The sequence below is a fragment of the Poecilia mexicana genome, unplaced genomic scaffold (assembly GCF_051168715.1).
Source record: "Poecilia mexicana isolate PSO_F unplaced genomic scaffold, ASM5116871v1 scaffold_2, whole genome shotgun sequence".
Classification (NCBI taxonomy): domain Eukaryota; kingdom Metazoa; phylum Chordata; class Actinopteri; order Cyprinodontiformes; family Poeciliidae; genus Poecilia; species Poecilia mexicana.
In genome coordinates this window covers 21,407,710-21,895,000 of record NW_028263371.1, presented here as the reverse complement: position 1 = coordinate 21,895,000, position 487,291 = coordinate 21,407,710, and the positions used below count along the sequence as shown (strand labels likewise).

General features: G+C 39.0%; 11 protein-coding genes, 7 long non-coding RNA genes and 1 pseudogene across 18 annotated transcripts in view; 8 read left to right on the top strand and 11 right to left on the bottom strand.

The window, feature by feature from the left end:
• LOC148160604 (uncharacterized) overlaps positions 1 to 6,019 on the bottom strand; it is a 121,111-nt gene extending 115,092 nt beyond the window's left edge. Inside the window, exon 1 of the long non-coding RNA XR_015762341.1 lies at positions 4,790 to 6,019. This is a non-coding gene — a long non-coding RNA (uncharacterized LOC148160604). The remainder of the gene's footprint in view (positions 1 to 4,789) is intronic.
• Positions 6,020 to 23,463: 17,444 nt separating this feature from the next.
• Positions 23,464 to 53,909, bottom strand: LOC148160602 (NLR family CARD domain-containing protein 3-like). Its single transcript, XM_088003810.1, has 6 exons — positions 53,832 to 53,909; positions 51,987 to 52,118; positions 35,633 to 35,752; positions 30,550 to 30,669; positions 26,210 to 26,349; positions 23,464 to 25,238 (listed from the first exon to the last, which is right to left on the bottom strand). The coding sequence occupies exons 2-6, from the start codon at positions 52,112 to 52,114 to the stop codon at positions 23,464 to 23,466; spliced, it is 2,283 nt and encodes a 760-aa protein (XP_087859936.1). The 5' UTR covers positions 52,115 to 52,118; positions 53,832 to 53,909.
• LOC148160603 (uncharacterized) lies at positions 48,412 to 49,867 on the bottom strand. The gene is made up of 2 exons (XR_015762345.1): positions 49,690 to 49,867; positions 48,412 to 48,675 (listed from the first exon to the last, which is right to left on the bottom strand). It is a non-coding gene; the product is annotated as an uncharacterized LOC148160603 (long non-coding RNA).
• Positions 53,910 to 67,789: 13,880 nt separating the features above from the next.
• LOC148160601 (uncharacterized) lies at positions 67,790 to 69,568 on the bottom strand. The gene is made up of 3 exons (XR_015762336.1): positions 69,369 to 69,568; positions 68,687 to 68,839; positions 67,790 to 68,169 (listed from the first exon to the last, which is right to left on the bottom strand). It is a non-coding gene; the product is annotated as an uncharacterized LOC148160601 (long non-coding RNA).
• An 856-nt stretch (positions 69,569 to 70,424) lies between these two features.
• On the bottom strand, positions 70,425 to 159,635 carry LOC148160600 (ribonuclease inhibitor-like). The gene is made up of 11 exons (XM_088003995.1): positions 159,194 to 159,635; positions 141,055 to 141,234; positions 137,569 to 137,742; positions 130,666 to 130,845; positions 128,157 to 128,330; positions 113,890 to 114,069; positions 111,379 to 111,552; positions 95,272 to 95,466; positions 92,758 to 92,931; positions 71,875 to 72,054; positions 70,425 to 70,578 (listed from the first exon to the last, which is right to left on the bottom strand). The coding sequence occupies exons 2-11, from the start codon at positions 141,210 to 141,212 to the stop codon at positions 70,425 to 70,427; spliced, it is 1,743 nt and encodes a 580-aa protein (XP_087860121.1). The 5' UTR covers positions 141,213 to 141,234; positions 159,194 to 159,635.
• A 615-nt stretch (positions 159,636 to 160,250) lies between these two features.
• Positions 160,251 to 191,316, bottom strand: LOC148160599 (ribonuclease inhibitor-like). The gene is made up of 5 exons (XM_088003993.1): positions 190,233 to 191,316; positions 172,087 to 172,266; positions 168,601 to 168,774; positions 161,703 to 161,882; positions 160,251 to 160,404 (listed from the first exon to the last, which is right to left on the bottom strand). Exons 2-5 carry the CDS (start codon positions 172,242 to 172,244, stop codon positions 160,251 to 160,253), a joined length of 666 nt encoding a protein of 221 aa, XP_087860119.1. The 5' UTR covers positions 172,245 to 172,266; positions 190,233 to 191,316.
• On the bottom strand, positions 191,290 to 221,709 carry LOC148160598 (ribonuclease inhibitor-like). The gene is made up of 5 exons (XM_088003991.1): positions 221,268 to 221,709; positions 203,133 to 203,312; positions 199,647 to 199,820; positions 192,742 to 192,921; positions 191,290 to 191,443 (listed from the first exon to the last, which is right to left on the bottom strand). Exons 2-5 carry the CDS (start codon positions 203,288 to 203,290, stop codon positions 191,290 to 191,292), a joined length of 666 nt encoding a protein of 221 aa, XP_087860117.1. The 5' UTR covers positions 203,291 to 203,312; positions 221,268 to 221,709.
• A 615-nt stretch (positions 221,710 to 222,324) lies between these two features.
• Positions 222,325 to 262,790, bottom strand: LOC148160597 (ribonuclease inhibitor-like). The gene is made up of 7 exons (XM_088003990.1): positions 262,501 to 262,790; positions 256,061 to 256,240; positions 253,552 to 253,725; positions 234,166 to 234,345; positions 230,680 to 230,853; positions 223,777 to 223,956; positions 222,325 to 222,478 (listed from the first exon to the last, which is right to left on the bottom strand). Exons 2-7 carry the CDS (start codon positions 256,114 to 256,116, stop codon positions 222,325 to 222,327), a joined length of 918 nt encoding a protein of 305 aa, XP_087860116.1. The 5' UTR covers positions 256,117 to 256,240; positions 262,501 to 262,790.
• An 857-nt stretch (positions 262,791 to 263,647) lies between these two features.
• LOC106912754 (ribonuclease inhibitor-like) lies at positions 263,648 to 324,679 on the bottom strand. Its single transcript, XM_088003988.1, has 7 exons — positions 324,505 to 324,679; positions 308,638 to 308,817; positions 305,659 to 305,829; positions 282,965 to 283,144; positions 280,961 to 281,134; positions 265,009 to 265,188; positions 263,648 to 263,690 (listed from the first exon to the last, which is right to left on the bottom strand). Exons 2-7 carry the CDS (start codon positions 308,691 to 308,693, stop codon positions 263,648 to 263,650), a joined length of 804 nt encoding a protein of 267 aa, XP_087860114.1. The 5' UTR covers positions 308,694 to 308,817; positions 324,505 to 324,679.
• Positions 291,012 to 294,061, top strand: LOC148160596 (uncharacterized; annotated as a pseudogene).
• LOC148160595 (uncharacterized) lies at positions 298,140 to 299,852 on the top strand. Its single transcript, XM_088003818.1, has 2 exons — positions 298,140 to 299,130; positions 299,672 to 299,852. Exons 1-2 carry the CDS (start codon positions 298,170 to 298,172, stop codon positions 299,728 to 299,730), a joined length of 1,020 nt encoding a protein of 339 aa, XP_087859944.1. The 5' UTR covers positions 298,140 to 298,169; the 3' UTR covers positions 299,731 to 299,852.
• LOC148160594 (uncharacterized) lies at positions 306,317 to 307,163 on the top strand. Its single transcript, XR_015762357.1, has 2 exons — positions 306,317 to 306,585; positions 306,663 to 307,163. It is a non-coding gene; the product is annotated as an uncharacterized LOC148160594 (long non-coding RNA).
• A 2,235-nt stretch (positions 324,680 to 326,914) lies between the features above and the next one.
• LOC106912474 (ribonuclease inhibitor-like) lies at positions 326,915 to 417,173 on the bottom strand. Its single transcript, XM_088003987.1, has 5 exons — positions 416,998 to 417,173; positions 396,838 to 397,011; positions 348,356 to 348,535; positions 345,853 to 346,023; positions 326,915 to 327,206 (listed from the first exon to the last, which is right to left on the bottom strand). The coding sequence occupies exons 1-5, from the start codon at positions 417,153 to 417,155 to the stop codon at positions 326,915 to 326,917; spliced, it is 975 nt and encodes a 324-aa protein (XP_087860113.1). The 5' UTR covers positions 417,156 to 417,173.
• Positions 327,931 to 336,513, top strand: LOC148160593 (uncharacterized). The gene is made up of 5 exons (XM_088003698.1): positions 327,931 to 327,950; positions 328,028 to 328,119; positions 332,302 to 332,397; positions 333,550 to 334,209; positions 336,497 to 336,513. The coding sequence occupies exons 1-5, from the start codon at positions 327,931 to 327,933 to the stop codon at positions 336,511 to 336,513; spliced, it is 885 nt and encodes a 294-aa protein (XP_087859824.1).
• LOC148160592 (uncharacterized) lies at positions 339,415 to 343,173 on the top strand. Its single transcript, XM_088003836.1, has 4 exons — positions 339,415 to 339,657; positions 340,924 to 341,007; positions 341,598 to 341,690; positions 342,555 to 343,173. Exons 1-4 carry the CDS (start codon positions 339,544 to 339,546, stop codon positions 342,720 to 342,722), a joined length of 459 nt encoding a protein of 152 aa, XP_087859962.1. The 5' UTR covers positions 339,415 to 339,543; the 3' UTR covers positions 342,723 to 343,173.
• LOC148160591 (uncharacterized) lies at positions 373,646 to 379,042 on the top strand. The gene is made up of 3 exons (XR_015762347.1): positions 373,646 to 373,844; positions 376,430 to 376,501; positions 378,789 to 379,042. It is a non-coding gene; the product is annotated as an uncharacterized LOC148160591 (long non-coding RNA).
• LOC148160590 (uncharacterized) lies at positions 387,602 to 392,337 on the top strand. Its single transcript, XR_015762352.1, has 3 exons — positions 387,602 to 387,675; positions 390,154 to 390,225; positions 392,084 to 392,337. It is a non-coding gene; the product is annotated as an uncharacterized LOC148160590 (long non-coding RNA).
• Positions 417,174 to 427,228: 10,055 nt separating the features above from the next.
• Positions 427,229 to 428,953, top strand: LOC148160589 (uncharacterized). The gene is made up of 2 exons (XR_015762358.1): positions 427,229 to 428,375; positions 428,453 to 428,953. It is a non-coding gene; the product is annotated as an uncharacterized LOC148160589 (long non-coding RNA).
• A 156-nt stretch (positions 428,954 to 429,109) lies between these two features.
• LOC106928145 (NLR family CARD domain-containing protein 3-like) lies at positions 429,110 to 455,933 on the bottom strand. The gene is made up of 6 exons (XM_088003986.1): positions 455,848 to 455,933; positions 453,432 to 453,466; positions 452,453 to 452,734; positions 450,281 to 452,030; positions 430,446 to 430,643; positions 429,110 to 429,257 (listed from the first exon to the last, which is right to left on the bottom strand). The coding sequence occupies exons 2-6, from the start codon at positions 453,457 to 453,459 to the stop codon at positions 429,110 to 429,112; spliced, it is 2,406 nt and encodes an 801-aa protein (XP_087860112.1). The 5' UTR covers positions 453,460 to 453,466; positions 455,848 to 455,933.
• Positions 455,934 to 487,291: the final 31,358 nt, after the last annotated feature.

Here is a 487,291-nt window from a genome sequence, read left to right as displayed (position 1 = left end):
GTTTGGTCTGTCAGAACGCTGCTCAGGTTTCTCCTAAATATTTTCCTGCTTTTCTCTAAAGTTGTACGACTTTAAATCCACACAAATAAACCCTAGAAAGTCGGGTTATTATCTCATCTTCTAATGCAAATTTTCATCCATCAGCAAAAGCTGAAAAACAAAACTGTTCTCCTTGAACAACAGCTGTGCAAACTGATCATCACGTCTGTGAGAAACATGGAGTTTATCTCTGTTTCATTCCAGCTTTGACTTTTTATTCCTCCTCGTTGCATCAGAAACGTCCCGTCCTCAAAGTGAATAAAAACTGTTTGAGTGAAACCAGGTTTCGTGTGGACTGAAGTCGTTTCACTGTGAACTTCATCAACTTTCTGCTTCACAACAAAACCTTTCAAAGCCAAACACACATCCAAGCAGCCGAGTCAGAAATGATCAGTTCAGATATTGTGTTTGTTTCCTCTAGATCTGGTCCGGACGTCTGGATCTGTTCTGAAGTGGATTTAAAGCTGCAGATCCAGAGGAAGTTTCAGTGTTTGGCTCTGAATCTATAGAGCTGCTATCATGGCTTCCTTCTGCTGCAGGAAACACAGAGACGCAGCAGCATGATGCTGCCACCGCCAGGCCCCCAAGGGGCGCTGGTGTCTGGGTGCTGCAGCAGCAGCCAGAAACAGCTGCAGTGATGAAGGCCTGGAGGAGTCTTCATCACACTGGGATGTTTCACCTGCTGCGTTTCCATGACAATGTCAGCAAATCTCAGTCTGCTAATGTCAGGAAAACAATTTCACTGCTGCAGTGAAATAAGAAATTAGATAAAAATGTGAATAATTTAGCTCAAGAGATGAGTCATTAATATTCATGCAGACACGGATGGAAACAGTTCAAACTCATAACTCAGCCATGGTGGCGCTAGCGCTCATCATCTATCAGCCAATCAGTGTCTCATTCAGGCCTTGGAGCGATAAGCCCCGCCTACTGGAGCGGCTCCCTGTGCTGCGTTTTGGGAAATTGTATTTTGACAGAAGAGCGGTGGATTCAACATGTTGGAACGACTCTCAGCTTTTTCTGACCTGCTGCTGTGAAGCTCTGGAGGAGCCAGAAAAAACAGAAACTAACCATCATCCTCCAAACACTTCCGGGACACAAACGATGAGGGCGGGAATCTAACCGGCAACCAGTGTTGAGAATAATAATTTGTATTGACACACTGAGCATAAAATCAGCCAAGAAAAGCATTCAGACTTTACTTATTTTTATTAACTTTCAGCGCTGAAAGGAGACGCTTTACCATTACATCTGAGAAGAGTTTCTAAAAAAGTCTGTGCAGCGTCTGAGGAGAAAGAGGAGGGCAGCTGATTATATGGACTGAAGACACTCCCTGAAATCACACCATGTCTCTGTGGCCTGATAAGTTTCTGTTTCTCGTGAGAAATGGACCTTAGTGTCTAACAGAATCAAAAATGTAACTCTTTATTATGGGCCCTTTGTCTAACAGCGTGTGACTCTTTCTCGACCTGGTAAAGCATCTCAACATTCCCCCTGTTGGGCTCTAAAAGAGCCCAAAAAGGAGAATATAAACCCTAGAGCAGACACTGTCCCTTCTGGAAAACATCCCCCAAGGCTTTTACAGATCTTGACATACATTTCATCATTTCAGTCATTGATGTTGTCTTTCATTCATGTCATTTCATCTCATTTCATTTCAATTTTGGGGGTAAAAACGGACAGGGCACCCCTATGCCTCTTAGGCGGTGGATCGAAACCACAATGTCCCTCTTACAGTCTAATGTAGAACACGTAAGGAAATAAAATTTTAAAAAATGTTAGGGTTAAAAAGGAAATTCAACCCTCCATGGCATGACTTTTGTTTTTAGTGGAAGAAAATATTTTCCTGCAGACTTGTGAGAGCTTCATCATCTATAATTACACATCAATCATAAAGTCGAACCATGACACTTTCTGGAACCAAATGTTATAATTATTACCTTTATGTTGCTTGTTATTTATTTATTATTTATTTTTGTTACCTCAGGTCAACGCCATGCCATAGAAGGGTGATGAACTATAAAAGAACAAAGTCTGAAATTTTTGCGTTAGTTTTTTCATATATATTTTTGTAATCCAAGTTAAAAAGAATAAATGTTAAATTTTATGAAAATATAAAATGGGTGAAGTGTTGGGAGGATATAATTTTCATCTTTAAAGTAAAAAAATATTAAAATTATATTCACTAAGTTGTTAGAGTTAACCAAAATGTAACTTGAATAGAATGTTAGGATGATATTTCAAAACTTAATAAAACTTAAAGTAAAATTAGAAATGTTAAGGTACTATCCTTTAAAGTCAATGAAGTGATAATGAGTAATGAGTAAAACAATGTGTCAGTTTTAATAAGCCAAACTTATTGAAATTTCTATGTAATATTTAAAGGTTAATGAACTACAGAAAGGATGCAATGTTAAATGAAATGAAATGGTAAGAAAAGCTTAGAAGTCTGAGTATTGAAAGGCACAGAACAATGAACACATTCATAAAACAGCAAACCAATAAAATAAATCAGGATCAAGGGCAGCACAGTCAAAATATACTGATATGAATTAACTATGATGAGGAAACAAGTAAAAATGCTCTCTGAGTAAAATGCAATAATAGTAATAAGATCTAATCATATCAGTCTCTCTTAGCGAGCCCTATCTACGTCAAATCAGTTTCTGCGTGTGTCCAGATGTTGAGCAGCTCGATAGGAAACCCCGACAGTGCCCAGGAGGCTTCAGTGGCGTTTCAGCTTTAATTCGGTCCACCAATCGTGGAAGGCGCCACAGTCTCACACCCGGCACACCCAGAAAGGATTGGACTTCATTCTGCAACAGAAAAAACACAACAAGAAGCGAAATCAATGGATTATATAAAGAACATTAAAGTGAATGAAAAAATGTTGTTTTGTCACTAGATACTAGTACTGCCCTTATACTCTAGAAAGCTGGAGGTCCACGGTCGTCTTTTGGTTCTGGGAAACCATCTGATAGGCAGGTGGGTTCTATTGGTACCGCTGCTCTTCTCTGTGTTGGAAGTGATGGACTGGACAGCCGAGGACCTCAGGCAGGGAACAGCAGCATCCACAGGTGATGAGGAGAGCAAGGAAGGTTCTTTAAGATTCTGCATCATCTGATTAGTAAATATAATGTTATTTTTTTTATTTAAAGGCTTCTCCTTGAAGCTGAAGATCAAGTTTTTTTCTTTTGTTTTTTTTTCATCCTAAGCCTATAGAGCATCAATATATCAATAACATCTGTTATTTAAGTTCTTCTCTTAATAATAGCAAAAGAAATGCTTAAAGTCAGTAACACCTTCTACATTTCAACCTTCAAAAATAACTTTGCTTGTTTTAAGTGTTGGCATATTCATAGGATCAGACAAAATCAGAAACCAAACAAAAAATCATGTAAAAGATCAGATTATGAAATAAATGTGCTAAACTGCCTGAACCACAGTCATGTTTTATCAAAGAAATATCATTTGAAATGTATTTAGGAATCATCCCTACTAGAAACTTTACCAGAAATCTTAAACCATACATAAATGTTTTGCTTTTGTTATTTTAATGAGATTCAATCAAATAGCCCTCATTTAACAAGAAGTAACCCTCTACACTAAAGGCCTGTAAAGTATCATCAATACTGTGAAAAGTTTATGATCCGTGTTAAATTAAGATCCCTTGTACTATATTGCATTCGTGTAATAAAAGACGACCTTATTTTGTCTCAGACCAAAAACTGTAAATTATGATTATGAGAAATGTTTAGGCATTGGATCAACAATTACACATAGAACTAGATTCTTTTTTATTCTGTCAATCCTTTTGACCCCCTTTAATCAGTTCCATAATTGCTCATTTGTAAATCCCAATTTAGACCAATTCTTATGTGAATCCTCATATTTTCTTCCCATTTTAAACCCTCAATGAATGATTAGCCTGTTTCTTTTTACAAGAATAAAGTTAACCCTGTCACTCCATATTTAACTGACTTTTTTTATTCTCATCATGGTTTTAAATCCCATAAGTTCAACAATTTTAACCTTTGAACAATTTATTCTCTTGAATCCCTTCTATAGAATGTTTACTTAACTGAATTACCTTCTTTTGTAGTGTTTATCATATTTATTAATGTTTTTGGCAGTTTTGGGGAGAAATTTAATACAACTAGATTTATTAAATGATATAATGTTCAGGTTAGACCTTTCTGCATGACTTGGTTAAACAAATTATTTTGAATTATAGCAAGAGAGAAGCAGCAATCTATTCCATTTTAAAAAACTCTGTTCTGTAGAAATCTACTTGACACATGACATCATTGTTAATTTTAATGTATTCAATTCAGAATATTCAGTACTACTTTAGAAACTCATTCGAGTAATTAAAACATTTGTGAATTTTGATTTAACCTCTTTTATATTTTGTTGTCAAATCAGGAATTTAACAATTTTACCGACTTTTATCCTGTTTCAATCATTGTCATGCTGGAGGAGAGAAACATATTAGCCAGATGTTGGACAATCAGAGTTATAATCATTCAGGCAAACAATATTTCTGCGAACTGCAGAGAGTTCTGACACCCTGCTGCACCGTTAAACTTATCCTGGGGTTCAAGTAGCAGAGGTCAGAGTGCAAAGGCAGTAGACCATGAATTTGCTGTAAATAAACTAAGGTGAGAAAAAGTGGCATCACACAATTCAAAAATTCTAGAAAAACTATTAAGAGCTACAAAGTTTTGTTGGCAGCCATTTTGTCTCCAACCTGTAGACTGAGGGAAATCCCAGGACCAACCATGGCAACAAACAGGACCGCCTCTGAGTCTCAGCCCGACTTTAATTGTGATGCTCCATTTGCCCCATCAGAATCTGTCCAGGGCAGCATTCAGTCCCGCTGTGCAGAAGAATCTGGACAAAGTGTGTGGCCCCCCTTGTGTGGGAGAGACGGAGAGATACAGCAGATGAATCATTGTTTTCAAACCTCCGTCTCACGTCGGGCAGAAGCTGCTGGTCTTTTCTGCCATAGGAGACCCTCAGAAATGACGCCTGGGTCTCGTCCTTTATCCAGGTGTTTCCTCAGAGATCACAGTCAGACATCCAATGCGAGATCCTGTAAGCTGCACTCCGCCTTCAGGTGACAACAGGAAAAATCAATCCAACCTCACTGACCTCTGTAGAAGGTGTAAGAATCGTCCAGCAGGTCTTTGCTCTCAGACAGCAGTCCAGCAGAAGATGGCACAATTCATGTGTAGAAAGTGCAAATGTCCAAGTCAGCGTGGCTAAGAACAGTGGAGGCCTGACGCCGAGGCCACCCGATCCCCCATCTCATCAGCTCCTCACATGGCCCTGAACCTGCAAAACCCGGCCCCTACGGTCCGTCAGACCACAGGAAGCAGAACTGCTAGAGTAAAACACCAAGTAAATTAAGAAAATAAAAGTGTATGCCACCTTTTGCTCACATAATTAGAAATTAAATGTCTTTTCTTTAGCTTGTGATGTAGATGAAGAGTTGGCTCTGATTTTTTTTTTTTTTTTGTTTCAGCCAGGCTCAGGGTCACTGGAGCGGCTCAGATAAGGGCCACTGCCTCAGTCTCTGAGCTCCAAAGAGAAAGAGAAACAGAAATGCATTAAGATGATTCAGAATTAACCGATTGTGGATTAAACCCTCTCAAAATTTCAACTCAAAAGTTATAAAAAATTTAAACAAAATTTAGTATTTCAGCTACATACACTTTTCAGAAATTGGTTATTCAAATGCATATGTAAAATAATTAATTTAATAGTGTCCAATTCTATACAAAAGCATTCTTGTGAAATTGCCACGCTTTAAGACAACTAGTTAAATTTCCTTAATAATTTAGGTCAAAAAGAAAACTGTAATCAAATATTCTTTATACCATTAATGAAAATATTACCATTATCCTGATATTTTTCAAAACAGCTGAGTGTTGTATTTATGTATAGTTTTCTTTTTAGAATTTTAAAAGTTGTTCACATTTTATCTGAATTTTTGGCCGTGTCTCCCTCAGGGGCTCTGTAGAAGTTTATAGCACTTTTAACCAGAGTTTTCTCAATGATAACAATTACATCCAACTGTAACTTTATACAATTAAAATTAGAGGTGATGCAGGAAATTCATGAATATTTAAATAAACATGGCATAGATACTGATTGAAGCTATTCAATTTTAAATTACCGATTTTAATGTAGTAAGATCTTCTATATGACTCTGTATTTCAGTCATGCAGGAAGGCACTGTAAGAGCTCGTTAAATAAACTCACAATATACCAATGTCAAATGAATAAATTCATAATCAACCATATCTTTAAACCGATTAGGAATTAGAGCCTATTTCTTCTCCACCCCTGCTGATATAATTAAAAAATTTGAAAGCAATTTTGCATTTGTTACTTTTCTCCAAAACTAAAATATTCCAGTGTGTCACAAGTTTTCCAAATTTTCTGTCTAGAATTGAAAGTAGACTATGAGATGTTCTAAATGTAAAGATTTATCAGAAATGTTTTATGTTTATAATTTATCATAAAGTTTTAGCAGAAAAGTTTTATGTTTATAATTTATAATTTCCCCCTTTTGTTTTCTTATGTAAATAGAAAACAAACAAAATATTGTTCAGAGACTCTTTTTTTTTTACATATGTCTAAAATGTCCAACTGAAACTGTACTGCAAAGGCCAAAAGTTTTGGGTTGCTTTCCTAAAAAGCAGTGTCAATGTTTATTTTGGATTGACAAAAGAAAAATTGATCGATTTAGGCAGAGGAGCAAAAAATGTAGACAAAGATTATGCAGTACTGTAAGATGTCTTTGCGTTTCAAATCAAATGTTTTGTTGGACTTGAATTTATGTATCAATTCAATCAAGATTTAAGGCACACATGTTGTGAGCCATTTGTTGTCCAATCAGTTTGTTTTTACATAATCAATTATCATCATATCCACTTTAAAAGTTTCATGTCCAATTTGTGCCTTTCTACCAAGACACGCATGTGTTTCGAAATCAACAGTTAGTTCAGTTAGTAAATTAGTTAGTCTGTTATTAGAAAAAATAAAAACAATAATATTAATAAAAACGAAAAGGAAAGAAAAAAAAAGTCAAACTAAATGAAGCATCTTGTAATAAATGCTGTCTGGTTTTAAACCAAAGCTGAAATGTGATTACTCCTTTTGAAGTAAGGTGACCGAATTATCTACTGTAGATTTAGAATCATAAATTGTCTTTGAGACAAGAATATTTTGTAATGAACCTTAATTGAATCTGGAGCTGTTTCATAATCACCTTTTAATTCATAGAAATTCATATTCATTCACCAATTCTGTTCCCTCTTTAGACATTTTAAGGTGACCAAGTTTCACATAAAAAGAAATCCTGTTTTGATAAGATAATGAGAGAGAAAAATATTGATTAGTCCATGATAAAGTTCAAGTCTGGTATAAACCTCAGTTTTCAAATTTCATTAAGTTTAAATTTTAACCATGTCTACAGCTAAGATGAATTTCAAAAACTTCAACACATTAGATGTCACTTTATTTTGTTTATAATTTTACCTGTTATGTAATTTCATTCATCCTTCATACAGTTAATTTTACCACATGTGAATATAGTGAATTGTGCAGGATTAGTTTAGTTTCAACCAGTTTTCCCTCAGTGTCATTTATTCCGTCCAGCCAATATTGTCCCAAAGGCTGTTTAACAGGTCGCCTCCTTTCTTCTGCACCAGGTATTATAACCCTTTTTTTTTTTTTTTCTCTTTCCCCCTTATTTTGATATTCGTCATCCTCTGGCAAATAGGTTATTAATGCTTCTATTTGCTCACCGAGCCCAATCCATGGCCCGATGCCCCACTTTGGATCATATTTTTCCCTTTCAAATTCACCCTCCATCTGTTTAGGCTAAAATTTAGGCTCAAAAATCACCTCTTTTCTTACAATTTTAAAAATCACCTCTTCTTCAGTTCTGCAGTTTTGCTTGCACGGCGGCGAGGAAATCAAACACAGCAGAAAATCAAACCCAGCAAACAAAATCAAAAACCTCCCACAGATTATAATTTCTCAATGTTGACCATGGTTTTGGCAGAAGCTTACACACACAGCTGACAGACACACACACAGCTGACAGACACACACACAGCTTTACACAGAAATGGATCCACGCTTTTCAGCTCCTGTTTTTGTCCTCTTTTAACACTTAAAACTTAACGAGGGTCAGATCGCGATCAACCTTTATCTTATTCTCTTTATTTACGTTTTCCTATGGTGGACTTCTTTCACCGCATTTTAGCGTTTCTTAAGAAAGTCACAGATTGGCTAACGCGTTCTTTTCCGAGGGCAGTACTCCCTGAGGATAAAACCGACAAAATCTAGTCTTTCCCTTCCCCGCGTCCGGCAGAAGGGGGGGACGACCAGTTCCCACTGCAAAAGCCAATCAACCTTTTACTCTTAACTTTTAACTTTAACCTTACTCCTATGCACTCTTTGCAACATTTAGACAAAACAGTCAAAAGCAGTACGAACAACGGCTGACAATCGAACAATGGCTGACAACTTAGTTAACTCAGTGACAAGCAGACAAACCTGGGAAACAGTACAGACAACGGCTGATAACTGAAATTTATACAGACCTGAGAAACAGTACAATGGTGTATATTAAGGAACAAGTGTCCTTACCTTTTATTTGGGCCCTACACCAGAGTACTGTTTTGGAAAGTCTGCGCCTGAACAGCCAGTCCAATCTCTGCTCATGTGTCAACACAAAACCATCCTCTGCTACCAGCTGTTGAGAACGAGAATCTCAATCGATGAATCATAATTTGTATTGACACACGGAGCATAAAATCAGCCAAGAAAAGCATTCAGACTTGACTTATTTTATTAACTTTCAGCGCTGAAAGGAGACGCTTTACCATTACATCCGAGAAAAGTTTCTAAAAAAGTCTGTGCAGCGTCTGAGGAGAAGGAGGAGGGCAGCTGATTATATGGACTGAAGACACTCCCTGAAATCACACCATGTCTCTGTGGCCTGATAAGTTTCTGTTTCTCTGAGGAATGTGCTTTAGTGTCTAACAGAATCAAAAATGTAACTATTTACTATGGGCCCTTTGTCTAACAGCGTGTGACTCTTTCTCGGCCTTGGTAAAGCGTCTCAACAATATATGTATTATTTCTCTTTTGACCTGAATACAAAAAGCTAAACATAATGGAGGATTAAAATAAAGGTTCTGTTTCATGACGTCAAACCTGATCTGAAAATGATTCCCATGTTTCCATCTCAGACCATTTCTGGTTCCAGGATGAAAATGAATCAGAGAGAAAAAAGATCAACTTTCCAGTTGAATCCAGTTCAGATCAAAACTCCATGAAGCCTCTAAACCAGGGGTGTCCAAAGTCGGTCCTCGAGAGCCGGCATCCTGCATGGTTTAGTTCTCTCCCTGGTGATAGTAACAACCTTTTCAGCTTGTCAGTGTTCCTCTTTGGCCTTCTAATGAGCCATCAGTTTATCCAGGTGCGTTAAACCAGGGAGAGAACTAAACCATGCAGGATGCCGGCCCTCGAGGATCAACTTTTGGCATCACTGCTCTAAATGCAGCCCAGTTTGAATCGGATCTTTATTGATCCAAAGAGACGAACAATATCAGACACTAAATGACAGACATGAGAAAATAAACAGGAGGAAAATCTTGGAGGTCAGAGGTCATCATCAGGATCCAGTCAGAGTCTCTTTAGACTCAAACTGCTGCAGCTTCAACCTCTGAGGATCAGCAGGACACAGAGACCGTTCTCTACTGAGGTCATCAGTCCCACAACCTGCAGAGAGAAGAAGGATGGAGAGATCAGATCAGTGAGTGTTTCCAGCCTCTCCAGCAGCAGTCAGTGACGCAGCACATCCAGTAGATGGTTTCCAGGCTGCAGTCAGACTGATCTCAGAGCTGTGACCAAGATGAACCTGATCAGTTGTTTCCTGTTGAACTGAGAGAACAAGCAGATCTGAGATCAGATCTGCTGCTGCCACAGTTTGATGAATGAGGACCACTGTCTCTAGACATGTTGGACGGCTGGACGCTGGAGTCCAGCTGGACGTCCTGGAGACATGGACACAGCAACAACACTCATCTTCACACCAACACAAACACAGGAACACAGCAAGCTGCTGCTCCTCTGATTGGCTGATTGCTGTCTCTGTGTCCAATCAGGAAGCCTGAACCATTCTCCTCCCACTGAGAAGCTGCAGCTTTACTGGGAACACTGGAGCTTTGCTTTGATGCTAACTGAGTTTAGTTCAATATGCTGACAGCAGCTGGACTCACAACAAACATTTACTTACTTTATGTTCTTTACAAAACACTCCAGTTGCTTAACATCTGACTGCTTCAGGCCATGGTCACTCAGGTCCAGTTTTATCAGATGGAGGCTGTTGGACTTCAGAGCTGAGGCCAGAAAATCACAGCTGATCTTTGACAAACTGCAGCCCATCAACCTGAATAAAGAATAAAAGATGAGCTGAAGCCAACAGGATGCAGGTGAACCAGTCCAACAGAACCAGTTAAAGATTCTCATGAATATTAAAGCCAACAAGCTGCTGCTTCAATAAAGACCTGCTGACTTCAGAACCAGAACCAGAACCTGGTACTGGGTCATGTTGTGTTGGAGGATTTTAGTCAGTAAAATCATTCCAGGTTCTGATCAAAGTGTTGAAGCATCAATCATTGATTATTGATTTGTTCCTGTCAGATTCCAGAAGCTGAAATTCAATTTTCTAGACTGAATTGAATGACCTTTGACCTGCTTCACATGAGGGGGATTTCTACCGAATGCTGTCCTGTTCTGACCTCAGGTCAGCAGGTCCAACTCAGTTACACAGAGGGACTAAATTAAACTCTGGATCCAAGTCCAGGAACAAACTCAGAAAATATTTATTAGAACAGAAGAAATGAGCTTTCATTTATCATCAGTTATAGATAATTATTCACATAACGTATTTTCTGGATTATACGGTGCACCTAAAAGCCTTAAATTTTCTCAAAAATTAGCAGTGCGCTTTATAAACCGGTGCGGCTTATGTATGGGTTAAATACAGAAATGGACACCATAACTGAGAGTGTGCCTTATAGTCCGGAAAATACGGTATTTTAGAATTACATAATATTCATAATTATTTAATTAGAATACCTCAAACACTCCAGTCTGCACCAGGGAGTCTGTAGAAAACCACAGAGCTTCTTCACTCCAGAATCTCCCAGGTTGGTGCTGATCAGGTCCAGTCCTGTCAGATGGGTCGGTTTGGACTTCAGAGCTGAGAACAGAGACTTCCAGCTGGTCTTTGACAAACTGCAGCCCCTCAATCTGAATAAAGAATAAAATATGAGCTGAAGCCAACAGGATGCAGTTAAAACTGAAATATGAACAAATAAATAATAAAATGTAGAAAATTAATTTCCTGAATGTAAAAGAAACATGATGAACTGATTCTAACATCTGATCCAGTCAAACTGGTTTAAAGAGTCCAAACCAGCAGAACCAGAATATTTGATCATGACGTGTTGTTAGAATATTTCAGTCAGGCCTTCAGTGGTTCTGGACTTTAATTAAAATGGACATTCAGAACCAAACTGTGTCCCTTTATTGAACAGCTGGTCAAGTTAAGGAGTTATGTGAGGTCAGAGGTCATCTTCAAGGTCATCCACAGCAGCAGCCTCACATGTGAAACCAAAGGAGCTGAATAATCAACGTCTGCTCTTCCAGCCGCTCCAAAGATCAGCCCCTGGTCCGCTTTGCTGGTACCGCTCAACAATTACAATATGGAGTCACAGTGAAATATTTACTGCCAGCATCTCAGAAAGTCAAACACTTTATAGAGATTCATCACACAGAGGAAAAGATTTCAAGCTTTTACTTTGTTTTAATGAATCTGGCTGACAGGTAAAGAAAACTTATAAAATTGGAATCTCACATCAGACCATTCAGAAACCATGTTTGGAGCACAAATGTCAGACTTCTGAAAGTTTGTCCCTCTCTGCTCTCCGTACTTGGTATGTCTCCTGTTGCATGAATTACTGCATCTATGCAGCACAGCATGGAGGCCATCAGCCTGCAGCGCTGCAGTAATGAAGCCCAGATGAATTACTGCATCAATCAACCTTTATTCAAGTTTCACAAATCAAATAAAAGTTTCACAAATCACAAATTTGGTTTTTAATATTCTGATATTAGTTGAGAATAATCTAGTCCAGGTTTGAAGAGTCTAGGTGTTGTAGATGAAAGATGCTGAAGGTTGTGAAATATTATTTGGAATCACCCATTAGCGATTTCTCTGAATTGGAAACCAACTTCAGCTTCATGACTCTGCATAAAATCCTCATTTGGGATAAATCTAGATAGAAAAAAATGCAGTAACTCATCCTCCATAGCTCTTGTTTAGACTTCACCACCACTACCAGCCTTGCAGAAACTGTTTAAACACTTTTAACCCAAAAAAGGAACTTGAGGATTTTCAAAATGTTTGTCAAGATCTCAAGAAACAGTTTTTTTCTCTCTCCATGTTTCCTTCCAGGCTCTGTATCAGCTGACTGCTCTGTACCTTCATTTATCATCAGATATTTTATGTCTCCAGTTTTTGGTCATTAATCTATTAATGATGTTTTTCTTGCTGGTTGTATTTTAACTGCAGCTCATTGCTAAGTATGACAGATGTAAACGTTTTATTTCAGTCCATCTAATTCAGAGTTTTACAACATCCATTACAGCTCAGATTCTGAAAGTTGATCATTTTCTCATTTTGTGGTGATTCAGTTCCTGAACTATCAACTAGAAAATATTGAGTCTTTTCTCTGTCAGATTGATTTGGGTCATTTAGTTCAAGTTCTGAATCCTTCACCAGATGACCAACTCATCCAGAGTTGGTCGACTTTCTCTGTCAGACGGTGAATCTTCAGTCTGAGCATGTGCAGAACCTCCTAACACACCTGGTCCAGATTCATGTGCTGCAGTCTCTGCTGGTTCTGATGTCTGGACCAGAAAACTGATGTCCTGAAGAACCTGCAGCCTGTTGAGCTCAGAGAAAAACTCAGCTGTCTGGATTTTTAAAAATGAAGCTGAAGTTGGTTTCTGATTGCAGCGTCTGATTCAGGAAATGGATAAAGGGCGATTCCACCATTTTTTTACTGCCTTCAGAACCACAGCTTCAGGACAAAGCTGAGGAACCTGCTGCTGCTACAAACCTAACTTTAATTCATTTTATACAGATTTGCTTTTCTACAATCAGTCATTTCTTAGATGTCGTTATTAATTATTATTTGAACTTGTCAGTGTTTGTGGATGCGGCCCTGGCTCAACAACATTTCTTTCTGGATTTAAAGATATGAATCAGAAATGAGAAATAAAACAATCTGAATTTTCCCAAACCAAAATGAAACATCTCCATCATTATTTAACATCATTTGAATTATTTTACTCATTTTTGTTCATCAGTCAAACATTTTACAATCAGAAAAACTGAAAAACAAAGTTCAATAATCTCAAAGTCTGAAATAATAAATAATTCATCCATCCATTTTCAGTACACCCTTGTCCCTATTGGGGCCAAAAGGGGTGCTATTGCCTATCTCCAGCTAACGTTCTGGGCGAGAGGCGGGGTACACCCTGGACAGGTTGAAAGTCTGTCAGGGAAATAAATAATTCATTTATAAGCTAAAATATTTTTGAAATTGTATTCAAACAGTTGGTTTTAAAGGACATAAAATTCTGAAATAAACTAAGGATTAAAGTATCAATAAATGATTTTATTGGACAAATTCTGAAAACAAACCTCAGCTTCTTCACTTTACTGACTGAACTCTCCAGGATCTCAGACAGATTCTTCATGTCAGAGTCTCCAAAGCTTCCACCTCCCAGTTGGATCTCACTTATTTCCAGTTCAGTCAGATCTGGGTTGGACTTCAGAGCTGAAGCCACAACGTCACATTCAGCCTTTTCAAGCCTACAGCCGCCAAGTCTGTGATGAGAGAAGAAATAAATTCAGTTCTAATGAAATCAATCTGGATCATAAACAGATAAAATATGATAACAGTGATGTCATCATGATGTCATCATCTAATCAACATCTGATCTTCAGTTTACTGAGTTTGACCCGACAGAGAGTCTGTGCAGCTCCTGACTAAAGTCCAGGTTCTGGTTCTGGTTCTGGTCCAGGCTTCATGTCCTCAGACCTTCAGCTCAGTCAGATGTTGAAGATCTTCTATCATCTGTGAAGGAAAGTTCAGTTTCTCTGCAGCATCAGAGCCTCAAAGGAGCTGCAGCAGCTGATGAAGAGGCTGACTGAGCTGAATGAAGGAAACTACTGGAGATGATGGAGAGGAGGAGGAACTGCTCACAGCTCTGACAAGTCACACTGACTTGGACTAGACCGTTTGGCTCCTTGAGATCCTCCACCAAGCAGGAAGTGAGTTATAAATGAAGTGAGCAGAGCAGGAAGTCCAGCCTGCTGTGGACCTCTGGCATCTCTGGGTTTGTTTAGCCCATATCTGCTGCTGCAGCATCTAGAATCCTCCTCATCATTAATAATAGTAGTATATTCTATAGAAACGTGGCTCCCAGCAGCAGATTATTAAATGCTGCCACAGAGGAAACTGGGAGCAGACCAGACACATGATGCTCCCAGTTGTGTCTCCGTTCATCTGCTGGATTTGATGCTGTAACAAAGTAGAAAGTGGACAGTCGTCAACCTGCTTCAGCTAAAAGCTGCAGATTGTTCTGGTCGTCCTGCAGAGCAGCAGCAGAACCGGTCCTGCTGCTCCTTCAGGTCTGGACCGTCCTCTGTTGACCTGAGAGGAACTGGGACAAACTGGTTGGAAGAGGGACACGTGTCTCTGCAGTGGTCTGTCCATCGTCTCAGAGGAACAAAGGTTTGGATGTCAGAAGAAATTGTTGCTAAACTCCTAAAGAGCTGAAGAGCAAAACCCCTGGAGGAGACGGAGCGTTTGGGTCCAGCAGCATCTTCATGGTGAAGCAGTGAAAGTTCTCCAGAACTAAAGAGGCTGGGATGTCTAAAGAGCTGAAGCTCATGTCTCTGCAGGTCTTCATGGAGGACAGCTAACAGCTTCAACAAAGGCTGCAGATGAAGAGTTGATGAGGAAAATTGGCGTTCAAGATGAGTTCAAGATGGCGCCAGTGTGTACGGCACGCCGTCCGACTCGCTCTCTTTGCTTTGTTGTTTTTGTTCTTTTCGCTCTATTCGTACATTTATGCTTCTATGGTTCCAGTGCCTTGATTTATTATGACCGTCAGGCGCTTCTGGACATTAAAACATCGGTAGATCTACAATTTGGATGTGGTCTGGGTCCGAGAAACCGAGGCTTCGAGTTCCTCTCAGACATCCCCGCTGAGCTGCTGAGCTGTCCACATCTCATTCCGGAAAGGCGTCCCCGCAGAAGACGTGGTAAACGTGGAGGACTGGCGGTGAGGATTAAAGCTTATTTAGCATCTCTTCGCTGTCGAGGCGGCTCTCCTCGACTTGGATGGTGTCCTCGTTTCCTGGATGTAAGACGCCGCTGGATTTGTAACGTCTTTCCGGGTTTGTGCGCTTCTCAGATGGATGTGGAGGAGATTTTCTATTACAGACGACGGCGGGATAAATAGAGGAATGTGGACTGTGCTAATCTCAAGCGGTTGAACGATGTCTCCACCCCAACTTGTGAGGCTGGATCATCAACCGTCTCCTTGGCGTTGCTTAATGCTAGGTCACTAGCTAACAAGACCTTCATGCTACACGATCTGTTCACTTCTCGGGATTTGGATTTTTTATTCATCACAGAAACTTGGCTACAAGAAGGTCAGTTGTCCCCGTTCTCTGAACTTCTACCTCAGAACTGTACTTTTATAAACTCTCCCCGACTGACTGGAAAAGGCGGAGGTCTGGCTACGATTTTTAAATCCAGTTTTTATTGTCAACAATCACACATACAATCATTTTGCAGTTTTAAACTCCAAGCTTTTGAACTAAAATTAACTGAACCAATTTTGTGTGTGGTGATCTATCGTCCGCCAAAGTTCAACAAGGACTTTATTCATGAATTCTCTGAACTTTTGGCAGGGATTGCCCTAGAGCATGATCGTATTTTAATTATAGGTGATTTTAATATACACATATGCTGCCCAGATAAACCTCTGGTGAAGGACTTTTTGGACTTGATTGACTCATTTGATTTTATACAATCTGTGGTTGGACCAACACATTCAAAGGGCCATACTCTGGATTTGGTGTTATCACACAGGCTTCGTTTGGATATCATTGCAATCTTTCAGACTTGTATTTCAGATCATTTCCCTGTATTATTCTCTATTAAGATTTCACCTTCTGTGGTTACAAGCAATGCTAAACCTTTACTTTGTCGTACCATTAACTCTGATACTGCTCTTCAGCTGAATGCAATCTTAGCTCCTACTACATTCCCTACTGATGACCTTGATATTGAAGCTCTTGTTACAAATTTTAACAACGTTTGCTCTAATGCTCTAAATACTGTAGCTCCTTTGAAAATTAAATCAACTACAAGAAAGAAAGTTTTGGAGCCGTGGCTTAGTGAAACCACACGCGCGCTTAGACGAGAATGTAGGCGCGCTGAGAGGAGGTGGAAAAAAGATAAACTGCAGGTTTCATTTGAAATTTTGAAAGACAGTTCATTTAATTATCAGAATGCTGTCAAATTAGCAAAATCGAAATATTTTATTACTTTTGTAGCTTCAAATAGGCATAGGCCGCAGGTCCTTTTTAATGTCCTGGATAGGATTGTCAATCCCTCGATTATATCAAGTCCTTTAGACTCTGTTGAACGTTGTGAGGCTTTCTCTATGTTCTTTATAGGAAAGATTGAAGCTCTTAGAGGCTTGAATAAGCTGGTAGACTTAGATTCCCTTGGAATGCCACAATGCCCAGCAACTCTAGAGCATTTTCAGCCAGTTTCTATGGATGAACTGACGTTGGTTATAAACCATCTGCGGCCTTCAAATTATCCACTGGACTGTCTTCCTACTCGTCTGATAAAAGACATTTTTCTGATTTTTGGCAGCTACGTTCTTAAGGTGATAAATACCTCATTGCAGTCAGGTTGTGTACCATCTACTCTTAAACATGCTGTGGTCAAACCTCTTCTTAAAAAATCCAATCTAGACCCCAGTGACCTAGCAAACTTCAGGCCCATTTCTAAATTGCCTTTCTTATCTAAAATTCTTGAGAAATTAGTTTTTATTCAGCTTGAAGTGTTTTTAAAAGACAATAATATAACTGAGAAGTTTCAGTCTGGGTTTAAAGTTGCTCATAGCACTGAATCTGCCTTGCTCCGAGTGTATAATGATCTCCTCTTAACAGTTGATTCAGGCAACATTGCAGTTTTATTACTTCTAGATTTGAGCTCTGCATTTGATACTGTAGATCATCAAATTCTCTTACATAGATTAAAACACTGTGTTGGCCTGCGAGGCTCAGTATTCCAATGGTTCAAGTCTTATTTAGAAAACAGAACCTTTTCTGTTCATCTTGACCAATCCTGTTCTGGGGCCAGACCATTAAAGTATGGTGTTCCCCAAGGGTCAATTTTAGGGCCCATTTTGTTTATCTTGTATTTACTGCCTCTTGGTAAAATTTTCCAAAAATTTAATATTTCCTTTCATTGTTTTGCAGATGATATCCAGATTTATTTGCCCCTTAAATTGCAAAATGGTACAAATGATTCTCTTCAGCTGTTGCTAAACTGTTTAGCTGAAGTTAAATTATGGATGGAAAAAAACTTTCTTCACCTCAATGAAAGCAAAACTCAAGTTCTATTATTTGGTCAGAAACTTCAGACTACAAATCCAGATCAGATTCTTGGTTCTTTAGCTTGCTCTTATCAGACCTCAGCTAGGAATCTTGGTTTCACTTTTGACAGCTCTTTAAAGCTAGATAAACAAGTTAGTTCTGTCGTTAAATCGAGTTTTTACCACCTTCGGCTTTTAGCAAAAGTTAAATCTTACTTCGGTTTTAAGGACTTTGAAAGACTTATCCATACCTTCATAACAACTCGACTGGATTACTGCAACTCTTTATATAGAGGGATGGAAAAATCACAGATTCAGCGACTTCAAATGATCCATAACGCAGCAGCACGGCTTCTCACAGGAACCAGGAAGCGTGACCACATAAGGCCAACTCTGGCATCTTTACACTGGCTGCCCATCTTTTATCGAATAGATTTTAAGATTCTTTTGTTAACTTTTAAAGTTTTAAATGGGTTAGCCCCCCCTTATCTTCGGGATCTTTTAAATTTCCAGTCTGTGTCCAGAACGCTACGATCAAATAATCAGTTATTACTTACAGTTCCTCGAACTCGACTTAAGAGGAAAGGAGATCGAGCTTTTTCTGTTGCTGCTCCTGTTTTATGGAATAACTTACCTTTCCAGATTAGATCTGCCCACAGCCTGGATCATTTTAAATCGCTTCTTAAAACTCATTTTTACTCTTTGGCATTTAAATGATGTGTGTTCTGTTTTGTCATTTGTGTTGTTGTTTTTGTGTTGTTGTTTTTGTACAGCACTTTGGTGCAGTCTTATACCTGTTGTAAGGTGCTATATAAATAAATTTGACATTGACATTGACATTGACATTGAAAATGGTTCCAGCTCTGGAAGCAGAGTTCTCAGAGCTTTGGGAGGATCTGACAGAAACTAGTACTTTTTCTGGAACCAGACAACAATCACCACATTTTGGTCTCAGTTACAAACTCAGAGGAAACTAGTGGAGGAGGAAAAGTGTGTTCATAAAATTGATAACTAGTTTCCAAGGGAAAAACAAAAATGCTGGGGTTTATATTTAATATTTCCATCAAACCTAAGCAATGATTCCATCAAAACAGCAAAAGATACAAAAGTTGAATTATGGAGTAGCCCAATGAGTGAAGAGTTTAAAGTTAAAATGTGTCTCTGGCTGATTGGATCTTTCAGAGAAAACAGATTTTCTAGAGTTCTGAAGGTTTTCTATTCATTTAAACATTAAAGCTGATAAAAAGTTTAATGATGGAAATGTCTAAAAACCAGAAGCTGCAGCTGTCCTGGATGAACTGAATGTTTAGATCAGTGGTTCTTATCCGGTTCGATCGAACCTCAGGGGTTCGATGAGTCAGTCTCAGGGGTTCAGCGGAGCCTCTGCAAAACTCACCGTTTTTACCAAATTCTGAAGCTTTCGGTGTACTTCTAAATCTGTTCCTTAGTCGCATCTTTTCGGGGTTGGTACTGCCTGTAGGGCCGTGGGGGAGGTAACACAACTAATATAATTACATTACTAAATCAGAATACCGCAAAGTCTTTATTATTTATTATTATTTTTTCATTCTCTTAAGAATGTAGAGCTAATTAAATTATCTAAACAAGACCTTAAAGTGGTTCCAGTTTCTCTCGATGGCCAACATGTTGAAACTGTGGCAAATTTTAAATACCTTGGGTCGTTCCTGATCAGTCAGCTCAACTTTGCTGAAAACACTGACTATATTTTGAAGAACTGTTCTCAGAGACTCTACCTTTTAAGAAGACTTAGTGATCCAAGTCCTGAATTTGGAGGGGGGATCATATTTTATTTATCACTACAGAAGGGTTCAGTGAATTAGCATATGAAACTGGTGGGTTCGGTACCTCAAAAAAGGTTAAGAACTGCTGGTTTAGATATTTGCAGAGGTTGCACTAGACTTTTTTGTTCTCCGTCATTTGAAAGAAAAGATTTTAAAAAATTGGTTTTATCCGTTAAATTATAATCACATTAACATCGGCTAATTAGCCGTATTTTTATGCCGTTTGGTTAATATTCATCTAGTTGAACCGTGAATCCAGATCCCATCATACATAAAGCAGATGAAAGCATCTAACTTTTTCTAAATGACTCCACTTAAATTAGCAGCACTTCACCTGCTGGGGTCTGAACGCACAGCTTCACAAATTCCTCCTGGTTCACATCTGCAGACAAATCTTCGCTGGTTCATCAGGCAGTTGGATCTGTCTGATCCAAACCGATGATTTGAACTCTTTTATACCCTATGCGGTCCGAACGTGTGATTTTACGATGATTTCTTTTTTTTGTGTGGTTTCGCTTCCCCATAATGGACAGATGTTACGTCTGCCGCGCTTCTGAGCGCCGCTCTCCTTCTGGCCGCGGGAGGGTAACATCTTCAGCTCCCTTTGTTAAAACAGCAGGATGAGTTCAGTTTAATCCTTCATAGTCCGCATTGATAGCGCAGCGCACTAAGCATGTTACGATCTAATTAACTTGTGAACTTTTATTTATTTCCTCAAGATAAACTGCCGGCTCCTCTGTTTAGACCAGTGTTTCTCAACCCTGATCCTCACCGCCCCCCTGTCCTGCATGTTTTCGGTATTTCCCTTCTGCCACACACCTGAATTGTATCTCTGGGTGATTAACAGGCTTCTGCAGTACTTGATGGTCATGCAATCATTTGGATCAGCTGTTCTGGAATAGAGGCCAGTGTTGTGGTCAAGACCACCTAACCCGAGACCAAGACAAGACCAAGACCAGAGTGTATTGAGACCGAGACAAGACCAAGACTTTTAGGGTCCGAGACCAAGTCAAGACCAATACCGAGGAAAGTCGAGACCGAGAAGACCAAGACCAGCGCCCCGCGCCATTTGACACGATAAAATGTCAAATATGATCAAAATTGCTTCTCAAACTGATCTGAAAGATCCGTACTCCCCCCATAAAAAGACCTAGATATTAAATACTTGATAAATTTTACCAATATTAAAAGCAGAACAAACTTTATGTTCTGCTTTGCTTCCATCTCTGTGCTACAATCCGTGGTGGTCTGGTGCCATCCCTAAAAAGATAACGCCCTGGGCATTTGCTTATATTGCTCATGTCAGAAACCACCACTCTCTGTTACCATTTAACATAGCAATTGAGGCAATGCCCAGATGGCAAATAACGCTCAACTATGAACACTGACCAAGGAGCAACAAGCAAGAAGTAACCATGCACAAGGCACTCATCGTGACTGTTCTCACCCTCTCTCCCACTACATGAAGCAAGGTAGTCTGACACCATGGCACACATTACAGCTGCCACTTTGAACGAAAACAATCAAAGAGCAATGTGCATGCTCTGCGTGCTCTTTCATTCTTGTGTTTTATTTATTTGTTAATTAAAAAAATATCAATGCACATAATTAAATAAAATAATGATAGGTACTGCAGTGTATGCAGAGCATTACAAGAACAAAGAAGAGTGTTCTGTCAGGTCAGCATACGCTGTCAGATCGTCATACGCTTAGAACGCTATTAGACACGTCATTACCATATAATTTTATTTAATTAGCAACATAGAATCATGACCTAGATCATCATACACTTTATTAACACTTGTATGACATCCTGACTTAGCGGTTAAGTAGGTTAATGAGTTTTACACGGGCGTATGTTGTAGTTGACTGCAGCTGCAGCCAGACCTTGCTTTAAATACACTTTGAAACCATGACAACGCATGTATATCTATATAGTTATCATTGAAAACAATTTAATGACTTATTTTCATCAGAACTTGCTGTGTATGGTGAACTGACAACTCCTCTGACCATCGGACTTCTTAATGCGCATGTGTAGGCCTGGTACTCACTGCATGTATGCTATTCTGACAGCATACGGTAATCTAATAGAACAACGGTGTTCTATTAGATCAGCATACGTTGTCAGATCGTCATATGCTTAGCTTAGACATGTATACGCTGTCATTACCATATGATTTTATTTAATCAGCAACATAGAATCATGACGTAGATCATCATACACTGTTATTAACAGTTGTATGGCATCCTAACTTAAGTTAAGTAAGTAGGTTAACGAGTTTTACATGGGCGTGTGTTGTAGTTGACTGCAGCTGCAGCTAGACTCTGCTTTAAATACACTTTGAAACCATGACAAAGCTTGTATATCTATCTAGTTATCATATTATAAACAATTTAATTACTTATTTTCATCATAACTTGTTGCCTCTGCTGAACTGACAACTCCACTGACGGTCGGACTTCTTAATGCGCAGGCATGGTACTCACTGCATGTATGCTATCCGGACAGGTAATCTAATAGAACAACGGCTCTCAGCAACACTCCAGTGCTATCTAATAAGTAAAGAGATGAGCAGATTAATCGTACTGTTCCTGAATGTCACATCACTATATTGCAGACTTTTGGACACAGCATTGTCCCATATATGCGTCAAGTCAGTCAACACCTCCGTACAATAATTCAGCGCAGTGAGTGACAACTTTTTTTCATCACAAATAACATGTCTCTGTACAGCTAGCTTTGCTAACATCACATCATCGGAGCTTACCTTTCTTTGAGCTACTTTTCTAAGTGACGAAAAAAGTTAGACGTTGTCTCCACCGTCTGTGAAAGTGAAGCGTTGCTGAGTTAGCTGTGGCTATCGGATTTCTTATGATTTATGCAGCGCTATTCCATTACTGACGATTAGACAGACATCTTCTGCCGCTCAGAGAAAACAACTGCGCATGTCTCAGAGCGCCGCGTGCGAGTGAAAGGTGGGGAGGGGAGGGGAGTAACAGAAACATGTTATTGGTTGAATTTTAATTGGTGCTTTTGCATCCAATGAAAACAAAGATATTAACAAATAAACTAGATAATGTGCTGTACGTTTAGTGATATTTTCACAGTTGCGGTCTCGACTGGTCTTGAAATAAAATGCCGAGTCCTCAGCGCCCGAGACTGAGACAAGACCGAGACCAAAGGCGGTCGAGTCCGAGACGAGACCGAGACCATCAAAAAATGGTCTCAAGACCGGTCTCGAGACCAAGACCGATCTCGAGTCTAAAACATGCAGAGCAGGGGGGCGGTGAGGACCAGGGTTGAGAAACACTGGTTTAGACTATAAGTGGATTCATTCTCTTTCGTTTTCTCTGTTCTGTATGTAATGAAGTTTTGGAATGCGCTCCTGAACCCATACGCGCTCAAAAGCCTCCGGTCCATAACTCTTCAACACGCTGTCAGCTCCCGGTCAGAAAGATGCATTTAGTTCAGTGTTCATGAGATGATTTTCAGAAATGATTTTTTATTGATTTATTTTAGTTGCCTCTGCAATGAACTCTTTATGTAAAGTCTATCATGTCCTCCCGTGTGCACCAGTCAAGGGTGTTAATTATAACCTGTCAAATGATTGACGGACTTTAAATTTTCCCGTCGTTTAAAAAAATAACAGGTCAAATATGGAAAATATTCCGTTAACGCGACCTCTGGATGTTTGAATGGCTGAAATAGTCCAAAGGATGAAGAAAGTAGTTGAAGACCAAAAAACATCCAGAAGCAACTTCTAGACAGAAGAAGAAACAGGAGGAGGACAATAGTGCTGAATCAGCATTCACACAGTGAAAACATCTGGACTCACCGAGCCTTTCTGCAGTTCCTCACAGCTGGAACCAGTCTCAGTCGTCCATCTGATGATGTGTTGTACTTCTCCAGGTCCAACTCATCCAGAACCTCCTCTGACATCTGCAGCATGAAGGCCAGAGCTGAACAGTCAGTCACCGAGAGCTCTTTCTGTGAATACAGCAGCCGTTGGATCTCCTGATAAAATGAGACGTTGTTCATCTCCACTAGACAGTAGAAGATGTTGATGCTTCTGTCAGGAGAGATTTTATCCTCGTTCATCTCCTTCAGGTTGGTGATGATTCTCTGGATGGTTTCTGGACTCTTCTCTGTCTGACCCATCAGGCCTCCTAAGAGTCTCTGGTTGGACTCCACAATGAGACCATGAAGGAAGCGGACAAACAGGTCCAGGTGGCCATTTTCACTGCTGAGGGATTTATACATGACTTTCTTCATGAACTCATCTAGAGATGTTTCATTGTATTCTTCTCCCAGGAACGTCTTGATCACCTCTGACCTCCTGCTGGTGAAGCAGTGGAGCATGTAGACTGCAGCCAGAAACTCCTGGATGCTCAAATGAACAAAGCAGTAGACTGGTTTCTGGAAGATCACACTCTCTCTTTTGAAGATCTCTGTACAAACTCCTGAGTACACTGAGGCCTCTGTGACATCCAGACCACACTGCTCCAGGTCTTCTTGGTAGAACATGATGTTTCCTTTCTCCAGATGTTCAAACGCCAGCCTCCCCAGATTCAGAAGAACTTCCCTCTCAGCCTCCATCAGATCCTGTGGACTTGTCTCATGTCCTCCATGGTACTTGTTCTTCTTCCTCTTTGTCTGGACCAGCAGGAAGTGTGAGTACATGTCAGTCATGGTCTTGGGCAGCTCTCCTCTCTGCTCTGAGGTCAACATGTTCTCCAGAACCGTAGCAGTGATCCAGCAGAAGACTGGGATTCCACACATGATGTGGAGAGTTTTTGATTTCTTGATGTGGGAGATGATTCTGCTGGACAGTTCTTCATCACTGAACCTCCTCCTGAAGTACTCCTCCTTCTGGGTATTGGTGAAGCCTCGTACTTCTGTTACCCTGGAAACACATGAAGGAGGGATCTGATTGGCTGCTGCAGGTCTGGTAGTTATCCAGATGAGAGCCGAGCGAAGCAACTTCCCCTTGATGAGGTTTGTCAGCAGAAGGTTGACTGATGACTTCTGAGTGACGTCAGAAACCAGCTGACTGTTGTTGAAGTCCAGTGAAAGCTTGCTTTCATCCAGGCCATCAAAGATGAAGAGCAGTTTGCATTTAGCCAGCTGCTTTGCTGGGAGCGTCTGGAGTGTTGGATGGAAAACATGGAGCAGTGAGAGAAGACTGTGCTGCTTATCTCTGATCAAGTTCAGCTCCCTGAACGAAAGCAGAACCACCACACTGACTTCTTGGTTCTCCAGGCCCTCGGCCCAGTCCAGAGTGAACTTCTGCACTGAGAATGTTTTTCCAACACCAGCAATGCCGTTGGTCAGAACCACTCTGATGGCTCCATGTTGGTCAGGGAAGGCTTTAAAGATGTCATGGCACCTGATTGCAGAGTCATGGAGGTTCTTTGAAGCTCTCTCCAGCTGCTTCACCTCATGCTGGGTGTTAACATCTTCACTCTGTCCCTCTGTGATGAAGAGATCAGTGTAGATCCTGTTGAGGAGGGTTCTACTTCCTGTTTCATCACTTCCTTCAGTCACACTTTCACATCTCCTCCACAGACTGATCTTATGTTTCTGTATGACCTCCTGCAGACCAACATCTGTTGAAAAACAGAATAAAGGAGTAAAAAAAATATGCGTTTATGATAAAGTTGGAACAAAACCATCTGGAACATTAGGAGGTTTTATCATTGTAAGGTTTCCGACTTCACAGAATGTGATGCTAAACAATTAGCTCCATCCTTAGAAACATTATTCTATTGTCAGACAGAAACACAGACATTAAATGCAGCCCTTTAGACATTTTCCAGATTGGACGCTGCATTCTGAAGCCAACTTCAACTTCATTTTGGTTTTCCAGCTCCAATTTTCCAGCAGAACCTTACAGGCCTGGTGTAATAACCATTAAACGAAGAACATAAGTCTTTCTCTGAAAAGTCAGAATAATCATATCAGCAACTGGGTAATTTGGTAACCCATAACTTTTGCCACCTCTCTCTTATTTATTGTTTTACAGCTCCAATTTTCCAGCAGAACCTTACAGGCCTGGTGTAATAACCATTAAACGAAGAACATAAGTCTTTCTCTGAAAAGTCAGAATAATCATATCAGCAACTGGGTAATTTGGTAACCCATAACTTTTGCCACCTCTCTCTTATTTATTGTTTTATTATACCCTTTATTTATGCTATGCTAAACTTAACATTGATATCAACCAGTACCTGATTGATGCTCTCCTACATTTTTAAACCCAAATATAGCAACATGACATTGCTGACACTTGATGATTTTTAAATGTTTTTTTCTAAACTGCATTGATCTATTTATTGTCTATTTTTCACTTGTTATATAATTTTTATGTCCATTTTTCTGAACCAGCTCAAATTAAATGAGGACTGTTAACCAGAGTTACCAACACATTTACACCAGCTGGAAAAAAAATCACTTAGTTGAAATAACAGATCACAGAAAGACTTTTAAAACCTTGAATTTCAAAATCTCAACTAAAGACGTGGATCTGGTTCAACACAGATGATAGGAGGAAGCTCTGATTAGAGATTTTCAGGCTCACTTGAAGCACAGTTGCGCCTCTCCATCCATCCAGGAAGATTTTTCTTCCATCCATTCATCCATCGTGTATAACTTCTTATCTTTGCAGGGTCGTGGAGGATCTGCTGTTCAGCAGTAATCGGGCGAGAGCTGGAGTTCACCCTGGACAAGTAAAGACATTTCTTCATCAGTGAAATAGTTCACTAACAACAGGCTTCAGTCCTACTGAAGATGAAGATGTTCATGAAGATCCACCACAAACTAAGGACCAAAAACTGGGTCAGAACAGAACCTCAGAACATTGATGATCTCTGATTTGAAGTACTTCATTGTGTTATATCTGGTATCATGATTGATCTTCCTTTTGTTGTATTTGTTCATCTGAATCTGTTCTGGGACAATAATCATTATTTGTTCTGAGGCAGAGTAGAAAACTGATCCATCAGAGGCTGAAAGAAACAGAAACTGACTCTGATCTGGATTCCAGTGAAGAAAGTTGGATCCTTGTTTAATGGTGGAACACCAGTAAACACGACTCAGCCCCAGTTTGATCTGATCTCTTTATAAAGAGCCTTACACTGTGGCAGAGCATTATGTGGACATGCTAGCAGAGCCAACAACAAGTTATGTAAAGTTCACGTCTTTTATTAGTCGTATAAAGTTGGGTCGACTAAATCTGACTTTATGATGATCCTTTGGACTTTGGTTTTGTTCACTTTGTAGTTTTATTGTCCTGATTTATTGTTTGCAGTTGTACTCTTTAGTTATAGTCCATCTTTATTGAACTCAGTTCTTGTTTTATTCAGGTGGTCTGGTTCAAATCAAATTTTATTTGTATAGCACCTTTCAGCAACAGGCATTTCAAAGTGCTTTACATCAAAAAAGACAAAAGTACAAGATCATACAACACACAGTCAACAAAATTACATTTTGTCGTCACTACACATTAGATTATTGATGTTAGGAGTTGACTTTTTCTGTGTGTTTATTTAAGTTTCTGTGTTCTATGGAATCTCTGTGTTTTCCCATCTACTCCTTCATTAGTTCCACCTGTTTCTAGCTTCCCCTGATTGTCTCCCTATGTATTTAAACCCGCCTGTGTTCCTTGTTCTTTGTCGGGTCCTCGTCTTGGCATCTGGTCGTGTCTCCTGTCAAGTCTGCCGTCAGTTATTTGATTGTTACCAGTTGCTACCAGTTTTAAGCCTTAGCCTTCTGCTCATCCTGTGCTGCCTACATTGTATTATTGTGTTTGTTTCATCATTAAATTCATCATTTCATTCTCAACAAACTGGGTCCACCGCGTTTCCCTCACCACCTCCAACCGCAAATCATGACAATTGATTCATGATTATGTTTCAAAAGCATCTCTAAACAGCTGGGTTTTTAGTCTAGATTTAAAGGTACTCAGTGTTTCAGCTGTTTGGAAGTTTTATGGCAGTTTGTTCCAGATTTGTGGTGCATAGAAGCTGAATGCTGCTTCTCCATGTTTGGTTCTGGTTCTAGGGATGCAGAGCAGAACTAGAAGATCTGAGGGGTCTGAAAGGTTGATACAACAACAGCAGATCTTTAATGTGGTTTGGTGCTAAGCCGTTCAGTGATTTATAAACTAACAGTATTTCAAAGTGTATTCTCTGAGCTACAGGGAGCCAGTGTAGGGACTTTAGAAATGAAGCTAATAGCGAAAATTCAACCTGGAAGACTCCATCCCCTCCGTTCGTCCATCGGCGTCATGCTCATCTCCGACCTCAGCGCTGGACCTCACCTGGCGTGTCCAATCATCAATCAAGCTCAGCATTAAAGGATCCACACCCAAGTCGTCGGCCGCTTCCCAGCTGTGTTCAACCCACCACCTCCCCTTCTCCACCCACATCCTTCGGCTCTCCAGGATGGCACCCTTTCCAGACCTCCACCACCAGTGTCGGGCCCCGGGGGAGAGCATCCCTAATCGGTTATCGGGATGTTCATCGAGTTCACATCAAATCTCAGCTCAGATCAGCTGCCGGGGCCCGAGCGCCAAAGAACTGTTATTCATTGCTGTCATTAAATCTTTTAATTGTTCCTTTTTCTTCGTCTGAGTCTTTCCAGATTGAACTGGTGTTATGTGCTCTATCTTCCTGGTTTTAGTGAGAACACAAACAGCAGTGTTCCGGATTAGCTGCAGCTGCCTGATTTTTTTTTTTTAGGCAGGCCTGTGAAGACGCTGTTGCAGTAATCAATGCAACTGAAGATAAGTGCATGGATGAGTTTCTCTAGATCTTGCTGAGACATCAGTCCTCTAATCCTGGAAATGTTCTTCAGGTGATAGAAGGCAGACTTTAACTGTCTTTATGTGATTCTGAAGGTTCAGATCACATAAACCTGAACTTTTAGGATTTTGGGCCTCATCGTTGGTTTTTAATTGTGATAACTGAAGCTGTGCATTGATTCTTGATCGCTCCTCTTTAGGTCCAAAATAATGACTTGAGTTTTTTTCTATTCAACTGAAAAAAGTTTTGTCTCATCCACACATTTATCTGTTCTAAGCATCTGTTCAGTGATTGGATGGGTTCAGAGTCACCTGGTCACATTGTAATGAAGAGCAGCGTATCATCCCTAGTGAAAAAAGGTACTTTAGTATATTTCAGATATACTTACATTTGTGAAAGTATATTTTAAGTATTCTAAGTGTTAAGTGTACAACTTATAAATATACACGAAATATACTAAAGTATGCTTGTACCAATTTTGACATAACTTTAAACATATTTAAATATAATGGTACTAAAATACACTTTTAAGAAATATATTAAATAAAAGAATACTTTTAGTGAACAAAATATATATTTGCCAAAGTGCAAATATACACTAGCTCAAATGCACATTTAAAAGATATTTTAAATATGTTTAAAATATATTTAAAATATATTTTGTGTATAGTTTAAAATATATGCTCAAAATTGAACTTTTTAAAATTCACTTAACGCTTACTTTAAATTATTAATTTCAGTATGTTTTAAATTACATCTCAGTGTATACTTTAGGCTAATAAAGTATGCCTTTTAGGTACCTTAATAGTCTTTTACTATTGTTAAAATGGCAAAGAATTAAAAAAAAAATCTTTGCCATTTTAAGTGTGGATTTAAGGAGACAAACTACCTTAAAATATTTCCATCCATGATCTGAACACGCTGATCTTTGCTTGTTTAACAAATAATGTATTCATACCTCAATATATCAAACATTGACAGTTCTACGACAAAAACATTTGTCCTCAACACTAAATGTAGCAGGTATCTTCAGTTTTACATCTCTCCGAATATGATCTGTTGTTTTCAGTTTTTTTTCTTTTTAACTAAAACACGGAAGCTGTCTTTACACAATCCATTTTCAGATATGATGCAAGATCTGTTAGTGAACGGCATTGGCTTCAGTTCACACTCCAGACCAGATGGTGGCGGTATTGCACACTTTCAGTTTTTTTTTTTTTTTGAAAAGCACTATAAAAAGAAAAGAAGAAGCCGTGAGCCAGAGAAGATAACAAATTTGCCATTTTTACTCACAGAATATTGTCTTAAAAATAGAGAGAGCCTTGATAATTGTTAGTAGTTTTGGTAAATTCAAGCTGGTGACGTCCTAGACCGAGTTAGACGACAACACAACTGGACAACAACCGGATGGAAATGAAATGTGGGTCGCGAAAGGAACCGAAGGGACGATCCCTGGAGACACTGAGGAGAAGGTGTGGAGGGTCCGCTGGATCCATATTGTTAGTTGTCTTTTCTTTTCTTTCTCTTTGCGAACCTTGCTTTTACTTTTGGTCTGGTCCTTTTGTTATGAATTATGGTTTGTGGTTGGTGAGGACGACGCAGTAAACCCAGGTTATGGTGAAAATGATGGTTTAATAATGGTAACAAGGATAACAGAAGTCCAGGCAGCACAGGTGAGCAAATGGTAAGTAGCCCTGACAATGGTAGCAACTGGAAAACTCATACGACTGGACAGCAAAGACACGGCATACGACTAATGACAAGGACCCGATGGGGAAACACAGACACAAGTAGGATTAAATACACAAAGGCTAATCAGGAAACATGAGACACGGTTGGGAACAATTAGGGCAAACGAGACGACACAGGAACTAAGTTCACTAGAAAACACAGAAACCTGAATCCTTACGTTATTTAGTGAATTCAGTCAGTTATGTTTTTTTAGGTTTTCATCCACAGTTGGTTCTGGTCTCCTAAAGCCCAGTTTATGTCTCTATTTAACTAAAATGGTTTAAATTATATTTTTGTCTCTGCATCAGTTTCTAATCAGATATCAAAGTTAAGCCTAGTTGGTCTCTGTAGAGTCACATCCATCAGTTAGAAACTTGTTTCTTACTCTGGTTCTGATGGTCCAGGTTCATTACTGAAGTCTGGAGGTTCAGGTTTGGACCGGTCACTCCTCATGGAGGGACAGCTGGATCCTGGAGGTTCTGCTCTCCCTCTGTGGTTCTGACCTCTGAAATACAAACATGTTGTTATTCAGATCAATCAGTGAGAAACTCTGAGATAAAAACCAGAGAAGAAGATCTGAACACAAACTGCTGCAGGTCTGAAGCTCCAGAGTGAAACATTCAGACTGATCTGTTGGGTCAAAGTCAACATTTTCTCCAGAACTGGTTCTACTGGTCTGGGTCACAGTAGAACCTGAAGGACAACAGGCTCATGTCTCAGTTTGATGGAGCTGATCAGATCATATTTCTATGAATTATTCCACAAAGTTCTTCTATAATATCCACTACTAGAACTCCAAAACCCAGAATGCACTGCACAGCGTCACATTGCTGCCATCTAGTGGTAGAAGGTGGAGAGCAGAAGATCTGGTCCCTGATATTAGAACAAAAGCTGTTCTCCTGGGGCCTCGTGCATAAAAGACTACACAGTTTTCACATTAAAACTTCGAGTGCGGAAAAATTTAGAAAAATGCGACGCACAAAAAAAAATCAGATGCATAAAGCCGTGCGCACGCACGTGGCCGCACACCTTTCCTTTATAAATCCTAATTTGCAGGAAATGGAGCGGAGCTGCTGGTCTGCAATGTCGCAACTCACAAATGCATATGTAAATTAGTATAAATACCCAGATGTCTGCCACCACGTGGGGCAATAACCATAGCAACGTCCTTGTTTGAAGCATTTTAAGTATTTATAATAATAATAATTATATATATATATTTTTTTATAAGGTGCTTTGAGGGCACATAATGTCACCTCACAGAAATAAAAATACATTTTAAAGAAAAAAAAATCCAAATTAAAAAAATAAAGAGATCCTATGAATGCCTGCTTGAACAGCACAGCTTTCAGCCGGGATTTAAAGACAGACAGAGAGTCAGAGGGTCCTTTGAGTGGGAATGTCGATGTTTATTCTAAATTAGCGGTTCTTAACGTGGGCGTTACCGCCCCCGGGAGGCGTTCAGAGGACGGCAGCGGGGGCTGGCGGAAATCTTTTACAAAAGGGGGGCGCTGGGATGCCTTTCAGTGACGTTTGGTCGAAGGTAAACTTTACACCTTAAATGTGCAAGAATACCAGTTTAGACTTTGAGCAACTTGGTAAAACTGTATTGTGTAACATTAAAACATGCTTGGCTGCAACTGTAGCAGGAGCGCGGAGCTGCGCCAAAAGCTAACAGACACTGAATAGAAGAAGAGATGCCATCGATACAGTTGCAGCCAAGCATGTTTTAATGTTACACAATACAGTTTTACCAAGTTGCTCAAAGTCTAAACTGGTATTCTTGCGCATATAAGGTGTAAAGTTTACCTTCAGTTAGCTTCACCGCATCAGTTCAGCGTTACACCGGCTGATGACGTTGCTGTGATTCACTTTGTCTGGTGTCTGATTTTCAAATATCTTATGTTTTATTGAGGATTTTTGTACAGATGTTTTGGCAGTTCTGTGATCATGTCAAAGCTGCAACTTATATTAAAAAGTGTTTTATTTCCGTCTGGATGCTGCCCGCTTCCATGGAAGGACAACAGAAAATTGCTCTTATAAACATGTAATGGAAACTAAATGGAAATGAATGAAGAACAAAATGAAAGAATAAACTAAGAAACTAAAGTAAATATAGAGGAATGAACTGGTATGGCAAGACCTTTAGAGCAATAATTAATACAGAGGACTATATGGCAAGAATAAACAGACACTATTTCCAGATAAAAGGTAAAATAATATTGTTGAAGTGCCATGGGTTTGTTGAGACCATATCTAGTACTGAGAATAAATATATCTTACAGACCATAACAGTAAATAACTGATCACTTATTTATGTTTTTAATTAGATTTGATATACTTATTTCTTCAATATTATTTTTCATGTCAGTGCTAATGTCATGGTGGTGTTCAGTGACTCCATGACACTTTCAATTTGACTCATTAAGAACCAGATTTGTTCTTTGTAACTATTAATCTATAAATCAATAGACAGGTCTATATAAAGATATAATCCATGTTCCTGTCTCATATTTCTATGGCATTAAAAGGACGTGGAACTTTTGTTTTTCCACTGAAATTTTATGGATGATGCTCTGATGTCTCATTCTCCTGAAGGCAGCACAGAGCTGCACCACCAGAAATTGACAAACACTGAAGAGAAGAAGAGTTATGATTAATGTAGTTACAGTTCTATCCATGTTTTAATGCTGCAGAGCTCAGTCGTTTTGCAAATAGATCAAAATTTAAACTGGCATGTTGAACATCTTCTATCTGCTCATTTTGTGGAATATTTAACAACTAGAAAATGACAAGGAACAAGAATATGTTTTCCACTCTGATTGGCTGCTGTTAGGCCTACCAATTTTAAGTTGAATGTTCATTGCATTTTTTGTAAACACCTGTGAAAATAATTTCTATTCCCATGGCTTTTTTGTTCTCTGGGAAATTATTTTTGATGATAAATACAGAAACAAGCATAAAAATCAAAACATCTACAACAGTGATTGTAATATTAATAATAATAAAATAATAGTCAGTGCAAAGTAACCTACAAATTTTTTGGTGGGGGGCAGAGAGGGACCTGGATAAGGGCTAGGGAGGCGCTGGCACAAAAAAGGTTGAGAAACACTGGTTTAAATAGTAAAATCATGTGTATAAGTTGTACATTTGCAGAATAAAGATCCTTTATGTCCATAAGGCACATTCACAAACCAGGCGGCTCGACTGAAGGATGACTGCAGCTGGACCGGTACCACATGGCTCCTTCTTTAAGTTTTGCTCAGAGCTCCAGGATGATCAGTCTGGGTTAATCTAAACACTAATAAACCATCATCAGCATTTTCCAGCAGATCAATATGATCAATCGCTCCCTCTGAATCCTTCCATTGGCGACGTTCTCCATCAGAGCCAAAGCTCCACAATTACGCGGCTCACCTTTGAGCAGCTACTTATATACGTGTGATTTCATACACACCTTGATCACCTTAAAAATAATCAAACCTGCTGATTATTTTTAATCAGCAGGTTTGAGTTAATCTGCTGATCCATCCCTGTTTTCTTCTTTTAGTGAGAATGAAATTACCCTGCAGATCCATTTTATGTGTTAAATCTTTATGAGACAAAAACTGAGGAGAAGTACTATTTACATTCTATTGAGGTTTTCACATCCTTTTATTTTTACTTTTGTGTGAGTATTAGCTTATTGTCTGTGGATAAATGCGGTTCAGTTTCATCGTTTACGTTTAAGCAATAAAATATTAAAATCATGAAAAACATCGGGTTTGGTGCTTCTTGGTCTAAATAACATTGAATCTAGTCAGATTTCAGTGCATTTAGGTGAGTTTTGACGCTTTGTGGTTTGATATTGTCCACAGAAAAAGTTTGCATGGCTGCCACACATTTTCACGCCAGCGAAAAAGTGTGCGTAGTGTGCCATATTTTATGCACAAGTCGACATGTATAAAAATTAACTTTGCGTCAAAGTTTGCGTAAATACGTACACTTTTTCGCTGCCATGAAAATGTGTGGCAGCCACGCAAACTTTTCCTGTGGACAATATCAAACCATAAAGCGTCAAAACTCACATAAATACACTGAAATCTGACGACATTCAGTTATTTAGACCAAGAAGCATCAAACCCCCGATGTTTTTTATGATTTTAATATTTTATTGCTTAAACGTAAACGATTAAACTGAACTGCATTTATCCTCAGACAATAACCTAACACGCACATAAAATAAAGAAAATAAAATAAAAGGATGTGAAAACTTCATTCGAATGTAAATAGTACTTTTCTTCAGTTTTCTCTTCTGATGATGATGGTTTATTAGCGTTTAGATTAACCCAGACTGATCATCCTGGAGCTCTGATCAGAACTTAAACAAGGAGCCAAGCGGTACCGGTCCAGCTGCAGTCATCCTTCAGTCAAACCGCCTGCTTTGTGAATGCGCTTTTATGGACAGAAGCATCTTTATTCTGTAAATGTACAATTTATACACATGATTCTATTTAGAATAAATGTCCACATTCCCACTCCAAGACTCTCTGTCTGTCTTTAAATCCCGGCTGAACGCTCTATTGTTCTAACAGGCATTTGCACAATCTTTTTATTTATTTATTTTTATTATTTGGATTTTTTTTTTCTTTAAAATGTATTATATTTATTTTTGTGAGGTGACATTATGTGTCCTGAAAGCACCTTTTAAATAAAATATAGTTATTATTATAAATACTTATACTGCTACAAACAAGGAAGTTGCCATGGTTACTGCTTCACGTGGTGGCAGACTTCTGGGTATTTATACTAATTTACATTAACATCTATTTATGGAGGCGACATTGCAGAACAACAGCTGCTCTATTTCCTGCAAATTAGGATTTATAAAGGAAAGGTGTGCAGCCACGTGCGTGCGCATGGCTTTTTGCATCCCTTTTTTTTTTTGCGCCGCACTTTTCTAAATTTTTCCGTACTCCAAGTTTTAGTGTGAAAACTGCGCAGTCTTTTATGCATGAGGCCCCTGATCTGAGCAGCTGATGTGGGTCATTAAAGACCAGAACCCAAGAACCGACCAGGAAGCAGAACCTCAGAACCAGAAGACCAGCCCGGTCCTCTACAGCTGTTTTGACCTTTGACCCTTCTCTTTGGAGCTGCTCTGGCTCAGTGGGCATGGTCGGGTCATCAGCCTATCTGGACCAGTGTTTCCAGTATATATTTCCTCTCCTTCACTGTGTTTACATACAATCTGTGTCGTTGCTCCTCACATTGTTAGTTGTTTTTGTTTTCATTTAACATTTTCATCATTGATTCATTCAGACCTTCAATCAGACTCTGATTTACTGACCAACATTCTTAATTTCGAACTTTAAATTATTGTGCAAGAAAACTAAGATGCTTCTTGTTCAACACTGAATATCAACCAGTTAATATGATTTCTAATATATCTCCATAGAGTCACATGAACCAGTTAGAAACTGGTTTCTTACTCTGGTTCTGATGGTCCAGGTTCAGTACTGAAGCCTGGAGGTTCATCTTTGGACCGGTCACTCCTCATGGAGGGACAGCTGGATCCTGGAGGTTCTGCTCTCCCTCTGTGGTTCTGACCTCTGAAATACAAACATGTTGTTATTCAGATCAATCAGTGAGAAACTCTGAGATAAAAATCAGAGAAGAAGCTCTGTTCCTGCAGGGCTGTGCAGAAACCTTTGGAAGGGCAGGGGCTCAAAGTTGAAAATGGGCACATTGAATAAAATCTTAAAACACCGTACAACAACATAGAAACAATATTATTAATCAAGAATTTAATATTTAATCAGATCATACTGTGTCATTGTCATCATGAGGGTACATTACAAAACAAATATAGTTTATGTTTCCCTGATAGGTATGAAGGTGCTGTTTCTGCTGCTGACAGTCCTGAGTTGATCTGAGACTAGCTGTTAAACAGACCAGAGATCGCTGGTTATGAAGATATGGAATAAGCAAATTTTCTGCTACTTTACTAAATAAGCTCTACTACTTCTATTTCACCTCTATAGCAACTTAAATATCACAATAGCAGCAAGGGGTTAACTCTAACATTTTTCTATGTTATTAGTTCCTCTGAAAACTAGAATTGTGAAACTGAGTGATATCAAAGCAAAGAAAACTCAATAGCTGCTGGTAGGGCCCTCCAGACATCCAGGGGCCCCTAAATGGTTGAATTGTAACACAGACCATGCATCTAAAACATTAACATTTATTTATTGACAATGACAATGTTATTACATTTTATTTAATGTGTTCAGCAGAGACAAAAAAATTAATTTAGGATTAAATTAGGAAATTTACTTTGTAAAAGTGCAAAGAATCATCTTGATAATTTGACTGTTGTGTTACCATAGCTACAACATGGTGTAATCTTCGTGTTTGAGCTGGGCGTGTTCACAAATACATCACAGCAAATAATAGCTGTGATGTATCAGTGAGAGGGCGGAGGAATCTGCTACTGTCAGTACTGGAGGACTGTGGTGACCTGAGACAGCCCTCTCACCTCCTGGGCTGGAGGTGAACCACCAGCCCAGATCCCGTCAGCAGCAGAGCAAACCGCCTGGTAGTAATGTTAGGTGAAGGTAAAGTAGAGAGCGCACAGTGAGCTTCCAGTGCCGGGGCTTTGAGGTGAGTTGCGGTTCCAAGGGGTGCCTGCAGGATATTATTGGAGGGTACACATGATACTGTTACTGTACCTGACCCACAAGAACACAACCACATCTCCAAAGTGCATCAAGTGCGCATCAGACAAAACCAGTACAAACCTAGGCCACAGCGTGTAATGCACATGGCCCAAATGTGGTTTATTTTACATAAATTATGCTAAATAATAAAGACATGAAAGCAAAGCCTACCCGTGTAATCCACGGGCGGTGGAGGATGGAGGTTCTCAGCTTCACGTGGTGTGTTAGATGCACTGTTTGATTAATCCCTACTCCTTTAGCAAAGTTTTGACTATCTTAAACTGTTTAACCCTCCCACAGTCTTAGCGTGGTGTTCAGGAAAAGCAGCAAATGTCATGGTCAGCCAACCGGATGAGCCTTCATATCTTCAGTTGGAGAAACCACAAAAAAAAAAGCTAATAAACTGGCAACCTGCCAGAACTGCACACATGGTAAAAAGCTCAGGCGGGGTTCACTCGACCCCTCTTACAACTACAGTAGGGTAAGGTGACCAGATTTCCAAGACTAAATCTGGGGACATTTCTCACTCGGCGATAAAGAAAAAGCAAATTCATGAAACTAAAATGAAGAAACTGGGACAGTTGGTTTACATATTTATTAACATTTAAACATTAAAAATCAAACGTAAAAGCAGGAACATCTCTTCACACAGTAGTAATATTACTATTAATAATAATAAAAGTAATAGCAGTAATAGAAAACTAAAACTAAACATATGGGGGGAAATTGTGTACATACTTTGTAAGTGAGCATGCATTTACATGAATATTGTTGGTACCCCTCTGATGATGAACAAAAAGCAGAAATAACTTGAAAGTAACAAAAGTAGTAAAAAATTGTTTACCGACAAAAGTCAGACACTGCTTTTAAATTGTTGTTTAATTAAAATGATGGTAGCTAAAACTTATTAGCATTTTTGTGCCTGTGACCATAGGCGTAGGAAGCGGGGGGGACGGGAGGGGACATGTCCCCCCCAATATTGGAGAGAGTCACATTCGTCCCCCCCAATAATTTCACCGCTGTTGCGAAGAATTTTAAAATCTTCCACTCCCGTGCTTTTATTTTGAAGGCGCACAACAGCGCATTCAGCAGAGCGCTTCCTGCCCCTCCCCCCTCTGAACGGCTCAGAGTAAAGGCAGCAGCGGAGAGTCAGAAACTCAGTTAGAAGGAGGTAAACTGTCTGTCAGGACTGTTGCCATGAATATCGCTCGTTTATAACATCTTGTTGTCAGTTTACCTTCATATATAGAACTAAATCTTTTAGGTTAAGCCGTTTTAATTCTGGGATAGTCACATGTCCAAAATTTTACTGCCAACTTTGTTTAAAAGTTAGCTAGTCTAGTCACAATGATTTAGAATGAGACTGAAACAGCAGTGAAATTTTTATTATTTAAAGTGAGCAACACCTGATCATACTCGACCACTTAATATGTATTTATATATTATATTATATTATATTATATTATATTATATATTTAGGATAACAGCAGTGCTAGAATGATGAAGAAAGGTGAAGAAGCTCTGGTGAGATCTTCATTTAGTTTACTGAAATATGTATTAAATGTTTTTAATTTTTAAATAAGCTAAACTATTTTATTATGAGAGGAGCAGGTCAGGGAAGACATAAGAGAGCCAGGTGGAGTTTCAGTGTAAAGATATAAAAAATATATTAATTAATTACATTAAAAATTATATTAATTAATTATATTAATTATATTAAAAATTATATTAATTACAGGAGACAATAAAAAAGGAGAGGTTTAAAAATAAATTAGTGAAAATTTTTGCTACACAGTAAATAGAGTTGAGATGTATAATAATGTATACATCTGAAAATTAAGTTGTTTAAATTCTCATTCTGTATGATAAAAACATTTTTTATATATTTAGTTCACATTCTGACACTGTACATTGCTAAAGTGTCTGTTGTAAATCCATGAATCCATGCAGGAACATCAGGCTGCAGAGAGTCAGAGGGAGGCAGAGACAGAAACACATATCCATAGATATTTTAGTTAAATGTTTGCGGCTGAAAATGACAGGGAAAAAAAACCATTTAGGCTTTTTGCCTCAATGTTTTTTATGGATCATGTTTGGTAAGTTACTGAATGTAGAGCTGGAAAGTGAGACTGAGTTAACAGTGAGGAGCTAAGGTATCTGTTAGACGTGAAAAGTATAATTTTTATTTATTTTGTAGATCAAACTGTTGCACTGATGTAGAGAGTTGTTCAAGAAGAACAAAACTTGTTTTTTAGATTTTATTTTTGTTGGTCAAATTGCTGTATTGAGTTTAAAACTGCTGAGTCCTACTTTATGAGCTGTTTTCTACTTTGGTTTTAGAAAGAGGTAGAACCAGTTCAATTACCAGTCAATTTATATCAGTGCATTTTGACCAATAATCAAATGTCTTTTGACCAATAAAATATATCAGAATCTGGTAGCCTGTCTGTGCTACCAGAGTATTTAGCTTGCTAGTTGTGAGGCAAATGCTAAAGTGAGTGTTCATCCTGGAATGATGGTCATTATACTATGCATAACTTTAATCTGATTATTGGATTGTAAATAGTAACGTGTTAGAATCCCTATTATTGAAACAAGGGTCAGATTAGAGTAACGCATTCCTGACGTGTTGATGGCATCAGGCACGTGCAGAGGGAGGGGCTGGGGGGGGCTTGAGCACCTGCCCCTTTTGCTCCTTGCCCCCAAGTGCCCTTTTGGTCAAACTTTTTTTTTTTTTGGTCTTATTTTCTAAGCCCTCTTCTGACACATAATAACGTACTAAAATTATTTGTTGTTTACATTTTTAATAGTATAATTCTGTAAAGACAAAATATGTCTGGTGGTCCAGCTCTGATTTACATGTCCTGCTAAATTGTGAGTTTGAATATTGCAATACTTTCTTATAACAAAACAGACCTGCAGAAAGAAATTACTAATAAAATATCTTACATATGCATAGCTGTATGATCTATATAGATATTTTCCTTAGCTTTGATTGTATATCTCACAATTTTGTAAATTATCATTGTTTATTAAACTCTGAAAGCTGTGGGTTTGTTAATATTCTGTCCTAGAATGCGGTGAGATGTGCCCTTTTTTTTTGAGCACCTGCCCCTTTAGTGGTCCCTGCATGGCCCTGGATGGCATAATTGTTTGACAATTCTGCTCAAGCTATTTACTGATCTGTCAGGTTTCCGATATGCGTCCCCCCCAATGACAGACTCGTTCCTACACCCTTGCCTGTGACCATAGAGCTGATGCACCTTTTGTTTCATCTTTCCAAAGGTCTTTGTGGTAAATTCCAGCCTCACTTTTATTATTTGCTTTTCTCGTTGGTCATTTGACATAAAGTCCACCTTCACTTTGTGTTGTGATTTGAGTTCTTTGTATATTTATTTCGAGGTTTTTCTGTGTTTGGTTCTGTTTTCTGATAGTCTCTCTGTTGTCCTATCTCCCCTGTTGATTGTGCCCAGCAGTTTCTAGTTCCTGTGATTACCTTCCCTGTGTATTTAGTCCCTCGTCTTGTCTGTGTTCCTTGTCGGTTGCTCGTTGAGCGTCGTCTAACGTCTTCTCTAAGTTTGTTCTGTTTCCGTGTGTTCTCTGCCAGTCTCCTTGTTCCTGTGTTCTAATGATGGGTAGATGAGGTGTCATGTATCGTTTCGACCCATAGCAAAACTGTGTCAGTTCTGTGTCGATAATGTGTCACTCAATACTGACACCTGCTGCAAATTAAAAATTCCTACAGGCAACGTAGTGATTTGATGACCTAGTGGTCTATACAATAAGATTTAAGTCTTTGTATTTTATTGAATATTATATATTGTATTATGTCATATCTTCAGTTAAAATAGATTTGATATACAGCCAATAAATAATGTGAATATGTACCATACAGTGAAAATTTAAGTTAATGTGTTTGTAATGAGGATGCTTGTGGACTGTTTTTCCCCCCACAGATTTTTATAAAAAAAAAAAAAAAAAGTTTTTACAACATTTTGAACTTTAGTCTGTTACGGTTTTTTGACAAAACTTCTCCTGCTGTAGAAAAAAATGAAGTAAACATTACATTTACAGTGAACCCTTGTTTTTCTTGGTTGCATTCCGAAAATTACCCATGATAGTAGTTACCTTTAGGTTTTACAATTATTATACAGTATAATTAAATACTTTACATTGACTCCAAAGAACAAAACCTGTTTTCAGATCAGCGGATGTACGTGTGCATCAATCGAGCCTTAATGTGATCCGGAGTCATGTCATTAAAGCGTCTCTTCCAACCTGCCCTGCGAGATTCACACCTGGCAGAGCGATGGATCTGAGTCTGTGGTCGGGTTCTGCTGCCTCTGGCCACAGTTAAATTCCAGTTGGCATTCAAAGTTTCAGTTTCCATCTCCTGAATGGCCAATCTGTATTAAATACCGTAACGTTATTGGCACTGAGGTAGAGAAGAAGCGCGGAGACTGTTTTTACTAATCATATGGTCAATCAGGACGCAGAACACTGTGGAAAAAAAAACTGCACAAAAAATCTGCGAAGCAGAGATACCGTGAAAAGTGAACCGCGTTACAGCGAAGGATCACTGTATATGAAATCATTTATGAAAAGCAACTGAGTAATTTGTAGAATGGCTGCATATCTGAGTTTATTTGAGACTTCATTCTCATGCCTGGTCTCATAATGCCTCAGCATTGAGGAGGTGGATTTATTTAAATAAGACGGCTTAGTTAAACAAATGCGACACTTAACCTGCAGAACATAATATGAAAGTGAACCAAAAGTCAGTTTCAGCTGAATTTGGGTTCAGATAGATCAAGTAGAAACTGACAAGAACCGGATGAAACAACAAAAATGAAAATTTATTTTCCAATATAAGATCAAAATGGTCCCACACTGAGGAAACCTTTCTTTTGAGGCTGCTCCATAGTTGACGCTGTAAAAGGTTAAGAATTTGTTTGGCAAATGCTTTTGACAGATTGGCTTCCTTATAAACACAGTTTGGCGCGTTAATGTCATTTTGAAACGATTCCTGTATCGGTCACGTGACTTGCTGAAACCAATACACGGGTTTTGGTCTGTGGGCTTGATGCATGCGCCGACGCATCGCTGCTGCCGGACCCATCACTACTGTGTTCCCATTATTAAAATATTCACTTCCTCCATAACCTGGACTCCTGTGTTTGTTCTCACCACCTCCCAACACCGCCCCATGACACCTTGGAGTTCACTTTTACTTTCTGGACTTGGTTGTACTGGACTTTCAGTAACCATTCATATCATAATTCTCTTAAATTTGTCAACTTTCTTCCTGCGGCCGCAGCCAGGGAGAATGGCTAGAGTCCTGTGAACCTTAAGTTTCAGAATAATCTGTGCAATTGTAGTCATCTTTGTCATTTTCTTATTCTGTTGAACCTCAATTCAAAATAATGTCTGATTTTTATTGGTTAATTTTCAGTACATTTTCATTTATTACTTTATCAGTTTCAGGTTGTTCCAGTGACAACGGTGGGTTTTTCAGTCTTTAACAGAATATACCAACTTTGTCCACATGTGTATGTTGTGCATGAATGGACACATAAGTGTCCATAATTACATGAGGTCTGTGTGTAAACTTATGTAGTTGATATTTAAGGACATTGTGTGTGTTTGAGATGAGTGAACTCTGGTCAGGAAGTCCACTAATATGAGCTCATCTCTGGATCTGAAAACCCTCCTCTATCTGAAGAGCCATCAGCCATATGATCGACAGAGAGGTCTGGACAGAATAAGAGCAGAAAAGATTATGTGAAAAACTGAGAAACACCACAGGTGATGGCAAAAAGAAACACTTCAAATACAACATATAAGACGCAATTAAATAATATGTTTATATTTCATCTTTCTCCAGCTTTGTCAGCTTTCCTCATTCATTCAGTTTATCAGACTATTTTCCTCCTGTCTCATCTTTTATCAGTCTGGCACTATTCTAAAACAGAGACATAATAACATCACAATCTCCCCCAAAAACATTAGGATCTACATATGACACTGAAAATTTGCTATGTAATAAATAAAATTAAGATTTGTTTTCTTTTAGAATTTGGTTATTTTGAGATGAGCAGCTGGATTCTTCCTCGTAAAATGTTAGTATAAATATGAACCTTTTCATCAACTGATGGAATGTCAAAAATGCCATATTTAGCAACAAAGAAAAAAATTTGTTTGGAGCTAAACGAACAGAAGAAATGATTTCTCCATCCTCATCCGTTTCAGTCCATGCTCTACTCAATTCAGTTTCCTTGTCCCCGAGTGATTCTAGTTTTTGTGAGAAACTTTCATACATATAAAGTCATATGTAGCTTTAAAAATACAACCCTATCATGACCAGTTAATTACAAAACGTCTTTCTTTACAATGAGTTTATTTTAATCATCCTGTTGCTATTTCTCTCACTCTGGCTAATTCTGTAGCTGCTTAGTGTGCTCTTGTCCTGTGTTAACAAGAGCTTAGTTTTATTTTGCCGTGAACCAAATCTTTATGGCGACAAAGATTAGCCCAATCCAAACAAAACACGTTGATTCACACATACCATACCACTGGACAGTTCCCCTTCAAAGCTGGTCAAAACTCAAACTCTCCTCTTCCAGCTTGTTGTTTTTTCTGGCAGCGTGCTCTGCTCTTCTTGATTTTTATTGGTGGTTGGCTATGATGCTCTTCTCTGTAAGAACAGCAGTTACAAGCTGCTGTTGTAACTGCTGTTGTTGCGCGCAACACGCTCACTCGCGCTTTCTACTCCCTGCCATATGGAGTCTCCGGCTACCGTAATAACGATCTATAGGAAACTTTTTTTTCTCATTCATAAAACGCTAAAATCGGGGACTGTTCCTGGAAATTAGGGACGTCTGGTCATCCTACGGTAGGGTTCTAACTCCGATCATTCATTTTTAGCTTCTAGAGAAAGCTCTAAGCCGCCAAATAAAAAGTAAACTTTAACCAATAACACTTAGACTTAGGTCGTGCCCTCCCTTACAGACTCACACAGATGTTAGCTGCATACAAGATGTTTAGATAAAAAAAACACTTGTAACACTTTATTTGAAGGGGTGTGGGAAAGGTGACCTGTTATGAACATGAATAACTTCATAAATGTATGACTGTTGTCATGGAGAGTCATTTGGCAAATTGACACTTTCAATGCAAAGGTGTACTAAAATTTGCATAAAAAGTCTATTAAAAATGTCAACTTTGCAGTATTGCAGTAAATAAAGAAACTTTTCATGCAAAATTACATTAAAACTTGCATGAAAAGACAAAAAATGTCAGCTTTGCATTAAGTGTCATTATTTACAAAATATTTCATGACAACAGGAAAAAGTTTTCATGAAGACTCCCTCATATTCATGACAGGTGCTATGTCATGTTTATGATAGTCTAATGTTAAACTCGAGTCCTCAAGGGCCAATGTCGTGGAGTTTTTAGATGTGCCACAGGTACAAAACACTGGAATGAAATGGCTTAATTACATCCTTCTTGTGTAGATCAGTTCTCCAGAGCCTTGCTAATGACCTAATTATTCTATTCAGGTGTGGTGAAAATGTTGCAACGTTGATGCAACATTTTCATCATTGATTCATTCAGACCTTCAATCAAACTCTGATTTTCTGACCAACACCCTTCATGTCGAGCTTTAAATTAATATATAAGAAAATTAAGTTACTTTTTATTCAAACACTTAATATCAACCAGTTAATATCATTTATATTTTATCTCTATAGATTCACATGAATCAGTTACACTGTAAAAAAAAAAGTCTGTAAATTTCACGGTAAAAAATGGTAAAATACAACAGTTTCTGACTGTAAAATCCAAAACATTTTATTACCGTAGAAAATACATGGAATCACCGTAAGTCAACACTACAAAATAAGTCCGTAAATTTATGGCAAAAAACGTTAAAATCGTTATGGTTGCTGACTGTAATATAAAAAGCACTTAATTACTGCAGAAAATACATGAAATTACAATAACTCCATCAGCACATATTGCAGGTGATTTTGAAATGTAGAAAACAGAAAAATTGATTGTAAAAATCTAAGCAATTATAAAATTCATCAAAAAAGAAAAATTGTAATATTGCCTGCAGCTAATTACCTTAAAATTAATCAGCTGAAATTCCAAATTTTGCTGATTTTTTTTTTTTAAGGTTTTGTTGGTGCTAGTGGCCTTTATTTGAAAGTAGTTTGACAGGAAAGAGGGTAATGAGAGAGGAGGAAGACATGTGGCAAATGTCACCAGGCTGGGAATTGAACCTCTGACCACTGGCATGAGGACTAAGGCCTCAATATATGAGTTGTGCTTTGCCCCTGCGCCACCACAGCACCCCTTGCTGATGTTGATATCTATGATGTAAAACCATAAACCAGACTGCAAAAGTAATTTACTGTATTTTCCGGACTATAAGCCGCAGATTTCTCTGCCGCTCCAGGTTTTCCACAGCGATGTAGCAGCAGCAGAGAGGAGCGGACACCCAAAATGCGAGTCATAACAGGTCAATTGAATATCACATTTATTATGGTTGAAAAAGAAAAAGTTGCCAAGTTTAGATTTAACTGAAATGATTATCAGGGCGTATGAGTTTGAAGAGAAAAATCTCCTTATTGTCTGCTACTAGCATGTGCTAAATGAAAATGGGCACCTTCTTCTTCTGCTTCTTTAGATTTCAACGGCAGCTTGCATCCATTATTGTTGCACTACTGCCATCTACTGGATCCTACGGTGGCCCTGAGGTGCAAAACACTACAACATTAACGAAGCACAATTACAAATACAAAAACACTTCAACATTACGGAAAACACAACAACATTACGGAAAACACAACGACATTAAGAAAAACACAACACATTTCGGAAAACACAACACATTAAGAAAACGGAAAAGGTAGGTCCCCGTGGAGACGTAAGGAATCGCTGATTGGACTACAGCTCGTTTTACTTCTGAACCGGAAGTTTTTCTGGAGACCCTTTTCACAGTGATGTCAGACAATGGGCGCCGTAACTCGAAGAGATGTATCTTTACTTCTGGTGTGATTTTGCCTCGGGAAACCTGACTGAAAAATTCACAGATACTCATTAGCTTAAAGATATACTAAAAGTTAAGGTTAATTGCAACAGCATTTACGTGTTAGCCGTTATTACTCATTGTCAATCCACCATTCTCTAACTGTATATATAATAAACAGCCTCCGATCGGAGAATAAACCAGCTAGCAGCAGCTTTAGCCACAGTTCGGAAACGTATACACGCCTGCCTGTCAGTGCTGTGTTGTTAAGTTTCACTAAAATCACTGACATCTTCCAACAGTTGTTTAGAAAAGCATTTTAAATATTGACTTAAGCGCTATCTGCCAAATAATTTACATATTCTGATGTGATTCATAATTTCTCATAATGTTTTGTTCATCTTTCTCAACAGTAGCCTACCTAGCCTACCATATCTGGGATGGTCTTGTTCCTCTGTCCATGGCAGGTTCAGTCAATCAGCTGTGGAACATCTGCTGCCTAGTCAAACTATCATGGGCCTCTTGATTTAAAAGGAGAAACCAGTACAGAGCCTCCCTGCTCCTGCAAGTCACACTTCTTGGATGAACACTCAATACTGCTAGCAGTTGTATTAGAAATGAAATCTTTGTGTATCTATCCTTTAATTAATATCTATATGTATCTATTAATAAATTGATGTTGTGTAGAGTTCTGTAAAAACTATTGTGAATAGCTTCTCTTGAGTAATCTACAGATGTGCAACTTTTACATTTAAATTGCTTTTTTTTGGTAAATCTTACACATCTGGCAACGAAGTATGTGGAGGAGAGGAAATGAGAAAGGAGAGGAGCTTATTAAAGCTGCCATTGTGGAACAAAGACATAAGGTTTGTGACCGTTTCTTGCAAACATCTATGTAATAATTATATTAAACACTGTACATGGATTCATATATATATATATATATATTAGAGATGTGCCGATCAGGTTTTTTCCTGCCGATACCGATCACCCATGATGGCCGATACACCGATACCAATCACATAATTATTATTTATTTTTTTTTTTTTATCATAAACACTACCGGTTACATTATGTGGAAAAAGGAACCATGAATTCACCTTAATTTAGACAAAAACTTGTTTTTAATAACTTTTTCCAAGAAGAAAACTAAACAAAACAGGTATTGTGCAAATTGTACTGCTATTGATATACTATCTTTAACAGACTGATAACATATGAAGGCTCTGAAGAGGCTAAATAATGCAAAGAGCCAAAATAAAACTTCTCAACATTGCCAAGAAGTTCAAGTATAAAACTTAACATTCAAAGGCAAAAACAGGATCCATTACAATAAACAATCCCGAGTTACTGAATGAAAACTTCCTGATAGCATGGCGGCTAGCTGATTACTGCTAGTTCTGATTGGCTGTTTCTGACTGAGCGGAGTAATTATGCAGATCAGGGAGGAGATCGATTATTTTTTTAGAGATTATCTGTCTCATGTTAGGACAGCGGAAGTTTTAATACGTATGTAAAATTTATTTTTTTAAGTTAGATGCTGCAGCTTTAAACAGAGGTTTGGTGTGAGAGTCACTACCAGGTGGAGCAGAAGCGGCGCTCCGTCTGTCAAATATTACTACCTGTAGCGTAGCAGCGGTTCAACAGCGAGAGCAGAACCAGCGTCTTACATCGCAGCACGAAGACAAATAATTTTGCGGGTTATTTGTTTAGCTTTCTGACCGTCATGCTAATCCGGGTGAGTGTTTGTAGCTGTGCGCTGCTTTACCTGCTATCTGATCCTCCGTATGTCTTTTTTACTGCAGTGAGCCTCGATGTAGCCAAACTCCGTCAAGTATGGCATTGTTTTTATGTCGTATTAGCTTCGTTGTGTTGATGCATTTTGATGTGCTTCAATTTTCCGCCGCAACACGCAAACTTCCCCATTCACTCAGTGGGATATAGTTACACATCGCTTAGGATTTGTTGCGCAGAGTGAAGGAAAGAGGAGACCAGCTGCACAGGCAGGCTGCGACATGAGAAGCAGGTGATCGGTATCGGTAAAAGAGACAATGATCGCCGATCACCGATCATGCACTTTTTCACGAAAATCGGCCCGATTATGATCGGTGACCGATCGATCGGCACACCTCTAATATATATATATAGAGAGATATATAGCTGACTGTATATATACAGTCAGCTATATAGTCACTGCTCAAAAAAATAAAGGGAACACTCAAATAACACATCCTAGATCTGAATGAATGAAATATTCTCATTGAATACTTTGTTCTGTACAAAGTTGAATGTGCTGACAACAAAATCACACAAAAATCATCAATGGAAATCAAATTTATTAACCAATGGAGGCCTGGATTTGGAGCCACACACAAAATTAAAGTGAAATGTTCCTTTTATTTTTTTGAGCAGTATATATATATATATATATATATATATATATATATATATATATATATATATATATATAAACATTACACAAACATAATTATCACAGTTAACAATTTAAGTCATTGAGTCATTGATAGAGAAAATTTATTTACAAAAGGTATATTTTTATTTCAACAGTATGTACTCAGGGTTTACAACTTAAGAAGACATCCATGTAGGGTCCTTGGCGGGTGCCAGTCTGCAGTGAACTGGTGGGTGACAGAGCCAATGGTAAACTGTAGTGAGCAGTTTGAAGCAGAAGTCCCACCATGTGATCCACAGGGTTTTCCCACCTCAGCACAAACTTCATGCACTTCGTTTCCACAGGCACCACAGCAGAATCAAGTGTAACCTGTTAAAAGGGATATAAAGGTGTTTATTCCTATATTATCAATTTTCTACTGCCAAGTCTACAACCGGATCAACCCCAGCAGCTGCTTCTGCCTGTTAATCACTGCAGGAGGCTGACTGACAAGGAAGAGGGTCTAAGCAAAATAAATACATAAATAAATATACAATAGATCTATCATTCACATAACCTAGATCTGCGAAAATTAATTTAGCAAAAAATAATTAATCTAATGGTTAATAGGCTCCAACATATGTGAGTAGAGCTCATCACATTCCTCCAATGAAACTTTAATATCTATCTTCCTACTCGTGTCTCTATCTTAGCAAGAGTTTGACTTCTCAGTTTAGCATAACTGTCAGGTTTTGGACTTGAGACTACAGGTAATGTCGCTACTGAGAGGGTGGTGAAACTAGCGTATGACATGAGGAGGGTGACGATCATGCATTTTACGTGACAGGCAGCAACCCCAGTCTATACTATAAAAATCTGATTAAGATTAGAGCCTAAATACGTTCTATTTCCAAAACAGAAAGGCTACGTAATGTTAGCCAGCTAACAAATTACTATTGCTAAGTAATTCCCAGTAAGTCAATATTTAAAATGCTTTTCTAAACAACTGTTGGAAAATGTCAGTGATTTTAGTGAAACTTAATACAGCACTGACAGGCAGCGGTGTATATGTTTCCTAACTGTGGCTAAAGCTGCTGCTAGCTGGTTTACTCTCCGATCAGAGGCTGGGTCCTTTAAATACAGTTGGAGAATGGTAAATTGACAATGACTGATAACGACTAACACTTAAATACTGTTTTATTAAAGTTAATACAGAAAGTGAACCTCTAAACGTTACAGCACTGACAGACAGTGGTGTATATATGTTCCCAACTGTGGCTAAAGCTGCTGCTAGCTGGTTTATTCTCCGATCGGAGGCTGTTTATTATATATACAGTTAGAGAATGGTGGATTGACAATGAGTAATAACGGCTAACACGTAAATGCTGTTGTAATTAACCTTACCTTTTAGTATATCCTTAAGATAATGAGTATCCGTGAATTTTTCAGTCAGGTTTCCGAGGCAAAATCACACCAGAAGTAAAGATGCACCTCTTCGAGTTACGGCGCCCATTGTCTGACATCACTGTGAAAAGGGTCTCCAGAAAAACTTCCGGTTCAGAAGTAAAACGAGCTGTAGTCCAATCAGCGATTTCTTACGTCTCCACGGGGACCTACCTTTTCCGTTTTCTTAATGTCGTTGTGTTTTCCGTAATGTTGTTGTGTTTTCCGTAATGTTGAAGTGTTTTTGTATTTGTAATTGTGCTTCGTTAATGTTGTAGTGTTTTGCACCTCAGGGCCACCGTAGGATCCTAATATCTATACCTCAAATTCTCAATGATCCCAGTATTATTTTAAAAAAAAAACAAAAAAAAATCTTCTTTTTCCCCTCAATGTTATTTAACTGATCAACAACATTCTCAAATTTCAATTCCCTATTAAAACCTAATTCAATTTTAATGGGCAAATTCTTCTTTTATTTCCAATTTTGACTTCCAATGATTCACTTCCTGCTACAGAGCCCCCTGGTGGTTGAAGAAAAATCCACATATAAGCCGCACCAGACTATAAGCCGCATGGTTCAAAGCTTAGGAAAAAAGTAGCGGCTTATAGTCCAGAAAATACAGTACATAGATTAGAATGCTGGTGTGAAACTTTGGTTTGTTTCTTAATAATTCAATCCATACTGACTTTGATATATCAAACTGAAATCTCAGAGGAAGACCAGGTATTGAACTGGCAATTTACCGATTGCAGGGCAAACTCTTACAGCGGACGCCACCATCATTATGAGAGACAAACTGACCATAGATTTGTCACATTTAGAGAACCGTATGGTAGGCCCTGCTGCTTGGACAAAGGTGAAGTTGAGTAAAGGGCGATGCCACCTAATTTTTCACTTCAGTCAGCATCTTTAATTTACCAAAAGGATTTGGCCAATTTTACTAAGGGAAAACCAGAGCTGCCGGTATTTTACCGTATTTTAGCAAATACGGTAAATACCGTATTTGCTAAAATACGGTATTTTACCGTATTTTAGCAAATACGGTAAAATACCGGAAGTTTTGGTCGACAGAACTTTACCGTATTTTATAAAATACTGACAGCCAGTATTTTACTGTAATTTTACGGTGGAATTCTGGCAACCCCAGCTGCCGGTACTTTACCGTAAAACAGAAAACATATTTTATCCGTAATTTTTTTAATGGTGGAATTTCGGCAACCCCAGCTGCTGTCGTTTCACCGTAAAACAAAAAACCTATTTTACCCGTAATTTTTTTAACGGTGGAATTATGGCAACCCCACAATGTAAAAACACAACAACAAAAAAAAAAACATATATTTTACGGTGAAACGCCACCAGCTGGGGTTGGCAAAATTCCACCGTAAAAACAATTTACGGTGTTGGGAACCCGGGTTGTTGGAATGGTTCCTTTTTGCTACTTTCCCCCTCTTTTACCACCAGAGGGTGCCAGCCCTCCATCCTTCTCACTGTGATCTCCTGTTGTGGACTTCTAGTGATATCTCTTTGTGCCTCTTCCTCATGTTATTCCTCATGATGCTGTGGACTCACTGGTTGCCTGAGTTCCACTGACCCCTCCGCAGTAAACCAAACCTCTTTGGATTACCCTGTTGTCAGCCTCACTTGCTCCTCGCCTTCTGTGATCCAAAGTTTACCTGTCCGCCGTCCACCGCAGCCTCTTGGTCAGTCAAGCAGCAACCCTCCACTGAACCAAATCCCAGTAACCACGGTGATTCTTCCCCCCCGGACAAGATCTACCTCCACCCAAGTAAGACCAGTCCGTTTATTCTGACACTGCCGTTTTCCACAACCCCTGAACTCACCATCTCTCTTTTTTTTTTTTACCTCCCAGTGCTCCGGTGATCCAGATTGCAGACTTTCCCCAGAACTCAATTGTTGATCATTATTTTGTGTTTACAATAAACGTATTTAACCGATTTCTGTTCTCCGCCTGGTGTTCTGCACGTGGGTTAAGAAATTAGACTCCATTATGACATACGGGTAAAATCTGTTTTTTTTGTTGTTTTACGGTAAAAAAAAAAAAACGCCGGCAGCTGGGGTTGCCAAAATTCCACCCAAAATTACAATTATGGGTTTTTACAATTACCCATAATTGTAAAAACAATTATGGGTAAAATCTGTTTTTTGTTTTACGGTGGAATTTTGGCAACTCCAGCTGCTGGCATTTTACTGTAAAATCTACGTTTTATTTCTTACAGTGTAGAAACTGGTTTCTTACTTTCTGTCTGATGGTCCAGGTTCATTACTGAAGTCTGGAGGTTCTTCTTTGGACCAGTCACTCCTCATAGATGGACTGATGGATCCTGGAGGTTCTGCTCTGTCCCTCTTTAGATCCTGATCTTCCATCTTTCTGCAGAGAGAAACCAGAACCAGTCAGTCCAGTGATCCAGTTCCAGTAAGTGTCCTGTGAAGCAGAAAGCTGGTTCCCATCATGAGTTCAGAGGATCAAAGTAAATCAGGTGAATGAACAAGTGAACATTTCCTATGAACTAGTGAACTTATTTAACTCCCACAGTGAACCTGAACGCATCATGACTCTATTGTAGCTCCGTATGGAGAGAGTCAGTGTGCTGAAGGTTCTGAGGGAGCAGCAGCTCAGGTCGGGTCCACAGCTCTTCTCAAGACAGAACAAGCTGGACCCACTGCTAGGAATCATGGGTAATCAGCTGCTTCAATGGAGGAAAGAAGCCCCCCCGCCCCCCTCACTTGGAGAGGCCTGAAAAATATTCAGTCAGCTGATCTGATTGAACTTCAAAAGAGACGCATTAATACAACTTTTTTTAGTTAGAAACTGAAATGGAAATAGTTTGTTACAACTGAACTAAAATGTTTTTTTTTATTATTTCATAATTATTGTGACATTTAGGCATTTAAATGTATTGTTGTTTTTAGGAGTGCACCGATAGTTTTCTGACTGATCACTGATCTTTAATAAGCCTGAACTGTCAATTCCAATTTTGACTGATGGGAAATAATTTTTGTTTAAAATGTTGCTAAATGAAGCAAGAAAGTCACTGTTGCCAACTGCCTCTGGATCAGAGTTCGTCTGGATCTGGATGCATTTTCCCAGCAGCGCTTTGAGAGACAAAGAGTTTCTTCCTGCTCCAAGGAGCAACAAGAGGAAAACCTGGGAAAAGACGAAACTCGGTGAGGAGGAAGAGAGGAAATATGTGGACTGGTTAAAGCCGGTTCTGATCCACAGACAAGAAAAACATCAGGTTCTGTTGAACCCCAGACAGAATTAGGGATGGAGTGATGAATTTCACTTTCTGCTGATTTCAACAAGCAGAGAAACTAGTTTACAATGTTTTTGTTCTGGTTTTTAGGTTAAATCACCAGAGAGAGTCGCTGCAGCAACAACACTGATGGACTGTAAAAGTTACATTAAGTTCTCAGTTTATTTAGGTTAAATCTGAAAAGTTCATTATTGCTCCACACAAACAGATCAGATTTAGATGCTGCTGTCATGGCGTACGGCTTTATTTCTAAAACTGTTAACATACAAGATAACAGCTGAACAAAGTGTTAAACAAAAATATAAATAAATAAACTATAAGAAAAATAGAAATCAGAACATTACAAAGACAAAGTATGAGTGCAGCATTAAGGCAGAGATGTTGGCTCACTCTGGGTTGAAGGCTAAAAAGAAAGAAAAAGTGTTATTAAACGAACTTTAAAAAGTTGTCAGAGTTGACCATTTGCCAGGATAGCTGCGCAGTAAGCTGTGTGTTTATGGTTTGTTCATCATTTTTCTTTCATTGTTACTTATAGATCCATAAGTAGATCTATAAGCAACAACGTCTCACAATAAAGCTTTTCATTTCATCCAATTATTTTCTGGATGAGGCCTTTAATAAAGTATACAGAGCTGCAGCGGGGACCGCACCCTATGAGAGCCGAGAGACCCAGGCCGAGGTGGCCGAGACCCCGGGAAGCCTCCATATGTTAGAAAGCCACTAGAGAGCCGTGTCTCTCGTGTCTCTCTCGGCTCTCTGGAGCCGCTGTCTCCTCTGTCTGCGGCTCTCTAATTCCTCTTGGATCCGCGGTCAGCGGCAACACTTACCTCTGTTAACAAGTCAGTCCGTTATGTCCGTCCTCTGCTCAAAATGGAGACTGACCTGAAGAAATTGACCAAAGTTAGTTAAACTTTTTTGCACAGGAAGTCACGTGACTTCTTCAGCGTCAGCAATAAAAATTTGATTCATCTGAATAAATATTAACAGTTCAGAAAGATTTTATAGACTGAAAGAAAACTAGAAGAAAGCTAAAAAAATAAATAAAATAAATAAAAACTTCAGTATTTCTGCTTTAAACGCTGCTGTAGTCAGTTTAACTACAGTTCCCATAAGCCTCTACAGGAAATGACAAAGGCTGATGGGAAACGTAGTTTCTCTAAACTAAACAGAAGAAACTAAAGCGAACTGTTCGGGTGTTTTTTTTTTTTTGTTTTGTTTTTTTTTTTTTTTTTTTTTTTTTTTTTGGTAGGTGTATGTATGAGTATATATAGGTATATATATACAGAGAGAGCGTTAGACCAACGCGAGCCACACTCCATACCAGTAAGTGGCGGTAATGCTACTATTAAGTTTGTTGCCAACCGCCAATAAACACAACAAGAAGAAGAAGAAGAAGAACTGTTCGGGTTTCCTGCCTCGTTCAGTTGGAAATCTGTGGGAAATCTTGCTTAAGCAGGAAGAGAGACATTAAAATACAGAAGACAAATCTAATGAGTGGAAAACCTGAACTACAGTGAGACAATGCAGGAGAAAACTACAGAATCTTATTTACTGTCGAATGACTAACAGAACATGATCATCCAGATTCTGAGCTCATCACATTATAATCAGGTTTAAAAACAGTTTAGTCATTTCAGTTCTGGTAAAAAAAAAACAAAAAAACACATTCTAAGGATTAAAAAAAACTTTTTGAACATAAATATTTATTTACATTAGTTTTATGCAAACATTACTCTCACACTAAATGTCCCAGTTCTGGAGAAACTCTCTTTATTCCACATAAAGATTTAAGTTGATCTGAATTCCTGGATCTTCGTCTCGTCCTCCCAGCTCGACTCGCTGCTCCTCAAACTGAGCAGGAAAACATTTCATGTCAGGCAAACAGAACCTGAGTGAGAATTTGTTCTTTAATCCTGGTGTTCATGACTGGATCTGACTGGTTCATCCTCCAGAACCAGCAGCAGCTACTGGTTCTGGTAACTGGTGATGAAGCTTTAAGTTTTCCTCCTGATGGTTTTGTTGATATTTTCTCCCAGAAAGAGTGAAGCTGGTCTCCATGTTGGATCCAGTTCAATATGGACCCGATTCACCAGAACTGCTGTTTTGTCTTCCTGTCTGCCTGCAGAACCACTGGGTTTGGTTCTGATTCTTCCCTCTGGTGTGGACTGGGATGATGGTGACTGGAGCTGCATGCTGAGGCTAACTGGGAGCTCTGGGCTCAACTGGAGCAGCAGGTGATGCAGCAGCTCTGCAGAAAACCTGGTTGTTACCACAAGATGCTCCTGATGGACCAGATAGATCAGAACATGCACTGGTCTGCGTGCAGAGTTAAAACCTCTGGAAATTTTACATTATTTAAAAAAAATAATCAAGTTTGATAGTATTAGAAAATAAATAAATCAATGAAATAATTTAAATAAGACCATCAGTCTGCTGATTTAGTTGCCATCAACAGGTCAACAGACAACAGGATGTTTTAATCCAGCGTTAGCCCTGACTGTTGCAGCACGTGTGTGAACAACAGTTGTGCAAACTGATCCATCACATCTGTGAGAAACATGGAGTTTCTCCGTTTCATTCCAGCTTTGACTTTTTATTCCTCCTCGTTGCATCAGAAACGTCCCGTCCTCAAAGTGAATAAAAACTGTTTGAGTGAAACCAGGTTTCATGTGGACTGACGTCGTTTCACTGTGAACTTCATCAACTTTCTGCTTCACAACAAAACCTTTCAAAGCCAAACACACATCCAAGCAGCCGAGTCAGAAATGATCAGTTCAGATATTGTGTTTGTTTCCTCTAGATCTGGTCCGGACGTCTGGATCTGTTCTGAAGTGGATTTAAAGCTGCAGATCCAGAGGAAGTTTCAGTGTTTGGCTCTGAATCTATACAGCTGCTATCATGTCTGATTTTAGCTCAAGTTTTTTCACCACAACAGAATAAAATGACATTTTGGCCCCATTAACATGCTCTTTAAAGCTTTTAAAATGAAAATACTTAATAACTCTGCTGATTCATCTCTTCTAACTTGTACTCAGAGTATTTTTCTCTCTTCTGTTCCTGCAGATTATCAAACAGATCAGATTAAAAATAAAACTGAAAATCTTCAACATCGACGTCTGGAAACGATTTGAAACAGAAATTTAAAATGTTCTGAAGTCGGTGACGCCTCGTCCGTCGGCCTTTCACTGCACCTGCATAGGAAACAAGCAGAAACACCGTCACCATGGAAACGCTACGGGGACACCTCTGGTCCAAACATGGAGGAGGCAGCATCATGCTGAGGGGAAGCTTGTCCCAGTTGATCTGAGTCATTTTGATACTTTTCAAGGTCGTAGTTGTCAAGTTTTTGCTCTCTTTAAACCACCTCAGCTTCTCCCCAAACTTGAAAAAGTTTGCTTCCCTCAAAGAAATGCAGGAGCCACTCATCTCAGCGACATCTTTTATCTTTTCTTTTGGTCCCTAAATTATTTCAATTGACAGTGCAAGACCACCATGACTTCGGATAAGTAGTCACATAGAAGTCACAGAGCAGGTTAAAAACCTACAAACAAATGAAAAAAAAATCAATTACAGATCACAATGAACTAATTAACTAGTTTTCCAGGCAATGTTAACAATTTACTTTTAAGTTAACAGTGAATAAACAAACAAACCACATTCCAAACACATAAAACCCATTGAATCAAAGGCTAATTTGGTCTTCTGAATGCAGATTAAATGATATAATGTCCAGTTCCTACCAGAGTGTCTTTGTGGAAGCTTGAAGCCGAGGCTCTTTGTCTGCAGAGATCATTGTGAGCACAGGTGTGCCAAGTTACCTTATAGACTTCAGATGGGCCTGAGTGAAAGGGATGGGTGCGCTTCATGCTCTGTGATGTGTGTGCCAGTTGGGTGGCGATAGTAAATGCACTCACAAGTGTCCCATTTGCTGTTTTAACTTGACAGTAGTAAATGTAAAAAGCTTTAACATATAAAACATTTTATTAAAATAAATAAAGCCTTCTCAAATCTATAAATACTTTTTACTCTGAAGAATTTTAAAGAACTAATAAAATTATAATTTGTTTTATTATAATACTATTTTGAACAAAAAAAATTAAAAACTAACACTTATCATAATAATAATAAAAAAAGAAGCTGAATTTGTAATAACAGAAACTTTTTCAATAAAATAAAACCAAATAAAAAGAGAATAGTGTTTTAAAGCCATAAAGTAGAAAGATAAATAAAGCGTACTTCTTGAGGAGGAGTTGGTCCAGGGCTCTGTCTGAAGTCGTCTCCATGGTGACCTTCACCTTGACCTCTTTGAGCCAAGGGTCTCCCGTCCTACGCCCCATGTATTTCAGAGCCTGAAGACAGAGACAGCGAGGCAGACTCGTCTCCGTGTCCGTCCTCTGGAAAATCACACTGGGACGTCCTCCTGTCCCTCTGCATGGTGGAGAACAGCAGGTCCTCTGTTTCCTTCTGCTGCAGGAAACAGAGAGGCAGCAGCATGATGCTGCCACCGCCAGGACCCCAAGGGCCGCTGGTGTCTGGGTGCTGCTGTTGCAGCCAGAACCAGCTGCAGTGATGAAGGCCTGGAGGAGTCTTCATCACACTGGGATGTTTCACCTGCTGCGTTTCTATGACAATGTCAGCAAATCTCAGTCTAATGTCAGGAAAACACAATTTCACTGCTGCAGTGAAATAAGAAATTAGATAAAAATGTGAATAATTTAGCTCAAGAGAAAAGTTAATAATATTCATGCAGACACGGATGGAAACAGTTCAAACTCATAACTCAGCCATGGTGGCGCTAGAGCTCATCAGCTATCACCCAATCAGACGTCAGCGCCTCGTTCAGGCCTTGGAGCGATAAGCCCCGCCTACTGGAGCGGTTCCCTGTGCTGCGTTTTGGGAAATTGTATTTTGACAGAAGAGCGGTGGATTCAACATGTTGGAACGACTCTCAGCTTTTTCTGACCTGCTGCTGTGAAGCTCTGGAGGAGCCAGAAAAAACAGAAACTAACCGTCATCCTCCAATCACTTCCGGGACACAAACGATGAGGGCGGGAATCTAACCGGCAACCAGCGACTGCAGGGTGAACTCCTGCTGCTCCTGGTTCTGATTTCCTTCACATTTGAGTTTCATCCAGCAGAACATGATTTAATCCTGTTTGTTGTTTCCATGTAGCATTCTGGAATAAAACCAGGGATTTAATCAACAATGTTCAGATTTTTCTCCTTCCATGTTTCCAGCCTCAGAGAACAGAAGATGTTTTAAAAGCAAAACTTCTAAACAGAATGAAAAACTAAAGTAACACCAAGCTGCATGATAGCTGAAAAACACATTTAGCTTCAGTGACGCGGCTGAGATGAATCGTTCTCACCTTCATGTCCAGCTGGAAACTCCTGACAGCAAAACCTGCAGAAAGCTTTAATCCCACTGACAGGTTGAACCAGATTCTTTGCTTCTCATTCCTGCTGCAGCTGCAGAGTCTCTTGTTATTTCTAGTTTTCTCCATATAAATCTAGGAGATGAATGTTTGTAATTAGATGTGACCTCTGACCTCTGCAGACGAAGCACATCTGCACTTTAAGTGTCTAAAGAGATTCTCCAGAAAGATCCGGCTGCTGCTGCAAAGAATCAGATCAACTGGGAATAAAGTTGGATTTTCAGTTTTCAGCTTTTATTCAGCAGCTGAACCAGAATCTGATGTTTCATCCTGAGCATCTAGAATGAAAACTAGAGAAAAATTAAATGTGAAATAAAGATAAACTTTACAATATTGCTAGCTTTAGCAATATTGTACTGCAACTAACTAAAATAATTTTCAGTTACAGGCTGCAATTAATTTCACATCAATCAAAAACTATGAATAAATTAATTCATCTGTGAATAAATGTATCACATACATTAATATAATGCTGCTGCTGTGAATGTTTAAATACTTTTATCTCTTTTTACTGTAAAAAAGGTAACATTACATGTGTGTGGGGAAAACTTCAGCAGTTTAATTTGCTGCTTTTGAATAAAAGTTTATTTTTCAGAGAGGAAAGAAAGTAAAATGTATTATTTAAAATTAAAGCTAACAGAAGAAATTAACTCGTTTATATCGCTCTTAATGTGAAAGTACTCACCGGAAGTGAATGTGGTTTATAAACGCTACTTTTCTTATGTAACCATTTCAAACAAACATGAACATACATATGGATGTTAAATCAATGACATATTAAAATATATATAAAAAATGAATAATTTCAGACATTCAGGGTGTTGATAAAGTCTAGATAGACAAAAGTTAAATAAATGTATATATATATATACACACACTGGTAAAACTTTGTGTACTTTTTCAATTAGTTTTCATAACAAAAAGTGTCAAAAATATATTCAAATACATATGAAGGATACATTACAGCAAAAAGAAAAATAAACAGAGGGATCTGTTTATGAGATGAAGTTAAATTTTTGGAGGAGAGTTAAAGTTTTTACCAGTTTCTTATTATTAAAGTTAAGTTTTTCAACAGAGGCAATATAAATTTTAACTCAGTTTCTTGAAAATTATTAGAAGAGGGGATTTTTTTTCACTCCATTTCATCTTGTGGACATAATATTTTGCTAGGATTATAATAAGATGCACTATATATAGTTCAGCTGAAGAAAAAGTTGAATTGTTAAAGATGAGTAAAATACATAAATTTGATAAATATTTTTTCTGTAAGCCCGACCAAAATATTGTAGTGAGAACATTCCACAAATAAATGTTCAATACTTTCGCCTTCACACTGACAAAAAGAGCAGTTGTTGCCGACATCTGGAGAGAAGCAACAAACATTATTTTTAACTGGATAATATGTAAAATCTTAAATAAAAAATATTTGATCCTATTAGTAATTATATATTTATGAGGCAATAAAAAAATGCACTCCACAATTTTTTGCTGAGATAATCCCATCTATATTTACTTATGGGAGTGGAGAAAGTTTGAGTTCTGATAAACCCGTTTGTAAATTTCTTATTCATTATATTAGTTCCTTCAATAGAAATTGAGTCATGAAGGTTTAAATTGTTTGGTTTGTGCTAAACAGAGCAAACTATGAGGAACAGCTTTAATAATCACTTAAAATTCTTTTTGAGATATTTCTATGTTATTGTTCATAAATATACCACTCACCACTGCTGTCAAGTAACTGATTTACCAAATGTTGTCAACCCACTTAAGAAAAAATGGTTTGTTTTTATGCATTATATAAACATTGTTCCATAAGATGCAGTAATGAGGAGAGTAGTTGTGTTTATATAGAAGATTCCAACACAGCAGAACCTGCTGATGAAATTTAGTTAATTTGACTGGAAGTTTTCTGACTGAGAAAGAATAAAAAAAATTTAGGCCCCCCAGTTTACTGAACTGATATGGGAAAATATTAAACATTGAATTTTGATTTTTTCTTTAGAAATCTTTTAATCCAATTAATTAACATTTGATTAAAGACAGTAAAAGTCAAAACATTTAAACCTTCAGCTAAAGAGTTTGAAAGAACAGATTATTTTATTTTATGGGTTTTATTTTTCCATATAAACTTGGAGAATTTTATCCAGATCAGAACAGAGCGATTTACTAACATCAAGTGATGTGAAAAGATACGACGCCCTTGATATTCCTTCTGCTTTGCTTAATAGTACTTTACCATAAACAGTGTAGCATTATTTAATGTACAGAAGGACCAGGTGGAATAAATCAGACTAAATTCATCTACTGGAGCAGTTGTCAGTAATCAATAAAAACAAAAAGAACTGCTTTCAATACCATGTATTTTAAAGAGAAAATTAAAATGACCACCACAAGACAAACATACATAGAACCCAAAATAATAAATACAAAATAAATATACACAGTACTGCAGCAGATCTTCCATACATTAGTGCACAACTGTCTTAAATTTCCCCGCTGGTCAGCACAGCGTCTGACCGACACATTCAAAAAGTCCATGGTTGAATTGTCCAGATATTTGAGATGACAATGTCCAAGCACAAGTCGTTTCAGATGAAGAGACGAATAGTGGATTGTGTGTCTGAATGGTGAGATGGAGGGGAAATGATACAGACCAACAGCCTCCTACCAGACCAGCATGGAGTGATTCTCAGGTCCTCCGGGCCCCAGCCAGTTCTCAGAAGCTCGCCATCCTTTGACCCTAAAAAGGGTCACCTGGCCTGTATTAAAATAAACAGGACCAGTAAATTACCAGGCTGCTAGTTAACTAGACTTTCAGTTACATACAGAAATAAATGCAATTATATCCTAAATCTAAACTTTCAGACAAAATAAAACATTTCTCTCATCATCTTAAACACATGTTGAATTTAAGAAAATAGATCATATGATAATTGATGATCAACGGTTAGCATTGGCTACCACCACCAACATGCTAAACAAACAACATTGTGTTCACTCCTCACCAATTCCATTTATAGTTCAGTGCATGACAGTAGTGATGGTCCAGCAACACCGACGCGTCGGCGCATGTATCAAGCCCCATAGACCAACACTCGTGTCGGTGCGCGTATTGGTTTCAGCAAGTCACGTGACCGATACAGGAACTGTTTCAAAATGACGCTGGATGCCAAACTGTGTTTATAAGGAAGCGAATCTGTCAATCTGTCAAAAGCATTTGCCAAACAAATTCTTGATCTTTTACAGCATCAACTACGGAGCAGCTTCAAAGGAAAGGTTCCGCAGAGTGGGACCATTTTGATCTTATACTGGAAAATAAATTTGTTTTCGTTTTTGTCGTTTCATCCGGTTCTTGTCAGTTTCTACTTGATCTATCTGAACCCAAATTCAGCTGAAACTGACTCTTAGTTTACTTTCATATTATGTTCTGCAGGTTAAGTGTCGCATTTGTTTAACTAAACTGTCTTATTTAAATAAATCCACCTCCTCAATGCTGAGGCATCATGAGGCATGAGAATGAAGTCCCAGATACACCTAGAATAAACTCAGATATATAGCCATTCTACAAATTACTCAGTTGCGTTTTATAAATTATTTCATAAACAGTGATCCTTCGCTATAATGCGGTTCACTTTTCATGGTATCGCTGCTTCGCAGATATTTTCGTGCAGTTTTTTTCTCCACAGTGTTCTTCGGCCTTAATAACCATATGATTGTTAAAAACAGTCTCCGCGCTACCTGAGTGCCAATAACGTTACGGTGTTTAATACAGATTGGCCACTCAGGAGATGGAAACTGAAACTTTCGATGTCTCCTGAAAAAAAAAAAAAAAAACTGTGGCCAGAGGCAGCAAAACCCGACCGGAGGCTCGTTTGATGAGATCCATCGCTCTGCTGTAAATACAGCTGTGAATCTCGCGGGGCAGGTTGGAGGAGACGCTTTAATGACATGACTGCGGATCACATTAAGGCCCGATTGATGAACACGCACAACCGCTGACCTGAAAACAGGTTTTATTCTTTGGTTTCAATGTAAAGTATTTATTTATGCTGTGTAATAACTGTAAAAAAAGAATGTAATTATGTAGAGGAATATAATTCTACTAATAGTTAAAAGGCATGTTGTTGGTCGATTCACATTAAGATGTTTTGACTGAAAAGAAATGTACTGTGTCAAATGTACTGGGTCAATCTGACCTAGAAGTCAGAAAGGAACTCATTTCATGAGTAGAGCACCTTTAAATTCCTCTATAACTACTTCAGGGATTTTGCCTATCACGGGTTATTTTCGGAATGCAACCCCTAAGAAAAATATTCGCTGTAAATGTAATGTTATGTAATGTTTACTTAATTTTTTTCTACAGCAGGAGAAGTTTTGTCAAAAAAGCGTAACAGGCTAAATTTCAAAAATGTTGGAAAAACTTTTTTTAAAATAAAAATGTGTGGGGAAAAACAGTCCATATTCCAAACACATTCACTTAAATGTTCACTTTATGGTACATGTTCACATTCTTTATTGACTGTATATCAAATATATTTTAAATGTAACCGAAGATATGACATAATACAACATATAATAAATCTTATTGTATAGACTAGGTCATCAAATCACTACGTTGCCTGTAGGAATTTTTAATGTCCAGCAGGTGTCAGTATTGAGCGACACAGTATCAATACAGTGTTGCTATGAGTCGAAACGCCTCATGACGCCTCATTTACCCATCACTACATGACAGCTTCATGTCTCCAAGCTCACTGGATGTTCAGATCTACATGATTTTATATTGTAAGTTTGAAAAAGTGCAAAACAAACAAAGAGATGAACTGATTGTTTGGAAGCACCAACCTGTAGCTCCTGTAGCTCCTTTGTCTCCTGCTCTCACACCTGACTGGGAAAGCTGGAGCCTAAATAACGACCTCAGGTGCGTTAATTGGCTGAATGCTGTGTGACTGACTGTCACTCTAACCAATGGAGCAGCAAAGGCGGGACTAAGGGCAGTTTTTACCCCGGGTTACAGCAGTTAAATCCCTAGCTAATAAACTGTTAAATTTCTTTTGAACAGATTCACAAACAGGAGTCAAATTACCCATGTTACTGTGGTCAGTGGAGATTTTAATTCCTAAGTAAGTTACAGTGTTTTTTACAGGAATATTACATATTTCAGTAGCAGCGGTTGTATGTAAGGGAAGGATTTCACATTTATTTAAGTTGAGTTTCAACCTTGAAATTCTAGAGAATTTAGCTATAGCAGACAGAGCTGCAGGAATTTCATGAGAATATTTTAAAAACACTGCAGTATCGTCAGCAAGTTGTGAAATTTTAAGTTCTCGGTCGAATATTTTAATTCCCTCAAATGAGCTCTGTCTAATTAAATAGTTTGAAATTTGGCCAACAAGCAGAAAAATGTAAGGGGAGGCTGGACATCCCTGACGAACCTCTTTATAGATATTAAATTGGCTAGAAGTTTTATAGAACTGTTATTATCTCTATAAAGTGTCTTAAAGGCTTTAATGAAAAAGTTACCAAAGTTAAAAAAGGACAATGTGTCAAAAATGAAATTGTTACTAACCGTATCAAAGGTCTTTTGATGATCTAAAAACAGAATAATTGGGTCACCAGGGATAAGATCTTTGTATCAACTAAGTCTAACACTAATCGAATATTATCAGAAATGTTGCGTCCAGGCATGAAGCCGTTTTGAGATTCATGTATAATATCATTTAAACCATTTTTCAGTCTTTTAGCTAAAATGGAGGCCAAAATTTTATAGTCATTATTTAATAGAGTGATGCCAGGCCAATTATCTATTATTAAATTGTCTTTATTTGGTTCAGGGATCAAAGTGATAAGACCCTGTTTCATTGACGGGGGCAGTTCTTCATTGTTGATGGATTCATTATAAACTACGAGAAGAAATTCTGAAGGTTCAGCCGAAAATTTCTGATAAAATTCTGACGTCAAACCATCTTTGCCTGGTGACTTTTATTTATTACCATTTTATCTCCTCAATACAGAGTATTTCATCACAATCCTCTTAAAGATTCATTAGCTTTGTTCACTTCTACTAAAGAGTTTAATATATCTGTGCTATTTATACAGTTATCATTTTTATAAAGATCTCTATAAAGATTTTGAAATTACTGAATAATCTTGTATTACAGAATTATTTATATTTAATTTGGATACTGATTTCCTTTCAAAATTTATTTTTTCCATGTTAAAAAAGTATTTGCTATTTTTTTCACCCTCCTCAATCCATTTTAATCTAGACCGAATAAAAGCGCCACATTATTTTTCTTTATATATCTCGTCTAACTCTTCTTGATGTTTCTGTCGTTGTTTTACAACAACTTCATCATCTAACATGTTAGTAGTAACGTCTGAGATAGACCTGATTAATTGCTCCAGCTTTTCTTTTTTATGCGGTTTATTCTTTTGTTAAATTGAATTGCAAACCTTCTAATTTCATACTTCAGTAATTCCCAATATTTTCCAAATTGGTTATTATTTTGATCGATTGTCCACTACTGTTTGATTAGTTTTTGAATGAATGATATAAATTAATGACTTGTTAAGTTTCCAGTGGTTATACTGAGCTAACGATCCGGACGAGAGGCGGGGTCACCTGGACAGGTTGCCAGTCTGTCGCAGGGCATCACACACACACGCACGCACGCACGCACACACACACACACACACACGCACACACACACACACACACACACACACACACACACACACACACACACACACACACTTGGGGAGAATTTAAAGAAACCCATTAACCTGACAGTCATGTCATGTTTTGGACTGTGGGAGGAAACCAGAGAACCTGAGAAAACCCACCATGCACAGGTTGAACATGCAAACTCCATGCAGAAAGACCCTGGGAATCGAACCCAGAACCTTCTTGCTGCAAGGCAACAGAGCTTTATCTTGTCAGTAATAATATGCATATTTTGCATGATATTTGAGATGGAGGCTCATCAATAAAATAATTCTGATCACAAGATAAACAGTTGCTTAGAAAAGTAATAATTTATATTACTGTAGATCAGTGCTTCTCAATTATTTTCTGTTACGCCCCCCCCCAGCAAGAAGAAAATTATTCGCGCCCCCCACTCCCCACCGTGACTATCCGTCTCTGCATAACATTTTATCCTTATTAATATTAAAGAAAAGAAAAAAAGGCTGCACTGGCGTCATCCAGCATGACAGAGACCATGTCTGATGCTGCAGGCAGTATCAGCTCCTCTGCTATGGTGTGGGGCTTTTTGCACTGCGCAATTTGGTACGCCACCTTATATGATGCTAACAGCGCTCGATGGTTTACTGAAGTAGCCTTCACAAAGCGGGATGACTGTTGGCAATATTCAGCACGTTTTCGCTGAAAAAACTCTAGCGGCTTACCGGCGTGATTGGAGTGTAACGTATTTAAGTGACGCGCTAATTTATTTGGCTTCATGCTGTCCGCTGCGAGCATTTTTAGACACAGCAAACACACCGGTCTTTCCTCTTCTCCAACTGTAGTGACAGTGAAGCCAAGCGCTAAATACGCTTCGTCGTATTTCCTCGTCTTAGCTTTCGGGTGACTTTCTTTTTTCTCATTATCTTTGTCTCTCTCCGCTTTTCTTTTCATCCCTGTTAAAAACTTTTTCATGTTGGGGGTTGTTATGTTGAATAACGGAGGCTATAGACAGAACGCAGTCGGAGCTTTCTGTTGACTCAACACTGCTAACCAAGGAAAACCTGTTGTCTTGCAAGTCGTAAAATGTTGCACTGTCGCAAACGTGACAGAAGTAACAATGACAGCGCCACTGCCGCCTACTGTAGTGGATGCGCAATTACACTTTATACTAGTAATGCCCCAAAAAAAGTCTGTTCCCCAGGGTCACATGCGCCCCCCCAGGTATTGCACCGCGCCCCCCAAGGGGGGCGCGCCCCACTATTTGAGAACCACTGCTGTAGATGAAAATGCAGTAACTGAAAAAACAATGGCGTTTTATTCTCTAAAAATCCTCCCAGAAATATTAACTGTGGGTTATTTTGAGTCAAAGTCTGGAAAAACTATAAACATTTAAACTAAAAACATTTATTGTTGATAAGCTTCAACCAGCTGAGATCAGGACCTCAAGCAGGTGGAACCACCTAAAGAACAATTAATACAATTAAAAAGTCAATGAAGCTTTTAAAAATATTAAAATGTTGTAAACAAGATTATTTTTACATTTTTGTTTTTACCAGACTTGCTCTCTACCGCCCTCCTGTGGTCACACATTGTAACTACACACTAAATCCTTCAAACTTGTTCAATGATGAATCGGTTTAATTATAAAATTATGACCGATTATCAGTGAACTGAAGGACAGACTCCATTGTTCAGCATCAGAGTTTACATCTGCAGCTCCTGATAATCAGCTTGTGTTTAAAACAAGCTGCTGCTTAAATCTGTTAGCATCGCTAGCTCCGCTCAGAGTCTCTGTGGATCTGCTTCTGGTTCACACTGACAGAGAAAACATTGAAGTGAACCAGGAGAAGAATCTGCCTTCATTTATATCACTGGGAACCAGTTAACCTGCTAGTCTGAAGCTGGAAACCAGTTAGCTTGTGTATTTTATTTAAATATACTTGGTATAAATAATGCTAAATAAACTGCTGTCTAAATTAGAAGCTTTTAAAAGCTCAGATCAACTTAACAGGATGTTTCTGTTATTACTAAATAAACCTGTCAAAGTAAAAATAAAAACTTAAATATATTTTAATTTCTTTGTTGATCAGAATACTAAAAGCTAGACAGCATGAAGGATTAAAATAGAAGGTGCAGTTACTATATTTGTACAAAGAACATTATTTAAATCTTTATTAACCAAATAACCCATATTAGGTTAGAAGAAATACAAAAAAAAATGAACCAATCAGCACATTATCCCAGTGATTCACTGAGGTCTGAATAAGTCAATAAAATCAGAGTAAAGATCCTGAAGTGACACATCGAGTCCTAAAGTTCTTTAGTAAACTTAAAGTAAAACATGAAACATGGAGTTAAAAAGTAAAACACAAAAACAAACTGAGAATCAATGATGATGCAAAACTTGATTATTTAAATATTTTTATAATGACTATAAAAAGATAAAAATATGTAAAACTTTTTTTAATCAGATAAAATGATGGATGTTCGTGAAAACTGCTCTAAGATCAGAGATCCTGTGGGACATCCAGTTCTAAACTGGTTCAACTGGTTTCTGTGATGGAAACTGAAGTTTCTCTGCAGTTTCCAGTAAAGCATCTTTTTATCTGTGGAGCTTTGAGGAACATTTTCCTGTCAGCAGAAGAAGAAGCAGCAGAGAAAAGAGGTTTGAAGTGTCTTTATGATTCAAAGCTGAACTGAAAATGATTCCCATGTTTCCATCTCAGACCATTTCTGGTTCCAGGATGAAAATGAATCAGAGAGAAAAAAGATCAACTTTCCAGTTGAATCCAGTTCAGATCAAAACTCCATGAAGCCTCTAAATGGAGCCCAGTTTGAATCAGATCTTTATTGATCCAAAGAGACAAACAATATCAGACACTAAATGACAGACATGAGAAAATAAACAGGAGGAAAATCTTGGAGGTCAGAGGTCATCATCAGGATCCAGTCAGAGTCTCTTTAGACTCAAACTGCTGCAGCTTCAACCTCTGAGGATCAGCAGGACACAGAGACCGTTCTCTACTTTACAGAGTTCAGAACCTGCAGAGAGAAGAAGGATGGAGAGATCAGATCAGTGAGTGTTTCCAGCCTCTCCAGCAGCAGTCAGTGACGCAGCACATCCAGTAGATGGTTTCCAGGCTGCAGTCAGACTGATCTCAGAGCTGTGACCAAGATGAACCTGATCAGTTGTTTCCTGTTGAACTGAGAGAACAAGCAGATCTGAGATCAGATCTGCTGCTGCCACAGTTTGATGAATGAGGACCACTGTCTCTAGACATGTTGGACGGCTGGACGCTGGAGTCCAGCTGGACGTCCTGGAGACATGGACACAGCAACAACACTCATCTTCACACCAACACAAACACAGGAACACAGCAAGCTGCTGCTCCTCTGATTGGCTGATTGCTGTCTGTGTGTCCAATCAGGAAGCCTGAACCATTCTCCTCCCACTGGGAAGCTGCAGCTTTACTGGGAACACTGGAGCTTTGCTTTGATGCTAACTGGGTTTAGCTCAATATGCTGACAGCAGCTGGACTCACTACAAACATTTACTTACTTTAGATCATCTACAAGATCCTCCAGCTGCTGAACATCTGAATCCTTCAGGTTGTTTCCCCACAGGTCCAGTTGTGTCAGATGGAGGCTGTTGGACTTCAGAGCTGAGGCCAGAAAATCACAGCTGATCTTTGACAACCTGCAGCTCATCAACCTGAATAAAGAATAAAAGATGAGCTGAAGCCAACAGGATGCAGGTGAACCAGTCCAACAGAACCAGTTAAAGATTCTCATGAATATTAAAGCCAACAAGCTGCTGCTTCAATAAAGACCTGATGACTTCAGAACCAGAACCAGAACCTGGTACTGGGTCATGTTGTGTTGGAGGATTTTAGTCAGTAAAATCATTCCAGGTTCTGATCAAAGTGTTGAAGCATCAATCATTGATTATTGATTTGTTCCTGTCAGATTCCAGGAATTCACTTTTCTAGACTGGGGTGAATGACCTTTGACCTGCTTGACATGAGGGGGATTTCTACACACTGGGGGTCCGAATGCTGTCCTGTTCTGACCTCAGGTCAGCAGGTCCAACTCAGTTACACAGAGGGACTAAATTAAACTCTGGATCCAAGTCCAGGAATAAACTCAGAAAATATTTATTAGAACAGAAGATATGAACTTTGATTTATGATCAATTATAGATAATTATTCACAGACATATCAATAATTATATAATTATAAACCTCAATGTTTTCGGTTTGCAGCCTTCAGTCTGTAGAAAACCACAGAGCTCCTTCAGTCCAGAACCTTCCAGGTTGGTCCAGTTCAGGTCCAGTTCTGTCAGATGGGTCGGTTTGGACTTCAGAGCTGAGAACAGAGACGTCCAGCTGGTCTCTGACAAACTGCATCTCCACAATCTGAATGAAGAATAAAAGATGAGCTGAAGCCAACAGGATGCAGTTAAAACTGAAATATGAACAAATAAATAATAAAATGTAGAAAATTAATTTCCTGAATGTAAAAGAAACATGATGAACTGATTCTAACATCTGATCCAGTCAAACTGGTTTAAAGAGTCCAAACCAGCAGAACCAGAACATTTGATCAACAAAGAAACTCAAAGTTTTTCTAAAAGTTTCTCAGGATCTTAAACTCAGTCGGATGTTTTTCTCTCCATGTTTCCTTCCAGGCTCTGTATCAGCTGACTGCTCTGTACCTTCATTTATCATCAGAGATTTTATGTCTCCAGTTTTTGGTCATTAATCTATTAATGATGTTTTTCTTGCTGGTTGTATTTTAACTGCAGCTCATTGCTAAGTATGACAGATGTAAACGTTTTATTTCAATCCGTCTAATTCAGAGTTTTACAACATCCATTACAGCTCAGATTCTGAAAGTTGATCATTTTCTCATTTTGTGGTGATTCAGTTCCTGAACCATCAACTAGAAAATATTGAGTCTTTTCTCTGTCAGATTGATTTGGGTCATTTAGTTCAAGTTCTGAATCCTCCATCAGAGACGCTGCAGAAATGGGAACATTATCATGAAGAACAACCTGATTGTGAAGACGAGTCATTTTTAAATCTATTTTCCAGGTGAACCACATGAGGATGATTTCAGTCACTGATGAAGCTTGTTGCACACAAAGCTTTACAAAGGTAAGATCTCACTTCCTGTCCTACAAAATAAGAGCTGAATCAAGATGTTTGAACTAAATGACTTTAACACCAAAACCTTCACAAAGTCAGTATTTACTGCAGGACTGTTAATTAATGATCTTTATATTATTTCTGTCTCCTTCATGTCAGGAACTCAGCCAGAAGACTGTGGTCATCCTGACAGAGTCTGACTGTCAGAACAAACTCAGATTTCCTCTGGAAATCTCCGATCATGGGGGCGACTGCTGGCTGGACAGGTGTCCAAAAGATATTCTTGGACAACAAGGATGGAGGCCTAAAAAGGTCAAGAAGCTGCTGTTCAGAGAGCTGCATCCAAGAATATTGAGGGAAAGTTAAGTGGAAGGAAGAACAGTGGTGGTGAAAATGAGAACCAGCACCAGAAATAACTGCAGCCTTGACAGGATTCACCAGAAGTGGACTGAGGCTGGGGTCAGAAAATCTGGATCCACTACACTCAGACCCAACACTAGCTAGCATAGCTTTCTATGGCATAACATTAGCTAGCATAGCATTTGATGGCAGTTCTAGGTAGCAAAGCCCTAGATGACATAGCTTTAGCTAGCATAGCCTCTCACACACAGCATCCTGATTGAGATTTATTCTGTTTTTGCTGATAGTTTGTGGTTTTAAAGTTCTCAGTTTAGTGACCATCAGACTTTATTGATCCAGTAATTTAACTGTAAAGTTGGGCTGTTGTGTTAATAAATTGTGATTAAAGAGAAGCTGTGTGTTTCTTCTTCATGTGTTCAGTGTTTGCTGGTTGAAACGCTCAGATTCTCTCCTTCATTCGTTGCTCTATAACAGCTCAGCTCATCAGGCTGCTGCTCATAGAACCATAACCTACATAGACTGAAGGGTTTGGCTGCTGGTTCTGATCACCAGCTGGAGACCCGACTTGGTAACCGGATCAGAACCACTCAGTTTATTCATGAATGGCCTTGGGTTCTTCTTAAAGCTGCTGAAAGCCAATGGAGGCCATTATTTCCTAAGGAGACGTGACCTGATGAAGCTTCATCACAGAGACGAGGCTCCAACCGACTGACAGCTGTCAGACTGAAGAGGACGGTTCCTCTCTGACCCGGCCCAACAGAACCACAGCTTCAGGACAAAGTGAGGAACCTGCTGCTGCTGCAAACCTCACTGTCATTCAGTTCATCTAGATTTGCTTTTCTACAATCAGTCACTTCTTAGATGTTTCATTAATGATGATTTGAACTGGTCAGTGTTTGTGGCTCGACTGGAGGAAAACATTTCATTCTGGATGTAAAGATGAGAATCAGAAATAAAACAATCTGAATCTTTACCAACCAAACTGAAACATCTCCATCATTAATTAACTTCATTTGAATTATTTTACTCATTTTGTTCATCAGTCAGAAACATTTTAAAAACTGAAAGTTCAATAATCTCAAAGCTATAAATAAGAATATAATTAATTTGTAAAGTAAAAGGTTTGAGATTTTATTCTGACATTTAGACAGGTTGTTTTAAAAGAAAAATATTAACATTAATTAATCTAAGGATTAAAGTATCAATAAATGGTTTTATTGTATAAATAGAGAAAGCAAACCTCAGTTTCTTCACTTTACTGACTGAAGTCTCCAGGAGCTCAACCAGGTTCTTCATATCAGAGTCTCCACCTGCTACTATGTTGATCTCTCTTATTTCCAGTTCATTCAGATCTGGGTTGGACTTCAGAGCTGAGGCCAAAACTTCACATTCATCCTTTAGGAGCTTACAGGCACCAAATCTGTGATGAGAGAAGAAATAAATTCAGTTCTTTGCTCTTTCTCTCTGTTCATCTTTGTTTCTTGAATAGGTCTCAAAGAAGGTGACAAAAGCATTTACACCATCCTATCTAGGTAGTTTGAAACTGCTTAGAGGTTTAGAAAGAGGACACACCTTCAATGCATATATTAAAATTAGGAATACACCTCTTAATAAAAGTCTCCACTTCACAGAAGCAAATCGAATTGCTTTGTCTGCAGCCGCACGAGCAGTTCCCAAAGGCGCCTTTGCTTTGTCTCTTATTTTTGTATTTTGTTCATTTTTCTACTTTTCTCAGGTAATTAATGTCTGTTTTATGGTTTGGACTTCTTGATGGTTTGGGTGTGATGCTGATCTGTTTTTCTATGCATTTAATCGTCTGAATAAAACCCTAGATATGTCTGAAGTTGAATGGCGACTGGTTGTTCTCTGAGTGGTTTCCATTTTATACATGCAGAGCCCTGAATTTGGGACACTAGAGGAAAATAACAAGCAAAGAGGTTTAACATTTTATTCCTCTAATTTAACAATTTGGGGGCTCTGTCGGTTCTTTGGGTTTCCGCATGTATGGGCTGGAACTTTATTGACTTGCTTTGGTCCGAGGTGCCGGCGCAGGTAGTTTGGACTTTTATTTTTCTGTCTGTTGCTCCGCCTTCTTGGGAAAGCCAGTAGGAAAAAGTGAGCAAAGTGGTGGTGCGAGCCGTGGGTCGAGTGTGGTGAGTGGACCGCTGAAAGGAGGAAGAGGCATTTGACGAAGACAGAAAGTTGTGGAACTGAACTTTGGTGATAAATGTGACTTAAATCGGAACATGATGACGTTGGATTTAGAAAGAAGTGACTGTAATACTATGGATTGTAGTGATGAGGAAGGAAGGAGTGGTCGGAATGAAGATAGAGTGGGAATTGGTGAGAAAGGGTGGAAAGAAGCAGCGAGCTGTTGAAAGAAAGAGGAAAAAAGGAAATGAGAAAAGCACTGAAGAATCCGATAATGAAGGAATTGAGAAAGGAACAGAAGCACCAAAAAGACAAAACCTGAATATTATAATAAGATTTGATGAAGGAGAAGGAGTCAAGAAGATTGATCCACTTAAGCTAACAAAAGCACTTAAAACACACGTTGGGGAAATTAAACATGCTAAGATACTGAGAGACGGAAATCTTTTGATTGGATGTAATTCTGAAAGTCAGGTTGAAAAGGCAAGAAAGATTGGATGGGTGTGTAAAGTCAAAGTCAGAGCAGTTGTTAAAGTGGGTGAAAAAAGAAACAATGAAAGCAAAGGAATTATAACAGGAGTGCCATTGAGTGTTGTCGAGAAAAGTCGAGCTCAGCCCACTTCCCCATGCTGGAGATTTTAGTTTAATAATAACAATGAATAAAGTTATCTTTAAAACTGATTACACAGGTGACATCAAGACCCAACAGTAGAGTCAGACGGTAATAAAATTAATCTGGTTGTGTGTGTTGTTATTGTGTCCTGCCAACTTTGCTTTAATTATACTTCTTTCTATTTAATCATAAAAAATCATAGTCTGACAGAAAGAGAGTCATGGAACAGGAAGAGCAGGTTTCCTGAAGAAAGAGGAAGTTTCCAGCCTGCAGTGAATAAAAATAGTTCAGATTGCTCATTTCAAGGCATTAAAGGTTTAAAGAATAAAATCTAAACATTTTGAGTAATTGGATAAAACCCAGAGTAAAATACTTAAATTAATAATGATAACTTATGATTAAACCAATAATTAATATTGGTTTAACCAGTGGTTGATGTTGGTTTGATTATAAGAATATTTACACTTACTCTTAAACTTATGGAAGTACTTAAAGGTGAAAGAAGTGACTGTAACTATGGTGTCAAATAATTGGAATAATGGATTATTCTTGGTTTCTTTTCAGAAATGTCTGTAATAACACATGTAACCCAGGTTAAAATAGCCTCTTCATAAAAATAATAGTAAATTAGATAAATAGGACATAAATAAATAGGAGAATAAATAGGGAATTAATTGAAATAGCCTTTTCATAAAAATAATAGTAAATTAGATAAATAGGAAATAAATAAATAGGAAAATAAATAGGGAATTAATCGATCTTAAAATTGTTATTCTCTTATTCTGAAGGGTCGCATTTATGTGTAACCCACGTGACTAGCTTCAGCCAATCGGGTTGCTATGTTCTCTGACGTGAGAGAAAGCAAGCAGAGAGCGTAAAGCAAGCAGAGAGCGCAGAAGCAAACGGGATTGTGCTGAAAAGAAAAGACAGATAAGAGAAATTGACCACTCGTAGCTGATTTGCTGTCTAAGACGAGTTTGTTCTTTTTATTTCTGGAGAAGGAGCTTTTCCCATATTTTTCTCTCACCCTGACTGCGTTCGGGATCATTTTTTGTGTTGTGGAACTGGACTTGGTGAGTTGAAAGTGTATTTTGTTTCTTTTTTTTAAGATAATGTATTTGTTAAACATGTATTTAATTTAAATGGAAAGCTGAAGCTTTCCAGCATTGGCTGTTGCTCTTGGTGCTAACAGCAAGCCAACTGAAAGTCAACAGGAGTAACAGCTGATCCGCTGAAGCTAACAGCTGCTCTTGTCAACAGAAATTCAACGGCTTATCAGCAGAGGAGCTAACTGTTGCTAACTGTCGCTCTTTGTTGGCAACAGGCTTTTTTTTTTGTTGTTGTTGTTTTGTTTTGTTTTCGTTCGGCTGGGATTTGGATTAAGGAGTCTCGGATCATCGCTGAATTGGATCTTCCTAAAGAGTCTCGGATCATCGCTGAATTGGATCTTCCTAAGGAGAACGAGATGGCGAGCCAACCCCGGAGCTTAAAGACCATCAAGTAGGAGCTACGCCTCCTGCTGGACGTTGCCAACCTCGCAACTTGGTATGACCTGCCTATGTTGTCGTGCGTATTAGCAGTGGGTCACTGAAACAGAATTAACTGTTGAATCATCGGAATAAACAAGACATCAATCTGAAGCACAGTTTGATCTGTCCTTGCTGAATTGTTCTGCTGTGTTGTTGTTTTGCTGTTATTGTTTTTTTTTTACTCCTTAAGGGAAACACCAAAGAATTAAAAATAGATTAAACAGATTAAAACAAACTGTAAATCAAAATAGATAAATAGTATTAATTAGAACTTAAATAGAACTAAATAGTATTAACTAGAACCTAAATAGAACTATAACCTAGGTAAAATAAATAGTATCCTTAATTTAGATTTATAAAATACTCTGAAGAAACTGGAAACTATTTTTTTTCTTCTTTTTTTTGAATTTGTGTCATTGTGTGTTAATTGTGTAATATTGTTGTTGTTTATTCTTTTATTGTCCTTTAAACTAATTATAAGCCGGCTGTTTTAACTTAATTTTCTTTGGTCTGTGGTCATTAATCCAAACTACACTTCTCACTACTCCAGTAGCCGAACCTAGCTCTGGTCTTATTACAAATTTATTAACTGTAAACAAATAGCGAGTGTTACACACACATCATGATTATAATAAGAGTAACTAATAAGTAATGGTTATAAACTTATGAATGAATGCTAAATCAGAGAAACTAAAAGGTTGTAAATGTGATTTTAACATTGAACTTGAAATGGTAAAAGTGTGTAACTGTAACTAAAGGTCACTGATTATGTGTTGGAGGTAGATGGTAGGTGAAAAGTCAAGGGGAAAGAGGAACTGATAGGAGAGCGTCAGCCCTGCAACATGTGGCTTCAAATTGCACTTTTCTCACCAGCTGGGTTCAGATCCCAAAGAACAAAGGCAAAGAGGAAAAACTGGTGTGTTCCTTCCATGAGACCAGCTCGTCTACATCTCCTTAGACCAGAAAGATCGTGAGACGAAGAGAAAGGAGCTACAGAGCTGCAAGACAAGAAGGAGAGGACCGCTACGGGCAAGAGGAAGTCACCCTGAGGCCCGAGATCTGCCGCTCTGACTCAGTACTCTTCCTGTACTGGGAGCCTCCTGCTGCTGCAACACCTCTTTCATCATCAGGCCAGTTCTGGGGTTCAAGATGCCAAACTCCGTCCGTCTCTCTCAAAGTTTCCCTTTTTTAGTTCACAGTGTCAGCATTAGGGAAAGATAGGCTAGATTATTGATTTTACTTATTTGATTATTTCTGCTACTGATTTAAGCTGTACTGACCCTTGCAAAATTGCCTTACTAATAAAAATAATTAGCATTAAGAAAATCTAAAAGATGTTGTGGACATTCAGTTAATGAGTCACCTTAAAGTTCTTTGATGGTTGTAAAATAGCTATGAAGTTTGATTCTAGGAGGAGAAAGTGGAAAATGTTTTATAGGTTGCTTTTAGCCAAAACAAAACAACACCCTTGGGACTCGCCCGAGTCACTAAAACCAACCTGGTTCAGTAACAAGTGCAAGTTGTAATAAAGAGAAAGAGCGACCGTTAACAGGTGTGCTCTGTGAAACTAGCTGATTGTGGGCTGCTCGATCTGGCTAATTCACATGGTGAAAAAGGAGGGACATCTGGATGGAGGTCGTCAGAAACCAGGCTAGTCTTTCTCGCACCCAGCTTAAACAGAATGTCCTCTATATTCTCATCTGTAGTAATACTCCGGAGTTAGAGGCTTCTCGGACCCGTTAGACGGAGAGCTGGAGAGCAACATCTCCCTCCTCTCAGAAAGGGAAGTAGAGAGAGAGAAGGGGGGGAGGTTGCGCAACAACAGTGTTAACATGAAGGACTTAGTTGAGAATCTGAAAGAAAGAAACAAGGAAGTAAAAGGAGCACGAAGAATGACAAGGGGTACAGAGAAGAGTGAAACAGAAACTGTGTTGTTTGAATTTGAAACAAAGGAAATGCCAAGGGAGGTTTTCTTTGGTTTGATAAGATTTAGTGTCAGGGAAGATGTGCCCAAACCAGTGAGGTGCTTCAACTGTCAGGAATTTGGCCATGTTGCAAAAATGTGTAAAGGAAAAAGGAGATGTGCCCGTTGTTCTGGAGACCATGAATATGGAAAATGTGGAGTTGGAGTTAAACCAAAGTGTTGTAGTTGTGGAGGAGAGCATAGTGTCGCTTTTTGGGGTTGCGAAGTAATGAAACGACAATCAACGATACAGAAAACAAAAGTTACACAGAAAGTGACATATGAAGAAGCATGTAAAGTGGTTGAAAAAGAGAAACAAAATGGGAAATCTCTAACAGGAGAAAAGCAAGTAATCTCAAGAATTGTGGAAATGTTTGAAAAGAAAATTGAAGAGGAAAAAAAGAAAATGGTAACTTTTATTGCAGGAGTTATAAATGCAACATCGGATGTGAAATCAAAACCGGAAAGGGTTCAGATTATAGTGAAGGCAGCGTGCCATAGTTTAGACTTAAAGAATATTCGGTGGAGGACATAAGGGGAGAAATGTGTAGTCCAACAAGTCAAGAAGGATCATTTTAGTCTTACAATGGAATGGGCAAGATTTTAAACAGTTTATTTATGAATTAAAAGAAAAACCTGATATAATAGCAGGAAACTTGGCTGAAGCATTTTTTGGATTTCAAAGTAAATGGATATATTGCAGTTAGCTATGATAGACAAGAAGGAAATGGGGGAGGGTGTCTTTCTCTGATTAAGGAAGGTATTCCGTATAAAATTATTGGAAGGAAAGGAGATTTGGAGTATGTTGCCACTGAAATATGGGTGGAAGAGAAGGTACTGTTGGTTCTTAATTTTTACAATCCTTGTAAAAAGCTTGAGTTAAGTAAACGTGACGAGATAGAAATGAAAGGAAATGTTATTTGGTGTGGAGATTTTAATGCACATCATTCATTATGGGGTAGTGGAAAAAAGATTATAATGGGAACATTTTAGATGAATTTCTAGATAGTAATAATTTGGTTTGCTTGAATAATGGTAAGAAAACAAGAATTGATATAAATTCAGGTAAGGAATCTGCACTAGATTTGACATTTGTTTCTAGCTGTTTAGCTCCACTATGTGATTGGCAAGTTAAAAACAAGTCATTTTGTAGTGATCACTACATTATAATCAACAAAATAAGGGTGGGCCAGGTGCATAGCACTGAAATGATAGGAGGAAAGTGGATATTTGAGAAAGCAAATTGGGAGGAATTTTATAACCTATGTGATAGAAAAATTTTAAATGTTCAAAATGATCAGAGTATTGAAAGTATGAACTGAGTGATTAGTCAGGGTATTTTAGCTGCTGCAGAGGAGGCTATTCCAAAAACATCAGGGAAAAATAGGAGAAAGTTGGTTCAATGGTGGAATGAAGAGTGTAGGAAAGCAGTTAAAGAAATAAAGCATTTAAATTGGTTAAAAGGTCTCACAATTTTCAACATTTAATTGAATATAAAAAGTCACAAGCAAAAGTCAGGAGAACAATAAGGAGCACAAAAAGAGAATACTGGAGAGGTTTCTGTGACACAATTGGCAGTAGTACAAAACTAGGGGATGTTTGGGGGATGATCAAAAAATGGGAGGAGCTAGAAGGGAATGGAGTTATCCTATACTAAATAAAAAATGGTATAGTAGCTTTAACTGACAGGGAAAATGCTGATATGTTAGTAAGCACTTATGTGGGGATTCATAGTGGGGAAAATTTATCAGATAATGAAATAGAGGGAAGGGAGAGAACTAGAAAGGAAAATGATGGAATCTTAAGAACAAAGGAGAATAATAATGATCTGATGAATTATCCTTTCTCTATTGGAGAGCTGAAAAGAGCTTTGGATAGAAGCTCCAGGTAAAGATGAAGTGTGTTATATTATGTTAAGACATGTAAGTGAGAAAGTTTTAAATAAATTATTAATTTTATTCAATAAGATTTGGAAGGAGGGGAGGAAGCTATTGTTATCCCATTCAAGAAACCTGGGAAAGATCAGAGTAACCCTGTAAATTACAGACCAATAGCTTTAACATCTAATCTGTGTAAACTGATGGAAAGGATGGTGAATGAGAGATTGACACAATATTTGGAGTCAAAACATTTAATTGCTCCTTATCAGAGTGGTTTTCGTAGAGGGAGAGGAACAATGGATCCTATTTTATGTTTAGAGGATGATATTAGAAAAGCTCAGATTAATAAGGAAACTGTTGTTGCTGTGTTTTTTGATGTGGAGAAAGCATATGATATGTTATGGAGGGAAGGGTTAATGATTAAATTACATCAGATAGGTATTTTTTACGGGATAGAAATATTCAAGTTAAAATAGGAGATCATGTTTCGAAATGATGTAAAAGTTTTGGTAAGTCACTTTTTAAGTCACTTTTTGCTGATGATGGAGCGTTATGGAAAAGGTTATGGAAAAGTTAAACTACAGGAAGGTATAGATAAAGTGGGTAAGTGGGGAGTAAAGTGGGGCTTTAAATTTTCAATTGAAAAGACAAAAGTAATGATCTTCACAAATAAAAAATAGGGGTTGATAAAAAGTTGTATTTATATGGGAAAGAGTTAGAAAAAGTTGACTGGTTTCGGTTTTTGGGAATAGTTTTTGATAAACTAACTTGGGGAAATCATATAGAACATATTATGGAGAAAAGTAAAAAGGTTTTAAACATTATGAGGTGTTTAGCAGGATTGACATGGGGTGCAAGTTTTGATTCCCTTAAAAGTATATATGTGTCTCTAATTAGATCAAGAATAGATTACGGGAGTGTGGTGTATGGATCAGCAGCTAAAACTAGGTTTAAAAAGTTAGATGTTATTCAAGCTAGAGCAATGAGAATTTGTTTAGGGGAGATAAATCAACACCAATATGTGCCTTACAAGTAGAGTCAGGAGAAATGCCATTATGCATTAGAAGACAGCAGCTAATGGTCAATTATTGGATAAGTTTAAAAGGACATAATGGAGATCACCTGGTTAAGAAATTATTAGGAGAGTGTTGGGAAAGAGGAAAGAAACAAATTGATAGCTTTGGGTGGGTTGGGGATGATACAGCAAAAATGTTTAATGTATATAATAAGCAATTTAGTCCAACTGTATTGTGGCCTTTGAGACCTACATGGACTTGGAAATATATTAATGTAGACAGAAAACTAACACATATTAGGAAAAGGAACACATTAGATACTTGCCAAGAATTTTATAATCAAATGCAGAATAAATATAATGATTATTTGCAAATTTATACTGATGGGTCAAAAGACCCCAAAAGTGAATCAATCAATCAATCAATCAAATTTTATTTGTATAGCACATTTCAGCAGCAAGGCATTTCAAAGTGCTTTACATAATTAAAATAAAAACAGCATGTGAGAAAGAGATTTAAAAAACAGCATTAAAACATAAACAGTGAGAAAGAGAAATAAAAAGCTGTAGAATTTTAGTTGAGACGCCGTCAACTGGGACTCCAACCCTTTGGACTTTAGTAAAACCTAAAGAAGAAGAAGAAGAAGAACGGCCTTCTTGGCTTCTGGCGGATTGATCTCAGTGGTTGTGCGGTTTCTGATACAAGTGTAGTTGTTGTGGTTTTTGGTATTACAGAAAAGAATCTGAGATTAGAGTTGTTCGTACCGCAGTTGGGTTTTGGCATACCCCCCACAAGTTTGACGAAATTTGTGTTCTGCGCTGGGCTGGCATACCCGAAGGATTTACTGCCCTTAGAAAGGCTTTCGGTTGTGTATTGGTACGTAGTTTAGGAAAAGGTGTGAATCCACCTGGACTTGGATTCTCTCCGAAGGGACTGAGGTGTTTGGATGGCTGTAATGTGAATTTGGACCTGGTGGTATCGCCTCTTTCCAGTCTTTCACGCGGGAGGACTGGTTCGGAAAGGACATTTAAATTATAAGGTGCATCCCTTAAGCCTTTTTCCCGGGCTTAACAGGACTTAGTCGAAATTGGGAGTAACCTCCTCCCCGTGGCAACTAGTGCCCGAACATTGGATGAAGTTGACTTGAGGTAGAAAGAGCTGATCTTTGTCGCTAGCGACCGTAGGGAAAACTGTCTTTGTTTTCTTTGTTTGTGACTTTCTGTGTTTTTCTAACCTTCTTTCTGCTTCCTGTGGATTAATTTGGCTGTGATTGCTGTTTGTGGTTATTTGCTGTGTTTGGGGAGGCGGCCTGGTCTCTCTCTCTCTCTCATTCTGTGTCTGTGTGTTTCCTTCTGCTGTGAGTTGGTGCCGACACGTTGTGTGTGTGTGTCTGTGTGTGTGTGTGTGTGGGGTTGTGTGTGTGTGTGTGTGTGTGTGTGTGTGCTTTGCTGCGTGTTACTTCGTTTCTGTCTCCACAGGGTCGAGGTTCCACCATTTATATCTGTTTTTATGTGTACTATGTCGGTCTTCCGTCGTTGTATGTTCCACCATGTGCTGCTGTTTGTCTGTCTGTGTGCGTCTGGCGAGTTGCTTATTCGGCATTGTTGGTTTGTGATCGGTGCCAGCGCGGTTTCCTGTCGCTGAAACCTGTGTGTGTGTGTCAGGTCTGTGTCTGCGTTGTGTTAGTGCAGAGGTTCCCAAACTGTGGGGTGCACCCCCTAGGGGGGCGCTGTGTCATTGCAGGGGGCGCGGGAAGCTGTCTGGATGAAAAAAACAAAAAACAAAACATGAACACTGTATGCGCTGGGTTTTTACCTTAGAATGGCCAACTCTGTTATTCCTATGTCAGTTTGATACAGTAGAGGCTTCCACACTTCCCATATTTGTGTCCTCTGTCACTTTTGTCAGCAGTTACAACTGTTTAATCCGTTGTTAACATGTTGTAACCTGTTTTCTGAGCCGCCTTTAAACGCAACATGAGCGCTACGACGCTCGCGCTGGGTTTCCACCTGTGAAGGAGACCTGCTGCTGCTGGGCGGAGCTACGTAGGTTTGTGTTAGAATCACGGCAGCAAACCAGCAAAACGCAAAGAACTTTTCACAGTTTTTCCCTCCAAACTAACCGACTGAGTTGAGTAAAGCTGTTGGATGCAGGTAATGTTAGCTAAAAGATGACTAGCTAATGTTAGCTAAAAGATGACTAGCTAATGTTAGCTAAAAGATGGCTAGCTAATGTTAGCTAAAAGATGGCTAGCTAATATCAATACAGAACCTTAAGCTTAACAAGTACCTTGTAGGCTACCGATGTTGGTGTCTATTTTCAGCTACGTACATTCATTTTGACCCCAAAAAAGTCGATCCCCCCCCACCCCCGTCACATGTGTCGATTCAACCAGACAGCCATTTGTAATCCATAGGGGGACGCAGAAGAAAAAGTTTGGGAACCACTGTGTTAGTGGATGGTGAATCACAATATGTTATGAAATATTATGAAATGGTTTTTGTTGGATGTTATATTGCCGTATTTCTGTTAGTACATGGCTTGTTGGAACGCCTGGTTTTTGTGGGAAATAGATTTTTTCTGTCTTGCCCTTTAGTTACAGATCTTACAGGTCCCTATTTGCCAGAGCAGGGCAATGAGTGACCATTCCATTTGCATTTTGAGAGTTCTGAAGGAGTTCTTTTAACGCTGACATTTGCAGACCAGTTTTATATTTTGATTTTTTTAGGATTCTTGGATTTTGATATAAATTTCTTTGGAAATTGTGTTTTACGTTGAAATGTAATGTGCAAAATAACATATTTACAAATGTTTCTACTTTCTCAGCAGGGGACAAGAAACTGTTTCAGTGACCTCTCCAAGCCGGAGCAGTGGACTGATACCACTGCTTATTTTCTATGATCATGTGACATTTACAGTCAGTTCAATTCATAGGTTTCCTCCCACAGGATGGAACACCCTCACTGATCAGCACATTTACAAAGAAACGACACGTATATGGAAAATGTTTGTCTACATGACAGTGTTTTCCAAACAGTTAATAAGGACATGATGACTAATGAATGAATTTTGTGGTGGCCATTTATGTAATGTTTGCAACTTGTAATTTCTACTAATTTAGTTTTCTATTTTGTGGAGTTTATAATTTATTTAAGTTTAGATCCAAAATATGTAGTTAATTTGTATATTTGAATTGATTAGATTATGTTGGTAATTGGTTAGACCCTCCCATTAATTTGAGTAATTAAAACAGACCGGGTGCTGAGTGGAGCGATTGTTTGGCAAATGTTTGGTGTGTGGATGGGAGGTTTTTGTAAATGATTTTTTGACCACTTTCACATTTCACTTTTTTGTACTTGAAACATCATATTAAGTTTACTTTCATTTTTTCACTAAGTTGTGGGACATTTTTGGTAATTATTTTGTCGCTATTTTTTACAAGAAATAAAGAATATATTTTTTCAAACAAATTAAGTTGGAAGTGCGTTCAAATCAAAAACCACCTGTTAACACCCACGGCCTTTGTTGGAATATTGTTTTTTGGAAACGAGAAGGCCGCGACAAATTTGTTTCTTGTAGGAGAATCTCCCCCACAGTCAATACATTTTGTGTGGACAAGGCTGACAGTTTGACTTGAGTCAGAAACCCTGACAACTACAGACCACCTAACTGTACTTTACTTACTTTATGGAGATTAAGGTGGCAATTATTGGACTCTGCAGACTTGATTTGGGAGGTATATTTGTTACATTATAGGTCAACGGATGTGACAATGCCTTAAAATACTGAGAATAAGATTGTGTTCTTGTTTTTGCGAGTTAGTTGAGGGTCAAGAAAACCCCCAACATCCTGCATTTTCTTACAATAGGGAGTGAAAGTGTCTGCTTGAGTGTGATTGAGAGTGAATGGAGGTCAGGAGTTTTTGATGGGTTTTAGGAAGCGCTGTGTAAATATGACGTCTCTTTAGTGAGTAGCTGTGTGATCATTTTTTCTCATTTTAAACTATGTAGAGACAGTAAATGTTTTGTTTCATCAATTTACTTTGACTACTACTTTACAGACGATTCTAAAGTGATGCTTACATATATTCTATTCTGTATCACATTCTGGTTTACAGTGGAATCATCTGCTTGTATGGTGGAAGGTTTTTTACTTAAGATATTACAAGTAAAATTGAAAACAAACAAGGTGACATCTGCTTTGTTGAAGTTTTAGTATTTTGGCCTAATTGATTATGGCTTCAACGTTAACATTAATGAAAATTGTGAAATTGTGTCTTCAGCAGACTTCATCTTTCATCATGGCCTATTCAAAGTTTTTCTCTTATTTTATCCCCACAACATTTCATTTCAATTGGTCACTATGGAGTGTTTAACAGAAAGGTACACTATTGGTAAATGTAATATGATCGGCTATATGATTTAAATTGGAAATTATGCAACAGCTTGAATTAATATTCATTGTGTTGGTTCTAGCCTGTTCTTGTCTCAGAGACAGTTTTTGATTCAAATCTAAGTCGAAAGGTTATATTGAGGTTCTTATAATTTGGTCATTTTACACCAATGTGAGGATTAATACAATACAACAGGAGCAACCAGAATTTAGCCTTGGCTGATAGCAGACAGAATTAGTGATTAAGAGACTGTCTCATCCAACGAGGGCGTTTTCTTTTTGTTTGTTTTACTAACTAACTTACTAACTGAACCAATTATTGCTTTATATGGCACAAGGAATAGACGCAGCAAGTGTCTATTCCTTGCTGTATAGACACTATTTGGACCTGTTGAAATTTTAGCATATTGGGGGGAAGTCCTTCAAATTTGCACCTCTACGTTTTTCTTTTGAAAATGAGAAAAACACAGGGGGTTATTATAAAGATATTACTGACAGAACTTAGAACATCTCAGTGTATTTTGAATACTAGACGTAAGATTTTAAGAACTTGTGGAACATCTCACAATATTTTGGTTTTTCAGCAAATTATCTTATAACAGTAACATAGATTCCAAATTGTTTTCAAAATGATAATTTTATTATATCAACAGGGGGGAGAAGGAGAAATGGACCCTAATTCCTGGTTGATTTATAGATACGGTAAATTATAAATTTGTTAATCAATAATTTTGACTTTCATTCCACAATAGTGAATTGTGGATTTATTTCATGTAAAGAGCCTTTACATTGCCTTCCTGCTTGACTAAAATATGGTGGTTGTGATATAGAAACTCTTACTAAATTAAAATTGAACAGCTTTAATCAACATCTATGCCATGTTTATTTTCATTTAAAATTATTGATACATTTCCTGCATCACTGCAGGGTAATATAAAGATATTACTGACAGAACTTAGAACATCTCAGTGTATTTTGAATAACAGAACACAGAGAAGTGAAAATTCATTTGACATTTTGGAGTGAGCAAAGTTGGCATAGACTTTTGTTGAATTTTTTATTTATCTTGTATTTTTCTCTGGCAGTTCTGCTCTTGGAGGTTGAAGTTGGTCTCAGGGAGGGTTTCTGAGGCTGGGAACTGAGCTGGAAGGTGTGAGATGACAGTGTTGCAACTACGCACTGTGCCTCTGATGCCGGACTGTCAATTGGAAGCAAAGTCACCTCCTATACTGTGACTGAGGTCGGTGAAGATTACCTGCTATTTCCTGTTACTTGGGTCACGCTGATGCTTACAGGACCCGGGATGGATGAGCTCTCTGACTGTTATTGATGAAGCAGCTACTGCTGGATTTGGCAGGTCGCCGCACTTCAAGGATCAAAGACATCCTGACGGGGGATGAAGTAGTTTGGGTGGAAACCCTCCTTTGTTCTGTGACTTTTACTGTGTTTTCTCCCCCACAAACACTGCTGTCATCTAGAGCTGAGCTCAGTTCAAGAAGGGGACACTGCAGCCCCTGTGCTCTACGGATGCTTGGCCTGTTCCGGGTGTTTTTACACTATGGAACGACTCTATTACTCTGGACAGTTCTCGATGGACAAGATAAGAACTGATATCTGCTGATAGCCATTGGGCATGTCCAGCTGCAGCTCAGCAGATGTCCTGTTTGTCTGGTTGCCTGGTGGTCCTGGATTTTCCACCTCTCGGCATGTAACCTCAGTCCTCTGACCCCTCCTTCGGCGTGATTTGGCCTCCGAGTTGCAGCCACTGGTTGCCAGTTCAAGTTGGTAATATTTCACTATTTTTTCCAAATGTTTCTCGTATTGAGTGGGATGCCTGCTTTTTTATTTTTTCTCTAACCTAATTTATCACAGGACATACTACATTTACTGGGTTGATTGTCTCACATTCTTCTCGCTTGACATTCTGACCTTTGTTGGTTTACAGTAGGATTGTAGAAAAAACATCTCCTGGTGTCAGAAGTTTTACGATTGCAAGAATTGTGGTACAGCTCTTTGCATTTCTTGGAAATGCATTCATAGATGGTTCACTCTGTTTGTCCCACATCATGCTAATGTGTTTTTCCCTTTCAGCATGACGAGAATGGGAAAGGGACAAAGTATTATAATTCTAGTTAACAAATTGTTTCCTTAAACTTCACTGACTTGCATTGTGTGCCATGTTTCAACTACATAGGAAGATGATCTAACTTTATTTGGTTCACATTACAGTGGCTATAATTTAAAGTAAACTAATTTTAAATTTGGAGGTCATTATTTACAGGATAAAGTGGGTTCATTTAGATTAGAATCTGGACTTTGTGGGACTATTATAACTTTTACCATGAGAAATGAAATTCAACTGTGGTGGAATACCGACTTACTAAAGTTAACTTATATAAGCTGCTGCTTCAATAAAGACCTGCTGGCTTCAGAACCAGAACCAGAACCTGGTACTGGGTCATGTTGTGTTGGAGGATTTTAGTCAGTAAAATCATTCCAGGTTCTGATCAAAGTGTTGAAGCATCAATCATTGATTATTGATTTGTTCCTGTTAGATTCCAGGAATTCACCTTTCTAGATTGGGTTGAATGATCTTTGACCAAAGATATGAACTTTGATTTATGATCAATTATATATAATTGGGCTGCACAGCTCTACCAACTCTGTACAGTTTGTAGAGCTGTTGCCTTGCAGCAAGAAGGTTCTGGGTTCGATTCCTGCCCGGGTCTTTCTGCATGGAGTTTGCATGTTCTCCCTGTGCATTCGTGGGTTTTCTCCAGGTACTCTGGTTTCCTCCCACAGTCCACATGACTGTCAGGTTAATTGGCCCCTCCAGATTGTCCCTAGGTGTGAGTATGTGTGTGCATGGTTGTTTGTCCTGCGACGGACTGGCGACCTGTCCAGGGTGTACACTCAAAAAAATGAACTTAGGGGATTATTACATTAATAAAAGAATACCATGTACTTTTAACACAATAATTTCATGTTTTAAACAAAAACGTGATAAAATCCTGTTGAACAAACAAGAAATTCATCAACTTAACGTTTATGAAATTGAATCAAGTTGAGATAACACGATTCATTATAGTCGGACTGATCTTGTGCTGGAGGCGACGAGCGAGATCACGGCAGATCCCGCGAGATCACATATTCGCGCTTTTAGATAGATTTTTTACCCAGAATGCAAATGGAAAGAACCGTGAGTGAAACGCTGAGTGGGACTGAGTAGTATGTATTCCATGGAGGGAAAGTTACTTTCACATCTGCTCAAGCCCCCTGGTGGTTGAAGAAAAATCCACATATAAACCGGAAAATACAATATATGAAAAAAAAAACACTGAATGCTCTCTGCTATGAGCAGGCGGGCCGGATCAAATGACATCGTGGGTCGTAGTTTGGGGACCCCTGGTTTAGAGAATACTAAATTTTCCTGGCAGGATTGTGCACATATCAGTGTTGCTATGTTTAGTTACGTTTCTATGTAATTGATGTACTCATGTCAGTGGCTAACGTGTTAACATCACATGAAGTGATGGTTAGCTGGTAATTAATCAGCGTTTTTCTAACATTTGCACCATTTCCTGCTTGCTCCATGCTTGTGTCAAAGCACCACTGAATTGAAGTGGTCATTGCATTTATAAAAAATAACATGTTTAACAGAATTATTTTATGTTTCAAAGGCAGATATGACAAAATCACGTCAAATAAACATAAAATTCAACAACCTAGCGTTAATAAAATGTATTCAAGTTGAGACAATGTGATTCAATTTAGTCAGACTAATCTCCCGCCGAAGAGGGTCTAGCGAGACCCGGAGATCACGCGAGACACTGGCGAGATTACGAAAGATCACGCGAGATGCTAGCGAGATTACGAAAGATCACGCGAGATGCTAGCGAGATTACGAAAGATCACGCGAGATGCTAGCGAGATCACGCGAGATCTTGTGTCTGGGAAAACTTCAAACTGTTCTTTCAAGAGAAGCGGGAAGATTCCTGATTTGGATCTGCTTAATTTGAAAAAGGTAAGATTCAGTCTATTTTCATCCGTCTAAATCAAAATAAAAATCGAAATAAAAAGATGCAAATTAAAATCATCAGACTTTTTTTAAAAAAAACATTTTTTTCTATGTTCGGTCACGTTTCTATGTAATTGATGTACTCATGTCAGTGGCTAACGTGTTAACATCACATGAAGTGATGGTTAGCTGGTAATTAATCAGCGTTTTTCTAACATTTGCACCATTTCCTGCTTGCTCCATGCTTGTGTCAAAGCACAACTGAATTGAAGTGGTCATTGCATTTATAAAAAATAACATGTTTAACAGAATTATTTTATGTTTCAAAGGCAAATATGACAAAATCACGTCAAATAAACATAAAATTCAACAACCTAGCGTTAATAAAATGTATTCAAGTTGAGACAATGTGATTCAATTTAGTCAGACTAATCTCCCGCCGAAGAGGGTCTAGCGAGACCCGGAGATCACGCGAGACACTGGCGAGATTACGAAAGATCACGCGAGATGCTAGCGAGATTACGAAAGATCACGCGAGATGCTAGCGAGATTACGAAAGATCACGCGAGATGCTAGCGAGATCACGCGAGATCTTGTGTCTGGGAAAACTTCAAACTGTTCTTTCAAGAGAAGCGGGAAGATTCCTGATTTGGATCTGCTTAATTTGAAAAAGGTAAGATTCAGTCTATTTTCATCCGTCTAAATCAAAATAAAAATCGAAATAAAAAGATGCAAATTAAAATCATCAGACTTTTTTTAAAAAAAACATTTTTTTCTATGTTCGGTCACGTTTCTATGTAATTGATGTACTCAAATCATGCTAACATCACATGAAGCAGTGTAAGGGTCACAAAGCTGCTGTCAAGACAAAAAACGGACCCCATAAATGTCACAGTTTTGCTCCTCCTCAGGTTGTTAAAACTCCCTGGAAAAAAGTTGCACTGATGTAAATTCAGCATCTGGTGCCATACAAACTCTGAAGTCTGAGGTTTAGTGGATTTTAAACACTGGGGCCAAACATAAGTCTATTTAAATGTTTTTTATTATTATTATTTAATTTCAGTACTGTTATTATGTAGGTAAATGCAGAGTGGACATTGGATGCACACACACTTTTGTGGCTTTCCATCGTAATACAGATTCTTCACTTATTAATAATAAAAAGTATTAAATTTGAGTCAGAGGAACCTGCGGAAACCTTTGCTGTTAGAGCTTTAAATGTGCTTGCAATGTCCACATAAATGTCCACCTTCTAACTATGGATTTCTAGTATTTTTTTCTGGCTGAAACACTCAGAGGATTGTCCATTATTCCTATTAGTCCATGAACAGACTTGAGCTTTCTTATTTTTTAAATACATATATTCCTCTGCTCTAAAGATGTATTTTGTTATTGTACTTGTTTTTCCATAAATAATTGTAGTTCAAAAACAATTTTTAAGTTTATTGGTTTAATTTTGAAATGTTGAGGTTTTTGTTTTGATTTTTATGTTTTATATTTTCATTGTTTTCTACCATGTTCAGTTCACCACTGTTCTGCACATACATGCTTGCATGTGCCCAGTGGTTATATTCAGTTTCAGAACAGCTGAAACATGGGTGCCTTTAAATCTCAACTTAAAACCCACCTGTTTAGAGTTGCTTATAGCTAAATTAGGCTTAGTGCGGTTTTAATGTCTTCAATGTTTTTAATGTTTTTGGCTTTACTTTTTATCTGTTTCACTGTATATTAAATGTTGCATGACTCTGTGTTTCTGTTTTTAATTATGTAAAGCACTTTGAAATGCCTTTCTGCTGAAATGTGCTGTACAAATAAAATTTGATTGATTGATTCATGATGCATTCAAGAGACTTGTACTAAAAGTTTGAATGTTCAGATACAACTCTGCTCACGGTGAATTACATATTTTAATGTTTGAAAATCTGATCTCTTTCAGAACATCACCCGTCTGTTATCCACCTACATAAGCACTGGTGAAGGGGGTCATCGGCCACCAAGTTTTAGATTGCAGTGGCTAATGGTAAGTTTTGCCAGATCTAAAATGACTGAATCTAGTGTTAGAGCGATTATAAGGGTTCAGCTGAACTTGTATTTGGCAAGTCAGTTTTATTTGTCTTTATTTGCGTGGGGATGTGGAACTGTAAGGAGTGTTGTCTCTCTCTGTCTAGTAGATATGAGCTGCTATCAGCCCTATGCTAGCTACAGAATAGTACAGAGCAAGGGGGAAGAAGGATGAGCAGCAACATGAGATTGTGATTGACAGCACTAAAACTCTCCTGCCACTGACTGGTTGTTTCTAGCACTGGGAGAAGGCAGAGGAAATAGATTTTTCACAGTATATCCCCCTATACTGTACCCTTGTTTCAGACATAAATATTTCTTAGGTGACAGCTTCAGTTAGAAGTTTAAATAAAATGTTAAACTTAATTTTAGTCATGGTATAATGAAAGGAGAATAACAATTTTAAAGATCTTTCAAATAGGCTGCAAGCCACTGATCACTTTCGTTGTGACTTCCTTTGAATGTAGCTAAGTTTTCAAGTATGTGACCCTACAGTATACTGCTGGATTTTTGCGGTTGTTCTCATTGTTTTCTGATCTGCATATTTAGGAAAACACGGCTGAAGTCAGACGAGAGTGGATCCTAAAAGGTCTGTGTGCATACCTGGATGAAGATCCAGAGAAGCTGGAGAAAGAGTACATGGTATATTAATTTATCTTTGTGTCCACAAAAGAGGTGATGATAGTTGGAGTTAATTGGACTTCCTGTGAATTACCAATAAATTTAAAGTAAGAGAAGATCATTAAAACTCTTCTTTTTTTTCACTTGGGTACATTCAATTTTAATTTGACTTTTGAGATGCTTTTAGATTTCTCCCACAGAAAAGGATAATCATTAGTAAGATTGATATATTTACAGTTATTGTTAAGTGGGTTTAAAATGAGGATTTTTAGGTGAGTTAAACTCCACAAAAAGATCTTTGGCCTGTTTTATTTAGCCTTTTTTTCTAACAGCATTGTTTCATATGCTGACAAAAATATGAACTAACTTTACCTAAGATGTTAGTACTGATCTATTTGGAAATAACTACCACACATAGTCATGACATTTCCTCCATCCAGGAAATAAGACAGGTTGTTCATGTATAAGATGTTTGGTTTGTGTACAGAGTCAGGGCTTTGTACTTGCACATAAGTAGGACTGGTTTGGAATGACAGTCTGTGTGGTGGATCCTCAGACTGTCATTTCAATTGAGGAGAACAGGCCATGGAATATGGGGCCTGTTTGGGATTCATCCCTTCTCTTCATGTTTTTCCATATGAGACAATATACCGTATTTTCCGCACCACAAGGTGCACCGCATTATAAGACGATTTTTGTGAAAATGTAGAAAATATGGTACCTTTTCTAAATGGAAAATCTTATCACTGGACTCACAATTAACACAGACAGGTCTGTGATGGACCTTAGCTGTTGTTGAGTCAGCCAAACAAGTGTAAAGTTATTTTTTTATTTAATGAGATGTGAAATCTCTCCTCCCCAAATCCCCACCCTTGTTCCCATCATCAAGGTGCACAAATGGCCGAGACCGTCTGTGGAATCTGTTATCCGACCGGAGAGTGCAGAGCCTGGCGATGCCATTGAGGATGTTGGGATTCTCCTGGACGGGGTGGAAGTGATGAACAACTTGAGCAATGCATCTTTACATGTTTTTCTAAAGACCGCAATGGAAAACTAAATTTTAACTGTTACAGTTCGCAAAGTTGAGCGAATTTACTGACACTTTTTATGTTGTTAAGAATTTGATCTATGCTAAACACAGCCCAGTTTTTTTCTGGAATAACAAAACTGACCTTTTGTTGTTTATTTCAACTTTCAACTCAGCTGTTTTTGGTGCTGTGTAAAAAGAAAATGGATAATTTTGAAAATACAGTTCATGTTGTACTTTTTCTAATTGTTGAGTGTTCTTTCTTCTTTCAGTGTGGTCTTAAAACACTTCATTTAATAGCACTTAAGAAAATGTCTTTGAATTAACATAATTCAATCATGGAAAGATTTTCCACACGATTAAATAGCTTTCTTTCAGCATGAAGCATGTTTGTTCAGCTAACTTAATTTTCATGAGTTGGATCAACTTAATTAAGTAGTGTGAAGTTATCAGTGTAAAATTAGTTGGTCTGGTTCTATTAAATTACATTGGGTCTAACTAAAGTAAATAAGTTGAATCAACCACAAAAATTAAGTTGAACCAACACATTTGCTTAAAATTGGAATAACCTTAATAAATTAAGTTGAGTCAACATATTTGCTTTAAATTGGAGTAACAAAATTACATAGTGCTGAAATAAAGCAAAGTAATCAGGTGGAAAATCTTTCCATGATTTTTTTATGTTAATCCAAAGAGTTATTTTTTTCAGTGTACCCCGCCTCTCGCCCAGAACGTTAGCTGGAGAGGCACCAGCAACCCTCCCAACCCCACTAAGAGACAAGGGTGTAAAAAATGGATGGATGGATTTATATAATTGTTCACAGAAATATCAATAATTATATAATTATAAACCTCAATGTTTTCGGTTTGCAGCCTTCAGTCTGTAGAAAACCACAGAGCTCCTTCAGTCCAGAACCTTCCAGGTTGGTGCTGCTCAGGTCCAGTTCTGTCAGATGGGTCGGTTTGGACTTCAGAGCTGAGAACAGAGACGTCCAGCTGGTCTCTGACAAACTGCATCTCCACAATCTGAATGAAGAATAAAAGATGAGCTGAAGCCAACAGGATGCAGTTAAAACTGAAATATGAACAAATAAATAATAAAATGTAGAAAATTAATTTCCTGAATGTAAAAGAAACATGATGAACTGATTCTAACATCTGATCCAGTCAAACTGGTTTAAAGAGTCCAAACCAGCAGAACCAGAACATTTGATCAACAAAGAAACTCAAAGTTTTTCTAAAAGTTTCTCAGGATCTTAAACTCAGTCGGATGTTTTTCTCTCCATGTTTCCTTCCAGGCTCTGTATCAGCTGACTGCTCTGTACCTTCATTTATCATCAGAGATTTTATGTCTCCAGTTTTTGGTCATTAATCTATTAATGATGTTTTTCTTGCTGGTTGTATTTTAACTGCAGCTCATTGCTAAGTATGACAGATGTAAACGTTTTATTTCAATCCGTCTAATTCAGAGTTTTACAACATCCATTACAGCTCAGATTCTGAAAGTTGATCATTTTCTCATTTTGTGGTGATTCAGTTCCTGAACCATCAACTAGAAAATATTGAGTCTTTTCTCTGTCAGATTGATTTGGGTCATTTAGTTCAAGTTCTGAATCCTCCATCAGAGACGCTGCAGAAATGGGAACATTATCATGAAGAACAACCTGATTGTGAAGACGAGTCATTTTTAAATCTATTTTCCAGGTGAACCACATGAGGATGATTTCACTGAACTGATGAAGCTTGTTGCACACAAAGCTTTACAAAGGTAAGATCTCACTTCCTGTCCTACAAAATAAGAGCTGAATCAAGATGTTTGAACTAAATGACTTTAACACCAAAACCTTCACAAAGTCAGTATTTACTGCAGGACTGTTAATTAATGATCTTTATATTATTTCTGTCTCCTTCATGTCAGGAACTCAGCCAGAAGACTGTGGTCATCCTGACAGAGTCTGACTGTCAGAACAAACTCAGATTTCCTCTGGAAATCTCCGATCATGGGGGCGACTGCTGGCTGGACAGATGTCCAAAAGATATTCTTGGACAACAAGGATGGAGGCCTAAAAAGGTCAAGAAGCTGTTGTTCAGAGAGCTGCATCCAAGAATATTGAGGGAAAGTTAAGTGGAAGGAAGAACAGTGGTGGTGAAAATGAGAACCAGCACCAGAAATAACTGCAGCCTTGACAGGATTCACCAGAAGTGGACTGAGGCTGGGGTCAGAACATCTGGATCCACTACACTCAGACCCAACACTAGCTAGCATAGCTTTCTATGGCATAACATTAGCTAGCATAGCATTTGATGGCAGTTCTAGGTAGCAAAGCCCTAGATGACATAGCTTTAGCTAGCATAGCCTCTCACACACAGCATCCTGATTGAGATTTATTCTGTTTTTGCTGATAGTTTGTGGTTTTAAAGTTCTCAGTTTAGTGACCATCAGACTTTATTGATCCAGTAATTTAACTGTAAAGTTGGGCTGTTGTGTTAATAAATTGTGATTAAAGAGAAGCTGTGTGTTTCTTCTTCATGTGTTCAGTGTTTGCTGGTTGAAACGCTCAGATTCTCTCCTTCATTCGTTGCTCTATAACAGCTCAGCTCATCAGGCTGCTGCTCATAGAACCATAACCTACATAGACTGAAGGGTTTGGCTGCTGGTTCCTGATCATCAGCTGGAGACCCGACTTGGTAACCGGATCAGAACCACTCAGTTTATTCATGAATGGCCTTGGGTTCTTCTTAAAGCTGCTGAAAGCCAATGGAGGCCATTATTTCCTAAGGAGACGTGACCTGATGAAGCTTCATCACAGAGACGAGGCTCCAACCGACTGACAGCTGTCAGACTGAAGAGGACGGTTCCTCTCTGACCCGGCCCAACAGAACCACAGCTTCAGGACAAAGTGAGGAACCTGCTGCTGCTGCAAACCTCACTGTCATTCAGTTCATCTAGATTTGCTTTTCTACAATCAGTCACTTCTTAGATGTTTCATTAATGATGATTTGAACTGGTCAGTGTTTGTGGCTCGACTGGAGGAAAACATTTCATTCTGGATGTAAAGATGAGAATCAGAAATAAAACAATCTGAATCTTTACCAACCAAACTGAAACATCTCCATCGTTAATTAACTTCATTTGAATTATTTTACTCATTTTGTTCATCAGTCAGAAACATTTTAAAAACTGAAAAACAAAGTTCAATAATGTCAAAGCTATAAATAAGAATATAATTAATTTGTAAAGTAAAAGGTTTGAGATTTTATTCTGACATTTAGACAGGTTGTTTTAAAAGAAAAATATTAACATTAATTAATCTAAGGATTAAAGTATCAATAAATGGTTTTATTGTATAAATAGAGAAAACAAACCTCAGTTTCTCCACTTTACTGACTGAAGTCTCCAGGAGCTCAACCAGGTTCTTCATATCAGAGTCTCCAATGGTTTCACCATATATTGTTCCCAGTTGGATCTCTCTTATTTCCAGTTCATTCAGATCTGGGTTGGACTTCAGAGCTGAGGCCGAAACTTCACATTCAGCCATTTGGATCTTACAGGCACCAAATCTGTGATGAGAGAAGAAATAAATTCAGTTCTTTGCTGTTTCTCTCTGTTCATCTTTGTTTCTTGAATGGGTCTCAAAGAAGGTGACAAAAGCATTTACACCATCCTATCTAGGTAATTTGAAACTGCTTAGAGGTTTAGAAAGAGGACACACCTTCAATGCATATATTAAAATTAGGAATACACCTCTTAATAAAAGTCTCCACTTCACAGAAGCAAATCGAATTGCTTTGTCTGCAGCCGCACGAGCAGTTCCCAAAGGCGCCTTTGCTTTGTCTCTTATTTTTGTATTTTGTTCATTTTTCTACTTTTCTCAGGTAATTAATGTCTGTTTTATGGTTTGGACTTCTTGATGGTTTGGGTGTGATGCTGATCTGTTTTTCTATGCATTTAATTGTCTGAATTGTCAGGAACTCAGCCAGAAGACTGTGGTCATCCTGACAGAGTCTGACTGTCAGAACAAACTCAGATTTCCTCTGGAAGCTGCTCTCAGTGGTTTGGAGGACGACTGACTTGTAATTTGCTCCATCAGTGGAATTGACACTAAAATGGAAACTCATCACCTGCTTCTGTGGTGGGATGGTGTTCCACCTTCCCCCGCTCTGTCCGTCAGGTGCAACTAAAAGCGCACCGTTGATTGGTGGGCGGGGCAGATGCCTATTTGGGCGGGCTGCTGCAAGGTGCGTGCGGATGATGGGTATGAAACCCGAGGAGGAAGTTGTGGGATAGGCGTCGGAACGCTGAGCGATTGATGGTTAAAAAGTTGAAATCAAGAACTAAAAAAGGAGAAGATGAAGAGTTAAGAACACCTCGGACTTCTGGAAGTCGGCGTCGGGGAAATGCTCAAGACTCTATTGGGAAATCCCGAGGACTAGTGAAAGAACTTTGGACGAAGACTACGGCGGGTAGACTCAGCTGTGCTGTGAATGGATCAGAGTGGGGTAATAGTATAGATAGTGAAAGTGACGGGAGTCCCGAGGCATTGAGTAGTGAAAGGATGAGTCCAAAAAGAGGACATTCTTCAGCAATGGCAGGTGTAGAAAAGAAGGGAAGAGTAGTGAAAAGCTGGGATGAATCTGAAGAAGAAATGGAGAGGGAAGTAAGAGAGTTCAAAGTGATTGTTAGAGTTAACGAGGAGAAGGCGTTGCAAACTATCAGTCCAGTTAAATTATCGATGATTCTGAAGAACCAAGTGGGAGTCATCACTAATGCAAAAATACTAAGAGATGGAAACTTGATGATAAGTTGTAATACAGATGAACAAAAAGACAGAGCATGTAGGATGAAAGAAATAGGAAAATATAAAGTGACAAGTGTGAGTCTGGTACAAGATGGAGGTAAATGGAAGAAGGGAGTGATTTGGGGGATTCCAATTGAGGTTTCAGATGAGGAAATAAAATAAAATCTCAGAGGAGGAAAAATTAAAAATGTAAGAAGGCTTCAGACCCTTAAAAATGGAGAAAAAACCAACAGTGAAAGTATCCTGATAGAGTTTGATGAAGAAAAACTCCCAGAAAGAGTTTATTTAGGATATGTATCCTATAATGTAAGAGAGTATGTCCCAAAACCAATTAGATGTTTTAAATGTCAAAGATTTGGCCACACAGCTCAGACATGTAAAGGAAAGAAAAGATGTGCACGATGTGGGGAAGACCATGAATATGAAGAATGCAATAAGAGCAGGCAGCCAAAATGCTGTAATTGTGGTGGCAACCATAGTGTGGCATATGGGGGCTGTGAAATAATGAAGAGGGAAGTGCAGGTCCAGCAAGTTAGAGTAAGAAACAAAATATCTTATGCAGAGGCTGTTAAAGTGGTAAAGCAAAGAACTGAGGTTGGGGTGGAAAACAGGATGAATACAGGAGTAAACCAAACAAAGGAAAATAAAGTGTATGTGGATCTAAGAAAATTAGTGACATTTATTGCAGGAGTTATAAATGCAACAATGGAAATTAAGTCAAAAACAGAGAGAATTCAAGTGATTGTGAAAGCAGCAGCAAATCATCTTAACATCAATGAAATGACATGGGAGGAAGTGAGGGATGACCTCAGCGCTCAGGCCAGTCAGGAGACAGCTTGGATAGGATAACAACAATATGGTCTTGCTTCTTCAATGGAATGCAAGAAGTTTAATATCAAATGGACAAGAATTGAAGCAATTTATTGATAAATTAGAAGAAGCTCCAGAGATTATCTGTATACAAGAAACTTGGCTAAAATCCCAATTAGAATTTAAAATACTAAAATATTCTGCTGTCAGATTTGATAGGGTTGAAGGTAATGGTGGGGGATGTGCCATATTTATTAGGGAAGGGTTGCCGTTTAGAGTGATTAAAAGAGGAAGAGAAGATGAGTTTGTAATTGTGGAAATTTGGATAAAGGCAGAGCCATATATTATAATAAATTATTACAATCCATGTAGAAGATTGGACTTGGATAAATTAAAAGAAATTCAGGGACAAAATAAAAATAAAGTTATTTGGTGTGCAGATTTTAATGCTCATAGTAATTTATGGGGAGGGCAGAGAACAGATACGAATGGAGAGATAATAGAACAGCTGTTGGAAGATAATCAATTAGTATGTATGAATGATGGGAGGGGAACAAGAATAGATGTGCATACAGGAAATTACTCAGATATAGATTTAACTTTGGTGTCCAGAGATTTAGCGGGATTATGTGAGTGGAAAATAGAACAAGAAACAACAATAGGTAGTGATCATTTTCCAATTTTTTGTAAAATCCTCATATCTAAAGAGAAAGGGATAGTAGAAAGGCAGGAAAGGTGGATATTTAGTAAGGCAAAATGGAATATATTTAAATATATATGTGAGAAAAATATGGAGGACGTTAATTTAAATCTAGATATAGAAAGTATAGAGGAAAAGATTAGGGAAGTTATATTGAAAGCAGCAAAAATAACAATTCCTGTAAGTGAAGGTAAGAGCAAAAAGAAAGAGGTGCCTTGGTGGACAAAAGAGTGCAGTGCAGCAATAAGGAGAAGAAATAGAGCTTTTAGAATATTGAAGAAAACACACAATTTTAAAAACTTAATTGAATTTAAAAAATGTCAAGCGGAAGCAAAGAAAATTATTAAGAAGGCAAAGAGGACAAAATGGAGAGTTTTTGTGATTCAATTGGCAGAACAACTCCTATAGCTAATGTTTGGGGAGTGATTAAGAAAATGAAGGGAAATAGACAGGACAGGACATACCCAATTCTAAAACATGAAGAAGGAATAGCAGTAATAAATGAAGAGAAAGTAGAAGTAATGGCAAGAACATTTGCGAAAATTCATAGTTCAGATAATTTGACAGAACACGGGAAATTTAGGAGGGAGCAGACAAGAAGAGCAAATAATGTTATTTTAGAAGACAGAACAAACCCAGGTAATGTAATGGATGTTTATTTTTCTATGCAGGAAATGAAGAAAGCAATACTGAGATCAGGACTAACAGCACCAGGGAAAGATCAGATATGCTATATTATGCTAAAACATTTAGGGAATCAGGCTGAAGGAAAGCTTCTAGGTTTATATAATAAGATCTGGGAAGAAGGAAGATTACCATCTAATTGGAAAGAAGCAATTATTGTCCCAATTATTAAACCGGGGAAAGATCCAACAAACCCTTTAAGTTATAGACCAATTGCACTTACTTCATGTTTAGGAAAGATTATGGAGAGAATGATAACAGAAAGGATTACATACTACGTAGAAAGTAAAGGACCTCTGTCTTCATGTCAAAGTGGGTTCAGAAAAGGAAGGAGTACAATGGATCCAGTTATCTGCTTAGAATCAGATATTAGAAAAGCCCAAATTAATAGGGAAATAGTGGTAGCAATATTCTTTGACATTGAGAAAGCATATGACATGGTATGGAAGGATGGGTTGCTTATAAAATTATATAGAATGGGGATTACAGGAAGGGCTTATAATTGGATTAGAAATTTTTTGTTGAACAGAGTTATACAGGTACAGTTAGGAGTAAAAAGGTCCAATAAATATAAAATTGATAATGGTACTCCACAGGGAAGCATTATCAGTCCTTTATTGTTTTCAATTATGATTAATGATGTTTTCGAAGAAGTAGGTCAGGATGTTAAGCAGTCATTATTTGCTGATGATGGAGCCTTGTGGAGGAAAGGGAGAAATGTAAGATTAGTGTATGAGAAAATGCAAAAAGCTATTAAATCTGTTGAGAATTGGGCTTATAAATGGGGAGTTAAATTCTCAGTAGATAAAACAAAGACTGTCGTGTTTGGTAGAAAGAAGATTGAGGAAATAGATTTAAAAATGTATGGGGAAAAAATAGAAAAAGTGAGTAAATTTTGTTTTTTAGGAATCATATTTGATTCCAAGCTTTTATGGAATGATCACATTAAGTATATTGAAGGGAAATGTAAAAAAGTTATAAATATAATGAGATGTTTAACAGGAGTAGATTGGGGTGCAAATAAAATTAATTTAAAAAAGATCTATATGGCTCTGATCAGATCAGTTTTGGACTATGGATGTGTAGTTTACAGGCAAGCCGCAAAAACAATGATTAATAAATTAGAAGTTATTCAGAATCAAGCTTTGAGATTATGTTGTGGAGCTTCAAAGACATCTCCATCTTTAGCAGTACAGGTGGAAATGGGGGAGATTCCTTTATATTTGAGGCAAAAGCAAATTATGCTGAATTATTGGGTAAGTTTGCAGGGACATAAGGAGGAAAACAATACAGCAGTAAGAACGCTGAGACCTTGCTGGGAGAGTGAAAAAGCTAAAATAGACCGTTTTGCCTGGGCAGCAGATAAATGCATTAAGGAAATAGGTATACAGGGAAAGACGAACTCTGCTGCGGTGCCATATTCAAATACACCTTATTGGCTATTTCCATGTGTGAATGTAGATTTAGAAGTCTATAAAGAAATGCAGATAAATAAAAATAATAATTGGGAAAATTTTGTGAATAACAGAATTAGGAATATGTATAAATCCTTTACAGTTATATATACAGATGGATCAAAAGATTTAGGTTCAAATACAACAGGATTTGCTTATGTTATTCCTGAACTAGGTATAGTTAAGAAGCAAAGAACATTTGATTATTTATCTGTTTATACAGTGGAAATGTTAGCAATCCTGATGGCCTTACAGTGGATAGAACAAAATAGAATTGAAAATGTTCTTATATGTTCAGATTCATTATCATCATTAATGTCTATTTTAAATAGTTCATCTGAAACTCGTATGGATTTAGTATATGAAATTTTTGAAGTAATACTTAGAATAACACAAATTCGAATAAAGATTAGGTTTATGTGGGTACCTGCTCATAAAGACATAGAAGGAAATGACATAGCAGACCATTTAGCTAAAGAGTCTTTAAAACAAAAGGAAATTATGGAAATAGCGTATTCTAAATCTGAAATAAAATCAGTTATTAAGAGAAAAATTAAGTCTGAATGGCAACAATTATGGGAGGAAGGAAATAAAGGTCGTCATTTATTTAATATACAAAAGAAAGTAGGAAATATGGAAATAATTGGAGAAAACCGAAAAGAACAAGTGATAATGATAAGATTGAGGATTGGACATACCGGATTAAATAAAACATTACATCTGATAGGGAAACATCCAACAGGTAGTTGTGAGTGCGGTAGGGATATGGAAACAGTAGAACATGTAATAATTCATTGTGAAAAGTACGCAGCAAGTAGAGAGAAGCTAAGGCGAGAAATTATGAAATATGATATAAAGACATTAAAATTAAACAAGATATTAATTAAACATAAAATAAATAAAGCAGTTATAAATTTTTTGAAGGAAACAGGATTATTTATGAGAATTTAGATTAAAGGGAGATACTCTGGTCCACACTCCAGCATAGTAGATGGCGATAATACATCTTAACGTTAGATGTCACCCGCCAATAAAATCAGAAGAAGAAGAAGAAGGTGGCTGCGGAACATGTCGGGGAGGAGGAAGATTAGCCACGCTCGGATTCCTCCAGTAGTACCGAGGAGCAGCGGCGATTGGAGTTTTGGCGTCGGAGGAGACGGTTGGAGGAAGAAGGCGGAACAACAAATTACAAATTGAAATTGTAAAAGGCGGATTGAGCATAAACTGGTATGTGAATGGTTCGGTTGGTAATGGAGATAGGAGATGAGGAAGATATGGATTTTGATGGGTGGACGCCAGTGGGGAGAGGCAGAGGGAGAGGACGTGAAAGAAACAAAAAAGACGAAGGAAAGGGAATGGGTGAAAGTCAAGGAAGTAAACGAGAACTGGAAGAAAGTAGCTCAGAGGAAGAAAGGATAGTTAGGAGAAAAGTTGTGCGAGAGGAATTTAAAATAATATTAAAACTGAAAAATGAGGAAGGACAAGATAACATTAGCCCCATTGTGGTGTCAAGAGAAATAAAAAAGAAAATTGGAGATGTTGAAATGGTAAAGATGTTGAGAGATGGGAATCTGTTGGTGGTTTGTAAAAACGAAGAACAAAAGAACAAGGCTCTAAACGTGGAGAATATTTGTAAAAAGAATGTGTTGGAGAAAAGAATCATTGGAGAAAATAAAAAAACTAGAGGAGTGATTTATGGGATCCCTCTAGATGAAGATCTTGATAAAATCAAGAAAAGTGTAGTTTGTGCCAAAGTGAGTAACTTAAAGAGACTGTCCAAAACAATAAACGGGGAAAGAGTGGGGAGTCTGTCAATACTCATGGAATTCGAAGAGAAAGAATTACCACTAAACATCAAAATAGGTTATCTCAGTTTTCAGGTCAGGCCTTATATCCCTCCACCACTTCGTTGCTTTAAATGTCAAAGATATGGACACATAGCAGCAGTTTGCAAAGGAAAGCAGAGATGTCCAAAATGTGGAGAAGATCACAAATTAGAAGAATGTAAAGAAGAAGTACAAGAGAAATGTTGTAACTGTGGAGGGAATCATAGAGTTACATATGGAGGATGTGAAGTCAGGAAGAAAGCAAAAGAAGTCACACAGATTAAAATGACCAAAAATATAAGCTATGCAGAGGCAGTTAAAAATGTGAAAGAACAGAAAATAAGAGAGGTTGAAAAAACGAGGCAAATTCCACTGCAAAGTGAGATACAGACAGAGGAAAAGGTCGTGATACCAGTAGAAAAACTAATATTATTCATGGCATATGTCATCAACTGTACTGACCAAGCCAAGAATAAAACGGAGAAGATTAAAATTATAGTGAGGGGAGCGGAAAAGTTTTTGGGGTTTAAAGAGGGATCATGGGAGAGCATAAACAAAAAATTGGAGGTAGACAGGAAGCCAGGAACATCTGGTGGAAATAATTCATGTTAATAATACAATGGAATGCAAGAAGTTTGATTGCTAACGGACAGGAACTTAAAGGATATATTGATAGTCTTGAGGAAAAACCAGAAATTATTTGTATTCAGGAAACATGGCTAAAAGAAACGTTGGATTTTGTGATTAACGGATATGGTAGTGTAAGATGAGATAGGCAGGAGGGAGGAGGAGGTGGATGTGGTATATTTGTAAAAAAAGGGATACAATATCAGGTTTTAGGGAAAGGGAAAGAACTTGAATATATAATAATTGAAATTTGGGAACAAGGTGGTAAAGTTAAAATAATAAATTTTTATAATCCATGTAAATTATTATCAATTGAAATAATGGAGGAATTAACTGAATATTTGGAAGGAAATGTAATTTGGTGTGGGGATTTTAATGCTAATAGTACATTATGGGGTAAATGTAATGATAGAAATGGGAAAATAATAGAAGAATTAATAGAAAGTAAAAATCTTGTATGTATTAATGATGGGAGGGGAACTAGACTTAATATAAGAACAGGGATGGAATCAGCTATTGATTTAACAATAGTCTCAAATGGGTTAGCTAGTATTTGTGAATGGATCATTGATAAAAATACAACAATAGGTAGTGATCATTATCCCATTACAATAAAAGTAGGATTAAATATAAATAATAAAAATAGAAAGGTCAGTAAAAAATGGGATTTTAATAAAGCAGATTGGATTAAATTTAGATTTTTAAGTCAAATAAAATTAGAAAAAGTGGATATGGAAATGAATATAGATGAAATAAATTTAAAAATTTGTGAGATAATCTTGGAAGCAGCAGATAAATCTATGAAGAAAGTAGGCTGTAAAAATTCTAAGAAAATAGTACCATGGTGGACAAATGAATGTAAAGAAGCAATAAAAGCAAGAAACAAAGCATTTAAGGTATTAAGAGGTAACTCAAAGTATGAGAATTTAATTGATTATAAAAGAAAGCAAGCTATGGTAAGGAGAATAATTAAGAATGCAAAAAGAGAATACTGGAGAAATATTTGTAGCACAATAGGGAAGGAAACAAGAATAGAAAAAATTTGGAGAATGATTAGAAGAATGAATGGCATTAAAAGAGAATTTGAATATCCTATATTAAAAGTAGATAATATAAATATAATTAAAGATGATGATAAAGTAGAAATATTGGCAAGAACATTCAGTAAAATCCACAGTTCAGACAATATTAGTGAGGAGGGTAGAAAAGGAAGAGAAAATACAAAACTCAAATATAAAGATGAGTTGCAGAATGAAGAAGAAGCAAATAACTTGTTAAATGTTGAATTCACAAAAGCTGAATTGAACTCTACATTTACAAAACTTAAAAATACAGCACCAGGTAAAGATAAAATATGGTATAGAATGATAAGTCAGCTCAGTGAAAAATCTAAAGGGATAATATTGAAATTATATAATAAAATTTGGGAGGAGGGGAAATTACCAATGGAATGGAAAGAATCAATTATAGTACCAATAGCAAAACCAGGGAAAGATAAATCAAAACCAGAAAATTATAGACCAATAGCTTTAACATCAAATTTGTGTAAAATAATGGAAAAATGATTAACAATAGACTAATATATTATTTAAATAGCAAGGGGTATATAGTAAATTATCAAAGTGGATTTCGAAAAGGGAGGAGTACTAATGATCCAACATTATGTCTAGAGCATGAAATTAGAAAGGCACAAGTAAATAAAGAAAATGTGGTGGCAATATTTTTTGATATAGAAAAAGCGTATGATATGATGTGGGTAGAGGGATTATTAATTAAATTATATAGGTTGGGCATTAAAGGAAAGATATACCAATGGATTAGAGACTTTTTACTAAATAGGAAAATTCAAGTTAGAATTGGTGAAGTAACATCAGGAGTATATAGAGTAGAGAATGGTACACCACAGGGGAGTATAATAAGTCCGTTATTGTTCTCTATTATGATAAATGATATTTTTAAAGGTATTGATAAAGAAATGGGATGTTCACTCTTTGCGGATGATGGAGCGGTTTGGAAAAGAGGGAAAAATTTAGATTTCATTGTTAAAAAATTACAAGATGTTATTAATGAGCTAGAGAGATGGGCATGGCAAAGGGGATTTAAGTTTTCAGTTGAAAAAACAAAAGTAATGGTATTTACTAGGAAAAAAATAAACAGGGAAGTAAAATTAAAATTATATAGTCAAGAGTTAGAGCAAGTAAAATGTATTAAATTTCTAGGATTATGGTTTGATGATAAACTAAAATGGAATGTACATATTCAGAAAGTTGTTGATAAAAGTAAGAAAATCTTAAATATTTTGAGATGCTTGGCTGGCAATGATTGGGGAGCAGATAGGCAATCTTTGAAACAGGTTTATACAGGTATGATAAGAGCTAACATAGATTTTGGTTGTATTGTTTACGGTTCAGCAGCAAAAGTACATTTGGTTAAATTAGATGTAATACAACATCAAGCATTAAGATTGTGTTCTGGAGCATTTAAAATCACACCAAGAGCAGCAATGGAAGTAGAGATGGGAGAGATGCCATTAGAATTAAGAAGATTAAGGTTGGAATTAAATTATTGGTTAAATTTGCAAAGCAATAATTCAGATCATCCAGCTATGGAAATTTTAAAACCATGTTGGGAAAAAGAAACAAAAGAAATGGGGAGTCTTGGATGGACAATTGAAAACAAAATAAAAGAATTTAACATGAATAGTCTGGAAATTAGTCATACAACACCAACATCAGTAATACCACCATGGATTTTACCAGAAGCAACAGTAGATATGACAATCATGGAAAAGAAACAGGATAAATCTTTCATCATTGATAGTAGTTCAGTACAGGTACATTTAAACAATTACTATCAGTATATTCAAATCTATACAGATGCATCAAAAATAACTGGAAAAGTAGGAATAGCGTTTGTAGTACCAGAATTCAATATAAGAATAGGAAAACGAATTACAGACGGATTATCAGTATACACAGGAGAAATGATGGCAATTTTATTGTCCTTACAATGGGTAGAAGAGATAAAACCATTAAAAACAATAATCTGTTCAGATTCAAGATCTGCATTAAGTATTAAAAACAAGCAATCTGATAGTAGAATGGATATTTTATTAGAAATATTTTACACATTATATAGAATAAAAAATATGGGTGTGATAGTTACTTTTGTATGGGTTCCAGCACATATTGGAATAGAAGGAAATGAGAGGGCAGATGAAATAGCAAAAGGGGCAATTCAAAATCCAATTAGCATTAAAGTTAAAACAAGTAAAGCTGAAGGAAAGAGTATGGTTAAGGAAAAACTGATGGAAAAGTGGCAGAAAAGGTGGGATGAAGAAATAACAGGAAGATGGTATTATAAAATTCAGAAGAAGGTTGAAGAAAGAAGAAAGGGAAAAAGAAATAGAAAAGAGGAAAGAGTGATAACCAGGATAAGATTTGGGCATACAGGACTTAACTACTCACTTTTTAAAATTCAAAAGCATGCAACTGGTAAATGTGAGTATTGTGGAGAATGGGAAACAGTAGAACATGTTATTCTAGAATGTGATAAATATGAAAGAGAGAGAAGATGTATGAAAAAAGAGTTTGAAAGTATTAAGGAAAAATTTATTTTAATAGATATTTTGAGGAAGAGTTTGGAGAGCAAACATATACAAATAGTTATTAGATTCTTAAAGAAAACTAAGATATTCAGTAGAATGTGATAGAGTAGACATAAGAGTTAATGTGTGGATGATAGTGATGAGTAGAATATAAATATGGATGTAAGTATGTATGTGTAGGTTTTTTTTTTTTTTTTTTTTTTTTTTGGTAGGTGTATGTATGAGTATATATAGGTATATATATACAAAGAGAGCGTTAGACCAACGCGAGCCACACTCCATACCAGTAAGTGGCGGTAATGCTACTATTAAGTTTGTTGCCAACCGCCAATAAACACAACAAGAAGAAGAAGAAGAAGAAGAAGGTGGCTGCGTCTTTGTTTCTCCCACTCTTGCTACGGTCGGCGGCTACATGTCGGCTTGTGGGTTTGGTCGACTCGTCTGCGATCGTAAGTGGCAGTTTTGCTATCCGTGGCTGAGATCATGGTTGGTTTTTGGCTGCTACATTTGTCGTGCGTTTCTGCAGTGTTGCTCTGATGGCGTTGCCGGCTGCAGCTGGGGGTTGCTGTGGCGGGCGGCTTCAATCTGGTCCTCACCTGCTGACCCGCTTCCTCCCGGGTTAGGCTGTGTTTCCACCCCTGGGCACCTGATTGTTTTTGGAGCTGCAGCGCTTTGGATGGTCTGCTGTCTTGTCTTGTCTTCCTGTTTGTTTGGGCCGCTCTCAACTAAACCTGTTGCGGATTGGGCAGGCTGTGTGCACGGGGCATTACTCCTCTGGCCTTGTTGAAGGGCATTTGGAAGCGGATGACAACAATTTGTTCCATTGTTTTCTTTTATTTTGTGTGATTGAAGTTACTAATTGGTTTTCTTTGTTTGATTTACTAATTTCTTTTGCATTGCATGTTTTATTCCTTTTGGAATAATTGAACGTATCTGTCCTGGTTCCTTTTGTTCCAGGGACCGAGTAGTGGGCCTGAAGCCTCGTTTTTAAAAAGAAATGTTTTAAAGAAATGTTAAATAAAATATTGTGCACTGTTAAATCTGTGTTCAGGTGCATCTTGTTACTTTTAGAAAGATCTCCACCTGTTGGTCACACCTCCATGTTGTTTTGCTTCCTGTCAACATAAAACTCCTGCATGAGCTGCAGCTCCAGGCAGTCGAGTCCCCAGAAAGCTTCCCTGTTTCTAGGATCCATTTCATCCAGAGTTGGTTGACTTTCTCTCAGACGCTGAACCTTCAGTCTGAGCATGTGCAGAACCTCCTAACACACCTGGTCCAGATTCATGTGCTTCAGCTGGTTCTGATGTCTGGACCTGAATACTCATGTCCTGAAGAACCTGCAGCCTGTTGAGCTCAGAAAAACTCAGTGGTCTGGATTTTTTCAGATGAAGCTGAAGTTGGTTTCTGATGGGAGAAACCAACTTCTTGGCTAAACAGCTAAAGGGCGATTTGACCTAATTATTCACCACCCTCAGCAACTTTCATTTACAACACATATTTGAACCTGGACAAGATTAATATCAACTAATAGCAGAATATTTAAAACTAAGTGTGGTATTGGAAACCTTGAGGTGATTTATGGAACTTCAGTAAAGGGTGATTTCATTCTGTTTTTATATCTGGACCACATGAGAACTGAACTCCTCGTCAGAAATTTCCATTATTTTGCTGTAATATCCAGTTTTAGTTATTTTGTTTTTTCATAAGATGCTGAAAACAGTGAAACATTAGGTGGAATCGCCCTTTTGCCATTTCCTGAATCAGAAACTGCAATCTCAATCCAATTTCACATAGACATAGACTGAAGGGTTTGGCTGCTGGTTCTGATCATCAGCTGGAGACCCGACTTGGTAACCGGATCAGAACCACTCAGTTTATTCATCAATGGCCTTGGGTTCTTCTTAAAGCTGCTGAAAGCCAATGGAGGCCATTATTTCCTAAGGAGACGTGACCTGATGAAGCTTCATCACAGAGACGAGGCTCCAACCGACTGACAGCTGTCAGACTGAAGAGGACGGTTCCTCTCTGACCCGGCCCAACAGAACCACAGCTTCAGGACAAAGTGAGGAACCTGCTGCTGCTGCTGCAAACCTCACTGTCATTCAGTTCATCTAGATTTGCTTTTCTACAATCAGTCACTTCTTAGATGTTTCATTAATGATGATTTGAACTGGTCAGTGTTTGTGGCTCGACTGGAGGAAAACATTTCATTCTGGATGTAAAGATGAGAATCAGAAATAAAACAATCTGAATCTTTACCAACCAAACTGAAACATCTCCATCATTAATTAACTTCATTTGAATTATTTTACTCATTTTGTTCATCAGTCAGAAACATTTTAAAAACTGAAAAATAAAGTTCAATAATCTCAAAATCTGAAATATGAAAATAACTCATAAGGTAAAATGTTTTAGAGATTTTAATCTGTCATTTAAAAAGGATGTTTTAAAGTATTACAATAAAATCCTTAATTAAACTAAGGACTAAAGTATCAATGAATGATTTTATTGGATAAATGGAAAAAACAAACCTCAGTTTCTTCACTTTACTGACTGAACTCTCAAGGATCTCAAGCAGATTCTTCATATCAGAGTCTCCACCTCCATTTATGTCGATCTGAGATTCTCATCCAACGAGGGCATTTTCTTTTTGTATTTTTTACTAACTTACTAACTGAACTAATTATTGCTTTATATGGCACAAGGAATAGACGCAGCAAGTAGTGTCTATTCCTTGCTGTATAGACACTATTTGGACCTGTTGAAATTTTAGCATATTGGGGGAAGTCCTTCAAATTTGCGCCTCTACGTTTTTGTTTTGAAAATAAGAAAAACACAGGGGGTTATTATAAAGATATTACTAACAGAACTTAGAAACTTAGAACATCTCAGTTTATTTTGAATAACAGAACACAGAGAAGTGAAAATTCATTTGACATTTTGGAGTGAGCAAAGTTGGAATAGACTTTTGTTGAATTTTTTATTTATCTTGTATTATTTTTCTCTGGCAGTTCTGCTCTTGGAGGTTGAAGTTGGTCTCAGGGAGGGTTTCTGAGGCTGGGAACTGAGCTGGAAGGTGTGAGATGACAGTGTTGCAACTACGCACTGTGCCTCTGATGCCGGACTGTCAATTGGAAGCAAAGTCACCTCCTACACTGTGACTGAGGTCGGTGAAGATTACCTGCTATTTCCTGTTACTTGGGTCACGCTGATGCTTACAGGACCCGGGATGGATGTGCTCTCTGACTGTTATTGATGAAGCAGCTACTGCTGGATTTGGCAGGTCGCCGCACTTCAAGGATCAAAGACATCCTGACGGGTGATGAAGTAGTTTGGGTGGAAACCCTCCTTTGTTCTGTGACTTTTACTGTGTTTTCTCCCCCACAAACACTGCTGTCATCTAGAGCTGAGCTCAGTTCAAGAAGGGGACACTGCAGCCCCTGTGCTCTACGGATGCTTGGCCTGTTCCGGGTGTTTTTACACTATGGAACGACTCTATTACTCTGGACAGTTCTCGTTGGGCAAGATAAGAACTGATATCTGCTGATAGCCATTGGGCATGACCAGCTGCAGCTCAGCAGATGTCCTGTTTGTCTGGTTGCCTGGTGGTCCTGGATTTTCCACCTCTCAGCATGTGACCTCAGTCCTCTGACCCCTCCTTCGGCGTGATTTGGCCTCCGAGTTGCAGCCACTTGTTGCCAGTTCAAGTTGGTAATATTTCACTATTTTTTCCAAATGTTTCTCGTATTGAGTGGGATGCCTGCTTTTTTATTTGTTCTCTAACCTAATTTATCACAGGACATACTACATTTACTGGGTTGATTGTCTCACATTCTTCTCGCTTGACATTCTGACCTTTGTTGGTTTACAGTAGGATTGTAGAAAAAACATCTCCTGGTGTCAGAAGTTTTACGATTGCAAGAATTGTGGTACAGCTCTTTGCATTTCTTGGAAATGCATTCATAGATGGTTCACTCTGTTTGTCCCACATCATGCTAATGTGTTTTTCCCTTTCAGCATGACGAGAATGGGAAAGGGACAAAGTATTATAATTCTAGTTAACAAATTGTTTCCTTAAACTTCACTGACTTGCATTGTGTGCCACGTTTCAACTACATAGGAAGATGATCTAACTTTATTTGGTTCACATTACAGTGGCTATAATTTAAAGTAAACTAATTTTAAATTTGGAGGTCATTATTTACAGGATAAAGTGGGTTCATTTAGATTAGAATCTGGACTTTGTCGGACTATTATAACTTTTACCATGAGAAATGAAATTCAACTGTGGTGGAATACCGACTTACTAAAGTTAACTTATATAAGCTGCTGCTTCAATAAAGACCTGCTGGCTTCAGAACCAGAACCAGAACCTGGTACTGGGTCATGTTGTGTTGGAGGATTTTAGTCAGTAAAATCATTCCAGGTTCTGATCAAAGTGTTGAAGCATCAATCATTGATTATTGATTTGTTCCTGTTAGATTCCAGGAATTCACCTTTCTAGACTGGGTTGAATGATCTTTGACCAAAGATATGAACTTTGATTTATGATCAATTATATATAATTGGGCTGCACAGCTCTACCAACTCTGTACAGTTTGTAGAGCTGTTGCCTTGCAGCAAGAAGGTTCTGGGTTCGATTCCCGCCCGGGTCTTTCTGCATGGAGTTTGCATGTTCTCCCTGTGCATTCGTGGGTTTTCTCGGTTTCCTCCCACAGTCCACATGACTGTCAGGTTAATTGGCCCCTCCAGGTTGTCCCTAGGTGTGAGTATGTGTGTGCATGGTTGTTTGTCCTGCGACGGACTGGCGACCTGTCCAGGATGTACCCCGCCTCTCGCCCAGAACGTTAGCTGGAGAGGCACCAGCAACCCTCCTAACCCCACTAAGGGACAAGGGTGTAAAAAAATGGATGGATGGATTTATATAATTGTTCACAGAAATATCAATAATTATATAATTACAAACCCCAATGCTTTCAGTTTGCAGCCTTCAGTCTGTAGAAAACCACAGAGCTCCTTCAGTCCAGAACCTTCCAGGTTGGTGTTGCTCAGGTCCAGTTCTGTCAGATGGGTCGGGTTGGACTTCAGAGCTGAGAACAGAGACGTCCAGCTGGTCTCTGACAAACTGCAGCTCAACAATCTGAATAAAGAATAAAAGATGAGCTGAAGCCAACAGGATGCAGTTAAAACTGAAATATGAACAAATAAATAATAAAATGTAGAAAATTAATTTCCCTGAATGTAAAAGAAACATGATGAACTGATTCTAACATCTGATCCAGTCAAACTGGTTTAAAGAGTCCAAACCAGCAGAACCAGAACATTTGATCAACAAAGAAACTCAAAGTTTTTCTAAAAGTTTCTCAGGATCTTAAACTCAGTCGGATGTTTTTTCTCTCCATGTTTCCTTCCAGGCTCTGTATCAGCTGACTGATCTGTACCTTCATTTATCATCAGATATTTTATGTCTCCAGTTTTTGGTCATTAATCTATTAATGATGTTTTTCTTGCTGGTTGTATTTTAACTGCAGCTCATTGCTAAGTATGACAGATGTAAACGTTTTATTTCAATCCGTCTAATTCAGAGTTTTTACAACATCCATTACAGCTCAGATTCTGAAAGTTGATCATTTTCTCATTTTGTGGTGATTCAGTTCCTGAACTATCAACTAGAAAATATTGAGTCTTTTCTCTGTCAGATTGATTTGGGTCATTTAGTTCAAGTTCTGAATCCTCCATCAGAGACGCTGCAGAAATGGGAACATTATCATGAAGAACAACCTGATTGTGAAGACGAGTCATTTTTAAATCTATTTTCCAGGTGAACCACATGAGGATGATTTCACTGAACTGATGAAGCTTGTTGCACACAAAGCTTTACAAAGGTAAGATCTCACTTCCTGTCCTACAAAATAAGAGCTGAATCAAGATGTTTGAACTAAATGACTTTAACACCAAAACCTTCACAAAGTCAGTATTTACTGCAGGACTGTTAATTAATGATCTTTATATTATTTCTGTCTCCTTCATGTCAGGAACTCAGCCAGAAGACTGTGGTCATCCTGACAGAGTCTGACTGTCAGAACAAACTCAGATTTCCTCTGGAAATCTCCGATCATGGGGGCGACTGCTGGCTGGACAGATGTCCAAAAGATATTCTTGGACAACAAGGATGGAGGCCTAAAAAGGTCAAGAAGCTGTTGTTCAGAGAGCTGCATCCCAGAATATTGAGGGAAAGTTAAGTGGAAGGAAGAACAGTGGTGGTGAAAATGAGAACCAGCACCAGAAATAACTGCAGCCTTGACAGGATTCACCAGAAGTGGACTGAGGGTGGGGTCAGAACATCTGGATCCACTACACTCAGACCCAACACTAGCTAGCATAGCTTTCTATGGCATAACATTAGCTAGCATAGCATTTGATGGCAGTTCTAGGTAGCAAAGCCCTAGATGACATAGCTTTAGCTAGCATAGCCTCTCACACACAGCATCCTGATTGAGATTTATTCTGTTTTTGCTGATTGTTTGTGGTTTTAAAGTTCCCAGTTTAGTGACCATCAGACTTTATTGATCCAGTAATTTAACTGTAAAGTTGGGCTGTTGTGTTAATAAATTGTGATTTAAAGAGAAGCTGTGTGTTTCTTCTTCATGTGTTCAGTGTTTGCTGGTTGAAACGCTCAGATTCTCTCCTTCATTCGTTGCTCTATAACAGCTCAGCTCATCAGGCTGCTGCTCATAGAACAATAACCTACATAGACTGAAGGGTTTGGCTGCTGGTTCTGATCACCAGCTGGAGACCCGACTTGGTAACCGGATCAGAACCACTCAGTTTATTCATGAATGGCCTTGGGTTCTTCTTAAAGCTGCTGAAAGCCAATGGAGGCCATTATTTCCTAAGGAGACGTGACCTGATGAAGCTTCATCACAGAGACGAGGCTCCAACCGACTGACAGCTGTCAGACTGAAGAGGACGGTTCCTCTCTGACCCGGCCCAACAGAACCACAGCTTCAGGACAAAGTGAGGAACCTGCTGCTGCTGCAAACCTCACTGTCATTCAGTTCATCTAGATTTGCTTTTCTACAATCAGTCACTTCTTAGATGTTTCATTAATGATGATTTGAACTGGTCAGTGTTTGTGGCTCGACTGGAGGAAAACATTTCATTCTGGATGTAAAGATGAGAATCAGAAATAAAACAATCTGAATCTTTACCAACCAAACTGAAACATCTCCATCGTTAATTAACTTCATTTGAATTATTTTACTCATTTTGTTCATCAGTCAGAAACATTTTAAAAACTGAAAGTTCAATAATCTCAAAGCTATAAATAAGAATATAGTTAATTTGTAAAGTAAAAGGTTTAAGATTTTATTCTGACATTTAGACAGGTTGTTTTAAAAGAAAAATATTAACATTAATTAATCTAAGGATTAAAGTATCAATAAATGGTTTTATTGTATAAATAGAGAAAACAAACCTCAGTTTCTTCACTTTACTGACTGAAGTCTCCAGGATCTCAGACAGATTCTTCATATCAGAGTCTCCACCTCCATCTATGTTGATCTCACTTATTTCCAGTTCAGTCAGATCTGGGTTGGACTTCAGAGCTGAGGCCAAAACTTCACATTCATCCTTTAGGAGCTTACAGGCACCAAATCTGTGATGAGAGAAGAAATAAATTCAGTTCTTTGCTCTTTCTCTCTGTTCATCTTTGTTTCTTGAATAGGTCTCAAAGAAGGTGACAAAAGCATTTACACCATCCTATCTAGGTAATTTGAAACTGCTTAGAGGTTTAGAAAGAGGACACACCTTCAATGCATATATTAAAATTAGGAATACACCTCTTAATAAAAGTCTCCACTTCACAGAAGCAAATCGAATTGCTTTGTCTGCAGCCGCACGAGCAGTTCCCAAAGGCGCCTTTGCTTTGTCTCTTATTTTTGTATTTTGTTCATTTTTCTACTTTTCTCAGGTAATGTCTGTTTTATGGTTTGGACTTCTTGATGGTTTGGGTGTGATGCTGATCTGTTTTTCTATGCATTTAATTGTCTGAATAAAACCCTAGATATGTCTGAAGTTGAATGGTGACTGGTTGTTGTCTGAGTGGTTTCCATTTTATACATGCAGAGCCCTGAATTTGGGACACTAGAGGAAAATAACAAGCAAAGAGGTTTAACATTTTATTCCTCTAATTTAACAATTTGGGGGCTTTGTCGGTTCTTTGGGTTTCCGCATGTATGGGCTGGAACTTTATTGACTTGCGTTGGTCCGAGGTGCCGGCGCAGGTAGTTTGGACTTTTATTTTTCTGTCTGTTGCTCCGCCTTCTTGGGAAAGCCAGTAGGAAAATGTGAGCAAAGTGGTGGTGCGAGCCGTGGGTCGAGTGTAGTGAGTGGACCGCTGAAAGGAGGAAGAGGCATTTGACGAAGACAGAAAGTTGTGGAACTGAACTTTGGTGATAAATGTGACTTAAATCGGAACATGATGACGTTGGATTTAGAAAGAAGTGACGGTAATACTATGGATTGTAGTGATGAGGAAGGAAGGAGTGGTCGTAATGAAGATAAAGAGTGGGAATTGGTGAGAAAGGGTGGAAAGAAGCAGCGAGCTGTTGAAAGAAAGAGGAAAAAAGGAAATGAGAAAAGCACTGAAGAATCCGATAATGAAGGAATTGAGAAAGGAACAGAAGCACCAAAAAGACAAAACCTGAATATTATAATAAGATTTGATGAAGGAGAAGGAGTCAAGAAGATTGATCCACTTAAGCTAACAAAAGCACTTAAAACACACGTTGGGGAAATTAAACATGCTAAGATACTGAGAGACGGAAATCTTTTGATTGGATGTAATTCTGAAAGTCAGGTTGAAAAGGCAAAAAAGATTGGATGGGTGTGTAAAGTCAAAGTCAGAGCAGTTGTTAAAGTGGGTGAAAAAAGAAACAATGAAAGCAAAGGAATTATAACAGGAGCTCCATTGAGTGTTGTCGAGAAAAGTCGAGCTCAGCCCACTTCCCCATGCTGGAGATTTTAGTTTAATAATAACAATGAATAAAGTTATCTTTAAAACTGATTACACAGGTGACATCAAGACCCAACAGTAGAGTCAGACGGTAATAAAATTAATCTGGTTGTGTGTGTTGTTATTGTGTCCTGCCAACTTTGCTTTAATTATACTTCTTTCTATTTAATCATAAAAAACCATAGTCTGACAGAAAGAGAGTCATGGAACAGGAAGAGCAGGTTTCCTGAAGAAAGAGGAAGTTTCCAGCCTGCAGTGAATAAAAATAGTTCAGATTGCTCATTTTGGGCATTAAAGGTTTAAAGAATAAAATCTAAACATTTGGAGTAATTGGATAAAACCCAGAGTAAAATACTTAAATTAATAATGATAACTTATGATTAAAACAATAATTAATATTGGTTTAACCAGTGGTTGATGTTGGTTTGATTATAAGAATATTTACACTTACTCTTAAACTTATGGAAGTACTTAAAGGTGAAAGAAGTAACTGTAACATGGTGTCAAATAATTGGAATAATGGATTATTCTTGGTTTCTTTTCAGAAATGTCTGTAATAACTCACATCATGATTATAATAAGAGTAACTAATAAGTAATAGTTATAAAATTATGAATGAATGCTAAATCAGAGAAACTAAAAGGTTGTAAATGTGATTTTAACATTGAACTTGAAATGGTAAAAGTGTGTAACTGTAACTAAAGGTCACTGATTATGTGTTGGAGGTAGATGGTAGGTGAAAAGTCAGGGGGAAAGAGGAACTGATAGGAGAGCATCAGCCCTGCAACATGTGGCTTCAAATTGCACTTTTCTCACCAGCTGGGTTCAGACCCCAAAGAACAAAGACAAAGAGGAAAAACTGGTGTGTTCCTTCCATGAGACCAGCTCGTCTACATCTCCTTAGACCAGAAAGATCGTGAGACGAGGAGAAAGGAGCTACAGAGCTGCAAGACAAGAAGGAGAGGACCGCTACGCGCATGAGGAAGTCACCCTGAGGCCCGAGATCTGCCGCTCTGACTCTGTACTCTTCCTGTACTGGGAGCCTCCTGCTGCTGCAACACCTTTTTCATCATCAGGCCAGTTCTGGGGTTCAAGATGCCAAACTCCGTCCGTCTCTCTCAAAGTTTCCCTTTTTTAGTTCTCAGTGTCAGCGTTAGGGAAAGATAGGCTAGATTATTGATTTTACTTGTTTGATTATTTCTGCTACTGATTTAAGCTGTACTGACCCTTGCAAAATTACCTTACTAATAAAAATAATTAGCATTAAGAAAATCTAAAAGATGTTGTGGACATTCAGTTAATGAGTCACCTTAAAGTTCTTTGATGGTTGTAAAATAGCTATGAAGTTTGATTCTGGGAGGAGAAAGTGGAAAATGTTTTATAGGTTGCTTTTAGCCAAAACTAAAACAACACCCTTGGGACTCGCCTGAGTCACTAAAACCAACCTGGTTCAGTAACAAGTGCAAGTTGTAATAAAGAGAAAGAGCGACCGTTAACAGGTGTGCTCTGTGAAACTAGCTGATTGTGGGCTGCTCGATCTGGCTAATTCACAGGGTGAAAAAGGAGGGACATCTGGATGGAGGTCGTCAGAAACCAGGCTAGTCTTTCTCGCACCCAGCTTAAACAGAATGTCCTCTATATTCTCATCTGTAGTAATACTCCGGAGTTAGAGGCTTCTCGGACCCGTTAGACGGAGAGCTGGAGAGCAACATCTCCCTCCTCTCAGAAGGGGAAGTAGAGAGAGAGAAGGGGGGGAGGTGTTGCGCAACAACAGTGTTAACATGAAGGACTTAGTTGAGAATCTGAAAGAAAGAAACAAGGAAGTAAAAGGAGCACGAAGAATGACAAGGGGTACAGAGAAGAGTGAAACAGAAACTGTGTTGTTTGAATTTGAAACAAAGGAAATGCCAAGGGAGGTTTTCTTTGGTTTGATAAGATTTAGTGTCAGGGAATTTGTGCCCAAACCAGTGAGGTGCTTCAACTGTCAGGAATTTGGCCATGTTGCAAAAATGTGTAAAGGAAAAAGGAGATGTGCCCGTTGTTCTGGAGACCATGAATATGGAAAATGTGGAGTTGGAGTTAAACCAAAGTGTTGTAGTTGTGGAGGAGAGCATAGTGTCGCTTTTTGGGGTTGCGAAGTAATGAAACGACAATCAACGATACAGAAAACAAAAGTTACACAGAAAGTGACATGTGCAGAAGCGTGTAAAGTGGTTGGAAAAGAAAAACAAAATGGGAAATCTCTAACAGGAGAAAAGCAAGTAATCTCAAGAATTGTGGAAATGTTTGAAAAGAAAATTGAAGAGGAAAAAAAGAAAATGGTAACTTTTATTGCAGGAGTTATAAATGCAACATCGGATGTGAAATCAAAACCGGAAAGGTTTCAGATTATAGTGAAGGCAGCGTGCCATAGTTTAGACTTAAAGAATATTCGGTGGAGGACATAAGGGGAGAAATGTGTAGTCCAACAAGTCAAGAAGGATCATTTTAATCTTACAATGGAATGGGCAAGATTTTAAACAGTTTATTTATGAATTAAAAGAAAAACCTGATATAATTACAGGAAACTTGGCTGAAGCATTTTTTGGATTTCAAAGTAAATGGATATATTGCAGTTAGCTATGATAGACAAGAAGGAAATGGGGGAGGGTGTCTTTCTCTGATTAAGGAAGGTATTCCGTATAAAATTATTGGAAGGAAAGGAGATTTGGAGTATGTTGCCACTGAAATATGGGTGGAAGAGAAGGTACTGTTGGTTCTTAATTTTTACAATCCTTGTAAAAAGCTTGAGTTAAGTAAACGTGACGAGATAGATATGAAAGGAAATGTTATTTGGTGTGGAGATTTTAATCCACATCACTCATTATGGGGTAGTGGAAAAAAGATTATAATGGGAACATTTTAGATGAATTTCTAGATAGTAATAATTTGGTTTGCTTGAATAATGGTAAGAAAACAAGAATTGATATAAATTCAGGTAAGGAATCTGTACTAGATTTGACATTTGTTTCTAGCTGTTTAGCTCCACTATGTGATTGGCAAGTTAAAAACAAGTCATTTTGTAGTGATCACTACATTATAATCAACAAAATAAGGGTGGGCCAGGTGCATAGCACTGAAATGATAGGAGGAAAGTGGATATTTGAGAAAGCAAATTGGGAGGAATTTTATAACCTATGTGATAGAAAAATTTTAAATGTTCAAAATGATCAGAGTATTGAAAGTATGAACTGAGTGATTAGTCAGGGTATTTTAGCTGCTGCAGAGGAGGCTATTCCAAAAACATCAGGGAAAAATAGGAGAAAGTTAGTTCCATGGTGGAATGAAGAGTGTAGGAAAGCAGTTAAAGAAATAAAGCATTTAAATTGGTTAAAAGGTCTCACAATTTTCAACATTTAATTGAATATAAAAAGTCACAAGCAAAAGTCAGGAGAACAATAAGGAGCACAAAAAGAGAATACTGGAGAGGTTTCTGTGACACAATTGGCAGTAGTACAAAACTAGGGGATGTTTGGGGGATGATCAAAAAATGGGAGGAGCTAGAAGGGAATGGAGTTATCCTATACTAAATAAAAAATGGTATAGTAGCTTTAACTGACAGGGAAAATGCTGATATGTTAGTAAGCACTTATGTGGGGATTCATAGTGGGGAAAATTTATCAGATAATGAAATAGAGGGAAGGGAGAGAACTAGAAAGGAAAATGATGGAATCTTAAGAAGAAAGGAGAATAATAATGATCTGATGAATTATCCTTTCTCTATTGGAGAGCTGAAAAGAGCTTTGGATAGAAGCTCCAGGTAAAGATGAAGTGTGTTATATTATGTTAAGACATGTAAGTGAGAAAGTTTTAAATAAATTATTAATTTTATTCAATAAGATTTGGAAGGAGGGGAGGAAGCTATTGTTATCCCATTCAAGAAACCTGGGAAAGATCAGAGTAACCCTGTAAATTACAGACCAATAGCTTTAACATCTAATCTGTGTAAACTGATGGAAAGGATGGTGAATGAGAGATTGACACAATATTTGGAGTCAAAACATTTAATTGCTCCTTATCAGAGTGGTTTTCGTAGAGGGAGAGGAACAATGGATCCTATTTTATGTTTAGAGGATGATATTAGAAAAGCTCAGATTAATAAGGAAACTGTTGTTGCTGTGTTTTTTGATGTGGAGAAAGCATATGATATGTTATGGAGGGAAGGGTTAATGATTAAATTACATCAGATAGGTATTTTTTACGGGATAGAAATATTCAAGTTAAAATAGGAGATCATGTTTCGAAATTATGTAAAAGTTTTGGTAAGTCACTTTTTAAGTCACTTTTTGCTGATGATGGAGCGTTATGGAAAAGGTTATGGAAAAGTTAAACTACAGGAAGGTATAGATAAAGTGGGTAAGTGGGGAGTAAAGTGGGGCTTTAAATTTTCAATTGAAAAGACAAAAGTAATGATCTTCACAAATAAAAAATAGGGGTTGATAAAAAGTTGTATTTATATGGGAAAGAGTTAGAAAAAGTTGACTGGTTTCGGTTTTTGGGAATAGTTTTTGATAAACTAACTTGGGGAAATCATATAGAACATATTATGGAGAAAAGTAAAAAGGTTTTAAACATTATGATGTGTTTAGCAGGATTGACATGGGGTGCAAGTTTTGATTCCCTTAAAAGTATATATGTGTCTCTAATTAGATCAAGAATAGATTACGGGAGTGTGGTGTATGGATCAGCAGCTAAAACTAGGTTTAAAAAGTTAGATGTTATTCAAGCCAGAGCAATGAGAATTTGTTTAGGGGAGATAAATCAACACCAATATGTGCCTTACAAGTAGAGTCAGGAGAAATGCCATTATGCATTAGAAGGCAGCAGCTAATGGTCAATTATTGGATAAGTTTAAAAGGACATAATGGAGATCACCTGGTTAAGAAATTATTAGGAGAGTGTTGGGAAAGAGGAAAGAAACAAATTGATAGCTTTGGGTGGGTTGGGGATGATACAGCAAAAATGTTTAATGTATATAATAAGCAATTTAGTCCAACTGTATTGTGGCCTTTGAGACCTACATGGACTTGGAAATATATTAATGTAGACAGAAAACTAACACATATTAGGAAAAGGAACACATTAGATACTTGCCAAGAATTTTATAATCAAATGCAGAATAAATATAATGATTATTTGCAAATTTATACTGATGGGTCAAAAGACCCCAAAAGTGAATCAATCAATCAATCAATCAAATTTTATTTGTATAGCACATTTCAGCAGCAAGGCATTTCAAAGTGCTTTACATAATTAAAATAAAAACAGCATTAAAACATAAACAGTGAGAAAGAGAAATAAAAAGCTGTAGAATTTTAGTTGAGACGCCGTCAACTGGGACTCCAACCCTTTGGACTTTAGTAAAACCTAAAGAAGAAGAAGAAGAAGAACGGCCTTCTTGGCTTCTGGCGGATTGATCTCAGTGGTTGTGCGGTTTCTGATACAAGTGTAGTTGTTGTGGTTTTTGGTATTACAGAAAAGAATCTGAGATTAGAGTTGTTCGTACCGCAGTTGGGTTTTGGCATACCCCCCACAAGTTTGACGAAATTTGTGTTCTGCGCTGGGCTGGCATACCCGAAGGATTTACTGCCCTTAGAAAGGCTTTCGGTTGTGTATTGGTACGTAGTTTAGGAAAAGGTGTGAATCCACCTGGAGTTGGATTCTCTCCGAAGGGACTGAGGTGTTTGGATGGCTGTAATGTGAATTTGGACCTGGTGGTATCGCCTCTTTCCAGTCTTTCACGCGGGAGGACTGGTTCGGAAAGGACATTTAAATTATAAGGTGCATCCCTTAAGCCTTTTTCCCGGGCTTAACAGGACTTAGTCGAAATTGGGAGTAACCTCCTCCCCGTGGCAACTAGTGCCCGAACATTGGATGAAGTTGACTTGAGGTAGAAAGAGCTGATCTTTGTCGCTAGCGACCGTAGGGAAAACTGTCTTTGTATTCTTTGTTTGTGACTTTCTGTGTTTTTCTAACCTTCTTTCTGCTTCCTGTGGATTAATTTGGCTGTGATTGCTGTTTGTGGTTATTTGCTGTGTTTGGGGAGGCGGCCTGGTCTCTCTCTCTCTCTCATTCTGTGTCTGTGTGTCTCCTTCTGCTGTGAGTTGGTGCCGACACGTTGTGTGTGCGTGGGTGTGTGTGTGTGTGTGTGTGTGTGCTTTGCTGCGGGTTACTTCGTTTCTGTCTCCACAGGGTCGAGGTTCCACCATTTATATCTGTTTTTATGTGTACTATGTTGGTCTTCCGTCGTTGTATGTTCCACCATGTGCTGCTATTTGTCTGTCTGTGTGCGTCTGGCGAGTTGCTTATTCGGCATTGTTGGTTTGTGATCGGTGCCAGCGCGGTTTCCTGTCGCTGAAACCTGTGTGTGTGTGTCAGGTCTGTGTCTGCGTTGTGTTAGTGCAGAGGTTCCCAAACTGTGGGGTGCACCCCCTAGGGGGGCACTGTGTCATTGCAGGGGGCGCGGGAAGCTGTCTGGATGAAAAAAACAAAAAACAAAACATGAACACTGTATGCGCTGGGCTTTTACCTTAGAATGGCCAACTCTCTGTTATTCCTATGTCAATTTGATACAGTAGAGGCTTCCACACTTCCCATATTTGTGTCCTCTGTCACTTTTATCAGCAGTTAAAACTGTTTAATCCGTTGTTAACATGTTGCAACCTGTTTTTCCGAGCAGCCTTTAAACGCAACATGAGCGCTACGACGCTCGCGCTGGGTTTCCACCTGTGAAGGAGACCTGCTGCTGCTGGGCGGAGCTACGTAGGTTTGTGTTAGAATCACGGCAGCAAACCAGCAAAACGCAAAGAACTTTTCACAGTTTTTCCCTCCAAACTAACCGACTGAGTTGAGTAAAGCTGTTGGATGCAGGTAATGTTAGCTAAAAGATGACTAGCTAATGTTAGCTAAAAGATGACTAGCTAATGTTAGCTAAAAGATGACTAGCTAATGTTAGCTAAAAGATGACTAGCTAATATCAATACAGAACCTTAAGCTTAACAAGTACCTTGTAGGCTACCGATGTTGGTGTCTATTTTCAGCTACGTACTTTCATTTTGCCCCCCAAAAAAGTCGATCCCCCCCCTCCCCTCCATCACACACGTCGTTTCAACCAGACAGCCATTTGTAATCCATAGGGGGACGCAGAAGAAAAAGTTTGGGAACCACTGTGTTAGTGGATGTTGAATCACAATATGTTATGAAATATTATGAAATGATTTTTGTTGGATGTTATATTGCCGCATTTCTGTTAGTACATGGCTTGTTGGAACGCCTGGTTTTTGTGGGAAATAGATTTTTTCTGTCTTCCCCTTTAGTTACAGATCTTACAGGTCCCTATTTGCCAGAGCAGGGCAATGAGTGACCATTCCATTTGCATTTTGAGAGTTCTGAAGGAGTTCTTTTAACGCTGACATTTGCAGACCAGTTTTATATTTTGATTTTTTAGGATTCTTGGATTTTGATATAAATTTCTTTGGAAATTGTGTTTTACGTTGAAATGTAATGTGCAAAATAACATATTTACAAATGTTTCTACTTTCTCAGCAGGGGACAAGAAACTGTTTCAGTGACCTCTCCAAGCCGGAGCAGTGGACTGATACCATTGCTTATTTTCTATGATCATGTGACATTTACAGTCAGTTCAATTCATAGGTTTCCTCCCACAGGATGGAACACCCTCACTGATCAGCACATTTACAAAGAAACGACACGTATATGGAAAATGTTTGTCTACATGACAGTGTTTTCCAAACAGTTAATAAGGACATGATGACTAATGAATGAATTTTGTGGTGGCCATTTATGTAATGTTTGCAACTTGTAATTTCTACTAATTTAGTTTTCTATTTTGTGGAGTTTAGAATTTATTTAAGTTTAGATCCAAAATATGTAGTTAATTTGTATATTTGAATTGATTAGATTATGTTGGTAATTGGTTAGACCCTCCCATTAATTTGAGTAATTAAAACAGACCGGGTGCTGAGTGGAGCGATTGTTTGGCAAATGTTTGGTGTGTGGATGGGAGGTTTTTGTAAATGATTTTTTGACCACTTTCACATTTCACTTTTTTGTACTTGAAACATCATATTAAGTTTACTTTCATTTTTTCACTAAGTTGTGGGACATTTTTGGTAATTATTTTGTCGCTATTTTTTACAAGAAATAAAGAATATATTTTTTCAAACAAATTAAGTTGGAAGTGCGTTCAAATCAAAAACCACCTGTTAACACCCACGGCCTTTGTTGGAATATTGTTTTTTGGAAACGAGAAGGCCGCGACAAATTTGTTTCTTGTAGGAGAATCTCCCCCACAGTCAATACATTTTGTGTGGACAAGGCTGACAGTTTGACTTGAGTCAGAAACCCTGACAACTACAGACCACCTAACTGTACTTTACTTACTTTATGGAGATTAAGGTGGCAATTATTGGACTCTGCAGACTTGATTTGGGAGGTATATTTGTTACATTATAGGTCAACGGATGTGACAATGCCTTAAAATACTGAGAATAAGATTGTGTTCTTGTTTTTGCGAGTTAGTTGAGGGTCAAGAAAACCCCCAACATCCTGCATTTTCTTACAATAGGGAGTGAAAGTGTCTGCTTGAGTGTGATTGAGAGTGAATGGAGGTCAGGAGTTTTTGATGGGTTTTAGGAAGCGCTGTGTAAATATGACGTCACTTTAGTGAGTAGCTGTGTGATCATTTTTTCTCATTTTAAACTATGTAGAGACAGTAAATGTTTTGTTTCATCAATTTACTTTGACTACTTTACAGACGATTCTAAAGTGATGCTTACATATATTCTATTCCGTATCACATTCTGGTTTACAGTGGAATCATCTGCTTGTATGGTGGAAGGTTTTTTACTTAAGATATTACAAGTAAAATTGAAAACAAACAAGGTGACATCTGCTTTGTTGAAGTTTTAGTATTTTGGCCTAATTGATTATGGCTTCAACGTTAACATTAATGAAAATTGTGAAATTGTGGTCTTCAGCAGACTTCATCTTTCATCATGGCCTATTCAAAGTTTTTCTCTTATTTTATCCCCACAACATTTCATTTCAATTGGTCACTACGGAGTGTTTAACAGAAAGGTACACTATTGGTAAATGTAATATGATCGGCTATATGATTTAAATTGGAAATTATGCAACAGCTTGAATTAATATTCATTGTGTTGGTTCTAGCCTGTTCTTGTCTCAGAGACAGTTTTTGATTCAAATCTAAGTCGAAAGGTTATATTGAGGTTCTTATAATTTGGTCATTTTACACCAATGTGAGGATTAATACAATACAACAGGAGCAACCAGAATTTAGCCTTGGCTGATAGCAGACAGAATTAGTGATTAAGAGACTGTCTCATCCAACGAGGGCGTTTTCTTTTTGTATTTTTACTAACACACTAACTTACTAACTGAACTAATTATTGCTTTATATGGCACAAGGAATAGACGCAGCAAGTAGTGTCTATTCCTTGCTGTATAGACACTATTTGGACCTGTTGAAATTTTAGCATATTGGGGGGAAGTCCTTCAAATTTGCACCTCTACGTTTTTGTTTTGAAAATAAGAAAAACACAGGGGGTTATTATAAAGATATTACTGACAGAACTTAGAAACTTAGAACATCTCAGTGTATTTTGAATACTAGACGTAAGATTTTAAGAACTTGTGGAACATCTCACAATATTTTGGTTTTTCATCAAATTATCTTATAACAGTAACACAGATTCCAAATTGTTTTCAAAATGATAATTTTATTATATCAACAGGGGGGAGAAGGAGAAATGGACCCTAATTCCTGGTTGATTTATAGATACGGTAAATTATAAATTTGTTAATCAATAATTTTGACTTTCATTCCACAATAGTGAATTGTGGATTTATTTCATGTAAAGAGCCTTTACATTGCCTTCCTGCTTGACTAAAATATGGTGGTTGTGATATAGAAACTCTTACTAAATTAAAATTGAACAGCTTTAATCAACATCTATGCCATGTTTATTTTCATTTAAAATTATTGATACATTTCCTGCATCACTGCTGATATTTTATTTATATAGAGTTACACTTGGGTGTAAATTGTTACTTTTGAGGAAAATTTGGGTTACAACTGCTGTAAATTTCAGATAACATGTGAGCAACTTCTGACATCTTTAAATGAAATAGAAGCTGTTTTGAAAATGTCAGGATAACGGTGATAGTTTTATTTTTAATGTAAACTGAGGGAAATAGGACTGATTGTCTTGAAGTGTGGGACAGAATCAAGGATCTTTTGAATCTAATTGAACAAAAACTCATGAGTTATTTTACCAACTGCGTTTACAATCACAGTTTTTATACAAGTTTCTAGCTGGAATTAATACATTTAAGTTTTTTAACAAGTTTTGTTGAGAAGTGATTTTGAATTTGTGGCAGATATTTGGTACAGGCAGAGTGAACATCTTCTAGATAAGAATATGTATTGATTCAAACAGTAAGTGAGCTTACTTGATTACTTCTGCCAGTTTGGGTTGTGAAACGTCTTGCTTAATTATATTTTTCTTCTTTTTACAGAGTTTGGGTTGTGAAGCGAGAGGAATGGCAGAGAGCTCTGTGGAAACTTAACAGAACACAGAGAAGTGAAAATTCATTTGACATTTTGGAGTGAGCAAAGTTGGCATAGACTTTTGTTGAATTTTTTATTTATCTTGTATTATTTTTCTCTGGCAGTTCTGCTCTTGGAGGTTGAAGTTGGTCTCAGGGAGGGTTTCTGAGGCTGGGAACTGAGCTGGAAGGTGTGAGATGACAGTGTTGCAACTACGAACTGTGCCTCTGATGCCGGACTGTCAATTGGAAGCAAAGTCACCTCCTATACTGTGACTGAGGTCGGTGAAGATTACCTGCTATTTCCTGTTACTTGGGTCACGCTGATGCTTACAGGACCCGGGATGGATGTGCTCTCTGACTGTTATTGATGAAGCAGCTACTGCTGGATTTGGCAGGTCGCCGCACTTCAAGGATCAAAGACATCCTGACGGGTGATGAAGTAGTTTGGGTGGAAACCCTCCTTTGTTCTGTGACTTTTACTGTGTTTTCTCCCCCACAAACACTGCTTTCATCTAGAGCTGAGCTCAGTTCAAGAAGGGGACACTGCAGCCCCTGTGCTCTACGGATGCTTGGCCTGTTCCGGGTGTTTTTACACTATGGAACGACTCTATTACTCTGGACAGTTCTCGTTGGGCAAGATAAGAACTGATATCTGCTGATAGCCATTGGGCATGTCCAGCTGCAGCTCAGCAGATGTCCTGTTTGTCTGGTTGCCTGGTGGTCCTGGATTTTCCACCTCTCTTCATGTGACCTCAGTCCTCTGACCCCTCCTTCAGCGTGCTTTGACCTCCGACTTGCAGCCACTGGTTGCCAGTTCAAGTTGGTAATATTTCACTATTTTTTCCAAATGTTTCTCGTATTGAGTGGGATGCCTGCTTTTTTATTTGTTCTCTAACCTAATTTATCACAGGACATACTACATTTACTGGGTTGATTGTCTCACATTCTTCTCGCTTGACATTCTGACCTTTGTTGGTTTACAGTAGGATTGTAGAAAAAACATCTCCTGGTGTCAGAAGTTTTACGATTGCAAGAATTGTGGTACAGCTCTTTGCATTTCTTGGAAATGCATTCATAGATGGTTCACTCTGTTTGTCCCACATCATGCTAATGTGTTTTTCCCTTTCAGCATGACGAGAATGGGAAAGGGACAAAGTATTATAATTCTAGTTAACAAATTGTTTCCTTAAACTTCACTGACTTGCATTGTGTGCCACGTTTCAACTACATAGGAAGATGATCTAACTTTATTTGGTTCACATTACAGTGGCTATAATTTAAAGTAAACTAATTTTAAATTTGGAGTCATTATTTACAGGATAAAGTGGGTTCATTTAGATTAGAATCTGGACTTTGTCGGACTATTATAACTTTTACCATGAGAAATGAAATTCAACTGTGGTGGAATACCGACTTACTAAAGTTAATTTATATAAGCTGCTGCTTCAATAAAGACCTGCTGGCTTCAGAACCAGAACCAGAACCTGGTACTGGGTCATGTTGTGTTGGAGGATTTTAGTCAGTAAAATCATTCCAGGTTCTGATCAAAGTGTTGAAGCATCAATCATTGATTATTGATTTGTTCCTGTTAGATTCCAGGAATTCACCTTTCTAGATTGGGTTGAATGACCTTTGACCAAAGATATGAACTTTGATTTATGATCAATTATATATAATTGGGCTGCACAGCTCTACCAACTGTACCAACTCTGTACAGTTTGTAGAGCTGTTGCCTTGCAGCAAGAAAGTTCTGGGTTCGATTCCCGCCCGGGTCTTTCTGCATGGAGTTTGCATGTTCTCCCTGTGCATTCGTGGGTTTTCTCCAGGTACTCTGGTTTCCTCCCACAGTCCACATGACTGTCAGGTTAATTGGCCCCTCCAGGTTGTCCCTAGGTGTGAGTATGTGTGTGCATGGTTGTTTGTCCTGTGACGGACTGGCGACCTGTCCAGGATGTACCCCGCCTCCCGCCCAGAACGTTAGCTGGAGAGGCACCAGCAACCCTCCTAACCCCACTAAGGGACAAGGGTGTAAAAAAATGGATGGATGGATTTATATAATTGTTCACAGAAATATCAATAATTATATAATTATAAACCTCAATGTTTTCGGTTTGCAGCCTTCAGTCTGTAGAAAACCACAGAGCTCCTTCAGTCCAGAACCTTCCAGGTTGGTGTTGCTCAGGTCCAGTTCTGTCAGATGGGTCGGTTTGGACTTCAGAGCTGAGAACAGAGACGTCCAGCTGGTCTCTGACAAACTGCATCTCCACAATCTGAATAAAGAATAAAAGATGAGCTGAAGCCAACAGGATGCAGTTAAAACTGAAATATGAACAAATAAATAATAAAATGTAGAAAATTAATTTCCCTGAATGTAAAAGAAACATGATGAACTGATTCTAACATCTGATCCAGTCAAACTGGTTTAAAGAGTCCAAACCAGCAGAACCAGAACATTTGATCAACAAAGAAACTCAAAGTTTTTCTAAAAGTTTCTCAGCATCTTAAACTCAGTCGGATGTTTTTCTCTCCATGTTTCCTTCCAGGCTCTGTATCAGCTGACTGCTCTGTACCTTCATTTATCATCAGATATTTTATTTCTCCACTTTTTGGTCATTAATCTATTAATGATGTTTTTCTTGCTGGTTGTATTTTAACTGCAGCTCATTGCTAAGTATGACAGATGTAAACGTTTTATTTCAATCCGTCTAATTCAGAGTTTTACAACATCCATTACAGCTCAGATTCTGAAAGTTGATGATTTTCTCATTTTGTGGTGATTCAGTTCCTGAACTATCAACTAGAAAATATTGAGTCTTTTCTCTGTCAGATTGATTTGGGTCATTTAGTTCAAGTTCTGAATCCTCCATCAGAGACGCTGCAGAAATGGGAACATTATCATGAAGAACAACCTGATTGTGAAGACGAGTCATTTTTAAATCTATTTTCCAGGTGAACCACATGAGGATGATTTCAGTAACTGATGAAGCTTGTTGCACACAAAGCTTTACAAAGGTAAGATCTCACTTCCTGTCCTACAAAATAAGAGCTGAATCAAGATGTTTGAACTAAATGACTTTAACACCAAAACCTTCACAAAGTCAGTATTTACTGCAGGACTGTTAATTAATGATCTTTATATTATTTCTGTCTCCTTCATGTCAGGAACTCAGCCAGAAGACTGTGGTCATCCTGACAGAGTCTGACTGTCAGAACGAACTCAGATTTTCTCTGGAAATCTCCGATCATGGGGGCGACTGCTGGCTGGACAGATGTCCAAAAGATATTCTTGGACAACAAGGATGGAGGCCTAAAAAGGTCAAGAAGCTGTTGTTCAGAGAGCTGCATCCAAGAATATTGAGGGAAAGTTAAGTGGAAGGAAGAACAGTGGTGGTGAAAATGAGAACCAGCACCAGAAATAACTGCAGCCTTGACAGGATTCACCAGAAGTGGACTGAGGCTGGGGTCAGACAATCTGGATCCACTACACTCAGACCCAACACTAGCTAGCATAGCTTTCTATGGCATAACATTAGCTAGCATAGCATTTGATGGCAGTTCTAGGTAGCAAAGCCCTAGATGACATAGCTTTAGCTAGCATAGCCTCTCACACACAGCATCCTGATTGAGATTTATTCTGTTTTTGCTGATTGTTTGTGGTTTTAAAGTTCTCAGTTTAGTGACCATCAGACTTTATTGATCCAGTAATTTAACTGTAAAGTTGGGCTGTTGTGTTAATAAATTGTGATTAAAGAGAAGCTGTGTGTTTCTTCTTCATGTGTTCAGTGTTTGCTGGTTGAAACGCTCAGATTCTCTCCTTCATTCGTTGCTCTATAACAGCTCAGCTCATCAGGCTGCTGCTCATAGAACAATAACCTACATAGACTGAAGGCTTTGGCTGCTGGTTCTGATCATCAGCTGGAGACCCGACTTGGTAACCGGATCAGAACCACTCAGTTTATTCATGAATGGCCTTGGGTTCTTCTTAAAGCTGCTGAAAGCCAATGGAGGCCATTATTTCCTAAGGAGACGTGACCTGATGAAGCTTCATCACAGAGACGAGGCTCCAACCGACTGACAGCTGTCAGACTGAAGAGGACGGTTCCTCTCTGACCCGGCCCAACAGAACCACAGCTTCAGGACAAAGTGAGGAACCTGCTGCTGCTGCAAACCTCACTGTCATTCAGTTCATCTAGATTTGCTTTTCTACAATCAGTCACTTCTTAGATGTTTCATTAATGATGATTTGAACTGGTCAGTGTTTGTGGCTCGACTGGAGGAAAACATTTCATTCTGGATGTAAAGATGAGAATCAGAAATAAAACAATCTGAATCTTTACCAACCAAACTGAAACATCTCCATCATTAATTAACTTCATTTGAATTATTTTACTCATTTTGTTCATCAGTCAGAAACATTTTAAAAACTGAAAGTTCAATAATCTCAAAGCTATAAATAAGAATATAATTAATTTGTAAAGTAAAAGGTTTAAGATGTTATTCTGACATTTAGACAGGTTGTTTTAAAAGAAAAATATATTAACATTAATTAATCTAAGGATTAAAGTATCAATAAATGGTTTTATTGGATAAATAGAGAAAGCAAACCTCAGTTTCTTCACTTTACTGACTGAAGTCTCCAGGATCTCAGACACATTCTTCATATCAGAGTCTCCACCTGCTACTATGTTGATCTCTCTTATTTCCAGTTCATTCAGATCTGGGTTGGACTTCAGAGTTGAGGCCAAAACTTCACATTCAGCCAGTTGGATCTTACAGGCACCAAATCTGTGATGAAAGAAGAAATAAATTCAGTTCTTTGCTCTTTCTCTCTCTTCATCTTTGTTTCTTGAATAGGTCTCAAAGAAGGTGACAAAAGCATTTACACCATCCTATCTAGGTAATTTGAAACTGCTTAGAGGTTTAGAAAGAGGACACACCTTCAATGCATATATTAAAATTAGGAATACACCTCTTAATAAAAGTCTCCACTTCACAGAAGCAAATCGAATTGCTTTGTCTGCAGCCGCACGAGCAGTTCCCAAAGGCGCCTTTGCTTTGTCTCTTATTTTTGTATTTTGTTCATTTTTCTACTTTTCTCAGGTAATTAATGTCTGTTTTATGGTTTGGACTTCTTGATGGTTTGGGTGTGATGCTGATCTGTTTTTCTATGCATTTAATTGTCTGAATTGTCAGGAACTCAGCCAGAAGACTGTGGTCATCCTGACAGAGTCTGACTGTCAGAACAAACTCAGATTTCCTCTGGAAGCTGCTCTCAGTGGTTTGGAGGACGACTGACTTGTAATTTGCTCCATCAGTGGAATTGACACTAAAATGGAAACTCATCACCTGCTTCTGTGGTGGGATGGTGTTCCACCTTCCCCCGCTCTGTCCGTCAGGTGCAACTAGAAGCGCACCGTTGATTGGTGGGCGGGGCAGATGCCTATTTGGGCGGGCTGCTGCAAGGTGGCTGCGTCCTTGTTTCTCCCACTCTTGCTACGGTCGGCGGCTACATGTCGGCTTGTGGGTTTGGTCGACTCGTCTGCGATCGTAAGTGGCAGTTTTGCTATCCGTGGCTGAGATCATGGTTGGTTTTTGGCTGCTACATTTGTCGTGCGTTTCTGCAGTGTTGCTCTGATGGCGTTGCCGGCTGCAGCTGGGGGTTGCTGTGGCGGGCGGCTTCAATCTGGTCCTCACCTGCTGACCCGCTTCCTCCCGGGTTAGGCTGTGTTTCCACCCCTGGGCACCTGATTGTTTTTGGAGCTGCAGCGCTTTGGATGGTCTGCTCTCTTGTCTTCCTGTTTGTTTGGGCTGCTCTCAACTAAACCTGTTGCGGATTGGGCAGGCTGTGTGCACGGGGCATTACTCCTCTGGCCTTGTTGAAGGGCATTTGGAAGCGGATGACAACAATTTGTTCCATTGTTTTCTTTTATTTTGTGTGATTGAAGTTACTAATTGGTTTTCTTTGTTTGATTTACTAATTTCTTTTGCATTGCGTGTTTTATTCCTTTTGGAATAATTGAACGTATCTGTCCTGGTTCCTTTTGTTCCAGGGACCGAGTAGTGGGCCTGAAGCCTCGTTTTTAAAAAGAAATGTTTTGAAGAAAGTGTTAAAATAATGTGCACTGTTAAATCTGTGTTCAGGTGCATCTTGTTACTTTTAGAAAGATCTCCACCTGTTGGTCACACCTCCATGTTGTTTTGCTTCCTGTCAACATAAAACTCCTGCATGAGCTGCAGCTCCAGGCAGTCGAGTCCCCAGAAAGCTTCCCTGTTTCTAGGATCCATTTCATCCAGAGTTGGTTGACTTTCTCTCAGACGCTGAACCTTCAGTCTGAGCATGTGCAGAACCTCCTAACACACCTGGTCCAGATTCATGTGCTTCAGCTGGTTCTGATGTCTGGACCTGAATACTCATGTCCTGAAGAACCTGCAGCCTGTTGAGCTCAGAAAAACTCAGTGGTCTGGATTTTTTCAGATGAAACTGAAGTTGGTTTCTGATGGGAGAAACCAACTTCTTGGCTAAACAGCTAAAGGGCGATTTGACCTAATTATTCACCACCCTCAGCATCTTTCATTTACAACACATATTTGAACCTGGACAAGATTAATATCAACTAATAGCAGAATATTTAAAACTAAGTGTGGTATTGGAAACCTTGAGGTGATTTATGGAACTTCAGTAAAGGGTGATTTCATTCTGTTTTTATATCTGGACCACATGAGAACTGAACTCCTCCTCAGAAATTTCCATTATTTTGCTGTAATATCCAGTTTTAGTTATTTTGTTTTCATAAGATGCTGAAAACGCTGAAACATTAGGTGGAATCGCCCTTTTGCCATTTCCTGAATCAGAAACTGCAATCTCAATCCAATTTCACATAGACATAGGCTGAAGGCTTTGGCTGCTGGTTCTGATCATCAGCTGGAGACCCGACTTGGTAACCGGATCAGAACCACTCAGTTTATTCATCAATGGCCTTGGGTTCTTCTTAAAGCTGCTGAAAGCCAATGGAGGCCATTATTTCCTAAGGAGACGTGACCTGATGAAGCTTCATCACAGAGACGAGGCTCCAACCGACTGACAGCTGTCAGACTGAAGAGGACGGTTCCTCTCTGACCCGGCCCAACAGAACCACAGCTTCAGGACAAAGTGAGGAACCTGCTGCTGCTGCTGCAAACCTCACTGTCATTCAGTTCATCTAGATTTGCTTTTCTACAATCAGTCACTTCTTAGATGTTTCATTAATGATGATTTGAACTGGTCAGTGTTTGTGGCTCGACTGGAGGAAAACATTTCATTCTGGATGTAAAGATGAGAATCAGAAATAAAACAATCTGAATCTTTACCAACCAAACTGAAACATCTCCATCGTTAATTAACTTCATTTGAATTATTTTACTCATTTTGTTCATCAGTCAAAAACATTTTAAAAACTGAAAATCAAAGTTCAATGATCTCAAAGTCTGAAATATGAAAATAACTCATAAGGCAAAATGTTTTAGAGATTTTAATCTGTCATTTAAAAAGGATGTTTTAAAGTATTACAATAAAATCCTTAATTAAACTAAGGACTAATGTATCAATGAATGATTTTATTGGATAAATGGAAAAAACAAACCTCAGTTTCTTCACTTTACTGACTGAACTCTCAAGGATCTCAAGCAGATTCTTCATATCAGAGTCTCCACCTCCATTTATGTCGATCTGAGATTCTCATCCAACGAGGGCATTTTCTTTTTGTTTTTTTACTAACACACTAACTTACTAACTGAACTAATTATTGCTTTATATGGCACAAGGAATAGACGCAGCAAGTAGTGTCTATTCCTTGCTGTATAGACACTATTTGGACCTGTTGAAATTTTAGCATATTGGGGGGAAGTCCTTCAAATTTGCACCTCTACGTTTTTGTTTTGAAAATAAGAAAAACACAGGGGGTTATTATAAAGAAATTACTGACAGAACTTAGAACATCTCAGTGTATTTTGAATACTAGACGTAAGATTTGGAGAACTTGTGGAACATCTCACAATATTTTGGTTTTTCATCAAATTATCTTATAACAGTAACATAGATTCCAAATTGTTTTCAAAATGATAATTTTATTATATCAACAGGGGGGAGAAGGAGAAATGGACCCTAATTCCTGGTTGATTTATAGATACGGTAAATTATACATTTGTTAATCAGTAATTTTGACTTTCATTCCACAATAGTGAATTGTGGATTTATTTCATGTAAAGAGCCTTTACATTGCCTTCCTGCTTGACTAAAACATGGTGGTTGTGATATAGAAACTCTTACTAAATTAAAATTGAACAGCTTTAATCAACATCTATGCCATGTTTATTTTCATTTAAAATTATTGATACATTTCCTGCATCACTGCTGATATTTTATTTATATAGAGTTACACTTGGGTGTAAATTGTTACTTTTGAGGAAAATTTGGGTTACAACTGCTGTAAATTTCAGATAACATGTGAGCAACTTCTGACATCTTTAAATGAAATAGAAGCTGTTTTGAAAATGTCAGGATAACGGTGATAGTTTTATTTTTAATGTAAACTGAGGGAAATAGGACTGATTGTCTTGAAGTGTGGGACAGAATCAAGGATCTTTTGAATCTAATTGAACAAAAACTCATGAGTTATTTTACCAACTGTGTTTACAATCACAGTTTTTATACAAGTTTCTAGCTGGAATTAATACATTTAAGTTTTTTAACAAGTTTTGTTGAGAAGTGATTTTGAATTTGTGGCAGATATTTGGTACAGGCAGAGTGAACATCTTCTAGATAAGAATATGTATTGATTCAAACAGTAAGTGAGCTTACTTGATTACTTCTGCCAGTTTGGGTTGTGAAACGTCTTGCTTAATTATATTTTTCTTCTTTTTACAGAGTTTGGGTTGTGAAGCGAGAGGAATGGCAGAGAGCTCTGTGGAAACTTAGGGTTGACATTTTGGAGTGAGCAAAGTTGGCATAGACTTTTGTTGAATTTTTTATTTATCTTGTATTATTTTTCTCTGGCAGTTCTGCTCTTGGAGGTTGAAGTTGGTCTCGGGGAGGGTTTCTGAGGCTGGGAACTGAGCTGGAAGGTGTGAGATGACAGTGTTGCAACTACGCACTGTGCCTCTGATGCCGGTGTTAGATATTTTTTGGTATTATCATTATTACTTTAGTTCATATTCAGTCTAATGTTAATCAGTATTATTGTGATTTTTAGTTTAAAGTGTTCTCTTCCTTATGTGTGTATAAACTGACCTGGAGGTTACGACTGTCTGTTTATCTTCATGTGAGACACTTAACTCTGTGTTTCCCAGATCTTAAATTCTTCTTGTGTTAGTTTGACCTAGAGCTGAACTGGGCTCAGACCGTAGATCAGATATCACACCTGGAACTGAGTTGCTGGTTTGTTTAGGTTAGAAGTTTTACGACCTTTGTTGTTCTTCCTGACTGCCCCTTTTGGTTGTTCTGCTTGACAATAAAACAGGGGCTCGCGTGGAAGGAGATCAGAACTCTCTGTGAACGGCTGATGAGGTTGTTGATGGAGAGTTTTCCTTTTGCAAAAGCTTGTCTATAAAATTCATATACGTTGTCTGTGGTCTTTTTATATAGGTTTAAGAAAAAGTACCTATCAGCCGGACTGTCAATTGGAAGCAAAGTCACCTCCTATACTGTGACTGAGGTCGGTGAAGATTACCTGCTATTTCCTGTTACTTGGGTCACGCTGATGCTTACAGGACCCGGGATGGATGAGCTCTCTGACTGTTATTGATGAAGCAGCTACTGCTGGATTTGGCAGGTCGCCGCACTTCAAGGATCAAAGACATCCTGACGGGTGATGAAGTAGTTTGGGTGGAAACCCTCCTTTGTTCTGTGACTTTTACTGTGTTTTCTCCCCCACAAACACTGCTGTCATCTAGAGCTGAGCTCAGTTCAAGAAGGGGACACTGCAGCCCCTGTGCTCTACGGATGCTTGGCCTGTTCCGGGTGTTTTTACACTATGGAACGACTCTATTACTCTGGACAGTTCTCGTTGGGCAAGATAAGAACTGATATCTGCTGATAGCCATTGGGCATGTCCAGCTGCAGCTCAGCAGATGTCCTGTTTGTCTGGTTGCCTGGTGGTCCTGGATTTTCCACCTCTCAGCATGTGACCTCAGTCCTCTGACCCCTCCTTCGGCGTGATTTGGCCTCCGAGTTGCAGCCACTTGTTGCCAGTTCAAGATGGTAATATTTCACTATTTTTTCCAAATGTTTCTCGTATTGAGTGGGATGCCTGCTTTTTTATTTTTTCTCTAACCTAATTTATCACAGGACATACTACATTTACTGGGTTGATTGTCTCACATTCTTCTCGCTTGACATTCTGACCTTTGTTGGTTTACAGTAGGATTGTAGAAAAAACATCTCCTGGTGTCAGAAGTTTTACGATTGCAAGAATTGTGGTACAGCTCTTTGCATTTCTTGGAAATGCATTCATAGATGGTTCACTCTGTTTGTCCCACATCATGCTAATGTGTTTTTCCCTTTCAGCATGACGAGAATGGGAAAGGGACAAAGTATTATAATTCTAGTTAACAAATTGTTTCCTTAAACTTCACTGACTTGCATTGTGTGCCATGTTTCAACTACATAGGAAGATGATCTAACTTTATTTGGTTCACATTACAGTGGCTATAATTTAAAGTAAACTAATTTTAAATTTGGAGGTCATTATTTACAGGATAAAGTGGGTTCATTTAGATTAGAATCTGGACTTTGTCGGACTATTATAACTTTTACCATGAGAAATGAAATTCAACTGTGGTGGAAAACCGACTTACTAAAGTTAATTTATATAAGCTGCTGCTTCAATAAAGACCTGCTGGCTTCAGAACCAGAACCAGAACCTGGTACTGGGTCATGTTGTGTTGGAGGATTTTAGTCAGTAAAATCATTCCAGGTTCTGATCAAAGTGTTGAAACATCAATCATTGATTATTGATTTGTTCCTGTTAGATTCCAGGAATTCACTTTTCTAGACTGGGTTGAATGATCTTTGACCAAAGATATGAACTTTGATTTATGATCAATTATATATAATTGGGCTGCACAGCTCTACCAACTGTACCAACTCTGTACAGTTTGTAGAGCTGTTGCCTTGCAGCAAGAAAGTTCTGGGTTCGATTCCCGCCCGGGTCTTTCTGCATGGAGTTTGCATGTTCTCCCTGTGCATTCGTGGGTTTTCTCCAGGTACTCTGGTTTCCTCCCACAGTCCACATGACTGTCAGGTTAATTGGCCCCTCCAGGTTGTCCCTAGGTGTGAGTATGTGTGTGCATGGTTGTTTGTCCTGCGACGGACTGGCGACCTGTCCAGGATGAACCCCGCCTCCCGCCCAGAACGTTAGCTGGAGAGGCACCAGCAACCCTCTTAACCCCACTAAGGGACAAGGGTGTAAAAAAATGGATGGATGGATTTATATAATTGTTCACAGAAATATCAATAATTATATAATTACAAACCCCAATGCTTTCAGTTTGCAGCCTTCAGTCTGTAGAAAACCACAGAGCTCCTTCAGTCCAGAACCTTCCAGGTTGGTGTTGCTCAGGTCCAGTTCTGTCAGATGGGTCGGGTTGGACTTCAGAGCTGAGAACAGAGACGTCCAGCTGGTCTCTGACAAACTGCAGTCCTCCAATCTGAATAAAGAATAAAAGATGAGCTGAAGCCAACAGGATGCAGTTAAAACTGAAATATGAACAAATAAATAATAAAATGTAGAAAATTAATTTCCCTGAATGTAAAAGAAACATGATGAACTGATTCTAACATCTGATCCAGTCAAACTCGTTTAAAGAGTCCAAACCAGCAGAACCAGAACATTTGATCAACAAAGGAACTCAAAGTTTTTCTAAAAGTTTCTCAGGATCTTAAACTCAGTCGGATGTTTTTCTCTCCATGTTTCCTTCCAGGCTCTGTATCAGCTGACTGCTCTGTACCTTCATCTATCATCAGATATTTTAGGTCTCCAGTTTTTGGTCATTAATCTATTAATGATGTTTTTCTTGCTGGTTGTATTTTAACTGCAGCTCATTGCTAAGTATGACAGATGTAAACGTTTTATTTCAATCCGTCTAATTCAGAGTTTTACAACATCCATTACAGCTCAGATTCTGAAAGTTGATCATTTTCTCATTTTGTGGTGATTCAGTTCCTGAACCATCAACTAGAAAATATTGAGTCTTTTCTCTGTCAGATTGATTTGGGTCATTTAGTTCAAGTTCTGAATCCTCCATCAGAGACGCTGCAGAAATGGGAACATTATCATAAAGAACAACCTGATTGTGAAGACGAGTCATTTTTAAATCTATTTTCCAGGTGAACCACATGAGGATGATTTCAGTCACTGATGAAGCTTGTTGCACACAAAGCTTTACAAAGGTAAGATCTCACTTCCTGTCCTACAAAATAAGAGCTGAATCAAGATGTTTGAACTAAATGACTTTAACACCAAAACCTTCACAAAGTCAGTATTTACTGCAGGACTGTTAATTAATGATCTTTATATTATTTGTGTCTCCTTCATGTCAGGAACTCAGCCAGAAGACTGTGGTCATCCTGACAGAGTCTGACTGTCAGAACAAACTCAGATTTCCTCTGGAAGCTGCTCTCAGTGGTTTGGAGGACGACTGACTTGTAATTTGCTCCATCAGTGGAATTGACACTAAAATGGAAACTCATCACCTGCTTCTGTGGTGGGATGGTGTTCCACCTTCCCCCGCTCTGTCCATCAGGTGCAACTAAAAGTGCACCGTTGATTGGTGGGCGGGGCAGATGCCTATTTGGGCGGGCTGCTGCAAGGTGCGTGCGTCTTTGTTTCTCCCACTCTTGCTACGGTCGGCGGCTACATGTCGGCTTGTGGGTTTGGTCGACTCGTCTGCGATCGTAAGTGGCAGTTTTGCTATCCGTGGCTGAGATCATGGTTGGTTTTTGGCTGCTACATTTGTCGTGCGTTTCTGCAGTGTTGCTCTGATGGCGTTGCCGGCTGCAGCTGGGGGTTGCTGTGGCGGGCGGCTTCAATCTGGTCCTCACCTGCTGACCCGCTTCCTCCCGGGTTAGGCTGTGTTTCCACCCCTGGGCACCTGATTGTTTTTGGAGCTGCAGCGCTTTGGATGGTCTGCTGTCTTGTCTTGTCTTCCTGTTTGTTTGGGCTGCTCTCAACTAAACCTGTTGCGGATTGGGCAGGCTGTGTGCACGGGGCATTACTCCTCTGGCCTTGTTGAAGGGCATTTGGAAGCGGATGACAACAATTTGTTCCATTGTTTTCTTTTATTTTGTGTGATTGAAGTTACTAATTGGTTTTCTTTGTTTGATTTACTAATTTCTTTTGCATTGCGTGTTTTATTCCTTTTGGAATAATTGAACGCATCTGTCCTGGTTCCTTTTGTTCCAGGGACCGAGTAGTGGGCCTGAAGCCTCGTTTTTAAAAATAAATGTTTTAAAGAAAGTGTTAAAATATTGTGCACTATTAAATCTGTGTTCAGGTGCATCTTGTTACTTTTAGAAAGATCTCCACCTGTTGGTCACACCTCCATGTTGTTTTGCTTCCTGCCAACATAAAACTCCTGCATGAGCTGCAGCTCCAGGCAGTCGAGTCCCCAGAAAGCTTCCCTGTTTCTAGGAACCATTTCATCCAGAGTTGGTCGACTTTCTCTCAGACGCTGAACCTTCAGTCTGAGCATGTGCAGAACCTCCTAACACACCTGGTCCAGATTCATGTGCTTCAGCTGGTTCTGATGTCTGGACCTGAATACTCATGTCCTGAAGAACCTGCAGCCTGTTGAGCTCAGAGAAAAACTCAGTGGTCTGGATTTTTTCAGATGAAGCTGAAGTTGGTTTCTGATGGGAGAAACCAACTTCTTGGCTAAACGGCTAAAGGGCGATTTGACCTAATTATTCACCACCCTCAGCATCTTTCATTTACAACACATATTTGAACCTGGACAAGATTAATATCAACTAATAGCAGAATATTTAAAACTAAGTGTGGTTTTGGGGAAACCTTGAGGTGATTTATGGAACTTCAGTAAAGGGTGATTTCATTCTGTTTTTATATCTGGACCACATGAGAACTGAACTCCTCCTCAGAAATTTCCATTATTTTGCTGTAATATCCAGTTTTAGTTATTTTGTTTCCATAAGATGCTGAAAACAGTGAAACATTAGGTGGAATCGCCCTTTTGCCATTTCCTGAATCAACTGCAATCTCAATCCAATTTCACATAGACATAGACTGAAGGGTTTGGCTGCTGGTTCTGATCATCAGCTGGAGACCCGACTTGGTAACCGGATCAGAACCACTCAGTTTATTCATGAATGGCCTTGGGTTCTTCTTAAAGCTGCTGAAAGCCAATGGAGGCCATTATTTCCTAAGGAGACGTGACCTGATGAAGCTTCATCACAGAGACGAGGCTCCAACCGACTGACAGCTGTCAGACTGAAGAGGACGGTTCCTCTCTGACCCGGCCCAACAGAACCACAGCTTCAGGACAAAGTGAGGAACCTGCTGCTGCTGCAAACCTCACTGTCATTCAGTTCATCTAGATTTGCTTTTCTACAATCAGTCACTTCTTAGATGTTTCATTAATGATGATTTGAACTGGTCAGTGTTTGTGGCTCGACTGGAGGAAAACATTTCATTCTGGATGTAAAGATGAGAATCAGAAATAAAACAATCTGAATCTTTACCAACCAAACTGAAACATCTCCATCATTAATTAACTTCATTTGAATTATTTTACTCATTTTGTTCATCAGTCAGAAACATTTTAAAAACTGAAAGTTCAATAATCTCAAAGCTATAAATAAGAATATAATTCATTTGTAAAGTAAAAGGTTTAAGATGTTATTCTGACATTTAGACAGGTTGTTTTAAAAGAAAAATATAAACATTAATTAATCTAAGGATTAATGTATCAAATGATTTTATTGTAAAAATAGAGAAAACAAACCTCAGATTCTTCACTTTACTGACTGAAGTCTCCAGGATCTCAACCAGGTTCTTCATATCAGAGTCTCCACCTCCATTTATCCAGATCTCACTGATTTCCAGTTCATTCAGATCTGGGTTGGACTTCAGAGCTGAGGCCAAAACTTCACATTCAGCCATTTGGAGCTTACAGTCACCAAATCTGTGATGAGAGAAGAAATAAATTCAGTTCTTTGCTCTTTCTCTCTCTTCATCTTTGTTTCTTGAATAGGTCTCAAAGAAGGTGTCAAAATCATTTACACCATCCTATCTAGGTAGTTTGAAACTGCTTAGAGGTTTAGAAAGAGGACACACCTTCAATGCATATATTAAAATTAGGAATACACCTCTTAATAAAAGTCTCCACTTCACAGAAGCAAATCGAATTGCTTTGTCTGCAGCCACACGAGCAGTTCCCAAAGGCGCCTTTGCTTTGTCTCTTATTTTTGTATTTTGTTAATTTTTCTACTTTTCTCAGGTAATTAATGTCTGTTTTATGGTTTGGACTTCTTGATGGTTTGGGTGTGATGCTGATCTGTTTTTCTATGCATTTAATTGTCTGAATAAAACCCTATATATGTCTGAAGTAGAATGGTGACTGGTTGTTCTCTGAGTGGTTTCCATTTTATACATGCAGAACCCTGAATTTGGGACACTAGAGGAAAATAACAAGCAAAGAGGTTTAACATTTTATTCCTCTAATTTAACAATATGGGGGCTCTGTCGGTTCTTTGGGTTTCCGCATGTATGGGCTGGAACTTTATTGACTTGCTTTGGTCCGAGGTGCCGAGTGGACCGCTGAAAGGAGGAAGAGGCATTTGACGAAGACAGAAAGTTGTGGAACTGAACTTTGGTGATAAATGTGACTTAAATCGGAACATGATGACGTTGGATTTAGAAAGAAGTGACTGTAATACTATGGATTGTAGTGATGAGGAAGGAAGGAGTGGTCGGAATGAAGATAGAGTGGGAATTGGTGAGAAAGGGTGGAAAGAAGCAGCGAGCTGTTGAAAGAAAGAGGAAAAAAGGAAATGAGAAAAGCACTGAAGAATCCGATAATGAAGGAATTGAGAAAGGAACAGAAGCACCAAAAAGACAAAACCTGAATATTATAAGATTTGATGAAGGAGAAGGAGTCAAGAAGATTGATCCACTTAAGCTAACAAAAGCACTTAAAACACACGTTGGGGAAATTAAACATGCTAAGATACTGAGAGATGGAAATCTTTTGATTGGATGTAATTCTGAAAGTCAGGTTGAAAAGGCAAAAACGATTGGATGGGTGTGTAAAGTCAAAGTCAGAGCAGTTGTTAAAGTGGGTGAAAAAAGAAACAATGAAAGCAAAGGAATTATAACAGGAGTGCCATTGAGTGTTGTCGAGAAAAATCGAGCTCAGCCCACTTCCCCATGCTGGAGATTTTAGTTTAATAATAATAAATAAAGTTATCTTTAAAACTGATTACACAGGTGACATCAAGACCCAACAGTAGAGTCAGACGGTAATAAAATTAATCTGGTTGTGTGTGTTGTTATTGTGTCCTGCAAACTTTGCTTTAATTCTACTTTTTTCTATTTAATCATAAAAAATCATAGTCTGACAGAAAGAGAGTCATGGAACAGGAAGAGCAGGTTTCCCGAAGAAAGAGGAAGTTTCCAGCCTGCAGTGAATAAAAATAGTTCAGATTGCTCATTTTGGGCATTAAAGGTTTAAAGAATAAAATCTAAACATTTTGAGTAATTGGATAAAACCCAGAGTAGAATACTTAAATTAATAATGATAACTTATGATTAAGCCAATAATTAATATTGGTTTAAGCAGTGGTTGATGTTGGTTTGATTATAAGAATATTTACACTTAGTCTTAAACTTATGGAAGTACTTAAAGGTGAAAGAAGTGACTGTAACATGGTGTCAAATAATTGGAATAATGGATTATTCTTGGTTTCTTTTCAGAAATGTCTGTAATAACTCACATCATGATTATAATAAGAGTAACTAATAAGTAATGGTTATAAAATTATGAATGAATGCTAAATCAGAGAAACTAAAAGGTTATAAATGTGATTTTGACATTGAACTTGAAATGGTGTAAGGTGTGTAACTGTAACTAAAGGTCACTGATGTTGTGTTGGAGGTAGATGGTAGGTGAAAAGTCAGGGAGAAAGAGGAACCGAAAGGAGAGCAGAGGTGACCAAGACATTAGGTCATTAGAACAGACATCATGTCTCCAAGATGGTGATGGATATGAGATCATCTGTCCAAGCAGTCAGTACAGAGGAAACAGGTGCAGAATTCAGACAGGGAACTGAAAGTGCAGCTCAGGAGAAATAAAGTTCATCTGCAGTCTGAGGCTAACTAAAGAACAGTTGACGTCAAGCAAAAACGTCCATGAGGAAAGAAAGTGTGTGGCTGCTGATAAGAATAAAAAGACACCAGACAGGAGGATCAAGGTTCTTTGTTCCGCGGCGTTCGAGTCGAGCAAATGGAGAAGCAGAGTCAACGGAGGGCTGCGTGATGATACCCCGGGACGACTACGCGCTGCACAAGAAAGGGACAAGATCCGTTTACCCACAACCCGGGACTCTGATTCGACTGCGGCACTGCACTCAACCCAAAGGTTTACATCGATGCTGCAGTGGACATGGGGAATATACCAAGATCTTTTGTGGATAAAGAACTGAGTTTGTTGAGGATTCTCACCAGTTCAACTTTGGATTTATTCTGAAAGGATCCTGCCACGACAAAGACAGGACTCCGTCCATGGACGTTAAAGTTTTCTGCTGCCAAGATCGTCTCTGCATCTGGGTTTGAGTAATACTGCCTCCCCCCAAAGCCTCTATTTAGATTTAGACACAGTATAGGGTTAGAAGTAGGAGTAATTGTTGTTGATGATTCTTAAAAGTTTCAATCTCTTAATTTTTCATTGAAATGCTGTATGTCTTTTCCTCTGCTAAAGCTTGCTAATAAAATTACTAAAGTCTAATTTGATGTTGTGGACAATTAAATTAATTGAGTCATCTACATTTGATTTCTCTGATCATTGTAAAATCAATGCTTGTGGTCCTAGTAACTTAGGGTGGCTTCGTACGTTCTTTAGTTCAGATAAATAATGTCCCTGGGACTTATTCCTAGTCGCTAAAATTATCCAAGTCGGTTTCCAAGTGCACGTTAATTTATAGGGGATGAGCTACCGTTAACAGATGTGGTTCATGAGTTCGGACATCGGCGGGGCTACTCCGATGTCTGGGTCATGAACTGAAGCGGGGCATAACGTCTGGATGAAGGTAGTTAGAACTTGGACGAATCATCCCCGCTCCCAGCTTAAATAAAAGTTCTCTAAATCCTTATCTGCGGTAATACCCGGGAATTAGAGTCTTTTCGGACCCGTGAGACGGAGAGCTGGTCAGTAGTCAGTCTGCTAGAGTTAGGAGGAGTTAAGGGCGTGGCTGAATACTGAGAATTAACACCATGAATTTGGTAAATGTGGAGTTGGAGTTAAACCAAAGTGTTGTAGTTGTGGAGGAGAGCACAGTGTCACTTTTTGGGGTTGCGAAGTAATGAAACGACAATCAACGATACAGAAAACAAAAGTTAGACAGAAAGTGACATATGCAGAAGCGTGTAAAGTGGTTGAAAAAGAGAAACAAAATGGGAAATCTCTAACAGGAGAAAAGCAAGTAATCTCAAGAATTGTGGAAATGTTTGAAAAGAAAATTGAAGAGGAAAAAAAGAAAATGGTAACTTTTATTGCAGGAGTTATAAATGCAACATCGGATGTGAAATCAAAACCGGAAAGGGTTCAGATTATAGTGAAGGCAGCGTGCCATAGTTTAGACTTAAAGAATATTCGGTGGAGGACATAAGGGGAGAAATGTGTAGTCCAACAAGTCAAGAAGGATCATTTTAATCTTACAATGGAATGGGCAAGATTTTAAACAGTTTATTTATGAATTAAAAGAAAAACCTGATATAATTACAGGAAACTTGGCTGAAGCATTTTTTGGATTTCAAAGTAAATGGATATATTGCAGTTAGCTACGATAGACAAGAAGGAAATGGGGGAGGGTGTCTTTCTCTGATTAAGGAAGGTATTCCGTATAAAATTATTGGAAGGAAAGGAGATTTGGAGTATGTTGCCACTGAAATATGGGTGGAAGAGAAGGTAATGTTGATTCTTAATTTTTTCAATCCTTGTAAAAAGCTTGAGTAAAGTAAACGTGACGAGATAGATATGAAAGGAAATGTTATTTGGTGTGGAGATTTTAATCCACATCACTCATTATGGGGTAGTGGAAAAAAGATTATAATGGGAACATTTTAGATGAATTTCTAGATAGTAATAATTTGGTTTGCTTGAATAATGGTAAGAAGACAAGAATTGATATAAATTCAGGTAAGGAATCTGTACTAGATTTGACATTTGTTTCTAGCTGTTTAGCTCCACTATGTGATTGGCAAGTTAAAAACAAGTCATTTTGTAGTGATCACTACATTATAATCAGCAAAATAAGGGTGGGCCAGGTGCATAGCACTGAAATGATAGGAGGAAAGTGGATATTTGAGAAAGCACATTGGGAGGAATTTTATAACCTATGTGATAGAAAAATTTTAAATGTTCAAAATGATCAGAGTATTGAAAGTATGAACCGAGTGATTAGTCAGGGTATTTTAGCTGCTGCAGAGGAGGCTATTCCAAAAACATCAGGGAAAAATAGGAGAAAGTTGGTTCAATGGTGGAATGAAGAGTGTAGGAAAGCAGTTAGAGAAATAAAGCATTTAAATTGGTTAAAAGGTCTCATCATTTTCAACATTTAATTGAATATAAAAAGTCACAAGCAAAAGTCAGGAGAACAATAAGGAGCACAAAAAGAGAATACTGGAGAGGTTTCTGTGACACAATTGGCAGTAATACAAAACTAGGGGATGTTTGGGGGATGATCAAAAATGGGAGGAGCTAGAAGGGAATGGAGTTATCCTATACTAAATAAAAAATGATATAGTAGCTTTAACTGACAGGGAAAATGCTGATATGTTAGTAAGCACTTATGTGGGGATTCATAGTGGGGAAAATTTATCAGATAATGAAATAGAGGGAAGGGAGAGAACTAGAAAGGAAAATGATGGAATCTTAAGAAGAAAGGAGGATTATAATGATCTGATGAATTATCCTTTCTCTATTGGAGAGCTGAAAAGAGCTTTGGATAGAACTAGGAATTGTGCTCCAGGTAAAGATGAGGTGTGTTATATTATGTTAAGACATGTAAGTGAGGAAGTTTTAAATAAATTATTAATTTTATTCAATAAGATTTGGAAGGAGGGGAGGAAGCTATTGTTATCCCATTCAAGAAACCTGGGAAAGATCATAGTAACCCTGTAAATTACAGACCAATAGCTTTAACATCTAATCTGTGTAAACTGATGGAAAGGATGGTGAATGAGAGATTGACACAATATTTGGAGTCAAAACATTTAATTGCTCCTTATCAGAGTGGTTTTCGTAGAGGGAGAGGAACAATGGATCCTATTTTATGTTTAGAGGATGATATTAGAAAAGCTCAGATTAATAAGGAAACTGTTGTTGCTGTGTTTTTTGATGTGGAGAAAGCATATATGTTATGTTATGGAGGGAAGGGTTAATGATTAAATTACATCAGATAGGTATTTTTTACGGGATAGAAATATTCAAGTTAAAATAGGAGATCATGTTTCGAAATGATGTAAAAGTTTTGGTAAGTCACTTTTTAAGTCACTTTTTGCTGATGATGGAGCGTTATGGAAAAGGTTATGGAAAAGTTAAACTACAGGAAGGTATAGATAAAGTGGGTAAGTGGGGAGTAAAGTGGGGCTTTAAATTTTCAATTGAAAAGACAAAAGTAATGATCTTCACAAATAAAAAATAGGGGTTGATAAAAAGTTGTATTTATATGGGAAAGAGAAAAAGTTGACTGGTTTCGGTTTTTGGGAGTAGCTTTTGATAAACTAACTTGGGGAAATCATATAGAACATATTATGGAGAAAAGTAAAAAGGTTTTAAACATTATGAGGTGTTTAGCAGGATTGACATGGGGTGCAAGTTTTGATTCCCTTAAAAGTATATATGTGTCTCTAATTAGATCAAGAATAGATTACGGGAGCGTGGTGTATAGATCAGCAGCTAAAACTAGGTTTAAAAAGTTAGATGTTATTCAAGCCAGAGCAATGAGAATTTGCTTAGGGGCAGTTAAATCAACACCAATATGTGCCTTACAAGTAGAGTCAGGAGAAATGCCATTATGCATTAGAAGACAGCAGCTAATGGTCAATTATTGGATAAGTTTAAAAGGACATAATGCAGATCACCCAGTTAAGAAATTATTAGGAGAGTGTTGGGAAAGAGGTAAGAAACAAATTGATAGCTTTGGGTGGGTTGGTGATGATAGAGCAAAAATGTTTAATGTATATAATAAGGAATTTAGTCCAACTGTATTGTGGCCTTTGAGACCTACATGGACTTGGAAATATATTAATGTAGACAGAAAACTAACACATATTAGGAAAAGGAACACATTAGATACTTGCAGTGTTGTGTTCAAGACCACCTAACCCGAGACCAAGACAAGACCAAGACTTTTAGGGTCCGAGACCAAGTCAAGACCAAGACCGAGGGGAGTCGAGACCGAGTCAAGACCAAGACCAGCGGCCCGCGTTACATGACACAATAAAATGTAAAATATGATCGAAATTGGTTCTCAAAATAATCTGAAAGATCCATATTACCATAAAACACCTAGATATTAAATACTTAATACATTTTACCAATATTAAATATTCCATTTCTGTGCTAAAAAGTGTGATGGTCTCGTGCCATCCCTAAAAACATAACGCCCTGGGCATTTGCCCATATTGCTCATATAAGAAACCACCACTGTCTGCACCATTAAACATAGCAATTGAGGCAATGCCCTGACGGTAAATAACGCTCAACCATGAACACTGACCAAGGAGCAACAAGCAAGAAGTAACCAAACAGAAGGCGCTCATCGTGACTGTTCTCACTCTCTATCCCAGTACATGAAGCCAGGTAGTCTGACACCATGGCAGACATTACAGCTGCCACTTTGAACAAAAACAATCAAAGAGCAATGTGCATGCTCTGCGTGCTCTTTCGTTCTTGTGTTTTAGTTATTTGTTAATTTAAATATTAACGTACATAATAAAATAAAATAATGATGCAGTGTACACAGAGCATTCCTAGAACAAAGAACGGGTTTTCTGTCAGGTCAGATCGTCATACGCTTAGCACGAACTCACAGTGTTCTGTCAGATCAGCATACGTTGTCAGATAGTCGTACGCTTAGCTCAGATATGCATACGCTGTCATTACCATATGATTTTATTTAATCAGCAACATAGGATCATGACGTAGATCATCATACACTTGGTTATTAACAGTTGTATGGCATCCAGCTGCAGCCAGACCTGCTTTAAACACACTTTGAAACCACGACAACGCATGTATATCCATCTAGTTATCATATTGTGTCATATTATAAACAATTTAATGACTTATTTTCGTCATAACTTGTTGAGTATACTGACAACTCCACTGATGGTCGGACTTCTTAATGCGCATGCGCTGGCATGGTACTCACTGCATGTATGCTATTCTGACAGCGTATGGCTATCTGATAGAACACCGGCTATATCTGTCAGACACGTCATTACCATAAGATTTCATTTAATCAGCAACACAGAATCATGACGTAGATCGTCATACACTTTGTTATTAACAGTTGTATGGCATCCTGACTTAGCGGTTAAGTGAGTTTTACACGGGCGTGTGTTGTAGCTGACTCCAGCTGCAGCCAGACCTGCTTTAAATACACTTTGAAACCATGACAACACATGTATATCTATATAGTTATCATTGTATCATTGAAAACAATTTAATGACTTATGTTCATCATAACTTGCTGCATATGGTGAACTGACAACTCCTCTGACGGTCGGACTTCTTAATGCTTAATGCATGTATGCTAACCTGACAGCGTATGGCTATCTGATAGAACAACGGCTCTCAGTGAGTGACACTCCAGTCCTATCTAATAAGTAAAGAGCCATGGAGAAGAATCGACTGTTTCTGAATGTCACCTCACTATATTGCAGACTTTTGGACATAGCGTTGTCCCATATATGCGACAAGTCAGTCAACACCTCCGCACAATAATTCAGCACAGTGAGTGATAACATTTTTCATCACAATGCTTATGTGTCTCTGTACAGCTAGCTTTGCTAACATCACGTTAACGGAGCTTACCTTCTTTGAGCTACTTTTCTAAGTGACGAAAAAAGTTAGACGTTGTCCCCACCGTCTGTGAAAGCGAAGCGATGCTGAGTTAGCTGTGGCCATCGGATTTCTTACTATTTATGCAGCGCTATTATATTACTGACGATTAGACAAACATTTTCTGCCTCTGAGAGGAAACCACTGCGCATGTCCTGAAGCGCCGTGCGCGAGAGAAAGGTGGGGAGGGGAGGAGGAGGGGGAGTAAAAGGTGAGGAGGGGAGGGGGGAGTAACAGAAACACTTAGTTGCTTGGATTTTAATCGGTGCATTTTGCATCCACTGAAAACAAAAATGTTAACAAATAAAGTGGACAGAATGCTGTACGTTTAGTGATATTTTCACAGTTGCGGTCTCGACTGGTCTTGAAATAAAATGCCGAGTCCTCAGCGCCCGAGACCGAGACCAAATGTGGTCGAGTCCGAGACGAGACCGAGACCATCAAAAAATGGTCTTAAGACCGGTCTTAAGACCAAGACCAACTTCGAGTACCACAACACTGGATACTTGCCAAGAATTTTATAATCAAATGCAGAATAAATATAATGATTATTTGCAAATTTATACTGATGGGTCAAAAGACCCCAAAAGTGAATCAATCAATCAATCAATCAAATTTTATTTGTATAGCACATTTCAGCAGCAAGGCATTTCAAAGTGCTTTACATAATTAAAATAAAAACAGCATTAAAACATAAACAGTGAGAAAGAGAAATAAAAAGCTGTAGAATTTTAGTTGAGACGCCGTCAACTGGGACTCCAACCCTTTGGACTTTAGTAAAACCTAAAGAAGAAGAAGAAGAAGAACGGCCTTCTTGGCTTCTGGCGGATTGATCTCAGTGGTTGTGCGGTTTCTGATACAAGTGTAGTTGTTGTGGTTTTTGGTATTACAGAAAAGAATCTGAGATTAGAGTTGTTCGTACCGCAGTTGGGTTTTGGCATACCCCCCACAAGTTTGACGAAATTTGTGTTCTGCGCTGGGCTGGCATACCCGAAGGATTTACTGCCCTTAGAAAGGCTTTCGGTTGTGTATTGGTACGTAGTTTAGGAAAAGGTGTGAATCCACCTGGAGTTGGATTCTCTCCGAAGGGACTGAGGTATTTGGATGGGTGTAATGTGAATTTGGACCTGGTGGTATCGCCTCTTTCCAGTCTTTCACGTGGGAGGACTGGTTCGGAAAGGACATTTAAATTATAAGGTGCATCCCTTAAGCCTTTTTCCCGGGCTTAAATGGACTTAGTCGAAATTGGGAGTAACCTCCTCCCCGTGGCAACTAGTGCCCGAACATTGGATGAAGTTGACTTGAGGTAGAAAGAGCTGATCTTTGTCGCTAGCGACCGTAGGGAAAACTGTCTTTGTATTCTTTGTTTGTGACTTTCTGTGTTTTTCTAACCTTCTTTCTGCTTCCTGTGGATTAATTTGGCTGTGATTGCTGTTTGTGGTTATTTGCTGTGTTTGGGGAGGCGGCCTGGTCTCTCTCTCTCTCTCATTCTGTGTCTGTGTGTTTCCTTCTGCTGTGAGTTGGTGCCGACACGTTGTGTGTGTGTGTGTGTGGGGGTGTGTGTGTGTGTGTGTGTGTGTGCGTGTGTGTGTGTGTGTGTGTGTGTGCGTGTGTGTGTGTGTGTGCTTTGCTGCGGGTTACTTCGTTTCTGTCTCCACAGGGTCGAGGTTCCACCATTTATATCTGTTTTTATGTGTACTCTGTCGGTCTTCCGTCATTGTATGTTCCACCATGTGCTGCTATTTGTCTGTCTGTGTGCGTCTGGCGAGTTGCTTATTCGGCATTGTTGGTTTGTGATCGGTGCCAGCGCGGTTTCCTGTCGCTGAAACCTGTGTGTGTGTGTCAGGTCTGTGTCTGCGTTGTGTTAGTGCAGAGGTTCCCAAACTGTGGGGTGCACCCCCTAGGGGGGCGCTGTGTCATTGCAGGGGGCGCGGGAAGCTGTCTGGATGAAAAAAACAAAAAACAAAACATGAACACTGTATGCGCTGGGTTTTTACCTTAGAATGGCCAACTCTGTTATTCCTATGTCAGTTTGATACAGTAGAGGCTTCCACACTTCCCATATTTGTGTCCTCTGTCACTTTTATCAGCAGTTAAAACTGTTTAATCCGTTGTTAACATGTTGCAACCTGTTTTTCCGAGCCGCCTTTAAACGCAACATGAGCGCTACGACGCTCGCGCTGGGTTTCCACCTGTGAAGGAGACCTGCTGCTGCTGTGCGGAGCTACGTAGGTTTGTGTTAGAATCACGGCAGCAAACCAGCAAAACGCAAAGAACTTTTCACAGTTTTTCCCTCCAAACTAACCGACTGAGTTGAGTAAAGCTGTTGGATGCAGGTAATGTTAGCTAAAAGATGACTAGCTAATGTTAGCTAAAAGATGACTAGCTAATGTTAGCTAAAAGATGACTAGCTAATGTTAGCTAAAAGATGACTAGCTAATATCAATACAGAACCTTAAGCTTAACAAGTACCTTGTAGGCTACCGATGTTGGTGTCTATTTTCAGCTACGTACTTTCATTTTGCCCCCCAAAAAAGTCGATCCCCCCCCCACAGTCACACACGTCGTTTCAACCAGACAGCCATTTGTAATCCATAGGGGGACGCAGAAGAAAAAGTTTGGGAACCACTGTGTTAGTGGATGTTGAATCACAATATGTTATGAAATATTATGAAATGATTTTTGTTGGATGTTATATTGCCGCATTTCTGTTAGTACATGGCTTGTTGGAACGCCTGGTTTTTGTGGGAAATAGATTTTTTCTGTCTTGCCCTTTAGTTACAGATCTTACAGGTCCCTATTTGCCAGAGCAGGGCAATGAGTGACCATTCCATTTGCATTTTGAGAGTTCTGAAGGAGTTCTTTTAACGCTGACATTTGCAGACCAGTTTTATATTTGGATTTTTTAGGATTCTTGGATTTTGATATAAATTTCTTTGGAAATTGTGTTTTACGTTGAAATGTAATGTGCAAAATAACATATTTACAAATGTTTCTACTTTCTCAGCAGGGGACAAGAAACTGTTTCAGTGACCTCTCCAAGCCGGAGCAGTGGACTGATACCATTGCTTATTTTCTATGATCATGTGACATTTACAGTCAGTTCAATTCATAGGTTTCCTCCCACAGGATGGAACACCCTCACTGATCAGCACATTTACAAAGAAACGACACGTATATGGAAAATGTTTGTCTACATGACGGTGTTTTCCAAACAGTTAATAAGGACATGATGACTAATGAATGAATTTTGTGGTGGCCATTTATGTAATGTTTGCAACTTGTAATTTCTACTAATTTAGTTTTCTATTTTGTGGAGTTTAGAATTTATTTAAGTTAAGTTTAGATCCAAAATCTGTAGTTAATTTGTATATTTGAATTGATTAGATTATGTTGGTAATTGGTTAGACCCTCCCATTAATTTGAGTAATTAAAACAGACCGGGTGCTGAGTGGAGCGATTGTTTGACAAATGTTTGGTGTGTGGATGGGAGGTTTTTGTAAATGATTTTTTGACCACTTTCACATTTCACTTTTTTGTACTTGAAACATCATATTAAGTTTACTTTCATTTTTTCACTAAGTTGTGGGACATTTTTGGTAATTATTTTGTTGCTATTTTTTACAAGAAATGAAGAATATATTTTTTCAAACAAATTAAGTTGGAAGTGCGTTCAAATCAAAAACCACCTGTTAACACCCACGGCCTTTGTTGGAATATTGTTTTTTGGAAACGAGAAGGCCGCGACAAATTTGTTTCTTGTAGGAGAATCTCCCCCACAGTCAATACATTTTGTGTGGACAAGGCTGACAGTTTGACTTGAGTCAGAAACCCTGACAACTACAGACCACCTAACTGTACTTTACTTACTTTATGGAGATTAAGGTGGCAATTATTGGACTCTGCAGACTTGATTTGGGAGGTATATTTGTTACATTATAGGTCAACGGATGTGACAATGCCTTAAAATACTGAGAATAAGATTGTGTTCTTGTTTTTGCGAGTTAGTTGAGGGTCAAGAAAACCCCCAACATCCTGCATTTTCTTACAATAGGGAGTGAAAGTGTCTGCTTGAGTGTGATTGAGAGTGAATGGAGGTCAGGAGTTTTTGATGGGTTTTAGGAAGCGCTGTGTAAATATGACGTCACTTTAGTGAGTAGCTGTGTGATCATTTTTTCTCATTTTAAACTATGTAGAGACAGTAAATGTTTTGTTTCATCAATTTACTTTGACTACTACTTTACAGACGATTCTAAAGTGATGCTTACATATATTCTATTCCGTATCACATTCTGGTTTACAGTGGAATCATCTGCTTGTATGGTGGAAGGTTTTTTACTTAAGATATTACAAGTAAAATTGAAAACAAACAAGGTGACATCTGCTTTGTTGAAGTTTTAGTATTTTGGCCTAATTGATTATGGCTTCAACGTTAACATTAATGAAAATTGTGAAATTGTGTCTTCAGCAGACTTCATCTTTCATCATGGCCTATTCTAAGTTTTTCTCTTATTTTATCCCCACAACATTTCATTTCAATTGGTCACTATGGAGTGTTTAACAGAAAGGTACACTATTGGTAAATGTAATATGATCGGCTATATGATTTAAATTGGAAATTATGCAACAGCTTGAATTAATATTCATTGTGTTGGTTCTAGCCTGTTCTTGTCTCAGAGACAGTTTTTGATTCAAATCTAAGTCGAAAGGTTATATTGAGGTTCTTATAATTTGGTCATTTTACACCAATGTGAGGATTAATACAATACAACAGGAGCAACCAGAATTTAGCCTTGGCTGATAGCAGACAGAATTAGTGATTAAGAGACTGTCTCATCCAACGAGGGCGTTTTCTTTTTGTTTTTTTACTAACACACTAACTTACTAACTGAACTAATTATTGCTTTATATGGCACAAGGAATAGACGCAGCAAGTAGTGTCTATTCCTTGCTGTATAGACACTATTTGGACCTGTTGAAATTTTAGCATATTGGGGGGAAGTCCTTCAAATTTGCACCTCTACGTTTTTCTTTTGAAAATAAGAAAAACACAGGGGGTTATTATAAAGATATTACTGACAGAACTTAGAACATCTCAGTGTATTTTGAATACTAGACTTAAGATTTGGAGAACTTGTGGAACATCTCACAATATTTTGGTTTTTCAGCAAATTATCTTATAACAGTAACATAGATTCCAAATTGTTTTCAAAATGATAATTTTATTATATCAACGGGGGGAGAAGGAGAAATGGACCCTAATTCCTGGTTGATTTATAGAACCAACTTCTTGGCTAAACGGCTAAAGGGCGATTTGACCTAATTATTCACCACCCTCTGCATCTTTCATTTACAACACATATTTGAACCTGGACAAGATTAATATCAACTAATAGCAGAATATTTAAAACTAAGTGTGGTATTGGGGAAACCTTGAGGTGATTTATGGAACTTCAGTAAAGGGTGATTTCATTCTCTTTTTATATCTGGACCACATGAGAACTGAACTCCTCGTCAGAAATTTCCATTATTTTGCTGTAATATCCAGTTTTAGTTATTTTGTTTTCATAAGATGCTGAAAACAGTGAAACATTAGGTGGAATCGCCCTTTTGCCATTTCCTGAATCAGAAACTGCAATCTCAATCCAATTTCACAGAGACATAGACTGAAGGGTTTGGCTGCTGGTTCTGATCACCAGCTGGAGACCCGACTTGGTAACCGGATCAGAACCACTCAGTTTATTCATGAATGGCCTTGGGTTCTTCTTAAAGCTGCTGAAAGCCAATGGAGGCCATTATTTCCTAAGGAGACGTGACCTGATGAAGCTTCATCAGAGACGAGGCTCCAACCGACTGACAGCTGTCAGACTGAAGAGGACGGTTCCTCTCTGACCCGGCCCAACAGAACCACAGCTTCAGGACAAAGTGAGGAACCTGCTGCTGCTGCAAACCTCACTGTCATTCAGTTCATCTAGATTTGCTTTTCTACAATCAGTCACTTCTTAGATGTTTCATTAATGATGATTTGAACTGGTCAGTGTTTGTGGCTCGACTGGAGGAAAACATTTCATTCTGGATGTAAAGATGAGAATCAGAAATAAAACAATCTGAATCTTTACCAACCAAACTGAAACATCTCCATCGTTAATTAACTTCATTTGAATTATTTTACTCATTTTGTTCATCAGTCAAAAACATTTTAAAAACTGAAAATCAAAGTTCAATGATCTCAAAGTCTGAAATATGAAAATAACTCATAAGGTAAAATGTTTTAGAGATTTTAATCTGTCATTTAAAAAGGATGTTTTAAAGTATTACAATAAAATCCTTAATTAAACTAAGGACTAATGTATCAATGAATGATTTTATTGGATAAATGGAAAAAACAAACCTCAGTTTCTTCACTTTACTGACTGAACTCTCCAGGATCTCAAGCAGATTCTTCATATCAGAGTCTCCACCTCCATTTATGTCGATCTGAGATTCTCATCCAACGAGGGCGTTTTCTTTTTGTTTTTTACTGACACACTAACTTACTAACTGAACCAATTATTGCTTTATATGGCACAAGGAATAGACGCAGCAAGTGTCTATTCCTTGCTGTATAGACACTATTTGGACCTGTTGAAATTTTAGCATATTGGGGGGAAGTCCTTCAAATTTGCACCTCTACGTTTTTCTTTTGAAAATGAGAAAAACACAGGGGGTTATTATAAAGATATTACTGACAGAACTTAGAACATCTCAGTGTATTTTGAATACTAGACGTAAGATTTGGAGAACTTGTGGAACATCTCACAATATTTTGGTTTTTCATCAAATTATCTTATAACAGTAACATAGATTCCAAATTGTTTTCAAAATGATAATTTTATTATATCAACAGGGGGGAGAAGGAGAAATGGACCCTAATTCCTGGTTGATTTATAGATACGGTAAATTATACATTTGTTAATCAATAATTTTGACTTTCATTCCACAATAGTGAATTGTGGATTTATTTCATGTAAAGAGCCTTTACATTGCCTTCCTGCTTGACTAAAATATGGTGGTTGTGATATAGAAACTCTTACTAAATTAAAATTGAACAGCTTTAATCAACATCTATGCCATGTTTATTTTCATTTAAAATTATTGATACATTTCCTGCATCACTGCTGATATTTTATTTATATAGAGTTACACTTGGTGTAAATTGTTACTTTTGAGGAAAATTTGGGTTACAACTGCTGTAAATTTCAGATAACATGTGAGCAACTTCTGACATCTTTAAATGAAATAGAAGCTGTTTTGAAAATGTCAGGATAACGGTGATAGTTTTATTTTTAATGTAAACTGAGGGAAATAGGACTGATTGTCTTGAAGTGTGGGACAGAATCAAGGATCTTTTGAATCTAATTGAACAAAAACTCATTAGTTATTTTACCAACTGCGTTTACAATCACAGTTTTTATGCAAGTTTCTAGCTGGAATTAATACATTTAAGTTTTTTAACAAGTTTTGTTGAGAAGTGATTTTGAATTTGTGGCAGATATTTGGTACAGGCAGAGTGAACATCTTCTAGATAAGAATATGTATTGATTCAAACAGTAAGTGAGCTTACTTGATTACTTCTGCCAGTTTGGGTTGTGAAACGTCTTGCTTAATTATATTTTTCTTCTTTTTACAGAGTTTGGGTTGTGAAGCGAGAGGAATGGCAGAGAGCTCTGTGGAAACTTAACAGAACACAGAGAAGTGAAAATTCATTTGACATTTTGGAGTGAGCAAAGTTGGCATAGACTTTTGTTGAATTTTTTATTTATCTTGTATTATTTTCCTCTGGCAGTTCTGCTCTTGGAGGTTGAAGTTGGTCTCAGGGAGGGTTTCTGAGGCTGGGAACTGAGCTGGAAGGTGTGAGATGACAGTGTTGCAACTACGCACTGTGCCTCTGATGCCGGACTGTCAATTGGAAGCAAAGTCGCCTCCTATACTGTGACTGAGGTCGGTGAAGATTACCTGCTATTTCCTGTTACTTGGGTCACGCTGATGCTTACAGGACCCGGGATGGATGAGCTCTCTGACTGTTATTGATGAAGCAGCTACTGCTGGATTTGGCAGGTCGCCGCACTTCAAGGATCAAAGACATCCTGACGGGTGATGAAGTAGTTTGGGTGGAAACCCTCCTTTGTTCTGTGACTTTTACTGTGTTTTCTCCCCCACAAACACTGCTGTCATCTAGAGCTGAGCTCAGTTCAAGAAGGGGACACTGCAGCCCCTGTGCTCTACGGATGCTTGGCCTGTTCCGGGTGTTTTTACACTATGGAACGACTCTATTACTCTGGACAGTTCTCGTTGGGCAAGATAAGAACTGATATCTGCTGATAGCCATTGGGCATGTCCAGCTGCAGCTCAGCAGATGTCCTGTTTGTCTGGTTGCCTGGTGGTCCTGGATTTTCCACCTCTCGGCATGTGACCTCAGTCCTCTGACCCCTCCTTCAGCGTGCTTTGACCTCCGACTTGCAGCCACTGGTTGCCAGTTCAAGTTGGTAATATTTCACTATTTTTTCCAAATGTTTCTCGTATTGAGTGGGATGCCTGCTTTTTTATTTGTTCTCTAACCTAATGTATCACAGGACATACTACATTTACTGGGTTGATTGTCTCACATTCTTCTCGCTTGACATTCTGACCTTTGTTGGTTTACAGTAGGATTGTAGAAAAAACATCTCCTGGTGTCAGAAGTTTTACGATTGCAAGAATTGTGGTACAGCTCTTTGCATTTCTTGGAAATGCATTCATAGATGGTTCACTCTGTTTGTCCCACATCATGCTAATGTGTTTTTCCCTTTCAGCATGACGAGAATGGGAAAGGGACAAAGTATTATAATTCTAGTTAACAAATTGTTTCCTTAAACTTCACTGACTTGCATTGTGTGCCACGTTTCAACTACATAGGAAGATGATCTAACTTTATTTGGTTCACATTACAGTGGCTATAATTTAAAGTAAACTAATTTTAAATTTGGAGGTCATTATTTACAGGATAAAGTGGGTTCATTTAGATTAGAATCTGGACTTTGTCGGACTATTATAACTTTTACCATGAGAAATGAAATTCAACTGTGGTGGAATACCGACTTACTAAAGTTAATTTATATAAGCTGCTGCTTCAATAAAGACCTGCTGGCTTCAGAACCAGAACCAGAACCTGGTACTGGGTCATGTTGTGTTGGAGGATTTTAGTCAGTAAAATCATTCCAGGTTCTGATCAAAGTGTTGAAGCATCAATCATTGATTATTGATTTGTTCCTGTTAGATTCCAGGAATTCACCTTTCTAGATTGGGTTGAATGACCTTTGACCAAAGATATGAACTTTGATTTACGATCAATTATATATAATTGGGCTGCACAGCTCTACCAACTGTACCAACTCTGTACAGTTTGTAGAGCTGTTGCCTTGCAGCAAGAAAGTTCTGGGTTCGATTCCCGCCCGGGTCTTTCTGCATGGAGTTTGCATGTTCTCCCTGTGCATTCGTGGGTTTTCTCCAGGTACTCTGGTTTCCTCCCACAGTCCACATGACTGTCAGGTTAATTGGCCCCTCCAGGTTGTCCCTAGGTGTGAGTATGTGTGTGCATGGTTGTTTGTCCTGTGACGGACTGGCGACCTGTCCAGGATGTACCCCGCCTCCCGCCCAGAACGTTAGCTGGAGAGGCACCAGCAACCCTCCTAACCCCACTAAGGGACAAGGGTGTAAAAAAATGGATGGATGGATTTATATAATTGTTCACAGAAATATCAATAATTATATAATTATAAACCTCAATGTTTTCGGTTTGCAGCCTTCAGTCTGTAGAAAACCACAGAGCTCCTTCAGTCCAGAACCTTCCAGGTTGGTGTTGCTCAGGTCCAGTTCTGTCAGATGGGTCGGTTTGGACTTCAGAGCTGAGAACAGAGACGTCCAGCTGGTCTCTGACAAACTGCAGCGATACAATCTGAATAAAGAATAAAAGATGAGCTGAAGCCAACAGGATGCAGTTAAAACTGAAATATGAACAAATAAATAATAAAATGTAGAAAATTAATTTCCCTGAATGTAAAAGAAACATGATGAACTGATTCTAACATCTGATCCAGTCAAACTGGTTTAAAGAGTCCAAACCAGCAGAACCAGAACATTTGATCAACAAAGAAACTCAAAGTTTTTCTAAAAGTTTCTCAGCATCTTAAACTCAGTCGGATGTTTTTCTCTCCATGTTTCCTTCCAGGCTCTGTATCAGCTGACTGCTCTGTACCTTCATTTATCATCAGATATTTTATTTCTCCACTTTTTGGTCATTAATCTATTAATGATGTTTTTCTTGCTGGTTGTATTTTAACTGCAGCTCATTGCTAAGTATGACAGATGTAAACGTTTTATTTCAATCCGTCTAATTCAGAGTTTTACAACATCCATTACAGCTCAGATTCTGAAAGTTGATGATTTTCTCATTTTGTGGTGATTCAGTTCCTGAACTATCAACTAGAAAATATTGAGTCTTTTCTCTGTCAGATTGATTTGGGTCATTTAGTTCAAGTTCTGAATCCTCCATCAGAGACGCTGCAGAAATGGGAACATTATCATGAAGAACAACCTGATTGTGAAGACGAGTCATTTTTAAATCTATTTTCCAGGTGAACCACATGAGGATGATTTCAGTAACTGATGAAGCTTGTTGCACACAAAGCTTTACAAAGGTAAGATCTCACTTCCTGTCCTACAAAATAAGAGCTGAATCAAGATGTTTGAACTAAATGACTTTAACACCAAAACCTTCACAAAGTCAGTATTTACTGCAGGACTGTTAATTAATGATCTTTATATTATTTGTGTCTCCTTCATGTCAGGAACTCAGCCAGAAGACTGTGGTCATCCTGACAGAGTCTGACTGTCAGAACGAACTCAGATTTTCTCTGGAAATCTCCGATCATGGGGGCGACTGCTGGCTGGACAGATGTCCAAAAGATATTCTTGGACAACAAGGATGGAGGCCTAAAAAGGTCAAGAAGCTGTTGTTCAGAGAGCTGCATCCAAGAATATTGAGGGAAAGTTAAGTGGAAGGAAGAACAGTGGTGGTGAAAATGAGAACCAGCACCAGAAATAACTGCAGCCTTGACAGGATTCACCAGAAGTGGACTGAGGCTGGGGTCAGACAATCTGGATCCACTACACTCAGACCCAACACTAGCTAGCATAGCTTTCTATGGCATAACATTAGCTAGCATAGCATTTGATGGCAGTTCTAGGTAGCAAAGCCCTAGATGACATAGCTTTAGCTAGCATAGCCTCTCACACACAGCATCCTGATTGAGATTTATTCTGTTTTTGCTGATTGTTTGTGGTTTTAAAGTTCTCAGTTTAGTGACCATCAGACTTTATTGATCCAGTAATTTAACTGTAAAGTTGGGCTGTTGTGTTAATAAATTGTGATTAAAGAGAAGCTGTGTGTTTCTTCTTCATGTGTTCAGTGTTTGCTGGTTGAAACGCTCAGATTCTCTCCTTCATTCGTTGCTCTATAACAGCTCAGCTCATCAGGCTGCTGCTCATAGAACAATAACCTACATAGACTGAAGGCTTTGGCTGCTGGTTCTGATCATCAGCTGGAGACCCGACTTGGTAACCGGATCAGAACCACTCAGTTTATTCATGAATGGCCTTGGGTTCTTCTTAAAGCTGCTGAAAGCCAATGGAGGCCATTATTTCCTAAGGAGACGTGACCTGATGAAGCTTCATCACAGAGACGAGGCTCCAACCGACTGACAGCTGTCAGACTGAAGAGGACGGTTCCTCTCTGACCCGGCCCAACAGAACCACAGCTTCAGGACAAAGTGAGGAACCTGCTGCTGCTGCAAACCTCACTGTCATTCAGTTCATCTAGATTTGCTTTTCTACAATCAGTCACTTCTTAGATGTTTCATTAATGATGATTTGAACTGGTCAGTGTTTGTGGCTCGACTGGAGGAAAACATTTCATTCTGGATGTAAAGATGAGAATCAGAAATAAAACAATCTGAATCTTTACCAACCAAACTGAAACATCTCCATCATTAATTAACTTCATTTGAATTATTTTACTCATTTTGTTCATCAGTCAGAAACATTTTAAAAACTGAAAGTTCAATAATCTCAAAGCTATAAATAAGAATATAATTAATTTGTAAAGTAAAAGGTTTAAGATGTTATTCTGACATTTAGACAGGTTGTTTTAAAAGAAAAATATATTAACATTAATTAATCTAAGGATTAAAGTATCAATAAATGGTTTTATTGGATAAATAGAGAAAGCAAACCTCAGTTTCTTCACTTTACTGACTGAAGTCTCCAGGATCTCAGACACATTCTTCATATCAGAGTCTCCACCTGCTACTATGTTGATCTCTCTTATTTCCAGTTCATTCAGATCTGGGTTGGACTTCAGAGTTGAGGCCAAAACTTCACATTCAGCCAGTTGGATCTTACAGGCACCAAATCTGTGATGAAAGAAGAAATAAATTCAGTTCTTTGCTCTTTCTCTCTCTTCATCTTTGTTTCTTGAATAGGTCTCAAAGAAGGTGACAAAAGCATTTACACCATCCTATCTAGGTAATTTGAAACTGCTTAGAGGTTTAGAAAGAGGACACACCTTCAATGCATATATTAAAATTAGGAATACACCTCTTAATAAAAGTCTCCACTTCACAGAAGCAAATCGAATTGCTTTGTCTGCAGCCGCACGAGCAGTTCCCAAAGGCGCCTTTGCTGTGTCTCTTATTTTTGTATTTTGTTCATTTTTCTACTTTTCTCAGGTAATTAATGTCTGTTTTATGGTTTGGACTTCTTGATGGTTTGGGTGTGATGCTGATCTGTTTTTCTATGCATTTAATTGTCTGAATTGTCAGGAACTCAGCCAGAAGACTGTGGTCATCCTGACAGAGTCTGACTGTCAGAACAAACTCAGATTTCCTCTGGAAGCTGCTCTCAGTGGTTTGGAGGACGACTGACTTGTAATTTGCTCCATCAGTGGAATTGACACTAAAATGGAAACTCATCACCTGCTTCTGTGGTGGGATGGTGTTCCACCTTCCCCCGCTCTGTCCGTCAGGTGCAACTAGAAGCGCACCGTTGATTGGTGGGCGGGGCAGATGCCTATTTGGGCGGGCTGCTGCAAGGTGGCTGCGTCCTTGTTTCTCCCACTCTTGCTACGGTCGGCGGCTACATGTCGGCTTGTGGGTTTGGTCGACTCGTCTGCGATCGTAAGTGGCAGTTTTGCTATCCGTGGCTGAGATCATGGTTGGTTTTTGGCTGCTACATTTGTCGTGCGTTTCTGCAGTGTTGCTCTGATGGCGTTGCCGGCTGCAGCTGGGGGTTGCTGTGGCGGGCGGCTTCAATCTGGTCCTCACCTGCTGACCCGCTTCCTCCCGGGTTAGGCTGTGTTTCCACCCCTGGGCACCTGATTGTTTTTGGAGCTGCAGCGCTTTGGATGGTCTGCTGTCTTGTCTTCCTGTTTGTTTGGGCTGCTCTCAACTAAACCTGTTGCGGATTGGGCAGGCTGTGTGCACGGGGCATTACTCCTCTGGCCTTGTTGAAGGGCATTTGGAAGCGGATGACAACAATTTGTTCCATTGTTTTCTTTTATTTTGTGTGATTGAAGTTACTAATTGGTTTTCTTTGTTTGATTTACTAATTTCTTTTGCATTGCGTGTTTTATTCCTTTTGGAATAATTGAACGTATCTGTCCTGGTTCCTTTTGTTCCAGGGACCGAGTAGTGGGCCTGAAGCCTCGTTTTTAAAAAGAAATGTTTTGAAGAAAGTGTTAAAATAATGTGCACTGTTAAATCTGTGTTCAGGTGCATCTTGTTACTTTTAGAAAGATCTCCACCTGTTGGTCACACCTCCATGTTGTTTTGCTTCCTGTCAACATAAAACTCCTGCATGAGCTGCAGCTCCAGGCAGTCGAGTCCCCAGAAAGCTTCCCTGTTTCTAGGATCCATTTCATCCAGAGTTGGTTGACTTTCTCTCAGACGCTGAACCTTCAGTCTGAGCATGTGCAGAACCTCCTAACACACCTGGTCCAGATTCATGTGCTTCAGCTGGTTCTGATGTCTGGACCTGAATACTCATGTCCTGAAGAACCTGCAGCCTGTTGAGCTCAGAAAAACTCAGTGGTCTGGATTTTTTCAGATGAAACTGAAGTTGGTTTCTGATGGGAGAAACCAACTTCTTGGCTAAACAGCTAAAGGGCGATTTGACCTAATTATTCACCACCCTCAGCATCTTTCATTTACAACACATATTTGAACCTGGACAAGATTAATATCAACTAATAGCAGAATATTTAAAACTAAGTGTGGTATTGGAAACCTTGAGGTGATTTATGGAACTTCAGTAAAGGGTGATTTCATTCTGTTTTTATATCTGGACCACATGAGAACTGAACTCCTCCTCAGAAATTTCCATTATTTTGCTGTAATATCCAGTTTTAGTTATTTTGTTTTCATAAGATGCTGAAAACGCTGAAACATTAGGTGGAATCGCCCTTTTGCCATTTCCTGAATCAGAAACTGCAATCTCAATCCAATTTCACATAGACATAGGCTGAAGGCTTTGGCTGCTGGTTCTGATCATCAGCTGGAGACCCGACTTGGTAACCGGATCAGAACCACTCAGTTTATTCATGAATGGCCTTGGGTTCTTCTTAAAGCTGCTGAAAGCCAATGGAGGCCATTATTTCCTAAGGAGACGTGACCTGATGAAGCTTCATCAGAGACGAGGCTCCAACCGACTGACAGCTGTCAGACTGAAGAGGACGGTTCCTCTCTGACCCGGCCCAACAGAACCACAGCTTCAGGACAAAGTGAGGAACCTGCTGCTGCTGCAAACCTCACTGTCATTCAGTTCATCTAGATTTGCTTTTCTACAATCAGTCACTTCTTAGATGTTTCATTAATGATGATTTGAACTGGTCAGTGTTTGTGGCTCGACTGGAGGAAAACATTTCATTCTGGATGTAAAGATGAGAATCAGAAATAAAACAATCTGAATCTTTACCAACCAAACTGAAACATCTCCATCGTTAATTAACTTCATTTGAATTATTTTACTCATTTTGTTCATCAGTCAAAAACATTTTAAAAACTGAAAATCAAAGTTCAATGATCTCAAAGTCTGAAATATGAAAATAACTCATAAGGTAAAATGTTTTAGAGATTTTAATCTGTCATTTAAAAAGGATGTTTTAAAGTATTACAATAAAATCCTTAATTAAACTAAGGACTAATGTATCAATGAATGATTTTATTGGATAAATGGAAAAAACAAACCTCAGTTTCTTCACTTTACTGACTGAACTCTCAAGGATCTCAAGCAGATTCTTCATATCAGAGTCTCCACCTCCATTTATGTCGATCTGAGATTCTCATCCAACGAGGGCATTTTCTTTTTGTTTTTTTACTAACACACTAACTTACTAACTGAACTAATTATTGCTTTATATGGCACAAGGAATAGACGCAGCAAGTAGTGTCTATTCCTTGCTGTATAGACACTATTTGGACCTGTTGAAATTTTAGCATATTGGGGGGAAGTCCTTCAAATTTGCACCTCTACGTTTTTGTTTTGAAAATAAGAAAAACACAGGGGGTTATTATAAAGATATTACTGACAGAACTTAGAACATCTCAGTGTATTTTGAATACTAGACGTAAGATTTGGAGAACTTGTGGAACATCTCACAATATTTTGGTTTTTCAGCAAATTATCTTATAACAGTAACACAGATTCCAAATTGTTTTCAAAATGATAATTTTATTATATCAACAGGGGGGAGAAGGAGAAATGGACCCTAATTCCTGGTTGATTTATAGATACGGTAAATTATACATTTGTTAATCAGTAATTTTGACTTTCATTCCACAATAGTGAATTGTGGATTTATTTCATGTAAAGAGCCTTTACATTGCCTTCCTGCTTGACTAAAATATGGTGGTTGTGATATAGAAACTCTTACTAAATTAAAATTGAACAGCTTTAATCAACATCTATGCCATGTTTATTTTCATTTAAAATTATTGATACATTTCCTGCATCACTGCTGATATTTTATTTATATAGAGTTACACTTGGGTGTAAATTGTTACTTTTGAGGAAAATTTGGGTTACAACTGCTGTAAATTTCAGATAACATGTGAGCAACTTCTGACATCTTTAAATGAAATAGAAGCTGTTTTGAAAATGTCAGGATAACGGTGATAGTTTTATTTTTAATGTAAACTGAGGGAAATAGGACTGATTGTCTTGAAGTGTGGGACAGAATCAAGGATCTTTTGAATCTAATTGAACAAAAACTCATGAGTTATTTTACCAACTGTGTTTACAATCACAGTTTTTATACAAGTTTCTAGCTGGAATTAATACATTTAAGTTTTTTAACAAGTTTTGTTGAGAAGTGATTTTGAATTTGTGGCAGATATTTGGTACAGGCAGAGTGAACATCTTCTAGATAAGAATATGTATTGATTCAAACAGTAAGTGAGCTTACTTGATTACTTCTGCCAGTTTGGGTTGTGAAACGTCTTGCTTAATTATATTTTTCTTCTTTTTACAGAGTTTGGGTTGTGAAGCGAGAGGAATGGCAGAGAGCTCTGTGGAAACTTAGGGTTGACATTTTGGAGTGAGCAAAGTTGGCATAGACTTTTGTTGAATTTTTTATTTATCTTGTATTATTTTTCTCTGGCAGTTCTGCTCTTGGAGGTTGAAGTTGGTCTCGGGGAGGGTTTCTGAGGCTGGGAACTGAGCTGGAAGGTGTGAGATGACAGTGTTGCAACTACGCACTGTGCCTCTGATGCCGGTGTTAGATATTTTTTGGTATTATCATTATTACTTTAGTTCATATTCAGTCTAATGTTAATCAGTATTATTGTGATTTTTAGTTTAAAGTGTTCTCTTGCTTATGTGTGTATAAACTGACCTGGAGGTTACGACTGTCTGTTTATCTTCATGTGAGACACTTAACTCTGTGTTTCCCAGATCTTAAATTCTTCTTGTGTTAGTTTGACCTAGAGCTGAACTGGGCTCAGACCGTAGATCAGATATCACACCTGGAACTGAGTTGCTGGTTTGTTTAGGTTAGAAGTTTTACGACCTTTGTTGTTCTTCCTGACTGCCCCTTTTGGTTGTTCTGCTTGACAATAAAACAGGGGCTCGCGTGGAAGGAGATCAGAACTCTCTGTGAACGGCTGATGAGGTTGTTGATGGAGAGTTTTCCTTTTGCAAAAGCTTGTCTATAAAATTCATATACGTTGTCTGTGGTCTTTTTATATAGGTTTAAGAAAAAGTACCTATCAGCCGGACTGTCAATTGGAAGCAAAGTCACCTCCTATACTGTGACTGAGGTCGGTGAAGATTACCTGCTATTTCCTGTTACTTGGGTCACGCTGATGCTTACAGGACCCGGGATGGATGAGCTCTCTGACTGTTATTGATGAAGCAGCTACTGCTGGATTTGGCAGGTCGCCGCACTTCAAGGATCAAAGACATCCTGACGGGTGATGAAGTAGTTTGGGTGGAAACCCTCCTTTGTTCTGTGACTTTTACTGTGTTTTCTCCCCCACAAACACTGCTGTCATCTAGAGCTGAGCTCAGTTCAAGAAGGGGACACTGCAGCCCCTGTGCTCTACGGATGCTTGGCCTGTTCCGGGTGTTTTTACACTATGGAACGACTCTATTACTCTGGACAGTTCTCGTTGGGCAAGATAAGAACTGATATCTGCTGATAGCCATTGGGCATGTCCAGCTGCAGCTCAGCAGATGTCCTGTTTGTCTGGTTGCCTGGTGGTCCTGGATTTTCCACCTCTCAGCATGTAACCTCAGTCCTCTGACCCCTCCTTCGGCGTGATTTGGCCTCCGAGTTGCAGCCACTTGTTGCCAGTTCAAGATGGTAATATTTCACTATTTTTTCCAAATGTTTCTCGTATTGAGTGGGATGCCTGCTTTTTTATTTGTTCTCTAACCTAATTTATCACAGGACATACTACATTTACTGGGTTGATTGTCTCACATTCTTCTCGCTTGACATTCTGACCTTTGTTGGTTTACAGTAGGATTGTAGAAAAAACATCTCCTGGTGTCAGAAGTTTTACGATTGCAAGAATTGTGGTACAGCTCTTTGCATTTCTTGGAAATGCATTCATAGATGGTTCACTCTGTTTGTCCCACATCATGCTAATGTGTTTTTCCCTTTCAGCATGACGAGAATGGGAAAGGGACAAAGTATTATAATTCTAGTTAACAAATTGTTTCCTTAAACTTCACTGACTTGCATTGTGTGCCATGTTTCAACTACACAGGAAGATGATCTAACTTTATTTGGTTCACATTACAGTGGCTATAATTTAAAGTAAACTAATTTTAAATTTGGAGGTCATTATTTACAGGATAAAGTGGGTTCATTTAGATTAGAATCTGGACTTTGTGGGACTATTATAACTTTTACCATGAGAAATGAAATTCAACTGTGGTGGAATACCGACTTACTAAAGTTAATTTATATAAGCTGCTGCTTCAATAAAGACCTGCTGGCTTCAGAACCAGAACCAGAACCTGGTACTGGGTCATGTTGTGTTGGAGGATTTTAGTCAGTAAAATCATTCCAGGTTCTGATCAAAGTGTTGAAACATCAATCATTGATTATTGATTTGTTCCTGTTAGATTCCAGGAATTCACTTTTCTAGACTGGGTTGAATGATCTTTGACCAAAGATATGAACTTTGATTTATGATCAATTATATATAATTGGGCTGCACAGCTCTACCAACTGTACCAACTCTGTACAGTTTGTAGAGCTGTTGCCTTGCAGCAAGAAAGTTCTGGGTTCGATTCCCGCCCGGGTCTTTCTGCATGGAGTTTGCATGTTCTCCCTGTGCATTCGTGGGTTTTCTCCAGGTACTCTGGTTTCCTCCCACAGTCCACATGACTGTCAGGTTAATTGGCCCCTCCAGGTTGTCCCTAGGTGTGAGTATGTGTGTGCATGGTTGTTTGTCCTGCGACGGACTGGCGACCTGTCCAGGATGAACCCCGCCTCCCGCCCAGAACGTTAGCTGGAGAGGCACCAGCAACCCTCCTAACCCCACTAAGGGACAAGGGTGTAAAAAAATGGATGGATGGATTTATATAATTGTTCACAGAAATATCAATAATTATATAATTACAAACCCCAATGCTTTCAGTTTGCAGCCTTCAGTCTGTAGAAAACCACAGAGCTCCTTCAGTCCAGAACCTTCCAGGTTGGTGTTGCTCAGGTCCAGTTCTGTCAGATGGGTCGGGTTGGACTTCAGAGCTGAGAACAGAGACGTCCAGCTGGTCTCTGACAAACTGCAGTCCTCCAATCTGAATAAAGAATAAAAGATGAGCTGAAGCCAACAGGATGCAGTTAAAACTGAAATATGAACAAATAAATAATAAAATGTAGAAAATTAATTTCCCTGAATGTAAAAGAAACATGATGAACTGATTCAAACATCTGATCCAGTCAAACTCGTTTAAAGAGTCCAAACCAGCAGAACCAGAACATTTGATCAACAAAGGAACTCAAAGTTTTTCTAAAAGTTTCTCAGGATCTTAAACTCAGTCGGATGTTTTTCTCTCCATGTTTCCTTCCAGGCTCTGTATCAGCTGACTGCTCTGTACCTTCATCTATCATCAGATATTTTAGGTCTCCAGTTTTTGGTCATTAATCTATTAATGATGTTTTTCTTGCTGGTTGTATTTTAACTGCAGCTCATTGCTAAGTATGACAGATGTAAACGTTTTATTTCAATCCGTCTAATTCAGAGTTTTACAACATCCATTACAGCTCAGATTCTGAAAGTTGATCATTTTCTCATTTTGTGGTGATTCAGTTCCTGAACCATCAACTAGAAAATATTGAGTCTTTTCTCTGTCAGATTGATTTGGGTCATTTAGTTCAAGTTCTGAATCCTCCATCAGAGACGCTGCAGAAATGGGAACATTATCATAAAGAACAACCTGATTGTGAAGACGAGTCATTTTTAAATCTATTTTCCAGGTGAACCACATGAGGATGATTTCAGTCACTGATGAAGCTTGTTGCACACAAAGCTTTACAAAGGTAAGATCTCACTTCCTGTCCTACAAAATAAGAGCTGAATCAAGATGTTTGAACTAAATGACTTTAACACCAAAACCTTCACAAAGTCAGTATTTACTGCAGGACTGTTAATTAATGATCTTTATATTATTTGTGTCTCCTTCATGTCAGGAACTCAGCCAGAAGACTGTGGTCATCCTGACAGAGTCTGACTGTCAGAACAAACTCAGATTTCCTCTGGAAGCTGCTCTCAGTGGTTTGGAGGACGACTGACTTGTAATTTGCTCCATCAGTGGAATTGACACTAAAATGGAAACTCATCACCTGCTTCTGTGGTGGGATGGTGTTCCACCTTCCCCCGCTCTGTCCATCAGGTGCAACTAAAAGTGCACCGTTGATTGGTGGGCGGGGCAGATGCCTATTTGGGCGGGCTGCTGCAAGGTGCGTGCGTCTTTGTTTCTCCCACTCTTGCTACGGTCGGCGGCTACATGTCGGCTTGTGGGTTTGGTCGACTCGTCTGCGATCGTAAGTGGCAGTTTTGCTATCCGTGGCTGAGATCATGGTTGGTTTTTGGCTGCTACATTTGTCGTGCGTTTCTGCAGTGTTGCTCTGATGGCGTTGCCGGCTGCAGCTGGGGGTTGCTGTGGCGGGCGGCTTCAATCTGGTCCTCACCTGCTGACCCGCTTCCTCCCGGGTTAGGCTGTGTTTCCACCCCTGGGCACCTGATTGTTTTTGGAGCTGCAGCGCTTTGGATGGTCTGCTGTCTTGTCTTGTCTTCCTGTTTGTTTGGGCTGCTCTCAACTAAACCTGTTGCGGATTGGGCAGGCTGTGTGCACGGGGCATTACTCCTCTGGCCTTGTTGAAGGGCATTTGGAAGCGGATGACAACAATTTGTTCCATTGTTTTCTTTTATTTTGTGTGATTGAAGTTACTAATTGGTTTTCTTTGTTTGATTTACTAATTTCTTTTGCATTGCGTGTTTTATTCCTTTTGGAATAATTGAACGCATCTGTCCTGGTTCCTTTTGTTCCAGGGACCGAGTAGTGGGCCTGAAGCCTCGTTTTTAAAAATAAATGTTTTAAAGAAAGTGTTAAAATATTGTGCACTATTAAATCTGTGTTCAGGTGCATCTTGTTACTTTTAGAAAGATCTCCACCTGTTGGTCACACCTCCATGTTGTTTTGCTTCCTGCCAACATAAAACTCCTGCATGAGCTGCAGCTCCAGGCAGTCGAGTCCCCAGAAAGCTTCCCTGTTTCTAGGAACCATTTCATCCAGAGTTGGTCGACTTTCTCTCAGACGCTGAACCTTCAGTCTGAGCATGTGCAGAACCTCCTAACACACCTGGTCCAGATTCATGTGCTTCAGCTGGTTCTGATGTCTGGACCTGAATACTCATGTCCTGAAGAACCTGCAGCCTGTTGAGCTCAGAGAAAAACTCAGTGGTCTGGATTTTTTCAGATGAAGCTGAAGTTGGTTTCTGATGGGAGAAACCAACTTCTTGGCTAAACGGCTAAAGGGCGATTTGACCTAATTATTCACCACCCTCAGCATCTTTCATTTACAACACATATTTGAACCTGGACAAGATTAATATCAACTAATAGCAGAATATTTAAAACTAAGTGTGGTTTTGGGGAAACCTTGAGGTGATTTATGGAACTTCAGTAAAGGGTGATTTCATTCTGTTTTTATATCTGGACCACATGAGAACTGAACTCCTCCTCAGAAATTTCCATTATTTTGCTGTAATATCCAGTTTTAGTTATTTTGTTTCCATAAGATGCTGAAAACAGTGAAACATTAGGTGGAATCGCCCTTTTGCCATTTCCTGAATCAACTGCAATCTCAATCCAATTTCACATAGACATAGACTGAAGGGTTTGGCTGCTGGTTCTGATCATCAGCTGGAGACCCGACTTGGTAACCGGATCAGAACCACTCAGTTTATTCATGAATGGCCTTGGGTTCTTCTTAAAGCTGCTGAAAGCCAATGGAGGCCATTATTTCCTAAGGAGACGTGACCTGATGAAGCTTCATCACAGAGACGAGGCTCCAACCGACTGACAGCTGTCAGACTGAAGAGGACGGTTCCTCTCTGACCCGGCCCAACAGAACCACAGCTTCAGGACAAAGTGAGGAACCTGCTGCTGCTGCAAACCTCACTGTCATTCAGTTCATCTAGATTTGCTTTTCTACAATCAGTCACTTCTTAGATGTTTCATTAATGATGATTTGAACTGGTCAGTGTTTGTGGCTCGACTGGAGGAAAACATTTCATTCTGGATGTAAAGATGAGAATCAGAAATAAAACAATCTGAATCTTTACCAACCAAACTGAAACATCTCCATCATTAATTAACTTCATTTGAATTATTTTACTCATTTTGTTCATCAGTCAGAAACATTTTAAAAACTGAAAGTTCAATAATCTCAAAGCTATAAATAAGAATATAATTCATTTGTAAAGTAAAAGGTTTAAGATGTTATTCTGACATTTAGACAGGTTGTTTTAAAAGAAAAATATAAACATTAATTAATCTAAGGATTAATGTATCAAATGATTTTATTGTAAAAATAGAGAAAACAAACCTCAGATTCTTCACTTTACTGACTGAAGTCTCCAGGATCTCAACCAGGTTCTTCATATCAGAGTCTCCACCTCCATTTATCCAGATCTCACTGATTTCCAGTTCATTCAGATCTGGGTTGGACTTCAGAGCTGAGGCCAAAACTTCACATTCAGCCATTTGGAGCTTACAGTCACCAAATCTGTGATGAGAGAAGAAATAAATTCAGTTCTTTGCTCTTTCTCTCTCTTCATCTTTGTTTCTTGAATAGGTCTCAAAGAAGGTGTCAAAATCATTTACACCATCCTATCTAGGTAGTTTGAAACTGCTTAGAGGTTTAGAAAGAGGACACACCTTCAATGCATATATTAAAATTAGGAATACACCTCTTAATAAAAGTCTCCACTTCACAGAAGCAAATCGAATTGCTTTGTCTGCAGCCACACGAGCAGTTCCCAAAGGCGCCTTTGCTTTGTCTCTTATTTTTGTATTTTGTTAATTTTTCTACTTTTCTCAGGTAATTAATGTCTGTTTTATGGTTTGGACTTCTTGATGGTTTGGGTGTGATGCTGATCTGTTTTTCTATGCATTTAATTGTCTGAATAAAACCCTATATATGTCTGAAGTAGAATGGTGACTGGTTGTTCTCTGAGTGGTTTCCATTTTATACATGCAGAACCCTGAATTTGGGACACTAGAGGAAAATAACAAGCAAAGAGGTTTAACATTTTATTCCTCTAATTTAACAATATGGGGGCTCTGTCGGTTCTTTGGGTTTCCGCATGTATGGGCTGGAACTTTATTGACTTGCTTTGGTCCGAGGTGCCGAGTGGACCGCTGAAAGGAGGAAGAGGCATTTGACGAAGACAGAAAGTTGTGGAACTGAACTTTGGTGATAAATGTGACTTAAATCGGAACATGATGACGTTGGATTTAGAAAGAAGTGACTGTAATACTATGGATTGTAGTGATGAGGAAGGAAGGAGTGGTCGGAATGAAGATAGAGTGGGAATTGGTGAGAAAGGGTGGAAAGAAGCAGCGAGCTGTTGAAAGAAAGAGGAAAAAAGGAAATGAGAAAAGCACTGAAGAATCCGATAATGAAGGAATTGAGAAAGGAACAGAAGCACCAAAAAGACAAAACCTGAATATTATAAGATTTGATGAAGGAGAAGGAGTCAAGAAGATTGATCCACTTAAGCTAACAAAAGCACTTAAAACACACGTTGGGGAAATTAAACATGCTAAGATACTGAGAGATGGAAATCTTTTGATTGGATGTAATTCTGAAAGTCAGGTTGAAAAGGCAAAAACGATTGGATGGGTGTGTAAAGTCAAAGTCAGAGCAGTTGTTAAAGTGGGTGAAAAAAGAAACAATGAAAGCAAAGGAATTATAACAGGAGTGCCATTGAGTGTTGTCGAGAAAAATCGAGCTCAGCCCACTTCCCCATGCTGGAGATTTTAGTTTAATAATAATAAATAAAGTTATCTTTAAAACTGATTACACAGGTGACATCAAGACCCAACAGTAGAGTCAGACGGTAATAAAATTAATCTGGTTGTGTGTGTTGTTATTGTGTCCTGCAAACTTTGCTTTAATTCTACTTTTTTCTATTTAATCATAAAAAATCATAGTCTGACAGAAAGAGAGTCATGGAACAGGAAGAGCAGGTTTCCCGAAGAAAGAGGAAGTTTCCAGCCTGCAGTGAATAAAAATAGTTCAGATTGCTCATTTTGGGCATTAAAGGTTTAAAGAATAAAATCTAAACATTTTGAGTAATTGGATAAAACCCAGAGTAGAATACTTAAATTAATAATGATAACTTATGATTAAGCCAATAATTAATATTGGTTTAAGCAGTGGTTGATGTTGGTTTGATTATAAGAATATTTACACTTAGTCTTAAACTTATGGAAGTACTTAAAGGTGAAAGAAGTGACTGTAACATGGTGTCAAATAATTGGAATAATGGATTATTCTTGGTTTCTTTTCAGAAATGTCTGTAATAACTCACATCATGATTATAATAAGAGTAACTAATAAGTAATGGTTATAAAATTATGAATGAATGCTAAATCAGAGAAACTAAAAGGTTATAAATGTGATTTTGACATTGAACTTGAAATGGTGTAAGGTGTGTAACTGTAACTAAAGGTCACTGATGTTGTGTTGGAGGTAGATGGTAGGTGAAAAGTCAGGGAGAAAGAGGAACCGAAAGGAGAGCAGAGGTGACCAAGACATTAGGTCATTAGAACAGACATCATGTCTCCAAGATGGTGATGGATATGAGATCATCTGTCCAAGCAGTCAGTACAGAGGAAACAGGTGCAGAATTCAGACAGGGAACTGAAAGTGCAGCTCAGGAGAAATAAAGTTCATCTGCAGTCTGAGGCTAACTAAAGAACAGTTGACGTCAAGCAAAAACGTCCATGAGGAAAGAAAGTGTGTGGCTGCTGATAAGAATAAAAAGACACCAGACAGGAGGATCAAGGTTCTTTGTTCCGCGGCGTTCGAGTCGAGCAAATGGAGAAGCAGAGTCAACGGAGGGCTGCGTGATGATACCCCGGGACGACTACGCGCTGCACAAGAAAGGGACAAGATCCGTTTACCCACAACCCGGGACTCTGATTCGACTGCGGCACTGCACTCAACCCAAAGGTTTACATCGATGCTGCAGTGGACATGGGGAATATACCAAGATCTTTTGTGGATAAAGAACTGAGTTTGTTGAGGATTCTCACCAGTTCAACTTTGGATTTATTCTGAAAGGATCCTGCCACGACAAAGACAGGACTCCGTCCATGGACGTTAAAGTTTTCTGCTGCCAAGATCGTCTCTGCATCTGGGTTTGAGTAATACTGCCTCCCCCCAAAGCCTCTATTTAGATTTAGACACAGTATAGGGTTAGAAGTAGGAGTAATTGTTGTTGATGATTCTTAAAAGTTTCAATCTCTTAATTTTTCATTGAAATGCTGTATGTCTTTTCCTCTGCTAAAGCTTGCTAATAAAATTACTAAAGTCTAATTTGATGTTGTGGACAATTAAATTAATTGAGTCATCTACATTTGATTTCTCTGATCATTGTAAAATCAATGCTTGTGGTCCTAGTAACTTAGGGTGGCTTCGTACGTTCTTTAGTTCAGATAAATAATGTCCCTGGGACTTATTCCTAGTCGCTAAAATTATCCAAGTCGGTTTCCAAGTGCACGTTAATTTATAGGGGATGAGCTACCGTTAACAGATGTGGTTCATGAGTTCGGACATCGGCGGGGCTACTCCGATGTCTGGGTCATGAACTGAAGCGGGGCATAACGTCTGGATGAAGGTAGTTAGAACTTGGACGAATCATCCCCGCTCCCAGCTTAAATAAAAGTTCTCTAAATCCTTATCTGCGGTAATACCCGGGAATTAGAGTCTTTTCGGACCCGTGAGACGGAGAGCTGGTCAGTAGTCAGTCTGCTAGAGTTAGGAGGAGTTAAGGGCGTGGCTGAATACTGAGAATTAACACCATGAATTTGGTAAATGTGGAGTTGGAGTTAAACCAAAGTGTTGTAGTTGTGGAGGAGAGCACAGTGTCACTTTTTGGGGTTGCGAAGTAATGAAACGACAATCAACGATACAGAAAACAAAAGTTAGACAGAAAGTGACATATGCAGAAGCGTGTAAAGTGGTTGAAAAAGAGAAACAAAATGGGAAATCTCTAACAGGAGAAAAGCAAGTAATCTCAAGAATTGTGGAAATGTTTGAAAAGAAAATTGAAGAGGAAAAAAAGAAAATGGTAACTTTTATTGCAGGAGTTATAAATGCAACATCGGATGTGAAATCAAAACCGGAAAGGGTTCAGATTATAGTGAAGGCAGCGTGCCATAGTTTAGACTTAAAGAATATTCGGTGGAGGACATAAGGGGAGAAATGTGTAGTCCAACAAGTCAAGAAGGATCATTTTAATCTTACAATGGAATGGGCAAGATTTTAAACAGTTTATTTATGAATTAAAAGAAAAACCTGATATAATTACAGGAAACTTGGCTGAAGCATTTTTTGGATTTCAAAGTAAATGGATATATTGCAGTTAGCTACGATAGACAAGAAGGAAATGGGGGAGGGTGTCTTTCTCTGATTAAGGAAGGTATTCCGTATAAAATTATTGGAAGGAAAGGAGATTTGGAGTATGTTGCCACTGAAATATGGGTGGAAGAGAAGGTAATGTTGATTCTTAATTTTTTCAATCCTTGTAAAAAGCTTGAGTAAAGTAAACGTGACGAGATAGATATGAAAGGAAATGTTATTTGGTGTGGAGATTTTAATCCACATCATTCATTATGGGGTAGTGGAAAAAAGATTATAATGGGAACATTTTAGATGAATTTCTAGATAGTAATAATTTGGTTTGCTTGAATAATGGTAAGAAGACAAGAATTGATATAAATTCAGGTAAGGAATCTGTACTAGATTTGACATTTGTTTCTAGCTGTTTAGCTCCACTATGTGATTGGCAAGTTAAAAACAAGTCATTTTGTAGTGATCACTACATTATAATCAGCAAAATAAGGGTGGGCCAGGTGCATAGCACTGAAATGATAGGAGGAAAGTGGATATTTGAGAAAGCACATTGGGAGGAATTTTATAACCTATGTGATAGAAAAATTTTAAATGTTCAAAATGATCAGAGTATTGAAAGTATGAACCGAGTGATTAGTCAGGGTATTTTAGCTGCTGCAGAGGAGGCTATTCCAAAAACATCAGGGAAAAATAGGAGAAAGTTGGTTCAATGGTGGAATGAAGAGTGTAGGAAAGCAGTTAGAGAAATAAAGCATTTAAATTGGTTAAAAGGTCTCATCATTTTCAACATTTAATTGAATATAAAAAGTCACAAGCAAAAGTCAGGAGAACAATAAGGAGCACAAAAAGAGAATACTGGAGAGGTTTCTGTGACACAATTGGCAGTAATACAAAACTAGGGGATGTTTGGGGGATGATCAAAAATGGGAGGAGCTAGAAGGGAATGGAGTTATCCTATACTAAATAAAAAATGATATAGTAGCTTTAACTGACAGGGAAAATGCTGATATGTTAGTAAGCACTTATGTGGGGATTCATAGTGGGGAAAATTTATCAGATAATGAAATAGAGGGAAGGGAGAGAACTAGAAAGGAAAATGATGGAATCTTAAGAAGAAAGGAGGATTATAATGATCTGATGAATTATCCTTTCTCTATTGGAGAGCTGAAAAGAGCTTTGGATAGAACTAGGAATTGTGCTCCAGGTAAAGATGAGGTGTGTTATATTATGTTAAGACATGTAAGTGAGGAAGTTTTAAATAAATTATTAATTTTATTCAATAAGATTTGGAAGGAGGGGAGGAAGCTATTGTTATCCCATTCAAGAAACCTGGGAAAGATCATAGTAACCCTGTAAATTACAGACCAATAGCTTTAACATCTAATCTGTGTAAACTGATGGAAAGGATGGTGAATGAGAGATTGACACAATATTTGGAGTCAAAACATTTAATTGCTCCTTATCAGAGTGGTTTTCGTAGAGGGAGAGGAACAATGGATCCTATTTTATGTTTAGAGGATGATATTAGAAAAGCTCAGATTAATAAGGAAACTGTTGTTGCTGTGTTTTTTGATGTGGAGAAAGCATATATGTTATGTTATGGAGGGAAGGGTTAATGATTAAATTACATCAGATAGGTATTTTTTACGGGATAGAAATATTCAAGTTAAAATAGGAGATCATGTTTCGAAATGATGTAAAAGTTTTGGTAAGTCACTTTTTAAGTCACTTTTTGCTGATGATGGAGCGTTATGGAAAAGGTTATGGAAAAGTTAAACTACAGGAAGGTATAGATAAAGTGGGTAAGTGGGGAGTAAAGTGGGGCTTTAAATTTTCAATTGAAAAGACAAAAGTAATGATCTTCACAAATAAAAAATAGGGGTTGATAAAAAGTTGTATTTATATGGGAAAGAGAAAAAGTTGACTGGTTTCGGTTTTTGGGAGTAGCTTTTGATAAACTAACTTGGGGAAATCATATAGAACATATTATGGAGAAAAGTAAAAAGGTTTTAAACATTATGAGGTGTTTAGCAGGATTGACATGGGGTGCAAGTTTTGATTCCCTTAAAAGTATATATGTGTCTCTAATTAGATCAAGAATAGATTACGGGAGCGTGGTGTATAGATCAGCAGCTAAAACTAGGTTTAAAAAGTTAGATGTTATTCAAGCCAGAGCAATGAGAATTTGCTTAGGGGCAGTTAAATCAACACCAATATGTGCCTTACAAGTAGAGTCAGGAGAAATGCCATTATGCATTAGAAGACAGCAGCTAATGGTCAATTATTGGATAAGTTTAAAAGGACATAATGCAGATCACCCAGTTAAGAAATTATTAGGAGAGTGTTGGGAAAGAGGTAAGAAACAAATTGATAGCTTTGGGTGGGTTGGTGATGATAGAGCAAAAATGTTTAATGTATATAATAAGCAATTTAGTCCAACTGTATTGTGGCCTTTGAGACCTACATGGACTTGGAAATATATTAATGTAGACAGAAAACTAACACATATTAGGAAAAGGAACACATTAGATACTTGCAGTGTTGTGTTCAAGACCACCTAACCCGAGACCAAGACAAGACCAAGACTTTTAGGGTCCGAGACCAAGTCAAGACCAAGACCGAGGGGAGTCGAGACCGAGTCAAGACCAAGACCAGCGGCCCGCGTTACATGACACAATAAAATGTAAAATATGATCGAAATTGGTTCTCAAAATAATCTGAAAGATCCATATTACCATAAAACACCTAGATATTAAATACTTAATACATTTTACCAATATTAAATATTCCATTTCTGTGCTAAAAAGTGTGATGGTCTCGTGCCATCCCTAAAAACATAACGCCCTGGGCATTTGCCCATATTGCTCATATAAGAAACCACCACTGTCTGCACCATTAAACATAGCAATTGAGGCAATGCCCTGACGGTAAATAACGCTCAACCATGAACACTGACCAAGGAGCAACAAGCAAGAAGTAACCAAACAGAAGGCGCTCATCGTGACTGTTCTCACTCTCTATCCCAGTACATGAAGCCAGGTAGTCTGACACCATGGCAGACATTACAGCTGCCACTTTGAACAAAAACAATCAAAGAGCAATGTGCATGCTCTGCGTGCTCTTTCGTTCTTGTGTTTTAGTTATTTGTTAATTTAAATATTAACGTACATAATAAAATAAAATAATGATGCAGTGTACACAGAGCATTCCTAGAACAAAGAACGGGTTTTCTGTCAGGTCAGATCGTCATACGCTTAGCACGAACTCACAGTGTTCTGTCAGATCAGCATACGTTGTCAGATAGTCGTACGCTTAGCTCAGATATGCATACGCTGTCATTACCATATGATTTTATTTAATCAGCAACATAGGATCATGACGTAGATCATCATACACTTGGTTATTAACAGTTGTATGGCATCCAGCTGCAGCCAGACCTGCTTTAAACACACTTTGAAACCACGACAACGCATGTATATCCATCTAGTTATCATATTGTGTCATATTATAAACAATTTAATGACTTATTTTCGTCATAACTTGTTGAGTATACTGACAACTCCACTGATGGTCGGACTTCTTAATGCGCATGCGCTGGCATGGTACTCACTGCATGTATGCTATTCTGACAGCGTATGGCTATCTGATAGAACACCGGCTATATCTGTCAGACACGTCATTACCATAAGATTTCATTTAATCAGCAACACAGAATCATGACGTAGATCGTCATACACTTTGTTATTAACAGTTGTATGGCATCCTGACTTAGCGGTTAAGTGAGTTTTACACGGGCGTGTGTTGTAGCTGACTCCAGCTGCAGCCAGACCTGCTTTAAATACACTTTGAAACCATGACAACACATGTATATCTATATAGTTATCATTGTATCATTGAAAACAATTTAATGACTTATGTTCATCATAACTTGCTGCATATGGTGAACTGACAACTCCTCTGACGGTCGGACTTCTTAATGCTTAATGCATGTATGCTAACCTGACAGCGTATGGCTATCTGATAGAACAACGGCTCTCAGTGAGTGACACTCCAGTCCTATCTAATAAGTAAAGAGCCATGGAGAAGAATCGACTGTTTCTGAATGTCACCTCACTATATTGCAGACTTTTGGACATAGCGTTGTCCCATATATGCGACAAGTCAGTCAACACCTCCGCACAATAATTCAGCACAGTGAGTGATAACATTTTTCATCACAATGCTTATGTGTCTCTGTACAGCTAGCTTTGCTAACATCACGTTAACGGAGCTTACCTTCTTTGAGCTACTTTTCTAAGTGACGAAAAAAGTTAGACGTTGTCCCCACCGTCTGTGAAAGCGAAGCGATGCTGAGTTAGCTGTGGCCATCGGATTTCTTACTATTTATGCAGCGCTATTATATTACTGACGATTAGACAAACATTTTCTGCCTCTGAGAGGAAACCACTGCGCATGTCCTGAAGCGCCGTGCGCGAGAGAAAGGTGGGGAGGGGAGGAGGAGGGGGAGTAAAAGGTGAGGAGGGGAGGGGGGAGTAACAGAAACACTTAGTTGCTTGGATTTTAATCGGTGCATTTTGCATCCACTGAAAACAAAAATGTTAACAAATAAAGTGGACAGAATGCTGTACGTTTAGTGATATTTTCACAGTTGCGGTCTCGACTGGTCTTGAAATAAAATGCCGAGTCCTCAGCGCCCGAGACCGAGACCAAATGTGGTCGAGTCCGAGACGAGACCGAGACCATCAAAAAATGGTCTTAAGACCGGTCTTAAGACCAAGACCAACTTCGAGTACCACAACACTGGATACTTGCCAAGAATTTTATAATCAAATGCAGAATAAATATAATGATTATTTGCAAATTTATACTGATGGGTCAAAAGACCCCAAAAGTGAATCAATCAATCAATCAATCAAATTTTATTTGTATAGCACATTTCAGCAGCAAGGCATTTCAAAGTGCTTTACATAATTAAAATAAAAACAGCATTAAAACATAAACAGTGAGAAAGAGAAATAAAAAGCTGTAGAATTTTAGTTGAGACGCCGTCAACTGGGACTCCAACCCTTTGGACTTTAGTAAAACCTAAAGAAGAAGAAGAAGAAGAACGGCCTTCTTGGCTTCTGGCGGATTGATCTCAGTGGTTGTGCGGTTTCTGATACAAGTGTAGTTGTTGTGGTTTTTGGTATTACAGAAAAGAATCTGAGATTAGAGTTGTTCGTACCGCAGTTGGGTTTTGGCATACCCCCCACAAGTTTGACGAAATTTGTGTTCTGCGCTGGGCTGGCATACCCGAAGGATTTACTGCCCTTAGAAAGGCTTTCGGTTGTGTATTGGTACGTAGTTTAGGAAAAGGTGTGAATCCACCTGGAGTTGGATTCTCTCCGAAGGGACTGAGGTATTTGGATGGGTGTAATGTGAATTTGGACCTGGTGGTATCGCCTCTTTCCAGTCTTTCACGTGGGAGGACTGGTTCGGAAAGGACATTTAAATTATAAGGTGCATCCCTTAAGCCTTTTTCCCGGGCTTAAATGGACTTAGTCGAAATTGGGAGTAACCTCCTCCCCGTGGCAACTAGTGCCCGAACATTGGATGAAGTTGACTTGAGGTAGAAAGAGCTGATCTTTGTCGCTAGCGACCGTAGGGAAAACTGTCTTTGTATTCTTTGTTTGTGACTTTCTGTGTTTTTCTAACCTTCTTTCTGCTTCCTGTGGATTAATTTGGCTGTGATTGCTGTTTGTGGTTATTTGCTGTGTTTGGGGAGGCGGCCTGGTCTCTCTCTCTCTCTCATTCTGTGTCTGTGTGTTTCCTTCTGCTGTGAGTTGGTGCCGACACGTTGTGTGTGTGTGTGTGTGGGGGTGTGTGTGTGTGTGTGTGTGTGTGCGTGTGTGTGTGTGTGTGTGTGTGTGCGTGTGTGTGTGTGTGTGCTTTGCTGCGGGTTACTTCGTTTCTGTCTCCACAGGGTCGAGGTTCCACCATTTATATCTGTTTTTATGTGTACTCTGTCGGTCTTCCGTCATTGTATGTTCCACCATGTGCTGCTATTTGTCTGTCTGTGTGCGTCTGGCGAGTTGCTTATTCGGCATTGTTGGTTTGTGATCGGTGCCAGCGCGGTTTCCTGTCGCTGAAACCTGTGTGTGTGTGTCAGGTCTGTGTCTGCGTTGTGTTAGTGCAGAGGTTCCCAAACTGTGGGGTGCACCCCCGAGGGGGGCGCTGTGTCATTGCAGGGGGCGCGGGAAGCTGTCTGGATGAAAAAAACAAAAAACAAAACATGAACACTGTATGCGCTGGGTTTTTACCTTAGAATGGCCAACTCTGTTATTCCTATGTCAGTTTGATACAGTAGAGGCTTCCACACTTCCCATATTTGTGTCCTCTGTCACTTTTATCAGCAGTTAAAACTGTTTAATCCGTTGTTAACATGTTGCAACCTGTTTTTCCGAGCCGCCTTTAAACGCAACATGAGCGCTACGACGCTCGCGCTGGGTTTCCACCTGTGAAGGAGACCTGCTGCTGCTGTGCGGAGCTACGTAGGTTTGTGTTAGAATCACGGCAGCAAACCAGCAAAACGCAAAGAACTTTTCACAGTTTTTCCCTCCAAACTAACCGACTGAGTTGAGTAAAGCTGTTGGATGCAGGTAATGTTAGCTAAAAGATGACTAGCTAATGTTAGCTAAAAGATGACTAGCTAATGTTAGCTAAAAGATGACTAGCTAATGTTAGCTAAAAGATGACTAGCTAATATCAATACAGAACCTTAAGCTTAACAAGTACCTTGTAGGCTACCGATGTTGGTGTCTATTTTCAGCTACGTACTTTCATTTTGCCCCCCAAAAAAGTCGATCCCCCCCCCACAGTCACACACGTCGTTTCAACCAGACAGCCATTTGTAATCCATAGGGGGACGCAGAAGAAAAAGTTTGGGAACCACTGTGTTAGTGGATGTTGAATCACAATATGTTATGAAATATTATGAAATGATTTTTGTTGGATGTTATATTGCCGCATTTCTGTTAGTACATGGCTTGTTGGAACGCCTGGTTTTTGTGGGAAATAGATTTTTTCTGTCTTGCCCTTTAGTTACAGATCTTACAGGTCCCTATTTGCCAGAGCAGGGCAATGAGTGACCATTCCATTTGCATTTTGAGAGTTCTGAAGGAGTTCTTTTAACGCTGACATTTGCAGACCAGTTTTATATTTGGATTTTTTAGGATTCTTGGATTTTGATATAAATTTCTTTGGAAATTGTGTTTTACGTTGAAATGTAATGTGCAAAATAACATATTTACAAATGTTTCTACTTTCTCAGCAGGGGACAAGAAACTGTTTCAGTGACCTCTCCAAGCCGGAGCAGTGGACTGATACCATTGCTTATTTTCTATGATCATGTGACATTTACAGTCAGTTCAATTCATAGGTTTCCTCCCACAGGATGGAACACCCTCACTGATCAGCACATTTACAAAGAAACGACACGTATATGGAAAATGTTTGTCTACATGACGGTGTTTTCCAAACAGTTAATAAGGACATGATGACTAATGAATGAATTTTGTGGTGGCCATTTATGTAATGTTTGCAACTTGTAATTTCTACTAATTTAGTTTTCTATTTTGTGGAGTTTAGAATTTATTTAAGTTAAGTTTAGATCCAAAATCTGTAGTTAATTTGTATATTTGAATTGATTAGATTATGTTGGTAATTGGTTAGACCCTCCCATTAATTTGAGTAATTAAAACAGACCGGGTGCTGAGTGGAGCGATTGTTTGACAAATGTTTGGTGTGTGGATGGGAGGTTTTTGTAAATGATTTTTTGACCACTTTCACATTTCACTTTTTTGTACTTGAAACATCATATTAAGTTTACTTTCATTTTTTCACTAAGTTGTGGGACATTTTTGGTAATTATTTTGTTGCTATTTTTTACAAGAAATGAAGAATATATTTTTTCAAACAAATTAAGTTGGAAGTGCGTTCAAATCAAAAACCACCTGTTAACACCCACGGCCTTTGTTGGAATATTGTTTTTTGGAAACGAGAAGGCCGCGACAAATTTGTTTCTTGTAGGAGAATCTCCCCCACAGTCAATACATTTTGTGTGGACAAGGCTGACAGTTTGACTTGAGTCAGAAACCCTGACAACTACAGACCACCTAACTGTACTTTACTTACTTTATGGAGATTAAGGTGGCAATTATTGGACTCTGCAGACTTGATTTGGGAGGTATATTTGTTACATTATAGGTCAACGGATGTGACAATGCCTTAAAATACTGAGAATAAGATTGTGTTCTTGTTTTTGCGAGTTAGTTGAGGGTCAAGAAAACCCCCAACATCCTGCATTTTCTTACAATAGGGAGTGAAAGTGTCTGCTTGAGTGTGATTGAGAGTGAATGGAGGTCAGGAGTTTTTGATGGGTTTTAGGAAGCGCTGTGTAAATATGACGTCACTTTAGTGAGTAGCTGTGTGATCATTTTTTCTCATTTTAAACTATGTAGAGACAGTAAATGTTTTGTTTCATCAATTTACTTTGACTACTACTTTACAGACAATTCTAAAGTGATGCTTACATATATTCTATTCCGTATCACATTCTGGTTTACAGTGGAATCATCTGCTTGTATGGTGGAAGGTTTTTTACTTAAGATATTACAAGTAAAATTGAAAACAAACAAGGTGACATCTGCTTTGTTGAAGTTTTAGTATTTTGGCCTAATTGATTATGGCTTCAACGTTAACATTAATGAAAATTGTGAAATTGTGTCTTCAGCAGACTTCATCTTTCATCATGGCCTATTCAAAGTTTTTCTCTTATTTTATCCCCACAACATTTCATTTCAATTGGTCACTATGGAGTGTTTAACAGAAAGGTACACTATTGGTAAATGTAATATGATCGGCTATATGATTTAAATTGGAAATTATGCAACAGCTTGAATTAATATTCATTGTGTTGGTTCTAGCCTGTTCTTGTCTCAGAGACAGTTTTTGATTCAAATCTAAGTCGAAAGGTTATATTGAGGTTCTTATAATTTGGTCATTTTACACCAATGTGAGGATTAATACAATACAACAGGAGCAACCAGAATTTAGCCTTGGCTGATAGCAGACAGAATTAGTGATTAAGAGACTGTCTCATCCAACGAGGGCGTTTTCTTTTTGTTTTTTTACTAACACACTAACTTACTAACTGAACTAATTATTGCTTTATATGGCACAAGGAATAGACGCAGCAAGTAGTGTCTATTCCTTGCTGTATAGACACTATTTGGACCTGTTGAAATTTTAGCATATTGGGGGAAGTCCTTCAAATTTGCACCTCTACGTTTTTCTTTTGAAAATAAGAAAAACACAGGGGGTTATTATAAAGATATTACTGACAGAACTTAGAACATCTCAGTGTATTTTGAATACTAGACTTAAGATTTGGAGAACTTGTGGAACATCTCACAATATTTTGGTTTTTCAGCAAATTATCTTATAACAGTAACATAGATTCCAAATTGTTTTCAAAATGATAATTTTATTATATCAACGGGGGGAGAAGGAGAAATGGACCCTAATTCCTGGTTGATTTATAGAACCAACTTCTTGGCTAAACGGCTAAAGGGCGATTTGACCTAATTATTCACCACCCTCTGCATCTTTCATTTACAACACATATTTGAACCTGGACAAGATTAATATCAACTAATAGCAGAATATTTAAAACTAAGTGTGGTATTGGGGAAACCTTGAGGTGATTTATGGAACTTCAGTAAAGGGTGATTTCATTCTCTTTTTATATCTGGACCACATGAGAACTGAACTCCTCGTCAGAAATTTCCATTATTTTGCTGTAATATCCAGTTTTAGTTATTTTGTTTTCATAAGATGCTGAAAACAGTGAAACATTAGGTGGAATCGCCCTTTTGCCATTTCCTGAATCAGAAACTGCAATCTCAATCCAATTTCACAGAGACATAGACTGAAGGGTTTGGCTGCTGGTTCTGATCACCAGCTGGAGACCCGACTTGGTAACCGGATCAGAACCACTCAGTTTATTCATGAATGGCCTTGGGTTCTTCTTAAAGCTGCTGAAAGCCAATGGAGGCCATTATTTCCTAAGGAGACGTGACCTGATGAAGCTTCATCAGAGACGAGGCTCCAACCGACTGACAGCTGTCAGACTGAAGAGGACGGTTCCTCTCTGACCCGGCCCAACAGAACCACAGCTTCAGGACAAAGTGAGGAACCTGCTGCTGCTGCAAACCTCACTGTCATTCAGTTCATCTAGATTTGCTTTTCTACAATCAGTCACTTCTTAGATGTTTCATTAATGATGATTTGAACTGGTCAGTGTTTGTGGCTCGACTGGAGGAAAACATTTCATTCTGGATGTAAAGATGAGAATCAGAAATAAAACAATCTGAATCTTTACCAACCAAACTGAAACATCTCCATCGTTAATTAACTTCATTTGAATTATTTTACTCATTTTGTTCATCAGTCAAAAACATTTTAAAAACTGAAAATCAAAGTTCAATGATCTCAAAGTCTGAAATATGAAAATAACTCATAAGGTAAAATGTTTTAGAGATTTTAATCTGTCATTTAAAAAGGATGTTTTAAAGTATTACAATAAAATCCTTAATTAAACTAAGGACTAATGTATCAATGAATGATTTTATTGGATAAATGGAAAAAACAAACCTCAGTTTCTTCACTTTACTGACTGAACTCTCCAGGATCTCAAGCAGATTCTTCATATCAGAGTCTCCACCTCCATTTATGTCGATCTGAGATTCTCATCCAACGAGGGCGTTTTCTTTTTGTTTTTTACTGACACACTAACTTACTAACTGAACCAATTATTGCTTTATATGGCACAAGGAATAGACGCAGCAAGTGTCTATTCCTTGCTGTATAGACACTATTTGGACCTGTTGAAATTTTAGCATATTGGGGGGAAGTCCTTCAAATTTGCACCTCTACGTTTTTCTTTTGAAAATGAGAAAAACACAGGGGGTTATTATAAAGATATTACTGACAGAACTTAGAAACTTAGAACATCTCAGTGTATTTTGAATACTAGACGTAAGATTTGGAGAACTTGTGGAACATCTCACAATATTTTGGTTTTTCATCAAATTATCTTATAACAGTAACATAGATTCCAAATTGTTTTCAAAATGATAATTTTATTATATCAACAGGGGGGAGAAGGAGAAATGGACCCTAATTCCTGGTTGATTTATAGATACGGTAAATTATACATTTGTTAATCAATAATTTTGACTTTCATTCCACAATAGTGAATTGTGGATTTATTTCATGTAAAGAGCCTTTACATTGCCTTCCTGCTTGACTAAAATATGGTGGTTGTGATATAGAAACTCTTACTAAATTAAAATTGAACAGCTTTAATCAACATCTATGCCATGTTTATTTTCATTTAAAATTATTGATACATTTCCTGCATCACTGCTGATATTTTATTTATATAGAGTTACACTTGGTGTAAATTGTTACTTTTGAGGAAAATTTGGGTTACAACTGCTGTAAATTTCAGATAACATGTGAGCAACTTCTGACATCTTTAAATGAAATAGAAGCTGTTTTGAAAATGTCAGGATAACGGTGATAGTTTTATTTTTAATGTAAACTGAGGGAAATAGGACTGATTGTCTTGAAGTGTGGGACAGAATCAAGGATCTTTTGAATCTAATTGAACAAAAACTCATTAGTTATTTTACCAACTGCGTTTACAATCACAGTTTTTATGCAAGTTTCTAGCTGGAATTAATACATTTAAGTTTTTTAACAAGTTTTGTTGAGAAGTGATTTTGAATTTGTGGCAGATATTTGGTACAGGCAGAGTGAACATCTTCTAGATAAGAATATGTATTGATTCAAACAGTAAGTGAGCTTACTTGATTACTTCTGCCAGTTTGGGTTGTGAAACGTCTTGCTTAATTATATTTTTCTTCTTTTTACAGAGTTTGGGTTGTGAAGCGAGAGGAATGGCAGAGAGCTCTGTGGAAACTTAACAGAACACAGAGAAGTGAAAATTCATTTGACATTTTGGAGTGAGCAAAGTTGGCATAGACTTTTGTTGAATTTTTTATTTATCTTGTATTATTTTCCTCTGGCAGTTCTGCTCTTGGAGGTTGAAGTTGGTCTCAGGGAGGGTTTCTGAGGCTGGGAACTGAGCTGGAAGGTGTGAGATGACAGTGTTGCAACTACGCACTGTGCCTCTGATGCCGGACTGTCAATTGGAAGCAAAGTCGCCTCCTATACTGTGACTGAGGTCGGTGAAGATTACCTGCTATTTCCTGTTACTTGGGTCACGCTGATGCTTACAGGACCCGGGATGGATGAGCTCTCTGACTGTTATTGATGAAGCAGCTACTGCTGGATTTGGCAGGTCGCCGCACTTCAAGGATCAAAGACATCCTGACGGGTGATGAAGTAGTTTGGGTGGAAACCCTCCTTTGTTCTGTGACTTTTACTGTGTTTTCTCCCCCACAAACACTGCTGTCATCTAGAGCTGAGCTCAGTTCAAGAAGGGGACACTGCAGCCCCTGTGCTCTACGGATGCTTGGCCTGTTCCGGGTGTTTTTACACTATGGAACGACTCTATTACTCTGGACAGTTCTCGTTGGGCAAGATAAGAACTGATATCTGCTGATAGCCATTGGGCATGTCCAGCTGCAGCTCAGCAGATGTCCTGTTTGTCTGGTTGCCTGGTGGTCCTGGATTTTCCACCTCTCGGCATGTGACCTCAGTCCTCTGACCCCTCCTTCAGCGTGCTTTGACCTCCGACTTGCAGCCACTGGTTGCCAGTTCAAGTTGGTAATATTTCACTATTTTTTCCAAATGTTTCTCGTATTGAGTGGGATGCCTGCTTTTTTATTTGTTCTCTAACCTAATGTATCACAGGACATACTACATTTACTGGGTTGATTGTCTCACATTCTTCTCGCTTGACATTCTGACCTTTGTTGGTTTACAGTAGGATTGTAGAAAAAACATCTCCTGGTGTCAGAAGTTTTACGATTGCAAGAATTGTGGTACAGCTCTTTGCATTTCTTGGAAATGCATTCATAGATGGTTCACTCTGTTTGTCCCACATCATGCTAATGTGTTTTTCCCTTTCAGCATGACGAGAATGGGAAAGGGACAAAGTATTATAATTCTAGTTAACAAATTGTTTCCTTAAACTTCACTGACTTGCATTGTGTGCCACGTTTCAACTACATAGGAAGATGATCTAACTTTATTTGGTTCACATTACAGTGGCTATAATTTAAAGTAAACTAATTTTAAATTTGGAGGTCATTATTTACAGGATAAAGTGGGTTCATTTAGATTAGAATCTGGACTTTGTCGGACTATTATAACTTTTACCATGAGAAATGAAATTCAACTGTGGTGGAAAACCGACTTACTAAAGTTAATTTATATAAGCTGCTGCTTCAATAAAGACCTGCTGGCTTCAGAACCAGAACCAGAACCTGGTACTGGGTCATGTTGTGTTGGAGGATTTTAGTCAGTAAAATCATTCCAGGTTCTGATCAAAGTGTTGAAGCATCAATCATTGATTATTGATTTGTTCCTGTTAGATTCCAGGAATTCACCTTTCTAGATTGGGTTGAATGACCTTTGACCAAAGATATGAACTTTGATTTACGATCAATTATATATAATTGGGCTGCACAGCTCTACCAACTGTACCAACTCTGTACAGTTTGTAGAGCTGTTGCCTTGCAGCAAGAAAGTTCTGGGTTCGATTCCCGCCCGGGTCTTTCTGCATGGAGTTTGCATGTTCTCCCTGTGCATTCGTGGGTTTTCTCCAGGTACTCTGGTTTCCTCCCACAGTCCACATGACTGTCAGGTTAATTGGCCCCTCCAGGTTGTCCCTAGGTGTGAGTATGTGTGTGCATGGTTGTTTGTCCTGTGACGGACTGGCGACCTGTCCAGGATGTACCCCGCCTCCCGCCCAGAACGTTAGCTGGAGAGGCACCAGCAACCCTCCTAACCCCACTAAGGGACAAGGGTGTAAAAAAATGGATGGATGGATTTATATAATTGTTCACAGAAATATCAATAATTATATAATTATAAACCTCAATGTTTTCGGTTTGCAGCCTTCAGTCTGTAGAAAACCACAGAGCTCCTTCAGTCCAGAACCTTCCAGGTTGGTGTTGCTCAGGTCCAGTTCTGTCAGATGGGTCGGTTTGGACTTCAGAGCTGAGAACAGAGACGTCCAGCTGGTCTCTGACAAACTGCAGTCCTCCAATCTGAATAAAGAATAAAAGATGAGCTGAAGCCAACAGGATGCAGTTAAAACTGAAATATGAACAAATAAATAATAAAATGTAGAAAATTAATTTCCCTGAATGTAAAAGAAACATGATGAACTGATTCTAACATCTGATCCAGTCAAACTGGTTTAAAGAGTCCAAACCAGCAGAACCAGAACATTTGATCAACAAAGAAACTCAAAGTTTTTCTAAAAGTTTCTCAGCATCTTAAACTCAGTCGGATGTTTTTCTCTCCATGTTTCCTTCCAGGCTCTGTATCAGCTGACTGCTCTGTACCTTCATCTATCATCAGAGATTTTATGTCTCCAGTTTTTGGTCATTAATCTATTAATGATGTTTTTCTTGCTGGTTGTATTTTAACTGCAGCTCATTGCTAAGTATGACAGATGTAAACGTTTTATTTCAATCCGTCTAATTCAGAGTTTTACAACATCCATTACAGCTCAGATTCTGAAAGTTGATGATTTTCTCATTTTGTGGTGATTCAGTTCCTGAACTATCAACTAGAAAATATTGAGTCTTTTCTCTGTCAGATTGATTTGGGTCATTTAGTTCAAGTTCTGAATCCTCCATCAGAGACGCTGCAGAAATGGGAACATTATCATAAAGAACAACCTGATTGTGAAGACGAGTCATTTTTAAATCTATTTTCCAGGTGAACCACATGAGGATGATTTCAGTAACTGATGAAGCTTGTTGCACACAAAGCTTTACAAAGGTAAGATCTCACTTCCTGTCCTACAAAATAAGAGCTGAATCAAGATGTTTGAACTAAATGACTTTAACACCAAAACCTTCACAAAGTCAGTATTTACTGCAGGACTGTTAATTAATGATCTTTATATTATTTCTGTCTCCTTCATGTCAGGAACTCAGCCAGAAGACTGTGGTCATCCTGACAGAGTCTGACTGTCAGAACGAACTCAGATTTTCTCTGGAAATCTCCGATCATGGGGGCGACTGCTGGCTGGACAGATGTCCAAAAGATATTCTTGGACAACAAGGATGGAGGCCTAAAAAGGTCAAGAAGCTGTTGTTCAGAGAGCTGCATCCAAGAATATTGAGGGAAAGTTAAGTGGAAGGAAGAACAGTGGTGGTGAAAATGAGAACCAGCACCAGAAATAACTGCAGCCTTGACAGGATTCACCAGAAGTGGACTGAGGCTGGGGTCAGACAATCTGGATCCACTACACTCAGACCCAACACTAGCTAGCATAGCTTTCTATGGCATAACATTAGCTAGCATAGCATTTGATGGCAGTTCTAGGTAGCAAAGCCCTAGATGACATAGCTTTAGCTAGCATAGCCTCTCACACACAGCATCCTGATTGAGATTTATTCTGTTTTTGCTGATAGTTTGTGGTTTTAAAGTTCTCAGTTTAGTGACCATCAGACTTTATTGATCCAGTAATTTAACTGTAAAGTTGGGCTGTTGTGTTAATAAATTGTGATTAAAGAGAAGCTGTGTGTTTCTTCTTCATGTGTTCAGTGTTTGCTGGTTGAAACGCTCAGATTCTCTCCTTCATTCATTGCTCTATAACAGCTCAGCTCATCAGGCTGCTGCTCATAGAACAATAACCTACATAGACTGAAGGCTTTGGCTGCTGGTTCTGATCATCAGCTGGAGACCCGACTTGGTAACCGGATCAGAACCACTCAGTTTATTCATGAATGGCCTTGGGTTCTTCTTAAAGCTGCTGAAAGCCAATGGAGGCCATTATTTCCTAAGGAGACGTGACCTGATGAAGCTTCATCACAGAGACGAGGCTCCAACCGACTGACAGCTGTCAGACTGAAGAGGACGGTTCCTCTCTGACCCGGCCCAACAGAACCACAGCTTCAGGACAAAGTGAGGAACCTGCTGCTGCTGCAAACCTCACTGTCATTCAGTTCATCTAGATTTGCTTTTCTACAATCAGTCACTTCTTAGATGTTTCATTAATGATGATTTGAACTGGTCAGTGTTTGTGGCTCGACTGGAGGAAAACATTTCATTCTGGATGTAAAGATGAGAATCAGAAATAAAACAATCTGAATCTTTACCAACCAAACTGAAACATCTCCATCATTAATTAACTTCATTTGAATTATTTTACTCATTTTGTTCATCAGTCAGAAACATTTTAAAAACTGAAAGTTCAATAATCTCAAAGCTATAAATAAGAATATAATTAATTTGTAAAGTAAAAGGTTTAAGATGTTATTCTGACATTTAGACAGGTTGTTTTAAAAGAAAAATATATTAACATTAATTAATCTAAGGATTAAAGTATCAATAAATGGTTTTATTGGATAAATAGAGAAAGCAAACCTCAGTTTCTTCACTTTACTGACTGAAGTCTCCAGGATCTCAGACACATTCTTCATATCAGAGTCTCCACCTGCTACTATGTTGATCTCTCTTATTTCCAGTTCATTCAGATCTGGGTTGGACTTCAGAGTTGAGGCCAAAACTTCACATTCAGCCAGTTGGATCTTACAGGCACCAAATCTGTGATGAAAGAAGAAATAAATTCAGTTCTTTGCTCTTTCTCTCTCTTCATCTTTGTTTCTTGAATAGGTCTCAAAGAAGGTGACAAAAGCATTTACACCATCCTATCTAGGTAATTTGAAACTGCTTAGAGGTTTAGAAAGAGGACACACCTTCAATGCATATATTAAAATTAGGAATACACCTCTTAATAAAAGTCTCCACTTCACAGAAGCAAATCGAATTGCTTTGTCTGCAGCCGCACGAGCAGTTCCCAAAGGCGCCTTTGCTGTGTCTCTTATTTTTGTATTTTGTTCATTTTTCTACTTTTCTCAGGTAATTAATGTCTGTTTTATGGTTTGGACTTCTTGATGGTTTGGGTGTGATGCTGATCTGTTTTTCTATGCATTTAATTGTCTGAATTGTCAGGAACTCAGCCAGAAGACTGTGGTCATCCTGACAGAGTCTGACTGTCAGAACAAACTCAGATTTCCTCTGGAAGCTGCTCTCAGTGGTTTGGAGGACGACTGACTTGTAATTTGCTCCATCAGTGGAATTGACACTAAAATGGAAACTCATCACCTGCTTCTGTGGTGGGATGGTGTTCCACCTTCCCCCGCTCTGTCCGTCAGGTGCAACTAGAAGCGCACCGTTGATTGGTGGGCGGGGCAGATGCCTATTTGGGCGGGCTGCTGCAAGGTGGCTGCGTCCTTGTTTCTCCCACTCTTGCTACGGTCGGCGGCTACATGTCGGCTTGTGGGTTTGGTCGACTCGTCTGCGATCGTAAGTGGCAGTTTTGCTATCCGTGGCTGAGATCATGGTTGGTTTTTGGCTGCTACATTTGTCGTGCGTTTCTGCAGTGTTGCTCTGATGGCGTTGCCGGCTGCAGCTGGGGGTTGCTGTGGCGGGCGGCTTCAATCTGGTCCTCACCTGCTGACCCGCTTCCTCCCGGGTTAGGCTGTGTTTCCACCCCTGGGCACCTGATTGTTTTTGGAGCTGCAGCGCTTTGGATGGTCTGCTGTCTTGTCTTCCTGTTTGTTTGGGCTGCTCTCAACTAAACCTGTTGCGGATTGGGCAGGCTGTGTGCACGGGGCATTACTCCTCTGGCCTTGTTGAAGGGCATTTGGAAGCGGATGACAACAATTTGTTCCATTGTTTTCTTTTATTTTGTGTGATTGAAGTTACTAATTGGTTTTCTTTGTTTGATTTACTAATTTCTTTTGCATTGCGTGTTTTATTCCTTTTGGAATAATTGAACGTATCTGTCCTGGTTCCTTTTGTTCCAGGGACCGAGTAGTGGGCCTGAAGCCTCGTTTTTAAAAAGAAATGTTTTGAAGAAAGTGTTAAAATAATGTGCACTGTTAAATCTGTGTTCAGGTGCATCTTGTTACTTTTAGAAAGATCTCCACCTGTTGGTCACACCTCCATGTTGTTTTGCTTCCTGCCAACATAAAACTCCTGCATGAGCTGCAGCTCCAGGCAGTCGAGTCCCCAGAAAGCTTCCCTGTTTCTAGGATCCATTTCATCCAGAGTTGGTTGACTTTCTCTCAGATGCTGAACCTTCAGTCTGAGCATGTGCAGAACCTCCTAACACACCTGGTCCAGATTCATGTGCTTCAGCTGGTTCTGATGTCTGGACCTGAATACTGATGTCCTGAATAACCTGCAGCCTGTTGAGCTCAGAGAAAAACTCAGTGGTCTGGATTTTTTCAGATGAAACTGAAGTTGGTTTCTGATGGGAGAAACCAACTTCTTGGCTAAACAGCTAAAGGGCGATTTGACCTAATTATTCACCACCCTCAGCATCTTTCATTTACAACACATATTTGAACCTGGACAAGATTAATATCAACTAATAGCAGAATATTTAAAACTAAGTGTGGTATTGGAAACCTTGAGGTGATTTATGGAACTTCAGTAAAGGGTGATTTCATTCTGTTTTTATATCTGGACCACATGAGAACTGAACTCCTCCTCAGAAATTTCCATTATTTTGCTGTAATATCCAGTTTTAGTTATTTTGTTTTCATAAGATGCTGAAAACGCTGAAACATTAGGTGGAATCGCCCTTTTGCCATTTCCTGAATCAGAAACTGCAATCTCAATCCAATTTCACATAGACATAGGCTGAAGGCTTTGGCTGCTGGTTCTGATCATCAGCTGGAGACCCGACTTGGTAACCGGATCAGAACCACTCAGTTTATTCATCAATGGCCTTGGGTTCTTCTTAAAGCTGCTGAAAGCCAATGGAGGCCATTATTTCCTAAGGAGACGTGACCTGATGAAGCTTCATCACAGAGACGAGGCTCCAACCGACTGACAGCTGTCAGACTGAAGAGGACGGTTCCTCTCTGACCCGGCCCAACAGAACCACAGCTTCAGGACAAAGTGAGGAACCTGCTGCTGCTGCTGCAAACCTCACTGTCATTCAGTTCATCTAGATTTGCTTTTCTACAATCAGTCACTTCTTAGATGTTTCATTAATGATGATTTGAACTGGTCAGTGTTTGTGGCTCGACTGGAGGAAAACATTTCATTCTGGATGTAAAGATGAGAATCAGAAATAAAACAATCTGAATCTTTACCAACCAAACTGAAACATCTCCATCGTTAATTAACTTCATTTGAATTATTTTACTCATTTTGTTCATCAGTCAAAAACATTTTAAAAACTGAAAATCAAAGTTCAATGATCTCAAAGTCTGAAATATGAAAATAACTCATAAGGCAAAATGTTTTAGAGATTTTAATCTGTCATTTAAAAAGGATGTTTTAAAGTATTACAATAAAATCCTTAATTAAACTAAGGACTAATGTATCAATGAATGATTTTATTGGATAAATGGAAAAAACAAACCTCAGTTTCTTCACTTTACTGACTGAACTCTCAAGGATCTCAAGCAGATTCTTCATATCAGAGTCTCCACCTCCATTTATGTCGATCTGAGATTCTCATCCAACGAGGGCATTTTCTTTTTGTTTTTTTACTAACACACTAACTTACTAACTGAACTAATTATTGCTTTATATGGCACAAGGAATAGACGCAGCAAGTAGTGTCTATTCCTTGCTGTATAGACACTATTTGGACCTGTTGAAATTTTAGCATATTGGGGGGAAGTCCTTCAAATTTGCACCTCTACGTTTTTGTTTTGAAAATAAGAAAAACACAGGGGGTTATTATAAAGAAATTACTGACAGAACTTAGAACATCTCAGTGTATTTTGAATACTAGACGTAAGATTTGGAGAACTTGTGGAACATCTCACAATATTTTGGTTTTTCAGCAAATTATCTTATAACAGTAACATAGATTCCAAATTGTTTTCAAAATGATAATTTTATTATATCAACAGGGGGGAGAAGGAGAAATGGACCCTAATTCCTGGTTGATTTATAGATACGGTAAATTATACATTTGTTAATCAGTAATTTTGACTTTCATTCCACAATAGTGAATTGTGGATTTATTTCATGTAAAGAGCCTTTACATTGCCTTCCTGCTTGACTAAAACATGGTGGTTGTGATATAGAAACTCTTACTAAATTAAAATTGAACAGCTTTAATCAACATCTATGCCATGTTTATTTTCATTTAAAATTATTGATACATTTCCTGCATCACTGCTGATATTTTATTTATATAGAGTTACACTTGGGTGTAAATTGTTACTTTTGAGGAAAATTTGGGTTACAACTGCTGTAAATTTCAGATAACATGTGAGCAACTTCTGACATCTTTAAATGAAATAGAAGCTGTTTTGAAAATGTCAGGATAACGGTGATAGTTTTATTTTTAATGTAAACTGAGGGAAATAGGACTGATTGTCTTGAAGTGTGGGACAGAATCAAGGATCTTTTGAATCTAATTGAACAAAAACTCATGAGTTATTTTACCAACTGCGTTTACAATCACAGTTTTTATACAAGTTTCTAGCTGGAATTAATACATTTAAGTTTTTTAACAAGTTTTGTTGAGAAGTGATTTTGAATTTGTGGCAGATATTTGGTACAGGCAGAGTGAACATCTTCTAGATAAGAATATGTATTGATTCAAACAGTAAGTGAGCTTACTTGATTACTTCTGCCAGTTTGGGTTGTGAAACGTCTTGCTTAATTATATTTTTCTTCTTTTTACAGAGTTTGGGTTGTGAAGCGAGAGGAATGGCAGAGAGCTCTGTGGAAACTTAGGGTTGACATTTTGGAGTGAGCAAAGTTGGCATAGACTTTTGTTGAATTTTTTATTTATCTTGTATTATTTTTCTCTGGCAGTTCTGCTCTTGGAGGTTGAAGTTGGTCTCGGGGAGGGTTTCTGAGGCTGGGAACTGAGCTGGAAGGTGTGAGATGACAGTGTTGCAACTACGCACTGTGCCTCTGATGCCGGTGTTAGATATTTTTTGGTATTATCATTATTACTTTAGTTCATATTCAGTCTAATGTTAATCAGTATTATTGTGATTTTTAGTTTAAAGTGTTCTCTTCCTTATGTGTGTATAAACTGACCTGGAGGTTACGACTGTCTGTTTATCTTCATGTGAGACACTTAACTCTGTGTTTCCCAGATCTTAAATTCTTCTTGTGTTAGTTTGACCTAGAGCTGAACTGGGCTCAGACCGTAGATCAGATATCACACCTGGAACTGAGTTGCTGGTTTGTTTAGGTTAGAAGTTTTACGACCTTTGTTGTTCTTCCTGACTGCCCCTTTTGGTTGTTCTGCTTGACAATAAAACAGGGGCTCGCGTGGAAGGAGATCAGAACTCTCTGTGAACGGCTGATGAGGTTGTTGATGGAGAGTTTTCCTTTTGCAAAAGCTTGTCTATAAAATTCATATACGTTGTCTGTGGTCTTTTTATATAGGTTTAAGAAAAAGTACCTATCAGCCGGACTGTCAATTGGAAGCAAAGTCACCTCCTATACTGTGACTGAGGTCGGTGAAGATTACCTGCTATTTCCTGTTACTTGGGTCACGCTGATGCTTACAGGACCCGGGATGGATGAGCTCTCTGACTGTTATTGATGAAGCAGCTACTGCTGGATTTGGCAGGTCGCCGCACTTCAAGGATCAAAGACATCCTGACGGGTGATGAAGTAGTTTGGGTGGAAACCCTCCTTTGTTCTGTGACTTTTACTGTGTTTTCTCCCCCACAAACACTGCTGTCATCTAGAGCTGAGCTCAGTTCAAGAAGGGGACACTGCAGCCCCTGTGCTCTACGGATGCTTGGCCTGTTCCGGGTGTTTTTACACTATGGAACGACTCTATTACTCTGGACAGTTCTCGTTGGGCAAGATAAGAACTGATATCTGCTGATAGCCATTGGGCATGTCCAGCTGCAGCTCAGCAGATGTCCTGTTTGTCTGGTTGCCTGGTGGTCCTGGATTTTCCACCTCTCAGCATGTAACCTCAGTCCTCTGACCCCTCCTTCGGCGTGATTTGGCCTCCGAGTTGCAGCCACTTGTTGCCAGTTCAAGATGGTAATATTTCACTATTTTTTCCAAATGTTTCTCGTATTGAGTGGGATGCCTGCTTTTTTATTTGTTCTCTAACCTAATTTATCACAGGACATACTACATTTACTGGGTTGATTGTCTCACATTCTTCTCGCTTGACATTCTGACCTTTGTTGGTTTACAGTAGGATTGTAGAAAAAACATCTCCTGGTGTCAGAAGTTTTACGATTGCAAGAATTGTGGTACAGCTCTTTGCATTTCTTGGAAATGCATTCATAGATGGTTCACTCTGTTTGTCCCACATCATGCTAATGTGTTTTTCCCTTTCAGCATGACGAGAATGGGAAAGGGACAAAGTATTATAATTCTAGTTAACAAATTGTTTCCTTAAACTTCACTGACTTGCATTGTGTGCCATGTTTCAACTACATAGGAAGATGATCTAACTTTATTTGGTTCACATTACAGTGGCTATAATTTAAAGTAAACTAATTTTAAATTTGGAGGTCATTATTTACAGGATAAAGTGGGTTCATTTAGATTAGAATCTGGACTTTGTGGGACTATTATAACTTTTACCATGAGAAATGAAATTCAACTGTGGTGGAATACCGACTTACTAAAGTTAATTTATATAAGCTGCTGCTTCAATAAAGACCTGCTGGCTTCAGAACCAGAACCAGAACCTGGTACTGGGTCATGTTGTGTTGGAGGATTTTAGTCAGTAAAATCATTCCAGGTTCTGATCAAAGTGTTGAAACATCAATCATTGATTATTGATTTGTTCCTGTTAGATTCCAGGAATTCACTTTTCTAGACTGGGTTGAATGATCTTTGACCAAAGATATGAACTTTGATTTATGATCAATTATATATAATTGGGCTGCACAGCTCTACCAACTGTACCAACTCTGTACAGTTTGTAGAGCTGTTGCCTTGCAGCAAGAAAGTTCTGGGTTCGATTCCCGCCCGGGTCTTTCTGCATGGAGTTTGCATGTTCTCCCTGTGCATTCGTGGGTTTTCTCCAGGTACTCTGGTTTCCTCCCACAGTCCACATGACTGTCAGGTTAATTGGCCCCTCCAGGTTGTCCCTAGGTGTGAGTATGTGTGTGCATGGTTGTTTGTCCTGCGACGGACTGGCGACCTGTCCAGGATGAACCCCGCCTCCCGCCCAGAACGTTAGCTGGAGAGGCACCAGCAACCCTCCTAACCCCACTAAGGGACAAGGGTGTAAAAAAATGGATGGATGGATTTATATAATTGTTCACAGAAATATCAATAATTATATAATTACAAACCCCAATGCTTTCAGTTTGCAGCCTTCAGTCTGTAGAAAACCACAGAGCTCCTTCAGTCCAGAACCTTCCAGGTTGGTGTTGCTCAGGTCCAGTTCTGTCAGATGGGTCGGGTTGGACTTCAGAGCTGAGAACAGAGACGTCCAGCTGGTCTCTGACAAACTGCAGTCCTCCAATCTGAATAAAGAATAAAAGATGAGCTGAAGCCAACAGGATGCAGTTAAAACTGAAATATGAACAAATAAATAATAAAATGTAGAAAATTAATTTCCCTGAATGTAAAAGAAACATGATGAACTGATTCAAACATCTGATCCAGTCAAACTCGTTTAAAGAGTCCAAACCAGCAGAACCAGAACATTTGATCAACAAAGGAACTCAAAGTTTTTCTAAAAGTTTCTCAGGATCTTAAACTCAGTCGGATGTTTTTCTCTCCATGTTTCCTTCCAGGCTCTGTATCAGCTGACTGCTCTGTACCTTCATCTATCATCAGATATTTTAGGTCTCCAGTTTTTGGTCATTAATCTATTAATGATGTTTTTCTTGCTGGTTGTATTTTAACTGCAGCTCATTGCTAAGTATGACAGATGTAAACGTTTTATTTCAATCCGTCTAATTCAGAGTTTTACAACATCCATTACAGCTCAGATTCTGAAAGTTGATCATTTTCTCATTTTGTGGTGATTCAGTTCCTGAACCATCAACTAGAAAATATTGAGTCTTTTCTCTGTCAGATTGATTTGGGTCATTTAGTTCAAGTTCTGAATCCTCCATCAGAGACGCTGCAGAAATGGGAACATTATCATAAAGAACAACCTGATTGTGAAGACGAGTCATTTTTAAATCTATTTTCCAGGTGAACCACATGAGGATGATTTCAGTCACTGATGAAGCTTGTTGCACACAAAGCTTTACAAAGGTAAGATCTCACTTCCTGTCCTACAAAATAAGAGCTGAATCAAGATGTTTGAACTAAATGACTTTAACACCAAAACCTTCACAAAGTCAGTATTTACTGCAGGACTGTTAATTAATGATCTTTATATTATTTGTGTCTCCTTCATGTCAGGAACTCAGCCAGAAGACTGTGGTCATCCTGACAGAGTCTGACTGTCAGAACAAACTCAGATTTCCTCTGGAAGCTGCTCTCAGTGGTTTGGAGGACGACTGACTTGTAATTTGCTCCATCAGTGGAATTGACACTAAAATGGAAACTCATCACCTGCTTCTGTGGTGGGATGGTGTTCCACCTTCCCCCGCTCTGTCCATCAGGTGCAACTAAAAGTGCACCGTTGATTGGTGGGCGGGGCAGATGCCTATTTGGGCGGGCTGCTGCAAGGTGCGTGCGTCTTTGTTTCTCCCACTCTTGCTACGGTCGGCGGCTACATGTCGGCTTGTGGGTTTGGTCGACTCGTCTGCGATCGTAAGTGGCAGTTTTGCTATCCGTGGCTGAGATCATGGTTGGTTTTTGGCTGCTACATTTGTCGTGCGTTTCTGCAGTGTTGCTCTGATGGCGTTGCCGGCTGCAGCTGGGGGTTGCTGTGGCGGGCGGCTTCAATCTGGTCCTCACCTGCTGACCCGCTTCCTCCCGGGTTAGGCTGTGTTTCCACCCCTGGGCACCTGATTGTTTTTGGAGCTGCAGCGCTTTGGATGGTCTGCTGTCTTGTCTTGTCTTCCTGTTTGTTTGGGCTGCTCTCAACTAAACCTGTTGCGGATTGGGCAGGCTGTGTGCACGGGGCATTACTCCTCTGGCCTTGTTGAAGGGCATTTGGAAGCGGATGACAACAATTTGTTCCATTGTTTTCTTTTATTTTGTGTGATTGAAGTTACTAATTGGTTTTCTTTGTTTGATTTACTAATTTCTTTTGCATTGCGTGTTTTATTCCTTTTGGAATAATTGAACGCATCTGTCCTGGTTCCTTTTGTTCCAGGGACCGAGTAGTGGGCCTGAAGCCTCGTTTTTAAAAATAAATGTTTTAAAGAAAGTGTTAAAATATTGTGCACTATTAAATCTGTGTTCAGGTGCATCTTGTTACTTTTAGAAAGATCTCCACCTGTTGGTCACACCTCCATGTTGTTTTGCTTCCTGCCAACATAAAACTCCTGCATGAGCTGCAGCTCCAGGCAGTCGAGTCCCCAGAAAGCTTCCCTGTTTCTAGGATCCATTTCATCCAGAGTTGGTCGACTTTCTCTCAGACGCTGAACCTTCAGTCTGAGCATGTGCAGAACCTCCTAACACACCTGGTCCAGATTCATGTGCTTCAGCTGGTTCTGATGTCTGGACCTGAATACTCATGTCCTGAAGAACCTGCAGCCTGTTGAGCTCAGAGAAAAACTCAGTGGTCTGGATTTTTTCAGATGAAGCTGAAGTTGGTTTCTGATGGGAGAAACCAACTTCTTGGCTAAACGGCTAAAGGGCGATTTGACCTAATTATTCACCACCCTCAGCATCTTTCATTTACAACACATATTTGAACCTGGACAAGATTAATATCAACTAATAGCAGAATATTTAAAACTAAGTGTGGTTTTGGGGAAACCTTGAGGTGATTTATGGAACTTCAGTAAAGGGTGATTTCATTCTGTTTTTATATCTGGACCACATGAGAACTGAACTCCTCCTCAGAAATTTCCATTATTTTGCTGTAATATCCAGTTTTAGTTATTTTGTTTCCATAAGATGCTGAAAACAGTGAAACATTAGGTGGAATCGCCCTTTTGCCATTTCCTGAATCAACTGCAATCTCAATCCAATTTCACATAGACATAGACTGAAGGGTTTGGCTGCTGGTTCTGATCATCAGCTGGAGACCCGACTTGGTAACCGGATCAGAACCACTCAGTTTATTCATGAATGGCCTTGGGTTCTTCTTAAAGCTGCTGAAAGCCAATGGAGGCCATTATTTCCTAAGGAGACGTGACCTGATGAAGCTTCATCACAGAGACGAGGCTCCAACCGACTGACAGCTGTCAGACTGAAGAGGACGGTTCCTCTCTGACCCGGCCCAACAGAACCACAGCTTCAGGACAAAGTGAGGAACCTGCTGCTGCTGCAAACCTCACTGTCATTCAGTTCATCTAGATTTGCTTTTCTACAATCAGTCACTTCTTAGATGTTTCATTAATGATGATTTGAACTGGTCAGTGTTTGTGGCTCGACTGGAGGAAAACATTTCATTCTGGATGTAAAGATGAGAATCAGAAATAAAACAATCTGAATCTTTACCAACCAAACTGAAACATCTCCATCATTAATTAACTTCATTTGAATTATTTTACTCATTTTGTTCATCAGTCAGAAACATTTTAAAAACTGAAAGTTCAATAATCTCAAAGCTATAAATAAGAATATAATTCATTTGTAAAGTAAAAGGTTTAAGATGTTATTCTGACATTTAGACAGGTTGTTTTAAAAGAAAAATATAAACATTAATTAATCTAAGGATTAATGTATCAAATGATTTTATTGTAAAAATAGAGAAAACAAACCTCAGATTCTTCACTTTACTGACTGAAGTCTCCAGGATCTCAACCAGGTTCTTCATATCAGAGTCTCCACCTCCATTTATCCAGATCTCACTGATTTCCAGTTCATTCAGATCTGGGTTGGACTTCAGAGCTGAGGCCAAAACTTCACATTCAGCCATTTGGAGCTTACAGTCACCAAATCTGTGATGAGAGAAGAAATAAATTCAGTTCTTTGCTCTTTCTCTCTCTTCATCTTTGTTTCTTGAATAGGTCTCAAAGAAGGTGTCAAAATCATTTACACCATCCTATCTAGGTAGTTTGAAACTGCTTAGAGGTTTAGAAAGAGGACACACCTTCAATGCATATATTAAAATTAGGAATACACCTCTTAATAAAAGTCTCCACTTCACAGAAGCAAATCGAATTGCTTTGTCTGCAGCCACACGAGCAGTTCCCAAAGGCGCCTTTGCTTTGTCTCTTATTTTTGTATTTTGTTAATTTTTCTACTTTTCTCAGGTAATTAATGTCTGTTTTATGGTTTGGACTTCTTGATGGTTTGGGTGTGATGCTGATCTGTTTTTCTATGCATTTAATTGTCTGAATAAAACCCTATATATGTCTGAAGTAGAATGGTGACTGGTTGTTCTCTGAGTGGTTTCCATTTTATACATGCAGAACCCTGAATTTGGGACACTAGAGGAAAATAACAAGCAAAGAGGTTTAACATTTTATTCCTCTAATTTAACAATATGGGGGCTCTGTCGGTTCTTTGGGTTTCCGCATGTATGGGCTGGAACTTTATTGACTTGCTTTGGTCCGAGGTGCCGAGTGGACCGCTGAAAGGAGGAAGAGGCATTTGACGAAGACAGAAAGTTGTGGAACTGAACTTTGGTGATAAATGTGACTTAAATCGGAACATGATGACGTTGGATTTAGAAAGAAGTGACTGTAATACTATGGATTGTAGTGATGAGGAAGGAAGGAGTGGTCGGAATGAAGATAGAGTGGGAATTGGTGAGAAAGGGTGGAAAGAAGCAGCGAGCTGTTGAAAGAAAGAGGAAAAAAGGAAATGAGAAAAGCACTGAAGAATCCGATAATGAAGGAATTGAGAAAGGAACAGAAGCACCAAAAAGACAAAACCTGAATATTATAAGATTTGATGAAGGAGAAGGAGTCAAGAAGATTGATCCACTTAAGCTAACAAAAGCACTTAAAACACACGTTGGGGAAATTAAACATGCTAAGATACTGAGAGATGGAAATCTTTTGATTGGATGTAATTCTGAAAGTCAGGTTGAAAAGGCAAAAACGATTGGATGGGTGTGTAAAGTCAAAGTCAGAGCAGTTGTTAAAGTGGGTGAAAAAAGAAACAATGAAAGCAAAGGAATTATAACAGGAGTGCCATTGAGTGTTGTCGAGAAAAATCGAGCTCAGCCCACTTCCCCATGCTGGAGATTTTAGTTTAATAATAATAAATAAAGTTATCTTTAAAACTGATTACACAGGTGACATCAAGACCCAACAGTAGAGTCAGACGGTAATAAAATTAATCTGGTTGTGTGTGTTGTTATTGTGTCCTGCAAACTTTGCTTTAATTCTACTTTTTTCTATTTAATCATAAAAAATCATAGTCTGACAGAAAGAGAGTCATGGAACAGGAAGAGCAGGTTTCCCGAAGAAAGAGGAAGTTTCCAGCCTGCAGTGAATAAAAATAGTTCAGATTGCTCATTTTGGGCATTAAAGGTTTAAAGAATAAAATCTAAACATTTTGAGTAATTGGATAAAACCCAGAGTAGAATACTTAAATTAATAATGATAACTTATGATTAAGCCAATAATTAATATTGGTTTAAGCAGTGGTTGATGTTGGTTTGATTATAAGAATATTTACACTTAGTCTTAAACTTATGGAAGTACTTAAAGGTGAAAGAAGTGACTGTAACATGGTGTCAAATAATTGGAATAATGGATTATTCTTGGTTTCTTTTCAGAAATGTCTGTAATAACTCACATCATGATTATAATAAGAGTAACTAATAAGTAATGGTTATAAAATTATGAATGAATGCTAAATCAGAGAAACTAAAAGGTTATAAATGTGATTTTGACATTGAACTTGAAATGGTGTAAGGTGTGTAACTGTAACTAAAGGTCACTGATGTTGTGTTGGAGGTAGATGGTAGGTGAAAAGTCAGGGAGAAAGAGGAACCGAAAGGAGAGCAGAGGTGACCAAGACATTAGGTCATTAGAACAGACATCATGTCTCCAAGATGGTGATGGATATGAGATCATCTGTCCAAGCAGTCAGTACAGAGGAAACAGGTGCAGAATTCAGACAGGGAACTGAAAGTGCAGCTCAGGAGAAATAAAGTTCATCTGCAGTCTGAGGCTAACTAAAGAACAGTTGACGTCAAGCAAAAACGTCCATGAGGAAAGAAAGTGTGTGGCTGCTGATAAGAATAAAAAGACACCAGACAGGAGGATCAAGGTTCTTTGTTCCGCGGCGTTCGAGTCGAGCAAATGGAGAAGCAGAGTCAACGGAGGGCTGCGTGATGATACCCCGGGACGACTACGCGCTGCACAAGAAAGGGACAAGATCCGTTTACCCACAACCCGGGACTCTGATTCGACTGCGGCACTGCACTCAACCCAAAGGTTTACATCGATGCTGCAGTGGACATGGGGAATATACCAAGATCTTTTGTGGATAAAGAACTGAGTTTGTTGAGGATTCTCACCAGTTCAACTTTGGATTTATTCTGAAAGGATCCTGCCACGACAAAGACAGGACTCCGTCCATGGACGTTAAAGTTTTCTGCTGCCAAGATCGTCTCTGCATCTGGGTTTGAGTAATACTGCCTCCCCCCAAAGCCTCTATTTAGATTTAGACACAGTATAGGGTTAGAAGTAGGAGTAATTGTTGTTGATGATTCTTAAAAGTTTCAATCTCTTAATTTTTCATTGAAATGCTGTATGTCTTTTCCTCTGCTAAAGCTTGCTAATAAAATTACTAAAGTCTAATTTGATGTTGTGGACAATTAAATTAATTGAGTCATCTACATTTGATTTCTCTGATCATTGTAAAATCAATGCTTGTGGTCCTAGTAACTTAGGGTGGCTTCGTACGTTCTTTAGTTCAGATAAATAATGTCCCTGGGACTTATTCCTAGTCGCTAAAATTATCCAAGTCGGTTTCCAAGTGCACGTTAATTTATAGGGGATGAGCTACCGTTAACAGATGTGGTTCATGAGTTCGGACATCGGCGGGGCTACTCCGATGTCTGGGTCATGAACTGAAGCGGGGCATAACGTCTGGATGAAGGTAGTTAGAACTTGGACGAATCATCCCCGCTCCCAGCTTAAATAAAAGTTCTCTAAATCCTTATCTGCGGTAATACCCGGGAATTAGAGTCTTTTCGGACCCGTGAGACGGAGAGCTGGTCAGTAGTCAGTCTGCTAGAGTTAGGAGGAGTTAAGGGCGTGGCTGAATACTGAGAATTAACACCATGAATTTGGTAAATGTGGAGTTGGAGTTAAACCAAAGTGTTGTAGTTGTGGAGGAGAGCACAGTGTCACTTTTTGGGGTTGCGAAGTAATGAAACGACAATCAACGATACAGAAAACAAAAGTTAGACAGAAAGTGACATATGCAGAAGCGTGTAAAGTGGTTGAAAAAGAGAAACAAAATGGGAAATCTCTAACAGGAGAAAAGCAAGTAATCTCAAGAATTGTGGAAATGTTTGAAAAGAAAATTGAAGAGGAAAAAAAGAAAATGGTAACTTTTATTGCAGGAGTTATAAATGCAACATCGGATGTGAAATCAAAACCGGAAAGGGTTCAGATTATAGTGAAGGCAGCGTGCCATAGTTTAGACTTAAAGAATATTCGGTGGAGGACATAAGGGGAGAAATGTGTAGTCCAACAAGTCAAGAAGGATCATTTTAATCTTACAATGGAATGGGCAAGATTTTAAACAGTTTATTTATGAATTAAAAGAAAAACCTGATATAATTACAGGAAACTTGGCTGAAGCATTTTTTGGATTTCAAAGTAAATGGATATATTGCAGTTAGCTACGATAGACAAGAAGGAAATGGGGGAGGGTGTCTTTCTCTGATTAAGGAAGGTATTCCGTATAAAATTATTGGAAGGAAAGGAGATTTGGAGTATGTTGCCACTGAAATATGGGTGGAAGAGAAGGTAATGTTGATTCTTAATTTTTTCAATCCTTGTAAAAAGCTTGAGTAAAGTAAACGTGACGAGATAGATATGAAAGGAAATGTTATTTGGTGTGGAGATTTTAATCCACATCACTCATTATGGGGTAGTGGAAAAAAGATTATAATGGGAACATTTTAGATGAATTTCTAGATAGTAATAATTTGGTTTGCTTGAATAATGGTAAGAAGACAAGAATTGATATAAATTCAGGTAAGGAATCTGTACTAGATTTGACATTTGTTTCTAGCTGTTTAGCTCCACTATGTGATTGGCAAGTTAAAAACAAGTCATTTTGTAGTGATCACTACATTATAATCAGCAAAATAAGGGTGGGCCAGGTGCATAGCACTGAAATGATAGGAGGAAAGTGGATATTTGAGAAAGCACATTGGGAGGAATTTTATAACCTATGTGATAGAAAAATTTTAAATGTTCAAAATGATCAGAGTATTGAAAGTATGAACCGAGTGATTAGTCAGGGTATTTTAGCTGCTGCAGAGGAGGCTATTCCAAAAACATCAGGGAAAAATAGGAGAAAGTTGGTTCAATGGTGGAATGAAGAGTGTAGGAAAGCAGTTAGAGAAATAAAGCATTTAAATTGGTTAAAAGGTCTCATCATTTTCAACATTTAATTGAATATAAAAAGTCACAAGCAAAAGTCAGGAGAACAATAAGGAGCACAAAAAGAGAATACTGGAGAGGTTTCTGTGACACAATTGGCAGTAATACAAAACTAGGGGATGTTTGGGGGATGATCAAAAAATGGGAGGAGCTAGAAGGGAATGGAGTTATCCTATACTAAATAAAAAATGGTATAGTAGCTTTAACTGACAGGGAAAATGCTGATATGTTAGTAAGCACTTATGTGGGGATTCATAGTGGGGAAAATTTATCAGATAATGAAATAGAGGGAAGGGAGAGAACTAGAAAGGAAAATGATGGAATCTTAAGAAGAAAGGAGGATTATAATGATCTGATGAATTATCCTTTCTCTATTGGAGAGCTGAAAAGAGCTTTGGATAGAACTAGGAATTGTGCTCCAGGTAAAGATGAGGTGTGTTATATTATGTTAAGACATGTAAGTGAGGAAGTTTTAAATAAATTATTAATTTTATTCAATAAGATTTGGAAGGAGGGGAGGAAGCTATTGTTATCCCATTCAAGAAACCTGGGAAAGATCATAGTAACCCTGTAAATTACAGACCAATAGCTTTAACATCTAATCTGTGTAAACTGATGGAAAGGATGGTGAATGAGAGATTGACACAATATTTGGAGTCAAAACATTTAATTGCTCCTTATCAGAGTGGTTTTCGTAGAGGGAGAGGAACAATGGATCCTATTTTATGTTTAGAGGATGATATTAGAAAAGCTCAGATTAATAAGGAAACTGTTGTTGCTGTGTTTTTTGATGTGGAGAAAGCATATATGTTATGTTATGGAGGGAAGGGTTAATGATTAAATTACATCAGATAGGTATTTTTTACGGGATAGAAATATTCAAGTTAAAATAGGAGATCATGTTTCGAAATGATGTAAAAGTTTTGGTAAGTCACTTTTTAAGTCACTTTTTGCTGATGATGGAGCGTTATGGAAAAGGTTATGGAAAAGTTAAACTACAGGAAGGTATAGATAAAGTGGGTAAGTGGGGAGTAAAGTGGGGCTTTAAATTTTCAATTGAAAAGACAAAAGTAATGATCTTCACAAATAAAAAATAGGGGTTGATAAAAAGTTGTATTTATATGGGAAAGAGAAAAAGTTGACTGGTTTCGGTTTTTGGGAGTAGCTTTTGATAAACTAACTTGGGGAAATCATATAGAACATATTATGGAGAAAAGTAAAAAGGTTTTAAACATTATGAGGTGTTTAGCAGGATTGACATGGGGTGCAAGTTTTGATTCCCTTAAAAGTATATATGTGTCTCTAATTAGATCAAGAATAGATTACGGGAGCGTGGTGTATAGATCAGCAGCTAAAACTAGGTTTAAAAAGTTAGATGTTATTCAAGCCAGAGCAATGAGAATTTGCTTAGGGGCAGTTAAATCAACACCAATATGTGCCTTACAAGTAGAGTCAGGAGAAATGCCATTATGCATTAGAAGACAGCAGCTAATGGTCAATTATTGGATAAGTTTAAAAGGACATAATGCAGATCACCCAGTTAAGAAATTATTAGGAGAGTGTTGGGAAAGAGGTAAGAAACAAATTGATAGCTTTGGGTGGGTTGGTGATGATAGAGCAAAAATGTTTAATGTATATAATAAGCAATTTAGTCCAACTGTATTGTGGCCTTTGAGACCTACATGGACTTGGAAATATATTAATGTAGACAGAAAACTAACACATATTAGGAAAAGGAACACATTAGATACTTGCAGTGTTGTGTTCAAGACCACCTAACCCGAGACCAAGACAAGACCAAGACTTTTAGGGTCCGAGACCAAGTCAAGACCAAGACCGAGGGGAGTCGAGACCGAGTCAAGACCAAGACCAGCGGCCCGCGTTACATGACACAATAAAATGTAAAATATGATCGAAATTGGTTCTCAAAATAATCTGAAAGATCCATATTACCATAAAACACCTAGATATTAAATACTTAATACATTTTACCAATATTAAATATTCCATTTCTGTGCTAAAAAGTGTGATGGTCTCGTGCCATCCCTAAAAACATAACGCCCTGGGCATTTGCCCATATTGCTCATATAAGAAACCACCACTGTCTGCACCATTAAACATAGCAATTGAGGCAATGCCCTGACGGTAAATAACGCTCAACCATGAACACTGACCAAGGAGCAACAAGCAAGAAGTAACCAAACAGAAGGCGCTCATCGTGACTGTTCTCACTCTCTATCCCAGTACATGAAGCCAGGTAGTCTGACACCATGGCAGACATTACAGCTGCCACTTTGAACAAAAACAATCAAAGAGCAATGTGCATGCTCTGCGTGCTCTTTCGTTCTTGTGTTTTAGTTATTTGTTAATTTAAATATTAACGTACATAATAAAATAAAATAATGATGCAGTGTACACAGAGCATTCCTAGAACAAAGAACGGGTTTTCTGTCAGGTCAGATCGTCATACGCTTAGCACGAACTCACAGTGTTCTGTCAGATCAGCATACGTTGTCAGATAGTCGTACGCTTAGCTCAGATATGCATACGCTGTCATTACCATATGATTTTATTTAATCAGCAACATAGGATCATGACGTAGATCATCATACACTTGGTTATTAACAGTTGTATGGCATCCAGCTGCAGCCAGACCTGCTTTAAACACACTTTGAAACCACGACAACGCATGTATATCCATCTAGTTATCATATTGTGTCATATTATAAACAATTTAATGACTTATTTTCGTCATAACTTGTTGAGTATACTGACAACTCCACTGATGGTCGGACTTCTTAATGCGCATGCGCTGGCATGGTACTCACTGCATGTATGCTATTCTGACAGCGTATGGCTATCTGATAGAACACCGGCTATATCTGTCAGACACGTCATTACCATAAGATTTCATTTAATCAGCAACACAGAATCATGACGTAGATCGTCATACACTTTGTTATTAACAGTTGTATGGCATCCTGACTTAGCGGTTAAGTGAGTTTTACACGGGCGTGTGTTGTAGCTGACTCCAGCTGCAGCCAGACCTGCTTTAAATACACTTTGAAACCATGACAACACATGTATATCTATATAGTTATCATTGTATCATTGAAAACAATTTAATGACTTATGTTCATCATAACTTGCTGCATATGGTGAACTGACAACTCCTCTGACGGTCGGACTTCTTAATGCTTAATGCATGTATGCTAACCTGACAGCGTATGGCTATCTGATAGAACAACGGCTCTCAGTGAGTGACACTCCAGTCCTATCTAATAAGTAAAGAGCCATGGAGAAGAATCGACTGTTTCTGAATGTCACCTCACTATATTGCAGACTTTTGGACATAGCGTTGTCCCATATATGCGACAAGTCAGTCAACACCTCCGCACAATAATTCAGCACAGTGAGTGATAACATTTTTCATCACAATGCTTATGTGTCTCTGTACAGCTAGCTTTGCTAACATCACGTTAACGGAGCTTACCTTCTTTGAGCTACTTTTCTAAGTGACGAAAAAAGTTAGACGTTGTCCCCACCGTCTGTGAAAGCGAAGCGATGCTGAGTTAGCTGTGGCCATCGGATTTCTTACTATTTATGCAGCGCTATTATATTACTGACGATTAGACAAACATTTTCTGCCTCTGAGAGGAAACCACTGCGCATGTCCTGAAGCGCCGTGCGCGAGAGAAAGGTGGGGAGGGGAGGAGGAGGGGGAGTAAAAGGTGAGGAGGGGAGGGGGGAGTAACAGAAACACTTAGTTGCTTGGATTTTAATCGGTGCATTTTGCATCCACTGAAAACAAAAATGTTAACAAATAAAGTGGACAGAATGCTGTACGTTTAGTGATATTTTCACAGTTGCGGTCTCGACTGGTCTTGAAATAAAATGCCGAGTCCTCAGCGCCCGAGACCGAGACCAAATGTGGTCGAGTCCGAGACGAGACCGAGACCATCAAAAAATGGTCTTAAGACCGGTCTTAAGACCAAGACCAACTTCGAGTACCACAACACTGGATACTTGCCAAGAATTTTATAATCAAATGCAGAATAAATATAATGATTATTTGCAAATTTATACTGATGGGTCAAAAGACCCCAAAAGTGAATCAATCAATCAATCAATCAAATTTTATTTGTATAGCACATTTCAGCAGCAAGGCATTTCAAAGTGCTTTACATAATTAAAATAAAAACAGCATTAAAACATAAACAGTGAGAAAGAGAAATAAAAAGCTGTAGAATTTTAGTTGAGACGCCGTCAACTGGGACTCCAACCCTTTGGACTTTAGTAAAACCTAAAGAAGAAGAAGAAGAAGAACGGCCTTCTTGGCTTCTGGCGGATTGATCTCAGTGGTTGTGCGGTTTCTGATACAAGTGTAGTTGTTGTGGTTTTTGGTATTACAGAAAAGAATCTGAGATTAGAGTTGTTCGTACCGCAGTTGGGTTTTGGCATACCCCCCACAAGTTTGACGAAATTTGTGTTCTGCGCTGGGCTGGCATACCCGAAGGATTTACTGCCCTTAGAAAGGCTTTCGGTTGTGTATTGGTACGTAGTTTAGGAAAAGGTGTGAATCCACCTGGAGTTGGATTCTCTCCGAAGGGACTGAGGTATTTGGATGGGTGTAATGTGAATTTGGACCTGGTGGTATCGCCTCTTTCCAGTCTTTCACGTGGGAGGACTGGTTCGGAAAGGACATTTAAATTATAAGGTGCATCCCTTAAGCCTTTTTCCCGGGCTTAAATGGACTTAGTCGAAATTGGGAGTAACCTCCTCCCCGTGGCAACTAGTGCCCGAACATTGGATGAAGTTGACTTGAGGTAGAAAGAGCTGATCTTTGTCGCTAGCGACCGTAGGGAAAACTGTCTTTGTATTCTTTGTTTGTGACTTTCTGTGTTTTTCTAACCTTCTTTCTGCTTCCTGTGGATTAATTTGGCTGTGATTGCTGTTTGTGGTTATTTGCTGTGTTTGGGGAGGCGGCCTGGTCTCTCTCTCTCTCTCATTCTGTGTCTGTGTGTTTCCTTCTGCTGTGAGTTGGTGCCGACACGTTGTGTGTGTGTGTGTGTGGGGGTGTGTGTGTGTGTGTGTGTGTGTGCGTGTGTGTGTGTGTGTGTGTGTGTGCGTGTGTGTGTGTGTGTGCTTTGCTGCGGGTTACTTCGTTTCTGTCTCCACAGGGTCGAGGTTCCACCATTTATATCTGTTTTTATGTGTACTCTGTCGGTCTTCCGTCATTGTATGTTCCACCATGTGCTGCTATTTGTCTGTCTGTGTGCGTCTGGCGAGTTGCTTATTCGGCATTGTTGGTTTGTGATCGGTGCCAGCGCGGTTTCCTGTCGCTGAAACCTGTGTGTGTGTGTCAGGTCTGTGTCTGCGTTGTGTTAGTGCAGAGGTTCCCAAACTGTGGGGTGCACCCCCTAGGGGGGCGCTGTGTCATTGCAGGGGGCGCGGGAAGCTGTCTGGATGAAAAAAACAAAAAACAAAACATGAACACTGTATGCGCTGGGTTTTTACCTTAGAATGGCCAACTCTGTTATTCCTATGTCAGTTTGATACAGTAGAGGCTTCCACACTTCCCATATTTGTGTCCTCTGTCACTTTTATCAGCAGTTAAAACTGTTTAATCCGTTGTTAACATGTTGCAACCTGTTTTTCCGAGCCGCCTTTAAACGCAACATGAGCGCTACGACGCTCGCGCTGGGTTTCCACCTGTGAAGGAGACCTGCTGCTGCTGGGCGGAGCTACGTAGGTTTGTGTTAGAATCACGGCAGCAAACCAGCAAAACGCAAAGAACTTTTCACAGTTTTTCCCTCCAAACTAACCGACTGAGTTGAGTAAAGCTGTTGGATGCAGGTAATGTTAGCTAAAAGATGACTAGCTAATGTTAGCTAAAAGATGACTAGCTAATGTTAGCTAAAAGATGACTAGCTAATGTTAGCTAAAAGATGACTAGCTAATATCAATACAGAACCTTAAGCTTAACAAGTACCTTGTAGGCTACCGATGTTGGTGTCTATTTTCAGCTACGTACTTTCATTTTGCCCCCCAAAAAAGTCGATCCCCCCCCCACAGTCACACACGTCGTTTCAACCAGACAGCCATTTGTAATCCATAGGGGGACGCAGAAGAAAAAGTTTGGGAACCACTGTGTTAGTGGATGTTGAATCACAATATGTTATGAAATATTATGAAATGATTTTTGTTGGATGTTATATTGCCGCATTTCTGTTAGTACATGGCTTGTTGGAACGCCTGGTTTTTGTGGGAAATAGATTTTTTCTGTCTTGCCCTTTAGTTACAGATCTTACAGGTCCCCATTTGCCAGAGCAGGGCAATGAGTGACCATTCCATTTGCATTTTGAGAGTTCTGAAGGAGTTCTTTTAACGCTGACATTTGCAGACCAGTTTTATATTTGGATTTTTTAGGATTCTTGGATTTTGATATAAATTTCTTTGGAAATTGTGTTTTACGTTGAAATGTAATGTGCAAAATAACATATTTACAAATGTTTCTACTTTCTCAGCAGGAGACAAGAAACTGTTTCAGTGACCTCTCCAAGCCGGAGCAGTGGACTGATACCATTGCTTATTTTCTATGATCATGTGACATTTACAGTCAGTTCAATTCATAGGTTTCCTCCCACAGGATGGAACACCCTCACTGATCAGCACATTTACAAAGAAACGACACGTATATGGAAAATGTTTGTCTACATGACGGTGTTTTCCAAACAGTTAATAAGGACATGATGACTAATGAATGAATTTTGTGGTGGCCATTTATGTAATGTTTGCAACTTGTAATTTCTACTAATTTAGTTTTCTATTTTGTGGAGTTTAGAATTTATTTAAGTTAAGTTTAGATCCAAAATCTGTAGTTAATTTGTATATTTGAATTGATTAGATTATGTTGGTAATTGGTTAGACCCTCCCATTAATTTGAGTAATTAAAACAGACCGGGTGCTGAGTGGAGCGATTGTTTGACAAATGTTTGGTGTGTGGATGGGAGGTTTTTGTAAATGATTTTTTGACCACTTTCACATTTCACTTTTTTGTACTTGAAACATCATATTAAGTTTACTTTCATTTTTTCACTAAGTTGTGGGACATTTTTGGTAATTATTTTGTTGCTATTTTTTACAAGAAATGAAGAATATATTTTTTCAAACAAATTAAGTTGGAAGTGCGTTCAAATCAAAAACCACCTGTTAACACCCACGGCCTTTGTTGGAATATTGTTTTTTGGAAACGAGAAGGCCGCGACAAATTTGTTTCTTGTAGGAGAATCTCCCCCACAGTCAATACATTTTGTGTGGACAAGGCTGACAGTTTGACTTGAGTCAGAAACCCTGACAACTACAGACCACCTAACTGTACTTTACTTACTTTATGGAGATTAAGGTGGCAATTATTGGACTCTGCAGACTTGATTTGGGAGGTATATTTGTTACATTATAGGTCAACGGATGTGACAATGCCTTAAAATACTGAGAATAAGATTGTGTTCTTGTTTTTGCGAGTTAGTTGAGGGTCAAGAAAACCCCCAACATCCTGCATTTTCTTACAATAGGGAGTGAAAGTGTCTGCTTGAGTGTGATTGAGAGTGAATGGAGGTCAGGAGTTTTTGATGGGTTTTAGGAAGCGCTGTGTAAATATGACGTCACTTTAGTGAGTAGCTGTGTGATCATTTTTTCTCATTTTAAACTATGTAGAGACAGTAAATGTTTTGTTTCATCAATTTACTTTGACTACTACTTTACAGACAATTCTAAAGTGATGCTTACATATATTCTATTCCGTATCACATTCTGGTTTACAGTGGAATCATCTGCTTGTATGGTGGAAGGTTTTTTACTTAAGATATTACAAGTAAAATTGAAAACAAACAAGGTGACATCTGCTTTGTTGAAGTTTTAGTATTTTGGCCTAATTGATTATGGCTTCAACGTTAACATTAATGAAAATTGTGAAATTGTGTCTTCAGCAGACTTCATCTTTCATCATGGCCTATTCTAAGTTTTTCTCTTATTTTATCCCCACAACATTTCATTTCAATTGGTCACTATGGAGTGTTTAACAGAAAGGTACACTATTGGTAAATGTAATATGATCGGCTATATGATTTAAATTGGAAATTATGCAACAGCTTGAATTAATATTCATTGTGTTGGTTCTAGCCTGTTCTTGTCTCAGAGACAGTTTTTGATTCAAATCTAAGTCGAAAGGTTATATTGAGGTTCTTATAATTTGGTCATTTTACACCAATGTGAGGATTAATACAATACAACAGGAGCAACCAGAATTTAGCCTTGGCTGATAGCAGACAGAATTAGTGATTAAGAGACTGTCTCATCCAACGAGGGCGTTTTCTTTTTGTTTTTTTACTAACACACTAACTTACTAACTGAACTAATTATTGCTTTATATGGCACAAGGAATAGACGCAGCAAGTGTCTATTCCTTGCTGTATAGACACTATTTGGACCTGTTGAAATTTTAGCATATTGGGGGAAGTCCTTCAAATTTGCACCTCTACGTTTTTCTTTTGAAAATAAGAAAAACACAGGGGGTTATTATAAAGATATTACTGACAGAACTTAGAACATCTCAGTGTATTTTGAATACTAGACTTAAGATTTGGAGAACTTGTGGAACATCTCACAATATTTTGGTTTTTCAGCAAATTATCTTATAACAGTAACATAGATTCCAAATTGTTTTCAAAATGATAATTTTATTATATCAACGGGGGGAGAAGGAGAAATGGACCCTAATTCCTGGTTGATTTATAGAACCAACTTCTTGGCTAAACGGCTAAAGGGCGATTTGACCTAATTATTCACCACCCTCTGCATCTTTCATTTACAACACATATTTGAACCTGGACAAGATTAATATCAACTAATAGCAGAATATTTAAAACTAAGTGTGGTATTGGGGAAACCTTGAGGTGATTTATGGAACTTCAGTAAAGGGTGATTTCATTCTCTTTTTATATCTGGACCACATGAGAACTGAACTCCTCGTCAGAAATTTCCATTATTTTGCTGTAATATCCAGTTTTAGTTATTTTGTTTCCATAAGATGCTGAAAACAGTGAAACATTAGGTGGAATCGCCCTTTTGCCATTTCCTGAATCAGAAACTGCAATCTCAATCCAATTTCACAGAGACATAGACTGAAGGGTTTGGCTGCTGGTTCTGATCACCAGCTGGAGACCCGACTTGGTAACCGGATCAGAACCACTCAGTTTATTCATGAATGGCCTTGGGTTCTTCTTAAAGCTGCTGAAAGCCAATGGAGGCCATTATTTCCTAAGGAGACGTGACCTGATGAAGCTTCATCAGAGACGAGGCTCCAACCGACTGACAGCTGTCAGACTGAAGAGGACGGTTCCTCTCTGACCCGGCCCAACAGAACCACAGCTTCAGGACAAAGTGAGGAACCTGCTGCTGCTGCAAACCTCACTGTCATTCAGTTCATCTAGATTTGCTTTTCTACAATCAGTCACTTCTTAGATGTTTCATTAATGATGATTTGAACTGGTCAGTGTTTGTGGCTCGACTGGAGGAAAACATTTCATTCTGGATGTAAAGATGAGAATCAGAAATAAAACAATCTGAATCTTTACCAACCAAACTGAAACATCTCCATCGTTAATTAACTTCATTTGAATTATTTTACTCATTTTGTTCATCAGTCAAAAACATTTTAAAAACTGAAAATCAAAGTTCAATGATCTCAAAGTCTGAAATATGAAAATAACTCATAAGGTAAAATGTTTTAGAGATTTTAATCTGTCATTTAAAAAGGATGTTTTAAAGTATTACAATAAAATCCTTAATTAAACTAAGGACTAATGTATCAATGAATGATTTTATTGGATAAATGGAAAAAACAAACCTCAGTTTCTTCACTTTACTGACTGAACTCTCCAGGATCTCAAGCAGATTCTTCATATCAGAGTCTCCACCTCCATTTATGTCGATCTGAGATTCTCATCCAACGAGGGCGTTTTCTTTTTGTTTTTTACTGACACACTAACTTACTAACTGAACCAATTATTGCTTTATATGGCACAAGGAATAGACGCAGCAAGTGTCTATTCCTTGCTGTATAGACACTATTTGGACCTGTTGAAATTTTAGCATATTGGGGGGAAGTCCTTCAAATTTGCACCTCTACGTTTTTCTTTTGAAAATGAGAAAAACACAGGGGGTTATTATAAAGATATTACTGACAGAACTTAGAACATCTCAGTGTATTTTGAATACTAGACGTAAGATTTGGAGAACTTGTGGAACATCTCACAATATTTTGGTTTTTCATCAAATTATCTTATAACAGTAACATAGATTCCAAATTGTTTTCAAAATGATAATTTTATTATATCAACAGGGGGGAGAAGGAGAAATGGACCCTAATTCCTGGTTGATTTATAGATACGGTAAATTATACATTTGTTAATCAATAATTTTGACTTTCATTCCACAATAGTGAATTGTGGATTTATTTCATGTAAAGAGCCTTTACATTGCCTTCCTGCTTGACTAAAATATGGTGGTTGTGATATAGAAACTCTTACTAAATTAAAATTGAACAGCTTTAATCAACATCTATGCCATGTTTATTTTCATTTAAAATTATTGATACATTTCCTGCATCACTGCTGATATTTTATTTATATAGAGTTACACTTGGTGTAAATTGTTACTTTTGAGGAAAATTTGGGTTACAACTGCTGTAAATTTCAGATAACATGTGAGCAACTTCTGACATCTTTAAATGAAATAGAAGCTGTTTTGAAAATGTCAGGATAACGGTGATAGTTTTATTTTTAATGTAAACTGAGGGAAATAGGACTGATTGTCTTGAAGTGTGGGACAGAATCAAGGATCTTTTGAATCTAATTGAACAAAAACTCATTAGTTATTTTACCAACTGCGTTTACAATCACAGTTTTTATGCAAGTTTCTAGCTGGAATTAATACATTTAAGTTTTTTAACAAGTTTTGTTGAGAAGTGATTTTGAATTTGTGGCAGATATTTGGTACAGGCAGAGTGAACATCTTCTAGATAAGAATATGTATTGATTCAAACAGTAAGTGAGCTTACTTGATTACTTCTGCCAGTTTGGGTTGTGAAACGTCTTGCTTAATTATATTTTTCTTCTTTTTACAGAGTTTGGGTTGTGAAGCGAGAGGAATGGCAGAGAGCTCTGTGGAAACTTAACAGAACACAGAGAAGTGAAAATTCATTTGACATTTTGGAGTGAGCAAAGTTGGCATAGACTTTTGTTGAATTTTTTATTTATCTTGTATTATTTTCCTCTGGCAGTTCTGCTCTTGGAGGTTGAAGTTGGTCTCAGGGAGGGTTTCTGAGGCTGGGAACTGAGCTGGAAGGTGTGAGATGACAGTGTTGCAACTACGCACTGTGCCTCTGATGCCGGACTGTCAATTGGAAGCAAAGTCGCCTCCTATACTGTGACTGAGGTCGGTGAAGATTACCTGCTATTTCCTGTTACTTGGGTCACGCTGATGCTTACAGGACCCGGGATGGATGAGCTCTCTGACTGTTATTGATGAAGCAGCTACTGCTGGATTTGGCAGGTCGCCGCACTTCAAGGATCAAAGACATCCTGACGGGTGATGAAGTAGTTTGGGTGGAAACCCTCCTTTGTTCTGTGACTTTTACTGTGTTTTCTCCCCCACAAACACTGCTGTCATCTAGAGCTGAGCTCAGTTCAAGAAGGGGACACTGCAGCCCCTGTGCTCTACGGATGCTTGGCCTGTTCCGGGTGTTTTTACACTATGGAACGACTCTATTACTCTGGACAGTTCTCGTTGGGCAAGATAAGAACTGATATCTGCTGATAGCCATTGGGCATGTCCAGCTGCAGCTCAGCAGATGTCCTGTTTGTCTGGTTGCCTGGTGGTCCTGGATTTTCCACCTCTCTTCATGTGACCTCAGTCCTCTGACCCCTCCTTCAGCGTGCTTTGACCTCCGACTTGCAGCCACTGGTTGCCAGTTCAAGTTGGTAATATTTCACTATTTTTTCCAAATGTTTCTCGTATTGAGTGGGATGCCTGCTTTTTTATTTGTTCTCTAACCTAATGTATCACAGGACATACTACATTTACTGGGTTGATTGTCTCACATTCTTCTCGCTTGACATTCTGACCTTTGTTGGTTTACAGTAGGATTGTAGAAAAAACATCTCCTGGTGTCAGAAGTTTTACGATTGCAAGAATTGTGGTACAGCTCTTTGCATTTCTTGGAAATGCATTCATAGATGGTTCACTCTGTTTGTCCCACATCATGCTAATGTGTTTTTCCCTTTCAGCATGACGAGAATGGGAAAGGGACAAAGTATTATAATTCTAGTTAACAAATTGTTTCCTTAAACTTCACTGACTTGCATTGTGTGCCACGTTTCAACTACATAGGAAGATGATCTAACTTTATTTGGTTCACATTACAGTGGCTATAATTTAAAGTAAACTAATTTTAAATTTGGAGGTCATTATTTACAGGATAAAGTGGGTTCATTTAGATTAGAATCTGGACTTTGTCGGACTATTATAACTTTTACCATGAGAAATGAAATTCAACTGTGGTGGAAAACCGACTTACTAAAGTTAATTTATATAAGCTGCTGCTTCAATAAAGACCTGCTGGCTTCAGAACCAGAACCAGAACCTGGTACTGGGTCATGTTGTGTTGGAGGATTTTAGTCAGTAAATCATTCCAGGTTCTGATCAAAGTGTTGAAGCATCAATCATTGATTATTGATTTGTTCCTGTTAGATTCCAGGAATTCACCTTTCTAGATTGGGTTGAATGACCTTTGACCAAAGATATGAACTTTGATTTACGATCAATTATATATAATTGGGCTGCACAGCTCTACCAACTGTACCAACTCTGTACAGTTTGTAGAGCTGTTGCCTTGCAGCAAGAAAGTTCTGGGTTCGATTCCCGCCCGGGTCTTTCTGCATGGAGTTTGCATGTTCTCCCTGTGCATTCGTGGGTTTTCTCCAGGTACTCTGGTTTCCTCCCACAGTCCACATGACTGTCAGGTTAATTGGCCCCTCCAGGTTGTCCCTAGGTGTGAGTATGTGTGTGCATGGTTGTTTGTCCTGTGACGGACTGGCGACCTGTCCAGGATGTACCCCGCCTCCCGCCCAGAACGTTAGCTGGAGAGGCACCAGCAACCCTCCTAACCCCACTAAGGGACAAGGGTGTAAAAAAATGGATGGATGGATTTATATAATTGTTCACAGAAATATCAATAATTATATAATTATAAACCTCAATGTTTTCGGTTTGCAGCCTTCAGTCTGTAGAAAACCACAGAGCTCCTTCAGTCCAGAACCTTCCAGGTTGGTGTTGCTCAGGTCCAGTTCTGTCAGATGGGTCGGTTTGGACTTCAGAGCTGAGAACAGAGACGTCCAGCTGGTCTCTGACAAACTGCAGCGATACAATCTGAATAAAGAATAAAAGATGAGCTGAAGCCAACAGGATGCAGTTAAAACTGAAATATGAACAAATAAATAATAAAATGTAGAAAATTAATTTCCCTGAATGTAAAAGAAACATGATGAACTGATTCTAACATCTGATCCAGTCAAACTGGTTTAAAGAGTCCAAACCAGCAGAACCAGAACATTTGATCAACAAAGAAACTCAAAGTTTTTCTAAAAGTTTCTCAGCATCTTAAACTCAGTCGGATGTTTTTCTCTCCATGTTTCCTTCCAGGCTCTGTATCAGCTGACTGCTCTGTACCTTCATTTATCATCAGATATTTTATTTCTCCAGTTTTTGGTCATTAATCTATTAATGATGTTTTTCTTGCTGGTTGTATTTTAACTGCAGCTCATTGCTAAGTATGACAGATGTAAACGTTTTATTTCAATCCGTCTAATTCAGAGTTTTACAACATCCATTACAGCTCAGATTCTGAAAGTTGATGATTTTCTCATTTTGTGGTGATTCAGTTCCTGAACTATCAACTAGAAAATATTGAGTCTTTTCTCTGTCAGATTGATTTGGGTCATTTAGTTCAAGTTCTGAATCCTCCATCAGAGACGCTGCAGAAATGGGAACATTATCATGAAGAACAACCTGATTGTGAAGACGAGTCATTTTTAAATCTATTTTCCAGGTGAACCACATGAGGATGATTTCAGTAACTGATGAAGCTTGTTGCACACAAAGCTTTACAAAGGTAAGATCTCACTTCCTGTCCTACAAAATAAGAGCTGAATCAAGATGTTTGAACTAAATGACTTTAACACCAAAACCTTCACAAAGTCAGTATTTACTGCAGGACTGTTAATTAATGATCTTTATATTATTTCTGTCTCCTTCATGTCAGGAACTCAGCCAGAAGACTGTGGTCATCCTGACAGAGTCTGACTGTCAGAACGAACTCAGATTTTCTCTGGAAATCTCCGATCATGGGGGCGACTGCTGGCTGGACAGATGTCCAAAAGATATTCTTGGACAACAAGGATGGAGGCCTAAAAAGGTCAAGAAGCTGTTGTTCAGAGAGCTGCATCCAAGAATATTGAGGGAAAGTTAAGTGGAAGGAAGAACAGTGGTGGTGAAAATGAGAACCAGCACCAGAAATAACTGCAGCCTTGACAGGATTCACCAGAAGTGGACTGAGGCTGGGGTCAGACAATCTGGATCCACTACACTCAGACCCAACACTAGCTAGCATAGCTTTCTATGGCATAACATTAGCTAGCATAGCATTTGATGGCAGTTCTAGGTAGCAAAGCCCTAGATGACATAGCTTTAGCTAGCATAGCCTCTCACACACAGCATCCTGATTGAGATTTATTCTGTTTTTGCTGATTGTTTGTGGTTTTAAAGTTCTCAGTTTAGTGACCATCAGACTTTATTGATCCAGTAATTTAACTGTAAAGTTGGGCTGTTGTGTTAATAAATTGTGATTAAAGAGAAGCTGTGTGTTTCTTCTTCATGTGTTCAGTGTTTGCTGGTTGAAACGCTCAGATTCTCTCCTTCATTCATTGCTCTATAACAGCTCAGCTCATCAGGCTGCTGCTCATAGAACAATAACCTACATAGACTGAAGGCTTTGGCTGCTGGTTCTGATCATCAGCTGGAGACCCGACTTGGTAACCGGATCAGAACCACTCAGTTTATTCATGAATGGCCTTGGGTTCTTCTTAAAGCTGCTGAAAGCCAATGGAGGCCATTATTTCCTAAGGAGACGTGACCTGATGAAGCTTCATCACAGAGACGAGGCTCCAACCGACTGACAGCTGTCAGACTGAAGAGGACGGTTCCTCTCTGACCCGGCCCAACAGAACCACAGCTTCAGGACAAAGTGAGGAACCTGCTGCTGCTGCAAACCTCACTGTCATTCAGTTCATCTAGATTTGCTTTTCTACAATCAGTCACTTCTTAGATGTTTCATTAATGATGATTTGAACTGGTCAGTGTTTGTGGCTCGACTGGAGGAAAACATTTCATTCTGGATGTAAAGATGAGAATCAGAAATAAAACAATCTGAATCTTTACCAACCAAACTGAAACATCTCCATCATTAATTAACTTCATTTGAATTATTTTACTCATTTTGTTCATCAGTCAGAAACATTTTAAAAACTGAAAGTTCAATAATCTCAAAGCTATAAATAAGAATATAATTAATTTGTAAAGTAAAAGGTTTAAGATGTTATTCTGACATTTAGACAGGTTGTTTTAAAAGAAAAATATATTAACATTAATTAATCTAAGGATTAAAGTATCAATAAATGGTTTTATTGGATAAATAGAGAAAGCAAACCTCAGTTTCTTCACTTTACTGACTGAAGTCTCCAGGATCTCAGACACATTCTTCATATCAGAGTCTCCACCTGCTACTATGTTGATCTCTCTTATTTCCAGTTCATTCAGATCTGGGTTGGACTTCAGAGTTGAGGCCAAAACTTCACATTCAGCCAGTTGGATCTTACAGGCACCAAATCTGTGATGAAAGAAGAAATAAATTCAGTTCTTTGCTCTTTCTCTCTCTTCATCTTTGTTTCTTGAATAGGTCTCAAAGAAGGTGACAAAAGCATTTACACCATCCTATCTAGGTAATTTGAAACTGCTTAGAGGTTTAGAAAGAGGACACACCTTCAATGCATATATTAAAATTAGGAATACACCTCTTAATAAAAGTCTCCACTTCACAGAAGCAAATCGAATTGCTTTGTCTGCAGCCGCACGAGCAGTTCCCAAAGGCGCCTTTGCTGTGTCTCTTATTTTTGTATTTTGTTCATTTTTCTACTTTTCTCAGGTAATTAATGTCTGTTTTATGGTTTGGACTTCTTGATGGTTTGGGTGTGATGCTGATCTGTTTTTCTATGCATTTAATTGTCTGAATTGTCAGGAACTCAGCCAGAAGACTGTGGTCATCCTGACAGAGTCTGACTGTCAGAACAAACTCAGATTTCCTCTGGAAGCTGCTCTCAGTGGTTTGGAGGACGACTGACTTGTAATTTGCTCCATCAGTGGAATTGACACTAAAATGGAAACTCATCACCTGCTTCTGTGGTGGGATGGTGTTCCACCTTCCCCCGCTCTGTCCGTCAGGTGCAACTAGAAGCGCACCGTTGATTGGTGGGCGGGGCAGATGCCTATTTGGGCGGGCTGCTGCAAGGTGGCTGCGTCCTTGTTTCTCCCACTCTTGCTACGGTCGGCGGCTACATGTCGGCTTGTGGGTTTGGTCGACTCGTCTGCGATCGTAAGTGGCAGTTTTGCTATCCGTGGCTGAGATCATGGTTGGTTTTTGGCTGCTACATTTGTCGTGCGTTTCTGCAGTGTTGCTCTGATGGCGTTGCCGGCTGCAGCTGGGGGTTGCTGTGGCGGGCGGCTTCAATCTGGTCCTCACCTGCTGACCCGCTTCCTCCCGGGTTAGGCTGTGTTTCCACCCCTGGGCACCTGATTGTTTTTGGAGCTGCAGCGCTTTGGATGGTCTGCTGTCTTGTCTTCCTGTTTGTTTGGGCTGCTCTCAACTAAACCTGTTGCGGATTGGGCAGGCTGTGTGCACGGGGCATTACTCCTCTGGCCTTGTTGAAGGGCATTTGGAAGCGGATGACAACAATTTGTTCCATTGTTTTCTTTTATTTTGTGTGATTGAAGTTACTAATTGGTTTTCTTTGTTTGATTTACTAATTTCTTTTGCATTGCGTGTTTTATTCCTTTTGGAATAATTGAACGTATCTGTCCTGGTTCCTTTTGTTCCAGGGACCGAGTAGTGGGCCTGAAGCCTCGTTTTTAAAAAGAAATGTTTTGAAGAAAGTGTTAAAATAATGTGCACTGTTAAATCTGTGTTCAGGTGCATCTTGTTACTTTTAGAAAGATCTCCACCTGTTGGTCACACCTCCATGTTGTTTTGCTTCCTGCCAACATAAAACTCCTGCATGAGCTGCAGCTCCAGGCAGTCGAGTCCCCAGAAAGCTTCCCTGTTTCTAGGATCCATTTCATCCAGAGTTGGTTGACTTTCTCTCAGATGCTGAACCTTCAGTCTGAGCATGTGCAGAACCTCCTAACACACCTGGTCCAGATTCATGTGCTTCAGCTGGTTCTGATGTCTGGACCTGAATACTCATGTCCTGAAGAACCTGCAGCCTGTTGAGCTCAGAAAAACTCAGTGGTCTGGATTTTTTCAGATGAAACTGAAGTTGGTTTCTGATGGGAGAAACCAACTTCTTGGCTAAACAGCTAAAGGGCGATTTGACCTAATTATTCACCACCCTCAGCATCTTTCATTTACAACACATATTTGAACCTGGACAAGATTAATATCAACTAATAGCAGAATATTTAAAACTAAGTGTGGTATTGGAAACCTTGAGGTGATTTATGGAACTTCAGTAAAGGGTGATTTCATTCTGTTTTTATATCTGGACCACATGAGAACTGAACTCCTCCTCAGAAATTTCCATTATTTTGCTGTAATATCCAGTTTTAGTTATTTTGTTTTCATAAGATGCTGAAAACGCTGAAACATTAGGTGGAATCGCCCTTTTGCCATTTCCTGAATCAGAAACTGCAATCTCAATCCAATTTCACATAGACATAGGCTGAAGGCTTTGGCTGCTGGTTCTGATCATCAGCTGGAGACCCGACTTGGTAACCGGATCAGAACCACTCAGTTTATTCATCAATGGCCTTGGGTTCTTCTTAAAGCTGCTGAAAGCCAATGGAGGCCATTATTTCCTAAGGAGACGTGACCTGATGAAGCTTCATCACAGAGACGAGGCTCCAACCGACTGACAGCTGTCAGACTGAAGAGGACGGTTCCTCTCTGACCCGGCCCAACAGAACCACAGCTTCAGGACAAAGTGAGGAACCTGCTGCTGCTGCTGCAAACCTCACTGTCATTCAGTTCATCTAGATTTGCTTTTCTACAATCAGTCACTTCTTAGATGTTTCATTAATGATGATTTGAACTGGTCAGTGTTTGTGGCTCGACTGGAGGAAAACATTTCATTCTGGATGTAAAGATGAGAATCAGAAATAAAACAATCTGAATCTTTACCAACCAAACTGAAACATCTCCATCGTTAATTAACTTCATTTGAATTATTTTACTCATTTTGTTCATCAGTCAAAAACATTTTAAAAACTGAAAATCAAAGTTCAATGATCTCAAAGTCTGAAATATGAAAATAACTCATAAGGCAAAATGTTTTAGAGATTTTAATCTGTCATTTAAAAAGGATGTTTTAAAGTATTACAATAAAATCCTTAATTAAACTAAGGACTAATGTATCAATGAATGATTTTATTGGATAAATGGAAAAAACAAACCTCAGTTTCTTCACTTTACTGACTGAACTCTCAAGGATCTCAAGCAGATTCTTCATATCAGAGTCTCCACCTCCATTTATGTCGATCTGAGATTCTCATCCAACGAGGGCATTTTCTTTTTGTTTTTTTACTAACACACTAACTTACTAACTGAACTAATTATTGCTTTATATGGCACAAGGAATAGACGCAGCAAGTAGTGTCTATTCCTTGCTGTATAGACACTATTTGGACCTGTTGAAATTTTAGCATATTGGGGGGAAGTCCTTCAAATTTGCACCTCTACGTTTTTGTTTTGAAAATAAGAAAAACACAGGGGGTTATTATAAAGAAATTACTGACAGAACTTAGAACATCTCAGTGTATTTTGAATACTAGACGTAAGATTTGGAGAACTTGTGGAACATCTCACAATATTTTGGTTTTTCAGCAAATTATCTTATAACAGTAACATAGATTCCAAATTGTTTTCAAAATGATAATTTTATTATATCAACAGGGGGGAGAAGGAGAAATGGACCCTAATTCCTGGTTGATTTATAGATACGGTAAATTATACATTTGTTAATCAGTAATTTTGACTTTCATTCCACAATAGTGAATTGTGGATTTATTTCATGTAAAGAGCCTTTACATTGCCTTCCTGCTTGACTAAAACATGGTGGTTGTGATATAGAAACTCTTACTAAATTAAAATTGAACAGCTTTAATCAACATCTATGCCATGTTTATTTTCATTTAAAATTATTGATACATTTCCTGCATCACTGCTGATATTTTATTTATATAGAGTTACACTTGGGTGTAAATTGTTACTTTTGAGGAAAATTTGGGTTACAACTGCTGTAAATTTCAGATAACATGTGAGCAACTTCTGACATCTTTAAATGAAATAGAAGCTGTTTTGAAAATGTCAGGATAACGGTGATAGTTTTATTTTTAATGTAAACTGAGGGAAATAGGACTGATTGTCTTGAAGTGTGGGACAGAATCAAGGATCTTTTGAATCTAATTGAACAAAAACTCATGAGTTATTTTACCAACTGCGTTTACAATCACAGTTTTTATACAAGTTTCTAGCTGGAATTAATACATTTAAGTTTTTTAACAAGTTTTGTTGAGAAGTGATTTTGAATTTGTGGCAGATATTTGGTACAGGCAGAGTGAACATCTTCTAGATAAGAATATGTATTGATTCAAACAGTAAGTGAGCTTACTTGATTACTTCTGCCAGTTTGGGTTGTGAAACGTCTTGCTTAATTATATTTTTCTTCTTTTTACAGAGTTTGGGTTGTGAAGCGAGAGGAATGGCAGAGAGCTCTGTAGAAACTTAGGGTTGACATTTTGGAGTGAGCAAAGTTGGCATAGACTTTTGTTGAATTTTTTATTTATCTTGTATTATTTTTCTCTGGCAGTTCTGCTCTTGGAGGTTGAAGTTGGTCTCGGGGAGGGTTTCTGAGGCTGGGAACTGAGCTGGAAGGTGTGAGATGACAGTGTTGCAACTACGCACTGTGCCTCTGATGCCGGTGTTAGATATTTTTTGGTATTATCATTATTACTTTAGTTCATATTCAGTCTAATGTTAATCAGTATTATTGTGATTTTTAGTTTAAAGTGTTCTCTTCCTTATGTGTGTATAAACTGACCTGGAGGTTACGACTGTCTGTTTATCTTCATGTGAGACACTTAACTCTGTGTTTCCCAGATCTTAAATTCTTCTTGTGTTAGTTTGACCTAGAGCTGAACTGGGCTCAGACCGTAGATCAGATATCACACCTGGAACTGAGTTGCTGGTTTGTTTAGGTTAGAAGTTTTACGACCTTTGTTGTTCTTCCTGACTGCCCCTTTTGGTTGTTCTGCTTGACAATAAAACAGGGGCTCGCGTGGAAGGAGATCAGAACTCTCTGTGAACGGCTGATGAGGTTGTTGATGGAGAGTTTTCCTTTTGCAAAAGCTTGTCTATAAAATTCATATACGTTGTCTGTGGTCTTTTTATATAGGTTTAAGAAAAAGTACCTATCAGCCGGACTGTCAATTGGAAGCAAAGTCACCTCCTATACTGTGACTGAGGTCGGTGAAGATTACCTGCTATTTCCTGTTACTTGGGTCACGCTGATGCTTACAGGACCCGGGATGGATGAGCTCTCTGACTGTTATTGATGAAGCAGCTACTGCTGGATTTGGCAGGTCGCCGCACTTCAAGGATCAAAGACATCCTGACGGGTGATGAAGTAGTTTGGGTGGAAACCCTCCTTTGTTCTGTGACTTTTACTGTGTTTTCTCCCCCACAAACACTGCTGTCATCTAGAGCTGAGCTCAGTTCAAGAAGGGGACACTGCAGCCCCTGTGCTCTACGGATGCTTGGCCTGTTCCGGGTGTTTTTACACTATGGAACGACTCTATTACTCTGGACAGTTCTCGTTGGGCAAGATAAGAACTGATATCTGCTGATAGCCATTGGGCATGTCCAGCTGCAGCTCAGCAGATGTCCTGTTTGTCTGGTTGCCTGGTGGTCCTGGATTTTCCACCTCTCAGCATGTAACCTCAGTCCTCTGACCCCTCCTTCGGCGTGATTTGGCCTCCGAGTTGCAGCCACTTGTTGCCAGTTCAAGATGGTAATATTTCACTATTTTTTCCAAATGTTTCTCGTATTGAGTGGGATGCCTGCTTTTTTATTTGTTCTCTAACCTAATTTATCACAGGACATACTACATTTACTGGGTTGATTGTCTCACATTCTTCTCGCTTGACATTCTGACCTTTGTTGGTTTACAGTAGGATTGTAGAAAAAACATCTCCTGGTGTCAGAAGTTTTACGATTGCAAGAATTGTGGTACAGCTCTTTGCATTTCTTGGAAATGCATTCATAGATGGTTCACTCTGTTTGTCCCACATCATGCTAATGTGTTTTTCCCTTTCAGCATGACGAGAATGGGAAAGGGACAAAGTATTATAATTCTAGTTAACAAATTGTTTCCTTAAACTTCACTGACTTGCATTGTGTGCCATGTTTCAACTACATAGGAAGATGATCTAACTTTATTTGGTTCACATTACAGTGGCTATAATTTAAAGTAAACTAATTTTAAATTTGGAGGTCATTATTTACAGGATAAAGTGGGTTCATTTAGATTAGAATCTGGACTTTGTGGGACTATTATAACTTTTACCATGAGAAATGAAATTCAACTGTGGTGGAATACCGACTTACTAAAGTTAATTTATATAAGCTGCTGCTTCAATAAAGACCTGCTGGCTTCAGAACCAGAACCAGAACCTGGTACTGGGTCATGTTGTGTTGGAGGATTTTAGTCAGTAAAATCATTCCAGGTTCTGATCAAAGTGTTGAAACATCAATCATTGATTATTGATTTGTTCCTGTTAGATTCCAGGAATTCACTTTTCTAGACTGGGTTGAATGATCTTTGACCAAAGATATGAACTTTGATTTATGATCAATTATATATAATTGGGCTGCACAGCTCTACCAACTGTACCAACTCTGTACAGTTTGTAGAGCTGTTGCCTTGCAGCAAGAAAGTTCTGGGTTCGATTCCCGCCCGGGTCTTTCTGCATGGAGTTTGCATGTTCTCCCTGTGCATTCGTGGGTTTTCTCCAGGTACTCTGGTTTCCTCCCACAGTCCACATGACTGTCAGGTTAATTGGCCCCTCCAGGTTGTCCCTAGGTGTGAGTATGTGTGTGCATGGTTGTTTGTCCTGCGACGGACTGGCGACCTGTCCAGGATGAACCCCGCCTCCCGCCCAGAACGTTAGCTGGAGAGGCACCAGCAACCCTCCTAACCCCACTAAGGGACAAGGGTGTAAAAAAATGGATGGATGGATTTATATAATTGTTCACAGAAATATCAATAATTATATAATTACAAACCCCAATGCTTTCAGTTTGCAGCCTTCAGTCTGTAGAAAACCACAGAGCTCCTTCAGTCCAGAACCTTCCAGGTTGGTGTTGCTCAGGTCCAGTTCTGTCAGATGGGTCGGGTTGGACTTCAGAGCTGAGAACAGAGACGTCCAGCTGGTCTCTGACAAACTGCAGTCCTCCAATCTGAATAAAGAATAAAAGATGAGCTGAAGCCAACAGGATGCAGTTAAAACTGAAATATGAACAAATAAATAATAAAATGTAGAAAATTAATTTCCCTGAATGTAAAAGAAACATGATGAACTGATTCAAACATCTGATCCAGTCAAACTCGTTTAAAGAGTCCAAACCAGCAGAACCAGAACATTTGATCAACAAAGGAACTCAAAGTTTTTCTAAAAGTTTCTCAGGATCTTAAACTCAGTCGGATGTTTTTCTCTCCATGTTTCCTTCCAGGCTCTGTATCAGCTGACTGCTCTGTACCTTCATCTATCATCAGATATTTTAGGTCTCCAGTTTTTGGTCATTAATCTATTAATGATGTTTTTCTTGCTGGTTGTATTTTAACTGCAGCTCATTGCTAAGTATGACAGATGTAAACGTTTTATTTCAATCCGTCTAATTCAGAGTTTTACAACATCCATTACAGCTCAGATTCTGAAAGTTGATCATTTTCTCATTTTGTGGTGATTCAGTTCCTGAACCATCAACTAGAAAATATTGAGTCTTTTCTCTGTCAGATTGATTTGGGTCATTTAGTTCAAGTTCTGAATCCTCCATCAGAGACGCTGCAGAAATGGGAACATTATCATAAAGAACAACCTGATTGTGAAGACGAGTCATTTTTAAATCTATTTTCCAGGTGAACCACATGAGGATGATTTCAGTCACTGATGAAGCTTGTTGCACACAAAGCTTTACAAAGGTAAGATCTCACTTCCTGTCCTACAAAATAAGAGCTGAATCAAGATGTTTGAACTAAATGACTTTAACACCAAAACCTTCACAAAGTCAGTATTTACTGCAGGACTGTTAATTAATGATCTTTATATTATTTGTGTCTCCTTCATGTCAGGAACTCAGCCAGAAGACTGTGGTCATCCTGACAGAGTCTGACTGTCAGAACAAACTCAGATTTCCTCTGGAAGCTGCTCTCAGTGGTTTGGAGGACGACTGACTTGTAATTTGCTCCATCAGTGGAATTGACACTAAAATGGAAACTCATCACCTGCTTCTGTGGTGGGATGGTGTTCCACCTTCCCCCGCTCTGTCCATCAGGTGCAACTAAAAGTGCACCGTTGATTGGTGGGCGGGGCAGATGCCTATTTGGGCGGGCTGCTGCAAGGTGCGTGCGTCTTTGTTTCTCCCACTCTTGCTACGGTCGGCGGCTACATGTCGGCTTGTGGGTTTGGTCGACTCGTCTGCGATCGTAAGTGGCAGTTTTGCTATCCGTGGCTGAGATCATGGTTGGTTTTTGGCTGCTACATTTGTCGTGCGTTTCTGCAGTGTTGCTCTGATGGCGTTGCCGGCTGCAGCTGGGGGTTGCTGTGGCGGGCGGCTTCAATCTGGTCCTCACCTGCTGACCCGCTTCCTCCCGGGTTAGGCTGTGTTTCCACCCCTGGGCACCTGATTGTTTTTGGAGCTGCAGCGCTTTGGATGGTCTGCTGTCTTGTCTTGTCTTCCTGTTTGTTTGGGCTGCTCTCAACTAAACCTGTTGCGGATTGGGCAGGCTGTGTGCACGGGGCATTACTCCTCTGGCCTTGTTGAAGGGCATTTGGAAGCGGATGACAACAATTTGTTCCATTGTTTTCTTTTATTTTGTGTGATTGAAGTTACTAATTGGTTTTCTTTGTTTGATTTACTAATTTCTTTTGCATTGCGTGTTTTATTCCTTTTGGAATAATTGAACGCATCTGTCCTGGTTCCTTTTGTTCCAGGGACCGAGTAGTGGGCCTGAAGCCTCGTTTTTAAAAATAAATGTTTTAAAGAAAGTGTTAAAATATTGTGCACTATTAAATCTGTGTTCAGGTGCATCTTGTTACTTTTAGAAAGATCTCCACCTGTTGGTCACACCTCCATGTTGTTTTGCTTCCTGCCAACATAAAACTCCTGCATGAGCTGCAGCTCCAGGCAGTCGAGTCCCCAGAAAGCTTCCCTGTTTCTAGGAACCATTTCATCCAGAGTTGGTCGACTTTCTCTCAGACGCTGAACCTTCAGTCTGAGCATGTGCAGAACCTCCTAACACACCTGGTCCAGATTCATGTGCTTCAGCTGGTTCTGATGTCTGGACCTGAATACTCATGTCCTGAAGAACCTGCAGCCTGTTGAGCTCAGAGAAAAACTCAGTGGTCTGGATTTTTTCAGATGAAGCTGAAGTTGGTTTCTGATGGGAGAAACCAACTTCTTGGCTAAACGGCTAAAGGGCGATTTGACCTAATTATTCACCACCCTCAGCATCTTTCATTTACAACACATATTTGAACCTGGACAAGATTAATATCAACTAATAGCAGAATATTTAAAACTAAGTGTGGTTTTGGGGAAACCTTGAGGTGATTTATGGAACTTCAGTAAAGGGTGATTTCATTCTGTTTTTATATCTGGACCACATGAGAACTGAACTCCTCCTCAGAAATTTCCATTATTTTGCTGTAATATCCAGTTTTAGTTATTTTGTTTCCATAAGATGCTGAAAACAGTGAAACATTAGGTGGAATCGCCCTTTTGCCATTTCCTGAATCAACTGCAATCTCAATCCAATTTCACATAGACATAGACTGAAGGGTTTGGCTGCTGGTTCTGATCATCAGCTGGAGACCCGACTTGGTAACCGGATCAGAACCACTCAGTTTATTCATGAATGGCCTTGGGTTCTTCTTAAAGCTGCTGAAAGCCAATGGAGGCCATTATTTCCTAAGGAGACGTGACCTGATGAAGCTTCATCACAGAGACGAGGCTCCAACCGACTGACAGCTGTCAGACTGAAGAGGACGGTTCCTCTCTGACCCGGCCCAACAGAACCACAGCTTCAGGACAAAGTGAGGAACCTGCTGCTGCTGCAAACCTCACTGTCATTCAGTTCATCTAGATTTGCTTTTCTACAATCAGTCACTTCTTAGATGTTTCATTAATGATGATTTGAACTGGTCAGTGTTTGTGGCTCGACTGGAGGAAAACATTTCATTCTGGATGTAAAGATGAGAATCAGAAATAAAACAATCTGAATCTTTACCAACCAAACTGAAACATCTCCATCATTAATTAACTTCATTTGAATTATTTTACTCATTTTGTTCATCAGTCAGAAACATTTTAAAAACTGAAAGTTCAATAATCTCAAAGCTATAAATAAGAATATAATTCATTTGTAAAGTAAAAGGTTTAAGATGTTATTCTGACATTTAGACAGGTTGTTTTAAAAGAAAAATATAAACATTAATTAATCTAAGGATTAATGTATCAAATGATTTTATTGTAAAAATAGAGAAAACAAACCTCAGATTCTTCACTTTACTGACTGAAGTCTCCAGGATCTCAACCAGGTTCTTCATATCAGAGTCTCCACCTCCATTTATCCAGATCTCACTGATTTCCAGTTCATTCAGATCTGGGTTGGACTTCAGAGCTGAGGCCAAAACTTCACATTCAGCCATTTGGAGCTTACAGTCACCAAATCTGTGATGAGAGAAGAAATAAATTCAGTTCTTTGCTCTTTCTCTCTCTTCATCTTTGTTTCTTGAATAGGTCTCAAAGAAGGTGTCAAAATCATTTACACCATCCTATCTAGGTAGTTTGAAACTGCTTAGAGGTTTAGAAAGAGGACACACCTTCAATGCATATATTAAAATTAGGAATACACCTCTTAATAAAAGTCTCCACTTCACAGAAGCAAATCGAATTGCTTTGTCTGCAGCCACACGAGCAGTTCCCAAAGGCGCCTTTGCTTTGTCTCTTATTTTTGTATTTTGTTCATTTTTCTACTTTTCTCAGGTAATTAATGTCTGTTTTATGGTTTGGACTTCTTGATGGTTTGGGTGTGATGCTGATCTGTTTTTCTATGCATTTAATTGTCTGAATAAAACCCTATATATGTCTGAAGTAGAATGGTGACTGGTTGTTCTCTGAGTGGTTTCCATTTTATACATGCAGAACCCTGAATTTGGGACACTAGAGGAAAATAACAAGCAAAGAGGTTTAACATTTTATTCCTCTAATTTAACAATATGGGGGCTCTGTCGGTTCTTTGGGTTTCCGCATGTATGGGCTGGAACTTTATTGACTTGCTTTGGTCCGAGGTGCCGAGTGGACCGCTGAAAGGAGGAAGAGGCATTTGACGAAGACAGAAAGTTGTGGAACTGAACTTTGGTGATAAATGTGACTTAAATCGGAACATGATGACGTTGGATTTAGAAAGAAGTGACTGTAATACTATGGATTGTAGTGATGAGGAAGGAAGGAGTGGTCGGAATGAAGATAGAGTGGGAATTGGTGAGAAAGGGTGGAAAGAAGCAGCGAGCTGTTGAAAGAAAGAGGAAAAAAGGAAATGAGAAAAGCACTGAAGAATCCGATAATGAAGGAATTGAGAAAGGAACAGAAGCACCAAAAAGACAAAACCTGAATATTATAAGATTTGATGAAGGAGAAGGAGTCAAGAAGATTGATCCACTTAAGCTAACAAAAGCACTTAAAACACACGTTGGGGAAATTAAACATGCTAAGATACTGAGAGATGGAAATCTTTTGATTGGATGTAATTCTGAAAGTCAGGTTGAAAAGGCAAAAACGATTGGATGGGTGTGTAAAGTCAAAGTCAGAGCAGTTGTTAAAGTGGGTGAAAAAAGAAACAATGAAAGCAAAGGAATTATAACAGGAGTGCCATTGAGTGTTGTCGAGAAAAATCGAGCTCAGCCCACTTCCCCATGCTGGAGATTTTAGTTTAATAATAATAAATAAAGTTATCTTTAAAACTGATTACACAGGTGACATCAAGACCCAACAGTAGAGTCAGACGGTAATAAAATTAATCTGGTTGTGTGTGTTGTTATTGTGTCCTGCAAACTTTGCTTTAATTCTACTTTTTTCTATTTAATCATAAAAAATCATAGTCTGACAGAAAGAGAGTCATGGAACAGGAAGAGCAGGTTTCCCGAAGAAAGAGGAAGTTTCCAGCCTGCAGTGAATAAAAATAGTTCAGATTGCTCATTTTGGGCATTAAAGGTTTAAAGAATAAAATCTAAACATTTTGAGTAATTGGATAAAACCCAGAGTAGAATACTTAAATTAATAATGATAACTTATGATTAAGCCAATAATTAATATTGGTTTAAGCAGTGGTTGATGTTGGTTTGATTATAAGAATATTTACACTTAGTCTTGAGTCGCCTTAAAGTTCTTTGATGGTTGTAAAATAGCTATGAAGTTTGATTCTGGGAGGAGAAAGTGGGAAATGTTTTATAAGTTGCTTTTAGCCAAAACTAAAACAACACCCTTGGGACTCGCCTGAGTCACTAAAACCCACCTGGTTCAGTAACAAGTGCAAGTTGTAATAAAGAGAAGGAGCGACCGTTAACAGGTGTGCTCTGTGAAACTAGCTGATTGCAGGCTGCTCTATCTGGCTAATTCACAGAGTGAAAAAGGAGGGACATCTGGATGGATGTCGTCAGAAACCAGGCTAGTCTTTCTCGACGCCAGCTTAAACAGAATGTCCTCTATATTCTCATCTGTAGTAATACGCCGGAGTTAGAGGCTTCTCGGACCCGTTAGACGGAGAGCTGGAGAGCAACATCTCCCTCCTCTCAGAAAGGGAAGTAGAGAGAGGGAAGGGGGGCGTGTTGCGCAACAACAGTGTTAACATGAAGGACTTAGTTGAGAATCTGAAAGAAAGAAACAAGGAAGTAAAAGGAGCACGAAGAATGACAAGGGGTACAGAGAAGAGTGAAACAGAAACTGTGTTGTTTGAATTTGAAACAAAGGAAATGCCAAGGGAGGTTTTCTTTGGTTTGATAAGATTTAGTGTCAGGGAAGATGTGCCCAAACCAGTGAGGTGCTTCAACTGTCAGGAATTTGGCCATGTTGCAAAAATGTGTAAAGGAAAAAGGAGATGTGCCCGTTGTTCTGGAGACCATTGTCGAGAAAAGTCGAGCTCAGCCCACTTCCCCATGCTGGAGATTTTAGTTTAATAATAACAATGAATAAAGTTATCTTTAAAACTAATTACACAGGTGACATCCAGACCCAACAGTAGAGTCAGACAGTAATAAAATCAATCTTGTTGTGTGTGTTGTTATTGTGTCCTGCAAACTTTGCTTTAATTCCACTTTTTTCTATTTAATCATAAAAAATCATAGTCAGGCAGAAAGAGAGTCATGGAACAGGAAGAGCAGGTTTCCTGAAGAAAGAGGAAGTTTCCAGCCTGCAGTGATTAAAAATAGTTCAGATTGCTCATTTTGGAGCATTAAAGGTTTAAAGAATAAAATCTAAACATTTTGAGTAATTGAATAAAACCCAGAGTAAAATACTTAAATTAATAATGATAACTTATGATTAAACCAATAATTAATATTGGTTTAAGCAGTGGTTGATGTTGGTTTGATTATAAGAATATTTACACTTAGTCTTAAACTTATGGAAGTACTTAAAGGTGAAAGAAGTGACTGTAACATGGTGTCAAATAATTGGAATAATGGATTATTCTTGGTTTCTTTTCAGAAATGTCTGTAATAACTCACATCATGATTATAATAAGAGTAACTAATAAGTAATGGTTATAAAATTATGAATGAATGCTAAATCAGAGAAACTAAAAGGTTATAAATGTGATTTTGACATTGAACTTGAAATGGTGTAAGGTGTGTAACTGTAACTAAAGGTCACTGATGTTGTGTTGGAGGTAGATGGTAGGTGAAAAGTCAGGGAGAAAGAGGAACCGAAAGGAGAGCAGAGGTGACCAAGACATTAGGTCATTAGAACAGACATCATGTCTCCAAGATGGTGATGGATATGAGATCATCTGTCCAAGCAGTCAGTACAGAGGAAACAGGTGCAGAATTCAGACAGGGAACTGAAAGTGCAGCTCAGAAGAAATAAAGTTCATCTGCAGTCTGAGGCTAACTAAAGAACAGTTGACGTCAAGCAAAAACGTCCATGAGGAAAGAAAGTGTGTGGCTGCTGATAAGAATAAAAAGACACCAGACAGGAGGATCAAGGTTCTTTGTTCCGCGGCGTTCGAGTCGAGCAAATGGAGAAGCAGAGTCAACGGAGGGCTGCGTGATGATACCCCGGGACGACTACGCGCTGCACAAGAAAGGGACAAGATCCGTTTACCCACAACCCGGGACTCTGATTCGACTGCGGCACTGCACTCAACCCAAAGGTTTACATCGATGCTGCAGTGGACATGGGGAATATACCAAGATCTTTTGTGGATAAAGAACTGAGTTTGTTGAGGATTCTCACCAGTTCAACTTTGGATTTATTCTGAAAGGATCCTGCCACGACAAAGACAGGACTCCGTCCATGGACGTTAAAGTTTTCTGCTGCCAAGATCGTCTCTGCATCTGGGTTTGAGTAATACTGCCTCCCCCCAAAGCCTCTATTTAGATTTAGACACAGTATAGGGTTAGAAGTAGGAGTAATTGTTGTTGATGATTCTTAAAAGTTTCAATCTCTTAATTTTTCATTGAAATGCTGTATGTCTTTTCCTCTGCTAAAGCTTGCTAATAAAATTACTAAAGTCTAATTTGATGTTGTGGACAATTAAATTAATTGAGTCATCTACATTTGATTTCTCTGATCATTGTAAAATCAATGCTTGTGGTCCTAGTAACTTAGGGTGGCTTCGTACGTTCTTTAGTTCAGATAAATAATGTCCCTGGGACTTATTCCTAGTCGCTAAAATTATCCAAGTCGGTTTCCAAGTGCACGTTAATTTATAGGGGATGAGCTACCGTTAACAGATGTGGTTCATGAGTTCGGACATCGGCGGGGCTACTCCGATGTCTGGGTCATGAACTGAAGCGGGGCATAACGTCTGGATGAAGGTAGTTAGAACTTGGACGAATCATCCCCGCTCCCAGCTTAAATAAAAGTTCTCTAAATCCTTATCTGCGGTAATACCCGGGAATTAGAGTCTTTTCGGACCCGTGAGACGGAGAGCTGGTCAGTAGTCAGTCTGCTAGAGTTAGGAGGAGTTAAGGGCGTGGCTGAATACTGAGAATTAACACCATGAATTTGGTAAATGTGGAGTTGGAGTTAAACCAAAGTGTTGTAGTTGTGGAGGAGAGCACAGTGTCACTTTTTGGGGTTGCGAAGTAATGAAACGACAATCAACGATACAGAAAACAAAAGTTAGACAGAAAGTGACATATGCAGAAGCGTGTAAAGTGGTTGAAAAAGAGAAACAAAATGGGAAATCTCTAACAGGAGAAAAGCAAGTAATCTCAAGAATTGTGGAAATGTTTGAAAAGAAAATTGAAGAGGAAAAAAAGAAAATGGTAACTTTTATTGCAGGAGTTATAAATGCAACATCGGATGTGAAATCAAAACCGGAAAGGGTTCAGATTATAGTGAAGGCAGCGTGCCATAGTTTAGACTTAAAGAATATTCGGTGGAGGACATAAGGGGAGAAATGTGTAGTCCAACAAGTCAAGAAGGATCATTTTAATCTTACAATGGAATGGGCAAGATTTTAAACAGTTTATTTATGAATTAAAAGAAAAACCTGATATAATTACAGGAAACTTGGCTGAAGCATTTTTTGGATTTCAAAGTAAATGGATATATTGCAGTTAGCTACGATAGACAAGAAGGAAATGGGGGAGGGTGTCTTTCTCTGATTAAGGAAGGTATTCCGTATAAAATTATTGGAAGGAAAGGAGATTTGGAGTATGTTGCCACTGAAATATGGGTGGAAGAGAAGGTAATGTTGATTCTTAATTTTTTCAATCCTTGTAAAAAGCTTGAGTAAAGTAAACGTGACGAGATAGATATGAAAGGAAATGTTATTTGGTGTGGAGATTTTAATCCACATCACTCATTATGGGGTAGTGGAAAAAAGATTATAATGGGAACATTTTAGATGAATTTCTAGATAGTAATAATTTGGTTTGCTTGAATAATGGTAAGAAGACAAGAATTGATATAAATTCAGGTAAGGAATCTGTACTAGATTTGACATTTGTTTCTAGCTGTTTAGCTCCACTATGTGATTGGCAAGTTAAAAACAAGTCATTTTGTAGTGATCACTACATTATAATCAGCAAAATAAGGGTGGGCCAGGTGCATAGCACTGAAATGATAGGAGGAAAGTGGATATTTGAGAAAGCACATTGGGAGGAATTTTATAACCTATGTGATAGAAAAATTTTAAATGTTCAAAATGATCAGAGTATTGAAAGTATGAACCGAGTGATTAGTCAGGGTATTTTAGCTGCTGCAGAGGAGGCTATTCCAAAAACATCAGGGAAAAATAGGAGAAAGTTGGTTCAATGGTGGAATGAAGAGTGTAGGAAAGCAGTTAGAGAAATAAAGCATTTAAATTGGTTAAAAGGTCTCATCATTTTCAACATTTAATTGAATATAAAAAGTCACAAGCAAAAGTCAGGAGAACAATAAGGAGCACAAAAAGAGAATACTGGAGAGGTTTCTGTGACACAATTGGCAGTAATACAAAACTAGGGGATGTTTGGGGGATGATCAAAAATGGGAGGAGCTAGAAGGGAATGGAGTTATCCTATACTAAATAAAAAATGATATAGTAGCTTTAACTGACAGGGAAAATGCTGATATGTTAGTAAGCACTTATGTGGGGATTCATAGTGGGGAAAATTTATCAGATAATGAAATAGAGGGAAGGGAGAGAACTAGAAAGGAAAATGATGGAATCTTAAGAAGAAAGGAGGATTATAATGATCTGATGAATTATCCTTTCTCTATTGGAGAGCTGAAAAGAGCTTTGGATAGAACTAGGAATTGTGCTCCAGGTAAAGATGAGGTGTGTTATATTATGTTAAGACATGTAAGTGAGGAAGTTTTAAATAAATTATTAATTTTATTCAATAAGATTTGGAAGGAGGGGAGGAAGCTATTGTTATCCCATTCAAGAAACCTGGGAAAGATCATAGTAACCCTGTAAATTACAGACCAATAGCTTTAACATCTAATCTGTGTAAACTGATGGAAAGGATGGTGAATGAGAGATTGACACAATATTTGGAGTCACAACATTTAATTGCTCCTTATCAGAGTGGTTTTCGTAGAGGGAGAGGAACAATGGATCCTATTTTATGTTTAGAGGATGATATTAGAAAAGCTCAGATTAATAAGGAAACTGTTGTTGCTGTGTTTTTTGATGTGGAGAAAGCATATATGTTATGTTATGGAGGGAAGGGTTAATGATTAAATTACATCAGATAGGTATTTTTTACGGGATAGAAATATTCAAGTTAAAATAGGAGATCATGTTTCGAAATGATGTAAAAGTTTTGGTAAGTCACTTTTTAAGTCACTTTTTGCTGATGATGGAGCGTTATGGAAAAGGTTATGGAAAAGTTAAACTACAGGAAGGTATAGATAAAGTGGGTAAGTGGGGAGTAAAGTGGGGCTTTAAATTTTCAATTGAAAAGACAAAAGTAATGATCTTCACAAATAAAAAATAGGGGTTGATAAAAAGTTGTATTTATATGGGAAAGAGAAAAAGTTGACTGGTTTCGGTTTTTGGGAGTAGCTTTTGATAAACTAACTTGGGGAAATCATATAGAACATATTATGGAGAAAAGTAAAAAGGTTTTAAACATTATGAGGTGTTTAGCAGGATTGACATGGGGTGCAAGTTTTGATTCCCTTAAAAGTATATATGTGTCTCTAATTAGATCAAGAATAGATTACGGGAGCGTGGTGTATAGATCAGCAGCTAAAACTAGGTTTAAAAAGTTAGATGTTATTCAAGCCAGAGCAATGAGAATTTGCTTAGGGGCAGTTAAATCAACACCAATATGTGCCTTACAAGTAGAGTCAGGAGAAATGCCATTATGCATTAGAAGACAGCAGCTAATGGTCAATTATTGGATAAGTTTAAAAGGACATAATGCAGATCACCCAGTTAAGAAATTATTAGGAGAGTGTTGGGAAAGAGGTAAGAAACAAATTGATAGCTTTGGGTGGGTTGGTGATGATAGAGCAAAAATGTTTAATGTATATAATAAGGAATTTAGTCCAACTGTATTGTGGCCTTTGAGACCTACATGGACTTGGAAATATATTAATGTAGACAGAAAACTAACACATATTAGGAAAAGGAACACATTAGATACTTGCAGTGTTGTGTTCAAGACCACCTAACCCGAGACCAAGACAAGACCAAGACTTTTAGGGTCCGAGACCAAGTCAAGACCAAGACCGAGGGGAGTCGAGACCGAGTCAAGACCAAGACCAGCGGCCCGCGTTACATGACACAATAAAATGTAAAATATGATCGAAATTGGTTCTCAAAATAATCTGAAAGATCCATATTACCATAAAACACCTAGATATTAAATACTTAATACATTTTACCAATATTAAATATTCCATTTCTGTGCTAAAAAGTGTGATGGTCTTGTGCCATCCCTAAAAACATAACGCCCTGGGCATTTGCCCATATTGCTCATATAAGAAACCACCACTGTCTGCACCATTAAACATAGCAATTGAGGCAATGCCCTGACGGTAAATAACGCTCAACCATGAACACTGACCAAGGAGCAACAAGCAAGAAGTAACCAAACAGAAGGCGCTCATCGTGACTGTTCTCACTCTCTATCCCAGTACATGAAGCCAGGTAGTCTGACACCATGGCAGACATTACAGCTGCCACTTTGAACAAAAACAATCAAAGAGCAATGTGCATGCTCTGCGTGCTCTTTCGTTCTTGTGTTTTAGTTATTTGTTAATTTAAATATTAACGTACATAATAAAATAAAATAATGATGCAGTGTACACAGAGCATTCCTAGAACAAAGAACGGGTTTTCTGTCAGGTCAGATCGTCATACGCTTAGCACGAACTCACAGTGTTCTGTCAGATCAGCATACGTTGTCAGATAGTCGTACGCTTAGCTCAGATATGCATACGCTGTCATTACCATATGATTTTATTTAATCAGCAACATAGGATCATGACGTAGATCATCATACACTTGGTTATTAACAGTTGTATGGCATCCAGCTGCAGCCAGACCTGCTTTAAACACACTTTGAAACCACGACAACGCATGTATATCCATCTAGTTATCATATTGTGTCATATTATAAACAATTTAATGACTTATTTTCGTCATAACTTGTTGAGTATACTGACAACTCCACTGACGGTCGGACTTCTTAATGCGCATGCGCTGGCATGGTACTCACTGCATGTATGCTATTCTGACAGCATATGGCTATCTGATAGAACACCGGCTATATCTGTCAGACACGTCATTACCATAAGATTTCATTTAATCAGCAACACAGAATCATGACGTAGATCGTCATACACTTTGTTATTAACAGTTGTATGGCATCCTGACTTAGCGGTTAAGTGAGTTTTACACGGGCGTGTGTTGTAGCTGACTCCAGCTGCAGCCAGACCTGCTTTAAATACACTTTGAAACCATGACAACACATGTATATCTATATAGTTATCATTGTATCATTGAAAACAATTTAATGACTTATGTTCATCATAACTTGCTGCATATGGTGAACTGACAACTCCTCTGACGGTCGGACTTCTTAATGCTTAATGCATGTATGCTAACCTGACAGCGTATGGCTATCTGATAGAACAACGGCTCTCAGTGAGTGACACTCCAGTCCTATCTAATAAGTAAAGAGCCATGGAGAAGAATCGACTGTTTCTGAATGTCACCTCACTATATTGCAGACTTTTGGACATAGCGTTGTCCCATATATGCGACAAGTCAGTCAACACCTCCGCACAATAATTCAGCACAGTGAGTGATAACATTTTTCATCACAATGCTTATGTGTCTCTGTACAGCTAGCTTTGCTAACATCACGTTAACGGAGCTTACCTTCTTTGAGCTACTTTTCTAAGTGACGAAAAAAGTTAGACGTTGTCCCCACCGTCTGTGAAAGCGAAGCGATGCTGAGTTAGCTGTGGCCATCGGATTTCTTACTATTTATGCAGCGCTATTATATTACTGACGATTAGACAAACATTTTCTGCCTCTGAGAGGAAACCACTGCGCATGTCCTGAAGCGCCGTGCGCGAGAGAAAGGTGGGGAGGGGAGGAGGAGGGGGAGTAAAAGGTGAGGAGGGGAGGGGGGAGTAACAGAAACACTTAGTTGCTTGGATTTTAATCGGTGCATTTTGCATCCACTGAAAACAAAAATGTTAACAAATAAAGTGGACAGAATGCTGTACGTTTAGTGATATTTTCACAGTTGCGGTCTCGACTGGTCTTGAAATAAAATGCCGAGTCCTCAGCGCCCGAGACCGAGACCAAATGTGGTCGAGTCCGAGACGAGACCGAGACCATCAAAAAATGGTCTTAAGACCGGTCTTAAGACCAAGACCAACTTCGAGTACCACAACACTGGATACTTGCCAAGAATTTTATAATCAAATGCAGAATAAATATAATGATTATTTGCAAATTTATACTGATGGGTCAAAAGACCCCAAAAGTGAATCAATCAATCAATCAATCAAATTTTATTTGTATAGCACATTTCAGCAGCAAGGCATTTCAAAGTGCTTTACATAATTAAAATAAAAACAGCATTAAAACATAAACAGTGAGAAAGAGAAATAAAAAGCTGTAGAATTTTAGTTGAGACGCCGTCAACTGGGACTCCAACCCTTTGGACTTTAGTAAAACCTAAAGAAGAAGAAGAAGAAGAACGGCCTTCTTGGCTTCTGGCGGATTGATCTCAGTGGTTGTGCGGTTTCTGATACAAGTGTAGTTGTTGTGGTTTTTGGTATTACAGAAAAGAATCTGAGATTAGAGTTGTTCGTACCGCAGTTGGGTTTTGGCATACCCCCCACAAGTTTGACGAAATTTGTGTTCTGCGCTGGGCTGGCATACCCGAAGGATTTACTGCCCTTAGAAAGGCTTTCGGTTGTGTATTGGTACGTAGTTTAGGAAAAGGTGTGAATCCACCTGGAGTTGGATTCTCTCCGAAGGGACTGAGGTATTTGGATGGGTGTAATGTGAATTTGGACCTGGTGGTATCGCCTCTTTCCAGTCTTTCACGTGGGAGGACTGGTTCGGAAAGGACATTTAAATTATAAGGTGCATCCCTTAAGCCTTTTTCCCGGGCTTAAATGGACTTAGTCGAAATTGGGAGTAACCTCCTCCCCGTGGCAACTAGTGCCCGAACATTGGATGAAGTTGACTTGAGGTAGAAAGAGCTGATCTTTGTCGCTAGCGACCGTAGGGAAAACTGTCTTTGTATTCTTTGTTTGTGACTTTCTGTGTTTTTCTAACCTTCTTTCTGCTTCCTGTGGATTAATTTGGCTGTGATTGCTGTTTGTGGTTATTTGCTGTGTTTGGGGAGGCGGCCTGGTCTCTCTCTCTCTCTCATTCTGTGTCTGTGTGTTTCCTTCTGCTGTGAGTTGGTGCCGACACGTTGTGTGTGTGTGTGTGTGGGGGTGTGTGTGTGTGTGTGTGTGTGTGCGCGTGTGTGTGTGTGTGTGTGTGTGTGCGTGTGTGTGTGTGTGTGCTTTGCTGCGGGTTACTTCGTTTCTGTCTCCACAGGGTCGAGGTTCCACCATTTATATCTGTTTTTATGTGTACTCTGTCGGTCTTCCGTCATTGTATGTTCCACCATGTGCTGCTATTTGTCTGTCTGTGTGCGTCTGGCGAGTTGCTTATTCGGCATTGTTGGTTTGTGATCGGTGCCAGCGCGGTTTCCTGTCGCTGAAACCTGTGTGTGTGTGTCAGGTCTGTGTCTGCGTTGTGTTAGTGCAGAGGTTCCCAAACTGTGGGGTGCACCCCCGAGGGGGGCGCTGTGTCATTGCAGGGGGCGCGGGAAGCTGTCTGGATGAAAAAAACAAAAAACAAAACATGAACACTGTATGCGCTGGGTTTTTACCTTAGAATGGCCAACTCTGTTATTCCTATGTCAGTTTGATACAGTAGAGGCTTCCACACTTCCCATATTTGTGTCCTCTGTCACTTTTATCAGCAGTTAAAACTGTTTAATCCGTTGTTAACATGTTGCAACCTGTTTTTCCGAGCCGCCTTTAAACGCAACATGAGCGCTACGACGCTCGCGCTGGGTTTCCACCTGTGAAGGAGACCTGCTGCTGCTGTGCGGAGCTACGTAGGTTTGTGTTAGAATCACGGCAGCAAACCAGCAAAACGCAAAGAACTTTTCACAGTTTTTCCCTCCAAACTAACCGACTGAGTTGAGTAAAGCTGTTGGATGCAGGTAATGTTAGCTAAAAGATGACTAGCTAATGTTAGCTAAAAGATGACTAGCTAATGTTAGCTAAAAGATGACTAGCTAATGTTAGCTAAAAGATGACTAGCTAATATCAATACAGAACCTTAAGCTTAACAAGTACCTTGTAGGCTACCGATGTTGGTGTCTATTTTCAGCTACGTACTTTCATTTTGCCCCCCAAAAAAGTCGATCCCCCCCCCACAGTCACACACGTCGTTTCAACCAGACAGCCATTTGTAATCCATAGGGGGACGCAGAAGAAAAAGTTTGGGAACCACTGTGTTAGTGGATGTTGAATCACAATATGTTATGAAATATTATGAAATGATTTTTGTTGGATGTTATATTGCCGCATTTCTGTTAGTACATGGCTTGTTGGAACGCCTGGTTTTTGTGGGAAATAGATTTTTTCTGTCTTGCCCTTTAGTTACAGATCTTACAGGTCCCTATTTGCCAGAGCAGGGCAATGAGTGACCATTCCATTTGCATTTTGAGAGTTCTGAAGGAGTTCTTTTAACGCTGACATTTGCAGACCAGTTTTATATTTGGATTTTTTAGGATTCTTGGATTTTGATATAAATTTCTTTGGAAATTGTGTTTTACGTTGAAATGTAATGTGCAAAATAACATATTTACAAATGTTTCTACTTTCTCAGCAGGGGACAAGAAACTGTTTCAGTGACCTCTCCAAGCCGGAGCAGTGGACTGATACCATTGCTTATTTTCTATGATCATGTGACATTTACAGTCAGTTCAATTCATAGGTTTCCTCCCACAGGATGGAACACCCTCACTGATCAGCACATTTACAAAGAAACGACACGTATATGGAAAATGTTTGTCTACATGACGGTGTTTTCCAAACAGTTAATAAGGACATGATGACTAATGAATGAATTTTGTGGTGGCCATTTATGTAATGTTTGCAACTTGTAATTTCTACTAATTTAGTTTTCTATTTTGTGGAGTTTAGAATTTATTTAAGTTAAGTTTAGATCCAAAATCTGTAGTTAATTTGTATATTTGAATTGATTAGATTATGTTGGTAATTGGTTAGACCCTCCCATTAATTTGAGTAATTAAAACAGACCGGGTGCTGAGTGGAGCGATTGTTTGACAAATGTTTGGTGTGTGGATGGGAGGTTTTTGTAAATGATTTTTTGACCACTTTCACATTTCACTTTTTTGTACTTGAAACATCATATTAAGTTTACTTTCATTTTTTCACTAAGTTGTGGGACATTTTTGGTAATTATTTTGTTGCTATTTTTTACAAGAAATGAAGAATATATTTTTTCAAACAAATTAAGTTGGAAGTGCGTTCAAATCAAAAACCACCTGTTAACACCCACGGCCTTTGTTGGAATATTGTTTTTTGGAAACGAGAAGGCCGCGACAAATTTGTTTCTTGTAGGAGAATCTCCCCCACAGTCAATACATTTTGTGTGGACAAGGCTGACAGTTTGACTTGAGTCAGAAACCCTGACAACTACAGACCACCTAACTGTACTTTACTTACTTTATGGAGATTAAGGTGGCAATTATTGGACTCTGCAGACTTGATTTGGGAGGTATATTTGTTACATTATAGGTCAACGGATGTGACAATGCCTTAAAATACTGAGAATAAGATTGTGTTCTTGTTTTTGCGAGTTAGTTGAGGGTCAAGAAAACCCCCAACATCCTGCATTTTCTTACAATAGGGAGTGAAAGTGTCTGCTTGAGTGTGATTGAGAGTGAATGGAGGTCAGGAGTTTTTGATGGGTTTTAGGAAGCGCTGTGTAAATATGACGTCACTTTAGTGAGTAGCTGTGTGATCATTTTTTCTCATTTTAAACTATGTAGAGACAGTAAATGTTTTGTTTCATCAATTTACTTTGACTACTACTTTACAGACAATTCTAAAGTGATGCTTACATATATTCTATTCCGTATCACATTCTGGTTTACAGTGGAATCATCTGCTTGTATGGTGGAAGGTTTTTTACTTAAGATATTACAAGTAAAATTGAAAACAAACAAGGTGACATCTGCTTTGTTGAAGTTTTAGTATTTTGGCCTAATTGATTATGGCTTCAACGTTAACATTAATGAAAATTGTGAAATTGTGTCTTCAGCAGACTTCATCTTTCATCATGGCCTATTCTAAGTTTTTCTCTTATTTTATCCCCACAACATTTCATTTCAATTGGTCACTATGGAGTGTTTAACAGAAAGGTACACTATTGGTAAATGTAATATGATCGGCTATATGATTTAAATTGGAAATTATGCAACAGCTTGAATTAATATTCATTGTGTTGGTTCTAGCCTGTTCTTGTCTCAGAGACAGTTTTTGATTCAAATCTAAGTCGAAAGGTTATATTGAGGTTCTTATAATTTGGTCATTTTACACCAATGTGAGGATTAATACAATACAACAGGAGCAACCAGAATTTAGCCTTGGCTGATAGCAGACAGAATTAGTGATTAAGAGACTGTCTCATCCAACGAGGGCGTTTTCTTTTTGTTTTTTTACTAACACACTAACTTACTAACTGAACTAATTATTGCTTTATATGGCACAAGGAATAGACGCAGCAAGTAGTGTCTATTCCTTGCTGTATAGACACTATTTGGACCTGTTGAAATTTTAGCATATTGGGGGGAAGTCCTTCAAATTTGCACCTCTACGTTTTTCTTTTGAAAATAAGAAAAACACAGGGGGTTATTATAAAGATATTACTGACAGAACTTAGAACATCTCAGTGTATTTTGAATACTAGACTTAAGATTTGGAGAACTTGTGGAACATCTCACAATATTTTGGTTTTTCAGCAAATTATCTTATAACAGTAACATAGATTCCAAATTGTTTTCAAAATGATAATTTTATTATATCAACGGGGGGAGAAGGAGAAATGGACCCTAATTCCTGGTTGATTTATAGAACCAACTTCTTGGCTAAACGGCTAAAGGGCGATTTGACCTAATTATTCACCACCCTCTGCATCTTTCATTTACAACACATATTTGAACCTGGACAAGATTAATATCAACTAATAGCAGAATATTTAAAACTAAGTGTGGTTTTGGGGAAACCTTGAGGTGATTTATGGAACTTCAGTAAAGGGTGATTTCATTCTCTTTTTATATCTGGACCACCTGAGAACTGAACTCCTCGTCAGAAATTTCCATTATTTTGCTGTAATATCCAGTTTTAGTTATTTTGTTTTCATAAGATGCTGAAAACAGTGAAACATTAGGTGGAATCGCCCTTTTGCCATTTCCTGAATCAGAAACTGCAATCTCAATCCAATTTCACAGAGACATAGACTGAAGGGTTTGGCTGCTGGTTCTGATCACCAGCTGGAGACCCGACTTGGTAACCGGATCAGAACCACTCAGTTTATTCATGAATGGCCTTGGGTTCTTCTTAAAGCTGCTGAAAGCCAATGGAGGCCATTATTTCCTAAGGAGACGTGACCTGATGAAGCTTCATCACAGAGACGAGGCTCCAACCGACTGACAGCTGTCAGACTGAAGAGGACGGTTCCTCTCTGACCCGGCCCAACAGAACCACAGCTTCAGGACAAAGTGAGGAACCTGCTGCTGCTGCAAACCTCACTGTCATTCAGTTCATCTAGATTTGCTTTTCTACAATCAGTCACTTCTTAGATGTTTCATTAATGATGATTTGAACTGGTCAGTGTTTGTGGCTCGACTGGAGGAAAACATTTCATTCTGGATGTAAAGATGAGAATCAGAAATAAAACAATCTGAATCTTTACCAACCAAACTGAAACATCTCCATCGTTAATTAACTTCATTTGAATTATTTTACTCATTTTGTTCATCAGTCAAAAACATTTTAAAAACTGAAAATCAAAGTTCAATGATCTCAAAGTCTGAAATATGAAAATAACTCATAAGGTAAAATGTTTTAGAGATTTTAATCTGTCATTTAAAAAGGATGTTTTAAAGTATTACAATAAAATCCTTAATTAAACTAAGGACTAATGTATCAATGAATGATTTTATTGGATAAATAGAAAAGACAAACCTCAGTTTCTTCACTTTACTGACTGAACTCTCCAGGATCTCAAGCAGATTCTTCATATCAGAGTCTCCACCTCCATTTATGTCGATCTGAGATTCTCATCCAACGAGGGCGTTTTCTTTTTGTTTTTTACTGACACACTAACTTACTAACTGAACCAATTATTGCTTTATATGGCACAAGGAATAGACGCAGCAAGTGTCTATTCCTTGCTGTATAGACACTATTTGGACCTGTTGAAATTTTAGCATATTGGGGGGAAGTCCTTCAAATTTGCACCTCTACGTTTTTCTTTTGAAAATGAGAAAAACACAGGGGGTTATTATAAAGATATTACTGACAGAACTTAGAACATCTCAGTGTATTTTGAATACTAGACGTAAGATTTGGAGAACTTGTGGAACATCTCACAATATTTTGGTTTTTCATCAAATTATCTTATAACAGTAACACAGATTCCAAATTGTTTTCAAAATGATAATTTTATTATATCAACAGGGGGGAGAAGGAGAAATGGACCCTAATTCCTGGTTGATTTATAGATACGGTAAATTATACATTTGTTAATCAATAATTTTGACTTTCATTCCACAATAGTGAATTGTGGATTTATTTCATGTAAAGAGCCTTTACATTGCCTTCCTGCTTGACTAAAATATGGTGGTTGTGATATAGAAACTCTTACTAAATTAAAATTGAACAGCTTTAATCAACATCTATGCCATGTTTATTTTCATTTAAAATTATTGATACATTTCCTGCATCACTGCTGATATTTTATTTATATAGAGTTACACTTGGTGTAAATTGTTACTTTTGAGGAAAATTTGGGTTACAACTGCTGTAAATTTCAGATAACATGTGAGCAACTTCTGACATCTTTAAATGAAATAGAAGCTGTTTTGAAAATGTCAGGATAACGGTGATAGTTTTATTTTTAATGTAAACTGAGGGAAATAGGACTGATTGTCTTGAAGTGTGGGACAGAATCAAGGATCTTTTGAATCTAATTGAACAAAAACTCATTAGTTATTTTACCAACTGCGTTTACAATCACAGTTTTTATGCAAGTTTCTAGCTGGAATTAATACATTTAAGTTTTTTAACAAGTTTTGTTGAGAAGTGATTTTGAATTTGTGGCAGATATTTGGTACAGGCAGAGTGAACATCTTCTAGATAAGAATATGTATTGATTCAAACAGTAAGTGAGCTTACTTGATTACTTCTGCCAGTTTGGGTTGTGAAACGTCTTGCTTAATTATATTTTTCTTCTTTTTACAGAGTTTGGGTTGTGAAGCGAGAGGAATGGCAGAGAGCTCTGTGGAAACTTAACAGAACACAGAGAAGTGAAAATTCATTTGACATTTTGGAGTGAGCAAAGTTGGCATAGACTTTTGTTGAATTTTTTATTTATCTTGTATTATTTTCCTCTGGCAGTTCTGCTCTTGGAGGTTGAAGTTGGTCTCAGGGAGGGTTTCTGAGGCTGGGAACTGAGCTGGAAGGTGTGAGATGACAGTGTTGCAACTACGCACTGTGCCTCTGATGCCGGACTGTCAATTGGAAGCAAAGTCACCTCCTATACTGTGACTGAGGTCGGTGAAGATTACCTGCTATTTCCTGTTACTTGGGTCACGCTGATGCTTACAGGACCCGGGATGGATGAGCTCTCTGACTGTTATTGATGAAGCAGCTACTGCTGGATTTGGCAGGTCGCCGCACTTCAAGGATCAAAGACATCCTGACGGGTGATGAAGTAGTTTGGGTGGAAACCCTCCTTTGTTCTGTGACTTTTACTGTGTTTTCTCCCCCACAAACACTGCTGTCATCTAGAGCTGAGCTCAGTTCAAGAAGGGGACACTGCAGCCCCTGTGCTCTACGGATGCTTGGCCTGTTCCGGGTGTTTTTACACTATGGAACGACTCTATTACTCTGGACAGTTCTCGTTGGGCAAGATAAGAACTGATATCTGCTGATAGCCATTGGGCATGTCCAGCTGCAGCTCAGCAGATGTCCTGTTTGTCTGGTTGCCTGGTGGTCCTGGATTTTCCACCTCTCTTCATGTGACCTCAGTCCTCTGACCCCTCCTTCAGCGTGCTTTGACCTCCGACTTGCAGCCACTGGTTGCCAGTTCAAGTTGGTAATATTTCACTATTTTTTCCAAATGTTTCTCGTATTGAGTGGGATGCCTGCTTTTTTATTTGTTCTCTAACCTAATGTATCACAGGACATACTACATTTACTGGGTTGATTGTCTCACATTCTTCTCGCTTGACATTCTGACCTTTGTTGGTTTACAGTAGGATTGTAGAAAAAACATCTCCTGGTGTCAGAAGTTTTACGATTGCAAGAATTGTGGTACAGCTCTTTGCATTTCTTGGAAATGCATTCATAGATGGTTCACTCTGTTTGTCCCACATCATGCTAATGTGTTTTTCCCTTTCAGCATGACGAGAATGGGAAAGGGACAAAGTATTATAATTCTAGTTAACAAATTGTTTCCTTAAACTTCACTGACTTGCATTGTGTGCCACGTTTCAACTACATAGGAAGATGATCTAACTTTATTTGGTTCACATTACAGTGGCTATAATTTAAAGTAAACTAATTTTAAATTTGGAGGTCATTATTTACAGGATAAAGTGGGTTCATTTAGATTAGAATCTGGACTTTGTCGGACTATTATAACTTTTACCATGAGAAATGAAATTCAACTGTGGTGGAAAACCGACTTACTAAAGTTAATTTATATAAGCTGCTGCTTCAATAAAGACCTGCTGGCTTCAGAACCAGAACCAGAACCTGGTACTGGGTCATGTTGTGTTGGAGGATTTTAGTCAGTAAAATCATTCCAGGTTCTGATCAAAGTGTTGAAGCATCAATCATTGATTATTGATTTGTTCCTGTTAGATTCCAGGAATTCACCTTTCTAGATTGGGTTGAATGACCTTTGACCAAAGATATGAACTTTGATTTACGATCAATTATATATAATTGGGCTGCACAGCTCTACCAACTGTACCAACTCTGTACAGTTTGTAGAGCTGTTGCCTTGCAGCAAGAAAGTTCTGGGTTCGATTCCCGCCCGGGTCTTTCTGCATGGAGTTTGCATGTTCTCCCTGTGCATTCGTGGGTTTTCTCCAGGTACTCTGGTTTCCTCCCACAGTCCACATGACTGTCAGGTTAATTGGCCCCTCCAGGTTGTCCCTAGGTGTGAGTATGTGTGTGCATGGTTGTTTGTCCTGTGACGGACTGGCGACCTGTCCAGGATGTACCCCGCCTCCCGCCCAGAACGTTAGCTGGAGAGGCACCAGCAACCCTCCTAACCCCACTAAGGGACAAGGGTGTAAAAAAATGGATGGATGGATTTATATAATTGTTCACAGAAATATCAATAATTATATAATTATAAACCTCAATGTTTTCGGTTTGCAGCCTTCAGTCTGTAGAAAACCACAGAGCTCCTTCAGTCCAGAACCTTCCAGGTTGGTGTTGCTCAGGTCCAGTTCTGTCAGATGGGTCGGTTTGGACTTCAGAGCTGAGAACAGAGACGTCCAGCTGGTCTCTGACAAACTGCAGCGATACAATCTGAATAAAGAATAAAAGATGAGCTGAAGCCAACAGGATGCAGTTAAAACTCAAATATGAACAAATAAATAATAAAATGTAGAAAATTAATTTCCCTGAATGTAAAAGAAACATGATGAACTGATTCTAACATCTGATCCAGTCAAACTGGTTTAAAGAGTCCAAACCAGCAGAACCAGAACATTTGATCAACAAAGAAACTCAAAGTTTTTCTAAAAGTTTCTCAGGATCTTAAACTCAGTCGGATGTTTTTCTCTCCATGTTTCCTTCCAGGCTCTGTATCAGCTGACTGCTCTGTACCTTCATCTATCATCAGATATTTTATTTCTCCACTTTTTGGTCATTAATCTATTAATGATGTTTTTCTTGCTGGTTGTATTTTAACTGCAGCTCATTGCTAAGTATGACAGATGTAAACGTTTTATTTCAATCCGTCTAATTCAGAGTTTTACAACATCCATTACAGCTCAGATTCTGAAAGTTGATGATTTTCTCATTTTGTGGTGATTCAGTTCCTGAACTATCAACTAGAAAATATTGAGTCTTTTCTCTGTCAGATTGATTTGGGTCATTTAGTTCAAGTTCTGAATCCTCCATCAGAGACGCTGCAGAAATGGGAACATTATCATGAAGAACAACCTGATTGTGAAGACGAGTCATTTTTAAATCTATTTTCCAGGTGAACCACATGAGGATGATTTCAGTAACTGATGAAGCTTGTTGCACACAAAGCTTTACAAAGGTAAGATCTCACTTCCTGTCCTACAAAATAAGAGCTGAATCAAGATGTTTGAACTAAATGACTTTAACACCAAAACCTTCACAAAGTCAGTATTTACTGCAGGACTGTTAATTAATGATCTTTATATTATTTCTGTCTCCTTCATGTCAGGAACTCAGCCAGAAGACTGTGGTCATCCTGACAGAGTCTGACTGTCAGAACGAACTCAGATTTTCTCTGGAAATCTCCGATCATGGGGGCGACTGCTGGCTGGACAGATGTCCAAAAGATATTCTTGGACAACAAGGATGGAGGCCTAAAAAGGTCAAGAAGCTGTTGTTCAGAGAGCTGCATCCAAGAATATTGAGGGAAAGTTAAGTGGAAGGAAGAACAGTGGTGGTGAAAATGAGAACCAGCACCAGAAATAACTGCAGCCTTGACAGGATTCACCAGAAGTGGACTGAGGCTGGGGTCAGACAATCTGGATCCACTACACTCAGACCCAACACTAGCTAGCATAGCTTTCTATGGCATAACATTAGCTAGCATAGCATTTGATGGCAGTTCTAGGTAGCAAAGCCCTAGATGACATAGCTTTAGCTAGCATAGCCTCTCACACACAGCATCCTGATTGAGATTTATTCTGTTTTTGCTGATTGTTTGTGGTTTTAAAGTTCTCAGTTTAGTGACCATCAGACTTTATTGATCCAGTAATTTAACTGTAAAGTTGGGCTGTTGTGTTAATAAATTGTGATTAAAGAGAAGCTGTGTGTTTCTTCTTCATGTGTTCAGTGTTTGCTGGTTGAAACGCTCAGATTCTCTCCTTCATTCGTTGCTCTATAACAGCTCAGCTCATCAGGCTGCTGCTCATAGAACCATAACCTACATAGACTGAAGGCTTTGGCTGCTGGTTCTGATCATCAGCTGGAGACCCGACTTGGTAACCGGATCAGAACCACTCAGTTTATTCATGAATGGCCTTGGGTTCTTCTTAAAGCTGCTGAAAGCCAATGGAGGCCATTATTTCCTAAGGAGACGTGACCTGATGAAGCTTCATCACAGAGACGAGGCTCCAACCGACTGACAGCTGTCAGACTGAAGAGGACGGTTCCTCTCTGACCCGGCCCAACAGAACCACAGCTTCAGGACAAAGTGAGGAACCTGCTGCTGCTGCAAACCTCACTGTCATTCAGTTCATCTAGATTTGCTTTTCTACAATCAGTCACTTCTTAGATGTTTCATTAATGATGATTTGAACTGGTCAGTGTTTGTGGCTCGACTGGAGGAAAACATTTCATTCTGGATGTAAAGATGAGAATCAGAAATAAAACAATCTGAATCTTTACCAACCAAACTGAAACATCTCCATCATTAATTAACTTCATTTGAATTATTTTACTCATTTTGTTCATCAGTCAAAAACATTTTAAAAACTGAAAGTTCAATAATCTCAAAGCTATAAATAAGAATATAATTAATTTGTAAAGTAAAAGGTTTAAGATGTTATTCTGACATTTAGACAGGTTGTTTTAAAAGAAAAATATATTAACATTAATTAATCTAAGGATTAAAGTATCAATAAATGGTTTTATTGGATAAATAGAGAAAGCAAACCTCAGTTTCTTCACTTTACTGACTGAAGTCTCCAGGATCTCAGACACATTCTTCATATCAGAGTCTCCACCTGCTACTATGTTGATCTCTCTTATTTCCAGTTCATTCAGATCTGGGTTGGACTTCAGAGTTGAGGCCAAAACTTCACATTCAGCCAGTTGGATCTTACAGGCACCAAATCTGTGATGAGAGAAGAAATAAATTCAGTTCTTTGCTCTTTCTCTCTCTTCATCTTTGTTTCTTGAATAGGTCTCAAAGAAGGTGACAAAAGCATTTACACCATCCTATCTAGGTAATTTGAAACTGCTTAGAGGTTTAGAAAGAGGACACACCTTCAATGCATATATTAAAATTAGGAATACACCTCTTAATAAAAGTCTCCACTTCACAGAAGCAAATCGAATTGCTTTGTCTGCAGCCGCACGAGCAGTTCCCAAAGGCGCCTTTGCTTTGTCTCTTATTTTTGTATTTTGTTCATTTTTCTACTTTTCTCAGGTAATTAATGTCTGTTTTATGGTTTGGACTTCTTGATGGTTTGGGTGTGATGCTGATCTGTTTTTCTATGCATTTAATTGTCTGAATTGTCAGGAACTCAGCCAGAAGACTGTGGTCATCCTGACAGAGTCTGACTGTCAGAACAAACTCAGATTTCCTCTGGAAGCTGCTCTCAGTGGTTTGGAGGACGACTGACTTGTAATTTGCTCCATCAGTGGAATTGACACTAAAATGGAAACTCATCACCTGCTTCTGTGGTGGGATGGTGTTCCACCTTCCCCCGCTCTGTCCGTCAGGTGCAACTAGAAGCGCACCGTTGATTGGTGGGCGGGGCAGATGCCTATTTGGGCGGGCTGCTGCAAGGTGGCTGCGTCCTTGTTTCTCCCACTCTTGCTACGGTCGGCGGCTACATGTCGGCTTGTGGGTTTGGTCGACTCGTCTGCGATCGTAAGTGGCAGTTTTGCTATCCGTGGCTGAGATCATGGTTGGTTTTTGGCTGCTACATTTGTCGTGCGTTTCTGCAGTGTTGCTCTGATGGCGTTGCCGGCTGCAGCTGGGGGTTGCTGTGGCGGGCGGCTTCAATCTGGTCCTCACCTGCTGACCCGCTTCCTCCCGGGTTAGGCTGTGTTTCCACCCCTGGGCACCTGATTGTTTTTGGAGCTGCAGCGCTTTGGATGGTCTGCTGTCTTGTCTTGTCTTCCTGTTTGTTTGGGCCGCTCTCAACTAAACCTGTTGCGGATTGGGCAGGCTGTGTGCACGGGGCATTACTCCTCTGGCCTTGTTGAAGGGCATTTGGAAGCGGATGACAACAATTTGTTCCATTGTTTTCTTTTATTTTGTGTGATTGAAGTTACTAATTGGTTTTCTTTGTTTGATTTACTAATTTCTTTTGCATTGCGTGTTTTATTCCTTTTGGAATAATTGAACGTATCTGTCCTGGTTCCTTTTGTTCCAGGGACCGAGTAGTGGGCCTGAAGCCTCGTTTTTAAAAAGAAATGTTTTAAAGAAATGTTAAATAAAATATTGTGCACTGTTAAATCTGTGTTCAGGTGCATCTTGTTACTTTTAGAAAGATCTCCACCTGTTGGTCACACCTCCATGTTGTTTTGCTTCCTGCCAACATAAAACTCCTGCATGAGCTGCAGCTCCAGGCAGTCGAGTCCCCAGAAAGCTTCCCTGTTTCTAGGAACCATTTCATCCAGAGTTGGTCGACTTTCTCTCAGACGCTGAACCTTCAGTCTGAGCATGTGCAGAACCTCCTAACACACCTGGTCCAGATTCATGTGCTTCAGCTGGTTCTGATGTCTGGACCTGAATACTCATGTCCTGAAGAACCTGCAGCCTGTTGAGCTCAGAGAAAAACTCAGTGGTCTGGATTTTTTCAGATGAAGCTGAAGTTGGTTTCTGATGGGAGAAACCGACTTCTTGGCTAAACGGCTAAAGGGCGATTTGACCTAATTATTCACCACCCTCAGCATCTTTCATTTACAACACATATTTGAACCTGGACAAGATTAATATCAACTAATAGCAGAATATTTAAAACTAAGTGTGGTTTTGGGGAAACCTTGAGGTGATTTATGGAACTTCAGTAAAGGGTGATTTCATTCTCTTTTTATATCTGGACCACATGAGAACTGAACTCCTCCTCAGAAATTTCCATTATTTTGCTGTAATATCCAGTTTTAGTTATTTTGTTTTTTCATAAGATGCTGAAAACGCTGAAACATTAGGTGGAATCGCCCTTTTGCCATTTCCTGAATCAGAAACTGCAATCTCAATCCAATTTCACAGAGACATTGACTAAAGGCTTTGGCTGCTGGTTCCTGATCACCAGCTGGAGACCCGACTTGGTAACCGGATCAGAACCACTCAGTTTATTCATGAATGGCCTTGGGTTCTTCTTAAAGCTGCTGAAAGCCAATGGAGGCCATTATTTCCTAAGGAGACGTGACCTGATGAAGCTTCATCAGAGACGAGGCTCCAACCGACTGACAGCTGTCAGACTGAAGAGGACGGTTCCTCTCTGACCCGGCCCAACAGAACCACAGCTTCAGGACAAAGTGAGGAACCTGCTGCTGCTGCAAACCTCACTGTCATCCAGTTCATCTAGATTTGCTTTTCTACAATCAGTCACTTCTTAGATGTTTCATTAATGATGATTTGAACTGGTCAGTGTTTGTGGCTCGACTGGAGGAAAACATTTCATTCTGGATGTAAAGATGAGAATCAGAAATAAAACAATCTGAATCTTTACCAACCAAACTGAAACATCTCCATCATTAATTAACTTCATTTGAATTATTTTACTCATTTTGTTCATCAGTCAAAAACATTTTAAAAACTGAAAAACAAAGTTCAATAATCTCAAAGTCTGAAATATGAAAATAACTCATAAGGTAAAATGTTTTAGAGATTTTAATCTGTCATTTAAAAAGGATGTTTTAAAGTATTACAATAAAATCCTTAATTAAACTAAGGACTAAAGTATCAGTGAATGATTTTATTGGATAAATGGAAAAAACAAACCTGTTTCTTCACTTTACTGACTGAACTCTCCAGGATCTCAAGCAGATTCTTCATATCAGAGTCTCCACCTCCATTTATGTCGATCTGAGATTCTCATCCAACGAGGGCGTTTTCTTTTTGTTTTTTACTGACACACTAACTTACTAACTGAACCAATTATTGCTTTATATGGCACAAGGAATAGACGCAGCAAGTAGTGTCTATTCCTTGCTGTATAGACACTATTTGGACCTGTTGAAATTTTAGCATATTGGGGGGAAGTCCTTCAAATTTGCACCTCTACGTTTTTGTTTTGAAAATAAGAAAAACACAGGGGGTTATTATAAAGATATTACTGACAGAACTTAGAAACTTAGAACATCTCAGTGTATTTTGAATACTAGACGTAAGATTTGGAGAACTTGTGGAACATCTCACAATATTTTGGTTTTTCAGCAAATTATCTTATAACAGTAACATAGATTCCAAATTGTTTTCAAAATGATAATTTTATTATATCAACAGGGGGGAGAAGGAGAAATGGACCCTAATTCCTGGTTGATTTATAGATACGGTAAATTATAAATTTGTTAATCAATAATTTTGACTTTCATTCCACAATAGTGAATTGTGGATTTATTTCATGTAAAGAGCCTTTACATTGCCTTCCTGCTTGACTAAAACATGGTGGTTGTGATATAGAAACTCTTACTAAATTAAAATTGAACAGCTTTAATCAACATCTATGCCATGTTTATTTTCATTTAAAATTATTGATACATTTCCTGCATCACTGCTGATATTTTATTTATATAGAGTTACACTTGGTGTAAATTGTTACTTTTGAGGAAAATTTGGGTTACAACTGCTGTAAATTTCAGATAACATGTGAGCAACTTCTGACATCTTTAAATGAAATAGAAGCTGTTTTGAAAATGTCAGGATAACGGTGATAGTTTTATTTTTAATGTAAACTGAGGGAAATAGGACTGATTGTCTTGAAGTGTGGGACAGAATCAAGGATCTTTTGAATCTAATTGAACAAAAACTCATGAGTTATTTTACCAACTGCGTTTACAATCACAGTTTTTATACAAGTTTCTAGCTGGAATTAATACATTTAAGTTTTTTAACAAGTTTTGTTGAGAAGTGATTTTGAATTTGTGGCAGATATTTGGTACAGGCAGAGTGAACATCTTCTAGATAAGAATATGTATTGATTCAAACAGTAAGTGAGCTTACTTGATTACTTCTGCCAGTTTGGGTTGTGAAACGTCTTGCTTAATTATATTTTTCTTCTTTTTACAGAGTTTGGGTTGTGAAGCGAGAGGAATGGCAGAGAGCTCTGTGGAAACTTAACAGAACACAGAGAAGTGAAAATTCATTTGACATTTTGGAGTGAGCAAAGTTGGCATAGACTTTTGTTGAATTTTTTATTTATCTTGTATTATTTTTCTCTGGCAGTTCTGCTCTTGGAGGTTGAAGTTGGTCTCAGGGAGGGTTTCTGAGGCTGGGAACTGAGCTGGAAGGTGTGAGATGACAGTGTTGCAACTACGCACTGTGCCTCTGATGCCGGACTGTCAATTGGAAGCAAAGTCACCTCCTATACTGTGACTGAGGTCGGTGAAGATTACCTGCTATTTCCTGTTACTTGCGTCACGCTGATGCTTACAGGACCCGGGATGGATGAGCTCTCTGACTGTTATTGATGAAGCAGCTACTGCTGGATTTGGCAGGTCGCCGCACTTCAAGGATCAAAGACATCCTGACGGGTGATGAAGTAGTTTGGGTGGAAACCCTCCTTTGTTCTGTGACTTTTACTGTGTTTTCTCCCCCACAAACACTGCTGTCATCTAGAGCTGAGCTCAGTTCAAGAAGGGGACACTGCAGCCCCTGTGCTCTACGGATGCTTGGCCTGTTCCGGGTGTTTTTACACTATGGAACGACTCTATTACTCTGGACAGTTCTCGTTGGGCAAGATAAGAACTGATATCTGCTGATAGCCATTGGGCATGTCCAGCTGCAGCTCAGCAGATGTCCTGTTTGTCTGGTTGCCTGGTGGTCCTGGATTTTCCACCTCTCAGCATGTGACCTCAGTCCTCTGACCCCTCCTTCGGCGTGATTTGGCCTCCGAGTTGCAGCCACTTGTTGCCAGTTCAAGTTGGTAATATTTCACTATTTTTTCCAAATGTTTCTCGTATTGAGTGGGATGCCTGCTTTTTTATTTGTTCTCTAACCTAATTTATCACAGGACATACTACATTTACTGGGTTGATTGTCTCACATTCTTCTCGCTTGACATTCTGACCTTTGTTGGTTTACAGTAGGATTGTAGAAAAAACATCTCCTGGTGTCAGAAGTTTTACGATTGCAAGAATTGTGGTACAGCTCTTTGCATTTCTTGGAAATGCATTCATAGATGGTTCACTCTGTTTGTCCCACATCATGCTAATGTGTTTTTCCCTTTCAGCATGACGAGAATGGGAAAGGGACAAAGTATTATAATTCTAGTTAACAAATTGTTTCCTTAAACTTCACTGACTTGCATTGTGTGCCATGTTTCAACTACACAGGAAGATGATCTAACTTTATTTGGTTCACATTACAGTGGCTATAATTTAAAGTAAACTAATTTTAAATTTGGAGTCATTATTTACAGGATAAAGTGGGTTCATTTAGATTAGAATCTGGACTTTGTCGGACTATTATAACTTTTACCATGAGAAATGAAATTCAACTGTGGTGGAATACCGACTTACTAAAGTTAATTTATATAAGCTGCTGCTTCAATAAAGACCTGCTGGCTTCAGAACCAGAACCAGAACCTGGTACTGGGTCATGTTGTGTTAGAGGATTTTAGTCAGTAAAATCATTCCAGGTTCTGATCAAAGTGTTGAAGCATCAATCATTGATTATTGATTTGTTCCTGTTAGATTCCAGGAATTCACTTTTCTAGACTGGGTTGAATGATCTTTGACCAAAGATATGAACTTTGATTTATGATCAATTATATATAATTGGGCTGCACAGCTCTACCAACTGTACCAACTCTGTACAGTTTGTAGAGCTGTTGCCTTGCAGCAAGAAAGTTCTGGGTTCGATTCCCGCCCGGGTCTTTCTGCATGGAGTTTGCATGTTCTCCCTGTGCATTCGTGGGTTTTCTCCAGGTACTCTGGTTTCCTCCCACAGTCCACATGACTGTCAGGTTAATTGGCCCCTCCAGATTGTTCCTAGGTGTGAGTATGTGTGTGCATGGTTGTTTGTCCTGCGACGGACTGGCGACCTGTCCAGGATGTACCCCGCCTCCCGCCCAGAACGTTAGCTGGAGAGGCACCAGCAACCCTCCTAACCCCACTAAGGGACAAGGGTGTAAAAAAATGGATGGATGGATTTATATAATTGTTCACAGAAATATCAATAATTATATGATTACAAACCCCAATGCTTTCAGTTTGCAGCCTTCAGTCTGTAGAAAACCACAGAGCTCCTTCAGTCCAGAACCTTCCAGGTTGGTGTTGCTCAGGTCCAGTTCTGTCAGATGGGTCGGGTTGGACTTCAGAGCTGAGAACAGAGACGTCCAGCTGGTCTCTGACAAACTGCAGTCCTCCAATCTGAATAAAGAATAAAAGATGAGCTGAAGCCAACAGGATGCAGTTAAAACTGAAATATGAACAAATAAATAATAAAATGTAGAAAATTAATTTCCCTGAATGTAAAAGAAACATGATGAACTGATTCAAACATCTGATCCAGTCAAACTGGTTTAAAGAGTCCAAACCAGCAGAACCAGAACATTTGATCAACAAAGAAACTCAAAGTTTTTCTAAATGTTTCTCAGGATCTTAAACTCAGTCGGATGTTTTTCTCTCCATGTTTCCTTCCAGGCTCTGTATCAGCTGACTGATCTGTACCTTCATTTATCATCAGAGATTTTATTTCTCCAGTTTTTGGTCATTAATCTATTAATGATGATTTTCTTGCTGGTTGTATTTTAACTGCAGCTCATTGCTAAGTATGACAGATGTAAACGTTTTATTTCAATCCGTCTAATTCAGAGTTTTTACAACATCCATTACAGCTCAGATTCTGAAAGTTGATGATTTTCTCATTTTGTGGTGATTCAGTTCCTGAACCATCAACTAGAAAATATTGAGTCTTTTCTCTGTCAGATTGATTTGGGTCATTTAGTTCAAGTTCTGAATCCTCCATCAGAGACGCTGCAGAAATGGGAACATTATCATAAAGAACAACCTGATTGTGAAGACGAGTCATTTTTAAATCTATTTTCCAGGTGAACCACATGAGGATGATTTCAGTCACTGATGAAGCTTGTTGCACACAAAGCTTTACAAAGGTAAGATCTCACTTCCTGTCCTACAAAATAAGAGCTGAATCAAGATGTTTGAACTAAATGACTTTAACACCAAAACCTTCACAAAGTCAGTATTTACTGCAGGACTGTTAATTAATGATCTTTATATTATTTATGTCTCCTTCATGTCAGGAACTCAGCCAGAAGACTGTGGTCATCCTGACAGAGTCTGACTGTCAGAACAAACTCAGATTTCCTCTGGAAATCTCCGATCATGGGGGCGACTGCTGGCTGGACAGATGTCCAAAAGATATTCTTGGACAACAAAGGATGGAGGCCTAAAAAGGTCAAGAAGCTGTTGTTCAGAGAGCTGCATCCAAGAATATTGAGGGAAAGTTAAGTGGAAGGAAGAACAGTGGTGGTGAAAATGAGAACCAGCACCAGAAATAACTGCAGCCTTGACAGGATTCACCAGAAGTGGACTGAGGCTGGGGTCAGAACATCTGGATCCACTACACTCAGACCCAACACTAGCTAGCATAGCTTTCTATGGCATAACATTAGCTAGCATAGCATTTGATGGCAGTTCTAGGTAGCAAAGCCCTAGATGACATAGCTTTAGCTAGCATAGCCTCTCACACACAGCATCCTGATTGAGATTTATTCTGTTTTTGCTGATTGTTTGTGGTTTTAAAGTTCTCAGTTTAGTGACCATCAGACTTTATTGATCCAGTAATTTAACTGTAAAGTTGGGCTGTTGTGTTAATAAATTGTGATTAAAGAGAAGCTGTGTGTTTCTTCTTCATGTGTTCAGTGTTTGCTGGTTGAAACGCTCAGATTCTCTCCTTCATTCGTTGCTCTATAACAGCTCAGCTCATCAGGCTGCTGCTCATAGAACAATAACCTACATAGACTGAAGGCTTTGGCTGCTGGTTCTGATCACCAGCTGGAGACCCGACTTGGTAACCGGATCAGAACCACTCAGTTTATTCATGAATGGCCTTGGGTTCTTCTTAAAGCTGCTGAAAGCCAATGGAGGCCATTATTTCCTAAGGAGACGTGACCTGATGAAGCTTCATCACAGAGACGAGGCTCCAACCGACTGACAGCTGTCAGACTGAAGAGGACGGTTCCTCTCTGACCCGGCCCAACAGAACCACAGCTTCAGGACAAAGTGAGGAACCTGCTGCTGCTGCAAACCTCACTGTCATTCAGTTCATCTAGATTTGCTTTTCTACAATCAGTCACTTCTTAGATGTTTCATTAATGATGACTTGAACTGGTCAGTGTTTGTGGCTCAACTGGAGGAAAACATTTCATTCTGGATGTAAAGATGAGAATCAGAAATAAAACAATCTGAATCTTTACCAACCAAACTGAAACATCTCCATCGTTAATTAACTTCATTTGAATTATTTTACTCATTTTGTTCATCAGTAAAAATATTTTGAAAATTAAAAGTTCAATAATCTCAAAGCTATAAATAAGAATATAGTTAATTTGTAAAGTAAAAGGTTTGAGATTTTATTCTGACATTTAGACAGGTTGTTTTAAAAGAAAAATGTTAACATTAATTAATCTAAGGATTAAAGTATCAATAAATGGTTTTATTGGATAAATAGAGAAAACAAACCTCAGTTTCTTCACTTTACTGACTGAAGTCTCCAGGATCCCAAGCAGATTCTTCATATCAGAGTCTCCAGCTTCATATATGTTGATCTCACTGATTTCCAGTTCATTCAGATCTGGGTTGGACTTCAGAGCTGAGGCCACAACTTCACATTCATCCTTTAGGAGCTTACAGGCACCAAATCTGTGATGAAAGAAGAAATAAATTCAGTTCTTTGCTCTTTCTCTCTGTTCATCTTTGTTTCTTGAATAGGTCTCAAAGAAGGTGACAAAAGCATTTACACCATCCTATCTAGGTAATTTGAAACTGCTTAGAGGTTTAGAAAGAGGACACACCTTCAATGCATATATTAAAATTAGGAATACACCTCTTAATAAAAGTCTCCACTTCACAGAAGCAAATCGAATTGCTTTGTCTGCAGCCGCACGAGCAGTTCCCAAAGGCGCCTTTGCTTTGTCTCTTATTTTTGTATTTTCTTCATTTTTCTACTTTTCTCAGGTAATTAATGTCTGTTTTATGGTTTGGACTTCTTGATGGTTTGGGTGTGATGCTGATCTGTTTTTCTATGCATTTAATTGTCTGAATAAAACCCTAGATATGTCTGAAGTAGAATGGCGACTGGTTGTTCTCTGAGTGGTTTCCACTTTATACATGCAGAACCCTGAATTTGGGACACTAGAGGAAAATAACAAGCAAAGAGGTTTAACATTTTATTCCTCTAATTTAACAATTTGGGGGCTCTGTCGGTTCTTTGGGTTTCCGCATGTATGGGCTGGAACTTTATTGACTTGCTTTGGTCCGAGGTGCCGAGTGGACCGCTGAAAGGAGGAAGAGGCATTTGACGAAGACAGAAAGTTGTGGAACTGAACTTTGGTGATAAATGTGACTTAAATCGGAACATGATGACGTTGGATTTAGAAAGAAGTGACTGTAATACTATGGATTGTAGTGATGAGGAAGGAAGGAGTGGTCGGAATGAAGATAGAGTGGGAATTGGTGAGAAAGGGTGGAAAGAAGCAGCGAGCTGTTGAAAGAAAGAGGAAAAAAGGAAATGAGAAAAGCACTGAAGAATCCGATAATGAAGGAATTGAGAAAGGAACAGAAGCACCAAAAAGACAAAACCTGAATATTATAATAAGATTTGATGAAGGAGAAGGAGTCAAGAAGATTGATCCACTTAAGCTAACAAAAGCACTTAAAACACACGTTGGGGAAATTAAACATGCTAAGATACTGAGAGATGGAAATCTTTTGATTGGATGTAATTCTGAAAGTCAGGTTGAAAAGGCAAGAAAGATTGGATGGGTGTGTAAAGTCAAAGTCAGAGCAGTTGTTAAAGTGGGTGAAAAAAGAAACAATGAAAGCAAAGGAATTATAACAGGAGCTCCATTGAGTGTTGTCGAGAAAAGTCGAGCTCAGCCCACTTCCCCATGCTGGAGATTTTAGTTTAATAATAATAAATAAAGTTATCTTTAAAACTGATTACACAGGTGACATCAAGACCCAACAGTAGAGTCAGACGGTAATAAAATTAATCTGGTTGTGTGTGTTGTTATTGTGTCCTGCAAACTTTGCTTTAATTCTACTTTTTTCTATTTAATCATAAAAAAATCATAGTCTGACAGAGAGTCATGGAACAGGAAGAGCAGGTTTCCTGAAGAAAGAGGAAGTTTCCAGCCTGCAGTGAATAAAAATAGTTCAGATTGCTCATTTTGGGCATTAAAGGTTTAAAGAATAAAATCTAAACATTTTTGAGTAATTGGATAAAACCCAGAGTAAAATACTTAAATTAATAATGATAACTTATGATTAAACCAATAATTAATATTGGTTTAAGCAGTGGTTGATGTTGGTTTGATTATAAGAATATTTACACTTAGTCTTAAACTTATGGAAGTACTTAAAGGTGAAAGAAGTGACTGTAACATGGTGTCAAATAATTGGAATAATGGATTATTCTTGGTTTATTTTCAGAAATGTCTATAATAACTCACATCATGATTATAATAAGAGTAACTAATAAGTAATAGTTATAAAATTATGAATGAATGCTAAATCAGAGAAACTAAAAGGTTGTAAATGTGATTTTAACATCGAACTTGAAATGGTAAAAGTGTGTAACTGTAACTAAAGGTCACTGATTATGTGTTGGAGGTAGATGGTAGGTGAAAGGTCAGGGGGAAAGAGGAACTGATAGGAGAGCATCAGCCCTGCAACATGTGGCTTCAAATTGCACTTTTCTCACCAGCTGGGTTCAGACCCCAAAGAACAAAGGCAAAGAGGAAAAACTGGTGTGTTCCTTCCATGAGACCAGCTCGTCTACATCTCCATGGACCAGAAAGATCGTGAGACGAAGAGAAAGGAGCTACAGAGCTGCAAGACAAGAAGGAGAGGACCGCTACGGGCAAGAGGAAGTCACCCTGAGGCCCGAGATCTGCCGCTCTGACTCAGTACTCTTCCTGTACTGGGAGCCTCCTGCTGCTGCAACACCTTTTTCATCATCAGGCCAGTTCTGGGGTTCAAGATGCCAAACTCTGTCCATCTCTCTCAAAGTTTTCCTTTTTTAGTTCACAGTGTCAGCATTAGGGAAAGATAGGCTAGATTATTGATTTTATTTATTTGATTATTTCTGCTACTGATTTAAGCTGTACTGACCCTTGCAAAATTGCCTTACTAATAAAATAATTAGCATTAAGAAAATCTAAAAGATGTTGTGGACATTCAGTTAATGAGTCGCCTTAAAGTTCTTTGATGGTTGTAAAATAGCTATGAAGTTTGATTCTGGGAGGAGAAAGTGGAAAATGTTTTATAGGTTATTTTTAGCCAAAACAAAACAACAACCTTGGGACTCGCCCGAGTCACTAAAACCCACCTGGTTCAGTAACAAGTGCAAGTTGTAATAAAGAGAAGGAGCGACCGTTAACAGGTGTGCTCTGTGAAACTAGCTGATTGCAGGCTGCTCAATCTGGCTAATTCACAGAGTGAAAAAGGAGGGACATCTGGATGGAGGTCGTCAGAAACCAGGCTAGTCTTTCTCGCACCCAGCTTAAACAGAATGTCCTCTATATTCTCATCTGTAGTAATACTCCGGAGTTAGAGGCTTCTCGGACCCGTTAGAAGGAGAGCTGGAGAGCAACATCTCCCTCCTCTCAGAAAGGGAAGTAGAGAGAGAGAAGGGGGGGGGGTGTTGCGCAACAACAGTGTTAACATGAAGGACTTAGTTGAGAATCTGAAAGAAAGAAACAAGGAAGTAAAAGGAGCACGAAGAATGACAAGGGGTACAGAGAAGAGTGAAACAGAAACTGTGTTGTTTGAATTTGAAACAAAAGAAATGCCAAGGGAGGTTTTCTTTGGTTTGATAAGATTTAGTGTCAGGGAATATGTGCCCAAACCAGTGAGGTGCTTCAACTGTCAGGAATTTGGCCATGTTGCAAAAATGTGTAAAGGAAAAAGGAGATGTGCCCGTTGTTCTGGAGACCATGAATATGGAAAATGTGGAGTTGGAGTTAAACAAAAGTGTTGTAGTTGTGGAGGAGAGCATAGTGTCGCTTTTTGGGGTTGCGAAGTAATGAAACGACAATCAATGATACAGAAAACAAAAGTTAGACAGAAAGTGACATATGCAGAAGCGTGTAAAGTGGTTGAAAAAGAGAAACAAAATGGGAAATCTCTAACAGGAGAAAAGCAAGTAATCTCAAGAATTGTGGAAATGTTTGAAAAGAAAATTGAAGAGGAAAAAAAGAAAATGGTAACTTTTATTGCAGGAGTTATAAATGCAACATCGGATGTGAAATCAAAACCGGAAAGGGTTCAGATTATAGTGAAGGCAGCGTGCCATAGTTTAGACTTAAAGAATATTCGGTGGAGGACATAAGGGGAGAAATGTGTAGTCCAACAAGTCAAGAAGGATCATTTTAATCTTACAATGGAATGGGCAAGATTTTAAACAGTTTATTTATGAATTAAAAGAAAAACCTGATATAATTACAGGAAACTTGGCTGAAGCATTTTTTGGATTTCAAAGTAAATGGATATATTGCAGTTAGCTATGATAGACAAGAAGGAAATGGGGGAGGGTGTCTTTCTCTGATTAAGGAAGGTATTCCGTATGAAATTATTGGAAGGAAAGGAGATTTGGAGTATGTTGCCACTGAAATATGGGTGGAAGAGAAGGTAATGTTGGTTCTTAATTTTTTCAATCCTTGTAAAAAGCTTGAGTAAAGTAAACGTGACGAGATAGATATGAAAGGAAATGTTATTTGGTGTGGAGATTTTAATCCACATCACTCATTATGGGGTAGTGGAAAAAAGATTATAATGGGAACATTTTAGATGAATTTCTAGATAGTAATAATTTGGTTTGCTTGAATAATGGTAAGAAGACAAGAATTGATATAAATTCAGGTAAGGGATCTGTACTAGATTTGACATTTGTTTCTAGCTGTTTAGCTCCATTATGTGATTGGCAAGTTAAAAACAAGTCATTTTGTAGTGATCACTACATTATAATCAGCAAAATAAGGGTGGGCCAGGTGCATAGGCCTGAAGTAATAGGAGGAAAGTGGATATTTGAGAAAGCAAATTGGGAGGAATTTTATAACCTATGTGATAGAAAAATTTTAAATGTTCAAAATTATCAGAGTATTGAAAGTATGAACCGAGTGATTAGTCAGGGTATTTTAGCTGCTGCAGAGGAGGCTATTCCAAAAACATCAGGGAAAAATAGGAGAAAGTTGGTTCAATGGTGGAATGAAGAGTGTAGGAAAGCAGTTAGAGAAATAAAGCATTTAAATTGGTTAAAAGGTCTCATCATTTTCAACATTTAATTGAATATAAAAAGTCACAAGCAAAAGTCAGGAGAACAATAAGGAGCACAAAAAGAGAATACTGGAGAGGTTTCTGTGACACAATTGGCAGTAGTACAAAACTAGGGGATGTTTGGGGGATGATCAAAAAATGGGAGGAGCTAGAAGGGAATGGAGTTATCCTATACTAAATAAAAAATGATATAGTAGCTTTAACTGACAGGGAAAATGCTGATATGTTAGTAAGCACTTATGTGGGGATTCATAGTGGGGAAAATTTATCAGATAATGAAATAGAGGGAAGGGAGAGAACTAGAAAGGAAAATGATGGAATCTTAAGAAGAAAGGAGAATAATAATGATCTGATGAATTATCCTTTCTCTATTGGAGAGCTGAAAAGAGCTTTGGATAGAACTAGGAATAGTGCTCCAGGTAAAGATGAGGTGTGTTATATTATGTTAAGACATGTAAGTGAGAAAGTTTTAAATAAATTATTAATTTTATTCAATAAGATTTGGAAGGAGGGGAGGAAGCTATTGTTATCCCATTCAAGAAACTTGGGAAAGATCATAGTAATCCTGGAAACTACAGACCAATAGCTTTAACATCTAATCTGTGTAAACTGATGGAAAGGATGGTGAATGAGAGATTGACACAATATTTGGAGTCAAAACATTTAATTGCTCCTTATCAGAGTGGTTTTCGTAGAGGGAGAGGAACAATGGATCCTATTTTATGTTTAGAGGACGATATTAGAAAAGCTCAGATTAATAAGGAAACTGTTGTTGCTGTGTTTTTGATGTGGAGAAAGCATATGATATGTTATGGAGGGAAGGGTTAATGATTAAATTACATCAGATAGGTATTTTTTACGGGATAGAAATATTCAAGTTAAAATAGGAGATCATGTTTCGAAATTATGTAAAAGTTTTGGTAAGTCACTTTTTAAGTCACTTTTTGCTGATGATGGAGCGTTATGGAAAAGGTTATGGAAAAGTTAAACTACAGGAAGGTATAGATAAAGTGGGTAAGTGGGGAGTAAAGTGGGGCTTTAAATTTTCAATTGAAAAGACAAAAGTAATGATCTTCACAAATAAAAAATAGGGGTTGATAAAAAGTTGTATTTATATGGGAAAGAGTTAGAAAAAGTTGACTGGTTTCGGTTTTTGGGAGTAGCTTTTGATAAACTAACTTGGGGAAATTACATAGAACATATTATGGAGAAAAGTAAAAAGGTTTTAAACATTATGAGGTGTTTAGCAGGATTGACATGGGGTGCAAGTTTTGATTCCCTTAAAAATATATATGTGTCTCTAATTAGATCAAGAATAGATTACGGGAGTGTGGTGTATGGATCAGCAGCTAAAACTAGGTTTAAAAAGTTAGATGTTATTCAAGCCAGAGCAATGAGAATTTGTTTAGGGGCAGTTAAATCAACACCAATATGTGCCTTACAAGTAGAGTCAGGAGAAATGCCATTATGCATTAGAAGACAGCAGCTAATGGTCAATTATTGGATAAGTTTAAAAGGACATAATGCAGATCACCCAGTTAAGAAATTATTAGGAGAGAGTTGGGAAAGAGGAAAGAAACAAATTGATAGCTTTGGGTGGGTTGGTGATGATAGAGCAAAAATGTTTAATGTATATAATAAGGAATTTAGTCCAACTGTATTGTGGCCTTTGAGACCTACATGGACTTGGAAATATATTAATGTAGACAGAAAACTAACACATATTAGGAAAAGGAACACATTAGATACTTGCCAAGAATTTTATAATCAAATGCAGAATAAATATAATGATTATTTGCAAATTTATACTGATGGGTCAAAAGACCCCAAAAGTGAATCAATCAATCAATCAATCAATCAATCAAATTTTATTTGTATAGCACATTTCAGCAGCAAGGCATTTCAAAGTGCTTTACATAATTAAAATAAAAACAGCATTAAAACATAAACAGTGAGAAAGAGAAATAAAAAGCTGTAGAATTTTAGTTGAGACGCCGTCAACTGGGACTCCAACCCTTTGGACTTTAGTAAAACCTAAAGAAGAAGAAGAAGAAGAACGGCCTTCTTGGCTTCTGGCGGATTGATCTCAGTGGTTGTGCGGTTTCTGATACAAGTGTAGTTGTTGTGGTTTTTGGTATTACAGAAAAGAATCTGAGATTAGAGTTGTTCGTACCGCAGTTGGGTTTTGGCATACCCCCCACAAGTTTGACGAAATTTGTGTTCTGCGCTGGGCTGGCATACCCGAAGGATTTACTGCCCTTAGAAAGGCTTTCGGTTGTGTATTGGTACGTAGTTTAGGAAAAGGTGTGAATCCACCTGGAGTTGGATTCTCTCCGAAGGGACTGAGGTATTTGGATGGGTGTAATGTGAATTTGGACCTGGTGGTATCGCCTCTTTCCAGTCTTTCACGCGGGAGGACTGGTTCGGAAAGGACATTTAAATTATAAGGTGCATCCCTTAAGCCTTTTTCCCGGGCTTAAATGGACTTAGTCGAAATTGGGAGTAACCTCCTCCCCGTGGCAACTAGTGCCCGAACATTGGATGAAGTTGACTTGAGGTAGAAAGAGCTGATCTTTGTCGCTAGCGACCGTAGGGAAAACTGTCTTTGTATTCTTTGTTTGTGACTTTCTGTGTTTTTCTAACCTTCTTTCTGCTTCCTGTGGATTAATTTGGCTGTGATTGCTGTTTGTGGTTATTTGCTGTGTTTGGGGAGGCGGCCTGGTCTCTCTCTCTCTCTCATTCTGTGTCTGTGTGTTTCCTTCTGCTGTGAGTTGGTGCCGACACGTTGTGTGTGTGTGTGTGTGTGGGGGTGTGTGTGTGTGTGTGTGTGTGTGTGTGTGTGTGCGTGTGTGTGTGTGTGTGTGTGTGTGTGTGTGTGTGTGTGTGTGTGTGTGTGTGTGTGTGTGCGTGTGTGTGTGTGCTTTGCTGCGGGTTACTTCGTTTCTGTCTCCACAGGGTCGAGGTTCCACCATTTATATCTGTTTTTATGTGTACTCTGTCGGTCTTCCGTCGTTGTATGTTCCACCATGTGCTGCTATTTGTCTGTCTGTGTGCGTCTGGCGAGTTGCTTATTCGGCATTGTTGGTTTGTGATCGGTGCCAGCGCGGTTTCCTGTCGCTGAAACCTGTGTGTGTGTGTCAGGTCTGTGTCTGCGTTGTGTTAGTGCAGAGGTTCCCAAACTGTGGGGTGCACCCCCTAGGGGGGCGCTGTGTCATTGCAGGGGGCGCTGGAAGCCGTCTTGATGAAAAAAACAAAAAACAAAACATGAACACTGTATGCGCTGGGTTTTTACCTTAGAATGGCCAACTCTCTGTTATTCCTATGTCAATTTGATACAGTAGAGGCTTCCATACTTCCCATATTTGTGTCCTCTGTCACTTTTATCAGCAGTTAAAACTGTTTAATCCGTTGTTAACATGTTGTAACCTGTTTTTCCGAGCCGCCTTTAAACGCAACATGAGCGCTACGACGCTCGCGCTGGGTTTCCACCTGTGAAGGAGACCTGCTGCTGCTGGGCGGAGCTACGTAGGTTTGTGTTAGAATCACGGCAGCAAACCAGCAAAACGCAAAGAACTTTTCACAGTTTTTCCCTCCAAACTAACCGACTGAGTTGAGTAAAGCTGTTGGATGCAGGTAATGTTAGCTAAAAGATGACTAGCTAATGTTAGCTAAAAGATGACTAGCTAATGTTAGCTAAAAGATGACTAGCTAATGTTAGCTAAAAGATGACTAGCTAATGTTAGCTAAAAGATGACTAGCTAATGTTAGCTAAAAGATGACTAGCTAATATCAATACAGAACCTTAAGCTTAACAAGTACCTTGTAGGCTACCGATGTTGGTGTCTATTTTCAGCTACGTACTTTCATTTTGCCCCCCAAAAAAGTCGATCCCCCCTCCCCTCCATCACACACGTCGTTTCAACCAGACAGCCATTTGTAATCCATAGGGGGACGCAGAAGAAAAAGTTTGGGAACCACTGTGTTAGTGGATGTTGAATCACAATATGTTATGAAATATTATGAAATGATTTTTGTTGGATGTTATATTGCCGTATTTCTGTTAGTACATGGCTTGTTGGAACGCCTGGTTTTTGTGGGAAATAGATTTTTTCTGTCTTGCCCTTTAGTTACAGATCTTACAGGTCCCTATTTGCCAGAGCAGGGCAATGAGTGACCATTCCATTTGCATTTTGAGAGTTCTGAAGGAGTTCTTTTAACGCTGACATTTGCAGACCAGTTTTATATTTTGATTTTTTAGGATTCTTGGATTTTGATATAAATTTCTTTGGAAATTGTGTTTTACGTTGAAATTTAATGTGCAAAATAACATATTTACAAATGTTTCTACTTTCTCAGCAGGGGACAAGAAACTGTTTCAGTGACCTCTCCAAGCCGGAGCAGTGGACTGATACCATTGCTTATTTTCTATGATCATGTGACATTTACAGTCAGTTCAATTCATAGGTTTCCTCCCACAGGATGGACCACCCTCACTGATCAGCACATTTACAAAGAAACGACACGTATATGGAAAATGTTTGTCTACATGACGGTGTTTTCCAAACAGTTAATAAGGACATGATGACTAATGAATGAATTTTGTGGTGGCCATTTATGTAATGTTTGCAACTTGTAATTTCTACTAATTTAGTTTTCTATTTTGTGGAGTTTAGAATTTATTTAAGTTAAGTTTAGATCCAAAATCTGTAGTTAATTTGTATATTTGAATTGATTAGATTATGTTGGTAATTGGTTAGACCCTCCCATTAATTTGAGTAATTAAAACAGACCGGGTGCTGAGTGGAGCGATTGTTTGGCAAATGTTTGGTGTGTGGATGGGAGGTTTTTGTAAATGATTTTTTGACCACTTTCACATTTCACTTTTTTGTACTTGAAACATCATATTAAGTTTACTTTCATTTTTTGACTAAGTTGTAGGACATTTTTGGTAATTATTTTGTCGCTATTTTTTACAAGAAATGAAGAATATATTTTTTCAAACAAATTAAGTTGGAAGTGCGTTCAAATCAAAAACCACCTGTTAACACCCACGGCCTTTGTTGGAATATTGTTTTTTGGAAACGAGAAGGCCGCGACAAATTTGTTTCTTGTAGGAGAATCTCCCCCACAGTCAATACATTTTGTGTGGACAAGGCTGACAGTTTGACTTGAGTCAGAAACCCTGACAACTACAGACCACCTAACTGTACTTTACTTACTTTATGGAGATTAAGGTGGCAATTATTGGACTCTGCAGACTTGATTTGGGAGGTATATTTGTTACATTATAGGTCAACGGATGTGACAATGCCTTAAAATACTGAGAATAAGATTGTGTTCTTGTTTTTGCGAGTTAGTTGAGGGTCAAGAAAACCCCCAACATCCTGCATTTTCTTACAATAGGGAGTGAAAGTGTCTGCTTGAGTGTGATTGAGAGTGAATGGAGGTCAGGAGTTTTTGATGGGTTTTAGGAAGCGCTGTGTAAATATGACGTCACTTTAGTGAGTAGCTGTGTGATCATTTTTTCTCATTTTAAACTATGTAGAGACAGTAAATGTTTTGTTTCATCAATTTACTTTGACTACTTTACAGACGATTCTAAAGTGATGCTTACATATATTCTATTCCGTATCACATTCTGGTTTACAGTGGAATCATCTGCTTGTATGGTGGAAGGTTTTTTACTTAAGATATTACAAGTAAAATTGAAAACAAACAAGGTGACATCTGCTTTGTTGAAGTTTTAGTATTTTGGCCTAATTGATTATGGCTTCAACGTTAACATTAATGAAGTGGTCTTCAGCAGACTTCATCTTTCATCATGGCCTATTCTAAGTTTTTCTCTTATTATATCCCCACAACATTTCATTTCAATTGGTCACTATGGAGTGTTTAACAGAAAGGTACACTATTGGTAAATGTAATATGATCGGCTATATGATTTAAATTGGAAATTATGCAACAGCTTGAATTAATATTCATTGTGTTGGTTCTAGCCTGTTCTTGTCTCAGAGACAGTTTTTGATTCAAATCTAAGTCGAAAGGTTATATTGAGGTTCTTATAATTTGGTCATTTTACACCAATGTGAGGATTAATACAATACAACAGGAGCAACCAGAATTTAGCCTTGGCTGATAGCAGACAGAATTAGTGATTAAGAGACTGTCTCATCCAACGAGGGCGTTTTCTTTTTGTTTTTTTACTAACACACTAACTTACTAACTGAACTAATTATTGCTTTATATGGCACAAGGAATAGACGCAGCAAGTAGTGTCTATTCCTTGCTGTATAGACACTATTTGGACCTGTTGAAATTTTAGCATATTGGGCGAAGTCCTTCAAATTTGCACCTCTACGTTTTTCTTTTGAAAATAAGAAAAACACAGGGGGTTATTATAAAGATATTACTGACAGAACTTAGAACATCTCAGTGTATTTTGAATACTAGACGTAAGATTTGGAGAACTTGTGGAACATCTCACAATATTTTGGTTTTTCAGCAAATTATCTTATAACAGTAACATAGATTCCAAATTGTTTTCAAAATGATAATTTTATTATATCAACAGGGGGGAGAAGGAGAAATGGACCCTAATTCCTGGTTGATTTATAGAACCAACTTCTTGGCTAAACGGCTAAAGGGCGATTTGACCTAATTATTCACCACCCTCAGCATCTTTCATTTACAACACATATTTGAACCTGGACAAGATTAATATCAACTAATAGCAGAATATTTAAAACTAAGTGTGGTTTTGGGGAAACCTTGAGGTGATTTATGGAACTTCAGTAAAGGGTGATTTCATTCTCTTTTTATATCTGGACCACCTGAGAACTGAACTCCTCCTCAGAAATTTCCATTATTTTGCTGTAATATCCAGTTTTAGTTATTTTGTTTTCATAAGATGCTGAAAACAGTGAAACATTAGGTGGAATCGCCCTTTTGCCATTTCCTGAATCAGAAACTGCAATCTCAATCCAATTTCACAGAGACATTGGCTGAAGGCTTTGGCTGCTGGTTCTGATCACCAGCTGGAGACCCGACTTGGTAACCGGATCAGAACCACTCAGTTTATTCATGAATGGCCTTGGGTTCTTCTTAAAGCTGCTGAAAGCCAATGGAGGCCATTATTTCCTAAGGAGACGTGACCTGATGAAGCTTCATCACAGAGACGAGGCTCCAACCGACTGACAGCTGTCAGACTGAAGAGGACGGTTCCTCTCTGACCCGGCCCAACAGAACCACAGCTTCAGGACAAAGTGAGGAACCTGCTGCTGCTGCAAACCTCACTGTCATTCAGTTCATCTAGATTTGCTTTTCTACAATCAGTCACTTCTTAGATGTTTCATTAATGATGATTTGAACTGGTCAGTGTTTGTGGCTCGACTGGAGGAAAACATTTCATTCTGGATGTAAAGATGAGAATCAGAAATAAAACAATCTGAATCTTTACCAACCAAACTGAAACATCTCCATCATTAATTAACTTCATTTGAATTATTTTACTCATTTTGTTCATCAGTCAAAAACATTTTAAAAACTGAAAATCAAAGTTCAATGATCTCAAAGTCTGAAATATGAAAATAACTCATAAGGTAAAATGTTTTAGAGATTTTAATCTGTCATTTAAAAAGGATGTTTTAAAGTATTACAATAAAATCCTTAATTAACTAAGGACTAAAGTATCAATGAATGATTTTATTGGATAAATGGAAAAAACAAACCTGTTTCTTCACTTTACTGACTGAACTCTCCAGGATCTCAAGCAGATTCTTCATATCAGAGTCTCCACCTCCATTTATGTCGATCTGAGATTCTCATCCAACGAGGGCGTTTTCTTTTTGTTTTTTTTACTAACACACTAACTTACTAACTGAACTAATTATTGCTTTATATGGCACAAGGAATAGACACAGCAAGTAGTGTCTATTCCTTGCTGTATAGACACTATTTGGACCTGTTGAAATTTTAGCATATTGGGGGGAAGTCCTTCAAATTTGCACCTCTACGTTTTTGTTTTGAAAATAAGAAAAACACAGGGGGTTATTATAAAGATATTACTGACAGAACTTAGAACATCTCAGTGTATTTTGAATACTAGACGTAAGATTTGGAGAACTTGTGGAACATCTCACAATATTTTGGTTTTTCATCAAATTATCTTATAACAGTAACATAGATTCCAAATTGTTTTCAAAATGATAATTTTATTATATCAACAGGGGGGAGAAGGAGAAATGGACCCTAATTCCTGGTTGATTTATAGATACGGTAAATTATACATTTGTTAATCAGTAATTTTGACTTTCATTCCACAATAGTGAATTGTGGATTTATTTCATGTAAAGAGCCTTTACATTGCCTTCCTGCTTGACTAAAATATGGTGGTTGTGATATAGAAACTCTTACTAAATTAAAATTGAACAGCTTTAATCAACATCTATGCCATGTTTATTTTCATTTAAAATTATTGATACATTTCCTGCATCACTGCTGATATTTTATTTATATAGAGTTACACTTGGGTGTAAATTGTTACTTTTGAGGAAAATTTGGGTTACAACTGCTGTAAATTTCAGATAACATGTGAGCAACTTCTGACATCTTTAAATGAAATAGAAGCTGTTTTGAAAATGTCAGGATAACGGTGATAGTTTTATTTTTAATGTAAACTGAGGGAAATAGGACTGATTGTCTTGAAGTGTGGGACAGAATCAAGGATCTTTTGAATCTAATTGAACAAAAACTCATGAGTTATTTTACCAACTGTGTTTACAATCACAGTTTTTATACAAGTTTCTAGCTGGAATTAATACATTTAAGTTTTTTAACAAGTTTTGTTGAGAAGTGATTTTGAATTTGTGGCAGATATTTGGTACAGGCAGAGTGAACATCTTCTAGATAAGAATATGTATTGATTCAAACAGTAAGTGAGCTTACTTGATTACTTCTGCCAGTTTGGGTTGTGAAACGTCTTGCTTAATTATATTTTTCTTCTTTTTACAGAGTTTGGGTTGTGAAGCGAGAGGAATGGCAGAGAGCTCTGTGGAAACTTAACAGAACACAGAGAAGTGAAAATTCATTTGACATTTTGGAGTGAGCAAAGTTGGCATAGACTTTTGTTGAATTTTTTATTTATCTTGTATTATTTTCCTCTGGCAGTTCTGCTCTTGGAGGTTGAAGTTGGTCTCAGGGAGGGTTTCTGAGGCTGGGAACTGAGCTGGAAGGTGTGAGATGACAGTGTTGCAACTACGCACTGTGCCTCTGATGCCGGACTGTCAATTGGAAGCAAAGTCACCTCCTATACTGTGACTGAGGTCGGTGAAGATTACCTGCTATTTCCTGTTACTTGGGTCACGCTGATGCTTACAGGACCCGGGATGGATGAGCTCTCTGACTGTTATTGATGAAGCAGCTACTGCTGGATTTGGCAGGTCGCCGCACTTCAAGGATCAAAGACATCCTGACGGGTGATGAAGTAGTTTGGGTGGAAACCCTCCTTTGTTCTGTGACTTTTACTGTGTTTTCTCCCCCACAAACACTGCTGTCATCTAGAGCTGAGCTCAGTTCAAGAAGGGGACACTGCAGCCCCTGTGCTCTACGGATGCTTGGCCTGTTCCGGGTGTTTTTACACTATGGAACGACTCTATTACTCTGGACAGTTCTCGTTGGGCAAGATAAGAACTGATATCTGCTGATAGCCATTGGGCATGTCCAGCTGCAGCTCAGCAGATGTCCTGTTTGTCTGGTTGCCTGGTGGTCCTGGATTTTCCACCTCTCGGCATGTAACCTCAGTCCTCTGACCCCTCCTTCGGCGTGCTTTGGCCTCCGAGTTGCAGCCACTGGTTGCCAGTTCAAGTTGGTAATATTTCACTATTTTTTCCAAATGTTTCTCGTATTGAGTGGGATGCCTGCTTTTTTATTTGTTCTCTAACCTAATTTATCACAGGACATACTACATTTACTGGGTTGATTGTCTCACATTCTTCTCGCTTGACATTCTGACCTTTGTTGGTTTACAGTAGGATTGTAGAAAAAACATCTCCTGGTGTCAGAAGTTTTACGATTGCAAGAATTGTGGTACAGCTCTTTGCATTTCTTGGAAATGCATTCATAGATGGTTCACTCTGTTTGTCCCACATCATGCTAATGTGTTTTTCCCTTTCAGCATGACGAGAATGGGAAAGGGACAAAGTATTATAATTCTAGTTAACAAATTGTTTCCTTAAACTTCACTGACTTGCATTGTGTGCCATGTTTCAACTACACAGGAAGATGATCTAACTTTATTTGGTTCACATTACAGTGGCTATAATTTAAAGTAAACTAATTTTAAATTTGGAGGTCATTATTTACAGGATAAAGTGGGTTCATCTAGATTAGAATCTGGACTTTGTCGGACTATTATAACTTTTACCATGAGAAATGAAATTCAACTGTGGTGGAATACCGACTTACTAAAGTTAATTTATATAAGCTGCTGCTTCAATAAAGACCTGCTGGCTTCAGAACCAGAACCAGAACCTGGTACTGGGTCATGTTGTGTTGGAGGATTTTAGTCAGTAAATCATTCCAGGTTCTGATCAAAGTGTTGAAACATCAATCATTGATTATTGATTTGTTCCTGTTAGATTCCAGGAATTCACCTTTCTAGACTGGGTTGAATGATCTTTGACCAAAGATATGAACTTTGATTTACGATCAATTATATATAATTGGGCTGCACAGCTCTACCAACTGTACCAACTCTGTACAGTTTGTAGAGCTGTTGCCTTGCAGCAAGAAAGTTCTGGGTTCGATTCCCGCCCGGGTCTTTCTGCATGGAGTTTGCATGTTCTCCCTGTGCATTCGTGGGTTTTCTCCGGGTACTCTGGTTTCCTCCCACAGTCCACATGACTGTCAGGTTAATTGGCCCCTCCAGATTGTTCCTAGGTGTGAGTATGTGTGTGCATGGTTGTTTGTCCTGCGACGGACTGGCGACCTGTCCAGGATGTACCCCGCCTCCCGCCCAGAACGTTAGCTGGAGAGGCACCAGCAACCCTCCTAACCCCACTAAGGGACAAGGGTGTAAAAAATGGATGGATGGATTTATATAATTGTTCACAGAAATATCAATAATTATATAATTATAAACCTCAATGTTTTCGGTTTGCAGCCTTCAGTCTGTAGAAAACCACAGAGCTCCTTCAGTCCAGAACCTTCCAGGTTGGTGTTGCTCAGGTCCAGTTCTGTCAGATGGGTCGGGTTGGACTTCAGAGCTGAGAACAGAGACGTCCAGCTGGTCTCTGACAAACTGCAGCTCAACAATCTGAATAAAGAATAAAAGATGAGCTGAAGCCAACAGGATGCAGTTAAAACTGAAATATGAACAAATAAATAATAAAATGTATAAAATTAATTTCCCTGAATGTAAAAGAAACATGATGAACTGATTCTAACATCTGATCCAGTCAAACTGGTTTAAAGAGTCCAAACCAGCAGAACCAGAACATTTGATCAACAAAGAAACTCAAAGTTTTTCTAAAAGTTTCTCAGGATCTTAAACTCAGTCGGATGTTTTTTCTCTCCATGTTTCCTTCCAGGCTCTGTATCAGCTGACTGCTCTGTACCTTCATTTATCATCAGATATTTTATGTCTCCAGTTTTTGGTCATTAATCTATTAATGATGTTTTTCTTGCTGGTTGTATTTTAACTGCAGCTCATTGCTAAGTATGACAGATGTAAACGTTTTATTTCAATCCGTCTAATTCAGAGTTTTACAACATCCATTACAGCTCAGATTCTGAAAGTTGATCATTTTCTCATTTTGTGGTGATTCAGTTCCTGAACTATCAACTAGAAAATATTGAGTCTTTTCTCTGTCAGATTGATTTGGGTCATTTAGTTCAAGTTCTGAATCCTCCATCAGAGACGCTGCAGAAATGGGAACATTATCATAAAGAACAACCTGATTGTGAAGACGAGTCATTTTTAAATCTATTTTCCAGGTGAACCACATGAGGATGATTTCAGTAACTGATGAAGCTTGTTGCACACAAAGCTTTACAAAGGTAAGATCTCACTTCCTGTCCTACAAAATAAGAGCTGAATCAAGATGTTTGAACTAAATGACTTTAACACCAAAACCTTCACAAAGTCAGTATTTACTGCAGGACTGTTAATTAATGATCTTTATTTTATTTCTGTCTCCTTCATGTCAGGAACTCAGCCAGAAGACTGTGGTCATCCTGACAGAGTCTGACTGTCAGAACAAACTCAGATTTCCTCTGGAAATCTCCGATCATGGGGGCGACTGCTGGCTGGACAGATGTCCAAAAGATATTCTTGGACAAGGATGGAGGCCTAAAAAGGTCAAGAAGCTGTTGTTCAGAGAGCTGCATCCAAGAATATTGAGGGAAAGTTAAGTGGAAGGAAGAACAGTGGTGGTGAAAATGAGAACCAGCACCAGAAATAACTGCAGCCTTGACAGGATTCACCAGAAGTGGACTGAGGCTGGGGTCAGAACATCTGGATCCACTACACTCAGACCCAACACTAGCTAGCATAGCTTTCTATGGCATAACATTAGCTAGCATAGCATTTGATGGCAGTTCTAGGTAGCAAAGCCCTAGATGACATAGCTTTAGCTAGCATAGCCTCTCACACACAGCATCCTGATTGAGATTTATTCTGTTTTTGCTGATTGTTTGTGGTTTTAAACTTCCCAGTTTAGTGACCATCAGACTTTATTGATCCAGTAATTTAACTGTAAAGTTGGGCTGTTGTGTTAATAAATTGTGATTAAAGAGAAGCTGTGTGTTTCTTCTTCATGTGTTCAGTGTTTGCTGGTTGAAACGCTCAGATTCTCTCCTTCATTCGTTGCTCTATAACAGCTCAGCTCATCAGGCTGCTGCTCATAGAACAATAACCTACAGAGACTGAAGGCTTTGGCTGCTGGTTCTGATCATCAGCTGGAGATTATTGAGTTCAATAATCTCAAAGCTATAAATAAGAATATAGTTAATTTGTAAAGTAAAAGGTTTAAGATTTTATTCTGACATTTAGACAGGTTGTTTTAAAAGAAAAATATTAACATTAATTAATCTAAGGATTAAAGTATCAATAAATGGTTTTATTGGATAAATAGAGAAAACAAACCTCAGTTTCTTCACTTTACTGACTGAAGTCTCCAGGATCTCAACCAGGTTCTTCATATCAGAGTCTCCACCTCCACATATCCAGATCTCACTGATTTCCAGTTCATTCAGATCTGGGTTGGACTTCAGAGTTGAGGCCAAAACTTCACATTCAGCCATTTGGATCTTACAGGCACCAAATCTGTGATGAGAGAAGAAATAAATTCAGTTCTTTGCTCTTTCTCTCTCTTCATCTTTGTTTCTTGAATAGGTCTCAAAGAAGGTGACAAAAGCATTTACACCATCCTATCTAGGTAATTTGAAACTGCTTAGAGGTTTAGAAAGAGGACACACCTTCAATGCATATATTAAAATTAGGAATACACCTCTTAATAAAAGTCTCGACTTCACAGAAGCAAATCAAATTGCTTTGTCTGCAGCCGCACGAGCAGTTCCCAAAGGCGCCTTTGCTTTGTCTCTTATTTTTGTATTTTGTTCATTTTTCTACTTTTCTCAGGTAATGTCTGTTTTATGGTTTGGACTTCTTGATGGTTTGGGTGTGATGCTGATCTGTTTTTCTATGCATTTAATTGTCTGAATTGTCAGGAACTCAGCCAGAAGACTGTGGTCATCCTGACAGAGTCTGACTGTCAGAACAAACTCAGATTTCCTCTGGAAGCTGCTCTCAGTGGTTTGGAGGACGACTGACTTGTAATTTGCTCCATCAGTGGAATTGACACTAAAATGGAAACTCATCACCTGCTTCTGTGGTGGGATGGTGTTCCACCTTCCCCCGCTCTGTCCGTCAGGTGCAACTAGAAGCGCACCGTTGATTGGTGGGCGGGGCAGATGCCTATTTGGGCAGGCTGCTGCAAGGTGGCTGCGTCTTTGTTTCTCCCACTCTTGCTACGGTCGGCGGCTACATGTCGGCTTGTGGGTTTGGTCGACTCGTCTGCGATCGTAAGTGGCAGTTTTGCTATCCGTGGCTGAGATCATGGTTGGTTTTTGGCTGCTACATTTGTCGTGCGTTTCTGCAGTGTTGCTCTGATGGCGTTGCCGGCTGCAGCTGGGGGTTGCTGTGGCGGGCGGCTTCAATCTGGTCCTCACCTGCTGACCCGCTTCCTCCCGGGTTAGGCTGTGTTTCCACCCCTGGGCACCTGATTGTTTTTGGAGCTGCAGCGCTTTGGATGGTCTGCTGTCTTGTCTTGTCTTGTCTTCCTGTTTGTTTGGGCCGCTCTCAACTAAACCTGTTGCGGATTGGGCAGGCTGTGTGCACGGGGCATTACTCCTCTGGCCTTGTTGAAGGGCATTTGGAAGCGGATGACAACAATTTGTTCCATTGTTTTATTTTGTGTGATTGAAGTTACTAATTGGTTTTCTTTGTTTGATTTACTAATTTCTTTTGCATTGCATGTTTTATTCCTTTTGGAATAATTGAACGTATCTGTCCTGGTTCCTTTTGTTCCAGGGACCGAGTAGTGGGCCTGAAGCCTCGTTTTTAAAAAGAAATGTTTTGAAGAAAGTGTTAAATCTGTGTTCAGGTGCATCTTGTTACTTTTAGAAAGATCTCCACCTGTTGGTCACACCTCCATGTTTTGCTTCCTGCCAACATAAAACTCCTGCATGAGCTGCAGCTCCAGGCAGTCGAGTCCCCAGAAAGCTTCCCTGTTTCTAGGAACCATTTCATCCAGAGTTGGTCGACTTTCTCTCTGACGCTGAACCTTCAGTCTGAGCATGTGCAGAACCTCTGTTAGGTAAATTGTATTATTATCAACTATTTGTTATACTGTTTTATATGTTCTTATTTTATGTACTCTTATTTGGTTTAGTCATATCTTTTAAGGAATGTTTCTGTATTGTTAATAACTCTGGCTTGCTTTCTCAGAGGGCCTCTCTGAAGAAGAGCAGTGACAGCAGCTCTTCACAGAACTCCCTGCTTTGACCTCTTGGATGGCTATAAAACCATCGCCGTGAAGATTCACAACTTGTCCTGTTTGATCCTGGATCAGGAACTGGATAAGCTAGTGCGAGATAGATTGTGTTAGTTAGTGATAATCTTGGCGCTGTGACTGTGTGATGAAGTGTTTTCCCCTCCCTTTAGAGTTACAGCGCTCTCTGTGATTAGGGATCCTAAAGACAATAAAAAGAGAGGGGCAGGCAAATGTGCTTCAGAGCAGTAGGAGATTGTAACTGAAAGCACATCTCTGTCTGTTCTCCTCGCGAGTATTCAGAATCTAACTCTCTCTTGTCTTTCCTGTGTTATGTGCTGTGTCTAATAGCTGTCAACTCTGACATAATTTGGTCCTTTGAGCCGGATCTCAACATACCGGAAGGATTCCGGCAGGTGAGGCAGATGCCAGTAGAGACCGTGCACGGCAAGCTTCCTAGTGGAAGCTTTTCAGAACCTGTTCAAGGGCTGGTACTCTGCCTGTCTGCTGGGATCTGAAGGTTGACGAGACTCCAAGGAAAGACAACAGGGGTGAGTGATTCTTGGTTAAAAGTGGCGAGTGACTGGAGGTCATTGCGCGTATATAAAACCCTGGAAATTCTAGACTCTAACAGGTAATTAATTAATGCACAAAATCCGCGTAGGACAGCGAAAGTCCTAGCACAAAGTTTTCGCGTGACAGGCGGACGGAGCCTGGTGCTGTGGAAGGTTGGAGACCTTGTCCTGTTAGGCTGCGGGGCCTGGCTAATACCCGTGGTAACGGACGGCGGAGTCCGGCGACGACAGGCGCTTAAATTCCGTGACAAAAGTGTGAAAGTGAGAGTGATTGGCGGTTTAAATACCACTCGGTATTTTACCTCATATAACGCAGTAGGGTTGTAAGCAGCAAACCTCTTGTGGATGCAAAGGCAAGATTCTCCCACTCGAAAGAGTTGAAGTGGAGAATACCACAACAAGGTCTTTTTAATTGCTGGCCTACTGAAACAATATCTCCAGTTCACAGGACTCCCTAGGAGTCAACGAACCTGGACCAAATTTAAATAAATTTTTGAAGCTAAAATAGCAAACCAAAGGTAAATAAATTAATAATTTTTCAAATTAAAATTGCAAGTACTTTAAATAATGGGAAACACGAATTCTTGTAATTCCTCACTCGCTGAGGTTCCCGAAGGGGATGAGAAGTACATGCTGGTAGCACTGTATACATGACAAAATGGAAGAAGAAATATGGAGTAGAGGGGAAATTAAAATTTGAACAATGGCAAATTGTAGTGAAAATTTTGGAGAACAGTGTAATGAGAAAAAGAGGAAGAAAAAAGGCAAAAAAGGAGGAGGAGTTGAGTCGTGCTAATTATGGTTAAAAGAATCCGAGAACTTAATTCTTAGACCAAAAGATAATGAAGACATACCAAGCACACGGACTGCTGTAACGGTGCAGGGAGCACAAGCTCCTGCAGCCACCCCTCCCCCTGCCGCTGCAGCAGCTCCGTCTGCCCCAGTCTCAGCCGCTGTGGTCCCAGCAGCACAACTGTACCCGTCATTAGACGAAGGGGCACAAGACTTGTATGTTTTCAGACCCTGGACCTTAGAAGAGGCCAGGAAAGCTGTGGAAGGAATAACACCTGCAGCAGAGGATCCCGATATATGGGTAGAAGACATGACTGGATTAATTCATTCCTAAAGATTAAATGGGACAGAAGCAGGGGAAGCTGCAATGTCCTCACTAGGGAAAGACTGGGCAAAAGTTAGAGGGAATTATATGGGAAAAATAACTGATCAAAATGGTAGATTAGGCCCAATAAAATACCCTATGGGAGCTAATCCAGAACTAAGTGAAGCATTCAAAGCACAATGGGATCCATTATGTGAAAGAGTCAAAAGAAATTTTCGCAAAAAAGCAAATTACCGCCACTTGGCAGGGATAAAACAAATAGCTGGAGAAAAAGTAGATTTCCGTTTGCGTTTTGAAAAGGAGTTTAAAATGCATAGTGGGATAACTTTTAATGAAGATGACACCAGTGCATATCAGCAGCAACTGAAAAATGCTTTGCTGACAGGCTTTCGCCCTGAAATTGGGGGATGGATAAGAAAACACCTGGTTGAAATTGAAACTGTCCCTGTCTCACAATTAACCACGTGGGCAATTCATGCTGAAAAAATCCTTGAAAAACCTAACAAAGGTTAGGTTTGCCTCTGCCTTTTCCAACGGCCCGATGAAAGGCCGCAGAGATAGAGGAGGTCGCAATAGGCGACGAACCAAAAATGATACCCCACAAAATCCGCGCAGTCCAAATGGCTGCTGGATTTGTGGTGGTACTGGCCACTGGGCAAAAAACTGCCCTTCAAAGATTGCTGCACGGGACAACAGGAGGGGTGGTGGAGTGAGGAGACCTCAAAAAGGAGTAATCCTCAGCATGATCAGAGTTTATCACACCCCAAAAAGACAAACCACCACACCAAATTGATGTAATGGTGGACATATGTGCAGCTTGGGATACGTTAAGTAGAATCATAAAAGAAATTTAATTTCTGTACGATGCCGGTGCAAAAAAAAATATATTTTAATGTTACCAAAATTAGGTTTAAACCTCACAAGTGACAAATAATTCATTTTAAGAATACTACTGTGGAAATAAATTAAACACCTCTAAGTGTTGAAAATAATTGATAATTTAATTTAACTCAAGAATTTAATTTAGAGTTTAATTCTGTAAAGAATCTACAAATTGATTTTTGTGGGATTTTTCATATTGGATGAATGACAATTATTATGAGGAGAGAGAAATGTTACTACAAAATTGAGTAACGGATGAAACTATTGACCATTTAAGATTAGATATAAAAAACTTACGTTTTTAACTTGTCTGAAATGCAAGGTTAAGTGAAAGTCTGAGATTTTAAGCAACCTGATATAAATGGCTACTAAAAATTGATGATTGTGAATGACAGCAACACTTTCTAGATTTCAGTCTAAAACATTTTAATCTAGATTTGATTTATAGTCAAATTCAAAAAGAAAAATCTTGGATTAGAGGATTTGAGATTTGGTTAAATTAAAGATGGACATTTTTATTCTAGAGGAATTGGATAGAAATGTTGAAAGCTGCTGAATTTAACAAAGAATAACCAAAATATAATCCTGCAATTAAAAGACTTGTCTGCTAAAATATCTTCTATAAACCTATGAGTTCACCTGACTTAAATATTAATCCTCCCAAACACTTTATTAGAAGCTTAAGTGATTGTGACACATGGGCAATGCCATGTGTTAAAAGGGGGGAGAAAGGGAAATGTGGTGATAATAATAATATAAATTCTTGCAAAAAAACATTTTTCTTTATGAACTTTTGAGTTAACAAGTAGTGGGTTTTTTGATGATGATCGCTGCTTTTTCTAAATGGGTTGAAAAAGAAAAAGTTCCAGCACAGCATGCAGATACTTTGACGGTAGCTAAAGCTATTTACAAAACTATTGTCCCAAAACACAACATTCCACAGACTGTTTACACTGACAAGTGATACAAAATATGGCTACGCACTTGGGAATGACATTGAAAAACTACTGTGCTTATCATCCTTAGAGTGCAGGGTTGGTGGAAAGAACAAATAGTACTGTGAAAAGCAGATTAAAACATGTATTGGAGGAACTAGTAGGCCCTGGACTGCAATGTTTAGACTTGGTAAAATTATACATTAACATTACAAGTACATCAAAACTTGCACCTTTTTAAACATTATTTGGAAGGCTGTATAGATTGTCACAGTTTAATAATCAATGGTAAATAGATGAGGAAGCTACTTAAGCTGATTGTATGAGAAGCTAACTTAAATAAAAAAAAGAAAAAAAAAAACTATTTTGGCCTATACTCTCATCTCGGTGTATTTTCCTAAGTGGGACGGGCCGTACCAGGTGCTGCTGACTACTCCCACAGCCATAAAAATAGCAGGTCATCTTGGGTACACCTGTCACATTGCAAAAAGGTCATTTCAGCTCAGAGAAAAAAAAGAAAAAAGACAGAATAAGTTCCGGAGGCTCACTGACCTACAGGGCAAAGGCCAGGTTGCAAAGGGGGCTAAACCAAATAGTTTGACCGTCTCAAAACTGGTGAAGATTGTCCACAACCCTGGAGCATCCTTAGGAGCCGAACGAACTTAAACATTACTGAAATGGCGAATAAAAATGTTGTTTTATTTTCATTTTATGTTTTCAGCCTGGACAAAATAATAACTGCTTATTTTATTATTCTTATTAATGGTAGACAGGCTTCTAAATTAGTCAAGCAAGATTGTGTAGTATGTATGGAACCAAGACATTTACTATGGGCAACCCTAGCAACCATTAAAAAGTAATTCTTAATGATGAGTAAAACTAATCCTAAAAGCACTTGTAGGATTTATGTTCAATATTTCCTCTTGCAGTAACTGATGAAAAGATTCCTTTCTAAAAAGAGAGCGCAAATAAGTATGACAATTTTTGATGAACTTTCACTTTTAGGCCAGTGTTTTGACCCCACCTACTGATTGACTGCAACAAAGTTGGTAGCTTACTGGCCTTGCCTGCCTTTCATGTTGGCCGCATTTTCTGTACGGACTTTTTATTTTTCTCATTTTCATTACTGACCTTACTTGAAGGGAAAACTTAAGGCTTACAAAACCTTTGTATGTTCTGTCCTGGAGGGGATACTAAGAAGCTGGTTCAGTTGTAAACTAGGTTAAGTTAACCTTGTATAGGTAAAGCGCCAATTTTTTTTTTTTTAACTAAATGATGCCTGCAGGTATATCTATTAAGTTTAATTTTGCCTGTACTTGGTTGTGTACATTACTTTAAGTTTGACAAATTTACCAGTATATATATAAAAAAGAAGTCATTCAAACTGCATTTGCCTTGTTTTACGTTTTACTTATACTTTTCATTACCTTACTTGAGTAGATCCATTATTGCAGTAATTTCCATACTTAAAGACGAGACATTTCAGATGCCTTAAGACTTTAACTGAAGTAAACTTTCTGTCAGTGACTTGGATTTTTACCTAAGTCATATTTTGGAGAGATGTCTGGTGGTGGAGTGATAATGACAGGCTTTTTGATAAGTTACCCTGAAAGGTTACAGGTTTCTGTGCTCCAGTTTCTTTATTGCCTGTATCTGTTTATCCTATGTGAGACACCGATCTAACACATGTTCTGTCTTACCCTTTCCAGAAACGAGAGCTGTCATGGGAACATGTGCGTCTACATACATCCATGCCATCCGAGTCCCTCACCAATTTTGACCAATCAGGTTTTGAATCTACAGTTTGTTGGTGGTGTACTGTAAACAGGGACGTAGACGGGATCAATTTCATTCATTACAATGTGCCAAACTAGGTAACTGGACACAGGCTGACTTCGAGGCGGTTCATGAGCAGCTGGCCTCTACTTCACTGATGGCTTTCCAAAACTGTATAGCTCTTGACATGTTGCTGGCTGAGAAAAGAGTGGGTGTGTGTTATCTTTGGAGAAAGATGTTGTAAATACCTGCCAAACAACGCAGCAGCCGATGGGAGCCTGGCGGAGGCCATTACGGGGCACCGAACCCTTAATGGCAAAATGAAGGAAGCCTCTGGAACAAACACCTCTATGTGGGATGCATGGTTGGAGGTTGTTGGAAGGTACCGAACCCTTGTGTCCTCTGCTTTGGTATCAATGGCAGTCTTTGCTGCCATTCTAACCTTGTGTGAATGCCGTTGTACTTTTTGCCTGCATTCTTTGTTTAACTGTATCATCACCACAGCAATTTTGCCCATGGAGGACCGGATGGCACAGATGTATCCTTTGTTCGTAAAACAAGCTGAGTCTGAAACAGAATCCTCTGCTGAGGATTCCCCTCACATGTATTTAGATCCTAGTTTTTGAACTGAGTACAACCCTTGAGAGTAAAAATATTTGCGTTCTTAAAAAATAAACCCCCAGCTGAAAATCATTTGAAGTGGCTGTTTATAAGGGCTGTGAGACTTAGAACAAATATTTGATAAACAGGGGGGAATGTTAGGTAAATTGTATTATTATCAACTATTTGTTATACTGTTTTATATGTTCTTAGTTTATGTACTCTTATTTGGTTTAGTCATATCTTTTAAGGAATGTTAGATATTTTTTGGTATTATCATTATTACTTTAGTTCATATTCAGTCTAATGTTAATCAGTATTATTGTGATTTTGAGTTTAAAGTGTTCTCTTCCTTATGTGTGTATAAACTGACCTGGAGGTTACGACTGTCTGTTTATCTTCATGTGAGACAGTTAACTCTGTGTTTCCCAGATCTTAAATTCTTCTTGTGTTAGTTTGACCTAGAGCTGAACTGGGCTCAGACCGTAGATCAGATATCACACCTGGAACTGAGTTGCTGGTTTGTTTAGGTTAAATGTTTTACGACCTCTGTTGTTTTCCTGACTGCCCCCTGTGACTGTTTTTCTTTGACAATAAAAGAAGGAGCTCGTGTGGAAGGAGATCAGAACTCTCTGTGAACGGCTGATGAAGTTGTTGGCGGAAAGTTTTCCTTTTGCAAAAGCTTGTCTATAGAATTCATATACGTTGTCTGTGGTCTTTTTATATAGGTTCAAGAAAAAGTACCTATCATTTGGTGCCGAAATCCGGGATCTCTCAACCCCCCCCGCTGACAGGCAGAGGAAGACGCGCTGAATCCGTGCACGGCCAGAGTCAACAGGACCTGGAAAGAAAGACCCAGGAAGCAAAATTCTTCGCTGGGCCAGCGACACATGTCCGACTTTGTCTGCCAACGGCGGAGTGACGAGATCCGACTGGATAACCCGAAAACTACAGAAACGTAGGTGAATTTTAAAATGACTATTTTAGAGGTTAGAGTCCTTGTCAAACGGCGTTTTGACTAAAGTCCTAGAGGTTTGAGTCCTTGTCAGATACCAGCTTGACTAAAGAAGTTATAAGGGTCCCAGTTGACAGAGTTTCAACTAAAGGCAAAAGGAAAGGCTCTTAGAGAGCCTCCTTATTTAGAGGACACCTCTTAAGGGTAAGTCCTCATGAGATAGGAAGTTTATTATTACTGTTCTGTTATTACTGTGCTGATATTGCTGTTTGCTTGCTGCTTTGATGTGTGTGTGCGTGAAAGAGTGATTGGAGGTTTAAATACTGCTCAGTATTTTACCTCATATAATACAGTAGGGTTGTAAGCAGCAAACCTCTTGTGGATGCAAAGGCGAGATTCTCCCACTCAAAAGAGTTGAAGTGGAGAATACCACAACAAGGTATTTTTAATTGCTGGCCTACTGAAAAGATCTCCAGTTCATAGGACTCCCTAGGAGTCAACAAACCTGGACTAAATTTAAATAAATAAAAGCTCAAATTGCAAGTAAGTTGAATAATGGGAAATGCAAATTCTTGTAATTCCTCACTTATTGAGGGCCCTGATGGAGATGAGAAGTACATGCTGTCCAGATTTCCTGGTAGCATTGTACACATGAAAAAATGGAAAAAGAAATATAAAATAGATGGAAAACTAAAAATTGATCAATGGCAAACAATTGTGGGAATTTTGGAGAGTAGTGTAGCAAGAAAAAAGGGGATAAAAAAGGCTAAAAAGGAGGATGAATTAAGGTGTGCTAAATTATGGTTAAAAGCAGCCATAGACAGGAAAGAACAAATTAAAAAGGTAAAAGACAAAAAGCTTGTAGAATCAAATAACTTATTTGTAAGGCCAGAAGACAATGAAATGGTGTTAACCAGATGGAATGCTCCAGTGGGGCAGGAGGGGGGGCAGGTACGGCCGACTGCTCCTCCCCCGGCCGCTGCAGCAGCTCCGTCTGCTCCTGTCTTAGTACCAGGAGAAAATGAGCCCATATTTAGAACAGTTCAAACTCCTTCCCCAAGCAAGCAGGCAACCTTACCCTCAACTCCTCCAACTCTCACTCTAACACGATCCCCACCTGCCAAACTGACCACAGATCCAGAGTCAGTTTTCACACCTACCAAAATTTACCCTCCTCTCCCAGTCTCTCCACCACCATTATACAATGAAGAAGGTGCAGGTCCAAGTGGTCAGGGACATTCATATAATCTGAGAAAGTACAGAACTCCTCGAGTTATGTACAGTCCTGAAGGGACAGAACAATATCAATGATAGAGGTCCCAAATCCTAATCCTAGAGATGGTCAGCCGCAACATATTTATGTTTTCAGACCTGGACTTTAAAAGAGGCCAGAAAGGCTGTAGAAGGAATAACACCTGTAACAGAAGACCCCGATAAATGGATAGAAGACATGACTGGATTAATCCATTCATATAGACTAAATGGGGTAGAAGCAGGAGAAGCAGCTATGTCCTCATTAGGAAAAGATTGGGCAAAAGTGAGGGGAAATTATACAGGGAAAGCAATTGATAATAATAATATTTTAGCTCCAATTCCATACCCTCAAGGAGCTAACCCTGCTCTCTCTGATGATTTTAAAGCACAATGGGACCCGTTGTGTGAGAGAGTTAGAACAAATTTTGGTAAAAAGGCAAATTATAGTCATCTGTCAGGGATTAAACAAAAAGTTGGAGAAGACGTGGACGATTTTCGTCTGCGGTTTGAGGAGTTCAAAGTTCACAGTGGGATCACTTATGATGAAGGACTAGAAAGTGTATATCAACAACAACTAAAAAACGCTTTAATGTCTAGTTTCCGCCCTGAAATTGAGGGCTGGATCAAAAAACACTGGTTGAATATGATGCTGCCTCAGTCCCACAGCTGATGACGTGGGCACGTCATGCAGAAAAAGTAGTCAAAAAACCAAAAACAGGATCTGATGTTTTTCATCTGGAGGATTTTGAAGAAGTAGATACCTCTGTTTTTTTCCGTGGCTCCTCAAGAGGCCGGGGGAGAAACAGAGGCAAAGGAGGTCACTCTAGGCAGCGACCCCTAAGTCATAAACCAAAGGACAACGATGTCTGCTGGCATTGTGGCGAGCCAAACCACTGGGCAAGACATTGCCCAGAAAACAAAATAAATCACCGGAGAGGTGGCAGATGGGAGAAAAAACAAAAGTCTAACTCCTCAGCATGACTAGACTCTGCCACACTCAAACAAAAAATACCACTAGATCAAATGGATGAAATAGTGGACATATGTGCAGCCTGGGATATGTTAAATGCATTAAAAGAAAAACCTTACATCACACTGATTGTGGGGAAGAAGTTGAATTTTTATGTGACACCGGTGCATGCAAAACAGTTCTAAAAACTAAAATAGAAGGTGTAAACCCCACAAACGAGTCCATTTGGGTGAAGTCTGCCGATGGACAAACACATAGAGAAAATATGTCAAAAAATACATCTTTTAAAGATCCTGAAACAGGAATTAAAGCAAAAGCTTCTGTTGTAATGTCATTTAAGTGTCCAATAAATCTGTTAGGTAGAGACCTAATGACAAAACTAGCGATAGCAGTAGTCCCTGTACAAGATGGCATGAGGGCTGTCAGACTAAAACACTCTGATCTGTACACAGTTCATAAGGATGAAAAAAATCTATTCTTATGATCTAAAGCCAGCTGACAATCCTTTTGTCCCAGAAAAGCTTCTTAGGGAGGCTCGAGGACAACTGGACATACCTGAAACAGAAATGAACTACAATCAGTTGCATGTAACAATGAACATCCTAAATGATCCACAGGATGATTATGTGCAGAAGTTTTTAGAAACAAATCCTGTGACACTTGCTGTGACTGAAATGTTCACAGACCGAAGGTCATATGCAGCTGTGACTGTGCTCCTTCCGACTAGTCAAAAAGAGCTGTATAAGTTACCTGCAAACCCACACATCTCGCTTTTTAAGCCGCATAATATTACATGGGCAGATGTAGGTAACAGAACTAAAATGGCTTCTGAAGCCACTGATTTTAAAGAAGGTGAAGATGGTTGGAGCTACAGCCCTAGCTGTGATGTTTGGAAACAATCACTTTGTGAAGTTGTTACAGGCACAGCTCAAGTTCATGCATTTGAGTGACACATGAACATATTTCTTACAGAAAAAGAGGAAGCTGAATTAGCTGAGCTTCCAGATAACTTGTGGACAAAAGGTCCCTCTGATGTTGGCTTACTTGGTTCAATTCCCCCAGTGCAAATTAAAGCAAAATCTAGCTGGAGGCCCAGGGTAAAACAGTATCCTTTAAAACCAGAAGCACTGGACGGGATTGAACCAGTAATCAAGGGTTTGTTAAAAGGAGGAATCATCAAAAAATTTTCAGATTTTCCTTGTAACACACCTATTTTTCCTGTTCAAAAGGCAAACAAAAAAGACTGGCGCATGATTCAGGATTTACGTTCAGTCAATGAAGCAGTTCAAACAAGAGCACCAAATGTGCCAGACCCACACACGCTGTTAAACTCACTAAAACCAAGCAATAAATTCTTCACAGTAATTGACCTCAGCAATGCTTTTTTCTCTGTACCCATTCATCCAGATTCACAGTTCTGGTTCGCATTTACCTACAGAGGTCAGGGGTATACTTATACCAGATTACCCCAAGGTTTTGCGGACAGCCCAAGCTTATTTTGCGAGGCAATTATGGCCTGTTTATCTGATTTCCAAATATCAGAAAAAAGTCAACTCTTGATTTACGTTGATGACCTGTTAATAGCATCTGAAAGCGAGGAAGCATGCAGAGCAGACTCACTCGCTCTGCTGCACCACCTCAGTAAGACAGGAAACAAAGTAAACAAAGATAAGCTGCAGTGGGTGAGACAAGAAGTGAATTATTTGGGACATACACTTTCTGTTGAGGGAAAGCCGATACAAAAAGCGAGAAAAGAGACAATTTCTGAAGCACCTAAACCAGAAACTAAAAAGCAAATGATGTCTTTTCTCGGACTTTGCAATTACTGCAGAGCCTGGATTCCACACTATGCTGAAAAAACTCAGGCTTTACAGGATTTGATTCATGGCACCCCAATGGCTATGACTGACAAAATAACTTGGAATCCAGAAGCTGAGAAAAGTTTTATTGAATTAAAACAAGCACTAATGCAGGCAACAACTTTGATTCTTCCAAACTATGAAAAAATCTTTGTTCAAACTGTAGACTGCAGGAATGGATTTATGACCTCTGTGTTACTACAAAATCATGGTGATAAGCTAAAACCATTAGCTTTCTATTCAAAAAGGTTAGATCCAGTAGCACAATCTTTACCAGACTGTGTGCAAGCAGTCTGTGCAGCAGCGTTAGCAGTAAACATGTCGGCTGACATAGTTTTGTTTCACAAAATGGAGCCGTTAGTTCCACAAGCTGTAGATGTTCTACTTTTGCAGAGCAAAATGAATTTGCTCTCACCAGCACGACACCTTTCGTACACGGCAATACTTTTGTTACAACCACATATTGTAATAAAACGGTGTACGATTCTGAATCCAGCTACTTTGCTTCCATTACCTTGTGATGGAACTCCACACAGCTGCCTAGAAGCTACAGAGCACTTGCAGCTTCCTAGGCCAGATCTACAGGACACCCCATTAGCAATGGGAGAAGTCTGGTTTGTTGATGGGTCATGTTCAAAGGACCCTATGGGTAAAAACCAGACAGGTTATTCTGTTGTTGCTTTGCCAAATGAAATAATAGAAGTAGAAAGAATTTCCAGCACTCATTCTGCACAAGCAGCAGAATTGATCGCTTTGACTAGGGCATGCGAACTGGCTGAGGACAAGCATCTGACAGTGTACACAGATAGCCAGTATGTTTTCTCTACGTTGTTTTATTTTGCTAAACAATGGGAGCGTAGAGGAATGACAACATCTACTGGGAAACCAGTAACTCATGCATCTTTGCTTAAAGATCTCTTACAAGCAATACAACTCCCAACTAAACTAGCTGTATGTAAATGCGCAGCTCATACAAAAGGACAAGATGAAGTTTCAAATGGGAACAGACTAGCTGATAAAATTGCAAAAGAAGCTGCAGCAGGGAAGCATGGGAAAGGAACTTTCTCAGCACAGACTGAAGGAGAACAACAAATGATAAACAAAGCAGTGCTAAAAGACATGCAGGACAACGCACCGCAGGTTGAAAAACGGATGTGGATAACTAAGGGTGCGAAAATTAATGATGAAAACATTTTTGAAGTTAATAACAAACCGGTCCTTCCTAAATCTTTATTTAAAGCAGCAGCAATTGTGACACATGGGCGCTGCCATGTGTCAACAGGGGGGATGGAAACCATAATACAACATTTCACAACATATGGTTTAAATTCTTACTTAAAAAATTTTTTGTACTGCATGTCCAGTCTGTGTGAAATACAATTCTCAGGGAAACATAAGGCCAAAACGAGGCAGGTTCCCAAAACCATCTTATCCGTTTCAAACCATGCATATGGATTTTATTGAACTTTCACAAAGTGGGCCATATAAATATTGTCTAGTGATGATTGATGCTTTTTCTAAATGGGTTGAAATAGTTCCAGCAAAGCATGCAGATGCTTTGACAGTAGCTAAGGCTATTTGTAAAACTATTATCCCAACACATGGCATCCCACAGACTGTTTATAGTGACAATGGACCACATTTTGTAAACCAAGTGATACAAAACATGGCTACACACTTGGGAATGACATTGAAAAACCACTGTGCCTATCATCCACAGAGTGCAGGTCTGGTGGAAAGAACGAATGGTACCGTGAAAAGCAAATTAAGAAAATGCATGGCAGATACTGGCCGGCCCTGGCCAGAATGCTTAGATTTAGTGAAGCTCTATATGAGAATCACCCCGACAGCTGATGGTCTAACACCTTTTGAAATAATTCATGGGAGAGCTTACAGATTGCCTCTGTTTGCTCCAAACTTACAAAAAGCTGATGAAGAACAGACATTAGCAGATTATATGATCAGGACTCTTAAACTAAAGGAAGTGTCCAGTGCAAATTTACTGCCTTCTGATTCTCTTCCTGCACAGGAGGCCACTCCGATAGAGCCTGGTGACTGGGTCTACATAAAGGTCATCAAACGAAAGAACTGAGCGAGTCCACGGTGGGAAGGACCGTTCCAGGTGCTGATGACCACACCAACAGCTGTAAAGATTGCTGAAAGACCCAGCTGGATACATCTCAGTCACTGTAAGCTGCAGAGAGTGTTAAACCCCTAAAAGTCGGAGTAGAGAGGAAGGAGAGTTCTTCTGAGAGCTTCCGGGGTACAAAGGGGAGTTACTTTATAGTAGTAGCTTGTCTCAAACCCGGTGAAGAAACGCTAAGATTCTCACTCCTTTAGTTTGGGGGTTCTGACATCTTTGTACGCCGAGCAGCAATGGGGACTCCATATGCCAGATGGACCTTCTACTGCGCTGTGACTGCTGTATGCTTGATGTTTGGAGGAGGAAGCGAGCCTGAGTTCCACCCACACGACTACAGTACCAATCTTTGGTGGAAACTGATGAACAGAACCGCTTATGAGGGACATGCTGTGAACTGCTACGTGTGTGCGCAGCTGCCGGTTTCCATACACAACTCAGGTCTCCGACCAGGTAACATTACTGACGACAAACAGATGTGTCTCTATGTACTAAGCACCAGACCGCGGCGCATCCCACCCCTAAGGGGAGACAGACCACGTGAGAAGGACTATTCAGCTGACCTCCGGATGGGAGAGGCTGTGCAAGGACTGTTTCAATCTTTAAATTGTTCACTTGCAGACGATGTACTTCCTTTTCCGTCATCTCAACAAACTATATGGAAAATACCAGAGATCATTTCGTTAGCAGGAGCCAAAGCAGGATCTCTGAGGAACTGTGTTTATAATAATGGACATGTTGTTCTAGGGACGTTGCCCTGGAACTTGTGTAACAGAGTTTACACCTACTGCGAACCGACACAGGATTTCATCGACTGCACAGCCTGCAGGGGTCAAAGGGCGACTCCACACTGCAAAGTCTGGAAGGACAACCCAGACTGTGACAACTTGCTTCAGGAGAGGAGTTTCAACATCACGCATAAGACAAAGAGGAGACAAGTGACAACACTGTGCAGCGCCATAGTGCCAGGAGATTATGGCTCACGGATGTTGGCAGAATGGTACTACATATGCGGGAATGAAGCGTACATGTTCTTGCCGAAAAATTGGGGAGGACTGTGTGCTGTGGTTCCTTTGATCAACCCGATTGCGTTCATCAGGAAAGCACAGAATGATCTACACACCCGCTCCAAACGAACAGTTATGTCAGAGGTCAAAAGATGGGGAGGCCTAACAACACATACCGGAGTTCCATGGGAATTCAGGATTTGGAACGGCGGAGAAAAATTCATGCAAAGCCTGTTTCCATGGGTTGGTCTAGGAGAGATTCGGGACCACGTTGAGATAAACAGGTACGGATTACTGCGACTAATCAACATCACATACCAGCTGGCCAATGGCACCATGAAAGAACTGACTGAACTGAGAAACATGGTTATGCAAAACCGTGTTGTCCTGGACTTTCTCACTGCCCCTCAGGGAGGGGTCTGCAAAATTATTGGCCCGACGTGCTGTACCTTTGTGCCAGATGAAGCAGGAACTGGAGGAACTATTTCTGACGCTCTATACGAGCTGGAAGATTTAAAACAGTATGTGGAGAGTGGAACACGCGGCTCACCCTCTTTTGATTTGCTTTCATGGCTTACTTCTGGACCATGGTGGTCCTTGCTGTTAAAGCTCGTGACACCTGTTCTGATTGTTTTAGTTCTGTTCTGTCTTTTCACAAGTTGCATTATTCCTTGTCTACGACATATGATGTTTAAAACAGTTAACACAACTGTTATCAACTATCAGCTGACAAAGGCATCTTATGAGACAACTGAAGATGACTTGTTCCAAGTTTCTGACGATTTTCTGAACAATGATGAATTTCTGTAATCAATAAACAGATGAATTCATTTGCTGAATGATTCCTGCACCGAAAATGTGGAAACAAGTGGTGTAGTGATGAGAAAACTGCATTTGATTTTTGCTGTTTCTTTTATTTTCATTTTTTGTCATTATATTACATTTATTCATTGTGTATTTTCTGTGTTTAGCTTAGGAAAAAAAAAACAAAAAAACTTGCATTTATTGGTTCTTTTCTTTTCTTTTTTATGCTTGGCTTTTGCATAAAGTTTACACACATAGTAAAATGATAAAAAGGGGGGAATGTTAGATATTTTTTGGTATTATCATTATTACTTTAGTTCATATTCAGTCTAATGTTAATCAGTATTATTGTGATTTTGAGTTTAAAGTGTTCTCTTCCTTATGTGTGTATAAACTGACCTGGAGGTTACGACTGTCTGTTTATCTTCATGTGAGACAGTTAACTCTGTGTTTCCCAGATCTTAAATTCTTCTTGTGTTAGTTTGACCTAGAGCTGAACTGGGCTCAGACCGTAGATCAGATATCACACCTGGAACTGAGTTGCTGGTTTGTTTAGGTTAAATGTTTTACGACCTCTGTTGTTTTCCTGACTGCCCCCTGTGACTGTTTTTCTTTGACAATAAAAGAAGGAGCTCGTGTGGAAGGAGATCAGAACTCTCTGTGAACGGCTGATGAAGTTGTTGGCGGAAAGTTTTCCTTTTGCAAAAGCTTGTCTATAGAATTCATATACGTTGTCTGTGGTCTTTTTATATAGGTTCAAGAAAAAGTACCTATCAAGGAATGTTTCTGTATTGTTAATAACTCTGGCTTGCTTTCTCAGAAGGCCTCTCTGAAGAAGAGCAGTGACAGCAGCTCTTCACAGAACGCCCTGCTTTGACCTCTTAGATAGCTATAAAACCATCGCCGTGAAGATTCACAACTTATCCTGCTTGATCCTGGGTCAGGAACTAGATAAGCTAGTGCGAGATAGATTGAGTTGTTAGCGATAATCTTGGTGCTGTGACTGTGTGATGAAGTGTTTTCCCCTCCCTTTAGAGTTACAGCGCTCTCTGTGATTAGGGATCCTAAAGACAATAAAAAGAGAGGGGCAGGCAAATGTGCTTCAGAGCAGTAGGAGATTTGTAACTGAAAGCACATCTCTGTCTGTTCTCCTCGCGAGTATTAAGAATCTAACTCTCTCTTGTCTTTCCTGTGTTATTTGCTGTGTTTAATAGCTGTCAACTCTGACAACCTCCTAACACACCTGGTCCAGATTCATGTGCTTCAGCTGGTTCTGATGTCTGGACCTGAATACTCATGTCCTGAAGAACCTGCAGCCTGTTGAGCTCAGAGAAAAACTCAGTGGTCTGGATTTTTTCAGATGAAGCTGAAGTTGGTTTCTGATGGGAGAAACCAACTTCTTGGCTAAACGGCTAAAGGGCGATTTGACCTAATTATTCACCACTTTCATTTACAACACATATTTGAACCTGGACAAGATTAATATCAACTAATAGCAGAATATTTAAAACTAAGTGTGGTTTTGGGGAAACCTTGAGGTGATTTATGGAACTTCAGTAAAGGGTGATTTCATTCTCTTTTTATATCTGGACCACATGAGAACTGAACTCCTCCTCAGAAATTTCCATTATTTTGCTGTAATATCCAGTTTTAGTTATTTTGTTTTTTCATAAGATGCTGAAAACAGTGAAACATTAGGTGGAATCGCCCTTTTGCCATTTCCTGAATCAGAAACTGCAATCTCAATCCAATTTCACAGAGACATAGGCTGAAGGCTTTGGCTGCTGGTTCTGATCACCAGCTGGAGACCCGACTTGGTAACCGGATCAGAACCACTCAGTTTATTCATGAATGGCCTTGGGTTCTTCTTAAAGCTGCTGAAAGCCAATGGAGGCCATTATTTCCTAAGGAGACGTGACCTGATGAAGCTTCATCACAGAGACGAGGCTCCAACCGACTGACAGCTGTCAGACTGAAGAGGACGGTTCCTCTCTGACCCGGCCCAACAGAACCACAGCTTCAGGACAAAGTGAGGAACCTGCTGCTGCTGCAAACCTCACTGTCATTCAGTTCATCTAGATTTGCTTTTCTACAATCAGTCACTTCTTAGATGTTTCATTAATGATGATTTGAACTGGTCAGTGTTTGTGGCTCGACTGGAGGAAAACATTTCATTCTGGATGTAAAGATGAGAATCAGAAATAAAACAATCTGAATCTTTACCAACCAAACTGAAACATCTCCATCATTAATTAACTTCATTTGAATTATTTTACTCATTTTGTTCATCAGTCAGAAACATTTTAAAAACTGAAAAACAAAGTTCAATAATCTCAAAGTCTGAAATATGAAAATAACTCATAAGGTAAAAAGTTTGAGATTTTAATCTGTCATTTAAAAAGGATGTTTTAAAGTATTACAATAAAATCCTTAATTAAACTAAGGACTAAAGTATCAATGAATGATTTTATTGGATAAATGGAAAAAACAAACCTCAGTTTCTTCACTTTACTGACTGAACTTTCAAGGATCTCAAGCAGATTCTTCATATCAGAGTCTCCACCTCCATTTATGTCGATCTGAGATTCTCATCCAACGAGGGCGTTTTTTTTTTGTTTTTTTACTAACACACTAACTTACTAACTGAACTAATTATTGCTTTATATGGCACAAGGAATAGACACAGCAAGTAGTGTCTATTCCTTGCTGTATAGACACTATTTGGACCTGTTGAAATTTTAGCATATTGGGGGGAAGTCCTTCAAATTTGCACCTCTACGTTTTTCTTTTGAAAATAAGAAAAACACAGGGGGTTATTATAAAGATATTACTGACAGAACTTAGAACATCTCAGTGTATTTTGAATACTAGACGTAAGATTTGGAGAACTTGTGGAACATCTCACAATATTTTGGTTTTTCAGCAAATTATCTTATAACAGTAACACAGATTCCAAATTGTTTTCAAAATGATAATTTTATTATATCAACAGGGGGGAGAAGGAGAAATGGACCCTAATTCCTGGTTGATTTATAGATACGGTAAATTATAAATTTGTTAATCAATAATTTTGACTTTCATTCCACAATAGTGAATTGTGGATTTATTTCATGTAAAGAGCCTTTACATTGCCTTCCTGCTTGACTAAAATATGGTGGTTGTGCTATAGAAACTCTTACTAAATTAAAATTGGTCATTTAAAATTGAACAGCTTTAATCAACATCTATGCCATGTTTATTTTCATTTAAAATTATTGATACATTTCCTGCATCACTGCTGATATTTTATTTATATAGAGTTACACTTGGGTGTAAATTGTTACTTTTGAGGAAAATTTGGGTTACAACTGCTGTAAATTTCAGATAACATGTGAGCAACTTCTGACATCTTTAAATGAAATAGAAGCTGTTTTGAAAATGTCAGGATAACGGTGATAGTTTTATTTTTAATGTAAACTGAGGGAAATAGGACTGATTGTCTTGAAGTGTGGGACAGAATCAAGGATCTTTTGAATCTAATTGAACAAAAACTCATGAGTTATTTTACCAACTGCGTTTACAATCACAGTTTTTATACAAGTTTCTAGCTGGAATTAATACATTTGTTTAAGTTTTTTAACAAGTTTTGTTGAGAAGTGATTTTGAATTTGTGGCAGATATTTGGTACAGGCAGAGTGAACATCTTCTAGATAAGAATATGTATTGATTCAAACAGTAAGTGAGCTTACTTGATTACTTCTGCCAGTTTGGGTTGTGAAACGTCTTGCTTAATTATATTTTTCTTCTTTTTACAGAGTTTGGGTTGTGAAGCGAGAGGAATGGCAGAGAGCTCTGTGGAAACTTAACAGAACACAGAGAAGTGAAAATTCATTTGACATTTTGGAGTGAGCAAAGTTGGCATAGACTTTTGTTGAATTTTTTATTTATCTTGTATTATTTTTCTCTGGCAGTTCTGCTCTTGGAGGTTGAAGTTGGTCTCAGGGAGGGTTTCTGAGGCTGGGAACTGAGCTGGAAGGTGTGAGATGACAGTGTTGCAACTACGCACTGTGCCTCTGATGCCGGACTGTCAATTGGAAGCAAAGTCACCTCCTATACTGTGACTGAGGTCGGTGAAGATTACCTGCTATTTCCTGTTACTTGGGTCACGCTGATGCTTACAGGACCCGGGATGGATGAGCTCTCTGACTGTTATTGATGAAGCAGCTACTGCTGGATTTGGCAGGTCGCCGCACTTCAAGGATCAAAGACATCCTGACGGGTGATGAAGTAGTTTGGGTGGAAACCCTCCTTTGTTCTGTGACTTTTACTGTGTTTTCTCCCCCACAAACACTGCTGTCATCTAGAGCTGAGCTCAGTTCAAGAAGGGGACACTGCAGCCCCTGTGCTCTACGGATGCTTGGCCTGTTCCGGGTGTTTTTACACTATGGAACGACTCTATTACTCTGGACAGTTCTCGTTGGGCAAGATAAGAACTGATATCTGCTGATAGCCATTGGGCATGTCCAGCTGCAGCTCAGCAGATGTCCTGTTTGTCTGGTTGCCTGGTGGTCCTGGATTTTCCACCTCTCAGCATGTGACCTCTGTCCTCTGACCCCTCCTTCGGCGTGATTTGGCCTCCGAGTTGCAGCCACTGGTTGCCAGTTCAAGTTGGTAATATTTCACTATTTTTTCCAAATGTTTCTCGTATTGAGTGGGATGCCTGCTTTTTTATTTTTTCTCTAACCTAATTTATCACAGGACATACTACATTTACTGGGTTGATTGTCTCACATTCTTCTCGCTTGACATTCTGACCTTTGTTGGTTTACAGTAGGATTGTAGAAAAAACATCTCCTGGTGTCAGAAGTTTTACGATTGCAAGAATTGTGGTACAGCTCTTTGCATTTCTTGGAAATGCATTCATAGATGGTTCACTCTGTTTGTCCCACATCATGCTAATGTGTTTTTCCCTTTCAGCATGACGAGAATGGGAAAGGGACAAAGTATTATAATTCTAGTTAACAAATTGTTTCCTTAAACTTCACTGACTTGCATTGTGTGCCATGTTTCAACTACATAGGAAGATGATCTAACTTTATTTGGTTCACATTACAGTGGCTATAATTTAAAGTAAACTAATTTTAAATTTGGAGGTCATTATTTACAGGATAAAGTGGGTTCATTTAGATTAGAATCTGGACTTTGTCGGACTATTATAACTTTTACCATGAGAAATGAAATTCAACTGTGGTGGAATACCGACTTACTAAAGTTAACTTATATAAGCTGCTGCTTCAATAAAGACTTGCTGGCTTCAGAACCAGAACCAGAACCTGGTACTGGGTTATGTTGTGTTGGAGGATTTTAGTCAGTAAATCATTCCAGGTTCTGATCAAAGTGTTGAAGCATCAATCATTGATTATTGATTTGTTCCTGTTAGATTCCAGGAATTCATCTTTCTAGATTGGGTTGAATGACCTTTGGCCAAAGATATGAACTTTGATTTATGATCAATTATATATAATTGGGCTACACAGCTCTACCAACTCTGTACAGTTGGTAGAGCTGTTGCCTTGCAGCAAGAAGGTTCTGGGTTCGATTCCCGCCCGGGTCTTTCTGCATGGAGTTTGCATGTTCTCCCTGTGCATTCGTGGGTTTTCTCCAGGTACTCTGGTTTCCTCCCACAGTCCACATGACTGTCAGGTTAATTGGCCCCTCCAGGTTGTCCCTAGGTGTGAGTATGTGTGTGCATGGTTGTTTGTCCTGCGACGGACTGGCGACCTGTCCAGGATGAACCCCGCCTCCCGCCCAGAACGTTAGCTGGAGAGGCACCAGCAACCCTCTTAACCCCACTAAGGGACAAGGGTGTAAAAAAATGGATGGATGGATTTATATAATTGTTCACAGAAATATCAATAATTATATAATTACAAACCCCAATGCTTTCAGTTTGCAGCCTTTAGTCTGTAGAAAACCACAGAGCTCCTTCAGTCCAGAACCTTCCAGGTTGGTGTTGCTCAGGTCCAGTTCTGTCAGATGGGTCGGTTTGGACTTCAGAGCTGAGAACAGAGACGTCCAGCTGGTCTCTGACAAACTGCAGTTCAATCTGAATAAATAATAAAAGATGAGCTGAAGCCAACAGGATGCAGTTAAAACTGAAATATGAACAAATAAATAATAAAATGTAGAAAATTAATTTCCCTGAATGTAAAAGAAACATGATGAACTGATTCTAACATCTGATCCAGTCAAACTGGTTTAAAGAGTCCAAACCAGCAGAACCAGAACATTTGATCAACAAAGAAACTCAAAGTTTTTCTAAAAGTTTCTCAGGATCTTAAACTCAGTCGGATGTTTTTTCTCTCCATGTTTCCTTCCAGGCTCTGTATCAGCTGACTGCTCTGTACCTTCATTTATCATCAGAGATTTTAAGTCTCCAGTTTTTGGTCATTAATCTATTAATGATGTTTTTCTTGCTGGTTGTATTTTAACTGCAGCTCATTGCTAAGTATGACAGATGTAAACGTTTTATTTCAATCCGTCTAATTCAGAGTTTTACAACATCCATTACAGCTCAAATGGTCAGCTCAGTGGTTTGGAGGACGACTGACTTGTAATTTGCTCCATCAGTGGAATTGACACTAAAATGGAAACTCATCACCTGCTTCTGTGGTGGGATGGTGTTCCACCTTCCCCCGCTCTGTCCGTCAGGTGCAACTAGAAGCGCACCGTTGATTGGTGGGCGGGGCAGATGCCTATTTGGGCAGGCTGCTGCAAGGTGGCTGCGTCTTTGTTTCTCCCACTCTTGCTACGGTCGGCGGCTACATGTCGGCTTGTGGGTTTGGTCGACTCGTCTGCGATCGTAAGTGGCAGTTTTGCTATCCGTGGCTGAGATCATGGTTGGTTTTTGGCTGCTACATTTGTCGTGCGTTTCTGCAGTGTTGCTCTGATGGCGTTGCCGGCTGCAGCTGGGGGTTGCTGTGGCGGGCGGCTTCAATCTGGTCCTCACCTGCTGACCCGCTTCCTCCCGGGTTAGGCTGTGTTTCCACCCCTGGGCACCTGATTGTTTTTGGAGCTGCAGCGCTTTGGATGGTCTGCTGTCTTGTCTTGTCTTCCTGTTTGTTTGGGCCGCTCTCAACTAAACCTGTTGCGGATTGGGCAGGCTGTGTGCACGGGGCATTACTCCTCTGGCCTTGTTGAAGGGCATTTGGAAGCGGATGACAACAATTTGTTCCATTGTTTTCTTTTATTTTGTGTGATTGAAGTTACTAATTGGTTTTCTTTGTTTGATTTACTAATTTCTTTTGCATTGCATGTTTTATTCCTTTTGGAATAATTGAACGTATCTGTCCTGGTTCCTTTTGTTCCAGGGACCGAGTAGTGGGCCTGAAGCCTCGTTTTTAAAAAGAAATGTTAAATAAAATATTGTGCACTGTTAAATCTGTGTTCAGGTGCATCTTGTTACTTTTAGAAAGATCTCCACCTGTTGGTCACACCTCCATGTTGTTTTGCTTCCTGCCAACATAAAACTCCTGCATGAGCTGCAGCTCCAGGCAGTCGAGTCCCCAGAAAGCTTCCCTGTTTCTAGGAACCATTTCATCCAGAGTTGGTCGACTTTCTCTGTCAGACGCTGAACCTTCAGTCTGAGCATGTGCAGAACCTCCTAACACACCTGGTCCAGATTCATGTGCTTCAGCTGGTTCTGATGTCTGGACCTGAATACTCATGTCCTGAAGAACCTGCAGCCTGTTGAGCTCAGAGAAAAACTCAGTGGTCTGGATTTTTTCAGATGAAGCTGAAGTTGGTTTCTGATGGGAGAAACCAACTTCTTGGCTAAACGGCTAAAGGGCAATTTGACCTAATTATTCACCACTTTCATTTACAACACATATTTGAACCTGGACAAGATTAATATCAACTAATAGCAGAATATTTAAAACTAAGTGTGGTATTGGGGAAACCTTGAGGTGATTTATGGAACTTCAGTAAAGGGTGATTTCATTCTCTTTTTATATCTGGACCACATGAGAACTGAACTCCTCGTCAGATATTTCCATTATTTTGCTGTAATATCCAGTTTTAGTTATTTTGTTTTCATAAGATGCTGAAAACAGTGAAACATTAGGTGGAATCGCCCTTTTGCCATTTCCTGAATCAGAAACTGCAATCTCAATCCAATTTCACAGAGACATTGACTAAAGGCTTTGGCTGCTGGTTCCTGATCACCAGCTGGAGACCCGACTTGGTAACCGGATCAGAACCACTCAGTTTATTCATGAATGGCCTTGGGTTCTTCTTAAAGCTGCTGAAAGCCAATGGAGGCCATTATTTCCTAAGGAGACGTGACCTGATGAAGCTTCATCACAGAGACGAGGCTCCAACCGACTGACAGCTGTCAGACTGAAGAGGACGGTTCCTCTCTGACCCGGCCCAACAGAACCACAGCTTCAGGACAAAGTGAGGAACCTGCTGCTGCTGCAAACCTCACTGTCATTCAGTTCATCTAGATTTGCTTTTCTACAATCAGTCACTTCTTAGATGTTTCATTAATGATGATTTGAACTGGTCAGTGTTTGTGGCTCGACTGGAGGAAAACATTTCATTCTGGATGTAAAGATGAGAATCAGAAATAAAACAATCTGAATCTTTACCAACCAAACTGAAACATCTCCATCATTAATTAACTTCATTTGAATTATTTTACTCATTTTGTTCATCAGTCAGAAACATTTTAAAAACTGAAAGTTCAATAATCTCAAAGCTATAAATAAGAATATAGTTAATTTGTAAAGTAAAAGGTTTGAGATTTTATTCTGACATTTAGACAGGTTGTTTTAAAAGAAAAATATTAACATTAATTAATCTAAGGATTAAAGTATCAAATGATTTTATTGTATAAATAGAGAAAACAAACCTCAGTTTCTTCACTTTACTGACTGAAGTCTCCAGGATCTCAACCAGGTTCTTCATATCAGAGTCTCCACCTCCATCTATGTTGATCTCTCTTATTTCCAGTTCATTCAGATCTGAATTGGACTTCAGAGCTGAAGCCAAAACTTCACATTCATCCTTTAGGAGCTTACAGGCACCAAATCTGTGATGAGAGAAGAAATAAATTCAGTTCGTTGCTCTTTCTCTCTCTTCATCTTTGTTTCTTGAATAGGTCTCAAAGAAGGTGACAAAAGCATTTACACCATCCTATCTAGGTAGTTTGAAACTGCTTAGAGGTTTAGAAAGAGGACACACCTTCAATGCATATATTAAAATTAGGAATACACCTCTTAATAAAAGTCTCCACTTCACAGAAGCAAATCGAATTGCTTTGTCTGCAGCCACACGAGCAGTTCCCAAAGGCACCTTTGCTTTGTCTCTTATTTTTGTATTTTGTTCATTTTTCTACTTTTCTCAGGTAATTAATGTCTGTTTTATGGTTTGGACTTCTTGATGGTTTGGGTGTGATGCTGATCTGTTTTTCTATGCATTTAATTGTCTGAATAAAACCCTAGATATGTCTGAAGTAGAATGGCGACTGGTTGTTCTCTGAGTGGTTTCCATTTTATACATGCAGAGCCCTGAATTTGGGACACTAGAGGAAAATAACAAGCAAAGAGGTTTAACATTTTATTCCTCTAATTTAACAATTTGGGGGCTCTGTCGGTTCTTTGGGTTTCCGCATGTATGGGCTGGAACTTTATTGACTTGCTTTGGTCCGAGGTGCCGAGTGGACCGCTGAAAGGAGGAAGAGGCATTTGACGAAGACAGAAAGTTGTGGAACTGAACTTTGGTGATAAATGTGACTTAAATCGGAACATGATGACGTTGCATTTAGAAAGAAGTGACTGTAATACTATGGATTGTAGTGATGAGGAAGGAAGGAGTGGTCGGAATGAAGATAAAGAGTGGGAATTGGTGAGAAAGGGTGGAAAGAAGCAGCGAGCTGTTGAAAGAGAGGAAAAAAGGAAATGAGAAAAGCACTGAAGAATCCGATAATGAAGGAATTGAGAAAGGAACAGAAGCACCAAAAAGACAAAACCTGAATATTATAATAAGATTTGATGAAGGAGAAGGAGTCAAGAAGATTGATCCACTTAAGCTAACAAAAGCACTTAAAACACACGTTGGGGAAATTAAACATGCTAAGATACTGAGAGACGGAAATCTTTTGATTGGATGTAATTCTGAAAGTCAGGTTGAAAAGGCAAAAAAGATTGGATGGGTGTGTAAAGTCAAAGTCAGAGCAGTTGTTAAAGTGGGTGAAAAAAGAAACAATGAAAGCAAAGGAATTATAACAGGAGTGCCATTGAGTGTTGTCGAGAAAAGTCGAGCTCAGCCCACTCCCCATGCTGGAGATTTTAGTTTAATAATAATAAATAAAGTTATCTTTAAAACTGATTACACAGGTGACATCAAGACCCAACAGTAGAGTCAGACGGTAATAAAATTAATCTGGTTGTGTGTGTTGTTATTGTGTCCTGCAAACTTTGCTTTAATTCTACTTTTTTCTATTTAATCATAAAAAACCATAGTCTGACAGAAAGAGAGTTATGGAACAGGAAGAGATTATAGGAATATTTACACTTAGTCTTAAACTTATGGAAGTACTTAAAGGTGAAAGAAGTGACTGTAACTATGGTGTCAAATAATTGGAATAATGGATTATTCTTGGTTTCTTTTCAGAAATGTCTATAATAACTCACATCATGATTATAATAAGAGTAACTAATAAGTAATGGTTATAAAATTATGAATGAATGCTAAATCAGAGAAACTAAAAGGTTGTAAATGTGATTTTAACATTGAACTTGAAATGGTAAAAGTGTGTAACTGTAACTAAAGGTTACTGATTATGTGTTGGAGGTAGATGGTAGGTGAAAGGTCAGGGGGAAAGAGGAACTGATAGGAGAGCATCAGCCCTGCAACATGTGGCTTCAAATTGCACTTTTCTCACCAGCTGGGTTCAGACCCCAAAGAACAAAGACAAAGAGGAAAAACTGGTGTGTTCCTTCCATGAGACCAGCTCGTCTACATCTCCTTAGACCAGAAAGATCGTGAGACGAAGAGAAAGGAGCTACAGAGCTGCAAGACAAGAAGGAGAGGACCGCTACGCGCATGAGGAAGTCACCCTGAGGCCCGAGACCAGCAGCTCTGACTCAGTACTCTTCCTGTACTGGGAGCCTCCTGCTGCTGCAACACCTCTTTCATCATCAGGCCAGTTCTGGGGTTCAAGATGCCAAACTCTGTCCGTCTCTCTCAAAGTTTTCCTTTTTTAGTTCACAGTGTCAGCATTAGGGAAAGATAGGCTAGATTATTGATTTTATTTATTTGATTATTTCTGCTACTGATTTAAGCTGTACTGACCCTTGCAAAATTACCTTACTAATAAAATAATTAGCATTAAAAAATCTAAAAGATGTTGTGGACATTCAGTTAATGAGTCGCCTTAAAGTTCTTTGATGGTTGTAAAATAGCTATGAAGTTTGATTCTGGGAGGAGAAAGTGGAAAATGTTTTATAGGTTGCTTTTAGCCAAAACAAAACAACAACCTTGGGACTCGCCTGAGTCACTAAAACCAACCTGGTTCAGTAACAAGTGCAAGTTGTAATAAAGAGAAAGAGCGACCGTTAACAGGTGTGCTCTGTGAAACTAGCTGATTGCAGGCTGCTCAATCTGGCTAATTCACAGAGTGAAAAAGGAGGGACATCTGGATGGAGGTCGTCAGAAACCAGGCTAGTCTTTCTCGCACCCAGCTTAAACAGAATGTCCTCTATATTCTCATCTGTAGTAATACGCCGGAGTTAGAGGCTTCTCGGACCCGTTAGACGGAGAGCTGGAGAGCAACATCTCCCTCCTCTCAGAAAGGGAAGTAGAGAGAGAGAAGGGGGGGAGGTGTTGCGCAACAACAGTGTTAACATGAAGGACTTAGTTGAGAATCTGAAAGAAAGAAACAAGGAAGTAAAAGGAGCACGAAGAATGACAAGGGGTACAGAGAAGAGTGAAACAGAAACTGTGTTGTTTGAATTTGAAACAAAGGAAATGCCAAGGGAGGTTTTCTTTGGTTTGATAAGATTTAGTGTCAGGGAATATGTGCCCAAACCAGTGAGGTGCTTCAACTGTCAGGAATTTGGCCATGTTGCAAAAATGTGTAAAGGAAAAAGGAGATGTGCCCGTTGTTCTGGAGACCATGAATATGGAAAATGTGGAGTTGGAGTTAAACCAAAGTGTTGTAGTTGTGGAGGAGAGCATAGTGTCGCTTTTTGGGGTTGCGAAGTAATGAAACGACAATCAACGATACAGAAAACAAAAGTTACACAGAAAGTGACATATGCAGAAGCGTGTAAAGTGGTTGAAAAAGAGAAACAAAATGGGAAATCTCTAACAGGAGAAAAGCAAGTAATCTCAAGAATTGTGGAAATGTTTGAAAAGAAAATTGAAGAGGAAAAAAAGAAAATGGTAACTTTTATTGCAGGAGTTATAAATGCAACATCGGATGTGAAATCAAAACCGGAAAGGGTTCAGATTATAGTGAAGGCAGCGTGCCATAGTTTAGACTTAAAGAATATTCGGTGGAGGACATAAGGGGAGAAATGTGTAGTCCAACAAGTCAAGAAGGATCATTTTAATCTTACAATGGAATGGGCAAGATTTTAAACAGTTTATTTATGAATTAAAAGAAAAACCTGATATAATTACAGGAAACTTGGCTGAAGCATTTTTTGGATTTCAAAGTAAATGGATATATTGCAGTTAGCTATGATAGACAAGAAGGAAATGGGGGAGGGTGTCTTTCTCTGATTAAGGAAGGTATTCCGTATAAAATTATTGGAAGGAAAGGAGATTTGGAGTATGTTGCCACTGAAATATGGGTGGAAGAGAAGGTAATGTTGGTTCTTAATTTTTAGAATCCTTGTAAAAAGCTTGAGTTAAGTAAACGTGACGAGATAGATATGAAAGGAAATGTTATTTGGTGTGGAGATTTTAATGCACATCATTCATTATGGGGTAGTGGAAAAGTGGATTATAATGGGAACATTTTAGATGAATTTCTAGACAGTAATAATTTGGTTTGCTTGAATAATGGTAAGAAGACAAGAATTGATATAAATTCAGGTAAGGAATCTGTACTAGATTTGACATTTGTTTCTAGCTGTTTAGCTCCACTATGTGATTGGCAAGTTAAAAACAAGTCATTTTGTAGTGATCACTACATTATAATCAGCAAAATAAGGATGGGCCAGGTGCATAGCACTGAAATGATAGGAGGAAAGTGGATATTTGAGAAAGCAAATTGGGAGGAATTTTATAACTTATGTGATAGAAAAATTGTAAATGTTCAAAACGATCAGAGTATTGAAAGTATGAACCGAGTGATTAGTCAGGGTATTTTAGATGCTGCAGAGGAGGCTATTCCAAAAACATCAGGGAAAAATAGGAGAAAGTTGGTTCAATGGTGGAATGAAGAGTGTAGGAAAGCAGTTAGAGAAAGAAATAAAGCATTTAAATTGGTTAAAAGGTCTCATCATTTTCAACATTTAATTGAATATAAAAAGTCACAAGCAAAAGTCAGGAGAACAATAAGGAGCACAAAAAGAGAATACTGGAGAGGTTTCTGTGACACAATTGGCAGTAGTACAAAACTAGGGGATGTTTGGGGGATGATCAAAAAATGGGAGGAGCTAGAAGGGAATGCAGTTATCCTATACTAAATAAAAAATGATATAGTAGCTTTAACTGACAGGGAAAATGCTGATATGTTAGTAAGCACTTATGTGGGGATTCATAGTGGGGAAAATTTATCAGATAATGAAATAGAGGGAAGGGAGAGAACTAGAAAGGAAAATGATGGAATCTTAAGAAGAAAGGAGAATAATAATGATCTGATGAATTATCCTTTCTCTATTGGAGAGCTGAAAAGAGCTTTGGATAGAACTAGGAATAGTGCTCCAGGTAAAGATGAGGTGTGTTATATTATGCTAAGACATGTAAGTGAGGAAGTTTTAAATAAATTATTAATTTTATTCAATAAGATTTGGAAGGAGGGGAGGAAGCTATTGTTATCCCATTCAAGAAACCTGGGAAAGATCAGAGTAACCCTGTAAATTACAGACCAATAGCTTTAACATCTAATCTGTGTAAACTGATGGAAAGGATGGTGAATGAGAGATTGACACAATATTTGGAGTCACAACATTTAATTGCTCCTTATCAGAGTGGTTTTCGTAGAGGGAGAGGAACAATGGATCCTATTTTATGTTTAGAGGATGATATTAGAAAAGCTCAGATTAATAAGAAAACTGTTGTTGCTGTGTTTTTGATGTGGAGAAAGCATATGATATGTTATGGAGGGAAGGGTTAATGATTAAATTACATCAGATAGGTATTTTTTACGGGATAGAAATATTCAAGTTAAAATAGGAGATCATGTTTCGAAATTATGTAAAAGTTTTGGTAAGTCACTTTTTAAGTCACTTTTTGCTGATGATGGAGCGTTATGGAAAAGGTTATGGAAAAGTTAAACTACAGGAAGGTATAGATAAAGTGGGTAAGTGGGGAGTAAAGTGGGGCTTTAAATTTTCAATTGAAAAGACAAAAGTAATGATCTTCACAAATAAAAAATAGGGGTTGATAAAAAGTTGTATTTATATGGGAAAGAGTTAGAAAAAGTTGACTGGTTTCGGTTTTTGGGAGTAGCTTTTGATAAACTAACTTGGGGAAATCACATAGAACATATTATGGAGAAAAGTAAAAAGGTTTTAAACATTATGAGGTGTTTAGCAGGATTGACATGGGGTGCAAGTTTTGATTCCCTTAAAAATATATATGTGTCTCTAATTAGATCAAGAATAGATTACGGGAGTGTGGTGTATAGATCAGCAGCTAAAACTAGGTTTAAAAAGTTAGATGTTATTCAAGCCAGAGCAATGAGAATTTGCTTAGGGGCAGTTAAATCAACGCCAATATGTGCCTTACAAGTAGAGTCAGGAGAAATGCCATTATGCATTAGAAGACAGCAGCTAATGGTCAATTATTGGATAAGTTTAAAAGGACATAATGCAGATCACCCGGTTAAGAAATTATTAGGAGAGAGTTGGGAAAGAGGAAAGAAACAAATTGATAGCTTTGGGTGGGTTGGGGATGATAGAGCGAAATTTTTAATGTATATTATAAGGAATTTAGTCCAACTGTATTGTGGCCTTTGAGACCTACATGGACTTGGAAATATATTAATGTAGACAGAAAACTAACACATATTAGGAAAAGGAACACATTAGATACTTGCCAAGAATTTTATAATCAAATGCAGAATAAATATAATGATTATTTGCAAATTTATACTGATGGGTCAAAAGACCCCAAAAGTGAATCAATCAATCAATCAATCAAATTTTATTTGTATAGCACATTTCAGCAGCAAGGCATTTCAAAGTGCTTTACATAATTAAAATAAAAACAGCATGTGAGAAAGAGATTTAAAAAACATCATTAAAACATAAACAGTGAGAAAGAGAAATAAAAAGCTGTAGAATTTTAGTTGAGACGCCGTCAACTGGGACTCCAACCCTTTGGACTTTAGTAAAACCTAAAGAAGAAGAAGAAGAAGAACGGCCTTCTTGGCTTCTGGCGGATTGATCTCAGTGGTTGTGCGGTTTCTGATACAAGTGTAGTTGTTGTGGTTTTTGGTATTACAGAAAAGAATCTGAGATTAGAGTTGTTCGTACCGCAGTTGGGTTTAGGCATACCCCCCACAAGTTTGACGAAATTTGTGTTCTGCGCTGGGCTGGCATACCCGAAGGATTTACTGCCCTTAGAAAGGCTTTCGGTTGTGTATTGGTACGTAGTTTAGGAAAAGGTGTGAATCCACCTGGACTTGGATTCTCTCCGAAGGGACTGAGGTGTTTGGATGGGTGTAATGTGAATTTGGACCTGGTGGTATCGCCTCTTTCCAGTCTTTCACGCGGCAGGACTGGTTCGGAAAGGACATTTAAATTATAAGGTGCATCCCTTAAGCCTTTTTCCCGGGCTTAACAGGACTTAGTCGAAATTGGGAGTAACCTCCTCCCCGTGGCAACTAGTGCCCGAACATTGGATGAAGTTGACTTGAGGTAGAAAGAGCTGATCTTTGTCGCTAGCGACCGTAGGGAAAACTGTCTTTGTATTCTTTGTTTGTGACTTTCTGTGTTTTTCTAACCTTCTTTCTGCTTCCTGTGGATTAATTTGGCTGTGATTGCTGTTTGTGGTTATTTGCTGTGTTTGGGGAGGCGGCCTGGTCTCTCTCTCTCTCTCATTCTGTGTCTGTGTGTCTCCTTCTGCTGTGAGTTGGTGCCGACACGTGTGTGTGTGTGTGTGTGTGTGTGTGTCTGTGTGTCTCCTTCTGCTGTGAGTTGGTGCCGACACGTGGGTGTGTGTGTGCGTGTGTGTGTGTGCTTTGCTGCGGGTTACTTCGTTTCTGTCTCCACAGGGTCGAGGTTCCACCATTTATATCTGTTTTTATGTGTACTCTGTCGGTCTTCCGTCATTGTATGTTCCACCATGTGCTGCTATTTGTCTGTCTGTGTGCGTCTGGCGAGTTGCTTATTCGGCATTGTTGGTTTGTGATCGGTGCCAGCGCGGTTTCCTGTCGCTGAAACCTGTGTGTGTGTGTCAGGTCTGTGTCTGCGTTGTGTTAGTGCAGAGGTTCCCAAACTGTGGGGTGCACCCCCTAGGGGGGCGCTGTGTCATTGCAGGGGGGTGCGGGAAGCCGTCTGGATGAAAAAAACAAAAAACAAAACATGAACACTGTATGCGCTGGGTTTTTACCTTAGAATGGCCAACTCTCTGTTATTCCTATGTCAATTTGATACAGTAGAGGCTTCCACACTTCCCATATTTGTGTCCTCTGTCACTTTTATCAGCAGTTAAAACTGTTTAATCCGTTGTTAACATGTTGTAACCTGTTTTTCCGAGCCGCCTTTAAACGCAACATGAGCGCTACGACGCTCGCGCTGGGTTTACACCTGTGAAGGAGACCTGCTGCTGCTGGGCGGAGCTACGTAGGTTTGTGTTAGAATCACGGCAGCAAACCAGCAAAACGCAAAGAACTTTTCACAGTTTTTCCCTCCAAACTAACCGACTGAGTTGAGTAAAGCTGTTGGATGCAGGTAATGTTAGCTAAAAGATGACTAGCTAATGTTAGCTAAAAGATGACTAGCTAATGTTAGCTAAAAGATGGCTAGCTAATGTTAGCTAAAAGATGGCTAGCTAATGTTAGCTAAAAGATGGCTAGCTAATATCAATACAGAACCTTAAGCTTAACAAGTACCTTGTAGGCTACCGATGTTGGTGTCTATTTTCAGCTACGTACATTCATTTTTACCCCAAAAAAGTCGATCCCCCCCCACCCCCCAGTCACACGCGTGTTTCAACCAGACAGCCATTTGTAATCCATAGGGGGGCAGAAGAAAAAGTTTGGGAACCACTGTGTTAGTGGATGGTGAATCACAATATGTTATGAAATATTATGAAATGGTTTTGTTGGATGTTATATTGCCGTATTTCTGTTAGTACATGGCTTGTTGGAACGCCTGGTTTTTGTGGGAAATAGATTTTTTCTGTCTTCCCCTTTAGTTACAGATCTTACAGGTCCCTATTTGCCAGAGCAGGGCAATGAGTGACCATTCCATTTGCATTTTGAGAGTTCTGAAGGAGTTCTTTTAACGCTGACATTTGCAGACCAGTTTTATATTTTGATTTTTTAGGATTCTTGGATTTTGATATACATTTCTTTGGAAATTGTGTTTTACGTTGAAATGTAATGTGCAAAATAACATATTTACAAATGTTTCTACTTTCTCAGCAGGGGACAAGAAACTGTTTCAGTGACCTCTCCAAGCCGGAGCAGTGGACTGATACCATTGCTTATTTTCTATGATCATGTGACATTTACAGTCAGTTCAATTCATAGGTTTCCTCCCACAGGATGGACCACCCTCACTGATCAGCACATTTACAAAGAAACGACACGTATATGGAAAATGTTTGTCTACATGACAGTGTTTTCCAAACAGTTAATAAGGACATGATGACTAATGAATGAATTTTGTGGTGGCCATTTATGTAATGTTTGCAACTTGTAATTTCTACTAATTTAGTTTTCTATTTGTGGAGTTTATAATTTATTTAAGTTTAGATCCAAAATCTGTAGTTAATTTGTATATTTGAATTGATTAGATTATGTTGGTAATTGGTTAGACCCTCCCATTAATTTGAGTAATTAAAACAGACCGGGTGCTGAGTGGAGCGATTGTTTGGCAAATGTTTGGTGTGTGGATGGGAGGTTTTTGTAAATGATTTTTTGACCACTTTCACATTTCACTTTTTTGTACTTGAAACATCATATTAAGTTTACTTTCATTTTTTGACTAAGTTGTAGGACATTTTTGGTAATTATTTTGTCGCTGTTTTTTACAAGAAATAAAGAATATATTTTTTCAAACAAATTAAGTTGGAAGTGCGTTCAAATCAAAAACCACCTGTTAACACCCACGGCCTTTGTTGGAATATTGTTTTTTGGAAACGAGAAGGCCGCGACAAATTTGTTTCTTGTAGGAGAATCTCCCCCACAGTCAATACATTTTGTGTGGACAAGGCTGACAGTTTGACTTGAGTCAGAAACCCTGACACCTACAGACCACCTAACTGTACTTTACTTACTTTATGGAGATTAAGGTGGCAATTATTGGACTCTGCAGACTTGATTTGGGAGGTATATTTGTTACATTATAGGTCAACGGATGTGACAATGCCTTAAAATACTGAGAATAAGATTGTGTTCTTGTTTTTGCGAGTTAGTTGAGGGTCAAGAAAACCCCCAACATCCTGCATTTTCTTACAATAGGGAGTGAAAGTGTCTGCTTGAGTGTGATTGAGAGTGAATGGAGGTCAGGAGTTTTTGATGGGTTTTAGGAAGCGCTGTGTAAATATGACGTCACTTTAGTGAGTAGCTGTGTGATCATTTTTTCTCATTTTAAACTATGTAGAGACAGTAAATGTTTTGTTTCATCAATTTACTTTGACTACTTTACAGACGATTCTAAAGTGATGCTTACATATATTCTATTCCGTATCACATTCTGGTTTACAGTGGAATCATCTGCTTGTATGGTGGAAGGTTTTTTACTTAAGATATTACAAGTAAAATTGAAAACAAACAAGGTGACATCTGCTTTGTTGAAGTTTTAGTATTTTGGCCTAATTGATTATGGCTTCAACGTTAACATTAATGAAAATTGTGAAATTGTGGTCTTCAGCAGACTTCATCTTTCATCATGGCCTATTCTTGTCAAGATCCGTGTTTTTGTGTGTTTATTTTTGAGTTTTCTGTGTTCAGTCCTGTTTCCCTGTGAGTCTCTGTCCTGTCCTCCCCGTTGATTGCTCCCCAGGTGTGTCTCATTCCCTTGATTACCCCGTGTGTATTTAAACCCTCTTGTTGTCTGTGTTCCTCGTCGGGTCCTTGTGTCGTTTGTCTACTCGCGCCAGTTGTACTGCTAAGTCCTGGTTTGTGTTCGCTCGCACGAAGTCCTGTCGTTCAGTTGCTACCGGTATTTGGCTGTGTGCCTGTCTCTCTGCCGTGCTGCCTGTTTTTGGACTGAGCTTTATTTTCATCATTAAACATCATCATCACCTTAACCTGGGTCTCGGCGTCTCTCCTCACCACCAACAACCACACACTTCATGACAGAAGGACCCGACCAAACCGGTGAGGATCGCCATATTATGGACCCGTTGGGTAATGGAGATGTCGCCACCCTGCAAGCGACATTAAAGGAGTTTGGGGAGGCCATGGCCAAGCCGAACTCTGCCAGTCGTCGGCTCGGTTTGGTCACCCGGTTGGTGTTCGAGCTGGAGTACTGGGTCCCGTGACTGCCGCATCTGGGGCTGGAGAAGCTCCTGTTGGAGGCAGAGTGGGAGCGCCAGACTACTCTGGCCGTCATGGCGGGCGACCCTCTGCCTCCCAAGCCCGTCTGCCCGCCTCCAGCCGCCCCCGTCTGCCCGCCTCCAGCCACCCCCGTCCGACCATCTCCAATCGCTATAGTTCCCATGGTGATGGGGTTTCAGGCGGCCAGACTAGCCCCGGGACGACAGGCGGCACGGCTAGTGGCGTGGCCGGCTCCAGAGCCCGCTGCTGACGAGCAGCCGCCAGTTCCTGAGTTCCGCGAGCCCGCTGCTGACGAGCAGCCGCCAGTTCCTGAGTTCCCCGAGCCCGCTGCTGACGAGCAGCCGCCAGTTCCTGAGTTCCCCGAGCCCGCTGCTGACGAGCAGCCGCCAGTTCCTGAGTTCCCCAAGCCCGCAGAGTCTGCTGCCGGAGCGCAGCCCCCCGAGCTTCCAGAGCGTGCTCCGTCCGAGCCTCCTGCCGGCCGGCCCCTCTGCCGGCCTTCTAGGGCCTCCAGCCGGCCCCACGGGCCTGAGGGCCTCCTGCTGCGGTGGCGGGAACCACCGGACCCGCCTCCACGTCTCGGCTTCCCGCGCCGGCGGAGGAGACCGCCGGACCCTCTACGTCTCCGCCTCCTGTGCCGTGGGCGGCCCCCGGACTGTTTTTCCTGTGTTTTCAGTTCCTGTGTGGATTAATTTTTGTTTCTTGACTCTGGCCCCTTCCGTCGCCCCTCCGCCCACCCTGTTGGGTTGTTTTGTGTTTTTGGACTTTTCTGTTTTTGTGGGCGTCTGGTATCCGCCCTTGAGGGGGGGGTACTGTCAAGATCCGTGTTTTTGTGTGTTTATTTTTGAGTTTTCTGTGTTCAGTCCTGTTTCCCTGTGAGTCTCTGTCCTGTCCTCCCCGTTGATTGCTCCCCAGGTGTGTCTCATTCCCTTGATTACCCCGTGTGTATTTATACCCTCTTGTTGTCTGTGTTCCTCGTCGGGTCCTTGTGTTGTTTGTCTATTGTCGTTTGTCTACTCGTGCCAGTTGTACTGCTAAGTCCTGGTTTGTGTTCGCTCGCACGAAGTCCTGTCGTTCAGTTGCTACCGGTATTTGGCTGTGTGCCTGTCTCTCTGCCGTGCTGCCTGTTTTTGGACTGAGCTTTATTTTCATCATTAAACATCATCATCACCTTAACCTGGGTCTCGGCGTCTCTCCTCACCACCAACAACCACCACTTTATGACAATTCTAAGTTTTTCTCTTATTATATCCCCACAACATTTCATTTCAATTGGTCACTACGGAGTGTTTAACAGAAAGGTACACTATTGGTAAATGTAATATGATCGGCTATATGATTTAAATTGGAAATTATGCAACAGCTTGAATTAATATTCATTGTGTTGGTTCTAGCCTGTTCTTGTCTCGGAGACAGTTTTTGATTCAAATCTAAGTCGAAAGGTTATATTGAGGTTCTTATAATTTGGTCATTTTACACCAATGTGAGGATTAATACAATACAACAGGAGCAACCAGAATTTAGCCTTGGCTGATAGCAGACAGAATTACTGGTTAAGAGACTGTCTCATCCAACGAGGGCGTTTTCTTTTTGTTTTTTACTAACACACTAACTTACTAACTGAACCAATTATTGCTTTATATGGCACAAGGAATAGACACAGCAAGTGTCTATTCCTTGCTGTATAGACACTATTTGGACCTGTTGAAATTTTAGCATATTGGGGGGAAGTCCTTCAAATTTGCACCTCTACGTTTTTCTTTTGAAAATAAGAAAAACACAGGGGGTTATTATAAAGATATTACTGACAGAACTTAGAACATCTCAGTGTATTTTGAATACTAGACGTAAGATTTGGAGAACTTGTGGAACATCTCACAATATTTTGGTTTTCAGCAAATTATCTTATAACAGTAACACAGATTCCAAATTGTTTTCAAAATGATAATTTTATTATATCAACAGGGGGGAGAAGGAGAAATGGACCCTAATTCCTGGTTGATTTATAGATACGGTAAATTATAAATTTGTTAATCAATAATTTTGACTGTCATTCCACAATAGTGAATTGTGGATTTATTTCATGTAAAGAGCCTTTACATTGCCTTCCTGCTTGACTAAAATATGGTGGTTGTGATATAGAAACTCTTACTAAATTAAAATTGAACAGCTTTAATCAACATCTATGCCATGTTTATTTTCATTTAAAATTATTGATACATTTCCTGCATCACTGCTGATATTTTATTTATATAGAGTTACACTTGGGTGTAAATTGTTACTTTTGAGGAAAATTTGGGTTACAACTGCTGTAAATTTCAGATAACATGTGAGCAACTTCTGACATCTTTAAATGAAATAGAAGCTGTTTTGAAAATGTCAGGATAACGGTGATAGTTTTATTTTTAATGTAAACTGAGGGAAATAGGACTGATTGTCTTGAAGTGTGGGACAGAATCAAGGATCTTTTGAATCTAATTGAACAAAAACTCATTAGTTATTTTACCAACTGCGTTTACAATCACAGTTTTTATACAAGTTTCTAGCTGGAATTAATACATTTGTTTAAGTTTTTTAACAAGTTTTGTTGAGAAGTGATTTTGAATTTGTGGCAGATATTTGGTACAGGCAGAGTGAACATCTTCTAGATAAGAATATGTATTGATTCAAACAGTAAGTGAGCTTACTTGATTACTTCTGCCAGTTTGGGTTGTGAAACGTCTTGCTTAATTATATTTTTCTTCTTTTTACAGAGTTTGGGTTGTGAAGCGAGAGGAATGGCAGAGAGCTCTGTGGAAACTTAACAGAACACAGAGAAGTGAAAATTCATTTGACATTTTGGAGTGAGCAAAGTTGGCATAGACTTTTGTTGAATTTTTTATTTATCTTGTATTATTTTTCTCTGGCAGTTCTGCTCTTGGAGGTTGAAGTTGGTCTCAGGGAGGGTTTCTGAGGCTGGGAACTGAGCTGGAAGGTGTGAGATGACAGTGTTGCAACTACGCACTGTGCCTCTGATGCCGGACTGTCAATTGGAAGCAAAGTCACCTCCTATACTGTGACTGAGGTCGGTGAAGATTACCTGCTATTTCCTGTTACTTGGGTCACGCTGATGCTTACAGGACCCGGGATGGATGAGCTCTCTGACTGTTATTGATGAAGCAGCTACTGCTGGATTTGGCAGGTCGCCGCACTTCAAGGATCAAAGACATCCTGACGGGTGATGAAGTAGTTTGGGTGGAAACCCTCCTTTGTTCTGTGACTTTTACTGTGTTTTCTCCCCCACAAACACTGCTGTCATCTAGAGCTGAGCTCAGTTCAAGAAGGGGACACTGCAGCCCCTGTGCTCTACGGATGCTTGGCCTGTTCCGGGTGTTTTTACACTATGGAACGACTCTATTACTCTGGACAGTTCTCGTTGGGCAAGATAAGAACTGATATCTGCTGATAGCCATTGGGCATGTCCAGCTGCAGCTCAGCAGATGTCCTGTTTGTCTGGTTGCCTGGTGGTCCTGGATTTTCCACCTCTCAGCATGTGACCTCTGTCCTCTGACCCCTCCTTCGGCGTGATTTGGCCTCCGAGTTGCAGCCACTGGTTGCCAGTTCAAGTTGGTAATATTTCACTATTTTTTCCAAATGTTTCTCGTATTGAGTGGGATGCCTGCTTTTTTATTTTTTCTCTAACCTAATTTATCACAGGACATACTACATTTACTGGGTTGATTGTCTCACATTCTTCTCGCTTGACATTCTGACCTTTGTTGGTTTACAGTAGGATTGTAGAAAAAACATCTCCTGGTGTCAGAAGTTTTACGATTGCAAGAATTGTGGTACAGCTCTTTGCATTTCTTGGAAATGCATTCATAGATGGTTCACTCTGTTTGTCCCACATCATGCTAATGTGTTTTTCCCTTTCAGCATGACGAGAATGGGAAAGGGACAAAGTATTATAATTCTAGTTAACAAATTGTTTCCTTAAACTTCACTGACTTGCATTGTGTGCCACGTTTCAACTACATAGGAAGATGATCTAACTTTATTTGGTTCACATTACAGTGGCTATAATTTAAAGTAAACTAATTTTAAATTTGGAGGTCATTATTTACAGGATAAAGTGGGTTCATTTAGATTAGAATCTGGACTTTGTGGGACTATTATAACTTTTACCATGAGAAATGAAATTCAACTGTGGTGGAAAACCGACTTACTAAAGTTAATTTATATAAGCTGCTGCTTCAATAAAGACCTGCTGGCTTCAGAACCAGAACCAGAACCTGGTACTGGGTCATGTTGTGTTGGAGGATTTTAGTCAGTAAAATCATTCCAGGTTCTGATCAAAGTGTTGAAGCATCAATCATTGATTATTGATTTGTTCCTGTTAGATTCCAGGAATTCACCTTTCTAGATTGGGTTGAATGACCTTTGGCCAAAGATATGAACTTTGATTTACGATCAATTATATATAATTGGGCTACAGAGCTCTACCAACTGTACCAACTCTGTACAGTTTGTAGAGCTGTTGCCTTGCAGCAAGAAGGTTCTGGGTTCGATTCCCGCCCGGGTCTTTCTGCATGGAGTTTGCATGTTCTCCCTGTGCATTCGTGGGTTTTCTCGGTTTCCTCCCACAGTCCACATGACTGTCAGGTTAATTGGCCCCTCCAGATTGTCCCTAGGTGTGAGTATGTGTGTGCATGGTTGTTTGTCCTGCGACGGACTGGCGACCTGTCCAGGATGTACCCCGCCTCTCGCCCAGAATGTTAGCTGGAGAGGCACCAGCAACCCTCCTAACCCCACTAAGAGACAAGGGTGTAAAAAATGGATGGATGGATTTATATAATTGTTCACAGAAATATCAATAATTATATAATTATAAACCTCAATGTTTTCAGTTTGCAGCCTTCAGTCTGTAGAAAACCACAGAGCTCCTTCAGTCCAGAACCTTCCAGGTTGGTGTTGCTCAGGTCCAGTTCTGTCAGATGGGTCGGTTTGGACTTCAGAGCTGAGAACAGAGACGTCCAGCTGGTCTCTGACAAAATGCAGCGATACAATCTGAATAAAGAATAAAAGATGAGCTGAAGCCAACAGGATGCAGTTAAAACTGAAATATGAACAAATAAATAATAAAATGTAGAAAATTAATTTCCCTGAATGTAAAAGAAACATGATGAACTGATTCTAACATCTGATCCAGTCAAACTGGTTTAAAGAGTCCAAACCAGCAGAACCAGAACATTTGATCAACAAAGAAACTCAAAGTTTTTCTAAAAGTGTCTCAGGATCTTAAACTCAGTCGGATGTTTTTCTCTCCATGTTTCCTTCCAGGCTCTGTATCAGCTGACTGCTCTGTACCTTCATTTATCATCAGAGATTTTATGTCTCCAGTTTTTGGTCATTAATCTATTAATGATGTTTTTCTTGCTGGTTGTATTTTAACTGCAGCTCATTGCTAAGTATGACAGATGTAAACGTTTTATTTCAATCCGTCTAATTCAGAGTTTTACAACATCCATTACAGCTCAGATTCTGAAAGTTGATCATTTTCTCATTTTGTGGTGATTCAGTTCCTGAACTATCAACTAGAAAATATTGAGTCTTTTCTCTGTCAGATTGATTTGAGTCATTTAGTTCAAGTTCTGAATCCTCCATCAGAGACGCTGCAGAAATGGGAACATTATCATAAAGAACAACCTGATTGTGAAGATGAGTCATTTTTAAATCTATTTTCCAGGTGAACCACATGAGGATGATTTCAGTAACTGATGAAGCTTGTTGCACACAAAGCTTTACAAAGGTAAGATCTCACTTCCTGTCCTACAAAATAAGAGCTGAATCAAGATGTTTGAACTAAATGACTTTAACACCAAAACCTTCACAAAGTCAGTATTTACTGCAGGACTGTTAATTAATGATCTTTATATTATTTCTGTCTCCTTCATGTCAGGAACTCAGCCAGAAGACTGTGGTCATCCTGACAGAGTCTGACTGTCAGAACAAACTCAGATTTCCTCTGGAAATCTCCGATCATGGGGGCGACTGCTGGCTGGACAGATGTCCAAAAGATATTCTTGGACAACAAGGATGGAGGCCTAAAAAGGTCAAGAAGCTGTTGTTCAGAGAGCTGCATCCAAGAATATTGAGGGAAAGTTAAGTGGAAGGAAGAACAGTGGTGGTGAAAATGAGAACCAGCACCAGAAATAACTGCAGCCTTGACAGGATTCACCAGAAGTGGACTGAGGCTGGGGTCAGAAAATCTGGATCCACTACACTCAGACCCAACACTAGCTAGCATAGCTTTCTATGGCATAACATTAGCTAGCATAGCATTTGATGGCAGTTCTAGGTAGCAAAGCCCTAGATGACATAGCTTTAGCTAGCATAGCCTCTCACACACAGCATCCTGATTGAGATTTATTCTGTTTTTGCTGATTGTTTGTGGTTTTAAAGTTCCCAGTTTAGTGACCATCGGACTTTATTGATCCAGTAATTTAACTGTAAAGTTGGGCTGTTGTGTTAATAAATTGTGATTAAAGAGAAGCTGTGTGTTTCTTCTTCATGTGTTCAGTGTTTGCTGGTTGAAACGCTCAGATTCTCTCCTTCATTCGTTGCTCTATAACAGCTCAGCTCATCAGGCTGCTGCTCATAGAACAATAACCTACATAGACTGAAGGCTTTGGCTGCTGGTTCTGATCACCAGCTGGAGACCCGACTTGGTAACCGGATCAGAACCACTCAGTTTATTCATGAATGGCCTTGGGTTCTTCTTAAAGCTGCTGAAAGCCAATGGAGGCCATTATTTCCTAAGGAGACGTGACCTGATGAAGCTTCATCACAGAGACGAGGCTCCAACCGACTGACAGCTGTCAGACTGAAGAGGACGGTTCCTCTCTGACCCGGCCCAACAGAACCACAGCTTCAGGACAAAGTGAGGAACCTGCTGCTGCTGCAAACCTCACTGTCATTCAGTTCATCTAGATTTGCTTTTCTACAATCAGTCACTTCTTAGATGTTTCATTAATGATGATTTGAACTGGTCAGTGTTTGTGGCTCGACTGGAGGAAAACATTTCATTCTGGATGTAAAGATGAGAATCAGAAATAAAACAATCTGAATCTTTACCAACCAAACTGAAACATCTCCATCATTAATTAACTTCATTTGAATTATTTTACTCAGTTTGTTCATCAGTCAGAAACATTTTAAAAACTGAAAGTTCAATAATCTCAAAGCTATAAATAACAATATAATTAATTTGTAAAGTAAAAGGTTTTAGATTTTATTCTGACATTTAGACAGGTTGTTTTAAAAGAAAAATATTAACATTAATTAATCTAAGGATTAAAGTATCAATAAATGATTTTATTGTATAAATAGAGAAAACAAACCTCAGTTTCTTCACTTTACTGACTGAAGTCTCCAGGATCTCAACCAGGTTCTTCATATCAGAGTCTCCAATGGTTTCACCATATATTGTTCCCAGTTGGATGTCACTTATTTCCAGTTCATTCAGATCTGAATTGGACTTCAGAGCTGAGGCCAAAACTTCACATTCAGCCATTTGGATCTTACAGGCACCAAATCTGTGATGAGAGAAGAAATAAATTCAGTTCTTTGCTCTTTCTCTCTGTTCATATTTGTTTCTTGAATAGGTCTCAAAGAAAGTGACAAAAGCATTTACACCATCCTATCTAGGTAATTTGAAACTGCTTAGAGGTTTAGAAAGAGGACACACCTTCAATGCATATATTAAAATTAGGAATACACCTCTTAATAAAAGTCTCCACTTCACAGAAGCAAATCGAATTGCTTTGTCTGCAGCCGCACGAGCAGTTCCCAAAGGCACCTTTGCTTTGTCTCTTATTTTTGTATTTTGTTCATTTTTCTACTTTTCTCAGGTAATTAATGTCTGTTTTATGGTTTGGACTTCTTGATGGTTTGGGTGTGATGCTGATCTGTTTTTCTATGCATTTAATTGTCTGAATTGTCAGGAACTCAACCAGAAGACTGTGGTCATCCTGACAGAGTCTGACTGTCAGAACAAACTCAGATTTCCTCTGGAAGCTGCTCTCAGTGGTTTGGAGGACGACTGACTTGTAATTTGCTCCATCAGTGGAATTGACACTAAAATGGAAACTCATCACCTGCTTCTGTGGTGGGATGGTGTTCCACCTTCCCCGCTCTGTCCGTCAGGTGCAACTAGAAGCGCACCGTTGATTGGTGGGCGGGGCAGATGCCTATTTGGGCAGGCTGCTGCAAGGTGGCTGCGTCTTTGTTTCTCCCACTCTTGCTACGGTTGGCGGCTACATGTCGACTCGTCTGCGATCGTAAGTGGCAGTTTTGCTATCCGTGGCTGAGATCATGGTTGGTTTTTGGCTGCTACATTTGTCGTGCGTTTCTGCAGTGTTGCTCTGATGGCGTTGCCGGCTGCAGCTGGGGGTTGCTGTGGCGGGCGGCTTCAATCTGGTCCTCACCTGCTGACCCGCTTCCTCCCGGGTTAGGCTGTGTTTCCACCCCTGGGTACCTGATTGTTTTTGGAGCTGCAGCGCTTTGGATGGTCTGCTGTCTTGTCTTGTCTTCCTGTTTGTTTGGGCTGCTCTCAACTAAACCTGTTGCGGATTGGGCAGGCTGTGTGCACGGGGCATTACTCCTCTGGCCTTGTTGAAGGGCATTTGGAAGAGGATGACAACAATTTGTTCCATTGTTTTCTTTTATTTTGTGTGATTGAAGTTACTAATTGGTTTTCTTTGTTTGATTTATTAATTTCTTTTGCATTGCGTGTTTTATTCCTTTTGGAATAATTGAATGTATCTGTCCTGGTTCCTTTTGTTCCAGGGACCGAGTAGTGGGCCTGAAGCCTCGTTTTTAAAAAGATGTTTTAAAGAAATGTTAAATAAAATATTGTGCACTGTTAAATCTGTGTTCAGGTGCATCTTGTTACTTTTAGAAAGATCTCCACCTGTTGGTCACACCTCCATGTTTTGCTTCCTGCCAACATAAAACTCCTGCATGAGCTGCAGCTCCAGGCAGTTGAGTCCCCAGAAAGCTTCCCTGTTTCTAGGAACCATTTCATCCAGAGTTGGTCGACTTTCTCTGTCAGACGGTGAACCTTCAGTCTGAGCATGTGCAGAACCTCCTAACACACCTGGTCCAGATTCATGTGCTTCAGCTGGTTCTGATGTCTGGACCTGAATACTCATGTCCTGAAGAACCTGCAGCCTGTTGAGCTCAGAAAAACTCAGTGGTCTGGATTTTTTCAGATGAAGCTGAAGTTGGTTTCTGATGGGAGAAACCAACTTCTTGGCTAAACGGCTAAAGGGCAATTTGACCTAATTATTCACCACTTTCATTTACAACACATATTTGAACCTGGACAAGATTAATATCAACTAATAGCAGAATATTTAAAACTAAGTGTGGTATTGGGGAAACCTTGAGGTGATTTATGGAACTTCAGTAAAGGGTGATTTCATTCTCTTTTTATATCTGGACCACATGAGAACTGAACTCCTCGTCAGAAATTTCCATTATTTTGCTGTAATATCCAGTTTTAGTTATTTTGTTTTTTCATAAGATGCTGAAAACAGTGAAACATTAGGTGGAATCGCCCTTTTGCCATTTCCTGAATCAGAAACTGCAATCTCAATCCAATTTCACAGAGACATAGGCTGAAGGCTTTGGCTGCTGGTTCCTGATCACCAGCTGGAGACCCGACTTGGTAACCGGATCAGAACCACTCAGTTTATTCATGAATGGCCTTGGGTTGTTCTTAAAGCTGCTGAAAGCCAATGGAGGCCATTATTTCCTAAGGAGACGTGACCTGATGAAGCTTCATCACAGAGACGAGGCTCCAACCGACTGACAGCTGTCAGACTGAAGAGGACGGTTCCTCTCTGACCCGGCCCAACAGAACCACAGCTTCAGGACAAAGTGAGGAACCTGCTGCTGCTGCTGCAAACCTCACTGTCATTCAGTTCATCTAGATTTGCTTTTCTACAATCAGTCACTTCTTAGATGTTTCATTAATGATGATTTGAACTGGTCAGTGTTTGTGGCTCGACTGGAGGAAAACATTTCATTCTGGATGTAAAGATGAGAATCAGAAATAAAACAATCTGAATCTTTACCAACCAAACTGAAACATCTCCATCATTAATTAACTTCATTTGAATTATTTTACTCATTTTGTTCATCAGTCAGAAACATTTTAAAAACTGAAAAACAAAGTTCAATAATCTCAAAGTCTGAAATATGAAAATAACTCATAAGGTAAAAAGTTTTAGAGATTTTAATCTGTCATTTAAAAAGGATGTTTTAAAGTATTACAATAAAATCCTTAATTAAACTAAGGACTAAAGTATCAATGAATGATTTTATTGGATAAATGTTAAAGACAAACTTCAGTTTCTTCACTTTACTGACTGAACTCTCCAGGATCTCAAGCAGATTCTTCATATCAGAGTCTCCACCTCCATTTATGTCGATCTGAGATTCTCATCCAACGAGGGCGTTTTCTTTTTGTTTTTTTACTAACACACTAACTTACTAACTGAACCAATTATTGCTTTATATGGCACAAGGAATAGACACAGCAAGTAGTGTCTATTCCTTGCTGTATAGACAATATTTGGACCTGTTGAAATTTTAGCATATTGGGGGGAAGTCCTTCAAATTTGCGCCTCTGTTTTTCTTTTGAAAATAAGAAAAACACAGGGGGTTATTATAAAGATATTACTGACAGAACTTAGAAACTTAGAACATCTCAGTGTATTTTGAATAACAGAACACAGAGAAGTGAAAATTCATTTGACATTTTGGAGTGAGCAAAGTTGGCATAGACTTTTGTTGAATTTTTTATCTTGTATTATTTTCCTCTGGCAGTTCTGCTCTTGGAGGTTGAAGTTGGTCTCAGGGAGGGTTTCTGAGGCTGGGAACTGAGCTGGAAGGTGTGAGATGACAGTGTTGCAGCTACGAACTGTGCCTCTGATGCCGGACTGTCAATTGGAAGCAAAGTCGCCTCCTATACTGTGACTGAGGTCGGTGAAGATTACCTGCTATTTCCTGTTACTTGGGTCACGCTGATGCTTACAGGACCCGGGATGGATGAGCTCTCTGACTGTTATTGATGAAGCAGCTACTGCTGGATTTGGCAGGTCGCCGCACTTCAAGGATCAAAGACATCCTGACGGGTGATGAAGTAGTTTGGGTGGAAACCCTCCTTTGTTCTGTGACTTTTACTGTGTTTTCTCCCCCACAAACACTGCTGTCATCTAGAGCTGAGCTCAGTTCAAGAAGGGGACACTGCAGCCCCTGTGCTCTACGGATGCTTGGCCTGTTCCGGGTGTTTTTACACTATGGAACGACTCTATTACTCTGGACAGTTCTCGATGGACAAGATAAGAACTGATATCTGCTGATAGCCATTGGGCATGTCCAGCTGCAGCTCAGCAGATGTCCTGTTTGTCTGGTTGCCTGGTGGTCCTGGATTTTCCACCTCTCGGCATGTGACCTCAGTCCTCTGACCCCTCCTTCGGCGTGATTTGGCCTCCGAGTTGCAGCCACTGGTTGCCAGTTGAAGTTGGTAATATTTCACTATTTTTTCCAAATGTTTCTCGTATTGAGTGGGATGCCTGCTTTTTTATTTTTTCTCTAACCTAATTTATCACAGGACATACTACATTTACTGGGTTGATTGTCTCACATTCTTCTCGCTTGACATTCTGACCTTTGTTGGTTTACAGTAGGATTGTAGAAAAAACATCTCCTGGTGTCAGAAGTTTTACGATTGCAAGAATTGTGGTACAGCTCTTTGCATTTCTTGGAAATGCATTCATAGATGGTTCACTCTGTTTGTCCCACATCATGCTAATGTGTTTTTCCCTTTCAGCATGACGAGAATGGGAAAGGGACAAAGTATTATAATTCTAGTTAACAAATTGTTTCCTTAAACTTCACTGACTTGCATTGTGTGCCACGTTTCAACTACATAGGAAGATGATCTAACTTTATTTGGTTCACATTACAGTGGCTATAATTTAAAGTAAACTAATTTTAAATTTGGAGGTCATTATTTACAGGGATAAAGTGGGTTCATTTAGATTAGAATCTGGACTTTGTGGGACTATTATAACTTTTACCATGAGAAATTGTTAGGTAAATTGTATTATCAACTATTTGTTATACTGTTTTATATGTTCTTAGTTTATGTACTCTTATTTGTTTTAGTCATATGTTTTAAGAAATGTTTCTGTATTGTTATTCACTCTGATTTCCTTTCTCAGAGGGCCTCTCTGAAGAAGAGCAGTGACAGCAGCTCTTCACAGAACGCCCTGCTTTGACCTCTTAGATAGCTATAAAACCATCACTGTGAAGATTCACAACTTGTCCTGTCTGATCCTGGATCAGGAACTGGATAAGCTAGTGCGAGATAGATTGAGTTGTTAGTTAGTGATAATCTTGGCGCTGTGACTGTGTGATGAAGTGTTTTCCCCTCCCTTTAGAGTTACAGCGCTCTCTGTGATTAGGGATCCTAAAGACAATAAAAAGAGAGGGGCAGGCAAATGTGCTTCAGAGCAGTAGGAGATTGTAACTGAAAGCACATCTCTGTCTGTTCTCCTCACGAGTATTCAGAATCTAACTCTCTCTTGTCTTTCCTGTGTTATTTGCTGTGTTTAATAGCTGTCAACTCTGACATAATTTGGTCCTTTGAGCCGGATCTCAACATACCGGAAGGATTCCGGCAGGTGAGGCGGATGCCAGTAGAGACCGTGCACGGCAAGCTTCCTAGTGGAAGCTTTTCAGAACCTGTTCAAGGGCTGGCACTCTGCCTGCCTGCTGGGATCTGAAGGTTGACGAGACTCCAAGGAAAGACAACAGGGGTGAGTGATTCTTGGTTAAAAGTGGCGAGTGACTGGAGGTCATTGCGCGTATATAAAACCCTGTCAATTCTAGACTCTAACAGGTAAAAATTTCGCAAGGTAGTAGACCTTGCCCTGTCCCGGCATCGAGGGCCTGGTATCCCCGTGTTAAACGGACTGCGGAGTCCGGTGACGACAGGCGCTTAATTTCCGTCACAAAAAGTGAGAGTGATTGGAGGTTTAAATACCACTCGGTATTTTACCTCATATAACACAGTAGGGTTGTAAGCAACAAACCTCTTGTGGATGCAAAGGCAAGATCCTCCCACTGGAAAGAGTTGAAGTGGAGAATACCACAACAAGGTCTTTTTAATTGCTGACCTACTGAAACAAACTCCAGTTCATAGGACTCCCTAGGAGTCAACGAACCTGGACCAAATTTAAATAAAAATGGGGAAAGGGATCAGCAAAAATAAACCGACAGACAGTTTAAAATCAAATGACTGGAAATATGTTGAAAACAAGGATCTGTGCAAAATAAAACATTTACATAAATGGATAACTACCTATAATTTTGACGGCCGACTAAATTCACAGAAACTAACTTTACTACAGGATAACATAAAGCAAAAAACAAAGTCAAATCCAAAAAAGAAGCGCGCAGAAGGATATGATGATATAGAATTTTGGTTGGAAGAAGCTTTAAAAAGAGAAGAAGGGACAAAACAATCTAGGAGAAAAACAGAGCAAAGTGTAGAAAAGAATCTGATGTTCCATAGAAGTGAAGATAATGAAACTGGGCTGGGGAGATATCAGACAGTGCAGCAGTCAGTAGCAATAGATAAAGGGGATGAAAGCAGGAGCAACAACACTAAGGAGAAAAAACAATCTGAAAGATTATACCCTAAGTTGCCTTCACCCTCAGAATATGAAGAAAACCGTAGTGAAGGACCCACTACTAGGTCAAAAGGAGAAAAGTTTGAGTGGTCCAGAACATGGGGAGAAAGCTTAGTGCAGGGAGCGACGGCTCTTCCAGAGCCTCTTCCCCCCTCCCTCCAACATCCAACAGGGACAGATAGTCAACAATATACAGCTGGCTTATATCCCATGATAGAAGTAGCAAATCCTAATACAGGGAGAGATGGAGCAAATCCCACAATTCTGGTGTACAGAACATGGACCTTGGAGGATGTTAAAAAGGCGTTAGAAGGGATCACACCTCCTAAAGAGGATGTGAACCGTTTTGTTGAAGAAATGGAAGGTCTGCGTAAATCCTATAACCTGAATGGACAGGAAGTCCAACAGATGTGGATGACTGCTTTAAGCTCCGACTGGCATCATGTTCGGGGAGAATGGAGCCGCAGAGCAAATTACATTGAGATAAGCAGAGTCAAACAGAAGGAAGAAGAGTCTTTTGAGGACTATAGAATAAGAATGACAACTGCATTTAAAATACATAGCGGGTTAGTGGAAAGTGGGGAGGAAAACAGCCCATATAGACAACAACTAAACGCATTGCATGCGGGGTCAAAAGAAGGAATAAGGGCATGGGTAACTAAACATTACATTGGATTGGGGACTGGGACTCTAGATGAATACATAAATCATGCTATTCATGCAGAGAAAGTCACAAAAGAAAAGAAAAAAGTTTCAGGAGCCTTTTTTCAGGAGGAAGAACAACAAGTGTTATATCAGGAGAAGAGAGGGAAAGAGGGCTTCAGGGGCAGAGGTCAGAATTACAGAGGACAAAGAGGAAAAAGGGGAAGGGGAAACTACAGGCAGAATGAGAACAAATGCAGCGGTTCAGAGTGCTGGTGTTGTGGGAAAGAGGGACATATGGCTAGATATTGTCCAGAACAAAACAAAAGTCAGTCAGAATGACTAGGATCAGATGACTTGGGGGGTGAAGAAGTCCAATTAAATCTGCACGACCTATTATCTATGGACAGTATTAGACCAGAAGTAACTCTTTTCATAAATGGTAAACCTGTAGTTTTCCTTTGTGACACTGGTGCATGTAGAACAGCGTGTAGGGAAAACATCCCGGGAGTAAAGATTAGTGGGAAAACTGTCGCAGTAAGATCCGCTGGGGGGAAACTGACACAAGCCAACGAATCAGAGCTAATATGGCTCAGAGATCCACTAGGACAGGCTTTCCAAATGTCCATTTTGATGCTTCCAGAATGCCCAGTAAATCTACTGGGCAGAGACGGCCCCTTACACCCCTTAAAGCTAGGATTAGCTTTGATTCCAACCACTGAGGGACACATTGCAGTTAAAAGACGGTCGGAGATGAAAGGGGGAGATTTCTTTGTAGTCCAGGGATGTGGGGAACCACATTATTATTATTCGTTGAAGATCCCACATAAACCTCCACACAACAGCGCGCAAGCACTCCTGGACAAGGGGCGTAAAGTAATCTCCGCCCCACAGGATCAAAAGTCTCCTGAGGACCTACATATCACCCTTTGGGTCAAAAACACTCCTGGGCCTGATGAAAATTATGAGGCCGCACTCGAAAAGGTCACCCCAGCCATGATAAGGGTGACCTATCTGTACACAGACACGGAGCACAACGCGGTGGCAGCTGTTGCTCTCCCAGACAAACTGAAACCATTAAACAAAATGTGGAGGTCTCTCCATTTGCCTCTTTTTAAACAAAAAGATGTGCAGTGGAGCCATTTAGGCAGAATTGTGGAAGAGGGAACACAGCTACCGATTGGGTAACCACTTCCACAAATCTAGCAGTCAGCCAGTCTACTGGGCTGACCAGGAAAACATTGAGCTGGTCTGTGTCAGTGCAAAAGGGGCAACATTTACACCCCACCAGACACTGACAACTGATGTTATCAGAAGAAGAGGAAGTCCTCCTCAGGGACATTCCTGAGAATTTATGGTCAAAGGGCCTACATATGTGGGCCTTGTCAAAGGAACTTTGCCTGTGCAGATTAGGCCCAAAACAGAGTTTAGACCAAGAGTGAAACCCTCTGAATGCGGTGGTTCAGAGGGCCCCTTGTGTTCCTGATCCACACACATTGTTGAATTCTCTTAGACCAGATGCAAAAGTATTCACAGTAGTAGACATCAGTAATGCCTTTTTCTCAATGCCAATAGAAAAAGTCAATATTGGTTTGCCTTTACTTTTGAAGGAAAAAGGTACACATATACCAGATTGCCCCAAGGCTATTGTGAAAGCCCTACAATTTTTGCACAAGTTGTGAGTGCAAGCATGTCAACATTTCAACCTCCAGGAGGGAGTCAAATCTTATTATATGTTGATGTTTTATTAGCGTCTCCGGACAGGGAAACCTGTCTGCAAGACACTTTGGTGCTTCTAAAATATTTATCTGAAGAGGGTCATAAGGTCAATAAAAATAAATTACAACTATGCAAGACACAGGTAAAATATCTGGGTCATAATTTGGGTGCGGAGGGGCGTACCATCATGGAGGATAGAAAAACAGCGATTTTCCAGAGCCAAAACCACAAACAAAAACAAATGTCATTTTTAGGTTCGACCAATTATTGTCGAAGTTGTGTGCCTAATTATGCAGAAATTGTGGCACCTTTAAACAAATTAATGTACAATGAAGATCTCAAAATGTCCTCTCCATTGAAATGGACAGACATAGAGGAAGAGGCATTTTGCAGAATAAAGCAGGCCCTTGTGTCAACCTCTGCCCTAGCTTTACCAAATTATCAAAAACCTTTTGTTCAGATGGTGGACATGCAAAGGTCATTTCATGACCTCGGTACTGGCACAACAACATGGTGATAAAATGAGACCGGTCGCATATTACTCCTCTAAACTAGATAGTGTGGCGTGTGCGTTGCCTCACTGTGTGAGGGCTGTTATTGCTGCTTCCATGGCTGTTGAAGTTAGCGCTCCTATTGTACTGTTCCATCCATTAACGCTAAAAGTACCACACAGGGTATCAGCACTATTGTTACAGACAAATATGACCTTTTTATCACCTGCAAGACTCCTCTCCTGTATGTCCACCCTGTTGTCTCAGCCTCATCTGACCATTGAGAGGTGCACAGTGTTAAATCCTGCAACACTGTTACCTGTCACAGATGATGGCACAAAGCACGACTGTCAGGAATTAGCAGAACAAACAGCTAGAAGCAGAAGCGATTTAAAAGATCTACCATTAGACAGAGGTGAAACACTTTTTGTAGATGGTTCCTCGAAAAAAGATGAACTAGGGAAAACTCAAACTGGGTGTGCAGTGGTAACTGATAAGCTGAAAGCTGAAAAGCTCCCTTCACATTACTCAGCCCAAGCTGCAGAATTAATCGCACTTACCACAGCTTGTAAACTTATGAAAGATAAAACAGTAACGATTTATACTGACAGTCAGTATGTGTTTGCAACCGTTCATACTTTTGCACAATATTGGAAACATAGAGGTATGATAACATCAACAGGAAAACCAGTGACACATGCAGAATTGTTAAAAGAATTACTTGAAGCTGTACAACTCCCAAAGCAACTAGCAACCTGCAAATGTGCGGCACACACTGCAGGGACAGACGGAGTGTCCCTGGGGAATGCGTTCGCTGATAAGATGGCAAAACAAGCAGCGGCAGGAACAGTAACAGTGTTACATTTAGAAGAAAACTCAATCTTATGATCAAAAGTTCTACGTGAAATGCAACAAGCAAGTCCACAAAATGAAAAAGACTTATGGATAAAGAAAGGAGCAACAATAATAGATGATATCTATAAAAGCTCTGAAAATAAACCTATTTTACCAAAAAATCTATATAAATGGGCTGCAGAATCGAGCCATGGCATGTCGCATGTCTCGACAGGGGGAATGGTCGGACAAGTACATCAATATTATACTACTTATAGATTCATTTCTTATTCAAAAAAATTTTGTAGAACTTGTTTAATCTGCGCAAAACACAACTCTCAAGGTAACCTAAGACCGCGTAGAGGGAAATTTCCAAACCCACAATACCCATTTCAAGTTATACACATTGACTTTATAGAATTAAATAAAAGTGAAGGGAAAAGGTGTTGTTTGGTGATAATTGATGCCTTCTCTAAGTGGATTGAACTTTTTCCAACCAAAAACCCGGATGCCTTAACGGTAGCAAAAGCACTCTGCAAAGATATAATTCCTAGATATGGGATTCCTGAGAAAATATATAGTGATAATGACACTCATTTTGTAAATCAAATTATAAAGAAAATCGGAATTATGTTTCACATAGATCTAAAAAATCACTGTCCCTACCATCCTCAGAGTGCTGGGTTAGTGGAAAGGATGAACGCTACAATTAAAAACGGACTAAAAAAATGTATTGAAGAAACCGGTCGGCCCTGGACACAATGTTTAGATTTGGTAAAATTATACATTAACATTACAAGTACATCAGGGCTTACACCTTTTGAAACATTGTTTGGAAGGCCATACAGATTGCCGCATTTTAAAAATCAATGGGAAATAGATGAGGAAGCCAATTTAGCTGATTATATGAGAACCATGTTAGAAAAACAGAGACAGAAAGAAACTGAGGATCCTCCTTTTGTGTCCCAGCAGGAAGATCTATTAGTGGAACATGGAGATTGGGTGCTGATAAGAAGCATAAAGAAGAAACACTGGTATTCTCCTAAGTGGGACGGGCCGTATCAGGTGCTGCTGACTACTCCCACAGCTGTAAAAATAGCAGGAAGGTCAATCTGGGTGCATTTAGCACACTGCAAGAAGGTCATTTCAGCTAAGAATAGTTTGACCGTCTCAAAACTGGTGAAGATTGTCCACAACCCGAGAGCATCCTTAGGAGCCGAACGAACTTACAAATTACTGAAATGGTGAATAAAAATGTTGTTTTCATTTTTATTTTATGTTCCTATCTGAGACAAACGCATGGTGTTAGTGATCACAAATATTCTTGTAGCACTGCTAATGGAATGAGAGCGGGTATCCAGGTATGCTTTTCATCTAATTCAATGGTCGTGGTTTCAATCTCCTGCACTCAAAAAAATGAACTTAGGGGGTTATTAGATTAATAAAAGAATATCATGTACTTTTAACACAATAATTTCATGTTTTAAACAAAAACATGATAAAATCCTGTTGAACAAACAAGAAATTCATCAACTTAATGTTTATGAAATTGAATCATGTTGAGATAACACGATTCATTATAGTCAGACTGATCTTGTGCTGGAGGCGACGAGCGAGATCACGGCAGATCCCGCGAGATCATGGGAAATCACACGAGGCCCTGCGAGATGATTGTTTTTCGTGCCAGGAAAACGCCAGCTGCAGTTTAGAGAATACTAAATTTTCCTGGCAGGATTGTGCACATATCAGTGTTGCTATGTACACTGAAAGAAATAACTCTTTGGATTAACATAAAAAAAATCATGGAAAGATTTTCCACCTGATTACTTTGCTTTATTTCAGCACTATGTAATTCTGTTACTCCAATTTAAAGCAAATGTGTTGGCTCAACTTAACTTTTGTGGTTGATTCAACTTATTTACTTTAGTTGGACCCAATGTAATTTAATAGAACCAGACCAACTAATTTGCAATGTTTTGGACCAAATAATGCAAATTTAGTTGAAACCAACTTATTTAACAGTGATACCTTCACACTATGTAATTGATGTACTCATGTCAGTGGCTAACATGTGTTAACATCACATGAAGTGATGGTTAGCTGGTAATTAATCAGCGTTTTTCTAACATTTGCACCATTTACTGCTTGCTCCATGCTTGTGTCAAAGCACAACTGAATTGAAGTGGTTATTGCATTTATAAAAAATAACATGTTTAACAGAATTATTTTATGTTTCAAAGGCAAATATGACAAAATCACGTCAAATAAACATAAAATTCAACAATCTAGCGTTAATAAAATGTATTCAAGTTGAGACAACGTGATTCAATTTAGTCAGACTAATTTCCCGCCGAAGAGGGTCTAGCGAGACCCGGAGATCACGCGAGACACTGGCGAGATTACGAAAGATCACGCGAGATGCTAGCGAAATTATGGAAGATCACGCGAGATGCTAGCGAAATTACGGAAGATCACGCGAGATGATAGCGAAATTACGGAAGATCACGCGAGACCTTGTGTCTAGGAAAACTTCAAACTGTTCTTTCAAGAGAAGCGGGAAGATTCCTGATTTGGATCTGCTTAATTTGAAAAAGGTAAGATTCAGTCTATTTTCATCCGTCTAAATCAAAATAAAAATCGAAATAAAAAGATGCAAATTAAAATCATCAGACTTTTTTTAAAAAAAACATTTTTTTCTATGTTCGGTCACGTTTCTATGTAATTGATGTACTCAAATCATGCTAACATCACATGAAGCAGTGTAAGGATCACAAAGCTGCTGTCAAGACAAAAAACGGACCCCATAAATGTCACAGTTTTGCTCCTCCTCAGGTTGTTAAAACTCCCTGGAAAAAAGTTGGACTGATGTAAATTCAGCATCTGGTGCCATACAAACTCTGAAGTCTGAGGTTTAGTGGATTGTAAACACTGGGGCCAAACATAAGTCTATTTAAATGTTTTTTTATTATTATTTAATTTCAGTACTGTTATTATGTAGGTAAATGCAGAGTGGACATTGGATGCACACACACTTTTGTGGCTTTCTATCGTAATACAGATTCTTCATTTATTAATAATAAAAAGTATTAAATTTGAGTGAGAGGAACCTGCGGAAACCTTTGCTGTTAGAGCTTTAAATGTGCTTGCAATGTCCACATAAATGTCCACCTTCTAACTATGGATTTCTAGTATTTTTTTCTGGCTGAAACACTCAGAGGATTGTCCATTATTCCTATTATGGTAGTCCATGAACAGACTTGAGCTTCCTTATTTTTTAAATACATATATTCCTCTGCTCTAAAGATGTATTTTGTTATTGTACTTGTTTTTCCATAAATAATTGTAGTTCAAAAACAATTTTTAAGTTTATCGGTTTAATTTTGAAATGTTGAGGTTTTTGTTTGATTTTTATGTTTTATATTTTCATTGTTTTCTACCATGTTCAGTTCACCACTGTTCTGCACATACATGCTTGCATGTGCCCAGTGGTTATATTCAGTTTCAGAACAGCTGAAACACTGGGTGCCTTTAAATCCCAACTTAAAACCCACCTGTTTAGAGTTGCTTATAGCTAAATTAGGCTTAGTGCGGTTTTAATGTCTTCAATGTTTTTAATGTTTTTGGCTTTACTTTTTATCTGTTTCACTGTTTATTAAATGTTGCATGACTCTGTGTTTCTGTTTTTAATTACGTAAAGCACTTTGAAATGCCTTTCTGCTGAAATGTGCTGTACAAATAAAATTTGATTGATTGATTCATGATGCATTCAATAGACTGGTACTAAAAGTTTGAATGTTCAGATACAACTCTGCTCAGGGTGAATTACATATTTTAATGTTTGAAAATCTGATCTCTTTCAGAACATCACCTGTCTGTTATCCACCTACATAAGCACTGGTGAAGGGGGTCATCGGCCATCAAGTTTTAGATTGCAGTGGCTAATGGTAAGTTTTGCCAGATCTAAAATGACTGAATCAAGTGTTAGAGCGATTATAAGGGTTCAGCTGAACTTGTATTTGGCAAGTCAGTTTTCTTTGTCTTTATTTGCGTGGGGATGTGGAACTGTAAGGAGTGTTGTCTCTCTCTGTCTAGTAGATATGAGCTGCTATCAGCCCTATGCTAGCTACAGAATAGTACAGAGCAAGGGGGAAGAAGGATGAGCAGCAACATGAGATTGTGATTGACAGCACTAAAACTCTCCTGCCACTGACTGGTTGTTTCTAGCACTGGGAGAAGGCAGAGGAAATAGATTTTTCACAGTATATCCCCCTATACTGTACCCTTGTTTCAGACATAAATATTTCTTAGGTGACAGCTTCAGTTAGAAGTTTAAATAAAATGTTAAACTTAATTTTAGTCATGGCATAATGAAAGGAGAATAACAATTTTAAAGATCTTTCAAATAGGCTGCAAGCCACTGATCACTTTCGTTGTGACTTCATTTGAATGTAGCTAAGTTTTCAAGTATGTGACCCTACAGTATACTGCTGGATTTTTGCGGTTGTTCTCATTGTTTTCTGATCTGCATATTTAGGAAAACACGGCTGAAGTCAGACGAGAGTGGATCCTAAAAGGTCTGTGTGCATACCTGAATGAAGATCCAGAGAAGCTGGAGAAAGAGTACATGGTATATTAATTTATCTTTGTGTCCACAAAAGAGGTGATGATAGTTGGAGTTAATTGGACTTCCTGTGAATTACCAATAAATTTAAAGTAAGAGAAGATCATTAAAACTCTTCTTTTTTTTCACTTGGGTACATTCAATTTTAATTTGACTTTTGAGATGCTTTTAGATTTCTCCCACAGAAAAGGATAATCATTAGTAAGATTGATATAATTACAGTTATTGTTAAGTGGGTTTAAAATGAGGATTTTTAGGTGAGTTAAACTCCACAAAAAGATCTTTGGCCTGTTTTATTTAGCCTTTTTTTCTAACAGCATTGTTTCATACGCAGACAAAAATATGAACTAACTTTACCTAAGATGTTAGTACTGCTCTATTTGGAAATAACTACCACACATAGTCATGACATTTCCTCCATCCAGAAAATAAGACAGGTTCTTCATGTATAAGATGTTTGGTTTGTGTACAGAGTCAGGGCTTTGTACTTGCACATAAGTAGGACTGGTTTGGAATGACAGTCTGTGTGGTGGATCCTCAGACTGTCATTTCAATTGAGGAGAACAGGCCATGGAATATGGGGCCTGTTTGGGATTCATCCCTTCTCTTCATGTTTTTCCATATGAGACAATATACCGTATTTTACCACAAGGTGCACCGCATTATAAGACGATTTTTGTGAAAATGTAGAAAATATGGTACCTTTTCTAAATGGGAAATCTTACCACTGGACTCACAATTAACACAGACAGGTCTTTGATGGACCTTAGCTGTTGTTGAGTCAGCCAAACAAGTGTAAAGTTATTTTTTTATTTAATGAGATGTGAAATCTCTCCTCCCCAAATCCCCACCCTTGTTCCCATCATCAAGGTGCACAAATGGCCGAGACCGTCTGTGGAATCTGTTATCCGACCGGAGAGTGCAGAGCCTGGCGATGCCATTGAGGATGTTGGGATTCTCCTGGACGGAGTGGAAGTGATGAACAACTTGAGCAATGCATCTTTACATGTTTTTCTAAAGACCGCAATGGAAAACTAAATTTTAACTGTTACAGTTCGCAAAGTTGAGCGAATTTACTGACACTTTTTATGTTGTTATGAATTTGATCTATGCTAAACACAGCCCAGTTTTTTTCTGGAATAACAAAACTGACCTTTTGTTGTTTATTTCAACTTTCAACTCAGCTGTTTTTTGTGATGTGTAAAAAGAAAATGGATAATTTTGAAAATACAGTTCATGTTGTACTTTTTCTAATTGTTGAGTGTTCTTTCTTCTTTCAGTGTGGTCTTAAAACACTTAATTTAATAGCACTTAAGAAAATGTCTTTGAATTAACATAATTCAATCATGGAAAGATTTTCCACACGATTATATAGCTTTCTTTCAGCATGAAGCATGTTTGTTCAGCTAACTTAATTTTCATGAGTTGGATCAACTTAATTAAGTAGTGTGAAGTTATCAGTGTAAAATTAGTTGGTCTGGTTCTATTAAATTACATTGGGTCCAACTAAAGTAAATAAGTTGAATCAACCACAAAAGTTAAGTTGAGCCAACACATTTGCTTTAAATCGGAGTAACAGAATTACATAGTGCTGAAATAAAGCAAAGTAATCAGGTGGAAAATCTTTCCATGACTTTTTTATGTTAATCCAAAGAGTTATTTTTTTCAGTGTGGGCAAGCATACTATCAGCAGATTACAGGGACTACACTTGGTATATGACAAATGACGTTCTTAACACTAACTGGGACACTCTAGTGGTGGACGAAGAAAATAAATGAACAAAAGACTGGGGTACTACTGAGTACCCCCAGCACCAAAAACGAGTATTTAGTATTTCACATGCAGATGATGGGATACAGATAGGCATAAACACAACCACATATTCTCTTATTCCACCTACGATAAAAAAAGACTCTGATGTAACATGCTGGGGATTTTACTTGTGGGCTTATACATCAGGACCTGATCCAAAATTTTTAGTGAATCTCTATGATGATCTATGATGGACAAAAGGGGTAAAAGTTAAGGAAGTAGAAACAGTCGATGACTGGTTCAAAGTCAGCACAGGTGTGTCAGGACTAAGTAATAATTAGTTATTACTGGTAGAACAGGCTGATAAAACAGCGAAGCAAGATTGTGTAGTGTGCATGGAACCAAGGCCTTTACTACGTATAACACCAGCAACTATTACTAAACAATGTCTACTAGAAGTGATGAGTAAAACTAATCCTAATAGCACGTGTAGGATTTATGATTCAATATTTCCTCTCGCAGCAGTTGATGGAACAAAACCTGTCTTCTCTAAAGGAGTAGCTCCAGGTAATTTCACATGCATCAACATAACAGGGAGCGGGAAAAAATCAGGGAATCCTGCTGGCATAACGTGCACTGACGTTCTCTCTGAAAAAATACTTTAACCCTGTTTCTCGTGCAGATGTCTGGTGGTGGTGCAGTGATGACAACCTTTTTGATAGGTTACCCCGGAAGGTGACAGGTCTTTGTGCTCTAGTTTCCTTGTTGTTACCCGTTTCTGTTTATCCTATTTCTGCAACACAACTAACCAATGTTCTGTCTCAGCAGCAGCATCACTTGCAGAAACGAGAGCTGAAGTGGGGAACTGATGTCCCAACATACATCGATGCCATCGGAGTCCCTCGTGGTGTGTCTGATGAGTATAAATTAGTTGACCAAATTGCAGCAGGTTTTGAATCTACAATTTGTTGATGGTGTACTGTGAACAAAACTACATTCATTACAACGTGCAAAACTAGGCAACTGGACACAGGCTGACTTCGAGGCGGTTCATGAGCAGCTGGCCGCTACTTCACTGATGGCTTTCCAAAACTGTATAGCTCTTGACATGTCGCTAGCTGAGAAAAAGGGGGTGTGTGTTATCTCTGGAGAAAGATGTTGTAAATACCTGCCAAACAACGCAGCAGCCGATGGGAGCCTGACAAAGGCCATTACGGGGCACCGAACCCTTAATGGGAAAATGAAGGAAGCCTCTGGAACAAACACCTCTATGTGGGATGCATGGTTGGAGGTTATTGGAAGGTACCGAACCCTTGTGTTCTCTGCTTTGGTATCAATGGGAGTCCTTGATGCCATTTTAACCTTGTGTGAATGCTGTTGCACTTTTTGCCTGCATTCTTTGTTTAACTGTATCATCACCACAGCAATTTTGCCCATGGAGGACCGGATGGCACAGATGTATCTTTTGTTTGTAAAACAAGCTGAGTCTGAAACAGAATCCTCTGCTGAGGATTCCCCTGACTGTGATTAGGGATCCTAAAGACAATAAAAAGAGAGGGGCAGGCAAATGTGCTTCAGAGCAGTAGGAGATTTGTCACTGAAAGCACATCTCTGTCTGTTCTCCTCACGAGTATTCAGAATCTAACTCTCTCTTGTCTTTCCTGTGTTATTTGCTGTGATTAATAGCTGTCAACTCTGACAGAAATGAAATTCAACTGTGGTGGAATACCGACTTACTAAAGTTAATTTATATAAGCTGCTGCTTCAATAAAGACCTGCTGGCTTCAGAACCAGAACCAGAACCTGGTACTGGGTCATGTTGTGTTGGAGGATTTTAGTCAGTAAAATCATTCCAGGTTCTGATCAAAGTGTTGAAGCATCAATCATTGATTATTGATTTGTTCCTGTTAGATTCCAGGAATTCACTTTTCTAGACTGGGTTGAATGACCTTTGACCAAAGATATGAACTTTGATTTATGATCAATTATATATAATTGGGCTGCACAGCTCTACCAACTGTACCAACTCTGTACAGTTTGTAGAGCTGTTGCCTTGCAGCAAGAAGGTTCTGGGTTCGATTCCCGCCCGGGTCTTTCTGCATGGAGTTTGCATGTTCTCCCTGTGCATTCGTGGGTTTTCTCCGGGTACTCTGGTTTCCTCCCACAGTCCACATGACTGTCAGGTTAATTGGCCCCTCCAGATTGTCCCTAGGTGTGAGTATGTGTGTGCATGGTTGTTTGTCCTGCGACGGACTGGCGAACTGTCCAGGATGTACCCCGCCTCTCACCCAGAACGTTAGCTGGAGAGGCACCAGCAACCCTCCTAACCCCACTAAGGGACAAGGGTGTAAAAAAATGGATGGATGGATTTATATAATTGTTCACAGAAATATCAATAATTATATAATTACAAACCCCAATGCTTTCAGTTTGCAGCCTTTAGTCTGTAGAAAACCACAGAGCTCCTTCAGTCCAGAACCTTCCAGGTTGGTGTTGCTCAGGTCCAGTTCTGTCAGATGGGTCGGTTTGGACTTCAGAGCTGAGAACAGAGACGTCCAGCTGGTCTCTGACAAACTGCAGTTCAATCTGAATAAAGAATAAAAGATGAACTGAAGCCAACAGGATGCAGTTAAAACTGAAATATTAACTAATAAATAATAAAATGTAGAAAATTAATTTCCCTGAATGTAAAAGAAACATGATGAACTGATTCTAACATCTGATCCAGTCAAACTGGTTTAAAGAGTCCAAACCAGCAGAACCAGAACATTTGATCAACAAAGAAACTCAAAGTTTTTCTAAATGTTTCTCAGGATCTTAAACTCAGTCGGATGTTTTTCTCTCCATGTTTCCTTCCAGGCTCTGTATCAGCTGACTGCTCTGTACCTTCATTTATCATCAGAGATTTTATGTCTCCAGTTTTTGGTCATTAATCTATTAATGATGTTTTTCTTGCTGGTTGTATTTTAACTGCAGCTCATTGCTAAGTATGACAGATGTAAACGTTTTATTTCAATCCGTCTAATTCAGAGTTTTACAACATCCATTACAGCTCAGATTCTGAAAGTTGATCATTTTCTCATTTTGTGGTGATTCAGTTCCTGAACTATCAACTAGAAAATATTGAGTCTTTTCTCTGTCAGATTGATTTGGGTCATTTAGTTCAAGTTCTGAATCCTCCATCAGAGACGCTGCAGAAATGGGAACATTATCATAAAGAACAACCTGATTGTGAAGACGAGTCATTTTTAAATCTATTTTCCAGGTGAACCACATGAGGAAGATTTCAGTAACTGATGAAGCTTGTTGCACACAAAGCTTTACAAAGGTAAGATCTCACTTCCTGTCCTACAAAATAAGAGCTGAATCAAGATGTCTGAACTAAATGACTTTAACACCAAAACCTTCACAAAGTCAGTATTTACTGCAGGACTGTTAATTAATGATCTTTATATTATTTCTGTCTCCTTCATGTCAGGAACTCAGCCAGAAGACTGTGGTCATCCTGACAGAGTCTGACTGTCAGAACAAACTCAGATTTCCTCTGGAAATCTCCGATCATGGGGGCGACTGCTGGCTGGACAGATGTCCAAAAGATATTCTTGGACAACAAGGATGGAGGCCTAAAAAGGTCAAGAAGCTGTTGTTCAGAGAGCTGCATCCAAGAATATTGAGGGAAAGTTAAGTGGAAGGAAGAACAGTGGTGGTGAAAATGAGAACCAGCACCAGAAATAACTGCAGCCTTGACAGGATTCACCAGAAGTGGACTGAGGCTGGGGTCAGAACATCTGGATCCACTACACTCAGACCCAACACTAGCTAGCATAGCTTTCTATGGCATAACATTAGCTAGCATAGCATTTGATGGCAGTTCTAGGTAGCAAAGCCCTAGATGACATAGCTTTAGCTAGCATAGCCTCTCACACACAGCATCCTGATTGAAATTTATTCTGTTTTTGCTGATTGTTTGTGGTTTTAAAGTTCTCAGTTTAGTGACCATCAGACTTTATTGATCCAGTAATTTAACTGTAAAGTTGGGCTGTTGTGTTAATAAATTGTGATTAAAGAGAAGCTGTGTGTTTCTTCTTCATGTGTTCAGTGTTTGCTGGTTGAAACGCTCAGATTCTCTCCGTCATTCGTTGCTCTATAACAGCTCAGCTCATCAGGCTGCTGCTCATAGAACAATAACCTACATAGACTGAAGGGTTTGGCTGCTGGTTCTGATCATCAGCTGGAGACCCGACTTGGTAACCGGATCAGAACCACTCAGTTTATTCATGAATGGCCTTGGGTTCTTCTTAAAGCTGCTGAAAGCCAATGGAGGCCATTATTTCCTAAGGAGACGTGACCTGATGAAGCTTCATCACAGAGACGAGGCTCCAACCGACTGACAGCTGTCAGACTGAAGAGGACGGTTCCTCTCTGACCCGGCCCAACAGAACCACAGCTTCAGGACAAAGTGAGGAACCTGCTGCTGCTGCAAACCTCACTGTCATTCAGTTCATCTAGATTTGCTTTTCTACAATCAGTCACTTCTTAGATGTTTCATTAATGATGATTTGAACTGGTCAGTGTTTGTGGCTCGACTGGAGGAAAACATTTCATTCTGGATGTAAAGATGAGAATCAGAAATAAAACAATCTGAATCTTTACCAACCAAACTGAAACATCTCCATCATTAATTAACTTCATTTGAATTATTTTACTAATTTTGTTCATCAGTAAAAACATTTTAAAAATTAAAAGTTCAATAATCTCAAAGCTATAAATAAGAATATAATTAATTTGTAAAGTAAAAGGTTTGAGATTTTATTCTGACATTTAGACAGGTTGTTTTAAAAGAAAAATATTAACATTAATTAATCTAAGGATTAAAGTATCAATAAATGATTTTATTGTATAAATAGAGAAAACAAACCTCAGTTTCTTCACTTTACTGACTGAAGTCTCCAGGATCTCAGACAGGTTCTTCATATCAGAGTCTCCACCTCCATCTATGTTGATCTCACTGATTTCCAGTTCATTCAGATCTGGGTTGGACTTCAGAGCTGAGGCCAAAACTTCACATTCATCCTTTAGGAGCTTACAGGCACCAAGTCTGTGATGAGAGAAGAAATAAATTCAGTTCGTTGCTCTTTCTCTCTCTTCATCTTTGTTTCTTGAATAGGTCTCAAAGAAGGTGACAAAATCATTTACACCATCCTATCTAGGTGTAGTGGTATAGAAATATACATAATTTCACACAAATAGTTTTCAGGTGAGAAGTTCCGGTTCTTGAAGTGGGCGTGGTGTATATAAGGAAGCTGCGGCGTTCATTCAGGCATGTGTCGTCTTTGTTCTCCCACTGTGTGGTTCGCGTCAGGTGGACTCTGGCAGCAGAAAGCAACAAATCGCTGGCTGGTGCATGTTGCGCTGATGTTCTGGTGGTAAAACGCCACTGCGCTGCGTTCCTTCTCTTCCTCGGTCTGCGAGTGTGTGTGCATGTTTTGTGGATCAGCAGGTTCCCCACAGTTGAACCATTGCTGCTCTGTCTACGTTCGTTTCCCGGATTTGTTCGGCTTTGTTCTGCACCGGCTACGTAAATCTTCCGGATTTCTGCACAATTGTTCTCAAGTTGGACTGTGGCGGCGTTATCCGCCCTAATTGGAGCGTGTTTGGGGTGTGGCATCGGCGCGCCCGTTTCATCTCCCGCTGTGGCAGGGCCACGCCTGGTCTTAATGTTTTAACCTGTATTGTCTGACTTTTACTTTTTTTTACTTTTGTTCACAGCCCTTTTGTTTATTTAGTCGGGCTGATATTGTTATATTGGTTAATTGTTTGTTTTTTTTTGTTTGCAGTTGCTGAGGTCCGGTGGCGGTGTTGGTGTGGTGATGGTGTCTTCCTCGTCTGTGTGCTGTGATTTTGGAGTTTGGCTTGTCTCACTGCGTCTGGTGTTAAAGGGTTTTTTTTTGATTTGCTGTGTTTGGTGGATGTCGTCCCCATAGCGCCCCCTCCGGCCGGTAACCTCAACTGCTGCAGTTTTATTTTCCTTGATTTTCTTTTGATTTCTTTAGTTTAATTTTTAAAGAAACTGGTTTTAAAAGAATGTAATAAACGTTTTTTTATAATTTTGAAATGGTTTCAGATGTTTTAATCTATGCATAACAGAACCTGTGTGCCTTAAACAAGAGGTAATATTCTCTGGGTGAAATTCCCAGGGTGGCGTTGTTGAGCAATTTACTAAAACTAAACTTCCACAAAATCTAAATTTCCATCGAGTGTCGCCACATAGGTAATTTGAAACTGCTTAGAGGTTTAGAAAGAGGACACACCTTCAATGCATATATTAAAATTAGGAATACACCTCTTAATAAAAGTCTCCACTTCACAGAAGCAAATCGAATTGCTTTGTCTGCAGCCGCACGAGCAGTTCCCAAAGGCACCTTTGCTTTGTCTCTTATTTTTGTATTTTGTTCATTTTTCTACTTTTCTCAGGTAATTAATGTCTGTTTTATGGTTTGGACTTCTTGATGGTTTGGGTGTGATGCTGATCTGTTTTTCTATGCATTTAATTGTCTGAATAAAACCCAAGATATGTCTGAAGTTGAATGGCGACTGGTTGTTCTCTGAGTGGTTTCCATTTTATACATGCAGAACCCTGAATTTAACCCTGAGTTTAACCTTAGAGTTTGTTTTTTTCTCCCCGCACTGCAGTAATCATAAGAAGCAGCATAAGCTTGTGATAATGGAAGAAGAAATTCAGGAACTTAAAAAGCTGGTAGCAAGCTTAAGAGCTGATAATGAGCAGTTGCGACAAGGGCAGGCTAGCTTAAGTGCTCAGCCGTCCACTTCTTCAGCATTGCCTAATGCCCCTCCTACGCCTAGTCTCCCTGTAGCAGAGAGACTGATTTTTGTGCCTAGGGATAGGAAATGTCCCATCTTTAGAGGAAGGACAGGCATAGGATTGAGTGAGTGGATGGAAGAAGCAAAGGTGTGTATGAGAGCGCGACATCTATCTGTGGCTGATCAAGCGTTTTTCCTGTTCGATCACTTGGATGGCGAGGCTAGGAATGAAATAAAGTATCGCTCTAGTGCAGAGAGAGAGGACCCTTCTAAAGTATTTGAAATCTTACAAGAATTGTATGGCTGTTCAGAGTCATATGTTGCTCTCCAAGAGGCCTTCTTTTCCAGAGGACAAGAGGGGGAGAGTCTTCAGGAGTTCTCCCTCGCATTAATGGGTCTTATGGAGAAGGTAAAGCAACGCGCACCTGCTGGTATGTTGAATTCTGAGACGCTGCTAAGAGATCAGTTTGTTGAGCAGGTGTTGGATGGTTCCCTGCGTCGTGAGCTGAAGCAGCTGGTGCGCGCGAGGCCGGACAGCACTTTGCTTGATGTTAGGACTGCAGCAATACAGTGGGAGCGCGAAGGGGTACCTCATCCTGTGAGAAGCTGTAGTCAGTCGGTTCCTTCAGTTTATGGTGTCCAGTATGGGGTTCATGGTGGTCCTCAGGTAGCTTCTTTGACATCAGCAACAGAAATGAGTCAGATGAGGGAAATGCTAAAGCGTCAGCAAGAGCAGCTCCAACAGCTTAGTGAGAGCATTTCTCAGTTGCAGAATTTCCGTCGTACTAACCGTCCACCCTTTGCTGGTCCAGTTATCTGTAGGCGGTGTAATCAGCCTGGTCATTTTGCACGAGAGTGTGATGGGGTGCGTGCCCCTCGTCGAACCCAAGTTCAGTCAGATTCAGCTACTCGGCCCCATTCTGCTTCAGCGGCGGAAAACTAGTTCCCACCGAACTGCAGAGCCACAGTTTAGGTGGGGGTGCTACTGGCTCACAAGCCGTTATTGGGAGTTTGGGTGCTTCTAAATTGATCTCAGCTTGTCATCATGCAGATGTAATCATGGGTGGTGTAACAGTCGCATGTTCAGTGGATACTGGTTCAATGGTGTCCACGGTCTCTGAAAGCTTTTTTCGTCAGCATATGGAGTCTTGGGGTTTGGAGCGTCTCCATTCGTGTCATTGGTTGGAGCTTAGAGCTGCCAATGGGCTTAAGATTCCTTATATTGGCTATTTAGAACTTGATGTACAACTCTGTGGCAAATTGATTCCCAACTGTGGTGTTTTGGTTGTTCAGGACCCTTGTGGTGAACTCCCAGCTAAAGTCCCAGGTGTTTTGGGGATGAATGTGATCAGGAGGTGTTATCAGGAACTGTTTGGGCTGCATGGTGTTGCTTGGTCTTCTGTGTCTGGTGTTTCTGAGGCCCCTCAGTCGGTCATGCGGGCACTGCAGCAGTGTCAGTCTGCCTACTTACAGGAGCCTCATAGTCCTGGAAGGGTAAAGGTCAGGGGTAAAACGGGCTGTCGGATTCCTGGTGGAGTCATGAAAATTGTGGCTGCCACATGTTCTGATGGGTACTCGGGCTCTACCGCTCTGTTTGAACCTTTAGAGTCCGGATTGCCTTCTGGTTTGCTTGCTTCCCCTGTCTTGGTTCTGGTAATTAGGGGTACAGCTTATGTGCCCATTATTAATGTTGGTTTGACTGAAGTGGTGTTATACCCCCGCACTGTTGTTGGCACACTGAATGTTGTTAATGTGGTGAGTCTCCCGGCAGGAATTACTGAAGTCCCAGCAAAAGTAGCCAGGATGGGGTGCCAGACGGCTTCAGCTAGTGTGCCACAGCAGGTGAAGGACTTGGATTTGTTGTCTTTGTCTGTGGAAGAACAAGGTCAGGTGAAATCATTGCTCCATCAGTACATGACAGTTTTCTCATCTCATGATGGTGACCTGAGCTGTACTAGTCTGATAGCTCATGACATTCCCTTGGTTGACGATGTACCAGTTAAACAACGCTATAGGCGTATTCCCCCTTCTGATTATGAGGTGGTGAAGGACCATATCAACCAATTACTGGCTTCGCAGATCATTAGAGAGAGTAGCAGCCCGTATGCTTCTCCTATAGTCTTAGTGAGAAAGAAAGATGGAAGTATTCGGATGTGTGTTGACTATAGGCAGTTAAATGGCAAGACCCGAAAAGATTCTTTTCCTCTTCCACGAATAGAAGAGTCATTGGATGCCTTGTCTGGTGCATGTTGGTTTTCCACCCTTGATTTGGCTAGCGGCTATAATCAGGTTCCAGTTGTGGAGGCAGATCGTCCAAAAACTGCCTTTTGTACTCCCTTTGGGCTGTTTGAATGGAACCGGATGCCTTTTGGGCTCTGCAATGCGCCTAGCACATTCCAACGGTTAATGCAGCGGATTTTTGGGGATCAACAGTGCCAGTCTGTTCTGTTATATCTTGATGACATTGTTGTTTTCTCTTCAAGTGTGGATCAACATCTGGAGCGCTTGAAGGTGGTGCTGGATCGACTTCTACAACAGGGGCTTAAGGCAAAGCTCAGTAAATGTTCCTTTTTTCAAAAAGAGGTACGTTATTTAGGACATGTGATCTCTGGTGAAGGGGTTGCCACAGATCCTAGTAAAGTTGAAGTTGTAGCCAACTGGCCAACTCCCACTAAAGCTTCAGAACTTCGGTCATTCCTTGGCTTTGCCAGTTATTACCGTCGTTTTGTGGAAGGTTTTGCGAAACTGGCAGCTCCTTTGCATAGAGCTGTGGCTCAGTGTGCTGGTGCCAAAGCTGGTAAGAAATCAGATTGTGGACTTGCTGCATGTTGGACTGATGAGTGTCAAAAGAGCTTTGAAATCCTGAAGGCTAAGCTAACAACAACACCAGTGTTGGCCTATGCAGATTTCACTCAGCCATTTATCTTGGAGGTGGATGCTAGCCATGGTGGCCTGGGAGCAGTTCTCTCCCAGATGCAGGGAGGCAAGGTGAGGCCGATTGCTTATGCCAGCCGAGGCTTGAGACCCACAGAGCGAAACATGGCAAATTACAGCTCCATGAAGCTTGAGTTTCTGGCCCTTAAGTGGGCCATGACTGACAAGTTTAGAGAGTATCTGTTGGGGAACAAATGTATTGTCTACACTGATAACAACCCTCTCAGCCATCTGTCCACTGCTAAATTGGCTGCCACTGAACAGAGGTGGGCTGCTCAGCTAGCATCTTTTGATTTTGAGATCAAGTATCGGTCAGGTCGGAGTAACACCAATGCTGATGCGCTTTCTCGCCAGCATCCACCTGATTTACCAGACGTGAAAGTCATGCTTCCGGGTACAGCTATGCCTAGAGCATTGCAGGAAGCTTTGGGGTTTGAAACAGTTGAGGCAACCCAAGCAGCCGTTGCAGTTTTGCCACAGCATACTACAGCTGAACTTTGTGCTTTGCAGCAGGCGGATCCTGTTTTACAGGACGTGTTGGTGTTTTGGAAGAAAGGACAGCATCCTAGTCGAGAGGAGCGAGCCCAGCTGTCTTCATCCACGTTGGTTCTGCTGCGACAGTGGGACCGGTTTGTCGAGAGAGATGGCGTTCTCTATCGAAAGGTATTTAGGTCCGACGGTGGTGATGTTGTGTTTCAGTTGGTGTTACCAAGTGTGCTAATTAAGGATGTTCTGACCCAAGTTCATGAAGAACATGGTCACCAGGGAGTGGAGCGAACTTTGGCGCTCTTACGGTCCCGGTGTTACTGGCCTCATATGGCCTCTGATGTGGCCCAATGGTGCCAGGCTTGTGAGAGGTGCCAGGTGGCAAAGGATGTCCACCCTAAAGCTTACGGCTACATGGGACATTTGCTAGCATCACGTCCTAATGAAATTTTGGCTATTGATTATACCACCTTAGAGCCCACTCAGAATGGCTTAGAAAATGTTTTGGTCTTGACAGATGTTTTCAGTAAATATACTGTTGCTGTCCCCACACGGGATCAGCGAGCAGCTACTGTGGCTAAGGTTTTGGTGTCCGAATGGTTTTATAAGTTTGGTGTTCCAGCTCGGTTGCACTCCGACCAGGGTCGTAACTTTGAGAGCTCACTTATCCAGCAGCTGTGTAGCTTGTATGGTATTGTAAAATCACGCACCACTCCATACCACCCAGAAGGAAATGGCCAATGTGAGCGTTTTAATCGGACGCTGCACAATCTGTTAAGGACGCTGCCTGTGTCTCGGAAAAGGGATTGGCATGCCTGTTTGCCCCAGGTTCTTTATTGTTATAATACAACTCCTCACCAATCTACTGGAGAGTCGCCTTTCCTTTTAATGTTTGGTCAGGAACCTAGACTGCCCCTAGATTTCCTGTTGGGTAGAGTTGAGAGTCCAGTTGGTGGTTCTGTCCATGAGTGGGTTCAAGAGCATCAAGCTTGTTTGCAGGTAGCCTTTGATGGGGCTAGAGAGCACCTGAAACATGCTGCGGATCGCCGAAGGCAGGCCCATGACACTCGGGTGAAACATCTGCCATTAAAGGAAGGTCAATTTGTGTTTTTGCGTGACTTTACTGCTAGGGGGCCTCATAAGACCAGGGACCGATGGAGCTCTGTCAAGTATAAAGTGTTGAGGGTACCAAAGGAGGATGGCTCTGTTTACACCATTGCACCTATGAATGACCAGACTAAAGTAAGACAGGTACATCGTACCATGCTAAAGCCTGTGGTTGGTGGTGTTCCTCCTGATCACATTCCTCCTCACACCATGCCTCCTGTAGAAGAGGGACTGTCTGAGGATAATGGCCCATTTGATTATGATTTGTTTGTTTGTGAACAGCAACCCATGGTGGTTGCTTCTGACTTACCTTCCAGTAGCTCACAGCCTCAGGCTGCATCCTGGGAACCAGGGTCACCATGTGAACCAGTTGTATCTGCTGAACCCTCTACATCTGTGACTGTCCCACCTGTCAGCTGTCCTGACCCAGTGACCTTGCGTCGTTCCAAACGACAAACTGCTGGACAACATTCTAATGTGTACCATCTCCCACGACCAGCAGGAGACGCTCTTCCTGGAGGCTCTTCTGCATCTATGTCAATTGTATCGGCTTTGTTTAGACCCTGGGACTGATAGTTTTGGGTTTTGAATTGGCCATCGTCGGGTCGACGATGCAAGAAGGGGGGGTAGAATGTAGTGGTATAGAAATATACATAATTTCACACAAATAGTTTTCAGGTGAGAAGTTCCGGTTCTTGAAGTGGGCGTGGTGTATATAAGGAAGCTGCGGCGTTCATTCAGGCATGTGTCGTCTTTGTTCTCCCACTGTGTGGTTCGCGTCAGGTGGACTCTGGCAGCAGAAAGCAACAAATCGCTGGCTGGTGCATGTTGCGCTGATGTTCTGGTGGTAAAACGCCACTGCGCTGCGTTCCTTCTCTTCCTCGGTCTGCGAGTGTGTGTGCATGTTTTGTGGATCAGCAGGTTCCCCACAGTTGAACCATTGCTGCTCTGTCTACGTTCGTTTCCCGGATTTGTTCGGCTTTGTTCTGCACCGGCTACGTAAATCTTCCGGATTTCTGCACAATTGTTCTCAAGTTGGACTGTGGCGGCGTTATCCGCCCTAATTGGAGCGTGTTTGGGGTGTGGCATCGGCGCGCCCGTTTCATCTCCCGCTGTGGCAGGGCCACGCCTGGTCTTAATGTTTTAACCTGTATTGTCTGACTTTTACTTTTTTTTACTTTTGTTCACAGCCCTTTTGTTTATTTAGTCGGGCTGATATTGTTATATTGGTTAATTGTTTGTTTTTTTTTGTTTGCAGTTGCTGAGGTCCGGTGGCGGTGTTGGTGTGGTGATGGTGTCTTCCTCGTCTGTGTGCTGTGATTTTGGAGTTTGGCTTGTCTCACTGCGTCTGGTGTTAAAGGGTTTTTTTTTGATTTGCTGTGTTTGGTGGATGTCGTCCCCATAGCGCCCCCTCCGGCCGGTAACCTCAACTGCTGCAGTTTTATTTTCCTTGATTTTCTTTTGATTTCTTTAGTTTAATTTTTAAAGAAACTGGTTTTAAAAGAATGTAATAAACGTTTTTTTATAATTTTGAAATGGTTTCAGATGTTTTAATCTATGCATAACAGAACCTGTGTGCCTTAAACAAGAGGTAATATTCTCTGGGTGAAATTCCCAGGGTGGCGTTGTTGAGCAATTTACTAAAACTAAACTTCCACAAAATCTAAATTTCCATCGAGTGTCGCCACATAGGTAATTTGAAACTGCTTAGAGGTTTAGAAAGAGGACACACCTTCAATGCATATATTAAAATTAGGAATACACCTCTTAATAAAAGTCTCCACTTCACAGAAGCAAATCGAATTGCTTTGTCTGCAGCCGCACGAGCAGTTCCCAAAGGCACCTTTGCTTTGTCTCTTATTTTTGTATTTTGTTCATTTTTCTACTTTTCTCAGGTAATTAATGTCTGTTTTATGGTTTGGACTTCTTGATGGTTTGGGTGTGATGCTGATCTGTTTTTCTATGCATTTAATTGTCTGAATAAAACCCGAGATATGTCTGAAGTTGAATGGCGACTGGTTGTTCTCTGAGTGGTTTCCATTTTATACATGCAGAACCCTGAATTTGGGACACTAGAGGAAAATAACAAGCAAGAGGTTTAACATTTTATTCCTCTAATTTAACAATTTGGGGGCTCTGTCGGTTCTTTGGGTTTCCGCATGTATGGGCTGGAACTTTATTGACTTGCTTTGGTCCGAGGTGCCGGCGCAGGTAGTTTGGACTTTTATTTTTCTGTCTGTTGCACCGCCTTCTTGGGAAAGCCAGTAGGAAAAAGTGAGCAAAGTGGTGGTGCGAGCCGTGGGTCGAGTGTGGTGAGTGGACCGCTGAAAGGAGGAAGAGGCATTTGACGAAGACAGAAAGTTGTGGAACTGAACTTTGGTGATAAATGTGACTTAAATCGGAACATGATGACGTTGGATTTAGAAAGAAGTGACTGTAATACTATGGATTGTCGTGATGAGGAAGGAAGGAGTGGTCGGAATGAAGATAAAGAGTGGGAATTGGTGAGAAAGGGTGGAAAGAAGCAGCGAGCTGTTGAAAGAAAGAGGAAAAAAGAAAATGAGAAAAGCACTGAAGAATCCGATAATGAAGGAATTGAGAAAGGAACAGAAGCACCAAAAAGACAAAACCTGAATATTATAAGATTTGATGAAGGAGAAGGAGTCAAGAAGATTGATCCACTTAAGCTAACAAAAGCACTTAAAACACACGTTGGGGAAATTAAACATGCTAAGATACTGAGAGACGGAAATCTTTTGATTGGATGTAATTCTGAAAGTCAGGTTGAAAAGGCAAAAAAGATTGGATGGGTGTGTAAAGTCAAAGTCAGAGCAGTTGTTAAAGTGGGTGAAAAAAGAAACAATGAAAGCAAAGGAATCATAACAGGAGTGCCATTGAGTGTTGTCGAGAAAAGTCGAGCTCAGCCCACTTCCCCATGCTGGAGATTTTAGTTTAGTAATAACAATGAATAAAGTTATCTTTAAAACTGATTACACAGGTGACATCAAGACCCAACAGTAGAGTCAGACGGTAATAAAATTAATCTGGTTGTGTGTGTTGTTATTGTGTCTTGCAAACTTTGCTTTAATTATACTTTTTTCTATTTAATCATAAAAAATCATAGTCTGACAGAAAGAGAGTCATGGAACAGGAAGAGCAGGTTTCCTGAAGAAAGAGGAAGTTTCCAGCCTGCAGTGAATAAAAATAGTTCAGATTGCTCATTTTGGGCATTAAAGGTTTAAAGAATAAAATCTAAACATTTTGAGTAATTGGATAAAACCCAGAGTAAAATACTTAAATTAATAATGATAACTTATGATTAAGCCAATAATTAATATTGGTTTAACCAGTGGTTGATGTTGGTTTGATTATAGGAATATTTACACTTAGTCTTAAACTTATGGAAGTACTTAAAGGTGAAAGAAGTGACTGTAACTATGGTGTCAAATAATTGGAATAATGGATTATTCTTGGTTTCTTTTCAGAAATGTCTGTAATAACACTTCATGATTATAATAAGAGTAACTAATAAGTAATGGTTATAAAATTATGAATGAATGCTAAATCAGAGAAACTAAAAGGTTGTAAATGTGATTTTAACATTGAACTTGAAATGGTAAAAGTGTGTAACTGTAACTAAAGGTCACTGATTATGTGTTGGAGGTAGATGGTAGGTGAAAGGTCAGGGGGAAAGAGGAACTGATAGGAGAGCGTCAGCCCTGCAACATGTGGCTTCAAATTGCACTTTTCTCACCAGCTGGGTTCAGACCCCAAAGAACAAAGGCAAAGAGGATAAACTGGTGTGTTCCTTCCATGAGACCAGCTCATCTACATCTCCTTAGACCAGAAAGATCATGAGACGAAGAGAAAGGAGCTACAGAGCTGCAAGACAAGAAGGAGAGGACCGCTACACACATGAGGAAGTCACCCTGAGGCCCGAGACCAGCAGCTCTGACTCTGTACTCTTCCTGTACTGGGAGCCTCCTGCTGCTGCAACACCTTCTTCATCATCAGGCCAGTTCTGGGGTTCAAGATGCCAAACTCAGTCCGTCTCTCTCAAAGTTTCCCTTTTTTAGTTCACAGTGTCAGCATTAGGGAAAGATAGGCTAGATTATTGATTTTATTTATTTGATTATTTCTGGGACTGATTTAAGCTGTACTGACCCTTGCAAAATTGCCTTACTAATAAAATAATTAGCATTAAAAAATCTAAAAGATGTTGTGGACATTCAGTTAATGAGTCGCCTTAAAGTTCTTTGATGGTTGTATAATAGCTATGAAGTTTGATTCTGGGAGGAGAAAGTGGAAAATGTTTTATAGGTTGCTTTTAGCTAAAACAAAACAACACCCTTGGGACTCGCCCGAGTCACTAAAACCAACCTGGTTCAGTAACAAGTGCAAGTTGTAATATAGAGAAAGAGCGACCGTTAACAGGTGTGCTCTGTGAAGCTAGCTGATTGCAGGCTGCTCAATCTGGCTAATTCACAGGGTGAAAAAGGAGGGACATCTGGATGGAGGTCGTCAGAAACCAGGCTAGTCTTTCTCGCACCCAGCTTAAACAGAATGTCCTCTATATTCTCATCTGTAGTAATACGCCGGAGTTAGAGGCTTCTCGGACCCGTTAGACGGAGAGCTGGAGAGCAGCATCTCCCTCCTCTCAGAAGGGGAAGTAGAGAGAGAGAAGGGGGGGAGGTGTTGCGCAACAACAGTGTTAACATGAAGGACTTAGTTGAGAATCTGAAAGAAAGAAACAAGGAAGTAAAAGGAGCACGAAGAATGACAAGGGGTACAGAGAAGAGTGAAACAGAAACTGTGTTGTTTGAATTTGAAACAAAGGAAATGCCAAGGGAGGTTTTCTTTGGTTTGATAAGATTTAGTGTCAGGGAAGATGTGCCCAAACCAGTGAGATGTTTTAACTGTCAGGAATTTGGCCATGTTGCAAAAATGTGTAAAGGAAAAAGGAGATGTGCCCGTTGTTCTGGAGACCATGAATATGGAAAATGTGGAGTTGGAGTTAAACCAAAGTGTTGTAGTTGTGGAGGAGAGCATAGTGTCGCTTTTTGGGGTTGCGAAGTAATGAAACGACAATCAATGATACAGAAAACAAAAGTTACACAGAAAGTGACATATGCAGAAGCGTGTAAAGTGGTTGAAAAAGAGAAACAAAATGGAAAATCTCTAACAGGAGAAAAGCAAGTAATCTCAAGAATTGTGGAAATGTTTGAAAAGAAAATTGAAGAGGAAAAAAAGAAAATGGTAACTTTTATTGTAGGAGTTATAAATGCAACATCGGATGTGAAATCAAAACCGGAAAGGGTTCAGATTATAGTGAAGGCAGCGTGCCATAGTTTAGACTTAAAGAATATTCGGTGGAGGACATAAGGGGAGAAATGTGTAGTCCAACAAGTCAAGAAGGATCATTTTAGTCTTACAATGGAATGGGCAAGATTTTAAACAGTTTATTTATGAATTAAAAGAAAAACCTGATATAATAGCAGGAAACTTGGCTGAGGCATTTTTTGGATTTCAAAGTAAATGGATATATTGCACTTAGCTATGATAGACAAGAAGGAAATGGGGGAGGGTGTCTTTCTCTGATTAAGGAAGGTATTCCGTATAAAATTATTGGAAGGAAAGGAGATTTGGAGTATGTTGCCACTGAAATATGGGTGGAAGAGAAGGTACTGTTGGTTCTTAATTTTTACAATCCTTGTAAAAAGCTTGAGTTAAGTAAACGTGACGAGATAGATATGAAAGGAAATGTTATTTGGTGTGGAGATTTTAATGCACATCATTCATTATGGGGTAGTGGAAAAGTGGATTATAATGGGAACATTTTAGATGAATTTCTAGATAGTAATAATTTGGTTTGCTTGAATAATGGTAAGAAGACAAGAATTGATATAAATTCAGGTAAGGAATCTGTACTAGATTTGACATTTGTTTCTAGCTGTTTAGCTCCACTATGTGATTGGCAAGTTAAAAACAAGTCATTTTGTAGTGATCACTACATTATAATCAACAAAATAAGGGTGGGCCAGGTGCATAGCACTGAAATGATAGGAGGAAAGTGGATATTTGAGAAAGCAAATTGGGAGGAATTTTATAACTTATGTGATATGGAAATTTTAAATGTTCAAAATGATCAGAGTATTGAAAGTATGAACCGAGTGATTAGTCAGGGTATTTTAGCTGCTGCAGAGGAGGCTATTCCAAAAACATCAGGGAAAAATAGGAGAAAGTTGGTTCAATGGTGGAATGAAGAGTGTAGGAAAGCAGTTAGAGAAAGAAATAAAGCATTTAAATTGGTTAAAAGGTCTCATCATTTTCAACATTTAATTGAATATAAAAAGTCACAAGCAAAAGTCAGGAGAACAATAAGGAGCACAAAAAGAGAATACTGGAGAGGTTTCTGTGACACAATTGGCAGTAGTACAAAACTAGGGGATGTTTGGGGGATGATCAAAAAATGGGAGGAGCTAGAAGGGAATGGAGTTATCCTATACTAAATAAAAATGATATAGTAGCTTTAACTGACAGGGAAAATGCTGATATGTTAGTAAGCACTTATGTGGGGATTCATAGTGGGGAAAATTTATCAGATAATGAAATAGAGGGAAGGGAGAGAACTAGAAAGGAAAATGATGGAATCTTAAGAAGAAAGGAGAATAATAATGATCTGATGAATTATCCTTTCTCTACTGGAGAGCTGAAAAGAGCTTTGGATAGAACTAGGAATAGTGCTCCAGGTAAAGATGAGGTGTGTTATATTATGTTAAGACATGTAAGTGAGGAAGTTTTAAATAAATTATTAATTTTATTCAATAAGATTTGGAAGGAGGGGAGGAAGCTATTGTTATCCCATTCAAGAAACCTGGGAAAGATCATAGTAACATCAGATAGGTATTTTTTACGGGATAGAAATATTCAAGTTAAAGTAGGAGATCATGTTTCGAAATTATGTAAAAGTTTTGGTAAGTCACTTTTTAAGTCACTTTTTGCTGATGATGGGGCGTTATGGAAAAGGTTATGGAAAAGTTAAACTACAGGAAGGTATAGATAAAGGGGTAAAGTGGGGAGTAAAGTGGGCTTTAAATTTTCAATTGAAAAGACAAAAGTAATGATCTTCACAAATAAAAAATAGGGGTTGATAAAAAGTTGTATTTATATGGGAAAGAGTTAGAAAAAGTTGACTGGTTTCGGTTTTTGGGAGTAGTTTTTGATAAACTAACTTGGGGAAATCACATAGAACATATTATGGAGAAAAGTAAAAAGGTTTTAAACATTATGAGGTGTTTAGCAGGATTGACATGGGGTGCAAGTTTTGATTCCCTTAAAAATATATATGTGTCTCTAATTAGATCAAGAATAGATTACGGGAGTGTGGTGTATGGATCAGCAGCTAAAACTAGGTTTAAAAAGTTAGATGTTATTCAAGCTAGAGCAATGAGAATTTGCTTAGGGGCAGTTAAATCAACGCCAATATGTGCCTTAAAGTAGAGTCAGGAGAAATGCCATTATGCATTAGAAGACAGCAGCTAATGGTCAATTATTGGATAAGTTTAAAAGGACATAATGCAGATCACCCAGTTAAGAAATTATTAGGAGAGTGTTGGGAAAGAGGAAAGAAACAAATTGATAGCTTTGGGTGGGTTGGGGATGATAGAGCAAAAAATTTTAATGTATATAATAAGCAATTTAGTCCAACTGTATTGTGGCCTTTGAGACCTACATGGACTTGGAAATATATTAATGTAGACAGAAAACTAACACATATTAGGAAAAGGAACACATTAGATACTTGCCAAGAATTTTATAATCAAATGCAGAATAAATATAATGATTATTTGCAAATTTGTACTGATGGGTCAAAAGACCCCAAAAGTGAATCAATCAATCAATCAAATTTTATTTGTATAGCACATTTCAGCAGCAAGGCATTTCAAAGTGCTTTACATAATTAAAATGAAAACAGCATGTGAGAAAGAGATTTAAAAAACAGCATTAAAACATAAACAGTGAGAAAGAGAAATAAAAAGCTGTAGAATTTTAGTTGAGACGCCGTCAACTGGGACTCCAACCCTTTGGACTTTAGTAAAACCTAAAGAAGAAGAAGAAGAAGAACGGCCTTCTTGGCTTCTGGCGGATTGATCTCAGTGGTTGTGCGGTTTCTGATACAAGTGTAGTTGTTGTGGTTTTTGGTATTACAGAAAAGAATCTGAGATTAGAGTTGTTCGTACCGCAGTTGGGTTTTGGCATACCCCCCACAAGTTTGACGAAATTTGTGTTCTGCGCTGGGCTGGCATACCCGAAGGATTTACTGCCCTTAGAAAGGCTTCGGCTCCGAAGGGACTGAGGTATTTGGATGGCTGTAATGTGAATTTGGACCTGGTGGTATCGCCTCTTTCCAGTCTTTCACGCGGGAGGATAGGTTCGGAAAGGACATTTAAATTATAAGGTGCATCCCTTAAGCCTTTTTCCCGGGCTTAACAGGACTTAGTCGAAATTGGGAGTAACCTCCTCCCCGTGGCAACTAGTGCCCGAACATTGGATGAAGTTGACTTGAGGTAGAAAGAGCTGATCTTTGTCGCTAGCGACCGTAGGGAAAACTGTCTTTGTATTCTTTGTTTGTGACTTTCTGTGTTTTTCTAACCTTCTTTCTGCTTCCTGTGGATTAATTTGGCTGTGATTGCTGTTTGTGGTTATTTGCTGTGTTTGGGGAGGCGGCCTGGTCTCTCTCTCTCTCTCATTCTGTGTCTGTGTTTCCTTCTGCTGTGAGTTGGTGCCGACACGTGTGTGTGTGTGTGTGTGTGTGTGTGTGTGTGTGTGTTGGTATATGTGGTTTAGCAGGACATTTCGTCAGAATACACGCAACACTAGCAGGACATTTTGAATTAACAGGACAGGGGCGGTGTCCTGCTAATTTTGACAAAAATCTAAAAGCGTAGAAAGGTTTCTATTGGTCCAATAACCCCAAAAATGCAAAAAAAACGAGATGTCCGTTTAATACACATAAACCAGATTTTGTGTATAATCTGTGTATCGCCACAGTGCCCCCGGTGGCAACTCTGTGTAATAGCAGGACCTTATGAATATTCACACAAGCTCTTGTTCTGATTGGTTGTCTGCCGGAAGGTCCCGCTAATTACTATAGTGTCTTTCTAATTCACGTCGCTGTTTACACACATGAATTGTGTGTAAATTGCCAACTCTTACACTGGGGATGAGTTGGAAATATGATTACTCTGTGCTATAAGACTAAATATTTTATAAAGGTTAGTTGGATGCCTAAACCCAACCTTTTGTCCAACCTTACATTGGACAAAAGGTGTATGTGGCACCTAAAAATATACAGAAATTAATATATATTTTTGATCAAGTACTTTTTATTTAAAATATTATGAATAATACGTGTGTGGAATAAGTGTGTGGATTAAAATAAATATAAACCATAAGAGAGCCATTTTTTTCACCAAACTACTGCTAACAGTTTGTTGATTCTGGTCTGCTCTGCATCCTCAGAACCAGAACCAAGCATTTTGAAGCAGAACTTATCTTCAGTGCACCATAAATCTTGAATAAACTTACAGAAAACTGCAACACAGCTGAATTCCTTTAAATCAAGGCAACACCCCCCACCCCCCCCAAAAAAAAAACAATTTACAGTTGTTTCTAAATCTTAATCATTGGTACATGTATCAATATAATTAATGTATATGATTTTAATTTTACTTTGAATTTAATTTCTATGTTTTTCTTTTTTAAGGTAAATGTATGCTATTTTTATCACTTTTTAGTCATTTGATGTAAAGCACTTTGAACTGCCTTGCAGCTGAAATGTGCTATACAAATAAAATTGACTTGACAGCAGTTTTCAGATCTTGCCAAAGATTCTCCACTGAGTTTATGTCTAGACTTTGACTTTGCCATTCTAACACATAAATATGTTTTTATTTAAACCATTCCATTGTAGATCTGGCTTTATGTTTAGGGTAATTGTCCTGCTGGAAGGTGAACCTCTGCCCCAGCATCAAGTCTTTTGCAGACTCCAGGTTCAGGAGTGTTCAGGTTTTCTTCCAAGATTTCCCTGTATTTGTCTCAATCCATCTTACAATCAACTCTAACAATCTTCCCTGTCCCTGAAGAAAAGAAGCACCCTCAGAGCATGATGCTGCCACCACCATTTTTGTCAGTGGGGAAGGTGTATTCAGAGTTATGTGCAGTGTTTGTTCTCCACTACAAATAGTGCTCTGCATTTTTCCCAGAAAGTTAAATTTTGGTCTTGTCTTATCGTTTTTGCTGTATCCCAATATGGCTTCTGGCAAACTGCAAATGGGACTTCTTATAGTTTTCTTTATACAATGGCTTTTCTATTGCCACTCTTCCATAAAACCACATTTTTGCAGTGCATGACTAATAGTTATACTATACTGCATTTCAGAAATATCTCTGCATTTCATCCAGAGCCACTATGAACCTCTTGGCTGTATCTCTGATCAGTGCTCTTCTTGTTCAGCCTGTAAGTTTAGGTGGATGGCCTTTTCTTGGTAGGTTCACAGCTGTGTGATTTGCTCTTTCCATTTCCAGATGATTCGTGGAACAGTACTCTGTGAGATGGCCTAAGCCTGCTTTAAGCTTCTCCACAACTTTATCCCTGACCTGTCTGGTGTGTTCCGTGGACTTTGTGATGCTGTTTGTTCCCCAATATTCTCTTAGCCAACTGTTGAGGCAGTCATAGACCAAGTACCCAGAATAGTGTGAAGAAACATCTGAAGGGAATATAACCTTGAACACACCTCATTAAAATGGGAAATGCCACACAAAGTGGTAGAAAACGAACAAGCTAAGATCCTGTGGGCCTTCCATATACAGGAAGACAAAATGGGAAAAGCAAACCAACTGAACATGGTGATCATTGAGCAGCAGAGCAAAGCAGTTGTTATGATGTAGCTATCCTGAATGAACAGAAGGTACAGAAAAAAACTAGAGAAATACCAAAGGCTAAAAAACCCCCATCATCCTCCTAGAACTTGAGTGGTTGACTTATTTTGGGCTGTCTAGTCCACAATACTAAATTTTGCTCTAGATGGAGTCTGGTGTCCACATGTTAGGCCATTATTTTATGACTTGGTGGTGGTGGAAGATTATAACACATTACAGGTTAGACTCAAGATGTTCAGTGTTTCTTTTGTTGTGTAAGTTTACAAAAGTTAGCAACTGCATATATTTACCATGGTGCTAAACATGGTGATTTAAAATGAATAAGTATTTTTCTGAGAAAAATGTTGTCCACATATCATGTAAAATGATAATTCTTTGTTTTTGGAATCATTAGGTCCCAATCAGCCCATAGATGAATTAATAATGCACTCCATGTGAGAGTTTGGGTCTTAGGAGATTACAAAAAATGTGGAAGGTGAAAGCAACAGTAGTGCTTGTGGTCACTGAAACCCTTGGGGTAATGACCCCTAAACTGGAAGACTGGCTCAAACAAATACCTGGAGATAGATCAGACCTCTTGATACAGAGAAGCACACCTTTGGGAACTGCTAATATACTGTGAAGACCAAGGATCAATAAAGTATTTTTGAATTTGAAAGAAGGGATAACCAGTCATGGAGTAATACAGAATTAGAAATATAAAAATAAAAATCGTTTATTTAAAAAATATTTAAAGTGCCAAAAATATCATGATTACTTATGTTACTGTTAGGACAAAAATTTAAAGATTGATATTTTGTCGTTATCTCAATGTCTCTACTCTGCATACATGCAGATTGTCTAGGTAGTCTAAATTGTCTATTGGCAGGTACATCAGTCAATCTTTTTTCTGTAGGTGTTGTGTCTGCCATTAGACAACAGTTTTTGTTTTTATGATATAAAGTGTTTTGAACTGCCCTGCTGCTGAAATCTGCTATACAAATAAACATGATTAATTGATTGAACAGAAAAGATTAAAGGAAGTGACAACATTGCTGGTGGGAGATACCATCTAACTGTTGCCTCTTAATTAAAGAAAAATGTATGATAAACTATTTAACTTTGAAATATTGAATGAAAGTTACAAAATATTACTCAAATAAAATTTTCTTGTTCCTGAAAAAAATCAGACCTTGTGTGCATCAGAAACAAAATGGAATTCTCCTTTTGTTGTACCCCTCCTCCTCTGTCAACGTGGTACAATCCGTCAAGTCCAGGTGCAAGCCATTAGTATTAATTGAACTTGTTTCATTTGTTTTGCGTGGAGAAAGAGGTAAGACTCATACAGAATCTCTTAAGACATTTAAGTACAAATAGTTTTGTAATTTTGCTGAATGTTGTAGGTTACTTGATGCTTGGATACACCAAAGCATTTGATTTGTAGCATTTTAGCTAGTAATTACCAACCATGTTAGTCAGTGTACCAGAGTTTAAAGGGAAGGTGGCTCACTCCAGAATTAGATAAAACTGTATTTGGTCATTTTCTGTATATCAGTGAGTGATATTATTTCACAGGCACAAATGATCCTAGGTAATAATCATTAGTATTAAGATAATGTTTTAATATTTGAAGATTTTGAGAATCTGACAATAGAAAGTCAATTATGTAGTACTGTGTACTTCAGTACATTTTCACATACAATAACATCAAATCATATTGTGTACAGCAGGGGTGTCAAACTCAAGGTCTTAAGGGCTGGTGTCCAGCAACTTTTAGATGTGTTTCTGATGCCACATGGCTGGATAAAATGGGGTGGTCATCAACTTGATTGCACTGAGAAGCTAATTCAGTCATATACTTAAGGTGTTTTAGACCAGACAAACATCTAAAAGTTGCAGTACCCTGGCCCTCGAGGCCTGGAGTTTGACACCCCTCGTGTACAGTATCATGTTGTATTCTCTGATCTTTGCAGGAGATGTCAACAACAAGGTCTCAGAGAGCAAACATGATTCCAGTTATTGCTCCTTAGGTGAAGATAAAGAAGGATTTGATGTAAAATACCTCAATTCATTTAAAGGTGAGTTGTGACTATATTATGCACAGGATTCCAGAGTTTATTAAATGATCGTTTTTTCTTTTGTTTTGCTTTTTCACTTTTAAACTATTTTTATACTGCACATTATTAGCATATATCATGATCGATGATCATTATAATCAGAACATCTTTGTTATTCCGAAGGAGACAAGCAACTGCTCAAAATACAATAGAAGCTTATGTATATAAAATTAAAAAAAAAAATTCCCTTCTCACCCTCCGCGGGTGGTCTCTTTCATCCTCTGAGCTCGGGTCCTCCACCAGAGGCCTGGTAGCTTCTGGGTTCTGTGCAGTATCTTGGCTGTGCCTAGAACTGGACATTTCTGGACTGAGATGTTGTCTGATGTTGTTCCTGGGATCTGTTTGAGCCACTGCCCCAGTTTGGGGGTGACTGCCCCGAGGGCCCCGAGGGCCCCGATGACCACTGGCACCACTGTGGTCTTCACCTTCCAGGACTTTTCCAGTTCCTCTCTGAGGCCCTGGTATTTCTCCAGTTTCTCATGCTCCTTTTTCCTGATGTTGTAGTCACTTGGTATTGCTACATCCACCACAACGGCATTCCTCTGTTCTTTATCCACCACTACAATGTCCGGTTGGTTCGCCATTACCATCTTGTCTATCTGGATCTGGAAGTCCCACAGGATCTTAGCTCGGTCATTCTCCACCACCTTTGGGGGTGTTCCCCACTTCGATCTCGGGGCTTCCAGTCCATATTCTGAACAGATGTTTCTGTACACTATGCCTGCCACTTGGTTATGTCGTTCCATGTACGCTTTCCCTGCCAGCATCTTGCACCCTGCTGTTATGTGCTGGACTGTCTCAGAGGCCTCCTTGCACAACCTACACCTTGGGTCTTGTCTGGTGTGGTAGATCTGAGCCTCTATTGCTCTGGTGTTTAGGGCCTGTTCCGGGGCAGCCAGGATGAGGGCCTCTGTGCTGTCCTTGAGTCCAGCTTTTTCCAGCCATTGGTAGGATTTCCTGATATCAGCCACTTCAGTTATTTGTCGGTGGTACATCCCATGTAGGGGCTTGTCCTCCCATGATGGTTCCTCCAGCACCTCGTCCTCTGTTCCCCATTGCCTGAGACATTCGCTGAGCACATCGTCCGTTGAGGCTTTTTCCCTGATGTATTTATGGATCTTGGATGTTTCATCCTGGACAGTGGTTCTCACACTCACTAGTCCTCTGCCTCCTTCCTTACGGCTTGTGTACAGTCTCAGGGTGCTGGATTTGGGGTGGAACCCTCCATGCATGGTTAGTAGCTTCCGAGTCTTAACATCCGTGGCCTTCATCTCTTCCATTGGCCAGCTAATTATTCCGGCAGGGTATCTGATTACTGGTAAGGCACATATATCCATATATATATCCATATATCCATATTCATGAAAACATGGATATATATATATATATATATATATATATATATATATATATATATATATATATATATCCCCTGAGGGCCCCGATGACCACAGGCACCACTGTGGTCTTCACCTTCCAGGTCTTTTCCAGTTCCTCTCTGAGGCACTGGTATTTCTCCAGTTTCTCATGCTCCTTTTTCCTGATGTTGTAGTCACTTGGTATTGCTACATCCACCACAACAACTTTCCTCTGTTCTTTATCCACCACCACAATGTCCGGTTGGTTCTCCATTACCATCTTGTTTATCTGGATCTGGAAGTCCCGCAAGATCTTAGCTCAGTCATTCTCCACCACCTTTGGGAGTGTTCCCCACTTCGATCTTGGGGCTTCCAGTCCATATTCTGCACAGATGTTCCTGTACACTATGCCCGCCACTTGGTTATGTCGTTCCATGTATGCTTTCCTTGCCAGCATCTTGCACCCTGCTGTTATGTCCTGGACTGTCTCAGGGGCCTCCTTGCACAACCTACACCTTGGGTCTTGTCTGGTGTGGTAGATCTGAGCCTCTATTGCTCTGGTGTTTAGGGCCTCTTCCTGTGCAGCCAGGATGAGGGTCTCTGTGCTGTCCTTGAGTCCAGCTTTTTCCAGCCATTGGTAGGATTTCCTGATATCAGCCACTTCAGTTATTTGTCGGTGGTACATCCCATGTAGGGGCTTGTCCTCCCATGATGGTACCTCTAGCACCTCATCCTCTGTTCCCCATTGCCTGAGACATTCGCTGAGCACATCGTCTGTTGAGGCTTTGTCCTTGATGTATTTATGGATCTTGGATGTTTCATCCTGGACAGTGGCTCTCACACTCACTAGTCCTCTGCCTCCTTCCTTACGGCTTGTGTACAGTCTCAGGGTGCTGGATTTGGGGTGGAACCCTCCATGCATGGTTAGTAGCTTCCGAGTCTTAACATCCGTGGCCTTCATCTCTTCCATTGGCCAGCTAATTATTCCGGCAGGGTATCTGATTACTGGTAAGGCACATATATCCATATATATATCCATATATCCATATTCATGAAAACATGGATATATATATATATATATATATATATATATATATATATATATATATATCCCCTGAGGGCCCCGATGACCACAGGCACCACTGTGGTCTTCACCTTCCAGGTCTTTTCCAGTTCCTCTCTGAGGCACTGGTATTTCTCCAGTTTCTCATGCTCCTTTTTCCTGATGTTGTAGTCACTTGGTATTGCTACATCCACCACAACAACTTTCCTCTGTTCTTTATCCACCACCACAATGTCCGGTTGGTTCTCCATTACCATCTTGTTTATCTGGATCTGGAAGTCCCGCAAGATCTTAGCTCAGTCATTCTCCACCACCTTTGGGAGTGTTCCCCACTTCGATCTTGGGGCTTCCAGTCCATATTCTGCACAGATGTTCCTGTACACTATGCCCGCCACTTGGTTATGTCGTTCCATGTATGCTTTCCTTGCCAGCATCTTGCACCCTGCTGTTATGTCCTGGACTGTCTCAGGGGCCTCCTTGCACAACCTACACCTTGGGTCTTGTCTGGTGTGGTAGATCTGAGCCTCTATTGCTCTGGTGTTTAGGGCCTCTTCCTGTGCAGCCAGGATGAGGGTCTCTGTGCTGTCCTTGAGTCCAGCTTTTTCCAGCCATTGGTAGGATTTCCTGATATCAGCCACTTCAGTTATTTGTCGGTGGTACATCCCATGTAGGGGCTTGTCCTCCCATGATGGTACCTCTAGCACCTCATCCTCTGTTCCCCATTGCCTGAGACATTCGCTGAGCACATCGTCTGTTGAGGCTTTGTCCTTGATGTATTTATGGATCTTGGATGTTTCATCCTGGACAGTGGCTCTCACACTCACTAGTCCTCTGCCTCCTTCCTTACGGCTTGTGTACAGTCTCAGGGTGCTGGATTTGGGGTGGAACCCTCCATGCATGGTTAGTAGCTTCCGAGTCTTAACATCCGTGGCCTTCATCTCTTCCATTGGCCAGCTAATTATTCCGGCAGGGTATCTGATTACTGGTAAGGCACATATATCCATATATATATCCATATATCCATATTCATGAAAACATGGATATATATATATATATATATATATATATATATATATATATATATATATATATATATATATATATATATATATATATATATATATATATATATATATATATATATCCCCTGAGGGCCCCGATGACCACAGGCACCACTGTGGTCTTCACCTTCCAGGTCTTTTCCAGTTCCTCTCTGAGGCACTGGTATTTCTCCAGTTTCTCATGCTCCTTTTTCCTGATGTTGTAGTCACTTGGTATTGCTACATCCACCACAACAACTTTCCTCTGTTCTTTATCCACCACCACAATGTCCGGTTGGTTCTCCATTACCATCTTGTTTATCTGGATCTGGAAGTCCCGCAAGATCTTAGCTCAGTCATTCTCCACCACCTTTGGGAGTGTTCCCCACTTCGATCTTGGGGCTTCCAGTCCATATTCTGCACAGATGTTCCTGTACACTATGCCCGCCACTTGGTTATGTCGTTCCATGTATGCTTTCCCTGCCAGCATCTTGCACCCTGCTGTTATGTCCTGGACTGTCTCAGGGGCCTCCTTGCACAACCTACACCTTGGGTCTTGTCTGGTGTGGTAGATCTGAGCCTCTATTGCTCTGGTGTTTAGGGCCTCTTCCTGTGCAGCCAGGATGAGGGTCTCTGTGCTGTCCTTGAGTCCAGCTTTTTCCAGCCATTGGTAGGATTTCCTGATATCAGCCACTTCAGTTATTTGTCGGTGGTACATCCCATGTAGGGGCTTGTCCTCCCATGATGGTACCTCTAGCACCTCATCCTCTGTTCCCCATTGCCTGAGACATTCGCTGAGCACATCGTCTGTTGAGGCTTTGTCCTTGATGTATTTATGGATCTTGGATGTTTCATCCTGGACAGTGGCTCTCACACTCACTAGTCCTCTGCCTCCTTCCTTACGGCTTGTGTACAGTCTCAGGGTGCTGGATTTGGGGTGGAACCCTCCATGCATGGTTAGTAGCTTCCGAGTCTTAACATCCGTGGCCTTTATCTCTTCCATTGGCCAGCTAATTATTCCGGCAGGGTGTCTGATTACTGGTAAGTCATAGGTGTTTATTGCACGGATCTTGTTCTTGCCATTGAGCTGGCTTCTCAGGACTTGCTTTATTCATTGGAGGTATTTGACTGTGGCTCCTTACAAGTACAAAATAATGAGTTGCATTCAGTTGACAAAAAATGTTTAAGTAACCACAGAAAGACATCCAATTAGATCAATTAACTGATTTTGAAAAATGTTAATTTCAATTGCTACTATTTGATATATCTGCATTGTTTAAAGTTTATCCTACTTATTATGTGTACCTACAGGTTGGGGTGTGTTCAAAAAGCAGATTTCCTTATTGAGTACAGAGAAGTCATAAGTAGAAAGGAACAAGAAAACCGACTGAAAGTTTACCATGATACACTCGAGGTTCTTATGTTTGATTTCAACTTCAATGGACAAAAGCTTTGGTATGCGACTGTTTCAAGGTTGTTGTGTTTTTATTTTACATCTAAACACAATGATGTAAACATTTTCAGCTTCATCAGTAAAAGTAGTTTTAGTTGGTGGAGGAATATTCTTCTGACATGCAAACACCAAATATGCAAAATCCTTTCCCTTGCATGGTATAATTATTCTTATTTTCATACTTAATATTTTAGTGTTGATGTTGCCAGAGAGGATGGATGATTGGGGAGGCTGGTAAATGACCAGATGAACCCAAACAGCAAAATGAAAGTTAAAAGAGTGGATGGAAGACCTCATCTGTTTATTTGCACTCAAATATATTGGTCCAGGGGAAGAAATCACTTATAATTATGGTGATTTTGACTGGCCATGGAGAAGAAAGGTGCTTATAAGTGTGAAAATACTATCAAAAATCATTCAAGTAGCACTGAAGACATATTTGAAGGATATGTCAAGTTGTAGTACAGGGTTTCATTATAGTTGAAAACAAGAAGTGGACAGGCACATACAGTAGGTGGACTTTATTTTTCTATTGAGAAGTATGGACTCATTCAGTGTACATCCCTTCATTTCAGATTTCCAAAGATGAACTGTCAGGTTGGTGATGTGGACGTATGCGGATCCTGTTCAACCAACACTCCAGAGGTAATTTTGGTCTCCAACGACCAACTTACTCTCTAAAATAAAGTAATTGAAATTATATTAAGTATTGTTCAAACACACATGTGTTGTGTAATATTAATATGTTAGCTGCATAAAAAGGGAGGACTGCATTTTGAAATTACAAGTATAGAAGAATGAAAATTACATTTAGAAGCGCTCATACACACAGGTCCTGTGTAATACTCAAAATGTAAGGTGCAGGAATAAGGAGGACTGAGTTTTGAAATTACAAGTACAGAAGAATGAAAGTTACATTGAGAAGCACGCATACACACAGGTCCTGTGTAATATTCAAAATGTAAGGTGCAGGAATAGGGAGGACTGTTTTCTATATTGGGAACAAACATTTAGTGAGTGTTCTTTACATTTCAGATTTCCAAAGATGAACTGTGTCAGGCTGGTGACGTGGATGCATGTGGATTCTGTTCAACCAACCCTCCTGAGGTAATTTTGGTCTCCAAAGACCAACTTATTCTCTAAATTAAAGTAATTGAAATGATATTACGTAGAGAACAAACACATAGGTGTTGTGTAGTACTAGATTTGTTGGCTGCATAAAAAGGGAGGACTGAGTTTTGAAATTACAAGTATAGAAGAATGAAAATTACATTTAGAAGTGCACATTTTGGTCTCCAACGACCAACTTTTTCTCTAAAATAAAGTAATTGAAATGATATGAAGTACTGTTCAAACACACATGTGTTGTGTAATCCGACATATGTTGGCTGCATAAAAGTGGAGGACTGGCTTTTGAAATTACAAGTATAGAAGACTGAAAGTTACATTGAGAAGCGCACATACACACAGGTCCTGTGTAATACTCAAAATGTAAGGTGCAGGAATAAGGAGGACTGAGTTTTGAAATTACAAGTACAGAAGAATGAAAGTTACATTGAGAAGCACGCATACACACAGGTCCTGTGTAATACTCAAAATGTAAGGTGCAGGAATAAGGAGGACTGCGTTTTGAAATTACAAGTACAGAAGAATGAAAGTTACATTGAGAAGCACGCATACACACAGGTCCTGTGTAATACTCAAAATGTAAGGTGCAGGAATAAGGAGGACTGAGTTTTGAAATTACAAGTACAGAAGAATGAAAGTTACATTGAGAAGCACACATACACACAGGTCCTGTGTAATACTCAAAATGTAAGGTGCAGGAATAGGGAGGACTGAGTTTTGAAATTACAAGTACAGAAGAATGAAAGTTACATTGAGAAGCACGCATACACACAGGTCCTGTGTAATACTCAATATGTAAGCTGCAGGAATAGGGAGGACTGCTTTCTACATTGGGAACAAACTCGCATTTAGTGAGTGTTCTTTACATTTCAGATTTCAACCAACCATCCAGAGGTAATTTTGGTCTCCAACGACCAACTTATTTTCTAAGATAAAGTCTTTGAAATTATATTGAGTACCAGTGGTCCCCAACCTTTTTATCACCGCGGACAGGTCAAGACTTGGCAATTTTTCTGAGGCTCGGGTTCTTTTTTTACCCTTAGTTTCCCCTTACAACAATCTTAGAATGTTGCTCACGATAATTGTAACTGTTCATCCTGCCATCTGTGGCATGCTAAGACTGATCTCATCCAGTCGTTGGAACATTGGGACTGCTCTGATCTAAAATCAGGCATATTCTAGCAACTTGTAGGGTTTTTACTTGATTGGGAGCTGGAACTCAACCTGTTGAATTTGACAGGTAGCCAATCAGAAAGCGCGGTGACGTAGCTCATGGAGGGGAATCCCAAAGAGCTGAGCAGACATGCACAAATGAGTCCGGTGGACATCGAAGATATGTGGAAATGGCATGAATGTTTATTCAGCATTTCGTACAAAGAATATCCATAGAAATGATGAGGAGTGGAGTTGGAGCAAAATTGCTACCACAGTTGATAAACCCGGTAACTTTTCAGCTATCCATTAAATTAACGTGACATTATTTTGTACTAAAGCCTGCTCACATGGCAAGATTTGCTCCTGTTATGTGGCTGGACACACAAACCTGTTGTACTTTTATCAGCTCTGTGGTCACAGAAGTTTGGAAAATCGTCTGAATCCTAAAATCATGCCGTGTGAACCAGACTTAAGACTTACAAGCTCTATTTCTCTCGTCTCGATAACTGCCATAATGCTCTCAGACTCTGGTCGCTCTGGCAACGTTCACACATCCCTTCAAAATAAGATTTGAATACGCCACAAAAACAAACATTTATTTTCATGAAAATTTTAACTCACAACTATAAATTAATGGGAGTCCTGAGCTTGTTTCTCTGCAATGAGATGATCCCACCTGGGAAACGATGACACCCAATGCAGAGGGTGCTTGGTGTGTAATGGCAAAGCAGTTTGAAGCTTCATTGCCTCATTAGTAAGCCAGTGCATATTATGCAGTGTGGGCTTGGAACATGGGAGTCACCTACAGGTCCAGGATAAATCCACTCTCCTGTCTCTGGTCTTTCTCCGCTTTTCCAAAGAAACTTTCCAAAGACATCGCTTTCTTACTCATTGTGGGCTCAATGTTGCCGCACAAGACGTATCCGAGAGAATCCAGTTAAAGGGTTTTCAAAATAATGGATCCTCCAGACTCAGACAATACGTAACATGTAAATATTTTTCTTGTGCGACCCAGTACCAATTGGTCCACAGACTCGTACTAGTCCGCGGTCCTGTGGTTGGGGATGACTGTTAAGTACGGTTCAAACACACAGGTCTTGTGTAATACTTGATATGTAAGCCACATAAAAAGGGAGGACTGAGTTTTGAAATTACATGTACAAAAGAATGAAAGTTACATTTAGAAGCGCTCATACACACAGGTCCTGTGTAATACTCAAAATGTAAGGGGAAGGAATAAGGAGGACTACGTTTTGAAATTACAAGTACAGAAGAATGAAAGTTGCATAAAGAAGCGCTCATACACACAGGTCCTGTGTAATACTCAAAATGTAAGGGGCAGGAATAGGAAGGACTGTTTTCTAAATTGGGAACAAACTCATATTCAGTAAGTGTTCTTTACATTTCAGATTTCCAAAGATGAACCGTGTCAGGTTGGTGACGTGAATTCATGCGGATCCTGTTCAACCAACCCTCATGAGGTAATTTTGGTCTCCAACGACCAACTTATTTTCTAAAATAGAGTTTTTGATATGATATTGAGTACTGTTCAAACACACAAGTCTTGCGTAACACTTGATATGTAAGCTGCATAAAAGGGGGGAACTGAGGTTTGAAATTACACATATAAAAGAATGAAAGCTACATTTAGAAGCGCACATACACACAGGTCCTGTGTAATACTCAAAATGTAAGGTGCAGGAATAAGGAGGACTGAGTTTTGAAATTACTAGTACAGAAGAATGAAAGGTACATTGAGAAGCATGCATACAAACAGGTCTTGTGTAATGCTCATCAGGTATGTTGCAGAAATTTCAAAAACTGAGTTTTGAAATTACAGGTAGAAAAGAATGAAAATTACATTTAGAAGCGCACATACACACAAGTCCTGTGTAATACTCAAAATGTAAGGTCCAGGAATAGGGAGGACTGAGTATTGAAATTACAAGTAAAGAAGAATGAAAGTCACATTTAGGAGTGCACATACACACAGGTCTTTTGTAATGCTCATCATGTAAGTTGCAGAAATTTGGAAAACTGAGTTTTGACATTACTAGTAGAAAAGATTGAAAATTACACTTAGAAACGCACATACACACAGGTCCTGTGTAATACTCAAAATGTAAGGTGCAGGAATAAGGAGGACTGAGTTTTGAAATTACTAGTACAGAAGAATGAAAGGTACATTGAGAAGCATGCATACAAACAGGTCTTGTGTAATGCTCATCAGGTATGTTGCAGAAATTTCAAAAACTGAGTTTTGAAATTACAGGTAGAAAAGAATGAAAATTACATTTAGAAGCGCACATACACACAAGTCCTGTGTAATACTCAAAATGTAAGGTGCAGGAATAGGGAGGACTGAGTATTGAAATTACAAGTAAAAAAGAATGAAAGTCACATTTAGGAGTGCACATACACACAGGTCTTTTGTAATGCTCATCATGTAAGTTGCAGAAATTTGGAAAACTGAGTTTTGACATTACTAGTAGAAAAGATTGAAAATTACACTTAGAAACGCACATACACACAGGTCCTGTGTAATACTCAAAATGTAAGGTGCAGGAATAAGGAGGACTGAGTTTTGAAATTACTAGTACAGAAGAATGAAAGGTACATTGAGAAGCATGCATACAAACAGGTCTTGTGTAATGCTCATCAGGTATGTTGCAGAAATTTCAAAAACTGAGTTTTGAAATTACAGGTAGAAAAGAATGAAAATTACATTTAGAAGCGCACATACACACAAGTCCTGTGTAATACTCAAAATGTAAGGTGCAGGAATAGGGAGGACTGAGTATTGAAATTACAAGTAAAAAAGAATGAAAGTCACATTTAGGAGTGCACATACACACAGGTCTTTTGTAATGCTCATCATGTAAGTTGCAGAAATTTGGAAAACTGAGTTTTAACATTACTAGTAGAAAAGATTGAAAATTACACTTAGAAACGCACATACACACAGGTCCTGTGTAATACTCAAAATGTAAGGTGCAGAAATAGGGAGGACTGTTTTCTACATTTTCAACAAACTCACATTTATTGAGTGTTCTTTACATTTCAAATTTCCAAAGATGAACTGTGTCAGGTTGGTGACATGGATGTATGCGGATCCTGTTCAACCAACCCTCCAGGGGTAATTTTGCTCTCCAACAACCAACTTAGATTCTTATATAAAGTCACTAAAATAATATGAAGTACTCTTCAAACACACAGGTCTTGTATAATACTTATCATGTAAGATGTAGAAATGTGGAAGACTGAGTTTTGAAATTAGAGGTAGAAAAGAATGAAAGTTAAATTTAGATGCACACAGACACATGGATCCTGTGTAATACTCAACTTGACAGGTTCATACATTAGGTAGACATTGTTTATTTAATTTTTTTTTAGAAACAATCATTCAGTATTCATATACTGATATAAATTTGTTATAAAAGAATTACTGATTACACTTTAAAAATTAGGTATCTTCATGTTATTAAAGGTAAGTTTAAACAGTAATGATTTCTTAGTTAATGTCAAGTTGTCATAACAAAGACATTTTGAATAATGTCAACTTTGTATTAAAAGTGTCATAATTTACCGAATGACGCTTTATGACAACAGTCATAAATATTCATGAAGGCTTATTCATGTTCATGACATGTGTTGTCATGTTTATGACAGTGTCATGACAGTCTTATTCACCCCCTTCAAATAAAGTGTTACCGAAATATTCTTGCTGAAATACTTTCAATGTATACAAAATATGTTTTTAATCAACAGGTCTGTCCAGAACAAAGTTCAAGTGAGGTGACATCATCAGAAGAGGAGTATGTTCCTGATTCCGTAGATGATTCAGACATCTCATGGGATGACAGATGCACTGCACAGAAATATGGACCAGTTATAGTCCATATTTCCATGTTTGGACTTCTTAATGCACATAAATTGTATGTTTTTTGTATGTGTATGCTGTGGTCCTGATAAATAAAATTGGCCCTGATAATTACTGTTGGTGTCATGGGCGGAGCCAAGCACCTCATTATCTTTTGTCCTTTTAATACAGCATTGCATCAGGTTCTCATATTTTGAGTTCTGATGTGTGTATCTAAATTTTTAAGTGAGATCTATGTTGTGTAGCTCAAACAAGATTTTTGACAACTTACTACATCTTTCTAGCATAAGTGGAAAGGGGTGTCCGTTTAATGTTGCAAAAAACTGGTTTGAAAAAATTGTCCTGCTAATACACATAAACCCGTATAGGTGTGTGTGTGTGTGTGTGGGTGTGTGTGTGTGTGTGTTGGTATATGTGGTTTAGCAGGACATTTCGTCAGAATACACGCAACACTAGCAGGACATTTTGAATTAACGGGACAAGGGCGGTGTCCTGCTAATTTTGACAAAAATCTAAAAGCGTAGAAAGGTTTCTATTGGTCCAATAACCCCAAAAATGCAAAAAAAACGAGATGTCCGTTTAATACACATAAACCAGATTTTGTGTATAATCTGTGTATCGCCACAGTGCCCCCGGTGGCAACTCTGTGTAATAGCAGGACCTTATGAATATTCACACAAGCTCTTGTTCTGATTGGTTGTCTGCCGGAAGGTCCCGCTAATTACTATAGTGTCTTTCTAATTCACGTCGCTGTTTACACACATGAATTGTGTGTAAATTGCCAACTCTTACACTGGGGATGAGTTGGAAATATGATTACTCTGTGCTATAAGACTAAATATTTTATAAAGGTTAGTTGGATGCCTAAACCCAACCTTTTGTCCAACCTTACATTGGACAAAAGGTGTATGTGGCACCTAAAAATATACAGAAATTAATATATATTTTTGATCAAATACTTTTTATTTAAAATATTATGAATAATACGTGTGTGGAATAAGTGTGTGGATTAAAATAAATATAAACCATAAGAGAGCCATTTTTTTCACCAAACTACTGCTAACAGTTTGTTGATTCTGGTCTGCTGTGCATCCTCAGAACCAGAACCAAGCATTTTGAAGCAGAACTTAGCTTCAGTGCACCATAAATCTTGAATAAACTTACAGAAAACTGCAACACAGCTGAATTCCTTTAAATCAAGGCAACACCCCCCCGCCCACCCCCCCAAAAAAAAAACAATTTACAGTTGTTTCTAAATCTTAATCATTGGTACATGTATCAATATAATTAATGTATATGATTTTAATTTTACTTTGAATTTAATTTCTGTTTTTCTTTTTTAAGGTAAATGTATGTTATTTTTATCACTTTTTAGTCATTTGATGTAAAGCACTTTGAACTGCCTTGCAGCTGAAATGTGCTATATAAATAAAATTGACTTGACAGCAGTTTTCAGATCTTGCCAAAGATTCTCCACTGAGTTTATGTCTAGACTTTGACTTTGCCATTCTAACACATAAATATGTTTTTATTTAAACCATTCCATTGTAGATCTGGCTTTATGTTTACGGTAATTGTCCTGCTGGAAGGTGAACCTCTGCCCCAGCCTCAAGCCTTTTGCAGACTCCAGGTTCAGGAGTGTTCAGGTTTTCTTCCAAGATTTCCCTGTATTTGTCTCAATCCATCTTACAATCAACTCTAACAATCTTCCCTGTCCCTGAAGAAAAGAAGCACCCTCAGAGCATGATGCTGCCACCACCATTTTTGTCAGTGGGGAAGGTGTATTCAGAGTTATGTGCAGTGTTTGTTCTCCACTACAAATAGTGCTCTGCATTTTCCCCAGAAAGTTAAATTTTGGTCTTGTCTTATCGTTTTTGCAGTATCCCAATATGGCTTCTGGCAAACTGCAAATGGGACTTCTTATAGTTTTCTTTATACAATGGCTTTTCTATTGCCACTCTTCCATAAAACCACATTTTTGCAGTGCATGACTAATAGTTATACTATACTGCATTTCAGAAATATCTCTGCATTTCATCCAGAGCCACTATGAACCTCTTGGCTGTATCTCTGATCAGTGCTCTTCTTGTCCAGCCTGTAAGTTTAGGTGGATGGCCTTTTCTTGGTAGGTTCACAGCTGTGTGATTTGCTCTTTCCATTTCCAGATGATTCGTGGAACAGTACTCTGTGAGATGGCCTAAGCCTGCTTTAAGCTTCTCCACAACTTTATCCCTGACCTGTCTGGTGTGTTCCGTGGACTTTGTGATGCTGTTTGTTCCCCAATATTCTCTTAGCCAACTGTTGAGGCAGTCATAGACCAAGTACCCAGAATAGTGTGAAGAAACATCTGAAGGGAATATAACCTTGAACACACCTCATTAAAATGGGAAATGCCACACAAAGTGGTAGAAAACGAACAAGCTAAGATCCTGTGGGCCTTCCATATACAGGAAGACAAAATGGGAAAAGCAAACCAACTGAACATGGTGATCATTGAGCAGCAGAGCAAAGCAGTTGTTATGATGTAGCTATCCTGAATGAACAGAAGGTACAGAAAAAAAATAGAGAAATACCAAAGGCTAAAAAAACCCATCATCCTCCTAGAACTTGAGTGGTTGACTTATTTTGGGCTGTCTAGTCCACAATACTAAATTTTGCTCTAGATGGAGTCTGGTGTCCACATGTTAGGCCATTATTTTATGACTTGGTGGTGGTGGAAGATTATAACACATTACAGGTTAGACTCAAGATGTTCAGTGTTTCTTTTGTTGTGTAAGTTTACAAAAGTTAGCAACTGCATATATTTACCATGGTGCTAAACATGGTGATTTAAAATGAATAAGTATTTTTCTGAGAAAAATGTTGTCCACATATCATGTAAAAAATTAATTCTTTGTTTTTGGAATCATTAGGTCCCAATCAGCCCATAGATGAATTAATAATGCACTCCATGTGAGAGTTTGGGTCTTAGGAGATTACAAAAAATGTGGAAGGTGAAAGCAACAGTAGTGCTTGTGGTCACTGAAACCCTTGGGGTAATGACCCCTAAACTGGAAGACTGGCTCAAACAAATACCTGGAGATAGATCAGACCTCTTGATACAGAGAAGCACACCTTTGGGAACTGCTAATATACTGTGAAGACCAAGAATCAATAAAGTATTTTTGAATTTGAAAGAAGGGATAACCAGTCATGGAGTAATACAGAATTAGAAATATAAAAATAAAAATCGTTTATTTAAAAAATATTTAAAGTGCCAAAAATATCATGATTACTTATGTTACTGTTAGGACAAAAATTTAAAGATTGATATTTTGTCGTTATCTCAATGTCTCTACTCTGGATACATGCAGATTGTCTAGGTAGTCTAAATTGTCTATTGGCAGGTACATCAGCCAATCTTTTTCTGCAGGTGTTGTGTCTGCCATTAGACAACAGTTTTTGTTTTTATGATATAAAGTGTTTTGAACTGCCCTGCTGCTGAAATGTGCTATACAAATAAACATGATTAATTGATTGAACAGAAAAGATTAAAGGAAGTGACAACATTGCTGGTGGGAGATACCATCTAACTGTTGCCTCTTAATTAAAGAAAAATGTATGATAAACTATTTAACTTTGAAATATTGAATGAAAGTTGCAAAATATTACTCAAATAAAATTTTCTTGTTCCTGAAAAAAATCAGACCTTGTGTGCATCAGAAACAAAATGGAATTCTCCTTTTGTTGTACCCCTCCTCCTCTGTCAACGTGGTACAATCCGTCAAGTCCAGGTGCAAGCCATTAGTATTAATTGAACTTGTTTCATTTGTTTTGCGTGGAGAAAGAGGTAAGACTCATACAGAATCTCTTAAGACATTTAAGTACAAATAGTTTTGTAATTTTGCTGAATGTTGTAGGTTACTTGATGCTTGGATACACCAAAGCATTTGATTTGCAGCATTTTAGCTAGTAATTACCAACCATGTTAGTCAGTGTACCAGAGTTTAAAGGGAAGGTGGCTCACTCCAGAATTAGATAAAACTGTATTTGGTCATTTTCTGTATATCAGTGAGTGATATTATTTCACAGGCACAAATGATCCTAGGTAATAATCATTAGTATTAAGATAATGTTTTAATATTTGAAGATTTTGAGAATCTGTCAATAGAAAGTCAATTATGTAGTACTGTGTACTTCAGTACATTTTCACATACAATAACATCAAATCATATAGTGTACAGCAGGGGTGTCAAACTCAAGGTCTTAAGGGCTGGTGTCCAGCAACTTTTAGATGTGTTTCTGATGCCACATGGCTGGATAAAATGGGGTGGTCATCAACTTGATTGCACTGAGAAGCTAATTCAGCCATATACTTAAGGTGTTTTAGACCAGACAAACATGTAAAAGTTGCAGTACCCTGGCCCTCGAGGCCTGGAGTTTGACACCCCTGGTGTACAGTATCATGTTGTATTCTCTGATCTTTGCAGGAGATGTCAACAACAAGGTCTCAGAGAGCAAACATGATTCCAGTTATTGCTCCTTAGGTGAAGATAAAGAAGGATTTGATGTAAAATACCTCAATTCATTTAAAGGTGAGTTGTGACTATATTATGCACAGGATTCCAGAGTTTATTAAATGATCGTTTTTTCTTTTGTTTTGCTTTTTCACTGTTAAACTATTTTTATACTGCACATTATTAGCATAGATCATGATCGATGATCATTATAATCAGAACATCTTTGTTATTCCGAAGGAGACAAGCAACTGCTCAAAATACAATAGAAGCTTATGTATATAAAATTAAAAAAAAAAATTCCCTTCTCACCCTCCGCAGGTGGTCTCTTTCATCCTCTGAGCTCGGGTCCTCTACCAGAGGCCTGGTAGCTTCTGGGTTCTGCGCAGTATCTTGGCTGTGCCTAGAACTGCACATTTCTGGACTGAGATGTCTGATGTTGTTCCTGGGATCTGTTTGAGCCACTGCCCCAGTTTGGGGGTGACTGCCCCGAGGGCCCCGAGGGCCCCGATGACCACTGGCACCACTGTGGTCTTCACCTTCCAGGACTTTTCCAGTTCCTCTCTGAGGCCCTGGTATTTCTCCAGTTTCTCATGCTCCTTTTTCCTGATGTTGTAGTCACTTGGTATTGCTACATCCACCACAACGGCATTCCTCTGTTCTTTATCCACCACTACAATGTCCGGTTGGTTCGCCATTACCATCTTGTCTATCTGGATCTGGAAGTCCCACAGGATCTTAGCTCGGTCATTCTCCACCACCTTTGGGGGTGTTCCCCACTTCGATCTCGGGGCTTCCAGTCCATATTCTGAACAGATGTTTCTGTACACTATGCCCGCCACTTGGTTATGTCGTTCCATGTATGCTTTCCCTGCCAGCATCTTGCACCCTGCTGTTATGTGCTGGACTGTCTCAGAGGCCTCCTTGCACAACCTACACCTTGGGTCTTGTCTGGTGTGGTAGATCTGAGCCTCTATTGCTCTGGTGTTTAGGGCCTGTTCCTGGGCAGCCAGGATGAGGGCCTCTGTGCTGTCCTTGAGTCCAGCTTTTTCCAGCCATTGGTAGGATTTCCTGATATCAGCCACTTCAGTTATTTGTCGGTGGTACATCCCATGTAGGGGCTTGTCCTCCCATGATGGTTCCTCCAGCACCTCGTCCTCTGTTCCCCATTGCCTGAGACATTCGCTGAGCACATCGTCCGTTGAGGCTTTTTCCCTGATGTATTTATGGATCTTGGATGTTTCATCCTGGACAGTGGTTCTCACACTCACTAGTCCTCTGCCTCCTTCCTTACGGTTTGTGTACAGTCTCAGGGTGCTGGATTTGGGGTGGAACCCTCCATGCATGGTTAGTAGCTTCCGAGTCTTAACATCCGTGGCCTTCATCTCTTCCATTGGCCAGCTAATTATTCCGGCAGGGTATCCGATTACTGGTAAGGCACATATATCCATATATATATCCATATTCATGAAAACATGGATATATATATATATATATATATATATATATATATATATATATATATATATATATATATATATTTCCTTCTCACCCTCCGTGGGTGGTCTCTTTCATCCTCTGAGCTCGGGTCCTCTACCAGAGGCCTGGGAGCTTGAGAGTTCTGCGCAGTATCTTGGCTGTGCCTAGAACTGGACATTTCTGGACTGAGATGTCTGATGTTGTTCCTGGGATCTGTTTTAGCCACTGCTCCAGTTTGGGGGTGACTCCCCTGAGGGCCCCGATGACCACAGGCACCACTGTGGTCTTCACCTTCCAGGTCTTTTCCAGTTCCTCTCTGAGGCCCTGGTATTTCTCCAGTTTCTCATGCTCCTTTTTCCTGATGTTGTAGTCACTTGGTATTGCTACATCCACCACAACAACTTTCCTCTGTTCTTTATCCACCACCACAATGTCCGGTTGGTTCTCCATTACCATCTTGTTTATCTGGATCTGGAAGTCCCGCAAGATCTTAGCTCGGTCATTCTCCACCACCTTTGGGGGTGTTCCCCACTTCGATCTTGGGGCTTCCAGTCCATATTCTGCACAGATGTTCCTGTACACTATGCCCGCCACTTGGTTATGTCGTTCCATGTATGCTTTCCCTGCCAGCATCTTGCACCCTGCTGTTATGTCCTGGACTGTCTCAGGGGCCTCCTTGCACAACCTACACCTTGGGTCTTGTCTGGTGTGGTAGATCTGAGCCTCTATTGCTCTGGTGTTTAGGGTCTGTTCCTGTGCAGCCAGGATGAGGGCCTCTGTGCTGTCCTTGAGTCCAGCTTTTTCCAGCCATTGGTAGGATTTCCTGATATCAGCCACTTCAGTTATTTGTCGGTGGTACATCCCATGTAGGGGCTTGTCCTCCCATGATGGTACCTCTAGCACCTTGTCCTCTGTTCCCCATTGCCTGAGACATTCGCTGAGCACATCGTCTGTTGAGGCTTTGTCCTTGATGTATTTATGGATCTTGGATGTTTCATCCTGGACAGTGGCTCTCACACTTGCTAGTCCTCTGCCTCCTTCCTTACGGCTCGTGTACAGTCTCAGGGTGCTGGATTTGGGGTGGAACCCTCCATGCATGGTTAGTAGCTTCCGAGTCTTAACATCCGTGGCCTGTATCTCTTCCATTGGCCAGCTAATTATTCCGGCAGGGTATCTGATTACTGGTAAGGCATAGGTGTTTATTGCACGGATCTTGTTCTTGCCATTGAGCTGGCTTCTCAGGACTTGCTTTATTCATTGGAGGTATTTGACTGTGGCTCCTTTCCTTGTGACCTCATCGAGGTTGCCATTTGCTTGTGGTATTCCCAGGTACTTGTAACTGTCCTCAATAAATATATGGAGGACTGAGTTTTGAAATTACAAGTACAAAATAATGAGTTGCATTCAGTTGACAAAAAATGTTTAAGTAACCACAGAAAGACATCCAATTAGATCAATTAACTGATTTTGAAAAATGTTAATTTCAATTGCTACTATTTGATATATCTGCATTGTTTAAAGTTTATCCTACTTATTATGTGTACCTACAGGTTGGGGTGTGTTCAAAAAGCAGATTTCCTTATTGAGTACAGAGAAGTCATAAGTAGAAAGGAACAAGAAAACCGACTGAAAGTTTACCATGATACACTCGAGGTTCTTATGTTTCATTTCAACTTCAATGGACAAAAGCTTTGGTATGCGACTGTTTCAAGGTTGTTGTGTTTTTATTTTACATCTAAACACAATGATGTAAACATTTTCAGCTTCATCAGTAAAAGTAGTTTTAGTTGGTGGAGGAATATTCTTCTGACATGCAAACACCAAATATGCAAAATCCTTTCCCTTGCATGGTATAATTATTCTTATTTTCATACTTAATATTTTAGTGTTGATGTTGCCAGAGAGGATGGATGATTGGGGAGGCTGGTAAATGACCAGATGAACCCAAACAGCAAAATGAAAGTTAAAAGAGTGGATGGAAGACCTCATCTGTTTATTTGCACTCAAATATATTGGTCCAGGGGAAGAAATCACTTATAATTATGGTGATTTTGACTGGCCATGGAGAAGAAAGGTGCTTATAAGTGTGAAAATACTATCAAAAATCATTCAAGTAGCACTGAAGACATATTTGAAGGATATGTCAAGTTGTAGTACAGGGTTTCATTATAGTTGAAAACAAGAAGTGGACAGGCACATACAGTAGGTGGACTTTATTTTTCTATTGAGAAGTATGGACTCATTCAGTGTACATCCCTTCATTTCAGATTTCCAAAGATGAACTGTCAGGTTGGTGATGTGGACGTATGCGGATCCTGTTCAACCAACCCTCCAGAGGTAATTTTGGTCTCCAACGACCAACTTACTCTCTAAAATAAAGTAATTGAAATGATATTAAGTATTGTTCAAACACACATGTGTTGTGTAATATTAGATATGTTAGCTGCATAAAAAGGGAGGACTGCGTTTTGAAATTACAAGTATAGAAGAATGAAAATTACATTTAGAAGCGCTCATACACACAGGTCCTGTGTAATACTCAAAATGTAAGGTGCAGGAATAAGGAGGACTGAGTTTTGAAATTACAAGTACAGAAGAATGAAAGTTACATTGAGAAGCACGCATACACACAGGTCCTGTGTAATACTCAAAATGTAAGGTGCAGGAATAGGGAGGACTGTTTTCTATATTGGGAACAAACATTTAGTGAGTGTACTTTACATTTCAGATTTCCAAAGATGAACTGTGTCAGGCTGGTGATGTGGATGCATGTGGATTCTGTTCAACCAACCCTCCTGAGGTAATTTTGGTCTCCAAAGACCAACTTATTCTCTAAATTAAAGTAATTGAAATGATATTACGTAGAGTACAAACACATAGGTGTTGTGTAGTACTAGATTTGTTGGCTGCATAAAAAGGGAGGACTGAGTTTTGAAATTACAAGTATAGAAGAATGAAAATTACATTTAGAAGTGCACATTTTGGTCTCCAACGACCAACTTTTTCTCTAAAATAAAGTAATTGAAATGATATGAAGTACTGTTCAAACACACATGTGTTGTGCAATCCGACATATGTTGGCTGCATAAAAGTGGAGGACTGGCTTTTGAAATTACAAGTATAGAAGACTGAAAGTTACATTGAGAAGCGCACATACACACAGGTCCTGTGTAATACTCAAAATGTAAGGTGCAGGATATAAGGAGGACTGAGTTTTGAAATTACAAGTACAGAAGAATGAAAGTTACATTGAGAAGCACGCATACACACAGGTCCTGTGTAATACTCAAAATGTAAGGTGCAGGAATAAGGAGGACTGAGTTTTGAAATTACAAGTACAGAAGAATGAAAGTTACATTGAGAAGCACACATACACACAGGTCCTGTGTAATACTCAAAATGTAAGGTGCAGGAATAGGGAGGACTGAGTTTTGAAATTACAAGTACAGAAGAATGAAAGTTACATTGAGAAGCACGCATACACACAGGTCCTGTGTAATACTCAATATGTAAGCTGCAGGAATAGGGAGGACTGCTTTCTACATTGGGAACAAACTCACATTTAGTGAGTGTTCTTTACATTTCAGATTTCAACCAACCATCCAGAGGTAATTTTGGTCTCCAACGACCAACTTATTTTCTAAGATAAAGTCTTTGAAATTATATTGAGTACCAGTGGTCCCCAACCTTTTTATCACCGCGGACAGGTCAAGACTTGGCAATTTTTCTGAGGCTCGGGTTCTTTTTTTACCCTTAGTTTCCCCTTACAACAATCTTAGAATGTTGCTCACGATAATTGTAACTGTTCATCCTGCCATCTGTGGCATGCTAAGACTGATCGCATCCAGTCGTTGGAACATTGGGACTGCTCTGATCTAAAATCAGGCATATTCTAGCAACTTGTAGGGTTTTTACTTGATTGGGAGCTAGAACTCAACCTGTTGAATTTGACAGGTAGCCAATCAGAAAGCGCGGTGACGTAGCTCATGGAGGGGAATCCCAAAGAGCTGAGCAGACATGCACAAATGAGTCCGGTGGACATCGAAGATATGTGGAAATGGCATGAATGTTTATTCAGCATTTCGTACAAAGAATATCCATAGAAATGATGAGGAGTGGAGTTGGAGCAAAATTGCTACCACAGTTGATAAACCCGGTAACTTTTCAGCTATCCATTAAATTAACGTGACATTATTTTGTACTAAAGCCTGCTCACATGGCAAGATTTGCTCCTGTTATGTGGCTGGACACACAAACCTGTTGTACTTTTATCAGCTCTGTGGTCACAGAAGTTTGGAAAATCGTCTGAATCCTAAAATCATGCCGTGTGAACCAGACTTAAGACTTACAAGCTCTATTTCTCTCGTCTCGATAACTGCCATAATGCTCTCAGACTCTGGTCGCTCTGGCAACGTTCACACATCCCTTCAAAATAAGATTTGAATACGCCACAAAAACAAACATTTATTTTCATGAAAATTTTAACTCACAACTATAAATTAATGGGAGTCCTGAGCTTGTTTCTCTGCAATGAGATGATCCCACCTGGGAAACGATGACACCCAATGCAGAGGGTGCTTGGTGTGTAATGGCAAAGCAGTTTGAAGCTTCATTGCCTCATTAGTAAGCCAGTGCATATTATGCAGTGTGGGCTTGGAACATGGGAGTCACCTACAGGTCCAGGATAAATCCAATCTCCTGTCTCTGGTCTTTCTCCGCTTTTCCAAAGAAACTTTCCAAAGACATCGCTTTCTTACTCATTGTGGGCTCAATGTTGCCGCACAAGACGTAACCGAGAGAATCCAGTTAAAGGGTTTTCAAAATAATGGATCCTCCAGACTCAGACAATACGTAACATGCAAATATTTTTTTTGTGCGATCCAGTACCAATTGGTCCACAGACTCGTACTAGTCCGCGGTCCTGTGGTTGGGGATGACTGTTAAGTACGGTTCAAACACACAGGTCTTGTGTAATACTTGATATGTAAGCCACATAAAAAGGGAGGACTGAGTTTTGAAATTACATGTACAAAAGAATGAAAGTTACATTTAGAAGCGCTCATACACACAGGTCCTGTGTAATACTCAAAATGTAAGGGGAAGGAATAAGGAGGACTACGTTTTGAAATTACAAGTACAGAAGAATGAAAGTTGCATAAAGAAGCGCTCATACACACAGGTCCTGTGTAATACTCAAAATGTAAGGGGCAGGAATAGGAAGGACTGTTTTCTAAATTGGGAACAAACTCATATTCAGTAAGTGTTCTTTACATTTCAGATTTCCAAAGATGAACCGTGTCAGGTTGGTGACGTGAATTCATGCGGATCCTGTTCAACCAACCCTCATGAGGTAATTTTGGTCTCCAACGACCAACTTATTTTCTAAAATAGAGTTTTTGATATGATATTGAGTACTGTTCAAACACACAAGTCTTGCGTAACACTTGATATGTAAACTGCATAAAAGGGGGAAACTGAGGTTTGAAATTACACATATAAAAGAATGAAAGCTACATTTAGAAGCGCACATACACACAGGTCCTGTGTAATACTCAAAATGTAAGGTGCAGGAATAAGGAGGACTGAGTTTTGAAATTACTAGTACAGAAGAATGAAAGGTACATTGAGAAGCATGCATACAAACAGGTCTTGTGTAATGCTCATCAGGTATGTTGCAGAAATTTCAAAAACTGAGTTTTGAAATTACAGGTAGAAAAGAATGAAAATTACATTTAGAAGCGCACATACACACAAGTCCTGCGTAATACTCAAAATGTAAGGTGCAGGAATAGGGAGGACTGAGTATTGAAATTACAAGTAAAGAAGAATGAAAGTCACATTTAGGAGTGCACATACACACAGGTCTTTTGTAATGCTCATCATGTAAGTTGCAGAAATTTGGAAAACTGAGTTTTGACATTACTAGTAGAAAAGATTGAAAATTACACTTAGAAACGCACATACACACAGGTCCTGTGTAATACTCAAAATGTAAGGTGCAGGAATAAGGAGGACTGAGTTTTGAAATTACTAGTACAGAAGAATGAAAGGTACATTGAGAAGCATGCATACAAACAGGTCTTGTGTAATGCTCATCAGGTATGTTGCAGAAATTTCAAAAACTGAGTTTTGAAATTACAGGTAGAAAAGAATGAAAATTACATTTAGAAGCGCACATACACACAAGTCCTGTGTAATACTCAAAATGTAAGGTGCAGGAATAGGGAGGACTGAGTATTGAAATTACAAGTAAAAAAGAATGAAAGTCACATTTAGGAGTGCACATATACACACAGGTCTTTTGTAATGCTCATCATGTAAGTTGCAGAAATTTGGAAAACTGAGTTTTGACATTACTAGTAGAAAAGATTGAAAATTACACTTAGAAACGCACATACACACAGGTCCTGTGTAATACTCAAAATGTAAGGTGCAGAAATAGGGAGGACTGTTTTCTACATTTTCAACAAACTCACCTTTATTGAGTGTTCTTTACATTTCAAATTTCCAAAGATGAACTGTGTCAGGTTGGTGACATGGATGTATGCGGATCCTGTTTAACCAACCCTCCAGGGGTAATTTTGCTCTCCAACAACCAACTTAGATTCTTATATAAAGTCACTAAAATAATATGAAGTACTCTTCAAACACACAGGTCTTGTATAATACTTATCATGTAAGATGTAGAAATGTGGAAGACTGAGTTTTGAAATTAGAGGTAGAAAAGAATGAAAGTTAAATTTAGATGCACACAGACACATGGATCCTGTGTAATACTCAACTTGACAGGTTCATACATTAGGTAGACATTGTTTATTTTAATTTTTTTTTAGAAACAATCATTCAGTATTCATATACTGATATAAATTTGTTATAAAAGAATTACTGATTACACTTTAAAAATTAGGTATCTTCATGTTATTAAAGGTAAGTTTAAACAGTAATGATTTCTTAGTTAATGTCAAGTTGTCATAACAAAGACATTTTGAATAATGTCAACTTTGTATTAAAAGTGTCATAATTTACCGAATGACGCTTTATGACAACAGTCATAAATATTCATGAAGGCTTATTCATGTTCATGACATGTGTTGTCATGTTTATGACAGTGTCATGACAGTCTTATTCACCCCCTTCAAATAAAGTGTTACCGAAATATTCTTGCTGAAATGCTTTCAATGTATACAAAATATGTTTTTAATCAACAGGTCTGTCCAGAACAAAGTTCAAGTGAGGTGACATCATCAGAAGAGGAGTATGTTCCTGATTCCGTAGATGATTCAGACATCTCATGGGATGACGGATGCACTGCACAGAAATATGGACCAGTTATAGTCCATATTTCCATGTTTGGACTTCTTAATGCACATAAATTGTATGTTTTTTGTATGTGTATGCTGTGGTCCTGATAAATAAAATTGGCCCTGATAATTACTGTTGGTGTCATGGGCGGAGCCAAGCACCTCATTATCTTTTGTCCTTTTAATACAGCATTGCATCAGGTTCTCATATTTTGAGTTCTGATGTGTGTATCTAAATTTTTAAGTGAGATCTATGTTGTGTAGCTCAAACAAGATTTTTGACAACTTACTACATCTTTCTAGCATAAGTGGAAAGGGGTGTCCGTTTAATGTTGCAAAAAACTGGTTTGAAAAAATTGTCCTGCTAATACATATAAACCCGTATGTGTGTGTGTGTGTGTGTGTGTGTGTGTGTGTGTGTGTGTGTGTGCTTTGCTGCGGGTTACTTCGTTTCTGTCTCCACAGGGTCGAGGTTCCACCATTTATATCTGTTTTTATGTGTACTCTGTCGGTCTTCCGTCGTTGTATGTTCCACCATGTGCTGCTATTTGTCTGTCTGTGTGCGTCTGGCGAGTTGCTTATTCGGCATTGTTGGTTTGTGATCGGTGCCAGCGCGGTTTCCTGTCGCTGAAACCTGTGTGTGTGTGTCAGGTCTGTGTCTGCGTTGTGTTAGTGCAGAGGTTCCCAAACTGTGGGGTGCACCCCCTAGGGGGACGCTGTGTCATTGCAGGGGGGCGCGGGAAGCTGTCTGGATGAAAAAAACAAAAAACAAAACATGAACACTGTATGCGCTGGGTTTTTACCTTAGAATGGCCAACTCTGTTATTCCTATGTCAATTTGATACAGTAGAGGCTTCCACACTTCCCATATTTGTGTCCTCTGTCACTTTTATCAGCAGTTAAAACTGTTTAATCCGTTGTTAACATGTTGTAACCTGTTTTTCCGAGCCGCCTTTAAACGCAACATGAGCGCTACGACGCTCGCGCTGGGTTTCCACCTGTGAAGGAGACCTGCTGCTGCTGTGCGGAGCTACGTAGGTTTGTGTTAGAATCATGGCAGCAAACCAGCAAAACGCAAAGAACTTTTCACAGTTTTTCCCTCCAAACTAACCGACTGAGTTGAGTAAAGCTGTTGGATGCAGGTAATGTTAGCTAAAAGATGACTAGCTAATGTTAGCTAAAAGATGACTAGCTAATGTTAGCTAAAAGATGACTAGCTAATGTTAGCTAAAAGATGACTAGCTAATGTTAGCTAAAAGATGGCTAGCTAATATCAATACAGAACCTTAAGCTTAACAAGTACCTTGTAGGCTACCGATGTTGGTGTCTATTTTCAGCTACGTACATTCATTTTTACCCCAAAAAAGTCGATCCCCCCCCCCGCCCCCCCAGTCACACGCGTCGTTTCAACCAGACAGCCATTTGTAATCCATAGGGGGGCAGAAGAAAAAGTTTGGGAACCACTGTGTTAGTGGATGTTGAATCACAATATGTTATGAAATATTATGAAATGGTTTTTGTTGGATGTTATATTGCCGCATTTCTGTTAGTACATGGCTTGTTGGAACGCCTGGTTTTTGTGGGAAATAGATTTTTTCTGTCTTCCCCTTTAGTTACAGATCTTACAGGTCCCTATTTGCCAGAGCAGGGCAATGAGTGACCATTCCCTTTGCATTTTGAGAGTTCTGAAGGAGTTCTTTTAACGCTGACATTTGCAGACCAGTTTTATATTTTGATTTTTTAGGATTCTTGGATTTTGATATAAATTTCTTTGGAAATTGTGTTTTACGTTGAAATGTAATGTGCAAAATAACATATTTACAAATGTTTCTACTTTCTCAGCAGGGGACAATAAACTGTTTCAGTGACCTCTCCAAGCCGGAGCAGTGGTCTGATACCACTGCTTATTTTCTATGATCATGTGACATTTACAGTCAGTTCAATTCATAGGTTTCCTCCCACAGGATGGAACACCCTCACTGATCAGCACATTTACAAAGAAACGACACGTATATGGAAAATGTTTGTTTACATGACAGTGTTTTCCAAACAGTTAACAAGGACATGATGACTAATGAATGAATTTTGTGGTGGCCATTTATGTAATGTTTGCAACTTGTAATTTCTACTAATTTAGTTTTCTATTTTGTGGAGTTTATAATTTGTTTAAGTTTAGATCCAAAATCTGTAGTTAATTTGTATATTTGAATTGATTAGATTATGTTGGTAATTGGTTAGACCCTCCCATTAATTTGAGTAATTAAAACAGACCGGGTGCTCAGTGGAGCGATTGTTTGGCAAATGTTTGGTGTGTGGATGGGAGGTTTTTGTAAATGATTTTTTGACCACTTTCACATTTCACTTTTTTGTACTTGAAACATCATATTAAGTTTACTTTCATTTTTTGACTAAGTTGTAGGACATTTTTGGTAATTATTTTGTCGCTATTTTTTACAAGAAATAAAGAATATATTTTTTCAAACAAATTAAGTTGGAAGTGCGTTCAAATCAAAAACCACCTGTTGACACCCACGGCCTTTGTTGGAATATTGTTTTTTGGAAACGAGAAGGCCGCGACAAATTTGTTTCTTGTAGGAGAATCTCCCCCACAGTCAATACATTTTGTGTGGACAAGGCTGACAGTTTGACTTGAGTCAGAAACCCTGACACCTACAGACCACCTAACTGTACTTTACAGTTCTGCTCTTGGAGGTTGAAGTTGGTCTCAGGGAGGGTTTCTGAGGCTGGGAACTGAGCTGGAAGGTGTGAGATGACAGTGTTGCAACTACGCACTGTGCCTCTGATGCCGGACTGTCAATTGGAAGCAAAGTCGCCTCCTATACTGTGACTGAGGTCGGTGAAGATTACCTGTTATTTCCTGTTACTTGGGTCACGCTGATGCTTACAGGACCCGGGATGGATGAGCTCTCTGACTGTTATTGATGAAGCAGCTACTGCTGGATTTGGCAGGTCGCCGCACTTCAAGGATCAAAGACATTCTGACGGGTGATGAAGTAGTTTGGGTGGAAACCCTCCTTTGTTCTGTGACTTTTACTGTGTTTTCTCCCCCACAAACACTGCTGTCATCTAGAGCTGAGCTCAGTTCAAGAAGGGGACACTGCAGCCCCTGTGCTCTACGGATGCTTGGCCTGTTCCGGGTGTTTTTACACTATGGAACGACTCTATTACTCTGGACAGTTCTCGATGGACAAGACAAGAACTGATATCTGCTGATAGCCATTGGGCATGTCCAGCTGCAGCTCAGCGATGTCCTGTTTGTCTGGTTGCCTGGTGGTCCTGGATTTTCCACCTCTCGGCATGTGACCTCAGTCCTCTGACCCCTCCTTCGGCGTGCTTTGGCCTCCGAGTTGCAGCCACTGGTTGCCAGTTCAAGTTGGTAATATTTCACTATTTTTTCCAAATGTTTCTCGTATTGAGTGGGATGCCTGCTTTTTTATTTTTTCTCTAACCTAATTTATCACAGGACATACTACATTTACTGGGTTGATTGTCTCACATTCTTCTCGCTTGACATTCTGACCTTTGTTGGTTTACAGTAGGATTGTAGAAAAAACATCTCCTGGTGTCAGAAGTTTTACGATTGCAAGAATTGTGGTACAGCTCTTTGCATTTCTTGGAAATGCATTCATAGATGGTTCACTCTGTTTGTCCCACATCATGCTAATGTGTTTTTCCCTTTCAGCATGACGAGAATGGGAAAGGGACAAAGTATTATAATTCTAGTTAACAAATTGTTTCCTTAAACTTCACTGACTTGCATTGTGTGCCACGTTTCAACTACATAGGAAGATGATCTAACTTTATTTGGTTCACATTACAGTGGCTATAATTTAAAGTAAACTAATTTTAAATTTGGAGGTCATTATTTACAGGATAAAGTGGGTTCATTTAGATTAGAATCTGGACTTTGTCGGACTATTATAACTTTTACCATGAGAAATGAAATTCAACTGTGGTGGAATACCGACTTACTAAAGTTAACTTATATAAGCTGCTGCTTCAATAAAGACCTGCTGGCTTCAGAAACACAACCAGAACCTGGTACTGGGTTATGTTGTGTTGGAGGATTTTAGTCAGTAAAATCATTCCAGGTTCTGATCAAAGTGTTGAAGCATCAATCATTGATTATTGATTTGTTCCTGTTAGATTCCAGGAATTCATCTTTCTAGACTGGGTTGAATGATCTTTGACCAAAGATATGAACTTTGATTTATGATCAATTATATATAATTGGGCTGCACAGCTCTACCAACTCTGTACAGTTTGTAGAGCTGTTGCCTTGCAGCAAGAAAGTTCTGGGTTCGATTCCCGCCCGGGTCTTTCTGCATGGAGTTTGCATGTTCTCCCTGTGCATTCGTGGGTTTTCTCCGGGTACTCTGGTTTCCTCCCACAGTCCACATGACTGTCAGGTTAATTGGCCCCTCCAGATTGTCCCTAGGTGTGAGTATGTGTGTGCATGGTTGTTTGTCCTGCGACGGACTGGCGACCTGTCCAGGATGTACCCCGCCTCTCGCCCAGAACGTTAGCTGGAGAGGCACCAGCAACCCTCCTAACCCCACTAAGAGACAAGGGTGTAAAAAATGGATGGATGGATTTATATAATTGTTCACAGAAATATCAATAATTATATAATTACAAACCTCAATGCTTTCAGTTTGCAGCCTTCAGTCTGTAGAAAACCACAGAGCTCCTTCAGTCCAGAACCTTCCAGGTTGGTTCCTCTCAGGTCCAGTTCTGTCAGATGGGTCAGTTTGGACTTCAGAGCTGAGAACAGAGACGTCCAGCTGGTCTCTGACAAACTGCAGCCCAACAATCTGAATAAAGAATAAAAGATGAGCTGAAGCCAACAGGATGCAGTTAAAACTGAAATATGAACAAATAAATAATAAAATGTAGAAAATTAATTTCCCTGAATGTAAAAGAAACATGATGAACTGATTCTAACATCTGATCCAGTCAAACTGGTTTAAAGAGTCCAAACCAGCAGAACCAGAACATTTGATCAACAAAGAAACTCAAAGTTTTTCTAAAAGTTTCTCAGGATCTTAAACTCAGTCGGATGTTTTTCTCTCCATGTTTCCTTCCAGGCTCTGTATCAGCTGACTGCTCTGTACCTTCATTTATCATCAGATATTTTATGTCTCCAGTTTTTGGTCATTAATCTATTAATGATGTTTTTCTTGCTGGTTGTATTTTAACTGCAGCTCATTGCTAAGTATGACAGATGTAAACGTTTTATTTCAATCCGTCTAATTCAGAGTTTTACAACATCCATTACAGCTCAGATTCTGAAAGTTGATCATTTCCTCATTTTGTGGTGATTCAGTTCCTGAACTATCAACTAGAAAATATTGAGTCTTTTCTCTGTCAGATTGATTTGGGTCATTTAGTTCAAGTTCTGAATCCTCCATCAGAGACGCTGCAGAAATGGGAACATTATCATAAAGAACAACCTGATTGTGAAGACGAGTCACTTTTAAATCTATTTTCCAGGTGAACCACATGAGGATGATTTCACTGAACTGATGAAGCTTGTTGCACACAAAGCTTTACAAAGGTAAGATCTCACTTCCTGTCCTACAAAATAAGAGCTGAATCAAGATGTTTGAACTAAATGACTTTAACACCAAAACCTTCACAAAGTCAGTATTTACTGCAGGACTGTTAATTAATGATCTTTATATTATTTCTGCCTCCTTCATGTCAGGAACTCAGCCAGAAGACTGTGGTCATCCTGACAGAGTCTGACTGTCAGAACAAACTCAGATTTCCTCTGGAAGCTGCTCTCAGTGGTTTGGAGGACGACTGACTTGTAATTTGCTCCATCAGTGGAATTGACACTAAAATGGAAACTCATCACCTGCTTCTGTGGTGGGATGGTGTTCCACCTTCCCCCGCTCTGTCCGTCAGGTGCAACTAGAAGCGCACCGTTGATTGGTGGGCGGGGCAGATGCCTATTTGGGCGGGCTGCTGCAAGGTGGCTGTGTCCTTGTTTCTCCCACTCTTGCTACGGTCGGCGGCTACATGTCGGCTTGTGAGTTTGGTCGACTCGTCTGCGATCGTAAGTGGCAGTTTTGCTATCCGTGGCTGAGATCATGGTTGGTTTTTGGCTGCTACATTTGTCGTGCGTTTCTGCAGTGTTGCTCTGATGGCGTTGCCGGCTGCAGCTGGGGGTTGCTGTGGCGGGCGGCTTCAATCTGGTCCTCACCTGCTGACCCGCTTCCTCCCGGGTTAGGCTGTGTTTCCACCCCTGGGCACCTGATTGTTTTTGGAGCTGCAGCGCTTTGGATGGTCTGCTGTCTTGTCTTGTCTTCCTGTTTGTTTGGGCCGCTCTCAGCTAAACCTGTTGCGGATTGGGCAGGCTGTGTGCAGGGGGCTTTACTCCTCTGGCCTTGTTGAAGGGCATTTGGAAGCGGATGATAACAATTTGTTCCATTGTTTTCTTTTATTTTGTGTGATTGAAGTTACTAATTGGTTTTCTTTGTTTGATTTACTAATTTCTTTTGCATTGCATGTTTTATTCCTTTCGGAATAATTGAACGTATCTGTCCGGGTTCCTTTTGTTCCAGGGACCGAGTAGTGGGCCTGAAGCCTCGTTTTTAAAAAGAAATGTTTTAAAGAAATGTTAAATAAAATATTGTGCACTGTTAAATCTGTGTTCAGGTGCATCTTGTTACTTTTAGAAAGATCTCCACCTGTTGGTCACACCTCCATGTTGTTTTGCTTCCTGCCAACATAAAACTCCTGCATGAGCTGCAGCTCCAGGCAGTCGAGTCCCCAGAAAGCTTCCCTGTTTCTAGGAACCATTTCATCCAGAGTTGGTCAACTTTCTCTGTCAGACGGTGAACCTTCAGTCTGAGCATGTGCAGAACCTCCTAACACACCTGGTCCAGATTCATGTGCTTCAGCTGGTTCTGATGTCTGGACCTGAATACTCATGTCCTGAAGAACCTGCAGCCTGTTGAGCTCAGAAAAACTCAGTGGTCTGGATTTTTTCAGATGAAGCTGAAGTTGGTTTCTGATGGGAGAAACCAACTTCTTGGCTAAATGGCTAAAGGGCGATTTGACCTAATTATTCACCACTTTCATTTACAACACATATTTGAACCTGGACAAGATTAATATCAACTAATAGCAGAATATTTAAAACTAAGTGTGGTATTGGGGAAACCTTGAGGTGATTTATGGAACTTCAGTAAAGGGTGATTTCATTCTCTTTTTGTATCTGGACCACATGAGAACTGAACTCCTCGTCAGAAATTTCCATTATTTTGCTGTAATATCCAGTTTTAGTTATTTTGTTTTTTCATAAGATGCTGAAAACAGTGAAACATTAGGTGGAATCGCCCTTTTGCCATTTCCTGAATCAGAAACTGCAATCTCAATCCAATTTCACATAGACATAGACTGAAGGGTTTGGCTGCTGGTTCTGATCATCAGCTGGAGACCCGACTTGGTAACCGGATCAGAACCACTCAGTTTATTCATGAATGGCCTTGGGTTCTTCTTAAAGCTGCTGAAAGCCAATGGAGGCCATTATTTCCTAAGGAGACGTGACCTGATGAAGCTTCATCACAGAGACGAGGCTCCAACCGACTGACAGCTGTCAGACTGAAGAGGACGGTTCCTCTCTGACCCGGCCCAACAGAACCACAGCTTCAGGACAAAGTGAGGAACCTGCTGCTGCTGCTGCAAATCTCACTGTCATTCAGTTCATCTAGATTTGCTTTTCTACAATCAGTCACTTCTTAGATGTTTCATTAATGATGGTTTGAACTGGTCAGTGTTTGTGGCTCGACTGGAGGAAAACATTTCATTCTGGATGTAAAGATGAGAATCAGAAATAAAACAATCTGAATCTTTACCAACCAAACTGAAACATCTCCATCATTAATTAACTTCATTTGAATTATTTTACTCATTTTGTTCATCAGTCAGAAACATTTTAAAAACTGAAAATCAAAGTTCAATGATCTCAAAGTCTGAAATATGAAAATAACTTGTAAGGTAAAAAGTTTTAGAGATTTTAATCTGTCATTTAAAAAGGATGTTTTAAAGTATTACAATAAAATCCTTAATTAAACTAAGGACTAAAGTATCAATGAATGATTTTATTGGATAAATAGAAAAAACAAACCTCAGTTTCTTCACTTTACTGACTGAACTCTCCAGGATCTCAAGCAGATTCTTCATGTCAGCGTCTCCACCTCCATTTATGTCGATCTGAGATTCTCATCCAAAGAGGGCGTTTTCTAGTTACTAACACACTAACTTACTAACTGAACTAATTATTGCTTTATATGGCACAAGGAATAGACACAGCAAGTAGTGTCTATTCCTTGCTGTATAGACACTATTTGGACCTGTTGAAATTTTAGCATATTGGGGGGAAGTCCTTCAAATTTGCACCTCTACGTTTTTCTTTTGAAAATAAGAAAAACACAGGGGGTTATTATAAAGATATTACTGACAGAACTTAGAACATCTCAGTGTATTTTGAATACTAGACGTAAGATTTGGAGAACTTGTGGAACATCTCACAATATTTTGGTTTTTCAGCAAATTATCTTATAACAGTAACATAGATTCCAAATTGTTTTCAAAATGATAATTTTATTATATCAACAGGGGGGAGAAGGAGAAATGGACCCTAATTCCTGGTTGATTTATAGATACGGTAAATTATAAATTTGTTAATCAATAATTTTGACTTTCATTCCACAATAGTGAATTGTGGATTTATTTCATGTAAAGAGCCTTTACATTGCCTTCCTGCTTGACTAAAATATGGTGGTTGTGATATAGAAACTCTTACTAAATTAAAATTGGTCATTTAAAATTGAACAGCTTTAATCAACATCTATGCCATGTTTATTTTCATTTAAAATTATTGATACATTTCCTGCATCACTGCTGATATTTTATTTATATAGAGTTACACTTGGGTGTAAATTGTTACTTTTGAGGAAAATTTGGGTTACAACTGCTGTGAATTTCAGATAACATGTGAGCAACTTCTGACATCTTTAAATGAAATAGAAGCTGTTTTGAAAATGTCAGGATAACGGTGATAGTTTTATTTTTAATGTAAACTGAGGGAAATAGGACTGATTGTCTTGAAGTGTGGGACAGAATCAAGGATCTTTTGAATCTAATTGAACAAAAACTCATTAGTTATTTTACCAACTGCGTTTACAATCACAGTTTTTATACAAGTTTCTAGCTGGAATTAATACATTTGTTTAAGTTTTTTAACAAGTTTTGTTGAGAAGTGATTTTGAATTTGTGGCAGATATTTGGTACAGGCAGAGTGAACATCTTCTAGATAAGAATATGTATTGATTCAAACAGTAAGTGAGCTTACTTGATTACTTCTGCCAGTTTGGGTTGTGAAACGTCTTGCTTAATTATATTTTTCTTCTTTTTACAGAGTTTGGGTTGTGAAGCGAGAGGAATGGCAGAGAGCTCTGTGGAAACTTAACAGAACACAGAGAAGTGAAAATTCATTTGACATTTTGGAGTGAGCAAAGTTGGCATAGACTTTTGTTGAATTTTTTATTTATCTTGTATTATTTTTCTCTGGCAGTTCTGCTCTTGGAGGTTGAAGTTGGTCTCGGGGAGGGTTTCTGAGGCTGGGAACTGAGCTGGAAGGTGTGAGATGACAGTGTTGCAACTACGCACTGTGCCTCTGATGCCGGACTGTCAATTGGAAGCAAAGTCACCTCCTATACTGTGACTGAGGTCGGTGAAGATTACCTGCTATTTCCTGTTACTTGGGTCACGCTGATGCTTACAGGACCCGGGATGGATGAGCTCTCTGACTGTTATTGATGAAGCAGCTACTGCTGGATTTGGCAGGTCGCCGCACTTCAAGGATCAAAGACATCCTGACGGGTGATGAAGTAGTTTGGGTGGAAACCCTCCTTTGTTCTGTGACTTTTACTGTGTTTTCTCCCCCACAAACACTGCTGTCATCTAGAGCTGAGCTCAGTTCAAGAAGGGGACACTGCAGCCCCTGTGCTCTACGGATGCTTGGCCTGTTCCGGGTGTTTTTACACTATGGAACGACTCTATTACTCTGGACAGTTCTCGATGGACAAGATAAGAACTGATATCTGCTGATAGCCATTGGGCATGTCCAGCTGCAGCTCAGCAGATGTCCTGTTTGTCTGGTTGCCTGGTGGTCCTGGATTTTCCACCTCTCGGCATGTGACCTCAGTCCTCTGACCCCTCCTTCGGCGTGCTTTGGCCTCCGAGTTGCAGCCACTGGTTGCCAGTTCAAGTTGGTAATATTTCACTATTTTTTCCAAATGTTTCTCGTATTGAGTGGGATGCCTGCTTTTTTATTTTTTCTCTAACCTAATTTATCACAGGACATACTACATTTACTGGGTTGATTGTCTCACATTCTTCTCGCTTGACATTCTGACCTTTGTTGGTTTACAGTAGGATTGTAGAAAAAACATCTCCTGGTGTCAGAAGTTTTACGATTGCAAGAATTGTGGTACAGCTCTTTGCATTTCTTGGAAATGCATTCATAGATGGTTCACTCTGTTTGTCCCACATCATGCTAATGTGTTTTTCCCTTTCAGCATGACGAGAATGGGAAAGGGACAAAGTATTATAATTCTAGTTAACAAATTGTTTCCTTAAACTTCACTGACTTGCATTGTGTGCCATGTTTCAACTACATAGGAAGATGATCTAACTTTATTTGGTTCACATTACAGTGGCTATAATTTAAAGTAAACTAATTTTAAATTTGGAGGTCATTATTTACAGGATAAAGTGGGTTCATTTAGATTAGAATCTGGACTTTGTGGGACTATTATAACTTTTACCATGAGAAATGAAATTCAACTGTGGTGGAAAACCGACTTACTAAAGTTAATTTATATAAGCTGCTGCTTCAATAAAGACCTGCTGGCTCCAGAACCAGAACCAGAACCTGGTACTGGGTCATGTTGTGTTGGAGGATTTTAGTCAGTAAAATCATTCCAGGTTCTGATCAAAGTTTTGAAGCATCAATCATTGATTATTGATTTGTTCCTGTTAGATTCCAGGAATTCATCTTTCTAGACTGGGTTGAATGATCTTTGACCAAAGATATGAACTTTGATTTATGATCAATTATATATAATTGGGCTGCAGAGCTCTACCAACTCTGTACAGTTTGTAGAGCTGTTGCCTTGCAGCAAGAAGGTTCTGGGTTCGATTCCCGCCCGGGTCTTTCTGCATGGAGTTTGCATGTTCTCCCTGTGCATTTGTGGGTTTTCTCCAGGTACTCTGGTTTCCTCCCACAGTCCACATGACTGTCAGGTTAATTGGCCCCTCCAGGTTGTCCCTAGGTGTGAGTATGTGTGTGCATGGTTGTTTGTCCTGCGACGGACTGGCGACCTGTCCAGGATGAACCCCGCCTCTCGCCCAGAACGTTAGCTGGAGAGGCACCAGCAACCCTCCCAACCCCACTAAGAGACAAGGGTGTAAAAAAATGGATGGATGGATTTATATAATTGTTCACAGAAATATCAATAATTATATAATTACAAACCCCAATGTTTTCAGTTTGCAGCCTTCAGTCTGTAGAAAACCACAGAGCTCCTTCAGTCCAGAATCTCCCAGGTTGTTCCAGCTCAGGTCCAGTTCTGTCAGATGGGTCGGGTTGGACTTCAGAGCTGAGAACAGAGACGTCCAGCTGGTCTCTGACAAACTGCAGTCCTCCAATCTGAATAAAGAATAAAAGATGAGCTGAAGCCAACAGGATGCAGTTAAAACTGAAATATGAACAAATAAATAATAAAAATGTAGAAAATTAATTTCCCTGAATGTAAAAGAAACTTGATGAACTGATTCTAACATCTGATCCAGTCAAACTGGTTTAAAGAGTCCAAACCAGCAGAACCAGAACATTTGATCAACAAAGAAACTCAAAGTTTTTCTAAAAGTTTCTCAGGATCTTAAACTCAGTCGGATGTTTTTCTCTCCATGTTTCCTTCCAGGCTCTGTATCAGCTGACTGCTCTGTACCTTCATTTATCATCAGATATTTTATGTCTCCAGTTTTTGGTCATTAATCTATTAATGATGTTTTTCTTGCTGGTTGTATTTTAACTGCAGCTCATTGCTAAGTATGACAGATGTAAACGGTTTATTTCAATCCATCTAATTCAGAGTTTTACAACATCCATTACAGCTCAGATTCTGAAAGTTGATCATTTTCTCATTTTGTGGTGATTCAGTTCCTGAACCATCAACTAGAAAATATTGAGTCTTTTCTCTGTCAGATTGATTTGGGTCGTTTAGTTCAAGTTCTGAATCCTCCATCAGAGACGCTGCAGAAATGGGAACATTATCATAAAGAACAACCTGATTGTGAAGACGAGTCATTTTTAAATCTATTTTCCAGGTGAACCACATGAGGATGATTTCACTGAACTGATGAAGCTTGTTGCACACAAAGCTTTACAAAGGTAAGATCTCACTTCCTGTCCTACAAAATAAGAGCTGAATCAAGATGTTTGAACTAAATGACTTTAACACCAAAACCTTCACAAAGTCAGTATTTACTGCAGGACTGTTAATTAATGATCTTTATATTATTTCTGTCTCCTTCATGTCAGGAACTCAGCCAGAAGACTGTGGTCATCCTGACAGAGTCTGACTGTCAGAACAAACTCAGATTTCCTCTGGAAATCTCCGATCATGGGGGCGACTGCTGGCTGGACAGATGTCCAAAAGATATTCTTGGACAACAAGGATGGAGGCCTAAAAAGGTCAAGAAGCTGTTGTTCAGAGAGCTGCATCCAAGAATATTGAGGGAAAGTTAAGTGGAAGGAAGAACAGTGGTGGTGAAAATGAGAACCAGCACCAGAAATAACTGCAGCCTTGACAGGATTCACCAGAAGTGGACTGAGGCTGGGGTCAGAAAATCTGGATCCACTACACTCAGACCCAACACTAGCTAGTGTTGAGAAAATAAATTTAAAATAAGCTAGTTTTAAAACTTAACATGTCTTGATTCAAATGGCCTAAATTGTGGTTTTAAATCAGTGACTTATTCTGGCCTGTTGACCTTTGTTTTGCCTGTGGCTGCAGCGGATGGTTTGCTAGGATCGTTTGAACTGCCTTTTGTCTGTGTCGTAAAACAATACAGTGGAAGTTCAGATAGAGGGTCAGAGATAGCTCCTGGTTGGATGAGCAAAGGTACGCCTTATTTGAATAAATTAAATACAAGAGGATAAAACTTTCTACACAGAAGTAACAGATTAGATTTGCTCTTGCAACTCTCCAAAGATGTCTTTGCACGTCTTTGCTTTTCTTTCTTTCCTTCTTTCCATTTATGTCAAGTAAATGAATGTATGTTTCTGTTGTTCTGCAGTTTTGTTGTTAATTCATAAGTTTCTTATTGGATTAAACTCTGTAATTCTGTGACGTCAACACGCATTGTTGTTTTCTTGTGGCTACACGTGGCCCGCCGAGAGGACCTGGGATCCAGAGGAAGAGAGAGAGCCAAACTTTTTTCCAAAGTTAACCTATTTTAGATTTTCTTCCTTAACATTTGGGGGCTCGTGCCGGTTCTGGAGTCTCGGCGGGCGGCTGTTTGGCCCTGATTGATCCGTTTCGGCCCGACGCTTCGGTGTGGTAAGACACTATTGTTTTTTGGTTGTCTGAAGTGCTGTGTCGTTGGACCGTCGCTGATTGTTCTCGGTGTGTGCTGCGTCACAGAATTTAGAAACAGCAGCTGTATATACAATCCCTCCTAAAAGAGTCTGTAGTTTAAGGATTTGAATAAATACACATAAACGGGGGTTCGTGGCTGTTCCAAGCAGCAGGACTTTGCGCTCCCTCTGCTAAAAGCTGGGTTTCTTTTAAATTCTTTGCCCTGAGAGTCGTCCCGTACCTCTTTAAAAGAATTTGGGTGTTTGTGTATTAAATAGTGGGCTTGTATCAGCCGGAGATTACGACTCATCTCCAGTGGACTAATAATTGGACTGGTTTGGGATTACTTGGATAGAAACGGGTTGAATCACCCTTCTCTGGGACTCTGAACCAAGTTGCCGTTAGAATAAAGGACTGATACCGGTCGTATCACCTTTATCAGGGACTCTGAATCGAGTTGCCAAGAGTATAAAGGACTGAAGCAGGTTGAATCACCTTAAAGGACTGAGACAAATTCTTTATTATGCTAAATTTAGGCTAATTTTTGCCTTGGGCGTACCCAGCCCTAAAAGTTATTGAATATAAGTGATTAACAGTGATGGTTTGTGAAGAAGTTTATAAGTAATAAGAAAAGTTGAAATGAGAATAAAAGAGATTTGTCGAAGTGAAGTTGGAAGATTATAAGATGCATCATACGTTCTTTTGGCCGGCGCCTGACATTTTCTTTTCTTTTCTGTCTTTTCTTGGCTGAACTACGACGTCGTCTGTGTATCTGTGTTTTGTACGTTTCTTGGTGTTTGTGTGCGTACTTGGCTGCGGGTTGATCTATTACTGATTTTGTGTCTGTCTTCCGCCATTTTATGTTTCACCGCGCGCTGCTGTTTGTCTCTGTCTGACTTGTGTTGAGATTGTGCAGAAGAGATTTGTGTCTTATGTGTTTGTCTGTTTTGCTGGATGTTATGTTGCTGTGTTTCTGTTAACTCATGCTTCTGTGGGACAGAGATTTCTTCTCTATTTTGGTTACAGGTTTTGTTTCACAGAGCAGGGGGGTGATTGACCACTCCGTTTGCATTTTGGGAGTGCTTTAGTTCTGTTAGCACTGACATTTCCAGCTCACTCTTTCAGGATTCTTGGATTTTGATGTGAATTTCTTTTAGAACTGTGTTTTATGTTGAAATGAAAAGTACAAAATGACAGATTTAAAGATGTTTCTACTTTCTCAGCGGAAGAAATGTGTGGCATCAGTTCCAGGCTGGAGCACTGGAATGATTTCATTGCTTTTTTATAATATTGTAACATTGACAATCACTTCAATTCCTAGGTTTCCTGACACAGGATGGAACACCCTCACTAATTGGAACAAGGGAACAAAAATGAGAACGTATGATGTTTTTCTGCTTGACAGTGTTTTCTACACTGTTAATGTAGGACATGTTGAAACACTAATGGATGACTTTGTTTCTTGTAGGATGATCTTTGTGTGCAGTCCACATGAATGTTTTTGGGACTTTCCTACAGGGGGTCTAGTTAATGGGTAGCCATTTAATAACAGTGGGCTATCATGAAATAAGGTTGTGTATAAAATGGAGTTTTTGAAATAGGTTCACTCGGAACTGAACAACGTTTGAACTACTGGATAATTATGTTTCTTTCAACCATGGTGTTATAATAATTGTGTTTAAGACTTTCAACAGGACAAATTTTGGTTTGTGAACTGGGGAGATATGTGGTAAATGGAATCAGTACAAATTGGGAAGTTCTAACTTTATGGTTCACAAATATTTTTATTTTTCACATTGAAGTGTGACTAACAAATTACAGGTGAACATGGGGATCTTTTTAGTTGCTGTAAGTGAATTACACTATTTAATGTGTTTTCCCAGAGTTTCTGAAGAATTCGAAAATATATTGGTTACATTACAGGTCAACTAATGTAAAGATGCCTTCAAATACTGAGAATGGGGTCTTCTTCCTGCTCTCACGACCGTGTTGGGGGCAGATCACACCTCACTTTGTTTGGTCAGCTTGATCTGGGGTAACATCCTGCATCTTTCTTACAATGGGGTGTTAAAGAGTCTGCTTGAGTGTGAATGAGAATGAATGTGTATGCAAATGGCCATTGCTGGGTTTTAGGAAGCGCTATGTAAATATGACGTCACTTTAGGGAGTAGCAGTGTGATATTTTTTCTGATTTTGTACTGTTTAGACACAGTGCATATTTTGTTTCATAAATTTACTTGTACTACTGCTTTACGGACAATCTTAAAGGTGATGATTACATATTTTAGTATCACACTCTGGAGAAAGCTGAATCATCTGCTTGTACTGTAGAATTAATACGAAACAAGAATTCAGCCTTGGCTTAAACAACATAAATGTGGTACTTAGGAAACTGTCTCATCCACTTTGACTAACAACACTAACAAACTAACCTAACTTCTAACTAAATTAACTTGGTTTATATTTCAAATGGGTAACTGATTGGACATGTTGAAATTTTAGCATAATGGGGGAAAGTTCTTCTATTTTTGTTTTCCACCTCTAAATTGTTTTTTCTTTTTGAAATAAGAAAAACACAGGGGGATATTGTAAAGTTAAGAGATTACTGATAGAACTTTGAAATTTACATCATCTAAGTCTAGTTTTAATACTAGATGGAAGATTTGGAGAAATGGTGGAACATCTTATATTTTAGTTTTTCAGCAAATTATTATGCAACAGTGACGGATCCAAATTGTTTTCAAAATGATGATTTTATTATATCAACAGGGGGAGAAGGAAAAGTAGACCCTAATTCCTGGTAAATTTTTGGATACGGTTAATTGTAAATTAGTTAATCAATAATTTTGACTTTTTTCATTCAACAATAGTGAATTATGGATTTCTTTAATGTAGAGTCATATTGCCTTCCTGCTTGACTAAAATATGGTGTCTACTAAATTAGATTTGATCATCTAAAATGGAACAGCTTAAAACAACATCTATGCCATGTTTATTTACATTTAAAATTGTTGATAGATTTCTGCATCACTGCTGACTTTGATTATATACAGTGGGGTGTAAATTGTTAATTTTGAGGAAAATTTTGGTTAAAACTGCTATGAAATTCAAATAAAATGTGAATAATTTCTGAAATTTTAAAATAGGACTTTGTCTTGAAGCGTGGGACAATGATAAGGATGTTTGGTATTTACTAGGACAATATGAAATTCATAATTATTTGACAAAGTGCAATTCAATCACAACTTTTATAAGTATCAGTACTAGGACATTTTAGTTTGTTCTAATTCTTTAATGAGTTTGTGAGGTTGTGATTTTAAAATTTGTAGTTGATATTTGGCACAAGCAGAGTGAATGTCATCGAGGTATTGACGTCTATTGATTTTGAACAGTGTCATTATTTTCTTAATTCTGGCACATCTGATGGTGTAATGTTTTAATACATTTCTATGTTTATTCTTTTTGCAGTTCAGGATTTGAGGCAGTTGGCCGTTTGTGCTATAACAACAACAAATCTAGAGCCACACGGGAGGATGCATCACAAGATAAAATTAGATTTTATTTATGATAGTGAAAGTAAGCAAAATGTGGCATACATAAGTTTGAGTTTTAATTACTTTGTATTATTTTTTTTCTGGCAGTTCTCCTTCCTTCTGACTTGATGGCGATCTTGGGGGCAGAGTCTTTCTAGCTCAGAGATCATGGGACGATGTGATTAGAAAGGATCTTCTTGATTACCGCATCAGGCTGTTGTTACTGCTGAACACGATGCTGAACTGTACCCATCTTCTGCTGGACTGCTGTATGAAAGCCAAAAGAGGTTGAACGATTACTAAGGTCAGTGAAGATGAACTGTTGTCACGTGAGGGCAAAGTGCTGCTCACAGGACCTGGCAACAGATGTCTGCTTTGAGTGTTGCTTTTCACACCTGGCTGAAAACAAAAGGGACTCAGGCGTTATCTGTGAGAGTCTTCTACGGCCTGGAATCAGCAGGGAGTCGGGACCACAAAGATCAAAGCCTTTTGTCCAAACCCAGACGGGGGTTTCAGAGGATGACTGATCTGCTGTGTTTCTACGTCCTGCTCTGTCGACCACGAAAGGCTGACCAAAGTTCATCAAAGAGGGACTGTATCCAGATGTTTCTGCACTGCGGGAATGACTGCTACTCTGGATTCCTTCTGATTCAGCAGATAAAGAATTGGGGCATGGCAAGTCGCTCAGCAGTGGTCCTGTTGTGTGTTCTCATGTTTGATCCTGGATTCTCGCCTCTGATCATGTGACCTGAGCGCCAAAGTCCACTCCTGGGATTCCCTTCAGTCTGCAGGTTGGAGACGAAATGGATGCCAACAAAACTTGGTAGTGGTGAATAAGTTCTTTTTAAATTTTTGTAGTGTGTGATGCCATTTTTTCTCCTTACTTTAGTTGTAGCACAGATGCGCCCTGTTGTCTTCACGTCCTGAACCCATGCTGTGAAATGCTAAGTGTTGAGGACACCCTATTTCCTGGTGTCAGAGGTTTTACAATGCAGTTAGAGAGTTGGTGTGACCCAATGGTTACGACTCTCTGCATTTCTCGGAAATGCTTTAACTTCCTCCATGACTCACTCTGTTTGTCTCACAAAATGCTAATGTGTTTTGTTTTCCCTTCCTGCCTGAAAAGAATGGGCAGGGACTAACTATTACAATTACATAAGTTTTTCTTAATCATAGCTGAATTGCATTGTGTGTTATGTTTCATCTACTAAGGAAGATGATATAAATTTTATTTGCATAGTACAGTGGCTGCCATTCAGTAAAACTAAATTTAAGAACAAATGGAATTTAAAATTAAGGTGTTAAAGTGGATTGATGAGTGTCTATAGAGCTTACTGAGCTAATGACACCAAGTTCTGTGTGACTTTCATAAATTTAATCAAATATAAAATTCTTTGATTGAGGTGTGCAGATTGTAACAGCATCTGGGACACCATGTTTGAATTACATCCAACTGTGTTATATGATGGTGAGGTTAGCAGTGGCAGCAGGTTTTATCTCAATGAGTTGTATAGGATTTTTATTGTTTTCTATGACAGAACATTTGTTCTGTTATAGAAACAGGGGGAAATGAATGGAATTGATCTAATAAGCAAATTTTTAGTTTGGATTTCTCTTTGCTTTTTAGCACAAAAGAGGTTATTGAAGTTAAATCAAAATTCATTAATATGAGCTAACTATTTGGATATGGAATAACTAAAATTTATAAATTGAATACACTAAACTTAATATTACCTGTCAAATAATTTATATAAACAGTGTTTCTTAAAACGGGGAAGGTGATCGTTGGATTGTTGAATCTCTTTTCATATGATTGAAAATAAGTTGTTTAACTAAGACATCCAGGAAGGTCTAAGCTAAATATTTACATCATTTAATAAACTTAGCTGTATCGAATCTCTCCCCAAAACTGAAAAGGTATTGATAATTGATAAACAATATAAAAAGGGTAATTCATTATTCAATTAAATATTTTATATATAAGTTTTCAAAAGAATAAATGGATCAAAAGTAAAAATGGTTGAAATTTTGGGATTTAAAACTATGATTGGAATAAAGTAAGTCATTTTTGATATTCAGTGACACGGTTAACTTTACTCATGTAAAACAGGTGGATAATTTTTAAGGTTTTAAAATAGAAAATATGATTATTGAAATTAAATTGGTCTAAATTGGAGATTTACAAATTAACAATTATGGAACTGCTTCTAAAATATGGTTAAGGTTTGGGTTCAACACAATGGGAAAACATTTATTTCTCTGATGTAGGCCTTTTATAAAAAGAGGGTCAAAGGATTGACAAAATACAGCTCTAAAGGAGCAGATTTATAATACAAAAGGAAAATTACTGGAAGAGACTTAACATAAGGAAATAAATGATAATTTGAAATGAAGTTTTAAAGAGAAATAAATAAAACTAAAAGCTACCAAAAATCTCTTACTTTATGATAATACAATGAAGTAACTATTAAAATAAGATTTGATAACAAGTACAATATATGACTTGAAACAATAAAGAATAATTAGAGGATTAATTAATAAATCAATGTAAATAAAACATTAATTTAAATTGGAAGGAATTACTTATTTTATTTTAAAATACATTAAGGAGCTCTAGATAGGCGACAGACTCTGTTCCAGTATGGTGACCAGCTGATGACCTCATTGGATAACAAAGAACCACAACCTGGTGTGACTGAGGATCCTCAGCCCTGACCAGAGGACGACCTCACACCTAGATGTTCATCAGGATTTCTTTCATTTTACTCTGCTTTTGATGTCATCAAATTGGAAAAGAGGGAACGGCCTCTTTGTTAAACTCACCAAATTCTGGGCATAATAATCCCTAAGTAGGTGAGCATCGGTTACTGAGCTGACGACCCTGAGTTCAAAACTATAAGGAAAATGAGCTGCTGGAGACCAGAGGATCATCTTTGTTTTTCCCTATTACCAAGTTTTCATCTACGACGTGCCATCGAACTCATCTTACTTCAAGGAGCATCAAGAAACACGGACACAAAATGAAGATATGTAAAAAGAAAAAAGAAAAAGAAAAAAAATTGTACAAAAACTATTCAACTGGAGGTTTATTGATAGTTTGCAAGTCTTTTATATGCAGTATTTTGTATTTAACTGCTCATTTATTTCATGGATAATTTTGGACAAATATTTGTGTATCATCTTTTTACATCAGGAATATGATTGACTTTTCTAAAATATTATTTTAAGTATTACAGTAAGATTTGTGGTAAAATTTCTGTTAAGTATTGATAAATTTATGCATCATCTTTTGGTAAAATATGACTATGGGCTAGATAATTTTGAACATTTATTTTAAGTTTTGAATCCTTTATATGATTTTGCTGTCTGATTTTATTTGCAATGAATATGCCAACATTTTAACAACAAATGTTATGTAGAAGGTTGCATGCAAAAAGAGGGGCGTAATTTATCAGCTATAATATGGTGTTTCTGCATTTAGGCTTATTTTATCGCATAGCATATTTTAAAATTATATTTTAGAGTGTAATCTCTATTAAGAGATTAAAAGAGGGAACTGTTGAGAAAATAAATTTAAAATAAGCTAGTTTTAAAACTTAACATGTCTTGATTCAAATGGCCTAAATTGTGGTTTTAAATCAGTGACTTATTCTGGCCTATTGACCTTTATTTTACTTGTAGTTACAGCAGATGGTTTGCTAGGATCGTTTGAACTGCCTTTTGTCTGTGTCGTAAAACAATACAGTGGAAGTTCCAGCTTTTCACACTCATCTGTGAAAGGCCGTAAACACGGCAGGGGTTTAGGCTTCAGATAGAGGGTCAGATATAGCTCCTGGTTGGATGAGCAAAGGTACGCCTTATTTGAATAAATTAAATACAAGAGGATAAAACTTTCTACACAGAAGTAACATTAGATTTGCTCTTGCAACTCTCCAAAGATGTCTTTGCACGTCTTTGCTTTTCTTTCTTTCCTTCTTTCCATTTATGTCAAGTAAATGAATGTATGTTTATGTTGTTCTGCAGTTTTGTTGTTAATTCATAAGTTTCTTATTGGATTAAACTATGTAATTCTGTGACGTCAACACGCATTGTTGTTTTCTTGTGGCTACACGTGGCCCGCCGAGAGGACCTGGGATCCAGAGAAAGAGAGAGAGCCAAACTTTTTCCAAAGTTAACCTATTTTAGATTTTCTTCCTTAACACTAGCATAGCTTTCTATGGCATAACATTAGCTAGCATAGCATTTGATGGCAGTTCTAGGTAGCAAAGCCCTAGATGACATAGCTTTAGCTAGCATAGCCTCTCACACACAGCATCCTGATTGAGATTTATTCTGTTTTTGCTGATTGTTTGTGGTTTTAAAGTTCCCAGTTTAGTGACCATCAGACTTTATTGATCCAGTAATTTAACTGTAAAGTTGGGCTGCTGTTAATAAATTGTGATTAAAGAGAAGCTGTGTGTTTCTTCTTCATGTGTTCAGTGTTTGCTGGTTGAAACGCTCAGATTCTCTCCTTCATTCGTTGCTCTATAACAGCTCAGCTCATCAGGCTGCTGCTCATAGAACAATAACCTACAGAGACTGAAGGCTTTGGCTGCTGGTTCCTGATCACCAGCTGGAGACCCGACTTGGTAACCGGATCAGAACCACTCAGTTTATTCATGAATGGCCTTGGGTTCTTCTGAAAGCTGCTGAAAGCCAATGGAGGCCATTATTTCCTAAGGAAACGTGACCTGATGAAGCTTCATCACAGAGACGAGGCTCCAACCGACTGACAGCTGTCAGACTGAAGAGGACGGTTCCTCTCTGACCCGGCCCAACAGAACCACAGCTTCAGGACAAAGTGAGGAACCTGCTGCTGCTGCAAACCTCACTGTCATTCAGTTCATCCAGATTTGCTTTTCTACAATCAGTCACTTCTTAGATCAGGGGTGTGCAAACTTTTTGACTTGCGGGCCAGAATAGGTTCTAAATTTTGATAGAGGGGCCGGACCAGGACCATTTGGACACGCAATGTAATTTCTCAAACCTGGGGGTTTGTAAAATTTACAAAAAACAGACACAAATAATGGTGCAAATTTAATATCAACATTTAGTGGAAAAAGATCAATGAAATCACTTTCAACATTCAAAACATATGATTGCCCAGCAAGAAAAGGGTCTATGAATTGAGAGCGATGTGCAGCATGTTAATTTAGCTACTGTACTGCTGCTGTACATAAATGCGCAAGTTGCTATTTTTTTTATAACACGGTAGAGAAACACACATTTCAGTGGGAACAATGTTGTTCTCCTTTTTTTGCCAGCGCATCAAAGTCTGGGGTTATTTTTGTTGTGGCAATTCTCAAAATAGATCTGAGGTGTTGGTCAGTTAACTGGGATCTGTGACGGGCTTTGTTGATGTTGATGACACTGAAAGTCTGCTCAAAGACACAGGTCGAACCAAACAATGCCAGCATCTGGGCAGTCCTCCGGAGGTTTGGAAACATGGCTTCATTAATTGAAGCATGGAGTCAGACTGAAGATCGATCAGCTCCAATTGAAGCTCATGAGCTGCTGTTTCAGGGTCTTGTAACAGGGGACAGGACACCAGCTGAAGTGAGTTGTCAATTTTTTCAAAATCAGTGAACCAACGGCAGAATTCTCTGTGCAAGTCTTCCAGTGATTTGCAATATTTCTTAACGTTTTGGGTGGGCTTCTGCATGGCAAGTGTGGGAAAATGAGTGAAAGATTTGACATTTGCCTGGAGAATAAAGCCAGCTTGGATTTGAAGGCTCTCACATACATGTCGTGCACAAACTGATCTTTTCCCTGCAGCTTAACATTCAGCTCATTCATGTTTGACAAGATGTCCACAGTAAATGCATAGTCACAAAGCCAGTCCTCATCTCTCAGCTCAGGGAATTGGTCGGATTTCCCCATGAGCTCCAAAAATGAAAGAATCTCCTCTTTGAGCTCCCAAACTCGTTAACACACTTTTCCCAAAATTAACCACCGGACACGAGAGTGGTAAAGTAAGTCCTGGTGATCCGCATCGGTTTCCTCTATGCGGATAAAAATCCGCATAGAGTTCAGTTATGAACTGACGGTGATTAAGCCCCCTTGCTCGTATGAAGTTAACAAGTTTTACGACATGATTAAACTGCAATACAGACTTACACAGAGACTCTTGATGAATGATGCAGTGAAGAAAAATAACATCCTGGTGAGGGTTTTCTTCTTTCACTTTATCTTGAATTCTTTTCAGCAGCCCAACGTTTTTTCCAGTTAAATTTGGTGATCCACTGACAAGTTTACTCCAAGGCAACTTCATTCTCTCGATAACAGCAGACACCTGTTCATATAAGTCCTGTCCACGCGTTTTCCCCTTCAGTGATTCCATGCTCAAAAGTTCTTCCATAATCTCAAAACTGTCATTTATGCCTTGGATAAAAATTAGGAGCTGAGCAGTGTCTTTTATGTCATTGCTTTCATCCAGTGCTAGTGAATATGAATTAAAATACTCCGCCTTTTTGTTTAACTCGCTGACTATATCTTCCTCAGTCAGCATAACACGGCGAGTCACTGTCCTGCGTGATAGGCTGATTTTTTCAAACTTGCCTTTGGTTTCCGGACACAAGTGATCTGCTGTCTCTAACATGCATTCTTTCAAAACTTCACCTTCAGAGAAAGGCTTGCTAGCCTTTGCTAACTTGAATGCCGGCAAAAAACTTGCCTTTGTACTTGACTCTTGAATCGCAGTTTGTCGGTAGAAAAAGTTCTGCTGAGTCTTTAAATTAGCTACCAACCTCTGAGCAGTAGCCGCCCGTTCTTGTGTTGATTGCTTGCTAGCGTAGTTAGCATGCTTTGTGGCAAAGTGACGGCTGATATTGTACTCCTTGAAAACTGCAACCGTTTCTTGGCATATCAGACATACCGCCGTTAATTGGACTTCAGCGAAAAAATATTTTACTGTCCACTCTTTTTTAAACACTCGGCACTCAGTGTCCACTTTTCTTTTCTTTGGTCCGCTCATTTTCATTGAAGGGGGAGGGATGGCAGCTGGAAAGTTACTCCAATAAAGATAAATGTGTCTGACTAGTGCGCCATCTATCGGGGCAACTGGGGTATTGCAGGAGAAAGGGAAATGAATGCAGTTTTTACGATAATTTGGAAAAGTTCGGAGGGCCGGATTAAAAAGCCTAAAGGGCCATATATGGCCCGGGGGCCGTAGTTTGCCCATGTCTGTCTTAGATGTTTCATTAATGATGATTTGAACTGGTCAGTGTTTGTGGCTCGACTGCAGGAAAACATTTCATTCTGGATGTAAAGATGAGAATCAGAAATAAAACAATCTGAATCTTTACCAACCAAACTGAAACATCTCCATCGTTAATTAACTTCATTTGAATTATTTTACTCATTTTGTTCATCAGTCAGAAACATTTTAAAAACTGAAAGTTCAATAATCTCAAAGCTATAAATAACAATATAATTAATTTGTAAAGTAAAAGGTTTGAGATTTTATTCTGACATTTAGACAGGTTGTTTTAAAAGAAAAATATTAACATTAATTAATCTAAGGATTAAAGTATCAATAAATGATTTTATTGTATAAATAGAGAAAACAAACCTCAGTTTCTCCACTTTACTGACTGAACTCTCCAGGATCTCAACCAGGTTCTTCATATCAGAGTCTCCACCTCCATCTATGTAGATCTCACTGATTTCCAGTTCATTCAGATCTGGGTTGGACTTCAGAGTTGAGGCCAAAACTTCACATTCAGCCATTTGGATCTTACAGGCACCAAATCTGTGATGAGAGAAGAAATAAATTCAGTTCTTTGCTCTTTCTCTCTGTTCATCTTTGTTTCTTGAATAGGTCTCAAAGAAGGTGACAAAAGCATTTACACCATCCTATCTAGGTAATTTGAAACTGCTTAGAGGTTTAGAAAGAGGACACACCTTCAATGCATATATTAAAATTAGGAATACAACTCTTAATAAAAGTCTCCACTTCACAGAAGCAAATCGAATTGCTTTGTCTGCAGCCGCACGAGCAGTTCCCAAAGGCACCTTTGCTTTGTCTCTTATTTTTGTATTTTGTTCATTTTTCTACTTTTCTCAGGTAATTAATGTCTGTTTTATGGTTTGGACTTCTTGATGGTTTGGGTGTGATGCTGATCTGTTTTTCTATGCATTTAATTGTCTGAATTGTCAGGAACTCAGCCAGAAGACTGTGGTCATCCTGACAGAGTCTGACTGTCAGAACAAACTCAGATTTCCTCTGGAAGCTGCTCTCAGTGGTTTGGAGGACGACTGACTTGTAATTTGCTCCATCAGTGGAATTGACACTAAAATGGAAACTCATCACCTGCTTCTGTGGTGGGATGGTGTTCCACCTTCCCCCGCTCTTCTTCTTCTTCTTCTTCTGATTTTATTGGCGGGTGACATCTAACGTTAAGATGTATTATCGCCATCTACTATACTGGAGTGTGGATCAGAGTATCTCCCTTTAATCTAAATTCTCATAAATAATCCTGTTTCCTTCAAAAAATTTATAACTGCTTTATTTATTTTATGTTTAGTTAATATCTTGTTTAATTTTAATGTCTCTATATCATATTTCATAATTTCTCGCCTTAGCTTCTCTCTACTTGCTGCATACTTTTCACAATGTATTATTACATGTTCTACTGTTTCCATATCCCTACCGCACTCACAACTACCTGTTGGATGTTTCCCTATCAGATGTAATGTTTTATTTAATCCGGTATGTCCAATCCTCAATCTTGTCATTATCACCTGTTCTTTTCGGTTTTCTCCAATTATTTTCATATTTCCTACTTTCTTTTGTATATTAAATAAATGACGACCTTTATTTCCTTCCTCCCATAATTGTTGCCATTCAGACTTAATTTTTCTCTTAATAACTGATTTTATTTCAGATTTAGAATACACTATTTCCATAATTTCCTTTTGTTTTAAAGACTCTTTAGCTAAATGGTCTGCTATGTCATTTCCTTCTATGTCCTTATGAGCAGGTACCCACATAAACCTAATCTTTATTCGAATTTGTGTTATTCTAAGTATTACTTCAAAAATTTCATATACTAAATCCATACGAGTTTCAGATGACCTATTTAAAATAGACATTAATGATGATAATGAATCTGAACATATAAGAACATTTTCAATTCTATTTTGTTCTATCCACTGTAAGGCCATCAGGATTGCTAACATTTCCACTGTATAAACAGATAAATAATCAAATGTTCTTTGCTTCTTAACTATACCTAGTTCAGGAATAACATAAGCAAATCCAGTTTTATTTGAAACTAAATCTTTTGATCCATCTGTATATATAACTGTAAAGGATTTATACATATTCCTAATTCTGTTATTCACAAAATTTTCCCAATTATTATTTTTATTTATCTGCATTTCTTTATAAACTTCTAAATCTACATTCACACATGGAAATAGCCAATAAGGTGTATTTGAATATGGCACCGCAGCAGAGTACGTCTTTCCCTGTATACCTATTTCCCTAATACATTTATCTGCTGCCCAGGCAAAACAGTCTATTTTAGCTTTTTCACTCTCCCAGCAAGGTTTCAGCGTTATTACTGCTGTATTGTTTTCCTCCTTATGCCCCTGCAAACTTACCCAATAATTCAGCATAATTTGCTTTTGCCTCAAATATAAAGGAATCTCCCCCATTTCCACCTGTACTGCTAAAGATGGAGATGTCTTTGAAGCTCCACAACATAATCTCAAAGCTTGATTCTGAATAACTTCTAATTTATTAATCATTGTTTTTGCGGCTTGCCTGTAAACTACACATCCATAGTCCAAAACTGATCTGATCAGAGCCATATAGATCTTTTTTAAATTAATTTTATTTGCACCCCAATCTACTCCTGTTAAACATCTCATTATATTTATAACTTTTTTACATTTCCCTTCAATATACTTAATGTGATCATTCCATAAAAGCTTGGAATCAAATATGATTCCTAAAAAACAAAATTTACTCACTTTTTCTATTTTTTCCCCATACATTTTTAAATCTATTTCCTCAATCTTCTTTCTACCAAACACGACAGTCTTTGTTTTATTTACTGAGAATTTAACTCCCCATTTATAAGCCCAATTTTCAACAGATTTAATAGCTTTTTGCATTTTCTCATACACTAATCTTACATTTCTCCCTTTCCTCCACAAGGCTCCATCATCAGCAAATAGTGACTGCTTGACATCCTGATCTACCTCTTCGAAAACATCATTAATCATAATTGAAAACAATAAAGGACTGATAATGCTTCCCTGTGGAGTACCATTATCAATTTTATATTTACTGGACCTTTTTTCTCCCAACTGTACCTGTATAACTCTGTTCAACAAAAAATTTCTAATCCAATTATAGGCCCTTCCTGTAATCCCCATTTTATATAATTTTATAAGCAACCCATCCTTCCATACCATGTCATATGCTTTCTCAATGTCAAAGAATATTGCTACCACTATTTCCCTATTAATTTGGGCTTTTCTAATATCTGATTCTAAGCAGATAACTGGATCCATTGTACTCCTTCCTTTTCTGAATCCACTTTGACATGGGGACAGAAGTCATTTACTTTCTACGTAGTATGTAATCCTTTCTGTTATCATTCTCTCCATAATCTTTCCTAAACATGAAGTAAGTGCAATTGGTCTATAACTTAAAGGGTTTGTTGGATCTTTCCCCGGTTTAATAATTGGGACAATAATTGCTTCTTTCCAATTAGATGGTAATCTTCCTTCTTCCCAGATCTTATTATATAAACCTAGAAGTTTTTCTTCAGCCTGACTCCCTAAATGTTTTAGCATAATATAGCATATCTGATCTTTCCCTGGTGCTGTTAGTCCTGATCTCAGTATTGCTTTCTTCATTTCCTGCATAGAAAAATAAGCATCCATTACATTACCTGGGTTTGTTCTGTCTTCTAAAATACCATTATTTGCTCTTCTTGTCTGCTCCCTCCTAAATTTCCCGTGTTCTGTCAAATTATCTGAACTATGAATTTTCGCAAATGTTCTTGCCATTACTTCTACTTTCTCTTCATTTATTACTGCTATTCCTTCTTCATGTTTTAGAATTGGGTATGTCCTGTCCTGTCTATTTCCCTTCATTTTCTTAATCACTCCCCAAACATTAGCTATAGGAGTTGTTCTGCCAATTGAATCACAAAAACTCTCCATTTTGTCCTCTTTGCCTTCTTAATAATTTTCTTTGCTTCCGCTTGACATTTTTTAAATTCAATTAAGTTTTTAAAATTGTGTGTTTTCTTCAATATTCTAAAAGCTCTATTTCTTCTCCTTATTGCTGCACTGCACTCTTTTGTCCACCAAGGCACCTCTTTCTTTTTGCTCTTACCTTCACTTACAGGAATTGTTATTGTTGCTGCTTTCAATATAACTTCCCTAATCTTTTCCTCTATACTTTCTATATCTAGATTTAAATTAACGTCCTCCATATTTTTCTCACATATATATTTAAATATATTCCATTTTGCCTTACTAAATATCCACCTTTCCTGCCTTTCTACTATCCCTTTCTCTTTAGATATGAGGATTTTACAAAAAATTGGAAAATGATCACTACCTATTGTTGTTTCTTGTTCTATTTTCCACTCACATAATCCCGCTAAATCTCTGGACACCAAAGTTAAATCTATATCCGAGGAATTTCCTGTATGCACATCTATTCTTGTTCCCCTCCCATCATTCATACATACTAATTGATTATCTTCCAACAGCTGTTCTATTATCTCTCCATTCGTATCTGTTCTCTGCCCTCCCCATAAATTACTATGAGCATTAAAATCTGCACACCAAATAACTTTATTTTTATTTTGTCCCTGAATTTCTTTTAATTTATCCAAGTCCAATCTTCTACATGGATTGTAATAATTTATTATAATATATGGCTCTGCCTTTATCCAAATTTCCACAATTACAAACTCATCTTCTCTTCCTCTTTTAATCACTCTAAACGGCAACCCTTCCCTAATAAATATGGCACATCCCCCACCATTACCTTCAACCCTATCAAATCTGACAGCAGAATATTTTAGTATTTTAAATTCTAATTGGGATTTTAGCCAAGTTTCTTGTATACAGATAATCTCTGGAGCTTCTTCTAATTTATCAATAAAATGCTTCAATTCTTGTCCATTTGATATTAAACTTCTTGCATTCCATTGTAGAAGCAAGACCATATTGTTGTTATCCTATCCAAGCTGTCTCCTGACTGGCCTGAGCGCTGAGGTCATCCCTCACTTCCTCCCATGTCATTTCATTGATGTTAAGATGATTTGCTGCTGCTTTCACAATCACTTGAATTCTCTCTGTTTTTGATTTAATTTCCATTGTTGCATTTATGACTCCTGCAATAAATGTCACTAATTTTCTTAGATCCACATACACTTTATTTTCCTTTGTTTGGTTTACTCCTGTATTCATCTTGTTTTCCAGCCCAACCTCAGTTCTTTGCTTTACCACTTTAACAGCCTCTGCATAAGATATTTTGTTTCTTACTCTAACTTGCTGGACCTGCACTTCCCTCTTCATTATTTCACATCCCCCATATGCCACACTATGGTTGCCACCACAATTACAGCATTTTGGCTGCCTGCTCTTATTGCATTCTTCATATTCATGGTCTTCCCCACATCGTGCACATCTTCTCTTTCCTTTACATGTCTGAGCTGTGTGGCCAAATCTTTGACATTTAAAACATCTAATTGGTTTTGGGACATACTCTCTTACATTATAGGATACATATCCTAAATAAATTCTTTCTGGGAGTTTTTCTTCATCAAACTCTATCAGGATACTTTCACTGTTGGTTTTTTCTCCATTTTTAAAGGTCTGAAGTCTTCTTACATTTTTAATTTTTCCTCCTCTGCGATTTGATTTTATTTCCTCATCTGAAACCTCAATTGGGATCCCCCAAATCACTCCCTTCTTCCATTTACCTCCATCTTGTACCAGACTCACACTTGTCACTTTATATTTTCCTATTTCTTTCATCCTACATGCTCTGTCTTTTTGTTCTTCTGTATTACAACTTATCATCAAGTTTCCATCTCTTAGTACTTTTGCATTAGTGATGTCTCCCACTTGGTTCTTCAGAATCATCGATAATTTAACTGGACTGATAGTTTGCAACGCCTTCTCCTCGTTAACTCTAACAATCACTTTGAACTCTCTTACTTCCCTCTCCATTTCTTCTTCAGATTCATCCCAACTTTTCACTACTCTTCCCTTCTTTTCTACACCTGCCATTGCTGAAGAATTTCCTCTTTTTGGACTCATCCTTTCACTACTCAATTCCTCGGGACTCCCGTCACTTTCACTATCTATACTATTACCCCACTCTGATCCATTCACAGCACAGCTGAGTCTACCCGCCGTAGTCTTCGTCCAAAGTTCTTTCACTAGTCCTCGGGATTTCCCAATAGAGTCTTGAGCATTTCCCCGACGCCGACTTCCAGAAGTCCAAGGTATTCTTAACTCTTCATCTTCTCCTTTTTTAGTTCTTGATTTCAACTTTTTAACCATCAATCGCTCAGCGTTCCTACGCCTATCTTGCCTCCGCTCGCCTGTTATTAACAGCTGCGCGGTCCCCTCCTTCCCCCGCTCTGTCCGTCAGGTGCAACTAGAAGCGCACCGTTGATTGGTGGGCGGGGCAGATGCCTATTTGGGCGGGCTGCTGCAAGGTGGCTGCGTCCTGGCATTGCTGCTGCTTTGCGGTCAGCTGCGGAAGGCTGGTGGATAGAAGGCGGAAGAGAGAGGACGTTGAACAAACTTGACAATTTCTAGCTGCCTGGCTAGAGGGGCAGCTCGTGGTGGTAAATGCGACTTAAGTCGGAAAATGACAACGATGGCTTTAGAAAGAAGTGACTGTTATAGTATGGATTGTAGTGATGAGAAAGGAAGAAGTGGACAGAATGAAGATAAAGAGTGGGAAATGGTGGGAAAGGATGGAAAGAAGCAGCGTCCTGCTGAAAGAAAGAGGAAAAAAGGAAATGAGGAAAGCACTGAAGACACCGATAATGAAGGAACTGAGGAAGGAAAAGAAGCGCCAAAAAGACTAAACCTGAACATTATAATAAGATTTGATGAAGGAGAAGGAGTCAAGAAGATTGATCCACTTAAACTAACGAAAGCACTTAAAGCACATATTGGGGAAATTAAACACGCTAAGATACTGAGAGATGGAAATCTTTTGATTGGATGTAATTCGGAAGGGCAAGTTGAAAAGGCAAAAAAGCTTGGAGGGTTGTGTAAAGTCAAAATTAGAGCAGTTGTGAAAGTGGGTGAAAAAATAAATAATGAAAGCAAAGGAATTATCACAGGAGTACCGTTGAGTGTTAACATGAAGGACTTAGTTGAGAATTTAAAAGAAAGAAATAAGGAAATAAAAGGAGCACGGAGAATGACAAGGGGGGCAGAGAGGATTGAAACAGAAACGGTGTTGTTGGAATTTGAAACAAAAGAAATGCCAAGGGAGGTTTTCTTTGGCTTGATAAGATTTAGTGTCAGGGAATACATGCCAAAACCAGTGAGGTGCTTCAACTGTCAAGAATTTGGACATATTGCAAAAATGTGTAAGGGGAAAAGGAGATGTGCCCGTTGTTCTGGAGATCATGAATATGGTAAATGTGGAGTTGGAGTCAAACCAAAGTGCTGTGGAGGGGAGCACAGTGTAGCCTTTTGGGGATGCGAAGTAATGAAACAACAAACAATTGTACAGAAAACAAAAGTAGCACAGAAAGTAACATATGCAGAAGCGTGTAAAGTAGTTGAGAAAGAGAAACAAAATGGGAAATCTCTAACAGGAGAAAAGCAAATAATCTCAAAAGTTATGGAAATGGTTGAAATGAAAATAGAAGAGGAAAAAAAGAAAATGGTGACTTTTATCGCAGGAGTTATAAATGCAACATCGGACGTAAAATCAAAAACGGAAAGGATTCAGATTATTGTGAAGGCAGCATGCCATAGCTTAGACTTAAAGAATATTAGGTGGGAAGACATAAGGGGAGAGCTGTGTAGCCAAGCAAGTCAAGAAGGATAGTCTCAATCTTACAATGGAATGCAAGGAGTCTTTTGTCAAATGGGCAAGATTTTAAACAGTATATTTATGAATTAAAAGGAAAACCTGACATAATTTGTATACAGGAAACATGGCTGAGGCCTTGGTTGGATTTCAAAGTAAATGGGTATATTGCGGTTAGATATGATAGAGAGGATGGTAATGGGGGAGGGTGTCTTACTCTGATTAAGGAAGGTATTCCGTATAAAATTATTGGAAGGAAAGGAGATTTAGAATATCTTGCAACTGAAATATGGGTGGAAGAGAAGGTAATGTTGATTCTTAATTTTTACAATCCTTGTAAAAAGCTCGAGTTAAGTAAACTTGACGAGATAGAAATGAAAGGAAATGTTATTTGGTGTGGAGATTTTAATGCACATCATTCATTATGGGGTAGTGAAAAAGTAGATTGTAATGGGGAAATTTTAGAAGAATTTTTAGATAGGAATAATCTGGTTTGCTTGAATAATGGTAAGAAAACAAGAATTGATATAAATTCAGGTAAGGAATCTGTATTAGATTTGACATTTGTTTCTAGCTGTTTAGCTCCATTATGTGATTGGCAAGTTAAAAACTACATTATAATCAGCAAAATAAGGGTGGGCCAGGTGCATAATACTGAAATGATGGGAGGAAAGTGGATATTTGAGAAAGCAAATTGGGAGGAATTTTATAAATTATGTGATAGGAAAATTTCAAATGTTCAAAATGATCAGAGTATTGAAAGTATGAACCGAGAGATTAGTCAGGGTATTTTAGCTGCTGCAGAGGAGGCTATTCCAAAAACATCGGGGAAAAGTAGGAGAAAGGTCGTTCCATGGTGGAATGAAGAGTGTAGGAAAGCAGTTAGAGAAAGAAATAAAGCATTTAAATTGGTTAAGAGGTCTCATAATTTTCAACATTTAATTGAATATAAAAAGTCACAAGCAAAAGTAAGGAGAACAATAAGAAGCACAAAAAGAGAATTTTGGAGAGGTTTCTGTGACACAATTGGCAATAGTACAAAGTTAGGGGATGTGTGGGGGATGATCAAAAAAATGGGAGGAGATAGAAGGGAATGGAGTTATCCTATATTAAATAAAAATGATATAGTAGCTGTAACTGACAGGGAAAAGGTTGATATGCTAGTGAGAACATTTGTGGAGATACACAGTGGGAAAAACCTATCAGTTAATGAAATAAAGGGAAGGGAGAGAACTAGAAAGGAAAATGATGGAATCTTAAGAAGAAAGGAGAATAATAATGATCTGATGAATTAACCTTTCTCTATTGGAGAGCTGAAAAGAGCATTAGATAGAACTAGGAATAGTGCACCAGGTAAAGATGAAGTGTGTTATATTATGCTAAGACATGTAAGTGAGGAAGTTTTAAATAAATTATTAATTTTATACAATAAGATTTGGAAGGAGGGGAGATTGCCGTGTAAGTGGAAAGAAGCCATTATTATTCCATTGAAGAAACCTGGGAAAGACCATAGCAACCCTGTAAATTACAGACCAATAGCTTTAACGTCTAATCTGTGTAAACTGATGGAAAGGATGGTGAATGAGAGATTGACACAATATTTAGAGTCAAAACATTTAATTGCTCCTTATCAGAGTGGCTTCCGTAGAGGGAGAGGAACGATAGATCCTATGTTATGTTTAGAGGATGATATTAGGAAAGCTCAGGTTAATAAGGAAACTGTTGTTGCTGTGTTTTTTGATGTGGAGAAAGCATATGATATGTTATGGAGGGAAGGGTTAATGATTAAATTACACCATATAGGTGTAAGAGGTAATATGTTTAATTGGATATGGGATTTTTTGCAGGATAGAAATATTCAAGTTAAAATAGGATATCATGTTTCGGAATTATGTAAAGTAGAAAATGGAACCCCTCAAGGAAGTGTGGTAAGTCCAACTCTATTTTCAGTCATGATTAATGACATTTTTAAAGAATTATCTAGCAGTTTTGGTAAGTCACTGTTTGCTGATGATGGAGCATTATGGAAAAGGGGAAGAAATGTGGAACATCTTACTGTTAAACTCCAGGAAGGAATAGATAAAGTGAGTAATTGGGGGTAGAGTGGGGTTTTAAATTTTCAATTGAAAAGACAAAAGTAATGATTTTCACAAATAAAAAAATAGGGGTTGATAAAAAGGTGTATTTATATGGGAAAGAGTTAGAAAGGGTTGATTGGTTTCAGTTTTTGGGGGTAGTTTTTGATAAGAAACTAACTTGGGGAAATCACATAGAACATATTGTAGAGAAAAGTAAAAAAGTTTTAAACATTATGAGGTGTTTAGCAGGATTGACATGGGGTGCAAGTTTTGATTCACTAAAAAATATATATGTGTCACTAATTAGGTCAAGAATAGATTACGGGAGTGTGGTGTATGGATCAGCAGCCAAAACCAGGTTAGAAAAGTTAGATGTTATTCAAGTCAGAGCAATGAGAATTTGTTTAGGGGCAGTTAAATCGACACCAATCTGTGCTTTACAAGTAGAGTCAGGGGAAATGCCATTATGCATTAGAAGACAGCAGCTAATGGTTAATTATTGGATAAGTTTAAAAGGACATGATTCAGATCACCCGGTTAAGAAAGTATTAGAAAAGTGTTGGGAAAGAGGAAAGAAACAAATTGATAGCTTTGGGTGGGTTGGGGATGACAAAGCAAAAATTTTTAATGTACATAGTAAGGAATTTAGTCCAACTGTATTGTGGCCTATGAGACCTACATGGACTTGGCAATATATTAATGTAGACAGATCACTTACACATATTAAGAAAAGGAACACGCTAGATATTTACCAAGAATTTTATAATCATATGCAGAATAAATATAATGACTATTTGCAAATTTATACTGATGGGTCGAAAGAACCTCAAAGTGAAGCAACCAGTATAGCCGTAGTGATTCCTGAATTAAAAATTTATATTTCAAAAAGAACATCTGATTATTTGAGTGTATTTGCAGTAGAACTCTGTGCTATTTTAGTAGCTTTAGAGTGGGTGGAAGAAAGTAATAGGAATAAAATAATAGTTTGTAGTGACTCTCTATCTGCATTAACAAGTATCGGAAAGGGACGTACAAAAAATCATCAAAATATTTTATATGAGATTATGATGGTTCATCATAGGTTATGTGAACAAAATAAAAATGTTATATTATTGTGGACTCCTGCTCATGTAGGTGTTCTAGGGAATGAAAGAGCAGATAGGCTGGCTAAGGAGGCGATCAAAAATGATGATATTAATATGAAAGTTAAATTATCCAAATCAGAAGGGAAAAGTATAATCTGGAAAGAAAGCAAGGAAATATGGGAAGTTAGGTGGAAAAATGAAATAAAGGGAAGACACTTATTTAGGATTCAAAACACAGTCAAAGTAGAAAGGAGTAGAGGAATAAACAGGAGGGAAGAGATAATCATAAATAGATTAAGAACCGGGCATAGTTTCCTAAATGGGAATCTTTTTAAGATGGGGAAACACCTCACTGGTTTATGTAGATGGTGTGAGGAGGTAGAGACAGTGGAACACGTTTTGATTAAATGTGGGAAATATGCAAGCCAAAGAAGATTATTAAAAGGGGAACTAGGTGTTAATAGGGAATTGGAATTTGAGAAGGTGATCTTTCAGCTGAGTAATAGTGAGGGGAAGAAGAAGGTATTTCGTTTTTTAAAGAATACTGGGTTATTTGAGAGAATTTGAGGCGTAGTTGATAGGAGTCAATAGAGGGCAGTAATGCAACATAAACGGATGCAAGCTGCCGTAAAAACCAAAAGAAGAAGAAGAAGAAGAAGTGGCTGCGTCCTTGTTTCTCCCACTCTTGCTACGGTCGGCGGCTACATGTCGGCTTGTGGGTTTGGTCGACTCGTCTGCGATCGTAAGTGGCAGTTTTGCTATCCGTGGCTGAGATCATGGTTGGTTTTTGGCTGCTACATTTGTCGTGCGTTTCTGCAGTGTTGCTCTGATGGCGTTGCCGGCTGCAGCTGGGGGTTGCTGTGGCGGGCGGCTTCAATCTGGTCCTCACCTGCTGACCCGCTTCCTCCCGGGTTAGGCTGTGTTTCCACCCCTGGGCACCTGATTGTTTTTGGAGCTGCAGCGCTTTGGATGGTCTGCTGTCTTGTCTTGTCTTCCTGTTTGTTTGGGCCGCTCTCAACTAAACCTGTTGCGGATTGGGCAGGCTGTGTGCACGGGGCATTACTCCTCTGGCCTTGTTGAAGGGCATTTGGAAGCGGATGACAACAATTAGTTCCATTGTTTTCTTTTATTTTGTGTGATTGAAGTTACTAATTGGTTTTCTTTGTTTGATTTACTAATTTCTTTTGCATTGCATGTTTTATTCCTTTTGGAATAATTGAACGTATCTGTCCGGGTTCCTTTTGTTCCAGGGACCGAGTAGTGGGCCTGAAGCCTCGTTTTTAAAAAGAAATGTTAAATAAAATATTGTGCACTGTTAAATCTGTGTTCAGGTGCATCTTGTTACTTTTAGAAAGATCTCCACCTGTTGGTCACACCTCCATGTTGTTTTGCTTCCTGTCAACATAAAACTCCTGCATGAGCTGCAGCTCCAGGCAGTCGAGTCCCCAGAAAGCTTCCCTGTTTCTAGGAACCATTTCATCCAGAGTTGGTCGACTTTCTCTCAGACGCTGAACCTTCAGTCTGAGCATGTGCAGAACCTCCTAACACACCTGGTCCAGATTCATGTGCTTCAGCTGGTTCTGATGTCTGGACCTGAATACTCATGTCCTGAAGAACCTGCAGCCTGTTGAGCTCAGAAAAACTCAGTGGTCTGGATTTTTTCAGATGAAGCTGAAGTTGGTTTCTGATGGGAGAAACCAACTTCTTGGCTAAACAGCTAAAGGGCGATTTGACCTAATTATTCACCACCCTCAGCATCTTTCATTTACAACACATATTTGAACCTGGACAAGATTAATATCAACTAATAGCAGAATATTTAAAACTAAGTGTGGTATTGGAAACCTTGAGGTGATTTATGGAACTTCAGTAAAGGGTGATTTCATTCTGTTTTTGTATCTGGACCACATGAGAACTGAACTCCTCGTCAGAAATTTCCATTATTTTGCTGTAATATCCAGTTTTAGTTATTTTGTTTTTTCATAAGATGCTGAAAACGCTGAAACATTAGGTGGAATCGCCCTTTTGCCATTTCCTGAATCAGAAACTGCAATCTCAATCCAATTTCACATAGACATAGGCTGAAGGCTTTGGCTGCTGGTTCTGATCATCAGCTGGAGACCCGACTTGGTAACCGGATCAGAACCACTCAGTTTATTCATCAATGGCCTTGGGTTCTTCTTAAAGCTGCTGAAAGCCAATGGAGGCCATTATTTCCTAAGGAGACGTGACCTGATGAAGCTTCATCACAGAGACGAGGCTCCAACCGACTGACAGCTGTCAGACTGAAGAGGACGGTTCCTCTCTGACCCGGCCCAACAGAACCACAGCTTCAGGACAAAGTGAGGAACCTGCTGCTGCTGCAAACCTCACTGTCATTCAGTTCATCTAGATTTGCTTTTCTACAATCAGTCACTTCTTAGATGTTTCATTAATGATGATTTGAACTGGTCAGTGTTTGTGGCTCGACTGGAGGAAAACATTTCATTCTGGATGTAAAGATGAGAATCAGAAATAAAACAATCTGAATCTTTACCAACCAAACTGAAACATCTCCATCGTTAATTAACTTCATTTGAATTATTTTACTCATTTTGTTCATCAGTAAAAAACATTTTAAAAACTGAAAAACAAAGTTCAATGATCTCAAAGTCTGAAATATGAAAATAATTCATTTATAAGGTAAAATGTGTTAGAGATTTTAATCTGTCATTTAAAAAGGATGTTTTAAAGTATTACAATAAAATCCTTAATTAAACTAAGGACTAAAGTATCAATGAATGATTTTATTGGATAAATAGAAAAAACAAACCTCAGTTTCTTCACTTTACTGACTGAACTCTCAAGGATCTCAGACACATTCTTCATATCAGAGTCTCCAATGGTTCCAAGTCCCAGTGTTCCCAGAATGAAGATCTCACTTATTTCCAGTTCAGTCAGATCTGGGTTGGACTTCAGAGCTGAAGCCAAAACTTCACATTCAGCCTTTTGGATCAAACAGCCACCAAGTCTGTGATGAGAGAAGAAATAAATTCATTTCTAATGAAATCAATCTGGATCATAAACAGATAAAATATGATAACAGTGATGTCATCATGATGTCATCATCTGATCAACATCTGATCTTCAGTTTACTGAGTTTGACCCGACAGAGAGTCTGTGCAGTTCCTGACTAAAGTCCAGGTTCTGGTTCTGGTTCTGGTCCAGGCTTCATGTCCTCAGACCTTCAGCTCAGTCAGATGTTGAAGATCTTCTATCATCTGTGAAGGAAAGTTCAGTTTCTCTGCAGCATCAGAGCCTCAAAGGAGCTGCAGCAGCTGATGAAGAGGCTGACTGAGCTGAATGAAGGAAACTACTGGAGATGATGGAGAGGAGGAGGAACTGCTCACAGCTCTGACAAGTCACACTGACTTGGACTAGACCGTTTGGCTCCTTGAGATCTTCCACCAAGCAGGAAGTGAGTTATAAATGAAGTGAGCAGAGCAGGAAGTCCAGCCTGCTGTGGACCTCTGGCATCTCTGGGTTTGTTTAGCCCATATCTGCTGCTGCAGCATCTAGAATCCTCCTCATCATGAATAATAGTAGTATATTCTATAGAAACGTGGCTCCCAGCAGCAGATTATTAAATGCTGCCACAGAGGAAACTGGGAGCAGACCAGACACATGATGCTCCCAGTTGTGTCTCCGTTCATCTGCTGGATTTGATGCTGTAACAAAGTAGAAAGTGGACAGTCGTCAACCTGCTTCAGCTAAAAGCTGCAGATTGTTCTGGACTTCCTGAAGAGCAGCAGCAGAACCGGTCCTGCTGCTCCTTCAGGTCTGGACCGGGTCAGAACCTGGTCCAGGTGAGAAGACTATATATACACCCTTCTGTCAAATTTTAATCGGAGTTTGATGGATTAATTGATATTAATTGATATTAAACCCCCCCCTCCCCCCCCATGGGAACTATGTGACCTCTTGACCTCCCCCCTCCCCCCAGACATATGTCACATATATCATATGATGGGAATTTTGTAACTACCTCTGGTTTTAAACAGATTGTCTTCTTGATACACAGTGTAGGAATTAAATGCCTTTAACTCTTGTTCCAAAAGAGAGACACAGTCTTGACGTTTTTGAGAAACCAGATACCTGCTGCTTGTGGGCGCGTGTGTATCTGTCTTTGAAAGGGAGGGGGCCTTGCAGAGCAGTTCTGCGTGTGTGCGCATGCATGTCTGTCCTCAAGCATGAGAAACCTGCAGGATACATCTGATCTTTGCAGTTATTTGGTATCAGACTATAGATAAGTGCAAGCCTCATGAAAACAAAAACTTAAAGCATCTGTTCTTTGAACCAACATACGGTGAAACCTGGCTCATACTCTTTAAAGGGATATAATATAACGTATAGCTAGGTAAGAGGGGATGACCTCTGACCCTGCAACTGTTGATGACTGCCTCAGGCAATCCTTTTGAAGGAAAACAACAGTTTATCTGTTTTACTGCAATATTTATGGCAGCACGACTAGTCGGTGCTGACTATGAGTTTGTAATTTCCTTCCTCCGTTCCGAAAACAGTCACTTAAATTTTAAACTACAGATACTTTCTGTAACAGCTGCTAGTGGGATACATTTCAGTAAAAGTTCCTCATCTGTAACTGTATTTCTTAAGGATATGTGTCGGGTAGTAAACAGGTCTATGTGAGGCTACTCAAATTTTACTTTTAGCTTTCTGTAGTTAAAGTGAAAGACAAACTCTAACATTGATCCCTTTCCAGAATTTGTCCTCACATCATTGTGAATGCTACTTTGCTTCAGTCTTTTTTTTTCTGTTGTTGAATCAACACTGATCTTCTCAGTGCTTCATGGTTTCTCCAAAATAGTAAAGGTTGGTACATTTGAAACTCACAGATATATATATATATTTTTTATGCAACACTTGCTAGTGTGACACATTTCAGTAAAAGTTTCTCATCTGTAAATGTATTTCTTAAGAATATGTGACAGGGACTAAACAGGCCCAGGTGAGGCTGCTGCTCATATTTATCTTTCAGTTTTCCCCAAAGTTTAAAGTTTTTTACACTGTACAACCACACTCTAAGAATTGCTCCAACATGGTAAATTGTTTTGCTACCTTTAAAATTATCTACAGCTTTTGTCTCTGACTTATACGCTGTTTGCTTTTTTGGCCCTAATGATTCTTTTACTCCATCCGTTATCTTACATGCTTAAGTGCTCTAACAAAATATAGTTCACCTGTAGTTGTTAAGGTTCCATTACTAAAAAATTATAAATGATCAATGTGAACCATCAGTCTTAAAATATTTAGTACAATTTCTATTTATTTAGATTTGATGTTTTGATGTGAGCACTTGGATTTCTATCGATTTATTGAATGATGCTCTATGTAAATATTTATCAAACTGAATGATCATTCAGGTTTTATATAGTTTTTTTTTCTTTTCATTCAATGTTTGTTGCAGAAATTCAAACATATGCTGGCTATCGACCAACAATTCAATCATTGAATCTTTGCTTTTTTTCTCAAATAGCCCTTCTCACGGAGACTTACTTACATCTTCTGACACCTGGCCCAACTTATAATAACATTAACCAAGTTTGCTGTTGGTACACTTACCTAAAGAATAAAACTTGCTCGCTACACAACCAAGCTCCATGAGTTGGTCACAACGTGGTAAATTGTTTTGTTACCTTTAAAATGATCTACAGCTTTATTTTTCCCTTGGTCCTAATGATGCTACCTGTTCATTAATGTTCACTAACAGACAGGTCACCTCTTGTAACTGATAAGTGTATAAATGTGAAGCATCAGTATGCGTTCAAGAAGATCATATCAGTCAGATTTCATAAAATATCATGAAACTCAAAGGAATCAAAATTATAGTTCACAGAAAGGTAATCTATCCTTTTTAGGGAGCTTTGACTGTGAAAGGAATTAATAAAATATACTATGAAAAAAATTCAATTTGCAGAATCCTGATGATTAAACTTCAATTGTGAACTGAATGATTAGATTGTATCTAGACACAAAATAATCAACTGTTAATTAGTAATAATACTGTGGAAATGACCACCAAGATCTGAACAAACAAGAAACTTGACTACCTCAAGAGATTTCTCACGTAATGAACCGTCTGACTTTCTTTAGTCGACTAAGTTTAATCTTACCAAATTTTAGCTGTAGAGCAAACAGGTACTGAGTTTGAAGCCTGGGTCAGATGCCTCCAGCCATCTGCTAAAGCTAGACTCCGGCCTTCCTCACTGTAAAATAAAACATTCTGCTTAATTAAAGAGTTCACGTGAACATCACTTCATTCTCAACAACTTGTTTGTACTCATCTTAAACAAGCGGCAGGAACGTTTGGATTTAAAAAATAAAAAATAAAGATGCTTTATAAGTTAATCCATTTAAGTTGAGTCTGCAACAACTAGAATAAAATAAAAAGTGAACTATTTGAAAGTAGTGAGGATTTTGGGTGGTAAATGTTTAACATTTTAACATACACAGACATTACTCCATTTCTACTCAAGCAAACCAAAAGGTTTGGAACAGAACCGCTATGTCAAGTAACGACATGCAGTAAATACATGCTGCTGCTGCTGGCAGAAAGTAAAATAAATTTTGCATTGAATAATATTTTGGATGAGTTTAAGAATATTGTTTGCCAAAATCGCACAATGTAACTACACTTGTCTTTTACACGTTGCAGTAATTCAATCTTTTGGGGCATTTGGTTTGCATAAATTTAAGTAACTACAACCTATTTTCCTGCTCCACATACTTGGCTAGCAATTTTCCAGTTAGCTTCCCAGTCTGAACTTCTGCACAATGTCTCGATTCAGTCAAATCTTCTATCCTGTGTCTCCTGTACTCTGATATTCTACTACATCCACTCTGTGAAAGCTTTGCTTGCTGGTCTTCTTCATGCTTTGAATGCAGCATCAGGTTTCTCTTACTTTAACCTGCCCAACATGCAGCTGATTGGCTTGTTAGCCTTTCCATCCCCTCCCAGTGAGGCGGTGCTTCACCAAGCAAACTGTTTGTCAAACTGTTGATCTTCCTCAGAAGATGAGAAGACATGGTGACTGAGTTTTAGACACTAGCAGCCAGGTCATACGGCTTTTTACTAAACGGCAGTCCTAAAAGTATATATCTTTAAATTATGAATAAATACGTACAATTTCATAATTATTTGATCCAGCGGTTATAGAAGTTTGGTAATAATGCAATACAAGGATTGTTGTTTCTTAATGTCAGTGTTTCTGCTACTGGAGTGAGACAGTAAGAAGACAAGGAACAGGGTTAAACGAGGATTTAGAAATAAAAATACAAAGATGATAGTTGTATTTACTGGGAGAAAGACTATGACTAGTTATCAGGACAGAATGAGACCCGTTAAAACTGTTGGGTCCATATGATCCAAGGAGCGAACCGGTCATCTGCTCCAACAATTTATTACCCTTTAGGAACTATGTCTCGACACAAGGAGCAGGAACATCACAACATCCTTATATCAAACATTTTTCATCCTTATATCAGTGATTTAAAACCATTTCTAATTTCTGATACCATACGGCAGGCTGCAAAGTTGTGCATGACTGTAAAAGTAATTTATTTTCTTCACTGATAGAAAAGTGTAACGTGTTTATTATGAGTAGGATTAACCGAGCTGAAGGAAAACAAAGGAGAAATAAATATTCAACGATACAGAACCGAATCAGCAAATATGAACTTAGGAAACTATTGAAACCTTCAAGAATCTTATGTTGTGTAAGATATTTAAGAAAATAATAGTGAAACCGCACTCATGAGTTACTTTATTTGGCTGTTATCTCTAAAATATGTTACTTTTTATGTTGAACACCAGACACATCTCACCTCTTTCCCACAGTTTTTCACTTAGTTCAACGACTGCAGTGGATTTTATAGTCAGTGTTAAAAGCAGCAGCACAGAGTCTGAAGCCATGGAGGAAATTTACGTCAACATGGAACCTGTTGGACAAACTGCATCTAACCACACAGGTAAGAATAAAGTTACAGAGAAATCTAGTATGTATTTAATTGGATTTTGCTAAGGTTCAGGTTTTCGTTAAGGTTCGAACAGCTCCAAAGAGAGGCTCTGCCTCTGTGTGGCTTTGGGAATCCTGAATGTTTTACTTTTGGCTGAACTCATCGCCATCAGTGAACGCAGTGAGTCTTCTTCTAGTCATCTTAAAGATGAGTACATTTTAATACAGTAAATTTTATGTTTCTGTGACAAAAATGTCATCGGCTCTTCTGAAATCAAACTGACCAAATAGCAAGGGTTTGAAAAGTACAAAGCTTGGTGACTCAAAGTGTTGCAGAGGTGAATCTGTGTTACGTGAGTTTGATTCTTTTTCAGCATTGGATGCATTTGCAGCCATTTAGGTTAGCATGTCTTTAATATCTCCTCTTTTTTCCACTATTTACCCAACAATTTATTGTTCAGTGTTGCCTCAGTTTAAGTTCTACAGCCATAACCAAAATCATAAAACTATTTTATAGGTCTTAAGTGAAAATTCGATGCGACTTTTATTTTTGCAAACATGCTTGTTGATTTTTTTTCCAGCTCATGACGTGACAGCAGATTTTTCTGACATTAGTAACTTTCTGACTGAGCAGAACAGCGACAGCAAGTTTCCCTCCACGAACGATAACTTCACTGAAACGACTCCACGAGCTGAAGAGACTTCAAGGTTTGTCAAAACTTTGAAAAAATTTGGATCTCATTAAAATGTCTAAAACCTTTTCCCCTCTGAATTGTAGAGTATAACTAATAACTTTCCTTTTGTAGCTAAATTAATATAATGTAAATGAACAACTTTTATTTTAATTTATTAAGTACTGTATCATTTGTGTGTTCTAAAAACAACAATGTAAAAAAAGCAAAACTTTTTTTTTCTTACAGAACGGACAAACATCAGTTGTTCCTGTTAATTCAGGGGCTGCAGAAGAAAAAAGGAGCAAATCCAGTAGAGATTTATGATTAGGATTTGTGTTCGGTGTGATATTATTTACCAACAATCATGTAGCTTATTAGTATGGTGTTACATAAAACCTAAAAATAAAATGTACACTTGTTGTGACTTATAAAGCAACAATTTTACAGGTTGTACTCTTTCTTGTTAAAAACTCTGACTTGATAAACAAACGTTGGAGGATGGTTGGTTGTGGGGAGAATCGGTTCAGCATGAGGCTTTCTGATTGTGTCTTAATGTGACTTTTACTACGAGACTTTATGGAACTCCATTGGTGCCCAGTAATAAAGAAACAAAGAAAGAAGGTAGCATACGTACATGTTGGTTCCCCTGAAAATATGGATAAAATCAGTCATTACAGGGTAAAAGTAATTTGAAGAGGGGGGAAGCATATAAACAAGTCAAGTCAATAACAAGTCAATAACAAGTCAATAACAAGTCAATAACATGATGCAATCCACATTTTTAACTCGGATAACTTAACTTTTTTTTTTACTGTCTTAAATAATACATTTAAATTGCTGCACTGATAAGTAGAATGGAAATGACTTTTTTTTGTAAATTGTCTTAAGATTACCTATTGTAAATTAGTGTTATATAAATCAATTTGTATTATGAAAGGTTTTAATTTGCCCAACGGACTGGACTGAAGAAAAATGATGAGCAATGGTTGATGAAAGCAAAAATTGGTATTTTTTTGGTAACATCAAAAGTTCATTTTTGAGGTCAAACTAAAAATATGTACATTTCTTTCCAATACATTTTTCCACATACCATGGCCTGGTGTCTGAGCAGATGAAGGTCATCCCTATTGTCAGAAACCGTGATGTTAAGTTTGACTTACAAACCAATTTTCAAAAACATTAGTCATAATATCCTGTTCGGCATAATTCACAGTACTCAAAGTCTAAACAGTCTAAAAAAACAAGCATAAGAATCACCATAAAGTCATGACCTAAAAACGCTTGTGAAAACATTCTTGCTCCTGAATCTGGCTCAGGAAACTAAAGCTAGAGGAGCAAACTCTTCCTCAATTTAAATTTACATTTTAATAAATAAAACAATGTATACATAACCATTGTATTTCATTTGCCTGGTGTTCTTTGTTGGATCATTTTTGTAGCTTGATGTACTAGTACTAGTAATATCATGTAGTGCAATCATCATGTAGCAACATCAAAGTTTGCAATAAGTTTTGCATTAAATCAATGGCAGGAAACTGAGTTGTCATTATGGTACTTTTATTTGAAGAACTTTTATTCCTTAGATAATAGTGCTGCAGGAGGAGGTTCTATATTTAGGACCTTGTAAATATATAATGTTGTATTTACCCCCATATTCCACCCTCATTTGTTTATTTTACATCAATGGGATGTTAAATGGGCAGGCTGTACACCGTGATGGAGATATTTGTGTCTTTAAAGACCTGTTCCAGGATCTTTGACACCTCTGACCACTGCAGCTTGTCCAGGCCACAGCCGATTCTGAGGGGTAGACACGAGACAAACAATTATTTCCAATATCGAAGAAGATTTAAGGATATATGTCACAGTTATGTATCCACAGTTGTTCCTACAAACCGAGGTATTGATATACTATTGACACCATTTTGTAAGCAGTGAGATTTCATGTCTTCCAGATTCTGTCTCAGGCTGTCATATGTTGGTTTCTGGCTGGCTTTTTTCTTTGTGATCTGTGACATATATCCTTAAATCTTCTTCGATATTGGAAATAATTGTTTGTCTCGTGTCTACAAAATAAACAAATGAGGGTGGAATATGGGGGTAAATACAACATTATATATTTACAAGGTTCTAAATATAGAACCTCCTCCTGCAGCACTATTATCTAAGGAATAAAAGTTCTTCAAATAAAAGTACCATAATGACAACTCAGTTTCCTGCCATTGATTTAATGCAAAACTTATTGCAAACTTTGATGTTGCTACATGATGATTGCACTACATGATATTACTAGTACTAGTACATCAAGCTACAAAAATGATCCAACAAAGAACACCAGGCAAATGAAATACAATGGTTATGTATACATTGTTTTATTTATTAAAATGTAAATTTAAATTGAGGAAGAGTTTGCTCCTCTAGCTTTAGTTTCCTGAGCCAGATTCAGGAGCAAGAATGTTTTCACAAGCGTTTTTAGGTCATGACTTTATGGTGATTCTTATGCTTGTTTTTTTAGACTGTTTAGACTTTGAGTACTGTGAATTATGCCGAACAGGATATTATGACTAATGTTTTTGAAAATTGGTTTGTAAGTCAAACTTAACATCACGGTTTCTGACAATAGGGATGACCTTCATCTGCTCAGACACCAGGCCATGGTATGTGGAAAAATGTATTGGAAAGAAATGTACATATTTTTAGTTTGACCTCAAAAATGAACTTTTGATGTTACCAAAAAAATACCAATTTTTGCTTTCATCAACCATTGCTCATCATTTTTCTTCAGTCCAGTCCGTTGGGCAAATTAAAACCTTTCATAATACAAATTGATTTATATAACACTAATTTACAATAGGTAATCTTAAGACAATTTACAAAAAAAAGTCATTTCCATTCTACTTATCAGTGCAGCAATTTAAATGTATTATTTAAGACAGTAAAAAAAAAAGTTAAGTTATCCGAGTTAAAAATGTGGATTGCATCATGTTATTGACTTGTTATTGACTTGTTATTGACTTGTTATTGACTTGACTTGTTTATATGCTTCCCCCCTCTTCAAATTACTTTTACCCTGTAATGACTGATTTTATCCATATTTTCAGGGGAACCAACATGTACGTATGCTACCTTCTTTCTTTGTTTCTTTATTACTGGGCACCAATGGAGTTCCATAAAGTCTCGTAGTAAAAGTCACATTAAGACACAATCAGAAAGCCTCATGCTGAACCGATTCTCCCCACAACCAACCATCCTCCAACGTTTGTTTATCAAGTCAGAGTTTTTAACAAGAAAGAGTACAACCTGTAAAATTGTTGCTTTATAAGTCACAACAAGTGTACATTTTATTTTTAGGTTTTATGTAACACCATACTAATAAGCTACATGATTGTTGGTAAATAATATCACACCGAACACAAATCCTAATCATAAATCTCTACTGGATTTGCTCCTTTTTTCTTCTGCAGGCCCTGGATTAACAAGAACAACTGATGTTTGTTCATTCTGTAAGAAAAACAAAGTTTTGCTTTTTTTACATTGTTGTTTTTAGAGCACACAAATGATACAGTACTTAATAAATTAAAATAAAAGTTGGTCATTTACATTATATTCATTTAGCCACAAAAGGAAAGTTATTAGTTATACTCTACAATTCAGAGGGGAAAAGGTTTTAGACATTTTAATGAGATCCAAATTTTTTCAAAGTTTTGACAAACCTTGAAGTCTCTTCAGCTCGTGGAGTCGTTTCAGTGAAGTTATCGTTCGTGGAGGGAAACTTGCTGTCGCTGTTCTGCTCAGTCAGAAAGTTACTAATGTCAGAAAAATCTGCTGTCACGTCATGAGCTGGAAAAAAAATCAACAAGCATGTTTGCAAAAATAAAAGTCGCATCGAATTTTCACTTAAGACCTATAAAATAGTTTTATGATTTTGGTTATGGCTGTAGAACTTAAACTGAGGCAACACTGAACAATAAATTGTTGGGTAAATAGTGGAAAAAAGAGGAGATATTAAAGACATGCTAACCTAAATGGCTGCAAATGCATCCAATGCTGAAAAAGAATCAAACTCACGTAACACAGATTCACCTCTGCAACACTTTGAGTCACCAAGCTTTGTACTTTTCAAACCCTTGCTATTTGGTCAGTTTGATTTCAGAAGAGCCGATGACATTTTTATCACAGAAACATGAAATTTACTGTATTAAAATGTACTCATCTTTAAGATGACTAGAAGAAGTCTCACTGCGTTCACTGATGGCGATGAGTTCAGCCAAAAGTAAAACATTCAGGATTCCCAAAGCCACACAGAGGCAGAGCCTCTCTTTGGAGCTGTTCGAACCTTAACGAAAACCTGAACTTTAGCAAAATCCAATTAAATACATACTAGATTTCTCTGTAACTTTATTCTTACCTGTGTGGTTAGATGCAGTTTGTCCAACAGGTTCCATGTTGACGTAAATTTCCTCCATCGCTTCAGACTCTGTGCTGCTTTTAACACTGACTATAAAATCCACTGCAGTCGTGGAACTAAGTGAAAAACTGTGGGAAAGAGGTGAGATGTGTCTGGTGTTCAACATAAAAAGTAACATATTTTAGAGATAACAACCAAATAAAGTAACTCATGAGTGCGGTTTCACTATTATTTTCTTAAATATCTTACACAACATAAGATTCTTGAAGGTTTCAATAGTTTCCTAAGTTCATATTTGCTGATTCGGTTCTGTATCGTTGAATATTTATTTCTCCTTTGTTTTCCTTCAGCTCGGTTAATCCTACTCATAATAAACACGTTACACTTTTCTATCAGTGAAGAAAATAAATTACTTTTACAGTCATGCACAACTTTGCAGCCTGCCGTATGGTATCAGAAATTAGAAATGGTTTTAAATCACTGATATAAGGATGAAAAATGTTTGATATAAGGATGTTGTGATGTTCCTGCTCCTGGTGTCCAAAAATAGTTCCTAAAGGGTAATAAATTGTTGGAGCAGATGACCGGTTCGCTCCTTGGATCATATGGACCCAACAGTTTTAACGGGTCTCATTCTGTCCTGATAACTAGTCATAGTCTTTCTCCCAGTAAATACAACTATCATCTTTGTATTTTTATTTCTAAATCCTCGTTTAACCCTATTCCTTGTCTTCTTACTGTCTCACTCCAGTAGCAGAAACACTGACATTAAGAAACAACAATCCTTGTATTGCATTATTACCAAACTTCTATAACCGCTGGATCAAATAATTATGAAATTGTACGTATTTATTCATAATTTAAAGATATATACTTTTAGGACTGCCGTTTAGTAAAAAGCCGTATGACCTGGCTACTAGTGTCTAAAACTCAGTCACCATGTCTTCTCATCTTCTGAGGAAGATCAACAGTTTGACAAACAGTTTGCTTGGTGAAGCACCGCCTCACTGGGAGGGGATGGAAAGGCTAACAAGCCAATCAGCTGCATGTTGGGCAGGTTAAAGTAAGAGAAACCTGATGCTGCATTCAAAGCATGAAGAAGACCAGCAAGCAAAGCTTTCACAGAGTGGATGTAGTAGAATATCAGAGTACAGGAGACACAGGATAGAAGATTTGACTGAATCGAGACATTGTGCAGAAGTTCAGACTGGGAAGCTAACTGGAAAATTACTAGCCAAGTATGTGGAGCAGGAAAATAGGTTGTAGTTACTTAAATTTATGCAAACCAAATGCCCCAAAAGATTGAATTACTGCAACGTGTAAAAGACAAGTGTAGTTACATTGTGCGATTTTGGCAAACAATATTCTTAAACTCATCCAAAATATTATTCAATGCAAAATTTATTTTACTTTCTGCCAGCAGCAGCAGCATGTATTTACTGCATGTCGTTACTTGACATAGCGGTTCTGTTCCAAACCTTTTGGTTTGCTTGAGTAGAAATGGAGTAATGTCTGTGTATGTTAAAATGTTAAACATTTACCACCCAAAATCCTCACTACTTTCAAATAGTTCACTTTTTATTTTATTCTAGTTGTTGCAGACTCAACTTAAATGGATTAACTTATAAAGCATCTTTATTTTTTATTTTTTAAATCCAAACGTTCCTGCCGCTTGTTTAAGATGAGTACAAACAAGTTGTTGAGAATGAAGTGATGTTCACGTGAACTCTTTAATTAAGCAGAATGTTTTATTTTACAGTGAGGAAGGCCGGAGTCTAGCTTTAGCAGATGGCTGGAGGCATCTGACCCAGGCTTCAAACTCAGTACCTGTTTGCTCTATAGCAAAAATTTGGTAAGATTAAATTTAGTCGACTAAAGAAAGTCAGACGGTTCATTACGTGAGAAATCTCTTGAGGTAGTCAAGTTTCTTGTTTGTTCAGATCTTGGTGGTCATTTCCACAGTATTATTACTAATTAACAGTTGATTATTTTGTGTCTAGATACAATCTAATCATTCAGTTCACAATTGAAGTTTAATCATCAGGATTCTGCAAATTGAATTTTTTTCATAGTATATTTTATTAATTCCTTTCACAGTCAAAGCTCCCTAAAAAGGATAGATTACCTTTCTGTGAACTATAATTTTGATTCCTTTGAGTTTCATGATATTTTATGAAATCTGACTGATATGATCTTCTTGAACGCATACTGATGCTTCACATTTATACACTTATCAGTTACAAGAGGTGACCTGTCTGTTAGTGAACATTAATGAACAGGTTGCATCATTAGGACAAAGGAAAAAAAATAAAGTTGTAGATAATATTAAAGGTAACAAAACAATTTACCATGTTGTGACCAACTCTTGGAGCTTGGTTGTGTAGCGAGCAAGTTTTATTCTTTAGGTAAGTGTACCAACAGCAAACTTGGTTAATGTTATTATAAGTTGGGCCAGGTGTCAGAAGATGTAAGTAAGTCTCCGTGAGAAGGGCTATTTGAGAAAAAAAGCAAAGATTCAATGATTGAATTGTTGGTCGATAGCCAGCATATGTTTGAATTTCTGCAACAAACATTGAATGAAAAGAAAAAAAAACTATATAAAACCTGAATGATCATTCAGTTTGATAAATATTTACATAGAGCATCATTCAATAAATCGATAGAAATCCAAGTGCTCACATCAAAACATCAAATCTAAATAAATAGAAATCGTACTAAATATTTTAAGACTGATGGTTCACATTGATCATTTATAATTTTTTAGTAATGGAACCTTAACAACTACAGGTGAACTATATTTTGTTAGAGCACTTAAGCATGTAAGATAACGGATGGAGTAAAAGAATCATTAGGGCCAAAAAAAGCAAACAGCGTATAAGTCAGAGACAAAAGCTGTAGATAATTTTAAAGGTAGCAAAACAATTTACCATGTTGGAGCAATTCTTAGAGTGTGGTTGTACAGTGTAAAAAACTTTAAACTTTGGGGAAAACTGAAAGATAAATATGAGCAGCAGCCTCACCTGGGCCTGTTTAGTCCCTGTCACATATTCTTAAGAAATACATTTACAGATGAGAAACTTTTACTGAAATGTGTCACACTAGCAAGTGTTGCATAAAAAATATATATATATATCTGTGAGTTTCAAATGTACCAACCTTTACTATTTTGGAGAAACCATGAAGCACTGAGAAGATCAGTGTTGATTCAACAACAGAAAAAAAAAGACTGAAGCAAAGTAGCATTCACAATGATGTGAGGACAAATTCTGGAAAGGGATCAATGTTAGAGTTTGTCTTTCACTTTAACTACAGAAAGCTAAAAGTAAAATTTGAGTAGCCTCACATAGACCTGTTTACTACCCGACACATATCCTTAAGAAATACAGTTACAGATGAGGAACTTTTACTGAAATGTATCCCACTAGCAGCTGTTACAGAAAGTATCTGTAGTTTAAAATTTAAGTGACTGTTTTCGGAACGGAGGAAGGAAATTACAAACTCATAGTCAGCACCGACTAGTCGTGCTGCCATAAATATTGCAGTAAAACAGATAAACTGTTGTTTTCCTTCAAAAGGATTGCCTGAGGCAGTCATCAACAGTTGCAGGGTCAGAGGTCATCCCCTCTTACCTAGCTATACGTTATATTATATCCCGTTAAAGAGTATGAGCCAGGTTTCACCGTATGTTGGTTCAAAGAACAGATGCTTTAAGTTTTTGTTTTCATGAGGCTTGCACTTATCTATAGTCTGATACCAAATAACTGCAAAGATCAGATGTATCCTGCAGGTTTCTCATGCTTGAGGACAGACATGCATGCGCACACACGCAGAACTGCTCTGCAAGGCCCCCTCCCTTTCAAAGACAGATACACACGCGCCCACAAGCAGCAGGTATCTGGTTTCTCAAAAACGTCAAGACTGTGTCTATCTTTTGGAACAAGAGTTAAAGGCATTTAATTCCTACACTGTGTATCAAGAAGACAATCTGTTTAAAACCAGAGGTAGTTACAAAATTCCCATCATATGATATATGTGACATATGTCTGGGGGGAGGGGGGAGGTCAAGAGGTCACATAGTTCCCATGGGGGGGGAGGGGGGGGGGTTTAATATCAATTAATATCAATTAATCCATCAAACTCCGATTAAAATTTGACAGAAGGGTGTATATATAGTCTTCTCAGGTGGCCCATGATTGGTCAGACATGATGATCCTCATTAATATGTCTGCAGACATTCAGATGAGACAGACTGATAAACTCTCAGTGCATCAGTCAGTCTGATCTACTACAGTGATGATCTGTATTATGATGGACAGAACCTGAACCAAAACCAGAGTGTTTGGGTCCATCTTTCATGGTGAAGCAGTGAAAGTTCTACAGTAACTAGAAAAGGTTGGGATACATTTACTGCATTGGTCATAGAGAAATCACCTTATTGAATGTTTAGATAATAATAAATGACTTATTGGGAACATTTGAGACACAAGATATCAGATATTGATATGAAGAGGAAACTGGAACATTAACTAAAATCATTTTCTGGACTGCAGAAAAATTAAGTCTCAGACAGAAAATATTTACAAAAAAAAACTTAAAAAAAAATCAGGATTAGTGGACATAAGTAGGGACTCGAACCCTCAGGACAAATAAAACACATTTTTTTTATTTTCTTCATTTAAGATTTTTCTTTATATCAAATGTTGATAAACATAATAATAAAATGTGACATAAATGAGACACATCTGATCATGCAGAGTGTTTATGACTCTCCATTTGGGTGATGAATCCAAAGAAACCCTGTGGAGGTTAAACAATAGTTCATAAATTAACACTAAATTCAATAGGTTCGTAGAAAAACAACTCACAGACAGTGTTGAAAGTAGTTTTAAATTCTTGTGGGTACTATGAAAAAAAAAGATAACTGTATATAACTGCACAAAAAGAAGCAACTGTATGTATGGCTCCAAATCCAGGCCTCCATTGGTTAATAAATTTGATTTCCATTGATGATTTTTGTGTGATTTTGTTGTCAGCACATTCAACTTTGTACAGAACAAAGTATTCAATGAGAATATGTCATTCATTCAGATCTAGGATGTTATTTGAGTGTTCCCTTTATTTTCTTGAGCAGTGTGTGTGTGTGTGTGTGTGTGTGTGGGTGTGTGTATATATATATATATATATATATATATATATATATATATATATATATATATATATATATATATATATATATATATATATATATATAATTGCTTCTTTGTGTGCTTTGGAGTTTCTGTGCTGATTAATTTTTTGTAAAGCTATAAAAGCTGGTAGCTCTTGAATTGCTAATGTAGCAGCATAAATGGTGCGCTGCCACTTTAAGGTCAATTTCGGCTGCTGTATATAAGCAAGCCTTCACCTGTCATGACGTCAATTCAATCTGCTTCCTTTGTCTGCGCCGTGCTGGGTAAGTGTGGCTGTTTTATCCTTCTTTGTCAGCTTTAATAGTAATTAATGCTAACTTGTCTATCTGCTTAGTCTCCTTTGCTGCACCTCCAATATCTGGACCGATCTGTCTGTTCATTTGTTTGCTAACAGGAAGGTAAGGGCTTAGCGTAGCTAGGTATCATCTACCCCATGTAAACAAAACCTTCACATAGCGTTTTCTTACAGTTGCTCTGCATCTAGGTGGAATTGGGGATCTGATTATTTGGCAGTGCAGTCATTTATCAGGTCACAGGTAAGCGGCTGCTGCAAGTTATGTTTTTGTTAGCAGTTGTATTAATAATTTGCTCAATTCTTTTTAGCCTTCTGACTCATCAGCATTGTACCTGGAGTGACACTCGCTGCTGTTTTGCCTACTTATAAATTGTTTTAAAATACTAATCTGCACTTTCCCTGCTGCTGGGAGCATTGATGGCAATACTAAGGGGATAAAGTGCAATATAGTAGAGCTATTGTATCACTGCTTTACTTGTATTTCATTTTTTTTGTCTTTCTTTTAGAGACTGAGGCTTCTGTGGTGGCGGCGGTGACCCTTGGTGGCAGTGTTTTGTTGGAGCACCTTTTTCTTTGTTTGCTGTGTTTTTGTAGTGTCCAAGGTGGTCCCCTTTTTCTGCACTGGATGTTGCCCCTTCCCTAACTACCTCCCCCATCGGTAAGCCTCAGTTTCCTTTGAAATTTAAACATTTTATTGTAATAAATCTTGTCAAATGCATTCACTGTTTAAACCATTCAATTTCAGATTATTGGAAATTTAAGATGTATTGAAGTTTAATAAATTTTTGTAGAACCTTCCAAATCTCGTCTCATTTCCAGCAGAACTTACCTGTGTCCTTATTACATTAGATTTTCCTGGAGTTATTCCAGGTGGCGTTGTTGGTCACTGTAACCTTCTATATTTGAGTTCATAATTAAAAAAATCCACCCCCAGGTTGCCACACTAAAAAAATAAAGCTGTATTTCCCTCAGTCCACTGGCTGCAATGTTGACACCTTGAGATGCCATGAGACCTAAACTCTGAACATCATGGCATGGAGTGCATCCCAGTTTCTGTGTGCAGTGATTCCTGAGTTTGGGTTGTCTTACTGCATCTGGTGCTTTGAAGGGTTTTGTTTGGTGGCTGCTGTCCCTATAGTTCAGTGCTTCTCAACTCTGGTCCTCACCTCCCCCCTTTCCTGCATCTTTTAGGCGTTTCCCTTCTGCCACACACCTGAATTGTATCTCTGGGTGATTAACAGGCTTCAGCAGTTCTTGATGGTCATGCAATCATTTGAATCAGATGTTCTGGAAAAGAGGCACATCTAAAACATGCAGAGCAGGTGGGCACTGAGGACAAGAGTTGAGAAACACTGATGTAGTGGCTACTTCTGCCGGTAACCTCAGCCACTGTGGTTTATCTTCTGTTATTTGCTTTTCTGTGTTTTTAAGAGTATTTTAAAATAGAATTTAATAAATTGCTTTGTGAAACGCATTCTTGTCTCGAAGGTCATAACTATCTGCACAGCTGAACCTGTGTGCCTTAAAAAGAAAGTGATATTCACCGGGTGAAATTCCCAGGGTGCCGTTGTTGAGCTACTGATTATTTGGGTCCAAATACTGAAACTGTGCAATACTCCTGAGTTGCATCTAGTGCTGCCACAGGACAAAATGGTTACAAATTTTATCTGAGCTAAACAAAAACAGTAAAATTTCAGACACTAAAACTCTCAAAAGTAAAGGATGGATGAGCTTTAAAGCATTTATATTATAGAGCAGCACAGATGAGAATCGATTTATCCTACAGTGAGATCAGTGTCTTATTAAAAAACGCATAGATGCAGACCTGATAAAAGTCACTGGACACATGGCAGAAAATATTAAAGCAAAGCAAAACTGAAAGAAGTGTTCAGATTTTGTGATGGTTGATTATGATAAAGATTTCCTCCCTCCAAGTATAAATAAGATTTTCACACAGTGGTCAGAAAAGGTTATAACAAGTTGCTGGAAGATTAGAAACAATGTATTAAGAAATGTAACAACTTCAAGAAAACTGCAAATTGGAAAAATTTGACTTTAGATTTCTTCAGCTGAGACACCATTACAATAAAAATATAAAGTTTTGGAGGAGGAGATGGATCTAATTAAAATCTTTTTAGAACCTAAGAAAAAAAATTATATCCAGACTATATTCATGTCTACAAATAGGGAGAAAATTTAACACAACATGCATAAAAGCTAAACAAAATCAAAAATAACTGTTTGGTTAAATATTTGCATTTCTGTGATTCTCAGCTCAAGTTCAGGCCTGTGGAAGACATTTTCTTAGAAAAACCTGGTGAGTTTTTTGATTCCTCAAATATTGGGGGTAAATTGTGTAACGACCCTGAAAAGACAAAATGTTGTAGGAACTGTGGGAATGTGTCTGCAGGACATTTTAAGTCTTTGTGAATGTATTGAGATCGCCCCCTACTTGTCAAACGTGATAAAGAAAATAAATATATAATGGTCTTAAATTTAACCTGTGATTTTACTGAGGTCTACTTAGGTAGTTTACTGAAGAAGTCGGACAGATGTCTAATATTACTAGCAGCACAAAGAAAAGCTTTAACTAAGTGGCTCAATGTGGAACCACCACCATCTTTGGACTGGAAGGAAAAAATTGAGGAAATTCATCCAGTGGAGAGACTGTCATTAAGATAAATAAAATATATTGGAAGAAAATAAACATCCACCTGAACTTGGTCGCAAATGTCTGATCAATGTAATTAACTCAAATTGGGTTTTACTATTTATTATCTAATTGTCTTTGTCCAACTAGAACAGTGTTTTTCAACCACTGTGCCGCGGCACACTAGTGTATCGTGAGTGGTCGTCAGGTGTGCCGTGGAAATTATCCAATTTCACCTACCATATTTTCTGGACTATAAGCTGCTACTTTTTTTCCTACACTTTGAACATGCGACTTTTCTGCGGATTTTCCTTCAACCACCAGGGGGCTCTTTAGCAGGAAGTGAATCATTGGAAGTCAAAATTGGAAATCAAAGAAGAACGCGCTAATTTTAATTTAGAACAAGCACATGCTAGCAGCAGGCACGACGGAGAACTGTTTTAAAACTCATATGATGCAGCTTCTAAGTTGAGGAGTATCGATCTGGCACTACAGGAGGGAAATAAAGACGCTGCTCGTAAACTCGGCGAGAACAAAACCGGATTTGGAGACAGAGAACTGCGTCCTTAATATATCCAGCAGTTATCAGGACGCAGCCCTCTCCTGCCCTCTGCTGGGTCCTTATGGGAAACAGAGCAGCAGAGATACCAGCGGCCTGTAGCCCGGTGCGGCTGATATGTGTAGTTTCCAGGGGAGTTAAAAAAATTTGAAGGTACGGTTTATAGTATGGTGCGCTCTTAGTCCGGAAAATACGGTAATTGGTCTTAAAAGATTATTTGAAAACGAATTATCTGTAAATAACGCCATCTTTGAGTGTCTCTGCTGTAGTAGTGACTAGCAGCGTAATCATGTAATTTTATTATCACTAGATGGCAGTATAGGTACAGAGCATTTTACATTAAAACAAGAGAATTAGTGATGCATGAATGTTACTATATTCATGCATCACACACCACAGTGTTGTGGCACTGTTCAGGTGTATTTTTGAAGTGGACATCTTAAATGCAATTTGAAATAAATATAAAATATAAGAAATATTTTTTTGTTTATTTGATTCCTATTCAATACACTTTGATAAGAATGACTATATATGTAATATAGGCGGCTACAGAGTATCTTTGTTTACATTTTTGGTTGGTGTTGTGCCTCGAGATTTTTTCAATGTACCTTGGCTCAAAAAAGGTTGAATGAACTACAAGCTCTGCAATTTTTGTTAGTTGGGGTCTGAATGGTCAATGTATTTATATTTCTAAAACTGCAAAAATAAAAAAATAAAGTAAAAAAACTAAAACGAAATAGTCCAAAGGATGAAGGAAGTACTTAAAGACCAAAAACATGCAGAATCAACTTGGAGAAAGAAGAAACAGGAGGACAATGGTGCTGAATCAGCATTCACACAATGAAAACATCTGGACTCACCGAGCCTTTCTGCAGTTCCTCACAGCTGGAACCAGTCTCAGTCGTCCATCATCTGATGTGTTGTACTTCTCCAGGTCCAACTCATCCAGAACCTCTGATACCTGCAGCATGAAGGCCAGAGCTGAACAGTCAGTCACTGAGAGCTCCTTCCCTGAATCCAGCAGCCGTTGGATCTCCTGAGTAAATGAGACGTCGTTCATCTCCACCAGACAGTAGAAGATGTTGATGCTTCTGTCAGCAGAGATTCTAACAGTGTTCATCTCCTTCAGGTTGGTGATGATTCTCTGGATGGTTTCTGGACGGTTCTCTGTCTGACCCAGCAGATCCTCTAAGAGTCTCTGGTTGGACTCCACAGTGAGACCATGAAGGAAGCGGACAAACAGGTCCAGGTGGCCATTTTCACTGCTGAGACATTTCTCCATGACTTTCTTCATGAACTCATCCAGAGATGTTTCATTGTATTCTTCTCCCAGGAACGTCTTGATGACCTCTGACCTCCTGCTGGTGAAGCAGTGGAGCATGTAGACGGCAGCCAGAAACTCCTGGATGCTCAGATGAACAAAGGAGTAGACGGAGACGTTGCCCAACCCAGTCTCCTCTTTAAACATCTGAGTGAAAACTCCTGAGAACAACGCAGCATCTTTGATGTTGATGCCACAACGTTTGAGGTCTTTTTCATAGAAGATCAGGTTTCCCTTCAGCAGCTGATCTAAAGCCAGACTACCTAGAGACTCAATCAGCTTCCTGTTCTCTGGATCTTCTTCAGATCCTTCTTCATACTTTTCCTCCTTGATTTTGAACTGAAACAGCAGGAACTCTATGTACATCTCAGTCAGGGTCTTGGGCAGCTCTCCTTCCTCTCTGGTCTTCATCATTTCCTCCAGAACATTAGCAGTGATCCAGCAGAAAACTGGGATGTGACACATGATGTGGAGAGTTTTTGATTTCTTGATGTGGGAGATGATCCTGCTGGCCTTCTCTTCATCGTCTCTGAATCTCTTCCTGAAGTACTCCTCCTTCTGGGGGTCAGTGAACCCTCTGACCTCTATGACCCTGTCAACAGACTCATCTGGGATCTGATTGGCTGCTGCAGGTCGTGTGGTTATCCAGAGGAGAGCAGAGGGAAGCAGTTTCCCCCTGATGAGGTTTGTCAGCAGAACATCCACTGAGCTGGACTCTGAAGGGTCAGTCAGGATCAGATTATCATCAAAGTCCAGAGAAAGTCGACTCTCATCCAGACCATCAAAGATGAACAGAACATGAAACTTTTTAAAGCTGCTGATTCCTGCATCTTTAATTTTGTCAAAGAATTGATGAATCAGTTCCACCAAGCTGAACTTTTCTTCTTTCAAGTTATTCAGCTCTCTGAACGTGAATGGAAATATGAAATCAATGTTCTGGTTGGTTCTGCCTTCAGCCCAGTCCAGAGTGAACTTCTGTGTTAACAGTGTTTTCCCAATGCCAGCCACTCCCAAGGTCATCACTGTTCTGATTCGTTGTTTCCTACCAGGGTTGGGTTTAAAGATGTCTTCCAGGTTTATTTTTGTTCCTTGATTACTGGATGCTGTTTCAATCTTTCTGACCTCATGTTCCTGGTTGACCTTTCCAGTTCCTCCTTCTACGATGAAGAGCTCTGTGTAATTATCATTCAGGGAGGTTTTCTCTCCATGTATTGCAATGCCTTCACAGATAGATTGGAACGTTTCCTTTAGAGACTTTTTCAGGTCACGTTGACATCGGTCATCAAAATCTGAACACAGATAAAGACACAAGATGAAACACTTGAACAAATTAAGATCCAATTCATTGAATTTTAATTTGTTTCTTTATCAGGATGTTTAAACAAAGAGCTCATTTCAATAATAGACCATGTGGAGGATTTCATTCAGAAGAAACCTGAAACATTCAAATCATGAGGAAAACACATACAGCTGTACTGTGTAGCTTTGCTTATTAATAAATTGACTGGACTACAAACATCATGTTGAATATTCAAAGTTTTTTTACAGTAGGAGTCGCCTCCTATTAAATCTGCAGGAAAACTTTTCCATAGTTCCTGACCAACATCTCAGTAGGAGGTGTCTGACCATAGTGCTCCATTTATTTTTGTTATAGTTAATCACTGTTGGATGAGTTCACTTCCACCCAGTCATGATTGGTGAAGGGACTAACCTAAATCAGAGAAGTCAGAGAACAAACTCAGCTGACTGGACAGTGTAGGATCTACAAAATGAAGACGTTTGATCATCAGTCTGCAGGCTCTCTGTCCTTTCTTCATCACAGCATCGATGGTGTCGCGGGCCTTGTCTGTTCTGGTTTGGTTCTTCTGAAGTATTTCTTCTTTCTCTGAACGTTTAAAGATGCCATCTGCCTCAAGGCCATCGAGGAGCTGAATCAGGATTTCCTCAGAAACTCTCTTCACAAACTCAGAGTGAACCTCTGAAAGTTTTTCCTCTGCAGATAGAAATCAGAAACAGCATGAATTCAAACTGACGTCAAGAGAAAAACATGTTGAAGATCAACTATCCATGTTTCTCCATCCAGAGATTCAGAGTCTGTTGATCCTCAGGTCTAAACCTGCTGTTGTGTTTCTGCCTCATATCTGAGTGACGACCACTGATTCTGTCTACATGAGACCAAATGAAGCTTCTGGTTCATCACTTTCTATCCTCACTGCAGGAACAACAATAAAAGAAACACCTTCTAAATATGGAGCTGCACCATTTTAGGAAAAAAGGAAACTCTGATATTAGTGAATATTGTGATGAAAATATTTATTAACAAACATCTTCATTAGTTTTCTTTCTTCATCTCCGTCTCTAAGCTTTAACATCTCTGTCACCAAATGTTGGATTAAAAGATGCAGCAAGTCTGAGATAATAAATTAGTAATAAATGATGTGATTACTGGATAAATTAATTATAGTAAACATTCCTGAAGTATCAGAGCTGCTGGCCTGTTCTTCACTTCGGTTCCTTTTAGTTTCCATCTGAGTTCAGTTTTTACCTTCAGGTTTCACAGAAACTCACAATGTTTCCACCAGAGCTTCACTGAACAGGAAGCATGAAAACAAAGACACTGAGGCTGAGCTTCATCACATGGCAGCAACACAGGCTGTGATTGGTCAGTTTGTTCCTATATGATCACTTACCGAAATCCACTTTATGCTGCTGCGCCATCTTTTACCTGGAAAACATGAAGGATTCATTATGGTGAGACTTTATTTCATTTCATAATTAATTTATTTTGGTATTTTTGGAAGACTGAATGGAATCTAAAATATATTGGATTAGCAATGGAAAATATTCATACTCATAAACATTTCTTTAATACTTAAAACTAAAAGACGTGTTTATGAAAACTGACTGGATCCTTACAGAAAATCTGAAATAAACACCAACTTACCAAGTTTTTCTATGTTCCCGTTAAGAATCAACACTGACCATTAAACAGTCATTCTAGGATCAGATTTCCTTCAGGCTGAAACTAAAACATCTTTAAATCCTGTTTGTTGCCATTGGACAGGCTTGTGTTGATGCTACCACTAGGTGGCAGCATCAGCTGATTAAAGCTCCTCCAGAAAAGCATCTGGCCTCCTGATCAGGTGTTTAATTTTCAGGTGACCAGCAGCTTCTGAATCTGTCCTCACCGTCTCTGCGTCTTCCTCTTAGTGATGATGAGCAGCAGAGATGAAGACACAGAGGGATGAGAGGACAAATCTGGACTGATAGAGTTTCATCCTGCTGAAACAAACCAAGTCCTGACTGGTTTTACTGAAGCTGCTGTCTGGGACCAAACTGGAGAACTCAGTGGATTTTAAAAGGGGCCAAAAACTCTACAACCCTAAAGGTTGTAAACCCAATCAAAATGGCATAATGAAGATATTTGAAACTTGGTACACAAAAGCCTTCAAGACAGGAAATAAACTATTGGAGGTAGTTCCTAAAAATTAACAAGTCCGCTGTTTGGGGTCAAAGGTCATTTTTGACATTTCACACATACCGAATTTTGACAAAGTCCAATGAATTTAAATGTATTGGCTTCACACAGTAGGAATTCCTATTAACCTTGGAGGGTTAAAAGTTATCAAAATGTTGCATTTTTGGACCAAACCTCAAAGTTTAATGTCTCACCAATAAAAATATCTCAGAGTCAAACAGTCTGACTTCAACACGATTGTCCAGGAGGAATTAAGGCGTTAGGGGATTTCCCCCCTCAAAGCTGTAGAGCAGATCTCATCCCTTCAGAGGAACCAACTTTACACGGATCTGACTGATGGCTATAAGAAAAGATAATGAACTGAAGCTCTGCACATCTGAATCCTGGGACAAGATCAGACATGCAGATAAATAACTGTCTTCAGTTTCTCACTCTGGAGAACCACAGATGGATTAGGGATTAATCTGTGAGACGCTGAAGCCTGAAATATTCCTCCACTCCTCAGTGGAACAATAAGACCTTCATGAAAATAGAAAACAAACTATTTCTGACGTTGAACAATAATGAGAGGATTAATATATGAACATCTCGACCTGCAAAACAAAACAAAAAAATACATTTTTGATCCAAAATGGCCGACGTCCTGCAGGTTGTGGTAAACGGGTCCAATAGTAATTTTTATAGGTTTGATGGGTTTTTTTTGTTAACTCAGTTCAGGTCTAAATAACAGCAGATGTTGTTTTAAATACTCTAGGGGGCGCTGTGTTGTTATGTCACCATAATCAGTTATTATTGATCAATAATTGATTGAAATGATCAGCTGTTCTCTGTCACCACAGACTGATTCAATCTGGATTTAAAAGCCCAGAGAAATCATCTCTGATCAATAAATTATTGACTTCATATTGAAATATTTTCCATCCACCAACCAGAACCCAGATATCTCAGCCGGGCCACAAACATTCAGAACCTTCTGGTACCAGTTTGACTCCACTATGAAACTGGGAGCAAACTCAGCTGGTTGTCTGGGTTACAGATGAAAACTCAGAGAAAATCATATTTCCTGGTTGAAATGGAGCTAATAGCGAAAATTCAACCTGGAAGACTCCATCCCCTCCGTTCGTCCATCGGCGTCATGCTCATCTCCGACCTCAGCGCTGGACCTCACCTGGTGTGTCCAATCATCAATCAAGCTCAGCATAGAAGGATCCACACCCAAGTCGTCGGCCGCTTCCCAGCTGCGTTCAACCCACCACCTCCCCTTCTCCACCCTCATCCTTCGGCTCTCCAGGATGGCACCCTTTTCCAGACCTCCACCACCAGTGTCGGGTCCCGGGGGAGAGCATCCCTAATCGGTTATCGGGATGTTCGAGTTCACATCAAATCTCTGCTCAGATCAGCTGCTGGGGCCCGAGCGCCAAAGAACTGTTATTCATTGCTGTCATTAAATCTTTTAATTGTTCCTTTCTTCGTCTGAGTCTTTCCAGATTGAAATCAGGTGCTGGCAGCTCTGGTTCAGAACCAGAACCAGAACCAGGCCCAGTTCTGGTTCTGGTTCTGTCCAGCAGCTTAAAGAGAGAAAACCCAGTCAGGACTGGAAACCAGTAGAAAGTGGAGTTAAAACTCACCTGATCAGATCTTTGCTTCTCCTTCTGTTCACACAAACCGAGTCGGAGCGAACAGGAGAACTGGACCTGATTCTCCAGAACTTAAACTGGACCCACCTGAGGCTCCGCCCCCTCTGACAGCAGAGGTGTGTTCACCTGTTGAAATGACAGGAATCCTGTCTGATCAGTGATACCAGGAAATTGATGTTTAAAACAACAAATTCACAGTTTAAATGTTCTTTATGTTTTAAATATGTTTAGTATTTTTAATCAATATTTTATTAAATTAATGGAGATTTTCAGTTTTACCTATGAAATATTTTAACCAACAAATTTCTGCAAAGAAACTCAAGAGCAATAAAACTAATAATAGTTTCTGCTTCTAATCTGAACCAAGAACCTTGAAATGTTGAAGTTTCTCCACATGTTGACACGACCGTCTGATATGTTAACATTATCAAATACAGATTTTATTAATTTATTTAATCGTGTTTAATGTTGATAGAAACTTTCCATGTTGATTCTCACCTGAACCTCCTTCATTCCTGAACATAATGTTCTTTTAGCTTTGGGCTCTTTTAGCCTGGAGGCTTTAAGTTGTTTAACTGGTTTGTTTCAACTGTTTTCCAATGAAGAAGTTAAAAACCTGCTGAGTTACAAACAGGTTTTAATCACTGTAGGCGTTTACTGGAAGATGTTTATGAGTTTCTGTCTCTGCTGTGCAGGAATGTTTCCTCGTTCTCCAGTTTGTCCTCGTTCTCCAGTTTGTCCTCGTTCTCCAGTTTGTCCTCGTTCTCCAGTTTGTCCTCGTTCTCCAGTTTGTCCTCGTTCTCCAGTTTGGGTCGAGGTTCATCACACAGACAGCCTCACATTTAACTCTAGAATATTTTGCTCTATAGAGGAGTTGATGGTCGGCACAGTGACTTATATCTGGAAAATAAGACCTAAACTAATCATTTCTCTCCTCTCTCCTCCCTTTAACCAGCTGGTAATATAATAATTTAAAATGGAGAAAATCACAGTGTAGAAATGACCTCACTGCATTTTCTAACAAACTATTTTATATCTTAAAACTTGAAGGTTTTATTTCACCACATTAGAAACATTTTTACCAGATAGTTTAAGTTTTGAGTCAATATTTAGCTAAGAAACCTGAATATGGACATTAAATCTCCAGTTTTTTCTCTGCATGGAGGAGATAAAAGGAACCAGCAGCAGCAAAACTTGATCATGATTCTCTGAAAACAAAGCCTGATACAAAAACAAAAACCATAAAAAACAGTGAAACACGAGGACGTTACAATGAAAACCAGAGTATTTAGAAACCTCACATCAACATACACTGTAAAAATAATTTACTGTCACAAAATCAGATTAAACTTTTCCTGTTTAAAGAAAGTTAATGTCAGGATCTCAGGTTGTTTGGTAGTTTTGTAGTTTGATTCTAGTTTCATGAATATTTTGTGTTAGTTTTTTCTTTTGATTAGATCTGTGTTTCTGTGTTACTTTAGTTCAATTTTTAGTGTTTCTAGTTAATCTAGTTTTATTATTTTTTCACATTTTTAGGGCTAGATATATTTCTGTTAGCCCGTCTCTCTCTCTTTCTTTCTCTCTCTCTCTCTGTCTCTCTCTCTCTCTCTCTCTCTCTCTCTCTCTCTTTCTTTCTCTCTTTCTCAATGGAGCTAGAACAGGAGCGTGATTTTCTTTTCTTTCTCCTTTTTTCTGTAAGGTGTTTTGAACACTTTTCTCTTCACACAGTTTCTGGTTCTCCTCCTGGTTAGTCCAGCTACAAAGATCATCATCTTTAATGAACCCTGTTTATTAAAAATGATGTCCTTGTTAAGGACTGACTGAAGTCAGTTTTACCTATAAAAAATTGTAACCAACAAATTTCTGCACAGAAACTCAAGAGCAATAAAGCTAATAGTTTCTGCTTGTTTTAATCTGAGCCAAAGAACCGAGAACCTTGAAATGTTGAAGTTTCTCGACATGTTGACACGACCATCTGATATGTTAACATTATCAAATACAGATTTTATTAATTTATTTAATCATGTTTCTTCCAATTGTCAGAGATGCAAGGTGACTGATGGGGACCTTCTGCATAGGCTATGGTATTATCCAACAATAGGAAACGTTTTGAAACACATGATTGAGATCACATCTAGAGTTGTGGGACATCAGATTGAACAAGAACCCAAGGTGTGGATTTTAGGAGATTTAACAACTATTAGAATAAATTATTATAAGAAATACTTTATTCTTCTTGCAAGCACAGCAGCAAAAAAAATTTATTTTGAAAAATTGCAAATCTGAAAAATCACCATCAATAAGACAATGGATTGATGAGTTGATGTCTTACTGTAAACCGGAAAAGATTCTTTACAATGTGAGAGGAAAACAAGCAGCATTTGGGGCCATATGGGGCCCCTTCATGGAAATGTTATCATCTGTGGATATGACTGACCGGGATGTGGAATGACTCTTTTTGGATTAGCTCAGACATAAGCTGGCAGTACTATGGTTGTGTAATCACATTAATTGGACCTGTATTATCCTGTAAGTGAGAGATGTAGGGGGTGGGGGTGGATGGATGGGGGTGGAGGGGGATAAAACATAATAATGACTGATTTATTGATACTTTAATAGGCATGACCAGTTGTGTTGAACAGTTGTCAGGTTATTTTGAGATTTTGATATTGTGTCTGTTTTTCACCCACTGTTTCTTAACAATGTACCAAATATAATTGTTTGTCATGCATTTGAAAATGAACAGAAATAAAGCTGTTTAAAAAAAAAAAATTAATCATGTTTAATGTTCTCTCTCTCTCTCTGAGTGAATGGAGCTGGAGACAGGAGTGGATTTTTGAGTCTTTTTTCTACTTTTTTCTGCAAGGTGTTTTTGAACACTTTCTTCTTCATACAGTTACTTGATTTTTAGTTTGACTTGGTTGTGCCAGACTGGTCCGGTAGCTTAGCTACCGGTTTGGTTTGGCGTTTGGCATCATGCCCGTTGTGGAGGGGCATGATGCTGTCAAACTCATGACACGCCGTCATGCTGTCAAACTCATACCAACAGTGAATTGTTCAGTAGAAGAGGCAGCTTTAGCTGTTGGAGGAGCGGTGAGAGAGTGAAATCTGCTTCCCGTATGAATGGAGCGATTGTGATCTTTCTTGATAGTACATCTAAAGTGAATGAGTTGGTTGAAAGGGGCGTCGTCATTCATGACACTTTCACACCGGTTCTCCGGTTGGTTAGTCCAGCTAAAAAGATCATCATCTCAAATGCACCCACGTTTATTAAGAACGATCTCCTTGTTAAGGAGTTGTTACGCTAGTTTCACCCATAAAGATGGTTTCTTTAGCTTGTAAATCTGTGCTTCTGAAGCATGTCGTGTGTCACAGAAGGCAGGTTTTTATGATCCTTAAGAATACAGCTAATGAGCTTAACCTGTCCTTTATTTTCAAAGTAGATGGGTTTAATTGTATGGTTTTTGCCTCTTCTGAGAATATGAAATTTTGGTTGTGGTGCAGAAGGTCATATAATTTGATCGTGCCCAGAAAAACTCAAGAATACACAGTTGGTGAGGGCTGATGATGGTGGCGGTGCCACCGAGGCGGGTCACGATGACGCCGAGGCGGGTCGCGATGACGCCAGTGCAGACCGGGGTGCCGCTGGGGCGGGCCCCACGGCCGCTGGGGGTCTCACGGTAGTCGGTGGGGGTCTTGATGCTACTGGAGCCGGGGATCCTGGTGATCCTTCTGTTGTAACTGTAGAGGAACAGCCTGAGGAGCGATCCTCTATAAGTTGTGATCGCTTTAATGAAGTTGATACCACTGATGGTGAGATGATACATGATCAGTCTGTCAATAGTTTTGATGTAGATTCGGAGGAAAAAAGATCTGATGAAATTTTTTGTGAAAACCTTTGTGAAGATGAAAGCACGCTTGATGACGATTTGTTGAAACTGTCTCAGAAAACGAAAAGTTCTGAACCTGCTGTCATGTACAGCAGGTTCATGACAGCTGCACTACACTCTGACCCGTAGTGCAGCTTGTAGAACTCAGCTTTATTCTTCAGTGTGTAAGATAGACATAATATAAGAGTAGACCCCACATTGACCGCTCCGGCGCAGGAAATACGGCGGCCATCTTGGAGCGGTATACCCTCCTACTTTGCTCAATCAAAACAGCAGAAGATGCCTCAGCACTGAGGGATATTGTTGTTCGGATCGATGGACTATTGATGTGAGGGCTCCACAGACAACATTTCACAAGTAAGATGGACATATTATTGTGTATATATTGTGATTAGAATATTACTTTACTGCAGTGGTTTCCAAACATTTTCTGCGCCCCCCCTATGGATTACAAATGGCTGTCTGGTCGAAACGAGGAGTGCGACTGGGGGGGGCATCGACTTTTTTGGGGGCAAAATGAATGTACGTAGCTGAAAATAGACACCAACATCGGTAGCCTACAAGGTACTTGTTAAGCTTAAGGTTCTGTATTGATATTAGCTAGTCATCTTTTAGCTAACATTAGCTAGTCATCTTTTAGCTAACATTACCTGCATCCAACAGCTTTACTCAACTCAGTCGGTTAGTTTGGAGGGAAAAACTGTGAAAAGTTCTTTGCGTTTTGCTGGTTTGCTGCCGTGATTCTAACACAAACCTACGTAGCTCCACACAGCAGCAGCAGGTCTCCTTCACAGGTGGAAACCCAGCACGAGCGTCGTAGCGCTCATGTTGCGTTTAAAGGCGGCTCGGAAAAACAGGTTACAACATGTTAACAACGGATTAAACAGTTTTAACTGCTGATAAAAGTGACAGAGGACACAAATATGGGAAGTGTGGAAGCCTCTACTGTATAAAATTGACATAGGAATAACAGAGAGTTGGCCATTCTAAGGTAAAAACCCAGCGCATACAGTGTTCATGTTTTGTTTTTTTCATCCAGACAGCTTCCAGCGCCCCTCCTGCAATGACACGGCGCCCCCCCCTAGGGAGTGCGCCCCACAGTTTGGGAACCTCTGCTTTACTGTATTTATGTCCACCGGCGAGATACCAGCTAATATTAGCTACAGTGCTTGGTGTGATACGGGTTCAGCCCCGCTATGAAGGCTAACTGAGATTCCGTAAATCTAAAAAAATTAATTATTCTCTAACATTGACTTAGATGATCTGACACAAGGGCCTATATTAGAAATGAAACAATATAACGCATATTATAAAACTTATATTATGTGTTATAACATTCACCGGCAAAGTTTACACAGGTGGTAAAGACTATTATTTATATTCTTTCACTCTGTCAAAAGTAAGATACATCCTAAATCTTCCGTTTTTGTTTTGAAAGTTTCCTAAAGACACGATGTGAGGAAGAAGAGAGAGAAATCTATAAAGAGAGACGGATTCACTGCAGCACGGATGAATCTCACATCGGATTTTGGACTCAATCTCAGCTGCTGAATCACTGAAGCTGGAACTTGTCGGGTGAAAAACATATATATATGTTTTTCACAATCATTATTTATTTATTTGTGTTTGTATAGTTATATAAATATGTATTGATATTACTAAATAATTTTTAAATAAATTATGAACGACTGTGTGCTTTGTAATATGCTCATCATTCCATTCCTATTCTATTGTTATAACCACTAAGCATATTTAAATATGCTGAACTATGTATTAAAAACATACTTAAATAATACAATCGTTTATAAATGTTGCTTTGATAGATGTTTGAATATGGTTTACAGTAACAATAAAGTGTGTTACCAGGGGCGGATCTAGAAAAATATTTATGGGGTGGCAAGAGAGGGAAGGTCGTCCACACAGAAGGGGTCTCACTCCCAGAAGGAACAATAGCAGACATAGAGCACAGCTACAAGTACCTGGGAATACCACAAGCAAATGGCAACCTCGATGAGGTCACAAGGAAAGGAGCCACAGCCAAATACCTCCAACGAACAAGGCAAGTCCTGAGAAGCCAGCTCAATGGCAAGAACAAGATCCGTGCAATAAACAGCTATGCCTTGCCAGTAATCAGATACCCTGCCGGAATAATTAGCTGGCCAATGGAAGAGATGAAGGCCAAGGATGTTAAGACTCAGAAGCTACTAACCATGCATGGAGGGTTCCACCCCAAATCCAGCACCCTGAGACTGTACACGAGCCGTAAGGAAGGAGGCAGAGGACTAGTGATATCAAGGGGACTAGTGATCAGAGGACTGATCAGACGGCTGGTTGTGGTGCTGCCGAGGCTGCAGCGTTACCTGAAGGTGGCGCTGCAGAGGTTCAGTCTGCAGATTCACCTGCACAGGTAGAGGACATGGAGTATGACAGCGACTCAGACGGCGTTTCAATCGCAGATTCACAAACATCCAGTGGTGATTTGTACACTCTGGAGGAAATTAATGATTTTCTGGATGAAATGTTTGGAAAACAAGTTAAAGTTCTTGATTATTTTCCTGATGCGGAAAAATTTATCAAGAGCGTATTAACGGTACAGAAAATAGTTGGTTTTGAAATGTTGGATGAAAAGAAACGGTTCCAGTTAAAAAAACATGACAAACATCCGGAGACATTTGTCAGTAACTAAAGCAAAAGGTTCAAAGCGACTGAAAACTCAGAAATAAGATGATGACTAAAGTGCACTGGGTGACCTTCTCTCTACTGTCTCTGTCTGTCTTCCTTCTCTTTTTCACCTGCATGAGTAGCATCAGAGTGGGGTCTTTAAATATCAATGGTGGGAGGGATCCACATAAAAAGATGGTTAGTTTAGAGATGATTAGGCAAAAGAAACTTGATGTTGTGTTTTTACAAGAGACACACACAGATCATGAAAATGAGGTGGAGTGGGGTTTGAGTTGGAAAGGGAAATATTTTCTCTCTCATGGGACCAGGTCATCTGCTGGTGTAGCAGTTTTATTCTCACCAGGTTTAGATATTGAGGTTATTTCTTATACTGAGCTAGTCCCTGGAAGGGTCCTAGTGGTTAGAGTGGAAATAGAAAAAACCCTTTTCTGTTTTATGAATGTTTATGCACCTAATCAAGGGGATCAAAGGATTAAGATTTTTCAAGACATGTATAATTTTTTGCAGCAGTCCAATCAAAATGAGTGTCTTGTGTTGGGAGGTGATTGGAACTGCACTGCTAGTTTTATAACTGATAGAACCAGGGAAGAAGCTCATCCTCCATCTTCTTCTAAACTAACTGAGGTGACAACGCAGCTGGGCTTGGTTGACACTTGGAGGACTAAACACCCTCAGGATAGTATACCTTTTTTTTACCATTTTTACCCAGTATACCTGGGTAAAAATGAATGATGGGATTGTGAGTGGGCCCCGGTTGGACAGATTTTATATCTCAGATACTTATAGAAATAGATTGTCTAACTGTTTAATTTCTCCAGTTGGGTTTTCTGATCATCACCTGGTTTACTTGGATTTTCTTTGTTCAAGTAATATTAAATACAGATCGTATTGGCATTTTAATACGAAACTACTTAAAGATATTTTCTTTTGTCAAAGTTTTAGTAACTTTTGGCAACTATGGAAAACAAAGAAATCAGAGTTTATGTCTTTAACTGAGTGGTGGGAGGTTGGAAAGGCTCAGATAAGAGTTTTTTTGTCAACAATATACAAGTTTTTCTACAGATAAAATAAAAAAAGTGATTCAGAATTTACAAAATGAGATTAAAGAATTAGAAAATAACTTGTCAACTGATGCTAATAATCAGCTTAAACTTAAGAAAGATCAGTTAAGTTGTTTTTTACATGAAAGAGCCAAAGGGGCTTTAGTTCGGTCGAGGTTTACTACAGTGAAGGACAATGGATGCCCCGACATCTTTCTTTTTTAATTTGGAGAGGAGTGTCAGCTGGTTTGCCTCCGACTTCCTGATGGAGCGCTGACTGCTGATCCCAGCACTATGAAAGAACATGTCGTGGCCTTTTACAGTGACCTCTACAGGAAGCAGACCTGTAACAGAAGCTCTATGGAGACTTTGCTGGATGATCTTCCTCAGCTTACCGCTGCGGATCGGGATGTTCTGGATGCTGGAGTTTCAATGGAAGAACTGACTGCTGCGGTTGGTCAGATGGTTTCTGGAAAGAGTCCAGGCTTAGATGGTCTACCTGCAGACTTCTACAAACATTTTTGGAGGCTGTTGGGAGAGGACTTGTGGGAGGTGCTGCAAGAGTTAGCAGGCATCTTATCATCATCCTGTCGGCAAGCTGTTCTTTCCCTACTTCCAAAAAAAGGCGACTTGACTCTGTTGAAGAACTGGAGGCCGGTTTCTCTCCTTTGTGTGGACTACAAGTTATTTTCTAAAGTGCTTTCTAACAGGCTGAAGAATATTCTAGAACTTATCATACATAGAGATCAATCTTATTGTGTACCTGAAAGATCTATTAAGGACAATCTTTTTCTTTTAAGAGACTTGGTTGACATTTGTAAATTATATGAAATTGATGTTGAAATTATTTCTTTGGATCAGGAAAAAGCCTTTGATAGAGTCGATCATTGTTTTCTGTTTTCTACATTAAGAGCATTTGGATTTGGTGAAGGTTTTATTTCTTTATTGGGTTTATTATATAATGAAGTGTTTTGTGTTGTTAAAGTTGGGGGAGGATTAAGTCGTCCTGTTAAGGTTCAAAGAGGTATTAGACAAGGCTGTCCCATATCTGGACAGTTGGACTCTATTGTAGTTGAACCTCTTTTACATAAACTTCACTCCTCCCTCACTGGCCTTATTCTTCCAGGTTTGCCTAATAATCCAAGTTTAATAGTCTCTGCTTATGCTGACGACATTAACATTTTTATTAAGAACCAGAATGACGTTATGGGTCTTCAGCATTGTTTAGAGCTTTATGAAAAGCTTCTTCAGCTAAAGTTAACTGGGAGAAAAGTTCTGCTTTGAAAGTTGGTTCATGGAAAAATAATAATCTCCCCGTATTGCCAGGAAATATTCACTGGATCGATCAGGGCTTAAAATTTTTGGGGGTTTATTTGGGAACAGAGGCTGTTTTTATGAAAAATTGGGAGGGTGTCATGGAGAGAGTGTGTGCCAGATTATCTAAATGGAAATGGTTGCAGCCTCAGCTATCTTACAGGGGAAGAGTCTTGGTAGTTAATAACTTGGTTGCTTCAGCCCTCTGGCATAAACTGATTGTGTTGACACCGCCATCCTCTCTTATACAACGTCTCCAAAGGACTCTAGTGGACTCTTTCTGGTCTGGATGTCATTGGGTGAGAGCTGCTGCGTTGTATCTACCTGTGGAGGAGGGAGGACAAGGACTTATGGACATCATGTCGCGAATCGCGGCGTTCAGGCTTCAAACTCTGCAGAAGATGTTAGATGGGGTTGGACTGCCATGGTTCGACACGGCGCGTCTTCTGCTAAGGAAAGCAGGACGTATGGGATATGATAAACATCTCTTTCTGCTGAGACAAGGATCACTGGATTTGACTGGTCTCACCCCGTTTTACCAGTCTGTGATAAACGCTTGGAAGATTCTCACCTTTGAGAGAGAGACTGAGGCAACACCTGGGATGTGGGTTTTTGAAGAAGCCTCTGTTTGAGAACAGTTTCCTCTCGTCACAGCTCCTCTCATCTGATACTCTAAGATCTAAGATGAGGGAAGCAGGCTGTGTGAAGCTGGGTCACCTGATGAAGCTGTCTGTGGTCAGTCTGATGGAGAGTCTACACATACGGTCCAACAGACTCGCATTAAGGCTGAAAGAAGAAATGTGTGCATCTCTGCCAGTTTTCATCAGAGCGTTTGCTGTTAACAGTACTCTGTCTGACCAATGGGATGATGAATGTGAGTACGTGTTTCCTTCCCTGATCGTCTCTCCTGCAGTGGATCAGTGGCAGGATGAGCCAGAGAAGTTGTTGTCTCTCCAAGCTACACCTTTGGGTTGTTTTGAAGGCCTGGGGAAGAAAGTTTTGTACCATATCTGTGTGAAGGTGCTGAATCTACGCTCTCTGGCAGAAGTGAGGGTGTTGAAGTGGCTTGAGTTTTTTGACTCCAGCTCTACCCCAAGAGGCTGTTGGCGGTCCCTGTACAAACCCCCCGTTGAGAAACGGGTGAGTGACCTCCAGTGGAGGATTGTACATGGGGCCATAGCTACAAACAGGTATCTGGCACACCTTCATCCTGGCGTTAGTGTTTCCTGTTGTTATTGTGCTCAAGATGAAATTTTATCTCATTTATTTGTTGAATGTTCAAGATTGAAGCCTCTTTTTGTTCTTTTGTGTCGGTTGTTTGGTGGTTTTGGTGAACAGTTTTCTAACTGTGTTTTTATTTATGGTCCAAGGCAGGGGTGTCCAAACTACGGCCCGCGGGCCAACTGCGGCCCGCGGTCCAGTTTTTATTGGCCCGCAGCAAATTCTGATAATATAGCTGAATCTGGCCCGCACAAGAAGCTTGAGCTCAGCTCTGCTGCACTTCTCAGTTTCAACACTAGATGGAGCCAGCCACAGAAACGAAATTAAGAGAAGAAAAAACATTACTGTGAGTCACCAGAAATGGCAGCACAGAAGAAACGCAAAATAGCAAGTGAGTGTAGGAGATTTCAAACACGGTGGGAAAATGAGTATTTTTTCAAGGAAATCAACGGAAAGTGTGTCTGTTTGATTTGCAATGAAGATGTTGCTGTGATGAAAGAGTATAATGTCCGTCGGCATTATGAGACCAAACATCAGAGCTACACATCGTACACTGGTGTCGAACGAACACAGAAAGTCAAGCAAATGGCAGCTAGCCTGCAAGCTCAACAGCAGTTTTTTTTCCGTGCTAACAAAATACAAGAAAACGCCACAACAGCAAGTTATGAAGTCGCTAAACTTATTGCCCAGCACGGCAAACCGTTTTCAGACGGTGATTTCATAAAGCAGTGCCTCATCAAAGTAACAGAAATAATGTGTCCAGAAAAAGTGCCTGATTTCAACAATGTGAGCTTATCCAGAAATACAGAGGTGCGGAGAATCGAGGACTTGTCAGCTAACTTGAAACTTCAGCTGAGAGACAAAGCTTGTGCTTTTGATTTTTACTCAATAGCATGCGATGAGAGCACAGATGCCACAGACACCGCGCAACTGTTAATTTTTTTGCGGGGAGTAGATGATAATTTTTGCTGTACGGAGGAGCTGCTTGATATGATGAGCCTAAAAGGCACAACGACGGGAAAAGATATTTTTGAAGCTGTGTCAGAGGCAGTTGAAAAGATGGGGCTTAAATGGGACAAGCTCTGTGGAGTAACAACGGATGGAGCTCCAGCCATGACGGGCGAGCGCAAAGGAATGGCATCGTTGGTGTGCGCCAAGGTAAAAGAGAGCGGAGGTGAGGCTGTTAGGATGCACTGTATAATCCACCAAGAAGCACTTTGTGCCAAGACTGTCCAGCTGGGCGATGTGATGAACACTGTTATAAAAACTGTCAACATAATTCGAGCTAAAGGACTGTACCACAGAGAATTTCAGGCTTTCCTATCTGACGTGGACGCTGAATACGGGGATATACTCTACCACTCTGATGTGCGCTGGCTCAGCCGCGGCTCTGTGCTGCAGCGGTTTTATTCGTTACGATCAGAAATCGACCGGTTTTTAAAAGAGAAGGACCGAGCTCTTCATGAACTAAGTGACCCTCTGTGGCTGGCAGACCTGGCATTTTTAGTTGATCTTACCCATCATCTGAATATACTGAACAAGAACCTACAAGGCAAAGAACAGCTAGTGCCACAACTATGCGCACATGAAAGCCTTCTGCGTAAAGCTCCGCCTGTTTGAGACACAACTACGAAACTTTAATCCTGCACACTTCCCTGCGCTGTCTGAAATCAAGTCTGCTTTTCCAAAGACCGACCTTTCTGCTAAAAAGGAGAAATATGTGTCTGTGATTGCATCTCTTGTGACAGAATTCAACCAGCGTTTCCAAGATTTCTCTGACATTGAAAAACAAATCAAGCTGTTCTCGACCCCCTTTCTGGTGGATGCAGACGAAGTGGAAGAGAGTCTGCAATTAGAACTGATTGAAATGCAATGTGATGATTCTCTGAAGAGTCAACATCAGCTTCTCTCCCTCCCTGAATTCTATCAGAGTTTGGATAATGCCAAGTTTCCTCTGATGAGACTCCACGCAAAAAGAATGATGAGCCTGTTCGGCTCAACATACATATGTGAACAAACATTTTCTCAGCTAAATCAGAACAAAAGCAGACTGAGAACCAGAATGACGGATAGCCATCTCTGTGAAGTCCTTCGTGTCTCAACCACTAAACTTTCTCCTAATATGTCAGCCAATCCAAAGGACAGCATCACTGCTCCCACTGAATGCAATGTTCTTCACATTATAGATAAGTTAAAAATACAAAACGTATTGATGTGTAAATATGTGACCTCCAGTGTGTGGCCCGGCCCTTTGTTTATTTTTCTGTATTTGGCCCTCACTAAAAAAAAGTTTGGACACCCCTGGTCCAAGGTATTGTGCGACAAAGAAATCTATTTACATTCTTTTGAATTTTATTTCTGGGACTCCAAAACTGGCAATATGGTTGTCGAGGAGAAACAAAAAGAACGGTCATCAAACAGATGATGCTTGTGTTTTATTTAAGAGACTAATAATCGCTCGAATTCGTGTGGAGTTTGAGTTTTTTAAGTTGACAAAGAACATTGATGGTTTTGTATGCAAATGGGGTATTAATGATGTTTTGTGTACATTAGATGAGGCATCTTTAGTTTTTCCTTTTTTTGAGTTTGTATTTATGATTGTTTTTTGTTGTCTGACATAAGGAGTGTAAAATAAAGGGAATTTTAAACCTCAAACCTCTCTCTCAATGGAGCTAGAGACAGGAGTGTCAGCGTGATTTTCTTTTCTTTCTCCTTTTTTCTGTAAGGTGTTTTGAACACTTTTCTCTTCACACAGTTTCTGGTTCTCCTGCTGGTTAGTCCAGCTACAAAGATCATCATCTCAAATGAACCCCGTTTATTAAAAATGATCTCCTAGTTTCACCCATAAAGATGGTTTCTTTAGGTTGTAAATCTGTGTTTCTTAAACATGTTGTGTGTCAGAGAAGGAAGGTTTCTTGTTATCCTTAAGGATACAGCTAATGAGCTTTAATTTTAATTATATGGTTCAGGGCCGTGCAGAGACCTTTGGAGGGGCAGGGGCTCAAAGTTGAAAAGGGCACATTGAACAAGATCTTAAAACACCATAGCAACAACCCATATTAATCAATAATTTAATTGGATCCTGCTATGTCATTGCCATCATGTGGGGACAATGTAAAGCAAATGTAGTTTATTTTCCCCAACAGGTTTAATGTTTCTGCTGCTGACAGTCCTGGAGGCTGAGCTGATCTGAGACTGAAGTCAGTTTTACCTATGAAAAATTTTAACCAACAAATTTCTGCTCAGAAACTCAAGAGCAATAAAACTAATAATAGTTTCTGCTTCTAATCTGAACCAAGAACCTTGAAATGTTGAAGTTTCTCCACATGTTGACACGACCGTCTGATATGTTAACATTATCAAATACAGATTTTATTAATTTATTTAATCATGTTTAATGTTGATAGAAACTTTCCATGTTGATTCTCACCTGAACCTCCTTCATTCCTGAACATAATGTTCTTTAAGCTTTGGGCTCTTTTAGCCTGGAGGCTTTAAGTTGTTTAACTGGTTTGTTTCAACTGTTTTCCAATGAAGAAGTTAAAAACCTGCTGAGTTACAAACAGGTTTTAATCACTGCAGGCGTTTACTGGAAGATGTTTATGAGTTTCTGTCTCTGCTGTGCAGGAATGTTTCCTCGTTCTCCAGTTTGTCCTCGTTCTCCAGTTTGTCCTCGTTCTCCAGTTTGTCCTCGTTCTCCAGTTTGTCCTCGTTCTCCAGTTTGTCCTCGTTCTCCAGTTTGTCCTCGTTCTCCAGTTTGGGTCGAGGTTCATCACACAGACAGCCTCACATTTAACTCTAGAATATTTTGCTCTATAGAGGAGTTGATGGTCGGCACAGTGACTTATATCTGGAAAATAAGACCTAAACTAATCATTTCTCTCCTCCCTTTAACCAGCTGGTAATATAATAATTTAAAATGGAGAAAATCACAGTGTAGAAATGACCTCACTGCATTTTCTAACAAACTATTTTATATCTTAAAACTTGAAGGTTTTATTTCACCACATTAGAAACATTTTTACCAGATAGTTTAAGTTTTGAGTCAATATTTAGCTAAGAAACCTGAATATGGACATTAAATCTCCAGTTTTTTCTCTGCATGGAGGAGATAAAAGGAACCAGCAGCAGCAAAACTTGATCATGATTCTCTGAAAACAAAGCCTGATACAAAAACAAAAACCATATAAAACAGTGAAACACGAGGACGTTACAATGAAAACCAGAGTATTTAGAGACCTCACATCAACATACACTGTAAAAATAATTTACTGTCACAAAATCAGATTAAACTTTTCCTGTTTTAAGAAAGTTAATGTCAGGATCTCGGGTTGTTTGGTAGTTTTGTAGTTTGATTCTAGTTTCATGATTATTTTGTGTTAGTTTTTTCTTTTGATTAGATCTGTGTTTCTGTGTTACTTTAGTTCAATTTTTAGTGTTTCTAGTTAATCTAGTTTTATTATTTTTCACATTTTTAGGGCTAAATATATTTCTGTTAGCCTCTCTCTCTCTGTCTCTCTCTCTCTCTCTCTCTCTCTCTCTCTCTCCCTCTCTCTCTCTCAATGGAGTGTCAGCGTGATTGTCTTTTCTTTCTCCTTTTTTCTGTAAGGTGTTTTGAACACTTTTCTCTTCACACAGTTTCTGGTTCTCCCGCTGGTTAGTCCAGCTACAAAGATCATCATCTTAAATGAACCCCGTTTATTAAAAATGATGTCCTTGTTAAGGACTGACTGAAGTCAGTTTTACCTATAAAAAATTTTAACCAACAAATTTCTGCACAGAAACACAAGAGCAATAAAGCTAATAGTTTCTGCTTGTTTTAATCTGAGCCAAAGAACCGAGAACCTTGAAATGTTGAAGTTTCTCGACATGTTGACACGACCATCTGATATGTTAACATTATCAAATACAGATTTTATTAATTTATTTAATCATGTTTCTTCCAAAGGTCAGAGATGCAAGGTGACTGATGGGGACCTTCTGCATATGCTATGGTATTATCCAATAATAGGAAACTTTTTGAAACACATGATTGAGATCACATCTAGAGTTGTGGGACATCAGATTGAACAAGAACCCAAGGTGTGGATTTTAGGAGATTTAACAACTATTAGAATAAATTATTATAAGAAATACTTTATTCTTCTTGCAAGCACAGCAGCAAAAAAAATTTATTTTGAAAAATTGCAAATCTGAAAAATCACCATCAATAAGACAATGGATTGATGAGTTGATGTCTTACTGTAAACCGGAAAAGATTCTTTACAATGTGAGAGGAAAACAAGCAGCATTTGGGGCAATATGGGGCCCCTTCATGGAAATGTTATCATCTGTGGATATGACTGACCGGGATGTGGAATGACTCTTTTTTTTGGATTAGCTCAAACATAAGCTGGCAGTACTATGGTTGTGTAATCATATTAATTGGACCTGTATTATCCTGTAAGTGAGAGATGTAGGGGGTGGGGGTGGATGGATGGAGGTGGAGGGGGATAAAACATAATAATGACTGATTTATTGATACTTTAATAGGCATGACCAGTTGTGTTGAACAGTTGTCAGGTTATTTTGAGATTTTGATATTGTGTTTGTTTTTCACCCACTGTTTCTTAACAATGAACCAAATATAATTGTTTGTCATGCATTTGAAAATGAACAGAAATAAAGCTGTTTAAAAAAAAAAAATTAATCATGTTTAATGTTCTCTCTCTCTCTCTGAGTGAATGGAGCTGGAGACAGGAGTGGATTTTTGAGTCTTTTTTCTACTTTTTTCTGCAAGGTGTTTTTGAACACTTTCTTCTTCATACAGTTACTTGATTTTTAGTTTGGTTTGGTTGTGCCAGACTGGTCCGGTAGCTTGTAGCTACCGGTTTGGTTTGGCGTTTGGCATCATGCCTGTTGTGGAGGGGCATGATGCTGTCAAACTCATGACACGCCGTCATGCTGTCAAACTCATACCAACAGTGAATTGTTCAGTAGAAGAGGCAGCTTTAGCTGTTGGAGGAGCGGTGAGAGTGTGAAATCTGCTTCCCGTATGAATGGAGCGATTGTGATGTTTCTTGATAGTACATCTAAAGTGAATGAATTGGTTGAAAGGGGCGTCGTCATTCATGACACTTTCACGCCGGTTCTCCCGCTGGTTAGTCCAGCTAAAACGATCATCATCTCAAATGCACCCACGTTTATTAAGAACGATCCCATAAAGATGCTTTCTTTAGCTTGTAAATCTGTGCTTCTGAAGCATGTCGTGTGTCACAGAAGGCAGGTTTTTATGATCCTTAAGAATACAGCTAATGAGCTTAACCTGTCCTTTATTTTCAAAGTAGATGGGTTTAATTATATGGTTTTTGCCTCTTCTGAGAATATGAAATGTTTTGGTTGTGGTGCAGAAGGTCATATAATTTGATCGTGCCCAGAAAAACTCAAGAATACACAGTTGGTGAGGGCTGATGATGGTGGCGGTGCCACCGGAGCGGGCTGCGGTGCCGCCGAGGCAGGCCGCGATGACACCAGTGCGGACCGGGGTGCCGCTGGGGCGGGCCCCACGGCCGCTGGTGGTCTCACGGTAGTCGGTGCGGGTCTTGATGCTACTGGAGCCGGGGATCCTGGTGATCCTTCTGTTGTAACTGTAGAGGAACAGCCTGAGGAGCGATCATCTATAAGTTGTGATCGCTTTAATGAAGTTGATACCACTGATGGTGAGATGATACATGATCAGTCTGTCAATAGTTTTGATGTAGATTCAGAGGAAAAAAGATCTGATGAAATTTTTTGTGAAAACCTTTGTGAAGATGAAAGCACGCTTGATGACGATTTGTTGAAACTGTCTCAGAAAACGAAAAGTTCTGAACCTGCTGTCATGTACGGCTACCTTTTATGAAGAACTACACTCTGACCCGTAGTGCAGCTTGTAGAACTCAGCTTTATTCTTCAGTGTGTAAGATAGACATAATATAAGAGTAGACCCCGCATTGGCCGCTCCGGCGCAGGAAATACGGCGGCCATCTTGGAGCAGTATACCCTCCTACTTTGCTCAATCAAAACAGCAGAAGATGCCTCAGCACTGAGGGACATTGTTGTTCGGATCTATGGATAATTGATGGGAGGGCTCCACAAACAACATTTCACAAGTAAGATGGACATATTATTGTGTATATACTGTGATTAGAATATTACTTTACTGCAGTGGTTTCCAAACATTTTCTGCGCCCCCCCATGGATTACAAATGGCTGTCTGGTTGAAACGAGGAGTGCGACTGGGGGGGGATCAACTTTTTTGGGGGCAAAATGAATGTATGTAGCTGAAAATAGACACCAACATCGGTAGCCTACAAGGTACTTGTTAAGCTTAAGGTTCTGTATTGATATTAGCTAGTCATCTTTTAGCTAACATTACCTGCATCCAACAGCTTTACTCAACTCAGTCGGTTAGTTTGGAGGGAAAAACTGTGAAAAGTTCTTTGCGTTTTGCTGGTTTGCTGCCGTGATTCTAACACAAACCTACGTAGCTCCACACAGCAGCAGCAGGTCTCCTTCACAGGTGGAAACCCAGCACGAGCGTCGTAGCGCTCATGTTGCGTTTAAAGGCGGCTCGGAAAAACAGGTTACAACATGTTAACAACGGATTAAACAGTTTTAACTGCTGATAAAAGTGACAGAGGACACAAATATGGGAAGTGTGGAAGCCTCTACTGTATCAAATTGACATAGGAATAACAGACAGTTGGCCATGCTAAGGTAAAAACCCAGCGCATACAGTGTTCATGTTTTTTTGTTTTTTTTCATCCAGACAGCTTCCAGCGCCCCCCCTGCAATGACACGGCGCCCCCCCCTAGGGAGTGCGCCCCACAGTTTGGGAACCTCTGCTTTACTGTATTTATGTCCACCGGCGAGATACCAGCTAATATAAGCTACAGTGCTTGGTGAAATACGGGTTCAGCCACGCTATGAAGGCTAACTGAGATTCTGTAAATCTAAAAAAATTAATTATTCTCTAACATTGACTTAGATTATCTGACACAAGAGCCTATATTAGAAATGAAACAATATAACACATATTATAAAACTTATGTGTTATAACATTCACCGGCAAAGTTTACACAGGTGGTAAAGACTATTATTTATATTCTTTCACTCTGTCAAAAGTAAGATACATCCTAAGTATCTTCCGTTTTTGTTTTGAAAGTTTCCTAAAGACACGATGTGAGGAAGAAGAGGGAGAAATCTATAAAGAGAGACGGATTCACTGCAGCACGGATGAATCTCATCGGATTTTGGACTCAATCTCAGCTGCTGAATCTCTGAAGCTGGAACTTGTCGGGTGAAAAAAATATATATATGTTTTTCACAATCATTATTTATTTATTAGTGTTTGTATAGTTATATAAATATGTATTGATATTACTAAATAATTTTTAAATAAATTATGAACGACTGTGTGCTTTGTAATATGCTCATCATTCCATTCCTATTCTATTGTTATAACCACTAAGCATATTTAAATATGCTGAACTATGTATTAAAAACATACTTAAATAATACAATCGTTTATAAATGTTGCTTTGATAGATGTTTGAATATGGTTTACAGTAACAAAAAAGTATGTTATCAGGGGCGGATCTAGAAAAATATTTATGGGGTGGCAAGAGAGGGAAGGTCGTCCACACAGAAGGGGTCTCACTCCCAGAGGGAACAACAGCAGACATAGAGCACAGCTACAAGTACCTGGGAATACAGCAAGCAAATGGCAACCTCGATGAAGTCACAAGGAAAGGAGCCACAGCCAAATACCTCCAACGAATAAGGCAAGTCCTGAGAAGCCAGCTCAATGGCAAGAACAAGATCCGTGCAATAAACAGCTATGCCTTGCCAGTAATCAGATACCCTGCCGGAATAATTAGCTGGCCAATGGAGGAGATGAAGGCCACGGATGTTAAGACTGAAGCTACTAACCATGCATGGAGGGTTCCACCCCAAATCCAGCACCCTGAGACTGTACACGAGCCGTAAGGAAGGAGGCAGAGGACTAGTGATATCAGGGGGACTAGTGATCAGAGGACTGATCAGACGGCTGGTTGTGGTGCTGCCGAGGCTGCGGCGTTACCTGAAGGTGGCGCTGCAGAGGTTCAGTCTGCAGATTCACCTGCACAGGTAGAGGACATGGAGTATGACAGCGACTCAGACGCCGTTTCAATCGCAGATTCACAAACATCCAGTGGTGATTTGTACACTCTGGAGGAAATTAATGATTTTCTGGATGAAATGTTTGGAAAACAAGTTAAAGTTCTTGATTATTTTCCTGATGCGGAAAAATTTATCAAGAGCGTATTAACGGTACAGAAAATAGTTGGTTTTGAAATGTTGGATGAAAAGAAACGGTTCCGGTTAAAAAAACATGACAAACATCCGGAGACATTTGTCAGTAACTAAAGCAAAAGGTTCAAAGCGACTGAAAACTCAGAAATAAGATGATGATTAACCCTTTGCAGACGAGGTCTAAATGGCCATCCCGGCATGCAGTCTCTCTTCTCAGTCCGTCAGCGCTCGCTATGAAGCCATGTAGCGATAGCTAGCAAAACTACTACTAACCCTGCACACACCACGAACTCTAACAAACACACTCACAGTCTAAAAAACCCATCGAAACACTCTTAGTAAAGTCCACAGCATCACTGTGCCCTAGTCTCTTGCCGTATCCAAATCCCCCCCCCCCCCTCGTCTCTTTCCGCGTGTCTCCATTCTACCTAGCAACAGACCGTCAACACATTTTTATTGGTCGTTTCGAAATGTGGTACATTTAGACCCCACAAAATAAGGCGGAAATGATCGATCTTATTTCTGGCTTTATTTTGAAGTAAATAACCACAAAACCAATATAAAAACACCACTTTTATAAAGTCTGAAGTCCGTGCTGTCCAACAGAGTCGAAATGAAAACTCGGTATGCGTCCATGTTATTACGAAGCCTTATTAATGCGTCACATGCTTGTACGCCGCACGGCGGGCAGCGACAACACAGGATTAAAGTGCACTGGGTGACCTTCTCTCTACTGTCTCTGTCTGTCTTCCTTCTCTTTTTCACCTGCATGAGTAGCATCAGAGTGGGGTCTTTAAATATCAATGGTGGGAGGGATCCACATAAAAAGATGGTTAGTTTAGAGATGATTAGGCAAAAGAAACTTGATGTTGTGTTTTTACAAGAGACACACACAGATCATGAAAATGAGGTGGAGTGGGGTTTGAGTTGGAAAGGGAAATATTTTCTCTCTCATGGGACCAGGTCATCTGCTGGTGTAGCAGTTTTATTCTCACCAGGTTTAGATATTGAGGTTATTTCTTATACTGAGCTAGTCCCTGGAAGGGTCCTAGTGGTTAGAGTGGAAATAGAAAAAACCCTTTTCTGTTTTATGAATGTTTATGCACCTAATCAAGGGGATCAAAGGATTAAGATTTTTCAAGACATGTATAATTTTTTGCAGCAGTCCAATCAAAATGAGTGTCTTGTGTTGGGAGGTGATTGGAACTGCACTGCTAGTTTTATAACTGATAGAACCAGGGAAGAAGCTCATCCTCCATCTTCTTCTAAACTAACTGAGGTGACAACGCAGCTGGGCTTGGTTGACGCTTGGAGGACTAAACACCCTCAGGATAGTATACCTTTTTTTTACCATTTTTACCCAGTATACCTGGGTAAAAATGAATGATGGGATTGTGAGTGGGCCCCGGTTGGACAGATTTTATATCTCAGATACTTATAGAAATAGATTGTCTAACTGTTTAATTTCTCCAGTTGGGTTTTCTGATCATCACCTGGTTTACTTGGATTTTCTTTGTTCAAGTAATATTAAATACAGATCGTATTGGCATTTTAATACGAAACTACTTAAAGATATTTTCTTTTGTCAAAGTTTTAGTAACTTTTGGCAACTATGGAAAACAAAGAAATCAGAGTTTATGTCTTTAACTGAGTGGTGGGAGGTTGGAAAGGCTCAGATAAGAGTTTTTTTGTCAACAATATACAAGTTTTTCTACAGATAAAATTAAAAAAGTGATTCAGAATTTAGAAAATGAGATTAAAGAATTAGAAAATAACTTGTCAACTGATGCTAATAATCAGCTTAAACTTAAGAAAGATCAGTTAAGTTGTTTTTCACATGAAAGAGCCAAAGGGGCTTTAGTTCGGTCCAGGTTTACTACAGTGAAGGACAATGGATGCCCCGACATCTTTCTTTTTTAATTTGGAGAGGAGTGTCAGCTGGTTTGCCTCCGACTTCCTGATGGAGCGCTGACCGCTGATCCCAGTACTATGAAAGAACATGCTGTGGCCTTTTACAGTGACCTCTACAGGAAGCAGACCTGTAACAGAAGCTCTATGGAGACTTTGCTGGATGATCTTCCTCAGCTTACCGCTGCGGATCGGGATGTTCTGGATGCTGGAGTTTCAATGGAAGAACTGACTGCTGCGGTTGGTCAGATGGTTTCTGGAAAGAGTCCAGGCTTAGATGGTCTACCTGCAGACTTCTACAAACATTTTTGGAGGCTGTTGGGAGAGGACTTGTGGGAGGTGCTGCAGGAGTGCACTGTAACAGGCATCTTATCATCATCCTGTCGCCAAGCTGTTCTTTCCCTACTTCCAAAAAAAGGCGACTTGACTCTGTTGAAGAACTGGAGGCCGGTTTCTCTCCTTTGTGTGGACTACAAGTTATTTTCTAAAGTGCTTTCTAACAGGCTGAAGAATATTCTAGAACTTATCATACATAGAGATCAATCTTATTGTGTACCTGAAAGATCTATTAAGGACAATCTTTTTCTTTTAAGAGATTTGTTTGACGTTTGTAAATTATATGAAATTGATGTTGAAATTATTTCTTTGGATCAGGAAAAAGCCTTTGATAGAGTCGATCATTGTTTTCTGTTTTCTACATTAAGAGCGTTTGGATTTGGTGAAGGTTTTATTTCTTTATTGGGTTTATTATATAATGAAGTGTTTTGTGTTGTTAAAGTTGGGGGAGGATTAAGTCGTCCTGTTAAGGTTCAAAGAGGTATTAGACAAGGCTGTCCCATATCTGGACAGTTGGACTCTATTGTAGTTGAACCTCTTTTACATAAACTTCACTCCTCCCTCACTGGTCTTATTCTTCCAGGTTTGCCTCATAATCCAAGTTTAATAGTCTCTGCTTATGCTGACGACATTAACATTTTTTATTAAGAACCAGAATGACGTTATGGGTCTTCAGCATTGTTTAGAGCTTTATGAAAAGCTTCTTCAGCTAAAGTAAACTGGGAAAAAAGTTCTGCTTTGAAAGTTGGTTCATGGAAAAATAATAATCTCCCCGTATTGCCAGGAAATATTCACTGGATCGATCAGGGCTTAAAATTTTTGGGGGTTTATTTGGGAACAGAGGCTGTTTTGAGGAAAAATTGGGAGGGTGTCATGGAGAGAGTGTGTGCCAGATTATCTAAATGGAAATGGTTGCTACCTCAGCTATCTTACAGGGGAAGAGTCTTGGTAGTTAATAACTTGGTTGCTTCAGCCCTCTGGCATAAACTGATTGTGTTGACGCCGCCATCCTCTCTTATACAACGTCTCCAAAGGACTCTAGTGGATTTTTTCTGGTCTGGATGTCATTGGGTGAGAGCTGCTGCGTTGTATCTACCTGTGGAGGAGGGAGGACAAGGACTTATGGACATCATGTCGCGAATCGCGGCGTTCAGGCTTCAAACTCTGCAGAAGATGTTAGATGGGGTTGGACTGCCATGGTTGGACACGGCGCGTCTTCTGCTAAGGAAAGCAGGACGTATGGGATATGATAAACATCTCTTTCTGCTGAGACAAGGATCTCTGGATTTGACTGGTCTCACCCCGTTTTACCAGTCTGTGATAAACGCTTGGAAGATTCTCACCTTTGAGAGAGAGACTGAGTCAACACCTGGAATGTGGGTTTTTGAAGAAGCCTCTGTTTGAGAACAGTTTCCTCTCATCACAGCTCCTCTCATCTGATACGCTAAGATCTAAGATGAGGGAAGCAGGCTGTGTGAAGCTGGGTCACCTGATGAAGCTGTCTGTGGTCAGTCTGATGGAGAGTCTACACATACGGTCCAACAGACTCGCATTAAGGCTGAAAGAAGAAATGTGTGCATCTCTGCCAGTTTTCATCAGAGCGTTTGCTGTTAACAGTACTCTGTCTGACCAATGGGATGATGAATGTGAGTACGTGTTTCCTTCCCTGATCGTCTCTCCTGCAGTGGATCAGTGGCAGGATGAGCCAGAGAAGTTGTTGTCTCTCCAAGCTTCACCTTTGGGTTGTTTTGAAGGCCTGGGGAAGAAAGTTTTGTACCATATCTGTGTGAAGGTGCTGAATCTACGCTCTCTGGCAGAAGTGAGGGTATCGAAGTGGCTTGAGTTTTTTGACTCCAGCTCTACCCCAAGAGGCTGTTGGCGGTCCCTGTACAAACCCCCCGTTGAGAAACGGGTGGGTGACCTCCAGTGGAGGATTGTACATGGGGCCATAGCTACAAACAGGTATCTGGCACACCTTAATCCTGGCGTTAGTGTTTCCTGTTGTTATTGTGCTCAAGATTAAATTTTATCTCATTTATTTGTTGAATGTTCAAGATTGAAGCCTCTTTTTGTTCTTTTGGGTCGGCTGTTTGGTGGTTTTGGTTAACAGTTTTCTAACTGTGTTTTTATTTATGGTCCAAGGTATTGTGCGACAAAGAAATCTATTTACATTATTTTGAATTTTATTTCTGGGACTCCAGAACTGGCAATATGGTTGTCGAGGAGAAACAAAAAGAACGGTCATCAAACAGATGATGCTTGTGTTTTATTTAAGAGACTGATAATCGCTCGAATTCGTGTGGAGTTTGAGTTTTTTAAGTTGACAAAGAACATTGATGGTTTTGTATGCAAGTGGGGTATTAATGATGTTTTGTGTACATTGGATGAGGCATCTTTAGCTTTTCCTTTTTTTGAGTTTGTATTTATGATTGTTTTTTGTTGTCTGACATAAGGAGTGTAAAATAAAGGGAATTTTAAACCTCAAACCTCTCTCTCAATGGAGCTAGAGACAGGAGTGTCAGCGTGATTTTCTTTTCTTTCTCCTTTTTTCTGTAAGGTGTTTTGAACACTTTTCTCTTCACACAGTTTCTGGTTCTCCTGCTGGTTAGTCCAGCTACAAAGATCATCATCTCAAATGAACCCCGTTTATTAAAAATGATCTCCTAGTTTCACCCATAAAGATGGTTTCTTTAGGTTGTAAATCTGTGTTTCTTAAACATGTTGTGTGTCAGAGAAGGAAGGTTTCTTGTTATCCTTAAGGATACAGCTAATGAGCTTTAATTTTAATTATATGGTTCAGGGCCGTGCAGAGACCTTTGGAGGGGCAGGGGCTCAAAGTTGAAAAGGGCACATTGAACAAGATCTTAAAACACCATAGCAACAACCCATATTAATCAATAATTTAATTGGATCCTGCTATGTCATTGCCATCATGTGGGGACAATGTAAAGCAAATGTAGTTTATTTTCCCCAACAGGTTTAATGTTTCTGCTGCTGACAGTCCTGGAGGCTGAGCTGATCTGAGACTGAAGCTGTTAAACAGAGCAGAGGAGAGAAGGTCAAAGGTCATGAAGTTATGAAATAAGCAAATTTGCTCTCATTTTACTGATTAAGCCCTAATAATATCTATTTAACCTCTAGAATAACTTGGCTGCCGACTGATTTATAGATCAAAAAAGCTCAAAGGGGTTAACTCTATATCATCTTTGATGTTAGCACCTCTGAGATCAGGAATTGTAAGACTGAGATATCAAGGCAATTAAAACTCAGTAGCTGCTGGTAGGGGCCATTCAGGGCCCTCCAGACATCCAGGGGCCTCCAGACATCCAGGGCCCTCCAGACATCCAGGGGCCTCCAGACATCCAGGATCTCCTAGAAATGGTTGAATTGTAACACAGACCAAAGATCTAAATCTGTAAAATTCATTTATAGAGAATGACAATGTTTTTCAATTTTATTTAATGCATTCATCTGAGAAAAAACATTTTACATTTAAGTCATCTTGATAGTTTGATTGGCTACAATATGTTGTAATCCAATGTTTGAGCTGGTTTGTTCACAAATACATCACAGCAAATAACCAATAATCAGTGATTGATTTTAAACTCGGCCAATAAACCTGGTCTCCCTCTCAGAGACTTTATCTATATTTAAACATGTTAGTGATGCTGAGGTTCTTAGTAGGAAGAGTTTCGGGGGGTGAATCATGATTCTGTCTAAGGCCTCATATTACCTTGGACCAGCCCTGCAAGAACAGCCGCTGTGATGCACATCTCTGAATCTACCTGGAATCTACCTGGAATCTACCTGGAATCCCCCAGTAGCCCTATGTCAGGCCGTTGATGCTTTGGGGACATTTTGATTAATTTAATTGTGACATGTTTGGCTTTATGCTTCGTTTCTAATTACTGCTACAGTATTTTTGCTGATTGTTTTGTGAACTCTAAATGGGCCGAATCTTCCTTTAACACTTGAGGTTCTGCAGTAACTTCTATTCCAGCCGCTCACCTCCAGTCCAGAGCCCATCAGCAGCGGCTTTAACCCGCCTGGTAGAAACGTTATGGAGAGGCAGAGCGAACAGAGAGCAGGTGGTACCAGGTCACCCTATCGTCAACATCAGACCTATGATTTTATTCACAAACAATGTATTTGGTTTGTGAATAAAAATATTTTTGCCCATAATCTGATAGTTAGAGGCTTAGATCCGTCCTCCTCCTCCTCCTCCTCCTCCTCCTCCTGCTCACCATGGACACGATGTCTGAACAACATGGAGGCTCTGCGAGTTTTTATTAGACTGAGGGAAGCCAGACTAGTTTATTTTGCTAAACATTATTGCTGAGGGGCACAAGCAGGCCTTCTGACATACAGATTTAAAAAAAAGAAAAGGGGGGGAGGGGCCTTCGCCCCTCCCCCCCTGAACATGCCTGGTCCAAGCGGCTCTAATAAAGGGAAGGTTATTATTGGTAGATTATTGATTCATCAGTTTCTCCATCTTCTTCTTCTGAGGATCTGTCCTCCAAACGAAGCAGCTTCAGATTCAACATCTGGATCCAGGAAGAGGAAAGAAAGGAGGAAGTGATGGTGTTGGATGTTCAGGTCAGCCTGGATCCTCAAACATTCAGTAAAGATGTTCAGGATCCAGTTAAAGAATCAGGGAAGCTGAATCCAGAGGAACTCTGACATTTGATCAGCGGCAGGAAACAACATGGCTTCTGCTATCACCCGTCTGTTTCACATTTAAAATTAACTCTTCTAAAGCTGCTAGGAATCAAAATTCTGTAAATCAAAAACGTACCATCCTGAAACTGTGTTTTCAAGAATGTTAATCTGAATTTGCATAAATATAAAGGGAAGTGTTGGAATAAATATGTTATCATATGTTTGTTTTATGTCTTTACTCTTACTTACTGTTGAGGAAAATTAATATTTTTAGTGTTTAAAGCAGTTAATCTTACGGCATGTGAAAAAGGCCATTTTGAACTATTTCTTCATTTAGAACAGGTTTGTGTTAACGATTTAAACTAAAACTTGATGGGTAAGTATTCAACTTACGGGAAGGAAAATACAGATCAAAAGGGAACTATCACTGAGGCTCCTGTTGTGTTATCAGGACAGGAGGCCATAAAATTAGCATCTGCAGGAAGGCAGTGTCACTTGGATGAGCGTGGGGAGAGGGAAGTTTTCACGGAAGATCAAACATTTTTCCAAAACTAACATCTGGGGTGGTGTAAAACTGAATACAACATAGAATGTTTAAAACCACTAACATTTAATTTGCAAGACATTTTTCTTAGTTACTAATAGCATGCTCTGACTGAAAATAGTTTAATCGTAGTTATAGAATTACTAATTTAGTCAGTGATGAATCTATTTTGAAATTGTATTATCTGTTACTATATTGGAATCAAATGGAAATTGTGTGAATGGAAATGTTTTGTTTAGTATTAGAAAATTGCTCATGTTTATGGTGAAAGGGTTTTGGATAATGACTGTGTTAATTTTTATACTCAGGATTGAATATTATGTTTCATAGGTTAGAAAAAGGAATTTTACCCCATTCTGTCCTGTTGATTTTATGTGTTACTTTTGGTTTACGCCAAGACTCATTCTTTTGAGGAGCTGAAAGCAGAAGAACAAAATTAGGTTTGTAGAGATAACCTTTGCTGGAACTAGTTACAGAATTTAAGTTTGTTCCTGAGAATCTATGTGGGGAGAAAAGCGGGAGAGATTCCAGATTTCATAGCTATCTGTGAAATACCTTTCTCTGTTTCTCTTTGCCCAGATAGCCTGTTGTTGCACAGCCTTCCCCCCCTCCTCTTCTTCTTCCACCTATCAGAGGAAGGGGATGTGCTACCAGCTCTCCGTCTAACGGGTGAATTCAGTTTCCTAAATCTGCCGGGATTTACCCTGTCCAGAACTGAAGTAAACTCTGTTTAAGCTGGAGTCGAGAAAGACTAGCCTGGTTTCTGACGACCTCTGCCTCCAGATGTCCCTCCACCAACTAGTTTCACAGAGCACACCTGTTAACGGTCGCTCTTTCTCTTTATTACAACTTGCACTTGTTACTGAACCAGGTTGGTTTTAGTGACTCAGGCGAGTCCCAAGGTTGTTGTTTTGTTTTGGCTAAAAGCAACCTATAAAACATTTTCCACTTTTTCCTCCCAGAATCAAACTTCATAGCTATTTTACAACCATCAAAGAACTTTAAGGCGACTCATTAACTGAATGTCCACAACATCTTTTAGATTTTCTTAATGTTAAGTATTTTATTAGTAAGGCAGTTTTGCAAGGGTCAGTAAAGCTTAAATCTATGAGGGGCCGCTTAGGACAAAATTTACGTTTTGTCTCACACACTACCAAAAAGTCTCGCATACTCCAAAAAAGTAGCCACGCACACTCAAAAAAATTACGTTTTGTCTCTCACACACTACCAAAAACTCTCGCACACTCAAAAAAATTACGTTTTGCCTCTCACACACTACCAAAAACTCTCACACACTCAAAAAAATTACGTTTTGTCTCTCACACACTACCAAAAACTCACGCATACTCAAAAAAAATAGCCACGCACACTCAAAAAATACTCACGCACATTCAAAAAATACTCAAATTGCGTATACAAACACTACTAAAATGTCACACACACAAACGTTAACTTTCTCGCTCACATACACTACTACCAGCTCGCGCACATACCATACCATACCAACTTTATTTATAAAGCACTTTAAAACAACCACAGTTGATGCAAAGTGCTGTACAATTTAAAAACACAACATAATAAAAAGTAATTAAAAACTACTACTTACACTACTACCAGCTCGCACATTCACAAATGTTAACTTTCTCGCTCACATACACTACTACCAGCTCGCGCACATACACTACTACCAGCTCGCTCACATACACTACTACCAGCTCGCGCACATACACTACTACCAGCTCGCGCACATACACTACTACTAGCTCGCTCACATACACTACTAGCAGCTCGCTCACATACACTACTACCAGCTCGCGCACATACACTACTACCAGCTCGCTCACATACACTGCTACCAGCTCGCTCACATACACTGCTACCAGCTCGCGCACATACACTACTACCAGCTCGCGCACATACACTACTACCAGCTCGCTCACATACACTACTACCAGCTCGCTCACATACACTGCTACCAGCTCGCGCACATACACTGCTACCAGCTCGCGCACATACACTACTACCAGCTCGCGCACATACACTACTACCAGCTCGCTCACATACACTGCTACCAGCTCGCTCACATACACTGCTACCAGCTCGCGCACACACTACTACCAGCTCGCGCACACACTACTACCAGCTCGCGCACATACACTACTACCAGCTCGCTCACATACACTGCTACCAGCTCGCTCACATACACTGCTACCAGCTCGCGCACACACTACTACCAGCTCGCGCACATACACACAAACGTTAACTTTCTCGCTCACATACACTGCTAACAGCTCGCACACACACACAGACGTTTATCTCTCACATACACAAGACTAAAGTTGAACACACACACAGTACTAAGATATATGGGGTGTATGTGTGAGAGCGAGACTTTTTTCTGAATGTGTGAGAGTTGTCACGGAAGAGGCGGGGCATAATTTTTGGATCAAACTGCGCATGCGTAGATCCTAAACTATACGTTTCCATTTTTGACTCACTGTATGTTGTATTACTTAGTATATTTGTGCTTTTAAATATATATAGAACGTTTAACTTTCTTGTAGATTAAATGTGCTATAGAAATAAATTAATCTGATTGACTGATTAAAAATAGCAAAATTGCTGTAGTACAATCTGTCCACTGGGTGCCAGCATAACTCTAGATGACCTAAAAAATAATTTTTAATATCTCAGAAACCAAAACTGTACAAACGAAAATTTTAACGGCACAAACCTGCACAAACGGAGCACTAACCATTCAGACTATTTGCTGAATTTTCTGACGTGGGTGGGGTGTCAGCTTCACACAGCTGTGAAAATCTGTTCCCCCTGTGACGGGAGCGCGCATTGCAGCCAGAGACGCGGATCCGGTGAATCTGACCATTTTCACGGCGCTTCTGATCGATTTCTTGGTAAAACCTACTCATATGATCATGTCAATGTGTAACTTTCAGTTTAATCGGCAGCTATCAAAATAAAAATACATACATAAATAAACGAGGTCTGGTGTGGAGGTCTTTTTACGCTGTTTTGTGTTATTTTGAAAGCGAAGAAAATCGATCTTTTTTCAGCTTTTGTCTCGTAAGCCTGACAAATAAAAGTCAGTCAACAAACACAGGTTCCCAACACGTAGTGTGCATTTATAATTTTTCATTTCTGATGAAGGAGGAAGGAGATTAATATACCTGCAAGATCTTTTACTTTGTTTTCAAAATATTTGCACTATGTTTGACATTTGTTCTTAACATAGTTTAATATAAGGTAGCTATTGAAAGATAGTTTCAATATATTTATATATTTTTAAAAGCACAAATATACTAAGTAATAGAACATACAGTGAGTCAAAATTGGAAACTTATAGTTTAGGATCTACGCATGCGCAGTTTGATCCAAAAATTATGCCCCGCCTCTTCCGTGACAACTCTCACACATTCAAAAAGAGTCTCGCTCTCACACATACATAAAACGAGTCTTAGTACTGTGTGTGTGTGTTCAACTTTAGTCTTGTGTATGTGAGAGATAAACGTCTGTGTATGTGCGCGAGCTGGTAGTTGTGTATGTGAGCGAGAAAGTTAGCGTTTGTGTGTGTGTGACATTTTAGTAGTGTGTGTATATGCAATTTGAGTATTTTTTGAGTGTGCGTGGCTATTTTTTTGGAGTGTGCCTGAGTTTTTGGTAGTGTGTGAGAGACAAAATGTAATTTTTGTCCTAAACGGCCCCTCATATAAATCAGTAGCAGAAATAATCAAATAAGTAAAATCAATAATCTAGCCTATCTTTCCCTAATGCTGACACTGTGAACTAAAAAAGGAAAACTTTGAGAGAGACGGACGGAGTTTGGCATCTTGAGCCCCAGAACTGGCCTGATGAAGGAGGTGTTGCAGCAGCAGAAGGCTCCCAGCGCTGATAGATGAGGGCAGATCTCCCTGCAGGTCTGATGAGTTTCCATCTCTACTTCGATGGTGAGGTCACACAGGACTTGGTTGCTGGCAGGAAGAGTACTGAGTCAGAGCGGCAGATCTCGGGCCTCAGGGTGACTTCCTCATGCGTGTAGCGGTCCTCAGCTTCTTGCCTTGCAGCTCTGTAGCTCCTTTCTCCTCGTCTCACGATCTTTCTGGTCCATTGAGATGTAGACGAATTGATCTCATGGAGGGAACACACCAGTTCTTCCTCTTTATCTTCTTCTGTGCCTTGGTCTTTGTCTTTGAAGTCTCGAACCCAGCTGATGAGAGAAATGCAATTTGAAGCCACATGTTGCGGGGCTAACGGGTTGGTCCCCATGTGCAGAACAGTCTTCGGCTCTGTGGCTCCGGCTCTTCTTCAGCTGCAGAGTTCTTTGTCCATCTCAATCTTGGCTCGAAGCTGCCTGAAGGATCCAACCAAAGGTTCCTCTTTTGGACTCACCTTATATGGCTTTGTCCACCCTTTTGGTGCATTTGCATTGGCTAGCTTTGTTGCTGTGCCTGTCTCATTGGCTGACTGCTTGGACCGATAATCTCACATCCATCACCGTCTTGGAGACATGA

What these genes read in the sequence shown, in the direction of transcription:
- LOC106912474 (XM_088003987.1), bottom strand. Translation starts at nt 417,155, where the DNA reads ATGGCTGAATGTGAAGTTTTGGCCTCAACTCTGAAGTCCAACCCAGAT. An exon ending in AGTAAAGTGGAGAAACTGAG is followed by an intron (nt 397,012 to 416,997) that starts GTTTGTTTTCTC and finishes TTCTTTATTCAG; the next exon opens with ATTGTTGGGCTGCAGTTTGT. An exon ending in TGCAAACTGAAAGCATTGGG is followed by an intron (nt 327,207 to 345,852) that starts GTTTGTAATTAT and finishes CTCTCATCACAG; the next exon opens with ATTTGGTGCCTGTAAGATCC.
- LOC148160593 (XM_088003698.1), top strand. Translation starts at nt 327,931, where the DNA reads ATGTCGACTCGTCTGCGATC. An exon ending in GCTGACCCGCTTCCTCCCGG is followed by an intron (nt 328,120 to 332,301) that starts GTTAGGCTGTGT and finishes TGTGTTTAATAG; the next exon opens with CTGTCAACTCTGACATAATT. An exon ending in GCCAGTAGAGACCGTGCACG is followed by an intron (nt 332,398 to 333,549) that starts GCAAGCTTCCTA and finishes AACATCCAACAG; the next exon opens with GGACAGATAGTCAACAATAT.
- LOC148160592 (XM_088003836.1), top strand. Translation starts at nt 339,544, where the DNA reads ATGATAGCGAAATTACGGAAGATCACGCGAGACCTTGTGTCTAGGAAA. An exon ending in ATCTGCTTAATTTGAAAAAG is followed by an intron (nt 339,658 to 340,923) that starts GTAAGATTCAGT and finishes GATCTCTTTCAG; the next exon opens with AACATCACCTGTCTGTTATC. An exon ending in AGCTGGAGAAAGAGTACATG is followed by an intron (nt 341,691 to 342,554) that starts GTATATTAATTT and finishes CCCATCATCAAG; the next exon opens with GTGCACAAATGGCCGAGACC.
- LOC106928145 (XM_088003986.1), bottom strand. Translation starts at nt 453,459, where the DNA reads ATGGCGCAGCAGCATAAAGTGGATTTCG. An exon ending in CTCTGACTTCTCTGATTTAG is followed by an intron (nt 452,031 to 452,452) that starts GTTAGTCCCTTC and finishes ATCTGTGTTCAG; the next exon opens with ATTTTGATGACCGATGTCAA. An exon ending in AGGAACTGCAGAAAGGCTCG is followed by an intron (nt 430,644 to 450,280) that starts GTGAGTCCAGAT and finishes CTCTCATCACAG; the next exon opens with ACTTGGTGGCTGTTTGATCC.
- LOC148160599 (XM_088003993.1), bottom strand. Translation starts at nt 172,244, where the DNA reads ATGGCTGAATGTGAAGTTTTGGCCTCAGCTCTGAAGTCCAACCCAGAT. An exon ending in TGCAAACTGAAAGCATTGGG is followed by an intron (nt 161,883 to 168,600) that starts GTTTGTAATTAT and finishes CTTTCATCACAG; the next exon opens with ATTTGGTGCCTGTAAGATCC. An exon ending in AGTAAAGTGAAGAAACTGAG is followed by an intron (nt 160,405 to 161,702) that starts GTTTGCTTTCTC and finishes TGACCTTTTTAG; the next exon opens with GCCTCCATCCTTGTTGTCCA.
- LOC148160597 (XM_088003990.1), bottom strand. Translation starts at nt 256,116, where the DNA reads ATGAAGAATGTGTCTGAGATCCTGGAGACTTCAGTCAGTAAAGTGAAG. An exon ending in TGCAAACCGAAAACATTGAG is followed by an intron (nt 234,346 to 253,551) that starts GTTTATAATTAT and finishes CTCTCATCACAG; the next exon opens with ATTTGGTGACTGTAAGCTCC. An exon ending in AGTAAAGTGAAGAATCTGAG is followed by an intron (nt 230,854 to 234,165) that starts GTTTGTTTTCTC and finishes TTCTTTATTCAG; the next exon opens with ATTGGAGGACTGCAGTTTGT.
- LOC148160595 (XM_088003818.1), top strand. Translation starts at nt 298,170, where the DNA reads ATGGGGACTCCATATGCCAGATGGACCTTCTACTGCGCTGTGACTGCT. An exon ending in ACATACCGGAGTTCCATGGG is followed by an intron (nt 299,131 to 299,671) that starts AATTCAGGATTT and finishes CTATCAGCTGAC; the next exon opens with AAAGGCATCTTATGAGACAA.
- LOC148160598 (XM_088003991.1), bottom strand. Translation starts at nt 203,290, where the DNA reads ATGGCTGAATGTGAAGTTTTGGCCTCAGCTCTGAAGTCCAACCCAGAT. An exon ending in AGTAAAGTGAAGAATCTGAG is followed by an intron (nt 199,821 to 203,132) that starts GTTTGTTTTCTC and finishes TTCTTTATTCAG; the next exon opens with ATTGGAGGACTGCAGTTTGT. An exon ending in TGCAAACTGAAAGCATTGGG is followed by an intron (nt 192,922 to 199,646) that starts GTTTGTAATTAT and finishes CTTTCATCACAG; the next exon opens with ATTTGGTGCCTGTAAGATCC.
- LOC106912754 (XM_088003988.1), bottom strand. Translation starts at nt 308,693, where the DNA reads ATGAAGAACCTGGTTGAGATCCTGGAGACTTCAGTCAGTAAAGTGAAG. An exon ending in TGCAAACTGAAAGCATTGGG is followed by an intron (nt 283,145 to 305,658) that starts GTTTGTAATTAT and finishes CTCTCATCACAG; the next exon opens with ATTTGGTGCCTGTAAGATCC. An exon ending in AGTAAAGTGAAGAAACTGAG is followed by an intron (nt 281,135 to 282,964) that starts GTTTGTTTTCTC and finishes TTCTTTATTCAG; the next exon opens with ATTGTTGAGCTGCAGTTTGT.
- LOC148160602 (XM_088003810.1), bottom strand. Translation starts at nt 52,114, where the DNA reads ATGGAAGATCAGGATCTAAAGAGGGACAGAGCAGAACCTCCAGGATCC. An exon ending in CCTGGACCATCAGAACCAGA is followed by an intron (nt 30,670 to 35,632) that starts GTAAGAAACCAG and finishes TTTGTATTTCAG; the next exon opens with AGGTCAGAACCACAGAGGGA. An exon ending in CCTGGACCATCAGAACCAGA is followed by an intron (nt 26,350 to 30,549) that starts GTAAGAAACAAG and finishes TTACTTGTCCAG; the next exon opens with GGTGAACTCCAGCTCTCGCC.
- LOC148160600 (XM_088003995.1), bottom strand. Translation starts at nt 141,212, where the DNA reads ATGGCTGAATGTGAAGTTTTGGCCTCAGCTCTGAAGTCCAACCCAGAT. An exon ending in AGTAAAGTGAAGAAACTGAG is followed by an intron (nt 128,331 to 130,665) that starts GTTTGCTTTCTC and finishes TTCTTTATTCAG; the next exon opens with ATTGTGGAGATGCAGTTTGT. An exon ending in AGTAAAGTGAAGAAACTGAG is followed by an intron (nt 70,579 to 71,874) that starts GTTTGCTTTCTC and finishes TGACCTTTTTAG; the next exon opens with GCCTCCATCCTTGTTGTCCA.